Genomic DNA, 558,367 nt, shown 5'->3' with positions numbered 1-558,367 from the left:
AAATTTAGGCAGGGAGTGCTGTGGGTATTGTTGACTTAAATAAAGATGTAAACTGAGGCAAACGTTAAAAAAAAAGATTTTTGTTTTGGAATAGCAGTGGAATTGCAGTTTGGGACAAACAAACTGGAGCGGGCTACAGGCAAGCCCGCTGAGGGTTTGTGGTAGGTTGTTCATGGGCAGAAATGTAAAGCGGGGAGAGTTCAATTAAAGCCAGTTGAGACATAAGGAACAGAATAGAGCCTTGAAAATTCCTGAGCAGACAAAAACCAGTCCAGTCACACAAATAAAGCTCAATTCATCCTATTTTTCAAGGGCAACCCAACCTGAGTCTCTCCCATTCACGCCCCTGGCAAAACTTTCCAATATTGATATGAAACAACTTCCGACCAACGCCCCCATCATCCAAAAATGTCCAACACTATCAGTTGTCTGTAAAATAAGGCATTTACAGGAAATAAGTGTCTTAGTCCTTAAGTTTTGTCTTCCTGGGGGTGCATGCATTAGATTCTCCATTTTTTATCCTTCGTTTCTATTTTAGACAGATTTTTTCAGTGTAGATGATGGAATTTTAGACGTGGAAATGATTCTAGAGCACCTTGTAGGCTTATCTCTTCCTTTCACAGCCTGAATTTTGGGGGCTGGAGGTAAAGCCACTTGCTCAGGATCACACTGAGTCAGTGGTGGAATTGGAACAAAGAGCCTCTTGGCTCCAAGTCAAGTGCATTTTTCCAATGTATTCAGTGTTTTGAATGTAATTTTTAAATTTTTAAAAAACAATCTTAAGCTTACAAAAATGTTGCAAGTATAGTACAAAGAACATTTTTTTTTTGCAGAAACTATTTGAGATTTAAGTTTCTGACAAGATGCCACACAGTCCCTAAACATGTAAGTGTGTGTGTGTGTGTGTCCCCTACCAATAAATACCTTCTACAATGCAATCAAACTGCAACTGGAAAAATCAAAATATTTATGTGATATGTTTTGACAATTGTGCCAATAATGTTGTGTTTTTTTTTTATGGTGAAAGGACTCAATCCAGAATCAAGCACTGTATTTACTTGTCATATAATTTCAGTTGCCTTCACTCTGGAACACTTCCTCAGTCTTTCCTTTACTTGTATATTCTTAATACTTTTGAAGATTCCCAGCCAGTAGTTTTATAGAATGGCTTTCACTTTGCATCTGTCTCATGTTTACTCATGATTAGATTCAAGGGTATGGGATCTTTGACAGGAGTCACAAAAATGATGTGGTGTTCTCACTGCATTCAATCAGGTGGCACAGGAATTTAATTTCTCTTATTATTAATATTTATTTTAATAAGATGGTGTCTGCCAGACTTGTTCACTGTAAAGTTTCTTTTTTTGCTTTGCATTTATAAAAATTTAATGATGAGAGATAGCGAGAGAAACTTTGCCTTGTTCCACTAATTCATGCATTCATTGGTTGAGTCCTGCATATACCCTGACTGGAGATTGAACCTACAGCCTTGATATATCAGGACAATGCCCTAACCAACTGAGCTACCTGGCCAGGGCTCTGCTTTGTAATTAATAAGTATTTTGTGAGAGAGATTCTTTGAAACTAATATTTTGTTTCTCATTAAACTTTCAGTTTATTTATGTCAGTATGAACTCAGTTCTCTTTTTCTTTTTAAAATATATATTAATGATTCTGCTATTACGGTTGTCCCATTTCACCCTTTCACTCCCCTCCCCCTGCACACCCCTTCCCACCAACATTCCCCCCCTTTAGTTCATGTCCATGTGTCATAAGTTCTTTAACTTCTACAATTCCCATACTATTTTTGCCCTCTCCCTGTCTATTTTCTCCCTACTATCTATGCTACTTGTTCTCTGTACCTTTTCCTCCTCTCTCCTCCTTCCACACCCCTGTTGCTATCCCTCCATGTGATCTCCATTTTGTGGCTCTGTTCCTATTCTAGTTGTTTGCTCAGTTAGTTTTTGTTTTTGTTTTAGGTGTGGTTGCTAATAATTATGAGTTTGCTGTCATTTTACTGTAAATGTTTTTTTATCTTCTTTTTCTTAGATAAGTCCCTTTAACATTTCATAAAATAAGGGCTTGGTGATGATGAACTCCTTTAACATGACCTTCTCTGAGAAGCACTTTATCTGCCCCTCCATTCTAAATGAAAGCTTTGCTGGATAGAGCAATCTTGGATGTAGGTCCTTGCCTTTCATGACTTGGAAGACTTCTTTCCAGCCCCTTCTTGCCTGTAAGGTCTCTTTTGAGAAATCAGCTGACAGTCTGATGGGAACTCCTTTGTAGGTAACTGTCTCCTCATTTCTTGCTGCTTCTAGGATTCTCTCCTTCATTTTAATCTTGGCTAATGTAATTATGATGTGCCTTGGTGTGTTCCTCCTTGGACCCAACTTCTTTGGGACTCTCTGAGCTTCCCGGACTTCCTGGAAGTCAATTTCCATGGCCAGAATGGGGAAGTTTTCCTTTATTATTTGTTCAAATAACTTTTCCACTTGTTGCTTGTCCTCTTCCCCTTCTGGTACCCCTATAATTTGGATGTTAGTACATTTCAAGATGCCCTGGAAGTTCCTAAGTCTCTCCTCATTTTTTTGAATTCTTGTTTCTTCATTCTTTTCTGGCTGGATGTTTCTTTCTTCCTTCTGGTCCACTCCATTGATTTGAGTTCCAGTTTCCTTCCCATCACTATTGGTTCCCTGTACATTTTTCTTTATTTCACTTAGTGTAGCCTTCATTTTTTCATCTAATTTGTGACCAAATTCAACCAATTCTGTGAGCATGCTGATCACCAGTGCTTTGACCTGTGCATCTGATAGGTTGGCTATCTCTTGGTCACTTAAAAGTATTGGCTCTGGGACTTTGATTTGTTCTTCTGTTTGAACCTTTTTTTCTGTTTTGTTTTGTTTGGTTTGTTTGTGCTTGCTATGTAGTGAGGGGCGGAGCCTTAGGTGTTCACCAGGGTGGGGTAACCCAGTCACTGGGATGTGATGCTGTTTGTGGGGGAGGGGTCAGAGAGGGAACAATGGCTCTTGCTTCATTCTCTGTTGGATTTCAGTCCCCTCTGCTGCTTCCCACAAGCAATTTGGGTTCCTTTGGTGCTGATTCCCTGGTGGATGGGTTTGTGTACATTCTAGGACCCTGTGGGTCTCTCCAACGAACTCTCCTGTGATGCTGGGAGTTTCTCTTGTCACCTCAACCCCCACAGATATTTTCAATTGGTGTTTTGAGGTTTTATTTCCCTGAGCTGGGACCCTGGGTTGACGGGTCTGTCTTGCTCCCCATTTTCACCTGGTTTATCTGTGCACGAATGTGTGACTGCAGACATGCGTGCCTCACTGGGTCTGCTTGTTTCCTCCCCAAGCCTGTGCCATGTACACCCAGGTCTGCCAGCCACCGCTTTTTCCTACTGTGACCCCTCTCCACCAGCTGCCAACTGGGCCCCTCTTACCAGTCTGGATGAAAGGTTGTCAGGACTTCCATACAGTTCAATTTTCTGACTGTTCTGGTTGTTTTTTTTGTTTCTAAATTTTTGTCCTTAATTTTAGTTGTGCAAGGAGGCACAGTGTGTCCACCTACTCCTCCATCTTAGCTGGAAGTCCCCTGAATTCATTTTTTCTATTGAATGAGTTCCAATTTTTTATATCATTATTTATTTTGATGTTCAAATTGTCCCATTTGGTCAGTGGGAGCCCCATTTATGCCAGCTTCTGTGTCTTTGTGTGTGTGTTTTAAATTAATAATATTTATTGTAAACATTTTTAAAATATAAAAAATGTGAAAGTGTTGTTATGGGAGAAACTAGCAGAAATTTGATTCTTTTCATTGGTGCAGTAAAGAATTACAGAACTTCCATACATTTTACTATTCCATACCCTTTTGACACATCCCTTATTCTTTGAGCACTCTGTTACTTTCTGACACAATGTGATATCCTAGGCTCATCTTGCCCCAGCCCTGGATATAGCCATTTATCCAGGAGTTCTGGTCGTTTTAGTGAGGAATGGTATTTAGAAGCACTAGGCGTGCTCACTGCTATTGGAGTATCACCACTCAGGTTGTGTTAGTGGGTGCAGATAGGAGATATTATACATTCATGCACATATGCAGTGTATCTGTATATGTATACTGCCACACACACTTACTGCTATGTATCCTTACCTAACAATATATATTGAAACACCATATGTTCACAATAATACCTCTAATCCAGCATCTCAGGTTATTCTAGTTTCCTCCCTTTCATGTTTATAACCCCTTTCTCCTACAGAGAGAAAGCTGGACCCTGTTGTCCTTCGGATATGTACTTGTTTGAACACCTCCCCTGTATTTAAGCAATCCCCTGTTTGGAAGCTGCCATCCCTCCCTTTGGAGGATGCTGCCCTTACCCCATGAGGGTCCTGAAAACCCAAAATTACACCACAAGTCCTCTTTCTCTTTCCTGACCTCTTTCCCAAACTCATGCCCCTGCCTGTCTGTGCCCACCCCACCCTGCTCAGACTGCGTCCTTGCCGAGCATCCCCCAAGGCATCCTCCTGACCGCACTTGATGGACACATGCATGTGTCTAGGGCACTGTAATGTACTCTGAGAAAGAAACAAAAGTATTACAGATTCTGAAGGAGAGAGCAATTACTATGAAGTCTAGTTGGGAGGCTTGTGAAGGATTTAAAGAAAGAGTTGATACTTAAAATGGGCTTTGAAGGATGCAGAAAAATGGCTGAGGAGGATATACTCTATTAGATACTGAAAAATCTACGTAAGTTACTGAGTTTGTGGTATAAGAATAACAACACTAGACTTTTGGAGCTGGAAGGGATATTAGGTGCCATTGACTCCAACCACTAGTTTTACAGGATTCAAAGATGGCCCCAAATTTTGAGCTTAAATAACTAAGAAAATTAAATTAGAAGGAGGAGTCAGTTTGGAGGGGGAAATAGTAAGTTTAATTGTAAACATGTCACATTTGAGGTGACAATAGGGCATCCAAGGAGAAACATGGAACCACAGCGTAGAAGTGGGTCAGAACTAGAGATTTAGATTCACAACTTTCCACACGGAGCTGACAGCTGACACAATGAAAGAGAAAAAAAAAAAAAACAAAACAAAGACAAAACAACAAGGACAAAACTCTAAAAAATAACTAGTCAAGTTTTAACCAAATGGAAATATGTTCTACCTTTCAACTACTATTATACTTTGTTCAACCTCAAATCGAGATTTTGAGTCACAATAAAGAGAAAACTATATTATAATTAGGGAAAAGAGGACAGCTTTGTAATCAGGTGAGTTATGTTCAAATCCTAATTCTGTCACCAGAAAGGGAGCAGGACTGAGGCAGGACTGCCTGGGACCAAAGCATTGTCCGGAATGTGTGGGCTCTTGACTTCGGGCAGGAAAGATTTCATGACATGGGTCCAGGTGATTTTGAGAGTATATTTATTAAAGCTGGGCCCAAGGAACCATGAAACCAAGGAAATGCGTAGGATAGAAGAGGCAAGATCACAGCCACAGGAGTGAGCTTAGACTGGGCTGCCTAGACTCAGGAAAGGAAATCACAGTAGCAGAAGTGAGCCTCATGTAGACTCAGGAAAGAGAGTTAGAGTTGCTAAAGGAGGGTCCTTGGAAACAGGGTCAGGGGATTAGCCCAGGATGAGCTGCCACTGTCCACCTTTCCCTGGTCGCAAGTCTCCTGGGAACCTTTGGAGCTTAAGAGAAAGCGAAGTATGCCCTGGCCAGGTAGCTCAGTTAGTTGGAGCATTGTCTTAGTAAGCCAATGTTGTAAGTTTGATCCCTGTCTAGGGCACATATAAGGATCAACTAACAAATGCATAAATAAGTGGAACAACAAATTGATGTTTCTCTCTCTCTCCCCACCTTCTTCTCTCTGTAAAATCAATAAAATTAAAAAAAATTTTAAATGCAAGACTATATCCCAGAGGAAAGGCGGGGCATGGGTGTATTCAAGGGAGGGAGAGCATGCAGTGGGTGCTTTGTTGTAAGAGTTTTCATCTATTTTCTAAAGGCAGGAGTTTTAGGGGAGGTCTCAGGGGAGGGTCTCAACAGAATATTCAAAAGCTTTCCAGGTGTGTCCTTTAAAATGCTGATGCATTTAAATGAGTGTTTAAGGGAGTTTGGGATCATTCTCTGGTAGCTTCACTGCTTTACTTTTATCATGTATTTGTCTGTCTCTAATTGTTTTTTTTTTTATTATTATTTATACCCCTGACTTCATCCTTTCTGGGATTTGGCTGGTACTAAAGCCATCAACTGAGTCTCTGTTATCTATCTCCCTGACCAGGGTGATTTAAGTTACTCACTCTCTGGTTGGGGAGGAGAGGTGTAAACCATCTGCTCCTAAGTTTCCTTGGTTAGGAAAAATAAGATTTTGTGATTTATTAGCAGGCTGTTAATTGCTTGGCCTTATTTAACTATGTGTCTCCATTTCCTTCATTCCACTTGCCAAGGAATTTCCTCGCTTCTTACTACCCTGCCTCAATTCCACCACTTAATAGGCATGATCTAGGGGAAAAAAACTTCATATCTCTGAAGCTCAGTTTTCTCACTTTAGAATGAAAATACAATCTTCCTCTCTGAGGTGTGCTAAAGATTCAAGATACAGTAGAAACAACTAACTCATTGCCCGTTGTCAAATGATAGCTAGCATTAGGCACTTACCTTATCTCTCTATTACCTACTTACTGCAGCTGGCCGACTCAGTTAGTGTCACTATTTGGCCCACAGAAGGCACTCATTAGATATGTTCTGAAGGAATGCAGAATTTTATGTACTTTCTATTTATTTATACTCACCACTATAATGCATTATTCTTGAGTTCCTACCAAAATAATCTCCCTACCAAGCATTCTTAGAAGTAGAACTGTTGGTATTTAAAGTTTTATGTAAAATTATCAAGTAAACCAGTAGCTACCTATTTGACTGGCAATATAATATCCTGCTTTAATTTATTGTTCAAATACATCTGACACAATGACTCTAGGTTCCAACCAGTATGCCTTTGGGAAATTGAAAATAATAGATTATGTTTAACGTTGCTTCTAGCCCTGAGATTATAAAATTCAATGATGGAAGAACAGTATTACCCAAACAATGGGACTCTAGTGCATCCATTAAACTCTAGGGTCCTGCTTTTGACTGTACTCCTCAAGATGTTAATAAGTGTTCCTTTAAAAAGGCATACTCAAATACATTTGAGAAACACTGTATGAATATAGGAGAGTCATTATGTGTATTAGTAGGCTGTGTTTTTTGGAAACATGCAATGTTTCCCAAACTTATTTGGCAATGGAATATAATATCTTTTAAAAAAAAGAAATATCCTTTAGAACTGGTGTTCCTGGGAGCAGACTTTGGAAAACACAGCTCTATAAGTTTATTGCTAGTGATCCATTCCAGTCATGTTAGGTTGCTCAATAAAACCACTGAGGAGACTGGAGTATACATGTGACAAGCTCATATCCTAAAACTCATGGGCTGGGCACTGCTTGCATGCTGTCAGTTTCAATGTGACACTGATAGCCCACTCCAACAAAAGATCTGCTGGTCGTTTTTGATGCAGCTTTCTACCCTTTGGTCTGTCAAGTATTATTTATCAATGTACTGCTGAGCTTGCTGTCATCTATGATAGCTTTTAGCACTAAATTTCCAAACAGAACTTTTTGGCCATGGGTAGGATTTTCTTCAGTAGGCAGAACACCATCATAAATATTCAGTCAAGAAGTGCTTAAAACACAGCATAGATCTTGATCCAAGATGGCAAGTAAGTAATAGGAGATTATCCAATCTCAAATGAAGCAGTTAAACTCAGGATTGGTGCTTCTAAGCAGGAATACTGAGTGCAAGTAGACCCACAACTATATATTTGATAATGCTATCCATAAGAAATGACTGCAATGTTCATAATTGACTAGGGCACCTAAGTACCCTTCCAATACCTCATTCTCTGGTCAGATTTAAAAATACAGCATTTTACACGTGCATAGTCTTTATGGCTTTGTTCCAAAATTGTTGTCATAGGTTTTTTAAGCAAGCCATGTAACCTGTCTGGGGTTCATTTTCCGCCTCTGGAAAATGAACATGTCATATGAGAGGGTCTCCAAGATCTTCAATGTAAAAATTCATACCTCCTTATTCTTACAAAAATAATCCCTTAAAAGTAAATAGAGTAGCTATTATTTGGAAGAAATAGAAACCAAAGTCCAGAATAGCTAAGTCATTTATCCATGTTTGGAACAAGATTCTAGAAGTAAGATTTCAAAACCAGACCTTCTGAATCCTTGTCTGATATATTTTCCATATTGTCATAGTACCAATATTCAAAATTGTATGAAATGTGTTAAACTAACAAACAAAACTTTTAAAATCTTTCTTTTGTAGGTATGTAGTCACATATTTACTTTATTTTATTTTATTTATTTTCTAATAGTTCATTTTTTGTTGTATTTTTTCCACTACCATTTATCCCACTTTAACCTCTTCCACCTTCATTCAACCCCTTCCCCCACAATCACCATACTCATATATTTATTTTAAAATATTATTATTAATATCAACTTGAAGATACAATTTTTTTCAAACTCAAGGAAACAAAAACATAATCCTACTACCTCTATTTAACAAATGTTTTCACTTATTTGATTTTTTTTCAGTGGTTACTTACATGCCTAAGCAAAATCATACACATATGGCACATCAAATTTGTATTCATAGTGATTTCATTACCATCGGCCACATTAAGATCAGTTCTTGGATATAATATTGCTAGCACTTAATCTCATGGATTGAAGTTAGGGGGGACTGCCATTTCCTACCTGTGGGTAGGTATAATGAATGGTCACTTGTCAAAGAGTGAAGAGGATCTACAGTGATTCTACAGTTTGCTACAATCCCCCCCTTTCACTTCATATTTGGCTTTAAAAATCTTATGGTTACAATCATTCCTCTGGTTTCCATAAGAAAGACAAGGAAAGAGACTTTGGGAAGTCAACATTAAGGTGTTGTAACCTGGCCTTGGAGAGAAAGTCTTGGAGATCTCTTCTGGCTTATTTAATTAATAAAGTTTTCACCTTGAAAGATAGGGAGGATGTGTCCCTGAAGGTCTGAGCAGCAGGACAGGAAGGTTTCTGTGGAGAGGGGGAGAATTGGGCAGTAAAAACCCACAGTGGCCAGGAAGAAAAGGCTCTGGGTAATGGGGTCTGGAGCAGATTCCAGGAAGGGGGTGTCAGCAGGGGATCAATAAATGTGGAGCTAAGAGGGATTAGAAGAGAGTCCTTGGTCAGCTTGTCAATTTTTTCCTGCCAGAAAGTTCCTGATGGGAACCACAGGAAATAGCATCATAAGCCAAGTTAATCACAAACTTAATAGTCTATCAAGGTGAAGAAGCAAATTTAATGATATTAGCAGCTCAGTTCTAAACATGAGCCAAAAACCAAGGAATGGGATAGGTCAAGCCTGACCTATGAATTATAGGTCAGATTATGAATTAGATTATTAAAAAAGCGTTAAGCTTTTTTCTTGAGTTATGAATAACTCAAGAAATTGAACTTACCCAGTAAAAAGGACAAAATGATTGGTTGATGAATAGTATTCTTGCTGAATTATCATATTTGAAGAAAAACTATATATGATATTTCAAAAATACTCATAAGTTATTGTGCTTATGAACATAGATTTATTATTAACTTTGGGGGGAAACATTATTCTTGAAGTTAGTTCTAATAAAAATTAGTTTATATGTCAAAATTCTTGTTAATTACCAACTTAGAAGAGAGAATCTTATCTAGATGCTCTCTGACCATTTAACTGACCAGTATGGACAATAGCTAGAAATGAAATTAACCACATAATATTGTTAAAGTAATCTGTGGAGCCAGAGTCATAAATCAGGAAGAAAAAGAAAAATGGTAATATTATGGAATAGAATTACATGCTCTTGAACTCAATTTGCCAACTTACAAGACATTCACAGACCAGGGCAAAAATCCATTTATAGACCATACTTGCTCATCTTAATAATATTTTATTGACTTATATATTTTCTCTTTTTGTTAGCTTCCTCTCCCTTGCCCTCTCTTGGATCAAAATTTAAAAAAAATTAAAAATACTTAGGATAAAACAATACATTTTTTAAAAGCAAAATATAAAATTCCTTTATAATTTAACAATGTTAAAATGTGTGTGGTTATGAACAAAGGTTATAGAAAATAAATAAAAACAAAATTGTATTTGAAGAATGAGATGACAAGCTTTAAAAAATCTTTTAATATTTCTAATTCTTTATATTACTTTTACAAAAGAAAAAGAAAAGCATTTAAAATTTTTTTCTCCTTTCAATTTCCCAATATAATTTTTCTCCCTTTAGTAGGAGCTCAACATAAATTTGTTGATGAAGCACACAAAATGGCAACTACAGTGGCTGTCAGGTTTCCTTTAGGGAAAAGACAAATGATGGCACTGGCTATCATGAGGCAAGAATAAAAGAAGTCAGTATTTACTCATTCACCTGCCCCCGAGCTTCTAATTACCTGTCTCTGAGATTGTTATTAGCAGAGCATCCACATAATTTTTTGTCTGACAGGACACTTTTGAGAGTGAAAAGGGGAGCTATTTGTTGCTGCACTCCTGGATACAACATCTAAAGCACAAAAAACCAAAGAAAAAGTAAACTGGACTTTATCGAAATTAAAAGGACATTATGAAGAAAATAAAAAGACAACCCACAAAATGGGGGAAAATATTTGCAAATCATTTATTGATAAGGATCTAGTATCCAGAATATATAAATAATTCATAATTTAAAAAAAAGACAAATAACACAATTAAAAGTGGGCAAAGAATTTGAATGCACAGCTCACTAAAGAAGATACTATAAAAAGGGGAATAAGCACATGAAAATATGCTCAACATTGGTCATTAGGGAAATACAAATCAAAACCACAATGATATACCACATCATAGCACTAGGATGACTATAATTTAAAAAAGGAAAATAACAGGTGCTGGTAAGGAAATGGAACAACCGAAACCCTCATACACTGCTAGTGGGCATGTAAAATGGTACAGCTACTTTGGAAAAACAGTTTGGTAGTTTCTCAGGAAGTTAAATACAGAGTTACCACATGACCCAGCCATTCTACTCCTAGGTATATTACTCAAGACAACTAAAAATATATGTCCACATAAAAAACTTCTATGTACTTAAATACTTATAGCAGCATTATTCATAATAGCCAAACATGGAAACAATGCAAATGGATAAATGAGTAAACAAAAATGTAGTATATCCATACAATGTAATATTATTTAGTCATGAAAAGGAATAAAATTCTTACAGGCGCTACAATACAGATAAAGCTTCAAAACGTTATGCTGAGTGAAAGAAACCAGACACAGAAGGCCAAATGTTGTATGATTCCATTTGTATAGGAAGTGTCAAGAATAGGCAAATCCATAGAGACCAAAAGAAGATTAGTGGTTGCCAGGTGATGGGAATACAGAGGAAATAAGGAGTGACTTTAATGGGTACTAAGCTTCTCTTAGAATGATGAAAATGTTCTGGATTGGTGGTGATGCACAATTTCATTGCAATATTGTGCAATACAACAATATTGCATGACCTTTTGAATATGTTAAGCCATTAAATTAGACACTCTAAAGTGGTGAATTTTATCACATGCGAATTATATATCAACAATAAACAAACAAACAAACAAACAAACAAATAAGCAACTTAGGATAATGGGGTGAACTGGAACTGAATTATGGTCATCATAGACCAGGCGTCAGTGGATTTCCGGTCCTGAAAGCTAAATACTTGGAGAAAGTTAAGGTTGGAGAATGTCTAGATACTTTTCCCCAGAACAAAATGTTTAAACCTGAAGTCTAAAAGTTTAAACAAGAGGATATACTAATATTTGATATTGGTTCCAGATCATTTCCATTTTTTAATTTCTCCCAAAAAATATGAAGCCAAAATTTAGTGTTTTCATTTTATTTATGTTACCATCTTTGACTTTCTTTCTCCCAAACAATATTCAGGCATAATTAGCACTCTGGTTGTATTAACATCCCCTTTCTCTCAATTTCTTTTACTTCTTCTCTGACAAATAATATTCAACCAAAAATTAGCATTATAATCCCATTCACATTTTTTCTCTCACTTATGTGCAACTCTTGTATACTTCTCAATTCCGTTTCCCTCATCACATCGAGTCACTTTTTCTTTTATCTTCTCTCTTTCCCATTCAACTCAGGTTGCTGATTCTCCTACTAATCCCAGGTTATCTTCTAAAATACTACCACTTTTTCTTTTTTGTTAATAAACTTTCCTATACTATTAACCTTTCTGTAACAATCTTTTGATCTCTTTGCCATAATAAAATCCTGACTTCCTCCTGACCACACTGATCCTGTTGAGTGAAGGTGATTCCTATTTCATGACCAGGAAATGGAGCTAACATTTGCCTGGCTCTGCCAGGATTTAGAGACTATGGTTCTCTGTTGCCCCACCTCTGGAGTTCCCATTCTCTCAAAAAATCACTCTCCCCCCATCCTCATCTCTGCCTTTTGCTGATCTTCATATCACACTCTCACAGTGATTAAAGATTTGGGCACAGGGTTATGAGTCTGTTCTGAGTCTTATCATCCTGGGTTATTACTCAGTTTGGTGTTCTATTTATTCATGCATTCAGTGGTTGTTTCTTGTATGTGCTCTCACCAGGGATTTAACCTGTAGCCTTGGCATATTGGGGGCGATGCTCTAACCAAATGAGTTACCCAGCCAGGTGCAACACACTACTTTTTAAATTCCTTGACAACCTCCACTGCAGCTACACATTCTGACGACCTTATCCTAGATCTTGTTATCACTCACAATGGCTCTACTCGCATATCTCATACTAGGACCACTCTCTAACCTTTCCACATCTCCTACTCTAATTCTCTTTGAACTTGTCCTTCTAGCTTCTAAAAAGCACTCTTCTTCTTAATCTCATCCCTCATCTAGTCTGTTAGCAACTCGCTCATTTTATTTTATTTTTTTTATCTTTTCCTTGTCTATTTTGCTTATGAGTTCAGTTGTTCCAACCACTTTTTCCCTAGCATTCCCTCACTCCATGACCTTATTGCACCGCATCTCTTCTGCCAATCTCTCAATGTGGATCAACCCAACCATCTGCTTTTTCCAATCTGCACTTGGGCTGCCAAGAAAATTGTGTAACTGTGCTTTCTAATTTGCTGCATTATTTATGATTTCTAATCTTAGCTAGTTGGTTCATTTACCCATTTCCTAAAGTGGCTATGTCAAACATTCACTACTGTCCTCCAGCCACTACTCCATGCCATCTTCTCTCTCCCAGATGATCAAGACCTACGTTTTACAGCAAAAGTAGTGAGCATGATATCTGAACTCCATTATAGCTCTCCCTTTCATTCTACGCTCAGCAATCTTTTCTTATCTCAGTGGATACCCAAACGTTTCCAGAAGCCTCCCTATGCTTTTGACATGGGATTTTGCTCCTTAAGTTTGCTCCAGAGGCCTTTTTTATTTTTCTTCAATTTTTCCCTCTGCTTCCTCTAAAGACATGCTCAGATATTCTGCATCTTAAAAAACAAATATTAACACAGCTGCAGACTTCCAGCCAAGATGGAGGCATAGATAGACACACTGTACCTCCTTGCACAACCAAAAGAAGAACAACAACAAATTTTAAAATAAAAAAACAACCAGAACTAACAGAAAATTGAACTGTATAGAACTCCGACAACCAAGGGGTTAAAGAAGAAACATTCATCCAAACCGGTAGGAGAGGCGGAGATGGAAAGCCCAGTGGAGAGAACTAGCAGCAAGGTGGCAGCTGGAGGACCTGGGCAGGCAAGGCGGCGGCTGGCAGATCTGGCAAGGTGGCAGATTGCAGACTGTGGACTGGGTGGTCCCACATTTGCTTGCAGATAAACTGGGAGGAACAACTGGGGAGAGAGATAGACCTAGCAACACAGGGTTCCAGCTCTGGGAAATAAAGCCTCAAACCTCTGATTGAAAACATCAGTGGGGGTTGAGGCAGCAGTGAGAGAAATTCCAAGCCTCACAGGAGAGTTTGCTGGAGAGACCCACAGGGTCCTAGAACATATACAAACCCACCCATATGGGAATCAGCACCAGAAGGGCCCAATTTGATTGTGGGTAGTGGGGGAAGTGACTGAAAACCGGCACAGAGGTAAGCAAGTGGCATTATTCCCTCTCTGACCCCTCCCCCACACACAGCGCCACAACCCAGTGACATGGGTTGCCTTGCCCTGGTGAACACCTAAGGCTCTGCCCCTTATGACATACCCAGACAAAAAAAAATGACCCAAATAAAAGAACAGATCAAACCTCCAGAAAAAATACAACTAAGCGATGAAGAGATAGCCAACCTATATGATGCACAATTCAAATAACTGGTAATCAGGATGCTCAAAGAATTGGTTCAATATGGTAGCAAATTAGATGAAAAAATGAAGCCTATGCTAAGTGAAATAGAGGAAAATGTATAGGGAACCAACAGTGACAGGAAGGAAACCAGACTCAAATCAACAGTTTAGACCAGAAGGAAGAAACAAACATTCAACTGGAACAGAATAAAAAAAAACAATTCAAAAAAATGAGGAGAGGCTTAGGAACCTCCAGGACATCTTTAAATGTTCCAATGTCTGAATCATAGGGGTGCCAGAAGGAGAAGAACAACAGCAAGAGATTGAAAACTTATTTGAACAAATAATGAAGGAGAACTTTCCAAATCTGGTAAAGGAACTAGACTTCCAGGATGTCTGGAAAGCTCAGAGAGTCCCAAAGAAGTTGGACCCAAGGAGGAACACACCAAAGCACATCATAATTATATTAGCCAATATTAAAGAAAAGAGAGAATCTTAAAAGCAGCAAGAGAAAAGGAGACAGTTATCTACAAAGAAGTTCCCATAAGACTATCAGCTGATTTCTCAAAACAAATCTTGTGGGCAGGAAGGGGCTGGAAAGTATTCATAGTGATGTAAAGCAAGGACCTACATCCAAGATTGCTCTGTCCAGCAAAGCTATCATTTAGAATGGAAGGGCAGATAAAGTGCATACCAGACAAGTTCAAGTTAAAGGAGTTCGTCTTCACCAAGCCCTTATTGCACGAAATGTTAAAGGGACTTATCTAAGAAAGAGATCAAAACTATGAACAGTAACATGACAACAAACTCACAACTATCAACAGCTGAACCTAAAAAAAAAACTAAGCAAACAACTAGAACAGGAACACAATCACAGAAATGGAGATCACATGGAGGGTTACTAGAGGGGGAGTGGGAGGGGGAGAGAGGGGGGAAAGGTACTGGGAATAAGTAGCATAGACGGTAGGTAGAAAATAGACAGGGGGAAGTTAAGAATAGTATAGGAAATGTAGAAGCCAAAGTACTTATATGTATGACCCATGGACATGAACTTAAGGAGGGGAATGAGGGTGGGAAGGTATACCCAGGGTGGGGGGGGATAAAGTGGGGGAAATGGGACAACTGTAAAAGCATAATCAATAAAATATATTTAAAAATTATTTTAAAATCCCTTAATACTGTCTTCCTACAAAACTACAGCTCTTCAATTTCCTTTATCCTCAACTTCTTGAGTCTTCTACCTTTACTATATTTCCTTAAGTCCTATTCGATCTTCAAGATATTTGGCTTACCTAATAACAAGAAACCTATTTGTACTCAGTAATGTTCACAGTGGCCTCCCAATGGGTTTTTTAAAAGTTCTCCCCTAATTTGAACTCTCTAGTGGATATTGTTCACTACGACCTACTTGAATAGAAATTCTCCTTTTTCTTGGATTACATGACATCAGTCTCTTCTAATTTTTCTGCTTTCTCTTTTCCTACCCTTCATCAGCCTCTTGAAGGCAACTCCTAGTCTGCTGGTTTCTTAAATATTAAGCTTCTTACTGTTTCTTTCTAGATATCTTTATATACACTCTTTTATACAATGTCATCCACTCAGGTGACTTTTTAAAGAAACGTATAGTTCAGTAGTTTACATATATTTTCATTGTTGTGAGACAGATCTTCAGAACTTTTTTTTTAATCTTAAATGACTGGAACTCTGTGCCTTTTAAATAACAACTCCCATAATCACTCACCTCCCACCTCAGAGCCTCTGGCAACCACCATCCTACTTTCTGTTTCTATAAATTTGACTACTTTACACATCTCATGTAAGTGGGCTCATACAGTGTTTTTCTTTTTGGTACCAGTTCATTTCACTTAGCATAATGTCCTCAAGGTTTATTCATGTAGCGTGTAACAGGGTTTTCCTTTCTTTTTAAGACTTAATAATACTCCACTGTATACAGATACCACATTCTGTTTTCATTCATTCTTGTGTATTGGGTTGCACAGTTGGGTTGCTTCTACTTCTTGGCTATTGTGAATAATGCTGCTATAAACATGAGTGTGCAAATAACTCTTTGAGACCCTGCTTATATTTCTTTAGGCTATTTACCCAGAAGTGGAATTGCTGGATTACATGGTAGTTCTATTATTAATTTTTGAGGAACTACCATACTATTAACTTTGGTGACTTTAACTACCATGTACATGCAGCTCACTTCCAAATCTATATGTTCTGCCCCAATCTTCATATCTCCTGAAATATATAAAGATATCAACCTCCAAACAAAGGAACATGTTTTTATCCCCTAGGTTTCCCAGTACTGGCTGTATAGTTGATTCTAAATAAATTCTTATTTAAAAGACTATGATGCCCTGGCTAGCTTGGCTTAGTTGGTTGGAACATCTTTCTGTAAACTGAAAGGTTGTGGGTTCAATTGCCAGTTAGGGCACATGCCTGGTTGTGGGTTTGGTCCCAGGTAGAGGCATGTATGGGAGGCGACTGATCAATATTTCTCTCACATCAATGTTTCTCACTCTCTCATTCTCCCTTCCCCTCTTTCTCTGGAATCAAAAACTAAAATAAAATAAAAGCTAGAAATAAAAACAGTGAAGCAGTTGGTGAAAGACAAATACCATATGACTTCACCTATGAGAGGAATCTAATGAACAAAATAAGCTAACAAACAAAATAGAACCACAGGCATAGAAACATGGGATAGACTGACAGTGACCAGAGGGGCAGTGGGAGGGGGATAATTGTGGAAAGAAGGGGAAAGGACTACACAAAGAACATGTATGAATGACCCACGGACACGGACAACATTGTAGGAAGTGACTGTGGAAGTGGGGGGGTGGGGTGGATGGAGGAGGGCAAAAGGGAAATATTGGGACAACTGTAACAGAATAACAATAAAAATGATTTTAAAAATAATAATAAATAAGACACCATTTTTAAATATATGCTTGTATATGTAGTAAGCAAAGTTTTTTTTTCCTTCCCAACAGTAATTCCCTACTTCCCCTTCCTTCTTACAAACAGAATACCCAGAGTTTTTTCTTAAGCACAGCCAGGTAGCTGTGTGCTGAGGAACAGCAGTCCCCTGGGATGAAGCGTGATTAATTTAATGAAAAATTGCTTCTCTTTGCCAAGGAAACATGAGGCAAAGTCTGCAGGGTGACTTCTAGGGCAACTTTCTCCTGTGATCAAAAGGAAAAGCCTTGCCAGGAAAGAAAGTGTTTTCTCCATCCTTTCCTTCCAGCTTGGAATGCTCTCATGTTGTCTGAAGATATAGGACTTGAGAGGTGTAGCAGCCATTTTGTAGCCATGAGGCACTGGCAAAGAGAACGATAGACACACTAACCAGAGATGGGCATTGTTGAGCCACCAAATGGATTCTGAAGGCAGTCAGCCACTTCTAGACTTCTTAAAAAATAAATGTCCTTATGATTTAAAAAAATACAATAAATAAAAAATAATAAAAGACTATGTCTTTTGAATTTTGACTGTGTCTAACAAAGAACTCCTGGAAGAGTGAAAGTCCAATATATTTTTCTACTAATTATTGTTTAATTCAGGATGAATAAGCTTAGCAGTAGGCTTCTTGCAATGCACTTATCTTTTTTGCTTATAATGCCTACCACTGCTTTGCACGTATTAGGTAGTGTGTAACTAACTGGTTGATTAAATAATCTCAAATATTAATTAAGCTGAGAGTAGCAGTGGTCCAATATATAAATGGTTGCATAACTTTTCTTTATTTCTAAATGAAAATACCAAGGAAAAAAAGAGGGAAAAATAAGGAATGAATATGTCATTACTATACTCATATACATATTTTCAAATAAATGCAAATATATGGGCTAAATACTGATGAACTTTATTCTGATTATATGACCTCAGTAAAGAATGTATCAACAAAATTTTTGGAAAAGTTTAGCAAATTTATAATATCAACGAAAAGAAGAATTTTTTTTTTTTAAAAAACCTTGCTGGAGAATACGAATGCCCATCGTTATTATTTATGAGATGATAGCAAGAACACTGAGTAACATTTAAAATAATATTCTGAAATCATCTTGAAACTAAAATTAGGCCAAGCTTTATAATGGGAAAAAACGTTACCCTACACCAAGGTGACTGAAGGCACAAAATTTATTCATTGCTTAAGACAGTTGAGACACTTTTCTCTCTTGCTAATAAATACAGCTTTAAAACTTGCAGTAGCTTCTGCCAACTCAAAACCCTGAGAAAATAAGTCACTCTATGGGAAGGAGGAGAAGAAGGAAAGGATATTATCAACAATGTAAAAGGAATGCAGAGTGGCAATGGTTCCAAGAGGCCCTGGCAGACTGGGAACACAGCATCTCCACGGAAACATGGAGCTATGAGATGGCAAAGGGCTGAGTGAAATGCCTGAAGCTCATTCCAACGGTTAAAAAGCAAATGAAAACCCATGAGAATCAAGAAGAATGTAGTTATTTTGAAGACTAACTTGCATGCCAGTTGAATTAAAAGAGACAATTGTAGTTTAAATGGGTATAAACCTAAACATTTTTTCCAGTTCTTCTGACTAAAGTTTAAACAACTTCTAATTTACAAGGTTCAGTTTTCAGAGTTCCACAAAATGAGAGCATTGAGCAGGATCTTAGAATTTGCCAGGAACAAATTCCTCATTTTTTATGATGAGTCTTGGAGGGATTGAGGTACCCTAGGGTAGGGTAACACACAATTCATGGGAAAGCTGAGACTCCAACAAGGGCCTCTTAACTCTTGGTTCAGAAGTACTAACCACCATGCTATCAGTTCTCAGACGCTAGTCTGTGTAGGAGTCACAGGTGGGAAAACTGACTGTTCACATGCAGATTTCCAGACCATTTCTCATAAATTCTGATTCCATAGGTGAAGGACGAGATGCAGGTGTACAACCTTTAAGTGGAGAGCAACAATCTGTGATGCAGTATTAAGCAAATGTCAGAAAATTTTCTGACTTTTTCTTGGCTTAAAAAGGCAAGTATGCATATAATGAAAAGAAATCAAAGCTATGAGTACTATCTGAATGTACTCAGGAGAGAAGATAATCCAGGCACTGAGCCAACTAAACTTTGAAAATGATTACATCTATTCATAAAGAGACTTACCTTGGGCTGCAAAATAAATTAGAAGTGCCTGGAGTACAGTGTGCCTTAGTTTATCTATGTTAGTACAAAACTAAGTACAAAGAATCTTAAAATTAGATCCAAAGATGGCATTTTTGCTGGTATGGTCAGACATTCATTAAAAAACTCTCTACATCTCCTTTAAAAAAAAAAAGTCTTCAGGTACTTTCCTAACCTCATTTGTTTATAATAGGATTAGCTAATGGCTCTCAGATAGAGTTGCATAGGGTGTGGTGCATTCTCTTCATAAATTGTTCTTTTCACATTCAGAAAAACTGCTGATGTAACAGATCAGATTTTATTAGGCTTCTTATGAGAAAAATGCTGGCTAACCCAGTGCAAATAATTCATTCAATGGAAAAGCCCAGTAAAAAGAAGTAGGATCAATTTATCGTGAAGTTGGCTATTTGCGATGCATCCCACAAAGATGCTTTGTTTTGTATTAAATATAGAGGGGTCTGATAGAGGTTGTTGCATCAAAATTCATCTTTATAGATAACAAAGACATTTTTATTTGGTTCACAAATTTGTTTTGCAAAAGACTCAAACTCAGGTTTTCTTAAATGAAGTAGTTTTTCCCTTCTATACTTGAAGAATGACTTTTTTAAAGTACCCTCTTTAGGTACAGAGCTACTACATAAGAACTGTTGTGTTGTATTAGAAAGATACTACAAAGTGAACCCTAAGAAAATGTAAAGGGACCACTCTGATATAATAAAATAGAAACCAGCAATGGCCACATTTGTGCTGAATATCAAAAAATGTGTTTTAGCTTATCTCTAATTTTTCTGGTGTTATCTATTGTATTAAAGGCAAGTGCAACTGTATTAAACGTGCTTCCTGCACAGTCCAATCTCTCTTTATTCCTAACAGCAAAAAAATCTACATGTGTAAAGTCTGGTATAACTGAACGAAAATCAAGGGTACTCTGTCCAGTGACCTATCTCCATATTAATTCAGGTAATATTTACTGAGAATTATTATTTTTCAGATGTGTTACTTAATTTTTTTAGAACATTTTATTTATTTTTCAGAGAGAATGGAAGGGAGGGAGAAGGATGGGAAGAAAAACATCAATGTGAGAGGGAAACATCTCTCACACACCCAACCAGGGACCTGGCCTGCAACCCAGGCGGGTGCCCTGACCAGGAATTGAATCAGTGACCTTCAGTTTGTAGGACGACACCCAATCCACTGAGCCACACCAGTCAGGAATAATTAGTGGGAATTACTGAGCATGAACCACACACACAGTACCATGGGAGTACTGTGGGAGACGGAAAAAATTATACTACACTTTGTGTGCTATTATATTGTCTCTATCCAATATTTTATACTTTTGCAGTCAATATAGATAAACATAAAAAAATTAAAGCTGAAGCACTCAATATCATCACAAGTGTCAAGAATGGGACAGCACAATACCAAGGAAGGTAGAAGCAGGAGAAGTTACTGAGGGATCAGAAGAGACTGACTTGAGCTAGACATTAAATGATGATGGATTCAAAGGAGAGCGGAGGACAACTTAGGCAGAGTTATGATCTAAGACAAATATCAGTAGAGCTATACTGGAGAGTTTCTATAGGGGAGTAGTGGCAGAAAGGGTTGGAATGCAGAGCTGATACCAGCCTTACAGGTTTGGCCTTCATTCTGAGTGTTTCTGGAATACCCATGTACACAAGAATCACCTGGGGGAGATTGGTGACTGGATAGATTTTCATTCCTGAAATTCTAATTCAGTAAGTTTGGGATGGTCTCAGAAAACTGCATTTTGTGCAACCGTTGGGCTCCCCACGTGATTTCTGTAGAGGTGGTCCATTGGCATTCTTTGAGACACACTGCCCTAAAACAAAAGATTAAGAATCTTTACTTCTACTAGCTATTGAAATGTTACCCCCCATAGAGTAAGTGGAGGCAGTCCGGCTTCCTCACCCAGGTGTCTGAGTAACCAAGGGCAGCAGTGTTCTCATAGCCTTGCAGGGGCCTGATAACTAGTGTTCTCATGGCCTTGAGCCTGGATCTGATAAACTGTTCCCATAACATGAAGTGGGCTCACATGTGCAGAATTATGTTATGTTATATAATGATCTGGCTTTGTTTTCCTCTAGTACTTAAACAGGTAGGGACTCCCTGCTGGGGTGATAATGAGAGACACATGCAAGGGGACAGGTGCCACAATGGGTGCCCCACTGGGAGGCAAGGGCCATGACATAAGACATGCTGATAAACACGAAGCTTGCAGCGTGTGTGGCTCACCCACCCATGAGTAAAGGCATGCCAGACATCCCAATAGCTCTGTGGATACTTTCTGTCTGCACGAATACCATGAACCTGCCAGGCCACGGGGGGTTGCAACACATCCCCATTTCCCATAAGCTCAAAAACACCTAACTGCTGGGCCCAGAGATCTGTCTTTGTTATTCAATCTTTCTTCAGTATTTGGCACTGACTTTATCACTGCTTACCATATATCTTGAAAGCTATCTTCTGTTAACAATGCATTTTTTCTGGTTCTCTCTACCATTCTGATCTCTATTACAGTAGTCCCCCTTATCTGTGGGGGCTATGTTCCAAGACCCCCAGTGGGTGCCTGAAATCACTGATCATACTCAAATTTCAAAAAGGCTTTTTTCCTATACATTCAATGATAAAGTTTAATCTACAAATTAGGCACAGTAGGAGAGTAACAACAAATAATAAAACATAACAACTATAACAATATACTTTAATAAAAGTTAAGTAAATATGGTCTATCTCTCTCTGAAAACTGATCTGATAACCAAGATCGAGGGTTGTTAGAGATGGCTACTAGGTGACTAAATGGCAGGTAATGTATAGAGCGAGACACACTGACAAGGAGAGATTTATGTCTCAGACTGGATAAAGCAGGATGGCATGAGACTTCATCACACTACTAAGAATGGCATGCAATTTAAAACATATGAATTGCTTATTTCTGAAACTTTCTACTTACTATTTTTGGACTGCAGTTGATTGTGGGTAATGGAAACCTTGGAAAGCAAAACTGTAGCTGGGGGGGACTACTGTAGTGTCCTATGGCTTCTTATATGTTATCCTTTCTTTATGTTTTCTCAAGATTCTGACTTTGGTCCTCTACAGTTCTCCCTGCAGTTCATTCACTCCTTAAGTATAGAGTCTTCACACCAACCTCGGAAGTTTAGACTTTGTCATGTAGATAAAAAAGAGAAGTTTCTGAAGAGTGGAAGGAAACATTCTACAAACATTACCTTGAAGATGGTCTGCAAAAAAAAGGAATGGATATAGGAGGAAGAATAAATGGAGGATTATCAAAATGGACTTTTAAAGTCCTCAAGGTGTGCTCTGGTTAGTGTGGCTTAGTGGTTGGAGTGTTGTCCTGTAAAGGTCGCCGGTTCAATCCCAGTCAAGGAACATGCCTGGGTTGCAGTTGGGGATTGTGAGAGGCAACCACACATTGATATTTCTTTCCCTCTCTTCTCTCTCCTTTCCCTAAAAATAAATAAATAAAATCTTTAAAAAATAATGCATTTGCTATTCTTTATCAAAAGATCAACACTGAGAGATGCTAAACTTTCATCATGATCAATTTCAACAACTCTTACTATAAGAAAAGTGAGAAAGATGGAAATTATTCCTCCCTACTATGTGACCTTGGGAAAATTATTTAAGCATTGTCTTACTTTCCACAGCACTGGGAAGATAAAATGAGATTTTTTACTGAAAGTTCTTTGAGCACCTTGGGCCAGAGGAGCTACAGAAAGCCAAGGTGAAGTTATTTTCATATCCACTCTATCTTTTGCCCTTGCCTCCCATTCTAGCTTCCTTGGAAAGGGAAGAGTTGGCCATCACTTTCTGCTTGATAACCCTTCATGTGGTTGAAACTGTTATTCTCAAGCAATTTTTTAAAAAAGGATAATTGCCTGAAGTATAAAATAGCAATCGAGGGCTGTGAGTCAGCATTTTACCTACACACAAAATCAAAATGATTTAAAATAGGAAACACATAATCTTTTTGAAAGATATATACAGCTCCTTGGAGAAGCTTTGATAAAATTGGAGTTTGCAAGTTTATGAATAGTTTATTACATTTCAGTAAGTATATTGTGAATCAATACAGCAAAAGTTAAGGACAAAGAGCTCATTACCAAGCCAGATATTGATTCTCAACTTCTAAAATAGTACAGGAAGAATATACAGAAAATATGATTTTTTTTGTGATAAAAATTTAAAGTATCTTAGGAACACAGGCCTAAAGAAATGATAAGACTAAGAATTTTCTGCATCTACTTAAGTTTATTCAAGTTGATCCCTTCATCTTTTTGGTAATTAGAATTATTTGGTGTTTACTTTTTACTCTTTAAAATAATTTTTACCCTTATAATTTACCTTTTTAAAATTGAATTTATTGGGTGACATTGGTTCATAAATCCATGTAGGTTACAAGTGTACAACCCAAGAAAACATCGCCTGCACACTGCATTCATTCTGTGCAAATAGGCAAAAGTGAAGTCTCTTTCTGTCCCCATTTATCCCCCCTTCACCCACCTCCACCTACCCCCACACCCATTTCTCTCTAGCTATCACTACAGTGTTGTCTGTGTCTATGTGTTCATTTGCTTAATCCCTTCCTCTTCTTCCACCCAGGCCTTCAACCCCCATCCCCTCTGACAGCTGCCAGTCTGTTCCATGTATGCAGGCCTCTGCTTCTGTTTTGTTCATCACTTTATTTTATTCATTACATTCCACACATACGTGAGATCATATGGTATTTGCCTTTCTCTGATTGGCTTATTTCACTTAGCATTATAATCTCCAGGTCCTTCCAAAATTTCCTTTTTTTTTTTAAATGGCCATGTAGTATTCCATTGTATAAATGTACCACAGCTATTTTATCCACTCATCTACTCATGGTCACTTAGGCTGCTTCGAGATCTTGGTTATTGCAAATAATGCTGTGATGAACATAGGGATGCTAATGCATATATTCTTTCAAATTAGTGTTTCAGGTTTCTTCAGATATATCACCAGAAGTGGAATTGCTCAGTTAAAAGGCAGTTTGATTTTTAGTTTTTTGAGAAAACTCTGTATTTAGTTTTCCACAATGGCTGTACAGTCTGCATTCCCAGCAACAACACATGAGGGTTCTCTCTTCTCCACATCCTTGCCAGTGCTTGTTTGTTGATTTATTGATAGCCATTTTGACAAATGGTGTTAGGAAAATTGGACAGATACCATGCTAAAAAATAAAACCAGACCACCAACTTACACCATATGCCAAAATAAAGTAAAACTGGATTAAAGACTTAAATGTAAATTTTGAAACCATAAAAATCCTAGAAGAAAACATAGGCAGTAAAATTTCAGACCTTTCTCACAGCAATATTTTTGCTGATGTATCTCCTTGGGTAAGGGAAATAAGGAAAAAGAAACAAACAGGACTACATCAAACTAAAAAGTTTTCACACAGCAAAAGAAACCATCAACAAAATGAAAAGGGAACCCACTGAATGGGTTTGCCAATGATATATCTGATAAGGGGTTAATTTTCAAAGTATATAAAGACCTTACACAACTCAACACCAAGAAGACAAACAACCCAATTAAGAACTGGGTAAAGGACCTGAAAAGACACTTCTCCAAAGAGGACATACAGGTAGCCAACAGACATATGAAAAAATGCTCAATGTCAGTAATCATCAGAGAGATGCAAATTAAAACCACAATAAGAAAAATATTTTCATTTTTATTTTTTAAATTTTTATTTATTGACTTTAAAGAAAAAAAGAGAGAAATACTGATGTGTTGCTCCACCTATCCATCCACTCACCTGTATGTGTCCTGACCAGGGATTGAACTCGCAACCTTGGCACATTGGCATGACATTCCAACCAACTGAGCTACCCGGCCAGGACAGAAAAATATCTTTTTAAATTATGTCAGAGGAGCTTGCAAAAAATGACTTTAACATTTTATTGATTCATTTATTATTTCATTTTCTTACACATCTTCTCCTGCCTTTGAAAAGTCTACTTGACTAGCTGTCTATCTTTTGTCACTGTCTCAGCTTGGGCTGTCATAACAAAATATTGTAAACAAGGTGGCTTAAACAGAAATTTATTTTCTCAGAGTTCTGGCAGTTATAAGTTTGAGATCAAGGTGGCAGCAAGGTCAGTTTCTGGTAAGGGTTCTCTTCCTAGCTTGTAAATGGCCCCCTCCTCACTGTATCCTCACAGGGAGCGGAGACAGTGAGCAAGCCCTCTGGTGTTTCTTCTTATGAGGATGCTAATTCCATTATGAAGGCTCCACTCCCATGACCTCGTTAATCCTAATTACTTCCAAAGGGCCCCATCTCCAAATACCATCACACTGGGGACTTCAACATATAAATTTTGAGATGGGGGTGGGCAACAAGCAAGTTCACTAACAGAAAAAAATTAAACTGTCTTCAAATCATTAAGTAGATAATATGAAAATGAACAAGTGAACTTCTTTTTAAATAATTGCAGTAGAAAATCTTCCCTTTTTCTTCCCTTTACAGCTATCTAATTCAACAAGGGAACTTCCTAAAAAAATTACAATATAAACTAACACTAGTTTCTTGAAGCGGTAACTTTTAAAAGCGAAAGGCAGCTCTGGCTGAGTGGCTCAGTTGGTTGGAGCAGGAAAAAAGGGGAAGACAAAATATGAGACATACATTGTTTTGGTAAAAAACTGAGAAACAGAATATTAACCCATTGATATGTTAAACAAAAACAACTTTTAATACCTCATACCTGTTCCTATGTCAACTAAACATTCTTAAAGTAATTTTAAAACATTTGGATGTGCTTGGAAAGTAATATAATACACAGTAACATTTCCATACTACATTTTCATAGATGTTAAAAGGAATAATAAATTGCGTAGTCTTTCATTCAAAATATAGAAAACTGAATAGTAAAAACAAAACTGACAAAACTACAATTGGTTTGTGCTAGATTTTCCCCAATTTTGTTATTTTTATTACATACTACATAAATTTAAGGGTATAAGAAATATATTCTTTTTTTGAAATGTATTTTTCTTGATTGCACAAAACTCTTTTCATTGCAAAATACTTAAAATAATACAGTTTTCTAAGAACATTTCCACAGTGATCATAAAGTAAATAGAAAGCATTTCTCAAAATTTCAAGTCAAAGTGTAAGGAAAAGCAGAATGATTGATGACTGAGGTCCAGGGTTCATGTGACTAGCAAGGTCATTCAATTAGCAGGCTGCAGAGTTATGAATGGGACCCAGGATTTCTTGTCTAAAAGTGCTGCAGATCAGTTTATTCAAGAAGTGGGGGTTGGGGGGTGGAATCTAAGATAGTCCAGGTCATTTTATATCAGAAAACAGTTGTAGAAACCAACTTAATTTTTCAAAACTCAATCAGGTGTGTGAATGGTCCATTGGTATCCAGCTTCAACACTTGCCTGTTCCCGTAAGTGCCATGTTCCACCACCACTCCAGCTTCGGCACACTTGCTGTTAGCAGCTAATTCTTTTTCACACAGAGTCACAAATTGGGAATAAAGTTCTAACCCTTCTTCTTTTCCAGAGTTAGAGTGATACTGCATGTTTCTTCCTTTTACTTTCCCCCCAAGGGTGGCTTGAGGAATAATCAGAATGTTGCCAGGTAGATCCAATATAGAGACGTGCTTGCCATTTTCTGTTTCACTTAATTTCACATTTAACAGTGTATTAACTGGGTGGGGAAGAAAGGGAAAATGTTTTGGAATGAAAAACAAATGAGGAAAAAAATAAAGAAAACCAACAATTTTCTAGTCAGAAGATCTCATACTTAAAAACCCAGTTTGTCAGCTCATGCTTTTTACCCAAAGTCTCTATTTAGATCTTAAAAACTGCTTCAGTAAGCCGAATGATCTAAGCATGAAATTAAGGCAAATTTTATGCAGAAAATGGCATAATGCTTTAAATGTGACGTGGCAGCTAGGACTGCCTAATGAGTAGTTCATCCAGAAAGGACCAAATGAACTGTCAACCAAAACCTGAAAATATTGTTACCCCAGAGGACACATGGGAAGATTTTGCCTTCTTGTTCCTTTTTACATTTCATAAGCAAAACCATTAGGAAAAGGACCAAGATAAATCCTCCTCACACCAAATTCTGCTTCATAACAAAGAATATTAAATACAAATCTTAGTGCATTTATTATTTTAAACTTGGTTGCCTAGAGTTCTGAGACAAAGGTACCAGGTTCAATCCCATTATAAATCAGCTGGTTTTATAATTTTATCATCTCAAAGGCACTATTAATATAGAGAAATATAACCCATAGGAGAAGGGTAAAGGTGAAAGCAAGACTTACCAGAAATTCATTATTATTTGGGGGAAAATACTGGGACAATTGTAATAGCATAAACAATAAAACATTACAAAAATAAAAGCAGTAACTTTCATTCTGTAAGTAGACATCCCATCCAAACAAAAATGAACTTGGAGAACCTCAATTTTTTTACTGTACTAGATTTTTATCTACATGTCCCTGATCTTGCCATGCTGCTGTCCCATTAGTTTGTATGACATGAAGGCAGAAGCCACATTTTAGAGGCTTACACATAACAGATGTTTGTTAGATTGAATTGAATCTACTTTTTTTATGCGTATTTTGTCAATGCCCAGTTTTGCACACATATAGTAGGTACTCAATAAATCTTGGTGAATTGAAAAAAAAAGGAAATTCATTGTTACAATTGAAAAAGTAAATCCAAATGTTTAGAGCTACTGATATTATCTTCATAAACATATGATGGTGTTATTATTTTTATGGTACTTATGAAATTAATACTCATAGCTAAAACGTGTCAAAATCACCGTAAATATTGATGTCTACGAAAAAATCTAGACTTAGAAAACCTTTGCATCTCAACATTAGCCATTTTCAAAACAATAATCAAAAGAAATGCCTAATATAAATAGCTTGAGGAAATTCCTACCTCTATCTATAATGTATACCTAGCTTCTGCTTGTAAACAATAGTCCTGAGAAAACAAATGGTAACATAATTATATATACCTAAGACTCCTGCCCAATCATTAGGTTTGGAAAGATAAAATTTCTGGTGGGGTAGTCAATGGTTTCAATTATCATAGCGTCTGTAAAACTACAGTAAGGATTCAGTATGGTTGCCCCACTCTACAAATCAGGGAATTAACCTGGTAAAACCTGCCAAGGGGACCATCCAATGGATTCCTGAGCTATGCACTATCAATTTTCACTTAACTAACATCTATTTGAAAATATCTCACCCTGGCTGGTATGGCTCAGGTGAGTGCTGGCTTGAGAACCAAAGGGCTGCCAGTTTGATTCCCAGTGAGGGTACATGCCAGCGTTTTAGGCCAGGTCCCCAGTAGGGGGGGTGTGTGAGAGGCAATCACACAGTGATGTTTCTCTCCTTCCCTTCCCCATCTCTAAAAATAAATAAAAAATATTTAAAAAAATCTCTAATATTCTTTATTACAAATAGGACTTGGCTATATAGCCAGGAGTCCTTATTCATTGCTTCTAAGGACACCATAATTCTCCAGAGCACTTCATGTCAGTGGAGCTCACGATCTAACTATCCAAGCCTCAGGCCCGTAACAGAGTAGGGGGGTAATTTTGGAATAACAGTCCAGAGCACAATTTATTATACAACTCCCTCTATAGGCTATGACTGTGAATTCAATTAATGCTGTTGGTATATAAATGTCAGTATGCAGAAGTAAATATAACATAAATACAAATTGTCAATAAGTAGAATTAAAATGAGATAATGAATGAATGGCAGGCATGTTGGAAACTCCAAGATCCTAAGACAGGTTATCAATCAGGATTCTCAAATAATATATATGGGAAGTTAACTTCTGACAGATCTCTGGATCCTAGTCCAATTATACTGAAGATGAATTGAGGAAGATGCAGAACATCTCCATGTTAGCCATGCTATTTCAGACTTTATGGATAACTGGTTTTTAGGTTCCCAAGGGCACATGATTTGACTGGAAAAGATCTGAATCCACGTAATTAGTAATGAGGTGGGGTTTAAGAGAATCCCATCATACTGGCTTACTTTGCCTCCTCGAACAGAGGGAAGTACAAGCAGATGCTATACATAATAGATGTACTTCTTTTGCTTATAACTGACACCAGCAGAATGTGATTCTTAAAGTCATAGTCCTTCACTGAGAAACATGATATATAAAGCTTTATGTTAGGCTATACATTAAGAGGTAAAGCAAAACAGAAACAGAATCAGAATCATAGATACAGAGAATGTTTTGATGGTTGCCAGAGTGGAGGGGGTGGTGACGGGCTGGGTGAAAGGGTAAAGGGATTAAGAAGTATAAATTGGTAGTTACAGAATAGTCATGGGGATGTAAAGTAGAGCACAGGGAAAAGAGTGGCCAGAGACCATATATGCATGACCTATGCACATGGACCACAGTGTAAGGCTTGCCTGAGGGACTGGGTGGGGACTGGGTGGAGGGGGAAAAAATTGGGACAACTGTAATAGCATAAACAATAAAATATAACTTTAAAAAAGAGAAAAAAGAGTTAAGGTGAACCTCTTCAGTGTTTTTAATTCACCACAATTTATACATGTATTTAAAGTGAACTCAGGAAGACAGTTTTGGAAGCACACTGGATTTAATTACTATAAAACACAATGCAGCTTATGTGGTTGGTTCATTTCATCTTATGATTGAGATCCATTTAAGAATATATAAAACAACTCAAGGGACTTCCTGCCAAGATGGAGGCATAGGTAGACACACTGTGCCTCCTCGCACAACCAAGATAGGGACAACAACAATTTAGAAACAGAATAACAACCAGAACTGACAGAAAACTGAACTGTATGGAAGTTGGACAACCAAGAAGTTAAAATAGACCCGTTCATCCAGACCAGTAGGAGGGGCAAAGTCGGGCAGCCAGGCTTGGGTCACGGCGCAGATAGCATTGGGACCAGGCGCATAAGGCATCTGGGATGCGCAAGACCACAGCTGGTGGATCCAGCGCACACAAGTGGCGGCTGGCAGACCCCGGCCCAGGGGTGGCAACTGGCAGACCCAGTGAAGCAGGAATTGTGAAGCAAGGCACTGTGTGCAACCCAGGATCCCAACACTGGGAAATAGAGCCTCAGGGCAATGATTGAAAACACCTGTGAGAGTTGAGGTGCAGGGAGAGACTCCCAGCCTCACAGGAGAGATCCTTGGAAAGTCCCATGGAGCACACAAGCCCACCCACACAGGAATTGGCACCAGAGGGGCCCAGTTTGCTCGGGGGAAGTGGCGGAAGGGACTGAGGTCCGATGGACAGCAGAGCAAGCGCCATTGTTCCCTCTCAGACCTCGCCCCCACATACAATGTCACAACCCAGTAACTGGGGTGCCCCGCCCCGGTGAACACCTAAGGCTCTGCGCCCCTCATACATAACAGGTGTGACCAGACTAAAGGGGAAAAATAAAAAAAGATGGCTCAAACAGAATGAAAGCCCTATAATCAGTACTTTTAAGCAACTGAGAGATAGCCAACCTATCAGATGCATAGTTCAAAGCACTGGTGATCAGGATGCTCACAGAATTGGTTGATTTCGGTCACAAATTAGATGAACAAATGCAGGCTATGATAAGAGGAATGAAGGAAAATGCACAGGGAACCAATAGTGATGGGAAGGAAACTGGGACTCAAAACAATAGGGTGAACCAGAAAAAAGAAAGGAACAAACAAACAGAAAAGAATGAAGAAACAAGAATTCAAAAAAATAAGAAGCTTAGGAACCTCCAGGACATCTTTAAACATTCCAACATCCGAATTATAGGGGTACCAGAAGGGGAAGAGGACAAGCAACAAATGGAAAAGTTATTTGAACAAATAATAAAGGAGAACTTCCCCATTCTGGCAAAGGAAATTGACTTCCAGGAAGTCCAGGAAGCTCAGAGTCCCAAAGAAGTTGGACCCTAGAAGGAACACACCAAGGCACATCAGAATTACATTAGCCAAGGTAAAAATGAAGGAGAGAATCCTAGAAGCAGCAAGAGATAAGGAGACAGTTACCTACAAAGGAGTTCCCATCAGACTGTCAGCTGATTTCTCAAAAGAGACCTTACAGGCAAGAAGGGGCTGGAAAGAAGTCTTCCAAGTCATGAAAGGCAAGGACCTACATCCAAGATTGCTCTATCCAGCAAAGCTTTCATTTAGAATGGAAGGGCAGATAAAGTGCTTCTCAGATAAGGTCAAGTTAAAGGAGTTCATCATCACCAAGCCATTATTATTTGAAATGTTAAAGGGACTTATCTAAGAAAAAAAAGATAAAAAATATGGACAGCAAAATGACAGCAAACTCACAAGTATTAACAACTACATGTAAAACAAAACCAAAAGAAACTAAGCAAACAACTAGAACAGGAACAGACCCACAGAAATGGAGATCACATGGAGAGTTAGTAACAGGGGAGTGGGAGGAGGAGAGAGGGGAAAAGATACAGAGAATAAGTAGCATAGATGGTAGGTAGAAAATAGACAGGGGGAGGGCAAGAATAGTATGGGAAATGTAGAAGCTAAAGAACTTATGACACATGGACATGAACTAAAGGGGGGGAATGTGGGCGGGAGAGGGTGTGCAGGGTGGGGGGTAATGTAGGGGGGTAATGGGATAACTGTAATAGCATAATCAATAAAATATATTAAAAAGGACTTAAGGAAGTCAATCTGAAATCACAATGATAAAGATTCTCTTTCTGTTATTGAAGATTTCTACTAAACTGTTTTATGGTTAATACAGATAGAATTTGAAGCAAAAATATTAACTCAGAAAAATGAACAGCATGTTCAATTTCAAAGCTTTAAGTGCTGATAAGTAATCCTATACACAGGAGCCCTCATTTCACTTTCTCTAAGCTCCCTATTATCCCCCCAGATTCAAATTTTAAACCATTATAGTTACTTGCTTTCCCTCCTCACTTACCATAGGTCCCTTTTTAAGTCTATTTTTCATCCTTGGACAAATTGTCAAAGATGTTCCATGTCTCAGTATAACATTCTCTCTAGGAGTTTTAGCCTTTAGTCTATACTGTTCATTCATTCATTCATTTATTCACATTAGTATTTATTTTATGCTGGATTTACTCCTGGGCCATAAGCTTTTGTTTTTTGTTTCAGCTTCTTCTGGGATATTTTCTTCTGTGCAACCCCTTCTTCTGGTTTAGGACAATCTGCTTTTTTTTAAGTAAGTGTGCTCTTAATGCAGCAGGTCGGGTTCATGTGTGGGTTAATTTGCCCATGGGCTCTGTAAGGTCTACGCTGCATCTTGGGAGCTTTGTTCACCTGGATGTGCTCACCTGGACCAGAGAATCTATGTCTACATCCTTAAGTTCAGTTTCTGCATTTTAAAGCATGTGCAGCAAAATTTCAGCACTCTTTTTGGGCCACTGACCCTGTGTCAGGCCCCACTGTTTGGCCTGGGCACACCTACCACTTCCACTACTGTACTGACTGAATGGGACACACTGCTTCTTCATAGTGCAATCTTTCAGATATTTGGTGGCTTTTCGAATATGCCTACCTTTGATGGCCTGGGCAATTTCACGAGTGCTCTTAAAGTGAACACGAAGATTTGAACCTCTTGTATTGCATGCTTTTGTGGGGTTTTTTTGGGTCAAGTGATAGCAAACCATTGTCAGAGGTCACCTGTGGCCACTTTCAGGAAGAGTAGTCTAAGCTGTTCTTCACTTGGCTATTTACCTTTGAGTTCCACTACTTGAAGCTCTCTTAGGTTATTGTCTGCATGATTCAACTACCCATTTGTCTAATTTATATCTTATTAGTCAAACTAATGGCTACTATCCTATATTGACCAATCCCCAATTTTATGGATAGAGACATTATTGTGGGCTTTTTGGGGGACATGATTATTATATCAAATACTGTCTTGAGACAGTTTATGATTTAATATGGTATATCTGACACCTATGTAATCATCACAAGGAATATGCAATGCTATGAACTATCCAGTATACTGGAAAGCTGCAGACAGGTAAATTATTGTTCAAAGATGCTTCCTCTATCCCTGGATGAGGTGTGGATGTGATATCACTAAGCTTGGTTCAAGATTCAGGGGAACCATATATATATATACACACACATTTCCTACAAAGAAATGCATAATGGGTTAATATAAATTCTTCCATAATAATGATCCAACTTGAACTGTCCAGATTTGAAGGGGCCTACATCTTATACATCCAGTGTCACCTACATGTCCCTGTTATGGACTCTGGGAGATAAGAAAACTGTATCAAGGAATGCAGCATCTGTTTCTCCCTACGTGGCCACCCTGCTTCCAACAATTTTCTGTATCCTTGTCTGAATCTCAGTGTGTTGTGTGTGTATACACTCTTCTAAACCATTCTATAAGCCATCTGAAATGCTGCAGATGTTTTAAAAGAATTCTACTACACTTGTTTATTTTAAATTGTGGAAGAGGCAAACAGCTAAAGTCAACAACAGTACAGAGTTAAGTCATTTACAACTTATCCCTTCTGAACATTTACCTACTATTGCTACACATTCTCACTCAAAAAAGAATCATTGAACACATACCCATTTTGGGAAGAAGTTCCTTATCAGCTCCCTTGAAAAAGCACACGTAGATCACTAATCCTTTCTGAACCTGTGATAAATCACCACAGTAAACTGAGATTAGAAAAAAACTTCTATGTAGAGACACAAAAGTAAATGAATAAAATTTCACAACTGCTACAGATGCAAAGGTTAAAGGCAAAGAAAGAGTTAAGTTTTTACAATACTGATTTCTTAAATATGTGTGAAAAAAGTATTTTTCAATATTCAATCTCCTCAATTATCATTTCTTTAAAAAATTAAGTTTAAAATACCGCCAACAGCAGGGAAGGCCACAGGTTTTACCTTCAAACATTTACTTCTAGTCAATATTTTTAGACTGTGAACTAGCTTCCTTCCCTCCTCGTAGGAAGGCTGACAGACTTAGAAACATTTACTTTGCAGGGCCCCATTTACTCAACACCAAATGACTTCACATTATATCTCATGTGGCTGAAGAACCATCACTATTCCTCCTGATTCATTTACTTGCAGGTCATGAAAACAGAGGTCTGATTTTATTTCAAGAACCTTCCAATTATTTTCTGTTATTGTCAATGCTTTAAATAAACATATTTCTTAGGCCTTGGAAATTGCATTTATGATACTAAGTTCAACATGACAAGGGTGTCTATAACTGATAATGTAAGCTTATTTACTTTATATAGTGACTTGGGTATTTCTTTATTAGCTCCTGTAGGATAGGGACTATATGGAAAAAAGACACTTGATAAATGAGTTTGATTTTGCTTAGTAAATCATTAAGTTTTTTAATACTGTAGATTAACCCTTTTGAGTCCAAGAGCTATTATGAAGATTAAATGAGTGAATACTTAAAATAGTTCCTGCTTCATAGTAAGAGCTATATATGTGTTCATTAAATGAGTATGTAAAAATGAACTTAAGGCCTGGAACACAATTTATTTTATATTTTAATTCCCAAAGCACTTTGTAGACTATTTATATATATACAATAAGAACTTATTTTACCTGTTGATTGGATTTAAGTTTTACCGTATCTTATAGGATCTATATGTTACCTACTTTGTGTTTTATGTAAATAGAACTGCATTCTGCTCTCACCCCTGATTTACCTGGTACAGAAGTAATTTTTAAAAAGTGCAATTGTGCTTCTGGAACAGGCAACAGCTTCCAGTGCACACTCATAACAAGGAGCTGACAGGCTGAATGACAGTATCCGCACCTCTGACCCAGGCTCTCCCCTGGGATTGCTTCAACAGGGCCAAAATCTCAGGCATATTCGTATTTGAGCACTTGCAGTATCAGAATTAAATATCTAATTATTTGCAGAAATAGACACCTGTTCTTTCCACTCCCCACAATACCTCCTCATAAGGGTAATATTTTCTTTTAGTTTATTCCAGTAACAGGTCTTAAATTGACCCTCTTCAAATCCCCCTCTTCATGTCAAAATCACTTTCCTTTGTAGCTTCTTTTGGTGTAAAACACATCAAATATATAGAAAAGTACAGATAATTCTCACTGTAGCTTAGAAAATCACCCCCCCAAAAAGAAAAACATTAGCCTGTAACAACAAAGCTCTAAATCAGTGATTTTTAACTATTTTCATCTCATGGCACACAAAAAACTACTAAAATTCTGCCCCATACCAAAAAATACATTTTTTGCCAATGTGACATTTAAAAAAAGGTATAATTTTGATTCATTCACACCAGATGGCTATTGTTGTGTTGGCTGTTGTCATTTTTTAATTTGATCATCTAAGAGAAAAGAGGTCAGTACACCTGACTAAATAGTCAGTTACTGCATATTGTGAAAAGTCTTGCAGCACACTGGTTGAAAACTGCTGCTCTAAATGAAGGAAAGTAAAACACAAAAAATAACTTTCAAATCTGTGACAATTAAAACATGTTAAATTAGAACTCTTGATAATAGAACAGGGGAGAGGATGCTTGAGAAAGAGAATTTACTTTCTATCTCTTTATGCTAATTTAATCATGTGTTAAGAGTGAAAAACAGAGCTTTAAAATAGCTTTTTTTTTAAAAAAATATTTTTACAGATGCTTACAGTTGTCCCATTTTTCTCTGCTTTATTCCCTTCTGACCTGTACCACTCCATCATAATTCCCCCACCTTAGTTCATGTCCATGGGTGGTGCAGATAAGTTCTTTGGCTTGTCCATTTCCCATACTATTCTTAACCTCCCCCTGTCTATTTTCTACCTACCATCTATGCTACTCATTCCATCTACCTTTTCTTCTCTTCTTCCCCATCCTTTTCCCTGCTGATAAGCCTCCATGTGATCTCTATTTCTGTGAATTTGTTCCTACTCTAGTTGTTTGCTTAGTTTTTTTTTTTTAGGTTTTGTTGATAGTTGTGAGTTTGTTGTCATTTTACTGTTCATAGTTTTGATCTTCTTTTTCTTAGATAAGTCCCTTTAACATTTCATATAATAAGGGCTTGGTGATGATGAACTCCTTTAACTTGACCTTATCTGGGAAGCACTTTATCTGCCCTTCCATTCTAAATGAAAGCTTTGTTGGATAGAGCAATCTTGGATGTAGGTCCTTGCCTTTCATGACTTGGAATACTTCTTTCCATCCCCTTCTTGCCTGTAAGGTCTCTTTTGAGAAATCAGCTGACAATCTGATGGGAATTCCTTTGTAGGTCACTGTCTCCTTTTCTCTTGCTGCTTTAAGATTCTCTCCTTATCTTTAATCTTGGCTAATATAATTATGATATGCCTGGATGTAGGGTTCCTTGGGTCCAACTTTTTGGGACTCTCTGAGCTTCCTGGATGTCCTGGAAGTCTATTTTCTTTACCAGATTGGGGATGTTTTCCTTCATTATTTTCAATGTCTTGCTCTTCCTCTTCTCCTTCTGGTACCCCTATAATTCAGATGTTGGAACACTTAAAGATGTCCTGGAGGTTCCTAAGCCTCTCCTCATTTTTTGAATTTTTGTTTTTTCATTCTGTTCTGGTTGAATGTTTCTTTCTTCCTTCTCTTCTAAACTGTTGATTTGAATTCTGGTTTCCTTCCTGTCACTGTTGGTTCCCTGTACATTTTCCCTTCACTTTTTTCTCTATTTTGCGACGATACTCAACCATTTCTGTGAGCAGTCTGATTACCAGTGTTTTGAACTCTGCATCTGATAGATGAAGAGATAGGTTGGCTAACTCTTCATTGCTTAGTTCTATTTTTTTCTGGAGCTTTGATCTGTTCTTTCATTTGAGCCATATTTTTTTTTTGTCTCTGCATGCCTGTTACATAGTAAGGGGCAGAGCCTTAGGTGTTTACCAGGGTGAGGAAACCCACCTTGCTTCATTGTGGCATTGTATGTGGGGGAGGGGTTCGAGAGGGAACAATGCCACTTGCTTAGCTCTTTGCCAGCTTTCAGTCACTTCCCGCACTACCTGCAAGCAAATTAGGCCCTTCTGGTGCTGATTCCTGGGTGGGTGGTTTTGTGTACATTCTAGGGCCCTGTGGGTCTCTCCAACGATCTCTCCTGTGAGGCTGGGAGCTTCTCCCACTGCCTCAACCTCCACAGGTTTTTTTAGTCAGAAGTTTTGAGGCTTTACTTCCCTGAGCCGGGACCCTGGGTTGTGAGGTCTGTCTCTCTCCCAGTCATTCCTCCCAGTTTATCTGCACACAAATGTGGGACCGCCCACTCTGCCAGCCATTGCCTCACCCAGTTCACCAGCTGTTGCCTTCCCATGAGTTCTCTCCACCTCTCCTACCAGTTTGAGTGAATGTTTCTTAACTCCTTGGTTGTCAGACTTCCACACAGTTCAACTTTTTGGCAGTTCTAGTTATTTTCTGTTTTTAAATTTGTTGTCCTTCTTTTGGTTGTGTGAGGAGGCAAAGTATATCTACCTACACCTCCATCTTGGCTGGAAATACTTTAAAATAGTTTTTAAAATTATAAATGAAGATTGATAGTTTGAAAGCCTGCTGAAATGTTTGTGACTTTGCATTGAGGAGATGTGGCATGAAGAGTATAAAAAGATAAAGAAGCACGGAAGAAATCGAAAGGATTAACAAGTTCGGGATTTGCTGTCCCATGAGGCAACTATAAAAATAGGCAGTTCTGTAGATAAGATGGCAAATATAGGAAGAATAAAATTTCAACATAAGGAAGAGGAATCAGGATCTCAAAAAAGGCTAATAAGAAAATAAGAAATAACAAATGTGAGTTTTCCATAAAGAAAAGGGGAAAGGGAAATAAAGGTATGTTTATGCTTTTATTTCCAAGTTAGCAGAGGGTAAGAGATTCTGGTATAAGAATAATCACCCACATCGTAGTTTATGGATAGTATTTAAAATAATGACTATGACTGTGTTAAGGAATGTTAGATCTGGGACCAAATTATGCAGGTAAGATGAGTATATGTGATGCTCCTACATTCACTAGGGCTTCCAAAAGTCTTAATTATGAACTAACATTCGTCCTCCTTTCATCTTACTCCAAAAATAAGTCAGGGGCCTCAAATAACATCTTATTTGTTTTTGCAAAAGTGGGGGCAGGCTTTCTCAAAAAGGCAAATATTCAAGTAGAAGGAAATCATATTGGTGTAAATGTTTTAAATTCTTTGGAGGAAATGTGTTCTATAATGCAACATTATTGTAACAGTGGCCTTGGTTTCTATTTGGAAATAAGTCAAACTTTTAAAAGTTCCTTGACAAAAGAATTGTTTCTTGGAAAAAACCTCATTTCTCTGCTGACCCAGGTGCAGACAACCTTAACCGGGAAATCAAGTCAAACCAGAATTGACCATTTGTAATAAATCAACCCACTAGCTCGACCCAAGCATAGCAAGCGAAGGGCGTGGCATGGCCTTTAGGCTCTTTTAAGCGAGAGATCTGAGACAATTAGGTCTAAAGTCTGCCGAGCTCCGGCAAGCAGGTAGTGAGAGGAAGTTCAAATTTCCGAGTTGCTAAGCAAGGAACATGCTCCTTCTCTGGAGGAATAAATCAGAGCAAGAAGGAGTGAGGCTGGTGGGGCAGGGCTGAGACAAAGACATGCAGGCCATTGTGGGCAGCTTTGGGCAGCCTGGCCAGAAGTCCCGTGCCACCCACAGCGCGTGCTGAGTGCCACGCAACCAGCTCCAAGGAATACGCGAGGAAGCTGGGCGGCGGGAGGAACAAGTCACCCACACGACGCGGAAAGAACCGCCCCTACGCCAGCGGATAACTGGAGCGCAGAGCTGACGTTACCTCCACCCACTGGGCCGCGGAGTCCCCTCGGCAGGGTGCACTTGCAGCCGGGCGTGCAGGCACTGCTGCAAGAGCGCTCGGGCCTGAGGTGTCCGGCCGCTTTCAGCCATGGCTCAGGTCCCCCGGCAATCTCACGCGTTGAGTCCGAACTTCAGGCACGACGTGTCCTCAGAGCGCGGAACAGACGGCGCACCACCGGGCGGAGGGACGTTCTCGTCGTTCGTTGCCCCGCCCTCTGGGGGCGGGGCCTCTGCTCGGCTTTCAGGTGACTAATGTGCAGTTTTCTAAGACAACTTACTAACCCTAAGCAGAGCCTACCTAGCTTTGTAGTAGGTGCTCAGTGTGTATTTTTAAACGAGTGAGAAGTCTTATTGGATCTGTTTCCTACACAACTTTTAAAGAAACATTTTTCGGCTCAGAAAGCTTAAATTTCCTGACTGAAAAATTTTAAATCTGCTTTAATATTCTGCCCATTATAAGGATATGTAGATAGAATTAATCAACCAAATCACACAATGTAAGCAGAGATGAAACTACAAGCTATAACTCTTTCAAAATTGTTCTTACCCCAAACATAAAACAATGCTGCCTCCTCTGTCAGGAATGCTGTAAATAAATTATTTTGATCCCATAGTTGTGGAAAGGTTATGGAATGCTATGTGAATACACATTGGACCTCAATCCTTTAGAAAACACCCTTGCTAAAAATACTCTTATCCAAGAAAGTGTGTGGTTGTTAACTTTTAAACCTGCTACTAATACAAAAAATAAAATGACATTGACATATTCATAGGCACACAGTGGTGTTAAATTCTGTGATGTGCTTCTTTTAAGTAGATAATAGGATGTAAATAAAATTACACAGGGATTTGATTTTGTTTCCCACACATCATATTCTTTGAACAAGGATCAGAGTGGCATCATTTTTCTATGGGGTTAGAGGGTTTAGATGAGGGATAATAGTGTTACCCACATGGCACTACCCAGGTCATCCATTTGGGCTGTTGGCACAATATGCCTATACATTGGGGTCTGTTTTAGAAGATGACACCACTGACAGTGTTGCTATCCATACAAAGTAGTGTGACTGAAGAAAATAATCCATGCATAATTAATGGCCCTTTCTACATAAAATTGAAGCTGTTCGTTTGCTGGTTATTTTGCAGCTGCTGTACACTTTTTGTAAAAACAAAAAGCACGATCTCATATTATCTCTGCTGCATTGCAGGCACTGATATTTGTAAACCTTTGTTGATATTTGTAAAGCACAGGCGAGTTGTATTGTCTGCACCTATATGTCATTACTGTAACTATTGAGTCTTTTTTCTTTTTCACTCCCAGGCTCAAGTTTTACAGGGCAGGCAGGACCTTTGACATGGAGGCCCTTAGCCTTGACTTAAAATTAAAAGAGAACTTTGATGTCCATTTGTGTATGGGTGCAGGAGTTAGGCAGTTGTTTTGAAAATAGGGTGGGAAATCTTTCCTGTGAATAGATAGAGTCTGGTTGATAATGGTTAGTGTCTTAAAGATCACCAATTACTTTAAACATTCCTTCCTGTTGGGCAGGGATCTCCTGGACAGTAGGTAGTACAGCAATAGTTTGTGGCTCACTTGTTCTTCCCTTCTAACTGCAGAGGGCAGTAGAGAGTAAGCACCAGAGAGAAAGTAGAATTCCTTTCTGTATTTATTTTTTAAACATCACGCCTCACTCCGCAAAAGAATTTAAGAAGGCAAAACATACATGCACTAAAATAGTAAAATGTTAGGAGTAAACAAAGTAGAGTTTTGTCAATAAATCCCAATGGGAGAAATTAAAAACAAGTAAGATTGGTTCTCTCTAGAGTTCTGAGATGAAATAGTATGTAGCAAAGTTTTCACAGAAACATAACTTTAATTTTTGTTACAAAACATTGTTTGTCATATGTAATGTTGTTATGGAGCATGTTGTACACTTTCCTTTAAGTTAGAAGTCAAAGGGAAACCATAGCATTAAGGAAGGAAGAAGTGGTTCACTGGAATATAGAGAGTTTTGTCTCTCCAGTATATAAGGACTCACTGTCTGGGTAGAAATAGTTCTCTCAGCTCTACAATGATGACAGGGGACCATATGTATAGTGGGTTGCTTATGAATGCATTCTAGGCTCTCTGAGATGGTACAACAACTTATTTAGAGTTGTTTTAAGTTGTTTAATTAATTCAATTTGTCCCAAATTTTAACATTCAAAAGTGTTTCACAAATATGAAAAAATTGAGAACCTCTTCTAAAAGATCCTTTACAATTATTGCTAGGCTTCCTGGTTGTAAAGCAGAAAGGAAAGAGAAAGGAACCATGTTCTGTTTCATAATCCTCAGAATAAGCAGAGCTTTTCCTAAGATTTAGCTCTAAAAGGAGCCTCTTACCTGAGACCTTATATAAGGGTATGCTAATCTGTAGAAATGCCACTGGAAGAGGTAGATGTTTCAATTTAGGGAAGGCTGGAAGAACTTTAGCCCCTCACTTCAAAGCGCAGAGATTTATTTTTTCACTGCTTATGGGGTGATCAAATTCTGAGAAATTGGTTCATACTAATTAAAATGCACACATATTGGGGTAGAACTAGAATACTAAGTTATTCATTTGTAATTAAGAAATGTCATTGTGATTAGAGTAGAAATTCTCACCTTGATCAGTACATTTTCCCCTGTAGTCAAGCATGGGATACTAGATCATATTTAGAAATCTCTTTACTGATTTACTGTGAGAGAGAGTCACTCTTTTACAAGGCGTCTGAACTAAGGTGTAAAAGACCCATGTGACTCCTGGCTTCAAGACACTTGCCACATGCACTAAGGCTGAAGAAAAAGTAAACAAACAGATTTAAATAACAGCCTACAGGCAAATGCTCCAAACCACAACCAAATATTTTGTCATGGAGTCTTCTTTTACAGAGGCAGATACTGAAGCCACAAGGGTTAATCCAGCTGGAGCCCCTTCATATGGAAATATGAGTCCTCTGAACATGACAGTTCCCACCTAAGAACTGAATCTGTCTTTAACGTGAATAGTTTGTACAATGAGGTAGGGGGTGGAATTTAGTTTGGAACTTTGAATTGGTTGTTCTTTTGTTCAATTTGCTTTCGTAAATTCTTATTTTATTACTGCACCATTTGCTGGTGTGTTGCTGAGGTAACATACCATAGCAAGGACTTTTTACTCTAAAGCAATGATGTATATTTTTGGCAGTCTATAGGACTTCTCAGGCCAGGCTGATTAATTATCTTGATCTTTGGGTTATTTTTCAGTTTCTAGTATTGTGATAACTTAGCAAAGCATTGCATAACCTTTTAAATATTTGTCTACTTCTGTTGGCTGTTTTGGCAAGTCAGGCCATCTTCTTGTAAGGGCTTTTTATAATTTTGATGCTTGCATGCTTTGTAAGTAAAAATTGTGAAATATATTATTTTATTTTATTTTTAAAATATGTTTTATTGATTATGCTATTACAGTTGTCTTATTCCCTCCCCCCACTTTATTCCCCTCCACCCTGCACCCCCTCCCACCTGCATTCCCCTGCTTTGCTTCACATCCATGCGTCATATATATATAAGTTCTTTGGCTTCTACATTTCCCATACTATTCTTAACCTCCCTCTGTCTATTTTCTACCTACCATTTATGCTACTTATTCTCTGTACACCTTCCCCCTCTCTCCCCCACTCACTCCCCCACTGATAACCCTCCATGTGATCTCCATTTCTGTGATTCTGTTCCTGTTCTAGTTGTTTGCTTAGTTTGTTTTTGTTTTAGGTTTGGTTGTTAATAACTGTGAGTTTGTTGTTATTTAACTGTTCATAGTTTTGATCTTCTTTTTCTTAGATAAGTCCCTTTAACATTTCATATAATAAAGGCTTGGTGATGATGAACTCTTTTAATTTGATTTTATCTGGGAACTACTTTCTCTGCCTTCCATTCGAAATGATAGCTTTGCTGGACAGAATAATCTTGGATGTAGATCCTTGCCTTTCATGACTTGGAATACTTCTTTCCAGCCCCTTCTTGCCTGCAAGATTTGTTTTGAAAAATCAGCTGACAGTCTTATGGGAACTCCTTTGTAGGTAACTGTCTCCTTTTCTCTTGCTGCTTTTAAGATTCTGTCCTTTCTTTAATCTGGGCTAATGTAACTATGATGCTCCTTGGTGTGTTCCTCCTTGGGTCCAACTTTTTGGGACTCTCTGAGCTTCCTGGATGTCCTGGAAGCCTATTTCCTTTACCAGATTGGAGATGTTCTCCTTCACTGTTTTCAAATAAGTTTTCGATTTCTTGCTGTTCTTCTTCTCCTCCTGGCAATCTTATGATTCGGATGTTGGAACATTTAAAGATGTCCTGGAAGTTCCTAAGCCTCTCCTCATTTTTTTGAATTCTTGTTTCTTCATTCTGTTCTGGCTGAATGTTTGCTTCTTCCTTCTGGTTCAAACCATTGATTTGAGTCCCAGTTTCCTTCCCATCACTGTTGATTCCCTGTACATTTTCCTTTATTTCACTTTTCATACCCTTCATTTTTTCATCTCATTTGTGGCTATATTCAACCAATTCTGTGGGCATCCTGATTACCAGTGTTTTGAATTGTGCATCTGATAGGTGGGCTATCTCTTTGTCCCGTAGTTGTATTTTTCCTGGAGCTTTGATCTGTTCTTTCATTTGGTCCATTTTTTTCCTCTCAGCATGCCTGTTATGTAGTAAGGGGCGGAGCCTTAGGTATTCACCAGGGCATGACAACCCACATTGCTGTGTTGTGATGCTGTATGTGGGGGGAGGGGTTCAAGAGGGTGCTGATTCCCGTGTGGATGGGTTTGTGTACATTCTAGGGCCCTGTGGTTCTCTCCAATGAACTCTCCTGTGAGGCTGGGAGTTGCTCCCACTGCTGCCTCAATCCCCACTGGTGTTTCCAATCAGAGGTTTGAGGCTTTATTTCCCTGCACTTGAACTCTGGGTTGCCTGGTCTGTCTTGTTCCCCAGTTGTTCCTCCCAGTTTATCTGCACATGAATGTGGGACAGCCCAACACACCATCTGCCACCCCACCATGTCTGCTAGCCACTGCCTTTCCTTGAGTCCTCTCCACTGGGCTGCCTGTCTCCACCCCTCCTACTGGTCTGGATGAATATTTCTTCTTTAACTCCTTGGTGGTAAGACTTCCACACAGTTCTACTTTTTGTGAGTTCTGGTTGTTTTTAAATTTGTTGTTGCGTGAGGAGAAACAGTGTGTCTACCTATGCCTCCATCTTGGCTGCAAGTCAAAATTGTGAAATATTTTAAAGTAGGCAAAAGATTTCTAGATATTCTTTTCATGGAATGCTAATGCCTCTGGGGATTACCTGGTCATATAGGCTACAAGGATTTGTCTTTGACTAGGCTGTCTTACAACTCTGTAGAGATAGAAGTTAACTTTTTTTTAACACTGATAGTAAACATATTGTTCCTGTTCATAAAAACGTAAAATTTGATGATTACCTAGTGCATATTGATTGCAACTTTCTTAAAAAGGATTTTATTTACTTATTTTTAGAGAGAGGGTAAGGAAGAGAGAAAGAGAGGGAGAGGAACATCAATGTGTGGTTCCCTCCCACTTGCCCCTCATTGGGGACCTGGCCTGCAACCCAGGCATGTGTCCTGACTGGGAATTGAACTGGCAACCCTTTGGTTTGTAGTCTGGTGCTCAGTCCATTGAGTCACACTAACCAGGACATGACTTTTGAATTCATTTGTAAATTCATTTCAGCCTTCTTTAATTGACTATAAATGTATAGCACCTTGAGTTCTCTCTTTCTCCCTCTTTAAATAAATTCTAGGATAGATTTAGATTTACAGAAAAGTTACAAAGATAGTACAGAGAGTAGAGTTTCCATATACCCCTCACCCAATTTCTCCTATTATTAACATCTCAAATTCCTCTGGTATGTATTTATCACAATGAGGAACTCCCATAGTTACAATAATTAAACTCTATACTTTATTCAGATCTCATTTGTTTTTCTCTAAATTCTTTTTCCGGATCCCATTGTATTTAGTAATCATGTTTCCTTAGACTATAATAGTTTCTCAGACATTCCTTCTTTTTAATGATCTTGACAGTTTTGAGGATTATTGGTCAATTATATTGCAGGATGCTCCCCTATTGGAATTTGATGTTTCCCTCATGATTAGTCTGAAGGGAGTAGCCAGACTCTCTCTTTAGAAAGAGTCTCGAATCCAGATGTAAAGACTTATATAGACCATTAGGAGAAGTCACTGAATCTCTTCTTGGCCTTTTGGCTAAGATCAAGTGAAGAGAAGGCACTGACATGCCAAGAAGCATGGCCAACTCCAGGGGACCCTTTAGGAAGGGAGCTAGGGAAATAAATAACTGACACCATTTTTTATCTTACTTCCATTTCCTGCCAGAGCTCCCCATTGGCAAACCCAACCAGAAGCCAGGAAACATACTCCAGCTGACAGGGCAGAAAGCAGGGTGAAGAATGCTTAAATGTGGACCTGGAAGACAAACAAAAATTATCTGGCACATTAACTGAAGAAGTCGTGAAGGTCACAATGGAGACTTCTTTGTCATCTTTTTGTTGGGAGATGGTAGCTGGGAAGACAGAGAGAGGTAGCTGCAGTTAACATTTCTAATGGAAATCCTCAGTTTCTCCAAAAGTTTAGAGAGGCAAAGTTTGACTTAGTGAATTATCAATGTAAGATGAGTCAAGGTCCTTTTGGTCACTGAGGAAATGGCAAGACATCGAAAGAGAATGGTTGCTGGGATCCTAGCAGTAGTGAAAATGTCCCTACAGAGTTCACCTTGCCTGGCAGGAAAGGGTGGAGCCACTGACTTCCCAGGGACTTGCAGACTGGAATAAGAAGCATGTTAGGGGGCTGCTAGGGACCTAAGTCCTTACAGCTCTCCTGGAATCTTTTGGACTATGGGGGATGAGACTTGAAATTGGATTTGATTTGATACAGAAAAACAGAATAAATTATTTTAATTGTCTTCAAGAGTTGTAACTAAGTTCATCCTGACTCCAGCAGGGTGTAAATAAATATAGAGATTTCAATAATAAATTGTTCATATATACCTCATTCTTCAATTTTTTTGCTTGAGATGGAAAAGGAAAAGCAGTATTATCAGGTGGTGGCCTCCTGATTGTTTGCTCTTTTTGTCAAGTAAAGCAAAAGAAATACAGTAGCTGATCAGCATGCTTGAAGAAGGACATTCTAAAGATGTCACAAATAGAGAAAATTCCAACCCCAGAATTAATTAAAAATGGCATGCATGTATTTACCCAATTGTTTATAAACATTTATGAATTATGCCAGACACAGAGCCAGGTGCTGGAAATATATGAGGAACAAGATGCTGTTGTTACTCTCAGGGAGCTCAGAATTTAGTGAAGAGACAAGGAAAACAATGAGAAGCATTAGCAAAACAATTTCTTTTTCCACCATCGTGATTTTTACCTTCCTGTAGCAGAGGTGTCCTGCAGGCCACATGCTTCCCAGGATGGCTACGAATGCAGCCCAACACAAAATCATAAACTTACTTAAAACATTATGTGATTTTTTGTGATTACGTGTTGCAGTGTATTTAATGTGTGGCCCAAGACAACTCTTCTTTCAGGGTGGACCAGAGACTCTAAAAGGTTGAACAGCCCTGCAGAAAAAGACAGGAGTTGGAAGGGGAGCCACCTCTTGAAAAGCCTGAACTAACTAAACAGATGACTGCCTTTCACTGGAGAGAAGAGATCTGTGGTCCAAACCAGATCTTCAGGTTTGGACCACATTAAGGCATTTTTTTTCTTAGTCACCAGCTGACTCTCTCTTCGTAATACAGTATTTTTTGGACCATAAGACACACCTAAGTTTTAGAGGAGGAAAATAGGAAAAAAATTTTTGAAGAAAAAAATGTGGTAAAATATTTAATAACATAAATAACATAATATTTCACCAATGTAAATATAAAGCTACATTCGGACTATGAGATGCACCCCCTTTCCTCCAGGGAAAGGGGGTGCATCTTATAGTCTGAAAAATATGGTACCTCTGTGTTTTTCTCTTGTATTACACTTCCTCTTACAGTAAGTCCTCCCTTAACATTGTCGATAGGTTCTGTGACTTCATTGTCAACAGGTTTGCTTCAAGCAAAACAATGTTTGAAGAAACCAATTTCACCATGAGCTAATTGACATAAATAAGAGTTCAATTCCAATGGCATCTCATTAATGTTATAATGAAATGATGTTGAATGAAATGATGTTATTATAGGACCTGCTGTACACATATTAAGCTGTCTTCAGGGTCTCCAAAATTCACTTGAGGCCTGACCTCCAACTCAGCGAAGGTTTCCTTCCTCTAGGCCACAATCCAAAGTAATATCCTAAATACTGTATTTAGCTGCACTCTGCTGGGTGTGAAGCTGATTAAAGTAATTCCCATTAACTTGTGAATGAAACTTAACCATCTTAAAAGGTCTATTTGCATTTTAATAGCAGTCCCTTAACACAAATTAATCTCTAATTGGTAGAATGTGTGAGAGTTACTTTTTGTGGGAAGAAGGAAAGGGAATTACTCCTTAATTCTCTAAGTTTAAAATAGTTGCTGTGCTCAAAGTCTTTGGATTCTCACCTCCCAGGCACTCCTTACACAATGCAATTTTGCTTCTCTTGCAAAAGCTAATCACTCAGAAAAGCTTGATTAAATTCAATGGACACCATCTTTTGAATAGCTTTTATATTTGGATACCCACATTGTGAGTATCCTTTTTCTTCCCACATAGAAATCAGACCTCAGTTCCCCAGGCCCCTTTGCAGCTAGGGTGCTGGCATGCTTGTTAGAGACCCTCATGCAAAATTACACTTGCAAGAAAGCGATGTGAATAAACAAGCTCTGCAGGGGGCTTCCATTTTCCTGATGTTGGTGCTGGCAGAGCTTTTAGACACAGGAGGGTTTAAGACCTGATGTGGAAGTGGCATTGGTGGCAGTAGCAGTGGCATAAAACCAAATCACTGGGATTTTGGGCTCAGTGGCAGCAACAGCTGTGGTTGGTACCATTTATTAAAATAGGGAACAATAGTGACACATCCCTGATCTAGACAGTTTTGAGGCATGTCTAGGCCCAGTTCCTGGGACTGTAGCCTAGAATGCTTGTCCAGCCATCCTAATAATTCTGTGAACTACTTAATATCCTTTAATAAATCACTTTTGGGTTAAGCCAGCCAGAATGAAATCTGTTTACAACCAAGTCTTCTAATTGATAGTCCTCCTAAACATCCCCTTCTTCCTTTACTTCAGAACCAACAGAATTTATAGGACAAGACTCTCTGTTTTTCTCTATCTCCACTTCTATGTTCTTAGTTCAGGCCACACCACCTGTTAACTGCATGACTGCAGCACTATCCAATTTGATCACTCACCCCTAGTTTTGACCTCTCTTTGATAGCAGCCAGAGTGATCTTTCTGAAATACAATTTTAATTCTATGACTCTGGCTTAGACCTTTCAGTGGCTCCCTAATGGCCTCAGGATAGAGTCTAGGATCAAGTCCAAACTCCTTAGCAGGGGCTTTTGGAATCTGGGCCTGGCTGACTTTTCTAGCTCATCTTGGTTATGCCTGTTTCTTATACCTATGCTCCAATCATACTCTTTTATTGCTCTGGACCAGCAGTTGCATTTTCTGGGATTCTGTTAGAAATGCAGAATGTCAGCTCTACTCTAGACTTACTGAATCAGAATCAGCATTTTAACAAACCATTATATGATTCCTATGCATATTCAAGCTTCATTAGTGCTGCTTTACAACACTGTACCCTCTTCTCCTCTGGGACTTTTACATATTCTGCTTCCTCTATTGTACTATTCTTCCCCATCTTTATGCATCCAGGGGTGTCAAACTCATTTTCACTGGGGTCCACATCAACCTTGTGGTTGCTTTCAAAGGGCCAAATGCAATTTTAGGACTGTATAAATGTAACTACTCCTTAACAGTTAAGGGAGAGCTTGGCACTGCTGCCGGGCAGAAACAAGGTTCCAGGCTGGGAAAAAAAAAGGTGGAAGGCTGGATTTGGCCATTGGGCCTTGTGTTTGTCACCTGTGATTTACATTGTTCTGCAGAACTCATCCTGGAAAAATTCTCTGACTGGTGACAGCTGGATCGGGGACTTTCATTTGTTACTCCAAACATAGCACTTATTCCTTTGTACTGTAATGACATTTTTACTCTTTTTTTCTTCCCCGCTGAATAGAGGTTTTCTATTCTGGTTGTACTTTAGAGTCAACATGAAAACTTAAAAAAATACAGACTTTGGCCAAGATGGAGGCATAGGTAGACACACTGTGCCTCCTCTCACAAACAAAAAAAGGACAGCAACAAATTTTAAAAATAAAACAACCAGAACTGACAGAAAATCAAACTGTATGGAAGTCCAACAACAAAGGAGTTAAAGAAGAAACATTCATCCAGATTGGTAGGAGGAGCGGTGATAGGTGTCAGGCAGAGAGGACTCACAGCAAGACAGCGGCTGGAGGACCAGGTGAGACAGTGGCTTGCAGACTGGGTGGTCCCACATTCATGTGCAGATAAACTAGGAGGAACAACTAGGGAGCAAGATAGACCACACAACCCAGGCTCCAGTACCAGGAAATAAAGACTCAAAGCCTCTGATGGAAAACACCTGTGGGTGTTGAGGCAGCAGGAGGAGAAGCTCTCAGTCTCACAGGAGAGTTCATTGGAGAGGCCCACAGGGCCCTAGAATGTACACAAACCCACCCACCTTGGAATCAGCACCAGAAGGGCCCACTTTGCTTGTGGGTAGCAGGGGAAGTGGCTGAAAACCAGCAGAGAGTGGAACAAGCTGCACTGTTCCCTCTTGGTCCCTCCCCCCACATATAGTATCACAACCAGTGACTTGTCCTGCCCTGGTGAACGTCTAAGGCTCTTCCCCTTACTACTTAACAGGCACATTCAAACAAACAAAAAACAAATGGACCAAATGAAAGAACAGATCAAACCTCCAGAAAAAGTACAACTAAGCGATGAAGAGATGGCCAACTTATCAGATGGACAGTTCAAAACACTGATGATCATGATGCCCATGAACTCATTGGGTACCTCAATAGCATAAAAAAGACCCAGGCAGCAATGAAGGTTGCATTATATGAAATAAACAAAAATCTACAGGGAACCAGCAGTGATGGGAAAGAAACCAGGACTCAAATCAACAGTTTGGAGCAGAAGGAAGAAACAAACATTCAACCAGAATAGAATGAAGAAACAAAAATTCAAAAAAATGGGGAGAGGCTTAGAAACCTCCAGGACATCTTTGAACGTTCCAACATCCAAATAATAAGGGTGCTAGAAAAAGAAGAGGGAGACCAAGACATTGAAAACTTATTTGAGAAAATAATGAAGGAGAACTTCCCCAATCTGGTAAAGGAAATAGACTTTCAGGAAATCCAGGAAGCTCAGAGAGTCCCAAAGAAGTTCGACCCAAGGAGGAACACACCAAGGAACATCATAGTTACATTAGCCCAGATTAAAGAAAGGGCAGAATCTTAAAAGCAGCAAGAGGAAAGGAGACAGTTACTTACAAAGAAGTTCCTATTAGACTATCAGCTGATTTCTCAAAACAAATCTTGCAGGCAAGAAGGGACTGGAAAGAAGTATTCCAAGTCATGAAAGGCAAGGATCTACATCCAAGATTATTCTGTCCAGCAAAGCTATCATTTAGAATGGAAGGGCAGATGAAGTGCTTCTCAGATAAGGTCAAGTGAAATGAGTTCATCATCACCAAGCCCTTATTTTATGAAATGTTAAAGGGACTTATCTAGGAAAAAGATAAAAAACGTGTAATAAAATGACAGCAAACTCACAATAATTAACAACCACACCTAAAACAAAAACAAAAGCAAACTAAGCAAACAACTAGAACAGGAACAGAACCACAGAAATGGAGATTACATGGAGGGTTATCAACAGGGGAGTGGGAGGGGGAGAGAGGGGGAAAAGGTACAGAGAATAAGTAGCATAGATGGTAGGTAGAAAATAGGCAGGGGGAGGTTAAGAATAGGATAGGAAATGTAGAAGCCAAAGAACTTATATATATGACGCATGGACATGAACTTAAGGAGGGGAATATAGGTGGGAGGGGGTGTGCAGGGTGGAGGGGAATAAAGAGGGGAAAATGGGACAACTGTAATAGCATAATCAATAAAATATATTTTTTAAAAATAGATCCCTGAGTCCTGCCCCTAGAAAGTTGGGGTTTAATTGGTTTGGATAAGGCCTAGACACTGGTATTTTTTTTTAAAAAAAATCCCAGATGATTATAATGTGGAACCAAATTCAGAACCACCATGCTAGACTTTAAGCTCCTTGAGGACAGGGATTGTGTCTTATTTCTTGCTGCATTCTCAGAGCTCTCCACTGTGTCAGGTACTTAAACTATGCCAGTAAATAATTGTTGTGCCTAGTTCCTCAGGGATATGGAATCAGATTTGCATTGCACACACCATATTGCCTTACTCCAGAAACTCTTGTATGTTAGCAGTTGGGCAGCCTGTTCACCTTCTTACAACATGGAGCCATTTCTTGAGGAAATAACTTGAATTGACATTTGAAATATATGTAATCATTCTGTCCTGGAGCCAATTTGATGCTGATATAATGATGTAAATTTATATTCTATATTTTTTGGACTATAAGATGTACTTCCCCCCTCTCCCCAAATTTGGGAGGAATAATGGTTGTTAATGCTGCTGTTGAGTTCTGTTTACATTTACATTGGTGAAATATTATGTTATTTATGTTATTAAACATTTTACCACATTTTTTGCTTCAAAATTTTTTTTTCCTATTTTCTTCCTTTAAAACCTAGGTGTGCCTTATGGTCCGAAAAATACTGTAATTGGATGCTGATAGGCATGTTGTTTTCAGACACTCTCCACACACTGATTCCACAAAGCAGAGCCACTAATTCTTGGTTTATAAACCTCTTGGGTCCTGAGAATTCAAAATAGTGAGGAGGTTAATGAGGTCAACACAATTATAATGAGTAGGTCTTCTAGACATTAACCATGGTTTTATGACAAATTAAAAATACATTAAAATTTTTAAAAATTTTGTCATAGTCCAGTTTATCTATTTTTTAAAGATTTTATTTATTTATTTTTTAGAGAAAGAGGAAGGGAGAGAGAAATGGAGGGCAAGAAATACTGATGTGCAAGAAATACATCAATTGGTTGCCCCAGGCCCTCTGCTGGGGACCTGGCCCACAACACAGGCATGTGCCCTGACTGGGAGTCAAGCCAGCAACCTTTTGGTTTGTAGGCCAGCACTCAGTCCACTGAGCTACACCAGCCAGGGCTAAAAAAATACATTTTTGATCATTCAGAACCACCTCAAATCTAGCCAAATGGAAGTCTACAACTATGGATATAAAGAATAGACTACAATGAGACTGGTAAGAAGGGTGGATAAAAATTGGGAGGGATGTCTCCACTGTGGAGATCTTGCTGAGGAGCAAGTGGTACCAGCCCCACACCAGGTCCCCCAGCCCATGGTTCCAGTGCCAGGAAGAGAAGTCCCTGTAACTTCTGGCTGTAAAAACCAGGGGGGATTGCGGCTGGGTGAAACAGAGGGCTTCTGGAGTTCCAGGCATTCATCTCAAAGGACCTGTGCAGAAACTTACTTGGACACACTCTTTTAGAGCTGCAATACTGGGGCAGCAGCTTGAAAGGCTCCAGGCACATATGAGAACTGAACTGTCTGGCATCAGGGCAAGAGCTGGAGGGGCAGGTTTCTCTGAGACAGAAGTGCTGGCAGAAGCCCTTGTTCCTTTACTGAGCCCTCCCCACATTGAGCCAGCAGGTCGGTGCCATATCTGAGTCTCTATCATCTCGGCTATCACTGATCCCCCCCACACCATGATTACGTGAGACCCCTGTCCCACCCAACTTGTGATCCCACCCAAGCTCTTTCCTGTGGCTTTTCCATACAAATAGCCTGTCTTGGCTCATGCTTCAGACTTTCAAAAAAATCTCTCAAGCAAGCAGTATCTGGCCTTAGCATGCTCTGTACCTTTTGATAAGTGCCCTCAGGCCTGGCAATAGTGGCAGCAGGCCTTGGTTTGCAAATTGGCCTCTCTTGAACACCTCAGCAAATTGCTGTATACCCCATACTAGGTGGGTTTGGGAAGAACACAGATGGTGGCTGACCTTGGCCTGCACCTCCCAGGAGGCCCCAGAGCCAATGCACCCAGGGACAGCTTAAGACCATGTTGAAGCACCATCAAATGACCTCCATAAGTGACGCACTCAAGGGTGGGCTCAGTGGACACCAGAGCTCTGCTGAAGTAAGTCTTGCTCTGTGATGTGGGCCCTGCACAGCTGATCCTCCATGGTGGTTGCAGACAGTCCTGGTAGCTGATCCACTTGGGGGTAAATCCCTCCCATTGATGTGCTAACAGCAATGAAGGCTCAACTACAATAGGAGGGTGTACACAGCCCATGGTCAAGGCTCACCTGGAGTGCTCAGCTTGGGTCAATAGGGAGGGTGTACCACTGGACCCTATAGGACATGTACTATATTAGCCCACTCTACCAAACCCAGGAGATGTAGCCGTTCTACCTAACACATAGAAACAAATACAAGCAGGCTGTCAAAATGTTGAGTCAAAGAAACATGGCCCAAATGAAAGAACAGAACAAAACCCCAGAAAAAGAACCAAACAAAATGGAGACAAGCAATCTACTAGATTACAGAGTTCAAAACAGTGTTTATAAGGATGTTCAATGACCTTAGGGGAAGAATAGATGAACTTAGAGGAAACTTTAACAACATAAAAGATGACATAAAAACCACAAAAAAGAACCAGTCAGAAGTGAAGGATACACTAACTGAAATGAAAAATAAGTTACAGGTAATCAATAGTAAAGTAGATGAAGCTGAGAATTAAAACAACAAGTTGGAATGTAAGTAAACAGAAAACACCCAACTGGAACTGCAAAAATAAACAAACAAACAAACAAACAACCCCCCCTCCTCCCGAAATGAGGATAGTGTAAGGAGCATCTGGGACAATTTCAAGTGTACCAACCTTCACAATGAGGGTGCCAAAAAAAGAGGAGAGTGAGCAAGAAATTGAAAACCTATTAAAAAAAATAATGACAGAAAGCTTCCCTAACCTGGTGAAGCAAATAGACATGCAAGTCAACAAGTGAACAGAATCCCAAATAAGATGAACCCAAAGAGGCCCACACCTAGATACATCATAATTAAAATGCCAAAGGTTAAAGACAGAGAGAGACTCTAAAGAGCAGCAAGAGAAAAGCAGTTAGTTAGCTACAAGTGAGCTCCTATAGAATGTTGGCAGATTGCTCAACAGAAACTTTGCAGGCCAGAAGGGACTGGCAAGAAATATTCAAAGTGATGAAAAAGCAAGGACTTATATCTAAGATTACTCTATCCAACAAAGTTATTGCTTAGAATCAAAGGACAGATAAAGAGATCCCCAGACAAGAGAAAGCTAAAGGAGTTCACCATCAAACCAGTATTTCATGATATGTTAAAGAAGAAAAAAAGAGAAAAATATGAACAATAAAATGGCAAGAAATATATATCTATCAAAAATCAAATATAAAAACAAAATTAAACAAGAGAACAAAACCAGACTTTTAGTTAGAGAGCATTTTGACTGTTGCCAGATGGGAGGAGGTTGGAAAGATAGGTGATAAAGATGACAGGAATAAGAAGTGCTGATTGGTGGTTACCAAACGGTGATGGGGATGTAAAGTACAACACAGGGAATACAGTGAATAACGTTTTAACAACTATGTATGGTGTCAGATGGGTACGAAATTTATCAGGAAGGTCACTTAGTAAGTTGTGTAATGTCTAATTACTGGGATGTACACCTGACACTAATGTGATATTGTATGTCAACTGTAATTTAAAAATAAAAAAATGATTAAAAAAGACATTTGGGGAGAGTTTTTTTAAGTTCACACTCTGTTTTCTCAAAATTTAACATGACCTTTTATAAAAAGCTCTAATGTTATTTTAATATAGTGTTTTATATTTTAGAAGTAATTCCATATCCACAGTCTCATTTAGAGAGGTCCCCATGTAATAGATGAAGAATCTGAGGCCCAGAATAATGTGTGGACAGCCTGCTCCCAATACAACACCAAGCTAGAGGTTAAAGCCAGACTACCACCCAAATCTCCTGATTACAAGTCAGTGTTTTTTTTTTTTTTTACTTTGTGTAGACCCCTCCTTTTAAATGTTATGGTGGAATGAGTGGCCACAGGGAAAATAAAGGCAGGGCCCTCACCATTGTGTTCTAACAAGGAACTTAACACTTGAGGCTAAAAGGAAAAGCTCACCCACAGACCCAGTAATCCTGAGCCTGGTCCGATCCTGAGGCTGCCAGGCATTGTGACCAACATAAGCAAAACTATAATAGTGCAGGGGAAAAGCCATTGAAAATCTGTGTGTATCATCTCCACTAGCTGGGAAAAGGAAAACCTTGAGACTGTGTATTCATCCCAACAACTGAAAAGGGTAAAAAAAAGGGGTCTACAGTGCCCAAAGAAAGGGCCCACCAACAATTTTGGTTAACTGCCTGCCTTCTGTCATGTATGCAAAATGAACAAGTAGAGTCTGGAGCAATATAAGGATTCAGGCTAACAGACTCCCACACATACCTACATTTGGGTAGGCATGGCTCCCTGGGGGAAGCTGTCACCACTTTTATCTGTCATTCAAAATGCAACTTCTTTGCCCCCACCTTACCAACCCTGTAAGTTCAAAGGACTCACTCTCTTGGCCTCTTGGTTCTTTGGCCACACGGAGAGCCCCTAGCCAGCTGGCCTCTGGCCACCAGGTGCCCGGCCACCCTTTTTGGCCACCTGGCCTCTAGCCACCTTGCTCTAGCCACCCTTGCTTTTGCTTTCCCATTAGAACTTAGCACTAATAAACATTGCTTGCATGCTAATAGGCTTGCTGACCTGTAATTCTTTACTTTGCCAATGTGAAGAACCAAATTTCTGGGAGTTTCTCTCATAACAGGTTTCCAAAGCATGATCTTGTTTCAAAAAAAATCATGTTTCCACCTAGTAACTTTTTTCCATAAGTCTTACATCATAAATTTCAGCAGGCTTGTCAGGGTCACCTGGGGAGGGAAGAAGCACTAGCTTTTTCCTGCTGAAGTGACTCTCAGAGCTACAGCCCAGTCATCCTCCCTCTTTAGGAAACTGTTCAGACTCCAAAAGCTTGAAATATGGGCCAACATGAAAGTTTTCAACTACTTGCAGCTTTTTGTCCCTCATATTTAAAGTGAGAAAGCTCCAGCCCCCAGCTTCCCAGGGAAGTAGTGATACCAAGTCAATTAGCAGGATTTCTAGGGCATCAAACTACTATTACTTTCCCTCTGTAAAAACTTAGTAATGAAGGTTAATTTCTCTTCCTTTCTATAACCCCTTGTAATTAATATTACTCATTTTGGGGATTTCTGAATAGGATACATGCCTGTGGTTTGGAATGGTTTGTGCAAAGCTAGCTGGAATGTTTAGGGACTGAATGTGCATTATGGCCTATCTCCATTTGGTATCAACTGAACTATCTATTTACTGCTATCTGTTGACTGATAGATAGAACTGACTAACTAAAGGTAAATAGGTCAGTGATACTACATGACCTTACATAACTCAGGTGCTGTAATGTATTACAAAAACTCAAAGTGAAACTTGAAAACCAGGGAAGACAAATTAATATTGTTACTGCTATTCTAAAATTAAATACACCATGACATTACCCACGCAGGTTCTTAAACACTTATAATGGTCATACTCCCATATTTCTGAGACAGCTTAATCTGTAAGTATTAAATACAACATTTAAGATTTCCTATTACTTAAACATTAAAGTATAAATGTGTTTATACTTTAACATGGATGTGACAAGATGAGTGCCTTGTCATCTCCATGTTAAATTTTGTTCATATCAGTTAAATAACTTAGGTACTATCTACTAAAAGATGGATCCCTGTTCAAATATTTATTTACAGAAGATTCTGTGACAGACAACTCAAATCAATGAATACTATTGGTGTTTAGAAATTGATATTCTTATAGCCTTAAATATCAGAGGTGAAGACTCACATTTATACTACTTTACACTCTCTAGGATGGCTATAAGCTAAAAAAGGAAAATAATAAGTGAAGAATAATAGTAAAGTAAAAATAAAATATAATATAAAATAATAAGTGAAGAAACTGGAACTTCGGTACATTGCTGGTGAGAATGTAACATGTTATAGTGCTATGGAAAAGTTTGGTGGCTCCTGAAAAAGTTAAACAGAATTATCAAGTGACCCAGCAATTAAAAATAATTCAAAGTAAAATAATTTCAAAGTTATTGAAAACAAGGATTTTAACAGATATTCAAACAGTATACCAGTGTTCACAGTAGCATTATTTACAATAGTCAAAAGGTAGAAACAACCTTAATGTTCCTCAAGAGAAGAATGGATAAACAAGATATGGTATATACATACAATAGAATATTATATAGCCATAAAAAGAATGAGGTTCTGATATGTGTTACAATATTGATGAGCCTTGAAAACATTATGCTGAATAGAATAAACCAGACACAAAGGAAAAATATTGTATGATTGCACTTATATGGAATATCTAGAATAGGCAAATTCACAGAGACATGTAGTAGATTGGAGGTTATGTGAGGGACTGGAGGTGGGAAGGAATGAGGAATTAATATTTAATGGATATAGGACCTCTCTTTGGGGTGATGAAACTTCTGGAAACAGTGATGATGGCTGCAAATATTGTGAGTGTAGTTAATGCCACTGGAATTTACACTGAAAATGCTGAAAATGAAATGGTGAAAATGGCAAATTCTGTTATACAGTTGACCCTTAGACAACACGGGTATTAGGGGCTCCAAATCCTCTGCAGTCAGAAAAATCAATGTATAACTTTTGACTTCCCCAAAACTTAACTAGTAATAGCCTACTGTTGACTGGAAGCCTCGCCAGTAACATAAACAATCAATTAATACATATGTGTATGTTATATGTATTATATAGTATATTCTTTTAAAAGTTTTATTTTTCAATTACAGTTCATATTCAGTATTATTTTGGTATTAGTTTCAGTGTATAGCATAGTGGTTAGACAATTGTATACATTACTAATTGGTCCTCTGATGTTTCAAGTACACACCTGGCGCTGTACATAGTTATTACAATGTTACTGACCATATTCCTTATGCTGTATTTCATATCCTCATGACTATTTTGTGACTACCAATTTGCACTTAAAAATTTTTTAAAAATATTTATTTATTTATTTTTAGAGAGGGGGAAGGGAAGGAGAAAGAGAGGGAGAAATACATCAGTGTGTGGTTGCCTCTTGCACACCCCCTACTGGGGCCTGGCCAGCAGCCCAGGCATGTGCCCTGACTGGGAATCGAACTGGCGACCCTTTGGTTTGAAAGCCAGCACTCAATCCATTGAGCCACACCAGCCAGGGCCCAGCTTATACTTCTTAATCCCATCATCTTTTTACAAGCCCCCTAGCCCCCTATATATAGTATTCATACAATAAATAGAGTGAGCTAGAGAAAAGAAAATGTTATTGAGAAAATCATAAGAGAAAATACATTTACAGTGCTGAATGTGCTTATCGAAAAATATCTGTGTGCACATTTTGGACCTTTGCAGTCCAAACCCATGTTGCTCAAGGGTCAATATTTTACCACAATAAAAAAAGGGCAGAATTACATTTGTAATATCACCTATTGCTTACTGACTTTTTAATATTTGTAATCTAACTACAGTACACCCCAGATGTCCCTTTAATATAGGAACTATATTATATAGAAGCAGAGGGTATATCTCTGGTTGTCTGATTGACTAAAAAAAGCTCATGTTTGTTCTGGGACCTAGAATTTAAATGTAGGCTTGTAAATTTAGGTTTTGTGTCCTTTCTGGAGGAAAATCCTCACTGAATGTTGACTCAAACAGAGCAAGAATTGAGTTTTTGATAACTTTTTTGAAATTTTCCCCAACAAATAGGTAGAGTGTAGGAGAAAAGACAATATTAAAAGAAGTGGTAATCACTGCAACTAGCATAGTCAACTGTAAAAGTAAAGATTTGTTGTCAGAGAGAAGTAAGCCCCGGTATACATGGTAGGGCACCCAACACACAAGAAAGAGATAATGGCAGTCTTCATGACTTTGAAGGGCTTGTTGGATTTAAATAGGCTCCTCTTTTTCATCTGGTTGGCTACTTTTACATAACAAAAGGTGATGATGAAGAAAGGCAGAAGGAAGCTTAGCAAGAAACTGCTGGTGAAACAGGCTACGTGAATCCATTTCCTTAATGTTTGCATCTTTTTGCTTTCCCAGTCAGTAGATAAGGCATAGTTATCTTGGCAGGTCACCCTTCCTTTGTGGTCATCATATGTCTCCTTGAAAACCAAATGCGGCATGCTGAGGGCAGCCGCAGAGATCCAGACTCCCACGATGATGCTGGAAGCCCAGCGTGGGGTTCGGTGCAGCTGTGACCACACTGGGTGAAAAGTGAGAATATAACGATCAATACTGATGGCTGAGAGGAAGAAAACAGAGGCGGATAATCCTGTATGCAAAATGCTGTTGAAGATCTTGCACATGGCCGTTCCAAAGCTCCAGTGATTGTTCTGAAGGAAGGGGATGGTTATAAGTGGCACGATCAACGTTGAGATAAAATGTGAGAGAACGAAATGAAAAAAGAAAAGAGTATTGACACTCTTTTTCATCTTGAATTTTAGTATCCATAGATAGAGACCATTGGTAATAATACCAATTATGATGATGTGAACAAAAGAATGACAATGATCATTTTTGGGGCAGGAGCTGGTAAGTGAATGCTGTTTCTTACTAATATAGAGACATTGACCTGGTAATCGGAAGAGTTGATCAGGTCCATAATTAGTAGCAGGATGAGTTACTGAAAATAAGAATATAAAAGAAGCGAACAAAAAGGTTAAATATAGAAATTCAAATAGCAATGGACAAAATGAAAGATTTTTAAAATGACAAACATAATGTTTCCACAATAATGTAAGTCAGATATTTTTCCCAAGGTCTTTATTTTGTATGAAGAATGAAGATCAGATTAATTTGAGCATCAAAATTAGAAATACTACAAATGATATGAATTAATGTGAAATGGATATTTTGACTTTTGTTAAGTCATTGATTTAGGTAGCTGAAAGTCTTCTATTTAGACGTTAACCAGAAATCTGACCCTTCCTGCTGGGCCACAGCTTCTTGAAAAAGGCAATGTAGAATCAGTTTTACCTTGACTAAGACTTGATCGTGGCAAATGTTGCTAATGAAATTGAATAACAAAAATAATAACAAACTGCTGCAAATTATTAATCAAGGGGGAACTATAATGAGATTTTCTCCCATGAGCTGATTATATATAATAAATGCTATTATCTAGTATTCTAGCACTGAGCACATAGCAGTAAGGACTGATATGCACATGGGAGCCCTAGGGCTCTGTAGGACTGTGAAGTGTCCTTCAGAATCATCAGGGGAAGGAGAAAGTGGACTGTAGATACACTAGTGGTTCTTCCTTACTTGGGGAGGGGAAAGTGGGAAAGAAGTAAAAACTGGTATTTATACAATATTTGTTATATGCCAGGAATATTATATGAAAATCATTTCTTTCTTTCCTCAGGAAGGCAAATATTCAAACAGATGAGAAAGGGAGGCTTTAAAGGGTTAAATTTCTTATTAATCATCAACTCCCACCATTGCTTCCATTGTGGCAGGTTGGGCACCCTACCAATGTTTTATGTTTCCACTTTGTAAACTGGTATTCCATGCCTAGTGTTTTGATAATGCTCCATCAATCAGAATGTTTGATTATTCAAAATATTCCATTTCTGGATACTGGTTCCTATAGTATTGAAATATAAACCTGAGACTGTTTTGGAAAATACATGTTATAACATTCATATCGATAACTTGGTTTTTGATAAATTGGATAAATCAATGGGTATTACTGGTAATGTTTTTATTCACAAAGCAAAAACACTCCAAGACTGTATAGACAGAAGAAATAAGTTATTGTTATTAAAACCACAACTGCTTTAACTTAATTCTGTCTTTTAAGGAAGTTGCAATGTTTTTCTCCCAAGTAGAAAAAATAGTTCTGTTCAGGGAAATACCTAACTAGCCTGCTTTGGGAGTAAAAAGTGAATGACTGAGGATGTGGAATGGACAGGCAATAGTTAGTGATGTGAATGAGTGGAAACCTGAGAAAAGTTGTGTGAAGGTCCTGGGACCATGAGAAGAGGGAGGAGTGAGGATGTCATTTGGGAGGCCTTGAAGAGCACAAAGGGTCAATGAAATATTCAGAAGTGCAGAAATTACACAGGGGATTAAAATGAGGAGTGTCTAATCCTCAATTTTAATCCATTTGCTATGCTTTGACATGGTGTAATGTCCCTTCTCATTGATTTCAACTGTCTTAACATTGGTGGTTGCTCTGGGGAATGGAAGGAAAGAGAGGTGTTCCTATTTGGGATGGGTTGCGATATTGAAGAGACCAGCAGCAAGAGGGTAAGATATGAATAAGATAATTAATATGCTGGAAGCTGGATAGAAACTAGGATATAATAAACAGATAAGGAGAAACAAAATTTTATGGAGAGTTTCTGATACTGTGCATGTATGGCATATGTGTCTGTGGTCTGTCTGTATACCTGCAGTGTATTGTGTGTATATATTGTATGTGGCTATATGGTCTTTGTGTGTATTTCTGTGGTGTGTCTCTGTGATGTGTTTTGGATCCACGGGATATGTATAGAGCTGTGTATATGTGAGATCTGTGTGTCTGTGGTGTATTTGTGTGTTTATTTGTGTATGGTCTTTGTGTGGTGTCTGTGTTCTGTGTGTATTTATTTGGGTAGTATATGTACTGGTGTGTGTGTGGTATCTCTATGCATGTGCATATGAAAAACTGGGTATCTGAATTATAGGGAAGATCTTTTAAAAAAAAATGTGTGGCTGAACTCTAGAAGGCCATCTGAAAGTTATATAAAATTTGAGCAAAATCAGTATTGGACACTACCAACTTTATATGCATATTATATAAAATTTCCTAGGAACTTTGATTTATTACAAATAACCAGGAGATTTCATGATACTTAAACATCTTTTAAAATGGGTTTAAAGTACTTGAATATAAATTAGTAGGGCAGAGCTTGGTCCCTGGTATCCCACAGAACTGGATTTCAATCCTACCTCTACCACTTACCAGCTCTGTGACCTTGGACTCTGAATTCTGAGTCTCTTTCACCTTCCAAACTACAATGACTTTTTATGAGCACTAAATGAGGTAATGTATATAAGTCACTTGGCTCTTTTCATGGCACATATTTAGCACTCAATAACTTCTTACCTATTATTTTATACAACTTGTTACATTAAGGCTAGCAAGAGCCTCATTTTGACCTTTTAATACTGCAGGCCACATTTCTTGCCTTCCTAAAGCTTCTTTACTAAAGTCTGAAGTACTATCAGGGATTCTGAAAAAACTCTAAATGCCCATCTATTGGGGACATAGATTTACAGTTATTCTGAAGCCTTGCTATTGTGATACCTTTGGCACAAGCAGCTTTCAGGAAGAACCCTCTCTGCTTGTGGAGGAAGCATGAGAACCTCTGGAAGCTGTTCTAAAGTAAGCTTAGGTGGCCTATTCAGATAATAGCACTGGGATAAACCTGCTGGCCCAGGAATCTTACCTTGGAGTTATATCTTCATGTAGGATGGTCTTGGGCAGGCCAAAGTGACTTCAAATCAGCAATCTTCTCCCCAGGGAGAGAGGCAAAAATCAGCAACACTTTGCCTTCATTTCACCTGCCTTTCTTCTTGCTGATACTACTCCCCAACCTTGAAGATACTGCTTAAATATTCAGTGAGATCTTCCTGTTCTTCCCAGGTTCCTTTTTCTGTGGAATACTTACTATGGAAATGGAGGTAGAGAGATGAGTACTTCTTCAAATCATTTCTCCATTTTAAGGGGATATTTAAAAAATTCCACAAAGTTCTTCTATTTAAGTCTAATAAGCATATCTCAGAGTTAAAACATTGTTTAAAAATTACTTTTCCAGGGAATTCTGCTCAAGATGGAGGTGTAGGTAGATATGCTTCACCTCTTTGTACAACCAAAAGAAGGAAGCACCAATTTAAAAACAAAAACCAGCCATAACTGCCAGAAAAATCAAACTGTATAGAAGTCCAACAACCAAGGAGTTAAAGAAGAAACATTCTTCAAGACTGGGGTGCCAAGACATTGAAATATGACCCAAATGAAAGAACAAATCAAAACTCCAGAAAAATGCCTGACCAGTGTGGCACAGTGGATTGAGCACTGGCCTGAGAACCAAGGTGTCACTGATTGGATTCCCAGTGAGGGCACACTCTTGGGTTGCAGGCCAGGTCCCAGGTAGGGCACCTGTGAGAGGCAACCACATATTGATGTTTCTCTCCCTCTCTTTCTCCCTCCCTTTCCCTCTCTCTAACAATAAATAAATAAAATCCTAAAAAAAAAAACACCCAGAAAAAGACCTAAGCTATGAGGAGATAGCTAACTATCACATGGAGAGTTCAAAACTCTGGTAATCAGGATGCTCACAGAAATTATTGAACATGGTTACAAAATAAAGGAAGAAGTGAAGTCCATACAAAGTGAAAAAATATATAGAGGAAACCAAGAGTGAAAGGAAGGAAACTGGGACTCAAGTAAATGATTTGGAACAAAAGGAGAAAATAAATATTCAACCAGAACAGAATGAAGAAACAAGAATTCAAAAAAAAAAATGAGGAGAGGCTTAGGAACCTACAGGACAACTTTAAACATTCCAACATCTGAATCATAAGGGTGCCAGAAGGAGAAGAGGAAAAAGCAAGAAATTGAAAACTTATTTGAAAAAATAATGAAAGAAAACTTCCTCAATCTGGCAAAGTAAGTAGAATTCTAGGAAGTCTGGGAAGCTCAGAGAGTCCCAAAGAAGTTGGACCCAAGAAAGCACATACCAAGGCACATCATAATAACTTCCCAAGAGTAAAGATAAGGAGAGAATCTTAAAAGCAGCAAGAGAAAAGGAGACAGTTACCTAAAAAGGAGTTCCCACAAGACTATCAGCTGATTTCTCCAAAGAAAACTTGCAGGCAAGAAGGGGCTGGAAGGAAGTTTTCCAAGTCCTGAAAGACAAGGACTTACATCCAATAGTACTCTATCCAGCAAAGCTATCATTTAGAATGGGAAGGCAGATGAAGTGCTTCTCAGATAAGGTCAAGTTAAGGAGTTCATCATCACCAAGTCCTTATTACATAAAATATTAAAGGCAACTCATCGAAAAAAAATAAAATCAATAGTATGAACAGTAAATGACAACAAACCACAACTATCACAGCTGAACCTAAAAACAAAAACAGACTAAGCATACAACTAGAGCAAGAACAGAATCACAGAAAAGGAGGTCACATGGAGGGTTATCAGCAGGGAGGGGGAGAGGAGAGAATGGGGGAAAAGGTACAGGGAATAAGTAGCATAAATGGTAGGTACAAAGTAGGGTGGAGGTTATGAATAGTATAGGAAATGTAGAAAACAAAGAACTTATATATATGACCCATAGACATGAACTAAGCGAAGGGTGGGGAATGCTAGAGGGAATGTGGGTAACAGGCAGAGGGGGTAAAGGGGAGAAAAAAGAATGGGACAATTGTAATAAAATAATCAATAAAATATGTTTAAAAAATTACCTTTTCATGTGCAGTCATGTGCAGTCACCCATTCTGTCTCACTCCTAGGATGTTCATTAGCATATGGATGCTTGATTTGGGGCACAAGGGGAGGTGGTAAATATCAGGCATGGAAAAAAAAATAGAATCTGGAAATGAGCTGCCTAATTTACTGGAGAGAAAATGGTCAGAAAGAAAAACTTAAATCCTGAATTTCACATTAAAATGGGATGTATGTGGACAGGCCTAGGATTAATACTATTTCATCCGGAAAAATAAATACCTACTGGCATATCAATTTGCATTAGTACAATCATTGAGAATGGTTGGAAAGAACACAGAACTGGTTACCATATTCCAGATGATGATCTTGTTATAAAAAATTCTGTCACACAGGTAATACATTTGTGAACTGAGTCCTATATTTTCCATTTTCCTCTCTCTAATTCATCTCTGGCACTTTTTAGGATCAGCCTGTGTGCTGACCTCAGTGTCCTGATTTCTTTCCTGCTTGCTATTCTCTTCATCTCTTCACCACCAGTGGAGAAAATCCATCAAAACAGTCATGGAGCTTCAGTGGTGAAACTCGGAAAACAGTTATCCAGTCTGGTTAGATTTAGAATTGTAAAGCTTTCACTGCTACTGTAGCCTTATTAAAAATAGACAAATTTTTGTTCTCAATTCCCTGGAACTATAGCCTTCGACCTAAGAACTTATCTTTACTTTAGGATAAGAATAAATTTTCAAACATGGTACTGCATTTTAAAAGTGACTTATTGCCAGGTTTTCCTACCTCTTGGGTTAATTCACAGATCCAGAAGTAACCCGAGATATTATTAGGTCTAAACCCACTAATCAGGAAGCTTAACAGACAGAGAAGTTAGGTGATTCATAACAGGTTTTCACCAAGAAAATAACCAAGAGCTCCTTCCACTGCCCTATGCTATTTCAATAATAATAATAATAATAATAATAATAGGATTTGGACCAGGTTCTTTTTTCTGCTTTCCATTATATATTTCCAAATTTCACAGCAAAATTCAAAAATAAATATGCCAGGGACTAGTGTTCAATCTCCCCCCAAAACAGGCACAAAGGCTAGTAACATCATTAAATAGCCTAAAATTTAATTCTTTTATAAAGAATTATAAAGAAAGTGTTCCTCAGAAATACTTTCATTAGTATTTTTTTCTAAAAATAATTAAATCAATGATACTAACTCTTGGGAAATGTGTAGACTGTGTTTGAGGAAATAACTTCTGTGGCTTTGGTGCTGTGATATCATTTGTTTCACTTTTCATATTTTAAATCCTGCCAGGTGGTTTTAAGAAAACAATTCATGAAAACAAAAACTGTTTTATGTTGTTTAGAAGGAAACACAGTGTGAAATACAGAGAAATGCAGGAACAGGTCGTGCTGTAGAATCAAATACTTGAGAATCTAGGAACTCATAAATACATATGACTTTAGAGCTGGAGAAGGACGAAGGAGTTCATTTCATCTAATTCCCAATTCCATAGGTGAAGATGTTACTGGATAGGGCCTGGTCCAGAGCGAGTCCACCTCAGGCCAGCCTGTAGTGTGTGGGATCTTGACTTTGTGCAGGAGAGGTTTCACAACATAAGTCCAGCTGATTTTAGGGTAGAAGAAGCAACAGGAGAAGCCTAGGTGGTGCTCTGCTATGGCTCCCTAGAAATGTTATAGGAAAGCAGTGAGCCAAGGTGGGTCTGCTGTTAGCTCACCGGAAAATAATAGTCACAGTGACAGTGAGCTAAGGCAGGGCTGCTGTTAGTTCCCTGGAAAGTCAGAGAAAAGCAGGCCTTGGAGACAGGGTTAGGAGTAAGCCCAGGACAAGCTGCCTGCTGCTCTCCTGGTTGCCAGTCTCATGGGGATCCTTAGAGTTTAGGAGGAAGTAAAAAGTTCAGGCCCAAGAAGGGGCACAGGTGTGCTCTAGAGTGAGGTCTTTGTCTTGAGGGTTTTTCTTTTTCTTTTGCAGGTGATAATCTTAGGGGAAGGTTTCTATAGAATATTTATCAGCTTTCCAGGTGTGTTTTTAATATGCTGATGTATCAAAATGAGCATGTAAGGGAGTTTGGGGTTATTCTTTCATCTGCTTTACTATTTACTTTTATCTTGGGTCTGTCTGGCTCTAATTGGGTCTTTATTATTTGTACCTCTGACTTCATCTGTCCTTGGGTTTAGCTGGCACAATTGGCATTAATTGGGTCTCTGTTCTCTATTTCCCTGACCAAAGTGATTTAAGCAACATATTTTCTGGTCAGGAAGGAGACGTATAAACCATTTGCACTCAAGTGTCCTTGGTTGGGGGAAGATAAGGTCTTGTGATTCACTACCTGGCTGTAAGCTGTTCAAATTGTTTGGCCTTTTAAATTATCTTGTCTCAGTTTCTCTATTTCACTTGCCCAGAAATTTTCCTAGCTTCTTACTATTCTGCTTCAAAGAAACTAAGACCCATAGAGATATTTGAGGGCTTGTCCTAGATTCCATTATTAGTTCATAAAACAGTTGGGGCAGAAATAATGTACACTAAACTATATGGATGCACTGCTTGTATGCTATATAGTGATTGCACAAGGCAGTACAGGATAGAAAGCAAAAAAACCCTAAATATAAATCCTAGCTCTGCTACTTTCCATGTATATAATCTTATGGGGTCAACGAACATGGCCCTTCCCCCTCTTATGACTGAGGACTGGTCAGACAGCCAGCCACTGGCCAGAAGGAATGTGTATTGTTTTGGGAATGGATTGTAACTCCCTCCTTATATTCTTTTGGGAGGGCCTTCTTGTCCTGTGACTGCTTCTTGACCCTTTTACACACTGAGGCAATGTAGTTTAGGACATGTGCCTCCTTGGTCTGGGACCCCTCCTAACGAGCCTTGGACTGGGGGAGATGAGGTCTCTCTCGCACTGACCCACTGCCATAGGTGTGCTCCCCTGTGATGTGAGTAGTACACCGCATGTCCTCATTTGCTAGTCCTCTGGGTGTTTTTATTGGAATGTCATGAACACTTAAGCAGCTCCCGGTTTGGCTGTGGGGCTCTTGTGCTACAAACTTCCTGGAGTTTCAGTCTCTTCATTTTGTAAGTTTAAAAAGAGAGTTTATCTTCTTAGGCAACTCATACTAAAATAAAACATCTTTCCTAAATCAAGTACTTTCTATAATTGTGGTTTTCCAGGGTTTTTTGGTATTTTATTACTTATGCTATTACAGTTGTCCTCACTTTTCCCCCCTTTGCCCACCTCCACCCAGCCCCACCCCCCACCTCCTGTTGTTTGTCAAGTTTTAAGAAGGAAACACATGCTTATGTATAAACACAAAGCCTGGTACAATAACTGTCTATCAAAATGTGTTTTCCAGAATTCTAGATTCACAATTCAAGTTTCCCTTTTTGTTCACAAAAAGTATGAATAAACACTAGCACAATTGGTATCATAGTATTAATTCAAATACATAGTACTATTTAGAGGCCTATTGCTTCTTTCAGCATTTCACTGAGTAGACAAAACATTGCCACTGTGTCTGAAAGTGTGATGGCAATAGTAAGGCGTGTAAAACATCAACTGATTTTGTTTTAAGGTTTCCACGCTATAGACTCTTCTGTTGGTAGAAAATGCTCATCACTTTTCAGCTAGTTGCCTAATCTTTATGAAATATTGTTGTAGTGCCCTTCCCTAATCTTTATAAAATATTGTAGTTAACACAGACACTCTTCTTCCTTTTCTTCTTGAAAAAAGAGAACTCTCTGATTACTTGAGCCCTTTCAGGGAACTCTCTATGTCCCTTTCAGACCTTGTGAGACTCTCTTGAATATCCCTGATTTAATTTTATAATGCTTCATACTTACAAAGAAAACAAAGATTGCCAAACAGGCTACGCTATCACAAACTTGAATTGAACCTGTGAAATGCAAGCTTCTCACAGAAATTAAATGAGTTCAGGTGGCCATATTAATTGCTCTTCTCCAGATCTGCCATCTGCCAGCCAACAAAAAAAAATATTTAGACCTTAGGAATAAAGAGCTTTCCTGACCATACCCCACCCCACTGCAGTATTCTTTTGAGAATTATATGAGATACTATAAGTAAGGGCTTAGCATAGTATCAGGTATATGGTAAGTACTAAACGATAGTTAACATTAATATTATGAAAGTTGAAGCAGAGAACACCATCAAGCCCAGTGGACTGGAGCAAATCTCTGAGCAGTGCCATTCAAGAAACATTTTTTGAGCATCTAGTACCTGCCAGACAGTGTTTGAAACTGGGGAAAGCAAATAATTCAAACTAATTTTCCTCAGTATTTATGGTTATTCAAGAAGATGATGCCTGAACTGACTATAAGGTGAGCTCATTCTAGGCCTTGGAAATAGTGTGCTTAAAGGCCTGGCAAAAGAGAGCAATGCTTCATTGGTCTGGTCTGGTTCTGCACTTTTCAAGATCACTCCTCACACCTCTACCTCCCAGCATAGTGGAGACAACAGTGCAGGGATTAGCCTGGTAGTTTCCATCCTGGCTGAAGTCAGAATCACTTGGAGGTCTTAAAAAAAATGCAGCATATTCCTGAGATTTAGTTCATTTATCCAATATTTACCAAGTACTTATTGTTTTTGAAGAACTGTTCTTGCCACTGGGGATATAGAGTAAATGAGAAGAAGAGCGTTGTTCTCATGGAGCTTACTTTGTAGTGTGGAGAGATAGACAATAAACTACTAAAAAAAAAACCAGCTGGCACTACAGTACAATCAGAGTATTAAAACATGGAAATGTGGTGAGTTATTAAGTGGCTATTATAGATAAGGTGCTTGGAAAGGCCTTTCAGTAAGTGACTTTTAATAGGATTGGAATGACACGAAAGAGCCAACTATGCAGTGATTAAGAGAAAGAACATTATGTAATCTGGACCTAACTCACATCTTGCTGCCTATTTCTTCCACATTAGCCCTTTTCTACCTCCAATCTGCTCTTGCTCTCTAATTGGGTCTCCCAGTTATTGGAGTTCTGGCTCATGACTTCTCAACTTCATTCCATAGTTCATGGCTTGCATTCTCCTTGGCAGGGTTCTTGTCATGATAGCATTCCTGGGAACAAGTATTCAGCTTTATTCCGGAAACTCTCTTCTGGGTTCTGCTGCCAGCCCTGTTGGATATGGTCCACCACATCAAGGCTCCAGACACTCTCCATGTCTGGATAGCATTTGTGGAACTGCAGGTAGGATGTACTGGAGGACAGACAGAAGGTGAGGCTGGGAAGTTGGCCTAGATCTTGATTACAAAATTATTTGGATTCATATTTAGTCTTGAGGGGAGGAAGGTTTAGGATTTTGTGCACAGGTGGAGAGGTAGGCTTTCTCCAGGATGAAAGAGTTGAGGCCTTGGATAGGTTTGTTATTCTGCAAATTCAGACCCAAGGTAATCTGCAGAAAGTGAACAGAGAAAGCATTTTGGAAAGTGAGGAGGGTTTAGAATTCTCTATGTGAATAATGAAACTTATAAACAGTTATTGAGTGGTGTTAAGGGTTTGAGATTAGGCACCACTTTTTTTTATGGATATACTCACATGGAAAGTGAGAAAACATCTTATTGTGCAAATTTTAAATTTTGAGAAGCTCACTCTGTTACGTTTACTTCCAGCTTGGGTATAGAAGCAGCAGCAGATTGTCAAAATATTCAAAATACTGATGTTTCTAAGCTAATACTACCAGGAGAGGAGATCAGCAGAGCTGAGAGTGTGGGTAAGGGAGCAGTAGGAGATTTGTTGATGGGAATTTAAGTGGACTAGAGAATGTGCAAAGGCATGATGAATTTGACAGATGGAGAGAAAGGAGGGATTCAGGGACTGGAGGTTTGGTGCTGGCAGAGTAGTAGTATCTGAAAAAGTATAGAAGACTGTGGTCAGAGGTGGGAAATTAGATTTTTTTGTGCCTAATATCCATTTATTTTTAATTATATTTTATTGATTTTGCTTTTACACTTGTCCTGATTCCCCCCTTTGTTCCCCTTCACCCAGCACCCTCTACTCCCTCAGGCAATCCCCCCACCATTGTCCATGTCCATAGATCATGCATATAAATTCTTTGGCTACTCCATTTCCTATACTGTACTTTACATCCCCATGGCTATTCTGTAACGACCTATTTGTACTTAATCTCCTCTTTACCCCATAACCTCCTATCTGGCAACGATCAAAACGTCCTCTATATCCATGATTCTGTCTCTGCTGTATTATTGGCTTAGTTTGTTTTTTAGATTTAATTGTTGATAGATATGTATTTACTGCCATTTTATTGTCCACAGTTTTGACCATTTTCTTTTTCTTTTTTAAACTTAATTAATTTGTTTATAGATAGAGGGGAAGGGAGGGAGAAAGAGAGGGAGAGAAACATCAATGTGTAGTTGCCTCTCATATGAACCCCACTAAGGACCTGGCCCTCAACCCAGGTATGTGCCCTGATGAGCCATTGCTCAATCCACTAAACTACATCAGCCAGGGCCATCTTTTTTTTCTTAAATAATTCCTTTTAACATTTCATATAATAATGGTTCGGTGATGATGAACTCCTGTAGATTTTTCTTGTCTGGGAAGCTCTTTATCTGGCCTATGATTCTAAGTGATAGCTTTGCTGGGTAGAGTAACTTGGCTGGAAGTACCTCCTTTTCATGACTTTGAATATTTCTTGCCAAGTCCTTGTAGCCTGCAAATTTTTTTTGAGAGATCAGCCAACAGTCTTATGGGAACGCTCCTGTAGGTAACTAACTACTTTTCTCTTGCTGCTTTTAAGATTCTCTCTTCATCTTTAACCTTTGGCATTTTAATTATGATAGGTTTTGGAGTGGACCTCTTTGCATCCATTTTGTTTGGTACTCTCTGTGCTTCCTGGATTTGCATGCCTATTTCCCTCACCAAATTAGGGAAGTTTTCTTTCATTATTTTTTTTCAAATAGATTTCCAATTTCTTGTGTTTTCTCTTCTCTTTCTGGCACCCCTATGATGGAAATGTTAGATTTCTTGAAGTTGTCTCAGAGGCTGCTTATACTTTCCTCATTTTTTTTTGGATTCTATTTTCTTCTTGTTGTTATGATTGGTTGTTTTTTGCATCTTGATGTTCTAAATCATTGATTTGATTCTTGGCTTCATCCACTCTACTGTTGTTTCCCTGTAAGTTGTTCTTTATTTTAATTAGTGTATCCTTTGTTTCTGACTGGGTTGTTTTCATGCTGTTGAGGTCCTCACAAAGTTTCTTGAATATCCTTACAACCAGTGTTTTGAAGTCTGCATCTGATAGATTGCTTATCTCCATTTCATTTATCTATTTTTCTGGAGTTATGATTTGTTCTTTCATTTGGTCCATGTTTCTCTCTTCATTTTGGCAGCCTCCCTGTGTTTGTTTCTATATATTAAGTAGAGCTGCTTTGATTATGTGTCTTGGTAGCATGGCCTAATGTAGTAGGAGTTTAGTAGAGTCTAGTGACACAGCCTCCTCTATTAAGGTGTGCCCTTTGTGTGGGCTAAGTATATCCTCCATTTGTAGTTAAGCCTTGGTTGCTGTCAGCAGATCAATGGGAGGGATTTACCCAGGAAAATCAGTTGCAAGGATTGGCTGTGACCACTTACCACCAACCTCTTCCCTGTGTGGAGGATTACCTGTGTAGGGGCCTGGTTGTGGTGCTCCAATGTGGTCTATAGCTGTCCATTGGGTGTGCTGGCTTTGGTGTTTCCTGGGTGGTGCAGGCCAAGATGAGCCCCCACCTGTGTTTTTCCTATGTCCACCCTGCTTGAGCTATAAAACAAACTGAGATAGTTGCCACTTGTGCTGGGCTTGGAGATTCCCAGGGAAAGCCAATCTGTGAATCTAGGCTGGCTGCTGCTAGTGCTCTGGCTGGGGCCCACTGAGGCCAACTATTGCTGGTTTGATAGGATTTAAGAAGTTATGAAGCATGAGGCAGAACCAGCCATTCATATGGAAAAGCAGCTTGGGTTTGCCCATAAGTTGGGTGGGGTGAAGTCTCTGGGGATCTTCAAGGCAGGTCAAATGGTTTTAGCCAGGTTGGTAGAGTCTCAAATATGGCATCAGTCTGCTGGCTATGTGGGGGGAGGGTTTAAAAAAGGATGGTGGTCTCTGCTTGGCTTTATGCCACACATTTCAGTTCCTCCCTGTATGCCACTGGTGCCTTTCAAGTTGCTACCCCAGTGCTGGAACTCAGAGGAAGTGAGTCTGAGAAGGTGAATCTGTGTGTGGGTTCTTTAAGAGGAACTGCTTGGGGATCCAGCAGTGTGTTCCACTGACTCAATTCCCACTGATTTTTGCAGTCAGAAGTTGTGAGAACTTATCTCCTGGCATTGGAACCCTGGGCTGGGGGTGCTGGTGTGAGGCTGGGACTCTTCACTCCTCAGATATCCCTCCTGAATTTTTATCTACACATGGGTATAGGACCAGCCTGTTCTGTGATTGCGCTCCTCCTACCAGTCTGATGGATGTGGTTTCTTTAATTCCATAATTGTCAGACTTCCATTCAGCCTGATTTCTGGTGGTTCTGAGTGATGGTCATTCTGTATTTTAGTTGTAATTTTATGTTGTTGTGCAAAGAGGTGAGCCGTGCCTGCCTATGTTGCCATCTTGACTGGAAGTCTGGAATTTTCTATTTTCAATATGCAGCAGTTCTCTGTGATGGTAAGGTCTCTAGAGTGTGGCAAAGGAACTCAAATCATAAAGTAGTCATTGGAAACGACATCAAGAAACTTTAAACTAAGGTATTGGATGATCTCTATCATAAGAGCAGTGGGAAATCAATGAAAGGATTTAGGTAAGAAGTGATAGGGTCACATGGTAATTTAAAAAGATAGTCTGGCTTTTGAGGTGAAGAATGGACTGGTGATAGGTAAGAGTGGAAGTGGGAAGACCAATTATCTTAGTTTGGATTCGCCTAAAAGCAGATCCTAAGACAAGGATACTAAGGCGAGTAGTTTATTAGTGAAATGATCCCAGGAAACCCAGTTAGTGGGTGCAGAAGGGAGACAAGAAAGAGCAGAAGCAAATAAAGGGTGAATTATTAAACAAGATATAACTGTAGGTAGTTAATGCTTAATCCCATGACAAACTCTGAATAATGGTGTAAAACACATACCTCTGGGTTACCCCACCAGAGTGGTAAGGAGCTGGGGTATTTATACACCACCCGCTGTCAGTGATTGGTTGAAAGTTGCTCCCAGGAGGTGCTACTTCTTCCTCTGCCACTAAGCAAGAGGGCATCCTGTGGCTGGAGAAAGCTTTTGGGAGAAAAATAAGGTAGATTCTGGCAGAAGGGGGTTTGGCTAGTAAGGACTGGCATGGTAAATAAAGATAAGGAGTAAGGTATTAGCGTTCATCGAAGAGGATCTGCTTTCCTGTTAAAGGGCTATTTTATTAGTCCAAGCAAGAGGTAAAACTGGCTTGGACTAGGGGAGTGGTGATGAAGACAGAGATAAGGGATATGATTTAAGAGATGCGTATATACTACTTGTTTTGTTTCATGTTCATGCTCTCCATTTTGTTAATCATGTTATAAAGGTTTTACATTTTTCATCCTGTTTGAAAGTAAGTTGTAATCCCAAGCTATCCCAAGAAGAAACAAGAATAAGGTCTAATATTCTTATTCCTGATTCAGGATTCTAAGTATTTAAAAATAAAAATCTACAGCAAAGCTGTCCAGTAGAATGCAAGCCCCACTAAGCATTTTCTAGAAGTCACATGAAAAAAAAACAGTAAGTTCTCACTTAATGTTGTTAATAGGTTTCACAACTTGAAGCAAACAACATACAATGAACCAATTTTACCATGGCTAATGGATATAAACAAAGTTAGTTCCTAGTCATTTCATCAATGTTATAGAATGACATTATTTAAGGACCCTCGGTCATACCCCCTTATTTTCATAATATATGTTTACCACAAAGCCAATAAATAGTCAAATATTTCAACTAGTGATCAGTCAAACTTATTGCTAGAATTTACACAACTCCTTTTGCTGCTAGTTTTAATATGATGCTTATTTTACACTTAAAGCCCATCTCAGTTTGAACTAGCCACACTTCAGGTGCTCAATAGTTGTCAATGTGGACTGTACAGGTATAGGTTTGTTTAGGAAATGTGTTCTTGGACAGTGTGTTATACATAGCCACTACCTAGTATAAGGAAAATATATATGTTTTTTATTTTCCCATTATAGTTTATATTCAGTATTATTTTGTATTATGTTTGGGTGTACAGTGTAGTCATTAGACAATCATATATTTTATAAAGTGTTCCACCTGAAGGAAAATATTTTGCATTTTAGTACTGAATGTTAAAACTAAAATTAAACAGGAATATTAATATGGTTTCTTACTTTCCTCCATATATATTATTTTGATATTTCCAAGTCAAGAACTAGACAACTAGAATGACAACTTTTAACAATCTTTTTGACCTTAAAATAACTAGTAAGAATGGTTTCCTAAAGATAAGTACTTATTGCTTGCCAGTTGGACAGGAAGTCCTCTTTAAGTTTATGACATCAGAGTCAGCCTTTTACAGCTCACTTTATTTTTGTGTCTCTTAGGCAGCATCCCAGAGCACTTCTTTCCTTTTCTATTCAAAAACAATTATCAGGAGATAATATAAGACTGGAAGTCAGAGCTCATTATCTTACGAGTTCAGTTCCTTTTCTTTCTCCATCTTCACAGTGGAAATGAGACATTTCTATTGCCAGGTAAGTGAAATAACTTAGAACAAAATAAAAATGGCTCTTGAGATTATGATCTCACTATCAAAGGCCCAAAAATAATCAAATGAATGAAATTACGTTATTTTAATATCATTACATTTCTAAAACTGTATCCTTTAAGATATTTTAATGAAATCATAGTCAAATGTGGCTCATTTATGTTTTCTCCCAATCTGTATAAACAGACAGTATAAAACTAAGACAACTCAGGCCTACCATGGCTAATCAATGTGAGTAAGGAGCCATTAGGCTGTACCCAATTTGGGGATGAAAACGTTTACTATTGGCTATTACAGTTTCACTTTATGAACTTCTTAGGTTGTGTAGGATAGATTCCCTTATTTTATAAAGAAAACATTTCTCCTGAGGAGTCTGGGCTCCACTTAAAAGGTGACCAAGGAAGTGAGTTAACATGTGTGAAAAAAGCTTTGGAGCTTTGGCTCCAGCTAACACCTGGATTCAAATCCTGGTTTTACTATTTTTTATAAGGCATGACCTCAGTTCCTATTACTTAGATTCTTTAAGTTTCACATGTCCCTCTGTGTATCTTAAAGAGCTTTTAAAAGTGTAAACTCACTGTCCTTTTTGTCATGGTATATATATATAAATATGTATGCATACCTCTATAAAAATGAGACCATATTATGCATCCTGTTTGGTAACTTCTCCCATTTAATATGTTATAAATGTTTTTCCATATTAACAAACTAGCATACCATCTATGTCATTGTGTTATTTGTTATATAAAGATTAAATGAGATAAACTATGTAAACATAACTGACATATAGTAATTTAAAAACAACTGCAGAATATAAATGGCACTGAAAATCGGATTTCATATGATTAGCCTGCTGGTTGACTGTTGTGTACTTATCTTTGTGATCCAGCCACCCTCCTCCAGGCAGTCTCCGGCCGCCTTAAAGCCAGACCCTCCACTCAGAATTGCTTCATACATCAGGAGAGCTTCAGATATCAGCACCACTTCATGCAATCAGTGTCTCAGGCATCACTGTAGGCACCAAAATGAAGGTGGCTCAAGGAACTGCACAGAAAGTATGTCACAGAGATCCTCTCTGATGGTAGATAATAAAATATTAAGGCTCTTTAGAGAGAGAAAATATATGCTCTCCTGGTTCAAGACCTGGAAGGCCAGCAGAACCTGAGAGGGTGAAAAAACTTTTTAGAGATGGCTTCTCAGAGCAGAAAGTTTAATCTTCATCTCTGTGAAGTTCTTCACATCAAGCACCCTAGAAATATTTGTTCCTTTCCTTATGGAACAAAACTCAGCTAATGACCTTCCACTTCAGCAAGATTATCATAACATAAGGAACACTCCAGATTCCTATTTGAAAATATGTGTTCCTCCTACTACATTTCTAGTTTAAAAATATACCCTTTACATTCCAGAAATTATTTTTGCAAATGATCTTGGCTGCAATTCAAAACAGTATATGTAGCATTTGCTAGGTTAGTTCATAGTCCCTTTCTGAAGACCCCTTTTCAGAAGTGTTCTCAGATGGTCTGGGATAGAAACATATCTTAGGGGCTGAACTTGCATGATATCTGCTAAATCACATGGGGCAGGGCCTAAGAAATGAACTTGGAGGTCTATTGGTAGCCATCTCTCCTTTATACTACACCTCTTGGGAAGGATACTCTGAACTGTGGATGCTGGTGAAGACAGAATTCACTGGGAAGGAGGGCTACATATTTTGGATTTTATGATGCTGTCCCAGTGGCTTCTCCAACTAAGCCAATTGGTGACTCAGTTCCTTAATAAAGGTAGTTATAAACATTAAAAGGGAGCATCAGTCAAATGGTCAACTAGTAATTATTGAAACTATGCTATGTGCCAAGCACTGTGCTGGCAGTTGTAGGCAGAGAAGTAATAAGACAGGAGTGGTTCCGCTATTGTGGAGCTTCTGAATTAGTGGCAAAAACAGAGATATGAAGCAAATAATGTCAACTGTGTTTAGGGAAAATCGACTTAGACCAGGAGTCAGGGAGATTTCCTTAAGGAAGTGACATTTGAGCTGAGACTTGCAGTTAGATGGGTAATGAAAGTGAGGGACTGGCACTTTCAGCAAAGGAAACATTGTGAGGAGACCCCCAGTGTGATGGTGTCACTTTGTGTGTCAAAATTCCCCCTTCTTATAGGGACACCAGTCAGATTGTATTAAAGCCCACCACAGTGGTTTTGTTTTAATGTAAGTACCTCTTTAAAGGCTTTACCTCCAAATGTAGTCACATTCTGAGGTATTGGGGTCTAGGGCTTCAACATAAAAATTTTGGGAAAAACAATTCAGTCCATAATGCCATTTATGTGCAGGTAGTGGGGAGAGTGGATTTGGAGAGGGGCAATAGTGGAGACCCATAGGAGACTAAAGAGAAAAGTGATAGTGACCTGACCAATGAAGACAGTGTTGTGAGGATAGAGCTAGGGGAACGACTTTGGGAAGCATTTTGATAGAGAATTGATGGGATCTGGGAGTGATGGAGAGGGAGAAGTTAAAGGTAACTCCTAAATTTCTGGCTTCTGCACCTGCCTGGAAGGTGGTGAAGTTTGTTTGGATAAAGAACAATGAAGAAAGAGAAAAACAGTTTGTAGGAGAAGATGATGAACTCTTTTCTGTTCATGGTGAATCTGAGGTGCCTGTCACACATCAATTGGAGATGAAGAGTAGATTGTTTACTGGATAAGAAATTAACTTCCATACCAGACTGAGCTGCTTATTATGTAGATCAGCCTCCATAATAGACAAAGCAGCTCTCACCTGGCCTTTATATTTTAATTTCTATGAAAAAAATTCATAACTCTTTTCAAAAATATGCTCTTGATATCCTTAGAACTTTGTTCTACTTACAGTTAACATTGCAAAATATTTCTTTTAACAATTTTCCATAGTCAGCTTGACTCATGATTTAATGTACTTAAAGAATTGCCTAATATTATACCCTCTTCTTGAGGGTAAAACCACCCCTTTCATTTCCTTCTTGCCTTCCAAAGCTTACTAAAGCTGAGGCTTTACACCAGAAGTCTATAATGTTTTTTGTAGATGGTAGAACAGAGGGTTTTGTTTTTTTTTGTTTTTTTTTTTTTTTGTGATAGCACAAAGTCCCAGTCAGTACAGCCCTGTGGGAGACTTGGTGGCACCTTAGTGGAAACAAGGGTGTTAGTGGTAGATGGGGAGCAGAGAAGCAGTGTCAGGAGGCAGAGTATGCTGCAGCACCAAGGTCATGGTCAGTGGTGTCCTTGAAAAAAAATCCCCCTAGGGCAATTGGAGGCTGGAGCTGGGTCAGAGATGGAGAAAGAGCTGGGTTAGTCCTGGTGAAAGAGAGGTTTTGCCTTGAGTGCCTTGACCCACATTACCTCAAGGGCCAAGGAGGAGATACCACTTTGGCAAGAGGAAGAGGTAATGAATTAGGGTGACTAACTGTCCTGGTTTCCTTGGGGCTGAGGGGTTTCTGGGTCGAGTTTTTCAGTTTTAAAACTAAGAATTAAGACCTAAGGAAACTTGCCTCACAAAAAAATTCTAGATAATCTCTTTGGTTCTTGAGTGGTCTCAAAAAGAGCAACTTCAGCCTAAGCAAATAAAACTGTGTGACTAACATATAATCTTCTTAGTAAAAGGAATAATGTAATCTGCCTTATGTTTTTAAATAAATGAAATAATTTATGTTGTTAATAAAGTAGAAATCATTAGAGTGACTGAATGCTCCAGTTTGCCTGGGGCAGCCCTCATTTATACCCAGTGCCCCACATTAACAGTCCCCTTTTCACTCTCAAGTGTCCTATTTGCGTGATTAATTGTATGGTCACCCTATCTTTAAAAAGATGGCCTTTCTCATTCCTGAACAAGAGTACTGTTTTGTGAATGAAACTTGGCAAGGCAGGCCAATTTTTATACCATAATGTTTGACAGTGTTCCTTTTGAGATCATTCACTACTTACTACTATCTTTAATAAATAAATTTTTAAAATAAAATGGTTTATATCCAGAAGTGCTTGAATAGTTCCACTTCTGGAAGCAGAATTTATTCCACAGACACATATATTTTCTCTTAGTATACATTAGAAATTTCTATTATTCAGAGAATAGAGAGTATTTATGCGTATTATGTAAAGAAATTGTATACTAAATAAACCTCTTCTCAGATTATGAGACATAGATTTAAATACATTTGTATTTATTGACATCAAAGTTGAATGTTTTCTTAAAAAATATTTTATTGATTTATTTTTAGAGAGAAGGGAAGGGAGGGGGAAAGAGAGGGAGAGAATCATTGACGTGTGAGAGAAACATCAATCAGTTGCCTCTTACACACCCCCAGCTGGGACTGGGCCGCAACCGAGGCATGTGCCTTGACAAGGAATCCTTCTGGTAACCTTTCACTTGTGGGATGACACCCAACCAACTGAGCCACACCAGGAAGGGACAAAATTGAATGTTTATCTCCACCTTTCACTCACATTTAAGATCACTCTTGCCTGGCTTTTCATTTCAATGAATGTTATCGACCACTAGAGGGAGAAACAAGAAAAGCTTTACAAAATTTTGACAAATCAGAGATTAGTTACGTACCAGTAGTAGATTATACTAATGTTATACAGATTCAAGGAGTGCATTCACAGATACTGTTGGTTGTTGGAGATCTGTTAATTTTATGAAATCCGGCAGAAATAATGTAACAGAAAGATTATATTTCTGCCAGAATGTAATTCTCTAAAGCGTGAGGAACAGCATGTTTTATGGCTGACTAGCTAAATTATAGTTTTTTGCTTAATTTGTGCCTTTGCCCAAAGAGTAAGTGTAATAAATAAACATATCTAACAAGGATGAATGACAAAATGACAAAAGGATTAACTGCTTCAGACTTCGAAGGTGGGAAAAATGGCAAAAGGAAAAATACTATCATAAAACAGTTATACTTTGCATTAAGTTAATTGGACAATTAATACTTAAAAATTATAGTTAAATGTATAAAACATAGTTATAAGGTGACTGAAAATTCTAACGAGCTATAGGAGTATTTATCTTAAACTGCTCAATATGTGGATTTATCAAGAGACAATTCTTAAAATCTATTATTTTGTTAGAGAATGTCTTTGAATTATTCATTATCCAGGAAATTGCTGACTCCTTTTGTTGCAAGAAAAATATATAAAAGACATTCAACAAATAATATATAAAATGTATATTATTTTATATTCAACAAAAAATATATAAAATTCAACAATAAATGTTGGACATCAACTCAATCCTCAGGAGATTTAGGACTAATTTCAACAGGAATTCTTTTCCAAGAAATTTATTGTCTACATAAAAAAAATCTACTTATAAAACTGTAAAACAAGGTAGATATAGACCATACCATTAAAGAAGAAGACTCAGAACACTATGGATGGTGAGAAGCAAAGGTTACTTCTAGTTTGATGTGTCTGCTGGGGATGGTTGGGGGTAAGGAGTGGGAAGATTCTGAAAGATTTGAATAAGACCTGAAGATATTGTGATGATTTTGTGTGTCAGCATGACTAGGCCATGTGGTGCCCAGATATTTGGTCGAACATTACTCTATGTATTTCTAGAAGGTATTTTTAGGTGATACTTAACTGGTTTAAGAGTTAAATCAGCAGACTGACTGACTTAGAGCATATTGTTCCTCACAATGAGTGTGGGCCTCATTTAATCAATTGAAGGCCTGACTAGAATAAAATGCCAACTTTCCCCAAGCAAGACATATTTCTCTTGCCTGATGGTTTTTTTTTTCAATTTTAAAGCAGTTTCTGTTTATTAACTGACCAGATTATAAAAATGACCATGATAGATACCTTAGTTCACCGTTCTAATAAGCCTGTTGATCTGTTCCTCCCTGTTACCAGCATCTCCATGTTCTACAAAATGAGTGATCTTTTTCTTCATTCCACCTGTGGAGAAGATAATTTGAAGGGCCACAGGAAGTTGTTTGCTTTTTTGAAGTGTTTCCCAACAGTATAGATCTCATGAATCAGATCCTCCATGCAGATGATGCCATATTTACCAAGACATCGAGCAATCCATGTGTTATCTGTTAGGGTAATTCATTGATTTTCCCATAACCACACTTAAAGGTTAATTCATTTGCTGACTGAAGGTTTGGGTACCCTCATGCAATATACGGTTCCATAGTCCTCAGCATGTTAATCCAAACCTTGTTGAGCTTAACAAAGGTGGCACTGAAGATCTGGCAAAGGCGAAAATGCTGCAGCACCTTTCAGACCTTTGAGCTCACACCATTGATACCTCTGACCCTGATGACAATTAATGCCAACTTGGGTTCTGCAGGTACATAGAAGTTGCCTGCTTTTCTTGCCATTCTCACCATTCAAATTTCAGATCTGTACATCTGCCTATGTTCCTTGTGACAGTGCTTAACTTTTCCATAGATAAGCTTCCTCCTTGCCTTTCAAAATCTCTTTTGGGCAAACTTCTCTCTCAGGTGCTTGATTTTCAGTTCTGAAAAATTCCTTTGCTTTTTCTTAAGGGTTTCTGGCACAGCAATAACCTTCTTATTCTTTTCTGCACCCTCCATGGTTCCAGATAGAAAAAGAGGATGCCTGAATGGTTTTTGAACTAAAACTGGGAAATCAGCTCTACAGATTTCAGATTTGCCAGCCTCCATCAATTTCATGAGCCAATTTCTTATAACAAATATCTTTCCTGTTCTATAAATATGTCCTATTGGTTCTCTTTCTCTGGAGAACTCTAACTAATACACTGTTAATACTGCTTAAAAATAAGCATTTAGTAATCAGCCAACAAAAGCCTATTTGATACCACTTTGAGCCCAGTGTGAGGCTGGACAATAGGAGATATGCTAGAATAGAATCATTTATAGAGAGTTCTGATAAATCTAGAGTTACTTCAAAGAAGAATAGAAATATATACTGATAAAAACAATAGGTTTAAAAATAAGTGTTCTACTATATTAATTTATTATTAAAGTAAATGAAGAAGAAACCAACTACAGAATTAAAGAAGAAACCATACTGAGACTGGTAGGAAGGATAGAGATGCAGAATGGTCTAGTCCCACAACCATGTGTAGTGGCAAAAAATCATGAGGGATTTCTCAGGAGCAAGGGGTCTAGCCTTGCACTAGGCTCCCAAACCCAGATTTCCAGTGCCAGGAAGAGAAGTCCCATAACTTCTGGCTTCAAAAAAACCAGCAGGGATTGAGGCTGTGGAAGACAGAAACTGCTGGGGTCTCAAGGCACTTCCTTTTAAAGGGCCTGTGCACAGACTTAGCTGGACTCATTTCCTCAGAGCTCCAGCATGGGGGCAGCAGATTGAAAGGCATCAGAGACCTATGGGGAGGAACTGAATTTTCCAGGATCAAAGAGAGAGCTGGGAGGCAGCTTTCTCCTAGATGGAAGTGCTGGCAGAGGCCATTGCTCCTTTTCTGAGCCCTCCCCTCGCACCCCCACCACAGAGTCACAGAGCCATCAGATGTGTACCCTATATGAGATGCCATCAAATTGGCTCACACTGTTTGCCCCATGCTGGTGATTCCCTGAAGCCCTGCCCCACCCAACTTTCAGGCCCACCAAAGCTGTTTCCAGTGATCTTTCTATATAAAAGGCTTCTTTTGGTCCATGCTTCACATTTTCCTAAATTCTTTGAAACAAGCAGCATCTGATCTCAGTGAGCCTGGTACCTCTTGCTAAGTTGCCCCAGGCCTGGCAGTAGCAGCAACTGGACTTAGTTCATAGGTTGACCTCACAAGTGGCAGCCTCAACAGATCACTTTGTAGCTTATACTGTGTGACCTTGGACAGAACACAGGTGGTGGCTGACCTTGAGTATGCTACTCTATAGGACAGCTACTGCATTAGGCCACTCTACCAAGCCTGGGTGATGGAACAGGTCTACCTAATACATAGAAACAAACATAGGGATGGTGACAAAATGAGGAGACAAAGAAACATGGCCCAAATGAAAGAACAGAACAAAACTCCAGAAAAAGAACTAAACAAAATGGAGACAAGGAATCTATCAGATGCAGAGTTCAAAACACTGTTTATAAGGATGCTCAAGGAACTTAGTAAGGACCTCAACAGCATAAAAAAGATCCAGTCAGAAATGAAAGATACACTAATTAGAATGAAGAACAATTTACTGGGAATCAACAGTAGAGTCAATGAAGCCAAGAATGAAATAAGCAATTTGGAATATAAGGAGCAAAAACCAATCAATCAGGACAGCAAGAAGAAAAAAGAATTTAAAAAAGTGTGGACATTGTAAGGAGCCTCTGGACAACTTTAAGCATACCAACATTTGCATCATGGGTTTGCCAGAAGGAGGAGAGAAAGAGCAAGAAATTGGAAACCTATTTGAAAAAATAATGACAGAAATATTCCCTATTCTGGTGAAGGAAATAGACATACAAGTCCAAGAAGCACAAAGAATCCCAAACAAGATGAACCTAAAGAGGTGCACAACTAGACACATCATAATTAAAATGCAAAGTTTAAAGACAAAGAGAGAATCCAAAAAGCAGCAAGAGAAAAGCAATTAGTTACTTATAAGGGAGTTCCCATAAGACCTTTGACTGATACTCAAAAGGAACTTTGCAGGCTAGAAGGGATTGGCAAGAATCATTCAAAGTCATGAAAAGCAAGGACCTACATCTAAGATTACTCTACCTAGAAATGCTATTATTTGAAATTGAAGGACACATAAAGAGCTTCCCAAAGAAGAAAAAGCTAAAGGAGCCCATCACCACCAAACCAGTATTACAAGAAATATTAAAGCGTCTGAAAAAGAGGAAAAAGATGAAAAAGAAGAAAGAGGAGGAGAGGGAGGAAGAGGAGGGGGAGGAGGAGGAGGAAAAAGTATGAACAATAAAATGGCATTAAATATGTATCTATCAACAATTGATTCTAAAAAACAAAATAAACAAGCAGAATGGCAACAGAATCATAGCAGCAGAGAACACTTTGATGGTTGCCAGATGGGAAGGTGGTCAGGTGGATGGGCAGAAAAAGTAAAGGGATTAAGAAATAAAAATTAGTAGTTACAGAATAGTCATTGGGATGTAAAGTACAAATAAGGAATAGAGTAGTCAAAGAACATGTATGCATGACCCATGGATATGGGCAATGATATGGGATTGCCTGAAGGGTTAGGAGGTTGCTGGGTAAAGGGGAGCAAAGGGGTAAAACCTGGGACAACTGTTATATCATAAACAATAAAATATAATTTAAAAGAAAGTAAAGAAAACAATTAAAATTGTAACCTGAAGGAAAGAGGAAAAGTAAATTATAACCCCAATAACCTAATACAGCCATTGTTAGAAGTTGGTTATATTTTTTTCAGTATTATTTTTTCCTAATTTTTAATGTATTTAAACTTGAATGCATGTAAAAATCATGTAGTCTATTTTACCTTAATATTCTATCATAAACACTTCCCTATTTTGTTTCAGTCTTAAGAATTACACATTTTAATGTCTATACAATAGACAATCTATAAACTGATTGTAATTTTAATAATCATTCTTATTTTTAGACACTAAGTTTGCTATACAATTTTTTCTCTATTTTTAAGATAACTTGTTGGGAAAAGCCCTGCATGGTTTCAGAAGCTGTAATCCCCCATGGTGAAGGCTGAGTAAAAAGATCTTGGGACCATCAGCCATTAGGGAAACAAAGCTTTTCTTTCTTGTAGGGGTGCTGCCTCTGCCCCTTTCTACTTCACCCTGCTTGGCCTGGGCTGGTGACTAGTTAGCCAACGATGGGTAAGATTCCTCAAAGGAGGCATGACCTAAAACAGGCACAGTGGTGAAGGGGCCTTCAGGGAAGGACTTGGGGGGCTATAGAGAAAGGGGGTGATGGGCCTTCATCCCTCAGCTTTCACATAGCCTGATTCCTCATTCTGTGCACAAGAAGTCTCCTAATCTCTTGGCTACCTTACTTCCCCTGCCTGACTTAAGCCTGAAACAATGCCTTAAGCCTGAAACAATGCTTTGAGCCTGAAACAATGCCAGAGGTGGGTGTGGCCCTGTGCTGGAAAGGGCAGGTTCCCTGGAGCAATCAGGCCTAAGAAAGAATGCATAAAGTTCTATGAAACCTATTTTGCTAATATCCTCAATTTAAATGATAAGGGTCTGAACATGAAATAGTTTGTTCCCCAAAGTTTTATGGCCCTAGACTATCTGACCCTGACTCAAAATAAGCTGTCAGAGTTCTTTGAATGTTATCAATTGTTTGATCATTACTGCCTGACAATGATTGATGAGCTTTACATATATACCCTGTATTCCTATGCAAATTAAACCAAATAAAAACCCTTTGAGAACAGGTTCCTGGTCCTTCTCCTTTGAGAGATCAGCTACCTTTCCTCCCCAAGTGGATCATGTCTTGGTAGACTTATTCTCATCTGTGGTGGATGGTGGGGGGGGGGGTCTCTGTGGGCAGAGCCCCTCACAATAACCAATATAAGTATTTTGTAATATAGCTCTTTCATAACTTGATTATTTCAGAATAAATTCTTAGAAGTGGTATTTGTTAGATTGTCAGGTATGAATATTTTATAGTTAAATTGCTTTCCACCAATACTGTACCAACTTATAAGGCCATTGAAATAAAACCCTGGATTTGCTAACTTAACATTCATTCTCTTCTTTATTAATAAAATATTTTCTTTGGTGGGAATGTGACTTATTATAAAAACCTCACTTCCCCAGTTTCCCCTGTGCCTAGGCATGTCCATATGATGGTTCTGGCCAATGAATTTTGCTTGGTTAAGCTTCCAGAAACATTTTTGCTTTACTAATTAAAAGGAAGTATTAAAAGGAAGGGAAGCTTCCCCTTTTCCCTTCCTTTTTCTTCCTGACTGAAAGTAGAGGTGTCCTCTTGCTACTCATAGGTTGAAAGCTACAGCTTGAGATGGTAGAACAGGAAACTAGATGTTTGTGACTTTACACCAACTGTACATGTGCACCAACTGTAGACTCTTTCTTCTGAAATTCTTGTTATGTGGGTAAATTTGTCCTTATCTAGTTAGGAAACACAAGGCATATTTCTCTTACATGAAACAAAAAGAAAATCTAATAGTAACATATGTGTGTAATTGTTTCTCCATAAAAATAGGAATTGTCACTAAAATAGGGGGAAGGGAACTATATTGGTATTCCTGATTACAAATAGCAAAACAAACAAACAAAAAGAAGAAATTTACAGGTTCACAAACCTGGGGAAGTCAGGGTTGAAGTATCTTCTGGCTTTACTAAGTGGCATCAATGATACTAGTAGCTCAATCTCTTTCTCCCTTTCCCATTTTTCCTTTTTCTCCCTTACACTGTCTTTTCTATGTGTTTCTCAACTTTATGGCCTCTTCTCTCCATGAAACTGAAGAATTTGGCCAACAAGCAACCCTAGGTTTATGTTCAATATCGGTGAAAGTATAAAAAGAGAGAACTCCCCACTTTTGTTCAGAGTCCTAGGGAAGGACTCTGATTAGGCCTGTGTCATGTGCTCATCCAAGGAAGGAAGGGGACAGGACAACTGTGAGTTTCAACCCTACCAAGATCACTGGAAGAGGGAAGGGGCAACTTCTCAAAGACAAAGTTGGGTGTTGACATCATAACATGGCAGAGAGGCTAAAACAACATGTCATCAATAATCATTTTTTCCCAATAAAATGTTCTTCATTGTTACTCTAATTTGCCTTTCTTTGAAGTTGAATATTTTATCTGTTTATTAACTTTACTTTCTTCTTTGAAAATTCCCCTTTTAAGACATTGTTCATTGACAAACAGAGTAAGTTTGTACTTGACAAGTTGGACAGTTGAATATTCTCTTTACTTTGAACATGATGTCAATTTTGTGCTTATAATCTAATACCATATATCTGGAAATGTCTATGTAGACATATTGTAAGGCCCTAAATATAGTGAGAACAGTGGCAATAGTGCTAGACAAATTTAATCAATAGGTGTACTTGAGTCATGTTATATACTAAGTATGAAAGGGTATAAAGTATAGTGGATTCCCACCTGGGAGATAATGAAATGGATTTTAGTATAATACTTCATGAGAATGCTTCTGTAGCTATTACACTGGCATTTTGGCATATGATTTTCCCCACAAATTCTGAATTATTGAAAATAAGATTTAAAACCATAGTCAGGATTTAAGTTCTCTATTAAGGCCTAAAAGTAAAGTAAAATTGCTTTTCAAGTAGCCTCTTGGTAAACTATATTTTATTATTTTTTAAGTGCACTAAATACTTATTCCATTGGTGTTTATTGCAATCATTTCATATATTGTTATGGTCCACGTAAGATCTTATGAGTTTGGAGAGCAGGGGCGGTGGCTGCAGATTCTCTAATTCTTTCCTTCCAGGCTTCAGTGTAAGCCTAGCTCCAGGGTATCACATGAGGCAAAGGGGTAAAACTAAGTCATCCCTATGCACAGCTTTGCCCACACAATCTCACCAGACTGAATTTAAATGTCCTTCAAAGAGGAAAGATTGAGACATAAGAGCAAGTGATGAATTGATTGTACCATGTACCAAAAATATTAAATCAGTTTGATTCCCCTCCTCCTTCCAGAAAAAGAGCTGGCGATAAAAATGAAAGAAAGTCTTTTCTCTGTTCCCCAGAGCTGCTGCTGTGTCTGGCTGATCCAGACCAGCTGCCTCTGCAATCAAGCAGCTTGAGATGTTATTTGTGCTGAAAATAGCTTTTTAAAAAAGTTCTTGGAGTATAAAAGAAATAGGTAAAAATACCTGAGGCACTGGTCTGTTCATAAATATTAATTACATCTGGATTTACATAATAGAGACTTGTTCAGGGAAGTTTTGCAAACTTGCCATTTAGGCAGCTGCATTTTACATGGAGCCCAGAGCAACTAACATTTAGCTTCCAACAGATAATCTGGGGTCTTAGTTAGGACTACTTGTGGCTAAAGCATCCTAATAGCCAGGCAATTTCATACTTCTGTACCTTCTTTACATTTTGTCTTATCTTTCTAGAAGTTTGTGTCTTGTCCTTTGGGAGTTAGCATGAGTTAGTGTTCTTTTAGAAATGTTTTCTGACCACTCCCATTCTTCTCTATACTCCCAGGACACCTCATGCAGAAGCATATCATTGAACTCTAATGTAACTGATTTTTCTTACCTGCCTGCTCCACTATCTGGGCAGGCTGCAACTATGTTTTATTCATCTTTGAAACCAATGGCCTAGCCAAATACCTGGCCGACATTCAGAAAGGATTTGTTGAAAGGATGAAAGCAGTTGAAATTGATCTTTGAGGTTCCCTCATCTCCCTACTTGTTCTCTCTCTCTCTCTTTTTTTTTTTTTTGGTGGTATCCTACCCTGCCTCACCTGATCTCACCATTTTTGTGTCTTCAAGCATCCTCTTCCTGACTTGCTGATGCCTCTTATTTCCAGATTCCATCTGGGTTTGGAAGTAAGTTTACTCATGTCATAAACTGCAAGCTGTTGGAGAATGGGAAAAGTATTGGTCATCTATTAAAAGTGTTGAATTCCCTCAGTAGTTAGCAGAGTGTTTTTTACATATTAGGTCCTTATTTAGATTTAAACATGTATTGTTTTTATCCACTTATAAAAGTAATACATATTCACTATAGAGAGTTATTTTAAAAATACAGAGTATCATTAACAACAAATCACTTATAAATAAGTGCTATCAACATTTTGGTATATCAATACTTATAATAATTCTTTTCTATATTTATATATTCTTTTCCTTTTTGCAAAATTGGGATCATACTGTATAATGTTTTTTGCCTTACCTTTGCCATTTAACATTCTACCATGAGCATTTTATCATGGCTTTAAGTATTCTTTTTTCATTTTTGAGAAAGATTTTATTTATTTATTTTTAGAGATAGGGAAGGGAGGGAGAGAGGGAGAGAAACATCGATGTGAGAGAGAAAGAAACATCAATTGGTTGCCTCTCCTACACACCCTGACTGGGAACCGAACCTGAAACCCAGGCATGTGTGCTAACCAGGAATCCCTTCACTTTGAGGGATGACACCCAACCAACTGAGCCACACTGGTCAGGGCTAAGTATTCTTCTTAAAATGTCTCTGATTTAATAATTTTCTTATTTCTGGACATTCAGGTTCAATTTTTTCTTTTATAAACAAGTCTGTGATGAAAGCCTATGTATAAATCTGTATATTTTCAACTATTTTCTTAAGTTCCTAAAGTAATTATTTGACCACTCCATGTCAACATTTTAAGGTCTTTTGATATTTATGGCCAAACTAACTTCCAGAAATGTTTGTTACTTTATCATTTATTCACTCACTTAACAAATATTTATTAAGCCTTTACTATATACTTCATACTGTATAGGGGCTAGGATTATAATGGAGAATAATGCACTAAAGGTCCTGGGGGAGACAGATAATAAGTAAATGAGAAAGAATAACATATTGCTAGTGGTGCTCTGAAGGAAGCTCTGACTGAGTAGATCCTACTGCGGTCAGAATGTTGATGGGAAGCTTTTCTGACAGACCTCATTTAATTTGAAACCTGGAGTATGGAAAAAGTACCAGTCATGAAAGTGGAGTGAAGTCTGCTGGGAAGAGGACAAAGGCAAGAAATGCAGTTGAGGGGGTAGGTAGGGAAGACAAAGGGCCAAACCACGGTTCTCTTAAGTGATAGGAGGCTATTAAACCAATCGTGACGATGTGTTTATAGGTATCAGCAGGTCAATGCTTTATCACTTTTACTGAATACATGCTTTTGAGCAGAAGTTTCCTAGAGATAATCTCTTTAACTCAAAAGAATGCCCCCACTGGTGGAATTTTGGTGCCATGGTTGGTGGGCATTTCCCTGCCTCTCAGATTACATTAGAGAGTTCTTTCCCTGGTTGTGTTCTCTTCTATCAATGCTCAGGAGTCTGCACAGGGATATCAGTCACATACAACAGTCATGTATGGGCTGTGGCTCATCTCTCGTCTTCAGTCAAAGTTAATAAAAGCTGTCTGTCATGAGTCTTGTGTTGACTGTATATCCCTATGGTAGTGGAATTAGGATAAGCTTTAAAATATTTAATTTAAATGTTTGTGATATTTGCATTTTCTCTAAATAATATATAATAGATTTTATATATAAATATATATTACATATAATTAATATATTTTTAATATAAGAGACTATATAAACACACACATATGATAGTAAGAATAACCTTTTGTATAGAGAATTAAGAAGGATTTAATTCCCCCAAAAGTTTTATAGTTATATCTGAGAGATTGAAATTCAACAAGAGCTGTTTTGAATTCTAAGTCCTCGGCTTTGATTAGTTTGTGTTTATATTAGGAGCTGGGCTTTGTATTCAGCTTTCAGATTTATTTTTATGTATTGTGCATTGATGTTTACTGAGTACTTTCAGATTTATACATATTTATAAATGAAAGACTTTATTTATTTATTCTTTTGGGGCCTGAATTTTACTTATTTCTTACTCATCAAACAGAAAAGGATACTCTATTAGAATTCAGACCTTTTAAAGATCACTTCAAAATCAAACAAGATTACAATGAGAAAAGCATTCTTTCAATTCTTTGTCTAAAAAAGCAGATCTATACAATACTGAGTGTTCATTTTGATAAGACAAATTATTAAAAGCAATCAAAACAAAACTATATTACATAAATATCAAATGAAATCAACAAATATTTACTATCTACAGTATACCAAGACCTGAGTAGTCACTGTGGGCAGTGGAGAAGTACAGAGTGTAATCCCTGCTGTATAGGAACTTATTACCTAGCGTGGGAGACAAACATAGGGGAGAAGGGGGAATTGAGGACACTCACAGGTATGGGTCACTTATTGTGGGGCAGGAATTGTGCTGGGTGTTTTCACATAAATTTTCTTCTGTATAGCTCAGCTCATTATCATCCCCCAATTCTTTAGTATTCTCTTTTCCACTCTCTGCCCAGTCATAAAGCCTTCAGGCCATCCTCAGTTCTCACCACCCTTGCTCACCTTTTACATCTTATCATCATCAAATCCTGTTTCTGGACTCTTCCAGTGGTCTCCTGACTGGTTTCATTGCCCCTGTTCTCTTCCCTTATTAGCCTATTCTCCTTCCACATTGTGAACAAAGTGAATTCTCTGAAATGCAAATATGATTAAGTACAACTCTTTTGGGATGCAAGTAACAGAATCCATTTAAGATGAACTACACCAAGGGGGTAATTTGTTATTATGAATGCAGCAGTGACCCTTGGGCTTCAAGGGCAGGATGCAGCTGGGTTAAATGAACCAAATGGACCAAGACTATCACCACCCACCCCCCTTTCTCTTTCTCTCTCTCTCTCCCTCTTCCTTTTCTTTCATCTCTTGTCTTTGCTCTGCATATCTATTTTACCCCTTACTACAGATCAGCTCTTTTTTTCTTCTGGTATGCACAATGGAAAATGACAGTCAGACTGAGACTGGACTATCTCAGTTTCCATTCTAAATTCCTCAAGGAAGGGACTCATGGGCCAGCTTCAGTTAGGAGTCACTTTGTATCAGTCACCAGTGGTAAGCCGGGTTACCTTGTAAGGACAAGGGAACTGTAATCATGTTGTTGGAACAGAGAAGCAGAAGTTCTCAGAAAAAAGGGTTGTGAGGCAGACACACCAGCAGGTGTTTCTTGGAAAGGCTGAGGATTTGAGTTAGCTTGAGCATACAGCTGAGTTAGGGGTAGAAAGAAAGAAGTTTAAAATGATGAATGCTTGGGGCTAAATTTTCAAGAATCTTTTTAAAAAGATTTTATTTATTTATTTTAGAGAGGGAAGGGAGGGAGAGAGACAGAAACATCAATGTGTGGTTGCTGGGGGTCATGGCCTGCAACCCAGGCATGTGCCCTGACTGGGAATCGAACCTGTGATGCCTGGTTCACAGCCTGTGCTCAATCCACTGAGCTATGCCAGCCAGGGCTTCAAGAATCTTTATGTGAAGCTAAAGAGTTTGAACTTTATCTTACAAACATTGGGGAGTTATTGAAATTTTTTTTAATGAAGTGACTTGAAGAGTATTTAAGAGAATTAATCTAGAAGTAGATTAGATAGACTTAAATGGGAGAAACTGGAGCAAAACTGACTTAGGAAGATGTTATGAGATGTTATGACATCTCCTGAGTCAGATATGAGATGACAAGGGCATTGGAAGAATGTGAGTAAAAATGTTGGGGAAGATATAGATTACTTGGACCTAGTGATGAGTTTTTGTTTTTTAATCTCTATAAAATTTTTGTGATTGTTTTATTAATATGGAACACAACAAAAAGCCAGACAATTTGTTTGATAGTTCATAAGGCCAAATCCATGTTCTGACAACTCTATTACATTTCTGACATTTTAAAAATTTCTTTCCTCTGGAAGATAAGGACCAGGTTTTTTTTTCCCACTCACCTCTCATTATTTCCACCCCAGGCCACCACATATTAGGAGAATATTATTAGAAATAGAAATGAAGTTGCAAAACTTGGGTTAGTTAGGAAGAGAGGCAGGGAGAGAGACAAAACAATAATGAATTGTTTTCCATTCAAGATGGAAATTCCTGTAACAGGGAAAAAGCTAATATCATTAACTAAGAGTATTGGACAATGAGTCATTTTTAAAGAAGCTCTGTCAAGTTCCCACAACATTTTCTGTGTAAAATTTACTATAGCATTTATCACATTGCTTTACAATTATCTGTCCATGTGACCCCTCCATATGGGCTGTCAGTTTCCTTAGGACAGAGACTCTTGCTTATTAATATTTACATCCATGGTGCTTGGCATAGGGCTTGGCTTACCTAGATGCCAAACAAATGTCAAGTGTCCCCCATTTGATTATAGGCCTATAAAGGAAGGTCTAGGGTTCTTCATATACTTTAAAGAGCACTTGGAAAGGGTAACCAAACAAAAATTGCTAATATGTATACTACAAGCCTTTCCTCTGTCCTAGTTCTTCTGGATTTTTATGACAAGAATTGAAACCAAAAGGAATATGAAAAAAGAACAAGAGGCCTAGGGTTAGGTGAAAAGTTTCCCAGGGGCTTGTATGAAATGAAGTGAGGGGCTACCTAGGATGTGTGAGGACAATGGATAGGAGAGAATGCAGAGGATTTTAAGAAGTGTGAATACTTGGTATTTGAACAACACAAGTAAAGAACTTGCTTTATTTTTGAACTCCTCTCTGTTCTTGAATTGTGTTCTTTTGATGATCCCATTCTGGGGTAGAACTACATAGGTCATAACTATGTCAGTTTTATATATGTTTGGTAAGGATCTGTGAAAGGAAGGAGAAAAAGAGAGCTAGAGTGAGAAGACAGTGAGGGCTAAAGGGAGGAAGAGGCACATTAATGTCAGATTTCACAATGAAGATCCTTGAATGTAAGCCATTTACTTTGATGTCCATGTTGAAGCCCGTACAGTTCATCTGAATTATATATTAATTTTCCCTGAAGTTAGTGAGGTTTCCACAGAGAAGTAAGGGCCTGAGTGAGTTTCAGTGGGAATCAAAAGCATCAGGAGAAGCTCAGTGGCATTGAGAAATTCAGCTGATCTTTTACCATAAAGAAAATGAACAATGAACAGTAATTCTGATTAAAAAACGAAATATTTAACATCTTAAAAATACTTCTATTATTAGTTTTAAAAATGAGTTATTTTATACTAGAGACCAAACTTTTTTTCTCCAAGGAAATTTTCCTCCTAAAATCCAGTATTTTTATATAGGAGTATCATTCTTAGATTCAATAAAAATGCATTTTTTTCTCAGTGATATATTTATATTGCAATTAATGTAATATTAAACTATACACTGAGAAACTTTAAAATGGAATGTCAAAAATATTCAAAGGGTGATAGAAATAAAATGAATTTCTTTTCAAGTACAATTTTCTATCTTTTACTCCCATCGCAGCCCACCCGCCCAGCCTGCCCCACCTCCCTCCCATTCCCCCCTCTAGTTTCTGTCCATGTGTCCTTTATATTTGTTCCTTTAAACCCTTCCCCTTTCCCCCTGAAATTCCCCTGAAATTCCTTCCCCTCTCCCTTCTGAACACTGTCGGCCTATTCTCTATTTCAGTGTCTTTGGTTATATTTTGCTTGTTTCTTTGTTTTGTTGATTAGGTTCCTATTAAAGGTGAGATCATATGGTATTTGTCTTTCACTGCCTGGCTTATTTCACTTAGCATAATGCTTTCCAGTTCCATCCATGCTGTTGCAAAGGGTTAAAATGAATTTCAAGAATAAATTGGTTGTTAGGATCATGTGTAACTACTACTATTATGAAATGTAGTCTTGAATGAATTAATTGTAAGTTTGCATGAACAAGCTAGAAGCTTATCTGAAATGTTTCTTGAGGCTTTTTCACATTTGAAAAAGTCAGGCTATTGATTACAGAATCACAGAATTTTAAAACAGGAAGAGACCTTTTACATGATCTTGCTCAACCCCTTCATTTTATAGATGACTAAAATGTGCTCTTTAGCTAGCAGCAAACTAAAAAGTCTTCAGTGACGGTTCTCTACTGGGATGACAACTACTTTGGTCTAATCATTTCTTTACCAAATCACTGCAACACACAACTGGGAAACATGGAAAGAACAAAGCACCAGCATCAAGCCTCAGGGTTCACTGGCATTTATAACATCCCTTCCTGCTGAGCTATCAAAACCTGGAGCAGCAAGGTAGTTGTCTTTTTAAATTGATCTTGCCTCTGTAAGGGTTGATTTACAGATACTAGGTGACACCATTTGAGTAGTTGTGGTGGCCAGAAAAGAATTATTCTTATCCCCATGAAATATGGCCCAAATACTTGGTATCAGGTAATTCTAGAGGGATTGCTTTTAGTGGGACCATTGTTGTCAAGTCAACCTAACAGCAAGATCAACAGAAGAACAGGGTGGTATGCTCCCACTGACCCACCTACACACTTAAAATGGTAACTCACCTGCTTCTCTAGTAAAGATGGTTTTATGAGCAAGGTAGCCTGTAAATATCTGTTAAGGTGTGATATCCTTATATATCAACTCCATCACTGCAGGATTAATCAAGCAGTATTGCAATTATTGGTTACATGTCTTTCTAGATTACTAGAAATGAATTCCTTAAGGTTAGGGGTAGTCTTATTTTTCCTTGCATATTAAACACCCAGTATATAGAAGAATATTACATATTTTTTTTTAGTTGAAAATGTTGCTGTTGTTGTTTTCAGTCATATAAGGCCTCATCATCTATGTCTGGATGAAGATATTTGAAGCAAATCCTGGAACAATAATAACAAGAGAAACATGTAAAAAGTGCCTTTAGTGTACAATGCTTTGTGATGCATACAAAGTTGAATATGACATGGGCTCTCCTTTGGAGAGACTTATAAGCTAGAAAGCATATTAGTGTGCTAGGGTTGCAATAACAAAATACCACTGACTGGGTGGTTTAAAAAATAGAGATATTTTATTGTCTTACAGTTCTGCAAGCTAGAAGTCTAAGGGCAAGGTATAGGCAAAGTTGTTTTCTTTCCGAGACCTCTTTCCTTGCCTTGCAGGTGGCAGTCTTCTCCCTGTGTGCTCACATGGTCTTTCTTCTGTAAGTGCACATCCGTGGTGTTTTTTGTGTGTCCAGATTTCCTCTTCTTATAAGGGCACTGGCCAGATTGGTTTAGGGCCCAACTTAATAGTCTCGTTCTAACTTAATCACCTCTTTAGAGGCCCTATCTCCAAATCCAGGCACATTCTGAGGTGAGTTTAGGGCTTCAACATGTAAATCTTTGGGTGACAATTCAGCCTACAATCCGAAGAAATACAATAATAGGAAGAAAACAATAACAAAAAGCTTTAATACCAATCAACTCTGATGAAGGGAATCTAGGAAGGCATCCTGGAAGAAGACTCTGAAAGGATGTCAGCAGGTAGAATGGAAGCCAGAGTACCACTGATAATTACACAGTACAAGCACCTATTCTTGAATATGGAGTGACTTGGTAAGGGGTGAGAAATCACCCCTTGTTAGTTAAATTAACCTTTTCTGACCTACAGTAGATGTTCTAGCAATCTGATTCTGATTCTCTTTCATGGACTCCATCATTCTTTTAACTTGCTCACTTGCTTGAGAGAGTTGAAATACAAATGGTGACAGATTTGTTAGAGTTTGCATCTGTAAATCCAATAAGCTGAACTGGTACACAGATGTGTACTCATTGTCAGAAACAAATCTGGTAAACTGTGTGTTACAAATAAATGCTCAGAACAGCAGGAAACTTTGCAGTGGAAATCTGGGATGGAAGTTGGAGACTTAAGAGGAGTCTGGAATAATCAAAATGTTCTTTTGAAGTCATTTTACAAAAATCAGTATGAATGTTTGACTATCTTATTTGGAAAGCCACTGTCTAACTGGGTGAGATGGCTTTGCATCCACTATACTCATTTACAGTCTAAGACAAAATATCCTCCATGACCATATAGTGCTATAGTTATATTTTGTTTTATTTTGAACCATATTTTATTTAACCATTTGTTTACAACTGAAACTCTGGGAATTCAAAATTAAAATCCTTGCCCCTGAGCTTCTTACAGACACCAGAAAAAGTTTCAACCTTGTGTTGTTCCATATGTGGGGCTTTACCCAAATTAACCTTCATGAGCTGCTGCCATCCAGGTTCATGTGGATTCTGTTGCCCACAATTTCACTTGGAAAACCAGGTCCTCTAGGATCGCATTGTGCATGGCTGTCAGAGTGCAGCTCCTGGGACACTTCGCTTATTCTTTGTATGGATTTTTTGAGTTGGCTTAGGCAGAATTCCCCTCTGAGCCATAAACACAGTGTGCATCCCACTGAACTTTTTCTCCAACCCCTGTACCAGCCGGACTGACTTTCTGGAAAAACTTCAGTTGAGGGACAGGAACAAAGATTATAATAGCTTTCTGACCACCAACTTCAGTTTCCTTAGATGCTATGATATTCAGCTCCCATAGCCAGGCCTTGAGGTTCAAGTTCAGCTCTAGCTCCAGCAGAGCCTAGGAAATGCTAGACTTGAACTTGTCTACCTTCTCACCATTGGGCATCACGATCTTGGCACTTCAACTGAATATGGCCTTCTCCTTGGTGAAGGAGAAGGGGCCTGGGTCTTGAGAACTCCTCAATACCCTATAGTGCTGTATGTAGTATATTATCACCAGATTTGGAATTAGACTGTCTTGTTTTGAGTCCTGGTTCTGCCAGGTCCTACCCTGTTTCTTAACCTCTGGCAAATGGCTTATTGTAAGTCTTGGATTCCTTTATTGTCTGTAAATAGAAGCTCATGGCTTATACACTTATTTTTTGTCTCCGGCAAGATACTTAAACATTTGATAACTCACTCATCTGCACAATAGAAATTGTTCCTCTGAGAACAAAAGTTCCTCTGAGGATGAAATAAACAAGTCATATATGTAAAGCACTTAAAATACTACCTGGCATCTAGTAGGCATTCATAGGTGTTAACCAGCATTAGTGTAGCACCAGCTTACCTGTGTTTAGTAAACATTTGTTAAGTAAATGAATGACACTCATTCTGAGTATTAAGAAATGGGTGATATTCTATAACTAAGCAAATATGTAAGATTGTATGGTGAAGGACGACTGGTAGAGCACAGTGGCTTATGCTAATAATGTGCTAGCAAAGACATGGAAGTGAGTTTCTGATGACTTTATAGAGCGTGTGCAGTGGTACACATTTTAAAGTAAGTAATGATTGTGCCATTTGGGTGTAGGGTGGAATCACTGGAGAAATCAAAGGCTGCAGGAGGCCATGAAACTTGCTTTTTCTTTTTGACTTGGTAGAGAAGTAAAGGCACATAGTTCTTACTGAGCTTAAGAAGGTGCAGTGATGCTCTTTTTTTCATGTTAATTTTTTTGTCTTTGGTACATATCAGGATCTGCTGATGCCTACTCAACTTCCCTTTGTCCTTCTTTCTTGCCTGGTTTTGTTCTGATATCCACTCCTCATCCTCTCTACACAGGTAAATCCTTATTGGTCTAAGTTGGTTATGGTAATGCTCTACTATTTTCCACCCCTGCATCCCTAACATGACACAAAGTTTGATTAAGGGCAGAGAATGAGACACAATTCTGGCCAATGAGAATGAAGGAAAATTTTCAATGGGGACTTATAAAAGAATTCCTTACTCTTTAATTTAATTTTTTTATTTTTTTAAATATTTATTTATTTATTTTTAGAGAGAGGAGAAGGGAAGGAGAAAGAGAGGAAGAGAAACATCAATGTGTGGTTTCCCCTTGTCTACCCTAACCCAGACATGTACCCTGACTGGGAAACAAAGGGAACCAGTGACCCTTTGGTTCACAGGCTGTCACTCAACCCATTGAGCCACACCAGCCAGGATTTCTTACTCTTTTTAAAAAATTATAATTTATTGATTATGCTATTATAGTTGTCTCAAGTTTTCCCCCATTGCCTCCCTCCACCAAGCCCAACCCCCACTCTCTCAGGTAATCCCGATATCATTGTCTACTTGCATGGGTCATGCATATATGTTCTTTGGCTATTCTATTCCCTATGTACTTTACCGATGTACTTTACATCCCAGTGACTGTTCTGTAACTACCAATTTGTACTTCTTAATCCCTTCACATTTTTTGCACATATCCCAACACCCTACCATCCGGCAACGATCAAAACATTCTTTGTATCTATGATTCTGTTTCTGTCCTGCTTCTTCTTTTCTTTTCTTTTATTTATTTTTTTGATTCAATTGTTGATAAATACGTATTTATTGCCATTTTATTGTTCATATTTTTGATCTTCTTGAAGAAGACCCTTTAATAATTCATATAATGCTGGTTTGGTAGTGAGATACTCCTTTAGCTCTTCTTATCTGGGAAGCTCTTTTTTTTTTTAGTTCTCCAATTCCAAATGATAGCTTTGCTGAGTAGGGTAACCTTGGTTGTAGGTCCTTGGTCCATGACTTTGAATATTTCTTGCCAATCCCTTCTAGCCTACAAAGTTTATTTTGAGAAATCAGCTGACAGTTTTATGGAGAGTCCTTGTAGGTAACTAATTGCTTTTCTCTTGCTGCTTTTAAGATTCTTTGTTTGTCTTTAGCCTCTGGCATACTAATTATGATGTGTCTAAGTATGCACCTCTTTGGATTCATCTTGTTTGGGATTCTTTGTGCTTCTTGGACTTGTATGTCTATTTCTTTCATCAAGTTAAGGAAGTTTTCTGTCATTATTTTTTCAAATAGGTTTCCAATTTCTTATTCTCTCTCCTCCTTCTGGCACCCCTATGATGGGAATGTTGGCACACTTGAACTTGTCCCAGAGGCTCCTTACACTATCCTCATTTTTTTTTTTGTTTCTTTTTTCTTCTTACTGTTATGAGTGGTTGTATTTTTCTTCCTTATATTCCAAATCACTGATTTGATTCTTGGCTTCATCTACTCTACTGTTGATTCCTTGTAAATTGTTCTTCATTTCAATTAGTGTATACTTCATTTGTGACTATCTTTTTTATGCTGTTGAGGTCCTCACTAGGTTCCTTGAGCATCCTTATAATTGTTTTGAACTCTGCATCTGGTAGATTGCTTGTCTCCATTTTGTTTAGTTCTTTTTCTGGAGTTTTGTTCTGTTCTTTCATTTGGGTCATGTTTCTTTGTCTCCTCATTTTGGCAACCTGCTTGTGTTTGTTTCTGTGAATTAGGTAGAGCTATTCCATCACAGAGCCTTGGTAGTATGGCCTAATATAGTAGGTATCCTATAGTTTTCAGTGGCACAGCCTTCTCTATTATCCAAGCTGGGGACTTGAGGTGTACCCATTGTGTGAGCTGTGTACACCCTCCTGTTGAAGTTGAACCCTGATTGATTCTGGCACATTCAGGGTTAGCCACTGCCTGTGTTCCATCCAGGTTCACACAACAGAAGCTACAAGTGATAGCTGCTACTTGTGGTGGGCTTGGAGGTGCCCCAGTGAGGTCAACCTATGAACTAAGGCCAGCTGCTGCTAGTGTTGAGCCTGGGGTAACTTAGAGAAGGTCCTGAGCTCACTGAGGTCAGGTGCTGCTTGTTTGAAAGAATTTATGAAAATCGGAAGCATGGACCCAGACAATTCATTCATATGGAAAAGCCACTGGAAACAGGTTTGGTGGGCTTGAAAGTTGGGTGGGGCAGGGCCTCAGGAAATCAGCAAAGTGGGGCAAACAGTGTGAGTCAGGTTAATGGAGTCTCAGATATGGTACCCACCTGCCAGTTCTGTGGCTCTGTTGGGGAAGAGCTCAGTAAAGGAACAGTGTCTTCTGCCGGCACTTCTGTCTGGGAGAAAGCATTGCCCAGCTCATTCTGTGCACAGGCCCTTTAAGAAGAACTATCAGGGAGTCCAGTAGTTTCTGTCTTTCACAGTCTCAATCACTGCTGATTTTTACAGCTAGAAGTTATGGCAACTTCTTTTCCTGGCACTGACACCCTGGGCTGGGGGTCCTGGTGTGGGCTGGGACCCTTTGCACCTGAGATATTCTTCCTGATTTTTACCTGAAACATGTAAGTGTGGACCAGCCTGGTCTGTGTCTCCACTCCTCCTACCAGTCTCTATGTAGTTTCTTCTAATTCCATAGTTGTAGGACTTCCATTTGGCTCAATTTCTGATGGTTCTGAATGACAGTTGTCCTATAGTTTAATTGTAATTTTGATGTGGTGTGCAAGGAGGTTGAGCCACGTGTACCTGTAGGCTGCCAGCATAGGCTGATATATTGATCAGAAGTCCTCCAAGTTTCTTACTGTGAAAAAGAGACACGTAGGATAAAGATCATTCTTTTACTGCTGCACATTGCTAAGTCAGGATGTAATAATGTTTGATTTGTGGGAGCCATATTATAAGATGGCTGTCAAAATGTAAAAAAAAAATCTCCTTAAAATCAATGAGATTCACTCAATAGCAGAAACTTCAGTCTAGGTGTGAAATGACTTTTTCTGTGTTTCATGTGAAGTTTGTGGTTATCTACTTATTACATTCTAGATTTTTAGACTTATGTGCTAGTGCATTTTTAGAATTAAAAAATATGTAGTGTTGCTTACTTTAAATCTATTACTTTTGATTCTTGTTTCTAGAAATATCCTCAATCAATCTCTTACTTTTAAAATAGTAAATACCTTTTGGAGGTAAGCAACTTACCAGATATTACGTTCCTCCTCATGTGTCCCTGGCACCTTTCTAGCTACTACCCCAGTTCTGGAGTTGAGGGTGAGGGAGGCTGTCAATGAGTAAGTTGATATGCAGGTTGTTTGAGAAGAATGCCAGGGACTTCATCTCACTCAGCTACAATAATCATCACTGGTTTTCACAGCTGGAATTCATGGGGACTCCTGTTCCCATTATTGGAACCCTGGGGTGGGAAGCCTCGTATGGGGCTGGGACTGCCTTGCTCCTTAGGGGGATCTCTGCAGCCAAGATATCCATCCTGACTTTTAAGCACCAAAAATGTGTGTGGGACCAGCCCGTTCTGCATCTCCATCTTCTCCTACCAGTCTAGACATGGGCTTTTCTGTATATCCTTAATTATAGGGTTTCTGTTCAACTAAACTTCAGATGGTTCTCAACAATGTTTTTTTCTGCAGTTTAGTTGTAATTTTGATGTGGTCATGGGAGGAGGTAAGCACTGGTAAGCTCTAATAGTTTTTAGAGATTCATTAGAATTTTCTGTATATGAGGTCATATCATCTAAAATAGAGACTGCTTTACTTTTTATTTTTTGATCTGGATAAATTTTATTTCATTTTCTTGGCTACTTGCCCTGGCTAGAACCAGGACAATGTCAAACAGAAATGACAAGAGTGCATGTTGCTGTCCTGCTCCTGATCTTAGGGAAGAAGCATTCTATTTTTTGCTATTAAAGCATGATATTATCTGTAGGTTTTTCATGGATGTCTTTATCAGGGGTGCCTTGGAAGAAGAGAGATAGCAAGGAAGCAATGGAAAAAGAGATGTTGGTGAGACTGAAAACATTGGTTGTAATAAAGGTCTTATTTTCTGCCTTTTGGACAAAGTCCCATGGAGAGAGTAAAACCTGTGTCAGGGGTGTCCAAGAAAAGAACTTGACTATGCCATGCTTCACACAAGTATATTTAGGGTTCAACATAGAAACCGAGTTTAGTTTTAGGAAAATAAACAAAGTTATATTTCTTGCTCACTGAAATTGTGAAGTGACTCATAGTCATTGTATTATTATGAATCACAAATAGCTTTTATGTAGGGTTTTTTCACTCATAACTAGTAATGGACATATATAATAATAATTTTAAGTAATGTACTATTTTTGGATGCCAGTCATGTTCATATGAATCAATCCAGTTTCTTAGTGAATAAAATTTTAAAATGCTAAAACATTTTTACATTAGCATTGATTTGTTAGAGAGTCTCTTGTGGATATAGCAGGGCATCTTTAACTGATTTGAAGTCAGAGAATAATAATACATTTATAGAAAAGACAAAGTCATTTTACAGAGAAATCAATGACATTTTACCATGTAAAGGCTGTTGAAATGCTGACTGAAGCTTTGATTCTTGAAATAATCATTTCACCTACCCAAAGGAATCATTTATTCATCTGTATAAAATTAAAAATTATACTTATACTTCCCTATTTTGTGGGACTGTTGTGTAATCAGAAGCAAGATTTCATGCAAAATATGGACATACATTATAATTTTCCTAGCAATATAGTTTCTACAATGCATTTTAATTAAAGGAAAAATCTGTCTAAATTCTTGAATTTAGTACTAGAATTCAAAACAAAAATACTTGAAATAGTCTTTTTTCTATTTTTTCAAGTATTTATTCATTTCAAGAAGCCTAAATGATCACATCTGCTTACTTCACGTCTCCTTCTTGAGAACTTAGAGTAATATTTATATTGTATTTTATTTTAAACCAGTGGATTTTAATCATGGATACACATTGGAATAAAATGGGTTGATTCTAAAAAGTAGTAACACCTGGGCTGCAGGCACCTCTGGGAGTGGGGGGTCTGTCACTGCTGTTTTTAAAAGCAACCCAAGGATTTTAATGTATAGCCTGGGCTAAGACTTGCTTTAAATGATCACTAGCACTGGTGATTTTTATGCTATGTAAATTATAGCGCAATAAAATTGTTTAAAATGATCATCATGTATGTAAAACTTTACCAAAGTGCCACACTTATATGAATATCAGGTGTCACCAGTACCAATTTACCGAGGACTGAGAGGCTTCCCTACATGTGGGACTTTGGTATTAAATATGGGAGAATCCTGAGCACACTGGGATCGTTGATCACCTTATACAATAGAGAAGATGGTCTCTCTGGATGGCAGGGCCTTTCCTCCTCCTTAGCCAATGTTATTTGTGGAGAAATAGAGATGCTTCCAGTTTCTTGCCTGTCTAGGAGACACTCATTTTTGCTACTCCTTTACTGTACACTCACTCAATTTTCATCTTGTCCTTTGGTTTCTGATTCCACCACCTCATTGAAATTACCCTCGTAGAGAGGACCAATGACTTCTTGCCTTCAAATCTGATATCTCATCCGTGTCTACTGCTGCGCCTGCCCTCTGTTATTCCTTGCTTTCTGTAGCATAATGTCAGACTGCTTTTCTTTTTTCTTTTTGTTTGTTTTTTATTGTTATTCTATTACAGTTGTCCCCATTTCCCATTACTCTTTCCTGCCCTACCCACCCCCCACCTCCCACATTCAATCCTCCCCGCCCCCCCCCCCCCCCCCCCCCCGCATTGTCTTTAGACTGCTTTTCTCATTTCTCCTCACACTACTCCTATTTCCTTTGCTGGTTCCACTTCTTGTTTGTCTCCTAGGTGCACACATTTTTCATACTTCTGTTCTTGGCTCTCTTTTATTGCCTACAGATGCTCATGATTTCACCTGATTTATTTCTGCATTATATGCCCTGTTGCCAGTAGCTGTTATCATGACCATGGTATCCATTCCCCCTCACTATCCTTGTCCTTATTGAGGTAGCAGGAGTATAGACCTGGCTTGCAGAACCTTAGAAAACTTCATTGTCTTCATGATGAGTCCTGGAATTATAGGGGCTAGAGGTGGGATGTGAAATCTAAGGCATTCACAGGACAAAGGTTTATATTTCCTGCCTCAACAAACTGCAAATCCCATGAGAGACTCTCTATTGTATCCCTAGCATTAAGCAAAGTGCTGGGTGCATAGTAGATGCTAAAACATAAATAAAGAGTATTGGTAACTAAACTTCAACAACAGCACATTTTCAGTCACAACTTTTTGTTTTGTATTTCTTTTTGGGATCTCCAGCCTTCATAACACTTAACTTGTTTCATCCACTGTTTGACTTCCTCCATCAGAATATAAACTCCATAGGGGTAGGAACTTTAAATGTTTTGTTTCACTGCTATATCCTCATTGTCTACAATAGTGCCTGCTGTATTTCAGTATTCAATTCAATTCATTTGTTAAAGGACATCTTTTCATTGCTTTTAGAGAGAGAGAGAGGAAGGGAGAGAGGAAAGGACAGAGAGAACATTGATGTGAGAGAGAAGCATTGATTGGTTGCCCTCATATGCACTGGGACCAGGGATCAAACTTGCAACCTAGGTATGTGCCTTGTTGAGAAATAACTGCAAGGTTATGGGATGGCGCTCCAACCAACTGAGCCACACTGACCAGGGCTGTTAGATGAATCTTTAGCCCAAACTTGCTTCTGTCCTGGATTGATGTCCTTACTGATGTTCATTGCACTATGATTTTTCCAGTTTATCCAGACTCAAATCATTGCTGTCATTTTTGACTCTTATCCTCCTCCTATATCCATTTAGTAAACAAATGCTTTCAGTGGTTTTTCAAATGTCTTTTAGGTTAATATAACCCTTTTTATTCTCATTACCACCATTATAAGTTAGGCATTTGAAAATTCTAACAGGGACTATGAATAGAATCTACTAAGTCTCACATTGTCTAAATGTTTGTTACTTTAATTAATTCTACACATCACTGCCAGATCAATCCTACTTGGAGCTCAGCTCTCATTAAGTCACCCCCTTACTTGAGGCTCAACACTCTTTAAATACAGAATCCTCAACCTGGCATTTATAACTGTCACAATATGACCTGAATCTGTCACTTCAGTTTTATCTCCCACTTTTCCTGTATAGACTCCTTATGGTACAATCTGGGCTACTCGTTCTTTGAATACTCCTTGAACTTTACTACCTCTGTACTTTTCTTATACAGTTGCCTTCTTATCAGCTGTTTCTTGTGCTATTTACTTTTGTATAGCCAAATAATATCCATATAATATAATTTTTGATTCATCAGTTTTAAAAACTGACTTACTGTGGTAGATGAGGATTTAGCTATTTTACACCATCATTCTTTACCCCTGTGCCAGATATCTCCTGTTTGTCCCACTAGTTCCACCATCTACCTGCTCCCTGTCCCAGGAGTCTCACCCTGTGTGGACCACATGTAGGGCTTCCATACTCACTGGCTTCTTGTTGGGTTTGGTCAAGAGAGAGCAGATAGAAGGTCTGAGGGAGGGAAGTGAGAGAGATTAGGGTATTTATTACCACAGCTACCAGTGTCCCTCAAACAGAGGTCATTGTTTCTTTCAAAGTGGCCTCCTCACAATTTTGGGGGGGGGGGATTGGTAACTGCTCCCTTTCTTTCTCCTTTTATTGGGTCTTCATTACATAGGTATGATTGATGGAATCATTGACTACGTGATTGAACTCAATTTCTAGTACACCTTTCTTCAATGGAGGAGGTCACGATGGGCTGATGTTATCTGACTCAAAGCCCCAAACCTTTAACCACATGGTTGGTCTCTCCTGCAGGACCACCTTCAGCATAGGTTACCATATTAGCATAAACTCAGGTGTGGTCCGAAGGGTTTATGAATAACAAAGACACTCATATTATTTGGGAAACTCCAAGCATTTAGAGTCTCCTTCCCAGGAACCAGGGATGAAGGCCAAATTCTTTACTAAACAAAAGATGCATACTATCAAAATTACTTTTGATGTTGACCTCAATCCCTTGGCTGTGTAGTGTTTGTCACGTTTCTCTAGGTAAAGTCTGGCTCCCTCCACATTTTTCATACTTACTCTTTGGAAGGAAGTAACTGTTTACACATAAGGTGTGGGAAGCTCTGTTCAACTTCCTTGAGGGGGAAGTGTCTACATTAAATTATTTGGAATTCTTTAGCAAGGGAGAGTGTCTTTCTTCCTCATTTATTTACTTACTCATCTTTTATTTATATCAGCACAAACTAATGCATGTTTTATACTTTGGGTTATAATCTAATAGTACTTTATTTGGGTGGGATTATTAAGATCTAGACAGTCTAGCTCAGAGGCTTCCTATTCTCTTGCATGGGAGATACAAACAGAGCTTCAAGTAAAAACTGAAGTCACAAGGACCTGAGTGTTTCCTTTTTGATACACACAGAATCCCCAAAGAAATGGAATTATCTAATATGAGATAGAGTAGTGCAGATCATAAACCTGTGGGATGAAGCTATGGAAGAGATCAAAAGAAAATATGCTTCATGCTTTTTGGCTCAGTTTTTACTTTGGAGTCTTAACACCAGAATTCTGTCTCCAGAAGGCCTAGGATATCTTTTTTTTTCCCCCCATCAACATTTTACTATGAAAAATTCAATCATATAGCAAAGTTGAAAGAATTTTAGAATGAAATAATTTTACAGGGAAAGCTATTCATACCATCTAGAATTTACCAGTAACTTTTTACTCTACTTGTCATATATCTACTCATCCTTCTATCCATCTATTAATCATCTTATTTTTATGCATTATAAAGTAAATTGCAGACATCAGTATACTTCTCTTTAAGTACTTTAGCATGTATTTCAATAAGTAGAGTTCAACACAGTTTTTAAAGTGTCAAATTTACATGCAATAAAATGTGAAAATCTTAAATGTCTATTTGCTGAGTTTCCACACATACACATGAGTAACCCAAATCACTGTGACGATGTGGAATGTTACCATCACTCCAGAAAGTTTCCTCATGCCCCTTTCCAAACAATCCTGTTCTGACCTCCTCTAGAGGTAGTCACTATTCTATTTTTTTCTCCATTATGAATTAGTTTTGTCCGTTCTAGAATTTCATGTAAATGGAATCGTACAGAATGTACTCTCATGTGTTAGGTTTCTTTCACTAGTATAATTTTTTAAAATTTTGTTTTAGTCATTGTTCAAATACAGTTTTTTCCTTTTTACTCCCAATCCAGCTCCCCCTCCCACCCCTCTCCACTTCCCTCCCACCCCTCCCCACTGCCCTCCCATTACCACCCTCCCCTTAGTTTATGACCATGTGTCCTTTAAGTTTGTTCCCGTGAACCCTTCCCACTGTCCCCTGAAATTCCCTCTACTCTCTTCTGTGGGCACTGTCAGCCTGACCTCTATTTCAGTTTCTTTGGTTATATTTTGCTTGCTTCTTTGTTTTGTTGTTTAGGTTCCTGTTAAAGGTGAGATCTTATGGTATTTGTCTTTCACTGCCTGGCTTGTTTCACTTAGCATAATGGCATAATGCTTTCTAGCTCCATCCATGCTGTTGCAAGGGGTAGGAGCTCCTTCTTTCTTTCTGCTGCATAGAATTCCACTGTGTAAATGTGCCATAGCTTTTTGATCCATTCATTTACTGATGGGCATCTTGGTTGCTTCCAGCATCTAGCTATTGTAAATTGTGCTGCTATGAACATTGGGATGCATAGGTTCTTTTGAATTGGTGTTTTCGTATTCTTAGGATAGAGTCCCAGCAGTGGAATCGCAGGGTCAAAAGGCAGATTTATTTTTAGTTTTCTGAGGAAGTTCCATACTGCTTTCCATAGTGATTGTACCAGTCTGCAGTCCTACCAACAGTGTGCCCTAGGGATCCCTTTTCTCCACAACCATCTCCAACACTTGTTGTTTGTTGCTTTGTTTATAATGGCCATTCTGTCTGGTGTGAAGTGGTATCTCATCGTGGTTTTAATTTGCATCTCTCTGATAGCTAGCGATATTGAACATCGTTTCATGTGTCTTTGGATTTTCTGTATGTCCTCCTTGGAGAAGTGTCTGTTCAAGTCCTTTGCCCACTTTTTAATTGGATTCCTTGTCTTCTTAGAGTGCAGTCTTGTAAGTTCTTTATATATTTTGGAGATTAAACCCTTGCCTGAGGTGTCATTGGCAAATATGTTTTCCCATACAGTTGGTTCTCTTTTAATTTTGATACTCTTTTCTTTAGCTGTGCAGAAGCTTTTAATTTTGATGAGGTCTCATTTGTTTATTCTTTCCTTTATGTCCCTTGCTCTAGGGGACAAGTCAGTAAAAAAGTTTCTTCGTGAAATATCTGAGATTTTCCTACCTACGTTCTCCTCTAGGACCTTAATGGTGTCACGTTTTATATTTAAGTCTTTTATCCACCTTGAATTTATTTTTGTATATGGTGTAAGTTGGTGCTCAAGTTTCATTTTTTTGCACGTGGCTGTCCAATTCTCCCAACACCATTTGTTGAAGAGGCTATCTTTACTCCATTTTATGTTGCTGCCTCCTTTGTCAAATATTAATTGACCATAGAGACTTGGGTTTATTTCTGGGCCCTCTGTTCTGTTCCATTGGTCTATGTGCCTGTTTTTATGCCAGTACCCGGCTGTTTTGATTACAGTGGCCTTATAGTACAGTTTAGTGTCGGGTATTGTGATCCCTCCTACTTTACTCTTCTTTCTCAAAATTGCAGCAGCTATTCGGGGTCGTTTATAATTCCATATAAATTTTTGAAGTGTTTGTTCTATGTCTGTGAAATAAGCCATTGGTACTTCAATAGGTATTGCATTGAATGTGTAAATTGCTTTGGGTAGTATGGACATTTTGATGATATTAATTCTTCCAATCCATGAACACGGTATATGTTTCCATTTGTTTGTGTCTTCCTTGATTTCTTTCTTCAGTGTTGTGTAGTTTTCTGAATACAGGTCTTTTACCTCTTTGGTTAGGTTTATTCCAAGATATTTTATTTTTCTTTTTGCTATTTCAAATGGGATTTTTTCCTTGATCTCTGTTTCTGCTGTTTCATTATTGGTGTACAGAAATGCCTTTGATTTCTGGATATTGACTTTGTATCCTGCTGTTTTGCCAATTTCATTGATTAGGTCAAGCAGTTTTTTGGTAGAGCCTATAGGATTTTCTATGTATACTATCATGTCATCTGCAAACAGTGACAATTTTGTTTCCTCCTTTCCGATTTGGATTCCTTTTATTTCTTTTTCTTGTCTGATTGCTGTGGCTAAAACTTCCAGTACTATATTGAATAGAAGTGGTGAAAGTGGACAGCCTTGTCTTGTTCCTGATCTTAGTGAAAAAGATTTTAATTTTTGGCCATTGAGTATGATGTTGGCTGAAGGCCTCTCATATATGGCCTTTATTATGTTGAGGAATGCTCCCTCTATTCCCATTTTGCTGAGTGCTGTACCTTATCAAATGCTTTTTCTGCATCAATTGATATGGTCATGTGGTTTTTGTCTTTGCTTTTGTTTATGTGATGTATTACATTTACTGACTTGCGAATATTGAACCATCCTCGCATCCCTGGAATGAATCCCACTTGGTCATGGTGTATGATCTTTTTAATGTATTGTTGGATGCGGTTTGCCAGTATTTTGTTGAGGATTTTAGTGTCAATGTTCATCAGTGATATTGGCCTGAAGTTTTCTTTCTTTGTTGTGTCTTTATCTGGTTTTGGGTTTAGGATGATGGCCTCATAAAAAGAGTTTGGGAGACTCCCATCTTTTTGGATTTTTTGGAATAGTCTGTGAAGGATAGGGGTTAGTTCTTCCTTAAATGCTTTGTAGAATTCTCCTGTGAAACCATCTGGTCCCGGGCTTTTGTGTATTGGGAGTTTTTTGATTACTGCTTCAATTTCTTTTGTTGTTATTGTTCTGTTCAGGCTTTCTGCTTCTTTTTCATTGAGTTTTAGAAGATTATATTTTTCTAGAAAGTTGTCCATTTCACCTAGGTTTTCAAATTTCTTGGCATACAGTTCTTTGTAGTAATTTCTTAAGACCCTTTGTATTTCTGTGGTATCTGTTGTAATCTCTCCTCTTTCATTTCTGATTGTGTTTATTTGGGCCTTCTCTCTTTTTTTCTTGATGAGTCTGCTTAAAGGCTTGTTGATTTTGTTTATCTTTTCAAAGAACCAGCTCTTGGATTCATTGATCCTTAGAATTGTGCTTTTAGTCTCTATGTCATTTAATTCTGCTCTGATCTTGGTTATTTCCTTCCTTCTGCTTGCTCTGGGCTGCCTTTGTTGTTGTTCTTCAAGTTCTTGTAGACGTAGGGTTAGGTTGTTTGTTTTGAATGTTTCTAACCTTTTTAGGTGGGCCTGTATCGCTATGAACTTCCCTCTCAGGACAGCCTTGGCTGTGTCCCATAAGTTTTGGGTTGTTGTGAGTTCATTTTCATTTGTTTCCAGAAACCTTTTGATTTCTTCCCTAATATCATTCTTGACCCATTCATTGTTTAATAGCATGCTACTCAATCTCCATGATTTTAATGTTTTGGGTTTTTCTCCTTGGGGTTGGTTTCTAGCTTCAGTCCCTTGTGGTCTGAGAAAATGCTTGGTATGATTTCAGTTTTCTTGAAGTTCTTGAGGCTTGTTTTGTGCCCTATCATGTGGTCTATCTTTGAGAATGTTCCGTGTACATTTGAAAAGAATGTATATTTAGCTTCTTTGGGATAGAGGGCTCTGTATATATCAGTAAAGTCCATTTCATCAAGGGTATTGTTCAATGCCACAATATCTTTGTTGATATTTTGTTTAGAAGATCTGTCCATTTTTGATAGTGGGGTGTTAAAATCTCCCACTATAATTGTGTTGCTGTCCATATGTTTCTTGAAGTCCTCTAAGATTTTCTTTATGTATTTCGGTGCTCCTATGTTGGGTACATATATATTTACAATATTTATGTCTTCTTGATGGATTCTTCCCTTGAGTATTATGAAGTGACCTTCTGGTTGTCTCTTTATGGACCTTTTTTGGAAGTCTATTTTGTCTGATATGAGTGTTGTGGCCCCGGCTTTTTTTTCCTGTCCATTTGCTTGGAAGATTCGTTTCCAGCCCTTCAGTTTCAGCCTGTGTACGTCTTTTATCCTGAGGTGAGTCTCTTGTAGACAGCAGATATGTGGGTCATTTTTTCTTATCCATTCAGCTATTCTGTCTTTTGATTGGGGCATTTAATCCATTTATGTTTAAGGTTATTATTGATAAGTATTTATTCATTGTCTTTTATGTATGTGTGTTCCTCTCTCTCTCTCTCTCTTTTCCTTTCCCCTCCTTAAAGCAGTCCCTTTAGGATCTCTTGCAGAGCTGGTTTGGTCAAGGTGTATTCTTTTAGACTGCTTTTGTCTGGGAAGCTTCTTATTTGGCCTTCTATCTTGATCGAGAGCGTTGCTGGATATAGTAGCCTTGGTTGCATACCTCTGGTTCTCATTACCTGGAGTATTTCTTGCCATTCTCTTCTGGCTTGAAGTGTTTCCATTGAGAAGTCAGCTGTTAGCCTTATTGGGGCTCCCTTGTATGTTACTTCCTTTTTCTCCCTTGCTGCCTTTAAGATTCTCTCTTTGTCTTGAAATTTTGCCATTTTAATTATGATGTGTCTTGAGGTGGGCCTCTTCGGGTTCCTCTTGATTGTGACTCTCTGTGTTTCCTGGATTTGTGTGACTTTTTCTCTCATCAAATTAGGGAAGTTCTCCTTCATTACTTTTTCAACTAGGTTTTCGATCCCTTGCTCTTCTTCTTCTCCTTCTGGTATTTCTATTATATGGATATTATTACGTTTCATATTGTCTTGCATTTCTCTTAATCCCTCTTCATTCCTTCTGAGCCTCTTTTCCTTTTCTTGCTCTTTCTGGATGTTGTTTTCTACTTTGTCCTCCAGCTCGCTAATCCAATCTTCTGCTTCATCGATCCTGCTTTTGATTCCTTCTACTGTGTTCTTCAGTTCAGAAATTGTATTCTTCATTTCCTCTTGACCTTTGTTGAGAGTTTCTATTTCCTTTTTCATGTTTATATAGTTTGCAGTGAGATTGATATAGTTTCCCTCTAATTTCTGATAGCTCATTGTGAATTTATTGAACTTCCTGATAATCATTGTTTTGAACTCACTATCTGATAGTTGAGTTGCCTCTATTTCATTTAGCATTTTGCCTGAGGCTTCCTTGTTTCCCTTCAATTGGGGGTTGTTTCTTTGTTTTCTCATTGTTTGTGGGTTTCTTCTTTTTTCTTCTTGTTTCTTAAATTGATCTGTTCTGATTCCCTGAAATTATGGTGTGAACTTCTGTGGTAGAATATTTGTGAGATTCAGTGGTGCAATCACCTTCGTGTATCCTGGTGTTCACAGCTTCCCCCTACTCTATTTTTGTGATCAGTTGGAGGAGTAAGGCAAAATGGTTTAAGACAGCAAGACAATCTACTATGATATTTACATTAGTAGCCAGTAGAGAAGAGATGGGCCATCCTTTTGCTCCTTATAGTGTTAACCGTGATCCTCCACCCAACTATCCACGTTTTAGAAAGGATGGAAAGAGGGTAAGACTCTTATTGGGGATGAGAGGATTGTTAGTTGTATCTAGAAAGTTGTGAGGCTGTGGGAGGTCAGATTCTAAGGTAGGCTTGGATTAAAGATTAGTATATAGGAGTAGTGTGTAAAAGAATAGAGACAACCCGCATAATAGTATAGTTCAGAAAATAGCAAGGTAGGCTGAGATCAGGTAGGGGTATTGAGTAGTATTTACAATTGTATGGACTAGGTCTTATTAACAGTAATAGTAACGTGACAGTCTCGTGGCAGAATTGATGAGATCTAGATAACAAGAATAAAGAGTATAGAACCTTGAGAGGTGTATTAATGGAACACAGATGAAGAATAGTAAATTATCAACACATTGTGACTGAGATACCAGGGGGAACCCATCAAATGACGGTACAACCAGCCAAGCAAAGAAGATTATACAGAAAGAAAAAGAATACCAAAATACTATTAAAATAAAAAATGTTGGAAAAGCGAGAAAAAGATAATACAAATTTACAGTAACTTGCAAGATTGAAAAAAAAAGGAAAGAAAAGCAGAAGATGGAGTGCAGGAGAGATAAATTTGGAGTGGAAAGAATAATATTAGGATGAATGGAAGAGAAACAAGGGATTGCGAGGTATAAAAATAATAAGAATTGAAAAATAAAATGTCACATAAAACACAAGATAAAATCAATCAACCAACAACAGCCACAAAAACAAAACAAAACCAAACAAAATAAGAAAAACCTCTTGTTGGTTTCTAACTGGCCAGACCAGTTTTTCTGATCTTGCTGGCTTCAGTTGGCTGAGGGACCTTTGAAATGCTTCTCTCTCTTCCCAGCCAGATCTCAGCAAGACTGTCAGGTACCCTGGGCGCTCCCGAGCACACTCACTCTCTAGAGCTCACTGCCGCATTCTTCCTGACTCCGGGGTCCTGCAGGGTTCCAGCTCTATGATCTCAGGAGGCACCCGAGACGTTTTGGGATTCACTACGACCTCCCTGGGAATCGTAAAAGTGTCCGCCCCTCCACCAAACTTTTGAGATTCGGGCTGTAGGATCGCCCTAAGCGCCACGCTGTGACCCTTCTGAGTTCACAGCTCACACGAGTCAGGCTTCCCTATGGGGCGCGAATGGAGCCCTTCCCAGCTTTGTTTTCCACCGATCTGCACCCCGACTGGACTAGGGGTGTTGGCACCTTTCCCGACCAGGGGCAGTCATGTTGGCTGGGGGCCCTCACTTCTCCCAGGTCTCTGGGTGGGTGTTCATAGTCCCTGGGTGATTTTTTCCCAGACCAAGTGGCCAATCTGTTCCTTCAAGCAACACATTCTTCCCTGGAGTTGCTCAACCCCCGTATTCAGTGGAGGGAGCAGCGACTTCCCTATCCCGGGAGCCGTGAGGCAAACCCGGGAGCACTGGGCCTGGGAACTGCACACCCCTAGACCCCACGCTGATCCCTGGGTCCCTTTTGTCCTGAAGCAGTCTCCTCACCATCTGGTTTTCCAGTGATCGCAATAATTTTTGATGTCCTGCTTTCAAAAGTGATTCGGTAACCTAGTCCACTTGCTCTGTTTCTCCCCCAATCCACGAGTTTCCCTCCTCTTCACAGAAGCCGAGAAAAACGCTGCCTAGAGTAAAGCCACCATCTTCCTTCCGATCACACTAGTATAATCTTTTGATATTTATATACGCCATTGTATGTTTGTTTCTCTTCTTTGCTTTTTATTTATAAATACACACAATTTAAAAATCTGTTCTTTAACTGATGTACATCTGGGCTGTTTCAAATTTGGGGCTATTATGAATAAAGCTGTTATGAACACTTGCATTCAAGTCTTTGTGGGACATATGTTTTCATTTCTCTTAGGTAAATAAATGCCTAGGAGTAGGATTTTAGCATCATATGGTAGGTGTATATTTAAGCCTTAGAATGCCAGGCTATTTTCCAATGTGGTTATAGGTACTATTTTAAATGTACACCACTAATATAAAAAAGTTCCAGTCATCCTACAACCTTGTCAATATTTGAATTGTCATCCTTTAAATTTTAGCCATTCTAGTGAGTATGCAGTGACTGATATTACCATTGTAATTTTAATTTGTATTTTCCCGTTGACTGATATTGAGCAGTTTTTCATGTACTTATTGGGTACTCGTGTATCTTGACTTTTAAGAAACATCTTTTCAAACTTCTTGTCTATTTTTCAATTGGATTGTATTTTTATTGTATTTCTTTACTTTCTAGACCAGTGCTGTTCAATAGAATTTTCTTCATAGTCCAGTATGTTTAGTGTGAAATGTAGCTAGTGCAAATAAGAAAGTGTATTTTTAACTTATTTAACTTTAATGATTTAAGTTGAAATAGCTATATGGGCTAATGGCTACCATATTGGACAGTGCAGTTCTAGATATCAGTCCTAATCAGATACATAATTTGTCAATATCTTCTCCACTTCACTTTTTAAAAAACATTATTTATTTTTAGAGAGAGGGGAAGGGAGGGGGAGAGGGAACAAAATATCAATTGGGTGCCTCTTGCACATCCCCACCTGGAGACCTGGCCTACAACCCAGGTATGTGCCTTGACCAGGAATTGAACCAGCGACCTTTCAGTGCTAAGGCCAGTGCTCAGTCCACTGAGCCAAACCAATTAGGGCCCATTCACCTTCCTAATCGTATCTTCTGATGAACGTAAGTTTAAAATTTTAATTAAGTCTAATTTTTCACTTTTTCTTTAGTGGTTATTGTATTCTATGACCCATCTAAGAAAATTCTGATTAATCCTAAGTCACAATATTTGTTTGGGTTTATCATTTACCTTGATGGTGTGGGGTGTGACTCAGAATTATTTGGGTACCATTTTTGGAAAGACATTTGCAACTTTTTGAAAAACAAAAGAAAAACTGTATAAGTGTGGATCAATTTCTATCCTCTCTATTCTCTTTCATCAATCTATTTTTCAAGCCTCATGCCATTACTAAAATGTTTTGATTACTGTGGTTTGATTTTAAGTCTTTAAGGCGTGCTAGTCCTCCTATTTTTTTTTCTAGATGGTTTGGGTATGTTAAGTCCTTTGAATTTCCAATTAAATTTTAGAGTCAGCTTGTTAATTGCTGGAATTATGACTGGGATTTGTTAAATCTATAGATCTTAGGTATGGTAAAAGAAATGTTTGATATTTTTAATTTGAGATTTTTGGGGATGGATGTCTATAATGGTTGATATGTTTTAATACTTTATCAGGAGGAACAGTAGGGTCTGATGAGTCTTCTGTGGTCGAGGCCAGAGGGTGACTGATAATCATCTGTGTTTCTTCCATTTTGTACTGTTTACTTAAAAAAGGTTTTCAGCAGTAATTTTTTTGGTAGAACCTGAGGTTAGAGTTGTAGGCTCTCTGGAGCATGAAAAGTCAAGAATCTAGTTTCCAAAGACAGAATAAAAATTGTTTTCAGGAAGAACTAATGATGCTAAATGTGAAAAATCCATATACAATTCTTTATGTCCTATTTAAGGAAGGCATCAAATGTGTTCTTATTGTTGTGCAACATCTCTAGGCTGTTTTGCCTTTGATTTTCTCAAAGTTATTTTAGAAAAAGTGAAGCTATACAACATTGTTCTTGTTAGTTCTTATTTTAATTCAATATGGGCATGGAAGATAAATTTGCAGATGATTTAGTTTAATCTCTTCATGTTGTATATGAAGAAATAGAGTGTTAACTAATTTGTCCTAAGTCATATAGCTAGTTAGTAGCAGATTTCTGACAACATCCCAGGCTTTTCAGCCTCTCTGTTCCATTAATGTTTCCACTCTGCCTTTCTGCCATAAGAGCTAACCAGTGAGTCACTCCTGGGCCCCTACAATGTGCTTGACACTGGGCTTTCTATAGATGACATAAATTATCATTATTATACAGATTTGGTCCACAAATACCACAGAGTCCTATGTAAGAAAAGATACCATTAGAAAACAGTAAAAGGAAATATGCAATAGGAGAGGTTCCAAGTTGGATACAATTTAGGATAAAGTGCTATGAATGCATATAGAAGTAATATTGTGCCTTATTTTAAATAAACCTGGCTGTGTTATGGCAATATTAAACTGTAGTTGAAAGCATGCTGTATAAGAAGACACCTGAAATAGGTGAACTTTGCTAATTTAAATGTATAAAATGAAAGCAATCAAATTGTACTTTAAATCAATGCTCTGTTAAATAAAATGTTAACAATTGTTAAAGAAAGTGAAGATTCATACACGGTGAAATTATCGGAGAGAATTTTATGAAAAAAGTAGGATTTGAGACACAATTTCAAGGAATGATGGAATTACAAAGTGCAAAGGGATTATTGACTATTATAATTGGGACATGAACAATACTTTAATGAAAATTTAAATACCTTATAAATTAAAATTTGATTTCAATGCAGTTCAGGAGAAGGCTGTTAAATATGATTATAGGTCTGTGAGATAAATTACTTTAAAGCTAATGAAGCTTAAATTTATATGAGAAGCTTAGAGGTGGAAATGCCCACTGAATTAAGTGTTGAGTTGAGATCTATGATCTCTCCCTGCAGAGGTGCTGCTGTTTTGGTCAGGTGCGTCTCTTCTGACAGCTGGTCCAAATGGAATATTCTTTTACAACCCTATTCTTGTAATAGTAAGAGATCCGTATTTTCATTTTGCTTTCAGCAATTTGCCCTTAAACGAAACAAAACAAAAGAAAACATAATAAAAACTAACATTTCTGATTCTTCCTTTCCTTAGCTAGAAATGGTATTAATAATAACTTCTCTTCCAAACTCATGGCAGTCTGAATAGGACAGTGTTTGTGAGAATACTTTGCAAATCTTTCAGATGTAAGATTTGATAAATAATAAAGCTATATAGATTATGGTATGAGGAAGAGTCAATAATGGTATTTGCTAGGTGTAAATCTTATAGAGTTCTCATCAGCATTGACTTGGGTTGTTCTTATAGATTCTAATAGGCATTAATATATATTTTCCTTGGGTATAGATAATAATTTGATATGTGTGCTGTATGATTAATTAAATGTATCAATAGGATTGATTTACAACTATATAGTTAGCTGTCATTTGGAGTGTTATTGGGAAAATCTTGTTTGTATTACTTATTGTATTTATATATGAAGTACAAAAATTGGTTTCTTTATACTTACACCCAGATTAATTACATTATTGAAGAATGATGATGAACTGCTAATTCAGACAGAGAATGGAGCTACAAATCTAGTTTTTTACATAATTGGAGAGTAGACTAATTGATTATTGAGAGAAGAATAGAATAGCAGAACTGTAATACTATCCAATTTTTCTTCCACTATGGAGTTCAGTTGTTTCTAAGAAAAATAGAACTTGGTTTGTGAAGCAGAGAGTCTTTAATTTACTGCCTCCATATCTCTATTCTGGTATGTAATATTATAATAATTTGGGGGTTTAATAATTAATATTATAAAAATTAATGTGGTTATTAGTAATCAATAATAACAATAGCTCTCAGCAAAGGTTCAAAATACATGAAGGATTTAATTTCTTAACAGAATATGCACATTTTTTCACATGTCAGAAAGTTGTTCTATGACAATTACATTTCAATTAAAAATTTGCCTACAAGAAAATATACCTTTACTATATTTTTATTAAAATCTGGATTACTGAGTATTAGTTACCCAATGCTGTTAAATCCAGAGCCACAAATTTGGAAGCTTAAACAAAGCATTTACTATCTCACTGTTTCAGTGGGTCAGGAATCTGGGCTTAACTATATGATCTCTCACAAAGCTGTGTTAAAGGGGTCAGCCATGGTTAGTGTCTCATTTGAAAGCTCAGCTGGGAAGGATCCAATTTCAATTTCATGCGATTGTTAGTAGGATTTAGTTCCTTGCAGGCTGTTGAACACAGGATCTCAGTTCTTTGCTTGCCACATGGCCTTTTCCAGAGGCAGTTCATAACATTGCAACTTGCTTCATCAAAGCCAGCCAAGAGGTCCCCTAGACAGCCAAAGGTTACAAGCTTATATAATGTAGTCACAGAAGTGACACTCTATCACATTTGTTGTATTCTATTGGTTAGAGGCATGTTGTAGGTCCTGCTCACACTCAATGGCAATGATTACAAGGGTGTGAATACCAAGACACAAAGATCATTTTGGGCTTTCTTAGAGTCTTAGAGTGTGTTGTAGAAGAAATGATTAATTTGACATGTGACATCTCTCTACAAAGAGAGAGATGCCCACTCTGATGCTCATTAAGAAATCATATTCAATTAAGTCTACAATCCAGAAGGAACTGGTGGAAGTGGCTTAATAGAATTTCCAGTTAGCTAAGCAGCATCACAAAACAGTAAGTTTAAACTACTAAAATAAGCACATTATTTTCTTCTTCCACTCCTCTTCTTTCTCCAGTGCTGTCAGCTATGAAATGAGACCATGGAAAAGTGGTAAAGAATTGCACTTTTAAAAAGCAATAGAGGAAAAGACTATCGCACAAATATTGTATATACATTTTATCAACAAATGGTGTATTTCATAAGCACCTGGTATTGACTTTGTTATACTGGTAATTGATATCTATTTTTTTTTTAAATTACAGTTGAGTTGGAATTCCCTATGTGTTTCATAGCTATTAAAGTTATGTGAACCCCTGTGTGTTTCATAGCTATTAAAATGGCCTTTTCAATACATTGCCAACATTAGGCTCACAAAAATAACCTTGGTTAAATAAAAACAGTATTCTGCACATGGTTAGAAATTCATAAAAAAGATTGAAAATGTAATAAGGTCGTTGACTTTGAATAATTGACAAAACTTCATCAGGTAATTAAAAGAGCTCTTTGTATTCCTAACCAACTCAAAACACCAGCTTTCAAATTACTTAGAACAATTATACCTCAAATGAACTTCTATGCAGAAATATTTTAATCTGTTTTGAAGACTAGCAAAGATTGGAATGTTTACATTGGGAGAGATTAGTAATTATCACTTCAAAAGTCTTTGGATTATTGTACTATGGTTAGTGGATGAGAGTAATTTCATTAGCTTGAATCTCGGGTGGTCAAGAAAATCCTATTCTATTTTTATTTTTAAGCCTAAGAACAAGATATCATGGAAAATTATCCAAACACAGCCTGGAAGTTTTGTTGGTATGAATTAGAGCACTCTGAGCAGCTTAAGAGCTATGCTGAAGGCTGAAGACAAAGATAAACTTTATACTTTGAAGTTTGCCAGTTTGTCCTAGAGCAAATTCCTGCTCTTTTGTTCTAAATCAGAATACAGATGCATTTTGAGAAATTATTTTGATTTGGTAGTTCTTTACTTATATAGATGGACCAAACACATTTTGTCCCTGCAATATTTATGTTGTATCATATATAATATTTATATGTATGGGTAATGCATCCTAAATAGAAAGATTAATAAAAAATTAACAAGACTTGGTACCAGAACACCAAAGAGATTATGATATTATGTATACCACATGATTACAGCGGATATATTCACATTTTGGTAGCAGGATAAAATAGATAAAAATTTGCATTATGTTTTTTTCCTTGAAGAAAATGGAACTTCATATCAGCTGAACTGAAGATTTGGTATCTTGATGAGGCTCTGCTTTGTCATTGTCCTTGGTATTTTCTCTAAAGTGCATAGGAAAATTCTTTTCCCAATACAGAATGAAGTAGGTTTTAGCAAAGTCTGGTAAAAACTTATGTTTTCTAATCTCCAGGGTAGAATTGAAGAGTTGGAAGGGCATGGCTAAAAGCGTACTTAGAGGAAATGAAATAAAAAAGCAAAATCCTGGGACTAATAAGGCCCTGTATGTAGCAAATATTTGCTTTGGGTGACAAATACTTTTTCTAAATTCTGATTGTTTGTCTTCTATTTTAGGACAGGATCCTTTCTGAAGCTTTAAACATTAAATAGAAACTGTTGTATATTCAGCTATAATGTGAGCACTGTGATCTTTATCCAAGGATTCAATTCAATCTTATAAATCAGAAATTCAAATGTCAATTCACCCATGATTTAACCACCTTTGGAAATTGGCATTTAGAAACCTATCCTGTCTCATTCTAGAGATGGATTTTTAGTCATTTGGGGCATATTCTCAGAAGCCAATCCAATCTAAGAATATACCTAGTTTGCTTTAATTTTTAAAAATAAGAATGGGTGCTTCTTCAATATGACTAGTTTGTGTGAGCTTAAGTACTGAAAGACCAGAGAAGTCTTTGATATGGAAAAATCCACAAAGTTACCACATCAGGTTTCCTGCAGAGACTGGCACATTAGGAAGCTATTCACCAAAGCAGAATTACTTTACACTTTAATGTGAAAATTTGTATTAGGTACAGCAAGTAGACAATTTCATGCCTAGTCATTAGCAGAGAGACGGGAAAAAATCACACTGTGTGAAAAAATAGGGTCAGTTAGTGGCGTTGTCATTAGACAAGTCCATAGATGGGGTGAGGCTTTCATTTCAGTGAGCCCTTTGCACAGGGTGAGCGGTTCAGCTGGAGACAATAACTTTACATTTAAGGAACTGGTATAGGAAACCATTCTGCATGGTGTGGGAAATGTAGCCCAGCTCCCACTCGGAAAGGCCAGTGGAAAGCGAGGTCTGGCACACAGGACCCATGCCCATGGATAGATTCTCCTGTGGGGAATCAGGCCTGCATGATTTGAGACTTGCTTTTTGCTAAAACTCCCTCACCCTTAATTGAGGCAGCAAACGTTTACTGCATATTTTTAAAGTGACTTCCTAAAATCTATGCTAAACCTCCCAAGGGTGAGTGTAACCAGTTCAACCACTTTTCCCTTTGCATTTGCAAACATCCTTCTTCTGTGATGTGATTAGCAACATCCTCTCCTTTGTTTTTTGTAAAAGGTAACCACCTAAATAAAACCTATGCATAGTAAATGAGGACCATCCTCAATGTAATGTGCCCAGAAAAGCAATAAAAGTTTGTCTGGACAAGGGACTGGCCAGTCCTCTCACTGAGAAAACAGGTGCATCATCCCTTTTTCTCCACAGGATTTCCGTAGTTTGTGTGAATTTGTCTCATCTCATCCATAATACTGTGGACACTGCAGGACGATATCCACATCACACTTGCACTAGTTTCTGAGCTTCATTTAGTATATTCAACAGAGAAAGGAAACTGTCCATAATGCCCCATTTTCCCCTAGGGATTTGAGCAAATGAGTGAAGCATGTTCTCAACTGACACTGAGGCTTAAGGACAGAATGAAGTAGGCCCCCGCTCTGTGTTGGAATTTGAACTTTCAGTGAGTCTTGGTCACCTGAGGAGGATAGTTTTTTGTTTTTGTTTTTTGAGAGGGCAAGTAATGAAGCACAAATACTTCCTTTCTAGAAAACAATATAAGATATTACCATATATACAGTAGGAAACATTCAAAAGAATCCTCTCTGCTTTGATCAGTATTTATTTATGAATTTCTCTTGGGGGTTAGAAACTTAATCTTGTTAAATACAGATTCCAACAGGGTTGTATTCTGTGAGATGTCCAGATGTCTTCATGAATTTAATTCTCAAGGTCTTTATCTACCAGAACCAGCATCCATTAGGATGCCACATATTTAAAAATTCAGATTGTTGCCAAATCTTCCCTTATTCTTGATATTAAGATTTCTTAAGGATAAGCTTTTTCTCAGCCACTCCTGTGGCTCCTTGCAGGGGCAAACCCTATGAGGCTGTCTCAGACTGTCTGCCTAAGCAAAACACTACCATTTTTATTCACTGTACTGAGTTCTGGCTGGGAATGGGGGCATTGGTTCTGTTGTTCTCACATCCCTCAAACTGATTTGGGGCTCCATTGTTCCCCTCCTCTACACCTGGACCCAATTTTGAGTGAATGGGAGAGAGGTATTCGCAGTGCATGGGGTTCCTTCTTAAGAGCTTTAATAGGCATAGCTTTCTTTAACTTCAAATAACAAAAATCCTACATAACAGTTGTTAAAACAGCTATCTAACATGAGAGGTCTGGAGGTGCAAGCAAGACTGGCATAGCATCTTAACTATATAACCAAGAATTTGTCTTTTTGCTATGCTAATATTCTGTTACCCTCAGCTGTTGGCTTTTGTCACTGTGTTTGTCACCATTGTGCTTGTCATGTTCATAAAATGACTGCACATCTCCAGGTGTTACATTCACAGTCAAGGTAGGAAAAAGAGTAGAACTGATTATGTTCCACTTGACCAGAAAATCAAAAGCTTCCTCAGAAGTCCCCCCAATTTTTCTTATACCACATAATTCAGAACTATGTCATATATGCCCAGAACTATAAGTGAGACTAGGACATACATGAATTTCTAGTCTCTATAGTTGAAGGTGGCAAGGAAATGGGGGTTTAAAATGTTATTGGGTTCTCCAACTATAGATATTCGGCATAAGAACCCATGTATATCTTAGTTCTCCACTATCTATATCCTCCACTATCCTAAAATGTTTAAAATAGTCTCTCTAAAAAATATTTAGTTGGCTTACTCAATATCCATTTCCAGTCACTTTTTCCATTGCTTTCCTCTACTCTATGGGTTAGAGATATCTAAATGCTTTATTTCTTAGCTTTTCTTGCTTCTAAGGATAGTCATGTGACCTGGTTCTAGTCAATCTGGTGTGTTTGTAACTTCCCCTCCCAAATTAAAAAAAAAAGGCAAAGACTCACCAGGGAAAGTTTAAAAAAATTTTTTTTTCTCATTTCTATCTTCTGGCATGGAAATGCAACATAGTCTAGATGCTTAAAGGTGCAGCCACCATCCTGTGACTGTGAGGGACAAAAGTAAAGATACTGAGATGATAAGAGAAAAATAATGAATTTGGGACATAATTACACAGTGGATCCACTGCATCAGACATGTAGAGTCTACTTGTGAACTTTTCATACAAGACTAATATATTCCTACTTGTTTAAGACAGTGGTAGAGTTTTCTACTACCTATAACCAAAGGTAATTCTAACTTATATAGGCAAGAAACAATATTTTTATATCATCATGTAGTTTTTCCAAATCTATTGTCTTTGCCAGAGGTGTCTTCATTCTCTTAAAAGCTCCAAACTTTGAACATTCAAAAGCAAAGAAAGATTCTCTTTTATCTAACATTTTGCTGTGTCATAAAATGATACCACATAGCTTTTCCAAATGGGGAAAGGCTATATGTGGTACAAGGAATTATAGAGGAAAATACCCTTGATAAATATTATAAAATTTATCTCATCACAGTTACAAGCACACAGAAACCCATCCAAATTAAGCCAACGCAGAAAGAACATTTGTTGGATGGATGTTGGACCAGAAGATAGGAAATACAGTTGAACCTCACTATGGACTAGAAACAGGAATGTTAGAGCTATTATGAACCAGTGCAGTTGTTCTCCCTTCCCTCTCTGGGCACATGATCTCTCATGGTTGGCCTTCCTCTCTTTTGGCATTGGCTTTTTTTGCTTCTGTGTTTGCTTTTTGGACAGCCTTATCTGTCCAAGTGCAAACTGAGATTAATATCTTTTATTTTTAAAAAATCTCTGGAGAAAGAATCTGTTTGGTCTAATTTTGGTTGTATGTTACTCTTTAATTCAATTAGTGAACATGGGGATGGGGTCAAATGACTTACGAATTCTTAGAAACTAAGTTAGAATACTCTTTTGAGAAAAGGCCTTGTGTGTGTGTGTGTGTGTGTGTGTGTGTGTGGCAGTGGTTGTTGGATAAGAAACAATAGACATATCTACTACTTTCCTGATACCCTAATCTGCTAAAAGGGAAATCAAATGAATGATTCTACATTGGTCTCACTTGTTCCTCTGCCATGTTCTCTCTTAGAGAAGGTCACTACCATTCATCTAGCTGCCCACATCATAAACCTCTGCACAACCACAGATCGTTGCAATAGCTAACAGTTCATGGATATGTGTGCCATTTGGTAAGCATGCTACATGCATTATTTTAAACCAACCTCACGAAAATCTTACAAGTAGGTATTATCCATTTTGTAGATAAGCAAAGTGAAATTTAGAGATGTGAGGTTCTATTTTCAAGATGTCTCGGGTTATTTCAATAACCTTCTGTTCCCCTTCCCCTGACCTTGCCTCCTTCATCCATTTATTTCACCCAGTAATCATAGCGGTATTTATAAAACACAAATCTTATCATGTTACTTTTCTGTTTAAAATTCTTCTCTGTTTCCCTCAGGATAATATCTAAATTTGTTTACATGGTGTACAAATCTTTCATGACTGGGCAACACTCATCTTTACCAACATCTGTCCTTATCTCTTTCAATCCTGCATCTCACACTCTATGCTCAAGCCATATAGGTTATTTACAGTGATTAGCAGTTGGTTTCTGACCTCTGCACAACTCTGCAGCTGTTCTCCCAGCTGACTTCTGCACATTACCCACATTTGGGACTCAGCTTAGATGTTACCCTAGCCAGAAGCACTGCTTGATTGAATTGGGTGCCCCTTGTTTGTACTTCTGTATCACTGAGTGCCTTTCTCCTACATTTATCACATCATACTGTAATTGTTTGGTAACTTACTCTGTTTCTCTTTCTGTGTTGTGATGTCCTTGAGTGCAGGGATTATGTCTGGTTCAATGTTGAGAACTCTAAGATTAGAGTAGTGCTTGGCACATAGTACTTGTTCAATAAATATTTGTTAAATGAATAAATCTTCAATAGAAGTCTGGAAGAACTCGCAAAGCTACCTGGAGAGAAGCAGACCCTCCATATTTCCTATTTTGTGAATGGAATGTTCTGACAGCTATTCCCTTTCTTCCTCTTTTTTTGGCTAACAATAGATAAAAATTGAGTAGATAAACATTTAAAAATTGATAAAAATCAGTTGAGGAAACATATCATAAAATAATAAGAAAGTGATGTAAAACAATAAGCTAAATGTGTCAACCCTGGTGAAAGATGAAGAAGGCCAAATGAAGCAGTAAGGTTTTGATTGGGGGAGAAAAAGCAAGGAACTGATTTTTTCCCAGAGTTTACTAAATTGAATGCATTTTGCTGATAGTTTCATTTAATCCTAACAATAATACTTTGAGGCTCATATATTAATGCCTATATTAAAAATAAGGAAATTAAGGATCAGATTATAATAAAATAAATTGAATGATTATACAACCAACGCTCCACAGATAGAAATTAAAATTAACCTTAGAAAATATTATGGAGATATGCAAGGGCAAACTACCCTCCACCCTGAAAAGATCCCTTTTTCTAGGTCTGAGTTCCTGTACCAGCTTTCCAATTTTGTCTCCTAATACTATTTCCTTCACTCTCTCATCCATTTTGGACGTAGAGCTACTTCCTTCCAAGGTAAATTCCACCTCCTTCCTAGCTTTGACTCACGTGAGTTATTTCTTGAGCAAAACTTATTTTCTGATGTAGCTAAACTTTTCCAAGGTCAGTCAAGCAACCCAACTTCTCTTTCAGGTAGTGGTCAGCATCACAGTAGTAAATATCAACACGAAGCAGAATATTGTGATCACGCAAGAAAAAAAAAGGTAAAATATTTAACTGTAGCAGTGTTTAAGTGACTATTATTCTGCGTAGTAAGAAAACCTGAAGTCATTTTCAAGTTCCACCATTTTTTTTTTTTTTTACTTCTTTTAAGTCTGGTCAAGTCTATATTCTTTCTAAGTCTCCATTTTCTTGCTAATGAAAACAAAACAGGATTCTGCTGAGTCTCCTATCTACCTACTCCAGGACTTCTGTGAGGATCAAATGAGATGGGGTTCGTGAAAACGCTCCACAAGCATTTGGTTAAATAGTGTAAAATGTTTGTATCTGGCCACGAGGGAGACAGCGAGAAGTTGGGTTCCAGGGCTAAATAAACTCGGAGGCAGCTTGTCGCTAGGGAAAAGAAGCCGCGCGTTGCTACGTGACGTCATTACTCCGCGCCAATCGCGTCAGTTTCCGGGCTGGGCTGGGAGCAGTGTTCTGCCATGGGGTCCTGGCAGCGTGTGCTGCATTTTGGTGGGGTATTTTTTCGAGGTGGTGGAAGGGCCTGTGCCCCACTTGGGGGAAGCCGAGTGTTGGCTTGTCGGCGCCAGGTCCGTGGTGCAGCTGGGCAGGGGGAGAAGGGCGGGATGAAGATGCTGGGGCGACAGGCCCCCAAGTGCCTCTTGCCAAAGGCTCGTCTAAGACTCTCGTGGGCCCACGCCCACTTGGCGTTTCTCTGAGGCCTCAGTCGCCTGGATGTCCCCATTTTCCAGCCAATAGGCCCCTAGTGGGATCAGGCCGAGGTGTGGAGGAACGTGAAACATGTTTAGAACAGGGATGTATGACTTGCACATGGCTTTCTTAATGTTGGCTTTTTAGAAAGATAATTTAAGAGAAGAACACGTGGAGGATTTAACTCCGTAAAAAGGTGTTACTTTCTATTTTTGACGTTACGGTGTCTTGACATAATTTCAGCTTAAACAACGTGTTTCTACGATTATAATCAATAGTAGTAGGTGAATACCACTAAAGGCCTAAACAGAATTGGACTGGAAATGAAAGTTCTCTTAATCACAAACTCGAATTGTTTTTACTTTACAGCATGGTAATGGAGATGGCTTATTTTAAAACTTTTGTTTTAAAGTTATCTGGCGCTGAGAATGAGACCCTAAAACAAAGAAGAACAGAAATTATGTCCCGAGGACTTCCAAAGCAGAAACCTATTGAAGGTGTTAAACAAGTTATAGTTGTGGCTTCTGGAAAGGGTGGAGTTGGAAAGTCTACTACAGCAGGTATTATAGCATATTAATCCTGATGTTGATTAGGAACATGCTAACTGGTGAGTGAACAGTATGAAAATTATAGATTTATTTTTTAAAATCTTAGTATTTGTGGAGTTTCTAATAGCTGGTGACTTGGTATCAGAAGCTGGTAGCAATTAGGAGCTTAGAGTTTGGACTTATACAAAACTAGGTACATAGCCAGTTCTTTGACTCCTTCACTGAGGAAAAGATGGTCAGGTTGCCCATCAGAACTTAAGTTTACTTAACTGTAAGATGACGATGGTGATAGCCTTTTTCACAGGATAGTTATGTAAATTAAACTAAACTTAGCTCCGTGTCTCCATGCAGTATGTGCTCAGTATTTGATTACTGTTATTACTATTTTTAAAATACCTAGTGACTTTAATACTTATTTTTATTCTTTTATGCTCTTTTCTAGTCTTTTTCCATGTACATATAGTTGTACATGTAGTTGCAATGAGATTGTTTACATTGTGACCTTTTTTATTTAACCATAATATAACTTTCAGCATTTATAAAGTAATATAGATCTAATATTTGAAAATGCCTGAAAAGATTTAATGTAATTATTTGTCATCTAATTTTATATCTTTTATATTGATATATTGGAGCAGAGAATTTTCTTTTGTGGTGGCTCCTTTTAATTGATAACAGATTACACTGTGACTGAAATGCTGCTTTTAGTACCCATAAGAGTGCAATCAGAAATAGAAGAGTTGCCATCCAAGACGAATTTTTCAAAAGAAACCTTTTATTTGTAAAAAGAAATTATTTCAGTCTAATCATTTAAAAAGGGTAACTTCCTTTCTCCCAATCCTACTCAATAGAGTATTATTAATTTAGAGTCGTAAAATTCTCAGGTCTTATTGGCTACATTTAATTTTCAGTCACTTCAATAAGAATGGCTGCTAATTCAGATCTTATCCAGCCTATCATTTTTGCAGTTGATTTAAAAAAAAATGATTACCTTATTATATTTCATTTTGTTAATTTTAGCTTGATTCTATATGGACAAGATTAAATTTTGATTTTTTTTCAGATTATTAACCTAAAGTTGGGGTGCATATATATATACCTTAAAATTCTTTATTTTCATTGAAATCAATGACATTTTGAAATAAGAAGGGCCAGGTAGAGTTCTGTGACTGTCACTAGAGGTCTTGGATCTTGACTTACAGCCGTCTTTAGTAATTCCTTGGTCTGGCGGTTTTAGGGTGTACAGCTAGCTACCAATCCAACTATATAGTGTTACTGTCTCAGGTTTTTCCCATTTTGACCTGAAGGTAATTGTGGAAGAGTTTTTCAGATGTTTGAAGAAGTTAAGATTTACCAAATGTTATAGTGATGATAGGCCCTTAATTTACTATTTAATTGAAAATATATTATCATTAAAATGATTAGTTACTGAATGTTCTTAATGAGTTCATGCTACATCTTACACACTTTTGCTTTCTGAAGGGCCTACAATGCATCTATTTGATACTTTGTTTTTATTTTTTTTAGGCTGAACTTACTGCATTTATTTATTTATTTATTACTTATTTATTTAATTGTCATTCAAGTACAGTTTTTTGCCTCTTTCCCCCACCACTCCCCACCACCCCAGCCCTCCCACCTCCCTCCCCCATTCCCACTGCCTTGTTGTCCATATGTCCTTTATAATTGTCCCTATAAACCCTTCACCCTTTCCCCTATTATCCCCTCCCTTCTCCCTTTTGATTACTTTGTTTTTAAAATTTAGAAGCTTAGTCTTTTGTTCTAGAATCCACCTCTCTCTCTCTTTTTTTTTTTTTGAAAATTCGGAGTACATTTACCTGTTTTTGGTAGTGTGAATCTTTTTGCATGCTCTGTGATTACTTGGGCTGGTTAAAGATGGAAGTTATTTTCATGTTGATAGCCATGATTTGAACAATATAATTTGATGGATTTGTATGCTAGCACTTTTTTTAAAACCAATTGTTTATTGGTTTTGGTTAGAATATTATCTACTGCCATGGAATGTGGCAGCATATAAACAAGTAAATACATGAGAAAATGAAGAGGGTCACATAGTAGGTGCTTCAGTAAATGTCCCTTCCTATTTTGAAAATAATTAAACCATGTATACCATTTTTAAAAAACTAAATTATTTAAACAAAATTGTAACATACAAATGGATTATTTGAAATGTTAATAAGCATCTACTACTTATGTTGGAATATTAATTTCTTTTTTGTCTTTTTTACTTCCTGAATTCTCTCCATGCCCTTGTTTCTTACCAGTAAGGGAGATATATTAAAAATCTGTGTGCTTTGGTTATTACATTAAAAAATATTAAAAGGCAAAATGAATTTTAGTGGAAGGAACTAAATTTAATTACTTTTTGTTTCTTACAGTGAACCTTGCACTTGCACTAGCAGCAAATGATTCGGTAGGTGTATATTAATAGAAATACTAATTTATTAAAATGTTTTTTTTAAGACTGATAAAAAGCATATTGATATTTTTCATTTACTTTGTCAGAAGCTATATAGTGTAGCTCTAGACATTTGTATGTTTTCAAGGAACTCAAAAATCTGCTAGAAGTACTGGTTACATTTACTAGTACTAATGAAAATGAAGGGGAACCAGTGGCCACAAAATTTAGGCAGTCTCTGGAAGCTAGAAAAGGCATGTAAGTCTGTCAGCACCCTAATATTAGCTCATTGATACCTATTTTGGAGGTCTGTGATAATTTCTTACCATAGAAGTAGGACACAAATATAGACAGGAAATCGATTTTCTTAACTCTTGAATTTTCAAAAATGTCTTTATTTTGCTTTCATATTTGATTGTTTGACTAGATGGAGAATTTCAGGTTTAAAGTAATTTCCTCTCTGAACCTTGAAAACAAAATTCCATTTTTTTTCTAGCATTCTAATGAGATGTCTGATGCCAGCCTGATTTATATTGCTTTGTAATACTGTATATTTTCCTTTCAAAGCTTTTAGAGTTTTCTTTGTATTTTTTAAGTTTAGAAATGTTGCAAAGATGGATCTGGTTTTTGGCTTTACATTTTTTTTACATGCTTGGAAATTGGCGAAATAATATCAAGACTTTAGTCTTCTTCAGCTTAGGGAAAATTTCTTCATTTGTTACTCTTTAAGGTGTTCTTGTTTCAGAAACCTACACAGATATTGACCCTTTATGCTAGTTAATTTTTCTTCCATATTCTCCATTAACTTTGTCTTTTGTTCTGGGTTTTAGAAGATATCTTAGACTATTTTCTAGACTGCTACATTAGGTTTTAGTTGTTATTTAGTCCTTTTGATTTTTTAAAATTCAGAAATTATATTTTTTCCAATTTTCCAGAACTATTTTTTATTTTCCAATTGCAGTCCCTTCCCACTTAAAAAAATGGTGTATCATTTGTTTGAGTATCTCTGAGAATGCTAATTAAATTAATTAAAAACATTACTTTTAATAATCTTTATTTACTGAGCATGGTGGATCTCATGACGTGGTCCTCAGACCTGCAGAGTCAGCATCATCTGGGAACTTGTTAGACATGCAAAATCTTGCACCCCACCGCATACCTACTGAATCAGGAACCCTGAGGGTGGAATCCTGCAATCTGTGTTTTAACCAGCCCTCTATGTGATTTTGGTGCATGCTAAAGTTTGAGAAGCATGGATCTAGACTTTTTTAAAACTCTAATTTGCAAATGGCATCCTTTTTGTTTTCTAACGTGTTGATGTTTTTTATTTAGTTGTAAACTATTTTTTTCTCTCGTTTCAATGGGCATTTGAAGAGAAGAGAGAAAATGTATGTTTAGGCAACCTTATTGAAGTAAGAGATAGTAATACATTAAAAAATAATTTTTATTAGGGTACTTAGTTACCCTGGGGAAGGGACCCCATTTTCCTTAGAGAAAGAAGAAAACAGGGAAAATTCAGTGGGTGGGAAGGTAGATTAATTTGTGGGGATCTTTATTTTGGTTATTTCAGTCAAAGCTTTGAGCCTTAAGACTGAAGCAACTGTGTAATAAAGAATCAAAGGATGAAGAGAATAGTTAAAAAGGGTTGATTCCTTCATGTTAAATGCTGCTAGTCTTGATGAAATGGAAGCTCAGAATTTTTTTTTCCTCTTTTTTTTTTTTTCTTCTTTCAAGGAGGGATAAGGGCAGCCCCGTCTTTAATGCTTTATAAGAAATTGGCAACAAGAAAGGAAAAGCAGTAAGACTTTCCTTGGGCAACGTCTTCAGAAAGCCTTTAGTATCCTTAGGTGTTTTTAAATATGCTTATAAAATCTTTCTTAGTAAGCTCTTCAGTATTCTGTGATCCTGAGGAAGGCATTTTTTTGTTTTTTATTTTTCTATATTTTGTAGCAAAGTTAGTGTAGAAATTAAGAAGAAATCAAGGTAATTTGAATAGCACATGTTGATAACTAACTCAAAGATAACCTGACATAATATAGTACTTTATGATTGACTACTATCTTGTTATCTTTGATTAATTTATATACACTTAAGATGAATTTTATATAGCTTGCATATTTGATTAATAGTGCTTTTGATTAGGGATTAACATATTTGGCTTAAACTGTGATCTGCCAGCAGACTATCTGCAGTAGAAAAGAAGGGCTGTTCTATATGATTTATGTGTGTCTGGCATAATCTTGTGCTATTTCCCAACTTAAGATTTTATTAATATACTCGTCTAGGGGACATGCTTGGTTGGGGGGAAACTCTAGTTTCCTCTCAGCCCTTCTGTTTGCCTGAACTGATACAGATGGCTTAGGTCCAAGGACATTTACATATGGTACTAGGATATGTTGCTTTATGGGGTTAAAAACTCCAGTTAGGATGGTGTCTTTGTAGCCTCTCTAATGATTTATTGTCATGGAGCCTTAATTCCATGGAGCTGTATTGTCCTTAGTCCAACTTTGCTCAAGATCTTGTTAACTCATTTCTCCTATCTTTTCCATGGGTTGGTGCTTACCCTTCTTTAGTATGTAGTGGGAAGACCTAATAAGATGGGTTGTAGGCCTAGGGGAAACAAGTCCAGGAAGTTATTTATTTTACTTTTAATGTTGGCCTTGCTAATCTCTAAACTGGATTGTGTAAAACCAAGGGTGGGGTGGGGGGGATGTAAAATAGTCCATTGGGATGTGGGAGGAAAATTTTTCTTTTCTATTTGTATTAATTTTTATCTTTTATGTATGCTTTTATGTATGCTTTATAATTTATACTATATTAATATAGTAGTTCTAATATAATTTATAAATAAATATATTAACATATCTTGAACATACATGCTTAAACATTTTTACTAATAGGGCCAAATGATCAGAAAAATTTCTATGTCATGGGACTAGGAAAAAGGAATTTCTGGGCTGGATCATATGCCCAGTTCAGAAGAAGACTACTTTGTAGATTGAGGCAAAGGCCTTATAGGAGTAGGGTATGGATTTTCCCTACCTTTTCCTTGCCTTTTGTACTTTCCTTTGGGTACATAGAAAATAGTATTGCAAAGCAGAATTTATGCTTATGTATGTTATGCATCTAAAAATTGCATCCAGTGGTGGTGTTGGAGCTGGCTCATGCTTGTTTTGTGTGAGCTGATTGTTAAATTTTCATGGATTTTGCAAACCAGTTGATATCATGTTGTTAGCTTGAAATAGACCAGAGTGGGAATGGCCTATAGAAACCATAGAAATTGGCAAATACTGAAAAGCAGACTCCCCAACCCATCTGGGCCAGCTGTTAAAAATTACTGGCACAGCATTGTCATGTATATTTATAATCATATTTCTTGATTTTTCTTTTTCTATCTCCCTAACTGCCCTTACCATGGGTCTCCTTCTTCTACAGTATGCATTTAGTAGATGATGATAAGAGCATAGACTGTGAGAGGGAAACATAAAGGTCACCAGTGATAAGCTCTCTGAGGTTCCCACGTTAGTTCATTTCAGTTCAACTGGCTTTTATTGAGCATGTGTAACATTAATTGTTAGACATCCTGGGAATATAAAGAAAAATGTGTATATGTGTACATAAATGTGTATATATCTGTGTGTGTCTGCATTTGTGTGTATTTTGATGTATAGCTGAACTAGGTTCAATAATAATTTCTTCTGTGAGTGGGAAAATGTTAGTTAAAGTAATACTTAAGATTTTATTGTGCTTTATAACAGTAGACAAATTATGTGCTCTTAAAGGTTTTATAATCTAGTGTAGACAGAAGATGTCTTAAATGTCTTAAAATAATGCAATATATTCAAGGTCAAATAAAGTAATATATCTGTCCTAGATATACTGGCTTTTATTCCAGAGAAAAGCATACTTTTTTTTCATGAAGCATTTTCATGAACATAATTATATTTGATTCTCACAGAAACCTGTAATGCAGTACATGTAACATTTATCAGTTTTACAGTCTTTATTGATTCTGCCCTGTCCTTGCCCCATTTCATCAGCCAGCAAATGTTCTTTTTTTTGTTTTTCTTTTTTTCATTTTTTAATATATTTTATTGATTATGCTATTACAATGTTCTTGTTTCTGTCTCTGAACTATTTTTCCAATATGTATCTTTCTATTTCCATTGTTGCCACTCTGATTAAGGTTCATGATGTCTTTTTTTGGCTCATTCATTTATTTATATTTCAAGTAGTTGTTGGGTGCCGACTCCATCCCTAGCACTTTGTTAGTTAGAGGATACAGGAATGAATGAGACATATGGCCCCTGCCTCTGAGGAACTCACAGATTGACAGACTACTTCAGTGACCTCTTCCCTGCGCATGCTCAAATCTGTTCAGTACATAATGTCAGATTACTCTTCCTAAAGCATTGTCGGAATTATATTACCTGTTCAGACTTACTGCTGAATGCCTTGATGGTATTTAAGGTCCTCTATGATCTGGCTCCCATCTACCTTTCTGGGATTATCTTCAGGTCTTCTAAATGCTCACTGTATTCAACCAATATGGGTTACTTGCCTTTGTGTTTGCCCATGATAGTTTGCAGCCTTTTTTCTACATTTCTATTGGAGTGTTCTCTTCAACTTTTTTCAGCTTTATATGTCCCGTCTTCCAGGCTCCCATATAAGGCTGCCCTGGTTATATCCTGCATAAGGGTGCTTCTTGAAGGGGTTGAGTGATGACAAAAATCCAGGCTACTTACTTGTTCATGTGCATCTGCAGGCTGCATTCTCATTCACACAGAGACACTGTATGAGCTAGCCTTGTCCTGAGGGGCAGCTTAGTGAAGTGCTTGATGAATTCCCCCCAAGTGAGGGTCATTTTCCCATCTTGTGAAATCCAATAGCACTGTTTATTTGTATTATTATTGAACCCCTGCAGCCATTCTGATAATTTTCATAATAACAATATAACATTTATTGAGCATTTATTATATGTCAAGCTATGTTCCTCATGACATAGTTCTTAACTCATTTACTCTTTATAGCAATCATATGGGACTATGTACTGTTGTGATCCTTGGTGCAGATAAGAAAGTATAAGCACCTGGAGACTAAGTAGTTTACCCAAGGTCACCAAAAAGTACGTAAATGGCAGAGCCAGGATTTGAATGCCAACCTAGATCCTGTGCTCGTAACCTACTCACTATACTAATACTGTCTTATGATTAAGAAATGTGTTCTCTTCATCCCTGGCTCCTCTTAGCAGCTAGTACAATGTTTTATGACTTAGGAAATAAACAGTACATGTTTGCTAATGGATGGATTGAATGCATTGACTGGTTTCACAGTATGTTGGTGCAAAGTTTTGTTTTGATTTGCTTTGTCTTTTTGAGGTGAAGTATGGGTTGAGAAGGCTTGTTGTGGCTTAGTGGCTTATACACTTTTCGTGCTTTTTAAAAAATGGTGTACTCTGTGATTCTCTTTGGCCTTCTTCTCATTGTATACTCTTTATCCAGCAATTTCATCTCTTCCCATTGCCCAGTTACTACCTCTGTGCCCTTGTGTCACCAGCCTGACCATCTCTCTTGGATACAAGATGACATTTCTGTCCAGTTGTCTATTGTTTATGTCCACTTGAATGCTTCATGAGCATTCAAACTCGACATGTGTAAAACTAAACTGGTCTTTTCAACAACCATATTTTTCTAGAATATGTGCTGTCATTTCATTCCTTATTGCTCCTGTCTTATTCAGACCCTCATTATGGATATTCTGTGACGTAATCCCTGCTCTCTATTTTCTTTGCTTTGGGGAAAGGATTAACACTTCCCATATTATTTTAAAAAGGTTTGTTAATATTCTATGCTAGTCTGTGCACTTTGGGGGACAGTGATTTTGGTTTTATTCCTTTTTTAAATCCTAAGTGCCTAGACTAGTGATGGTATATAGTAAGCTCTTAGAAAATGTTGGTAATGACAGTGGAACATGTTAAGTGAAGAGGGGTTGTGAATATATTTCATATATATGGCAAATTCTAAATGTTTGATAAATTGTCCATAGTTTGTTTGTTGCTGAACTCTGCTTTTTACCCTGAGAAATAAAATAATTAAAATCTAAATGTGGGTTGTGTACGTGAAGTGCTTAGCACAGTGACACATAGTAAGTTCTATATAATTTTTTAGTATTGGTAGACAAATAAAAGCTATTTGTAAGTAATATTTCAAAATAAATGCATTTTATTTACTTGACTGTTATAGTTAAACATTTTAAGTTTTATATTTTCATTGCTGAAATGAATTATTAACTAGTATTTTAATTGGACTTAAAGATGGAAAAGAAAGCAATATTATCTTCAAAGGGTTTGTGTTTCTTTGTGATTTTTCCCCCATTGATGTTTATTTCAAAATATTTATTTTTTCCCATTATTACATAATATCTTTATACTTATTCTTTCCAGACATGCTGCTTCTTTCCACAAATTATTATGAGTAGTTTTTAAACATAATTAAGATTGTCTTAAGCCTTTGAAGTTAGGAAAAATTAGGAAGTGTTAGTTCAAGATTTAGGTTTTGGTTTTTGAAAGGTTCGACTATCTTGGAACAGAACATACTAAGTACCGCCACTTAAAACACTGATTTTCCTCATTGGTAGTTATGTATCCAGCAGTTAATAGACTGGTTTTTGGTGTCAGGGAAATCTGGGCTGCATTCTGGCCTTTTAGAAACTGTGACTTTTGCCTGTACCTACCTCTTAAAGGTGTGAGTATTAAAGGAGATAAGGCATATGAAACACCTAGCACAGTGTCTGGCACATAATATTGTACATGCTAATAAGAAACATATGACTTTTTAAATGTCTTAAATTTTAATTTTATTTTTAATTATAATTTATGGCCAATGTTATTTTGTATTAGTTTCATGTGTACAGCATAGTGGTTAGGCAATCATATATTTTACAAAGTGGTTCCCCCTGATATTTCAAGTACCCACCTGGCACCGTACATAGTTGTTACAATATTATTTGGTATACTTTACATCCCCATGACTACTCTGTAGCTGCCAACTTGTAGTTCTTAATCTCTCACCTTTTTTATCCAGTACCCCAACACCCCTCCCTTCTGGCAACCATCAATCTGTTCTCTGTATCTATGAATCTGTTTCCATTTGTTCATTCATTTATTTTGCTAATAAGAGCTAGTCCTTTTTTTTTAAAAAAATGTTATTTTAGAGAGAGGGGAAAGGAGGGAGAAAGAGAGAGCAACAAACATCAATGTGAGAAAGAAACATTGATCGGTTGCTTTCCGTACTTGCCCCACTCATGGACCAAACCTGTAATATAGGCATGTGTCATAACCAATATTCGAACTAGTGACCTTTCAGTTTGTGGGACAATGCCCAACCAACTGAGCCACACCAGCCAGGCATAAGAGCCATTCTTATTAGTTATTATGGCTATTCATATGCCAGCTTAAACATATTATTATCTGGAATATTAGTTATGATGTGAATTTGGATTAAATATGGATGAAGCTCTGTTTTTATAATTATGTGTAGGGAATCCTGATGTATACTACATAGTTAAAGTGTGTAAAGTTGGTGCTCATCTTTCCTTTAACACTAGTGTTGTAAAGGGTCTACACTGTATTAAATTAACCTGTTAACTTTTTTTAGTATAGCTTGGTAGTATATACAACAGATATATTTCTTATGAAAATATAGGTTGTTTCAATATTATGGTTAGCCATTTTTGAGGAAAGGTACACAATCAGTGTTTAAAGTATAGTTATTTTAAAGGTACAGGGGAAACAGGGCAAGACATCTAGAAGGAACAGTTGCAAATTCATTATTTTTCCTTCATTTTGTTCTTCAGTTCAAAGGTAATTCTTGGTAAGACGTGTGTTTTATATGTGCATTTAAATTCACAGATTTTTGACATTTACTGAGGAGAGACCTAGAAAATATATTTGTAATTAGAGCAAAAGTCTTTTCTAAGACTAGGAATTTCTTTTAGGATAACAAATAAAAATATTCATAATGGCTGATGAATTTTTTTGCAAATATTTGATAATTGTGATGAATTAATCTGATTTTGATGAATTTGTTCCCTTTCTCTCTTGAATCTACTTGTGATGGCTATGTAGAGAATATCAGTTTATAATCATGAAAAGAATGAACAAATTTCTGATGAATTACTTTTTTCTTATTCTTTCATATGTAGGTTCATTCATTCATTCATCAAACATTTATTGAGGGCCCGTCATCTTCTCTGCTTGTCATGGGGATGCAGAGTTGAAAAAGGCCTGTCTCTGTTCTTACTCTTAGTTAATTTATAGCCTGAGTGACTGTTGGGGAGATTGTCATTTCCAGTGGGAGAGAGGATCTTTATATGACTTGATGATTGTTGACAGGTCTTCAGTTTACTCTTCTCATTTACTACAGATACTCTTCCAAATATTTCCCACTCTTAAGTCTTCTACCCCATTCCAGTTTCTTCACTGCCAGCGCATGATCTTGCCTCCTATTCCATGAAAAGGGGGCTTTTCATTGGTAACTTATTTCCCTCCTTTGTATTCCTTCCTTCTATCAAGTGTATCTTTCTATAGTCAACATAACCTTCTTACTACTCTCCTGCCTCAAAGAAAAGAGGTATCAGAGCTGATACCTCTTCTAGGACTCTTGATCCTTCATTTCTTGCCTTTCTAGGACTTTGACTCATAAATTCCTTTTGGTTTACCTTTAGTTTCTCTTTATTAATTCCTCCCCTTTGGTCTCTAGGTTAACTCATCTTACTCATACACACTGAAAAATATACATGTATATTTATTGGGTGGTAAGTAAATGAATCAGCAGATCTTTTCTAAATCCCTGGAACCCCTCAGGCTCCTTCCCTCTGTTACTTTCTCATGATAGCTGCACTCTAGAGAGTGGTCTCCCCTGGCTGTGCCTGTTTACTCAAGGTTCATTTATTTCTGGACTTCTCTGGTCAGCTCCTTATCACATGCTACTGAATTTTCTCTTCTAGTTACCAACTCTCTGCCAAATACACGTATTTGTTCCCTAACTCTCTTTAATCTACTTGATTTCCTGCTGCATCTGATAGTGCTGACCACAGGAGCTGACACCTTAGAGAGTGTTTGCCTGGCTTTCACAATAGCATTCTGTGTTGATTCTTTTCTCTTTCTCTGGCCTTTTGAATTTTTTCTCTAACTTTTCATATTGCTCCATTCTTATACATGTTTATTTTTTCACACGCATACTTATGTAGCCTTCCTTTGTCTTCAGATACTGCTTCTTCAAGTGTCTGTCTCTTTTCTAAGTCCACATCTTTATTTTCAATAGTTTACTCAACATCTCCATTTGATATTCTGCAGATATGTCAGACTTAAGTGATCAAAATGGAACCACCATAATTTTCTTCCTCTCCAAAAGCTGTATTCATGAACAATTCACTTAATGTTACCATCACCATTTCCATTTTATCTATAAATGTGTAACAAACTACCCTAAACTTGATATAAAGCAACAGCCATTTTATCAATGTCATACATTCTATGGAACAGGAATTTGGACAGAGCACAATAGGGATGGCTTTCTCTGTTCTGCGGAGTTTGGGACTTCACCAGGGAAGCCTCAGATTGCTAGGTGCTGGAATTATCCAGGGGCGCTTTGCTCGCATTTTTGGTGCTTGAACTGGGATGACCTGACGGCTGAGTTCAGCTGGGATTGTTGATAGTCGTGATGCCTTTACATGACCTTTCTGTGTCATGTGGGCTTCCTCACAGCATGGCAGCCTTGGTGTAGTTGGACTTCATACATATGGCTCAGGACTCCACGAGTTAGTGTCCTAGTGAACAAATTGGAAGCTGTATGGCCTTTTGTGACTTAGCCTTGGCTACATTCTGTATTAAAGTACTCATGTGTCTTCTCAGTTTAAGGTGAAGGGACACAGACCTCACTTCTTAATGAAAGAAATATCAAAAAATAATATTTCTTTCATTAAGAAATATTAATAAAATGTTCAGACTTTTCATCAGAGTTTCATATTTTAAAACCACCACACCAAATCTGATGTCCTACTTAGAAATCTTGATATAATCCTTGTCTTTTATTTTACTTATCCCAGTTACTTTTTATGTATCAATCACTAAGTACTGGCCTTTTAATTTGAGAATTATCTCCTTTTCTCTATTTTCATGAACCTAGTAAAGCATTTTATCACCTTTCCATTGCGAGTAATTTGTTACTTCTTAATTGGTCTATATAATCTCTGCCATCTTGAGTTAAATAATGATTCCTCATACCGATAGTAGGATAGTTCTTACTTCATATAAGTCTCGATACAAATTGCTTGGCTTATTTATTACGGGTTGGCTCCATGTAAATTTCCACTTTGCACTTGACTTTGCTTCAAGTCCTCCTTTGCATTTACTGTCTTCCTTGCCTTCATTACCTAGCTCCTTTAATTCTTCAGGTCTTATTTTGCTTGTCACTTCCTCTGTAAAGCCTTCTTAATGGTTTCAAAAAATGTTACTTCTGTGGCTTCATATGTTTATCTCCTGTTATTGGAGTGACTGTAGCTTCCACGAGGTCATGGACTGCTTTTTAAATCATCTGCCACTATTGCCTGGCCCATTATTATGCTCTCAGTAAATGCTTGCTACGTGATTGAAAACAGATTACACTTTGGTGGAATTCTCCAAAGGTTTTGACTAAGTTACTGGGCTTTCTCAAATGTCTATACCAAGTAGTCTTTTTTTTTTTTTGCCTTGGGAGAATTATGCTTAGAGAAGCTTTCAAATAAGGGAGTTTATATTCTGTGCTTCAACATTTTTATTTCTGTTAAAACATACAGCAAAACTGAAAAACTTATATTTGAAATATTATTCTTGTGTGCCAGAGAATTTGGGGAAATGGGCAAGTATTAGATTTAAAACAAACTTTGCTAAGATCAAAGTCTATGAGAATAAAGTTGAAATCAGAATAGTATGGTGTTTTTGGCTGTGGCATTTTAAAACTTTAAATTTGGCCATGAAATATTTCACATTACAGATTTAATTCCAGCCTATTTCTTTTTGGTCAGGAGCATGTGCTTGTTCATTTTTGGCAGTTTCACTGTGTGAAAGGGCTGGGGTCAGCACTGCCATGCAGAAATGGGTCAGTGAGCGTTCTGATGAAAGGGAAAAACTTTTAAAGAGTCTTTATTTATTGTTGGTGTAATAAAACAAAATAATTATAAGCTTGCTTCCTCTTTCATTCCTCAAATGCTTTGCCAAATGAACCACATCAACCAATTTTGTAGAAAACGGATTGCTGTTTTAAATAGTTGTTTAGATATTATTCTGAAGAATCTTCTTCAGAGTCTCCTCTCTTTTGTCTTCCAAAAGGACATAAATCTCCTTTGTACTTACATAAAAATATTAAACAGCTGCTTTAAGAGAGCAGGCAGCTTGTTCTAATTCAATGAGTGATAAAGTATAACCACCTATTTTCAGCTGAGCTGGAAGGAAGAACTCTATCCTACTGTTGCTTTAAAAGATAATTTTATTACTGTCAAAACAGATAACAAGCTAGAATTTTCTAAGAACAATAAATGACAAGTTGGTTTACTGCCTGTGGCTCTTAAACAATGCAACATTCTTAAATTAGGGTAGGAAAGTATTCAGGCGGTCTTTGCATGCGGTCTAGGTCCCCAGCATAGAGACAGGGTTGCTCTGTGTTTAGATTTTTCCTGAATTGAACAAGACACATAGGTTTCTCCAAACCCTGGAACAGCCTTTAGCTCTCAACTTTGCTGGAATGTCGTCTGGACTGTGCTGGGGCGCTGTGCCAGGCACCATGGAAACTGACCAAGGCTCTGTCTAGTCCTCTTCTTTCAGCTATTTGAGGGGGCTTTAATAAAAGATGACCAGCATAGCTAATCCTCCTCTCCACATTTGTATTGTCTTTAAAAATAATTAAAAATATAGCTTACTTAAGGGAATATAGAGTATAGAGATATCCTATTTTTGTTAGGCTATTTAAAACATTTTATGCAGCTGAAGAGTATTCCTGCCAAGAAACAATGAAAATTATCATTTTGGATGGGCATAATTCCATTGGTTTGGGATTTTGTCTGTTGGCCTCTGTGCTTATATATGCAATGGAATAACAAATGTTAAATTTCCATTTACCTGCTTAAGAGCTGGAGAGGGACTCATAGAAATTAAGGCATGAGTATTTTGTCATACCATTGCCAAGTGAAATATGGTTTAAGTTATGGTGTCAGAGACATAAAAGTTAAAAGCATCTGTGAAGAATTAAGGTAATTAAATATTTAGGTATTAATAGACATTTAATAGCATCTTTCAAAATAACCAGTTGGTAGCTGAAGTTAGGAAAGGCTTTGTATTTATGGTGATCTTTAGAAGTCTGGACTTTGGCAATCTCTCCTATTTTCTTGGTGGGGAGCTGGTGAGCAGGGGAGGAAAGTCTGAGCAGAAGCTATCTGAGGAGTTGCCTGGTGCTGATAGAAGAGTTTTTTAAAAAAAAAATTAGTTAATTTGCCCTGGCTGGCATAGCTCAGTGGATTGAGCGCGGGCTGCGAACCAAAGTGTCGCAGGTTCAATTCCCAGTTGGGCCACATGCCTGGGTTGCAGGCCATAGCCCCCAGCAACTGCACATTGATGTCTCTCTCTTTCTCCCTCCCTTCCCTCCCTAAAAATAAATAAATAAAATCTTTAAAAAAAATAAAAATAAAATTAGTTAATTAAAAAAAATTGAGGTTAAATTCACATTGGTAAAAGAGTTTTGTGCTGTAAGCTACACTGATGGCATTGTTCCATTTTCCAGGGTTTATTTCATTTTCAAGGTCTGACTCTGGTTTAAAGAGGCAAAATGGGGACTTGGATGATTGAGTCTTCTTTTTGGTTGCTTTCAATGAAATGATTTCCTTTAATGTCCAGGAAAGCCTGTTTTATGAAATAAAAATGAAGGGTGTAAGGCTCAGTGCTTCTACAAAGAGAGATACTTTCAGTCATTTGTTTGGGTCCTTACTGAATACTTACATGTGCTAGGTACTTTTCTGGGTCCTGGCTATATAGTGGTAAAAAGTTCCTATTTTTAAGGAGTTTACAGTCTAGTGCAGTGATTTTCAACCTTTTTCATCTCATTGCACACATAAAGTAATTACTAAAATTCTGTGGCACAACAAAGAATATATTGTTTGCTTATCTGATGAAAAAATAGGTATAATTTTGATTCATTCCTACTGGATGGTTGTTGTTTTCTTGGCTGTTGACATCTTTTTATTTGACAACCTAAGGGAATAGAGGTCAGTACCCCTGACTAAATGGTCAGGTTTGCGTATTTTAAAAATTCTTGTGCCATAGAAGTTGAAAATCACTGGTCTAGTGGAAGAGATATAATACATAGACATATATACTTTTAGGATGTAACAAGAGGTGTAAAAGCTAATAAAGCAGTATAAGGAAAGGGAAAGTAATGGGAGGTGCTATTTTAGATAGAGCTGTCAGAAAGGTACTCTCTGAAGACATTTGAGCAGAGTTCGAAAGGAATTGAGAAACTGGGCCACAGGGAGAGCCCTGAGGTGGATCAACTTGGATTGTTTGAAGAAAGCAGGAAGGTCGGTGTGACTAGAGTGGATTAGCAGTGTAGGCTCTGGCAGGTCAGGCAGAGTTGATAAGCAATGGCAGAAATTTGACCTTTTTTTCTGAGTGTGATGGGGATTTTCGATTAGGACAGTGACTTGATCTGATTTATTCCTTAAAAGATGCAGCTGTATTGTAGAGCATGGACTGTAGGGAAATAAGAATGTAAGCAGGGAGACTTACTAGTAGCTAATGCAGAAATTTAGGCTAAAGACAGTAGCTTGGGCTGTCATGTACCTTGGTAAAGGTAGTGATAAGTACTTGGGTTACAAAAATATTTTGAAGGTAGAGCCAGGAGGACTTCCTGATGCGTTTGATGTGGATGGTGAAGGACAGAGATGGTTTCTTTTTCTTTTTCTTTTTTTTGTATAGTAAAATGACTTACATAACATAAAATTTATGTTAACCATTTTTAGTGTGTAATTCTGTGGCATTCAGTACATTCATACTGTTGTACAACCATTGCCACTGTCTCTCTCCAGAACTATGTTATTATCCCAAACTGACACTGTATCTGTTAAACAGTATCTCCCTGTTCCCCCGCCCCCTGTCCATGGCAACCACCACTCTACTTTTGTGCTGTATGAATTTGACTATTCTAGGTACCTCATGTAAGTAAAATCATCCAATATTTGTCCCATTGTATCTGGATTTTAAAAAAAAGCTTTTATTTATTTTCAGAGAGAGGGGGAGGGAGGGAGAGAGAGAGGGAGAGAAACCTCAAATCCTTTTAGTTCACAGGCCCATGCTCAGTCCACTGAGCCACACCAGCCAGGTCTGTATCTGGATTATTTGACTTAGCATAGTGTTTGCAAGATTCATCCATGTTGTAGTATGCATGAGAATTTAATTACTTTGTAAGTTTCTTGGTAGTGATATTTCCTGAAACGGAAAAGACTTCTGAAGGAAACATTGGAGGTTAAAATTAGTTCTCTTATCACATGTGAAGTTTGAAATGCTTAACAGACACCTTAGTGCAGGGGTGTCAAACTCATTTTCACTGGGGCCCACATCAGCCTTGCAGTTTGCCTTTAAAGGGCCGAATGTAATTTTAGGACTGTATCAATGTAACTACTCCTTAACTAGGGGCAATGAGCTCGGCACTGCCGCCGGGTAGAAACAAGGTGCTGGGCTGGATAAAACAAGGTGGAGAGCCCGTGGGCCTTGTGTTTGCCACTTGTGCTTTAGCGGATATGTTGAAAAGTCCAGGACTCAGAGACAAAGTCGGGGCTGAAGATTTAAATTTGGGAGTTGTCAGAGTAGAGGTGGTCTTTCAGAGTACAGAATTGAATAAGAACACCTAGGGAATCAGAGCAGATTTGAAAAAATGGTCCGTTAACTAGCAGTACACGTTAAGGTTGTGATAAAGGAATACATATATTCTGAGATTTGTCTCAGTTGTTAAAACTATAGAGTTTTAAAAATTGACATTGACTTAAAATGTTCTAATTGGTATAGCACATTGGTTTTAAGTGGTTATCTGCTTGTTATTTTGTTATCCAATTACCTTATTTTCTTTGGCTTAAAATAGTGGTAAGCTTTGTTCTTTTAGAAGTTCTATGAGGAATTAAAAAAATAATTTGTGTCAGGATGAATTGGTGCTAACTAGAACAATTATTTCCAAAAGCTACATAGCATAGAATTTTATCATGGTGGGGAATATTTGAAAATTAATAGATGCCAGCGATAATAGAATAGAGGGGACTTGTTTATGAACAGAGTATTTTAGTGAGCAAACACCAGCTGTGCATGAGTGAGGGTGGCACTCATCCAGGGGAAGGACATTTTAGGGTAACTTTGTGTACTTTTTTTTTGTTTTAAATAGCAGAGAGGCTTTTTAGTTAGACTGCTGGTCCCTTTTCTTTTTCAAAGGATTAAATTTCAAAAGAAGGATCAGACCACTCTGGTGGGATGAAGTGGGAGTGGAGGACATTTTTGGAATGAGAGGGATACTTACAACAATACTAGGGTAGAACTTTCCCTAGACGCTGTGGTTAATAGGCATTTGACCAAGCACTTAAGAGCCAAATCTTAATATTACTTGTTTCTCTCCATTTAATGAGAATTGCTTAGCTTAATTAGCTCCCAGTTTTGTCTTACAATGATCTCACCACAGAGCTTGTGAATATTAATTCTTTTAAAAGAATTTATCCATTATAAATAATACATGTTTTGAGCATTGAGTCTTTGCAAAAGTATTCTGGTAGTAGAATTTGTTTTTATTGTGGAGAAAAAAGGATTTGATTTCATATTACTAAAGGATGTTATAAGTAATCAAAAGAAAAAGGGAAATTTGAGCATCTAGAAAGTCTACCAAATGTCATTTTTAAAGGAGGAAATTGAAGTCAGGAAAGAATAAACTTGCTTGGAAACAAGTCCTATAAATGGAACTCGAGTAGCTAACATCTGCCTTTGACAAAGTCCCCTGCAAAGCTGCTTCTTCTCCTTGAGGTCATTCAGTTAGGGCTGTGCTGTTCTCATATTTGCCATGGGAATGATTGCAATAATATAAATGATGTTTTATTTTTATACATGATTAGATAGGGAAGATGGAAGCCAGCTGTTGTTTAAGTGCGTGTCTTATGAAACCTTGCAGGGAATATGACAGAGGCTGTGGTAAATCAGAGGTGGCAGAGAGGGTGCTGCTAAGGCTGATGGAGCAGGTGTGGGACAGATAACCTCTCTTGTATCTCTTGGTGACTCTTGGTTTGGACTCTGGCAGAGTTAGATAGGGTAGCTGATTATATCACATGGCCTGTGATCTTATGGCTCAGTTTGTGAAACCGGAGACCCCAAGTCATTCCTTTCAAATGTTTATGAATGCTCTGCTATGTGTCACACAGTGGTAGAAGTTTTGAATACACTGGTGAATAAGAGAGTCTAGGTTGTTTATTTATATCTGTGACAAGTGCTGCAAGGGAGAAATCGTGTTGTCAGGAGGACATATAAGGGGACACTGATCTGATGTCAGGGTTGAGGGAAGACTTCTTTGAGGGAGTAATATTAGTCACACCTGCCTTTCTACAACCACCATGGCTGTCTGTCCCATTACTCTTATTTTTTCATGGAAATAATTATAGCCCCAAATTCTTATCTATCTAATCATCTATCATCTTTCAGTCATCCTTTCCCTCCATGTGTCCCCCACCCTCATTTGAGTGAAAACTCCTGAAGAGCAAGAGCCTCTGTGCCAGAAAACCCTGAATAGCAAGGAGTGCAGGGAGGTGAAGGAACCTAAAGAAGGCCCATGAAGTGGTAGTCAGTGGGAGAGAGAGAGTAGCAGCCTTGGAGATCATGTTAAGAATTTTAGAATTTTAGAATTTATCCTAAAGACCATGGGAAGCAATTTTAAGCAAGGGATAGACGTGATCAGATTTGCTTAAAGAACTACTTCACTGTTGTGTGGAGAATGGAGGGGATGTTAGAGTGGGCAAGGAGACTAGTGTAGCCCATTAGTAACCTAAGCAGGAGAGCATGATGATGTCTTAGACCAGGGTATTGGCAGTGGAAGTGGAGGAGGAGGTAAAACTGGTAGGTCTTTTTTTTTTTTTTAAAGATTTTATTCATTCATTTTAGAGAGGGAAGGGAGGGAGATAGATAGATAGAGAGGGAGAGAGAGAGAGAAACATTAATGTGCGGTTGCTGGGGGTTATGGCCTGCAACCCAGGAATGTACCCTGGCTGGGAATCGAACCTGGGACACTTTGGCTCCCAGCCCACGCTCAATCCACTGAGCTACGCCAGCCAGGGCACTGGTAGGTCTTAATGATGGCTTGGACATGGGAGAGGAGAGGAAGGAGTCAGGAATGACCTCCATTCCAGTTTCTTCGTTGTACAACTAAGCTGATGTCAGATACATTTTCTCGATGCATTTGAAAAATAATTTACATATTTTAAAGTTTGGTATACAGTAGACTTGCCCCTGATTGTGGAAATTCAGCAAATGTATTGAATTTTGCCAGTCAACTTCTGGACAATATAGAAAATACAATACTTTTTAGCCTATTCTATCTTACCTACTGATCAGTAACTTATGCCTTTGCTTAAGACTTGCTAATTGTTATAACTGAGAATCATAACAGTTGTCCTAGCAGTTTTTTAATGGTTCTGTTGAGATATAATTCACATACCTTACAATTCATTTGTTGGAAGTGGTTTTACAGTTCATTGGTTTTTAACATATTCACAGAATTGTGCATCTGTCACCATCAATTTGAGAACATTTTCATTATTCCCCAAATAAATCTCAAACCTCTGAGCCCTAATTCCTCAAAATCCCCATGTATCCCAGCCCTCGGCAACTACTGATTTACTCTTTTGTCTGTATGGATTTGCCTATCTTGGACATTTTCTATGAATGGAATCATATACTATATGGTCTTTTGTTGCTAGCTTCTTTCCCTCAGCATAATGTTTTCAAGGTTCATGATGTTGTAGCATGTATCAGTTCTTTACTTCTTTTTATTGCTGAGTAATAGTCCATTGTATAGATATACCATATTTTATCCACTTCATTAGTTGATGTACATTTGTGTTGTTTCCACTGTTTGGGTATGAATAATGCTTTTATGAATATTTGTATATAAGTTTTTGTGAGAACATATATTTTCAGTTCTCTTTGGTTACACCTAACAGTGGGATTGCTGGGTCATGTGGGAACTCTGTGTTTAACCATTTGAGGAACTGCCAGATTGTTTTCCGAAGTGGCTATAACCCTTTTACATGTCCACTAGGAGTGTGTGAAGACTCCAGTTTTTTACTTCTTTGCCACTACTTATCTTCTGTCTTTTTTTTTTTGGAATTATTTGTCCTCTCTCTCTGTCTCTCTTTCTTCCTTATTTTTAGGGAGATTATTTTATTTTTCCATTAGCATTTAGTCCCCTTGTTCTTCTTTTTGATTGTAGTCATCCTTGCGAATGTGAAGTAGTTTCTCATTGTGGTTTCCCATCAGTGTTTCTATGGGACTACATTGACAATGAGATTAAAGCTGGGTCATCTACTGGCTGACATAGAATTCAAGAAGTTGTTTTAATCATAAGAGAGTAGAGATAAATTGGCATATATAAGCAGGTATTTGAGGAGTTTTCCAAGGCTTTATGTTTGTTGCCTTTCTGGTTCTCAATTCAGCAATTAACAGTTAAAACATTTTGTTTTGTATCTTAAGTTTGAAAAGGTTGTGAGATTCCACAAAAGATTTTCACAAATGCCTCAAATATTTTTGTTGTTTTTCTTTCTTTTTAAAATACAATCTTCATCCCTTTTATGTCCTAAACAACATATTTGAGGTTGCCTAGGTGATTATGGACAAATTCAACTGAACAATCCATGGACCATCTTATATCAGTGTTTACTCATGGGTGCTAGCTTCACAATACCTTCAGCCTTGTAGGAAAGACAGATATATCTTACATATGATAAGGTATGTAATAACAAGATGTATACATTATTAGGAAGAATGTGGTAAGTACAGCATTTGATGGGTATAAACACAGTATGTTTATACCAGAGTAGACAGAAATTAATTACAGTTTTAAGCAGGTGCAGTAATTTGAAGGCTAAGTAGAATTTGGTAGGTAGAAAAATAGCAGAAAATAAGAGAATTCTAGGTTGAAGGAATGTAGCAGGAAATTTATTATAAGGCGTTTGGAATGAGAAGTAGTCTATATGACTATGGTGTATGATATATTGGGATAAGAGGGTTGTGGGGAATCCAGGTGGAGATAAACTGGCTTCATTTGTAAAGGAGTTTGGGTTTTGTGTTTATCAGTGGGACACGTTAGAACGTTTTCTACTAGTTTATGGTTCATGGTAAAATCTGTGCTTTTCAAAGGTAAGATTTATAGTGATGTTGAAGGACAAATTAGAGATGGATTGGAGGCAAGGGAGGCTGTTGCAACAGCCAGAGTGAATGTTGACTTCTCAACTAAAATTGGCCAGAAAATGGGGGTTTATTATTTAACATAAGAAATCTGGAAGTATCAGGGCTCTGAGTTGGACTTTTCTGAATTTCTGCTGGCTTAATCCTTATGGTTATAAGATGGCTGTCCCACTTAATCACAAACAAAGAAAAAGGGTATGCTTTTATATATTTTTTTTTATTGTTGTTGTTAGGAAAGAAAACTCACCAGGCACTGTCTAGCTTTACTGAGTAGGATTGGATCTCACTGAATGTGACTTAGCTACAAGGGAGACTGGGAAGTGGGAATCTGACATTTCCCACCTTTGTAGAGAGGTGAAGTCTGCCTATGAAAAGAAGGGGTGGGGAGGTAAGGGTTCTCAGTGGGTAGTAGCCAGTAGATGGTGATGTCCTCTAGGCAGTAGTAAAAAGGCAAAGGAAGAGACAAATTTAAGAGACAAAAGAGAAGGAGGAATCAAAGATGTCTGCAGTCTTTGGTGGTAAATAAAAAAAGTGATATCATTTTAAAAAATCTATTTCCAATCTAAAATAGAATTGGGTCCTTAGTCCATTCATAACACTTATTGAATATAAAACTTGATGTCTAATATCCTATAATCTCACCTAATCACTAAACTAACATAAAGGAGGCAATTCGAGGTAGTATGGTGGTTTTTAAATGCTTGTTCTAGACCAGTGTCAGCTTGCTGCATAAGAATCTCCTGGGTAGCTTGTTAAATAAATCAGAATCTCCGTGAATTGATATTTTTAGGTGTGGGATTTGACCATCAGTTTTGTTAACAAGTTCCCCAGGTAATTCTGATACCCAGTGAGGTTTGGATATATTTGGTAAGATAAATGTGGCCTTTGGTTTCAGGCAAATCTGAATTTGAATTCCCATCTTTTTACCTACTGTGTGAACTTGGGCAAGGTACTTGACCTCTCAGAGCTCAGGTCTCTCATCTATGAAATGTACAATAATAATAATAGTAGCTACTTTACAGATCTATTGTGAAATAGAGAGCTATATATGTAATGTTTCTAGCATAATAACTTGCACATAATAATTCAGTAACTGGCTATTTTTTAAAAAAAGATTTTATTTACTTAGTTTTAGAGAGAAGAGAAGGGAAGGAGAAAGAGAAGGAGAGAAACACCAGTGTGTGGTTGCCTCTCGCACATCCCCTACTGGGGACCTGGCCTGCAACCCCGGCATGTGCTGTGACTGGGAAGTGAACCAGCAACCCTTTGGTTCACAGGCCGGTGCTCAATCCACTGAGCTATACCAGACAGGGCAGTAACTGGCTATTTTTATGTCTTAACCTGTAGTAAGTATTGTTTGATTTAGCAAAGAAATACCGATGTCTATATAGCTACAACAACAACAACAAAAGAAGCAGAATAAAATAAATTGCTTTTCTTTTTGCTTAGTATCCACTATAATCAATAGCTGGTTTCCTTTTGGCCCAGCCAGATATCTTCTAGGCTTGAGCATATGAGCCTTTGTTTATTTTATTACTGAATTTTGGATGTGTCTGTACTTTGTAATCTATGTAAGTATGTAACTTAAAAATTGGTTAATATACCAAAAACCCTAAATCCGATTTCTATGAAATAGGTTACTTGATATTTAGTAGAGGCTGTTTTCACAGTGATGTTATATAAAACCTTAAACTAGACATGATTCTTGCTCTTCTTATAAAACAATCTCCCCCAGAAACTAATATGATATTGTATGTCACCTGTAATTAAAAAATAAAAAAATTATTAAAAAAAAGCAAATTGGTGTAACAATTGAAAGATTGGACTCCAAGGTCAGTTCTCTCATCTACTTTCTGTATGACTTAATTAACGCCAAGTCATTTGGAAAGAAAAATCACAAAAGCAAAAATACCTTCGGACAACATCAAATAAAGGCAATAAGTGCACATTAAAAATTATTTTGTTACTCTCAAACCTTATGTTACGTTGTTGCCTGGGTTAATAATTATAATGTATTTTGGATGGTTGTCTTGCATGGTAAGTAACTATTTGCTGAGAATAAATGCTCATTTTTTTCCTGTTTCAGTGTATAAAGGGGTCCTGATGGAAGGAAGAAAAGACACCCACATTGAGTGTTTACTTTGTGCTAGGAATTTGACTTGATTGATCTCATTGGAGAGAGGCAGCAGGTTGTAGTGGTTGCCTGGACTGGGACAGCATGCGGCCTGGGTCCCTGTCTGTTTCTGCACTTACAGCTGCCTGACTTCAGGCAAATTACTTACCTTTCTGTGCCTTGGTTTCTTCATTGACTGTTATTATGCACCTACATCATAAGCTTGTTATGAGGATTAAATAAGCTACAATATATAAGTACAGTGTTTAGGAAGTACCTGGTATATAACTGTTAGTTCTTGTGTAACACATTCACACTGCTTTAAGATCTCACAAAAATTCTGTAACTTAGGTATTTTCTTAATTTTTATTTTATAGGTAAGAAAACTGAGGTTCAGTGAGGTTTGTACCTTATCCACAATCACCCGTCTACTTAGTGATACAAATCCCAGTTTGTTTCTTCATGCATTCTACTGTGCTATTAGTGTTAGTTGTTTTTAAAAATCCTAAAATGGTAATCACTTGTGTGGTTCATATGGTATTAAGTACATTGATTTTCATTTGTCAAAAAAATTTGCTATTTATCATTAGAATGAATAAAATAACTGTTAATTAACTTTACGGTGTTAATGTTTTGAAAGAAAAGTCCATTATTGATCCTTTAAAATATTTCATCAAGGGGTAACTGAGATATTTAAAAATACACTGTGCATTACAGTAGCTTGAAGTTAATTACATAAATATAACTTACCTGGGTTTAGATAATTATATTTTCATAACATCGTTTTGTAGGTAATAATCATGGTTGGTACCGTCTGGGTTTTTCATAGTTTTTGAATTTTATATTTAATTTGTTGTATAGTTATATATATATCTCAGTGTAATATAATTTTAAAATTTCACTCATGATCTGAATGCCATCTGTGATTAAGTAGATTGTCTAAATTTTTAAATTGCTAGTGGATAACCACTAATGTTTATTAATAGTATTAATTGACTTGAGACATGTGTGTATACCTCTGTGGCAACTTTTAAGACTAATTCAGTGTGCTAGATAAGGAACTTAATTTCAAATATTAAAATGAAAGATAAGGCCGTGTTTTCTTTTTTTAAATTAATGGTGTAATAGATGGGTGAAGTGTGTTATAATAAATCCTAAAGCCAATCTTTTATTAGGAATTTTTCCTTACTTGCTCTTCTTCCTCCATATGCATATAGACACATGCACCACACTCAACCGACATAATGAAATAAAAATACTGTTTTATAAGATAATGTTTAGATAGGTAAAAAGCCCCAAACTGCTTTTCCTTTCTGCTTTCTATGTGGTTTTAGGTAGAAAGCATAATGCACAACATGCTTTAAGATTTCCAATTAGAAGCAGTGGCAATTTTGTTTTGAATAGCTCTAGCGAAGCTGTTGGCTGTGTGTTCCTCCTCAGTACCCTTTGGCCTACCTTTTAAATTTCTTCTGGTGAAGTGTGCAGCTTGCTGCCAGTAATTCATTCTCTCACTTTGTTCATGGAAGTTGCTGAATTTGATTATGAGTTAGACAGAGAATGGTTACCCTAATTTTACATTTAGTAGATTCTTCCTTAGTTTCATTTCATTTAGAACATATTGGTGGCAAAACTATTGCACATCCTTTGAATTTTATAATCTAATTCTGTCAATAAGTTATCCAGATATTTCTCACAGAATAATCTTTTTTTCTTAATTCTTCTTCTCCTCTCCCCCACCCCAACTTGACTCTCACACACTCATTTTCCTCTCTCAATTTTTGTCTCTCAGTAAATTATTTCCCCCATCGCATCTTCTAGAGGAATAAAAAGAGCCCTTAATCCTCAGCGCGGCAGCGTTGGAAGGGTCACTGAGAGGACTAGAGCAGAGGGCATATGAAGGCCTGGGTTTCAAAACCAGCTGCTTGGCTCTTGTGATTTTGAATCTGATGTGTGGATCAAGTACTCTGTTCACATCCGATTCCTGTGATTGCTGCTCTGCTTTTCTTTGGAAGAGCTGCTATCAGAATTGTAAATGCTCTTCCCTGCATTGCAGTTTAATTAAGGACATTCTGAAAAAATTGGTGTTGGTTTTCAGTGTTTTTGCAGCAGTACTTTATCTGGCTTGGGTAGAGTTCTTGTTTTGTTAGGTTTCTAGGTCTGGCAAAAAAGTAGCTGGTTGAAGTCATAAATAAGATGACTTTATTATTAGGGTTTAGTGTCTAGAAGTATCTTTTTCTGCATTTTATGCATTACTGTGTTGATAGAAGGCTTTCTAATTTTTCTCTGATTTTTAAAGATTTACTAAGGGAATTAATACTTTTTTTTTAAGTTATACAGGGCAAGGATTTAGAGTTTTTATTTTCTTAATGTTAGATGTTTTACCCTTAATTTATTTTCCTTGTTACTTACTAGATGAACATGTGAGACTTAAGGGAATTGCTTCTTGTCCTGACCATCCTGCTCTGGAAAGGAAAAACAAAGAAACCCCTAACAGAACTCCTGTGCAGCCTCTTTATATTGGAAATCATATTGAATCTAATCTTGCCAGTGAGCAGGTTTAAATAGTGCCCTCTTTTTACCATGTTGTGGCTTAGTTTTCAAAGATTTAGGATACACACACACACACGCATATATATATACTTTGTTTCTTTATTTTTTTGTTAATTTTACTCATATTTTTATAGCAGCCTACCATTGCCATTTTTTACACTAGATTTTCTTCATAAAGTTCCATTTTCCTGGAGTTGAGATTAATAGAAAAATGAAGATGATATTGGATTTTCTTGGGGAAAAATAGTGGTTAGGAATAGACTTCAAGGAAATTTATGATCCTTTCTTTACCACTAGAATAGTTTAACCTTGTGTACATTATTTAATTTTGAACCCTATAACTGAAAATGTTAGTAAAAAAAGTAGAATTTCATGAAATCATTCAATAGTAAAGCTTAAGAGAGACATTTAGGGATCATATAGTAAAAAATCCTGATATTCTACAGAGGAACAAATGGAGATTTGCTTATTCGTTTGTTCATTCATATATTCATGTGTTTATTCATTCAAGAAATATTTATTTCATGCTTACTGTTTTAGGTGCTTGGGGACATAACTATCCTTTTGGAGTTTACAATGAATAGGTAATGAACATCACAATTGAGTAATTTACATAGTATGTTAGAAAGTAATAAAAGTAGTCTGGGATAAAGGGGAGGGGAAGTAGTGAAGGTGAGGGTGTGTTTGCAATTTAGAATGGGGTGGGCACCACTGAAAATAAAAGACATTGAGCAAAGAAAGCCTTTAAGGAATGAAGGGCAATCTGTGACTACCTTTAGGGAAGATTGTGTCAGGCAGTCAAAAGGAACATCCAGTTCAAAGGCCAATGTGTGGGAGTGTCTAGCTTACTATTTAAGGAATAATAAAAAGGCCACTGTGACTTCTGGGGTAAGAAGAGGACTGAACTCACAGGTGCTGAAAATTAACAGGGCTCGGAGGCAAGGTGTGGGGAACTAGATAGATTTTATGGGGTCTGGTGAATTGTTGTAAAGATGTTGGCTTTTACATGAGTGAAATGGGGAAGTGTGGAAATGAAGGGTTTCAATTTTTTTTTTTAATTTAAAGATTTTGTTTATTTACTTTTAGAGATGGGGAAGGGAGGGAAAAAGAGAGGGAGACAAACATCAATGTATGAGAAATAAATACATTGATCAATTGCCTCTGGCTCCCCCTCAACTGGGGATCAGGCCCTCAACCCATGCACATGCCCTGACTGGGAATGGAGCCGGCGACCTTTTGTTTCGCAGGCCAGTGCCCAATCCACTGAGCCACACCAGCCAGGGCTGAAGGGTTTTGAACAGATGTGATCTGACTTATGTTTCAATCCAATCATTCTGATTGCAGTATTGAGAAGAGATGCTCGGGAAAGATAGCTAGATTTAGCAAATAAAAATATAGAACAGCCATTCAATTGAATTTTTATTGTAGATAAACAGTGAATTATTTTTTTGTATATATATGTCCCATACAAAATGTGACCGACTATTCTCCCATATGGCAGAATGTTAACTACTTTTTTATAATTAAAAAACTCTACAACTCTTCAATGTTACCATTGATTACTGTAGATTATCGTAACCATGATCTTATTGGTGGACCCTTGTACAAAATTTTGTTTCTGTCTTTCCTGTATTATTTATATTATTGTTTTTCACGTTGTAGTTATCTTGTACCCTAGAGTGGTACAAATGCAGTTTGTTGGACTCCAACCCATACGTACTGGGTCAATTTCTTGGGACAGAACAGAGTATCTCCATGACTGTTTACTGTTTTAGGTTCCACTTACAGTAGGGGACTGAACATATAAAAATCCTTCCCCTAATAGAATTAACAGTATAGTGGGGAGATATAATAAACAAGGTAAGTAAATATATAGTATGTTAAATATTGATATAGGTGCAAAGGAGAAAGAAAAAAGCAGGAAGGGGAATAGGAACTATTGGATGTAGTGATGAGGGAGTTACAATTTTAGATAGGATGGCCGGTGCAGGACTCACTGCATGGTGATGTTTGGATCAAGACTTGAAGGAAGAGAGAACCAGGATACCTGGGGGACAGGATTCGTGGCTGAAGGAACAGCAAGTACTTAAGTCCTAAGGCAGGTGTATGCCTGTTGTGTTAAAGACACTGTTGTGTTAAAGGCAGTATGTCTGGAGTGGAGTGAAAAGGGGGAGTGTACTAGGGGATGAGATGAAAGAGATAAAGTGGAGTGACTGGTGATTGTTGCTGGTTAGGCTTCAAGGTAAGTTGGGGAGAGATTTGGATCCTATGCCCAGCTGTGCTAACTCCCTCTGGGAGTGTTTCTTCATCACTAAGAAGTAGACAGAAGACTAAGGTGATCTTGTAGGGTTTTTTCTGCTTTAAGATAGTCTTTAATGTGAAATTTATTATTTCACTTCCAGTTTTACTTTTTTAGCTCTTTTGTAAGCAATTAGTTTATCATTAGGAATTCTTCCATACTGTTCATGAGCTCATCTGTCTTTTTGCTCCATCCAACCAGGTGACTTTTTCCTTTCTGTTGCCCTTGTTTCTCCTCTTTCTGACTGAACTTAGAGACTTTATAAAGTCCTTCAATAAAGGGTAGGAAATTATTTTCTTATCACCTTGTCTAATTTTTAGTTCTGAGAGTAGGATTTATATTCAATGCAAGCTAATAGAACTAAGAAACATATTGCTATCTACTAAGAGATTTAAATTCTTCTGAATGGAAGCTTGATTTAAAGCAAGGCAGAGAGAGGGGAAAGATGAGGCTTGACTCAACTATAAATTGAACAAATCTCAATTACTGGTCAAAAGTTAAATGGAACATAATGTGCAGATAGACATGGGATTCTTAATGTAATATTTGTAAGGAAAGGACAACCTTTAGATAGGTCTTAGTCCTAAATGAATGTTTACTTACAAATAATGGGGTGGGACCACTCTAAGGTGATGTTTTGATGGGTTCTATTAGCAGATAACATAGATAAAAGGAACATGTCATGAAGCTTTACAGTCTTCTTTAGTGTAAACTCTGTTGGAAGAACAAAGTAATATCAAAACTGTTGTCAGTGCCTTTGAAATCAAACAAAAAAGTAGAATTTGTAGGTTTTTAAATTGCAGCTTTCATGTAGTAATAATGAAACAGTATAATCACTCTGAATAATTCTGCCACCTTTTACAGTTTTCACAGCTTTCTGCCACCTTTTACAGCTTATTATGAATTATAAGGAAACAAATCCGGAATTCTAAATAGCATCTTGGGGTTTGATCTGTCTTGTTTTATGTAACCTGCTTGACTTTGAGTATGCAAGAGTCAGAAAAAAGAGTATAATATTAGGTACCAATGTATGAGGTTAAGTTTTATGGTGACAATAAAGATGGCAATCATACTTTACAATAGTAAGTTTATAGTTAATTTTGCTAATAATCATTTTCTTTATCTGTTGTATATTTGGTGAGGATTTTGTAGTGATTATTTTTTTAAAGATTTTATTTATTTTTAGAGAGAGGGGAAGGGAGGGAGAGAGGGAGAGTCATCAGTGTGTGGTTGCCTCTTGTGCGCCCCCTACTGGGGACCTGGCCTACAACCTAGGCTTGTGTCCTGACTGGGAATTGAACCAGTGACTCTTTGGTTAGCAGGCTGGCACTCAATCCATTGAGCCACACCAGCTGGGGCTGTAATGATTATTCTTTTGAGCCTGGCTGAAATTAAAGATAAGGAAAATACTAATGGGAGCTTTCTTTACTAAATATAATTATTTTAGGAGGAGTGTGTGGAAAGTATTCATTGAACTTAGCTGGTTTGACACCCAGTTGCATATATTTATTTATTAGCCTCCACCTTGCTTATTTTTCCTACAGTATAAAACTGTTTCAAAATTTAAATTGAAAGACTATTTATACACTTAAAATAGGAATCTATTTAGAATAATGGTGGAAAAATAAAATAATGGAGTAAATTATGAATAACAAAATTTATTTGGTCTCTTTTGAACATTATTGAAATCTAGACGTCAAATGTGTATAAGCTAATTTTTGTAGCTGTAGTAATTTTACTAGTTCAGTAGCTATGCCAATTCAAAGTACATATGTGTTAATTACTATAGGCTTTGGTATTTCTACTTAATGGACACCAATTTCATTCATGATATATAAAATCTAAGCAAGATACGCTGACTTACTTACACTGGAAAGTGAGACAGCCTGAAAAATGTACTCTTTATTGTTTTTAAAAACTAGCCAGTTAAGGATGAGAAGGTAAAATTTTACTGAGATAACTTCTCTGGCACAAGAGATGTCTATGTCCTTCCTGCTCTTGGTTTTACTAAAATTACATTGTTGGGTGATGGAATAACTTGGTCATAAAAAACTTTATTTTCTAAATCAGTGTCTGCACACTATGTCCTATGGACCAAATCTTGCCTGTATGGTAAATTTTTATTGGAACACAGCCGTGCTCATTCATTTACGTATTGTCTATGCCTGTTGTGGTGCCATAATAATAGTGTTGAGTAATTGTGGTTCAATGATCCACAAAGCCTAAAATATTTACTATTTTTTAGCTCTTTGGGAAAAGCGTGCTGACTCTTGGTCTATATCTTGTAGCCAGATCCTGTTCAAGTTCTGGTGGTATTTTTGTGTTTAATTTCTCATGTGCTTCATTCTAAGAAAGAATATTTTTAGAAAAGTTCACTTTGAGTTGTTAGTGTCCAGCTTTCTTATCCATAAGTAGGTGTAATACCATCTGTGAGGGGTCAATGAAAATGTACATAAAGTGCTTAGTGGAGTGCCTGGCACCCAGAAGGAATTCAGGCAATGGGGAGATATAATCAGAGGAAGTCTAGGTGTTTATTTGGGTGATTTAGGATGGCATGTTCTTAAAGATTCTGGTTTGTCCACAGTGCTGGCTGTAATGGCCTAGTTTATCCAGGTTCTTAATATAACACTGCTGATTAACTTCCCTCCATTTTTTTCTTTCTTTCACCTTCCCTGCCTTTACCCCTTTTTCTCTTTCTCTTTACTTTCCCCCTTTTGGTCTCTGTACCTTCCTCTCCCCTCTTTCCTTTTTGATATATTGTAAGCATTGCTACTAAATTTAGGTCAGTTGGTAAGTACTCTAGGGAGAAGATGCAGAGAACCTAACACAGAAGAGTCTCCCTTGTTCTTAGTTCCATTCTCTAGTAAGCAGAGGAACTCTAAAATCTCGCAGTCTCCTTCCCTCCCTTCTTTATTCTTATGTGATAATGTATATTAGCAACCATCTAGATATATATAAAATTTACTTCCACTATAGCAAATTTTAGGGTAGATCTTTAGTTCTGCCTAATGGTTCACTTTTAGACAGGCATAGTTTTCTTCTTGAAACAGGATAGATTCTCCCCAACATTTTGAAGGAAATTTGAAGATCTAGTAGTGATAAAATTGAGCCTACCAGTCCCATATTGCAAGCACCTCTTAGTTGTCTTCTTGTTTCATGAAAATGTAAACTTAAAAAGCTGTTATTTTCCTTAACAAGTAATTTTAGATCAATTTGAAACCTGGACCTAACCCTTTCTAGTTATTATAAAATTAGTAATAATATAAGAGAGCAAGGAAAAAAATCTTAGACTATTTTTTTTTGTTTTTATGGGCATTTACTGTTGTTTTGTGCTAGTTTTTAGTTTTTTGTAGGTGTCGGAAGATAAGAAAAAAGTGAAATTCTAGGATGATAGTTATAGTATCCTAAAATTTCACTTCTTTTCTATATTTTTTGTGTTTTAATTAAACCACATGCTTTTGCTTGTGGTTTCAAAAGGCATTAAAGTGGCTCAGAATTTCTAATAGAATGTTCCTGCCTTTTTAATGCTAATACTTAAATTCATTACACCTAAATTTTGTTTACTACCATTCTCTTAAAGGTAAGTATCCTTCCTGTGTTCTCACTTATTTTACAGTAAGCTGAGATTTTGGTAATGATAGATATTAAACCCTAGCTTTTACTCCCTGTGAGTCACAAAGGGATATTAAATGGTTTTCTTAGAACTGCATTTGAGTCAGTATAAAATTAGGGACATAAATGTTGAATGTACCTTATTTTGTGTATTTATAGGAACCAGACAGCAAGGTTTAAAAAGTAATTTTGTCTCTGGAAATAGGTAGATAACATGGAAGATGAGGATTCTTTAGTTTTTAAAAAAATATTTTGAGAGGTTAAATGTTTTACCTTGCCAGGATACAGGGAGAGAAGGAAGAGAGTGTAAGTCTTGGTGAAACGTAACTCAAAGGTATATAGTTAGTATTAGCATGCAGTTTATTTGTATATGAGAATAACCAATAACAGATTGATTTAATATATCAAAGGAGAAAGAGGAGAGGGAGAAGAAAATAAAAGACATATTTGGGAATAGTTTTATTTTCCTTTCTTTGACTAAGCTGATGATTAACTGGCAGCTAGTGAAGAGAACAGTCAGGATATTCTGCCCTTGGGCAGCTGGATGGATCATCAGAGAAAACAGATTTAGCTGTTCACGAATCTCCAGAAGGCCTTGGGTTGCGTAGTAGCTAGCTACCTGTGGCTTGCCAGTAGGAGGTTGTCTCTGTATTATGTCAGCCACTATCCTCTTGAGCATTTCCATGCCAGATCTGCATCAGAATTTCTCACTTGTTTAATTATGATCTTGTTTCCATGATTAAAAATCTTTTCTGCATTCTTTGTTGTGTTAGGTGGCCTTTCCAAAAGTTAATGCTGCATCTTCCTGGGGTATTGTTGGCCATTTAAATCATTATTTTAACATTGTGTGCATGTAATTTGTTAGTTCTTAGATAAAAAAGTCAGTCTATTTGAAACTATGGGAAATCTGAACCGCAATGTGCATGCAGTAGATTTTTCTGCTTAGTTTTCTAGTAAACCAACAAAAATTATTTACCCTAAGTAGTTTATTATCTGTTAACTTACTGTTGCTTTGAAACTTTAAGTTGTGAATTTGGAATATTTTGCAGATTGTCTTTTCTATAGTCAGACCTACTATTATGTGCTTTAACTTAGATGAAGAATGGGAATAATCTTACGATAAATTCTGTTTTCATACAGTCAAAGGCAATTGGTTTGTTAGATGTGGATGTGTATGGACCGTCGATTCCAAAGATGATGAATCTGAAAGGAAATCCAGAATTATCACAGAGTAAGTAAAATGAGATAAATAGTATGATAATATAGTTACACTTGTATTTAGTACCTGTTGGTTACTAAATAAAAGTAAGGCGTTGTATTATGTGCCATGTCTATGCAGTATAATATAATAATTCTGAAATCAGATATGAAGCTAGACTGCCTGGATTGAATTCCAGCTCTGTCACTGACTGTGGCTTTGAGTGAATTTTTAACTTCTTTGTCCCTCAACGTCCATGCCCTCCAAATGTAAAATAGGGTTAACAGTTGCTGTGAGTAGTCACTCAGTTACAAAATTGCTGTAAGTATAATGCATTTAACACAATACCTGGCACATAGTAAGTGATCAAAAGTTAGCTCATCACTGTGGTCTTTTTAATATTAAATGTGTGGATATGTGAGAGTATGTGAAAGAAAGTATATATTTGTGTTAGAAGAGATGAAAATTATTTTCTTTAATCAGATTTTTGTCATATTTGTCTTAAAGTGTTTAAAAAACTCCAATAAAACCTCAGAACGTTAGTTTCTTTCCCCAGCTTTCAGTGCCATTATTAGGACAGAGTAATGTTTTTGAGTAAATCTTTAATATTTACTATTTTCATGATTATATTTTATCGTAAAGCTATCAAACATAGAGCTTTAAGAACAAGAAAACACTATGATCAAGAAATGAAAAATGGGAACAAGTAGTACTTTTCTTGAAAAATAGTTTTAAGTGAAATTAGCTTATTAAAATTTATTTCTATTTATAATGAATATAAAATTGAATAACTTCTTTTTGTTATTCAGTAGTCTTCTTATTGGGATTTTATTTTCCATGTATGTAGAACAGAACGACTGCATTTATTGAAGACTATAGGATCATCTATGCGCCTATTAGAAGTATTTTTTGTTGTTGTTGCCATTAGAAGTTAGTTATAGACGTTGTCTGCTGTTTAAGGTACTTTTGTTTGTGTTTTAGTTGGTAGAGTCGATTACAGTGTTAAATTCTGAATAATTATTTATAAGACAGTAAGGATTCTACTTAATAATTTTTGAAGGAAACTTGATGATCTAGTGATGATAAAATTGACCTTGGCAGTTTTATATTGTAAGCTATCACTTAGTTGTTTTCTTGCTTCATCAAACTGTAAACTTAAAAAGCTAAGTTATTCTAATTTCTTTATTCTTTGTCCCTTCAGTGGAATGCATACATAGTTTGCACATATGTGATGTGAGCCAAGCTTTCACAAAAAAGTAGTAATGAATTTGCATGCGTTAAATGATAGACATATTATGTCTGTTTCTTGATTAAAGTAATGTGAAAACGGGTGCATGCAGCCCATGAGTGGTGGCCAGCGGAGCCCTGCTGCCAGTCTTTTCTTCAGCAGTCTGTTCAGTCCATGCCAACATGAATGCTTGATGTGGGCTTTAATTTCCTTTTTTGTTTTACTGAAGCTGTAATCTTAAATTTGATGTTTGCAAATTGGCTGCCATTGCATAGCTTTCTGGTAAAGATGAGCTACTGGAAACCCTGAAAAGCTTGAAAAGAATACCTTGTGTGTTGACATGCTGATTTTAAGTCCCCCAAGAAATAAACTGAGCTGTTCACACATTCACTTAAAAGATTGTGGACTCTTAAAAGCCCAACTTATAAGTTCTTTTTTTGAATCTTAGATAAACCTGCCACTATTACACTACTTGGCATCATTTTGACATTCCTACATTTTATCATGTTAATTTTCTCTTTTTTTACCCTCTGTTACAGAATATACAATGTGATGTGAAATCGAATTGACAATAAAGAAAAACTATGAAAGATTTGTTTTCAGCATTTTAGATTTTGGGGAGATAGTCCAGTGAGTGGAGTCTCAGCTTTGTATTTGTTCCTCTGTTCTTGGACTTAGCTGGACGCTCTTAGGGGCAGTGGGACTTTAGGACTCTTCCTTTCTCATTACTTACACACATATGGTGATGTAGTTTTAGTCAATTTGTCTATTTTAGATTTTCTTGTTAGGGTTTGCAGATCATATGCTTATTCACATTCTCATATATATATTTTTTTTTGAGGAGGGAAGATTGTAGAAAAACCACACTTTCTGAAGTTATATGAGATTTTAGCTTTGATTACCAAGAAAAATTTAATATTTGATTCTAGAGAAGTGAATTCAGTAATTGGAGAGAAATTTAAGTTTGTAATAGTTTTGAGTTCCTTAAGCTGAGAATCTTTCTCTAAGCTTAAAAATGACAGTAGTGATGTGTATATGTTTTTATGCAGAATTTTGGTAATGGAAAGTCTAGCCAGATTGTAGAAAGAGCATTATACAAAACCCTCAACAGGTTGACATTGTAATGACAGCAAATGATCAGTTGCTTTGGGAAACTAATGGAGGTTAGAGTAAAATCCATGTGCATTTGGGGAAACTGTCATCTAAACACGAACATACTTTTTTTTTAAGAAAAAAGAACAAATACCAGTTATTTGTCTTTTTTAACTTTCTAAATAACATGATATTCAAATTTCATATTACAGTATAGCCAAATTATAGTGCTAGAAATTATTGAGTGGGAAGGTTTTTCAATTGAAATTGCAAGTGAATCAGTGGTGATTGCACACGGAGATATGCCGCTGCCTTTCACTAATGTAAATATTCTTTTATGTGACCACGTTAAGGATTTTCACTCAGCTTTCTTAAATGCCTCTTACTGGTAGAAATAATCTGCTTTCTTTCACAGTTTTGTGATCATAAATCACTTTCAAAATACTTAAGAATTCATTACTACTTAGTTTTACTAAAGGATGTCTTTTAATGTACTTAGCTAATAGAGTGGGAAAATTTTAAGGCCTGTGGAGACAGGTTACTAAAATTGAAGTGTTAAGTAATTTCGTTGAGGATGGCATAGTGCTTATTAATGATTAAATGGGAGACTTTTTTTTTTAGGAGGATCCACTCATCTGTTCTGTTGTTGGGGGATAGAAATTTGCACTCATGACAGTATTCTATCTGTCCTTAGGTATTAAGCATTTTTCAAGTCTGCGAATTGTGTGTGGGCTTATGAAACAGAGAAGTAGAAAATCAGCTTGGGCAAATGACCTTTTATAGTAGCACTCATCTCCAGTAAGAACTACAAGGAAGTGACTAAAATTTCTTAAAGGTAATTTAAATGTATAAAGAATGAGAGTGGCCCTGGCTGGTGTGGCTCAATGGATTGAATGCTGGACTGTGAACCAAACAGTTGCCTATTTGATTCCCAGTCAGGGCACATGCCTGGGTTTCGGGCCAGGTCCCCAGTAGGGAACACACAAGAGGCAACCACACACTGATGTTTCTCTCCTTCACTTTCTCCCTCCCTTCCCCTCTCTCTAAAAATAAATAAATGAAATTTTTTTTAAATTTCTTTTTTCTTTTAAGATTTTACTTATTTACTTTTAGACAGAGAGGAAGGGAAGGAGAAAGAGGAGGAGAGAAACATGTGGTTGCCTCTTGTGCTCCATGCTCTGGGGAACCTGGTCTGCAATCCAGGCATGTGCCCTGACTGGGAATTGAACCAGCAACGCTCTGCTTCGCAGCCTAGCGCTCAATCCACTGAGCCACACCAGCCAAGGCAAATAAATGAAATCTTAAAAAAAAAAAAAAGAAGAATGAGAGTGAACTCTACTTATTTCTTAAGTCACCTTGCTGTTTTCTTTCAGGGATTAGAATTAGGGGTGCTATTGAAGTTGTTGGGATGGATAAAATATAATGCAGTGCAGGTCCCAAAGCTTCTGATTTATAATTTGCTTCTTCTGGTCATTGTCTTGTGGCCCCTTGGGTTTCCTCTGATACTACAGTTCCTCTGATTATCTTTGGCAAAGTTTTTGGGATGTGTTGCATAATCACTGTGTTACAGGAATGACTTTTTCTTTGCTGCTTTCCTGAATTATTTTGTATGACCTTTCATACCTAGAATATTAAGACAAGGTGCTATTTGTAATATAATCATGGGTTGAAGGGATATTGAAAAGTTGGTTTGGTTTGCTCTGGTTTTAGGTGCTTTTACCTCTGAAAAACTCAGAGATGAGGTCTATATTCTATGAATACTCCTATCACTGTACTTTATCAAAAAAAAGTCCGTCTATCTTTCTGCTTGGCTCATGTTTCTTGCATAGGTCATTGAATAGACCCGAACTAAATATCTTTGTTAGTGTGGTAAAACCCTTTTCCTTTCCCTTTGACAATCCTGAGTGAAGAACAGCCAGCTGTGTTTGGAGTTTTACTTGCTCTGCTGCAAACTCAGGGGTTGTAGCAAGTAAACTCATTGAAGGATGCGTTATTTAATCACAGAACAACTAAGTATATTTTAATAGTTACCGTCTGTTAATTTTGGCTTTCTTTCACAGGATGGCATCAAATAATGTTGGCCAGGTGTAGCTGTATGTGTGTCAAATGGGCCATGCATCTTTGTGTTTATGATTAACATCTGCCGCAAGACAAGATTGGTGGTCTCTTATACCTCTTTCACATTTGACTTGTATCAAAGGGCTGTCTTTATGATGTTAGATTAGTAGTAAAGTACGTTTGTAATGGGACCATATTTGTTAAGGCTGTTTGTACTTAATATTTCTTTTTTCCAGTCTAGTTCCTGGTTAAAAAAAAATAAACAAACAAACAAACAGAAACCTTTCTCCCCGTATTTCTTAACATTTTGGTGATTTTTAATGTTTCTCAAAGTTATCAGCACATTTCCATTTCTTCTCTCAGATGAGAAAAATAAAAGAACTTACTATTGTTAGGTAGTAGTAGGATTAGCTTGCAATTTTATTTGTAATACACTGTTTTTATGTGCCTTGCAAAATTTTTGCTTTTTAAAATAGGCCTTATTGTTGTTGATTCATAGTTACTTTAATACATACACTAGGTACTTTGGAATCCTTTTGGGGATACTTTAACAAAACATACGCTACTTTTTTTAAGGTTAACAGAAAGTAAAGCATTTAAAAAGGAAAGTAGTTTGGTGAAAGCAGCCTGTCAAATGAGTTTTGAAAATGGAAGATGTGGGGAATATTCATTCATGAGTTGGGAACCCTATGGGAAAAAGAAAGAGGCCATTAATATTGATACTATCATAGTGAAAAATTATGATCTCGAACTTGTGAGGCTAACTGGAGGCTAAAGAGGAGAAGTTAGACATACTACCCCCTCTATCACCCCAACCCCCAGGAAAAAACCCAATGAAATAAGGCATCTTTTTCATTTTCTTTTGGACTTCTGCTCTAGTTTTGTGTGTTTGGTATGCATCCATATAGAATAATGGATTGAAATGAAATCTTGCTTATCAAAATTGGATAGATTTTGTATACTGATGTTCATAACAGCATTATTCACCATAGCTATATTGTGGAAGCTACACAAGTGTCTATCAATAGATGAATAGATAAATAAGTGTGGTATATACATACAATGTAATATTATTCAGCCTTGAAAGGAAATCCTGACATATCCTGCAACATGAATGAACCAAGATGACATTATGCTACCTGAAATAAGCTAGTCACAGTAAGAGAAATACTTATGGTTCCTCATATATGAGGTGTTTAGGCAACCTCACAGAGACAGGAACTAGAATGGTGCTTTCCAGGAATGGGGGGAGGGAGAAATGGGGAGTTACTGTATAATAGGTGTGGAGTTTCAGTTTTACAAGATGAAAAGAGTTACAGAGGTAGATGGTGGTGATGGTTGGATTCCATTATGAAAATATGTAATACCATTGAACTAGACACTTAAAAGTGCTTGAGATGATAAATTTTATGTTTGTATATTTTACCACAATGAAAAAATTGAAAAAAAAAGGATGGGATAAATTTGCTCTGGCAATAATACCGCTACCAGACATAACAGTACAGAGTTTCTTCAATATTATTTACAGTATTGACCCAGTGAATCAATCTATGCTTTAAAACAGAAATCATTACAGAATTGGGAGAAAATAGAATAGTGGTGTTTCAGTGGGACTTAGTAAACTTAGCTATAAGCGATAACTATAAACCATCTCTAATTTTCAGTTTGGAAACTTCACTAGCTACAAATTTTTATGAATTATATCCTAAAATTATATTTTCATATCATGGCAAGTGATCTAAGTTATTATTTTTTAAATCCTTAATGTTATCATTACCAGTATTACAATTTCTAACATTACCAGTATTGTAAGCTATAGGATCAATCTGGTCTTTTCCTTCTATGTACTTTTACAGCCTAAATTCCAACAAATCTGCCTTGTTACTCAGTGAACACCAGTTACAGAGGCCTCTGTTCCTCAAAAATGCCATGCTCTGTGCTGCCTCAGGACCCTCATGTATTTTATTCTCTCTGCTTGAAGTGCCTTCCACCTCTACTGTCTTCCAGCCCTTCCCCACAACTAATTACTACTCATCAGGTCTCAGTTTTAATGTTTCTTCCTCCATAACACCTTCTCTGGCTCCTCAGTCTCCTCCTTATTGCTGTTATAAGGATAGAGTTTTTGAGTTATCAGTTGAGCTTTTCCCTATGTCCTGTATTAGACAATACTGGGTCCACAGAGCAGGCAGGGGCTATCTTTCTTGGTTTGTTTCCCTGATGCATGGTATGTAGGAGATATGCAATAAATCCCAGTTGAATAAATAAATAAGCTTCTTGCTAAGTTTCTTGTACATTTACTGCATACTTTATTTTCTGCTTTGGTTATATGAGTAACTTAATTGGCAAACAATATATATATTTTTTATGAAAAATAAGACAGTTTTAAGACACTATCTAAGCAGCTAATCTTAGTGATATATCTGAGTGACTGTCTTATACTTCTTTTTTCCATTTTTTACTTTTTTCCCATGTTGGAAAAAGAAAGAACTATATAGCAAGTAATTTGACTTTTGAGAGTTGTTATATAAAGTGAAATGATTGCTGACATTTCAGTGTGATAGGCAGTGCCAGTCTTGCCTCATATCATACCTTTGAAATGCTGAGCATTGCTCTTCTTTCTTATAACAGGTAGAGTCTTGTGGGGCCTGAATTTGAGCCCTGGTGGAAAAGACAGCTCTGGGACTATGAACAGCCTGGAGAAAGAGAACTAGTAGCTCAGCATTCTTTCTTCAGACCATTCTCATTGCCAAGCTAAAATAGTACATGGATGCTAATAGGAAGATCTAATTTGAGGCTATTTATTCTGGAAATTGGTATTTGTAATGGGTTAGGAGAAGTGGTGAGTGAGGAAGCAGTGACAGTAAGGTTTTGATTTTATTCTGCTATCTCTGAGGTCTTTCAATTAAGGAAAAGAAAGCAGAAATAACAGCTTGCATTTTAATGGGCTTTGGGATTTCCCTTGTAATATACAAACCACATACTTTTTTTGAAGTGGTGGAATGTCTTAAACTGGGTTACTGAGAAAGCAGAGCCCTGTGCATTGTTAATGAATGTATTAGGGAGTACAAAACCAGACTGAGGGAGGAGAAAAGGAGAGTGGGCCAATATGAAAATGTGTTGTCAAGCTGTCTGCTAAATGTGACAGATTGCTTGACTGCATGGGGCTATATAAACTCCATCTCAGGAGAGTCTATCTGGTAGAAAATGGGAAGAATTTATCTAATGGTATTCATTGTCCATCGACCAAAGTCTCACCTCAGGCTGTATTAACTCTGAGTTTTGTATGAGTGATTCCTGGCAGAGTCCTATGGCGTCTGGTGATGTCCCAGCTTTGGCAGCAACATGGAAGTTTTGGGGTGGGAAGTGAGAAGCACACAGTGCATAGGCCTGAAGTAAGGTATGGCCAGGTAGGTCCTCTGTGACATTGGTCAGAGCCCAGATGGAGCTGGTAGCCCAGTGGTGGCTGATATAAGAGGAGTGAGGCTAAGAGGGTGATGCATGTGGGGCTTCTGATATGTGAGGATGGAAGCAGGAAGTTGAGTGTCAAAGTCTAGATCTCCAAATTTGGCTTCTTTATGACTGGGGTTTGTGGGGGACATATAATATTGGTCAGTTTTAAGTATAGTGTATTGTAGGGATTATAAGGTCCAAGTTTTAATTGATAGTTATTAGAGATAAAGATAGATATATCTGTAAGCCACTTTCTTATTCAAACAAATAACTGCCCAAGTTGTTACTGCATATTGAATACCTGACTGAGAAGCATCACAATAAGCATGAATGTTCTTATTGTCTGATTTGGGCAAGAATAGTAACTAAAAATTGAGATGTCTTAGTTATCAGGAGGACCTGAGTTCAAATGGCACTATTTGGATATATGAATAGACACTGTAGTCATTGGAAGAACATCTGGGGCTTTTTAGAAGTATATGTTTCTCACAGATTCTATGGCTGAAAAAGGACACATACACACACACATGCACGTTCAAATAAGGCATCTTTTAAAAATTTCTTACAACTTAACTAGCTAGCACTAAATATTCATTTAGTCTTCTGAGCTTTCTGGGGGCAGAGTTGGTGACTTTGCCAGCTCTGGCTGCCTTCTTGTCCACTGCATTGATGATACCCACAGCAACTATCTGTCTCATGTCAGCAACAGCAAAACAGCCCAGAGGCGGATAGTCAGAGAAGCTCTGAACACACCTGGGTTTACCAGGAACTGTGTCAACAATGGAAGTGTCACCAGATTTCAGAAACTTTGGGCTATCTTGCAGCTTTTTTTCCAGAATGACAATAAATCTTTTCCTTTAGTTCAGCAAGCTCTCAAGCAATATGAGCTGTGTGACAATCCAGCACAGGTGCGTGTCCAGCACTGATTTGGCCTGGGTGGTTCAGGTTAATAGTCTGAGCTATGAAGCCAGCTCTTTCCATTGGTGGGTCATTTTTGCTGTCACCAGCCACATTGCACAGATGAACTTTATTTATTTATTTATTTTTTTAAGAGAGAGGGGAAGGGAAGGAGGAAAAAATGTAGAGCGATATCAATGTGAAAGAGAAACCTCGATTGGCTGCCTCCTGTATGCTCCCCAGCTGGGGAACAAACCGCAGCCCAGGCACGTGGGCAGGATGAACATCTCTGACAGACAGGTTCTTTTTTTTTTCTTAAAGTATGTTTTATTGATTATGCTATTAACAGTTGTCCCAGTTTTTCTTCACTTGGTCCCCTCCACCTGATATACCCCTTACCTCCAGCAATCCTACCCTCCTTAGTTCATGTCCATGGGTTATACATACAAGTTCTTTGGCTTCTTCCTTTCCTACACTACTCTTAACATCCCCTGTCTATTTTTACCTACCATTCCCTGTGCCTTTTCCCCCATCCTTCCCCCTCCCACTCCCCACTGATAACCCTCTATATGATCTTCATTTCTGTGATTCTGTTCCTATTCTGGTTGTTTCCTTATTTTTTTTTTTTTTTTAGATTTAGTTGTTGGTAGTTGTGAGTTTGTTGCCATTTTAATGTTCATATTTTTGATCTTCTTATTTTTCTGAGGTAAGTCCCTTTAGCATTTCATGTAATAATGGCTTGGTGAGGATGAATTCTTTTAGATTTACCATGTCTAGGAAGCACTTTATCTGTTCTTCCACTCTAAATGATAGCTTTGCTGGATGATTGTAGGTCCTTGCTTTCCATCACTTTGAATACTTCTTGCCAGCCTCTTCTTGCCTGCAGAGTTTCTTTTGAGAAATCAGCTGGTAGTCTTCTGGTAACTTCTTTGTAGGTAACACTCTGCTTTTCTCTTGCTGCTTTTAAGATTCTCTCCTTATCATTTATCTTTGACAATTTACTTGTGATGTGTCTTGGTGTGTTTTTCTTTGGGTCCAACTTGTTTGGGGCTCTCTGTGCTTCCTGGACTTGCATGTCTATTTCCTTCACCAAATTAGGGAAGTTTTCTTTCATTATTTTTTCAAATAGAATTCTAATTTCTTCCTCTTCCTCTCCTGCTTCTGGCACCCCTATGATGAGAATCATAGGGGTGCCAGAGTCTGCTTATACTGTCCTCATTTTTTTGGATTCTGTTTTTTTCTTTTTGTTCTGATTGGTTGTTTTTGCCTCCTGATGTTCCAAATCATTGATTTGATCATTGGCTTCATCCACTTTACAGTTGTTTCCCTGTAAATTGTTTTTTATTTCAATTAGTGAATGCTTCATTTCTGATTGCTTCTTCTTTTTCATGCTGTTGAGGTCCTCACTAAGTTCATTGAACATCATTACAACCAGTGTTTTGACTCTACATCTGATAGATTGCTGTCCCCATTTTGTTTAGCTCTTTTTCTGGAATTTTGATCTGTCCCTTCATTTGGACCATGTTTCTTTTGTCTTCTTTTTTTGACAGCCTCCCTGTGTTTGTTTCTATGTATTAGGCAGAGCTGTTTTGACTCCATGAGTGGTAGTGTGGCCTAATGTAGTAGGTGTCCTATAGGGTCCAGTGGCACAGCCTCCCCTATCACCCAAGCTGGGTGTTTGAGGTGCATCTTTTGTGTGGGCTGAGTATACCCTCCCCTTGCAGTTGAGGCTTGGTTGCTGTTGGTAGATCAATGGGAGGGATTTACCCAGGCCAGTCAACTGCAAGGATTGGCTTTGATCATTTACCACCAACCTCCACCCCCTATGGAGGATCAACTGTGCAAGGGCAGGGTGGCTGTGCTCTGAGGTGGTCTGTAGTTGTCCATTGGGTGCGCTAGTCCTGGGGTTTCCTGGGTGGTGCAGAACAAGGTCAGCCCTCTCCTGTGTTTTCCCCAGTGGCTGCCCTTCCTGAGCTATAAAACATTCTGAGATGGCTGCTATTTGTGCTGAGCTTGGAGATTCCCATGTGAGGCCAAGCAGTGAAACTAATCTGCCTGCTGCTAGTGCAGGGCCTGGAGCTCACTGAAACCAGCTCTTGCTTGCTTGATAGGATTTAGGAAGTTGTTTAGCATGAGCCAAGACCAGCCATTTATATAAAAAAGCAGCTTGGGTGGGGCAGAGTCTCTGGGGATCTTCAAGGTGGGTCATGCAGTGTTAGCCAGGTTGATGGAGTCTCAAATATGGCATCACCCTGCTGGCTCCATGGCTCTGCAGGGAGAGAGCTCGGAAAAGGGACAATGGCCTCTGCCTCGCCCTGATACCAGATACTTCATTTTCTCCCATTATGTCACTGGTGCTTTTGAAGGTGCCACCTGGTGCTGGAGCTCAGAGGAAGTGAGTCTGACTAGGTGGGTTTGTGTGTGAGTTAGTTCTTTATGAGGAACTGCTTAGGGCTCCAGAAGTTTCTTCCATGGACTCAATCCCCACTGGTCTTCGCAGCCAGAAGTTGTGACTTATCTTCTTGGCACTCAAACCCAGGGCTGGGTGGCCTGGTGTAGGCTGAGACTCCTTGCTTCTGAGATATCCCTCCTGAATTTTTATTCACCACACATGGGTGAGAGACCAGCCTGTTCTGCGTCTGTGCCACTCCTACCAGACTGGATAGATGTGGTTTCTTTAATTCCATAATTGTCAGAATTCTATTCAAATTATTTTTTCTGATGGTTCTGAGTGATGGTTGTTTTATATTTTAGTTGTAATTTTTATGTGGTTGTATGAAGAGGGGAGCCATGTCTGCCTATGCCGCCATATTAATCAGGAGGTTGACAGTCATAATCTTGACATTGAATGCCACATTGTCCACAGGAAGAGCGTTACCCAAAGCTTCATGGTGTATTTGAACAGACTCAGTATTTGATTTCTGCTCTCAGGAGCTTGTAGCAAGACACACCAGCTGATGATCATAAGCATAAGTAAATGCTGGAATAGAAGTTAAGTATGATTCTTTGTGAACCTAGAGATGGTGACTCTAAATCAAACTGGGAACTTAGAGAAGGCGTCTTGGAGGACATGATTTTTTATTCAAGTTTTGAATAATGGATGAGCTATCAGTTTGTTGTATGAAGGGGATTGAAAGTGAAGAAGATAGTCCAGGCAGAGGAACTATCATGTGTTAAAAGCTTTCAGAATGCAAGTTGTTTGGCATGGCAGAAGTGAAGAGTCTCTGTGGGTTACTTTCAAGAGTAAAACTAGGACCAGAAAGGTAGGTGAGGGTCCTGTCATTAATGCCATCTTGTTCTTGTTTGAGCTGAGTGTAATTCAGAGGCTACCAGAAGCTGTCATGGACTTTAGGGAAGGGAGTGACACTCAGTCTTGCATTCTAGGAAGATCACTTTGGTAACATTGTAGAGGAAAGGTAATAGAACTATATGGGCAGTAGGGAAGATAGGGTGCTGTTACAATGATCCAGGTGAGATGTGATAAGCCCTGATTTAAGTCTGTGGCAGCTAGAAATGAAGAGTAAGGCACTAATTGAGAGGTATTAAAGATATTGAATGAACAGTGTTTAGTAATTCCTTGAGTATCAGTGAGAAAGAGGTCTTTAGGATTGTTCCTGGATTTCTGGAGTGGTGACTGTGTATTTAGTTGTGACATTCATCAAGATGGAGCAGACAGGAAAAAATGAATAAATTTTAGAAAAACAGTGATTAGTTAAGGTTTACGTTCAATTTGATGTCCAAAAACTGTTAGTCAACAATTGATTGAAATGTGTCAGGAGTTCAGGAGAGAGCTATGGGCTAAAGATAAAGATTTGAGAGTTAGCAATATATGTATATAGTATATGTATATGTATAGATGATAGTGAAGTTGTAAGCTTAGATCAGTGATTCTCACCTGGGAGTGATTTTGCCCCTGAGCAGACATTTGGTAATGACTAGAGACATTTTTGATTGACACAGCAGGGAGATTTAGTGGGTAGACACCAGGGATTCTGCTAAATAACCTGTAAAGCACAAGACATCTTCCCATAACAAATAATTTTCTAAAAATATATTTTATTGATTATGCTATTACAGTTGTCCCATTACCCCTCTTCATTCCTCTCTACCCTACAAACCCTCTCCAACCCACATTCCCCCCTTTAGTTCATGTCCATGTGTTATAAATTCTTTAGCTTCTACATTTCCCATACTATTCTTGCCCTCCCTATTTTCTACTTACTATCTATGCTACTTATTCTGTACCTTTTCTCCCCTCTCTTCTCCTCCCACTCCCCTGTTGATAACCCTCCATATGATCCCCATTTCTGTGGTTCTGTTCCTGTTCTAGTTGTTTGCTTAGTTTGTTTTTGTTTTTGTTTTAGGTTTGGTTGTTAATTATTGTGAATTTGCTGTCATTTTATTATACATGTTTTTTATCTTCTTTTTTTTAAATAAGTCCTTTTAACATTTCATAAAATAAGGGCTTGGTGATGATGAACTCCTTTAACTTGACCTTATCTGAGAAGCACTTTATCTGCCCTTCCATTCTAAATGAAAGCTTTGCTGAATAGAGCAATCTTGGATGTAGGTCTTTGCCTTTCATGACTTGGAATACTTCTTTCTAGCCCCTTCTTGTTTGCAGGGTCTCTTGAGAAATCAGCTGACAGTTTGATGAGAACTCCTTTGTAGGGTACTGTCTCCTTTATCTCTTGTTGCTTCTAGGATTCTCTCCTTCATTTTTACCTTGACTAATGTGATTATGATGTGCCTTGGTGTGTTCCTCCTTGAGTCCAACCCCTTTGGGACTCTCAGCTTCCTGGACTTCCTGGAAGTCTGTTTCCTTTGCCAAATTGGGGAAGTTCTCCTTTATTATTTGTTCAGATAACTTTTCCACTTGTTACTCTTCCTCTTCCCCTTCTGGTACCCCTATAATTTGGATGTTGGAATGTTTAAAGTTGTCCTGGAGGTTCCTAAGCCTCTCCTCATTTTTTTGAATTCTTGTTTCTTCATTCTTTTCTGTTTGGTTGTTTCTTTGTTCCTTCTGGTCCACTCCATTGATTTGAGTCCCAGTTTTCTTCCCATCACTATTGGTTCCGTGTGTATTTTCCTTTATTTCACTTAGTGTAGCCTTCGTTTTTTTCATCTAATTTGCAACCAAAATCAACCAATTCTGTGAGCATGGTGATCACCAGTGCTTTGAACTGTGCATCTGATAGGTTGGCTATCTCTTGGTTGCTTAGTTGTGTTTGCTGTGGAGCTTTGATCTGTTCTTCTGTTTGGGCCATTTTTTTTTGTCTTGTTGTGCTTGTTACATATTAGGGGTAGAGCCTTAGGTGTTCACCAGGGTGGGGCACCCCAGTTGCTGGGTTGTGATGATGTATGTGGGGGCGGGGTCCAAGCGGGAACTATGGTGCTTGCTCCACTCTCTGTCGGACTTCAGTCCCTTTCGGCGCTTCCCCCAAGCAAACTGGGCCTTTCTGGTGCTAATTCCTGTGTGGGTGGGCTTGTGCACGTTCTAGGACCCCATGGGTCTCTCCAAAGACCTCTCCTGTGAGGCTGGGAGTCTTTCCCTGTGCCTCAACCCCCATAGGTGTTTTCAGTCAGTGCTCCGAGGCTCTATTTCCCAGCGCTGGGACCCTGGGTTGTGTGCAGTGCCTCGCTTCACAGTTGCTGCCTTGCTGGGTCTGCTGGTTGCCACCCTGAGCCCAGGGTCTGCCAGTTGCCGCCTGCGTGCCCAGGGTCTGCCTGCTGTGGTCTTGCACACCCGGGATGCCTTACATGTCTGGTCCCACCACTGTTTGTGCTGCGACCCCTCTCTGCCCGCTGCCTGACTCTGCCCCTCCTACAGGTCTGGATGAACGTGATTATTTTAATTCCTTGGTTGTCTGACTTCTATACAGTTCAATTTTTTGTCAGTCTGGTTGTTATTCTGTTTCTAAATTGTTGTCCCTATCTTGGTTGTGTGAGGAGGCACAGTGTGTCTACCTATGCCTCCATCTTGGCCGGAAGTCCCCACAAGGAATTATTTTCTGGTCCAAAATATCAGTTCTTCTGAGGCTGAGAAATCCTGATTTAGATAATGTAACCCAAACAAGTGTTAAAGGCAGTCAGGTACAGAACTGAAGATAGAGTTTGGAAACTAACCTAAGGTGATCAGATAAAGAGTGAGAAGGGATGACCCCAGAAGTAGAAAAAAGACAAGAAAAAAAACTGCATCCTGGAAACCAAGAGGGAGTTTTAGGGGACAGTGGTCAATATTTTTAGATGGCTAAATAAGAATTGAAAATTATAGTTTAGACTTGACAATATGTCCAGGTTTTTAATTTATGAAACTAGTTTTTTTGAAGACACTGTGTACAACTTGTATTGTGCTTCTTGAAGAAATATGTGTTATAAAGTATGTTATATCTGGCCTTTGGGAAATCAGTCATTTAGGAATCATTTATTGAGCATGTCTATAATAGTACTGTACTAGGCTCCAGGGTAAAAGGATGAGTAAGATGTAAACTTATTCTAGAGGAGCTCACATCCCAGTGGGAGAGATGGAAAATGCCCATACAGGAAGTATCATGGGAAAGTATGAACAAAGGACCATGGAAATTGAGGATTTCCTAATCTTTATGCGATGTAATCCAGCTAACCCTGCACTCTGGTAAGGCTTCCCACCATGGGGTACAAAAAACAGCAAGAGACTTGGGCATATTAAAGAAATTAATGAAAAGATTGTGCTTATCTTTTTAAATTTTGATATTAAAATGGACATTAAAACTGTGGGTCATACATTTTGTCATGAACAAAATATATATGTGGGATGATTCATTTATAAATCCTAATGTAATTTACTACTTTCTATTATCTCCACTCCAAAATGACCATAAATTTACCTTTCTTTAGTATGTGCCTGAGGATTGTCTCATCTCTGTAACCTTCTCCATTTCTGTCCTCTCTTTCCACTTTTGTTTCTTTGTCATCCCAGGTAGAGACTGGAAATGGTAATCGTAAGTGAGGGCTATAGATAGTTGGGGGTTGTCTGGAGAATGCAAGTTTATCCTAGAACTGGATTTCCTGTTATCTATCCCTTTTCTCCAAAACAGGCCATACTCATTCACCTTCTAATCTCAGGTTTGACCAGAAGTGAAGTGACACTTTCCCCACAAATGTAAATGTTTTCAGGGTTCCAAATTTAGAGGATAAATCTGCTTATTTTACTCATCTTCAACTTCTGTTTTTTTTAAATCTTTTTATATATATATATATTTTTTTTAAGAGTTTTATTTATTTATTTTTAGAGAGGGAAGGGAGGGAGAGAGAGAGAGAGAGAGAAACATCAATGTGTGGTTGCTGGGGATCATGGCCTGCAACCTAGGCATGTACCCTGGCTGGGAATCGAACCTGCGGCACTTTGGTTCACAGCCCACGCTCAATCCACTGAGTTATGCCAGCCAGGGCTAACTTCTGTTTTTAAAATATATTTTACTGAATATGCTATTACAGTTGTCCCATTGTTTTCTCCCCTTTATTCCCCTCTGCCCTGCACCTGCCCTCCCACCAGCATTCCCCCATCTTAGTTTATGTCCATGCATCATGCATATAAGTTCTTTGGCTTTTCCATTTCCCATACTATTCTTAACCTCCCCCTGTCTATTTCGTACCTACCATTTATGCTTCTTATTCCCTGTACCTTTTCCCCCATTCTTTCCCATCCCTCCCCCCCACTGATAACCCTCCATGTGATCTCCATTTCTGTGATTCTGTTGTTTGCTGAGTTTGTTTTTGGTTTTGTTCGTCTTATGTTCAATTGTTGATAGTTGTAAGTTTGTTGTCATTTTACCATTCATAGTTTTGATCTTCTTCATTTTCTTAGATAAGTCCCTTTGACATTTCAGGTAATAAGGAATTGGTGATGATGAACTCCTTTAACTTGACCTTGTCTGGAAAGCACTTTATCTGCTCTCCAATTCTAAATTATAGCTTTTCTGGATAGAGTAATCTTGGATGTAGGTCCTTGCCTTTCATGACTTTGAATACTTCTTCCCAGCCCCTTCTTGCCTGCAGGTTTCTTTTGAGAAATCAGCTGACAGTCTTAGGGGAAATCCTTTGTAGGAAACTCTCTGCTTTTCTCTTGCTACAGAATCTTTACTTGCTACAAAATATTTTTTAATGTTCTGTCCTTATCTTTAATCTTGGGTAATGTAATTATGATGTGCCTTGGTGTGTGCTTCCTTTGGTCCAACTTCTTTGGGATTCTCTGAGCTTCCTGGACTTCCTGGAAGTCTATTTCCTTTGCCAGATTGAGGAAGTTCTCCTTCATTATTTTTTCAAATAAGTTTTCAATGTCTCAGTCTTCCTCTTGTCCTCCTGCATCCCTATGATTTGGATGTTGGAATGTTTAAAATTGCCTAGGAGGTTCCAAAGCTTCTGATTATTTTGAATTCTTGTTTCTTCATTCTGTTCTGGTTGAATGTTTATTTCTTCCTTTGGGTTCGAGTTGTTGATTTATGTCCAGTTTCCTTCCCTTCACTGTTGGTTCCCTGTACATTTTCCTTTATTTCACTTTTCATAGCCTTCACTTCTTCCTCTATTTTTTGACCATCCTCAACCATTTCTGTGATCATCCTGATTACTAGTGTTTTGAACTCCTCATCTGATAGGTTGGCTACCTCTTCATTGCTTAGTTCTATTTTTGGAGCTTTGATCTGGGCCATATTTTTTTTGTGTGTTGGTGTGCCTGTTACATAGTGAGGGGTGGAGCCTTAGGTATTCACCAGGGCAGGGCAACCCTGTTTGCTGCATTGTGGTGCTGTATGTGGGGGAGAGGTCTGAGAGGTAACAATGGTGCTTGCTCAGCTCTTGACTGGCTTTCAGTCACTTCTTCCTCTACCCACAAGCAAATTGGGTCCTTCTGGTGCTGATTCTTAGGTAGGTGGGTTTGTGTGTCAGTCTCTTCACTGAACTCTCCTGTGAAGCTGGGAGTTTCTCCTACCACTGCTACATCCCCCACAGGTTTTTACAGTCAGTGGTTTTTGAGGATTTATTTCTCCGTGTTGGAACCCTGGATTGTGCCATCTGTCTTGTCCCTAGTTGTTCCCCCTAGTTTAACTGTATGCAAATGTGCGACCGCTTGGTCCACCAGCTGCTGCTTTCACCTGGTACTCTAGCCTCTGTTTTGCTGTGAGTCTTCTCTACCCCTGCTGCCTGTCTCTGCACATGCTACCAGTCTGGTGAATGTTTCCTCTGTAATTCCTTGTTTGTTGAACTTCAAAACAGTTCAATGTTTTGTCAGTTCTGGTTATTGTTTTGTTTTTAAATTTGTTGCTTTCCTCCTTTTGGTTCTGTGAGGAGGTCAAGTGCCTCCATCTTGGCTGGAAGTTCCTCATTTTCAACTTCTGAGTGTTTTTCTTTCTTTTAAAATTATATTGATTTCAGAGAGAGAGGAAGGATAGGGAGAGAGAAGGGGAGAGAGAGAGAGAGAGAAAGAGAGAGACACATACATACACACATTAATGTCAGGGAAACATCATTTGGTTGCCTTCCAGCGTGCCCCAGTCAGGGGCAGTCTAGGTATGTGCCCTGACTGGGAATCAAACCTACATACAACCTTTTGGTGTACAGGATGATTCTCTAACCAACTTAGCTATACTGGTCAGGGCTGAGTGGTTTTTTTTTTTTTTTGGCATGATTCAGTAAAGTAGTTTTCAAACTTTTTGGTGTCTGGAGAGTTTTATGCACTTAAAAATTACTGAAGATCCCAAACAGATGTTGTTAGTGTATTGATAGGTTATGTTTATTGATATCTACCAAGTTAGAAATTAAAACAGAAATATTAAAAAAAGTAATGGTTTTTTTAAAGTAACAACAAACTCATGAAATTGTTAACATAAAAACACTGTAATGAAAAGTAGGTGTGTTCTTTTTTTATCATTTTTTATTGTTATTTTATTACAGTTGTCCAGTTTTTCTCCCTTTACCTTCCTCTGCCTTTCCCACAGTCAATTGACATACTGTTGTTCATGTCTGTGGGCTATCATACATGTTCTTTGACTGTTCCCTTTCCTTTCTTTCCTCTTTCATTCCCCTTCCCTTCTCTGGTCACTGTCAGTCTGTTCCTTGTTTCCGTGCCTGTGGTTCTATTTTGTTCATTAGTTTATTTTGTTCATTAGATTCCTCTTATTGGTGAGGTCATATGGTATTTGTCTTTCACTGACTGGCTTATTTCACTTAGCATAATATTCTCCAGTTCCATCCATGCTGTTTCAAAAGATAGGAGTTTCTTTGTGCTGTGTAGTATTCCATTATGTAAATGTACCAGTTTTTTGATCCACTCATTTACTGATGGGCACATAGACTTTTTCCAGGACTTCGCTATTGTAAAAAGTGCTGCCATGACCATTGGAGTGCATAAGTTCTTTTGAAATGGTGATTTGGAATTCTTAGAGTATATCCCCAGCAGCGGAGTTGCTGGATCAAAAGGCAGTCCCATTTTCAGTTTTTTGAGGAAATTCTATGTTGTTTTTCTCAGTGGCTGCACTAGTTTTTATTCCCACCAATGGTACACTAGGGTTCCTTTTACCCTGCATCCTCACTAGCAGTTGTTTTGTGATTTATTAATGATGGCCATTCTCGCAGGTATGAGGTGGTATCTCATTGTGGTTTTAATTTGCATCTGTCTGATGGCTAGTGATTTTGAGCATCTTTTCATATGTCTGTGTGCCATCAGTATGTCTTCCTTGGAGAAGTGTCTATTCAGATCCTTTGGATTTTTTGTCTTCCTGGTGTTGAGTTGTATGAATTCTTTATATATTTTGGAGATCAAACCATTGTCTGATGTATCATTGGCAGATGTGTTTTCCCATATGGTCGGTTTCCTGTTCATTTTGTATATGTGCTGCTGAAGTGAGCACTCTGTTTTCATTTTGATGATGATTTCTTTAGCCTTGTAGAAGCTTCTTAGTTTGATGTAGTCCTAGTTTTATTTTTTCCTTCTTTTCCCTTGCCCTAGGAGATACATCAGCAAAAATATTGCTACATGTAATATCTGAAATTTTCCTGCCTGTATTTTCCTTTGGGACTTTTTAAAAAAAGATTTTATTTATTTACTTTTTTTTTTTTGCGGGGGGGCGTGGACGGAAGGGACGGAGAAAGGGAGAGGTAGAAACATCAATGTGTAAAGAGATACATCAATTGGTTGCCTCTTTCATGTCACCAACTGGGGACCCAACTTGCATCCCAGGCATGTGCCCTGACTGGGTGTCAAACCATCAACCTTTTGGCTCAGAGGCTGGCATTCAATCCACTGAACCACACCAGCCTGGGATTGTTTTCCTCTAGGACTTTTATATTTTGTCACCACTTATATTTTTCTTTTATCCATATTGAGTTTATTCTGGTATGTGGTCTAAGCTGGTGGTCTAGTTTCATTTTCTCTACATGTACCAGTCCAGTTCTCACAACACCATTTACTGGAGAGGCTATTTTTACTCCACTATATGCTCCTGCCCCTTTTGTCAAATATTAATTGACCATAGAGACATGAATTTATTTCTGGGCTCTCTGTTCTGTTCCATTGATTTGTGTTTTTATTCTTATGCCAGTACCAGACTGTTTTGATTACAGTGGCCTTGTAGTGTAGTTTGATATCAGGTATTGTGATCCCTCCCACTTTGTACTTCTTTCTCAAGATTGCTGAGGCTATCTGGGGTGTTTTTTGGTTGCATATAAATTTTTGAAATATTTTTTCTATATCTGTGAAATATGCCATTGGTATTTTAATAGGAATTGCATTGAAACTGTAGATTGCTTTGGGTAGTATGGACATTTTAATGATTCTTCTAATCCATGAACACAATATATGCTTCCTTTTATTTGTGTCTTCCTTAATTTCTTGCTTTAGTGTCCTATAGTTTTCCATTTCTACAGGTCTTTTACCTCCTTGGTTAAATTTATTCCTAGATACTTTATTTTTTCTTATTGCTATAGTAAATGGGATTTTCTTCTTAGTTTCTCTTTCTGATATTTCATTGTTGGTACATAAAAATGCAGTTGATTTCTGAATATTGACTTTGTACCCTCTATTTTGCTAAATTTACGTATGAGGTCGAATAGTTTTTTGGTGGAGACTGTAGGGTTTTCACGTACACTATTATGTTGTCTGTAATAATGACTGTTTTACTTCCTCCTTTCCAATTTAGATGCCTTTTATTTATTTTTCTTGTGTGATCACTGTAGCTAGAACTTCCATTACTATATTGAATAAGAGTAGTGAAAGTGAGTACCCTTGTCTTTTTCCTGATCTTAGGGGGAAAGCTTTTAGTTTTTGTCCATTGAGTATAGTGTTGGCTGTAGGTTCCTTGTATATGGCTTTTATTATGTTGAGGTACACTCCCTCTATTCCCACTTCTTTGAGTGTTTTTATTATAAATGTGCTTTTTCAGCATCTGTTGATATGATTATGTGGTTTTTGCCCTTTATTTGGTTTATGTGGTGTTTTATGTTTATGGAGTTGCAAATATTGTACCATCCTTGCATCCCGGGATGAATCCCACTTGATCATGTTGTATGATCTTTTTAATGTTTTGCTGAATCCAGATTGCCAGTAGTTTGTTGAAGAATTTAGCATCTATGCTCATCAACGATATTGGCCTGTAGTTTTCTTTCTTTGTTGTGTCTTTACCTGGTTTTGGAGTTAGGATGATACTGGCCTTGAAAAAGAGTTTGGAAGTCTTCCCTCTTCTTGAATTTTTTGGAATGGTTTGAGAAGGAGAGGAGTTAGCTCTTCCTTAAATGTTTGAGAAAATTTACCTGGGAAGCTGTCCAGTCCAGGGTTTTTGTGTGCAGGGAGTTTTTTGATTACTGCTTCAATTTCAGTAGTTGTCAGTCTATTCAGTCTTTCTGTTTCTTCTTGATTCAGTTTTGGAAGATTGTATGTTTGTAGAAATTTGTCCATTTTGCTCAGGTTGTCTATTTTCTTGGCATATAGTTGTTTGTAGTAATGTCTTACAATCCTTTGTATTTCTGTTTTATCAGTTGTAACTTCTCCTTCATTTTTAACTTTATTTATTTGGATCATCTCTTTTATTTCCTGATGAGTCTGGTTAAAGGTTTGTCAATTTCCTTTATCTTCTTAAAGAACCAGCTCCTGGATTTATTGATTCTTTGAATTGTTCTTTTAGTCTCTATGATATTTAATGCTGCTCTGATGTTGATTATTTCTGTCCTTTTCTTGCTCTTGGCTTTGTTTGTTATTGTTCTTCTAGTTATTATAGGGCTAGGTTGTTTATCTGAGATTTTTCTATCTTCTTTAGGTAAGCCTGTATTGATGTGAACTTTCCTCTCAGTACTGCCTTTTCTGTGTCCCATAGGTTTTAGATTGTAGTGTGTTCATTTTCATTTGTTTCCAAATACTTTTTCATTTCTTCCTTGATCTCATTGTTGACCCATTCATTGTTTAATAACATGTTATTCAGTCTCCATGTATTTGAATTTGTTTGAGTTTCTGCCTTGAGGCTGGTTTCTAGTTTCAACCCATTGTGATCTGAGCGTATGCTTGATATGATTTCAACTTTTTGAATTTGTTGAAGCTTTTTTTGTGTTCTACCATGTGGTCTATCTTTGAAAATGTTCCACATGCATTTGAAAAGAATGTGTATGTTGCTTTTGGGGTGAACATTTCTATGAATATCAAGTGCATTTGATCTAGAGTATCGTTCAGTGTTTCAATATCCTTGTTGATTCTTCTTTTGGAAGATCTATTATTATTGACCGTGGGGTGTTAAAATCCCCTATGATGACTGTATTGTTCTCAGTATCTTTCTTGAAGACCTCCAAGATTTTCCTTATGTATTTAGGGGCTCCTGTGTTGGGCACATATATGTTTACAAGAGTTATATCATTGTGTTGGACTACTCCCTTAAGTATTATGTAGTGACTTTCTTTGTCCCTTTTTATGGCCTTTGTTTTGAAGTCTGTTTTGTCTGATATAAGTATTGCTACCCCAGCTTTCTTTTTGTGTCTGTTTGCTTGGAATATTTTTTTTATCCCTTCACTTTGAATATGTGTATATCTTTTGTTTTGAGATAGATCTCTTGTAGACAGCATATAAGCAAGTCATGTTTTCTTATTCATTCAGCTACCCTATGTCTTTTGATTAGAGCATTTAATCCATTTACATTTAAAGTTATTATTGGTAGGTAATTGCCATTTTTACCATACCTGTGTTCCCTTCTCCCTCTCCTTCTCTGTCTCTTTCTCTCTGTATCTCTCTCTATTTTTTTCCTTTTTATAGCAATCCCTTTAGCATCTCTTGCAGTGCTGGCTTGGTGGAGATGTACTCTTTTAGCCTTATTTTTCCTGAGAAGCTCTTTATTTTGCCTTCCATTTTAAATGAGAGCCTTGCTGGATAGATTAGTTTTGGTTGTATATGTTTGCTTTTCATTACTTGGTGTATTTTGTGCCAGTCCTTTCTGGCTTATAGTGTTTCTGCTGAAAAATCAGCTGATATCCTTATTGGAGCTCCCTTTTATGTTTTTAGCTGTTTCTCCCTTGCTGCTTTTAAGATTCTCTTTTTCCCTTTAAAATTTGTCATTTTAATTATGATGTGTTTGGAGTGGGCCTCTTTGGGTTCATCTTGATTGGGAACCTCTCTGCTTCCTGAACTTGTGTGCCTTTTTCCCTCGACAAGTCAGGGAAGTTTTTTGCCATTATTTTTTCAAATAGGTTTTCTATCCCTTGCTCCTTTTTTCTCCTTCTGATATTCCTATGATGCGAATGTTGTTATGTTTCATGTGTCATGAAGCTCCCTTAAACTATCCTTGTTCTCTTTGAGTCTTTTATCATTTTGTTGCTATGGTTGGTTATTCCTTTCTACCTTTTGTTCCAGCTCACTGATTCTGTCCTCTGCTTCATCAAGCCTGATTTTAATTCCTTCTAGTGCATTTTTCATTTTAGACATCGTATTCTTCATGTCTTTCTGGTTCTTATTCATGGTTTGTTTCTCCTTTTAATGCTGCTGTAGTTCCCACTGAGTTCCTTGTAGCTCCCATCAAGTTCCTTGTTGTTCTCACTGAGTTCCTTGAGCATCCTTATAACCATTATTTTGAATTCTATTTCTGACAGATTGCTTGCGTCAATTTCACTGAGTTCTTTTTCTGCGGATTCCTCCTTTCCTTTCAATTGAGTGTTATTTCTTTGTCTCCCCATTTTAGGTGGCTCTTTTTTTTTTTCCTGTGTCTCAGGTTGCTTTGCTTTGCCTATCTGTCTTTGTGAGGTGCACTTATGTGGTATGCACTCTCTGTGATCTCCTGATTTGGATGCTCTAGGGTTGTCCTTTATTCAATTTGTGTGGTCTTTTTTGTACTTGGGTGTTGACTGTTGATGCCTCATTCATCGGTGGGCTCTCTTGTGGCCTGCTACTTGGGAATCACAACCCCTGCCACATCTAGTATGGAGTTGTACAGGTGCTAGTTAACAAAGCAATACTACCCAGAAAACCAAACCCACACCAACAAAAAATAACCCCCTATTACATCAGCAATATCAACAGCAATAGAGCAAAGATTAATAAAGGTGGAGAGAGACTAATAATATTATAAAATAGAAAATTGGGAATATGAGATGACTAAAGGAGAGAAAAGTGATTTTTGAGCAGGAAGAGGAAGGAGAAATAATAAGAGTAGTAAGGAATAGAAACAAGGTGAAGAAAGAGAGAAAATAAAATTTAAACCATAAGTAAAACAGGGAAGGGCGATGGGGAAATGGAGTAAGAAAAGGGAAGAGTATAATATGAGGTTTGAAATAAAACATAAAAGTAGTGAAACAAAGGAAATAAAATGGCAGAAAATCCACAACAGAGTCAATCAGCTGGGCAAAAATTAATAAAGGTGGGAAGAGAATAAGAATATTATGTGAAAGAGAAAAGAGAATATGAGATGTCTACAGTAAGGAAAAATGATCCTGAGAGGATAGAGGGAGAAGAAATAATAAGACCAAGGAATAGAATCCAGGCTAAGAAAGGGAAAAAATAACATTCCAAATTCAAATAAGCATGGTCAGGTAGAAGGCAAAATGAAGTAAGATGAGGGAGAATAATCTATGAGATTTGAAATAAAAAAATGGTGAACGAATAGGAATACAATTGAAGAAAAACACTAATAATTGTAATATCTATGCCAAACAAGCCACAATTTACAAAGGTGGATAGAAAAAAAGAAGTATAACAAAGGGAAAAAAGAATGTGGGCTGACTAAAGGAAGGAAGAATGATTTTGAGAAGATAGAGGTAGGAGAAATAGTAAGAGTAAGGAATAGGAACAAGGCATAGCATGAGGGAAAATAAATTTTACAATGAAAATAAGAAAGGGCAGGAAGAAGGCAAAGAGAAGTAAGCCAAGGGAAGGGTATAATATGAGATTTGAAATAAAATAAAATAAAATAAAAATAACAAAAATGTAGATAAGAATAAGAGATAAAAGAGAAAGGATAGTGAATTACTTGGAATACAATTGACACAAGAGAAGTATTAAAAGGCTATCCAGAAGAAAAAAAATAATGCAAAATCTGAAGAATGAGGTGGAATTTGTCTCAGCTGAGTTTGGTGTTTGCCTTCTGCTTTTTCTTTCTGGATCTGCCTCTGGTTTTTCATCAGTTCAGGGTCCTGGGGTGAGTCATCCAATTTCTAGCAGCACTGTCAGTATCACCTTCACATGCCTCTAGAGGGGGCTTCTACTGCGATCCAGGGGTGTGGGACTCCCGGGTCTTCCCTAGGAGGCACTGGCTAGTCTTTTGGGAAAATTGTGGGTGTGTTTCCTCTGCTTCTGTACCACCTGTCTTGGTGTGTCCTAGCTTATTTCCCATCATCTATAGTTTCTGATGAATTGGCTGTCTGTTTCAAGGGAGGGGTCAATCTGTGTAAAAGGATCATCTCTTTTTTGCTTGATACTATGGCACCTCTCTGCAAGCCAAGGATGGGAAGGGCCCTGATTCTCCCTTGCTGTACCAATTTCTGATCTCCCTCCTTTGTTGGCGTCAGTGGAATAGGGCCTTAGGGACCAGTGCATTTTGTCTCCCTGAGAGAAGTTTAAAATGGGCCCTTTAGCCATTTCTCTTTCTGCCTTTCTCTTGTGGATATGCACCGTGTAGGGGATTCTGAGCCTGTCCTGCCTATTTTGCAGAGCTTTCCTGTTGGTGGTGTTTGCGATCCTGCAAGAGGTGGGGGTGAGGTGTGTCCTTCCCTTCCTGGGGGTTTGATCTCTGCAGGGGAAGGGGCCTGTTTGGCTGTAAGTAACCTCAGGTTCTCAACTCCTGCCTGTCCAGTTCCTAGCTCACTGTCCTCGCAGCAGACGCAGTCCTGAACTCTCCATTCTGTGCAGACCCTGGCCTGCTGGCTGTGCTGGGCTGGGGCTGGGGCTGAAGATGAGAAATCCTCTCCCTGTGCACCTTTCTGAACTGCACTCAGTGAGACCAAACCTCACCCCTCAGTCCTTTCCCCTTGCTGGCAGGGCAAATGCACATGGGGGCCCTGCCCAGCATGCCTCAGCTCCCCTTTTAAAAATTTCTCCGGAAGCCCTGGCTGGCATAGCTCAGTGGATTGAGTGTGGGCTGCGAACCAAAGTGTCGCAGGTTCGATTCCCAGCCAGGGTACATGCCTGGGTTGCAGGCCATGGCCTCCAGCAACCGCACATTGATGTTTCTCTCTCTCTCTCTTTCTCCCTCCCTTCCCTCTCTAAAAATAAATAAATAAAATCTTTAAAAAAAAAAAAATTTCTCCGGGTACTCTCACTGCAGCACTGAGTCACTGTTCAGCTTTCCTCACATACCACTTTTTCAAAAAGCCAAAAGTCTCTCACAGTCATGGCTGGCCATGGCCTGTCTCCGTGTGACCCAGGTACAGATAGAATCCCTCTCTCTCTCTCTGGCACTCTACCAGTTGGAGTTTGCTGCTGCAGCTATGGGTGTGTTGCTTGCTGTGTGTGTGTGTAGCCTGGGTCTCCCCAGCTTTTTGTATCCAAGTAATTCCTGGCATGGGTCTAGGGGTTCTCTGCTTTGGGAGGGGAGGGAGCCGCAGAGCTGCAGTCTCTGATCAGGTTCTCTGCAGCTACAGGCACCATGCCCAGGGTACTTCCCCTCCAACCTGTAAAATCCCCTTATTGCCTGTTGTGAAGCATCTTCTGTATGCCTTGGCTTCCAAACTTCTTATCGTCTAAGATTCCATTGAATGATCAGTTTATTTTTGAGAAGATCAGCCAAGTATCCAAGTAGGGGGCAAGAGCAAGTGGACTGAGCTCCCACCTGTTTGGTCACCATCTTCTCTCCTCCGAAAAGTAGCTATTTTCTAAAGTAAAAAATTAGTGAGAAGAGTGACATTGTTTTACATGTTTGTAAATCATTTCATTTTATTTTATATCTTTAATTTATGGAATTTAGAGAGAGAGGTGGAGAGGGGAGAGAGAGAAACAGAAAGATTTGCTGTTCCACTCTGATGCATTCAGTTTTGATTTTTGTATGTGCCCTGACCAGGAATTGAACCCGCAACCTTGGTGTATTGGGACCATGCTCTAACCAACCAACTGAGCTACCTGGGTAAACCATTTTAATATCTGCCTTAATAGAAGACTATCAGATTTTCATCTGTACTTTTGCATTCAATCTGTTGTGATAGGTTGTTTTGGCTGAATGTATGAGGAAGATCCAATCTCACACAGATATGTAGTTGAAAATTGGAAAGTATTTTTTATAAGCATTTCAAATAAGTGGATTTTCTTCCTTAATACTACACCAAAATTTGACGAGTGGTAGTATGTTAAATAATGCTTGCAGTATAGAATCTGAGACCATATCAGTGAACTTTTCATAGTCTGTTAAAGTCTTTGGTCTAACTTAGACTTTGAATTGGATTTTGTAACATCATTCATTGGACATTTAGAAAATATTAATTCCTTGATTTATGCTGATCTTCCAAATATTTATACATTTAATTATATAATAAAAATCCATTTGTTAATGCTGTATTATTACTGATCTAATCAGTTAATCCTTTAAATATTGGGAAGCTGTTAAGCTCGTTGTGGCCAGATAGGGATTTTCCAAAATTTCTAATTTACATGATTGTTTTAATTTTGTCATAGGCAACAAATACCTATTTGTTATTTGTAGTGCTAGGCTCATTTCATGTTATATGCCAAGTACCCAAATGTGAAGAGCCTTCATTTTCGGTCAGTATGTTTTTTAAGAACGGTGTTCCCTGAAAAACAGTCACGCCCGTGCTTTCCCTTGACATGACTGTCATAATTCAGTGTGCAGCAGAGGTGCTTTGTGTGTGCTTCCCACACGGAATGTTAAAAAGACATGTCTCAAGGGTCAAGACTTGATAAATTAAATAATTTTTACTACTTCATTGAGGAGATTCAGTAGTTAAACTGGCATTTATCTTTACTGTAGTGCGTGGTGGGGAAGGATATGATGACTAATAACTGGTACAGTTTGGTGCCACTGCCCTGATTTGTGCTCAGATGTCAGAAGTTTTACCTACTGTTGCTTTTTTTTTTCAACACCCCTGGCCCCCAAAAAACCACACCTTTATTTTCATTGTTGACACTATTACAGATGTCCCATTTTCGCTCCTCTTCCCACCTTACCCAGTCCCTTCCCTCTGGCCATACCACGCTGCTGTCTGGGTCTTTGTATCATGCATATATGTTCTTTGGCTAATCCCTTCTGTTGCTTTTTGGACTTGTGTCAGTGCAAAAGCCAACCTAGTGAAAAGCCAAATAATATCTCAGTATTTTTATGAAAATAGTTTTATCCTCTTGGGTCATCTGCAGGTTCTTGGGGGATCTCCAGAGGACCAGTACTTGGAGAACTTCTGGTTTAATGGAAGGTTCTTTAATCAGAAGTCAGAAGTCTTGGTTTCTAGTTTAGTAATGCTATTATAGGTTTCAGGAAATTATTGACCTCATTTTTTCTTCCCTTTTTAAAGTGATATGGAAGTGAGTGCTTTACAAATAAATAATTTTTGTCTGAAGTCTAGTAATATTTTAGGTGTGGCATTTGTAAACAAGTTCTTGAAAAGATTCGAAGTAGGTGTTTTCATTTATTTTGTTGACTATACTGACAGTAAGGTTCCTGGAGTTGATAATCTGTTGTTAGAAAACTTCTAAATAATTTTTCTGAAATATAATACTTCAGTATGATAATTATCAACATAGACACTGCAGTCATGTTGGAATATAGACTATAAAATTAAAAAGTTGCCCTCGAGTGTCTTGGATTCTGATTAATAAACACTCAGAAATAGCAGTATAATGTGTTTTATGCTATCAATTAAGCATAATTGGTTTAAATGATATATAAGATAGGAGATCAGAGAGGGCAAGATTGAGGGCTGGGGAGGTAGAGAATGGCTCTGTGAATTTGATAGAAGTTTATTAGATCTTAATGGAAATGGGGGAATGATGTATGCCAGGGTGCAGAGAGAACATATCATACACCTCAGTTAAGCTTTTCCTTTCCCAAACAAGTAGCTGTTCCCAGTGTCCCACTTACATTCTCACTTCCTTTTCTGTGGTTGGGAGCGTAGCTTTTCTGGTACTTCTTTCTTTGGACTACTCTGAGGCCTGTGATTTGTGTTGCTCTTAAACAGTGTGGTGAGGTGGAAAGATCTTGGACTTTGGAGTCGGACTGACCCAACCCCCAATTCTAATGGCACCGTTGACTGCTATGTACCTGTGGGCAAGTTCAACAACTTTGAAGGCAGTATGAAAAATAATGAGATAATAAATTGAAGTTCTAAAAAAATGTTAACTGTTTTCCTGGCATTATTACAAGTAGTCAGTAGTAGCAACAGAGAACACATTGACTAGGTTAATAGTGTTCTGCGATGAAGTTTATGTTAGACTGGAACAGAAAAGACATTGCAAAGGAGGCAGTAAGGTAGAGTGGTTACCATGGGACTTAGAGTCTAGAGACTTGCAGTCAAATCCTGACTGTAACCTATGTTATTACCTTTGTCTGCTTTGGGCAAATTGACTTAAACTCTCCAAGCCTTGGTTTATTTACATAATAAATGGGAATGGTTTTAGGGAGTTAGTCAGCAAAGTCTCACTAAGTATTTTTTTCTTCTTTAATTAAATCAGATTTTGTTCAGCTACACTTGTCATGAGTATCTTGACACACATTGCCTAGTTAAAGAGGTCCACCTGTACATAAAAGTCTCAGATACTTACTGTCTGGTCCTTTACAGCAGTGGTCCCCAGCCTTTTTGGCACCAGGAACCAGTTTTGGGGAAGACAGTTTTCCCTCTAGTTGGGGGATGGCTTTATAGCCTGCCACCAGATGCACCTTAATTGTCACTTGCCACTCACTGGTAGGGTTTTGATATGAGTCTGCAAGCAATTGATTTATTATGGTATCTGTGCAGTCAAATCCCTTTGCTTATGATAATTTGTATTTGCAGCCACTCCCCAGCACTGGCATCACCGCCTCAGCTCCACCTCAGATCATCAGACATTAGATTCTCATAAGGGGTGTGCAGCCTAGATCACTCCTGCGCACAGTTCACAGTAGGCTTCCTGCTCCTTTGAGAATCTGCTGATCTGACAGGAGGCGAGGCTCAGGTGGTAATGCCAGCAATAGGGAGTGGCTGTAAATACAGATGAAGTTTTGCTTGCTTGTCTGCCACTCACCTGCTCCGCAGCCTGGTTCCTAACAGACCTCCAGACTGCTTTGCAGAAAAAGTTTGCCAGTTCCTGTCATATGCATTTAGATTTTGGAATCTGTTTTATTCTTTTGAGGCATAGTTTTAAATTTTGGATGGGTCCTGAGCAGTCTTTAGCCTAGGGCTAATTTGCCCAAGTACCAGACATTATGTTTTCAGGACTCTCCCATGTATTATAAGATCTTTTTTCTCAGGCTGCTGGGAAAAAAGAAACTATCTCCAGCCATGTGTAGTTTTCCAGAACTCTCCATTGATTGTTTTCCCAGTCCCAGGGGATTTCCTCTCACTCATGTGCAGATGTGTACTCACCCAAAGACTCTGTAGGTCACCTCTGCAGATCTCTGGAGTTCTCCTTCTGTGTTGCTCCCTCTTGTCTGACATTCTGCGTCATCAGTTCTCACTGCCTTGGCTTCCCCTAACTCTGACTCTGTTTTCTCAACTCAGTGAGGTTACTTGGCTTTGTTTGGATTCCTATTCTCTGTGCTGTGTCTTGGAAGCTGCCTCTAAGGCAGTGATAGGGCTCATCTCCTTGTGTCCCTTCTTCAGGGATCATGGTCCTTCTACTTCTTATCCTATGTTTGAAAATGTAATTTTATATGTTTTCTTTAGTTTTCTGGTTTTTAAAAGTGTGTGTGCATGTGTGTGTGTGTATTGGGGAGGGTGATAGGGGATATTTGGTTCCTGTTACTCTTTTATGGCTGCAAGCAAAGTTACGTTAATAACTTTTTCTTTTTCTTTTTTTTTTCTTACATACTCTCTAGGACCCTGAGAAGTCAGATTAGTCCACCATATTTACAGTTCCTTTGTTTTCATAGCAATTAGATGCCATAGCTACTGGTATTAATCTGAGTTCTCAGAGACACAGATCCAATAGGATAGATAGATAGTCTGTAGATAATAAGGAATCGGTTTACTTGGTTAAGGAGGCTGAAAAGTCCTAAGATTGGTAGTCAGTAAGCTGGAGACCCAGGAGAACGGGTGGCATAGTTTAGTTTGAATCCAAAGGCCTGAGAACCAGATGGTGTAAATTCCAGTCTGAGTCTGAAGCAGGAAAAAGACTAGATGTCCCATCTGGAAGACAGGCAGACTGTCCTCCCTTATTCTACCTTGTCCTACTATTCAGACCTGCAGTGGATTGGATAAGGCCTACCATGTTGGGGAGGAAAATCCACTTTATTCAGTCTATTGATTCAAATGACAATAGTGAGGGGACTGATTATGGAAGTGGGGGACAGGCTGGGCAGAGAGGGTGAAGGGGGAGAAAGTGGGACAACTGTAATAGCATAAAAACAAAATATTAAAAGAAAGCAAATGTTAATCTCATCCAGAAATCCCCTCACAGACACACCCAGAATCCTTTTTTTAAAAATCCATACTCCGGGACATTTTTCCATTGCTGTCAGACAGAGAGGAAGTGGGGGTGGTGGGGGGGGGAGAGAGAGAAAGAGAAAGAGAGACCCATGTAAGAAATAAGCACCAATTGCTTGTCTCTCATAGGCTTCTTGCCCATGTGAGAAACAAGCATTAGTTGGTTACCTCTCATAGGCTCCTTGTCTGGAGATTGAACTGTAACCTAGATATGTGCCCTGACTGGGAATCAAACCTGCAACCTTTTAGTGCACAGTATAATGTTGCAGCCAACTGAGCCACACCGGCCATGGCCAGAATACTTTTAAACCAAACATGTGGGTACCCCACGGACTAGTCAAATTGACATAAAATTACTGTCACAGTGCTGAATCTCTCAGCCCTGCCCTTCATCTAATTTGTGTAATTGTGAATCCTAATAACTCTAAATGTATAACCTGTGGTCCCTTTTCCTCCCACTATGGAGAGTATTCCTGTGTTTCTAGAGTAGTCTCAATCTCATTATGAGGATCTGTTACTAGGGTCACTTTCCAACAGAAACACACAGCATGTTCAGAATTATCTGACCAGAATTACTTACAAATATATGGAAGAAGCATAGGGAAAGCACAGGAGATCAGATAATAACTGTGGAGTAACAGTTGAGTAATTACTGCCTTAGGCCTGAGGAAGTGAGGGGAGGGAGCATATTCAAACCTGGAAGGAGACAATACTATACAGATGTGTGCCTTGGGAGGAGCAGTGACACTCAGTGGAGGGACCCAGCCAGCCGAAGGCTACAGCACAGATGGAAAGCTAGGAAATTACCCTGACCTCCTGCCCTCTCCTTTCTCTTTCTGATCTTCTGCTTTTGAGGCAGCCCATACAGGAACCCCTGGGTTGGAGGACAAGGTGAACTGGAGAAGCAAATGACAGATAATCAGCAAAGACAGGGAGCTGGGTTGTAGTCATTACCTGGCCTCTTTCCTTCAGAAACAGGAAGTGTGTCAAGATACAAACCTAGTATTGAAATAAGAGGGAATTCAGTTTATAGACAGTCATCTTCTTGCTTTTCTGGTGTACACAGTTACTCCTAAGTAGTGTTCTCTGTATTGAACACTATGCACTGAAAAGTTGAGTAAAACAGGGAGGGAGAGATAATGTTAGATTATCTAGATTGATTAAATTCATCAGCAAGCCTCTGTTATTTTATAGATAAAGTGTGTTATGTAAAATATTAATAAGGTTAGCCAGAATCTAGATATTCCATAACCCACAATATATATGTGCATAAGAAAATTATCCAGAGGAAGAGAAGAAAATATTGATGTAATATAGCAAAGTGATTTGTTCATCTCTGAAGCATCACAGTGGCAGTTATTTACATGTAAGCTATGTGTTACATGCCTCTTATACTTTTAATTCATTAATATACATGGAAGGGCAATTTTATGTTAAATCAGGTTCACAACCAGGATGATGTGAAACCAAGAAGATGAAACCAGGATGATGCACACCAGACCATCACTTGACCAGTTTCAAGGTCTTTATCAGAATGGACTGTTGATCTGCACATAGAGAACTTTTCAACCCTCTCCCCTTGATCTCTTTGTTTTGCTTTCCCTCTCTCTCCCTCTAAAAATCCCTGCCTCTACTAAGATGTTAGGATGGGATTTGAAACAGGAGTCCCCCATCCTCTTGAGATGCTGACAAATAATCACTTTCCTTTTCACCAGCACCTGTCTCATACGTTTGGCTTTAGTTGTGGCAGGCAGCTGGACCTGCATTCAGTTATAGGATCATCACTTACTGTAACTGAACTCAAGTCCAGCTGCCTGCTGCTTTGAAAGCCAATATTTAGAGACAAGTGGTTTTATTTTAGTTGGCAACCTGGAATGTGGGTGACTTTCGCTTCAAAGCCCATCAGTCTGGGAAGATGGGGGATTTATGTCTCAAAGCCCATCTCAACATTTCTGTGCAGGCAGAGGTCTTTATAAGGAGGGAAAGGGAAAGCAGAACAAAGAGATCAATGGAGGGAATTGAAAATTCTCTATGTCCAGGCAAGCACAGTACATTCCAATAAGGCACGTGATGGTCTGGCTTACATATTACTGGCTTAACCATCATGGCTTCAGGTTGTCCTGATTTTACATCTTCCCGGTCCACTGTTGAATGTCAGCAAATGTCCCAGAGGTGGGATGACTGAAGGTCAGAGTCCGTATATTGTGAAGTTAGTACTTAGGATTCTTATACAAACATGCTGTTTATCTATAAGCTGCATGTTAGAGTCAGCTTTTACAGAAACAATGTCAAGAGAATAGCGGGATGGGTTACAATTTCCCATTGTTACAGTCTGATTTATGCCTAAACACTTGCAGTGAGAGAGATTTTGCTGTTTTATGACAGCTGTATTGTTGTTATTTGAACAAAAATCTGCCTTCTTACAACTTTCACATGTTTTTACTAGTTCTGACCTCATAAACCATCTAATATAATTCCTTTTCTTTGATAACGTATGAAATATTTGTACACCATGATCATAGTCCTAAGTTTTTTTCTCAGCTAAACAACTTACTGCCTCAGCTTTTCCTTATATAATGCAGCTTCATGTACACTTAATATTCTGGTTGTCTTCTTAGCCACAGGCCACTTTTGTGGATGAAAAAGGTGTGCTGTAATAAATCTAACTGAAAGTAATCTTGCATAAATACCTAACTGGGCAGATTATGATGGGTAGTCAAGCTCCACACATATAACTTCTTTATTAAAAGGTTCGTTTTTGCCTTAAGCAAGCCCTTCACTGTTTCTGTGCATTTAGGTTAACAGACCTTTGGAATGCTGCTTTTCAGACTCCTCAGAACTGTAACCACCCTCAAGGGAGCACATAATCTTTGTTAACTATCCTGTAACCAATCCCCACCTTGCTTTCTCCCACATTTATGTAATCTTCCATCCTTGATTCCACATGCATAAAAGGAACTGCAAATTGTTACTCTGTGAAGCATTTTTCCCAATCTGTACAGATCTTCCATCCAGATGTGTATCTTCTGTTTGGCTGTAATAAACTTTAAAAATTCTTATAAAAATTTTCTGCAGATTTGGATGTTATTTTTTTTTAAAAATTATACTTTATTGTTTATGCTATTAACAGTTGTCCCATTTTTTCCCCCTTGGCTCCCCTCCACCTAACCACCTCTCTCCCCTCAGGCAATCCCCATACCATTGTCCATATCCATGGGTCACGCATAAATGTTCTTTAGCTACTCTGTTCCCTATGCTGTACTTTACACCCTAATAACTATTCTGTAACTATCAATTTCTAATTCTTTTTTTTTTTTTTTTCAATTTCTAATTCTTAATCCCTTCCCCTTTTGTGCCCAACCACCTGACCCCACTCCCATCTGGCAACCATCAAAACATTCCCTGTATCTATGATTCTGTTTCTGTTCTGCTTGTTTATTTTGTTTTTTAGATTCAATTGTTGATAGATATGTATTTATTGCCATTTTATTCATATTTTTATCTTCTTAAAGATAAGCTCTAATATTTCATATAATGCTGGTTTAGTGGCGATGTATTCCTTTAGTTTTTTTTCTTGTCTGGGAAGCTCTTGTTCTGTCCTTGATTCTAAAAGATAGCTGTGCTGAGTAGAGTACTCTTGGTTGTAGGTCCTTGCTTTTCATCACTCTGAATATTTCTTGCCAATTGCTTCTAGCCTGCAGTGTTCCTTTTGAGAAGTCAGATGACAGTCTTATGGGAGCTCCTTTGTAGGTAACTAACTGCTTTATCTTGCTGCTTTTAATATTCTCTTTGTCTATAACCTTTAGCTTTTTAATTATGATGTGTCTAGGTGTGTGCCTCTTTGGGTTTATCTTTTTTGGGACCCTCTGCACTTTCTGTACTTGTATATCTATTTCCTCCCCCCAAGTTAGGTAAGTTTTCTGTCATTTTTTTCAAATAGGTTTCCAATTTCTTGCTCTTTCTTTTCTTCTGGCAACCCCATGATGCAAATATTGGTACACTTGAAGTTGTCTCAGAGGCTCCTTATACTGTCCTCATTCTTTTGGATTCTCTTTTCTTGATGGTGTTCTGTTTGGTTATTTTTAGCTTCCTTATATTCAAAATCAATTTGATTCTCAGCTTCATCCACTCTACTGTTGATTCCTTTTAAATTGTTTTTATTTAAATTAGTGCATCCTTTGTTTCAGACTGGATCATTTTTATGCTGTTGAGATATTCACTAAGTTCCTTGAGCATCCTTATAACCACTGTTTTAACTCTTCATTAGGTAGATTGCTTATCTCCATTTGTTTAGTTCTTTTTCTGTAGGTTTGATCTGTTCTTTCATTTGGGCCATGTTTCTTTGTCTTCTCATTTTGACAGCTCCTTGTGTTATTTCTATGTAGTAGGTAGAGCTGCTACATCTCCCAGGCTTTGTAGATTGGCCTAATGTAGTAGGTGTCCTGTAGGATCCAGTGGCACAGCCACCCCTATTACCCAAGCTGGGTACTCAAGTTGCACCCACTATGTGCTCTGCATACACCCTCCTGTTGTAGCTGAGCCTTGATTGCTATTGGCATGTCCAAGGTCAGCCACTGCCTGTGTTGTTTGGGGCCACACAACATTACAACATAGGCTACAAAGTGATCTGTAGGTGGTTGCCACTTTTCTGGGCTTGGAGGTGCCCAGGTGAGGCCAAGCTGTGAACCAAGGCCAGCTGCTGCTAGTGCTGAGCCTGGGGCAACTTAGCAAGTGTTACTGGGCTTGTTGAAGCTAGGTGTTGCTTATTTGAGAGAATTTAGGAAAATCTGAAGCATAGGCCAACACAAAACATTTGTATGGAAAAGCTACTGCAAATAGTTTGGTGGGCCACAAAGTTGGGTTGGGGCAGGGTCACAAGGTCACAAGGATGGGGCAAACAGTGTGAGTCAGATTGATGGAGTCTCAGATATGGTGCCCACCTGCCAGCTCTGTAGCTCTCTTGGAGAGGGCTCAGAAAAGGAACAGTGGTCTTTGCCAGCGCCTATCTTCTGGGAGAAAGCAGCGCCTCAGCTCTCTCCCTGATCTTGGACAATTGAGTTCCTCTCTACATATTCTGATGCCTTTCAATTTGCTGCACCCACGCTGGAGTTCAGAGGGAGTGATTCTGAGAAAACCGTGTGTGGGCCCTTAAGAGGAACTTCCAGGGAGTCTGGCAGTTTCTATCTTACACAACCTCAATCCCTGCTGCTTTTATAGCCAGAAGTTTGGGGACTTTTCTCCCTGGCACTGGAACCCTGGGCTGGTGGCCTTAGTGTAAGGCTTGGACCCCTTCCTCATGGGATATCTTTTCTGATTCTTACCCAGCACATGTGGCTGTGGAACCAACATGTTCTTTGTCTCTGCCCCTCCTACCAGTCTCTATGCGATTGCTTCTGTAATTCCATAGTTGTAGGACTTCCATTCAGCTTGATTTCTGATGGTTCTGAATAATGGTTGTTTTATAGTTTATGTGATTTGGATGTGGTTGTGCATGGTGGCAGTCCATGTTTAGCTACACCACCATCTTGACTAGAAGTCCAGGTTTGGACATTTGTGTGTCAACACTTTGTCAGTATCCCAAATAAAATAAGGTTGTTCATTTTGAACATTTCTGTGCATATTCTGAAGTGATGTAGTGAATGAACTTCTGATCACCAAATACAAAGCAGATGATCAATACCATGAATGAGGAAAAGTGATAGCGTCAATTCTTTATATTTCCTTATTAAAATGTTTTACTTATTTATCTTTAGAGATTGGGAAGGGAGGGAGAAAGAGGGGGGGAGAAACATCAGTGTGAGAGAGAAACATTGATTGGTTTATTCTCTTATTTGTCCCAACGAAGGACCAAACCTTCAACCCAGGCACGTGCTTTGATCGGATATCGAACCAGCGACCTTTTACTTTGTGAATGAAACCCAACCAACTGAGCCACATGTCTGGGCTATACCTCTTTATTTCTTTATGCCATTGCTTACCCTACTCCTATGGTTATAGAGGGAAGTGAGGAAGCAACAACTAGATTCATCACATTCCTTCATCTCTTATTTTCTTATGCTTGTCTGGGATTTTTTTCCTTCAGCCTAAATTCTAAGGAATAGACAAACTGAAATCACCGTGAGATACTTGAATTTACACATTACAACTTCACTTATACTTATTTTCCAAACTCTCACAGGTTTGGCATTTTGACTATTGTATCATTTGTGTTCCCCTTTTGCTTTCTAATTTATTGCTGCCCATTAAAAATGTGGACTCTTTCTTGTACTCATTATCTTGTCACCATTTGAAAAGATTACTTTTATCCTTTTATGGTGAATAAAACTGTATAATTAGCCAGCAATGAGTCAAGTAAGTAATAAATATTGGTGGACAGGTAAGGTTCTGTTTATAGCCATAATTTATATCATATCTAATTCTTGGTTATCATTTTCTAAAAACAATAGCAGACTGTTGTTTTAAATAACAGACTGCTTTGTCTGTTGCAACTTCTCTGTCAATAAAATGAATGTAGCATTGTAGCATTCAACCAGATGAGAACATAAGAAAGCAGAATCCAATCACTCAATAAAGAAATTAGTTGCATCTTCTGTAATGTTCAGAATATCACCAAGTTTAAGCAGGCAATTAAATGTTGTTTTAAGAAGTTGCTTTAAAAATTGAAGGAATGTATAATATACTGGGTTGCCAGAAAAGCCATGGGCTTGAAAAGTCCTGGTAGTATAAAACAAACAAAAACTTAGTGTGCTAGCCAGGTAGAACTCCTGGGAGAAGTTCTTAGGTTCTATGATCCTGTGTTGGTATACATGCCACCTTTAGTTGTAAAACAAATGAAATCTTTCAGTATTAACATTTTTTTGTATTAAGTTTAGAAAAACTTTTGATAATCATTGTGATACTAGATGTTTGTTTCTAAAGATGTTTGAAACATTTAAGAAAATGAAACATCAGAGAATCTGACATGTTAGCTTTGGATCTTAATTTGAGATATTTAACAGATTTCAAACATATTTTATGTAGTAACTAGGATTATGTTTGGTTATGAGTGAAAGAAAACCCAATACAATTGTAGCATAAACAAGATAGTTTTTTTCTTTCACATAAAAGTTTGGAGGCCATCCATTCAGGCTGATATGACAGTTTTATTTCACAAAGACCTCAGGAATCAAGATTTTTCCCCAGTTCCCTGTCACACTACATCTAGGAAGATTGTAATTCGAAAGATGTAAAAATAATTTGATTAAGTTTCTAACAGTGTCAGAGCATTCAAGATAATTAGATTTATTCCATTTATTAGTTGGGCTTATTAAATTTACAAGAGTTGCTTAGGTATTTAGAATGATTTTGGCAGTTTTGTAAGGCTCCCTCTAAGGCATTAGAAGATTTTAGAGAATCAGACTTACTTGATTTATGAGTGTAGTTTTAAATGTTTTAGGCAGCTTAATTTAACCTTATTATTGGAGTTAATTGTTTAGGGAAATTTAATTTTTAATGAATCAATTGAACACAAAACAATAATTTTTTATACTAAAATTATAAATTATATACAAAATAACAAGATTTATAAGATGAATATCAAAGCTTATAAGCACAGTTTTAAAACATACTATTTAATTAATTAAATATTAAATACAAGTAGCTGTAGGTAATAATTTTTTACATAGTATAGTCCCTCATAAGTTGACATTTCAGAAAGTAAACATATTAGTAGATAAGATGCTATGCACATGGAGTTGAGATTGCTGAACTTACTTTTTTAACTTTTAAGTCTGTATTTTGTGTTGTCAAAAGGAGTAAATAATCTCTTCAGTATTTGCATATCTTTTATTAGACTTTGGCAAGTTTAGCTCTTTGCTGTTTGGAGATTCAAATTAAAGGTTTTTTTCAGTATAACAGTGTTGTAAACAATGCTAGCCTTGTATACAGAGGAAGTCTTTAGGACTTAACTACTTGACGTAGGTGTGAGTCTAAGAAAATGCAAATGTGTGTAAAGGTACAACCTAACTAAGCTTTTTATGGGAATGGCTTTCATTGCAAAATGCTGTCTTCATACTTAATGTCCTTTAGTATTGAGTAATACCCATTTATAGTCTCCATTCTCTTTAGATAAATGATGACATTTTCCCTCTTCAGTAATAATATTTTTCTTATCTGTGCCCTGATTTTAAAGACACCACTATTATATAAAAACCAAACTGTAAAATTATCAAGTTAGTGGGGTATTTCTTTGAAGAACGAAATTTTTCTTATCAAAGACCCAGGCCTCCCACTGGGCCAAATTCTGTGGTTTTTGTAGGATTTGTTTCAGTTGCAAGTTTACCTTTGTGTAATGATTGTGATTAGTGTCTGTCTTTCCTATAGTTTTTATGTTTCATGAGGGATGATACTGTGTGTGTTTTTCTTTGCCACTGTATCCCTAGTTCCAAACCTTAGGTTTGACATACAGTAGGTGCTCAATAAATGTGTTGAATGAGTGAATGAACGGAAAGAATTTTGTGGTGAATGTTCATCAATCCTTTAAAATAAAATTCATTTTTATAGAAATGTAATTTGTATATTAGTCTTTCTTAGAGTTATAGATATTATATAAGTTAATTGCTTATAATCTTGAATGGCACAGAATGGAATTTTTAAAGCAGTTACCATTCTTGAAATACTTTAATGGTAGTCTTTAATGAAAATCACAAAACTATCCAACATTGCAAAGTTTCACTACCCATCTGGACAGTTTCCAGTTTACTGTGGGGTCACAGATGTCAGTGACTCTGCTTTCTATTACTTCTTGTCTCTATTTCTTATCTATATACTCTGAACACATGGGCCATTCACATAAGCCCCCAAACCTCTAGTATAACAGAATGGGTAGAGTAGTAAGGCTTTTATTGTATTGATATATACGATGTGTTTATTGAAAGGAGTTGACCCCTAAGTATTTATAAGTGTATTATCTTCTATAATTTTTGTTTTTATTATATTTTATGTTTCTATCTTTTTCATGTAGCATTTTTGTGTTAGATCAATATTTTCCATAGCCTTTTTGAAATAGTTTTTCATATTTATGCTCTGTTTCTTTTTCTCTCCTCCTAAAACAAGTCAAGTTTATGGAATTTTTTTAAGCACTTTGGTATAAAGGCCACACTGAAGCCATGTTTTGTCTTTGGCTGTACACTGTTTATTTTCTCTATTCTGTTTATGTTCTTAATTGGGTCTTTTTTTGCTAGCAGTCATTATTTTGTTATAATATTTTTTATGTTTAGACTTTTCTGTTGCTTCACAACATACACATTAACAGGCATTTTAGTTACTAAAAGAAGTGCAGTTTTGTGTTAAGTCCTTGTCATATGGCTAAGTTATCTATTTCTTGTCCCAGTATGCCACTTTTAGTTTTGCTAAATTGCCACTAAATGTTCCTTTTGCATCCCTTTCTTGTAGGCGTGTATTGCTAGTATTTTTCAAATCCCAGATCCTGAATCTCTTGGACTTGAGCTCACTATTACTGCTTAAAAATGAATTAGAGATTTTTTAAAAGCCAAGTAGACTAATGGAAGAAAACCACTGTTATATGTCATGTAATTTGACAAGAAGGCTGGAAATGTCACTGTATAAACAGAAAGATTGAGGATTACAGAAATTTAGTTAAAAGATATTTCAAAATAACCAAAAACAGTCAACTGCAATTTTATAGCTGGTAACCCTAGCTCAGACCTTTTCATGGACCTAAAGGTGATTTATATTAATTAGAGAATAACAGTGCATCAGAGCACTGTTAAATCAAAGAACTTGTCTGGGCATCATCAAGCAATAGCAGGAAAATCTGCTCCTGTATTAGCTAATTTTCAACTGTGCGTTATCTTCTGGTGTCTCATATGTTGGCATGACCTGCTACCTGCTTCTCTGTGTGTGTGTGTGGAAAGAATATGGGACTTAGGATGGAACAGGACTGGTTCCAAATCCTTACTGCTTTTGTTGCTAGCTGCTTAACTTTGGGCAGATTCATTTAGTTTTCTGATTTTCAGCTACTTTATATGAAGTATGATGTATAAAGACTTCATTTGTCATGTGAAGACAACTTGTTCAAGTCTACAGCTAGTGAGTGGGTAATTAGCTTCTAATAAATAATAATTTACTGCACTAAACATGCCTGGATGGCAAATATAGGGTATGCAGTTTTGTCTTAATATCTATTTACTTTGGACTCTTTAGCTATTTATAAAATTGTCTTGGCCATTTATAAACATATATTTTGAGCACCAGCTGTACTAAGCAAGGGGAATGTGGTATTTAGTTTGGGGTGGCAGGATAGAGGCATAAGAAACATAGACAATCACACAGGATAACATTTATTGTCAGATGCTGGAGAATGGTTATGGAGAGCTTGTTTGGAGGCTGCTATGGAAGAAGGGACTTTAGAGAAGCAGAGAGGAATTGGGATAGCCTTCTACTTTCCTCACCTATAAAATGGAGATAGTGCTTGCCTCACAGGATTGTTGTAAGGATTCAGTGAGATACAGTCTCTTTAAAGTATCTGTGCAATGCTCCGTGACACATAATGTAACTGCATTTTTTTTATTCTTAGATTGAATATAGTGGTTCCTTCTGTTATCTTTAAAATTTTTCCTTCCCAGAGCTCCTACCCTTTGCGATAGCATGGATGGAACTGGATAGCATTATGCTAAGTGAAATAAGCTAGGCGGTGAGGGGCAAATACCATATGATCTCACCTTTAACAGGGAAGGTGGGTGCTAGGCAGAGGGGTGCAAAGGGGGAAAAATTGGGACAACTGTAATTGCATAATCAATAAAATATATTTTAAAAAGAAAAAATACTTTTATCTTTTATGAAGCCTAAGTTCTCAGTATAGTTTACTTGTATCAGTTTCTTTTCCTAATGGAAACCACCCACATGAGATGATGAGAATGTTGATTGGGGAAGAGATGGGCTGGAAAAAAAAGGGGCAGTTTTTACTGGGCAAGAGGCTGGGTTTTAAGAAATGTATGTCTGAATGGCTTTCAGCTGTGAGATGGGTGGGTTCCAGAGATGGAGTAGTAGCGTTCTGGGTTGGTACAAACAAGGAAAGTATGATCATGATAAATGAAATTTTAATATTAAGAATGAGAGGTGTACATTTGTAAAAACACTGAAGAATTTTCTTTATAGTCTTACTTTCTGTTCCCTTTTCTAATATGTTACATCCCCCTCCTTTCCACTTTTAGATAAAGTGTTATAATATTGCCTTTTGGCTGTCCAGGTTGGCACTTGAGTTTTGAATCATTTCATTCTCCTATCTTTACTCACATTCTCTCTAAATCCCTCTTTTCTTGCAGGTAAACAAGTAGGGTGTTCTAAACCTGGGTGCTATTAGAACTACATTGCCTCACCCAGCCACGAGAGTTCTCCTGAAAGAACAATAGTGGGTGCAACTTCTTTCTTGTATCTCATTTCTCATAAGAAGGGATCTGGTTTCCAGAAAGGAAGGAAGGAATAGGAAAGTGGATGGTGAGAAAGTGAAATTATAAAATTTTCACCGGTTGTGCTTTCCTACTTTTTGGAAGATTTTTACCTTTGAGTGTCTTCTTGATATGTGGATAAGGGCTTGTTTTTATAAAACCTTTGTTTATTTACTTTACTCGATCTTTAAGTATTCCTTAAAATTTATGAAATCAGGTTGTATATTTTTGGCTGCACTCTCTGTCATCTTAAAAAGTTGATTTAATGTCTATAGTTATATGATTTTAATTGATAACTTTTTGACATATTTCTGAACCTTGATGTTCGATACATTTAAAACTCTTAGTTTGGGAGCCAGGGAATGAGTAGAAGGTACAGAGATTTTTAGGCTTACTCAGAATACCAAGTAAATGGAAGTATCTACTATTTAGCTGATCATTTACAGTGAGATCACTACAGAAAGAAGGTCTGATTATAAATCAGAATTATCCTTGGAATATTTAATGATGTCAACTTTAATAGAAAGATTTAAAGTGGGCTTTCTTATGCCTATTTCCTTTTTACCTAATTTTTCAGTTTGACATGGTCACAGTATCTATTCTAGCTTTATAATTCATTTATAATATAAAAGTAGTCTCAAAATCCATTTGAAATCTGCTGGTGACATACAATCCATTAATTAAATTCACACCTGTTAGAAATGGTAGATCTTTGTTGTAATAGAGTGAGGAGGATGCAGCAGATGTCATTCATTCTGTGAGTGGCATTGTGGCGATTGAAATGGTTTCACTCACAGTGTAAGAATCTTTCATGCTTCAGTGTAGAGCTATCTTGGAGATACAATGAGGTAGGAAATAATGATCTGTGTCCTAACTTCAGCTAAGGGTGTTCTCTTCAAAAAGCTATTAGTCACAAGACAGGGGATCCCAGAGTTTCTAGGTAAACTTTCAACCACTAGTACTTTGTTAGTTTTTCTATTAAGTTTATATGGAGGAATTGCTGTATACATTTTCTTTAAATAAATTCTGCAGAGAAGAAATTGATTTGTGTCTGTAATCATGAGTTGTCATTCATTTGTTCCCTATTAATTTAAAAGTATTTCTTCAGCCTATGCCATCATTCAATTCTGATAACTTTATTATTTAAAGTAAACTGTTTTAGGCAGTGTTAATTTGTTTGCTTATACATTGGAGAAGATAATGAAGAATGTGCCTTTTTCTTTGTAATGTATATGCTGCATATGTTTAGGAGATTCAGTATATATTTTTCCCTAATAAGTTCTGAAGAAACACATTTAACAGCATGGTGATGTATCTGCTTATGTCACTGAGCTTACAGTTTATAATTTATTATTCATTAAACTATGAGAAATTTTAAAGCACAACTTTTATTCTGAATCTGGATTTAACAAAAATTGTTCCTTTACACTGTTAGAAATTTTGATTTTCAGTTTTGTGAAAAGCTGTTAACTGTCCAAGTGTCTCAGTCTGTTCAGGCTGCTGTAACAAAAATACTGTAGACTGGGTGACTCAAATCACAAACATTTTTCACAGTTCTGGAGGCTGGGAAGTCCAACATCAAGGTGCCAACAGATCAATATCTAGCGAGGCCCTGATTCCTAGTTCACAGGCAGCCAGGTTCTCACTGTGCCCTCTCATAGCAGAAAGGGCAAGAGGACACTCCAGAGTCTGTTTTATAAGACCACTTATCCCATTCATCAGAGCTCCACCCTCAGGACTGAATCACCTCCTGTAGACTCTACCTTCTAATTCTGTCACATCTGGGGTTAGGATTTTAACATATGATCTTTTGGGGGATAGGGTGGAGGAGAACATTTAGTCCATAACACATAGTTTCAATGTTCAATTCCAGTTTGAACTGTAAGCTGTATTTCCTACAAGCTACTTAGATCATTTGTTTCAGATGGAAGATTAATACATAGGTGCTATCCATATTCTCCTATTTTATTTTGGTGTAACCTTTTCCATGTTACATTAAAAACAAGATGAGGCTGCCATTGCTATGGCAGATTTTAGCCAATGCACTAAAACAAGAAAAAGAAGTAATAGTTATTAGTAGTGGAAAGAAAAAGAAAAAATTGTCATTAATTGCATGTAATATGTTTGTCTACCAAGAAAATTCAAAAGAAATAATAAAACTATTTGAAAATACTGAGAGTTTAGGAAGCTATCTTGGGGGATGTAAGATCACTGTATAAAAACCAGCCACTTTGCATTTCTAATTCTGGCTACGTGGCAGACTATCTGTTTAGAAAAACTTCCTATAACAGAGTACCTTAAATTATTATATAAAATATTAACAAAAATTATTTTTCAATGTATAACTGAGGTAGTAGGAAAGGAAGGGAATTTTTTGAACTTAGATTTAACAAGAACATGTACACTAATTGGTGTAGATGTTCATGGTCTGTTGATCCTTGGTGGCTTACACCTGTATTTTGTAGGTCTGTGTATGAAGAAATGGAGATAAAGTGTGGTGCCTAAGGAAGGAGGAAAATTCAGTGGAGAATCACCATGTAAAAGCTGGGACACCCAAAGGATGACATCCTTAATAAGTGATGAAAGAAATAGATCTTCCTTGCACTAATAGTTATTGGGGATTTGTCCTAGACTTTCCAAGAGAGGTTCCGGGTAGAGTGGAAAGAAATGGACAGATACAATAAAATATTTAAGATGCAAATGAAGAGGAAGTTAGTTAACTGGAATGTAGATGAAAAAAATACCCAGTGTACATAAAGAAGAGTTGGAGAAAAAAATGAAAGATATGAGAGATATGGAGGATAGCATCAGGAGTTCAAACATAGCTCTAATTAGAGTTCTAGAAGTAGGTAATGGAGAAAATATGGTAGAGGCCATATTTAAAGAGATAATGGCTGAGAATTTTCCAAGATAGAACTAAGATTCAGGACAACAATAGGACATGAATTGGCCTGGGAGGGAGAGTGAATAGATTTGAAGAAAAGAAGGAAAGGAAGGTAGAAGCATTGATTCATTTTACATATGTTTGTTTAAATTACTGGGTAATCATAAGAATAGAAAGGACTGCATGATTTCTCTTCTAAAAGAGAGAAAAATGTAATGAGAAGAAGAATTTCAATGAAAAAATAAGGCTACCAAAAGCAAAGTGTGGCGAAGAGAAAATACAAAATAGTAGTATGGATCCAAATATCTCAGCAATATAAATATTATACCATTCTTCAGTTAAAATAATAACATATATGAAAACAAAAAATAAAACAAAAGCAAAATCTAGATAGGTTAAAGCTATTTAGAAAAATATACCCTAAAACATAGAAGTACATATAGGTTAAAAGTTAAGAGATTGGGAAAGATAGATCAGGCAGAATGAAAGTGGGTGTAGTTATGTTAATAGCAGACGAAATAGACTTTAAAGCAAAAGTATAACTGAAGGTAAAATAGTATTACTTACAAATGAACTTGTTCTTCTGGCCATGTATAGAAATTCTTTTCAAGCACATGTGGAACATTTATAAAAATTGACCATATACTAGACAATGAAGCAAGTTTCAATGAATTTTGAAGATTGGTATCATCCAGACTACATTCCCTAACTACCACGCAGTTAATTTAGAAGTTTATTACAACATGATAACTAAAAACATCTACACATTTGGACATTAAAACAACTTATATATAACCATGGTTGAAAGAAAAAATAATAGTGGAAATGAAAACATGGGATAAAGCTAAAATAATACTTAGAATTATAAGAATAGTCTTAAATATTTATATTTAAGGAGGAAAAAAAGCTGAAAATGAATGAACTATTTAACTTAAGTTAGAAAAGCAATAAATATGCCCTGGCTGGGTGTGGCTGAGTGGATTGAGCCCTGACCTGCAAACCAAATGGTTGCTGGTTCTATTCCCAGTCCTGATACATGCCTGGGTTGCAGGCCAGGTTCTCAGTAGGGGTCACACAAGAGGCAACCACACACTGATGTTTCTCTCCCTCTCTTCCTCCCTACCTTCCCGTCTGTCTAAAAATAAATAAATAAAATCTTAAAAGAAAAACAATAAACCAAAAACCCCCAAAGACAACAAAACAAAACCCTAGAAGGAAGGATGTGGTTAAGGGGAGAAATTAATTAATTTGAAAACCAAGATACAGTAGAGAGGATCACCAAAACCAAAAAAATGGTTTTTGAAACACTAGTAAATTAGACAAATGCCTGGCAAGGTAGGTTTTTTTTTTTTTTTTTTTTTTTTTTTTTTTTTTTTTTTTAATAAAAGGAGGGAAGATCTGTACACATATTGGAAATAGGGAATTGATTGATGCAAACATGGATTTCAAATATGAGAAAATGTTTGGACAAGTTTATGTCAGTACACTTGAAAATTTTGTTTATTAAGGAAATTCCTAGGGAAAAAACATATATCACCACAACAGATTTAGGGAAAAATAGAAAACCTGCATTATTTCATAACTATTAAAGTAATATAATCAGTAGTTAGAAACTTTACCACAAAAAAGCAAGCCAACACTCAAGAAATTAGTAACTACAATTTTATATAAACTCATTCATGAAAATGTAAAATACATTATACTCTCTAATTCAGTTTTATGAGACTAGTAAAATCTTAGAAGGATGGAACAAAAAGGGAAAATTACAGGTGAGTCTTCCTAGTCAGTATGTTAAAATTCTTAAGCAAATATTAAGAAACCAAGTCCAGCATTGTATAAAACAACTATATTGTGATTAAATTGGGTTTAATCCAGGAAGCAAGTTTGGTTCAACATTAGAAAAAAATCGTTATTATAAACTCATTGTTTTAGCAGATTAAAGGAGAAAAGGTATATGATAATTCAGAAAAATGCTGTAAAACATTCTATAAAACTCAACAACCATTTATGATCAAACTCTTCTTAAACTAGGAATAAGGGGGGTTTAATGTAACTTATTTATTTTAAAAATATTTTATGTATTTATTTTTAGTCAGAGGAGAAGAGAAGGAGAAAGAGAGAGAAAGAAACATCAGTGTGTGGTTGCCTCTTGTGCACTCCCTCCTGGGGGATCTGGTCCGCAAACCCAGGCATGTGTCCTGACTAGGAATCAAATCAGCTACCCTTGGGTTTGCAGGCTGGCACTCTGAGCCACATCAGCCAGAGCTAATGTAATGTATTTAATATAACATGTCTGTGTAAAACATGTAGCAAGAATCATATTCAGTGGTGAACTGTTAAAAGCCTTGCATTTAAAATTACGAGTAAAGCAAGGAGGCCTGGTATCACAACTTTTGTTTAACATCCATACAGGCACTCCTAGCCTGCAAGATAAATCCCATTACAAACACTCATGAATAAAGAATTGAATTAAAGAAGCAAATTGTCATTATTTACAGAAAATACTATCATAGAAAAATTTTTAAAATTTTACCAATTATGGGCCCTGGTTGGCGTAGCTCAGTGGATTGAGCACAGGCTGCAAACCGAAGTGTCGCAGGTTCGATTCCCAGCCAGGGTACATTCCTGGGTTGCAGGCCATAACCCCCAGCAACCACACATTGATGTTTCTCTCTCTCTCTCTCTCTCTCTCTATCTCCCTCCCTTCTCTCTCTAAAAATAAATAAATAAAAACTTAAAAAAATAGTTTAAAAAAATAATGGTTTAAAAAAATTTTACAAATTATTAAAATGAATCAGGGAATTTAGCAAGATGGGTAGATACAAGATTAATATATGAGAAAATTAAATTTCAATATACCAGCAATAAAAGGGTAGAAAAGGTAATTTTGAAAAAAAGATTCAAATTCCTTAAAAATCCCAGAGTACCTTGGAACAAATCTAACAGAAGTGGGGTGGGGAGAGATTAGGGGTGAAAGGATTGGGAAAAAAGGAAAAAAGGACTCATGGATATGGACAACAGTGTGGTGATTACTAGGGGTAAGAGGGTAATACGTAACATACAGATCTTATGTGGAAAAAATTCTAAAGCTTTATTGAAAGATTTAAAGATGTCAGTAAATGGAGAGAAAAATGATATTCATAGCAAAGACTGACTTTTATAAAGATGTCAGTTTTCTTAATTCAATTCAAATTCAGTCAAAATCCATTTGTGGAAAGTGACAAAGTTGAATTTACAATTTAGAAAGATGAACAAAGGGCCATGAATAGGTAAGATACCCCTGAAGAGAGAGACTTGCTCTGCCACATAGAAGGTCTTGAGCTACAGTATTATATACCCTGCTTTGTATTGGCTCAAGGATAGACGGATATACTAGTAGAACTAAATAGAGAGCCCAGAATCAGAATTATACATACATAGAAAATTATACATACATAGAAACTTGATTAGTGACAGAGCTGGTATTGCAGATTATTGATAGTGGGACAGTTATCCACAATGGAAATAAAAGAAAACGAATCCTTATGCACCTTACACAGAATTAATTCCAGATGGTTTAAGGACTTAAATGTGAAGTACAAAATTATTAAGGGTTTAGAAGACAATATATGAGAATATCTCAATGACAACATATTAGGAAAGGCTTTCATAGAAGAGACCCAAACATAATAAACCTTAAACAAAAAAAATTGATTAATTTGTTTATATAAGAAGTAAGAACTTCTGTTAGTCAAAAAACACTATAAAGGGCTCAGCAGAGCCATGTTCAAGATGATGTATTTAAATGCTTAGTGCATTTGATTAATGTATTTGATATTTGCACAGCTGGAATATAGTTTAGGAACAAATTGCAAGTAAGTACATAGAAACTGAAGGACACACACACATGTCCAACATCTTCCTACCACTAGTTCAGGAAGATAGAGGAAAAATAATCATTGTGTGCTGTATTACTCAGCTGTGAATAACATTTACATGCTTATCATATGAAAATTGTAATGTAATTACAACTGAGAGGATAAATGCATGAAGAGTGTGCCTGTGCTTGTGAAAAAGAGCTAAATCCTATTATATTTAATGAAGTAACTAAAAACTCAAACTTTGAATAAGGTTTAGGGATTAGTTAATTGTGTTGTATCAATGTTCATTTCCTGGTTGTGATAATTGTACTATGGTTATATAAGATGTTAACTTTAGGGAAAGCTATGTGAAGGGAATGTGAGCACTATACTAGTTTTTGTACATTTCTGTTAAAAAAATCAGTTGAGTTGAGAATTGCTGGCTCTAGGGAGTAAGAAATGGGAGAGAGTTGGGAGATTATTGAATTTTAGTAATAATTTTATAGTACAAGTTGACTCTTTAATCTGTATGCATATGTAATCGAAGAAAATAAAAAGTAGCAAATGCAGAGCACAATGGAGAAAAGTTATTACCATATTCTGAAAATTTAAGTTAGATGATTTGGAAAGGATTTATAAAGTTATGTGGCAAAAAATGTTGGTATCAAATTAGGTGTGAGGGAGACTGAACTTGTTTAGTCAGAAATTAAAGAGGGTAATCATAAAAAACTATATATACACAAACACACACACTCACTCTTAAACAGTTTAACTTAAAACATTAAAATGTATGCTTATTAGCAAATCTTTTAATGAAGGATGATGGCTTTTTCTTTGAGTAGGGATCCAGTGAATAGATTTCAGCAATAGATTTCTTATTTAAAGCATGCCTGTATGTTTAATCTACAATTTTCAGTTCAGTCTCTTTAAAGAAAAGAAAGAACTGAAGAATAGATGATGGAATCTGAATACATAATCATGCTAGATTTTTTTGATTTTGTCACAAACTTTTATCAATACTAGTTCAGATTGTAAGGTAAGAGGGCTTCTACTGTGCTTTGTTATGAAGTAGGATATGGTAGCAAGAATGAGTGGGGATGTAGCTACACAGATCAATTGATAAAAGAAACTATTTTATAAACAACTTTTTGTTGTTTATGTAGTGTATTTTCTTTTTTTGTACTTGAGTATAAACAGTGGATTGTTTTTCTCTTGTGATTAATGTAATTTCTTGTCTCAGATTATAAAGTAGATTTTTTTCACCTCCCCCAGTTTTATTGAGAAATAATTCACACACATCACTGTATAAGTTTAAGGCATACAGCATTGTGGTGTGATGCATGCACTGTGAAATGATTTTCCCAGTAGGTTCAGCTAACATTTATCTTCTCATAGCTACAATAAAAAATATAGAATAAATGAAAAAATAAAAAAATTTTCCTTGTGCTGAGAACTCTTTGGATATACTCTCTTAACTACTTTCCTATATGATATACAGCAGTGTTACAGTCATCATGTTATATATACATTATATACCTAGTACTTATTTATCTTATAGCTGCAAGTTTGTGCTTTGACCATCTTCCTGTTTCCTCTCCTCGACTCACTATACTCAGTAACTACAAGTGTGATCTCTTCCTATGAGGTTTTTTTTTTTTAAAGATTCCACATATATATGAGATCATATATACAGTATTTGCCTTTGTCTTATTTCACTTAGCCTGATGCTTTCATGGTCCACCCATGCAAGCGGTAGGATTTCCTTATTTTTTTTTTTATGGCTAAATAATATTCCATTGCATACAGGGTCCAGCACAAATAACTCCCCTTTTTAATTGTAATTTTATAACATAACAAACATAACACTCAAGCACTCCATATGACATTTTAGGTGAAATGTTCAAATTAAAACTATACATTATTACACTCATATTATTACCCTCCCAACCACACTCAAGCAGGTATTACTTCTGCGGGACCCTGTATATTGCTATATATCACAACCTCTCTATCTATTCATCCATTGATGGACACTTAGGTTGTTACCATGTCTTGACTATGATAAATAATGCTGCTATGGCCCTGACTGCTGTGGCTCAGTTGGTTGAAATGCCCCCCAAATAGAAAGGTTGTGGTTCGATCCTCTGTCAGGACACATACATAGGTTGTGGGTTCAGTCCCCTGTCGGGGCCTACAAGAGGCAACCAATCAATGTTTCTCTCTCACATTGATGTTTCTACTCCTCTCTCTCTCTCCCCATGTCTTGCTCTCTAAAAGCAATGAAAAAGTGTCCTTGATAAATAAATAAATAATAATGTTGCTATGAACATGGGAGTGCAGATATCTTTTAGAGTTGGTGTTTTTGTTTTCTTTGGATATATTTCCAGTAGTGAAATTGCTGGATTGCATGGTAGCTCCATTTTTAATTTTGGGGGGATTCTTCATATGTTTTCCATATTGGCTATACCAATGTACAGTCTCACTAACAGTGCACAAAGATTCCCTTTTCTCTACATTCATGCCAGCATTTGTTATCTCTTACCTTTTTGATGATAGCCATTCATACAGGTATGAGGTGATATTTCTTTGTGGCATTAATTTTCATCCCCCTAATGACTAGTGAGGTTGAGCATCTTTTTATTTACCTGTTGGCCTGTTGTAATCTTTGGAGAAATGTCTGTTCAGGTCCTTTGCCCATTTTTAAATGGGTTTCATTGAATTTTTGCTATTGACTGGTATGAGTTGTTTATGTAATTTGGATATTAACCCCTTGCCTGATATATGGTTGTAACTTTTTTTTCCATTCCATTGGTTTTCTTTTCACTTTGTTGTTGGTGTCTTTTGTTCTGCATGAGCCTTTTAGTTTGGTGTAGTCCCACTTGTTTATTTTTTAATTTGTTACTTATTCTTTAAGTGTTATATCAAAAAATCATTACCAAGACCCATGTCAGAGAGGTTTATGCCCGTTTGTTTTTCTAGTCATTTCATGGTTTTATATTCTACATTTAAGTCTTTAATACATTTTGAGTTGATTTGTGTGAGTGCTGTAAGACATGGGCCCATCCAGTTATCCCAGCACCATTTACTAAGACTATCTTTTCTCCATTGAGTATTCTTGGCTTCCTTGTCTGATATTAGTTGATTGTATATGCTTATGTTTATTTCTGGGCTCTTGATTCTGTTCCATCAGTATATTTGTCTCTTCCACATTTTTTTTTATTGTGGTAAAAAAGCATAACATGAAATTCACTATCTTAAACCTTTTTAAGTATATGGTTCAGTGGTGTTAAATACATTCAGAATATTGCACAACTATCACCACCATCCATCGACATAGTTCTTTTTATCTTGTAAAACTGAAACTTTATTCCCATTAAACAAAAACTCCCCATTGCCACCTCTCCCTGCCTTTGGCAATGCCCCATTCTACTTTCTGTCTGTATGGTTTTGACTACTCTTAAGTACTTCATATAAGTGGAACCATACAGTGCACAAGGATTCTAATTTTTCCTTATTCTCACCTCACTTGTTATATTCTGTATTTTTAAAAAAATTTTAATTTAGTTTTAGACTGAGGGGAAGGGAGGGGCAAAGAGAGGGAGAGAAACATCAGTATGAGAGAGAAACATTGATTGGTTGCCTCTTGTATGTGCCCTGACTGGAACTGAACCAACAATCCAGGTATGTGCCCTGACCAGCAATTAACGGGCGACCTCTCGCTTGTGGGATGACACCTTACCAACCGAGCCACACTGAGCAAGGCCATTTTTGTATTTTTTTCTTTGTTTTTTTTTTTTTTATGGTAGCCATTCTAATAAGTGTGAGGTAGTATCTTGTAATTTTGATTTGTATTTTTACTAATGATCAGTGATGTTGTACATTTGCTTTTCATGTGTTTATTTGTATATTTTCCTTGGAGAAGTGTCTATTTACTTCCTTTGCCCATTTTTGAATTGGGTTTTTGTGTTTGTTGACTTTTATGAGTTTTCTGTTTATTCTTACAAGATATATGATTAGCAAATACTTTCTCCCATTCTGTGGCTTGCCTTTTCACTCTGTTGATATGGTCTTTCATTGCACATTAAAAAATTCTATGAATTCCAGTTTGTCATTTCTTTTGTTGCCCGTGCTTTTGGTGTCATAACCAAGAAATCATTGACAAACCCAGTGACACAAACATTTGCTCTATGTTTTCTTCTAAGAATTATATAATTAGCTCTTATACTTAGGTCTTTAATCCATTTTATTTTTTTATGGTGCTAATTAAAGGTCCAGTTTCATTCTTTTGCATGTGGATCGAAAACCGTTTGAAAAAGAGCATCCTTTCCACATTGAGTGATCTCATCCTTGCCCCTCTTCCCCATGTCAGAAAACCTTTGACTATATACAGGGTCAGGCAAAAGTAGATTTACAGTTGTTTGTATGCAAAATAATACAATAATTAATGAATAATACTACAAGAATAACCTCTGCATTTTGTGTACTCACAAGTACTTTTGCTCCACCCTGTATGTAAGGTTTATATCTGAGATCTCTATTCTATTCCATTGGTCTATGTCTGCCTTTATGCCAGTAATATACTGTTTTGATTACTGTAGCTTTGTAGTAAGTTTTAAACTCAAGAAGTCCTCTAGCTTTGTTTTTCCAAAATTGATTTGTGTATTTGGGATTTCTTCATTTTTGCATAAGAAATTCAGAATGGATTTTTCTATTTCTGTAAAAAATGTCATTGGGATTTTGATAGAGATTGCATTGAATATGTAGATTGCTTTGGATAGTATTGACATCTTAACAATATTAAGTATTCCAGTCAGTCAACTTGATGTGTGTTTCCTTTAGTTGTCATCTAGAATTTCTTCCAACAGTGTTTTATAGTTTTCCTTGTTTTTCACCTCTTTAGTTATGTTAAATCTTAAGTTTTTGATTATTTTGAGGCTGATATAAATAGAATTGTTTTCATAATTTCAATTTCAGATTGTTCATTATTAGTGTATAGAAATGCATCTGACTTTTTGTGTGTTGACTTTGTATCCTGCTACTTTGCTGAATTCACTTATGAGCTTTAACAGTTTTTTGTTATTTTTTTTGGTGTGGAATATTCATTGTTTTCTGTAAATAAGATTATGTCATCTGCAAACAGAGAATACTTCTTCCTTTCCAGTTTGGATGCCATTTATTTATATTTCTTGCTTAATCCTTTTGGCTATAACTTTCAATATTATGTTGAATAGAAGTGGCAAAAGGGGGCATCCTTGTCTTTTTTCTGATCTTAGGGGAAAAACTTTGTCTTTCACAGTTGAGTGTGATGCTTGCTGTGGGTTTTTCATACATATATATGGCTTTTATTGTGTTGATGTACAAACTAGAGTTTTTCCACTTTTTTGGATTTGTGTACTTTTCAAATTCTTCAAGTAAAGAAAAAAATAAAAAGAATAGCCAAGTGTCGGGAGCAACCTAGGTGTCCATCAGTAAATGAATGGATCAAAAAACTATGGTACATTTACACAATGGAATTCTATGCAGCCGAAAGAAAGAAGTAGCTCCTACCCTTTGTGACAGTATAAGTGGAACTGGAAAGCATTATGCTGAGTGAAATAAGCCAGGTGGTGAAAGACAAATGCCATATGATCTCACCTTTAACAGGAACCTAAACAACAAAACAAACAAACAAGCAAAATATAACCAAAGACACTGAAATAGAGAATAGCCTGACAGTGACCAAGGGGAGAGGGGAGGGAATTTCAGGGGAAAAGGGGAAGAGTTTGCAGGAACAAGTATAAGGGACATATGGACAAAAACTAGGAGGGGTGGAAATAAGAGGGAGGTGGGGAGGGCTGCTGGGGGGGTTGGTCTGGGATGGGAGTAAAAGAAAACTGTACTTGAACAACAGTTAAAAAATAAATAAATCAAAATAAAATTTTAAAAAATCTTAAAAAATAAATACAAAGAACTGATTAGATGTGTTTGTGTGTGCACATCTATGTGCAAAATATTCATGTATACACTTCCTACATAAGCATATATATGTAATTTATATATCTGTATATATGAAAAAATTGATGGAGAACATTACTTACTGAGGCTATTTTTAAAAACATATTTGAAAATGGTAGATGAATTGCTCCTAATAAAGCAATATCCCAACTATTTTTAAATGTTCCTTCTATTGGTAGTATTAGTTTTATGCTTGGTAAATGTTTAAATTGTTGCAAATTGTGGTGAATTAGTTGGAGGTTAAAAGAACAGCAGTATGAGTAGTCTGTATTTTTAATTTGACACTCTTTGATGAGAAAACATGTTTATACATAATGACTCTTCTAAAAGAGAGATTTATTTTTAATTTTTTTTTTATTTCAGGCAACCTAATGAGGCCTCTTTTGAATTATGGTATTGCTTGGTGAGCATATCTTTTTTACTTTATGTTGCTTTTCAGAACACTGTTGATTAATTTATGTAAATTAGTTATATTTTTGGTTTACTGTTGTAGTATGTCTATGGGCTTCCTGGTTGAAGAGACTGCACCAGTTGTTTGGAGAGGCCTTATGGTAATGTCAGCCATTGAGAAACTGTTGAGGCAGGTAAGAAAATTGCATTAAGTATCATTTTATTATTGGCACACTGTGGTTAATGCAGTTGCTGATTGAAGTGCTATTACAATTTGCATTTAGGTTTCAGATGTTTTGCAAAAGAATCCAGTTGATAAACTGAATGTATAACGAGTTATGTGGCGCCAAGACCAAATTTGACTGTTAACATGATTTAATCTCTCCCATTACTTATGAGTATTAAAAATCCAGTGCCTTATTTTATATTGTTCTGTTGAGTCTGCAGTAAGATGGGGAAATCTATTTTATAAGTAATCTGCCTTCTTTAGATTTATGGTTAATATCATTGTGGCCAATATGAGCTTTAAGGGCAATGTAGAAATTATTCAGATGTAGAAAAAGATTATATAAACTGTAGTGCTTCAAAACAAAATAAAATTTTGTTTTACTCTGAGTACAAATGGCTATATATTTGTGTGTATAGTATCTGTCCAATCTAATTTATCCTTAAGGAAGAGAACAGTTGATTGGATAATCTAAAAATCAGATGGACTATATGTTATTTATAGGAATAAATTTTATTTTTTTTCTTAGAAGCTGTAAGTTTATAGTTAACTATATTCTAGGAAAATACAATAAGTAATTTGGATTTTCTCCACCAATTTATAGCAATTACCTCCTGTTTATTTAGATTTTACTTTGGGTCAGCTACTATGCTATAGGCTGAAATAATCTAATCATAGATATTTCTATATATGTATTCATACATATATAATTCCAGTCATGAATGTAGGTTAGATGAAATATGTCTTGAACTCTGAAACTTTTTGTTTTTCATTGTAACATTTTGTCTTTCTTTTGCTGCTTAAGTTCTAATAAATGTGCTTTTCTCTCTCCGGTCTCAGAATCATCCTGTTTCCCTAGTGCATTTATTTAAGTGTCTTGGCTGCATCTCCTCCTCTTCTACACTCAGTTCCCTGAGTAGGTTATTTCAGTTTTACTCTCAACAACACCTTTTCTTTGCCAATTCCTTGTTGATCTTAACCTTGATTTGTGTGGGTTAACTCAGCCTCTTTTTTTCTTTTTTTGTTTTTCTGGAAATTCTAAGCCAATCTGTATTCAATTTATAGTTAGAGTCAAGGAATATTTGAAAACACCAAAAGGAAAATTCTGATTTTGTCGTGAGAATATTTTAAAAAGGAGTTTCCCCCCTCCTATCTTAGTGTTATAATTCTCCATAGGAAGTGATTCAGAACTCCTCCCAGGCCTTTATGGATGGCCACAGAAGGTAGAAACAGTTCAGCTTTCCACAGTGATCAGAGACTTAGAGAGCCAAGTCAGTGCTAAGGGACACAGAGACCCAGGCCAAGCTTCCAGCTCAGGGATGCAGGGTTCCCATGTCCCCATAGCCTGTCCCCAGACAGACGTGCACAAATTCTCTTTTTTCTACCTCTAGTGTCCTTTTTAAAATCTCAGGGACCCTCTTAAAGCTCAATTTTCAACAGGTGACAGAAGCATCCTTGCCAATGAGCCCTTGAGGTCGGAGAGAGAGAGAGCATGTGTGTGTTTGCCCTCAGGAGAGGGGCAAAGGGAGTTTCCCACAGCCTGAGATTAAACTTGATAGTACCAAATAATTAGGTTGCAAAAAGGCTGTGCCTGAAGTTGAAACTTATATTAACCACCTGCTTTTATAAGTGAACAAAATGTCTTCAGCCTAGAGGTATAAGGATTGAAAGTCTGAAGGAACCAAAACATATTGTTGTTGTTGTTGTTGTTGTTGTTGTTGTTGTTATTAAATGTCAGGAAAGAGAGGATGGACAGTATCCCAATTCCACATTCTCAGCCAATGTCCTGCCATTACCCAGCCTCTTTTATCTGCTGTTGAATACTGTCAGAAAATATAGAATAATTGTGTTAATTATTAGCATTATAGAATTTTTGGTTACCCAGTTCAGTGATGGTCTCAACACTTAAGTCACCTGATTTCATTCATTATTTTTTCTCAATATTTATCAAATGCTCGGCATAAAACATTTAGAGGATTTGATAGTATAGTAGAGGACCTACTGGAGATTTAACAATTTCACTGTCTGAACCTAAATTGTATAAGAGTTACAGATTACCCTGATGAGTACTGAAGATACATATTTAGCAAACATACTACCAAATATCAGGATGAAAGGTAGGGTGAGAAAAGGGATCCATAACTTATTTTATTGGGATACTTAGAGGATACTTAGAGCATCCTCTAGGATATTAGGATATTAGACTGCATATTTACCTTGCACCCTTTTGTAAGGTCACTTTTATTTTCTGTGCGTTTTAATGCAGCTGAAAAATTGATATTTTCAGGCTATGCTGTGACCATGCTGGTCATTTGAGCTGAGAATTGTGGAGTATTTCATTTTTGTTAGGAAGCAGGCAAACATTTGGTAAGTTTAACATCCTTTGTGAAAATTCAGTGTATAGCTTTATAGGTGCTCTGTACAGCAATGTATTGTAGAGGGGACAATGTTCTAGTAGTTTCTCGCATGTCCTTTCCCAGTTACTATTTTGGTAGGGAAAGGGAAATACTTGTGGTCAGCCTACCATCTTGAAGTGGATGTTTGGCTTAAAGTTTTTTTTTCTCCTCCTTACAATATTTTATTGAGCTTATAAGTATAGGGCATGCACACACATCTTAGATGTATAGTTCAATGATTTTTGATAGATGCATATTTTTATGTAATCATACCCCCCAATCAAGATAGAGAACATTTCTGCTTCCCTGGAAAGTTTCTATGGGCACCCTGCTGTTCAACCCCTTACCCATAGGCCATCGTGTTGTGATTTTTATCACCATGAATGAGTTTTCCATGTTCTCATACTTTATATAAACGGAGTCCTACAGGATGTAACCTTTTGTATTGTGTTCTTTCTCTTAGCCTAATGCTTTTGAAAGTCATCCTTATTGTTGCTTGTATCAGTTGAGTCATTTTTATTGCCAAATAGTATTCCATTATATGAATATAACCACATATTGTTTGTATATTCTTTTGTTGATGGACATGTGGGTAGTCTTCAGTTTTGGGCGATTATGAATAATGCTGCCTTAAATACTTGTACATGTGTTCATAAGAGTTCCGGTTGCTTCACATCTTTGTCAACATAGTGGTGTAAAATAGTTATCTTACAGTTTTAATTTGTGTTTCCCTTATTATCGTGATATTGAGCCCCCTTTCATGTGCATATTAGATATTGTTTTATCTTTTTTTGGTGGAGTTTGTGTTCAAGTCTCTTACTCATTTTTTTATTGGCTCGTTTTTCTTCTTATAATTGAGTTGCAAGAGTTTTAATGTATTTTGCCTAAGAGTTCACTGTCAGATATATGTATCAGGACATCCCCCAGTCTGTGCCTTGCCTTTTGATGAGCTGAATTTTAAATTTTCATGAAATCCACTTTTTCAAAAAAAATTTTTTTTAGTTCTTATTGCTTTTTGTATTTTCTCTAAAAATTCTTAGTCTGTTGTAAGGTTGTAAAGATATTCTCATATTCTTTTCTCTCAGAGCTTTATAGTTCTGGCTTGTACATCTTGAATTAATTTTTGTATGTGAAGTAAGATAAGGGTCATGGTTTATATGTTTTTTTTAATTTGTGGTATAATAGGGAATATATTTATTCTTTGTTTTTGGGTTATGGTACAAAACTCCTAAAATCCTTTGAATTTCCTGGGTAATGATAGGAGTGTCTTTTGTCAGGCAGAAGGAGCCCCTTTTTGAGCATGCCCGAGTTCTTGCTAGTGAAGGGGTTTAGGGTGGGGCCCCTAGGCAGTCTCAGGATGGGGCTGGTTACCAGAAAGATCAAGTGTTTAGAGGGTTGGAATGTCTAGTCCCACCCACTGATCTCTGGAAAGGGGGTGGGGGAGTAGGCTGCAAATTAAGCTCTGTAAAAACTCTTGAACAACAAAATTTGTTGAGCTTCTGGGTTGCATTTTTGGAGCTCTTCAACTGATTTCAGTGTGTTGATGAGATTGGGAACCACTGGTTTGCAGTTTAACAACGATAGGTTAGTGAGAATGGGTTTGAAAAAGGGCATGGAGATAACAGACATTAGGTGGCCATTTGTGATCCTTTAGTAGAACAGTGAATGGAAAAAGTTAGATTACAGGGGTTTAAGAATGGATTTATAGTAAGGCTATGGAGGCAGAGGTACATGAGAGATTCTGTTGATTAGATAAAATAGGCCATGCAGGGGAGTTTAGGGCTGGGGAAAAAGAAAAGAAAGTAGGATGGAAGCTTAAGAAAAAATGGTAGCAAATAAAATCTCTTTTCATTTGTTTTTCAGAAGGGATGGTCATACCTTTTCCAAGGTATAGGATAAAGAGGGACTGAAGATTCTAGAAAATGAGAGAATTATTGAAAGAGGAATGTTATGAAAGAGTCAAAGGAAATGGGTTAGTAGATGAGCTATTTTTGGAAAGTAAATATGTAGTTCCAGGTAGAATGGAAAGAAGAGCAGATTAGGGAACTTCATCAACCTAGCACTAAAAAGAGGTTAACAAAAGTTATTAGTTCCTTGATTTTCACAGTGGAAAAAGATAGTGATTTTACTCAATAGAGAAAATTTGGTTCATAATTTCTGTATTCATAAAAGTTGTCTGGGGAGCTCATTGAAAATTCAGATTTATAGCCTCCCTGTTCTGCTCCCTAACTTGAATTTTCTTTCAGTAGGTCCAAGCAAAAACCAAAGAGTTGACACATTTTATAGATTATCCTAAATAACACTACTAATGCTACATGTTTTCAGATCAGGTTTAGGCATATGATGGTCCAGAGCCAGTGCTTTTAAACTGCTTTCAGAGGAATAATAATAGTAAAAAAGGAAATGGCGAGATGAATGATAGGATCCCTGTGTGGCAGTAAGGGCCTAATGGATGCTAAGTATCATGAATTTTTAGTTTTGGCAACTCTTAAGCAACTCTCTGACACGAGAATCGATGTGGGCAAACCTGATGTTGGATTCAGGACTGGCATGACAGACAGTCCAAAGGGGAAAAATATCTAGGACATTAATCAGGGAAACACTGAAGTCGAGGCCTGATTTCCGGAAAGACATGTAGTCAGGAGGAGGGATCAGGAGACTGGGTAAAACTGGAGGAATCAAATAGTTGAAAATCAGCTGTGATGAGGAAGAAGCGAGTAGCTGAGAGGGGAATAGGTAATAAAGTTACAGATAAATTGGGTTTGTTAAGAGAGGGAGGGACATTAGAAAAGTTTGGCTTTTTATTTTTTAATAGATGAAATTTGGAAATGAGGTATTACTAAGGAAAGGTAGTTTTATTAAAGTGAGAAAAATGTCAAGGATCAAGGTATCTCACTGTGGGATGGTAATAATGTTACCAGATAAAATACAGGCTATACCTAGTTTAAGTATCAGATACACAGTGAATAATTTTTCATAGGTGTATGCTCCAAATACTGTTCGCACTAAAAAATTATTTGCTGTGTATATGATAATCAAAATTAGCTAAGTGAGCATCCTCTACCTTTAATTGCTAAATCTGGCAATCCTAAAAGGCAGGGGAAGGGGAAGGTGGGTAAGAGTCAGAAAGGAAGCATGGTGGTGGAGTGGACCTGAGTTGTGTGAGAATAAAAGTATAAAGTAATATCAAGGGAACATCTTTTAACCAAGAGTGGCAGGTATGAGTATTGAAATGAGGTGAGTATTTGATTGGGAGCTGGGGCAAAGAATTATATTGAGATGGGGGAGCCCTACCAGAGTCATTTTTGTAATTTGGTGAAGGGCAATGGTTTGTCAGCTTCTTTTTACCAACTACATCTGCAGCTTCTTCTGAAGGATAACTTATTTTCCTTAAGCAATAGTATTGGGAATTTCATGGTTTCAGACTTCCCTAAATCTAGCAATTTATCTACATAATTTCACCCCATCTGCTTCCAACTTTATTTGCTGAAAGGAAGGGAAGACATTAATGAAAAAAAAAGCATGAAGGCGTTTTGTGATGCATTACGAGAAAGCAAGTGAGGTCATAAAAAGAGAAGAACTTTATGATCAATTAGGAAAACTAGACAGATAAATGCTAGAATGTTATTTTGAATACTGGATTTATCAGTATGACTTCTTTTTTATTCTCCTGATTTTGAAACAGTTTTTAAATTTTTTTTATTTTGACTTTAAATAAAAAATGCATAAACACCTGGTACATTTTTCTCAATAAGTAATAGTTTACAAGATTTGTTATTTGTTAAGATTTCTGAGTAGTATTTATTTTTTCTAAATTGTGCTCAACATAGATACGATTAATTTAACTCAAATGAGGAAGTCTTGTTTTAGAATCTTCGAGTTTGAAAATATGGGATAGTAGGAAAAAATAATTTCAGTCATTAGAAAAAGAACTACAGAAAGGAAGACTTCAAAGGCTAGTCTGGTGTCAGCACCTGCTGTGGTCACAATGCAAGCCCTGGAAACCAGGGATATTGGCAGCACTTGCAGTGCTTTTACTTCAGTCTCCAGTATCCCCAAATGTGAAGCAGATGCCAGTTTTCTTCTCCAGGGCTCTGATAATGGCATATAATGAGTTGGCTGTTTCCTAGCAACTAAAGAAGCAGTTTCACTGTAGCTGATCCTGCAGGAGGAATGAGACATTTTCCCTTGATAGTTTGTACTAGTGATTTCCCTGACAATGGAATTTCACTTCTGAATAAGGAATGTTCTCAGCCTTTGGTTTCCTAAAGAATTTTGCTTTTGAGTGTGGGCTAAGCTCTACTTAATCCTGTATAAAATGAAACATTTTTTGACCCCACCCCCTAAGTACCCCATGGGAAGAGCCAAAGTGGTTGTATACATCATTTCTCATATGGCAAGTGATTATACCAGAAATTATAATAGGTGTTTTTTCCCATAGTTTAACAGGATAATTAGCAATCAAATTCTTTCCTGTATTTATTGTTTGAAGTAACAGAGGTTTATTAAGTACTAGCTAATGTGTTGTAGACAAATATATATACACAATTTTATTACCAGTACTATTTCAATATAAGGTCAACATAAAAACATAGTTTCTAATTCATAACTCACTTGATTTCAGACAGTGCTCTATACAAAAATCATTGTTATACCAATTATCATTATGGTTTGCTTTAAAGTAAATTGTTGAAAAATTCAATGTTTATCTCTTTTATTCATTTCAAAATTTTTATTGAATTTATTGGAGTGACCTTGGTTAACAAAGTTATATAGGTTTCAGGTGTACAATTCCATACCACATCGTCTGTGTGTTGTATTTTGCGTTCTACCCAAAGTCAAGTCCCCTTCTATCATCATTTATTACCACTTTACCCTCTTCTACCTTCCCCACCTCCCTTTTCCTACTGTTGTCTGTGTCTGTGAGTTCTGCTTTTCCTTCTCCTCTTCCTTTCTTTGCCTAGTCTTTTCATCTATTTCATCCAACCCCACAACCCCCCTCCCCTCTGACAGCTGTCAGTCTGTTCTCTATGAGTCTATATCTATTTTGTTTGTTAGTTTATTTTGTTCATTAGATTGCACATGTGAATGAAATCATATAGTAGTTGTCTTTCTCTAACTGGCTTATTTTACTTAGCAAAGTACTCTCCAGGTAGATCCATGCTGTCACCAAAGGTAAGATTTCCTTCTTTTTTTTTTTATGGCTGAGTAGCATTCTATTATGTAAATGTACCACAGCTTTTTTATCCCACTCATCAACTGATGGGCACTTGGGCTGCTTCCAATTCTTAGCCTTTGTAAATAGTGTTGCAATGACATAGGGGTCATTGCATAGAATATATGCAATGGCGTATATTCTTTTGAATTAGTGTTTGATTTCTTTGGATAAATTCCCATAAATGGAATTGCTGTATGATTATAAGGCAGTTTCATTTTTTTTAAATATATATTATGACTGGTTCAAGCTTTTTTTTTTAAGATAGATTATTTATTTATTTTTAGAGAGGGAAGGGGGGAGAGAGAGAGAGAGAGAAAGAGAGAGAGAGAAAGAGAGAGAGAGAGAGAGAGAAGAGAAAGAGAGAGAGAGAGAGAGAGAGAGAGAGAGAGAGAAAGAAACACCAATGTGCGGTTGCTGGGGGTTCTGGCCTGCAACCCAGAAATGTACCCTGGCTGGGAATCGAACCTGGGACACTTTGGTTCCCAGTCTGCGCTCAATCCACTGAGCTATGCCAGCCAGGGCCAGATATTTTATTCTTTATTTCTGACTTTTTAAATGGGTTTTGTCCTTTTTTATGCTTGCTGTGTTTTTGTTGAAGTTCTCACTAAGTTCCTTGAGCATCCTTATAACCATTTTTTTGAACTCTGTATCTGGTAAATTGCTTGTCTCCATTTTATTTAGCTCTCTTTTTGGAGATTTCTCCTGTTCTTTCATTGAGATAGGTTTCTTTGTCTCTCATTTTTGGCTTCCTCTTTGTGTTAGTTTCTATGTATTAGGTAGATCTGCTATGACCTCCAGACTTGATAGGGTGACCTTATGTAATAAGTGTCCTGTGGGACCCAGTGGCACATTCTCTTTGATCATCTGTACAGGGTGTTCCAGGAATGCCCCTTGTGCGGGTTATGTGGTCCTTTCTGTTGTAATAGAGTCTTGTTTGATATTGACCCCTTTGTGTGTGTGGTCAACCTTCAGGCTTGCTGACTGAGAACTGACCCCAATCATAGTGTATGAGCTGCTGTGCAGTTGCTGATCACATGAAGTGAAATTTGCCTTGGCAGGGTCTGGTGCTTGCTGAGAGCTCCCTTTGTATATGACACTTGTGAAGTTAATTGGATGCTGTTCTGATGTTTTCTGCAGCTGGCCACTGGGTGTGTTGTTTTATGGCGTGTTTGGAGGGACTCTAGTGTAGGTCAATGTCAGATGCTGCCTGTGACTGGCCCTGGATAACCTGTTTTGATGTACAAAGTGATCCACAGTTTGTGGCTGTCCCCACTGGGTTTAGGTGTGTGTATAAGGACTAAGCTGTGCACCAAGGATGGTTCTCACCTGTACTAAACCCAGGTGCAGGTAAGAAAAGGCCCTAAGCACCCTGAGATCCTCTTTTACCTGCCTCCACCTGCTGGGTTACCTGTTGGCTTACCTGTTGGGCTCAGTTACTGAAAGAGCCTCTGGTGGTACTGGAGTTGCATGAAGTACATTCTCATTGAATCATTAGGTAGGGTTGTGTGGTGTTTACCAGATTGATACATGTTCAAACTCAGTGCCAGTGCTAGGTCTGAGGCTATTCAGCAAAAACCCCAGTGTTAACCAAGTCTAGTTTCCACCCACTGGGTACCCGCAGACCTTTGGGGTGGGGTTTAGGGAGTCTTCAGGTGAAGCCAGCAGAGTTTATTAGGCCCAAACAGACCAAGATGTGGAATTTTGAAGGAAGGGCTCTGCTGTGGTCAGGCGTGTGAGGGAAAAATGACCCCATCATAGAGTCTCACACCCCATGTTACCCCATATTCTGCCAGGACCTCCTGGAGAACCCAGTACCAGCAGAGCAGGGCCACGGGAGGGTGGGAGGGTGGGACAAGTGGATTTCACATGAGGCAGAGGAATAGTTCAGACTTGTGGGAAGGTGGGGTGAATGGTCCTCACCTCTGTGCCACACAGCTTAGTCAATGACACCCCCTGAGACTGCCCAGACCTCTGCACCTGATCCCAGGCAGAGGACTCCTCCACAGGGTGTGAGCTCTGTAGGGTGGAGCCATAGGAAATCCTATGGTGGGATTTCCCACCAGAGGGTGGGGCTATTGCATTCTCCCAGGCTTCTGTTGTGAGGAGGGCAGAGCTCCTCCCTGGACAGATGGTGTACTCTGTGTGAGAGAGGGATTCAGCACAGGGATCCTGGTGGCTGTCCCTTCAGCTCTCTCTCCTAAACCATAAATTCCAGCCAGTCTCTTCTCATGCGACTCTCATCCGCTCTGTCCTCCCTCTGCCGGATCCTGGGGTAGTGGTTGTGAGTGAGATTTGGTGTGCTGACCCTTAAAGAGGTGCCTGTGTCTGTAGCAGATAACTGGCAGACAGAATCCCTGCTGATTTTCACAACCAGATGTGTGGGAGCCTCTTCCTAGCTCTGGGCTGGGTAGGCTGGCATGAGTTTGAGAACCCACACTTCTTAGGGTGAACTTTTGCAGCTGAGATACCCCTCCAGATTCTCAGCCTCCTGTGGGAATGGGGCCAGCACTTTTGCATGTTTGCCCTCTCTACCAGTTTTGATGTGACTTCTGTAAATCCTTGGTTATAAGACTTCTGTTCAGCTAGTTTCAGTTGATTATTCAGGTTGATTGCTTTATATTCGTTGTAATTCCAGTTTGGTACTGGGAGGAAGTGAGTATAACTTCCTCTTATTCCACTGCCATCTTGGATCTATCTTTAAATATTAGTAGTTTTAAGGCATCTATACTCAACTGAATCATATCTAAATCCTTATTTGGCAGTCATGCTAGATCTGGAGATCTTCTGACTAAAGATATATGGTGGCATGATAAAATTACTTCAAATGACCTTCTTTTAGTCATTTATCATTTAAACAGTTTCTAAGGAAATTATCCATTTTTCTTCCTTTGATATTATATAACTAATATAAATTGTCTTCTTCATCCAGATTTATAGTATGATATATTAAGTCTCAGAAGTTCCAGACACTTAGGCAAAGAGATAAAATATTAAATGATGTTCTTAAGATAATTAAGTTAGCCATATCTAAATATACCAAAGAAATTTATCGCCTTGTGTAGAAAATGCTCACAGACTATGCATTAACTGTAGATGAAGTTATTGAGTGTCTTCGTCAGTTTTGTACAAACTGATCTTATTCATTTCTCTCTATGATTTTTGTATCGTCAGGTGCCTAGCAGGTCTGATATTTAAATACAATTTATTAGACTTTCATGAAGCAGTAATGAATGAAAAACACCAGTTAATTCAGTTGGACAGGACAGTTGTCTTTCAGGTACCTAAGATAATTTTCTTGAAAACTCTTTAATCATGAAGCCAAGTTTCTGTATATGAGGGGGGACCCCTGCAAAAAAGACAGGAATTTATTTATAAAAAATTGTGTATTTATTCTTACATGTTTAAACTTTAGTAACCTTCAACGATATTTCCATTTGATGCAGTACACCTATAGAGACTTTTTCCCCACTGTTTAAAACAGTTTTGAGCTCATTGATTTTGATGCTCTTTAGTGCTTCTGCCATTTTTTGTTTTACCTCTTCTACATCAGTGAAACATTTCCCTTTGGGGACTTTTTTTCATCCAGGGAAACAAAAAAAAGTCACTTGGGATAAAATTGGGTGAATAGGGATGTTGTGGAAAACCCACCCACACTTGGAGAGATAACGAAGCACAAACTTTATTACCTGGGGGCCCAGAGTTGGGGTTAACATCCAAATCCTCTGAGCACCGATCCTCACTCTCCCAGGGTTTAAATAGTCCCGAGTCTCCTGCCTACGTGGTGAAGCAAGGTTACAGAAGCTAAATGTGGAAGTTAGGTCTAGCTAACTTATATGGGAGACAAAAGAGAAAATGCAGGAGGAATTGCAGAAGCTACAGAGCACAGGAGCTTATCTTGGGAGTTAGTGTAGGACCTTGAGATAAACTGGCCGTTGCCTTAGTGATGACTGGCCAACTTCTACAGTCCTGTGTGAAATTTTGCAAGTGTTACAGTTACAGAGCATAAGAAACTTTTGGAGTTTCTCTTTTCCTGCCACAGGGAGGGTGGGACATGGCCAGGTTGATGCCATTTTTGGTCAAAAACTGCTGAACGCTTAGCGTGGTGTGGGCAGGTGCGCTTGTAATCACCCATCATGAAATGGGCAAAGGTGTTGAAAGAGTCTTCAAAAAAAAATTCACTGAAGCCAAACGCAGCCTCTCACAACAATGCCAGTTAGTACACTGATACAGATGGGTTCCTAGAACACTCACCTAGTGGGGGAAGCCTGTACTACAGGCCTGCCCTCTCCTTTGTGGGGCATCTCCCCTCATATAGTTTATAGAGAAATGAAAATATGAATGTGTTAACATTTTTGTTTCAATCAAAAATAATAATTTACCATTTTATGTCTGTCTTTTCTCCATCTTTACAACTATGGTAATAGAATTAAGGGTTTTTTCCCTAAGGAATTTTTTTTTTTAGCTCCCTGCCCTGCTGCTTGTATTAGTCTCTTATTGATCTTAGATAAAAGAGTCAAGCCTAATTTTGAATTCTTCTTTTCCTTTTAAAACTATATGTTGGTGAACAGGAAAATAGAGATATAACTAAATCCAGTTCTCTGAAATATTTTTCTGAGACAGTATTATATGTAGTAAATAGCTTGCTTGATTAATCTAGTAGAGGTTTCTTTTGATCACCATTCATTTATTCATTCATTTAACAAATATTTATGGAACTTGCATCACATAATTATTATAGTGCTTTTAAAACATCTTTGGGCTTTTTGTCATCTTCAGCAGCAGACACTTAGTGGCTACTTAATATGTTTGGGTCACCACTGGTTGGATGCTTAGGACACAAGAATGTGTAAGGCGTAGTTCAAAATTCTAACATGAAACTTTTGGTTACAGACTTACTCTTGACTTGTAGTCATAATCAAGATGTTTAGATACGTTAGAAATTTTGATGATTTTCACATACCGTTTTACTTAAATTAATCAAAATTAGGACTTAGAGAATGAGGCTGAGTATTACATAGTGTTGACTTCAAATTGGTGGTATTGTTACAGGAATCAGATTTCACAGATTCTTTTAGGTTCCTTGTCAACAATCCTGTTATGTTTCATGTGGAAAAAGAACAAGTTCTCAGGAGTTAGAAAAAAGCCTATGAATATTGATTGCTGGTTATTTCTTCCTACTAAAATGCCTTTCTTTCATGCTAATTATTAAAAAAGGACTTAGATGAGTACCTCCAACTCTCTGTGATGACTGAATACTTGAATCTTTAATGTTCTTGTTTTACATGTCGCTATCGTAGATATCTAAGACAGAAAACTCTTACAGAGTTTTTTTTTTTTTTTGGCTGGCACCAATGGTACGCAACACCCCACCATAAATCATTTATGCCAAATTTCTCAAGTGTTAGAGTAGATCTGATCAGTGTCATTATTTCATCAATTTACTCTTGTGTTCTGGTCTCTGTAAACAGGCACGTGGAGAAACTTTTCGCTTGATTAAACTACTTTGTGATCTGAAGGTTTAAAGGGTAATTTATTAAGAAAAGAATAGAAATAAAACAAAGCAATAGAAGTGTAAAAAATGAGAGTTATTGTTCTTCATTGTCAACCACTTATACTCTCACTTTTGTTCTGTGTAATTTTGGGTTGGAGCGTTTTTTAAGGCTGGGAGGGCCTGACTCTCAGCTTCTTTTCTGACCAGGTACCTGGGGAAGGCCTTGTGCCACAGGCCTGTGATTCTGTATAGCAGAACCAGAGTATCTTGGGCTCTGCATCAGTGATCGGCTTTCTTGGATCAGCCCTAGACCCTGGTACCTTTGAAGATGAAGGTACTTGACCATTCTTGGCCATCAATTCTTTGAATTTCTTCCTTAGGTTGTAGGTATTTCACTCACATCTTGCTCCGTCCTGGATGCAGGAACTAGCGTGTTCCCTTCCCTTCTCCCCTTTGGTGTATCATTAGTCATTTCTTTACACTGGCTCTCCCCTTTGGCAAGGTCAGGCTTCTTCACCTGTCTAGTTACATGTCCTTCTTTCCTAGGACTTTTCAGCATGGCATTAAGTTTCTCATCTCTGACCTTCCCTTTCTTCCCAATCAAAGCTTTGTTTACTTTGAGTGGCTCTTTTCTCTTAGTGAAAAAACATGTTGTCAGTCCATTTTGTAGGCCAGCCTACCCTGTCCTCCAGGAATGATTGAAGCTGTAGGCTCAGGTTATCAGTTTTACTTCCGTGTCATAGGCTCAGGTGCTTCCTAAGGATAGAAGTGGGACCTTGCCCTGATTTTATCTCTTTCTATTAATTTTCATTTTCAGCAGCAAACGTAGAGAATCCTGATTCTTACTTTCTGAGCATAGAATGGGGGGAGGGGTCCAGTTTGAGTACTCAGTCCAAATGGAGTGTAGTAACAGATTTCTACAATTTTTATGGCATCTAAATAAAGATGTAAGGACAGCTAGAGAAAACAGAACATCTGGTTTAATTTCAGGCCTGAATCTAAAAAGAGAGCAGGAAAGGAAGTAGCAAGAAAGAGAAAGGACGGACAGCTACTAGGAAATTGAAGTCATCATTGTGGTTTAAACTTGGCCAGTGTTCCACTTGTAAAACAAAGATGCCTGGGTATTCTTTGGTGTCAGACAACACAAGGAAAGGTTTCCCATTCCCTTTTTCATGTATCTACCAGGGAAGTAACAGGGGTCCCAGGACAGTCTGTTTAACGTAAGTACAGACTCTAACTGTGGCTCTGACATAAATGGGAAACAGGCAGAATTCTGGGTTGTATTGATAAAATGGACTCTCATTCAGTTGAAGTCAGCAGTCAAACTCAGTGTAAAAGGAGGCACTGATAGAAAAGTGTGCCAAATCAGTGAAACATATTGATGAAAGGGAGACAGAATGATGTCAGACACAATTCATTAGCCGCAAAAACCAGTGAGGATAAAATAATTTGCCTTAGAAAATGAATAAATTAAAAGGAGGCTAATTGCCAAACACTTGTAATATTCCTATTTCTACCTTGAACACTTCAGAAGAATTCCTAACATTTTTATTCTTTAGTGTCGTTGGTACAGACTTTAAAATATAACCTACAGTGGTGTGAACAGAGCCTAGGCTGAGGATTATTATAAAAGGTAGGGCCTTGTCTTCTGTAGTCATGATTAAGGAGACTTAATAAAGGTCACATGAGATTATGCACTGGGCCCTTAGGAGAGCTTAGAGCTTCTTAGAGCTGTGGCCCTTGTCATATAGGCGAGGGCTTATCCTATCTCCTAAACTGTAGATGGGAACCATGGGTCAGAGTCAGAGGTTAGAAGCTTACTGGAGCAGTTCAGGTTCCAAGAAGATTTCGACAGACCCCAAGCAGGCTACGAGGGAGGACGAGTTATAGGTATTACTGGGGACTTTATAGGATTTGGCTCCTATTTATTATTTAGGCAGATACTATACTTATCTGATTTTAAAATACATATATTTTGAATTTGAATATCTTTGAATTTGGAGTGTATTTTCAAATCAGTAACATCTTGGCATCATGTTTAATTGTTAATATTTTTTCTCTTTGGTGGTGTTTAAAATAATGGTGTATGTATAATCTGTGGTGTTTTCTATTTAATGAGATACAGTAATTATTTTTGTTATGATTACTTGAATGCTGATTGAATTGTGTTCTTGCCTTTTTCACACTCGCTACAGAGTGATTCGATGTCATTCATTTTGGTCAGGTTTTTGATTGTTAAAAGACTGTTTTAGGTTGCTGGGAGTTGTTTTGGTAACCTAGTCCTTGTCCTTCATTCCCCTATTACTAAATTTTCCCCCTAATTCCTTGCCTGCAGATGCCAGATTACTCTTCCCGACGGTAACTGTCATGATATCAGTCATCTCAAAGACTATCAGTGTCTCCTTAATACTTTTTAAGACAACCTACTCTCTGACTTTATTTGTTCTTCCAAATGGTTAAATTTTAGAAAAATTGTAAATAAGAAAGGCATGAAACTTGCTGCTATAGATTCTTTTGGTTCTTGTGAAGTGGAGGAAAGAGAGAGAAACGTCATATGAGAGGGAAACATTGACTAGTTGCCTCTCGTATGTGCCCCGACTGGGGGTTGAACTGAACCCACAACCTAGGTAGTGCCCTGAGCAGGTATGGATCCTGAAACCTTTTGTGGTGATGCTCCAACCAACAGAGCACCTGGCAGGGCAATTGTTGAGATTTTTTACTGCTCAGAGGAATTTATGGGAGCAGATGACCATTAGTAAGTCAGTAGACGATTTTTCAGTGACAATTTTAGCTAAATGTCAGATTTTGAGTTCTTTTCAAATCATTTTTTTCTTTGTGAACAAATTAAGGGAGAATATATATTGCAAAAGGTTTAGCTCAAATGCAGAATTAGAGGACATAGTCCCCACAGTTTGCTCTCACTTCTGACACCACTTGCAAATTTAGGGGTTCCCAAGATCACCTTTAGTTTTAAGTTTTCTGGAAGGACTCACAGAGGTCACTGAAAGCTATTATACTCATTGGCGTGGTTTATTACAAGGAAAGGAAACTTTAAAATCAGCCAAGAGAAGAAGACCAAAGGGCAGAGTCCAGGAAGTTGCCAGATGTAGAGCTTCTGCTGTTTTCTCCCTGTGGAGTCACCACATCGCTTTACTGGCATCACAGTGAGACATTGTGCATGGGGTATTGGCAACCAAGGAAGCTCCCCTGAACCTTGGTGTTCAGCGTTTATTGGGACTCTGTGATACAGTCACGATTGATTGTTAATGTGGCTGATCTCAGTCTCTCCTTGCCAGCTTCTCTGAGCATGACCCACAACCCCCCTCCTAAATCACATAATTACTATCAGGCTAGCCCCACGCACTGCGCAAAGACCTTAGAAATTACTTCCTAGAAGCTGAAGTCAAAGGACAGTTTTTTGGGGGGTCCTATTTGAGCAAGGTTAAGTTCTTTACAGATATAATGTGAATAGTACTGTTTTCTAGAATAAAGGTACATGTAAAGCTAAATTTGGATTAAAAAATTTTAATTAAATTTATTGGAGTGACATTGGAAAATATATTTAACTTTTCTAGCTATTAGGGAAATGCAAATCAAAACTACAGTGAGATACCTCCTCACACCTGCTAGTATATTATCAATAAGACAACAACTTCAGGAGAAAAAGGAGCCCTCATTCACTGCTGGTGGGAATGTAAACTGGTGCAGCCACTATGGAAAACAGTATGGAGGTTCTTCAAAAATTCAGAATAGGGTTACCATATGACCCAGCAACCCTTCTTCTGGATATCTACCCTCAAATTTTCAAAGCATTTTTTCATAAAGGTGTATGTATCCTTATGTTCACTGCAGTATTATTCACAGTGGCCAAGATGTGGAAATTACTGAAGTTTCTTTTGATAGGTGGTTGGATGAAGATGTGGTTCATACATACACTGAAATATTACTTAGCCATAAGAAAAAGATGAAATACTGCCACTTAAATTTGGATATTAACCTAGAATGTTGGAAACATTGTTACCGACAGTTTTTAGGTATTATAACTCAGAATGGCAATTCCTTGAAAGTACAGTTAGTCTGAACCATAGAATTTTCCAGCTGGATAGGCTGGTGTAATTGGTTCTTTTGGATGCCTTGAGGCCTGCTAATTCTGTTACATCCCATTTTCCTGTCATGCTCTGTAATTGTCCAACTATAAGCCTCTCTGATCATTAAATGATTTTTCCTTTTTACTGTTGTTTAGGAATTCTTTTCTTCTAAACCTAAACTTTTCTTCCTCTTCTTCCCAAAGTTTTGTTTTGTGTTTCAATAGCTTCAATTTGTATTAAATGAATTCTCCTGAATATCCTTAAGTGAAAACTCTCTATTTGCTTTAACTGAAAACACTCTTCCTAAGTGGATACAGATTATTCTTTCACTTACTGTCTACCTGTTGGTTTAGGGTAAGGTTTGACATATTTTTTGTTTTCCTGGGCAGCTTCTCTTCTAGTACTCTTCCATACTTACCATATCTTGCTGTGTACATGCACACTTTTTTTGCTAAATTTTTGACTGAAAAATAAGGATGCTCATTATACATGTGGTATAATGATTATATAACATGGGTATATTAGCATGATAATCCCATGTGTAACATGCACAAAAATGTGGGTGTGCATTATATATGGCAAAATACAGTATATATTTTCTTGATAGTCATGGTTCTTAGAAGTATAATCACCTTCTCCTTCTCATCTTTGGTCACTTTTTTACATTTGTTAAAGACTGTGCCTCTTCTTTTTCACTCCAATTTTTGCCACCATTTTATGTTTAACATCCTAGTTTTTCAGTTTCTTCTCCTTAAGGTGAGTGTCCTCAACCTGCATTCTACTTTAGCCATCCATTCTCATGGCACACCCTTGACCTTGTCCCCAGGAAGTACCCATTTTGCTTGTATTGCCACAGCATTTCATCCTTTCATTCCTCTTGTGGCCACTACCCCTAGGTTCTCTGTCCCACTCTCTATGCGTTTTCATACCTTTCATTTCTCTTCCTAACATAGACATATGTGACCCATTATTTCACTGGCTTGCTCATAACTTCAACTTTTTTGTATTCTTTTCTTTTCATTGTATACCCACTCTAACCTCAGTCTGGAATGGGTTCAACATTCTGCTTTCTCTATTCTTACTCTCAGGGTATTGGATGCTGCTTAGTGGCACTATGAATTAATGATTTCTAACATTGATTGAACCCTCTGTTGTTCAATAATGCCTAGGAAGTTTTTTCTTTCATTCTTTTCTCTCTTTATTGTCTAGAAACCTATTGGCCTAAGAAGCCCCCTCTTACATTCGCTGTGGGAGATCTTTTAAAAACTACATTGTTATCCTGAACACTCTATTCTTTTACCTTCCCCTCAGCTTTTATTGGATGATCCCATTTTTCTGCTTCACAAAGAAAATTAAAATTATATGGCATAAACTTTCTCAAGTCCCATCCAGCCTTCTACAAACTTACCTGTATCTGAACTCATTCTTGCCCTCTTACCTTTTATGTCTTCGGCTTCTTTCTCTTTATTAACCCTTTCACACTGGCATTTAAACATGTACGTGGCAGAAAGTATTGGCTGGCTGTGTAAAAGTCATTCACGACCCCTGCGTTCCTTACTGCTTCCAAATAGAGTTTAGAAAATCACATAATTTTTCAGCTTCCCTTATTGCTAAGAGTAGCCATGTGATCTAGTTCTACCCAATGAGAATTAAGGGAGGCTGATGGGGGGTGGGTGGGGTGGCTCCAGGTAAGGTGTTTTGTTTCTTAACAGAGAGGCCAGGTTTTTTCTTCCCCTTTCTTTTTGTCAGGAATGTGTCGTAAAGACATGGCAGTGGATATCATTTTGTGGCAGAGCAGGAAGATAGAAAGAGCCTTGGTCTGATTACATCACTGAAATTTTGAAAAAACCCTAGGGTTGTCTACTTTCAGACTTTTTTTGTCACAGTAAACAATAAATGTTCAAGTGGTTTAAGCATTGTTAGGTGTTCTGTTACTTGTAGCTGAAAACATAAGTTTCTCCCGGCCCCTGAATCCACCCCTGCAAACCAAGCAACTCTATTTTAATTTGATTTGGTGCCAGTCGGTTTTTCTTCTCCCTTACAGCCAAGCTTCTTGAATTAACTTTCTAAATCTGTCTCTCATTTCCTCTTCTACATCTACTTTTGTCTGTAGTCATCACCATGCTTTAGCTAGGATCACCAGAGCTGTCTTTTTTTAATTGAATCCTTTGTGTACTTTTCAGTTCTTATTTTAATTTATTTCTCTGCAGTATTTGACCTATTAACCTTAATCTTAAAATACGCTTTTCTATTAGTTTCCATAACACTACAATCTCCTGGGTTTCTACTTTTTAATCTTCTCTTTCTCATTCTTCTTTATAGTTTCCATTTCCTGTACTCATTTGTAAAGTGTAAGTCCTTAGCATAGGCATAATTATCTTAATTTTCTTAGGTTTGGAGACCCTTTATGTAATTCATCTCTTGGAATCCCTTTCGATCTTGCAGTTTCCCTGGGCAATGTCATCTAGTTCTGAACCCCAGATACATAAGTTCATTCATGAGTTGCAGACACCTATCACATGTGCAGTGCCTACTAGACAGCTCTATGTATCTGTCTCATGGATACCTCAGAGTCATGAATTCTACATTGGAAGTCATCATCGCCTCCCATACACCTGAAACAAGGTGTATAGGAGACACACACACCTCTTTGTTTGTGACACTCAATCAGTGGCACTGCCATCCATGTAGCTGTTCAGGCCAAAATCCTGGGTGTCATCCTTGACTCATATCACACTGTTTATATTTATTATGTCCTGTTCTCCCATCTCTACCGCTGCCCCTCCCCAGGGCAATCCACCTATCTCTCCCCTGGGAAAGTTGTAACAGACTCCACATCTACATCTTTGTGTAATCTGAGATAGTCTAATTTTTCTTAAATGCAGAACCTCATCATTACTTTCCTGTTTAGACTCTTTAGTGACAACTTGTTTTCTGGACAGTAGTTCCAAATCTAACATGGGAAACAATGCCCATCTTGATCTGATCCCAGCTTATTCCCCTACTCCTACTTTTTGCTTTAGATGTCCTAAACTATCTGCTACTCCTGGATTCATTTTTCCTTTTCTTGCCTCTAGGGCTTTCCTCATGCTCTTCCTTTTTCTACAGTACTTTTTTCTATCACTGCATCTCTTCTTGTAGATCTTAGCTTAGATGTCACCTCCTGTGGGAAGGTCTTCTGTGATAACCCTGGGCTGCACACCAAGAGGTCTTGTGGGTGTGCAGTGTATTGACAGGGCCACATATCTCTTGTCTCAGGGCCTTAATACATGCTGCTTCCTCTGCCTTCCGTCTCTTTCCTGCCTCCACCCTATTGTTATTCCAGATGATGTTCTGGGGTGGTCCTACATTTTCCCCCATCACAGCTACAAAATTCTTCTGTTCACTTGGTAAAATTTGAAGCAATTCTGTTGCATTCCTGTAATTCAGAAATTTAGAATTTTGAATAGTTTGCTTTTAATTTGTGTCTTCTTCCTCCTTTACTTAAATCTTCACAAACAGAACAAAAACCTAAGGCTGTGCTGTAGCATGATGCTTCTCCAAGCAAGCTGACATTGCATAACTTGAGAGTTGCGATGTCCCAGAATCAGCTGACACTGCTTGAAAAAAAATATAAACAAACAAACAAACAAATAAATAAAATAGCGTTTGTAGCTTTTAGCCCAGCCATTGAACCAGACAAGTTCTGACATCTCTTCTTTTGGCTGCTTCTCACTTCTTTTTCTGTTTCCATGGAAATGGACATCAGATCATAGAAACATAGTAAGATACTGGTGGCTAATTGCTCTTGCAGATTTCTGAATTCTCTTTCTTTGTGGAGTGATTATTTTAGTGACTTTATGTAATATGTGGTAGTTAGCCAAAATGTCTACAACAGTTTCTGGGTTTCAGTGCTATCTGATGTTTCCAAGTGTTACTAACTAGTATTCTAAAATGTATTTCCTATTTCAACTCTCAGGGAAAATATATTTTAATTTAAGAACTGCAATCTTGTTAGAGAGGAGCAGTAGATTTTAAGCCAGAAGACCTGGCTCTGCTCCCAGATCTGACCCCGTCTCACTGTTTGACCTTGGTTAATTTTGTTATATTTATTGAAGGAGTCCATTGCTACTACTTAGCTGTATAACTTATTTATACGTGTCTCAGAGTAAAGACTGCTTCTCTACCACTGTGTTTTAGTAGAAAACACAGAAATAAGATATACAACTAATTTAAGTAAGGAAATCAAACCAGGTTTCTAAATATCTAAAATTGAAAAATGCTTTTAATTCTACTTTATTATCTACTTCTGTAAAGTGATCAGAATGAGGCATGTCACATGGCTGGAAATGTTAGGTTAAGATTCTCTTTATAATGTACATTTAGTTTCCCAAGGCAGATACAACCTGTCTTATGGCAAAGTGATTAAAATTACAGTTGAAACATTCTATTCATTTCTTACTTAATGAAGGAAGTTATTGCATTGCTTATCTAACTTATAATTTATTCACTTCCAGGATGTAGGAGGATTTGCCATTGTCATATGCCTCTGTAGTAGGCTTATCTATACCAGGGCAGGATTTCCTTTACATCTAAATTTAGAACTTGGAAAGCCAGGTTTGTTAAGTGCAAAAAGGGACTGGCATGTACATATAAAAAAGATTAGTACTTGCTGAGCTGCTTCTTCAGCATACAGTGTCTGCTCTATATCAAATGAACCTGAGTAATTGAAATTGAGTAAGAGCAGAATAAATCTCTTTTTGCATGACTACACAGAATAAAATGTAGGTTTATACCAAACTCTCACTTATAATTGCATGTATAAAGACATAAACCATATATGATGAGACATTATGAATAAATGGGAAATAATCCATTTTGTACTTTGTAATTGTGGTAATTTTTTTTTTACAAAAAAACACCTGCCTTTATTCAGTTTGCTGTGAAGTTAGTTTCCAGTAACAACCTATGGGACACTTTGGTGTGGTTATGTCAAACTCCCTGTGTCTGTGACACAGCTGTAGGCTTCTGTAGAATTATCGCAGACCCGAGAGCTTTAAGGTATGGTGCTTTGGATCGAAAGTTTATTTTTAAATAAAAAATATTCTATAGTTATAATATAATTAGACAATCAGAAAAAAATATTCAAGAAAGAAATTATAATGGCTCATTACCCCCCTGACAAAGTAAGCCAGTATTGACTTTTTTGGCATATTTCTCTAATATAAAAAATTCTACTAGTATATAATACAAAATTGGGGTAATGCTTTGTGGCATACTTATTTCATTTACCATATCATGGACAATGTACCCTGATATATTCTTTAAAATGATCTCAACAAATATGTAATATGCTGTTTTAAATGATTCTGTAATTTATTTAATTTTAAGCTATTAATACGTATTTAGATTTCCTTACACACAACTTTGAGTGGGAGCCTATAAACTTTCTTTTTTTTTAGTCAATGGTCAATGTAGAAAGTGCCTAAATTATCTGGTATATTAGGTTGGTACCTCAGTACTATTCACTTGGATTTATTGTTGTCAACCACATCGCACTAATTTTATCTCCAAAATGTCTCTTGAATTTGTCCTTCATAATTATTCTCATTGTGATTGCAGTAGTTTGAGTCTTTATCATCTAACTTGGAGTACTGCAGTACTCCCATACATAGCTTTTCTTCCTCCCTTAAGTCTCTTCTTTCAATGTATCAATCATTTTATGGTCAACTTGTTTTGTAAAAGCATGGATATGGTCATATATTTCTTGACTTTAAACTGTTTGATGTTTTCCCATTTTCTGCTGCATAAAGTTTTACTACATAGCCTAGTATTCAAGAGCATTCATATTTTGGCCCTGTCTGACTGAAACCTCATTTCACTCTTCTCCTTTTCACATTCCACATGTCCCAGGCAGCTTTCCCTAAGCATATTGAGGTGTTCTCACAACCCTTCATGTAGTTGGTGCCCTTTTCATTGCCTAGAAAGTACTGTTCTCCACCTTCTTTAGTTTTTTACTTCCTTCTTTCTTCCAAGACTTCAGATCAGAGGTTCTGAGGTTGCACATGGGAGGTCCCTCGGGTTGTAAGTCCTCACCAAGAAAGAGCAGGATCGAGCCCTCCACAGCTGCCACACAAAGTGCTTGTAGAATTTTGAAGGTGATCAAGGCCTATCTGGATTAGTGGGCCCCTCAGAAATGCAAAGTGATAAGGAACTGAAGTATGTTTTACTTCCCACTAAGTATCTAAATTTGTGCCAAAAATCATGATCCAGAGTGCTTGTTGAGTTGGATGCAAGATAAGAGTTATAATTCTGAGCTTAGATCCAGATAGATTTTTAAATTGTTTTTTAATATAGCCAATCAGTTGCTATATTAATTTTGGAATCCTGCTATTTAAAATTGTAAGAACACTGAGGGGCATCCAAAAGGGTGACAGAGTAGGTGAAAGCTACACTAACCTCCTCCAAGGACCAAACTGTGATTACAACTAAATTATAGAACAATCATCCTGAATAACCAACTGAAGACTAGCTAGAGAGTCTTCAACCAAGGACTCTAACCAAGGACTTATGGAAGAAACTACATCACCACATGAAGACTGGTAGGAAGTGTAGAGATGCTAGGTGGCTGGTTGAGTTCCCAAGGGTGGCAGCTGATGTTTTGGAGGGATATTTCAGCAGCCAAGGGGGTTACCCCTGGGAAGTGTGGGGCCTAAACCCCAAGCTGGGCTCCACAGTCCAGAGCACTAGAACCAGGAAAGGAACCCAAATAATAATTGGCTGTGAAAAGCAGTGGGGTTTCTATCTGCCAGGGAGGGATGACTAGAGTTGCAGACTGCCTCTTAAAGGGCCAGTGCATAAAATTTTGTTAGCAGCCAGTTACCCTGGGCTCAGGCAGAGGGAGGGCGGAGCGAACTAGAACCATGTGAGGAGTCTGGGGTTGGTGTTGTTCAGGAGAGATCTGAACAAATGGTCAGCTGCTGGAATCTCTGTCCTCAGTCATTACCCATAATGCAGAAGCCATCTTTCTCAGGCAGAGCACTCTCATCCTTGTAACATCAGCCTGGGGGGAAATAAGAGCCACACCTGTAGGAATCCTTCTCCCCTCACCCTGTGGAGCTTAAGCACTGCTGAGGAATACAACAGAAGGCTCTTTCACTTATTTAAGCCTAACAGACAGATTGCAGGTGAAGGTGAATTTCTGGGATCTTTAAGAAAAGAGGTAAACCTCCACCAGGCCTGATGCTTGTAAAAGCCAGGTTGCTATGTACCTTGGTTCTTTCTGTACTCATCTGGGCCCAGCAGAGGGAGCCACGAGCTGTGGATTGATGATAGCTCCAAATAGGTTGCCAGGGGCCAGTCATAGGAAGCGTCTATTATAGACCTGTACCAGAGTTTTTAAGATCTACCTAATACAAAGAGAAAACAAAAACAGGAAGAAAGAGGCAGCAAAAATCAGAAGACAAAGAAACAGGCCCCAAATAACAGAACAAGAGAACTCACCAGAAGAGAGCTAGATGAAATGGAGACAAGCAATTTATCAGATATAGAATTCAAAGTAAGGATTATAAGGATGCCCAACAGTATGAAAAAATACATAGAAACGAAAAAAAGGACAAGTCAGAAATAAAGAGTGCAATGTATGATATAAATAATATACTGGAAGTGCTAAACAGTAGGTTAGATGAAGCAGAAGTTTGAATCAGTGATTTGGTAGACAAGGTAGAATAAAACACCCAAGCTGAGCAGAAAGAAGAAAAAAAAATTTTTTTTAATTGAGGAGACTGTAAGGAAGCTATGGGACAACAGGATGGGCCCAAAGAGGCCCACACCAAGGCACATTATAATTAATTAAAGTGGCAAATAAAGACAAGGAGAACATTTTATAAGCTACAAGAGAAAATCAGTTAGTTACCTATAAGGGAGCTCCCTTAGATGGTCAGTTCATTTCTCAACAGAAACATTTCAGGCCAGAAGAGATTGCATGAAATACTCAAGGTTATGAAAAGCAAGGACCTACAATCAAGACTACTTTGCCTAGCAAGGCTATCATTTAAAATTAAAGGACAATAAAGAGCTTCACAGATGGGAAAAAGCTAAAGGCATTCGTAATCACCAAGCTAGCATTGCAACAAATGTTAAACAGCATACTTTAATAAAAAGAAGAAAAAGAAAAAGAATTATTTAAAAAGCAGAGGAAAACAGTTAAAAATAAAATAGCAATAGATATGTATCTGTTAATAATTACTTTATTTAATTAATTAATTAATTAATTATTGTTCAAGTCCATTTTTCTGCCAAAATCTCTGGGACACAGGGAAAAACAGTTCTATGAGGGAAATTTATAGCTGGTGATTGGGTTTCATTTTTGTGCATGTGGCTGTCCAGATCTCCCAATGTCATTTGTTGAAGATGCCGTTTTTACTCCATTTTATGCTTCTGCCCCCTTTGTCAAATATTAATTGACCATAGAGACTTGGGTTTATTTCTGGGCTCTGTATTCTGTTCCATTGGTGTATGTGTCTGTTCTTATGCTGGTAACAGGCTGTTTTGATTACACTGGCCTCGTAATACAGTTTGATATTAGGCATTGTGACCCCTCCTACTTTTTTCTACTTAAAATTGCTGCAGCTATTTGGGGTCATTTTTGGTTGAAACACCAATCTATAAGAACCTATGCCACCCCAATGTTCATAGCAGCATGATTTACAATAGCCAAGTGCTGGAAGCAACCTAAGTGCCCATCAGTAAATGAGTGGTTAAAAATACTATGGTACATTTACACAATGGAGTACTACACAGCGGAAAGAGAGAGAGAGAGAGAGAAGAGAAGAGAAGAGAAGAGAAGAGAAGAGAAGAGAAGAGAAGGAGCTCCTACCCTTTGCGACAGCACGGATGGAACTGGAGAGCATTATGCTAAGTGAAATAAACCAGGAAGTGAAAGACAAATACCATATGATCTCACCTTTAAGTGGAATCCAATAAACAAAACAAATAAGCAAGCCAAATATAACCAGAGATATTGAACTTAAGAACAATCTGACAGTAACCAGAGGGGAGGTGGGTGGGGATAATGGGGGGATGGGTTTTCAGGAACAACTAGAAAGGACACTTGGACAAAACCAAGGGCAGGTGGAATTAGGGGTGGGAGGTGGGGATGACTGGGGTGTGGGGGAGTGGTGGGGGGAAAATGCAAACAACTGTGCTTGAACAACAATTAAAGAAATTTGAACAGGTAAAATCCACCAATTTAGAGCCATTTTTCATGGATGTAAGAGCCAAAATATGCATTTTTTCCTTTGATTAAATTTTCCTTAAAAAGTCAACAAAAATAAAATGTACACTATCAAAAAATTATTTAGAACCACTTAGAACCTCAAATAACAACAGTAATCTTGAGAAAGAAGAATGAAGTTGGAAGAATCACACTATCTAATATAAAACTGTACTATGAGGCCATAGTAATCAAGACAGCATGGTACTGACATAAAAAACAGACACTTAGACCAATGGAATAGAATAGAGAGTCCAGAAATAAACCCACACCTTTATAATCAATATCTGACAGAGGAGGCAAGCACAACTAGCTCACTAGTTTATTCAATAAATGGTGTTAGGAAAATTGGACAGATAATGTGAAGATAAATGAAACTAGACTACCTTTTTGTGCCACACACAGGAATAAATTCAAAATGGATCAAAGACTTAAATGTTAGACTCAAAACCATAAAAATTCTAGAAGAAAACATAACCAGTAAAATCTCGGACATTCCTTGCAGCAATATATTTTTTTTTAATGTGTCTCCTCAGGCAAGGGAAAGAAAAGAAAAATAAACAAATGGGACCACACAAACTGAAAAGATTTTGCACAGCAAAACAAAATGAAAAGACAACCCACTGATTGGGAGAATTTATTGGTTGAAACATCTGATAGGGGGTGACCATGCAAATTTATAAAGAACTTATAAAACTCAACACCAAGGTAACAAACACTCAAAAAATGGGCAAAGGACCTAAATAGACACTGCTCCAAAGAGGACATACAGATGACTAATAGACATATGAAAAGATATTCAGTGTCACTAATCATCAGAGAAAAGAAAATTAAAACCACAATGAGATATAACTTCACACTGGTCAGAATGACTATCATTAATAAATCAATAAAGAACAAGTGCTAAGGAGGATGTGAAGAAAGGGGAACACTTTTCCACTGTTGGTGGGAATGCAGGTTCGTAAAGCCACTGTGGAAAGCAGTATTGAAATACCCCCCACAATTAAAAATGGATCTGCCTTATGACCCAGTGATTCCATTTTTGGGAATTCATCCAAAGAATCTGAAACACTAATTTGAAAGAGTACATGCACCCCTATGTTCATTGTAGCGATAGTTACAATAGCCACGAACTGGGAGCAGCCCAAGTCCACATTGGTAGATGAATGGATAAAAAAGCTGTGGTACATTCATACAATGGAATACTACTTAGCCATAAAAAAGAAAGAAATTTTACCCTATGTGACAGCATGGATGGACCTGGAGAACACTATGCTAAGTGAAATAAGCCAGTCAGAGAAAGACAAATACCATATTATTTCACTCATATGGGGAATTTAATGAGCAAACTGAACTAACAAGCAAAATAGAGACAGATTCATAGATAGAGAGCAGGCTGACAGCTCCAGGGTGAGGGGTGCTTGGGGTTGGAGGGATGGAGCAAAAAGGAAAAGAACTTATATACACAGACAACAGTGTGGTGATTGTGACAGATGTGGGTGGAGTTAGATGAAGGCATATGGTTGGTAAATGGTAATGGAAAAAATGCAATAAAAATAAGCTATTAAAGACAAATTTTAAAATAATTGTAAGAACATTTTAAAAAGAAAGACTTCAGCTCATGTACTACCCATCCTATAAAGCTGTACTGTTTAGTACAGTAACTACTAGCTATATGTGGCTATTAGGATCTATATTAATTAAAATTAATGAAAATCAATTAAACTTTAAAATTCAGTTCCTCAGTCATACTTGCCACATTTTAGGTGCTCAATAACCACATCTGGTTAGTGTCTATTGTATTAGCACATATGAAAGAATATTTTTATCATTGAAAGAACTATTAGGCAACATTGCTATAATGCCTTTTCTACAATAATTCCTTTTGTCCTCAGAGCTTCCATAACCCTTAAGATTAACTATTTTTAAAAGCCTTTCAATTCCTTTATGGGTAGGTAAGGGACCAAGCCTTTGTACTTTTTATCTCTAACACCTAGAATAGTGTGGCATAGAGTTGAATTTCAAAATGTCTTGACTCAATGACTAAATGAGTAAAAAATGACGTGAGTTTTGGGCAGTCATATGAATAATGACCATGTTAGGGGCCTTTTAAGTCTAGAAAAATGCTGATTCCGTTTTGTAAAGTGTGTAGTTTTACTTTGTCAGTGACTCACAAAGCCTTAGGCAAATTGCTCAGTTTCTCTGAACCTCTTAACATCTAAACATTTGGGAATAATGTATGTTTCTTCTACTAAATTTAACAAAGCCAACATTTACCGAATCTGTGTCAGATATGGTAGACATTACACAAAAGTATAAAGCATTTCCAGTGGATTCCACACTATTGCCTGAGTTTTTATTTTATGAGCCAAGGGAGCAGACATTTAGGGTGGCTTATTTTATGTCTAGAATTCTTACCTCCTTTATTTCATTTTCATAATTTTATGAGTAGGAGCAATTTTTTTGTCTTATAGATAAGGAAATAGAAACATAGAGAAGCTAAGTAGCTTGCATAAGGTCACATAGAGCTGGGAAGGAGCTCCTTTGGTCACACTTCAGCTTCCTTTCATGTAACCTCATTTCAATTGTACATTAAGTGTCTCTGGGGTAGCTTTGGTGAGTCATGTACTTTGTAACTGTTCAAGGCTAGAGCATGTCTTGGTTTTTAGTTTTAAGAAAAACAAACAGCTTGAAGAAATATTAAAAAAGGAAATAATGCCTTACTATTAACCTTTTGTGATTGACTGCTATGGCCTGTACTGTGCCTGAGTTAATGGGCTCTAACCAGAGCAGATCAAAGAAAAAGCCATGAATTCTTTGAGGAGTAGAATTCCAGAAACCTTTTGGAAGCTCTTACTATATTTTGCCATGTATAATGCACACTTTTTTGCCCAAATTTTTGAGGGAAAACTAAGGTTGTGCATTATTCTTGGGTAGTACTAATTTGTTACTGGTACATAAAGTGTCTTGTGCCTTGTGTCTGTTCTTGTACCACAATATGTTAAAAAATAAATGCTAAAATTTCTTTATAGTTTAAAAACAAATATCTAAATATAAGTAAATAGTTGAATTAAAAAATTAATATGAAAGATTTTTTTCCGGAAAGTTTGGACCAAAATGGTGGGTGCACATTGTACACGGGAGCTTATTATGCATGGCAAAATATGGTAATTAGTCTATGAATTGCAATAATCATGTTATGCCACTGGCTCTCTCTGTGTTTCTGGCTCTCTAGTTTTCAAGAAATTTTCAATGCCTAACATTACCATTTAAAAATCCACACACTACAGTAAGGAAAGATAAGACACAATAGAGAATGATCAGGAAAAGCTTATCTGAGAAGGTGATTTTTAAAGCAGACCTGAATGGAAGGAAAGAGAGTGAGCCATCCAGGTATTTGGCAGAACATTCAAAGTGGAGGGAACAAGAGCAGAAGATGAGCATGGGAGCCATGGCCTAGATCATATGTAGGATCTGATAGGCTATGGTAGTGTTGCTGGTGTAAAACTAGTTCTTGTGGTATTGTGAGGAACTGAGACTTGCATAGGATGATGGGGTTCCATGGTAAATTTATTGATGATATAAAATTAAGTGGATTCCCATTTCTGTTTTGACATGGAAAAGGTCCAATCTTGCCCTTGGCAAGGCCAAAGCAAAAGCCAGCATCCAGAGGTTTGCTCCATATTACAGCATAGTTTAGTTAGCATCTGGCTAGCTTGGCCATGTTTCCAGCTGCAGCCCATTGCCGTAGTGCTGCATTCATGCTCCCTCCTGGAGCCTGCCATGCAGCTACTAAGGCCACATGGCTATAGAGAGAGGAGGCATGAGTACATGAGGAAAGTGTGGGTCATGAGACAGAGAGAGACAGAGCAAGAGAGTGTGCACTCTCATGCACTTGATTTTTTGTTCTGGGATTATATTAGCTTGGTTTTGGAAGAGACCAGAAGGTTTTTCAAAAGAACCAGTCAACTTCCCAAACTTTCTTGGGCTTTTGATAGGTTCACACCCCCTAGTTAGACTGACAGGCCTCTTTTGTCAGGCTCCTCCCCTCATGCCGCCCAACAGTCTGGTACCAGAGCAGGGAAGGGAGAAGTGTTTGTCCTCCTGGTGGAAAAATGCTGTAATCCCCTGCCGGGGGAAGGTGTAGCTTCTTGATGAAACAGACAGGCTTCTGCTCCCCAGTTTATTAAGTTCAATGTCTAAGTCTCTTTGCTCTTTTTCCTTTATAAATAATCAGTTAAATATTGATGGTAACAGTAGGGTTTTGGGTTTTATTCCATAGATGATGAAAGCCTTTGGAGGTTTTTGAGCAGTGCAGTGACATGATCTGATTTTTGTTCCGTTTTATTTCATTTTTTCTTTATCCAGTTCAGTTATTCAAGGGGGAGGGCACCCAGAGAGCCCATCTACTCAACAAACAAGGTTGGCACAGCCTCTCCCAGCCTAGTCCTGCATCACTGTGCATCAGCAGTTCCTCTGCCTTGCATCCTCAGGCCATGCCAAGTAGGTGTGTCCATCACAGGGACCTCAGTGGATACTTCTGTGGACACTGCCCACTGCTGCAGGGTCAGGAGGGCAGCACATAGGAGCCCATACCCACTGTACTCTCAGCCTCTTCCTGAGTGTAGGGTTTTGTGCTCATCTGTGTTAGCTGTTAGTTGTGGTCTTTGGATTGGAAGTGGGTCTTCAGGTTGGCAGAATCAATTAAGTATCTTATGCAGGCCAGACAGTGATGCAGGCCACTGCCTGTCAGGTCTGGGTCAGATTGGGTGGCCAGGTCTGGCCTGGGCCATTAGGGAACCTGGAGCCACAGCTGTGGTGAATCTCCACCAAGTCTGGCTCCGCCACTTTGCCTTCATCTGGCAGGCCTGGGAGTGCGTTCGGTATGCACCGTTCCAGCAGGAGTGACCCATGGCTGGTGTCAACAGAGCCAGAGCTCAGGGCTGAACTGGAAGCTCAAGTGTGGGTGCTTTCGTACTTTTCAGATTTTAGTTTTACAAGGATGAATTTGGTGGTTTGTGTGGGGAATAGAAGCACATGGAGTGCAAAGGAAGCGCAAGAAGGATGGAAGAAGGGAGACCAATTTAGAGCCTATTACCTGTACTCCAGCAACCCTGTGAGACAGTTCCTGTTACTTTTTCCATTTTTAGTGTAGAACACAGAGGCCCAGAGAGGTTAAGAGTCTGTTCAGTGCTACAGATCCAGTGTGCTTTATTAATCCCTGTCACTATATTACACTGCCTGACTGCCATGAATTAGTTTTAAGAATTGTTGGCATCATTTACTCTTCTAGTATACAAGGTCTGGCACAAATAATGCCCCTTTTTTATTACAAAATCTTCTATTACAAAATCATAAGCATGAAATTCTGTAACATAACAATGTCACATAAGCACACCATATGATATATTAGGTGAAATGTGCAAATTAAAACTATAAGTTATTACACCCATATTATTACCCTATCAACCACATTCAAGCAGGCCTTACTTCTGCTGAGTCCTGTATATAATATGTATATAAATAACAAATGGATTCTTTAAAAAATTGTTTTCTTATTAAATAGCAACTTCTAAAAGCATATATTACTTAGAATTTGTTAATGAAACAATTCAATGTATTGGTGTAGAGACTTATGTAAGTAGAACAAGAATATGTATGTTCTTTTTAAAAGATAATTGATATTAGAATACTTTTGTATTAGAACAGGATTTTTTTTGTGTGTTATTATTATTTTCTTTTTATTTTTTAATGTATTTTATTGATTATACTATTACAGTTGTCCTGTATTTTTCTCCCCTTCATTCTCCTCTGCCCTGTAACCTTCCTCCTACCAGCATTTCCTCACCTTAGTTCATGTCCATGGGTCATACATATAACATCTTTGGCTTCTCCATTTCCCATATTATTCTTAACCTCCCCCTGCCTATTTTGTATCTACCATTTAGGCTTCTTATTCCCTGTGCCTTTTCCCCCATTCTTTCCCATCCTCCTCCCCACTGATAACCCTCCATGTGATCTCCATTTCTGTGAATGTGTTCCTGATCTAGTTGTTTCCTTAGTTTGTTTTTGTTTTTGTTTTTTTTTAGGTTCAGTTGTTGAAGGTTGTGAGTTGTCATTTTAATGTTTATAGTTTTGATCTTCTTTTTCTTAGATATGTCCCTTTAACATTTCATATAATAAGGACTTGGTGATGATGAACTCCTTTAACTTGACCTTATCTGGGAAGCACTCTATCTGCCCTTCCACTCAAAATGATAGCTTTTCTGGATAGAGCAATCTTGGATGTAGGTCCTTGCCTTTCAGGACTTTGAATACTTTTTCCCAGCTCCTTCTTGCCTGTAAGGTTTCTTTTGAGAAATCAGCTGATAGTCTTATGAGAACTCCTTTAGAGGTAACTGTCTTCTTTTCTCTTGCTGCTTTTAAGATTCTGTCCTTATCTTTAATCTTGGGTAATGTAATTATGATGTACGTTGGTGTGTGCTTCCTTGGGTCCAACTTTTTTGGGACTCTCTGAGCTTCCTGGACTTCCTTTATACGACCATAAACTTCTCTGAGATTTACCCTCATTTTAACACTGGTTCGTTAAAATAATGAAAGCTTAGTAATTGAATTAAAATGTGAAAACTAGCATCATTTTTTAGGTAACATGATAAAGTGAAAAGAGCATGAGCTTAGAAAAAGAATACAAACTTTGAAAAAGTTACTTTAATTTTTTGAGCCTGATTTCTTCATGCCTAATGTAAAGATAGTATTAGCTATTTCAATGGACTGTTATGGCAATTAAGTATGATTATGCATCTAAACTGTCAGTGATATTCCTTTATATTTAAGGGTCAGTAAATGTTATTTCTTTCTTATTAAAATCAATATTGTGGGTTTGAGAATGATAGTTCAAGGAAATTTAGCAATTTCTAACTCATAGTTTAAATTCTTATAAAATTTTAGTATTTTCACTCACTTCCTTGCAATCTAAAGGATCAGGTCTTAAGAAGAGTTGTAAGAGGCACTGGTGAAATTGTTTTAGTTTTTAGGAGATGAAATTTAGAGATGCCTGATAATAGCTATGCTTAAAGAGAGCTTTTTTTGTGTAAAGGGCTGTTGTGGGGAACAGGGAATTGTTCTTTATGACTCAAGAGAGCAGAAGTATCATCAGAGGGTGAAAACTACAGGGAAAGTTATTTTAGCCTATTAAAATAAAGACATTTTCAAAAATAGAATGAACGCTTTGTCATTGGAAACTGTGTGCATAGCTATATCATCGTCCAGAATATTTTAGGCATTGAAGTCTTTTTATTTAGTTGGAAGATTTCTTCACCCTGAGACTGATTATGAGAATATAAGCTACATGAAAGCAGAAATCTGGTCTTTTTTGGTACCACAGTATCTGCAATGCCTAGTACTGTACTGGATACATTTGTTGAATGAATGAATCAGTTGTTCTTGGAGGTCATCTGCATACTTCAGTTCTCTTTGCCTTAAGTTCTTTTTCTTTTATATTTTATTTTTAAGTATATTTTATTGATTATGTTATTAAAATTGTCCCATTTTTCCCCCTTAACCCTCTCCATCCTGCCCCACCAACATCCCCTCCCCCCTTAGTTCATGTCCATGGGTCTTACATGAAAGTTTCTGGCTTTTTCATTTCCCATACTATTCTTAGACTCCCCTGTCTACTGTGTACCTACCATGTATGCTTCTTATTCCCTGTACCTTTTCCCCCATTCTCTGCTCTCCTCCTTCCAACTGATAACCCTCCATCTGATCTCCCTTTCTGTGAATTTGTTCCTGATCTAGTTGTCTGCTCAGTTTATTTCTGTTTTTGTTCTTTTAGGATCAGTTGTTGGAGGTTGTGAGTTTATTGTCATTTTAATGTTCAGAGTTTTGATCTTCTTTTTCTTAGATAAGTCCCTTTAACATTTCATATAATAAGGACTTGGTGATGATGAGCTCCTTTAACTTGGCCTTATCTGGGAAGCACTTTATCTGCTCTCCCACTATAAATGATAGCTTTGCTGGATAGAGTAATCTTAGATGTAGGTCCTTGCATTTAATGACTTTTGAATACTTCTTCCCAGCTTCTTCTTGCCTGCAAGGTTTCTTTTGAGAAATTAGCTGATGGTCTCATGGGAATTCCTTCGTAAGTAACTGTCTCCTTTTCTCTTGCTGCTTTTAAGATTCTGTCCTCATCTTTAATCTTGGGCAATGTAATTATGATGTGCATTGGTGTGTGCTTCCTTGGGTCCAACTTCTTTGGGACTCTGAGTTTCTTGGACTTCCTGGAAGTCTATTTCCTTTGCCAGATTGAGGGAGCTCTCCCTCATTGTTCAAGTAAGTGTTTAATTTCTTGGTCTTCCTCTTCTCCTTTTGGCACCCCTATGATTCAGATGTTGGAATGTTTAAAGTTGTCCTGTAGGCTCCTAATCCTCTCCTCAGTTTTTGAATTCTTCTTTCTTCATTCTGTTCAAGTAATGTTTATTTCTTCCTTTTGTTACAAATCATTGATTTGAGTTCCAATTTCCATGCCTTCGCTGTTGCTTTGTTGTATATTTTTCTTTATTTCACTTTTCATAGCCTTCACTTCTTCCTGTATTTTGTGACAGTCCTCAGCCATTTCTGTGAGCATCATGATTACTGGTATTTTGAACTGTGCATCTGATAGGTTGGCTATCTCTTCCTTGCTTAGTTATTTTTCTGGAGTTTTGATCTGTTCTTTCATTTGGACCATATTTCTTTGAGAGGACCCCTTACATTGTAAAGGGTTATAATGAAATTGATTCTTCAATTTTAACTTCTCAGTAAATGAAGGCTTACTGTGTATTTCTATTTATTTATTTATGATTGCTGATATTATTACAGATGTTCATTTTACCCCTTTACCCCTTTCTTCCAGGCCCCCTACCTCTCCTCTCTAGCCTTCATCATTAGCATAATTTTTTGATGGTAGTAGAAGTGTTTATGCTGGGTCTTTAGCCCCAGATTGCTTTCACAACCATTGTATATTGTAGTATAGCTGTGGTGGTTCAAAAGCAGGGGTTGATGGAAATGGTTGCTTGTAACTATCAAAGACAATGACAGCATGAGGTGTAATTGCAGAAAAGGTTGCAGGAGCAGAAAGCTGAGCAGCTGATCAATGACTATAGAAGCAGGAATACTAAGGATTTTTAAAAGTTATATATATATATATATATATATATATATTAAATTTTACATTTTGGTCTTAGTTTAGGAGTATGATCATCTTATGGCAGATACAATTTTACACATAATTATGGTATATACCTGTCACATTGTAAGCTAGTTATTTTTAGGTTGTACTGAGTTTGTACTTCTTGACTTCTCTACCTAGTGTTTATGTTGAAATTTCCTCGTTTAAAGTTTCTAAAAGGAATGTTCTAATAAATCCTTGCTTGCATTATATTTTAACAGTATATTTTCTTGTTGTATCACACTTTCTATATAACATTTTACTGAATAGTATTCATGGTCATGATTTAATTATAAGTTAGGCATTGTTGCATTTTAACATATAGTACTTACATACATATTGTGATATAGTAATTTCTGAAATATAATAGTCTAACCAGCCATTATTATAAAGAAGCATCTGTCAGCATTTCCGTTATAACCCTAATTTATTCTTAAGGAGTTTCTGACTTGTCTATTTCTAAATTGCTTTGGGCTGAAACCTAGTTTAGAAGTTGTCAGCTGAAATTCAGATTTTGTTATATTATAGAGGGAAAAATTGAAGGTAGTATTTTCTACTACTTTGTGTCACAGCATTTAAAACACTCATATTTTTAGTGGATTCCGGTGCTTTTTACTTGATATTTATTTATTTATTTCCCATAAACCCAAGTGAGGAAATGGAAACTGATAGGCACCTAAATGGGCTTGTTTCTTTTACTGTGTTGTGCTATAAAATTTTTGAAAAATTTATTTGAAAAGTATTTACTTAGTATATGCATTAAGTATTTTGTTAGAACCACCTTAGAACATGAAAGTGCCTTTATAAAGCCTGTAGGAAATCAGACTCAGGTTTACTGTGAACAGAGAAACTTGCAAAGGCATCAGCTATAATGAAATTCTGGAGATAGCTCTGTGGTTGAGAAAGTAAATAACTGTGTAGTGACTAAGGGTCGAAGTTCTTATTCTCCTTGTCCCTTCTGGAGTGGCATTACTTTGCAGTCACTAACCTGGTTGATTTGTGCCCCTTCCTCTTTTTTTTTTTTTTTGTGAGATGTCTTTTTTATCTCAGTAGCATTATCTATTATTTCATTCTTTCAAATTACTTTTAAAACCACTTGAAAGCCAAAGATATTACTTATTTTGTACTTGAGATTTTGATATGCTCTTATAAATTTATTACCTGTATAAAAGCTGAACTTTGATTAGCATAGAGCTTTATACACAATTTAAAACATTAGGAGTTTAAGGATCAGAAATTGAATGAATTTATTTACTTATAATTATTCAACAAATATGTGTGTTTGTGTGTGTGTGTGTATATATATATATTTTACCTCCTGTATACCAGATATTCTATGCAGAAGATAGAATAATAAACAAAACAGGCATAGTCCCTATCTTTTTATATAATCTAGTAAGGGAGTTAGATAATGTGCAAGTAAACAAACACAAAATAAATAGCAATTATTTATTTTGGTCAAATTTAATTAATATAATGTGCAAGTAAGCAAACACAAAATAAATAGCAATTATTTATTTTGGTCAAATTTAATTAATATTCCAAAGGTTTATTACCCTCTTATAAATGATCTATAACACAGAAACCTACACTTAAATATATGTGTTTTAGCACTGGCCAGTGTGGCTCAGTTGGTTGGAGTGTTGTCCTATAACTGAAGGATTGCTGGTTCAATTCCCAATCAAGGCATGTGCCAGCGTTGTGGGTTCAGTCCTCAGTTGGAGCATGTGAGGCAACTGATTGATGCTTCTCTCTCTCTCTCCCTTCCCCTCTCTTTCAAATGAGAATAAAATAAAGCTTTAAAAAATATAATATGTTTTTATGTTTAGTGGAACTCAAAAATGAAAAATTCATATTACTTTAGCAAATATAAACTCTGTTTCTACATTAATGGAATCTTTTTACACACACACACACACACACACACATCTATTTTTATCCTTATTGGAGGGCATGCTTTTTGATTTTAGAGAGAGTGGAAGGGAGGGAGAGAGGGAGAGAAATATCAATGTGAGAGAGAAACATTAATCAGTTGCCTCTCACACACGTCCTGACTGGAGACCAAACCTGCAACCTAGCATGTGCCCTGACTGGGAGTTGAACCCCATGACCTTTTGGTTTACGAGACTATGCTCCAATCAACCAAACTACATTGGCCAGGGCACACAGGCATATAATTTTAAAATTAGTAATTGCTGTTGTCTTAGGAACTTTATTTTTCTGTTTATTTTCTCTCTTCCTTTCTTTCTCTCTTTCTTTTCTTTCATTTGGCTATCTTAACAGTGTTATTTATTCCCAAAGCTTTTCAAAGCTGGGTAGGTAGTCCTGTCTTTTGTAGTGTTTATACCTCTTGTTTTATTTTTCTTATTGCATTGTCTAGCATCACCAGTTGAATCACCTTGTATCATAGAAGATATCGATGGCAGTGTTTCTTTTCTTTCACTATTAAGTATGGTATTTGCTGTACACTTCTACTGATCCTTTTAGCAAGTTAAGGACATTTCCTTTTATTCCCAATTTACAGGTTTAATGACTTAGAACAAACAAGATTCTGTTTATATGATGTGCAATCTAGGTAATTTGGACTGACACTCCTGTTAAGAGCAACTAAAAAAGCTGGATAAAATATGAAAAAAAAAAGCTTTAGAAACATCTGGGAGTAGATAAGAACTCATAGACATGAGTTTATTTTTTCAAAACTACTTTTGTTTTGAGGATTTTGGTTATCATATCCTACCAGCTTTGAAACTGAGCTCTGCTTTCAGATGCCTCAGAAGACTAGGGTATAAGCCAAAGCCTGGAGTCTGCCAAGAATAGTTTGCCCCTTACTCTGAGCCGGAACCATGAAATAGTGAGTCCCTAGAATAGAAATGAACTGATTTTAGCCTAGCCCTCCTAAGAACTTGCAGCACTGCTTCCCATCATCTGTTAGATTAGGGAATTTTAAGTCTAGAACTTGGATTAAGACAGTCTTGGACTGGTAGCTCTGAGAGAAACAATGAAAGTTCTCTATGGAGGAGGATGCTATTGTCCAATGCATTAGTTTATTTTTTTCAAATACATTGTCAAGCATGCAGGCAATACAACTGAAAAGAGAATTAGTGAACCAAAAGATAGCTTAGAACAGGGGCATCAAACTAATTTTCACCAGGGGCCACATCAGCCTCACGGTTGCCTTCAAAGGGCTGAATGTAATTTCAACTCCTTAACAGTTAAGGAGTAGTTACATGTATAAAGTCCTAAAATTATTTTGGCCTTTTGAAGGCAACTGTGAGGCTTATGTGGCCCCTGGTGAAAATGAGTTTGACACCCCTGGGTTAGAAGAAACAATTCACAATGCAATGTGGAATGTTAAAAAGTGGAAAGTGCAAAGAAGAGTTTCACAGACATTCAATGCAAAGAACTAGAAATGGAACAAGCCACTTTGATTTCCAAATTCCATCCTTAGTTTATATAATAAAATTGACTTAAGAGTCATTATTCTTTTTGTGCATCTTGAACTTTTTTAATATTCACCTGAAGATGTGGTTATTGATTTTAGAGAGAGAGGAAAAGAGAGAGTAGGGGAGAGAGAGAGACATTGATGTGAGAAAAACATCCATTGGTTGCCTCCCATACCTGCCTCCCCCAACTAGAGACGAACCTACAACATAGACATGTGCTCTGATTTGGGGATCAAACCTGTGACCTCCAACCAACTGACCCACTTGGCCAGGCCTGTGCTTTCACTTCTAAAATGGATACTATTGTTAATGTTAATTTTTACTTATTTAACTTTGTCCATAGATTACTCAAGTTTTTTTTCCCTTATAATTTCTCTTCTTACATTTGATCAAATAATTAAAACATTTACTCAGTAACATATGCCAGACCCTGAGGTAGGTACCAGGAATGGATACAAAGAACACTTTGCTCATGAGAGGCTCACAGACTGCTGTCAAATGTCAGTTTATAACTGAACAGCTGTGAGACCAAATTCCTGGGCATTCCCTGTGCTCTGAAAGTCCATGATCAAATAGCACTGTGACAACTATTCACTGTTGCAAATAATATTCAGAAATAACACTTCTCCTTTTCTCACCTTCTTCAAAAAGCAACCACAGAATTTATTCTGAATCTGATCCACAATTTAGTCAAATTCATGATATGAGCAAAGAATGGAATTTTGAATTCAAGCTGACTACACATTTGTGTTGAAAGGAAGGTGGGCACAGGTTCTGCTAATACTTACGCTGACTTTGCTCTACTTCTTCCTCCTTCAGCTTTTACAATTTCAAAAACAGTTATTTAGGTTAGACTCTGGGCGACTCATTTACCTATTCTATATTTCTCATCCTTTTAATCAAAAACATAGACTGTACCTCTCAAGGCCTTATAGTCATATGCCACATAATGATGTTTCAGTCAGTGATAAACTGCACATACAGTGGTGGTCCCATAAGATTAGCATGTCTTATAAAAAGTGGAAGGATATATATGGTTCAGGAGGAGTTCTTTTTTCTCTGATGAGCAATATCTGTTGGGCTTGGCAGTAGATTCCCTCTCACTCTCAGCACCTCCATTTTTAGTGCAGAGATTACATCTCATTCAATCAGCTACTAACCTGTTCCCCAGAGGAGCCTGTCCCCCAGCACCACATATTCAGAGGGTCCCAGACCTCACTTGATGGTCTTCAGAGTACATTGCTGTAAATCCTTTGTTGAGGACCTAAGATCCTGTACAAGGACACATGTCCACAGGAGCTACCTTACCATGCATTAAGTGACACTGCCACTTTAGTGAAAGCTTTCTGTGCTAGTGTGGCATTAACCTGTTCCTGTACTTTGGAAATATTTTTTAGGTTGTAATGATGTAGAGCATAGTTCATCAATTCAATGCCAGAGAGAGCCCTTTGTTTTAGATGGGTCAATGGGACCAAAAACAAATCTTCAAATTCTGTACCTTCTCCTTGCTAAATACCCTCTATTTAAAAAAGAAATGCATACCACCAAGTTCTTTAATCTGACCACTGCTCTAATGTGATAGCTAAAATCACATTGCCAGGGCAATGCCCTATATTCCTTTATGTCTCCATCTTGACTTATTCTTACTGGTCCTCAGGCCACCTTTTACTCCCTCTTGAGTCAGTAGCATGGTGACTTATGCCTTACTCAGCCATTTTCTTCTCCATATTTCCAATTAATCCAGCTCACATCCCTGTTCATAGAGCAACATTGAAAGCTTTGATGTTCTATTTCTGACACTGTAGGAAAAAAACTTGCTCTCTATACCTCAGAGTCTGGATTTTTTTTTTCTTTTAGATGCCACATATAAGTGAAATCATGTAGTATTTGTCCTTCTCTTACTGACTGATTTAACGTAGCATGATACCCTGAAGGACCATATGTATTGTCACAAATGGTAATATTCCATTCTTTTTTATGACTGAGCAGTATTCCATTGTATATATACAGTTGACCCTTGAACAATATGGGGATTAGGGGTGCCAATCCTCTCTTTGTGCAGTCAAAAATCTGGGTATAACTTTTTTAACTGTTGATCAGTTACAGTTGTCCCCATTCCCCCCTTGCCTTGCCATTGCTCTCTCCTGCCCCATCTAACCCCTGCTCCCAAAGACATTCCTCTCCCCATTGTCCTTGTGCATGGGCCTTTTGTACATGTTCCCCTTCTTTCCCATGTTATCCCCTGCCCCCTTCCTCTCTGGTCCCTGTAAGTTTGTTCTTTATTTCCATGTCTCTGGTTCTTGTTTGTTTTATTGATTAGGTTCCACTTATAGGTGAGATCATGTGATATTTGTTTTTCACTGCCTGGCTTATTTCACTTAGCGTAATGCTCTCCAGTTCCATCCATGCTGTTGTATAACTTTTGACTACAGTGTGCCTTCTGCATCTGTGGGTCCCCAGTGGTGGATCAAAAAAGTTGACCCTTGCAAAACCCAGGTTTGGACTATGTAGGTCTAATTAAATGCAGAAGTCCATATCTTTCTTATCCATTCATCTATTGATGGGCATTTATGAATTTTATATATCTTGGCTATTGTAAATAATGCCACAGTGAGCATGAGGTGCATGTATTTTTTCAAATTAGCATTTTTATTTTCTTCAGATAGGTAATCAGAAGTGGAATTGCTGGATTATATAGTTCTATTTTTCACTGTTTGTGGAACCCCCATACTGTTTCATAGTGGTTGCACCAATTTACAATCCCACCAACATAATGAGAATTTCCTTTTCTCCACATCCTCACCAACATTTGTTATTTGTTGTCTTTTGGTAATACCCAACCTGACAGGTATGTGGTGGTATCTCACTGTGGTTTGATTTGCATTTCCCTGATTAGTGATAATGAACATCTTTTCATGTGTCTGTTGGCCTTCTGTATATCTTCTTTAGAAAAATGTCTGTTCAGATCCTCTGCCCATTTTTAGATTGTTTTTTTGCTCTTCAGTTGTATAATTTAAATTTTTAAAAAAATATTAACCCCTTATTGGATATATGATTTGGAAATATCTTCTCCCATTTAGTAAGTTGCCTTTTGGTTTTGTTTATGGTTTCCTTCTCTGTGCTGAAGCATTTTATTCTGATATATTCCCACTTGTTTATTTTCATTTCTGTTGTCTCCCTTTGGAGTCAGATCTAAAAAATATCACTGAGATTGATGTCAAGGAGCTTACTGCCTATGTTTTCTCTAGGTTTTATGGTTTCAGACCTTATATTTATGTCTTTTATCTGGTTTGAATTAATTTTTGTATATGATATAAGATAGTGGTCCAATTTCATTCTTTTGCATGTAACTATTCTGTTTTCCCAACACCATTTATTGAATAAACTGTCCTTTCCTCACTGTATATTTTTGCCTCCTTTATAATAAATAATTAGCTATATAAGCATGGGTTTATTTCTGAGTTCTCTGTTCTATTTCATCAATCTGTGTGTCTCTTTTTGCTAATAACATACTGTTTTTATCATTTTGTAGTATATTTTGAAATCAGGGGGAATGATATCTCCAGCTTTGTTCTTCTTTCACAAGATTGCCTTGGCTTTTCAGGGTCTTTTGTGGTTCCATTAGAATTTTAGAATTAGTTGTCCTAGTTCTGTGAAAAATGCCATTGGAATTGGAATTTTGGTAGGGATTGCATTGATTCTGTAGATTGCTTTGAGTAGTATGAATATTTTAGCAATATTCTTTCAATTAATGAACATAGAATATCTATTTATCATCTCCCGTTTGTCTCATCAATATTTATAATTTTCTGTTATAGATATTTCACATCTTTGATTAAAGTTATTCCTATTTTATTTTTTAATGTTATTGTAAATGAAATTGTTTTCTTGGTTTTTTTTTTTGAATAGTTTTTTGTTTGTGTATAGATGTGCAATGGATTTTTTCTACATTGACTTTGTATCCTGCAACTTTACTGGATTTGTTTATTAGTTCTGACACTTTTGGTGCAGGTGTAGGGTTTCTCTGTATAGTATTATGTCAGCTGCAAACAAACAGTTTTATTTCTTCCTTTTGGAATCAGGTGCCCTTTATTTCTTTTTCTTGCCTAATTTCTTTGACTAGGACTTCCTGTACTATGTTGAATAAAAGTGGGGTGAGATAGGCACCCTATGTTTTTTTCTGATAGTAGAGGAAAAGCTTTCAAATTTTCACCATTGAGTTTGATCTTAACTGTGGTCTTACAATATATAGCCTATATTGTGTTGACAAACCTTTCTTCTCTACCCAGTTTATTGAGAATGTTTTATCATGAATGGATGTTGAATTTTGTCAAAAACTTTTGCTGCATCTACTGAGATGATCCTAAGAGTTTTATTCTTTATTTTGTTAATGTGGTGTATCACATTGATTATTTTATGTTGAGTCATCCTTGCATCCTAGTAATAAATCCCACTTGATCAAGGTGTGTCATTCTTTTAATATACTGTTGAATTTGGTTTACCTCTGTTTTGTTGAGGACTTTTACATCTGTGTTATTGGCCTATAATTTTCTTTCCTGATAGTGTCCTTGTCTGGTTTTGGTGTCAGGGTAATATCTGACTTATAAAATGAGTTTGGAAGTGTTCCCTTCAGTTTTTTTAGAAGATTTTGAGAAGGATTGGCAATAATTATCTTTTAAGTATTTGGTAGAATTTACCAGTGAAGCCAGTTCTGGACTTTAATTTTTGAGGAAGTTTTTGATTACTGATTCAGTCTCTTTACTAGTAATTGGACTCTTTAGATTTTATTTTTTTTTCATGATCCAGTCTTGGTGGTTGTGTGTTTCTAGGAATTTGTGTGTTTCTTGGAATTTATCTGTTTCTTCTAGCTTATCTAATGTTGGCATATATCTGTTCATAGTAGTTTCTTATGATCCTTATTATTTATGTGTTATCAGATGTAATGTCTCCTCTTTCATTTCTTTAAGTATATTTTATTGATTATGTTATTACAGTTATCCCAATTTTTTCTCCTCCTTATCCCCCACTGTCTTGCACTCCCTCACCCTCCATCCTTCCCCTTCTTAGTTCACGTCCATGGGTTGTACATATAAGTTCTGTACATATGAGACCCATCAGTGTCCCAAAGGGGAGGATCACAGTCAACACCTAGGTGCAGGCTGATTAGAAGCCAGATTCCCTGTCTGCATCTGGAAATGGAGAAATTGGGAGATGGGCATTTTTGCCATCTCCTTCTTGGCTTAGCCTGGATGTATTGCTGCTTCTGAACCCATTTAAAAACTGCTTTTTTTTTTTTTTTTTGCTATAAAGAGTACTCACTGCCTTGTGGGACTTGTGGATACAAGCTTTGTTGGCTATAGGAGCCAGGTGTTCTGGGGAGCTGTCCCTCAAATGGGTGGCATAAAAGCTTGGGCAATAGAAATGTGTACACGCTCCTTCCAAAGAGATGCAGATAAGCTCTTTCACTGCTGGATTGAGTCACAGGGAGAAGTCAAGAAGTGCCCACTGGTTCTGGGGAGGATCACAACTAGACCCTAAGTCAGTGCTAGAAGCTAGGCCCTCAAGCAGTAGCTTGTAAAATATGTAGTCAGACCCCTTACATTGAAAGATTGGAAGATGGGTGTTTTTACCTGTTCCCTGTGCACTGAACTCTGGAGAGATAGATCTTCAAGGGCTTATATGTACTCTATTGAGAACTGCTTTGTTTGTTACAGTCCTCTGTGACCACATGAATGAAGTTCTCATTGGTTACCTGAGTCACTTGGTCTGGGGTCCTTTTCCTTTTGCAGCAGCTGCAAAAATTCGGGTGCTAGATGTATAGTCTGCTTTGCTTCTTAGGGAGAAGCTGGGAGTTTGGGGTTCTCTCCCAACTGTTTGGCATTATGCTATGGATGGAGATTATAGCAAGAATATGCCTCAGCGTTTCCTCCCGTTTCAATATGGGCCTTTTCTCATTCACCTGATATGTAGGAATCATTCAGCTAGGTTTTGGATTTCACTTAAGGGGAATTGGTTGTGAGTAGCTGGACATTCAGTATGTCCATGGGAGGAGGGAAGTTCAGGAACCTCCTATGTTACCTACTATCTTACTCCCTCCTCAGTTTTTTCTTTTTGTTGTTAAATAATATTCCATTGCATTGTATACTAAAATGTATCCTTTCTTCTGTTGGTGTTTGGATTGTTTCTTGTTTGGGGCTACTATGAATAATGCTGCTATAAACATTTTATATATGCTTCATTGTATACAGGTACATTTATTTCTTTTTGGTATATACCTAGAAGTGGGATTGCTGGATTTTGGAGTGTGTGTAATTTAATTTTTTTCTGCCAGACAATTTACAGAGTGGTTGTACTGATGCATTCTCCAACCATTAATGTTGGGAAACTCTGTTCCACATCTTTGTCAACACCTAGTATGGTCTCTGTCTTTGCAATTCTTTTGGCTAGGTTGTAATATCATCTTTCTGGGATTTTAATATGCAATTCCCTGTTGAGTAATGCTCATTGGCTATCTGGATAACCTTCTTTGTGAAGTGCCTGTTAATGGTTGGGTTTTGTTTTTTTTTTGGTCCATTTAAAAATTGCATTGTCTTTTTCTTATTGATCTATGGGAATTCACTATATATTTTGCATATGAGCCCTTTGTCAGATGTCTTGCAAATAACTTCCCTTAATCTTTGGCTTGTATTTAAGTCTAGTTTATCAACTTTTTTCTTTTAGATTTATGTGTATTATTTAAGAAATATTTTCCTACCCTACTCACAAAAATATTCCCCTATAGATATATTAGATAAACATGGAGGGAGGGCTTGTTCTTGTTCTTAAAATAAAAGCTCTGGACAGCCTCTTCATGAATAAATGATCTTATATTAATAACTACAACAAGTACCAATGCCATTACCGATATCATAAGGAAAAAAAAGGTATACAGGGCAGGTGCTTGGCAGTAGCTTTTTGAGAAAAGTGTGATCACACTCCCCGTTGAAAGGTCCCAAAGACTGTTTATAAAATTGATCTGCTTAATCTCGGTTCAAAGAAGCTAGATGTTTGAAGATTCTGATCCTATAGACCTATGGTTTTATGGCTTATTTAATTGTTTTTTAAAGTTTTTGAGCCCATTAAGTGCCTCAGTAGCAGAATGAACAAAGGAAATATATTAGTGACTATAAAAATATTCTCCTATATTTTTTCTAGAAGCTTAATTATTTCAGCTTTCACATTTAGGTCTATGATCCCTCTCAAATTAATTTTTGAAAGAATCTGAAAGAAGGGTGAAGGTTAATTGTATTTTCCATATGGATATCCAATTGTTCCCACCCTTAATTACAATGGCACCTTGGTCATAAATCAAGTAGACCATATGTATGATTATTACTCTAATCTTTGATAATGTTCACCATAAGTATCCTACTTACGCATCTTCTTATTAGGATATATTCTGCACTCACTACCATAATGATTAAATTATCCTATTCATGTTGCATTTAATAGTCGAATGACTTCTTTCTCCCATTATAGAAAGAGTATAGGCAATTTGAGCTCATGGACCTTTCATCTCTTCCTTTTTGTTTATTCTATGTATAATTTTTAAAAAATGCTCTTTATTTTTTATTTATAAGCTCACTTATTACTTAAGAAATCAATGTAATGTTTCAGTGCTGACCTACTATAAGTTTTGCATGATTACCTTTACATTTAAATATAACACTTGAGCATTTGGTGGTTTTTAAAAATAGCTATTTGTCAACTTTAAAAATAGCTATTGTCACTACTTACTATCATAAATTCACATATTCTGAACAAGGTATTTAATATATTTAGTTTTACCTAAATTACTTTGACTTATTTTACCTTCAGGCTATATCACAAATGCAAATGGGAACTCTGTCAGTTACTCAGGAAAGAAAACACTATGAGATTCTAATTCTTTGGAGGGCTGAGATAAGACGTGGGTAGTTACACGGGTTGTTCACTAATTAGGAATTGCTTCACCAGAGGCTACAACCCTCACAGTACTATAATCAGTGATTTTTTTCTTTCTTTCTGCATGAGGGTTTTTTTTTTTTTTAACAAACTAGATGTTGTGAGTCTGGATCTCAGATTCATTGAGTGTGTGCACTGGGGTGGTGTTTCTTAACAGTTCCTCTTTTCCCCACTCCTGTTTTTTTTTATATACTCTGTTATTTGTTTGTTCTGGGTGATTTCTCCTCAGTTTAGTTGTAATTCCCAGTTGGTCCTGGGTGGAGGTTAGTATGGCTTCCACTCACTCGTGCCCTTTTCTCCTCCAATTTTTCTGTTTCATTGAAGTCTTTCCAGTAGTGATTTGTGAATAGGTATTCTTCAATATTATGTTTTGTTGAGTAGGTGTATCCATTCCTTGTCTCATAAAGTAGGACTTCAGGGAAAAGAATGGTGGAAAAATATACTCTATAATATGTGATCATTTATATTCCGTTTTAAAACTTTGGAGGTTAGGCAAACAATATTTCTATTATACATGGAACTGATCTGTTAACAAGATTGGATACACTATGTAGAGTTTGAGAACAATGTCTGTCAGTTAGGTCAGAGACATTTGTGAATGTGGGTACAGTCAGACCTCAGTTTTCAGATGTCTTCCATCTTGAATACTTCCATTCTTGACCAGGTTGTTCATACACACACACACACACACACACACACACACACAGTCTTGGATGTCAAACAAAACTTTGGTTCTTGACCCAACAACCCTTTCATGCTGATATGTGTATGGTGGATCAGTCATGCATCTCTCAGGTGACAGACAAATGGGATTTGGTTTTCAAATAAATGACCTCTCAAACACCTTCCCAGAATGAATTAAGTTCAAGAATTGATGTTCTGCTGTATATATGTGTGTGTATATATGAATACAAAGCAAAGCCTAAGACAGAAGATATAAGCTTGAAGAAATGTGGAGCAAGGTGATAGGAAAATCATATCAAAATATTAAAAGAATATGTGTGATCCTTATTTACTCTTAGAATTTGCCTAATTCTCCATTGATATTATAAAATCAGTGTTCCTTAACCATTGTATTTAAAAAAACCCTCACTTCTCTTTCAAAGCTCATGCCATGGACGATCCACTTCTGTCTTTGTCTTTTCTATTGTATATTAGCCATATACTTATATTTATTAAGTTCTCAAACTTGACTCTGTCCACAAATCAGCCAGATTTTGATTTAGCAGGCCTGGGGTGGGGCTTCAGATTCTGCATTCTTAACAAGCTCCTAGGTGATGCCTTTGGACCACATAGTTAATACTACCTAGGATTTAGACCAGCCCTCAATACTTATCAAGAGCTTTGGCAGCTGGCTTGCTGTCTTTCCATACTATCTTGGGCCATCTCTTTTAATTCTTTCATCTCAACTTCTATAAATTTTATTTTCATTCCATTCCCTTTCAGCAGTTCATTCCCATAGTCTTAGATAGATTTCGTTATTACTAGGATTTTCCTACCTTTAAATCTTATACTTCAGAGTCCTACTCTGAATTTAATCTTCTAGCTTTCTCACCCCTCACTTAATGGACCTTGCTCTCTGTTTATCCTCATTGAGAGCTCCAGATCCTGACATCTTTACTTTCTCTGAGTCCATTAGCTGCCTACTTACGGTATACCTTTTGCTGAACCTGAAGTTCATCATCACCCTTTAAATGACTTTCTCATCATTGTCCTCCTTGTTTTCAAGATGCCCATCCTTATTATCAGAGTTGCAGTTCAGTCTCCCCACTTCCATGGCAAGGTTGCTGAATATTCCAGGGGAAAATTACATAATTATTCAGATCAGTGCCATTTTAAATTTACAGTATGTGTTCTCATCTGGCTGTTAATGCTGCTTTTTTCTGACCCAAAGATTTCCTGGATGAGGAAGGCATTCTTTTGCCCAAGTCTGCTAAGCTTAGAGAGAAAATACTTTTCAGGAACTGGGGAAGATTGTGTGAGAGCCCATATAGAAATTTTTCTGAAAATAGAAACTGTTGTTTAATGTGTCACGGTGTTTAACAGATGAACTCCTAAGTGCCTCTGTGATACTGTTCTTCAGGGTGCCCAGAGCATCCAGGGTTAGAGTGGCAGAAAATTCTTAGTTTCTCCCATCTACTTCACATGTCTACATATCTGTACCAATTCTCAATTCCTTATTCCTTTTCCTGTTCAAAAGCTCTATTTTTTGTTTATTGTCATAATTCCATTTTTTCTTGATTTCTCCGAGGTCTTCCAGTGGTTGACAACCTCCCTTCATTACTGACATGAAGAGGGGAAAAAAGGCATGAGAAGAAAAGTAATTGTCTTACTTGATAAGACTCCATTCTTTAAGTGAGAATCACTGTCTGCAGAATGACTTCTCATCCTAAAATTTAATTTGCTCGTATTTTACTGATTATAGTAATTTTTTCATGCCATGAAGAAATTGCTACTTTAGAGGGTAATTTATGTAGAGCCTGCCCTTCGTAACACCAACAGACACAGTGGGTTCCAAGCTCAAGACCCCTAAGCCTGTGGCTCAGCTGCTTGTGCTATATCTTCTTCCTAGTTGGGGCCACTACCATAGAGATGCTGTGTGGCTAGAGAGACTTCCACAACCTTTGGGGCTGTGAAAGAGACTAGAACTGGCTGGAACTGGCTCGAAAGTGGAAAGCCAAAGAATACAGAGCATCTTCCTGATCCAGGATACTAGGGAGCCAACTGGGGAAGTGGAGGCACTGGGAGGAAGGCTTGGAGGGGCCAAGATAAAGAGGCATTCACTGTTTGTAGGTGGGCCCAGGAAGGGCAAAGCTCAGGTTCTCAGGAAAGCCATAGGCTCGAGAAAAAGAGAGTGCATTTCCCTTTTGGCCCCCAGAGCCACTGGAGAACTGACAGCTAGGGCTTATCAGGCTAGGAGGTTAAGCTGCTCAGTGCTGGACTGGCCAGGACTGGAGAGGGGTGCAACCCTAGGGGTTGCTAGGTAGTACAGAGACCCACTGAGCCCAGAACTCAGAAATATGTGAAAATTTGCCACACAGGGATGCTGTTTCCACATGTCACGGCCCTTGACACTAACTCCTCCTCATCAGTCAGTCTCGGTGAACTATGCCAGTACCTGGGGATAAATTCTTTGATTCCTGGAGCAAGTTTGCTGAGGATTCCAGTAGTTCCCCTACATCGTATCTTCATTTAATAAGTAAGTTTTTGAGGCCAACAAAGGCAGGGGAAATGAAGAAACTGAACAAGCAAATGAAAGAAGCTCAGATCCAGTAAAAACTGCTTATGGAGGACACCAGGCAGCTAGTCACTGCAGTTACTTGTCCAGGCTGAAAAATAAATTCTTACTGGAACACCTGACCAACCAAATGGAGGTGTATAGAAGACAACTTGAGAAGCTTGGGACAGCTATATATGGAAATAGTGGGGAGATTGAATGAAGGAGATAAGAAGTAGCCTCTAAATATGGGAAATAAACTTCAGAGCTTAAAAGAGTCCTTGCAGAAAGAAAAGATCCAATCCGTTCTGAAGCAGTGGTTGCAGGCAATGAGGGACTTTTCACTATTCAAGGAGAACAGGAGAGAGAAATGTAGACATTACAGTGGGGGGCTAAACAAATCCCAAACTGAGACAGCTGCAAAGGCACAGGCAATCAAGGCCCAGTTGCTCCAGGAAAAAGCATTCCTGAAGAAACAACTGAGTGAGCCAGATGTGAGGCTGTTGGGAGAGAAAGGAGCTTAAAAGTCCCAGGCTTTGGAGATTGCTGCAGGGAAACATACTTCTGAGTTCTACCGTAGTTTCTGCAGCAAGAACCAGTGGTTACAGAGGGAATAACTGCAGCAATCTCAGCAATGTCAGGAGTTGCAGGCTGCATAAAGCCTATTAAAAAATCAGAAGCAGCAGCTGCAGCAGGAACAGTGGTACACGGAGTGCTTAATCTGAGGGAGGCAACGACTACAACAGGTTGCTCCAAAACCACCAGAACCCTTCCCTAGGCACCAAATCAAGGATTAATCCATAGTAATTCATAAGATATCACTGATTAAATAAGGATGGAGCAAGTCTTCTTAGGTGTTGCATAAATACATATGGTTAGGTGTGGGGGGGGGGGCTCTGCCTGCAGGGTCCCCTCTTCTGCCACCATGATTGAGAATAAGTCTACCAAGACATGATCTGCTTGGGGAGGAAAGGTCACCGAACTCTCAAAGGAGATGGACCTGGAACCTGTTACTCAATGGGCTTTTATTGTGTTTAATTTAAATAGGAATACAGGGTGTATATGTAAAGCTCATCAATCATTGTCAGGCAGAAATGATTCAATAACAGATAACATTGAAAGAACTCTGAGAGCTTATTCTGAGTCCGGGTCAGATAGTTAAGGGCCATAAAACTTTGGGGAACAAACTCACTTTATGCTTGGACCCTTATCATTTAAATTGAGGGTATTAGCAAAGCAGGTTTCATATGATTTTATGCATTCTTTCTTAGGCCTGATCGCCCTCGGGAACCCACTCTTTCCAGCACAGGGCTACACCCACCTCCAGCATCGTTTCAGGCTTAAGTCAGGCAGGGGAAGTAAGGCAGCCGAAAGATTAGGAGACTTCTTGCAGACAGAATGAGGACTCAGGCTATGTCAAAACCGAGGGGTGAGGGTCCATCACCCCTTTCTCCACAGCTCTCCAAGTCCTTCCCTGAGGGCCTCCTCGTGATCATGCCTGTCTTAGGTCCTCCCTCCCTTGGGGAATCATACCCATCATTGGCTAATCGGTCATGCACTGGGGCCAGGCAGGGTGAAGTAAAGTGGACAGAGACAGTGCTCCTGCCAGGGAGATAAGCTTTGTTTCCTTAGTGGCTTATGGTCTCAAGGTCCCTCACTCAGCCTTAGCCAATGGGGTGTTACAGCTTCTGAAACCAGGCAGGGTGGTTCCCAACAGTTAGGAAGGCTTTTCCATCTCATTGCTATGGTAAAATACACGTCATGATGTGTTAGTGTGAAGGATTAGGTGCTTTTTATCCAGCCATACAACTAGATATTTGTTTGACCAGCTTCCCTTGCTTAGGTTTTTCTTTAATTGACTCTTGTTAATAAATAATGTATTGCTCAAGCCTCCAGGTAATCTAATACCATTTGCCTAACATTCATACATTGAACCAGGTTGAGAAAACCACCTAGAGAAAGTGAAAGGAAAAAAATTGTGTGATTTATTTCCTCTGGCTGAGTCAGATATTTTTATACAAAAAGCACCTGTAAGAATAGCATCTTAGAAAACTTTATATAGTTCCCTTTTGCTTTGTAAACAACCAATATCAATTTATCCTCATTCCTTTTGGCCAACTCAGAATACAAAGACAAAGTGTTTTTAAGCTTTTATTTTTAAGTTTGCACTGCATGGTAGTCTAGTTTCTTTTTCTTTTTTTTTTAATGTATCTGTCAAAAATTCCCAATACCATTTTTTTAAAAAGATTTTATTTATTTTTAGAGAGGGAAAGGAGGGAGAAAGAGGGAGAGCGAGAAACATCAATGTGCGGTTGCTGGGGGTCGTGACCTGAAACCCAGGCATGTGCCCTGACTGGGAATTGAACCTGCAATGCTTTGGTTCGCAGCCTGAGCTCAATCCACTGAGCTATGCCAGCCAGGGCCCAATACCATTTTTTGATAGACTGTTTTTAAACCATTGTATATACTTGCCTCCTCTGTCATATATTAATCTACCATATAGGTGTGGATTTATTTCCAGGGTTCCCATTCTGTACAATTGAGCTCTCTGCTTGTTTTTAATGCCAATATCACGCTTTTTGGATTACTATGGCCTTGTAATTTAGTTTGATATCAGGGATTGTGATACGTCCAACTTTGTTCTTTTTTTCTTAAGATTGCTGTGGCTGTTTGAGGTCTTTTGTGGTTCCACATAACTTTTTGGATTATTTATTCTAGTTCTGTGAAAAGTGCCATTGGTATTTCGATAGACATTGCATTGAATCTATAGATTGTTTTGGGTAGTATGGATATTTTAATTATCTTAATTCTTCTTATCCGTGAATACGGTATATGCTTCCATTTATTTATATCTTCTTCATTTTTTTTCTTCAGTGTCTTATAATTTTCTAATATAGGTCTTTCTGTCTCCTTGGTAAAATTTATTCCCAGATATTCTTGATGCAATTCTAAGTGGATTGTTTTTTTTAGTTTCTCTTTATAATAGTTCATTATTGATGTATAAAAATGTCACTGATTTCTGGATATTTATTTTGTATCCTGCTACTTTACTGAATTCATTTAATAGTTCTAGTAGTTATTTGGTGGAGTCTTTAGGGTTCTCTATATACAGTATCATATTATCTGCAAATAATACAGTTTTACTTCTTTTCCAATTGGGATGTCTTTTATTTCTTCTTGCCTGATTGCTGTGGTGATGACTTCCAGTACTGTCTTGTATAAGAGTGGTGAAAGTGGACATGCCTGTCTTGTTTCTCATCTTAAGGGACACATTTTTTGTTTTCCCCATTAAGAGTATGATGTTAGCTGTGGGTTTGTTATATATAGCCTTTATTAGCATTTTTCCCCTTGATATATCTCCTTGGGTAAGTAAAAGAAAAGAAAAAATAAATGGGACTACATCAAACTAAAAAGCTCTTGTAATGCAGAAAACCATCAACAACAAAAAAAGATAACCTACTGAATAGGAGAAGATACTCACCCATGACACATCCCATAAAGAGTTAATATCCAAAATTTGTAAGTAACTCATACAACTCAACATCAAAAGAACATACAATCCAATATAAAAATAGGCAGAGGACCTGAATAGAAACTTCTCCAAAGAGGACATACAGGTGGCCAAATGGCATACAAAAAGGTGCTCATCACTAATTATCAAAGAAATGCAAATTAAAACTTCAGTGAGATTTCACTTCACCTGTCAGAATGACTATCATCATTACATCTACAAATAACAAGTTTTGATGAGGACATGGAGAAAAGAAAACCTTGTGCATTGTTGGTGGGAATGCAGATTGGTACAACCACGGTGGAAAATGTTGAGTTTCCTCAAAAAATTAAAAATGGAACTGCTTTGTGACCCAGTAATTTTACTTTTGGTTATATATTCAAAGAAACCCAACACAAATTCAGAAGAAAGATGCACACCTTTGTTCATTGCAGTGTTATTTACTATTGCCAAGATGTAGAAGCAACCTGAGTACCTATCAATAGATGAATGGATTAAAAAAGTGGTGGAACATGCCCCGACCAGTGTGGCTAAGTTGGTTGGAGTGTTGTCCCACAGACTGAAAGGTTGTGGGTTTGATTCTGGTCAGGGCACATATCCAGCTTGTGGGTTTGATCCCCTGTCTGAGTCCTACAGGAAGGCAACTAATTGGTGTTTTTCACATTGATGTTTCTCTCTCTCTCTTCCACCTTCCTCTCTCTCTAAAAAGCCATGAAAAAATGTCCTCAGGTGAGGATTAAAAAAATGCAATGGAATATATATACAGTGGAAAATTATATGACCATGAGAAAGAATGAACTCTTACCATTTGTGACAGCATGGATATACCTGGAGGGTATCATGTGAAGTGAAATAAGTCACTCAGAGAAAGAAAAATACCATATGATTTCACTTTTATGTGAAATATAAAGAGCATAAAAACAAGCAAACAAAATAGAAACAGACTCATAGATACAGACAACAGGCTGATGCTTGATAGGAGCGAGGGAAATTGGGGGTGAAAAAAGGTGAAGGGATTAAGAAGTACAAATTGGTGATGCAGATACCGGCCCACAGTGTCTGCGGCATCATGGATGAGACCTGAGACATTCACACGGACTACTGAGTCCTGTGTGGAGGAAAAGGGACGGCCCGGCTACCCTCTCAAGGGGAGGGTGACTCGGAGTGGCCTGGCCACTCCCTCAAGAGGAGAGTGCCTCGATCCTTCCTTCACAGGGTTTTTATTGGCTTTTAATTTGCCCAGGAATACAGGTAAAATTCATTAATCATTGTCAGGCAGTAAGGATCAAACAGTAGATAACATACAAAGAACTCGGAGGGCCTAGTCTGAGTCAGGATCTGTTAGCTGACGGGCTACAAAACTCTCGGAAGCAAACTCATTTCCTGCCCAACCTTTATCATTTAATTAAGAGCATTCTTAGTGAAGCAGGTTTCACAGGAGTTATATATTCTTTCTCAGGCCTGATCACCTGTGGAAACCCGCCCTTTCCGGCACAGGGCTGCACTCCCCTCTGTCATTTTTTTAGGATTAAGTCAGGTAGGGGAAGTAAGGCAGCGAAAGAGATAGGATACTTCTCGCAGGCAGAATGAGGACTCAGGCTTTGTCAAAGCTGAGGGGCGAGGGTCCATCACCCCCTTTTGCTGTAGCCCCCAAGTCCTTCCCTGGGGCCTCCATGTGATCATGCCTGTCTTAGGTCATTACCCCCTTGGGGAATCTTACCCCTCATTGGCTAACTGATCAAGCATTGGGGGCCAGTTATGAAAAAAGGAGCAGAAGCTGTGCTCCTGCCAGGGAGATAAGCTTTGTCTTCTTAGTGGCTTCTGATCTGAAGGTCGCTCACTCAGCCTTAGCCTTGGCAGGGTTACAGCTCCTGAAACCAGGCAGGGCAGTTTCCAACATCTCCCCCTTTTTTGTATTTTAAATCAAATGTTGTTGTTAATCCTGTGAAACCTACTGTTTGCTGTTTTAAAATGCAATCACAAGAAAAACAACTTCCATATACATCATAAAACACAAATAAAGATTAAGACGAAGGGGCACCCAAGGGCTGCTAGGACCCAAACTTGTAAATTCAGTCCATTGAAAAATGTTGCAAATGCAAGGGAATGATAAGAGTAACAGGTCTGGTTACACTTCAGTCCTTGGGAGAATTAACACAGACTTCAGGAAGTTACTTTAAAGATATGCAGCAAGGGCTTGCTGCCTGAACTCTGGGTGACAGAGGTTTAGCAAGAGCAAGTCACAAAGCAGCCTAGGTGTAATGCAGACCTGATTTCCCAAGGGAGAACTTCTTCACGGGCATGGTCCTGCATGCCGACTTGCCGCCCACTGGTTTTTCATGTGGGTGCTGGGCTACATTTCCACATCTCAAGAAGCAGTTCCCAACAAATTGGTAGTTACAAAATAGGCATGGGGATGTAAAATACAGCCTATGGATGTAGTCAATAATCTTGTAGTAAGTATATATGGTACCAGATGGGTACTGGAAATATCAAGGATAATACTTTGTAAAGTATGTGATTGTCTAACCACTATGCCATACACCTGAAACTAATACAAAATAATATTGAATGTAAACTTTAAAAAATTGATAATGACAGTGATACGGTAAAACTGTCATATTTTTGCAGAAATTGTATTTTGAAGTAATAAAAATACCTTTCAAAAGTGGTTGTGCCAGTGTCCAGGTAGCTCCTTCTATAGTTTTCTTATGACTGAAAAAGTACTCTAATAACAACAGGATCAATAAATGTTAGGCAGAATGACCTTTTGTGTTGATGCAGTTCTTACTGTTTTAGCTTGAGTAAATTGAGAAGGGAAAAGATAAAGGGCATGTATATTATGTCAACTGTTACTTTTGAAAATGTTTTCTATGAAAAAAATACCCCTAGAATTAATGAGGTGGATGAATGCCTCTGCTAGTTTTAGGAAAATGTATCAAAAGAAAATTTTTAAATATTTGGATGACTTTTTGAGAGAGTTTTATGCCATCTATTTCCCTAGCAACACTCAAAATTGTAAGATGACAAGTAAGATTACTTCATGTTAAATATAGTAAGTACTTTAATTTTAGGTTACCTATTACATTTCTTTACTATATGTGTGTTTAATAGTACATGAAATGCCTTTGGTAATTAATATGTGACATATGCCTATTTATTTATTTATTTATCTCCTCACCTGAGGACATGCTTATTGATTTTAGAGAGAGAGGAAGGGAGGGAGAGAGAGAGGGAGAGAAACATCTATGTTGGAGAGAAACATCTGTTGGTTGCCTCTTTTAAGTGCCCTAACCAGGACTGAACCCACAACCCAGACACATGCCCTGGCTGGGAATCAAAACCACGACTGTTTGATTTATAGGACCACGCTCCAACCAACTGAGTCACACTGACCAGGGCTATTTATGCCTATTTAATAGAACTGAGAATAGTATTTTAAACTAGTATAGACTTTTGGGGTATTTTTTTCACTTACGACTTATTGATGGCTAGGCCAGTGATTTACTTGATTGCTGAATCCTAGTACAGCCATATAACCTTATATAGTCATACTTCGGTACTTGTCAGCTTCAGACCTGGTCAAACCTGGTACTAGTTGCATTTTGAAAAGAAAAGAATGTTTCTGCACTCTGTGCTGTCTCAGGACTCATTACACTTGCTAGAACTTGTACGAGTCACGCCACCCTGAAAGAGAAAGTGCTTCATCAGTCATCACATGCTTGCCACTCAGCACCGCTCTCTTGTGATGAAACAGAGGTTGACATGTCCATCTCATGGTGGCTTGTGAACAGTACAGAACCCCGATATGTTCGTTGTTACTGTCTGGTACTTTTGTGCATTTTAAGTGCTAAACATGGGTCACAAAAAGGTTAAAGTGATACCACTAAGCCTAAAAGTCAGCTAATAAGAACCACTATCAAAAAGAAAAAAATCATAGCTAAGGATGAGAGTGGTGTAGGTGTGACTGATATCACTCATGTTCAAGATTCCGAGAACGATGATCTCGACAATAGTGAGAAATAAGGAAGTGATTAAAGCAGCAAATGTTGCTAAAGGTGTAAGGTCTGTGAGTAAGCAACGTCCACACACATTGGAAGAAGTTGAAAAATTGCTCTACATCTCGATTAATGAAAGACAGCAGGTGAAAGCATTTCTGCGGCAATAATTTGTGGGAAAGCTAAGCAATTAATTGCATGCTGATCTATCAAAAAGACAAGCTGGAACAGTGGTGAGAGCACTGAAATGTTTAAAGCCAGTCAGGAATGGTTCAATGAATTTAAAAAGGAAACTGGCGTTCATAGTACGGTGAGGCGTGGAGAGGCAGCCAGTGCCAACTAGAAGCTGCTGAAAACTATGTCACTGAATTTAGGGAGTATGTTGAGGTTGAGGGTTTTGTCCCCCAATAAGTGTTTAACTGTGATGAAACTGGTTTGTCCTGGAAAAAAATGCCTATCAGAACCTACGTCACTCAGGAGGAGAAGGCATTGCCAGGGCGCAAAGCCTATGAAGGATAGGCCAACTCTGTTGTTGTGGGGGAATGCTAGTGGGGATTTAAAACTTAAGTTTCTACAGAGAATGTGATAAAAAGGAAGTTAAGTGAGATATAGAGGGCCAATACTAAAGCTTTGATGACGAGGCAGTTCTTTATAGAGTGGATGAATGAAGTTTTTGGCCCCAGTGGGAAAAAATATCTTCAGGAAAATGAACTGCCCCTGAGGGCTTTGTTAATTGTGGGCAGTGCTCCTGCTCACTGTCTAGACTCAGAGGATGACTTGCTGGAGGAGTGCAGTTCCATAATCGTAAAGTTCTTGCCCCTAACACAGCTCCCCTGCACCAGGTTATGGCCCAAGCAGGTTATTTCCACCTTCAAAAAACTGGACAAAGGTCCTTTTCCAAAGCTGTCTTAAAGTAACGTCAGATACACAGTTGACACTCAGAGAGTTCTGGAAGGACCATTTTAATATCTTCAACTGTTATTCTCATGGATGAGGCCTGGTGTGAAAGTCTCTTACAAGACCATGAGCTCTGCCTGGAGGAAATTATGGCCAGAAGCTGTAACTCCAAGGGACTTTGAAGGCTTTGAGGATGATACTGGTAGCCCAATAGTGGAGCATATTGTGTCTCTGGGCAAGTCCATGGTCTTGGAGTTCAATGAAGATGTTGAAGAGTTAGTGGAGGAGCATAGAGCAGAACTTAGCACTGAGGAGCAGCAGAAACTTCAACAGGAGCAGCAACAGAGAGGGACTGGGGGAATTTCTTCAGTTGTGGAGGAGTGAAGGGAGGAAGTGTCTACGGCACTGATAAAAGTAATGTGCGGTAAATGGATTGAAGTTCAGAACTTTGTGAAAAAGTTATCAGGCAGACAAAGCTCTAGCAAGTGGAAATGTGGATCTGTTTAATAAACAATGTCACACTTCAGAAACATTTTCAAACACAGAAACAAGTTTCTCTTTTTTAATTAATTATTTTTTTTTCTTGTTGTTCAAGTACAGTTGTCTCCATTTTCCCCCCTCCACTCCCCTCCACCCTTGGGAAGCCATACCTACTTCCCACCCTTGATCTTACCCCTCTTTGGTTTTGTCCATGTGTTCTTTGTAGTTGTTCATCAAAACCCTTCCCCCTTTTCCCTCCATCATCCCCTCCTACCTCTCTTCTGGTTACTGTTAGTTTGTTTTTAATTTCAATGTCTCTGATTATATTTGACTTGCTTGTTTTGTTGATTAGGTTCCACTTATAGGTGAGATCATATGGCATTTGTCTTTCACTTCCTGGCTTATTTCGGTTAGCAGGAACTGCTTATTTCGGTTAGATGGAACTGGATGCTCTCCAGTTCCATCTATGCTGTCATGAAGGGTAGGAGCACCTTCTTTCTTTCTGGTGTGTAGTATACCATCGTGTAAATGTACCACAGTTTTTTGATCCACTCATTTAATGATGGGCACTTAGGTTGCTTCCAGCACTTGACTATTGTAAATTGTGCTGCTATGAACATTGGGGTGCATAGGATCACTTGGTGTTTTAGGGTTCTTAGAATATAATCCCAGCAGTGGAATTGCCAGGTCAAAAGGCAGTTCCATTTTTAGTTTTCTGAGGCAATTCCATACTGTTTCCACAGTGGCTGCACCAGGTGCATTCCCACCAACAGTGCACTGTTGGTTCCTCTTTCTCTACATCCCCTCCAGCACTTGTTGTTTGTTGATTTGTTTATGATGGCCATTCTGACCGGTGTGAAGTGGTATCTCACTGTGGTTTTAGTTAGGTTTTTAGTGAAACTCCCTAAATCTGAGTTGTCAACAGAGGACTCCTCTTCCAACAATTAACCTCTGTCCTCCTCCTCTACCTTACCACCCTCCCATTATGCCAAGAATGCCTTTCAGTACAGGTCAAGTAAAGTTAAATTTTATTTTATTGTGTAATCGATTGCTTTTTTAAAAATTCATGTCTGCTTAGCTTTAATGTTCTGTATTACAAAAGAACCTCATTAATATTAGCCCAGTAAAATGAAAAAGTTTGGGGGAAATTTCACAAATTATTTCTAATTACATTATTTCTTATGGGAAAAATTCGTTCAGTACTTGTTGGGTTTCAGCATTCTTCACAAGTTCCGGAACAAGTTAATGAGTACCTAGGTACCACTATATTTTAATATTGCTCCTCTCTGGGAAAATATAATCAACTTAATATTTTTACAAATTATCAGTTATGGAAACCTTCAAAATAATTTCCTTGAATTTTGTTTTATTCATTTGTAAAATTAATTCCTTTAAATTGGATTAAATAGGACTTTTCCTCAATGTGCCTTTAACTTTTAGCTTTAACAATTTTTCTGTTGAATATATAATTTTTTATTAAACAAGTTTTCATTATTAAAAAATCAAAGCATACTTGGATTATTTAAATAAAGTATAATTGATATAGTTTAAGGTCTGTGTTTAGAAATTATAAATTATTATGAAGATATATTGAATAAAGTAAAAACAGGAGGTGTTAATGCCTTACTAAAAGTAGATTTGGAGAATAAAATTTTTAGGGATTCCCTACAGTGGCTTGTGACCAAAGTAGTTGTGGTATTTTATGTGGCTTTTGTGGGCAGATTAACTCTAAATATTCCTTCATCTGGGTTATGGTGATATCCTTTATCTGTCAGCTTGTTGGTTTCAATTTTAAATTTCCCATACAGTTTAAGATTCATAAGGACTCCTGATTATTGAGTGGGTGTCCTGATTTGTTGATGGAAATGACTGGTTTGCTTGAAAGCATATATGTCACGGTAATATAGTATCATCCTGGTACTAATCAGCCTAAAACAGTGAGAGCAGTCTTTCCCAGGATCAGATAATCCTTGAAATTCTGAGTGCAGATCTCTACTCATTTACAATGATTAGGGTGTCATTCTAACCAACTTCCTGGAAACTGTATTACACTAATTCTTACAATTGAGTATAGGAACAAGCAGAGTATTTTTGAGAGGAGGTCAAAGACATAGCAATCAGAAAGGTTAAGGGAAAGAAAAATATGTGTGTTGCTATTGTCTGTCTAGCACATAACTCTGTGTTTCTCACCTTTCCCAGGTTAAGGATACTATATATATCAGAAGGTTATTAAAGAAACAAACTTTCGGTTACTTACTTTGGGGAAGGCTTAGCATCTAGATAGGGAGAGTGAGAAAGAAGAAACATAGGGAATATTTTACCAAGAAAGGAGCAGTGGGAATGGAGTGGAAATGAGGGGGAAAAGTGATCTTTAAATTGGAGAAGGTAACCTTGGCTGGTGTGGCTCAGTGGATTGGGTGCCAGCCAATGAACCAAGGGGTTGCTGGTTTGATTCCCAGTCAGGGCACATGCTTGGGTTGCAGGCCAGGTCCCCAGTAGGGGGCACATGAGAAGCAACCACACATTGATGTTTCTCTCCCTCTATTTCTCCTTCCCTTCCCTCTGTATAAAAATAAATAAATAAAAATATGTTTAAAAAAAGATGGAGAAGGTAGCTTAGCAAACAAGTTTAAGGCTAAGAGTCAGTCAGTCTTATATACATGAATATTAAGGAACTGTTTTGTATTACAAATAATGTAAATAGATATATTGTCTAAAATTTGTACATTCTAGCCCTGGCTGGCGTAGCTCAGTGGATTGAGCGCGGGCTGGGAACCAAAGTGTCCTAGGTTCGATTCCCAGCCAGGGTACATTCCTGGGTTGCAGGCCATAACCCCCAGCAACCACACATTGATGTTTCTCTCTCTCTCTCTATCTCCCTCCCTTCCCTCTCTAAAAATAAATAAATAAATAAACAAACCATTCATACTAAAATTTGTACATTCTGTGTTTAAACAGTTTAGAAACCTTCTGACTACATTTTTGAATAATTGATATTTAAAATACAATTTGTTATGTTTAAAGATGTTTGATGTAATTGATTTGCATTAAAACATTCATGATTATTTTGAGGAAGAAAAATATACAGGACTACAAAACACTTCATTATGTTTCTTTTACAATAAATATCAAGAAAAGCATTCAAAAGTAGAATAAAATGTACTTAAAGAACAATTTTATCTCAGAATTCAAAATATTTTATAAAAGTATGGGACAACAGAATTATTTTATATATTTTAGTATATATTTTATCTTGAAGATTTTATAGAATCTTTTAAAAAATCTTCAGACATATAGCTTTTAAAATTTCATAAATGACAGACTCTTTTAACAATTTCCTATAGGCCTAGGATTTCTCTTTCTGTAATTATTGAGATATTTAATTTGCATTGTAATTTTTGGAATTATACTTGTGCTTATCCTATTTTCTCACTTTGTAGATTTCTTTTAAGCTGACAGAACTGTTTTGCTTTGTTTTGTCTTGTTTTGTTTTATTTTGTTTTGTTTTTACTACCTTCAGAGGCCAATTATCAGGACCAGTAACTGATGCTGGGGAATGTAACCTGGAACTAACATTTGCATATTTTGAAAAAGGAAATTCTATCTAGGAACCCAGTTACTACTAAATAAGCTCTACTTACACATAAATATAGTTGTAAGACCTAATGGAGATCAATAGCATTTGTTTAGTTTATACATAATACATATGTGAATGTTTCATTATACAAGAATGATTTGTCATTTTTATCTCACCACTTAATTGGATATTCTACAAATGTATTTTATCAAAGTGGGGTATCTTTTTTTTCAATCCTCACCTGAGGATATGTTTATTGGTTTTAGAGAGGAAGGAAAGGAGAAGAGAGGAGAGAGACAGACAGACGGACAGACAGAGACAGAGAAGAGACAGAGAGAAGCATCGATTGGCTGAGAGAAAAAGAGAGACACAGACAGAGACAAAGAAAGATCAATTGGCTGTCTCCTGTATGCACCTTCATTGGGGATGGAACCTGCAACTTAGGTTTGTGCCTAGCTTGAGGATTGAACCCACAGCCTTTTGGTACATGACACAATGCTCCAACCAACTGAGCCACCTGGCCAACGCAAGTGGGGTATCGTTTTAAAATTTTTATATGCAGAAATGACTTGTGATAAATCTGATAATCCTTTTCTGTATGAAACTTTAGGTACATATCTTTAGAAATCTTGTCATTCAGAAAGTAATATTCATTATTTTTGCTGCTAGTAATATGTTGAGCCTAGGTACTTTTCTTTCTCTATTAAAACCTTTCATATTCTACCTCTCTCTTTGTAGAGAGAGACAAGGGAAACCAAATAGGACAATTTGAATTATTACTCACCTAGATATGGGAAAATGGATAATTAGCTTTTTTTAAAGTATATTTTATTGATTATGCTATTGCAGTTGTCCCATTTTTTTCTCCCCTTTATCCTATTCTGCCTGGTGCCACCATTCCCTCCAGCATTCCTCCATGTCCATGGGTCCTACATAAAATTCTGTGTCTTCTTCATTTCCTATACTATTCTTAATCTTCCCCTGTCTATTTTGTACTTACTCATTATGCTTCTTATTCCCTGTACCTTCTCCCCCATCTCTCCCCTCTGCCCACCTCTGATAATCCTCCATGTGATCTCTATTTCTGTGATTCTTTTCCTGTTCTAATGGTTTGCTTTTGTTTCTGTTTTTTTTTTTTTTAGGTTCAGTTGTTGACAGTTGTGAGTTTGTTGTCATTTTACTGTTCATAGTTTTGATTCTTCTTTTTCTTAGATAAGTCCCTTTAACATTTCATATAGTAAGGACTTGGTGATGATGTACTCCTTTAACTTGACCTTGTCTGGGAAGCACTTTATCTTCCCTTCCATTCTAAATGAAAACTTTGCTGGATAGAGTAATCTTGGATGTAGGTCCTTGCCTTTCATGACTTGGAATACTTCTTTCCAGCCCCTTCTTGCCTGCAAGGTTTCTTTTGAGAAAGCAACTGATAATCTTATGGGAACTCCTTTTTAGGTAACTCTCTCCTTTTCTCTTGCTGCCTTGAAGATTCTCTCCTTATCTGTCAGCTGATATAAGAGATTTGTAATCCAAGTAGATTAAAATAATTATCACTATCCTTTCAGACTTTTTACCCAGCTTATCATATGTTGATATAATATGTGGATGGGTGAGAAAATGAATGATCTAAGATAAAAAGCAGAACTTTATATGGTGCTATTTTTATTTTAGCAAAAAAAAGCATTTATAGAAAAATAACAAAGTGTTTTGTTTCTACTTCCTGAGATTTTGAATTATTTTCAGTCAGGTAAAGAAAAAAACAATAATTATTTTTTAGATACTGACTAAATTATTGACATCATTATCTAGATGATTTTGTTTTTTAAATCTGCTCTTCCCTTAGTGATTCCCATAAACCTAAATGCTCAGGCCAAAAATCTAGGACACAGTCTTGATTTTCTTCTTTTCCTTACCCTATATATACACACTCAATCACAGCAAGTTCTCTAGACTTTTCATTCAAAATATATCTTAAATCTATCTACTTCATCTTCAATATTATCCTGGTACAACCCATCATCATTTACTTAGAATACTTATAAGAGCCTCTTAAGAGGTATCTCTGGTTTTACTCTTGCTTTCTTACATATTAATCTATTGTCTAAACAATATGCTGGATGATCTTTAAAAACTCTCCTCCTTAAAAACATCCATGCTAGGCAACCAACTTATTAGTGTTATTTTCTATAACATTAAGCACTTAGTTGGTGAAGGAAATTTTTCCTTTAAAGAAGTACTTCAGTTTTTAAAGAAAGAATAACAATTTTAGTATCAACATTTTACAACTTCAAATGAAGTATAACAGACTAAGAGAGAGCGAAAGACAGACGAACATTGCACATTATCTTCTGGTTGAGTACATACTGTATGTAATCTATGGATCAGTCTTGCTAGAAATTCAAACCTGAATCTGATTAAATTACCATATCTGACTACCAATTTATAGGAAATCTGGGAGACAGAGCAACATACTATGAGGATGCAGCAAGACATACAGAATGTGGAAAGTCCTATAGGACAAGTAACTCAGTTTTTCAGCAAATAAATTGCGAGGGGAAAATAGTAAAGGGTGATAATCTGTAGATTAGAAAGACTAAAAAACTGGTTAATTACTGTATCTGAACTTTATTTGGATTCTGATTTGAACCAGTAAGCTTTTAAAAAATGATAAACAGAGAAATTGGTACATTAGCTATATAACTGATAATTTTACTGAAGTATTGAGAAATTTGGTTTAATGATTGTAATGTTGAGGGTGATTATATGAGTCTGTAGAGAAAGTATCCAGCTAGGTGCTATGAAAATCAGACAATTTTTTGAAGACAATACAAGAAATATTGTACATAGGACAATGATGCCTTGTTCCCCTTCAAAGTGTGCATCTTAGGACCTCTCACAGTTCTCCCAGTGTTATTAGCATCTGCAGAATGATGTTCTTTCAGCTCTGGTAGCAGAAACCATAGAATGAATTTTGCCATGACACATTTCATGCCAGTATTCTGCGTCAAAATCTTGGACAAAGGCCCTGGCTGGTGTGGCTCAGTGTTTTGAGCGCCAGACTGCAAAACAAAGGGTCACCAGTTCAATTCCCAGTCAGGGCATGTGGTGGGGTTACGGGCTGGGTCCCCAGGAGGGGGTGCTCAAGAGGCAACCACACATTGATGTTTCTCTCCCTCTTTTTCTCCTTTTCCCCCTCTAAAAATAAATAAATAAAATATTTTAAAAAATTTCTGACAAAGTAGTTTTTGAAATCCCAAGATCAGCTTCTAGTTTTCTCAGTCAGTTGCCAATCTTTGTTCATTGCAGCCCATACACGTTCAATATTCTCAGGTGTTCTGCTTGTTGCAGACTTTCCAGAATGTGGATCACTTTCCACAGATTCTCAGCCATCTTTGAATCATTTGTACCACACTTTTATTTGTGCTGTACTCATTACATCATCCCTGAAAGCCCTCTGAATCATCTGAATAGTTTCAGCGGGGAAATGTTCAAGCTTAATGCAAAATTTGATTCAGATTCATTGCTCTACTTGCTCAGTCATTTTGAATGCTATAGCCACATAGCACACATGCTCACTCAACAGCATCTACCTCCCCCACTGACTAGTACAGTGAAGTCATCATTGTTCACACATGTGCATTCCAGTCTACTCTCCTTGGCAGTCAGTTTATATCGATGTCGCAAAATTCATCCTTGTTATATTAACAGTGGCTGGACTTTTTCTGGACAGGCTTCATATTTATAAGATAAGTCCTTATCTTTTAGAGGTACATACTAAAATGTGTATAGATGAAATGATATAACTGAGGGTTAGATGGGGAATGAGTGAAAGTGCAGATTAAGGAAGACTGACTCTGAATTGATAATTTGTTGAAAACTGGATGATAAATATTTTGATATCCATTTTGTTCTTTTCTCTTTTTTTCCAAATGTTTAAACTTCCTATAGTTAAATTTAAAACAGAACAAAAGGACATTTTGCTTTGACTGTAATCCAAACCCTTTATTTTAGCAGGTTCTACCTAATCTGACCATGTTCACTCTGGCTAAGAATATGCTTCATTCTTTCTTTTCCTCAGATATCCTAAATTCATTCCCACCTTAGGGCCCTTCAACTTGCTGCTGTCTGAAACCCTCTTTCCCCAGATACTTAGTGTCTTTCCCTTCTGGACATTCAGATCTCATTTTAAATGTCACCCCAGAACTGCTGGCTGTGGCAATCATCTCACCTTGTTTTGTATATTTTCTTTTATATTGATTTGTTTATTGACAGTTACCACCCATTAGAGTATAAGTTACATGGGGGTGGTAGTAAAATCTTGACTATCTTTAAATTCCTAGCACTTCAAACAAATAACCTGGCAAATATGGTTTTACTCAGTAAGTTTGCTGAGTGAATCAATTAAATGTTTGTGAAGTTGTTGAAGTCTAAGAAGATTATTAATCTTTTACATTTGGATTGTTAACAATATTCTGTTGTTGCCTAGCAAAGTATTTGAAATTCAGCTGGAATTTTTTTTTATTAATGTTTTCAAAGGCTTATGTGTGGGAGAATTATCTCTGTAGCAAAGCTTCAGAAAGAATTTTAAAGATTCCCAAAATGTCAAGTTTTCTGTTAGCATTTATTTAAAAATATTTTTATTTTGTGTAATTAATGTCACACCTTGTCTAAAAGCTATTTTTCATATCTAGATAAGTACAGGTTAAGTCTCTTGATACGTGTTTATGTATGACATGAAAATTTGGCAAACATTTCTTGGCTCATGTCAATAATAATGAAACACTTACAATTATAACTTCCATCAAGAAGGAACTGAGAAATACTTTATAGATACATACATAGAAGAGATGAGACTGTAGAAGTATGAGCTCTCCTGAAAAAATACAGAAAACAATATAATATATTTTGTTATAAATAAGCAAACAAAAATATTTATCTACAAGTAAGTGTCATTCAAAATAACTGCTTAGGGAGGTTGCTTATAATGGTTATTGAATAAAACTATGTGTTTCACTGATGGAATAATTTCCATCCTGATATTTATTAGAGTTACATATGTGATGCAAAGACTGGTAGATTCCCTCCTCCTTGTGTCCTCTGGAAGCTTTCCTTCCACAATACAATATAGGCCATAGAGTTGGCCCCATTTTGCTATGGCCAAGGTCGTTCTTCTTACCATCCTCCATATATGGCATATGGGAGTTAGATCATAGCCTTTCTACCAGAAACATGTCATTCCATGTTTCTCTTCTTCACTATCTTCTGTCATGTTTTATAGATCCAGAGACTTATTCACATTTGGTTCTTTGCCAAGACACATTTTATTCTAAGTAGATTTGCTTATTTGTTCTTTTATTGATTCCTTCACTTATTTCTATATTCAGTACAGGGTTATTGTGGCTTGTCATGTGGATAACACTAGCTTTGTGACTGTAGGCAGTAATATAGAGATGAACATAGCACAATACACTTATACCAGGGACATTGCCTTGCTAATTTCATGTTTGGAACTTCTCTCTTGGAGTTGCCTTTAGAATGAGTTTTTAAGTTACATATATGCCCTCACATTTACAGTCCTATCTTACTTTAGGGGGAGTCAGAGAAAATAAGCCTATCTTTGGTCTCCCAAGGGAAAGGAGTGAGAAGACAGAATATCACTAGGTGCTAGGTGAACCCAGTGCTGGGGCCACACAGGCCCAGTTCTCTACTAAGGGAAAGTACTGATTTTTCTTGTTATGGTCCTGACCTTGCTCTCATGTTTGTCCTTCACTGTTTAGAAGTCATCCAGTTCCCTGAATGCTTCCTTCCTTTAGTTCCCCTAATTTTCATCCAGGGAGGAAGGCCACTTACCTTGTGAATCTCAGGGGAGTTATTCTGCTAGGTGGTGAGGGGAGAGTTCCCTAGTACCTTGCTATTTGATGTTCATCTGCTGTGCTTAGAGCCTGATGATCAGGGAATTTTGGGGTCTCTCAAGGGCTTTTCAAGCCCTGTCTGGCCATAGGGGTTTTTGTAGCTGTTCTGTTTGCTCCTTGAAGAGCACCTGCTTGGAGGGAGCTCAGTCTGACTTCAAGATGGCATCAAGGGTAACTGGGGGCCCAGAGGCAAGTCTCAGTTCAGATTACTGACTCTGAAGGCAGAACATGCTCTGGGGCAAGATTTGATTTGGGGATTTCAGTCTCAAATACTTACTTAGCTGTTTCACCAGTAGGTTTTGGGGGGTGAGAAGAGGGGTAGTCTCTGCTGCTGGTTTTTGTAGGTATCTGTGCAATCCCAAGTCCTGGACCTGCTTAGGACCCTCTAGCTTTCTCCCCTGCCAATAGGTTGGGATGTGGGGTTAACAGCCAGACAGGAGTGGGCAGGATGCTGGCACTAAGTGCACAGGATCTAAGTGCACTAAGTGCCAGCACTAAGTGCACAGGATCTGCCACTCAAGCCAGATGCATTCATACTGGAGTGATTTCAGTGCTCTTGGCCAAACCCATCTCAACCAGAAGGAATAGGGTGGGGGTAGGACCCACCCAGTCTCACAAGGAGAGGATAATGGGTCTTACTTAATCTTTGGGTGCACTGCAGCTCCTCCAGTTTGTTCCTTGATGATACTTTATTTAACCATTCTCCCATTAAAGGACATTGCAGTTTGAACCACTTTTTATTTAAAAAATCTTGTCCTGAGCATCTTTGTGTATAAGATAGCATTGTTTTTGGATGTATAATTTCTGTTTATTAATCTAATAAAGCATGGATTATGAGTGTACATGTATGTGTGCAGGGGCTAGGTGAACCAAATTCTTATGTTTGTGAATTTGACGTTTTTCAAGATGCCTTTATATCATACTAAGTTTTTTGCAAATTAGTTTCTTTTTTATTTTTCAGTAAAAATAATTAAGTTCTACTTTCTTTTCTTTCTTTTTTTAATAGTTTTGAATTTGAAGTCATAGTTTTTATCCATCATTCTTTTATTTTTTTTTAAGATTTTATTTATTTATTTTTTAGAGAGGGAAGGGAGGGGGAGAGAGAGAGAGAGAGAGAGAGAGAGACAGAGACATCAATGTGCGGTTGCTGGGGGTCATGGCCTGCAACCCAGGCATGTACCCTGACTGGGAATCCAACCTGCGACACTTTGGTTCACAGCCTGTGCTCAATCCACTGAGCTACTCCAGCCAGGGCAAGTTCTACTTTCTTAGTAAATTTCAATTATATAACAGTGTTATCAACTATGACCACCATTTTTTACAATAGATCTTCAAACCTAATTCATCTTACAGCTGAAAGATTATACCCTTTTAACAACCTCTCCCTATTTCCCCCACATCCCAGCCTAGTTTTCTACTCTCTGTTTCTATGAATTTGACTTTTTAAAAAATTCTACATGAAAAGAGATACTATGCAGTATCTGTCTTTTTCTCACTGGCTTATTTCACTTAGCATAATGCCTCAAGGTCCATGGCAGGATTTTTCTTTCTCATGGCTAAATAGTATTCCATCATATATAAATCTTATTTACCCATTCATTTGTTGACAGATACTTAGGTTGTTTCCATATCTTAGTTATTGTGAATGATGCTGCAATGAACATAGGAGTGCATATATCTCTTTGATATCCTGTTTTCATTTTATTTTGATATATAACTAGAAAATGAATTGCTGGATCATGTGGTAGTTCAATTTTAATTTCTTGAGAAACTTCCATACTGTTTTCCAGTGTGACTTTACCAGTTTATATTCCTGCCAACAGTGCACAAAGGTTCCTTTTCTCTATATACTCTTGTCTTTTTAAGGATAGCAGTTCTAACATGTATGAAGTGATATTTCATTGTGGTTTTAATTTAATTTGCATTTCCCTGACGATTAGTGGATGCTATTGAGGATCTTTTTGTGTACATGTTGGCCATTTATATGTCTTTGGAAAATGTCTTTTCAGTTCTTCTGCCCTTTTTTTAAAAGTAAGATTGGTTTACTGTTTTCTTTTTCTACTGAGTTCTGTGAGCTCTTAAAAATATTTTGGATATTAACCCCATAAAAGATATATGATTTGTAGATATTTTCTCCCATTCAGTAGGTTGTGTTTTCACTTTGTTGATTTCCTTTGCAGAAGCTTTTTAGTTTAATGTAGACTCACTTGTTTATTTTTGTTCCTGTTTCCTTTGTGTACAGTGTTAAATCCAGAAAATCATTTCCAAGATCAGTGTCAATAAGCTGATCCCCCTCTTTTCTTTGAGAAGTTTTTAGTTTCAGGTCTACTTTTGAGTATTTAATCCCTTTTGAGTTGAGTTTTGTGTATGGTCATAAGGTAGGTGGTGCAGTTCATTTTTTTGCATGCGGCTATACATTTTTTCCAATACCTTTCATTGAAGAGACTATCTTTTCTACATTGTATATTATGTGGGGAATCAGTTTTTCCAATACCTTTCATTGAAGAGGCTATCTTTTCTACATTGTATATTATGTGGGGAATCAGTTTTTCCAATACCTTTCATTGAAGAGACTATCTTTTCTACATTGTATATTATTGGGGAATCAGTTCTTAAAGTTCTAATAAATAGAAACATAACAGAAAATTCATGTAGTCATTCTGTAATTACCCTAAATGAAATTGAATTGTCGTCACATTTTTTTTTGGAAGAGGACAGTGGCCCTGTGATTTGAAAATACAGGGTGAAGGCATCTTGTAAAAATTTTTTCTAACCATTTTGGAGCATAAGGTATTATGCATAGGCCTTTAGGCAAAATAATACTACTTAGTCATAGCTCAAGATTTTTATGTAACTAAACTTGAATAGTTTTTTAGGATGTTACAGGATCCATGAAATTGAATATAAAAATAAACTTAGAATGAGGAGCTCTTGAAAGAGGGCAGACACCTTATTTGTAGCTTCATGGGTAGTTGGTTTTTCTTTCAGTTTGATGACCATACAGAGACAAGTCTACTTCTCCTATGATAATCATGCTTATAGCACCTCCTACTGTAGAACCTAGAGCCTGCACACCACCCAGTAATTCTTCAGTATTGATTTTAAGTGCTTCATATTTCTATGAAGTGACTATGTCACATGACCAATTTCAATGATTTCAGCTGTTATGAAACACAGAGGACAGATTTAGGAGTATCGATGAAAGTTTTATGTGCAGAGCTTTGCTGCTACAATTATTTGGCAATTTAAAGACATCCAGATTTTTTAAACATGTGTTGACCCTGTAATTACACTTTTGTGGCACAGACTGCTAATGGGTGTGGAGTAGCCCTGCATTAAAGGAAGAATACTAGTCAGGCTTTTCTTTTTACAACAAACATGTTTTACATTTAATCTTCTGACTTTGGAGCACATGAATTTTTGATTCACAGATATTTGCTGATGATCTTAAATTATAATATTTCACCAAGTATCTTTTACAAACCTGAGATTATTGCTGGTTAAAAGAGGATTGCCAGTTGAGGATTGTTAACTGGTTATTCCTGAGTTTCCTTCATAGACCATGTCTGTAGCTCATCTTCATAAAACCATGAAAATATACTCTGAGCTTTCATCAAGAGTCTATGTAAGAAATATCTATACCTCTTCTTCTTTTGCTGGATGATAGAAGAGGGATGGGACAGTGGGATGGAGGGACCTCTTACTGAAAAGCAGTGCACTGCATGGAAAGAATGTGAGCTATATTGGCAGAAAGTAGCTTTGGTGGTGGATGTGGAAGGCCTCTTTCGATTGCTTCTATGTTTTTCAAAAAATAAGACATTTATTGGGTCATATGTCCCTGGCACTGTGCTTGGCCTGAGGAAACAGAAGTGAGTAAGACTTGTGCTCTGCTCCTACAAGAGAGATTCACTGTTTAATGGGAAGACATCAGTGTGACTCTGCTGTTAGCACATTTTTCTAGTTTTTTGGTTTGTGCTAAAGTTTTAGCCTTAGTTTTCTCAATGTAGGTCTCTCCTCCCTGCCCCCATTTCTATTTTTTTAATGTATCATTGCTTGGGGAGTTGAAAGAGAGAGGACATCTCATTGGTTGATTCAGGCCATTGGCTAACTTAAATTTTTTGTTGGGAATGTGTATATATTTCTTTGCTCTGACTTATTGTCCTACATTAATGTTCAGAATGATTTAGAGTATACTTGATTCAAGGAGGTAACTTCTTATATCCAGATTTTTGATACCTTGGTTAGAATTTCAACCTTTAATTTTATTTGTACATTCATAACTACTTTCCTGTTTTAAATATAACAATTAAATATCAGACTACATGAGTGTTTTGATATACTTTTGAAAAAGTATGTATTCATCATATTAAGTAAAATTATTTCTTCAACTGGAAAAGACAAAAATAATTCTCATTTAAAACATGACTTGAGATTTATAAACTAATTTAGATAAGTCCAGTTGATAATAGAGAGTTTTAAGCTGGCAGCCATGATGTTTGAAATAAAAATGACTAGGGCCTCTGGTCAAGATGGCAGAGTAGGTAAATGCAGTACTGGCATTCTCCCACAATCATATCAAAATTGCAATTAAATACAGAATAGTTATCATTGAGAACTGCCTGAAATCTAGCTGAGTAGAAGTCCTATAACTAAGGATATACAGAAGCCATTATGAGACAGGTAGGAGGGGTGGAGGCAAAGAAGGGGCTAGTTTCACACCACGTGTTGTGAGTAAAAATTGGTAGGGATAGCTCTGCTGCGAAGGTCTACCTCCCCAGCTCCAACCAAAGCAAGGGTCCCCAGACCCACACCAGGCCCTCCAGCCCAGGCTTCCAATGGCAGGAAAAGGAAACCCCATAACTTCTGGCTGTAAAAACTAGCGGAGGTTGTAGCTAAGTGAGGCAGAGGACTTCTGGAGTTTTAGGAGGTCCTCTTAAAGGATTGGCACACCGACTTATTTGAACTCACTCATTCTGAGCTCTAGCACTGGGGCAGAATCTTAAAAGGTACTAGGGACATACAGGGAGGAACTAAATTGCCTGGCTTTGGGGCAAGGGCTGAAGAGGTAGCTTTCTCCCAGATAAAAGTGCTGGCAAAAGCCATTGCTAAACTGTCCCCCTGAGACCACAGGAGGGCACCATATCTGGGTTTTCATCAACTTGGCTAAAACTGTTTGCCCTGCCCTGGTAATTAACAAAGACCACACCCCATCCAACTTTTGAACCCACCCAAGCTGTTTCCAGTGGTTTTTCCATACAAACTGCCTGTCTTGGAACATGTTCCAACTTTCCTAAATCTCTCAAAGATTCGCAGACCTGACACAAGTAGCATCTGGCCTTGGCATACCCTGTACCTTTTACTAAGTGGCCCTAAGCCCAGCACTAGCAGCAGCTGGACATGGTTCAGAGCTTGGCCACCCCAGGCACCTCAGAGCCCAGTACAAGTAGCAACCATCTGTAGATTGCTTTGTAGCTCATGCCAGGTGTCTCTGGGTGGGGCATAGGCAGCAGCTGATCTTGGTCTACACCTCCTGGGAGGCCACAGAGCCAGTGCATCCTGTAGCAGCTTCAGACCATGCCAGAGGAGCACCACCCGACCACATCTGGTAACAATACACTCAAGAGGTGGACTTGGTGGACACCACAGCCCCACTGAAGTAAGTTCTACTCCATGGGGTTGGCCCCTGCACAACAGCTCTTCTGCTATAATCTTGGCTGGTGCTCATAGCTGATCATCCTGGGATTATTCCCTTCCATTGACATGGCGACAGCAATCAAGGCTCAACTACATCAGGAAGTTGCATATAGTCCATTGCAGCACTCAGCTCTGATGACCAGGGAGGCTGTTCCACTGGGTCCTGCAGGACACCTACTACATAAAACCGCCCTACCAAAACTGGGAGATGGGATAAGGTCTATCTAAAACACAAAAACAAACAGAGAGGCAGTTAAAATGGCGAGAGAGAGAAATATATGCAAATGAAAGAGCAAGAGAAATCTCCAGAAAAAGAGCTAAATGAAATAGAGGCAAGAAAACTAGCAGGTAGAGAATTCAGAAGAATGATAAAGATGCTCAAGGAACTTAGTGAGAACTTCAACAGCATAGAAAGGACATAGAAAACATAAAGAAAGAACCAGTCAGAAATGAAGAATACAATAACTGAAATGAACACACTAGAAGTAATCAAAAACAGTTGATGAAGTAGAGGACTGAGTCAGCAATTTGGATGGCAAAATAGCAGAAAACACCTAGCAAAAAGAAAACAGAATTTAAAAAAAGAAACAGTCTAAGAGACTTCTGGGACAACATGAAACATAACAACATGTGTACTAAAGGAGAAGACAGCAAGGGATCGAGAACCTATTTGGAAAAATAATAACTGAAAACTTTCCTAACCTGGTGAAGGAAAAAAAACACCCAAGTGCAGGAAGCACTGAGAATCCCAAACAAGATGAACCCAAACAGGCCCACACCAAGATCCATCATAATGAAAACAACAAAGGTTAAACATAAAGAGAGCCTCTTGAAAGCAGCAAGAGAAAAACAGCTGCCTACAAGGGAGCTCCCATAAATCTGTCAGCTGATTTCTCAGAAGAAATTGGTAGATCAAAAGGATTGGTATGAAATGGTCATCATAAACAAAGCAACAAACAACAAGTGTTGGAGAGGTTGTGGGGAAAAAGGGATCCTAGTGCACTGTTGGTGGGATTCAAGACTGGTATAATCACTATGGGAAACAGTATGGAATTTTCGTAGAAAACTAAAAATAGATCTGCCTTTTGACCCAGAAATTCCACTGCTAGGATTATATCCTAAGAACCCTGAAATGCCAATCCAAAAGAACCTATGCACCCCAATGTTCATAGCAGCACAATTTAGAATAGCCAAATGTTGGAAGCAGCCTAGGTGCCCATCAGTAAATGAATGGATCAAAAAGCTATGGTACATTTACACGATGGAATTCCATGCAGCAGAAAGAAAGAAGGAGCTCCTACCCTTTGCAACAGCATGGATGGAACTGGAAAACATTATACTAAGCAAAATAAGCCAGGCGGTGAAAGACAAATACCATATGATCTCACCTTTAACAGGAACCTAAACAACAAAACAAAGAAACAAGCAAAATATAACCAGAGACACTGAAATAGAGAACAGGCTGACAGTGTCCAGAGAGGAGAAGAGGGTGGGAATTTCAGGGGAATTTCAGGGGAAAGGGGGAAGGGTTTACAGGAACAAGTATAAAGGACACATGGACAAAAACTAGGGGCAGGTGGAAATGAGAGGGAGTGGGGAGGGCTGGGTGGGTGGGCTGGGATGGGAGTAAAAGATAGAAAATTATACTTGAACAACAATTAAAATAAAATTTTAAAAAAAGGATTGGAATGAAATATTCACAGTGATATAAAGAAAGGGCCTATAACAGAGGTTACCCAGCAAAACTATCATTTAGAATCAAAAGACAGATAAAGAACTTCCCAGACAAGAAGAAGCTAAAGAAGTTTATCACCACTAATCCAGTACTATGAGAAAAGTTAAAAGGTTTTCTTTAAGAGGAAGAAACAAAAGATAAAAAATATGAATTATAAAATGGCAATAACTATATGTATGTCAGCAATTACTTTCAATGTAGATGGATTAAATTATCTAATCAAAAAACATAGGGTGGCTGAATAATAAGAAAATAAGACCCTTACATATGATGCCTACAGAGACTCACCTCAGGTCAAGAGACACATACAGAGTGAAAGTAAAGGGATGGAAAAAGATATTTCATGAAAGTGGAAACAAGGAAAAAAGAAAAACTTGTATAGCCACACTGAAACCAAACAGAATAGACTAAAACAAAGGTTCTAACAACGCTCAAAGAAAGATCCAGCAATTCCACTTCTGAATATTTATCCAAAGAAACCCAAAACACTAATTCAAAAAGGCATAGACATTCATGTGTTTATTGCAAGGTTATTTACAATAGCCAAGATAAGGGAGAACCTAAATGCCCATCGATAGATGAATGGATAAAGAAGTCATGCAGTCCTGACCAGGTCACTCAGTTAGTTGGAGCGTTGTCCCGGACACCAAAAGTTTGTGGGTTCAATCCCTGGTCAGGGCACATACCTAGGTTGTGGGTTCAGTCTCTGGTCTGGTCTGGGTGCATATGGGAGGCAACTGATTGATGTTTCTCTCTCATCTCTCCTTCTCCCTCTGTCTTTTCCTTTCCTCCTCCCCTCTCCCTCTCTCTAAAATCAGTAAAAATATATCTTGGGTGAAGATTTTTTAAAAAGTAATGCATATGTGTACTAGAATATGACTCAGCCATAAAAAAAATGAAATCTTGCCGTCTGTGACAATATGGATGGACCTAGAGGGTATTGTGCTAAGTGAAATAAGTCAGACACAGACTAATAAATGCCATATGATTTCACTTGCATGTGGAATCTACAAAATAAAATAAATGAACAAGCAGAGTGGAAATAGACTGGTAGATACAGTGATAGTTGCCTGATAAGAGTGGGTTGGGAGATGGGTGAGAAAAGGAAAGGGATTAAGACGTACAAATTGGCCCTGGCTGGCATAGCTCAGTGGATTGAGCATGGGCTGCGAACCAAAGTATCGCAGGTTCGATCCCTAGTCAGGGCACATGCCTGGGTTGCAGGCTACGGCCCCCAGCAACTGCACATTGATGTTTCTCTCTCTCTCTTTCTCCCTCCCTTCCCTCTCTAAAACAAACAAACAAACAAACAAACAAACAAATAAATAAAATCTTAAAAAAAAAAAAGTACAAATTGGTAGGCAGAATAGTTAAGGGGGTATCAAGTGCAGCCTAGGGAGTACAATGAATAATATTGTAATAACTGTGCAGGGTATGAGATGGGTATTAGGTTTATTGGGGTCATCACTTTATAAATTATATAACTTTCTAGTCACTTTGTTGTACACCTGAAACTAATTTGATATTGTATGTTATCTGTAATTGAAATAAAATTATTTAAAAAAAAGAACCAAGAGTGACTACCTTTTCACAATATTCAAATCTAGCAAAAGAGAAATAAAAAATGACTTATTTTGACATTCGTACTGAAATGAAGGCAAAGAAATATGTTCTAAATAGCATTTTTTATTGTTATTATCTTATTGGAGAAACCATAGCTTACTAACTACAGTTAGTTTCTATATGGAACACAGGTTTATTTTGAGTCTTACCATAATCCAATTATTTTTTTTATACTTCATGGCATGGTTTACACCTACTCTGGCCTACAGCCTATTATGTGTGCACTGGAGTCAGGGGTAGATTAGGAAAGATTGAAGTACAAGTCCTATTGATACATAGAGTTTTTTTAGCATAATTTTTGTTTGAGAATGATATGATGATCCTTTCCTAAGTAATATTAGTTTTCTACTTTTATACTTAGCAAACTGAAGTCTAGGAAGATGACTTGCACAACAAATTTATAAGTGATGTACTTATTGGTTTGTTTTTTGTCTTCCTATCCCTGCTTCATGAGTGCATGAACCTCAGGTATCTTGTTCACAGCATTATTACCAGTGTCTAGAACAGTGTTTGGTGCATGTAAATGTTGGTGTTAATTTCCGAGTTAGGCTTAAACTTCATAATGCTTACCCTCTATACCCAGTTATTTATACTCTGGCTTTAAGCATGTGTATTAATGTGTGATCTGTAATAAGATAAATATGAAGACAGGAGATATTCAGGCAAAGACAACTTATAGATACATCACCACATCAACTTACTCTTCAGAGTGCAAGATTATTGTGAAGTCTAGATATAATGACCAATGTGCTTAAATGAGAGTAAAGGAACAGCTGTTTATTTAATGATCTTTTATGTAAAGTATAATATTCAGTCCATTTTCCTAGTTTTTCAACTTATTGATCTCAGATTTCTTAGATGTCTTTTGGGTGCTTTTGAAGTAATTTGAAGTAATTATGTATTTTAGGAACTTGGAAAATGCTGAAGTTGATGAGACGGGAATTAGATTATTTTATGTGTTTATTTTTTCCCCAAACCTCAAACCTGTTTCCCACCTATATCTGTATCATCTGTATCTCTATTCTCATACATGTATTTCTTAACCATTCTGAAAATCCTTTGTGTTCAAAATAGTTATAGCTGAAAACTACTGCTTTATTTTATTTTTGCCAGGAAATCATTTGTGATTGTAAATTTATTGTTTTCTCTTCATCTTTGTAAGTGACAAGCTTACTTAACAAGATCAAGGTACAGGTCTCTAAAATGTAGAAATTTAATTATTGGGTTGGCCAAAAACTTCATTTGTTTTTTTCCATAGAACAGCTCTAATAGTGGTTTGTTGTCTTTAACTTCATAGAAACTATTTTGTTAGATTGTATTGTGACAGCTGTCATATCAGCATGCATTAAAAAAGCTTATAAAAATTGGTGAATCTTTGTGTAGCCATTTTAATATTGAAGATGAAAGAAAATATGCAACATTGTTGGCATATTATACTTTATTATTTTAAGGAGTGTAAAATGCAGCTAAAATGCAAAACAAGATTTGTGCAGTATATGGTGAAGGTACTGTGACTGATTGAACATGTCAAAAGTAGTTTGCAAAGTTTCATGCTGGAGATTTTCACTGGACAGTGCTCCACAGTTGAGCAGACCAGATGAAATTAATAGTGATCAAATTGAGACATTGAGAAAAATCAACAGTATACCATGTGGGAGATAGCTGACATACCCAAAATATCCAAATCAATAAAGTTGTTGGTGAAAATGAAAAATGTGTCTTTTATTTTACAGAAAATCCATACAGACTTTTTGGTCACCCTAATAATATATTCAAACAACAGATGTGACTTTTCTGCTCACTTCTTCACCCTTTGTTATACTTATTTACATATTTTTAAATTGTACTTTAACCAAATATATTTATGCTTAGTTTTACTGGTGAGAAATTTACTTTTAATTTCAAAAGAAGCCATTTAATGCTGCTCATGTCATCTAGGCATATGAAAATGATATTTTAAAATTACTTGCTCAGATCATTGTGGAATGTGGTAACCTCAGAAATGGACAAGTATTTTCTTACCATTTGGTGGAAAGAGTAAACATGGTATGCTGATTGAGAGAAATTTTAATTTTGACTTATGATATGACAAGCTTCCCCTTAAAGCAACATTTTTTTTCAATGTAATCCTATTTAATTATCTACCTTTTCAAAAAATCCATGATTTCATTTCCCTTTACCCTCTTCTATTACGTCCCTCTCCCCTTCTCTCTGGTAATCACCATACTGTTGTCAGTGTCTATGAGATTTTTATTCCCTTCACCTTTTCACCCAGCATCCTATCCCCACCCCCGACAGCTGTCAGTCTGTTCTCTGTATCTATAATTCTGTTTCTATTTTGTTTGTTAGTTTATTTTATTCATTAGATTCCACATATATGTGAAATTATATGGTACCTGTCTTTCTCTGAGTGGCTTATTTCACTTACCATGATACTCTCCAGATCCATCCATGTTGTAGTAAAAGGTAAAGAATCCCTTCATTTTAATGGTTGAGTAATATTCCATTGTGTAAATGTACCACAGCTTTTTTACCCACGCATTTACTGTTGGGCACTTGGGATGGTTCCAGATCTTGCTTATTGTAAATAATGCTGCAGTGAACATAGGAGTGCATATATTCTTTCAAATCAGTGTTTCAAATATCTTCCAATATCTTCCTGGGAGTATAATCACTGGATCATAAGACAATTTCATTTTTAACTTTTTGAGGTAGCTCCATACTGTTTTCCACAGTGGCTTCACCAATCTCCATTCCCAGCAGTTACTAGGGTCCTCTTTTCTCCACATTCTTGCCAACACTTGTTGATTTATTGATAATGGTCATTCTTAGAGGTGTGAGGTGGTATCTCATTGTGGCTTTAATTGGCATTATTCTGATGATTATTGGCATTGAGCATCCTTTTATATGTCTGTTGGCCATCTGTATGTCCTCTTTGGAGAAGTGTGTATTGAGGTCCTTTGTCCATTTTTAAATTGGATTGTTTGTTTTTTTAGGTGTTGAGTTATATAAGTGCTTTATAAATTTGGATGTTAACCCCTTATCAGATGTATGTCCTATTCAGTAGGTTCCTTTTCATTTTGTTGAGGATTTCCCTTGCTGTGCAAAAACTTTTTAGTTTGATGTAGTCCCATTTGCTCACTTTTTCTTTTGTTGCTTATGCCCAAGAAAATATATCAGAAAAAAATTTGCTACTAGAAATGTCCGAGATTTTATTGCCTATGTTATATCTAGGATTTTTATGGTTTTGAGTCTTACATTTAGGTCTTTAATCCATTATGAGTATATTCTTGTGTATTGTGTAAGAAAGTAGTCTTGCTTCATATTTTTGCATATACTGGTTCAATTTTCCCAGCACCATTTATTGAATAGACTGCCTTTACCCCATTGTATGTTCTTGCTTCCTATGTCAAATGTTAGTTGATCATAAAGCATGGGTCTATTTCTGGGCTTTCTAGTCTGTTTCGTTGACCTATATATCTGTTTTTATGCCAGTAGCATGCTGTTTTGATTATGATGGCCTTGTAGTAGAATATAATATCAGGTAGCATGTTTCCTCCAACTTTGTTCTTCTTTCTCAAGATTGCTGTGGCTATCCAGAATCTTTTGTAGTTCCATATAAACTTTTGGAATATTTTTTCTAGTTCAGTGAAATATGACATTGGGACTTTGTTATGATTTCATTGATTCTATAGATTGCTTTGGGCAGTATAGATATTTTAATAGTGTTAATTCTTCCTGTCCATGAACATGGTATATACTTCCACTTATTTGTATCTTCTTCAATTTCTTTCTTCAGTATATTATAATTTTCTAAGTACAGATATTTTATATCTTTGGTTAAACTTATTTTAAGGTATATTATTTTTTATTGCAATTGTAAATGGGATTGTTTTCTTTGTTTCCATAATAGTTATTTATTGGTGTATAAAAATGCAACTAATTTCTGTATATTTATTTTGTATCCTGCTACTTTACCGAATTCATTTAATAGTTCTAGTAGTTTTTTGGTTGAATGCTTAGGGTTATCTATATGTAATATTATGTCATCTGCAATAGTGACAGTTTTACTTCTTCCTTTCATATTTGGATGCATTTTATGTTTTCTTGTCTGATTGCTGTGGCCAGGACTTCCAGTACTATGTTGAATAAGAATGGTGAAAATGGATATCCATGTTTTGTTCCTGATGTTAAAGGAAGTGCTTCTAATATTTGCTCATTGAGTGTGATGTTGGCTGTGCATTTGTCCTATATGGCCTTTATTATATTAAATTATGTTCACTCTATTCCTACTTTGCTGAGATTTTTATTATATATGGGTGCTGGATTTTATCAAATGCTTTTCTTGCATCTATTGATATAATCATGTGATTTTTATCTTTCATTTTTTTAATTTGGTGCATCATTTATTGATTTGCAGATGTACCAACCTTGCAACCCTGGAATAAATCTGACTTGATCATGGCATATCATCTTTTCAATATATTGCTGGATCTGGTTTGCTAATATTTTGTGGAAGATTTTGGCATATATGTTCATCAAGGATAGTGGCCTATCGTTTTCTTTCTTTGTAGTGTCTTTATTTGGTTTTGGAATTAGGATAATGTTCATCTTATAAAATGAGCTTGAGAATATTCCCTCTTGTTGAATTTTTTGGAATAATTTGAGGAGAGGTGTTAATTTTTCTTGGAATGTTTGGTAAAAGTCACCTCTGAAGCCATCCTGCCCAAGACTTTTGTTTGTTGAGAGTTTTTTTTTTAATTACTGCTTCAATTTTATTAGTTGTAATGTGTCTATTCATTTTTTCTGATTCTTTCTGATTCAGTTTTGGAAGATTATATGTTTCTAGTAATTTATTCATTTTGTCCAGATTGTCCTCATTTGTTGACATATAGTTCATAATTTTTTCTTACAATCCTTTGTATTTCTTTGGTGTCATTTGTTGCTTCTCCTCTTTCATTTCTGATTTTATTTATTGGATTCTCTTTTTTTCTTGATGAGTCTGGTTAAAGGTTTATCAACCTTGTTTATCTTTTCAAAGAACCAGCTCTTGGGGTTATCGATATATATTTTTTAGCCTCTATATCATTTATATTTGCTTTTTTCTATTCACTGTTCTTTTTCTAGTTCCTTTTATGTGTAAAGTTAGATTGTTTATTTGAAATTTTTCTTGCTTTTTAACATGGGCCTGAAATGCTATGAATTTCTCTCTTAGGAATGCTTTTGCTGTTTCCCTTAAATTTTGGGGTTGTTGTGTGTTTATTTTAATTTATTTCAAGGTATCTTTTGATTTCTTCCTTGACCTCACTGTGAACCTATTTATTGTTTAGTAACATGTTATTTAGCTTTCGTGTGTTTGTGTGTTTTTCACACAAGATGCTTGATATGATTTCATGGTTCTTAAATATATTGAGACTTGTGTTCTAACTTGTGTCCAAGCTAGGCACCCTGGCTTGTTTTTACCTGCATGGGGCTTGGGAGCAGGTCAGCTAAAAGTCCCAAGATACCCCGAGATTTGCCTCCTCCTGCCTTTGCCTGCCAGTTAGTTGCCTATTAGGCTCAGTTACTGAAAGAGTCTTTGAAAGTATTGGAGTTACATGAGGTAGGTTTTCAGTGAGTTACCAGAAAGGTTCTAGTGGTGTTCACCAGACTGACGGAGGTTCAAATTTGGGTCTCAAGTTACTCAGCAAAAGTTCCAGTGTATACCAAGTTTAGCTGCCACTTGCTGAGTGCTCACATACCTTTGTGTTGTGATGGGGATTCAGGGAGTCATCAGAGTGAGCCAGCAGAGTTTATCAGACCCAACCATGCCTTGGATCTGGCTGTGTAAAGAGAAGGTTCTTCAGTGGTCAGGCATGTGAGAGAAAAATGACCCCTTATCCTAGGCCCACAGAACTCATTCTTTCCCAGATTCTTCTAGGAGCCTCATCTCAGCAGGGTAGGGCCACCATGAGTGGAAAAGATAGGGCTAATGGATCTCCATTGAGGGAGAGGTGCTAGTCAGGCTTGGGGGAAAATGAGGGAGTGGTCCCTATTCCAGAGCCACACAACTCAGTTTGTCCTGGATCCTGCCCTTACTTTCTCAGCAGGACAGGGCACCAGGAGATGGCAGGGTAGGGCTTTTGGGAGCTTAGAGGTTGAGGTAGCTTATCTGCCATGAGGGGGAGAGGCCAATCAGGTTCACAGAAAGTGGGGACAATGGCCCCTGCCCCCAAACCATACAACTCAGTCACTGACACCCACTGAGTCTACTTGGACCTCTACACCCATGCCCAGGCAGCTAACTCCTCATCAGGGCAAAAGCTTTGCAGGGTGGGGCTATACAGAATCTAGAGGGTGGGGCTATTGCATTCCCTCAGTCTGATGCCATATGGACAGGTGTGCTGCACTCAAGAAAGATGACATCTGAAATGTGGTAGAGGGTCAGCATAGGGATCCCAACAGCTGTGTCTTTAGCTCTCTCCCCAGAACCACAATCCCAGTCTCTCCTCATGCAATGCTAGTTGCTCTGCCCTCTCTCTGCCTGAGCTCAGGGCAAGTTGCTGTGCAAGAGATTTTGTGTGTTGGTCTTTTAAGAGGGTTTCTGTGTCTCTAGTGGACTCCCGTATCTCCCTGGCAGATAGAATTCCCACTGATGTGCACAGTGAGATGTTATGTGGGTGCCTCTTCTCAGCTCTGGTGCTCTGGGCTGGGGAGCCTGGCTTGGGGTTGAGAGTTTACTCTTCTGAGGAGTAACAATCCAGGAGCTGAGATATCCCTCTGGAATTTTCAGCCCCCACCTGTGTGAACGAGTGGAGCCCTTTTTGTGTCTCTACCCTTCCTACAGTCTCGATGTAGCTCCTATAAATCCTTAGTATAAGACCTTTCTTCAGCTAGTCTCCAGTGGTTATTCAGGTGGATTGCTCTGTATTTTAATTGTAATTCCAGTTTGGTCCTGAGAGTAGGTGAGTGTAGCTTCCACCTACTCTGCTGCCATCTTGGATCCCCTCATCTGATTTCTGAGTTTTAGTTGTTTTATCTATAAGATAAGGACATTGGACAAGATAATTTCTGTGGTCTCTTCTCATCCTACAATTTTCCATGGTTTTTTTTTTTTTTTTGTATTAAGATGAGGAAACAGCTCTGGCTGGCGTAGCTCAGTGGATTGAGTGCAGGGCTGTGAACCAAAGCATTGCAGGTTCGATTCCCAGTCAGGGCACATGCCTGGGTTGCAGGCCACGGCCCCTAGCAACAGCACATTGATGTTTCTCTCTCTCTCTCTCTCTCTCTCTCTTTCTCCCTCCCTTCCCTCTCTAAAAAATAAAAATAATAAATAAAATCTTAAAACAAAAAAGATGAGGAAACGGCCCTGGCTGGTGTAGCTCAGTGGATTGAATGTGGGCCTGTGAACCAAAGGGTTGCTGGTTCAATTCCCAGTCAGGGCACATGCCTGGATTGTAGGCCAGGTCCCCAGTGGGGGGTATGTGAGAGGCAACCACACACTGATGTTTCTCTCTCTCTCTTTCTCCTCTCCTTCCCCTCTCTCTAAAAATAAATTTTAAAATGTTTTTTAAAAAGATGAGGAAACAGAGGTATAGAAAAGTTCAGCAGCTTGTCTAAGTTCAAACTGTAAATTAATAATAAAATTTCAATATTTTACTTTCTGATAATGTATTTATTGACGTTTTTACAAAACCCTATGTTTATCACTGAAACTTTACTGATTTCTTTATTGAAAATACAGTAGTTTCCAAAAATTATGCTATAGATATAATCCTTTTTCTTTTTTGAAAAAAAGCTCAAATATATTTCTATAGTCTTGATCCCTATAATTGAGTATATTCTTATTTATATTAAAAATAGGGGGAGGCCTAATAAATAGCAGCACATATAGCAACTAAAGACAGATCAGAAAACAAAACATATCTGAAGTTACATCATCTGACAAAATAAAGACAAAAGGAAACCATTCTCCTATATAGCAAAAGAAAATATTGGGAAGATTATTAAGAGACAATTTTCTTCCATCCTTTTATTGATCCAAAATTTGTATTTGAATGTGTAGTATGCAGTGAATGATTTGAGCTTTCTTTTGTAGGCTAGTGTATCCCTGTCATGAGTGTTTGTAGAATGAAGTTTTATATTAATTGGAGAGTTGGATTGGACTTCTCAACCTTTAAGGAATTGTGTTTGAATCCCGTCTCCACTCCTCACCTTAGTGGCCATCCCCTCAACAGCTTTTCCAGAATGCATCTATTTTGTAACATTTGATGTTTTGTGAAGCTATAACACATTAATTCCTAGATGAGCTAGAAAATGGTATTTTAGGATGGCAGCCAGAGTAGATTGTAGTTCAATACAAATTTAAATCTTAGTTCTTTGTAAAATTTAGCTAAACTTCCAAAGAAAATATGATCATTTTATCAAATAAATTTTTCAATGGACCAAATATCTTTCAGATTTCTTGTTCTTATATAAAGTGCTCCCCCTTTTCAAAAAGTTTGTTTTGTCATTTTGGTATTTTAGATAAAAATGCTTTTTTTTTCCACTTTTATTCCATGATCAAATCTGTCACAAATATTCTCCAATTTACACAAAGAGATCACAGTCACACTTTAAAAAGTAGATAGAAGAACCCTTAGTAATTATTTAATCTAAGACACTTTATTTTATAGATAAGAAAACTGAGATCTAGAAAGGTTAATTGGACAACCCACAATGATTACAGCTAGTTAGAGACACAAATGATTGGAAGTTAGACATGCCAATTTCCCATACTAAAATTTTTCTGTTTAATGAATGGATTTCTGGATTCCTGTCTGTACCCAGCTATTGTCCTTTTTTTTTTTTTTTTTTTTTTTTTTTTTTTTTGCCAGACTTCCCCTTTGGGTCACAGTCTGGATTTTTTCCAGACTCCCCTTTAGAGTGCTATGTTTAAAAAAATCATAGTAATTAATGTCTGAATAAGAATTTAAAATCTGGAAGCTGCATTATAATAGCTCAGGCTTAAAATATAACTGCATATGGAGCAATAGCTTCTTTAGTTGATTTCCGGCTCCATATGATTTAGATCTTTAAATTTTTAGAATAAAATGTACTAAGCCAGTTTTTTAAAATGTATTTAATAGAGATAGATATTTTTAGAAAATCTGTTCTTAGTCTTCCTAGGTTATTTACTTTGATTTAAACAATTACTCCACATAATTTTTCTTTTGTAGATGGTTGACAAGATGATACTTACTGATTAAAAAAAACAATTCAATGGTAGATTGTTGAAAGTTAAAATATTCTTTAATATCACAAAGTCAGGAAATTTATAGTCACTATGTCCATGGTTACTAGGACACTTGCTTTGTAATATTAAGGACCTAAGGACCCTTAAAAGATCATGTAGAGGAAGAGTAATATGTAATACCATTAAAAATATTCAGAAATAAAAGAAACATTATAATTAACCAGAAAAAGAAAAAAGTTAAAGGAAATAAATAATTCTATTTCTTATTTATATTATTTAAGTTTTCTGTGAGTCTACAGACTCTATTTTATACTATATTTCCCTCTTAACTGTGGGGATATGTTCCAAGACTGCCCAGTAGGTGCCTAAAACCACAGATAGTACCAAACCCTATATATGACGAGCTCTGTTCAGGAAGTATCCAGCCATGTAATATGAAAAATAGAGACATGTGTTGAAGAAGATACAAGATACAAGAAACATTGTACATAGAACAATGACACCTCAGTCTCCTTCAAAGTAAGCACCTTGGGACCTCACACAGTTCTCCGAGTGTCTCTTCCACTGTTCAGAACACTCTGCAAAATCCTTTTTTGGAAGAACCATCAGCTGCCCTGTTGTATTTTCCTGAATCTCATTGACAGTCTGAAATCTCTTCCCCTTTAAAGGACATTTTAGTTTTGGAAAAAGCCAGAAGTCACAAGGTGCCAAATCTGGGCTGTAGGGATGCCGAGTCACCTGGGTGATTTGATGTTCCACCAAGAAACTCTGCATGAGATGTGATGCATGAATGGGTACAGTGTAGTGGTGAAACTGCCAATCACCAGTTGCCCATAGCTGCAGCTGTTTTCGTCATATTGCATCTCAACTGATGAAGAATACTGAGGTAGTACTTATTAATTGTTTGGCCTAGAGGGGCATAATCATGATGGACAACACGTTCCCAATCAAAAAACACAGTTCACATGGTTTTGCTCTTGCTGAGACTTTGCCACACCATCCTCAGGCATGGAGAACCAGGCGACTTCCATTGGGACAACTGGGCCTTCGTTTCCAGATCATAGCCGTAGACCTACAAGTCATCTCCAGTTATGACCTTCTTTTGAGGAAACCTGGCTCATTGGTAGTGGTTTGAATCCAGTCATTAGCAACTGCAGTACGATGTTTCTTCTGCTCTGGTAGCAGAAACCATGGAATGAATTTTGCCATGACATGTTTCATGCCAAGGTCCTGAGTCAAAATGTCAGACACAGTAGTTTTTGGAATCCCCAGATCAGCTTCTGGTTCTTGCACTGTCAATTGCCTAACTGTGTTGATTGCAGCCCGGACATATTCAACATTCTCAGGTGTTCTGCTTGGTGCAGGCCTTCCAGAACGTGGATCACTTTCAATAGATTCTTGACCATCTTTGAAGCATTTGTGTCACACTTACTGCATTGTCCCTGAAAACCTTCTGAATCATTCGAATTATTTCCACAGAGGAATGTTCAAGCCTAACACAAAATTTGTTTTAGATTTATTGTTCTACTTGTTTAGTCATTTTGAAGTGAGAGCTACACAGCAATGTGCTCACTCAATAGTGCTACTGCCCCTACTTACTAGTACAGCGAAATCATACTAGTACAGAATTCTTCACGGTCTTGGAGAATATTTTTTGCTGCACCGCATTCTATGGGAGACTGGGAACATGACTTGAGTCACACAGACCAGATTCATATCCGAGCTCCATCACTCACCAACAGCCTGACTATCGGTATCTGTCTTGTTAAGTCCTCGGTATTCCTACTGTAAAATAAAGATTATAATATGCCTGTTTTACAATGTCACATAGTATATAATAAGTATTAGCGTCTACCTTATAATAGGCTCTCAATAACTTCATTTCCTTTTGCTGTTCTTCACCTGTTACTTGCAGAGCCATCCCCTTTCCCCAACCTCTTCCCTATTACCTCGGTTTCACCTAATGGACCCTAAAGCTCAAAATTAGGACCCCAGATGATAAGTAACTAAAACTTAAAAAATAAACTCAACTAGGATAGTTCTTCAGATCATTGCCAGAATGCAGTAAGTACATTGGGTAGACTGTTCTCCTAGAGCAGTAGCGCTGCTCACATTCTGTAACATCCTTAAGAATCATCAAGGCCAGTGGATGATGACTATGGATTCTCTCAGTGGGGCTCCATGCAGTTTCAGTGCAGATTTAATTCTGCCCCTTCATTACCTTGAATCCCCTCAAATACAATGATATTTCTAAGGACTTTTTAAAAAAGAATAGTATAGTTTTATAGTTTTCCTTATTAAAGAGTAGCACATATCTAAATATATTTTATAAACTGTCCAAAATTAAGTTAATAATTTCTTACTCCTATTGGGAAAAAAATCTGAAGCTTCAATTTTTAGGTGTATAGGGAGAGTTTTTATTTTAGAATTTGTTTTAGCTGGAGAGCAGATGACAGCTAGTGGGGGGAGGGTTAGGGAGTAGCGGGATTAAGCAAAAAGGAAAAAGGACCCATGGACATAGACAACAGTGTGGTGATTGCTGGGGAGAGGGGGACTAAATGGTAATGGACAAAAAAATACAATAAAAATTAAATTTAAAAAAAGAACAAAGTAAAATTTGTTCTAGTAATTATTAAAAACTTTTTTAAAGTCTTGTTTTTCAGGTAGGTTTGTCATGTTCTAGGCCATTTTAGTAGTAGTCTTATTCTTCACTAACATCTACTTTTTAGGTTATGAACATCTGTGTAAGGGGTTGGCCTAAAGCAGGATCCTAGAGAACCTAGAGGGATGATCCCATAATTAACTGAAATGTTTTTACTTTTGTGTTAGCATCATTTTTATTTTGTAACATTTTACTCTTTCAGCTGTACTGTGGGTTTACATGGGTGTCTATGGGCTGGCCTGGGAATTGGATAATCTTTGAATATTATTTCAGCCCTGGCCAGGTGGCTCAGTTGGTTGGAGCATTGTCCTGTACACCAAAAGGTTGTGGGTTCAGTCCCCAGTTGGGGCACATATGGGAGGCAACTGATATTTCTCTGTCACATCAGTATTTCTCTCTCTCTCCCCTCCTCTCTCTAAAATCAGTAAATATATCCTCAGTCAAGGTTTAAATATATATAAATATAAATACATGTAATATGTTTATAATGTAAATATAAATGTGTGTGTGTGTGTGTGTGTGTGTGTGTGTGTGTTTCAGAAACTAGGTGTGGAGTTACCGAAGATTGACCCATGCCATGTATCAGGTTTTGGATAAGAGGTCCTTTGTGAATGGATGCCCTCTCCAGGTTGTCAGGTCCAGTGTGCTCTACAAATCTGCTAGAACAACTAAGGATATGAGATGATGATGATAGATTGAAAAATAGATTAAAGTTTCTCTTTTCTCTTTCAAAACATTACTACTATCACTTGGTTGGTAGTGCCTTTGACAGGATTGTTCAAGTGGTCTAGCCCTCCACCCTCCTGCCCTTTTTCCTATAGAAAGGAAAATATTTGAAAATGGGTTAGTGAACTTTATAATCTGAAAAGAAAAAGAAAATATTAGGGAAGAACATTTACATCACTGTTGTAACTTTTACAATGTGTTCTCATTTTATAATGGGGTCAGCTCTTATCAAAATGATCTCAAGGATAAATTTATGTGGTTGCTTCATTTATTTCCACAAGTCAGTAGGCCATCAACTCAAGTAGAAATTTTTGTTATTCAGATTTTTATTGTGGTATTTATATTTAAATAATTTCACCTTTCTAGCAATTTTCTTCTTGCTATGTAAGTGAAATGTGGCATGATTTTATGAATAGTCCACTGTGCGGAGCAAAAACTATGGTTTAAACTTAAACAAAAACACTTCATGTTCTATATTAGATTTATACTGTATATAAAAGGTACCTCACATGGAAAAATTCTTATAAGTATAATACAATCGTAGGGAGCAACTTGGCTCATAGAGTCACTCAGTGGATGTTGATTGAACACTGTTTAGGTATTATGGAGGGGATTGGATGTGGAGAGAGAGTCCAGAGATACACAAAGAATGGTCTCTTCTGTCAGGGAGCTTACACTGAAGTTGCAGAGATAGGTATTTATAAAAACAGTCACTCTAGAATTCTTAGAGCTTGAAAATCCATTCAAACCCTGGAGGTTAGTTGAATAAAAAATATTAGGAGCTTGGTAATTTTCCTGACAAATTTGTCCATGGGTCTGAGACAAGGTCAGCTGCATCTTTTATGCCAGTAGTCACATGATTTCATGTCTGGGATTCCAAGCAAAGCACAAGTACTGTTCTGTTTGCTATTAGTATAGGACTGTGCCTAACTGGGTCTGAGAACTAGGAAGTCAGGGACAGGTGGCAGAAATTAGGTATGAGGTAGACACAGCAGATACAATGCCAGAATCAGATACAATGACACTATTTTGAGATCTACTAATTATGAGTCAGGTGGGCATAAGGGTCAAAACCCACTATTAAGTCAGAAATTAAGAGCAGATAGGAGGGAAAGAGGCAGTGTCTGGCCCAGCCCTACTTCCTTTAAGAATGTGCTCTATCACTTGTGGAATGTTCCATGCACTGTATGAATGAACTGCCTGGATATAGCCCACTTTTAAATTATTTAATCTTCATTTTGTCCCATTTCTCCAACTTCAAATATCTCTATTTGTTCCTTAGTTGCACCTTTTTCTTTCCCTTAGAAGTTTAATTCTGCCCTGGATAGAGTGCCAACCTGAAAACCAAAGGGTCACAGGTTCAATTCCCAGTCAGGGCACATGCCTGGGTTGCTGGTCAGGACCCCAGTGTGGGGCCCACAAGAGGCAACCACACATTGATGTCTTTCTCCCTTTCTCCCTTCCCCTCTCTAAAAATAAATAAAGTGAAAAAAAAAAAGAAGTTTAATTCTTCCTGGCTACTACTTTGGCTCTAGCAGGCTGTAGCTCTACCTCTCCCGGCAATGATTTTCCTCCCTGACTCCTGAGGCCCAGGAGCCACCCCATTTTCACCTGGCTCACATTGACCTTGCTAGCTGACCTGAAATGACTGGGACACTCTACTTTGGCTTTGGAGGAGTATAGTAACTCTATGGTATTTAAATGTGGCTGTATAGTGCTGATGATACAAACTGCTACCCTGGAGGCTGGCTGTGGCAAACTGCTTGAGCCAGCTGAGAAGCCAAAAATGGAATGCATCTGTGGGCCCCTCCTTTTCAACACTTGCAACTCAGTTTGTTTGCACTTGTGCTTCCAGCATCCTATGAAGTGAGGTCTTTTCTCATCCATAGCACCACGCTATAACATGTCCAGAAAAAGACAAATGATCACATTTGCTCAAATGTTAGATATACCTTTATTTCCCAGTAATTTCTCAGAAAAGAAGAAATTGCTTTTATTTCAGTCTTTGAGTTACTCTCAGATTATCAGGCATTATTTGGTATATAAAATATAAAATGTTATTTGGAGAAGACATATTAGCCTAAAAGTACCCAGTCAGTGCTAGTTTGGAATATTTTTCCCTTCATAAGTTTGACAAAAAAGAAACAAAAATAATTTAACAGAGATTTAGTAACTAGTTCTGGTGGCATAACCTTTAAGCGCTGGATGTATTAATAAAGTGAAAGAACAATTTAATTTAGGCTTGAGGATATTAGATTCTAGGTTTTGTTTTATTTTCTACTTGTAAACTTGACTGGATCCTGAATTCTTCTAGTCTCCTCCAATATCTGCCTATGATTCTCAAAACATATTTCTAATTTTTCTCCCATCCTTTGACTAGAAACCACTGAGAACTAAAATTGCCTTTTTCCAAAGCCATGCAAGCTAAAGATGGACAACTTGACATAAAATTCAGAAAATCACCACAACAGCTTATGCTCAAGTAATCTCAGGAATTGATACTGTGAAAGCTACATGGAGAGTTTACCTGACAGCATCATCGCAGCCACTTCAAATTACAAATGCTTTCAGCCTTACAACTAGAAATCTTGACTGACAGCCTTACAAACTCGGAAGCTGGGTTGTAATTTGCTATGATTATTAACCTTTGTTTTCATAGACATATCTCTCATTAAATACCTGATATTATGGAATTTAATCTGTACAATCAGGCTTTTGGCCAGCTCTACTGCTCAAGCTTGAAGTCTTAAATAGATCATTGTAGAGCCCTGGGCACATGGGTCCCTTAGACAGTCAAATTGCTTTAGGTTACTAGCTGGCCACACAAGGACGAGCCTGTGCAGTGGCTAGTACAGCATGCTGTGCTATGACACGCAGGCTAGCGGCTGTGGCTGGCAGGCCCTATATTTCTCTTAGCTGAACAAGGTGGGATATGTACCATTATCAGTTCCTTGTGTTGTACATGGATAAACAATACAGAACAAGTAGAAGTCATTATCTTTGAGATATACAACCAAGCCAAATGGTTACACTTGTTTGGGAGAGCCCATTCCAACTCCCAGGACATACAATAAAAAGGGCTCTTACTACCCTCACTAGGTTCCTCCCCCTCTTAGGATCTCTTGCCACTATCCTTTTACTGCTCATCTTTGAGCCTTGCCTCCTGAGCTGCCTAGTTTTATTGTCTGTAAAAGACCTGAGGCAAACAACAGATAATAATAACCCAGGGATATGAACAGTTGGAGTTACAGCCAGGAGATATTAGGCCTACTTGAAGCTAGCTAGGGAAAGGTTTCAGTTCTGTAATGGAGCCCCTGACAATAACCACTCTCAGCTTGAAAAAGTTGCAGAAGACAGACCTGCAACCCTCAGCGCCCTTTAAGAATGAGGAGAACGAACAGAAAAGGAGGGAATTTGTTACCCCACAATAATCCTGTGTGACCTGACTAAAACCCCTACCTCTCCTTAACTCTGTTCATCTGAGAAATGAGATGGCCTATAGTTAGTATCTCTTTCCCCAGAAGGAAGAGTTAAAATGGGCTGAGACCAGCACCGCCAAACTGAACTCCAGGTGACTCAACCCTCATTATATCCACAGGGCATTTCTGAACTACCTCAGTAGCTCCGCTTGTAGACTGATCCTTTGAGGTTGGAGCCCGAGAGGGAGTTAAGGTTTTACCCAAAGCCGGGTTACCATGAGGCTAATAAAATTTACGCTCAGGGTTCCACACTTGCTGGTTGCAATCAGGAAGCATTTCTATGTAAGCATTTTCAGTTCAAGTGATCTTAGAGAAAGGAATTTGAATCTCTAAGTCTCCAACATTTTATGGTGATTTCTTTTCACATTCCAAATAAATATTTACTTTTATATCTTATTTTGCATTTCTAATTTTGTATTCTTGTTCTTAGAGAAGACTTCACAAACAAATTACATATGCTTTGGGCCACAACAAAATCTGGATCTACCACGGGATTTTACCAAATGAGCTACTTGGGTGTTTTGCTAGTATGTGTTTCCTTACATTAAGTAACACAATTTATACAAGTGAACAAACACTAAGTAGAATTGCAGGGGTGTCCAACCTTTTGACATCTCTGGGCCACACTGGAAGAGGAAGAGTTGTCTTGGGCCACACATTAAATACACAAACACTAATCTCATAATATTTTAAGTAGATTTACAATTTTGTGTTGGGTCACATTCATAGCCATCCTGGGCTGCATGTGGCCTGTGGGCCATGGGTTGGACACCCCTGAGGGAATCCCAAGTAATTCTAAAATCAATGCTTTGATGACTCTTTTTTAAGAGAACTGAAACTTCCTGGTAACTAATGTATTTCAATGTTAGTATTAATAAATGCTGTAAAACTGGGTCTCAGATACTGATGTCAGTTCAGTGCAAGGCGACAAGCCTTTGTGGAATGCCTGCTGTGTGTGAGGAGATTTAGGGCCAGGTTCTTTTTTTCAAACAGCTTAAATTCAGTTTAAGAGTCATTTGAAATTAATTGCCTTAGCAGTGAAGTATTTTTAGCTCCTAGGAGCCTTACTAACAGTTGTCTTTTAAGAAATTGGAGCCATGATAAATGTGATTAAATACCAAGAAACAACAATGATAAATTGTCAGTACCAGCCATCTGATGTTCTCTGAAACAGAGGCTTGTCAGCGCACCAGGGCTAGTGGTTTCAGTGCAGAGGATATAACATGAAAAGTATTCTTTATCTTTTTTCACAGATTGTTTTATAGATTATGGTCATGGGTAACTTTGAGGTAACTATTTTTCAAACCAAGAAACCCTATTTTGAAAATGAACTATTTTATGTTCATCATTTCATCATTCTCTTAAAACGTGTCATTAAATAAGTACTTGTGTTTGAGAAATATCATAGAATTCCTAAAAGACAGGTCACTATATAATGTGAGATACTGTAAATGTTCCGAAGAAAAACAGTCCGAGGAGGAGAGAGATTGATGTTGGGGGATGCTGTTTTAGAAAGGCCGCACTGTCTTCCGAGCAATACCTTGGGAGTGCCAAGCATAACTCCATTGTGGGGCCTTTACGATTGCTGTTGCCTCTGCCTGGAATGATTTCACTCAGAGAACTGCACCAGCTATTCTCTCACTTCACCCAATGCCCTGACCGCCCTGTCTAAAGGGTCACCTTCTGCCATTCGGTTTCTCCTCCTGCTCTTCGAGTATCTTTCACCATCTGACTGTGGAAACTAAGGAGATCCAAAGAAATTCTTTGACAAATCCTTTGCTATCTGCACTCTTACTACTTGTATTTTGAAATTCTGGGATTGAAAAGATTTAAAAATATTTCTTGCCATTTGATCTGGATATCCGAATAAGGAACCAAATAATTTTGTATAGGAAGGGATACTTGTTTTCTTCATAGCATCTGATTTGTCTTTCTGTTTGTCTGTCTGTCTCCCTCACTAAAATGTTAGTTTCATGCTGGCTGGGACTTTGTTTTGTTCACTGTTCTATCCCTATCACCTGGAGAGTGCCTGGCACTAAATTGAGTCTCAATAAATATGTACTGAGTAAATGTGTTATGACATGAATGAATCTGTTTGACCTAATATCATCTAAACTTTAATTTTAAAAAATATATGACTATGTGGAAAGGCTTATTTTACATTATTGTTTTAAGAAGCAAGATAGGAGATTATATACACATTAAAAAAATTCTTTGAACCTTTGTATGTGTTAATTTATTCATTCATTCCTTGAAAGAATAGTTATTAAGCATCTACAGCATGTCCATTCTGTGCCGGGCATTCTAACTCAGCTACATTTTCATGAAAAGACAGATCATGAAACAAATGTAAATGACTGTGATCCTTTCCCTCATCACTGCTCTCTGACTTTGGTGATGTTCGTTCAGTTTCTGACATATGCTAACCTTTTCCCTTTGCACAGGTTATTTCATAATGTGCTTAATATGTGTCTCCCTCTATATTATAAATTCTGGGAGGCTAGGGACCATGATGCCATTTAATTATCAATACCTAGCTCAATGCCTAATATATGGTAGATACTCAATAAACATATGTTGAGTGAGTGAGTGAATGATTGAGTGGTTGAGTGAATAAATGAATGAACGAACGAACGAATGAACGAATAGGAGAAGTACACAGTAGGAACACCATACCTTATCTAACAGAAGTTAGGGGAAGTCAGTTTCAAGCTGGCATCTGAAGAATGAGGAGGCATTAGCAAGTGAAGAAGACCAAGAAAAGTTCTCTGGAGCTTAAGCTCTGACTTTGTCCTAAAAGCAATAGAAGAGTTTTAAACAAAAAGTGACCCTATCAGACTTGCATTTTAGATAGACCATTTTTCATTGGTGTTAGGAATAGGCTAGACAGACAGTGCTGGAGCAGAGATTGGTTCAGAGGCTTTAGAGAAAGATGGTTGTGGCCTCTGTTGGGTTCTGGCAGTAGGGAAGAGAGAAGTAGATACATTGGGGAGATTTTTAGAAGGCAAAATGTAAGTGACTGGGATAGTGAGGGAAAGGAAGAAATTAAAAAATGATTCCAAGCTTCTCCCTTTAGCAACTGAGAGGATCCTAGGGCCCGCCATGCACTGAGACTGGGGACTTGGAGAAACTATCTGAGGAGAAAGGAGCCTGGGGCACCCTTGAGACCTGTCTAGATTGAGGCTGAGCCTTAAGGACTTGGTTATATAGCTGAATTTTCTAGACATGGATGCTTAGAAAAATGCCTGGAAAGAAACAATCAAAACTTTGTATTATTGGAACTCATACCTCTAAAATTTTCTTACTGTTAACTTTAGGTTTTCATTATTTTTGTGTTTTATAAAGGAAAAACAATAAACTTTTAAAACTTCTATTAGTATCTGGCATAGGAAGTGCTGAGGCTTTTCTCCAAAGTACAAAAAGCTAAGGTTTTCTTGGGTAAAATACAGCTGTTCCCAGTGAAAATAAATGGTCGGTCCTGAATGAAGCCATTGTGAAATGTGTTCACCATTTGTGTACATGTGTAGTGGGGACGAGGACACCATTTGGAAATTTAACCTTCTCATTCAGAGGTCTGCTAGAGTTAGGGACTGTCTCTTATTGATTCATTTATTTACCTTTCACATATTATCCTCAGCACAGTCCCTGGCTTTTGGTAATAGCTCAAGTGAAAGCTGTTGTCTATTATTACTGCAGTTGTTATACAATGATGTTATTTGTGTCATCTTGATTTTTAGGTAGATTGGGGCCAACTGGACTATTTAGTTGTTGACATGCCACCAGGAACTGGAGATGTGCAGTTATCGGTCTCACAGAATGTTCCCATTTCAGGTAAATCTTAAAGTTTAATAAAGTAATTTGTGCTGTCTTTGATGGTGTGCTGCTTGCTGCCTTACAGAAAAACAAACTCCCTAACAGGCAAAAAATGTTTATATCTTAATAAACATAATCAGAGATCAGGTTCATGAATTAAATTTTTCGAACTATTATCAGAACGGTTGTTTTCAAAAACACAAAGACACTTGAGGTGGTGATGTAAATCTGTGTTCTGGAAAAGCAGTCATGTTTAGGTAGGATATGGCTACTTGGGGTCCACAGCTGTCCAGCACTTACAGCATAGTGCCTGATGCATGCCAGGTACTATGTAATACTTATTGAGTGCATACTCCTGAACAAGTAAATATTAGGAAAATTTGGCTTTTTGATAAATTTAACTATGGAAAAATTTTATATTCTGCTAATTGTTATTTTTTTAATTTTATTTTAATCATTGTTCAAATACAGTTTTCTCTCTTTTACTCCCAGTATATTCTGCTAATTATTTGATGTTAAAGTCAAGAGAGCAATAAACACATTAGTTTACTTTGAATACACAATACTTCATTATAGTAGGGGATATCTTTTTTTATGATAGGGAATTTCATAGTCAGTTTTTATGTTAACTCTGTTTTTAAGTGACTCTTACCTAGATTCCACTGAGGAAATATTTGTGAATCTCTCTTATATATGAGGACTTTTAGAAAGATAATGGAATATTTAAATGTCTTTGCAAATCAGTTATTTATTGGTAATAAATAACCAAGCAATATCATTGACATTTAATCATCAAAAGGTTTGGAATTTATGTTTTTGATAACATATACACATTGTTTGGAAATATCAATATAGCATATTAATATGAATATTTTTGATGTTTAAATATATTTGTAACCTAATGGAATCAAACTTTCTTTAGTGAGGCAGGCTCTGAAGTATGAGTTGGGAGTAGGGTGAAGTACCATAGGAAAATAATTCTTCTTCTTTATAATCAGCATACTGTATGGCCTACTTTTTCTTTTTTAAGTAGTTTTGAGACTTACATAGTTCTTAGGCTTAAGAATACTCACTAAATGTTTATTGAATAAAATGTGTTCCTGACACGTTGAAATGCCTATTGCAGGTATCCAAAATGCTTATATTATTCATGTGGATAATACATTGATAAACTTGGACTACATTTTCATTTCTTTCCTGAGTTGTGACTTGGTACCTTGAAAAAATTTAATTTGCTTCACACAGATAAACTGAAGTGCCCAAGCAATTTACCCTTGTTTACCCAGATAAAAGCTTGTCTGTTTGGATTTATGATTGTATCACCCAGTTTTAATTTGTGCTTACGCTCTAAAACCAACAACGTGTAGACTGGGGTTAAGATTTGCTTCTCCTTTGAGGATTTCTTTCTTATATCCTAAAATTTAACCAATGTATTTCTTATTCCTTTCATCTGATGAAGAGTCTGCCTTGTAATAGGTGATTAATGTTATATGAGAATAAAAAGTTGTATTTTTTTATTGCAATAAAATATACACGTACAGTTTAGTGACATTAAGTACATTCACATTGTTATGCAATCACCACCACCATCCATCTCCTGAACTTTCTCATCCTCCCAAACTGAAACTGAACCCATTAAACAATAACTCGTGATTTCCTCCTCCCCATAGGCCCTGGTAACCATGATTCTCCTTTCAGAGACTGTTTATTATTAAGATGAGAGAATGAGGTAATTATATGAGAAATATTAATTTAAAATATTGCATTAAACAAAACCTTGCATTGATTTTATCATTTATTAATACAATTTTAAACCAACAAATGTTTCTCTCTCTATATAGGCAGATGCTAGGCCCTGTAGAGGATCTAACAAGAATTATGTCACATCTTTCCCTAGACTAGGGTTCTATACCTTTTATGAGTCCCAGATCTTTCTTTTGTTTTTACCCTCACCTGAGGACATACCCATTGATTTTAGAGAGAGGGAAATGGAGGGAGAGGAACAGTAATCAGATACCTCCCATACATGCCCCAACTGGGGACTGAACCTGCAACCTAGGCATGTTCCCTGACTGGGAAATGAACCAACGACCTTTTGGTTTATGGGGCGATGCTCCAACCAACTGAGCCATATCACCTAGGACAAATCATATGTTCCCCAACCGGAGATTGAACTGGCAGCATAAGTATGTGCCCTGACTGCAAATAGAACCCCCAACATTTTGGTGAACAGGCTGATCCTCCAACTGCACCACACCAGCCAGGGTTCTCAGACCCTTTTTGAGAATTTGATGAATATGTGGATTTTCTCCAGGAAAAGGTATTTGTACCTACAGAAACACGACTTTTTTGTATAATTTCAGGAGGCTCACAGTCCTCAGTTTTAAAGCCCCAGCTCTAGGAGACAGAGCAAGGAGAAGGGCGGGAGGAGGGAGTAGCGGGTAAGAAAAGAACATGGATAGCTACAATGCAGGGAATGAGAAGTGCTATATGAGAGATATGGGGGATCAGGGAAGAAGAGATCATGGGTTTGAGGGGAATTGTGAAATACTTCACAGAGTTGAGCCTTAAAGAATATTATGGTACATTGTAGAGCATTCAAGATAGCGTACCTGGTCTGCTATAGACAGGTATACAAAGACATACCTGGTCTGCTTTGCTTTTTCTTGGTCTCCCTAAGGGGAAGAAATTTGAGAATGAAACTTCTAGTGTTCTATATTTCTATTATGGTAACCTAACATACATTTCAACTCCCAAATCTGGTCCATTAAGAAAAAAAAAAAAGTAGGAACAAGTACTATAGATGCCTTTGCAAATACAGAAGCTTAGTTGTTATTGGACTATGACAATGAAATTATTGTTTCTTTTTGTTTAAATTTTTAAAAAATGAACATGTGTATTTTTATAATTTAAAAAGTAAATAGCACTAATTCTTTAAGGATAATAAAGTTCTCTATAAATTGGTGATGATTGTTTATTATTAATAAACTGCCATTTATTGATAGCCTTCAATATATTAATTTTATTTATTTATTTTAAAGATATTATTTATTTTACTTTTAGACAGGGCGGAAAGGAGGGAGAAAGAGGGAGGGATAGCTACATCAATGTGTGGTTGCCTCTCACGTGCCCCCTCCTGGGGACCTGGCCTGCAACCCAGGCATGTGCCCTGACTGGGAATCGAACTGGAGACCCTTTGGTTCACAGGCTGGCACTCAATCCACTAAGCTACACCAGCCAGGGCAGCCATGTGTTAATTTTTTAATTATCATAAGTGTTTCTCTATTTTCTTAAATCTTTGAAGGATTCAGTAACTCTCCCAAGCTCACACAGTTGCAGTCAGTCATAGCTAAGGTTCATATCAGTTCTGATTGAGTTTATACTTCACGTTCTTAACCTCTACATCAAACTACCCTCATACAAAATCCAACTCTATTTGACTAATTGGTTTTGTGAGAACCAAAAGACCTACTAGAGAAATTCCAGAAGTGCTATAAACACTGACTCATTGGTTTTCTGAGTTTAGTTGTAGTCCATTCAAATTCATTTAGGTTGAAATTACTGTAATCTAGGTAATCTCTGATAAAAATAAATTTATCTACGAATATGTTTAAACCTGTGCACCTTTATATGATGAGTATACAACCAACGGTCTATATCAGTGTTTACTATATTCAGGGTTTCCTTTCCTTTCCTTTTTCTTTTTCTTTTTCTTTTTTGTCTCTTGAGAGATTACTTTGGGGCTCTTTAACTCATACATTCGAGAGGCCTGGAGGTGGTATATAAGCAATCTCTTTGACATTTAGTAGTAGAGCCCCAAATGGTTCTTGGAAAGGCCAATATTATCTTTGGGCTGATCATACTGGCCTTGGGCATTTGGCTAGTTTCCAGGCACACTGGCCCTCAGTATGGAATTGAAGCTGTTGTTGTAAAAAAAAACAACTATGTTTTATGTCAATATTAAAATTAATATCAATGAAAAGACTAGATTGTCTGAGGTGAAACATATATTAATTTTGTAACTAGAAGAAATAGCAAAAAATAGAAGTATCCTAGCAAAAAGGATGTAAGGGGGAGTTGGTAGGGGGTGCATGTGATTGTGTCTGTGTGTGTGTTTGTTAAAGACTTTATTCCTGAGGTTTGGTTTTATTCAGGCCTATGTTATTTCACAGCTAACATATCTAAAAAAATACTAAAATTGAGTTAGTTCCCAGGACTTAGAGGGAAGGGTACCAACCAAAGAGTTTCTGGCCTTGTTTGATTCATGGCTTTCATCAATTTGTATAATCTAGAACAACCTGTGAGAATCATGCCTGCCTTTCTAGGCCTAAGTGAATTATCTACTCTGTAATTATGAACCTGACTTTCCTTTCTTCTTACCATTGACTTTAGAATTCTTTGTACTTTATGTGCTACTTTTTCCTATGCCCCATATATCATCAACCACCTAACTTTTTTAGACTCCCATTTGAATTCCCTGGATTTGACTTCCCCATCCTTCCCAGTAACTTGCACATAACCTGGGATCTTTACCCCAAACTTTATGTACTCACTGCCCCCTCCCTCTTCCCTTTACTTTCCAAAGTCATTGTCTTTGCAGACATTTGATCCTCACTTAGAATGTCTTTCCTCCCCAGTCGGTGGGTACCCAAGTCCAGCATACCTTTTATTTCAAATCTCTACTCCTTGTTATTTTCCCCAGACCCCTAGTTAGGAATCATGTCTCCCTTTTTGGAATTCACATAGAATTTTACTTAGACCTTCTCATGTTCTCCATTCATAATCTGCAAAACTGTGTTATCTTCTGTGCCAAACTGTCACTTCCTGGAGCATCTTTTATTTTTGTATTTCTCACAGTGCCAAACTCAGTGCCTTCCTGTAACTACTCAGGAAATGTTGAATTAATGAATGTTTTATCGGTGTATGTGTATTATCTCCCCAACTAAGCTGTAAGTTGCTTGAATGCAAGAATTTTTTCTTGTTCATCATAGTATTTCTTAGAGTACTTTGGACAATGGATTATGCAGTTAATATTGGTTGAATGAATGACAAGGCTAGTTGACTAGTTCTCACTGTTATGTGAACAGATTTGTCCCTCATCTTTCTTACCATCCTGCTAACTCATTCCTGTGATCTCTCTGACTCCGACTGCTGTTACTCAGTTTTTACTATGTATAAGTTAAATAAAGCATTTATTTAAAAACATGCATTTTTATGTCACTCTCCCTTTGAGAAAAAAATACATTTCCATTTGTATTTATTTATGCTGTTATTTTCCCTGTGCTATATATACTATTCTTGTGAGTTGATATCTTTTAGTATTAACTTTATTTTGGTTTCTGAGATATTTATGCATGTTAGCACTTGCTATTTGGTTTCATGCAGGCTCTGTATTAAATTACTAGTGAGAATCACTAGCATTGCTCCATTGTAAGATAATAATAAGAAATTCTGCTTTTTACTTGCAAGGATGTTTAGCCAGATACTACCTACCTTTCTGACTTTTTATCCTGCTTGACCTGTAGAATACTGACTATCCCACAGACTTACAAGGATCAAATGAGAGAATGAATTTAAACTTCATGTAAATATATGGCATTTTTTAGAAAATACTTGAACACTTTAAAAGAGTTTTTTTGGGGGGAGGTGAAATGTTGAATTAGAAAGAGCCTTTATATCAACTTTGCATTTCTCAAAGCCATGTTGAGAATGAAATTAAATGTTTTATACTTGGAAAGAGACATCCTTTTGGAAAATTCATGGAGACAGACCTGTACAAGCAAAAAGATCCTCTTTCTGAATGCTAATTAGCAACTTTTGTATGTGTTCCATTTTCTTCCATGGTCTGGATGACAGGCTCATTATAAGAAGAAACGTCAAAGGGAAAAAGTCATCCTCTTACTTGTATTAAATGTTGTGTAGCAACAACACTGATAAATGTGTTGACAGCAATATTAATGGCTAATGATTTAAATTTGAGCTTACAGGGACTTCTGAATCATTACTTATTACAAATACCTGGTAGTTGTAATAATTGCTAGAGGGAAAGGAGGCAGGATAGAGGATGGGAAATAACCAGTTACAGTTTTTGGATTTGCTCTTGTCTTGTTAAGCTTGTCAAGGGGAAGAGGCAGAAGTATCAGTGCTGGTTTTATTTTATTATTTTTTGTACTACTTTTATTTATTTTTTGGTGATACACTTTGCTGAGTTTTTGCTTGTTTTTTTTTGTTTGTTTGTTTAGCTTGTAAATTATTGCCATATACTGAATTGGATAGAGTCTAGGGTTGACATCTGGGTTTTTTAAAAATGCATAGTGATGAACTCTTAAGAATTACTGAATAATAGAAGAGGATTAATATTTATTTGAAGAACACTGAAGTTCCTTGAAATTTTTGAAAATATATACACTGTGCTAGTGTGCTAGTATTTGTGTGCTAGTATTTGAATTCTAATAGATGTTACTTAAAGTATTTTTTTCTTCCTTTGCTCCAACTGAGGTCCTCTGTCTGACTACCTGAAGATTAGTTTAATTTGATTTTTCCTGTTGGAATTCATTGAGGAGTTTATGCTTCACATGAAGCATATTTTCTTTTTCGAGAGACTGGAGAGTTTTAGTAAGTTATTTATATTAAGGTGCTATATCAGTCAGGGGCCTAACAGGTATGGATGACACACCTTGAAAAGAACTAACAGAACAGAATTTAATGAAAGGACCAGTTACAGAGGTGTGGGCAGCATTAATGAAGCTAACAAGAGATGGTCAAGTGCCAGAGACTAATGCTAGTAAGAAGTAGCCACTGTCCCTCTGCCTAAAGGGGCAAGGGAGTGAACTGTGTCAGTGCAGCCTAGCAATTGCTGGAGCCATGGAAGAGAGGCTACCTGTTGGGATCTGTGACCGCAGAGGAACACAGGCAAGGCCAGAACTCCCGCAAGGCATGGAGAAGCAGTGTGTGAGGTAGGTAATAATACTCCAACCTTTTTCACCTCTCACAGTCTCAGATTTTGCCAGTACCTCCTAGTGGCAGATCCCTTCAGGAAGCCAGAGGGTAAGAAAACTCTGGTGATACAGTCCACAGAGGTCAGCTACCCAGGCACTGATGGGGACAAAGGCTGGTGGAGGATGAAGCAGAGCTTGGGAAGGAAAGGAAGTGTAATGCAGTTATTATATGGGAAATACCCAGAAGAGCTTCTCTTCTTCATGGTTGTCATTATAATTGTGAATTAGTGGCTTGGAAGAGATGAAACACAAGGCAAATACTTCTTTTTTTTTTGTCCCCCTCCCACCCACCAAGCAAATATTTCTGCCTCTAAATTTGCAAGCTAATAGAGATAGCAGTGGTACAATCAAATTAATGAAAATCCATACAATCGCAAGGCAAAACTGTTCTGTCATCAGATTTGTGAACAGAATATTTATATTGTAGGTAAGCAATGATATAAGTATATTTTGTATAGTGGGGAATAGTGGATAAAGAGTTTATTTTGATAGGAAAGATTCATGAGAAAAGCTCCCCTTCACTTAATTAAGTAAAGATTGATGCGGGAATGACACTTTTGGAAAGTATTCTTATAATAGCAAGGCAAGGACTGAGCAGTTGAGAGGAGAGCCATCAGAGCCCATTCTTTGTCCTCTCTCTCTTCCAGGGAAAAGGCAGAAATAACACAGAAAACAGCCAGATCATCCTCGTGTGCTTCCTGTTTTGATTTCTTTCTCCTAGAGAGGGAGAAGCTACTGTGCATGTCAGAGTCGTCAGCTACATAACATGCTAAGTATCTATGGGCTCAAGGCAAGCTGCACTAGCAGACATTCATAATGTAGCAGGTGTTACACTATGAAAATGAGACGATGCCCTTTCTTCCTGTCTAAAACCCTTCCTGTCAGGAGCTTATAGATGGGAAGAAAGCCAGAGGCCTCTTTGCCCCTCATTCATTTAAATGAGATAAAGTAGGAATTTTAAATTAAGCCACCTTAATATTTCAATCGTTGTTTAAAGACACATTGCTTGTAGCAATTGGGCCTATTGCTGCAGTAACTGAATTCCTGTTCACTCATCAGAAATTCTTAAGGAAAAGCTATACAGGTCCACATTGGTATTTTCCCCTCTATCAACATTTTGCTGATCCTAATCGATTATCTCTTTTATGGTAATACTCTTTGACTGCCAATTTGGACTTTTTATAATATGAAGCCTGAGCGGAGTTCAGAGGATCAGAGATATTACTGCCGTTGTTAGATAAGTGAATGACCACAAGCCATCACTTGAAATAGTTTCCTTGCTTATCTGGTATTTACTCTTTAAAACTGAAGAAACATAGTAGTTTCATTTAGGTAAAGTAAATAAAATATTTTATTTTTTCAAATAACTGTTTTTTCCTTTCTTAGTTGTTTTTAAATTGAAAGAATAATTCTTTAAAGCTAACCAATATGAATCTTTTGGAAAACTATTAAAAACTCAAAAAACCCCCCCAAACCTGGCTACTTTGGATTTTAGTGCTATGTGTCTCTTATAATTTTGTAATTTATAATGACCTCAAACTCTAAAGCCAGAAGCATGCTTGTATCTTAAACATGGAAGACTTAGGTCATCCTTTGCCTAGTATTCAAAGATATTAGATCTTCAGTTATGCTTTCGAGTTGAAGAAAGAAACTTTAAAAGAGACAATTTTAGACTTCTTCCAGGTGCACTATATTTCTGTGCAAATGTTGAGTAGAGTTATAAGTAATGAATATTTGGCAAGAATAGCATGATGTAGAAGAGAGTTATTGTTTTATTCATAACATTATAAAATTATGTACAAAATAAATTTGTTGTCCCATAAATTGTAGCCAAGTGTTAAAGACTAGAAACTGAATTTCAGGGTTTTATCTTTTAGGGCACTTCTGGTACTCAATGTGGAACTTTAGTCCTTGTTAGATTGGAATTCAAACTATACAATTAATTATAATACCATTGATTAATGAACAACAATGTTTCCAAATGCAATTTAAGAAGAAATAAACTTTTCAGGGCTCTTATATTTAGGTCAAACATATATTGGTTTGGCCAAAAAGTCCATTATGTTTTTTTCCATATGATGGCTCTAGTAATGCTTAGTTGTCTTCATTCAAAACAATTTTGTTAGGTTGTATTGTGACAGCTGTCATATCAGAGTGCATTTTTTTTAAAACCAAAAACTGGTGAATTTTTGTGCAGCCATTTTAATATTTAAGATGGAAGGAAATATGCAACATTTTCAGCATATTACACTTTATTATTTCAAGAAAGGTAAAAATGCAACTGAAACACACACACAAAAAAGACTTGCACAGTGTATGGAGAAGGTGCTGTGACTGATTGAACGTGTCAAAAGTGGTTTGCCAAGTTTCCTGGTAGTATTGACGTTTTGGTCAAATAACTCTTTGCTGTGGGGCTGTCTTATGCATTGGAAGATGTTTAGCAGCACTACTGGCCTCTACCCACTAGAAGCCAATAGCTGGAGATAGCTGACATACTCAAAAATATCTAAATCAATAAAGTTATTGGTGAAAATGAAAAATGTGTCTTTTGTTTTATGGTAAAAATAGTAACAGACTTTTTGGCCAACCCAATAGTACAGGTAGAGTTTATACTGTGTTAGTTAACTGTTCAAAGAAATCGTCTGAGAACTAAAGACCCAGGATTTAAAAAGCTTTCCCAAACGATTCTTATATATATAGTCAGTGTTCACAGTCACTTTGTCGAGACCAGCTTATCTGATGTTTGAATTTCTTGGTTATCTTAGCCTGTGTTTAGATAGGAGGCTTCTGAGGTAGTTCATTCAGTTTTGTCTTTTAAGAATTTCTGGGCACTTCATGATGTGACCGACAGCTAAAATTCCTTAATGTCTTATAGTTCAATGAATAGTATAATGGTAGTCAGATTCCTATTAAAAACTACTTTTAAATCCATTAAATATTTACATGTAGAAAAAATACAAGTCACATGATGTGCTTGGTCATAGATGTTAGATATTTGATCAGAACCTGAAATGTAGCTCTGAGAATGTCTTCACATCTTAAGTATGACGGTATTTGGAAATGTAGCAAAGCCTTTCCATATAAAGTTTCGGTCTCTATATCCTGAAATATACCTGGTTAAATAAAGTTAGGTGGTTAAGTAATCAGGGAGAAGCAGTTTTCCTCTCTGGAGTTTGCATTAGAGAAAGAATGTGTATAAAAAGGGGTGTGTTCAGTTATTAAGCAGCCTTCAGGGGTGGCTCACTGAGCATGGGCAGGCTGGACTCTATGTGCATCTAAAAGAATTTGAAATGCAAAATATTAAATCGAAGCAAAAGAGCTTTCTGAGTTGTAGAGACGTGTGCACAATGAGTAGGCTCCCCACGGTGTTCACTTATCCGCATGAAGATGGATGGAACACTGGAAAGAAGCGAGAATTTTACCTTAACCATACTGGAAACATTAGAAGTGTGGGGAAGGATGAGAAAATGTGAGAGAGAAGTGAGAAAGAAGAGAGAGAAGAGAGCTAGTGTGAGCATGAGAGAACTGGTTCCAGCTCAAGCTCTTCAGAACCTCTGAAATTCTCCCTTTTTCTCCAGTGGTTCCTCAGTGAAAGGCAGGCTGCACAGCCCTGGTGAATTCATTGTTAACATCAGTAAGGTGAGGTGATTGTAAGCTCCTTACCTGTTGACTCAATTATTGCAGAGCCAATCTTTGTCCTTAAATAACAGGTACGCATCCAGATTCCTTTGACGAAATTAAATTCTTCAAGTTCCAAAGTACACTTGTTCTCTCTCACCAATGACTTTGAAATCCTGTGGTTTCTACTAGTTACTGTGTTTTATTAATTCTTTTTGGCAGCAGTGGACATAATTTCCTGTGACAAAATTCATTTCTAAAGTGAGCAAAATAATGATTCATCTTTATATTAATAAAAACATATCTCCTTTGTGACTACAGTCAATTTTCTACCCTGTTGGAATGGAGCACAGAGTCCAAAACAGTGACTCATGAAATAATTAGGTGTATTTCCTGTTGAAATAGTCTGTGGGCACATTAGAAGTGAATTTGCCTTTTTAATCACATTTTACTTAATCTGATACTAATATTAGTGGACATTTCTTGATCTTATAGGAAATAATGTTTCTAATTAAGGAAGTTTGGGGATTTTAGAAGAGAAAAATGGGAGAGCTAAAAATATACCAAAGCCAATCTACTTAATAAACAATTGTATATTTGTTATTATGTATTATATTTTTTGTTATTTATTTGTTATTATTTAAGCTAACAGAAGTTGAATGATTATTTTCTTTGACTACAACTATCTTTAAGTAAATCAAGGATAATCAGGAGTACTAAATATTAGAGTACTGTAAGCATCAACTATACAGCAGTAATTTGTTTTTTTTTAATCTTAGTTGACTTTACCTTGACTTACTCAAGAGTTGTAAGACATAAAATGACTCTCCATGTATGATTACAAGCAGTTTTTGTTGTATACATTTATTAGGTTCCAACACTGAAGTTTCTCAGTCAAGCATGGGAATTAGATATAGTTTGTGCCCTGGAGACTTAGAATGGCATAGTTGAATAGTTCCACACTGGTGTAATTATGATCATCCTAACATCTGGAATAATCTATTTTAAATGGTTAACTACTTTGAACTACTACCCAAATCCACATATGCAGTTACGAGTAGATTTTACTCTTAGTAGTCAAGAGAATTAGCAATTAAAGGCGATACTCTAGATAATTACATTTTAGGATGTTTACATATTTGCCAGAATCCTTTTTTAGTAAATTAACCTTTTATAGTAAATCTCAGCTGATTAAAAGCCTTTAAAAACTACAACTTTGTAAACAGCATTTAAACAATACTATATAGTCATTTGGACCTAGAAAGTAGATAGAAAATTCACCTTGAGTGGTACTTCCAGTCATGATGGAGGCATAGCTAAACATTCTTTGCCTCCTCGCACAACCACAGGAAGACTTACAAGTAGACTTCAAAACAAATAACACCAGAACCATCAGAAAATTGAGCTGTATGGAAGTCCAACTACCAAGGATTTAAAGAAGCCACCCTCATCTAGACAGGTAGGTGGGGTGCATGTGGAGACGGACAGAAAGGTGTGGAGTTGCAGTGTAGTGCAGATAGGTGGTGGCGGCAGAATGGGTGGTGGATAAAAATTGGAAGGGATACTTTAGAAGCCAGCATCCCAGCAATGGGTCAGATCACACAGTTTAGGGTTCCAGTGTCAGGAACATAAATTGCCATAACTTCTGGCTGTAAAAACTTGTGGGGCTTGGGGTAGCAAAAGAAACTACTGGATTTTCAGGAGACTGTGCTTAAAGGGTCCACACAGACTTAAAACATATGCAGACCTATCCCCTCTGGATTCACCATCAGGCAGTAGCTGAAAAGGCACCAGTTGCAAAGAATGAGTGCTGGGCAAACCTCCAGAGGCCAGGCAGTGGCATTGTTCCCTATCCGAGCCCTCCCCCGACACAGAGCCATAGAGTGGTGAAACGGGTGACTCCGAGCTGGTGATTAGCTAAGGCTCTGCCCCCACCCAATTTATGGTGCCTTTTCTACAACAGGCCACAGTACTAAGACAGAGACTCAGACCAGCTCTACCTAGTACACAGAAACAAGCACAGGGAGGCTGCCAAATTGAGGAGACAAAGAAATAAGGTCCAAATGAAGGAACAGAACAAAACCCCAGAAAAAGAACTAAATGCAACAGAGATAACCAACCTGTCAGATGCAGAGTGCAAAACACTGGTGATCAGGATGCTCAAAGAATGCATTGTGTATTGCAAAAATACAAATAGAAAAGACCCAGGAAGAAATGAAGGTTAGACTAAGTGAAATAATGAAAAATCTACAGGGGACCAACAGTGGAAGGGATGAAGCCAGGATTCAGATCAATGATTTGAAACATAAGAAGTAAGCATTCAATCAGAACAGCAAGAAGAAAAAAAAACTTGAAAAAACAAGGATAGTATAAGGTGCCTCTGGGACATCACCAAACATGCCAACATCCAAATCATAGAACGAGAGGGCATCATAAAAGGATGCCAAAAGGAGAAGAGGAAGAGCAAGAAATTGAAAACATATTTGAAAAAATAATGAAAGAACACTTCCCTAATTTGGTGAAGGAAATAGACATACAAGTCCAGGAAGCACAGAGAGTCCCAAACAAGATGGACCTGAAGAGGACCACACCATGACACATCATAATTAAAATGCTAAAGGTTAAAGATAAAGAGAGAATCTTAAAAGCAGCAAGAGAAAAGAACAAAGTTACCTACAAAGTAGTTCCCATCAGACTGTCAGCTGATTTCTCAAAAGAGACCTTATAGGCAAGAAGGGGCTGGCTGGAAAGAAGTCTTCCAAGTCATGAAAGGCAAGGACCTACATCCAAGATTACTCTATCCAGCAAAGCTATCATTTAGAATGGAAGGGCAGATAAAGTGCTTCTCAGACAAGGTAAAGCTAAAGGAGTTCATCATCACCAAGCCATTACTACATGAAATGTTAAAGTGACTTATTTTAGAAACAGAAGATCAAATCTATGAACATTAAAATGGTAACAGATTTATTTGTTCCACTCCTAGTTTTTGTCCATGTGTTCTTCATATTTATTTGTTCCTGTAAACCCTGTTGATAACTATCAACAGTTGAATCTAAAAAAAACAAACTAAGCAAACAACCAGAACAGGAACAGAATCATAGATATGGAGATCATTTGAAGGGTTATCAGGTGGGATGTGGAAGGGGGATAATGAGGGGCAAGGTGTAAGGATTAAGAAATATAATTACTAGGTACAAAATAGGGGGATGTTAAGAATAGTATAGGAAACAGAGAAGGCAAAGCACTTATAGGCCGGCCCATGGACATGAACTAAGGGGGGATTGCTGGAGGGAATCAGTGTACCCAGAGGAGAGGGGAAAGGGGGCAAAATTGGGATAACTGTAATAGCATAATCAATAAAATGTATTTTTTAGAAAAGAAATTCACCTTCCTGGCTGGCGTAGCTCAGTGGATTGAGCACGGGCTGGGAACCAAAGTGTCCCAGGTTCGATTCCCAGCCAGGGTACATTCCTGGGTTGCAGGCCATAACCCCCAGCAACCGCACATTGATGTTTCTCTCTCTCTCCCTCTCCCTCCCTCCCTCCCTCCCTCCCTTCCCTCTCTAAAAAAAAATAAATAAATAAAATCTTTAAAAAAAAAAAAAAAAAAAAAGAAATTCACCTTAAGGTAGATATTTTATACTATGCTTCTTTCCCAGAAAATAATCTCATTTATTGCAAAGTTAACATTCTCTTTGTTGCTGTTGACATTCTTTTTTTTAAATTTTATTTTAATTGCTGTTCAAGTACAATTTTCTATCTTTTACTCTCATCCCAGCCCACCCACCCAGCCCTCCCCACCTCCCTTCCATTTCCACCCACTCCTAGTTTTTATCCATGTGTCCTTCCTATTTATTTGTTCCTGTAAACCCTGTTGACATTCTTTATGGTCAGTAGAGGGAGCACAATTTTTCTAACAAACCCTCCATCACAAAACAAGTGATGTCATTAGTGATGGTACAAAGGGGAAGAATCTAAAGTAGTTCATATTGGTTCATGTATATTTGTTCATGTTCCATGATTCCTGAGAAAAAATGTATACATTAGAAAGCCAAAAACCATAAAGATAAAATGAAATACCATATTTGGAGACCATATTTTAAGTTAAGAGATATATTAACAAGAAAAAAATTATGTAATTTCCTTAACATTTAAAAATCTGGGTTGTGATCCACAAATTGATTAATCATTACATTTACTTTTACTGAAGATTTTGTGGGCTTTTTTTTTTCTTTATTTCCTTATAAATTGTAAAGGTCCTCATAGGGGCAGTCTGCAATTGTTACTTACATGATGTATTAAAATTTGGTACAACCAAAGAGGTAGTGATTTATGTGTGAGAGAATTATATTTTTGTTCTTTAAGAAAAAGTCTAGAAAATTTTTTCTCAGAACAGTTCCTGAAGACTAATTTACTGTGATCAAACACTTAGTTAACGTATATTTCAGGAAAAAAATCATAACCAAAAGATCTTCTATAAATTAGGCTGGTAGTTCCAATGGAATGTTTACATGTTTTGTGAGCATTTGATGAGACACGGAAGATGATCATTGTCCTTGTCACAAAGTTGTCATTAATTGATATATGAATGGTGCTATTGAGATTACTCGACAAAGAAACTCAGATGGCATAGATGCCTACTCTGTTAGAGTTAAGTACCGTGTTAGAGTGTTAGAGTTAAGTACTATAGAGAAAACCAAGCCACTTTAATTCCAATCAAAATAATGTCACTGAATATGTTTATAACACTTTTACATATTTATAATGGAACAGCTCTTTACATAGGACCAATGGAAATAGGTTTGTTATACAGAAGAGTTAATTGAGATGTGTTGAGATTTAATGAGCTATTCAAGATTATATAGTACATTAGCATAGTTAAAAAAAAAAACAGAATCTAGAACTCTTAACTCCTGGTTCAAGTTACTAAGAGTTCATGCCACCGTAGCCTAGGATGAATGATTTGAAAATATAGGAACATTGTTTAAATCACTGATTCTTTGTTTTGTGCAAGTCATTGTATCATCAATGTTGTTTGATTAAAAAATAAGAAATATCATAAGTGGTCATGAAACTATATTGTAGTAGTAATGTGAATAATAGACAAAGGATATTTAAAACAATAAAGTGTTTATATTATATAAAAGCTAAATGCAATAGAAAACCTCCCTACATACTAGTATATAGTTAATAAGAGAATTTGGAGGAAATACTCAAGGTGGTTTCATTTACATATAAAGAGAATGGCTCTGAGATTGAGGGGCCAAAATTCTTGGAGGAGGTTCATTTCACATTCACTTAAACAAGTTTACTGAAGTTGTCAGGCTCAACAGGGATGGCTTCAGAAACAAACTATAGTTGAGAAGGAATGCTAAGTCAAATAGCCAGAGAGCTAGCTGAGACCTTGGAGATGGTGGATGCCTTTCTTGGTTTTACAGCTAAGGGAATTGAGATCTAGAGAGGTTCTGAGTGCTTGTCCAAGGTTAGTCACACAGCTAGATGGAGGCAGAATTGGAATTAGATTCCTTCTGAATACTTGGATATGAAAAACCACTGAAATAGATTGGTAACAGAATGTAGAAGGTGGTGGATTGTGAAAATATATTGGATGTGTAAAGTAGACGAGTATAATTTTTTCTGGAAGTGATTTTCATCCATCTTTAAAAGAGTGGAAAGAACGTTGACTAGTGTTTGGTTTCATGGGCAGAGCAAAACTAAATACAAGGATGCAGTGATCAACGGGGAGTTTGAAAAGCAGGATGAGCTGCCTGATGGCAGATGTGAAAATGACCTTCTCAGCAACTCTTAAGATGTTTTATTGTTAATAATAATAAAGATAATAATGATGATATTACTAACAACAACTACCATTTACGGAATGTTTACCCTTTCCAGGCATCACATCAAGCATCTCATGTACATTAGGTCACTTAAGTACGTCACCTTGTGACCTAAGTATTACTGTGCCATTTTGTAGATAAAGAAACTGAATCTCAGTTTCTTGCCCTAGTCACATAAGTAGTTGGCTATGGAATAAAAATGTGAATTCTGATTATGTTTGAATTTCAAGGCTAGTGTTTCTCTAAATTGAGTAATGATAGACTTTCCTTCTAAAGGGAAAATAATCTCCATATTGACCTATTTTTATTCTAAGACTTTTGTATAGGTGTACACACATAAATTCCTTAAGCTTTTAGCTGTTATATAATTTTTTTAAATTAAAAGGTTACAAATTAAATACAAATAAAACAAAATCAATAAAATTCAAATGAATAACATTAGTATAATGTGAAAGATGAAGTTTTTACTGAAAGGAAAATACTGATTGCAAGATGAATTTGTGGCTGTTGCACAGTTCTTCTGAGTTTGACCTGCTGTATTGCCACCTGCTTTGTGATAACTTGGTTCTGCTACCACTTTTCTCTACCCTGACCTCTTTAAAATATCCCCTCAGACGGAAAATTTCCTCATTTGACTTTCACTTGGTGCACTCGGTTTTTTATTGTTAATCCTACCTGTTTCATTAGCTGTGGTGAAGTACTGCTGCCACTTGGAGACACTCTGATGGTTTGGGGCTCTGAAATGTTGTGGCATTGTGGATTTAGTTATAAGGTGATGGTTACCCAGGTGAGCTACCCAGAATATGTTTCTGCTAATTATTTTTTAGGTTACTATCTTGAAGAAACCACAAACTTTAAGAAATTCAGATTCTGCAAATCATAGCCAGGCCTCTGGGTGTTTCTGCTTAAAGAAAAAATTGCACTTTCTCTCAAAACACTATATCATAGAACCATCTGATTTCTGCAGGGTAATAGAGAATCAGGAGGGCCTCCATCTTCACCTACTTTCAGTGCTACCTTAGATCAGGCCACCACTATACTGCATCTGAAATTTTGCTCAGCATGTAGTTTTGCCCCCAAAAAACTATTCTCCAGAGTGTGTTTCACACTCATGAGTTTTCTATAGTAACAAATTTAGCAATGAGCTTCAGAATCTTCTCTTTCTGGACACTTTTCCTATTGTGCCTCTTTATCTCCTGCTTCCTCACCCTATTCATTATCACCTTCCCTCTTTTCTTCCCTAGATTGAATTAGTTATTTTCTTCTTTTATTTTTCCCTTTTTTAAATTTAATCTTTATTGTATTTCCATCACCCTTTAGTCCTCTCATTTATGCCTGCTCCCAGAATAACTATACTGTTATCCATGTCCATGAGTCCTTTTTTCTTTTTTGCTCAATCCCTTCCCCCTCACATCTCTCCCACCTACACTAGCTGTCTGTCATCTGCTCTCCATCTGTGAATCTGTCCCCATTTTCCTTGTTAGTTCAGTTTGTTCATTAGATTCCACATATGAGTGAGATCATGTGGTATTTGTCTTTCTTTGACTGGCTTATTTCACTTAGCATAATATTCTCCAAGTCCACCTATACTGTTGCAAAGGGTAAAATTTACTCCTTTTTTATGGCCAAGCAATATTTTGTTGTGTAAATGTCCCATAGTTGTTTTATCCACTCATCTACTGATGGACATTTGGACTGCTTCCATATCTTGGCGATTGTAAATAACACTGTGATGAACGTAGGGGTGCTTATGTTCTTTCAAATTAGTGTTTTGTGTTCTTTTGGATATAGTCCCAGAAATGGGATAGCTGAGTCGAAAGGCAGATCCATTTTTTTATTTTTTGAGGTATCTCTATATTGCTTTCCACAGTGGCTGCACCAGTCTACATTCCCCAAAACATTGCAAAAGTGTACCCTTTTCTCCACACTCATGCCAGCACTTGTTTGTTTTATTGATGACAGCCATTCTAACAGGTGTAAGATGATGTCTCATTGTGGTTTGAATTTGCATTACTCTGATGATTAGTGATGTTGAGCATCTTTTTATGTCTATTTGCCATTTGCATGTCCTCTTCGGAGAAGTGTCTGTTCAGGTCCTTTGCCCATTTTTTAATTGGGTTATTTATTTTTTTGTAAATTCTTTATAAATTTTGTATATTAACCCCTTATCAGATATATTGGTGAATATGTTCTCCCATACTGTGTTTTTTTAATTTTGTTGATTATTTCCTTTGTTGTGCAAAACCTTTTTAATTTGATGTAGTCCCACTTGTTTATTTTTTCTTTTGATTCCCTTGCCTGGGGAGAAATATTCGATAAGAAATTGCTGTGAGCAATGTCTGAGATTATGCTGCCTATGTTTTCTTCGAGGGTTTTTATGGTTTCAGGTCTAACATTTAAGTCTTTGATCCATTTTGAATTTATTCTTGTGTGTGATGTAAGAAGGTGGTCTAGTTTCACTTTTCTGCATTTATCTGTACAATTTTCCCAACACCATTTAGTGAATAAACTATCTTTAGCCCATTGTATGTGGTTGCTTCCTCTGTTGAATACTAATTGACTATAAAGGGATAGGTTTATTTCTGGGCTTTCTATTCTGTTTGACCTATGTGTCTGTTTTTATGCCAGTAACATGCTGTTTTGATTACAATAGCTTTATAGTATAGTTTCACATTTCAGAGCCATGATTCTTCCAACTTTGTTCTTTTTCAGGATCGCTCTTTCTATGCAGGGCCTTTTGTGGTTCCATATAAATTTTTGAAATATTTGTTCTAGTTCTTTGCAATATGTCATTGGGATCTTGATGGGAATTGCATAGAATCTATAGATTGCTTTGGGTAGCATGGACATTTTAAGGATGTTAATTCTTCCTATCCATGAACACGGTATGTGCTTCCACTTACTGTATCTTCTTTAATGTCTTTTCAGTGTCTCATACTTTTCTGAATACAAGTCTTTTACATTTTGGGGGGTTAGATTTATTCCTAGGTATTATTCTTTTTGTAGCAATTGTAAATGGATTGTTTCCTTAATCTTCCTTTCTGTTAATATGTTGTTTGGCCTATAAAAATGCAACTGATTTCTGTGTATTAATTTTGTATCCTGCTACTTTGCTGAATTCATTTATCAGTTCTAGTAGTTTCTTGGTGGAATCTTTGGGGTTTTCTATGTACAATATCATGTCATCTGCAAATAATGACAGTTTTACTTCTTCCTTTACAATATGGATGGCCTTTATTTCTTCTTCTTGTCTGATTGCTGTAGTGAGAACCTCCACTGTTATTTTGAATAAGAGAGGTGAAAGTAGACATCTCTGTCTTGTTCCTGATCACAAGGGGAATGCTTATAGTTTTTGTCCATTTAGGATGATGCTGGTAGCGGATTTGTCAAAAATGGCCTGTATTGTGTTTAGGTACATTCCCTCTAATTCCACTTTACTGACAGTTTTTGTATTAAAATGGGTGCTGGATTTTATCAAATGCTTTTTCTGTATCTATTGATATAAATATGTGGTTTTATCCTTCATATTATTCATATGGTGAATCACATTTATTGATTTGCAAATATTGTACCGACCTTGCATTCCTGGAATAAATCCCACTTGATCATGGTGTATGATCTTTTTGATGCATTGCTGTAATCGGTTTGCTAATATTTTTTGAGGATTTTAGGGTCTGTGTTCATCAGGGATATTGGCCTATAATTTTCTTCCTTTTTAGTGTCTTTATCTGGTTTTGGAATTAGGATAATGCTAGCCTCGTAAAGTGAGTTTGGGAGCCTTTCTTTCACTTGAATTTTATGAATTAGTTTGAGAAGGAGAGATGTTAGTCCTTCTAGAAATGTTTGGTAAGATCCACCAAATGGCTTTAGAAGCCATCTGGTCCAGGGCTTTTGTTTATTGGACTTTTTTGATTACTGCTTCAATTTCACTAGGCATAATCTGTCTCTTCAAATTCCATGTTTCTTCCTGATTTACTTTTGGAAGATTGTATGTGTTTAGGAATTTATCCATTTTGTCCAGGTTGTCCAGTTTGTTAGCATATCATTGTTCATAGTATTTTCTTACAATCCTTTGTATTTCTTTGGTATCAGTTGTTATTTCTCCTCTTTCATTTCTGATTTTGTTTATCTAGGTCTTCTCTCTTTCTTTCTTTCTTTCTTTCTTGACGAGTCTAGTTATAGGTTTATCAATCTTGTTTATCTTTTCAAAGAACCAGCTCTTGGATTGTTGCTCTTTTGTGTCATTTTTTTAAACTCTATTTCATTTATTTCTGCTCTGATCTTAATTATTTCCTTCCTTCTACTCACTTTATGCTTCATTTGTTGTTCTTTTTCAAGTTCCTTTAAGTGTGAAGTTAGATTGTTTATTTGAGCTTTTTCCTGTGTGTATGTGTATATATGCGTGTGTGTGTGTGTGTTTAATAAGCCTGCAATGCTATATAGATTTCCCTCTTATCATTGCTTTCCAAGTATACCACAGGTTTAGGATTGTTTTGTCCTCATTTTTATTTGTTTCAAGGCATCTTTTGATTTATTCCTTGATCTTGTTGTTGACCCATTCACTTTTTAATAACACATTATTCAGCTTCCATGTCTTTGAGTGTTTTTCGGTGTTCTTCTTGTGATTGATTTCCAGTTTCATAGCATTGTGGTCAGTGAAGATGCTTGATATGATTTCAGTCTTCCTAAATTTGTTGTGACTCGTTGTCTGTCCAAACATGTGGTCTATCCTAGAAAACATTTCATGTGCACTTGAAAAGTATGTATATTCTGCTGCTTTGGGGTGAAATGCTCTAAAGATATCAATTACATCCATTTGACCTCGTGTGTTGTTTAACGCCATTGTCTCCTTGTTGATTTTCTGTCTATAAGATTGATCCATTGAAGTTAAAGGGCTGTGAAAATCCCTTTTTATAACTGTGTTTCTGTTGGTCTCTCCCTTTATGTCATCAAGATTTGCTTGATGCTTATTAGGTGCACCTTATTAGGTGCTCCTATGTTGGATGCATAAATGTTTACTAGCATTATATCCTCTTGTTGCATTGTTCCCTTTATCATTATATAGCATCTTTTGTCTCTTACTACGGCCTTGGTTTTTAAAGTCTATTTTTTTCAGATGTAAGTACTGCTACCCCAGCTTTCTTTTCATTTCCATTTACATGAAATATCTTTTTCCATCTCTTTGCTTTTACTCTGTGTGTATCTTTCGATCTAAGGTGAGTCTCTTAGAGGCAGCATAGATATGAGTCTTGTTTTCTTATCCATTCAGCTACTCTCTTTCTTCAGGTTGGAGCATTTAAGCTATTTACATTTAAAGTGAATATTGATAGATATGTATTGAGTACCATTTTATTGTTAGACTGTTTTCTTTTTTTTTTTTCTTTTTTCTTTATCTTCTTAAAGCAATTTCTTTGACTTTTGTTGCACTACAGATTTTGTGTTAACAAACTCCTTTAGCTTTTTCACGTCTGGGAAACCCGTTTCTCCTTCCATTTCAAATGATAGCCTTTCTGGGTAAAGTAGCCTGGGTTGTAGGTCCTTGCTTTTCATCACCTTGAATATTTCACACCACTCACTCCTGGCCTGAAATGATTCTGTTGAGTAATCAGATTCCAATTTAATTGGTGCTCCCTTATAAATGACTCCCTGCTTTTCTCTTGCAGATTTTAGGATTCTCTCCTTGTCTTTAAGCCTTGTCATTTTAATTATATTGTATCTCAGTGTAGGCCTCTTTGGGTCCAACTTGTTTGAAACTCTCTGAGTTTCCTGAACTTGTGTGTCTTTTTCTTTCACCAGATTAGGGAAGTTTTTGGTCATTGTTTCTTCAATAGGTCCTCAATCCCTTGCTCAGTCTCTTCTCCTTCTGGTATTCCCACGATGCAGATGTTATTAAGCTCCATGTTGTCCAAAATTTTTCTTAAGCTCTCCTCAGTTTTTTAAATTCCTTTTTCTTTTTGCTGTTCTGCCTGGATGTTTTTTTCTACCTTGTTTTCTAAATCAATGATTTGTTCCTCTGCTTCATCTAACCTACTGTTTACTTCTTCCAGTGTATTATTTATTTCAGATATTGCGATCTTAATTTCTCAATCATTCTTTTTTATGATTTCTGTGTCTTTTTTCATGCTGTTGAGTATCCTTATAATCATTACTCCAAACTCCATCTGATAAATTACTTGCCTCCATTTTGTCTAGTTTTTCTTCTGGAGAATTCTCTTGTTCTTTTATTTGGGGTTTGTTTCTTTGTTTTCTCATTTTGGCTGCTTCTTTGCATTTTTCACCTTAGTTGTTCACCTAATCAGCTGTTGAAATTGATCAGTTGCTAATCTAATCAAGCTGTGATCAGCAGCCTGGCTTAAGCAACATAGGGTGGGGCATAGTAGTTCTGTGGGCAGGGCTATTGCTTCCCCTCAGGCTGCTGCCATTAGAGAGGAATGCTCTGCCTGAGAGAAGTGGCTCCTGTAGTTATTGGGAATGACTCAGCACAGGGATCCTGGTGGCTGTTTCTTCAGTTCTCTCCCCAGAGCCACCTACCCCAGACTCTCCTCAAGTGTCTCTAGTCCACTCTGCCCTCTCACTGATGGAGCACAGGGTAAGTAGCTGCAAAGGAAGTTTTGTGCATTGGCTCTTTAACAGGTTCTCTGCATCTCTAGTCATCTTTCCCTGGTGGATAGAAACCATGATACTTTACACAGCTGGATATTATCTGGGTTCCTTTTCAGCCCTGGTAATGTCAGCTGGAGAGCCCAGATTAGATCCCTTACTTCTCCGGGGGAAGCCCCTAGGCACTGAAATGTCCCTCCAGAACTTCAACTGCTTCCTGTGGGAGCCCAGCTATCCCTCTCATGCCAATGACACCGCTTACCAGTCTCATTGAGATGAAGTGTTTTCTTTTGTCTGTCCTTGATTATGAGGCTTCTCTCCATCTAGTCTTCAGCTGGTTATTAAGGATGATTTCTCTACAATTTAGTTGTAATTCCAGATTGGTCCTGGGAGGAGGTTAATGAGCTTCCACTTACTCCTCTGCCATTTTGGATCGGAATTATTTTTCTTTATTACTCCTTTAGAACTCCATAACACCTTGGGCTACCTCTGTTGTAATGCTTAGCATGTTGTGTTGTAATCCCTAATTTTTTTCTGTCTTCCTAAGTAGACTACTAGCTTCTTGAAAGTAAGCCAGGATGTGCATCTTCCAAACAGCGTGTTGTCTGAATGGGGTGGAGGTTCTGATGATACATCTGTGATCTTGAATCACTGGTCAGTCAGTTGTCATATTAGAAGTGAGGAGTCAAATTTAGACAAGGGCAAGGTATATGTTTCCTCAACTTTCCCGTTCATATATGCAAAATTTATACAAATTACACAAATAGGTACTGTGGTAGACTCTTTTAGTATGTAAGCAGTATAATTTTGGGAGTAATCTTTCCATAAATAATTAAATGATAACACTATTTTGTTCTCTTTTGTTTTCTTTTGGTTAGGTGCTGTGATTGTCTCCACGCCTCAGGACATTGCACTGATGGATGCACACAAGGGTGCTGAGATGTTTCGAAAAGTCCATGTGCCTGTAAGCATTTATGCCTCACTATTGCAAAATCATATGACACTTCTAACTGAATAAGCAAGTCATTGAGAAATACAATCCAAGTTTTAATTTAGTTCTGTGCAGAAGTCTATATGAAAACCCTACTTCATCTTATGATTACTTTAAAACATACATTTAGGGGCAAACACATATATACATTATATTAATCAAGAAGAATTCTAGCCCTGGTTGGGTAGCTCAGATGGCTAGAGTATAGTCCTGATATGCCAAGGTTGCAGGTTGATCTCCCATCAGGCCACATATAAGAAGCAACCTATGACTGCATAAATAAGTAGAACAACATATCGATGTCTTTCTCTCCTTATCTCTCTCCCCACCCCCCACCCACATTCTTCTCTCTCTCTCTCAAAACAATAAATGAAAATGTTTAAAAAAATATTTTAAAATATCCTTCCAGTATGAGTTTTCTGAGTAAATACTACCTTTTTCAAATATTTGTATTCTCATTGACCATCCCCTCCAAAAACTAAATGAATAACAGATGTATTTTAGGAAATTATTTAGGTGGATATACTTGAACAGATAACCAGTGGGAACATAGGTAGAAGGATGTCTTCTTTCCTTCTGTCTCCTACAATTTAATTCACTTATAGCTCTCCATCTTGTAAAAGGTATCAAAGGATTTTCTATACAATGTGGCAGGGAGAACAAATTAAAAATAAAGATACAATGAAAATAAGGCAAAGAACAATTAAATCAAATGGAGTTAGAGGTGAAATTTGTAAACAAATCACATGTCATTAAGGGGCTTAAATACATGCTAGAAGTAGGCCATTAATTTTTAGCAGCCACTGGAAAGGAAAGAAAGATGAGAATATTATAAACCTGTCCATTTCCATGAGGCGAAAAAAGAGGTTGATGCTCAAGTGAAGCAGAGCTGAGACTAGAGAGGTGGAAGCCTCCCCTAGATTCCCAGAAAAAAGACATCCTGTAGCTATAAACACAATCTCATCACCTTCTTTACCATAAACAGAGATTCTTCCTCCTAGTGTGCCTTAGCAAAAGCAAGTGGACCCATGCAAGTGGACAGTGTATAATAAGCATTTCAAAACAAAGCCAATGTGATGCTTTCATCTATATGGCTCTCTTGTGGCCTTACTTAATTCAGAGACAGATTTTAGGATTTATAGAGCAGAGCCTTTTAGACTTCAGCCCGTGGATTAATTTTAGGGTTTTCATAGCTCTCTCCTCTCCCTCCCTGCCTCCCAACTGTATGTTCACTTTGTCTTTGTTTTATTAAATTATTCGGTGATATGGCATAAGATCCAGAGATGTGGTAGAATGAATAGACTCTCAGAGAAGCTTTCATAAATGTGTTTCTCTCAGGAGAGCTTCTGAGAAGTATCAAATAGTACAGGAGTAGAGTTGAGATGATCCTCTTTGACAATTGCCTCTCTTCACTTGCCAATTAGTACAGAGCTGTCTGCACTTACAAGCCATGGGTGGAGCTCTATGTTGGGTCAACATGCTCTTAGGAAAATTGAGGAGTCTGATAAGGATGATGTCTGTCTGTTTACCTTCTAGGTGATCTGAGGGTGTTCTCACTAGCAGTGTTAACACTGTGGTCAGAAAGTGTTTCAGGCACAGCTTTTGTATGTGAATAAATGAATGATAAAACCCCCAAGATGGTGTTCTATATTGTGAGTTGTGGCTTGGAAAAATTGTAAAGTTATAGTAACCAAATGCCCACCTAGGACAGAAAACTGTCTCAGTGAAGCACTTAGTTTGAGCAATGTGACTTCCTATTATGCCCTCCAAGATAAACTGATACAAGTAATGCCCTCCGATAACTAAATAATGTTACTTATATGGGATTTTGAAATATAAATCAGCAAAGAGTTAGAGAGAGGGCTATCTACCAAAAGTTATGAGACCAAGTAATCCATAATCCTTCTTCGGGCAGAAATTAAATAACAGGGCCAGTGGTCTGTTACTGCCACTTCAAGGTCAGGATGACAGCCCTGCTATCAGTGTATAAGGGAGTGCTTAACTGCTCATTCTTTAAGATAAGGATGGAGGCTTATGTCCAACGCACTCACAAGCATCAGGAAATCTGTGAGGGAAAAGTTTCAGAAAAGCAGAAGCAAGAGCTGTTTGTTATTTTCCCTGGTAAATTATCAAGAGACCATTTCAACTGGTGCTGTTACTTGAGGTAACTGTGGCTGTGGGGCAAGTCCTACATGCACTTTACTAGTTGGAAGTCTAAGTGGCCTTTGTTGCCAGAGTCAGCAAATGTAGATTTTGGTCTTTAAGTTATTTTCACTTATCTTACACTTACTGCCCTGTAAATAAAGAGGCAAATAATCTCATAATTGTTCTGACAGTCTTCTCTACACTGTAGGACAGAAGGTGGGACAGAGAATCCTTATGGAATGTAATAGTGGGGAAGAGGGATGGATGGTCACTAAGTCCAGGTCAGGCTATTGCTAAGTGAGTGCCACTGAAGTGTAAAAGTTGAGAATGTCAGTGAGGAAATAGCATGAGAAATTATTCCAATGGAAGAACCTTAGGCTGCATGAGGCTCATAGGACTCGTGCAGGATTAGTTCGGAACTGTAAGAGTTGTTTGTGATCAGAAAGTTTCAGACTTGGAGCCATCCTGGATCCTGGGAAGGCCCACATGGTTGGTCATGGCTATGGGGCTGAAGTGGCGTGGAAACAAAAGTCATCAGAAATGCATAATCCTTCTAAGTTGGTTTTTTTAACATTGTCCTGTACCTTTATTGGACAGCTCTTTTTTCACTACTGTGTTTTAATTATTTGCCCTATGAACAGCAAAAATTTTAAAAGAATGTAGAATGTCTTAATCATCATCTAAACCTGCAGGACAAAATAGGTGCTCAGTAATCTTTGCAATTGAGACTGAGAACTTTCCAGCTCACACAGAGTTCATTGTCTAACACAGAGTTAGGCAATGAACTCTGTAAGCAGTTGGACAACCCTGGAACAGCCACATTGTACAGGGAATCCCAGCTGTGAATGGGAGGTGGACTTGCTAACCTTAGATCCTTCTGGCACTTAGGAACCTTGGAGTCTAAGTAATGGTAAAACATTTGAAATTAGAAAGTGTTCCACAAATGCCAAGGAGAAATGTTATGCTTTGTTTATACCACTTTGTTCCATTTTTTGCTCATTGTTAGTTTTGCTCTGTATTTTTTCTCCTTTTGAAGTGCATTAGTTACCATGGAAACAATGGCATCATCAGAATTCATTGGTATGGACAGAGTTTACTAATGTCTATAAGAACATTTTGAAGTTAATTTAAATGGTTTCTTAAAACTCAAGGATCAGATACGGGAAGGAGAAGACGAGATGAACTATTAAATTCTTTTCTCTGCTTGAATGATATCAATTCTGCCAAATCCTTGATTATCTCAGTATTTGTAGATAGACTGTTTTTCAAAAACTAATACAAATGTTCAATCTTAAACATTTGTAATTGTTAGTACACTATATGTTGTGTCATTCTCACCCATTTTTGTTGCCTTCTTTTACTGGGGAGGCCCAGGCACCTCAATTCGATGAAGCCTTTCCCTGTCATTTGAACTTTTAAAGTCAGAGGGATTTCACTGCCCAGCCCTTCCTTCTTAGGTAATCTCCTTCCCAGCTCCTGAAAAGCATATTAAAGTATATTTCCTCTTATTCCATCTGTATATAAGGGACTACTTACTTAATTTTAATTCAATAACTAGTTTTTTATTCTGTAAATACATATTTAATGATAGTGCCTTCTCTAAGCCAAGTGGTGTGATAATCTCCACTGGCGATTTTTTTAAATAAGGAGGATGAAGCCTTTCCTTTCAAGTACCTTATCATCCTGTACACTGACTTCATTGTGGTGCAGAGGCCCTAAATTCTGAGGGACTTGAGAATACTTTCTTCTCTGGGCTGTCAGGGAGCTCTTTCATGGAAAAGCCATGGTTTTTTTCATGGCCCTGTGATTTTGTACATGCTGGTCCCTCACCTGATAAGCCATTGTCAGCTTGGGAACTCATACTCATTTTTCATATCCCTGTCCAGGCATTACTTCTTCTAGGAAGTTTTTTCCAAACTGCCAGAAAAGGTTAATAATTCTTTCTGTGAACTACTTGAACATATATCTTGTTTGACTCTTACCTCACTACAGGTTTGGCTGTCAGTCTCCACTGAAGAATGTGAGTTCCTGGGGGGCAAGAAAACATGGCTTAAATATCCTTAAATGCTCAGTTCTTGGTGTGTAGCAGGTATACAGTAAATTCTCACTGTGCTGACATTTGACCTGGGATATACTGCCATCCACAATCCACTGCTCCCTTAATGCCCAGGCCATGGGCTGTTCTGCCTCTCATTCCCTCCACCATAGCCAAATTGGTTGTCCCCACCTCTTTGTGATTTCCAAACCGTTTCTCTCCTTTCTGCCCTCAGCATGCTGTTTCCCCACCTAAGAAATCTTTATCCTCACTTTTTACCTGGCAGCTTCTTTTCATCCTTTGGTGCTTAAATTAAACATCTTTTCCTCTGGGAGATTTGCCCTGACCCTTTTAACTAGGTAAGGTCTTTCTGGTGTGTGATCCAGTAACACTCTATTTCCCCACTGTAACCATTTCACATTTGCCAGTGCTTTCACATTCATGGTGTCCTCCTTACTGTTGGCTCTGTAACTGCAAGGACCACTCTCCTTCCCCTCTGCCTAGAATGTATAGCTGCTCTCCAAGTATATACTGGGTGAATGAATGAGTGGAATTTTTGTAGGCATGTCGGGGGATAAGGGAAGACAGAATTCAGTCTGAAAAGAATCAGCAAACTACAAGTTGTGTTCAGTCAGTTTGTTTCTAGTCAGAGTAATATGTTTGGGTGTCTCTGTGTTAGGCCCACTCTTGGTCGAGACTTAAACACTGGGATAGGCTAGGATTTTGGATCCTCTTTTTCAGATTTTTAGGGGAGTCCATAAAGAATGTTGGATAGCAAATAGACAAAATTAGAATAGAGCTTTAAAATGATTTAACCTACTGGGGATTGGTAGAAAAGGTAGGAGCCGGGAGAGTGTGCAGGCGGTAGGGAAGCACTTTCAGGAGTGAGAGTCATTCACACTGCAGGCTGTGACCCCACCGTGAGTCATGAGGTCAGCACAGTGAGAGATACAACTAAAGTTTTAAAACAATAATCAGGGTAAATTGCTCTTAGGAAGAAAAAGTATTATTTTATAAAGATTTGCTTTCAGTTATAAACACATATATGTATATGTTTATATTGGGTCAAAATGTAAAACATTTCTCTTACCATCAGACAGTTTTACTAAATTGGAAAAGCCCTGGTGTAGGTGATAGACAGCGAGGGTCTGATCTAGATTACTGGCGGTGAAGATGGAAAGGGGAATGAACGTAATTGACATTTCAAAGGAAGGATGGACAGGCTTGACAATTGGTTATGTAGGTTAGGGTGGTTAGAAAAAAAGAGCCCAAAATGAAAGGGATTGTGAATTATGCTGCCCCTAATAAATCTCCAGGTTCCAGGGGCTGTTTTTTTGTGTGTGTGTTTTTTTATTCAGGATAACAGTGAACTAGAAATTAGAGGTTAAATTACCAGTCAGAAATCCTTGCCCTTATTCCCTAAGGATTGTGATTTAAAACTGTTTGGCAAGGAAGAGAATGGCAGAAAAAATAATTTGGTGTTGGCCTTTTTAATACTATTCACAGAACAAGATACATGTGACCCATCTCTTCTCACAGAACCAGATTTACCTGTATATTTGTATCCTCTTATACACATATTTTTTAGCACTTAGCTATATTCTTTAAGTATATAACCTCTTCCAGTTTTAAATTAAATTATGTTAGAAATTTTTAAATAATTTTTATGTAATAAGGTACTGCTTACAGAAGCATTTTTATGTAATAGTAACGAGGGGTAAGCTAAGGAGTCTGAATGCTGGAGTTCAAATCCCAGGTCTGTCACTTTGCAGTTGTATGACCTGAACAAGTTACTCTCTGACTCAGTGTTTTCATTCAGTATGGGTGTTATAGTGGTATTTCTCTCAGAGAGTTGATGTGAGATGTACATGAGATAATGCACACAGAGGATTTAGTACTCTAAACACTCAATGACAATATAATGCCATATAATTAATGCTTATTATAATTACTCTTGGAATATTATCACGAAACAGATAAATTTATAAGCCACAGGTGTTTATGTATTTGGCCTAGGTATTTTGGCAGTCTGTTGATTTAGTAGTAGGAATTTTAACAAAAAACAATTTTTAGTTAGATGAATAGTGTTTTTGAGATTTCCCTATTCCATTAGTATATTAGCTGAGCCTAAATTTTTCTCTTCATATAGATTTATTAAATTACTAAAGTTTAGAATTTAAAATTCTGCATTATTTAAAATATGCATTCTTTAATGTAGGCTAATTGCTATTACAAGTGGATCTCAAAATATGTAGTGACGCAAATGCAATAGAAGTTTATTTCTTGCTCATGTAACAGTGCTAGTCAATGAATAGGTGAGCAGGGTAGTCTTCTTCCATAAAATCACTTAAGCTGTTGAAGCCTCTGCCATTTTAAAATGTGACTTCTAAGGTCAACCTTGGGACCACCTTCATTTGAGACAAGCAGCACAGAATGATAGCACAGCAGCATGTACATGGTAGATTTTTATGGACCAGGCCTGGTGGTGATGCACATACTTCTACTCACATGCTACTAAAGCTCAGTCACATGACTACACACCATGATTTTCAAGGAGCCTGAGAAACAAGGGCTAGCTGTGTGCTGAGGAAGATGGAACTGTGGGTTGTTTTGGTGAACAACTAGTGTCTGTGCTGCAGTTGACTGGGCAGCAAATGCAGTTGGTGGGGCAAAAGTAGGTTTACAGCTGCTAGTGTAGAAAATAACACAATAATTAATAAGCAATACAAGAAGAAACTTTTTGTGCATTCATAACTGTAAATCTACTTTTGCTGACCCTGTGTATTAAAGCCTAAAGTTTTTTACTGAACTATTTTTTCCCTTATAATAATGCTGAAAAATCTATAACTATTTTAGCCTTGCAAATAGTTACTTATTTTACAAAAGAGAGTTAGAAATTTTGCTTTTCTTGTGGTTTACTTTTCCTGCTGGTTAAAAGCAATAAGGAAAGAAACAGAAAATCATACTGTAGTCTTGAACAATGTAGCATTTATGTGTAAGGGTTAATGATTATATTGTCTTCCAAGAAAAATTAGGTAATCTTAGAACCTAAAATAAATGATTCTTATCAATGTTTTCTTTCCATTTTTTATTTGTACTACCAAAGACCCTACAAGTTGCTCTTAGTGATGAGGATCAGAATTGTGATTTATTATTTTTCTGTCAGAGTAACCATTTATGGCGGTAGGTTATCTATTTGGACCAGGAGTTCTACACTCTCGCCCTTGCATGCTTTCATAACTCATGTGTTCGATATTGGTCTCAGAGCTTTCTCCACATCTAGTGTGTCTCTTGCACTCCAGTCAAAACTAAGTTAATACTTCAAGCCTACCTGCCTTAAAAAACAATTTAGGAATAGGTAATCTTATGTGAAAATAGAGGCAAATAACACATTTATTCTCTCCTCTTAATCCTTGAGCACAGTTTTTCCTCATAATCATCAAGTAGTCTCACTGAATTCTCTGGGAAGTTGAATACTTCTGATGTATTTAAGGAACCTTTCATTATTGGCTTTGAAGGTGATGTAAAAATACTGTTTGAATTTTTTCCAAGAATACATATTAACTAGTTTGCACATGACATATTATATGGGGCTTTCTTCTTCACAGTCGATAATTTTTCATTTTAAAAACTGACTTTTCTTCGTGACAATCTTTATAAGACTGGGTGGGTAGCATTCTTTATCTCAGCTGTAGTTACATCTCAGAGAGTGAAGATGGGTGCTTTAAACTAGAATGTTGTTTTGTGTGATTTACATGAGTTAAACTGATCTAACCTTCACAACAAGCCTATGAATTAGATAACATTATTTTCCCCATTTTGCAGATGAGGGAACTGTAGTACAGAGATTAAATAACTCACTTACAATTAAATAATTAATCTATCTGTTTAGTGGGCCACTGGGATCCTATCATAAGCAGTCTGCTTTCTAGAGCCCACATTCCTACTTGCCACTTTTGTGGATCATCCTGTAGACATCGTGGCATGTCACAGGATGAGAGAATCCAGGGAACAAGTGGCGTCTCTGTTAAACTTGATTACCATTGGGGTTCTGATTTTAAAGGTGAACAAGTGAAGACAGGAAACTGGTGGATTAAAAATGGGGAGGAGTTAAGGGGCCACAGGTTCTGCCGGCAGTCAAGGGAGATATAATGCGGGTGTCAGAGAGAAGGAGAGTTCCATGGCTGGGGGAAGGGAATGAATTCTAAGGCTCCTCTGTATCAGTGAGTAGTGGACATGGTTCAAGTTAGGCCTTCCCTTATAACTGTGCTCTTAGTTACTATGGTAAATCCCCCGCTAAACTGTATTGACTCATCGATTGTCAGGCCATCTAGTTCCATCAACAAAATCGTCTAGTCTACTTACTTGTCATCTTGTTTGGTGACTTCCACATACAAACCAGTGACCCAGCTAGTTTTGGCTCTGTTATTTACTAATTTGGGACCTTGAGCAAATATTCTAGCTTTAGTGTTTTGTGACCCACCAATAGGTCATTGTGATAGTTAAATGAGATAGTTATATGTACAGTGCTTAGCCTAGACCTTAGCACATGGTACTAGGGTAGCTCTGAATGTTATTGTTATAATGGTAGATTGTAGAGATCATTATAAACCCTCATTTTAGAATTCAAGGCAGAGAGAAAGTGGGTTGTACCTCACAGACCCAGAGCTAGTTACTTGGCTCCTGAGAGGAGCATGAACACAAGCCTCCCCATCATTGTTCTTCCCATGCCAGGCTTCTTCTGAAAGAGAAGACAAGACCCCCATCTCAGTTCTTAATATTATAAAATCTGTATGCATGATTCAAGGATTACACCAAAAACTGGTTCAAGGCTAATGGAGAACTGAAAAGCACTTATATTTCAGTTATTATTATTCATTCTCTATTTAACAGCAAGTTTTTCCTCTTCATTTTTTCTTAAATCATAGCTTTTAATCCCTGTGACAGGTTCCAACCAGCAAGAATTTAAACTGATTGTAACCTTGAGAACTTGGATCATATCGTAGCCTGAAAATCTTGCTTATTACTTACCGGAATCTAGGTTTCAAATATCAAGAAGAAGTTAAAATTGGGGACTTTTGAGCCTGCCTAATTCAGTACATTTAGACACAAAGCCAGTATTTCAGAGCAATGTTGATATTTCCAGAGAGTCACTTTTTATAAAGTTAATAAGAGAAATACCCTTCTGAGTCAATGGATGCAAATAACGGAAGAATAACATGTAAAAGGTTTGTGGTGGCTGATGTTAGGCAGACATGTAGCATTTACTTTCAGTAAAACTAGCTGAGGTAAAAAGAAAAAAGGATCTTCTACTTTGATGAGACATTAGAAACTGATAGAGCATGTTTACAGCTGTAAACTTTATGTATTATATAAATTAACTCATGGGAAAGCATTTTTTCTAATGTTTCTACTACCAGATAATACACAAAATATCTTGACTATAAGCACAAACAGCTTAAAACATATATTCACATGATATAAGAATTTTTATAGGGGAAGGGGGTTTTTGTGTGGATATAAATTCTTTAAGAGAAGAATTTTATCAACAAAACTGTAATACAGATAGTCTAATGTTCTTATTATATTAGCTACCCTTGTTTGAAACTTATCAATTATAGAGGACTGCTCTTAAATGAAATAGAGCATTGTTTTCTAATCTTTCTAATGCTCAAAGTTCTCCTTATTTTTTTATTTTAAAGATTTTATGTATTTATTTTTAGAGAGGGAAAGGGAGGGAGAAAGAGAGGGAGAGAAATATCAATGTGTTGTTGCCTCTCGCATGCCCCCTACTGGGGACCTGGCCTGCAACCCAGGCATGTGCCCTGTCTGGGAATCAAACCAGTGACCTTTTGGTTTGTAGTCCAACTCTCAATCCACTGAGCCACACCAGCCAGGGCATCAAAGCTCTCTTTTAAATGTTCTCCTAACTAACCCCATATTTTGAAAAAGTTTTCTGCCACATAGTCTGCATACCTTATTAATAAGTAATTTTTTCCTTTTTATAAATTGTGTGTGTTTGTATGCATGTTTGACTGTGTGACCTTCTGAACAGAGGATAATCCATATGTGTTAAAAATGCAAGGAATTCTTAAAGTTCAATTAAAAAAAACAGTCAGTAGAAAAAATAGACAAGAGACCTAAATAGACACTTTACAGAGGACAATATACAAATGACCAAAAACATGTAAAAATATGCTTAATTTTGATAATAATTATGCCAGTGCAAATTAAAGCCACAGAAAAAGGAGAGCTGAGCAGAGTCAGGAAGAGTGAAGACAAACGGGAGTGCACCTGCGCCTCTGCGTCTTTCTTTCACCACCTCTAACCAAAGGAAACACTCACAGTGTAATGCTTCAGGCCTCACTCCCACCTCCCGAATCTCACGCCACTTTACTTTTGGTGAACTTTAACCAGGAGCCACATAGTTCTCAGTATAAAGAGACTGACAATTGAACAGTCCAGCACAATGAGATTTGACGGCACACTCACCATATTTGCTAAAATGAAAGATGACTGATGGCATCAAATGTTGGTGAAGCTGTAGCACAATTGGAATTCTCATACATTGCTGGCAAGAGTGTGAATTGGTAGAACTTTATTAGAAAACTTGGACTTTTTTACTGAAATTAAGAATGTGTAACTTAATACCCAGCCAAAAAATACATGTATGAAAACATTCATGGAAGGGGGAGGGGACATAAGGGGACTGAACGATAATGGAAAAAAATATAATTTAGATACAAAATAATTAAAATTAGAAATAGAAAAATATAACAAAGATAAAAAATAATAATTAAAAAATAAAAAAAACAAAAACACATTCATACAAGCAGTATTTATAATAGGCAAAACCTGGAGACAACAGAAATGACCCAACAAGAGTGAATAATTGTGATAGAGTCATCATAGAATCTTAGGTCTCAATGGAAATGAGCTACAGATATACATGGTTTAGCTAGATGAATCACACAGACAACAAAGAATATATTGTATGATTACATTCATACCAAGGTCACCAGACAAAATTAATTTATGGTGTTAGAAATCAGGCTAGCTAGCTTACACTTTTAGGAACATGTTTTGGAAAGTATACAAGGAGACTTCTAGGATGCTGGCAATGTTTTATTATTTTACAGTGTTATGGTAACATGGATATACTTTTTAATAGGTCCACTTAGACATGCACTTAAGACATGTACTTTTTTGTGTATATTCACAATATACTTTATTAAAAAGGTTAAATAATTTGTAAACATAAAAAATTAGATATTTTACATCCTTTTACTTGTGCTTAGTCTTTGATATCCAGTGTGTATTTTACACTCGCAGCCCATCTGAGTTCAGACTAACCCCATTTCAGGTGCTCAGTTGTGACCAGCTTACTAAACAGTGCAGGACTAGAACCCTGCTGTTTTATTTCAGAGCTTCTCTGGAGTTAAACTTTTATTTCAGGTCTTTCCTTGGAGCTTCAGGTTGAAAGAAAAGAGGATTGTTCTTCCCAAGATCTTTATTTAAGTTTACTGCTACTTCTCTGTTTTTATAGGATCTTTTCTACTTAAAGCAGATGGTTGTTTTCATATGCAGGTTTAGAAGATGCCCGATAAACCATAATTTTGGTTATTTGCTCTCATTGCTATATTGGCCATTCTTTACATGACTACCCTTTTTTAAAAGCAGAAATTTTATTGAAGTATGACATACATAGAGGTATACAAATTGGAAGTGTATAGTTCAATGAATTTTTACCAAGTAAACACACGTATTATTTGTATTCAAGAAATAGAACATTAACAGTACCCCAGAAGCTCCTGTTTTGTGTCACTTCCCAATTGTGTCCCTCAAAGTATAACCCAAATTATAACATATAACCCCAAAGATTAGTTGTACCTTTTTGGAATTACAAGAATATAATTCCAAATTTATGCATGACTTATTTTGCTTAAAATTGTATTTGAGAGATTCACTCATACTGTTGACTGTAGCTATAGTTTTTTTGAAAGATTTTATTTATTTGTAGATAGAGGGGAAGGGAGAGAGAAAGAAAGGGAGAGAAACATCAATGTGTTGTTGCCTCTCACACACCCCCTACTGGGGACCTGGCCCAAAACCCAGGTATATGCCCTGACTGGGAATCGAACTGGCGACTCTTTGGTTCCCAGGCTGATGCTCAGTCTACTAAGCCACACCAGCCAGAGCCTGTAGCTGTAGTTCTTTAATTCATATTGCTCTTTAGGATTTCATCATGTAAGTATACCGCAATTTATTTGTGTATTTTACTGTTGATTGACACTTGGGAAGTCTTCTATATGGGAGTAATTAGTGCTGTTTTGAACACATTCATACATGACTTTGTTGAATGTTATGCTCACATTTCTGTTCATGTGTAACTGAGAGTGGAATTACTATGCCAGAGTGTAAACCTATGTAAATTTAGATAGGTAGTTAACTACCAAAGAGTTTTCCAAAATGGTTGTACCATTTTACACTCAACTGAAAATACGAGTGTAGTTATTCCTGTCCTCACCTACCTTTGGTATTTGTTTGTTTGTTTTTGTTCGTTTAGTCATAGAATTTCTAATCAAGTCTTAAGCATAAATATAATCAGGTCTTAAGCATAAATATGTGGTACCTCATTGTGGTTCTTATTTGCATTTCTCTGCTGATAAGTGAAGTTAACACTTTTTCTTATATTTGTTGGTCTCTGAATATCCTCTTTTTAAAAAATTGTTCAAGTACAGTTGCCTCCATTTTTCCCTGACCACTCCCTTGCAACCCCAGCCATCCCCACTTCCCACCCTTGATCCTACCCCCTTTGGTTTTGTCCAGGTGTCCATTATCTTTGTTCCTGTAAACCCTTCCCCCTTTCCCTGCCCCACCCCGCCATTATCCCTTCCAACCTCCCCTCTGGTTACTGTCAGTTTGTTCTTTATTCCAATGTCTCTGGTAGTATTTTGCTTGCTTGTTTGTTTTGTTGATTAGGTTCCCTTATAGATGAGATCATATGGTATTTGTCTTTCAATTCCTGGCTTATTTCACTTAGCATAATGCTCTCCAGTTCTATCCATGCTGTCACAAAGAGTAAGAGCTCCTTCTTTCTGCTGCATAGTATTCCATTGTGTAAATGTACCATAGTTGTTGTTTTTTTTTTTTAGCATTTTCTCTGACCACAAGGGACTGAAACTAGAAACCAACCTCAAGGAAGAAACTCAAAAACACTCAAATTCATGGAGATTGAATAGCATGCTATTAAGTAATGAATGGGTTAAGAATTAAATCAAGGAAGAAATCAAAAAGTTTCTGGAAACAAATGAGAATGAACTTGCAACAGTCTAAAACCTATGGGACACAGTGAAGGTAGTCCTGAGAAGGAAGTTCATAGCAGTACAGGCTTACCTAAAAAAGATAGAAACATTTTAGATAAACAGCCTAACCCTACATCTAGAAGAACTGGAGGAACAACAGCAAAGACAGCCCAGAGCAAGTAGAAGGAAGGAAATGACCAAGATCAGAGCAGAATTAAATGGCATAGAGACTAAAGAAATAATTCTAAGGATCAATAAATCCAGGAGCTTGTTCTTTGAAAAGATAAACCAAATCTACAAGCCTTTAAGCAGACTCATCAAGAAAAAAAAGAGAGAGGACCCAAATAAACACAATTGGAAATGAAAGAGGAGAGATTACACCTGATACCACAGAAATACAAAGTATTGTAAGAAATTACTATAAGAACTATATGCCAGGAAGTTTGAAAACATTGGCTAAATAAATATCCTCTTTTATGAAGTCCCTATTAAGTCTCTTGCCCATTTCCCCATTACATTACCTGAATTTTTCTTATGGACTTGTAGGAGTTCTTTATATATTTTGGATAAAAGTCCCTTGTCATTTGTGTGTATTATCAATACCATCTCCTCTTCTATATCTTGTCTTTTCATTCTCTATGTCTTCTGATTAAGTTATCAATTTTAATGTCCAGTTTGTCAAGAAAAAATTTTATTTATGTTCAGTGATTAGATGTGTCCTGCTCAGAAAGTATTTTCCTGCCTCCAAGTGTATAACATGTTCTCCTGTTTTCTTCTAAAAGCGTTATTGTTTTACCTTTCACATTTAACTCTATAATCCATCTGGAATTAATTTTTGTGTATAGTGTGAGATAGGGGCTTAAGATTCTTTATTTTCTATGTGGATATCCAGCTAGCATGCAGTGTGATGCCATCTTTTTTTTTTTAAGATTTATTTATTTATTTTTAGAGAGGGAAGGGAGGGAGAAAAAGAGAGAGAGAGAGAGAGAGAGAAACATCAATGTGCAGTTGCTGGGGGCCGTGGCCTGCAACCCAGGCATGTGCCTTGGCTGGGAATTGAACCTGCGATACTTTGGTTCGCAGCCCGCGCTCAATCCATTAAGCTACGCCAGCCAGGGCATGATGCCATATCTTTATGGTAAATTGGTGACTTCGTGTATGAATCTGTACTCTCTGCTGTGTTCCTTTACAACCTTTTTAAAGCAAATTGGTGTATGTGTGGGAAGTTCTTAAAATGAGGGAATTCTAGAGTGAAGTGGAATTAGTTTATCCAAGATAACCTAGGAAGCAGTATTAGGGCATTTATCCTTAAACCAGAAGTTATGTATTATCAGTAATAGAGCCAAGTTTAGTTGTCAAAACCTCTGAATTTCATACACACAGAGGATTATCTCCAGATTTTTTTTGACTATACATCCTTATCAGTAAATGATACTTGAACATATATTTATTTATTATTAATAAATTTTATGTAGTATCTATATATAGTATACACATGTTAGTGCACCAATTTTCACTATAAAACATACCACAAATTGGAATTAAAAAGAAAATCATTACAGAAATTGAAATTTTAATATTTTCTTCCTGTACCCCTTTATCAGCCCAAATGGGTCAGATTGTGTGCGCTAACAATCCTCAAATTTCAGTGGATGAAAACTCCAGTTTATTTCTCTCTTGTTATATGTCTGTCATGGTTTCGCTGCCACCCTCCTCGGCAGTTCTTCTCTGGCACCTGGGCTGATGGAAGAGCTGCTTTGGGAAGCTAAGGTCACAGGAACAGAGGGAAAGAATATGGGGAACTGGCATGTACAGCTTCTGCCTAGATGTGGCACATGTCACTTCTGCTCACCTTTCATTGTCCACACAAGTTGCATGTCCTCACCTAATTGCAAAGAAGAAAAATCCTAACCTTCTTGTACCCAGGAGGAGAACTGAAATATTTTAGACAGCACCAAAAACTGTCACCTCTGAAGTGACTGATTTCAGAGAATACAGCCCTGCACTTATGTTTGTCTAAGAAAATAAACATGGAAAGACAAGTCCTTTTAGGTTTTCCATTCCACATTTTTAAACCCCGCTGTCCTGAGAAATGAGTCTACTACAACTACTGTTCTCCCTTGCTTAAAAACTCCTTAATGGCTTCACTGTGGACTCCTGTGACCCAGACACCTAAAGTGGCCTCATCTCATGCTGCTCACACCGAGCCCCACCCATACTGACCTTTCAGTTCCTTGAAGGAGACATGTGCTGCCTGCTTCTATCATGAGTGTTTTCCTACCTTTCTTCTTGTTTTTGCCTGCTTATTCTTTAACTTTGAAGTCATACATTTCCTCAGGGAAGTCCTCTGTGACTCCCAGGGCAGACAGTCTTCTCTTTGCTACACTCTCATAATAAAACTGTTGCTTTGCTTCCAGACAAGCTGTTCTAGTTTTAAAGTAGATTTTTGCACTGTTATTTGTTTGATCCTTTTCTTCAGTTAGTGTGCAGGCTCCAAGCAGGCAAAGATACAGTCTGTTTTACCCACCGCTGTATGCTGCTGCTGCTGTTTAGCCCAGTTTCTGGTGTATAATAGGAACTGAGTTTGGTTACAGTTTCGTGTTTGTGACATTTATGTAGTCTCCATAGAGAATGTGTCTTCAGCATTTACATAGTCCTTAGAGAACAATTTGATGCTAACAACTCAATCACACAAACTGCAAATAAACTGTTACTCCGAGCCTCTGTGCCTTTGGAAGTCTAAGAGAATCCAGAGTAAGAATGCTTTTCCCATTCTCTCTGGATTGGAGTAACCCTCACCTAGATTTTCACATTACTTGTTTTTTTTTTTTTTTTTCTATTCCCATTTCTTGAATGATATTTTTATGTTTAAGTCAGGGGATATATCCCATTTAACATGAATGGCAGTAAAACTGCCCAAGCAATGAGTATAATATATAGACATAGTGAGTGAATAAACAAGTAAGTTGTGTGATATTAAGGTGAACTTTTTTTAAAGCTTCTGAAGATGATATGAATTGCCAAAACACACTGTGATTTATTTTTATGATACTTTGCATCAGCAAAAGGCCATATATTAGAGGCTTGGAAAATGCTTACCTACATATTTATGTCCCTCACTATTTGTCTTCATTTACCTGTGTTGTGGGAGACTTTAGTCTTTCAGTCTTTCCTGTTTCTCATTTTAGAAAGAATAACAAATTTGACCACTTTCTTGTCTATATGTTTCATTGTGGACTGTAGGTGCTATTCTTCATTTAAAATGTAAATGTTTAATAGAGGTATCTCCTATAATGATACTTTTATAGGTGGAATCGGTAGGATGACATGGGCCTTGTTGCCCGTAAGCCTCTGACAGTTATGTGCCCCATTTTAATTCTGGAAGAGAACCACTGCTTCCCGTCCATAAGAAGTGGGATTAAAAGGAACACGAGTAAGGATTATATTTGCAGGGCCTGTCTATTTATCAACACATGTTTATGGAGTTATCTGCTTTGTGCCAGAAGCTGGGAAAACTCAGAAAGAGATGGATACTTTCTATAAGACTTTAAATTTTTGTTTCAAATGATAACATTCTGATAACTAAGTTTCACTCTTGCTAGCTATGTCAATTTTCTCACCTAGAGATGGGGATGATAAAATACCCAGTTCATAAACTTCTTGTGAAGAGTAAATAAAATAGTGCATTTAAAGTACTTATCCCAGCACCTAGCATAAAATAAGCACTCAGTATATGTTAGCTATTATTTACCATGAGGCTTTGTCCAGAGTTAACCTCTTAACTATTTATTTTTCTGTGTTTCTTCTGCTTATTTTTTCCATGTTGCCATCACAATTAAATTTCTGGAACACAAATCTGATTGTATAACAGTACCTCTTCAATATCATCTCAACTTTAAAAAACTTTTGTGGTTTTCTGTTGTCTCGAGAAGAAAGTCTCATATGCATGGAAGGCATTTAACATCTTACCATCCGACCCTGACCTTTCTTACCAAAGCAGCTTCTGCCTTAGCTCCCCACTAGGCTGCAGCCCAGATAGGCCACACAAGTTATATTCCTCTGTCTGGAGCTCTTCCTTCTGCCTAGAATTCCTGCCATGGGCCTCAGCCCCTCTTCTCACCCTCAACCTGAATAAACAGTTCTTTGTGGCAACTCAGAGATTCCTCTGATTCTTCCCAGACATAATTTTTTAAATTTTTATTTATTGATTTGGGGTGGGGGAGAGAGAGAGAGAAGCATCAATTTGTTGTTCCTCTTATGTATGTATTCATTGGTTGATTCTTGCATGTGCCCTGACTTGGGATCAAACCCGCAACATTGGCATATCAGGGAGATGCTCTAACCAACTGAGCACCCGGCCAGGGCCCCAGACCCAATTTTTTTTTATCCTCGTCACTTATATTTCTTTAACATTTTCACGTTATGACAAGTAATATGTGTGTCTTGCTCTCCCACTGGCTTGTGAGTTCCTTGAGAGCAGAGACCATAACTTCGTCACTGTGTCACTAGAACCAGCCCATACACAGTACAGATACTGAAAAAAATGGATTAAGAGTTGGTTTAATTTTTGTCTTGATTTCAATGTGTTTTTATTATTCTAGGTTTTGGGCCTTGTTCAAAATATGAGTGTTTTTCAGTGTCCAAAATGTAAACACAGAACTCATATTTTTGGTGCTGATGGTGCAAGGAAACTAGCACGCGTCCTTGATCTTGATGTTCTAGGTAAGACCGTGGAATATTCTTTTGCAAAGGAAATGGTAGAAGGGAAAATAGAAATCGGACATGGTGATGAAGGGTGTCTCAGAAAATGATAAATTTCTTTCCGCTTTGTGTTTTAAATTAAGTATAGTGCAGTTCTATGTGCTAAACTTTCTGTGGCTTTTCATATTTCATTAGTGGAAGACTTTTTAAAAGGAGGTTGTTCTGCCAGCTTTGATGCCTTTTACTGTTGATAAAAACTGCATGTATAACTTGAATTTGAAAACAGACTTTTGAGGTCTGAAGCCCATATTTTAAATAACGGTCATCAGTTTGCGAAGTTGGGAACACAACTCTCAGTATAAACAGTATAGACGAAAGTACCTGTTCATTATGTTGTAACAACCTTTAGAGGTGTCACTTTTTGGTGCATATGAAAAAGATGCCTTCCTGATCAGTTCTGAATTTATCAGTTCTTCTGCTCTGGAAAGACAGTATTTTCTGTTTTCGTAATCTTTTTACATGTGTTTGCCATGTCTATTAAATTTGGCACCTGAAATTTACATTGTATGTCCTGTTCATGTTATTGAATTGAAGGCCTAATTAGTGTTATGAGGAGAAATGAAATCATGTGTTAAGTGAGCAAAACACAGATTTTGGATAAAACGTGATTTTTTTTTTAAAATCCCCAAACAACTTACTGAACTTTTTAGGAAACTTGCTTTGATATTCTTCTTATTGAATAAGCTTTTGTTCTGGGGAAGGCAGATGTTAGATGCTGGGTAACGGAGCCTTAGAGTGAATTATTAGTTTTAGGTAGTTTACAATTAAGATCCCTTAGAGATCAAGGAATTTCAAAACATTTCCTATTATAATTACATTTTTAAAAGTTCGTGTTAAATTGTTATTATGCATTTGTACTGTAGCAAACCCCACAATACCTGGTGAAACTAATCATATTTTTTGATGCATTGCTATAATTATAGTCGCTAATTATATTCTGCAACTGTTTTTCATTTAACCTAGAAAGTTCAATTTCTTAAATCTGCATAATAACATAACAGATTGACATTCACTTACATAGTAAAGTAAATGTGTAATTATAATGGCATTATTGAATTACGTTGACTATTATAATTCCCTAATTTATAAATGTGTGTGATTTTGTGAGTCATTGATTTAGAATTTAAAACATGTCTCCTAGAGAAACAATTTCATGTATGGAAGTTACCTTTTAACTAACAGCTCACAGATGTGTAGTTACCCTAAAAAAGTATCAGCAATGCTGATTACTAATCACAAAACTGAATAATGCTATAGACTGCTATATCTGACAGTGTTATGGGAAAAATAATTCAGGGCACATCTCTTTTTAATGTAGTCCTGGGGGCCCAGAGGTAAGTCCCGTGAACTGAACTGGAGTAGAGGCTCTGATGTTGAAGAGGTTGAAATTGGAAATTAGGAACTGAAATAAAAGAAAGCGCTCTCACAGCTATGGCCTCCTGACTGGTAGAAGCCCCCAGGGACCATTATTTGTCTTACACTTGACTGGCTGGCTGCCTCAATTTATTTCATCCATTGGGCTGTGTTTTAAATTTAGTAAAATGGCTCTTCAGAACTTCATCCATATTTATCTACAGGGACAGGGCATGGAAGTTAAGGTCCCGGGTCATCTCACAGAGACCCCTTCACCTTGAGTCTGAAACTTGAGCCCTCCTTGCCCTTAGACCTCTCGCCCATTGCAGACACTTTTCGAGGCCAGGCTGCAGCTCACACACTCTCCACAACTTCACTCCTTTTCATCCTTCTCTGTGTTCACTGTTAGCTCTCTACCGCTCTCACTATGCCATCTATTTTCTAACAAGGTTTTTGTGTGTGTATGTGTTTTTTTGGTCTGTGCTTCTGTGCGGATGGCAGGATTATGAATTTCTGGAGGGCAAAAATGATGTCAACAGGTAGCTGTATAAAAGAGAAGGTTTCACTTTTTCCCATTACTATGAGGGCAGTTCATAAATCAAGAAAAAAAACTTTATGAGTTTCTAAGTCTTTTTTATAGCATATTCCCCTGCCTGCCCCATGTGACAGCTCCCTACATTCTTAAGTTGTTCTGTAGAACAGACATGAGATTTGCTGAAAAGGTAATCTTTAAAAGGTTACTGAACTATTCATGTATTTTGTCATTTGTCTATTGAACATTTTGGAAAGACTTAAGGAGTTGGTTAAGATTTCACAATTTGCTGACATAATGTAAAATACCTATTCCTTCATGTATTTCATAATATAAATTATAGTAGGTTTATAATTTTGTAACATATACTTCTGTATTATTTACATTGCTTAGCATGGTGCTGAATGACTTGTTTATATAAAACACACACATGCATGTTTCAGTAACCTTTCTTGGACTTGGAGTGGCACTAAGAATGCTGAGGACCACAAGTCAACTCTTCTACCTAAGACTGCATTTACAGCATTTTAAATCTCAGCCTTTTGAAAGGCTTTACTTATGATGACGTGGTGGAAAAAGTCAATAGGATGGTGAATCAGAGCATATTCCCCTAAATTATACTACCTGATAGTAATATATCATCAGGAAAGGCACGCATCCTCTCAAACCCAAGTCTATATGTTGGAGATTCTTATTATATACATCCCAAGATCTCACCAGACTCACAAGTTATAATGCTATAAAGATTAATGTATAATAAAAGTTATCCTGTCTGATAAAGAAGCAGAAAGTTGAGATAACAGTTCTGGCCTACTTTTCAACAGTTCTCTGGCCTTACTCACCTGCCAGCATGAGGAAGATTATGTTGCTGTACTTTTTTTTTTTTACTACTTTGCCTCTCCATCTCTTCCTCTTCAGTTTCCTCTTACTATGTGGTATGATGTGTCTATATCAGGTATTACAGGTAAAAATAATTTACAGATGTCTTAGCCATTTCTTGCTGGGAGATCTCCAGCAAAGACTAAGTCAGAGGCTTTATCCTGTGAGGGGCTGACTCATAGTTCTTATATATATATATATATATATCATCACACAACACTCAAATGGAATATTTTGCTCCTAATTTTCATTTAGAATTCCTTTTTTTTCAGAGATTTAGCAATTTTAGGATAATCATAACTCAAGTTGATTTGAATCAATTTAGTTTAGATGTTGTTTCTTTCTGAAGTTCAAGTAGTGAAATTCCAAATGCCAGTATAAAGTTTTGTCATGCTAATGGACATCTGATGGGCTCTTTTAGGAGACATTCCCCTACATCTTAATATAAGGGAAGCTTCAGACACAGGCCAGCCAATTGTATTTTCACAGCCTGAAAGTGATGAGGTAAGTGATATTTTTAAATATGTATTTTAATTTCTTTTTCCAGGATATATACTTTTTGATATATAGAAAGGAGTTTGGGAAGATCAAGCTTATCTATTTGTAATGTATATATTAAACAAAGATTGGTTAACTTATACAAAACATTTTCAGGTACTATTTTATTTATTTTGTTTGTTTGTTTATGTTATTGACATTATTACAAATGTTCCCTATTTCCCCACTCTTTCCCCACCTTCATCCAGCTCCCCGTCTTCCTCTGACCTTCACCACGCAGTTGTCTGTGTCCATGGGCTATGTGCTACGTTCTTTAGCTAATCTTTTCACCTTTTATCCAATCCCCTCTCCCCTCTGACTTCCGTCAGTTTGTTACTATTTTATGTGGTAGGCATACCAGGGCTGGCCCTGAATTATCTAACCAGTTTTCTCATAAAAAAAAACACGAACACCGAGAGCTCATAGAATTCTTGTCTTGCTGGCTATCAATATTTATTTGCCCAAAGTTATTAGGAATTTTGGTTCTCGAACTTAATTTGTTCTGGAAAACACTGTTAGAGGAGCAATTTGTTTGAAAACCAAATCTCCTTCATTTGTTGCCTGTAACACACATGGCTGACCATACAGGTATCAGTGTGAAGGGGTTGTTGGATAGAGAACTGATAACTGAATTGTTCGAGAACCAAGACATTCAAGAACTGAGGTTTGATTATGTCTCAGTCCAGCTGGTTGTTGGAAGAAGAAAACCTAATGTAAAATAAAAAGTGAGTTGGATATAGGGTAGATGTATAAACCATTAGAGATGGAATTTCCATTGCATTTCATTTAATAAATGTGATTGAGGAGGTAAGGTGGAAAAACTAGTAGTGTTTCATTAGAGGTACCATTGATAAATTTTCAAGTTGTGAAGCTTTACAACTTTAAGCCTAAAATATTTCTGTTTTACTCTTTTTATAAAATAGAAGTAAAATCAATCATATATATCTTTTTCCTAAGTAGCACTTGTTATTCAAGTCAGAAACTGAGCCATTGACTGGTACATCAGTTTTGATGTGGTTTTTGTGCTCATTTGCTGAACAGTCCCAATCAGTCTTCTGAGAGTTTCTCTCTGGTTGTTTTTAGCTAATGAATATAGCTTTATAATACTGTTATTTTGCTTTTGTCTCTTTTTAAAATTATAGTTAACATACAATATTATATTAGTTTCAAGTGCACAGCATAGTGATTCAACATCTATATAACATGTGATCACCACAGCAATTCTAGTACCCTTCAGTTACCATTCAAGGTTATCACAATATTATTGACTAGATTCCCCATGCTACATGTTACATGCTGTGACTTATTTACTTATAACTGGAAATTTGTACTTCTTCACCCCCTTCACCTTTTTGTCCATCACCCCACCCCTCTTCCCTCTGGCATTTACCAGTTTGTTCTCTGTATCTGTGAATCTGTTTCTGTTTGTTTTGCTTGCTCATTTGTTTTGACATTCAGATTCCACATGTAAGTGAAATCATACGGTATTTGTCTTTCTCTGTCTCACTTATTTCACTTAGCATAATACTGTTTAGGCCCATTCATGTTTTCACAAATGGCAAGATTTTCATTCTTTTTATGGCTGAATAATAATATTTCATTATATATATGTTATATATTCATATATATATATATATATATATAGTCACATCTTCTTTATCCATTTATCTGTCAATAGATACCTAGGTTACTTCCATATCTTGGCCATTGTAAATAATGCTGCAAAAAACATAAGGGTACATACATCACTTCAAATTAGTATTTTTTATTTCAACAGGTAAATGGCCAAAAGTGGAATTGCTGGTTTCTAATGGTAGTTCAATTTTTAATTTTTTGAGGAACCTGCATTCTATTTTCCATAGTGGCTACACCAAATATAATCCCACCAACAATGTATGGGGCTTCCTTTTTTCCACATCCTCACCAACACTTGCTATTTGTTGTCTTTTGATGAAGCCATTCTAACAGGGCGTGTGAGGTAATATCTCAGTGTGGTTTTGATTTGTGGTTCCCTGATGTTAGTGATGTTGAGCATGTTTTCATATGTCTATTGACCTTCTGTATGTTTCTTTGGAGAAATGTCTATTCAGACCATCTGCCCATTTTTAAATTGGGTTATTTATTGTTTTGATGTTGAATTTTATGAGTTCTTTATGTATTTTGGACATTAACCCCTTATCAGATATATCATTTGTAAATATCTTCAATTCAGTAGATTTTCTTTACGTTTATGGTTTCCTTTGCTGTGCAAAAGCTTTTTAGCTTGATGTAGCCCATTTGCTTATTTTTGCTTTTATTGCTCTTGCCTGAGGAGACATACCCAAAAATATATTGCTAAGGCCTATGTCAAAGAATTTAGTGCCTATGTTTTCTTCCAGGAGTTTTATAGATTCAGGTCTTACATTTAACTCTTTAATCCATTTGAGCTTGTTTTGTATGTGATGTAAGAGAGAGGTCTAGTTTCTTTTTCTTTCTTTCTTTTTTTTTTTTTTTTTTTGCGTGTATCTGTCCAGCTTTCCCATCACCATTCATTGAAGTGACTGTCTTTGCCCCATTGTATATTCTTTTTTATTGTATTTTTTCCATTGCCATTTAAACCCCTTATACCCCTCTCTCCCCTACAATCACCACACTGTTGTCTATGTTCATCATGAGTCCTTTTACCTTTTTGCTTGATCCCTGTATCCCCTAAACTACCCCCCCCCACATTAGCTGTCTCTCTCCTCTTTATCTATGAGTCTGTCTCTGTTTTGTTTGTTAGCTTGGTTTATTCATTAGATTCCACAAATGAATGAAATCATGTGATACTTGTCTTTCTCTGACTGGCTTATTTCACTTAGCATAATGTTCTCCAGGTCCATCCATGCTGTTCTTGCCTCCTCTGTCATAGATTAATTGACCATATAAATGTGGGTTTATTACAGGTCTCTGTATTCTGTTTCATTGATCTATATGTCTGTTTTTTGTGCCAGTACCATACTGTTTTGATTACTATAGCTTTATAGTATAGTCTGAAATCAGGGAGTCTAATACCTCCAACTTTGTTCTTCTTTCTCAAGATTGCTTTGTCTATTCAGGGTCCTTTGTGGTTCTTTATAAAGTACCACTGTTTTGTCCATCCATAGCTATTACCTCTTTCATTCTAGTTTCCTTCCTCTAATCTTGTGTGAACTGGAAAATAAGAGAGCCAAGACTGGTTAGAGTTGTGGATAAAATAAAAGTAAATTGAAAGTCAGGAGTCTAGGACAAATAAAGTAGATTTATTTTGAGTTGTCTCTTTCAGAGGCCCAGAGCTCCTTTCCCTTTCTGAAGGGTTGACAGTGATAGCACAGGTGATTGAGTTGCTGGGAATATGATCTCTGAGTAAATATAGTGTAGCACTTATCATTGTTTTTCTTTTCTCTTTCAGGTAATGTTAAGTTTCCTTTTCTGTATTTACTTAGAAATCTTTCATATAAGCAAAAACCATAACCCTTTATTTCTTTCATAATTAAAGTCTGGCAAACCAAACTACAACAAGTGTACTTTATGTGGTAAATGAAAAGTTGTATGAAAATTGAGAGTTTTTAAAAATTACACACTTTTAAATGCCTCCTGAGAACAGACTATTTAAAGCCATTCTACGGTGATTGTGATGAATAAGATTAATTACTTACTAGTGTATTTCATTTGAATCTGATTTTTAAAATATTTTTCTATGCTTTTTTTCCTTTGAGATTTTCCAAAAGCAAGGAAGGGTTTTGAGCAAGTAAAAGGAATGTGATATAAGAAAGAATATATAGCAACTATCAAAAGATAATATGATTTTAAACTCTGAAACAGCAGTGTTTGTGGAGGTTTTTGTAGTTACATATTTTTTAATCTGCTCTGCATTAACATTAGAACTGTTGGTTTTTTTTAAAGATTTTATTCATTTATTTTTAGAGAGAGAAGAAGGGAGGGAGAAAGAGAGGGAGAGATACAGCAGTGTGTGAGAGAATCACCAATTGGTTGCCTCTCACACACCTCCTGGCCCACATCCCAGGCATGTGCCCTGACTGGGAATCAAACTGGCAACCTTTTAGTTCACAGGCCGGCGCTCAATCCACTGAGCCACACCAACCAGAGATAGACCCATTATTTTACTATTGTTGGGTGACATTTATGGGAATGTGAACAGCCTAACCTTTTGTAGTTAAAGCTAGATTTGATTTAGTGAGGTGTGCTATAATATAGTCCAGGATAAAGACTTTCAAATATAAATGGAAAATGTGTCATCTTATAATTTCTAAGTTATTACCTCATAGTCTTAATATGAAACAACTGTGTATGATAAATTAGAACTTTAAATCTTTAAAATAAAAGACAAAGGATCAAAGCTCTTTATAAAACTCCTTGTACTATGGTTGCCATCCATTTCCTTGTCAATGATAGAGCAGACAAATAAGATCCAGCTGTTACTACCTGTGCCTCACGACAGCCCAATAAAAGACTTTGAATAGGTGAGAAGGGTTAGTCTGTGTAGAGTTGAGTTGATGAGAAAGAGAGTATTAATAGTTTGAGAAATAAAATCAGTAAATCATATTTTTATATGTAATGTGTATGTGGGTGCTTTTGCTAGTTACGGATCAAACTAAAGGGAGGGATTTAATTACTTATTCCTCAATAGGGAAGAGTATCCAAAAGAACATGTTAATGTGAGTCCTTCCATGAGATAGTAAATTACTTTAGGACAGAATAGTAATAATAGCCACTAATATTTATTATATGCTTCTTCTGTGACAGTACTTCACATATTTCTTTCAATTTTTTTTGTCATTTCTAAAAAGATCTTATTTATTTATTTGTTTGTTTGTTTTTAGAGAGAGGGGGAGTGAAGGAGAAAGAGAGGGAGAAAAACATCAATGTGTGGTTGCCTCTCATGTGCCCTGCATTGGGCAACCCAGGCATGTGCCCTGACTGGGAATCGAACCAGCAATCCTTTGGTTCACAGGCCGGTGCTCAATCCACTGAGCCACACCAACCAGGGAGTTCTTCACATATTTTATTCTTATTTAATATTCCCCCAAATCCTCTGAGGTAGATACTATTGTTATAGCCAATTTACAGATGTGGAAACTGAGTCTAGAAGGGATAAGTAACTTGCCCAGGGTCTTAGGGCTAGTAAGTATATAGTAGAGCTAAGATTTTAAACCATGCCTGTCTGACTTGAAGGCCCCAACTCTTTACCAACAAGCTTTCATATCATTACATCTCACAGATTTCCCCAAACAGTGCCTTACACACATACACACACACAAAACAAAACAAAAAAATGTGTTTTTTGAAATGATACTGCTTTGGCTTAAAAAATTCAATCTCAACAGTTTTATAGAAATTGAACTGTTAAGCTAAGCACTTTTAGTGGTTTCTCAGCAAACGACAGTCTAAGCATTACTTTGAGTGCCAGATATTGGAAGTTTAAGCTTGGAAATTGTCCACTAAAAAGCAAAGGTTACATATAGCACATTTGTTTATCCTGGAGTCATTCAGTATTATGTGTCATCTGATAGGTATGTCTCTAATTTAACATCAGTATGAATAAAAGAGCATAGATGATGACCTTGTCTCAGCTTGCCTTAGTGAACTTTAAATTTCTTCAGAAAGTATTAGGCTTAAATACCTAGAAAAGACACTAGGAGATTAAAAAGACATTCATAACAATGCACAGCTGAAAATCAGCATATTAGATTTAAGGGAAATATTTATTTATAAAATCCATGCTATTTCCATTTTTAAACAACTTTATTGTTTCTATTAACTATTACAGGGACTAAAACCAATTTTAGACAAAGCATTACAATTATAATTACTTGTATGTTGATTTACTGTTTCATATGTGATGTAGTAGAAGGAGCCCTATTTGGAGTCAGCTGGACCCAGATTAGAATGTTTGCCAGCCCACTGACTTTGTGACCATGAGCAGGAATGGCCAGTTCCTTCATCCTGGCTGAGCCCACAAGTGGGGTGACTCTTGTGAAGTCCTTTGTGATGCTCATTTTAAAAAAAGTCCTTATCTGTGTTGTGAGAGCTATTTTTTTTTTTAAAAAATGAACTCAAATGAAATTTTGATACTTTTCTGGTAAAATAAAGCATAATTTATATGTTAGGGTTCAAGCACAGTTTTTTTTAGTCCTCACCTGAAGATATATTTTCTTCTTATTGATTTTTAGAGAGAGAGTAAGGAAGATGGAAAGAGAGAGCGCCATCGATGTGAGAGCAAAATATTGATTAGCTGCCTCCCTCATGTACCCTGGCTGAGGATCAAACCTTACAACCTAATATGTTCCCTGACCGGGAATCGAACCCACTTTTGGTGTACGGGATGATGCTCCAACCAACTGAGCCACCTGGCCAGGGGTCTAGCATAGTTTTTTCTTTTTGGTTTTTTACTGAAGATGTGTGAGACACACTTAAAGCATTTCATCAAGTCAGGGGGAACAGATCTTTACCATGCAGAGTCAAGAAGTCGAACAGCTCATCTCATACTAGCTGTAAAGCTTTTGACAAGATGCTTCACCTTTCTGGGTTTTGGTTTCCTCATCTATAAATTGAGGATAATGACAGAATTTATCACTTAGGGTAGCTGTAAAGAAAAATGAAATAATACTAGGCAAATATTAAGTACTTAAGTGTTAGCTATTATTAGTAGTAGCATATACTCAAATCTAAGTATAGAAATGTAAAACTAATGGTTTTAAAAAGTATTACTATTGTATCTTAAAATTACTTTTATAGATAAAATAGAAGAAATAAGTAGTATTTACATTACATTTGTTTAAAACTCTTAAAATACAAATATAATGACCATTGTCCTAACTAGGCTGTGGGTGTTGGGTTAGCCTGTGGCCCACTTGGCGGCCTGGGGCCTGCTCTCAGTTTCACTGCACTGGGTGTGCCAGAGATGAAAAGGGCAGCGACTGACCCCACGGTCCCCAAAACTCGCCAGGCGAAGGAGGCACCAAGTGCTTGGTGCTGGTATTAGTGCCATTCTCAGAGAGAGTAAAGAAAATGCTTCCCAAACACAAACTGTAGGGTGGTAAATAGTAGTCTTCTTTAAAATGAAGACTATTTGAAAACTTCTCTGGCATAGAACTTCTCTAATAGTTCTCTGCCAAAGAAGTGTTGGCAGTATCTAACTCAGGATATTATTTTGTCAGAAGAAGAAGGTGTAATTTTTCTGTTGTTAGACTAGGTTGCTCGTTTGCTGACATGAGAATTAGACTTTGAAAAACAGTAATTGCTACTACTAAATACTTTCTTCAGAAAGTCCAAATAATCAAAAATTCTTTCTTCTTGCCCTACCTGCAATGTATACAGCAGTATCTTCTGACTCCTGAATTTTTTCACCTCAATTGGCCTTTTTACTATTAAATTCAGTGGACAACTATGGCAAACAGTTCATGAGTCATTTGATGTGCACTAGGGAGAACTATAGGACAAACCTACTGTTCTTTTCCAGGCCAAAGCTTACCTGAGAGTGGCTGCAGAAGTGGTGAGAAGATTGCCACCGCCTCCTCAGTGATTCCCCAGCGTCCTGCAGACTTACCTGCTGCATGGCAACAGGAAGACCTTTAGAAATCAGCATTGGGGTGGTAAAACCTACAGAGATAATAGCAATCATAGTTGTTTTGTTGTATTTCTAAGGAAATAATGTCTTATTTTCAGATTTGATTTACTAAGCAATGACTCACAAAGTTTTTACATATCAATGCTAACTGCTACATTTAGGAGGTTTTTGAAAGCTGATGTGTACCTACTGCACAGAACTGCATTTTATTTTATTGAACTACCCTTTGAAGAATCATTAGTTTATATTAGAAGCTCAACTTTCATTTCAGCAGAGAAATGTACTCTTTTTGCAGAACTACAGAGCTATTCATTTAAAGAATTTACTAAATTTGTATAAGAACATAAGTGTGATGCCCCTCCATCAGGCAATTTGGAGCTGGGGTTTGAATCCTGCCTCTGATACTATTCTGAACACATTCTTAACATAAACTAAACCTGTGTCCCTCATCTGGACCAGACTCCACCCTAGACTTAATGAATCTGAATCTCCGGAGATAGAGTCTGGACATGTATGTTTTTAACAAGGTCCTAATGATTTGGATAAATCTTAGGATGGCAATAATAGTAATAAGAGCTAACATTTATCAAGTGTTTTCTTGTGTCCTTATAGTTAATCTTTCAATTGTATGAGTGGGGTGCTGTTGCTATCTTCATTTTACAGATGAGAAAACGGAGTTATAGGCAAGTTAAGTGTCTTACTGAGCGAGGGTTACTATTTTAGCAAGATGGAGCTGGGCTTTAAACCTGGGCAGTTGGATACTAGATCCCTCCTTTTGTACAACAGGGGGCATTTGTTTATGTCAAAAGGGGGATATAGTATTCAGCATTATCTCAAACTTGACCATGAAACTCCCTATCCCTACCCCCACCTTTTAGGAGTTCATTTTCAAAGAATATACTTTGAAAAACATATCTTATCTAGTTGAGGCTTGGAGAGAGGGGGGCGTCCCTAGATCAGATAGCAAGATAGTTGTGAGGCTGCAAGTATTGATGAATCATTAGTTAACCCTCATACACATAAGTGCTCTATGACCTTTGGCAACTGCCTTGACATCCTTTGCTCTATAGTTAAGCAGCCAGAAAATTAGGCAAAGAGTTACATGTCATTCTAAACATGTTTTCGCACACTTATGTTCACATGGTTATTTATAGCAGCTTTATTTGTAATAGACAAAACAATGCAGAGTTTTTCAGTGGGTAAATGGTTAAACAAACTGTGATATATCCATACTGTGGAATACTACTCAGCAATAAGAAAGAACAAGCTTGGATATGTGCTACAACCTGAATAAATTCTAGAGAATTATAGTGAATAAAAAAGTGAATCCCAAAAAGTTAATGTATCATGATTCCATTTATATAAAATTCTTGAAATGACAAAATTGTAGAAATGGAGAACAAATTAGTGGTTTCCGGGGGCTATGGAAGGGGTTGGGTAGTTGGGGATTGTGTGTGTCTATAAAAGGGCAACACCGGGGATCCTCATGACGAGGTAAAGACTGTATCAGCGTCAGTACCTTGGTTGTGGCGTGTTCTGTAGTTTTGCAAGATGTGCCATTAGAGGAAATTGGGTAAAGGGCACAATGGAATGAAACTCTCTGTATTAATTTTTTATAATTGTATGTGAATCCACAATTATTTAAAAATAAAAATGAAGTTTAATAAAAAGAAATAACATATGCTTCTGTGTCTGAACTGAATGTCCTGGAACAAATTACCCATGCTAATTAAAATCACAAATAGAAGTATTTGTGGACACACAGTAATCATTATTCATCACTCCAAGAAGGAAGTAATCACTTTAAGTTTTTTGTGTTTTTATTTGGGGGGGGGGGAGGGAAGCCAATATAGATCACTTCTTACAAAAAAGCAAGTATTTGAACCAAGCTTAACTTTACTTGGAAAAAGAATGATTTAAATAATCTTTAGAGGCCCTTAAAGTTGTGAGCCATAATTTAATACATCTTTTGGGGAATGGGAAAGACAGTCTTTACTCATAAATACGTGACTTAGAGAAGATCCACATATATAATCACCTGTTCTCCTCTCCTTCTCCCTCATCACTGATTTCTGCAGATGCTTCCAGGAAAGCCACTGCAAAAATGGGGGTTGGCACATATGAGTTCAGGAGTGGAGGAAGGACAAGTTGCTGTAAGACCAAGAATGAAATTTATCCTAAAATTTTGCCGATGGCAGCCTTTGCTAAGCTTCAGAGAGCTGACTTCAAAGACAAACTAGTAAGCAAAGCTAATTTGCCTGTTGTTAAGGGTAATATTTATTGCTCATTCTTCATATTTCCATGGAGTATGGAGAATTTCCACTTTACTATCCAGGAAGGAAAGGCAAACTCCCCAACTCACTCCATTCCAGGAAAGGAGGAGTGACTCATTTTCTGGGTAAATTTCTTCCTGTCTGCATTTCCTCAATTTCAGCCAAATCTCAAGCTTTCTGAGGAAACCTACAGGGAAACCTAAATTCCACCTCTGCCTCAGACTTGGGTGGGCAAGTCATTCATCTAATTTAGGGGTAGGGTTTTTGGTAACCCGTGTGGTCACATATCTTCTGTTCCAGCTATTTATCAATAATAAAGCTTTTTTTTTTACCTTTGTCTGAATTCTGTGTCTCTCAGCTGTAAACAGAGGAAGATATCCCGCAACCACATGCCATGAAAACACAAAATATCTTTCTAGAATCTCATAAACTTCAAACCAAAGAACATATTAGAGTTCAGTGTATTTGAGGAATCTCCAGTAAAAAATAAGTTTATCAATGACCAGAAGATAATTTGGAGGGATGTGGTATGAGGTGATTATGAAGTATATACATATATAATAAAAAGCACAAAAGACAAATATATAGGTCAATTAATTATCTACAAAGTGAACACCCATGTAACTACCAACCAGGTGAAGAAGTGGAGCACTGCCAGCACCCGAGAAGCCCCTGTGTTTTCCTTCACAATCACTCCTTCTCCTCCCTTACAAAATTCATCACACATTGAGGTTTGAACACCTAAGCCTGTGCCCTTAAACATTACAGTTTTGCCAATATTTTCAGATGTATATTAAATGGAATTATACAGTATTTTGCTCTATATTAACTGCATCTATTTGGTTCCATATTGATCACTTTTCTATGTTTGAGATCCATGTCCACTTTTGCATTAGATGTGATTTGTTCCAACTCTTCCCTGCAGAATGTTCCATTGTTTGCACACACAACTTGTCCATTCCACTGTAGATGTATGTTTGGGTTGATTTTAATGGTTTGCTATTACAAATAATGCTGCTCTGAAAATTCTTGTACATATTTTCCTTGTGTTTATGTGCTTGAATTTCTGCTGAGTTATTTCTGGGAATGAACTTACAAGGAGTTGCTTAGTGATATCGCATTGTGGTTTTCACTTGCATCTCCTGATTACAAATGAATTTGAACACTTTTACTTATATTTATTGGCTAATTAGATATCCTTTTTTGTGTAGTGCCAAGTCAAATCTCTAACCCATTTTTCTATCATGTTGTTAGAGAATATGTATATTTTTATATTCTTAATACGAATCCTGTCAGTTCTTTGTGTTGCAGATATCTTTTCCACTCTATGACTTGTTTTTCACTGGCTTAATAGTGTCTTTTGATAAACAAAGGATCTTAATTTTAATGTACCCAAATTTATCATTTTTTACTTTAATAATTATTGATTTTTGTGCAGTGTCTAAAGCATGAAGAGATTGTTCCATATTAACTTCTAGAAGTTTTAGAATTGTTTTGCCTTTTACATTAAGTTTACAATCCAGCTGGAATTATTCATTGGTTATTAGGCGTGGTAAGCTTTAAGTTTCTGTTTTTCTCTTTGTGGCTATCTCATTGTCTCAGTACCACTGGACCTGTTTTCTCCGACATTTTGCAGTACTACCTTTATTGTAATATCTGTGTTTCTATCGGGCTGTTCCTGAGTGTTCTGTTCTGTTCCATTGACTGACTTATCTGTTTTTGCAACTTAAGCACAAGGTACTATAAGAGGCATTTGAAGCCAGTAATGCATGAAGGTAACCATAACAACAATACCTAAACAAGATAACTCCTGGCCAGCTCAACTCAAGCCTGCACATTAAGTTCTAGAAAAAGAAGAGTCATGGCCATATTTAGCCATAAATGCTATTTATCTCCATTCCTACTCTCCTGTTCACAATAGCCAGTATTTAGTTTAAAAATAATAGGACATAAAAAGCAAGAAAATCAACCCCTTATCAAGAGACAAAGCATTCAAAAGAACTAGACAGAGATGACTCAGATGTTGGTACTGTCAGATAAGTAATTTTAAAATGGCTATAATTAATATGTTAAAGGGTCTAATGGAGAAGGTAGACAACATGCTTCATTAAATGAGGAACTTCTCAAAGAGAAACCATAAGAACAAGAAATGCTAGAAATTAAAAAAAAAACCACAGTAACAGATGAAAAATGCCTTTGGGCTCATCAGTAAATGACACAAATGAAGAAAGAATTGATGAGCTTGAAGACAGGTAAACAGGAGTTACCCAAATTGGAGCACAAACAGAATGAAGAGTTTAACACACAGACACACACAAGGGATGAATAGACATAATAAGAAGAGGAGGACTATTGGGACAGACAAAATATTTAAAGAAATAACTGCTAAGAAGTCTCTAAATAAAACAAAAGATATTAAACTAGGGAATTTACAAAGCTCAGAAAGCCTCAAGCAGGATTTTAAAAACCTAGTTATATAATATTAAAACCAATGGAAAAACAAAAATGAGAAAGTCTTGAGGTAGTAAGTGGAAAAATTCACATTAAATACAACAAAAATAAGAATATGACTTAAATACAGATCTGTATGTCACATACAGACCCACTGTGTGTAAGTCATAAGACAATGGAGAAACATCTTTAAGATGATGAAATTAAGAAGCAACTGTAGATCCCAGAGTTCTATACCAATGAAAATAACATTCAAAAGGAACAATTTTTTTTCAGACCAAAGCTGAGAGAATTCATTAATATCAAACTATATTACAGTACACTATAGGAAATTCTTTAGGCAGAAGGAATACCAGATAGAACTTTGATCTATCCAAAACAATGAAGATCTCTGAAAAGAATTCAAATTAATAGTATTTTTGATCACTATAAAAAGCAATCGGTTATCTAACTACAAAGTAATAGCAATACACTGGGGATTTATATATAAAAGTAAAATATATGCCAACAATAACACAAAGTATGAGGGGGATACAATTGTAAGGTTCTTACCCTATGCTAGAAATAGTATATTATTTGAAAGACCATTGTGATTAATTAAACCCAAACATTGTAAATTTCAAACAACTACTAATTTTTTAAAAAATAGTTTAATAATAAGCCAGTAGTAGAGCTAAAATATAATCACATATACTCAGTCCAAAGCAAGGAGAAATAGAAGTATAAAAGGAACAAATAACAAGTAGAACAAATAGAAAACAGATGGCAGATTTTTAAAATCCAAACATTGATAATTACAATGAATGTAAGTGTCCAAAATATGCTAATTAAAACATTATCAGAATGGGTAAAAAAATAAGACTCAATTATATACTGTCTAAAGAAAATCCATTTTAAATATAAAGATAAATAGGTTAAAATAAAATATAGAAAAGATATACAATGTAAAGATTAATCAAAAGAAAAGTAGAGTGTCTAGAATATTACGCACAGTAGACTTAAGAATAAGGGACACTACGAAAGCTCACTCAAGAGGAAATAGATAACCTGAATAGTCATAAATCACTTAAATGTAATTCATAGTTAAGAATCAATAAAGTAAACTCTAGCCCCAGATGCCATCACTGTGAAATCTACCAATATTTAAGGAAAACATAATGACAGTTCTGCACAAACTTTTCCAAAAGCTAGAAGAGGGAGCAGAATTACCCTAATACCCAAATCCAACAAACACAGTCCAGGAAGACTGCATAGCAATATTATTTATCAGCTTGATACAGATATCCTCAGCACTTATTATTGAATTGCGTTATCCTGGGAATTCAAGGTTGATTCAAAATTTGAAAGTCAATGTAAACAGTAATTAAACAAGAAACAGACTGAAGAAATACAGACTAAGGAAGAAAACCATGTTTATCTTAACAGAAGTGGAAAAAGCATATGACAATTCAACATTTATGATAAAAGTCCTCAGTAAACTAAGAATAAAACACAAATTTTTCAAGCTGATAAAAAGCATCTGGAAAAAAATCTACACCAAACATCATACCTAATGGTGAAAGACTGATTACTTTTCTCCTAAGACTGGGAACAAGGCAAGGTTGTCCAAGCTCACTGCTTTTATTCAATATCATAGTGCAGGTTTTAGGGCAATTAAAAAAAAATAAGAAAAGCATACAGATTGGAAAGAAAGAAAGAAAAGTGTCTCCACTCACAGGCAACAGGATTGTTTATAGAGAAACCCCCCCAAAATATTTTTTAAAGTAACTAGAACTCGTAAGTGAATTTAGTAGAGTTGTGGTATGCAAATCTGTACAAAAATGAATTTCATTCCTATGTATAATCAATGAATGATTGAAAATTGAAAATGAAAGAAAGAAAAACATACAAATGATGAGAGATACTATGTTCATGGTTTAGAAGATACAATATTGTTCAGGTATCTGTTCTCCCCAATTGATCTATATCCAGTGTAGTCTCAGTAAAAATCCCAGGAGGTATTTTTGTTGAATTAACACCTTGATTCTAAAATTTATGTGGAAGTAAAGAGGGTTTTGAATAGCCAACACAGTTTTGAAAAAAGATTAAAATCAAAGGACTTACACTACTTGGTTTTAAGATATTATTAAGCTGCAGTAATCAAGACAATGTGGTATTGGTGTAAAGATACACACAGAACAATAAAGACCCTTACAACAATAGAGAGTTCAAAGATAGCCATATACAGATGTGGTAACTTGATTTTGAGCAATGGTGTCAAAGCAATTCAAAGAAGAACAGATCATCTTTTCATCAATTGTACTTGAACAATCAGATATCATTTTGCAAAGAAATGAACCTTGCCTTACACATTACACAGCTACAAAAATTATATCAAATGGATCTTACACCTGAGTGCAAAATTTAAAATTATGAAACTTCTACAAAGAAAACAGGAGAAAATCTGTATTATCTTCAATTAGGCAAAGATTTCCTAATAAGGCGCAGAAAATCACTATAAAACAAAAAGTTGATAAATTGTACTTCATCAAAATTAAAACAGCTGGTTGAAAAACACAGTCAATAAAATTAAAAGGCAACTTACAGACTGGAGAACATTAGTAAAACATATCTGACAAAGAATTTGTATCTAAACTGTATTTAAAAACTCTCAGACCCCATTGATAAAAAAACCAAAATCCCTTTTAAATTTTAATATATTTTTTGATTATGCTATTACAGTTGTTCCAGTTATTTCCCCTTTGCTCCCCTTCACCTGGTTCCCCCCATTCCCTCCAGAAAATCCTCACCTTAGTTCATGTCCATGGGTCATGCCTGTAAGTTTCTTGACTACTCCATTTCCTGTACTGTTCTTGACATCCCCCTATTTTGTACCTACCAATTTGTAGTTCTTAATCCTGCACCTTTTCCCCCACCCAACCCTTCCCCTCCCCCTCCCCCTCCCAACTGATAACCCTCTAAATGATCTCCATATCTACAATTCTGTTTCTGTTCTGCTTGTCTGCTTAGTTTGTTTTTTAGATTCAATTGCTGATATTTGTGACTTTATTGCCATTTTAATATTCATAGTTTTGATCTTTTTCTTAAATAAGTCCCTTTAACATTTCATACAATAATGGCTTGGTGATGCTCTGGCTGGTGCAGCTCAGTGGATTAAGTGCAGGCCTTCAAACCATAGGGTCATTGGTTTGAGTCCCAGTCAGGGCACTGCCTGGGTTGTGATCCAGGTCCCCAGTAGGGGGTGCATGAGAGGCAACCACACATTGATGTTTCTCTCCTGCTCTTTCTCTTTCCCTTCCCTTCTCTCTAAAAATAAATAAAATATTTTTAAAAAATAATGGCTTGGTGATGATAAACTCCTTTAGCTTTACCTTGTCTGGGAAGCAGTTTGTCTGCCCTTCCATTCTAAATGATAGCCTTGTTGGATTGAGTAATCAAGGTTTTAGGTCCTTGATTATTTATTCTTGCTTTCCATCACTTTAAATACTTCTTGCCTGTCTCCTCTAACTTGCAAAGTTTCTTTTGAGAAATCAGCTGATGGTCTTAGGGTAACCCATTTGTAGGTAACTATCTGCTTTTCTCTTGCTGCTTTTAAGGTTCTCTATCTTTAACCTTTGACATTTTAATTATCATGTGTCTTGGTGTGGTCCTTTTCGAGTCCATCTTGTTTGGGACTATCTGAGAGTCCTGGACTGTATGTCTGTTTCCTTCACCAAATTAAGAAAGTTTTCTTTCATTATTTTTCAAATAAGTTTTTAATTTCTTACTCTTTATCTTCTCCTTCTGGCACCCCTATGGTTCGAATGTTGGTATATTTGAAGTTGTCCCAGAGGCTCCTTAACCTATCCTTGTTTTATTGGATTCTTTTTTTCTTCTTACTGTTCTGATCAAATGTGTTTTTTTTGTTTTTCTTTTTGCTTCCTTATATTCCAAATCATTTATTTGATTCTTGGTTTCTCCCACTCTGCTGTTGTTTGTCTGTAAATTGTGTGAACTTCATATCTGCCTGGGTCTTTTTTATGCCCTTGAAGTACCCAGTGAGTTCCTTGAGCATCCTGATAACCAGTTTTTTTGAACTCTGCATCTAATAGATTGCTTATCTTTATTTCATTTAGTTGTTTTTCTGGAGCTTAGATCTGTTCTTTTATTTGGGTCATATTTCTTTGTTTCCTCATTTTGGTAGCTTCCCTGTGTTTGTTTCTGTTTATTAGGAGAGCTGCTTTGACTCCCTGTCTTAGCATGGCCTATTGTAGAAAAGCCCACTGGTAAGTTGGATAGGGAAGAACCTTAGGTAATTGCCAGGGGCAACCCATATTGCCACACTGTGGCTCTGTATGGAGGAGGGCTCAGGGAGAGGCCGCTACCTGGTTTCTAGAGTTTTGTTGGGAGAAAGCTGTCTTCTGGCACTTGCCCTGATTCCAGTCACTTCAATTTCTCCCTGCGTGTCACTGGTGCCTTTCCAGCTGTTGCCTCAGTGCAGAAGCCCAAAGGGAGTGAATCTGGGTAAGTCCTAATTCCATTGTGAGCCTTTTAAGAGGAGACCCCTGAGAATCCCACAGTTTCTTCTGCCACTGCCACCCCCAATGGTTTTTATAAACAGAAGTTATGGGGACTTACCTTCCTGGCACTGGAACCCTGGGCTGTGTGGTCTGGTGTGGGGCTGGGATCCCTTTGCTCCTGAGATGTCCCTCCTGATTTTTATCCATGTTACATGTGGGTGTCAGACCACGCATTCCATGTCTCCGCCCGTCCTGCCTGTCTGGATGAATGTGGCCTCTTTAATTTCTTGGTTGCTGGGTTTCCATACAGCTTCATTTTCTAACAAGTCTGGGTGATATTTGTTTTGTAGTCTAGTTGTAATTTTTGCTATGGTTGTGTGAGGAGATGATATGTGTTTACCTATGCCTCCACTTTAACCAGAAGTCTCAAAAAACCCTACTTTAAAATGGGCAAATGTTGTTACTAGAGACTTCAGCAAAGAAGAGATACAAATTAAAAGTAACAGAAAAATGCTCATCTTTGGTCATTAGGGAAATTCAATAACCAAAAAACAAACAAACAAAAACCCCACAATAAGATGCCATTACACAGTCACAAAAATAGCTACAATGAAAGAGACTGACCACACCAAGTGCTGGTGACAATGTGGATGCACTGGAAGTTTATACACTTGGTGGGAGTATAAAATAGTACATTTACATTTGCAAAACAGTTTGGCCCATTCTAAAGAAGTTAAGGATGCACTTACCATACTATCTAACTATTCTGTCCTAGATATTTACCCAAGAGAAACCAAACATATATCCACATGAAGAGTGATACAAATATTCCTAGCAGCTTGGTTTACAAAATCTAAAATCTAGAAACAACTCAAATATCTACCAAAAAGTAAATGCATGAACCAAATTTACCATACTATACAATACTCCTTAGCAATAAAATTGAATGAGTTATTGATATAGTAATATGAATATGCCTTTATATAGTGCTACCTGTGTAACTTCATATACAATTCTAGAAATACATATTTCACTGCTTGATGCCATAGATCAGCGGTTGCCTGGAGATGGGTTTGTGGGGAGAAAGGATGTGGAGAAGGGGTGGCTTTGAAAGGGAATGAAACGTTGGGAAGTGATAGCAGGGTTCATTAACTTGGCGAACATTTCACAGGTATATACACAGGTCAAAACTCATCAGACTGCGCACTTTAAGTACGTGCAGTTTATTGAGCATCAGTTATACTTCAATAAAGTTACAAAAATAATTCACTAATGCATTGCTTTCTGATACTGAATTATATTTTTCAGAATAGTATTTTTTAAATATGATAATCCTTTTTAAATGCCTGGAATGTCACACTTTCCATATATGACTGTTTTCAAATCCCTTTTTAAAAGCTGCATTTTTAAAAAAAAGTTTAAAGCTAGCTTATTGAACAACTGGATGAGCATTCTCTCTTTTTGTGCTAGTCAATTTGAGTGACTACTAACATTTGGAGTTCAGGTTGAAACTTGAAGGATAATCAATTTAATTATTTGCTTTCTTTTCTTCTGCCACATCTTATTGTATGACCTGAGGCAGCAAATTGCTTTTACATTTAAAACTATGTTTAAATAATTTGGCTTAAAGTGTCCATGTAGTAACAACAGAGGCTGGTCATAGACCACTTTGGTAACCAGAAACCCTTATTTCAATAACATTTAAACCCAGCAATCAGTTGAAAGCATATCAATGCTTTGCAAGCCTTGTTAAACTCTGTAATTGGATGACCTATATAAACATTAATCTGCCACACTCTCAACTTACTAATTGAAATGTAGCTGACTTGGTTTGTAACAACATATAACTTGGTTAAAACATAAAGTATGTTTATTTAATACAAAAGAATATCCTTTAATTTAAAAAAAGACCAAAAAGTGGTTGTGTATTTGAAATTGTTTTCAAATGACTTTCCTGCTCTTTATTATTTTTAATCTTTTACAAATATTTCAAAGTTCTATAGTTTTTAGTTTTTGTTTTAGCTCATTTATACCCTATGCCTTTGGTAATTTTTATTTTTTATAAGTTTATTTATTTATTTATTTATTTTTTGGAGAGAGAGGGGAAGAAAGAGAGAGGAGAGAGAAACATTCACATGAGAGAGAAACATCGATCAGTTGCCTCCTGTACATGCTCCAAACAGTGACCAAACCCAAAACCCAGGCATATGCCCTGACTGGAGTCAAACTGGTGACCCTTTGCTTTGTGGCACAAGACCCAACTGACTGAGCCACACCAGTCAGGGATGCCTTTGGTAATTTTTATACTGCAGGTTAGCTTTGGGCCTTTACCATAAACATCAGTTGTCTTTCACAAATTGAATGCATCAAGCAATAATGATTTTTATTTTTTGTTATTTTAATGGAGACAAAAGTTAGGAACAATAAGTTATCTTCAAGTATATCTGTTTCAAGCATTAAAAAAACATTTTGAACAATATGGGTGTTGCAGCTCTTGAGCTGTTGTTTAAACATTATCTCTCACACTGTGCCTAATAGATTTAATTATGGTTCACACAGTTGTTTCTTTATTATTTCTTCAGGTGGAGAACTATACAGATACCTCGTAAACCACTATGATAACGTGTTATTAGGCTGTCTCTGCCGATAAAGGTATTTTCAAGTTATGTTGTAACAGTCTCTTGCAAATTAATTCCATTAAGCACTGGCTTTCTTTGGTAGTTCATTAACTGTAGTTACTCACTAGATCAAGTATAAGAGAAAACCAACATATCCAAGTTAAAAGTCCTTACTATGACTGGTCCCAATGGGTTAGTCTAAAATCCATTTAATATGGATTTTATATTTCTTCAAAAATATTTCAACTCTTTCCAGCTCATAATTGCCCCTGTGGAGCTTGTACTTAAATTGAAGATACCAATCATAAAGTAAATTTTGAAACTAATAAGCACCAAACTCTGACTTTTAAGTGTATTAGTAGTTTTAGAGACATGTTTTAGAGACAAATCTGGAATCAAGTTTGAAGAACAGGTGGGTGAAAAGAATGAAGTAATATGAGCAAAGAAATAAGGGGGCATAAGCAGGCTGAATATGGCTTATATGGAGGTGCTATCGGAAAACTGGCCTGCTGAGAGATATAGTTTCATATTTGGAAGTAATGAATAATAGGACAATAGGATGAAAAAACCAATCAGATCACAGAGAGCCTTGATTGACATGAAATGTAATTTGACCATGATGTAACAAATAGTCACAAGAGTTTTAATTTTTTAAAAATTTGTGATATATGCCTTTCAGACAAAATTTTAAAGGTACAAAAATGCATTCCTTGAAAAATAATTCTTCCTTTTATTAAAGTCTAACAAACTAATTTTAAAATTTACATGAAGAGCCCTGACTAGTGTGGCTCAGTTGGTTGGGCATCATCCTGCGAAGCAAACGTTCGCTGGTTTGACTCCTGCTCAGGGCACATGCCTGGGTTGTGGGTTCAGCCCCCATGTGGGGTGCTTACAAGAGACAACCAGTTGATGCTTTTCACATCAGTATTTTTCTTCCTCTCTCTTCCTCCCTTCCTCTCTGTCTCAAAAATACATTAAAATAATTTATACAAAGAGACAAGATCCAATAATAACTGAAAAACTGAAGAACAAATATAAGCTGGAGCAAAAGGAGGAGGAAGGCAACTTGCCCCACCAGATATCTAGACCTTCTGTAAATCACAGTAATTACGACAGTTTGGTGTTATTACAAGAATAGAAAATGGATAAAACAGAGAGCCTAGAAATAGCCTGTGCATATTTGAACACTTTATGACAAAAATGGCCCTTGCAGATCACTGGGGAAATAGTGCAGGGAGAATTGGTTCTCTATATGGGAAAAAAGAAAACAGATCCCTACCTCATGCCATACAAAAAAAACAGTTTTAAAGGTACAGTTATAAAATATTGAAGAAAATGTAGGACCTTTGTGACCTTAGGAGTGAAGAATATCTTAAACAAGATACAAAAGGCACTAACCACACAAGAAAGATTGATAAATCTAGCTATATTAAAAATTAAGAATGTTTCTTTAAAAGACATCATTTAGACATTGAGGAGATAAACCATAAACTAAGAGAACATATTGCAGCACCTATAACTATCCTGAATAATTCAAGAATGCCTACAGATCAATAAGAAATAAGAAAGATAACTTCATTGGAAACTAGGCAATAGAAACAAAACAAGCATTTCATGGAAGAGGAAACATGAATGGCCAATAAACATAAGAAAAGAAGCTCAGTCCCAGGAGTAATCAGGAAAATGCAAATCAAAACCAATGAGATGCCATTTAAACTCATTGGATTGTAAAAATTGACTCTTATAAACCAAGTGTTGGGAGAGATGTGTTTTTTTCATTGCTGGTAAAATGTTAACCACTTTGGAGGGCACAGCCTTATAATATTGCAGTCATGTGACTTACCAGTCTGTTCTGGGTATTTCCTGGAGACATCTTGCATGTGTTCACCACAAGACACAAAAGAATGTTCATAGCAGCACTGCTCAGAGTAGCAAAAACCTGCAAATAACCCCAATGCCTGGCAACAGAAGAATGGATAAAATCGATGTAGTACAGTCACACAGAATATTATGTAGCTATCTTTAAAAAAAAAACAACAGATGAATGAGCCCTGGCTGGTATGGCTCAGTGGATTGAGTGCTGGTCTGTGAACTTAAAGGTTGCTGGTTCGATTCCCAGTCAGGGCACATGCCTGGGTTGCAGGCCACATCCCCAGCAGGGGCTGTGTAAGAGGCAACCACACATTGATGTTTCTCTCCCTCTCTTTCCCTCTAAAAATAAATAAAATATTTTTAAGAAATGGATGAATCTTAGAAGCATAATATTTGAAAATGACAAGTTACAGAAGACTCTTTTATAGGACAGAGAGCCTATTTCACCAATGCCATTGCAAAGACTGTTTACAGCAATGCCATTTTATAAATCTCCAAAACAAGCAAAGCCAACTAATCTATGATTTAGCCATATTAATGTGATAAAATTTCTTAAAAGCCTATGGGAATGATAACACTAAAATCAGGTAAGAGTTATATGTAGGGTAAGAGACAAGAGTGAGGAAAGAAAGGGAGAAAAAGGTAAATACAGTATAGGTAAACTAGTTTTTTTTTTTTTTTTTTGAGTTGGGAGTGTGGGGCAGGGTCATGGCTACTGTGTGGTTTCTTAACTCACTGGTAGATACTCTTTTGTGTGTATAAGGTATAACCTTAACTTACAGAAATATAACTTCATTTGAAAAAAATGTGGGTTTTTTTCTTTCTTCTCACTCATCTCCCCCAAACCTCCCACAGAGGTTTGTGAAATAAATTGTGAAACATCCACACAATGGAATATAACACAGCCATTAAAAGAGAATAAAGCAGCTCCATGTGTCCTGAAATGGACTGATCACGGGTTATATTGTTAAAAGAAAAAGTGGGTGTGGAATGCTGCAATTTACATGCAATCACAGGCACACACACGTGTCTGTGTGTGTATGTGTGTGTCAGCTGTCTCAGTGAGGCTACTAAGAAACTGGCTGTCATAAGTTCTTGACTCTGGAAGTGACTAATGGAAGCTGTATTTTTAAAAGATTGACCCAGCCATGTGTAGGAAATGAGGTGGTGGCAGTGTTGGGGTGGGGTGCAAGGGAGGGGCGCTCAGTAACAAAATCAGGGAACAGAGAGAGACCAGCTGGAAACCATCACCAGGATGTGGCCATGAGGGAACCAGGCTGGAGAGGGGTGACGGAAGAGCATAAGGAAGGGAAGTATCTATTTTGACACTGAAATGATTAAACAGTTCACTCTGTACTTACTGTAGCCAATACCCAGCAGTCTTAAAAATTCATGTAAAACTACGTTTTTAATCTACTAAATGCAATTGATTTCATTAACTTATTTTATGACCTGTTGAATTCAAGGTGTGGTCATGAAATGTCACAACATAGGTGGTCTTCAGAAGGTTTTGGGGAATTTCCTCTTGCATTCAGACCACAAAGGGAGAAAAAACTTTACAAAGTCAGAAATTCTTCCTGATTTACTCTATATAAACTAATTTTTGACCTTTCACACTGAGAAGGACTTTATTGATGTCTTTGGTGGGATTATAAAATGTTTGCCTACTGGTGTGTCCTATGTAACAATGCAAAAAAATACCCTCCTAACTAGATATTCTAAGAAAAAGTACTTTTTAAGGCAGAAAATCAATAGTATAGGACTTATTCTCTTGACACCTACAATCAAATTTAATGAAAATGTTAAAAACTTTTCTTCTACCAATGAATTATGGTATGAATTTTTGAAGATGTATAGTATTATATCCACAGTTATGAATTGTTCATTTTCTTACATTGTTCCATCAATTATTGACTTGACCATTTTTTTTACTAATTTGTCATAGAATCTTCTGGCAATCTAAACTAAAATAGTTCTATCCACCTTTTCTCCCCACCTCTCCCCCTACCCGCCCTGACTGGGGGCCTTCTTTCTTCTGCACTTCTTGCCATCATTACTCTCTCGCCGTTGCTCCTTTTGCCCAAATGAGACCAGGAGCTAGTTGTGTGCAGACCTGTCGATTGCAGTGCTGTGTGTACGACTCTCCACTGCCCTGTTTTCCTGAACCTGGGATGGAGTCACCACACTCACCAGTACAAATCAATTACGTCTTGTTCAGGTCCCTGAGTCTTTGAACATCTGTTGTCCTTTACGTCATTTATGGGACCTCAGAAGAGATCCACTTGATTTTTTTCATCTCATACCACAGGGATTTTCTAAAACTTGTGTTATTTCCTGTGGCTCAGAGATTGTTTCATTTTCCTGCAAGAGGAGGAAAAGAGGGATCTTAATGCTTCCTGTGGTTGCATAAAGTTTATTTTAGGAACTAAAATCTGTACTCTTTTTTTTTTCCTTATTTTCCTTGCGGAAGAATTTGTAGGGTGATGTTTACTCCTTTACACCAAGGAAATGTTTCTTTTACTGATTAGAAAGTTTTAAAATAAATATTCCGTGACCCCATAGTTCACATTCTAGGCACCATGTGTTTGTGGAGAGAAAAAAATATTGCTCTGAACCTATCTCATTCCTCTTTAATTAGTGTTCAGACTGTTGCTTAAAATATTTGGCATTATTCAGTATCTCTCTACACTCACCTGCTTTTATGAATAGTGTACGTAAAATCATCAATGAATAAACTATCAAAACCTTTTATTAGTTTATGTCATTTCACGGTGAGGAGAGAATTTTTAATGTCTTGAATTAGCAAGTAATTTTCTGTTGAATCAGGGGTTTCTTATCATTTTTAGGGAGGAATTTTCATATAAACAGGCTTTTTGTATCTAAGGCTCCAATTAATTGAATTTTACAACGAGTATCAAAAATAAACATTCATAATAACTACTTCCTATTATAAAGATTAGAACACAGGAGATATTTTGTCAACTTGCTTTTTTAAATAAAATGAAGCATTCTAAATATAGAAAAATATGCCATCTAAGTGTTCAGACTGACCCTGTAATAATCCACTTTCATTTCTGAATGATGGCATTATCGCCAGTCTTTTTAGAATGCTTTCATGTCCTGAGCTTTAGGAACTAGTACTTATGCAGCCTGTACATTTTCTAAGAGCATACTTTCCAAATGCAGAATAGGTGCTGCTACTTCAGTTTTGGTACTTCATCTCTCTGTTAATAAAAATTGTTGTTGCAAACTAGTTTTTTAACAATTCATAGCAACCCTAATGTTATTAATTTAATCAATAAATGAAGGAGTTACCAAGTCCCTTGTGAATAAGAACACTGGTCACCATCTCCAAAACTGGCTGGAGGGAAGGGCTGATTTTTCTGGTGAGAGGAGAGACCAAACTGTGGTGATGATTTTCTTTTGTATAGTCCATTTATCTGCACTGGTAAGCCAATGCAAATTTCTTTCCTTGTATATTTTTGCGTATTGGTAAGCCTAAGGCATGTATTTTTTCAGGTAGATGAAACAGGCTTGGAAGTTCCAATAAATTTGCCTAGCTAAGATGGTCAAGGAAAATACAGTCATCACCGGATATCCTTGGGGGTTGGTTTTAGGATCCCTGCAGATAGCAAAGACCATGGATGCTCAAGTTCCTCATGTAAAAGGGCACAGAACAACACAGACAGTTGGCCCTCTGCATCCATGGATTCCTGACTGAGGATCAAAAGCAGTATTTTCCATAATCAGTTGGTTGAATCCTCAGATGCATCGTCTGCAGCTGTGGAGGGCCAGTGGCATGCCCAAAGGAACTCAAGAAGAGTGTTAAGCTTTTATCAGCTGGTGCAGTCCACAGTATTACGTGGGTATTAACTGATGATAAGATTCTATTCAGATTTCTCTACCTTATCCATCATAATTTCCTTGCTTTACTCTCTGGAGTACTATATATGAATTTGAAGGGAAATTTGAGTCAAATAACTATACCAGATAAATTAGAATAAATGTAAGTGGCATTCTTATCAAAATAAGTATTAATCAATAATATAATTTTAACTCATTTCTTTTATTCATTTACTATGACCCTTCTCTGAAAGATTTGTATTATAACTTTAAGGAAATATTTGCTTTCTCCCAACTCCATTGCCGTGTGTGTGTGTGTGTGTGTGTGTGTGTGTTTGTGTGTGTGTGCGTTTTAAATACTAATGATTGGAGGAAGCACTCAAGAGAGGATGGCATCTGGCGGAGTAAGGAGTTGGCCCGCCATGGAGGGTAGTGGAGAGGAAGTGTGGAGTGCTTGAAGTGATTACATTTGCTGGGCCATCTGGTCATCAGGAAAGGGCTGTGTTTCCAATTTCACAGTAAATGAGGACAAGTTTATTAAGGAAGGAGAGCATTTAATGTAAGGAAGAAAGGAACCATACTTTATTTCTACCACTGAGTCTCAGCTTGCTTAGTTATGAACAGAAGGGTCACCTGTGAAGGCTGACCATCGGTATAACTCTGTGATGATATTATTGTCTGTGTTACTGGGGGACAACTTGGAGACAATGATTTGGAGAGATGAGCAAGCATGCAAAGGTAGCCACTTGGAATGGAGTTACTCTGGTCCCCTAAAGTCTTTTCCCACCCCCACACACTCAGTGGAGGGAAGAAAGTGAGCCAAGGGGGTGAATTTTTCCCAGGCCAAAGGAGGAAACCAGAGCTCCTGGTTCCTTAAAGTTCACTGCCAGAGACTCTGATCCAGGGATCATTTGGAAAGCCATGAATCAAATAGAGTTGATTAGCATCCATCCACTCTTCTAATTATTGAACTACACCATGCTTTAAAAGTTAAAGCCGAGCTCGTGTTTTATTTACCACTTTTTAAAATAAAGTTCAAGGAGGCTGTAGGGGGGATATCAAGAAGAGGAAAAGAGATCAATCCAGAATGATCATACCTGCTCTAAGCATTAAAATTGGTGTGCAGAGTGAGAGAGAGAGCTTGACGGTGCATCCACCTGTTACCCCTGCAGTGGGCTCATTGGTATCTTTGCAAATAATTGACACAGTTCTCTGATGGAACCTAAATGAAAAAGAATGCTCAATTCTGGGCTGTGGTTTACATTGAACGGCCTAAAACTTTTGTAGGGTTGGTAGAACCTGCAGTTTCATAGAAAAGTGCAGCTTGTTTCAATCAAGGTACAGCTAACCACGGAGTGTGGGAAGAGATTTTCCTCGCCCTCTAAGAGATTATTGCCCAAATGGTCCTTGGTTTATTAGGAGTGCTTGTCAAGGTGAGAATTCTTTTCTGTTTCATTTGAAGCTGCCCGCATGGAGAGAGGGGTAGGGCTAGAAGTGGTTTGCCCTTCCAAGAAGAATGGAATGTGCAAAGGCTTGAAGGCCAAGATTTTAGTCAGCTTCCAGACCACAGACAAAAAGTCAGTGAGGCTGAAGCTGGACTGGGCCAGAGCTGAGCATAGATGAGCTGGGAAGGTATGAAGGGCCAGGTCATGAAGGGCTTTCTGCCATGAGGAGTTGGGCCTTCCCTGTGGATGATAAGAAGCCATTGGAGAATGTTAGCAGGCAGCCCTCCCTGTCTGACATTCTGGCTGGCAGCCTCCTCTGTACTCTAAGTCCCACATTTGGGCTGCATGTGCTGCTTCATTGTGCATGTGGACAGCACAACCAGCACTTGAACCTCAAAACCTTTCTCAGTTTCCACTTTCTCAGCCTCCACTCCTCTGAATTTGTTCTCATCCACATTTACTATGCATCTGAAATCTGAAGCTCTTCTAACTCTGAATGTAGTACTTTACCATCTTTCCTGTTTTAGCATTCTCTTGCCCTCACTGAACTTGCTTCTCAGGACTTCTGATGCCTTGGTGTCCCTTCACCCAGCTCTTGCCCTCTCTCCAGACTTACCTTGTCTGTGTCTGTGTATGTGTGTAAAGAAAGGGAGAGGGGGGTGGAGAAATGGGTGGATGAAGGGAGAGGTTTTTAAGGAATTGGCTCACACAATTATGGAGGCTGACAAGTCTAACGTCTGCAGGGTGGGCTAGCAGGCTGGGGACCCATGGAAGATCTGATGCTGTGGCTCAGATCCAAAGTTTGGCCATTGGCAGAAGTCCTTCCAGCTCAGGGAAGGTCAGTCTTTTGTTCTACTCAGACCTTCCACCGATTGGATATGCACACTCACATTTGGAGGGTAATCTGCTTTACTCAGAGTCCATTGATTTCAATGTTAACCTCATCACAAACACCCTCACAGAAACATCCAGAATGATGTTTGACCAAATATCTGGGCACCACAGCCCAGCCAAGTTGAAATATGAAATTAACTATGCCACTTTCCTTTCTTGACCAGCTTGGATGTACACAGTGAATGGTTTCACTTGCTTCTCCCTCACTGTCTTACCTTGTTGTGTGACCACTATACCTGCTTCATTAATGCCTAAGTTTGTATCACGCCTACAGTCTATTTTCTCTCCTCCTCAAACTGCTCAGCAACACTGAATAAAACCACACACTCAAGTGGAGACAAAATGTGTGGTCTCCAGCCTCAACAGGGTCTTCAAGGCTGCTGGGCACTGCTCGTGTCCGTGGTCACCTCCCCCTCTGTTCCCGCACAGGCTACTTCAGACCTCTACAGTTCTGCACAGTTCCTTCATCCCTGTTCCCTCTCTCTGCAGATAACTTACCTCTTAGTACATAATGAAAATCAGGAGTTTCAACCATGAGCCACCTCAGCTTGCTGCTTTTCCTTCCTGATTGAGCTATTTGGTTTTTTTTTAAATTGAATTTAATGGGGTGACATTGGTTAATAAAATTATAAGTTTCAGATGTACAATTTTATAATACATCATCTATATATTGTATTGTGTGTTCTCCATCCCAAGTCAAGTCTCCTTCCATCACCATTTATCCTCCTATTATCTTTTCCACGTTTCCCACCCCCCACCCCACTTTCCCTCTGGTCATCACCATACTGGTATCTGTGTCTGTGAGGTTTTTTGTTTTGGGTTTTTTTGTTTGTTTGTTTTTGCTTAATCCCTTCACCTTTCTCACCCAGCCCTGCAACTCTCCTCCCTTTTGGCAGCTGTCAATCTGTTCTCTATCTATGAGTGTTTCTATTTAGTTTGTCAGTTTATTTTGTTTGTTAGATTTCACACATGAGTGAAATCATTGTGTACTCCTCCTCCTCTGGCTAGCTTGTTTCACTTGGCATAATGTTCCCCAGGTCCATCTACATTGTCCCAAAGGGTAAGATTTCCTTCTTTTTCATGGCCAACTAGTATTGCATTGTGTAAATGTACCAAAGCTTTTTTTACCCACTCATCAACTGATGGACACTTGGGTTGCTTCCATAGCTTGGCTATTGTAAATAATGCTGCAATGAATATAGGGGTGCTTATATTCTTTCAAATTAGTGTTTCATGTTTCTTTGGATATATCCCCATAAGTGGAATCACTGGATCATGAGGCAGCTTCATTTTTAATTTCTTGAGGAACCTCTATACTGTTTTTCATAGCAGCTGCACCAATCTGCATTCCTATCAACAGTGCATAAATGTTTCCTCTTCTTTCTCCACATCCTTGCCAATGCTTGTTGTTTGTGGATTTATTCATCATGGTTTTAACTCGAATTTCTCTGGTGATTAGTGATTTTTAAGCATGTTTTCATATGTCAACTGGCTATCTGTATGTCCTCTTTGGAGAAGTGTCTATTCATGTCCTTTGCCCATTTTTTAATTGGAATGTTTAGTTTTTTGATGTTGAGTTTTATAAGTTCTTTATAAATTTTGGATATTTACCCCTTATCAGATGTACCATTGGCAAATATGTTCTCACATTCAGTGGGTTGTCTTTCTATTTTATTGATGGTTTCCTCTGCTGTGCAAAATTTTTTTAATTTGATGAAGTCTCATGTATTTGTTTTGTTTGCTGGTTTCTTTTGCCTGAGGAGATACATCAGAAAAAATATTGCTGAGAGAAATGTCTGAGATTTTACTGTCTGTGCTTTCTTCTAGGACTTTATGGTTTCGAGTCTAATGCACAAATCTTTAATCCATTTTAAGTTTTATCCCTGTAAAGCATAAGAAGGTTGTCTAGTTTTATTTTTTTGCACGTATCTGTTCCATTTTTCCAACACCATTTATTGAATAGACTGTCTTTACCCCATTATATGTTTTTTGCCTCTTTTGTCAAATACTAATTGACTATAAAGACATGGGCTTATTTCTGGACCCTCTATTTTGTTTCATTGATTTATATGTCTGTTTTAACAGCTAGCACCATGCTGTTCTGATTATTGTGGCCTTGTAGTATAGTTTGATGTCAGGTAGCATGATTCCTCCAGCTTTGTTCTTCTTTCTCAAGATTTTTGTTGCTATTCATGGATCCATATAAATTTTTGGAATATTTGTTCTAGTGCTGTGGAATATGCCATTGGAATCTTGATAGGAATTGCATTGAATCTATAGATTGCTTTGGGTAGTATGGACATTTTAATGATGTTATTTCTTCCCATCCATGAACATGCTATATGCTTCCACTTGTTTGTCTGAAGCATTTGAATTATCTCTTATGCTGACATAAGAGAATATTAGGAGCAGATAAAAAGCCCAACAGGCATTGACACTTTTTCTTCAGAATTTATTGAGCTACTCTGACTATTTTCAGTTTCAGTTTTCCTGGTGTGCTGATCTCTTACCCCATTTCCCCCTGCTCTGTTTCTCACTTTCCACCTTGTCTCTCTAACCAGTGACTCAGTTTGAACTCAACATGCTGGCTTTGGCCTTCACACTCTTCAAGGTCACATGTTCTTGTGGCTGCTCTACTCAGGGTTGAAGGGAGTGGCATGGCCAGAGATGCCTATATTCAGTTCCTATACCTGTTGCTCAGCCAGATAACATGGCTGTTCAGAACTGCAGAGTCCTAGAGACTTTGGTGCCTCCACATCTAACATGGCACCCTATAGTTTTTACTCCTAGTCTTTCAGCAGTCAGCCAATGCTTGTAGCAATTACATATCTTCAAGAGGACCTCCCGACACCCTCTGGTATACTAGGGTACCAAGAATCTGTACAAAAAGTGTTTCAGTAAGTTCTGGTCTCTGTGGAATAAGAGATGCAGTTTGAATTTCCTCTAGACACATATGCTCCAGACCAGAAATGATTCACCTACTCTTTGAAGGGCAGAGGTCATTACCACCTGCCTACTGACTTCATGTGCCCTCCCCTCCATTGTAGTCCATTCCATCTTTCAGCTTGCCTCACTGGGTAAATGTCCACTTTCAACTCCTACATCTGACCCAAAACTGAGAATGGTGAACCCAAGTGGGATCTAGAAATGGCAGGACATGATGTCTGAGTGTGGTTGGGCAGACAGTAGCAGTCAGAAAGAGGTAGCAACAGGAAGAGAAGCAGGGTGTTGTGGAAGAGAGACGGTTAGCGTTTTGGCCATGTTTAGTGTTAGGTGCCTGTGGAATGTACATAAGCACTGTGACCTCCTGAGGGTTTTTATTAGACCTCGATCACACAGCTCGACCTCTAGGCCATATTCCCTTCCCTCTAGGCCATGTGATTGGACTTTCCATTTCATAGATCGCTAGAGCAAAAGGAAAAGTGCTACTCACCTAATTGCAGTCATTTAAACAAGAGGGGATTTATTACGTGTGACTGAAAAGGCCCTTGTTAAAGCAAGAATACCTTACGTACTCCAGAGATAGGCCGCAGCTTATGGCAGCACCGACAGTCTCTCTGTCTCTGGACTGTCACCTCCTGACATCGTTGCCTAACTGTTGATGGTCTGAAGTTCATCCCAAGAGAAGAGATCAGACATTGCGGAGCTAGGAGTGAGGGGGATACACTGCTAAAGTTGCCAATAGCCAATTTTATTGTTTAGTTAAGAGCATAACTTCTACAGAACTATTTAATATGGTTCCTGAAAAAGACCTGTTTATTCATCAGTTAATCTAAGCATGTAATATAACTTCTCCTTCAAATGCCAGCCAGCTCTTAACTGCAGCGCAGGCATCTGGGAGGGTCTGCAATTTTCAGCTATCATTCGCAACACTGGGCAGCATTGAGCAGGCATGGAACAAAACGTGTGCTAAGGACCCCCCAAGTCTATCTCTACATTGAGAACCTGGCTCATTTTCCACACAAAGCCCCACTCTTAAAAGGCTATTTTGTGAATTCATAATGGCAAATGGCAGGTGTGTGTGTGTGTCCACATGCATGGGCACACACACTTGAATGCTGGGCCTTTGAAACAAACCATGCAGACCTCTGGCCCATCAGAGTGACCATGTCAGGAAGGCAGCTCTGTGTCCAGCCTAGAGCTCAGGAAGGAGGGTGGGCTGCAGGTGGAGATTTCAGAGTCATTGCATGTTGATAGAAATTGAAGCATTTTGTTCTTTCTTAGATACCTTTTGCATCCTTCAGATCCCAAATTCCCTAATTTCAGTACTGGAAATTATTTTCTTTTTTACTACACTAAGATTCAGTAGGCATGTGACTCTAAGGTTTTGTGATATTTTTCCCCATTATCTCACAGTTGTGAACACCACTGCAAATGGGGTATAAATAACCTTTTCAGTGGAAAAAAACAGGACATTTAAAAAAAAAACTTAAAAAGATTTTATTTATTTTTAGACAGAGGGGAATGGAGGGAGAAAGAGAAGGAGAGAGAAACATCAATGTGTGGTTACCTCTCACACACCCTCCACGTGGGGGACCCAGCCTGCAACCCAGGCATGTATCCTGACTGGGAATGGAACCAGCAACCCTTTGGTTTGCAGGCCGGCACTCAATCCACTGAGCCACATAAGCCAGGGTGGACATTTTGAAATTTTAAAAGAGGAACATTTTAGAAGTCCTTTCATTAATTTCAGAAATATTAAAGGGTGAGGATAGGTCCTCTAAATGTCTTACAAGAATGAAATCCTTGAAGAATTTGCAATCAGCAAAAAATAGTCAACAAAATGCACAGAAAAAATGGACATGTCAATTGTCCTAGTTTTAAATTCTAAAGTACATCTAAAGGTGACAGAATTACAGAGAACTAAGTGAATGAACAAATGAGTGAGTCATTAAGTTCTCCTTGAGACTAAGTTAAGCTCTTTGGGAGTTCCTTATCTTCCTCAGCCTACTTAACAAGTTAATGGATGGTGTTCCTTTACTGCCTGCGGGTCTCCCATTACTCCTAAACCAAAAGTTAAAAATGATAGGTCCAATATCCCTATTAATTCCATTAGTTAACTCTGCATTAGTTTTATCAAGTGCCACCAAGGAATCGCTCTCAGTCACCCAGTTTTCTTTTTCTTTTCCTCTCAGGTACAGAACTGCCCCAGATAATGTATGTTTCTCATTCATTCTTGGTGTCACATCTCCCAGAGAGGTATTGTCCCTGGGCCAGGGGACCAAACTTTCCAGGTCGGTGGCAATACATCTTACATTGATGAAACCAAATATGTTTTGCTGAGAATATTGATAAAATCATTCATTTTTACTGAAAGCTATTTACATTGATAGATGGTTAAATATCAGAGACAAAATAAATATGGATGATCTGGTATTATGGCCTCTGACACTTTTTTATTACTTTAATATTTTTCTATAGTCTGTAGGTGTGGATGGGTGCCAAACTACATTTAATTTTTCTGTGCCTCCCGGAATTGCAGCGCTTGGTTTTATGTACTAATTCTTCAAGGAAAAGATGTTTCTATATGAAGATGTGGTACTTTAACTTGATGATATGTCTACTGCCTTCTAAATACAATAAACATTAATTAATAAGGATAGTTTAATGAGCTATGCAGATTAATTGAAATATAGAATATTGAATCTTCCTAAAACAGGTTTTCATAATTCCCTTCCTTAATAAATTATAACCAGTATATTTATCATCTTTTGATTAATCTGGATTTTATCACACTTTAGGATATAAAAAATCATATGTGCTTCTACTACAATATGTAGGCATATATAGTGGAAGAAAATAATTTCCTTCTTTTTTTTCCAGGACCTAGCCTCAGAATTACATTTAAACAACAACTATAATAATTTCTAGTCTGTTTGTTTTCTTTCAGTTGCCTTTTTAACCCAAGAGCTAACTGAGTACTGCCCCAAATTCAATTTCATTGGGAATTTAGTTATTTGAGGTTTAAAATCACCATTAATCCTTTTTTTCCAATTTCAATTGGAAGTCATACATTTTAATAGATGTGTTTAAGTTGCTGACTAAGCCAAGCAAATGAATGTTCCCTGCGTTTTAGAGAGCAAGCATTTAAAAAGAAAATCTTATGTTACCACACATGTGAATTTATCTGCTGGTTGAATGCTATAATCATCTGTAGCCTTTCTTCTAACTCTTCCTTCATTATTCAGCCAATGAATATTTATCAAGTGTCTACAATCTGTCAGACAGGGCGTGAGATGCTAGAGAACACATAGATGACAAACCACAATCTTTCCTTCAAGGTACTTACAATGTTACCAAACAAAAGTGGGGTTTGGCTGCACAATGCCACCAAAAGGCAAACTTTAGAGGCAGAGGTTGGTGAGAAAGGAAAAAGGTTTTTATTTGAATGCTGAATGATCTGGGAGAATGGGGGGCTCCTCTTCTCAAAGCTCATCTCCCCTGGAAAACCCAGACACAAAACCCAGCTGTCTTCAGCAAGACCAAAACCAAAGCAGTGCCCAGAATTCTTGTTCTATTTAGAGTACTGCCGTTTGCAGCCTGAGATGGCTAAGTGGTCATCCAAGTAGCTTAGCTTGTTCCCAGCTGCTGTCTGGCTTCAGGCTCCTTCCTGAAGTCTGTGTGGAGCCAGCGCCCCATTGGCTATGCAGCTCCTAGGGCCACAAGGTCCCTTGCTCCTGGCACCAGTGAGTGCTCCACCAGGGCAGCAAGAGAGAGAGACTCCCTCCTGAAGACCATGTGCCATGTAACTGCAAAGGTCATGTGGCCCAAGAAGAGGACAGGCCTGTGTACTTTCTGAGTGCAGGTCCCTAGCAGCAAGCCACAAGCAAGAGAGAGCTTTAGTTGTTCCCCTGGGTTTATATTAGTCTCAGGTGTGGGATAACTTCCCACACCTGAATTTTCAGGCACTTTGGGCGGGGCCACCTCCCAACCAATCCCTTTCCCCCCTGGCTAGACTGACAGACCTCTGGTCCAGCGCCTCCCCTGCCACCATTTAACCTTGATTGCATAAGTGCCTACCTTTCCCTGGTCTCATCACAAATCTGGTCCTAGAAGGGGGTAGGAGGGCTTTTACCCTCTTATCCAATAATCGTGCTAGCCCTCTGTGTGCTCAGTGTAAGAACTTCTCTGCCGTTTTGCCCGGTGCTGGGGGAGCATACACTTGGTTCACCATGGAAGTGCTTCGAAACTCAGTGTCCTTGCCATGGCCCCAGGCAGTACTTGAAGGTGTTACCTGGCTGCATGCCACACCCTCAGTGCATCAAGGAGTGTAGCTCAGTGCAGAAGTGACTCCCAGATTTCAACCCCAGGGCCTAGTGTCATTTCCTCCGGCAGCCCCTCCTGATCCCTGCCCCAGCCTGCCCCCAGCAGTCCAGAAAGACTATCAGTATCAATAAGGCTAGTGGGGCATCAGACAGGGATTCTCTCTTCAGCATCACTGGCTGGTAGAGTCAAAGCTAGACTGAAGAAAGTTCATTATTCTCAGTCAATAAAGCAAAATTTTAGCAGTCTTCCTGAAAAATTCTAGCTCCCCACCTGTGAAAGTTTACAAGTTTTCAACAAATAATGGTATTAGATTAGTGGTCGCCAAACTCTCAAATTCCTAAAAGTTTTGTTTAATCACAGATTGATGGGCCCTACACCAGAGATTCTGATTCTTCAGTAAGTGTGGGGTTGGAGACTGGAGAGGAGGTGCCATCTCTAAGCAGCCCCAGGTGATGCAGAGCTGCTGGCTGCGGGAATATGCTTTGAGAACCACTGGTCTAAAGTATTTTATTTCTTAATAACCCTCCTTTTGGTGATGATGATGATGATGTTAATAATAATGATGAGAACGGCTCATACCTAGTGAGCTCTTGTGGATATTTTGCCATTTACAGCTGTCATTGCATTTAGTCTTCACAACAACCCAATGAAATGGTTGTCATTATTATCCTCATTCTGCAGGTGAGGAAATAAACCTTTGGAGATGTTAATTAATTTGTGTAATATCACAGAGTTAGTAAGTGACAAAGGCCAGGATGTGAACTTCACTCTTTGTGACATGTCTGTGTCCCACGCACCATGCTCTCCTGCTCCCTGGACTGCGATGGAGCAGCACAATCATGGTTTCCTTGGGAGACACCCAAGACACCTGTTGAACCTGCATCCACATGCACCTGTACCTGGAAGATCCTGAGTAGATGGCACTTCGGGTTCTCATGGAAAGAGTCAGCAGAACTTCCTAGTGATCTAGTCTAGTGGCTAATAGGCTTTTTGTGATGGGAAACTTACTTTTTAATTGGGTAAATGTTTCCATTTTACAGATTTTTAAAAGCCATTAAATCATCAAGAATTAGATAACTGTAGCACAGTACACCCAGTGGAGTAGGCCACAGCTCTAGATCAGTGATTTTCAACCAGTGTGCTGCAAGAATTTTAAAATATGCAGTACCTAGTATAGCAGAAGAAGAATCTCTTAAATTAGCCAAGGAGGCCTTCAACTTTGGAACTCCCTGGAGGTGAATCTGGTCACCAAAAAGATCCTAATTTCTGACCATGACTCAAGGCTCCTGCTACCTATGCATTCTAATATTTTCCTTATCTAATTCCCCATTACCTTCTGTTGTAATTACTTACAGAAATGTAATTCAAGGCACAAATGCCAGGCTCTTATATAATTTAAAATTTTCTAGTAGCTGTGCTTTCAAGAGTAAATAAAACGCAGGCGATATTAATTTTAATACTATATTTTATTTAACCCAACATATCATAGCTTAAAAAAACATGCAATACCTGACAATACAGTCATGAGCACTGACCTCTTTTCCCTTAAATGTTAAATAAAAAAAATGACCACAGGCCACACAACAATAGCCGCCCAGTGTGAATGAGTCAAAATTATACTCTTTTTTTTTTTTTTGCCAGATTGGCAGAAAATATATTTTTTCATGTGCTGCAGAATTTTAGTAATTAGTTTGTGTATGCCATGAGATTAAAAAGGTTGAAAATCACTGCTCTAGATGAAACAGGATTTGACAGTCAGGAACAAGATCTGCTTTTCCCAGAAGATCATACAATCCCCTCTGCTTACAAGTGTTTTTCAAAAGGTGCCTACAAAATTAGTTTGAGCTTTCCTGACCTAAGTTAAAGTACTTTTTACATATCTCCTGACATAAAAATAGTAATTATCCAGTATTAATTGACAGTTCTCTCAGGAGAACCCATCGATCTTTCCGGCAGGGAGAGGAAGAGCAGAGTGTGCTGGAGGTTCCTCAGCATCCTGGGAGGGGCCGTCTGGCTCCCCAGTTAGATGACATTGTCTGCCGGGGAATTGCTCCCACCTCCTGACCTAGCACTCTTCTCCCACCCACAGAGGCTTGGGAGCCATTTCAGGTGGGCAATTATTATAGTAATATAACATTATTACAATAAAGCACAAATACAGAAACAATACAAAACAAGTGTATAACTTAATGAATTATTCTGAGTTGAACATCCTTGAAATCAACACCAAGTCAAGAAACAGAACTTTCTCATCCATTGCGATGGTTAATTTTTGTTTCAGCTTGACCTGGCTAAAGGATTCCCAGGTACCTGGTAAAATAGTATTTCTGGGAGTATCTGTGAGGTGCTCCAGAAGAGATAGCATGTGAATTAAGTACCCTGAGGAAAGATTGCCCTGACCAAGGCAGGTAAGCATCATTTAATCCCTTCAGAAACTGAATAGAACAAAATGGCGGAGGAAGGGCGAAAGCTCTCTGTTTAAGCTGAGACATCTACCTTTTCCTGCCCTCTGATATCAGTGCTCCTGTTTCTCAGGCTTTTGGACTCACACCAGGACTTATCCCATCATTCCCCCCGTCCCAGGCCTTTGGGCTTGCACTGGATCACACCACTGGCTTTCCTGGTTCTCCACATTGCAGATGGCAGATCATGGGACTTCTCACCTTCCACAATCACATGAGCCAATGTTTATAGTAAATCTCCTCTTATATAATCTGATTATATCCTCATGGTTCTGTTTCTCTGGAGAACCCTGACACATCCAGAAATCACACCATCCCCACAAACGTCAGCATATCCTGACTTCATAATAATCACTTTGCTGCATCTTTATGGTGTTATCCTGCACTATAGTTTAGTCTTGCTCATTGTAAAACTTGAGATGTATTTACATCTCTCTTAATTCACAGATTCCCTCTCCATTCTTTTTTTTTTCCTTAAAATTTATGTGGAAGACTCTAGGCCGTTTGACATTTAGCTTCCCAAAATCTAGATTTTGCTGATGGCTGCCTCTTAACACAGTACAACACATTCCCCTGTCCTCAATATTTTCTGAAAATTGGCAGCTGGATGCAGACACCGAACCAGATTCTTGTTTACTCGAGTTGGCAGTATTCTAGGTGGTATTTGGCAAGATCGTGGGAGGCACATGATATCTGCTTGTTTCTCTTTTTTAGGATAGTAACAGCTTTGAAGCTTAAAGTCTACATCTATTCATTCACTAGAGTTGCAAAACAATGCTGTTCTAATTCCATCATTTCTTTTTTTTGTTTATTAGTTGGAATAAATTTATAAAGATACTTCATTTACTATTTACCAATCAGTGGTATAAATTGTGTAGGGAAAGAAGGATAAATGTTTGATTCCTTCCCTTTATTTACTAATTCTCATGAATTACTTCTGTGTCATACTTCAAAGGTGACCAATTTCTTTTTTAAAAGATCATTTGAAACTTATGAATTTAAACATATTTATAGGTTTAAATGTATTGTGTTTATTGCCATTACTAAAAGTCAAATCATCACATCATTGGTCAGTGGGAGCCTCTTCAAGGGGCTCCTAAGTCCTTTGGACATGACCCAAGCAGTCTTTGGCAGTGTCCTTGCTTTCTGGTATAACAAAGTGTTCCAGGCTTATCTTGTATACTGTCCCTGCCATACCTGGAACCTACCATTTCTCTAATAAGCTCCAGGTTCTTTTAGTGAGAAACTGTTTTAAAACTATATTTGGTGGTAAGATGCTCATTGCTACTGTATCAGTCTTTGTTTCCAGGCCTCTTCAGTGGACAGATCTAGGAAAGATACATGCAAATAGACACATGCATACATGCTTGCATATATTTCACATCTTCTCATTTCCCATTCTGCCCCTAAGTTCCTTGAGCACGTTTATAACCATTATTTCGAATTCTGTATCTGGTAGATTGTTTGCCTCCATTTTCTTTAGTTCTTCTGAAGTGTTCTCTTATTCTTTCATTTGGGACTTGTTTCTTAGTCTTCCCATTTTGCTGCCTCTCTGTATTTGTTTCCTGTATTAGACAGATCTGCTCTGTCTCCCAGTCTTTGTATGGTGGCCTTATGTAGTAAGTGTCCTGTGGGGCTCATTGGTACAGTCTCCTTGATCACCTGTGCCAGGTGCTCCAGGGATGTCCCTTGTGAAGGTTATGTGAAACCTGCTGTTGTAGTTGATTCTTGATTGCTGGTGGCCCATTCATAGGTGGGGTTGACCCGCAGACTGACTGACTATGAGGACTGACCGGATCACAGCGTATGAGCCTCTGTGCAGGAGTTGACCCCATGAAGCGGAGTTCACCCCAGCAGGGTCTGGTGCTTGCCCAGATCCTCCTTTGTTGTGCCACTTGTGGAGCTAATCAGGTTGTGCTCTGATGTGGTCTGAATCTCACCACTGGGTTTGTTGGTTCTGTGGCCTCTTAGGAGGGACTCCAGTGTAGGTCAATGTCAGTCACTGCCTGTGACCAGCCCTGGGCTACCTGGTTGGAGCTGCAAAGTGATCCATAATTTGTGGCTGCTTCTGCTAGGCCAGGGTGTGCCTGGGAGGGGCCAAATGCACACTAGGGCCGGCTTCCACCAGCACCGATCCAGGGGGCAGGTCGGCAAAAGGCCCAAGGTACCCCGATATCTGCTTTGCTTGCCAGCTCCCTGATAGGCTCAGTCACTGAAAGAGCCTCTGCTGGTACGCAGGTTGCATGAGGTAGGTTCTCAGTGAGTCATCAGGTAAAGGCAAATCGTGTTCACCAAGCTGATACCAGTTCAAACTCAGTATCAGTGTTGGTCTCAGGCTACTCAGCAAAAGTCTCAGGGTACTCCAAGGCCAGCCATCCCCACCAGGGGCCTGCAGGCCTTTGTGGTGGGGCAGGGTTTGGGAGTCATCAGGGTGGGGCCAGCAGAGTTCATCTATCTAAAACAGACCAAGATTTGGTTCTGTGGAGTGAGGGCTGTGCACAGGAATGGTAGGGCTGGTGTATGAGAGAAAAATGGCCCTTGCCCTAGAGCCACACACCTCAGAGTTTCTGCCACCCCCTGAGTTAGCCCAGACCTCCTTGAGAGCCTTCCAAGAAAGTGCAACATGTGCCCCGGCTGAAAGCAGCCAGCTGACTCCTCTGTAGGGCTAGAGCTCAGCAGAGCTGGCCACAGGGAAGTTGGGAGGATGGGGCTAGTGCATTTTGCGGGGGAGGAGGCAACACGGGTTGGGCATGAGGGGGGAAAATATTCTTCTCCTTTGAGTCATACAACTCAGCTATTCCCTGTTCATCTCTGGCACCCTCAATCTGCCCAGACCTTCCTAGGAGCCCTATAAGAAATTCTGTACTATGGGCCCAGGTTGGCAGCAGCCAGCAAAGTCCTCCATGAGTGTGAGCTCAGCAGGGTGAGGTCGCAGGGAACCCAGAGGGTGGGGGTAGTGCATTTTCTTGGGCTGATGTTGTATGGAGGGGAGTGCTCGACACAGGAAGGACAGCGTTGGTGTATGGTGTGAGATTCAGCATAGGGAACTTGGCAGCTGTTTCTTTAGCCTTCTCCACAAAGCCACACAATTCTCTGATCACCTTCCCTCCCCTGGAGCCCAGAGTGAGTGGCTGCAAATGAGATTTATGCCCAGGCTCTTTAAGAGAGTGCCGGGGTTTGTAGCAGACTCCTGTGTCTCCCTGGCTGATGGAATTCCTGCTGATTTTCATAGCTAGATGTTCCATGAGCTCCTCTTCCGGCTCTGTTGCTCTGGGCTGGGGCATTAGGAGACTGCAACCCCTCAGTCCTCAGGCAACCTTTGCAGCTGAGATATCCTTCAGATTCTCACGTGGGTGTGGGGCCAGCCCTTTTTGTGTCTCTGTCCTTCCTATAAGTCTCGATGTGGCTTCTTCTGTAAATCCTTCATTAGAAGTCTTCAGTTGGTTATTCAGGTTGATTGCTGTATGTTTTAGTTGTAATTCCAGTTTGACCCTGGGAGGAGGGATCCTCCTATCATTTTCTTAATGTCTTCTAACTCATTTTGAAGTATTAGGTTACAGTTTTGTTCCATATTCTGGACATGTCTTTCTGGCAAGCTTTCTTTGCTTGTGGGATGCTATTCAGTTCCTTATTTTATTTTTAATAATAACTTTGCATGGTATGTATCTTGATAGTTTTCTATAGGTCATTTTTAGTGAAATTTGTTTTTCTGAAATTTAGAATGAGGTGGGGGTTCAGCAAAGCATTCCTTAGGATGCTCTTTTGTAGTTTTTGTGTAGTGTTTGAATGTATTGCAGCTTTCTTAGCCATGCTTCTCGCCCCCACTTCTGTTTGAAATTCTCTTTCCTTTGTCTCTGTCATCCCTGCTCTGCTCAGCTTAGATTGTGCTTCAACAGCTTCTCCCCAGTGCAGGCCTCATCGTGGAAAGGAGCCTGGACTTCACAGGGCCCTTCGGTCCCACTGGCTGCAGGCCCCTTGCACTCTCTGCCTAGAGGCAAAGGCACAACCCCCAGTTTCAGCTGCTCTTCTCACGCTGGTCCTCCCTGTTTTCCAGTGAGACGTGTCAACTCTATTTGCGGTTTTTATGTTCTAGGGTCCATTAGTCAGAAACCCCATTGCTTTCTCTTCTTTCTCCTGCACAGGTGGGCTTCCACCCAGGTCTTGTGAGGGTTGGTTTGTCTCCATCCATTTACATTTGGGGATTCACGAGATTACCTTGTCATCTAGTTTTGTTATAAATGTTGTCCATTGGTTTTGGGTTTTTGCTAGCTTGTTCTATTTTTATGTGGTGATTTGGAGAGATTGAAAAACTATGCTTGTCAAACTGCCATCTTCCCAGAATCCTTCCCTACCAAGTAAGAGCTCTTTAATAACTGGTCCCCTAGTTTCCTTCTCACAGCAGGTAGAACTATTTTAGCCTTCCTGGTGAAAACATTTAAAAGCAATTTTTTTTTTAAATGGAGAGCTCTCTTTTCTCCTCAGCTTGCTTAAGCCCTCTTTACCCACACTTCCTCTGCCTAGGCAGGTTTTAGCCGGATGGAGGTGACACAGGAGCGCTTAGAGCTTACCAGTGTGACGGGGGCTTGGAACATTGTTCTGTCTCCCGGACTAAACCAAAGGTGAGTGGGAGCAGAATGTTTCCGAGATGAAAGCTGTTTCTGTTCCAACTGAAGCTTTGGTGATTCATTCTTAAACAGGAGGAAATCATTTAAAATACAGTTTTTCTGGGGCTGACATTACACTTCCAGCTGGAGGCAGGCACCGACCACTAGGGAAAACAGCACTGTGACCCAAGAAGCATTTTAATGCTTTTATTCACATGGCGAAAATTGGAGAGATCTGGGATTTTAACCCAATTATAAAGACCAGTTTTGTGAGTGTAAACATGCAGCAGCCCACCCAAGGTGGCTTTCCTCTTTATTCTCATCTCTGGAGGAAGGCGGCAGTGTGCCCGAGCCAGCCTGGAAGGCTCGTGCTCTCCCTGGATCAGGGAAGGGCTGGAAACTTGCCAGGCTCTGCAGTTTTTCTGTGCAGGTGCTGGACAGCCTTGGAAACCCACGCACTGTCCTGCTTGGGGCCCTCACAGACAGCCAGGGCTCCTTCTGAGCTTCAGACCAGGCAAAGGCCCCCTTTGATTGGCATTTTTTTTATTAGCTGGGAGCATACAATCAGCCCTTCTACCGCATGCCAGCGTTCAGTGTTTGGCTGAAGAGTGTCTCTTGGTGACCTTTATTTGCATTGGCCTGCAGAAAATAGTAAGTTTCCTTAGTGAGGGGGAGGTAAAGGGCATACGTGAAGCCTAAGTATTAGCTGTGAGGACTTAAGTATAGGATGTGCAGCCGGCTCTGGCAACCTCAGTTCCGCTGCCCTTTACAGAGGGGACAATGACCATATCATTAACCGCCCTGGCCGGGCACCGCTGCAGGGCCCTCACAAGTTCAAACATTTTAGAGATCAAACTCCCCGTGTCCTTCAGAGGTCCCTGAAACAGGAGGCCACACCTGGTAACCACAGAAGGGGTAAAACTTGCCCGTAGCAGAGAGGTTGCCAACTGGCAGCCTGCAGATCTGCAGAGGAGTTTTGTTTGGACTTCAGAGTTAAATGTTTTTTTTTACTTCTCTGAATGTTGCCAACATTTAAATATTAGATTTCTTTTTATTTTTCAAGGTTAATTTCTAGCTTCTCTGGAGAAATCAGAGACCTGGCAACAACTGGCTAGAGCTGAGTGGCAGCTGCAACTAGGGTGAGGGCCTGTGTGCCCCTTGGTGCCGAAGTGCCCTGTCTCCTCTACCATCGATTTTGCTCTTCCTTTTAGATTATTCCCTTCAGTGTACACACCTTCTGAGAAGTCAACCTTTTCTTGACTCCACTTCCCCTGCCAGTGCCCCTTCCCCAATCTTTTCTTCTCTTTGCAGCACAAACTCCTCAAAGGAGTTGCTCACATTCACACTCTCAGTTCTCTGCTCCTATCTCTCTGGCGAGCTCTACAGCCCAGCTCTGGCCCCCCAGGCTCCACCACGAGGTGGTAAGGTCACTCATGATGGCCCTTCTCCTCTTTCCTCTAGGCTGACCTGTGAGACCCTGTGACACCTGCACTTGGTCCTTCCCTCCCTCCTATGTTCACCTGCCATCCAGGTTCCGTGCTCTGAAGCTTTTCTTTCTTCCCAGCCTCTTAGCTAGGAGGTCCTTAGGTCTCTGCCCTTGGTCCTCATTTCTGCTCACTCCTCTTTCATGATCACTTTTGGTCACATGACATTAAAAGCATCCATGTGCTGAGTCCCAAGTGTGTATCTCGAGTTCAGGCCTTAGCCTGCACTGCAGCCTTAGATGTAGCTGCACACCTGATACCTGCTCTTGACATCTGGTAGACCTCTTGTATCTACACTGAACTCCTGGTCTTTCCCTGTTGCCAGCCATCTTCCATGTGTCTCTTTGTGTTCACTGTTCACCTCCCACCTTGTCTCCTGGTCTGTGCCCTGGGAGAGTGACTAGGGTGGCTCTTTCGCTCTCTGGCTTCTGGTTGGGTTCTACCAATGCAGATCCCAGCAGGAGATCAGGGGAGAGAGGAGGGTAAGGTCAGGTGTTTATTCCTTGGGCTCCTTCCCTGCAGTGGCATGCAGGCTGGCGCCTCCCTCTATCAAAGGTAAGTCAATAGAGGAATCTCCACATGAAGCTGTCCCTTTAGGCCCAGAGCTGGTCACTGCCCCACTATTCACTAGACTCGGGGTGTCACTCTATCACTGTGGTTTCCTTGTGCCCTGGCCACACCTTTGTAAACCATCCCTTTATTAAGCCCTCCATGACATATCCTAATTTGAGTGTCCCATCTGTTTTCTGCTGGGACCCCGCCTGTACTTTCTACTGCTGTTCTTTCTACTTGGAGAGGATGTGACCATCTTTGTTTTAAGACAGTTAGAAAGGCAGATGTGAGTCCATCCTTTTACTTTTACACTTTGATGGAAGTCCTAGGGGAAGCAGAGCCACACAGTCATTCTAATAAATACCTGTGCCTGGACCTTCATCCAAGAGCACAGTTAATTTGGGCATAAACACGAATAAGATGAAAGAGAATTTGCCCTAGATAATGACTCTGCTGCACACAGCAAGCCACTCACAGACTCATGTGGTCCAGTCTGGCTGTGGAAATAAAAAATTGTGATTCATAGAAACCTTCCGAGAAGGCTGCAAACTGCATTCCAACACATTTCCAGCCATTTGCCAAGAAACATGTAGTAGAGAAATATTACATCTCCTTAATCTGAAGAGTAGCATTGATTTAGCTGCCAGAGACAGAGGAAACTAGAATCATTATTAATTTATCTACAGACACTGACCCAAGCCATTCAATAAACAGGGTTTAACTCAAGGATTGTGTTTCATTGATGCCAATGTTTACTCTTGTTGTTAATGCTATCTGTGTGCTCAGAAAAAACATAAAACCCTCAATTAAGCAATGTCCTAGCTTGTTAATGCTCCATGTTCTTTTTGCATCTGATTGAATATAAAAGGAAGAAATATAGTAGCCCTTCTACTGGCAATGGTTGGGACAACAGAAAGGAGACTTCCCTTGACGTGGAATTGTGAGATGGGCAGACATTTTATTTCTACTCTCACTTTCACTTCCTGTCCTTCTCCCCTCTCAGAACTCCTTTCACCTCTAACTTCGAGGATTTAGATGCAGCCCTGTTTTTCTTTGTACAAGTAAAACAATCTGATAAATGTATTAACATGAAATCTTTACAGAAAAGATCTATGGACTTTTCCAAGGGCATTTTTGTTTTTAAAACTACAAGAAAAAAATAACAAAGATAAAACATAGATTAAGATGAAGTAAGTATCAGTAACATATCAGTTGAGGTCAAAATTATTTTTAAGAGCCAAGATAAAGGGAAAAGAATCAGAAAGGGCAAATAATCTGAGAAGCAAAGATTTATGTACAAGGAGGATGATTTCACAATTATTTATTTTGATAGAAGCACTGAAAATACAATACAACAAAGGAATGGTTAGATAAAGTGTAACATAGCCATACAATAGTTAAATTAATTATTATATGCCTGTAACCACCCCTCAAACATCATCTTTTCAAAGTATATTTGAACACAGGAAATTGTTCAACATAAAATGTTAGTACAAAAAGAAATTGTATATTTGGTATTATTTCTGTTTTTTTAAGTATATTTTATTTATTATGCTATTACAGTTGTCCCATCTCCTCCTTACTTCCCTCTGCCCTGCACCCCCCCTGCCACCCACATCCCACCCTTAGTTCATGTCCATGGGTCATACATATAAGTTCTTTGGCTTCTACATTTCTTATGCTATTCTTAACTTCCTCCTGTCTATTTTGTATCTACCACTTATGTCTCTTATTCCCTGTACCTTTTCCCCCATTCTCCCTGCTCTCTCTCCCCACTGATAACCTCCATGTGATCTCCATTTCTGTGATTCTGTTCCTGTTCTAGTTGTTTGCTTAGTGTTTTTTTTTTTTTTTTGGTTTGTTTGTTTTTAGGTTTGGATGTTGATAGTTGTGAGTTTGTTATCATTTTACTGTTCATAGTTTTGATCTTCTTTTTCTTAGATAAGTCCCTTTAACATTTCATATAATAAGAGCTTGGTGATGATATACTCTTTGAAGTTGGCCTTATCTGGGAAGAACTTTATCTGCCCTTCCATTCTAAATGATAGCTTTGCCAGACAGAATAATCTTAGATGTGGGTTTTTGCCTTTTATGACTTTGAATACTTCTTGCCACCCCTTTCTTGCCTGTAAGGTTTCTTTTGAGAAATCAACTGATAGTCTTATGGAAATTCCTTTGTAGAAAACTGTCTCCTTTTCTCTTGCTGCTTTTAAGATTCTGTCCTTATCTTTAATCCTGGCTAATGTAGTTATGATGTGCCTTGGTGTGTGCTTCCTTGGGTCCAACTGCTTTGGGACTCTCTGAGCTTCCTGGACTTCCTGGAAGTATATTTCCTTTGTCAGACTAGGGATGTTCTCCTTTACTATTTTTTCAAATAAGTTTTCCATTTCTTGCTCTTCTTTTTCTCCTTCTAGCACCCCTATGATTCGAATGTTGGAATGTTCAAAGTTGTCCTGGAAGTTCCTAAGCCTCTCTTCAGTTTTTTGAATTTTTGTTTCTTCATTCTGTTCTGATTGAATGTTTATTTCTTCCTTCTGATCCAGACCATTGAGGAGTCCATTTCCTTCCCATCACTGTTAGTTCCCTATACATGTTCCTTATTTCACCTTTCATAGCCTTCACTTTTTTTCTCTATTTTGTGACCATACTGAACCATTTCTGTGAGCATCCTGATTACCAGTGTTTTTGAACTGTGCATCTGTTAGGTTGCCTATCTCATTGCTTAGTTGTATTTTTTCTAGATCTTTGATCTGTTCTTTCATTTGGGTTGTATTTTTTTGTTGTTTCCCATTCCTGTTACATAGTAAGGGGCAGAGCAACCCATGTTGCTGCTTTGTGGTGCTGTATGTAGGGTAGGGGTCAGAGAGGGAATGCTGCTTGCTGAGCTCTTAGTTGGCTTTAAGTCACTTCCACCACCACCCACAAGCAAATTGGGCTCTTCTGGTGCTGATTCCTGGGTGGGCGGGTTTGTGTACATTCTAGGACCCTGTGAGTCTCTCCAACGAACTCTCCTGGAGACTGGGAGTTTCTCCTGGCACCTCAACCCCCACAGGTTTTTTCAGTCAGAGGTTTTCAGGCTTTAGTTCCCCGCACTGGAACCTTGGGTTGTATAGTCTGTCTTGCCCCCCAAGTTTTTCCTCCCAGTTCATCCACATGCAAATGTGGGACTGCCTGCTCCACCAGCTGCTGTCTTGCCTGCCCTGGTACTCCAGATGCTACTTTGCCCCAAGTCCTCTTCACCCTAGCTGCCTGTCTCCACCCCTCCTACCAGTCTGGTTGACTGTTTCTTAACTCCTTGGTTGTCAGACTTCCATACAATTTCATTTTTGGTAGTTCTGGTTGTTTTTTGTTTTTAAATTTGTTGTTATTCTTCTTTTGGTTGTGCAAGGAGGCACAGTGTGTCTACCTATGTCTCCATCTTGGCTGGAAATTTGTATTCTCATTTTGATTACATGTATGCACATTACATACCTGCACACGTGTGTTAATAAAGGACTGGGATGGCCCCTGCTGCAGTGCTAGCAGTGATTATCTCTGGATGACAGTCTCACAGATGATCAGTATTTGATTCTTTATAAGTTCTGTATTTTATGAATTATTTTCCAATAAATATTTGAATTTTATAATTAAAGTCAGAAAATTACTTTTTAAAGGAAAGTACATTGATATACAGAATGAAGTGGTGGAATTTCAGGCAGCAAGGAATGGGCATTTTAATGTGTATGAGAGCCTTCTATTATATCATATATATTAGACAACAGTAGTTAACAACAGGTTTCATAGAATAATAATAAGAACCTTTATGGTGTACTTACCATTATGCATTAACATGCTTTATATTCATTGTTTCTTGTTTAATCCTTTTAACAGCAATAAGGTAGGTGTTAGTATTGTCCTAAAGAGGCATGTAAGGTTGGAGAAGTTAAGTTCGGGTAACACAATCATTTAGGGTAACACAAGCTGCTATAACATAAACCTGAAATCTCACTGGATTAAAAAAAGGGAAGACAATACTTTGTTTATTTATTTATTTTAGAGAGAGAAAGGAGAAGGGAGGGAGACAGAGTAAGAGAAACATCAATGTGAGAAACATTAATCAGTTGCCTCCTGCACACACCAGGGATGGAACCCACAACCCAGGCAGTGAACCTGTGACCTTTTGGTTTACAAGACGATGCTCCAACCAATTGAGCCATGCCAGCCAGAGTAGAAGATAATTCTTTAATCATGTAAAGGATATTTCTTAATCATGTAAAATCCCATTGACAGGATCAGAGGGGCACAAGGTGGAGTTTGCATTCCATGCGTGGAAGGAGGTCCTGCTGTCTTCAACACATGGCTTCCAAGGTTGTCCCCAATAGTCATGTCAGGCCAGCAGCCAGGATGATGAGATCATGGAGCACTGTGACCTTTTGTGGGTCAGAATTCTTACCCACATTTCAGTGGCTCAATCATGTCACTCCTAACTGCAAGGGAGGCTAGGAAATAGAGTCACAGGAGAAACGGGAACAGGGTTTAGAGAATGGCTCTCTAATTTCTGTGATGTGAGATAGCTTGCTAGAGATCATATACCAAGTAAGTGGCAGAGCAGGATCTGAATATAGTCAATCTCATTCCAAAGATGACATCTTAACCACAGAGCTAGATTTTACACTGCAGAGGTCAAAAGGTTAAAAACTGACTCCCTTAGGCATTGGCTTAACAGAGCAGCAGTCAGTGTCTTTGGAGATGAGATAGTCAACCTTTTGTTTTTACTTATTTGTGAAAAGGAGGTTTTATTGTGTTTTTTAAAAGTTAGATTCAAAATGAAAGGAGAGGTTGAGACATGGCCAAGGCTAAATACTGAAGAATGGGCAGACATCTAAGAATTATAGACAGAATGAGCTGAGATAGGTGAAGAATTGCTTTCCATGGCAATAAGGTAGATTTTAATAGAGTGTAATGCAAGAACAACAGCATGTTACAAACTGATGACAAAGGAAAAGAAAAAGTACTTAGCACGTATTCTATCAAGAATAGTCTTCAAATAAGAAAGAGCAGAACAAACATAATTACAAGGGAATTGGAACAGATGCAAAACAACAAGTACTCAATTCACTTTTCTAGAAAATGAATTCTAGAGTATGTGTTTCACAAAGATGGACTAGGTGCACACACTTGCCTTCCATTATTCCAAGGATCCAATAAAAAAGGAAGTATAAACAGGGACAGGGAAGAGAATGGCCCTGGGTTTCACAGAAGAGTGAAATACTTTTAACAAGTTTCTGGAAGGTAGAAGGAGGTTGAGATGAGTGGACAGATGCAAGGCAGGGAAAAATGACAGCCTAGCACCAGTAGCAGGGGACAAGGGAGGCAGGTGTGAGTAGTGAGACTAAAAATGGCAAGGGGGTTGGGTGGGTAAGGAGTTATATATATTGAAGGTCTATCTATAAAAGAATCTGTTAATGTAGAAACGATAATATACCTGAAACAAGGTTGAATATGGGAATGGAAAAGGTGGGGAGTCAAGTCATCAATTTTTATATAAAAGAAAGAGGTTTGAATATAATTTAATGCTACAGTGATGATTGATAGAAAAACTAAAAACCATTTTTGATAAAACATTGAGAAAAGAATAGAGCTGTATTCTCAACATTCGATATTTCTTGACAGGATTATTGCAATTCCCTCCTGATGAAGACTCCCCACTTTGCTCTCCAGTTGTGCCAAGCTATGCTGCATGAGATGTCTTTTTAGCATACAACTCTGCTTATATTTCTTTTCTTACAATAACCCCTATGAATAAAACTCAGATTGCTTAGTCTGACTCAAGGCTCTCAGGAATGTGCCTCTTGCCTGCCCGTCTATCTTCACCTCCCAGCATTCCCCCTTTGTACATCCTGAGCACTTCTTTGAACACTTCATTCTCTGTCCCCTGCCTTCCTGCCTCTACCTGGTACATCTTTTCCTGCTTCTCTATTTGACTGAATTACACTCACCCTTTAAGATTTACCCAGGCCTTATCTTTTCCGGGAGGTCTTCCCTTCCCTCCTCTAACCTGGGTTAAATATTTCTTTGATTTGGTTAAGGATTAGTTCCAGCTCAAAATCTATTTGACCAGCTTATAAAAAGACAGAGGGAAGAGGAACAGGTGCTCATAAAATTATTGGACTATGGTTGCAGAAGCAAGCTCCAGGCTGAGTCTCCAAGAGTGACTCGCAGAGTAACACTGCAGAGTTGGCCCACCATGGGATCACCCTCTGTGCTGTGGTCAGGGAGCCAGAAAAAAAGGGAGGTGCAACCACAATGTTTAACTCTAGGTTTACATTGCCTCTGCCGAGATCCACGTCAGCATGGTGCCCAGGAAGTTGGGGGCTAGACTGGGGGCTAGACTCGGGGCTAGACTCAGGCACCGCTGCCACTGAAAAGTACAAATGGCCTCCACAGCTGAGCTTGCCAGTATGAACAATGGCAGCAGTAACCTGTGCCTCTAAATACCTCATGGTATTTACACCCATGTTCTGAGTCTTTCAGTCTTGGCTCCTGTTTGGCAGAGGCTAGTTTCATGTAAAATGGAACTGAGAGGGAACTGGGGAATGTAGTCCCTAGCTTTCCAGGCCCTGGTGTGCAGAAAGGCATGCCAGAAAGAGGAGGGAATAGAGTCGAGGGAGACAGCACATCTACCTGTCCCTCACTCCTTCACACTCTCGTACCATCAGGTACCCTGTTCTGTAGTAACACTTACCACTCATGTTCTACTTCATTGCCCAATTACTTATCTTTGTCATCTGAATACACCATCACCTTCTTTTTTTTAACATGTTTTTTTAGAGTTTATTTATTTATTTTTAGAGAGAGGGAAAGAAACATCAATGTGTAGCTGCCCCTTATGTGTCCACAACTGGGGACCAGGCCCACAACCCAGGCATGTGCCCTGACTGGGCCCATGCCCAATCCACTGAGCTACACCAGTCAGGGCCACCATCACCTTCTTGAAGGCAAAAACTATTCTGATTCATTTCTAAATAGTGCCTGACACATAGTAGGGTCTCAGCAAATGCTGGTGAAATGAATGAATGAACCAGAAATTTTAGGATTATCTTAGAATTCTCCTTTAATCCACCAGCCAGCAGCCCCTTTAGTTCTCTCTCCAATGTGTCCTTCCAACAAGCTCTCATCATCTTACCTATTGTAACAACCTCATTATTAATTTCTATCACTTTGTTCCATTCTGTGGTATAATCTCTAAATCACCACTTGACTTTCTAAAACACAGATCTTGTCATATCACTCCCCAGCCTAAAAGCTTCCAAGGGCTTTTCCTTTAGGAAAAATACAAATTCCTGAGCACAGTGTTCCAAGCCTTCCTCCCTCTACCACAGTCTATTTTCTAGCTTGGTTCACACCATTCTCTCACACACGATAGCTGGGCTAATGACCCCCTCAGTGCGGCCAAAATGCCAAGCTCCCTGCCTCACTATCCAGCTCAGGTGCCACTTATCTTAGAAAGATTTTTCTGCTATGTGTTCTGTGTGCCTCCCCCCTCCCAGCACTCCACATGTGACATCCATCCTTCTCAGGAGTTCTGCACTGCACTGCACTGCACAGGGCCTTTGAGCTTTAGCACTGCTTCTAGGGCCTCTGAAGAGAAGAGGGGCAGGCTGAGCAGGTGAGGCTCTGAGGCCCACCTCACATCAGCCAGAGCAGCTCTGCTTCATCTGATGCATGTCTTACATTTCATACAGACTGTTGAGAAAAAGTTTACATTGCTATGGGAAATGAAAATGAATATTTTAAAAGGTAGTTTGTAAAGAACTTTATACTGTGGGTGTAGCAGTCATCTTCAGGAATTAAGTGTAGTTATGTCTGTGTCTGGTACTGCATCGGGCCCATTTTTGAACCCCCTGTGTTTAACCTGCTGGAAGCAAGGTTAAACAAGCACCTATTTGGACTGAAGAGATAAGGCTTAAAGAAGACATTGTGGTAGACATCAACATCATGCAGAGAAGAGGGGGAGAGACTTCTTCTCCTTCCTCAGAAAAACAAAAAGCAAGAACGAAAGGGAATGTTAGAGATGGGAGTTGTAGACCCATAGGGACAATTGACAATTTGACCTAAGCTGTAAGGTGCACCTTGCAAAAGCCTCTCTGATGGTGGATTATTTGCCATGAACGACATGTGAGTGATCCTGGGGCGGGGCTGGCCACCCCCTTGCAGGACCCGACAGGTCCCTTTGACTTCAGCCGCCATAGTCTTCCTTTATAATTGTAATTCCCACTGTGATTCCAGATGGCTTGGTGTCTGGATTTTTTGAGACTGTAATATCAGCAGTATTTTTTTTAAGTTGGAGATGAACTGGTTTCACATTTTATATTATGGAGGGTTGCTGTCTGCTTCTGACTAAGGCCCCTTTAGAAAGGCAGCTCTGGGACTGAAGTGGCGTGAGGTGAGGGGCCAGCGCTGTTACCGAAGCAATGTTGTTGGCATCTTCTGGCCACAGATTGGCTGGGCAGCACATTCAGAGGAAAATTTATAGCTTCTGCTCCTTGGTAGTAAATAGGAATTCACTTGACTGAGGTAATGGATTGTGGGGGATTCTGTAATTGTCTCTGTGGGCGGTCAGCAGCCACTTGTCAGCAGCATTAGAAGTTAAGAGTTTACTTTGTTGGCTATTTCACATTGTACATTTACTGCAGTTTGATGGAGTTTTCCCACTTATAGGTTGGGTGATGGTACATTTTATTCCCAGAACAACTAACTTTTCACTAGAAAACAAGATTACTTATTATTTCCAGGCCTTGGGATCTTTTCTGTGCTCTGTTTGTGAACACGGGCAAAGCTAACAGTGGCCCGGGACTGCCGAGGTTCTCAGGGAATTCAGATGCAGTATACTTAGAAACATTGCAAGAATTTGCTTGCTTGCTTAACTGGACCAAATACCTGTCTTTTTCTAGAAATGGTTTATAAGAAGGGAAAGTACTACATGTAGTTTGATAGTTCTGTTTTATTAATATTATTCTAATTAATTCTTCAAGTCCTGGCTAATGTCTTCAGGGAGGAATAGTTAGCACAATTAATTAATTGTACTTCTTTTTACCTTTCTATTTCCAGAGGTAGTTGTTTAATTAAGGGCTTATGGCATAATATTTTTCTTTACTAAGAAGTGTTTAATTTCATAAATTGCATATATCACATAAGGAAACAAACTCAACAAATAAACTTCAAAGAACATATCTTCATATCAGGACATGATATCCTCTTTGACAGTTCTTCTTGTGAACAGAAGACTAAACAAAAATATAATTTGTGAATTATATTATAAATACAGCCGACATTGACATTCATACTAAATAAAGGGCTAGCATATAGCACTGTATAATTTTTGATATTCAGACTATTTTTTTCTATAACTAAATCTGCCCTGTGTCTTTTGGCCCCTTCTAAAGATATACACACATCCCATGCCTGCTTCCTAATTCTGTTACGTCACCCTGTTACCCCTGTTGTTAACGGAGCAAAGGAGAAATAACAGTATTTAAAATGCTCACTCCTGAGACAGGTATTCTTTCACATCGAACCATTGTCCTATAGCTAATGATTCCCTTTGAAATTCTGGCAAAATCATTAGGTGTCTCATTTTCTTAAACCCAATGCTACATTAGCAAGATGGTTATTCCGCATGTGCAACATAGTGAATAAGAAAGGAATTTATGTAATTGTCCATGGCTTAAACTAACAGGATTAAAAACCCAGACAGTTTTTGTAACACGCGTATGGCCCCCTTTCAAGACCCATTACTTGAGATATGTAAAGGGTGTCACCATAGAAGCAGCAGAAGGAAATATAAAAATATGTAATATAATTATGTTTCAGAGGAGGAGTAACCAATTATATATATTGCACAAGGTCAGCTCTAAAAGAATCAAGAAACTTCTTGTGTGTGGCTAAGGATCAAACAGTGCTTTATTTTATGGGCTCAAACAAATAACTTCAGAAACCAAAGTCCAGGGTTAAAAGAAAGGACTGTCAGAAGAGATGCGAAATGCTTAGCACAGACACAATCTTTGATGCAAATGTCACAGTTCTAAAAATCGCCCGATGGTGCTGGACAGCCTTTGAAATTTGGTTCTCATGTCGAGCTTGTCAATACACTGCCCATTCTGCCAGAAGCTTAAAGTTGGTTCTTTTCTCAATTCACTTGGGGTGGGGGTGGGGGTCAGGGAATGTAAAATTTGTTGCTCATTCATTATACATACAAGGCAACATCTGTTCCCCGCTCATTTTTCATCTGCGTTTCTGCCTTCAGAGTATGTTAAATAACCATAGAAATGAACTTGGTGGTTGAAATTTGCTAACCTGAAAGTGAAAATAAATAGATAGGCACATTACCTGGGCTAATGTTCAGCTGAATGCACCAGCTGTTAAAACACTACCCCTTCCGTGTCAGTTGGTCAACAGTACTTGGGAGTGCTCTCTGCCCTGGCTCCTCCCCCGGGACTCTAGATCTTTCCATAATCCAGCAACTAAGGGGATCATGCCTGGCTCAGCAGGCCTCCAGGCCCTTGCTGGGGCAATATGTTAACTGTGTTGAGCAGCACTTCTACATACTACCTAACTCTCTGGGGAGCAGATTTCTAATAAAAGACTGGAATATTTCTACCCCTCCATGCTGAGCAGTACCATAGTCCCCCAGATCTGTGAGGGACACATTCCAGGACTCCTGTGGATGCCTGGAGTGGTGAACAGTACTGAACCCTACATATGCTGTTTTCTCCTGTACATACATACCTATAACAAAGTTTAATTTATAAATTAAGTAATTTCATGGATAGATGATTCATCTTTGCCATAGGTTTTAGCCAATTCAATATACAATTTTTTTCTTTCATTATTAAGTCAAGAACTTTCACCTTTTCACTGAAAGGAAGCAGCACTTTATTCTGTTCTTCAGCATGTCTGAATGGCCAGCACCCTGACCCTTGTGCTTCGGGACCTTTATGAAGTAAAATAGGCACTGAGATGCTGCCCCAGTCCATCTGCTCACTGAGACGGTTGCCCAGGGACTCACAGGTGGGGAGTGTATACGATGTGTGTTCACTGCACAAAGGGGTGATTCATGTCCCCGGTGGAGGGAGCAGGACGGTGCCAGATTCCTGCATGCTATTCAGAATGGTGTGAAATCTAAGACAAATGAATTGTTTATTTCTGAAGTTTTCCATTTAATATTTTCAAGCCACAGTTGGCCACGGGTAACTGAAACCTCAGAAAGCAAAACTGTGCATAAGGTAGGACTACTGTATAACTTTATCCAGTCAGGGTCTTGATAGGAAAGAGATGGCACACCCAAATTAAGATAATGTGTTGAGAGAGATATGGGCATGTGTGGGGGTGGGTGGGAGGGAAATCATAGGGTTAGCGCAGTAACCCAGGGCGAAGAACAGCAAACCGGCCTTCACCCTGGACCCTGGTGGACAGAGGAGGAGTGGCAGTAATATAGAGAAAGCTGCCTTGAAAGAAGCAACCTTCAGTCAAGCAGGTGGTCAATCCAAAGCAGTTCTGAAGGCAGGGGTTCTGATTGGCCATGGACAATTCAAAGTAGGGCCCATGTTCTGCAAGTGCCCCACTGGCAGGACCCAGTGGGAACCCAGGAAGCTCAAGAAGCCAGTGACAAGGTCAGTAGTTTGTGCCTCTTGGGGCAACACACAGAGTGGAGAAAGTGGAGAATGGGGTGAAGGGAAGATACCCAGCCTACTGCCTAATTATTGTCCTATGGAATTTTTCAAAATAATTCATATCCCAATACAGCGCTCTCCACCAGGAGAGAATGTGAAAGATTTAACATGTTTCTTTACATTGATTGCATTAGATTAGGAAATGTATCTCGTTTTACTTTGTTGACGAGCCTCATTTTTCCTGTTATGCTTAGCACCCTATCAAAGCACAGCTCTCAGTTGGATTTTTCACTATCAGTCAGGTTTACACAAAGTTTCAGTATTAGAAATAAAAACAAAGAGGTGTGCAATTGTTCAGCAAAGATTCCTGAAAATAAAGTGATAGAAACTCTGACAGATGTAACTACTCCTGAGACAGGGCAGTGTAATTGTTTATTCTCAGTAAGATTCAGTGGAGTCCTTGTGAGGTCTACAAGTGTGAAAATGCAACTCTTTTGGCAACTCAGTAGATAAAAAAAAATACGTCTTAAGGAGGTCACAGTTATTTCTGGTTGAACTGACTCTTGTTATTTTCCCATGTAAGAACAGATGCTTATTATGCTTATTACCTGTTAAAAGATCAAAAGATAGATTATAGGACAAAGAAACTGCTTTTTTTTGGCCTTATGTCCTTTCCAGCTCCACCTCTAAAAAGTTGAACACACAGTGGCCTTGGCCAGAGTTGGATGTGCTGTCTGCTACTTGCCTCCAGATTCCCACAGTTTTCTGTGGCCACATCCACTCCCTTGGCATCTTCAGACTTGGAGGGAGGATTAAGATGCTGGAGCACATGCATGGTTAGCTAGCAGTGGGAGAAATGGCTTCCACAGTGTGCAACAGAAAAAATCTGATCACTCTGATGACAATCAACTCAGAGGTGCTGCCACTCCCTACCTCTGGCCACACTAAAATGCCTGGAGCAGTTACTGCCAGGAGTAACACTTGTGTCCCCATGATTGGTGACAGGAAAGAGCTGAGTACTATAATAGATTGCAGTTTGTCAAATTGCTCAGGATAGGGGTATATCTGACTTCAGAAGATTTTTGTAAGGACTCTTCAGCACTGTGGTGGCCTGCCCTAGCCGGAGGGACCAATTTCTTTTAGCCAAGGTCCTGGATGACCATTTTCACTCCTTTGCCCGCTATAGCTTTTGCACACATGTCAGCCCTCCCTGGCACCAAACCAAGGAAATTATAATGTCCTCACCTCCTAAGGATAGAGCCTAATGCAAAGATATACAAACAGTTTTGTGTTTAGAGAAGTGTTCATCCAAACAGAATAGGAAAAGAAATGAGTTTTAAAATTCGTTGATCACTAAGGTTTTTTTCTTTTAATGATATGGCTTAAGTGAGTAGCAAGGAACTTGGATAATGGGAAAAGTAACAGATAATCCCAAGTTTAAAATTTATTAAGGGCATACTGATTGCCCAGCACTGTTCCAGGTGTTGAAGCCACGTTAGAATAGGATGTCTACCTTGGCCTCAAGAAGCCCACGGTAAGAGAGCACCTTTAGACTAAGTAGCACAAAGGATTCGGAGTAGTGAATGGTTAGCTGCTGGTGGCAGAATAGAAACAGGGAAGGCTTCGTAAAAGAGGTGACATCTGAGCTGGGCTTTGCAGGATAAATTCTAGGAGGACAAAACAATCTAGACAAAGGCAGGGTGTGTGGAAAACAGCATGGTTGGACTGGAGGGGGCGCAGAGACTTGTGGAGGGCGTGTGCAAGGAGCTTGGACTTCAGTAAGCAACGGGGAGCGTAGGACCTTGAACCTGGCGTGGGCATGGTTAGACTGGCATTTTAGAACCACCAGCCTCATGTGGGTACAAGCAATGAACTAGATATTCCTGTCCCAAATGTTTGTATTAGATGTTAACATATATTAAGTGGCTTTCCAATTTGCTTAAATGGAATTGATTGCATGTAAGTCAGAGTCCTGTCAAGAGACAGAAACCAACCACATCAACCTGAAACTAATACAAGATAGTATTGAATGTAAACTGCAATTGAAAATTAAAATTTAAAATAAAGGATTAAGGCTAAAAAAAGAGGAAGCAACCACATCAGTTATTTTAATCAACATAATTTAATATAAAGGATCGTTAACTAGGTGTTGAAGAACTGAAAAGACAAAAAGTACATTAAGGTATCGTGGTGGTAGTAACTGAAGGAAGCAGCTACCAGCCTGAAGACTAGAGGGAACAAAGGAAGAGGTCAGAATCATTGCAGTGTAAAAGTTTCTGGGGGTGGGAGGGGGTGGTCATGCACTGTGAGCTGGTTCTACGCATACTGGAAGAACCACAGGCTAGAATCAACTACTGCTGCTGGAATGAATTGCCATGGCCAGAGTGCAGACATGAAGCTGAGGAGGTGCTGATCCATAGAAGCAAACAGAAAGTGCAGGAAAAGGCCGGCCCTTCTCCAGCCTTGCCGTCTCCATCCAGCACTCATTCCCCACAGAGCCTAAGAGAGAGCAGCAGGCCACAGAGTCCCAGCCCAACACCACCAGAAAGAGTGATTCAAGTTCAGTAACTAGCAAAAATGACGTTCCCATGGTGGGTACTAGTGGATGGGAAGAAATGGGGCAGACATCCTAGGAGCTACAAATTTCCTGAAAGATTTGTGGGTTTCCAATCACCTTTTAGGTGTAATAACCAAAGGGTGCTACTAGCTATCTTTGTGACCTCTGATTCACATTTTCTTTAATGTCTTCGGACTTACTACCTCTTCTCTGACACCCCCATCCCTGGTCTATTATACTTCAGACCACAGAACTTTAGGGGAAAGATGTAAATGGGCCCAGGTATGTCAAAAGGTGGGCAGTGCCATCTCAGGCCTACGGCTCATGCTTATCTTCTTAGTCATCTTGGACTATCTGAGGCACATATGTCATGGTAGAAAAATTATGCTTCCTTTAGTCACTTCCATGTTATTAATGCTCCCAAAAGTGCTTTGCTTAGGGCCTACTTTTAGTAGGCATTTGTATTTGTTTGTGGGATTGAATCCAGGAGTCATGGTCATGTGAATCAAACATGGGATTATGATGATCTGCTGATATTTTTCTCGTTGGTTTCAGTGTGTAAGTCTTGCCTCATCCACTAGATGGCAGCCTTCTTGAGGGCAGGTTTGTGTGGTAGGAGAGCATGGATTTGGTTTTTGTTGTTGTTCTTTTTGTTTTTGGATAACAACATTTTATTTATTTTTTTTTAATTTTAATTGTTCAAGTACAGTTTTCTCCCCTTTCTCCCCATCCCATCCCACCCCCTGAGCCCTCCCCATCTCCCTCCCTTCTTCATCCCCTACCCTTGTTATTGTCCATGTGTCCTTTATACTAGTTCCTTCAAACTCTTCCCCGCTTCCCCTGAAATTCCCTCCCCTCTCCTCTCTGGTCACTGTCAGCCTGTTCTCAATTTCAGTGTCTTTGGTTATATTATGTTTGTTTGTTTTGTTGATTAGATTCCTGTTAAAGGTGAGATCATATGGTATTTGTCTTTCACTGCCTGGCTTATTTGGCTTAGCATAATGCTTTCCAATTGCATCCATGCTGTTGCAAATGGTAGGAGCTCCTTCTTTCGTTCTGCTGCAGAGAATTCCATTGTGTAAATGCACCATAGTTTTTTGATCCATTCATTTAATGATGGGCATCTTGGTTGCTTCCAGCACTTGGCTATTGTAAATTGTGCTGCTATGAACATTGGGGTGCAAAGGTTCTTTTAGATTGGTATTTCAGGGTTCTTAGGATATAATCCTAGCAGTGGAATTGCTGGGTCAAAAGGCATTTCCATTTTTAGTTTTCTGAGAGAATTCCATACTGTTTTCCATAGTGGTTGTACCAGTCTGCAGTCCCACCAACAGTGCACTAGGGTTCTCTTTTCTCCACAACCTCTCCAACACTTGTTGTTTGTTGATTTGTTTATGATGGCCATTCTGACCAGTGTGAAGTGGTATCTCATTGTGGTTTTAATTTGCATCTGTCTGATAGCTAGTGATATTGAGCATCTTTTCATGTGTCTTTGGATCCTCTGTATGTCCTCCTTGGAGAAGTGTCTGTTCAAGTCCTTTGCCCATTTTTTAATTGGGTTACTTGTCTTCCCAGAGTGGAGTCATGTGAGTTCTCTATATATTTTGGAGATTAAACCCTTGTCTGAGGTATCATTGGCAAATATATTTTCCCATACGGTTGGTTCTCTTTTCATTTTAATGCTATTTTCTTTAGTTGTACAAAAGCTTTTTATTTTGATGAGATCCCATTTGTTTATTCTTTTGTTAATGTCCTTTGCTCTAGGGGACATATCAGTGAAAATATTGCTGCATGAAATATCTGAGATTTTCCTGCCTATGTTCTCCTATAGGACTTTAATGGTGTCATGAATTATATTTAAATCTTTTATCCACCTTGAATTTATTTTTGTGTATGGTGTAAGCTGGTGCTCGAGTTTCATTTTTTTGCATGTAGCTATCCAGGAGAGCATGGATTTGGAGTCAACAGTTTAGGTTCAAATCCCAGCTCTGACACTTAATAAGTAATTCAAGAAAGTTAACTCTATTTCTCTAAGCCTTTGTTGCCTCATCTGCAAAATAGGGAATAACATCTATTTTTTACCAGGTTGTGATAGTGAAATGAAATAATGTCGTAACATAGAATCTGGTACTTAGTAGGTGTTAAATAAGTGCTTCCCTTATCTGATAACTGTTCTACCATATTTTGCTAGCAACACTGAAATAAATAAAAGAAGGAAGAAAGAAAAAAAATAAGGAAAGAAAGATTGACCTGACTTACCAAAATAGAGAACCTTTTAGGAGAGAAAAGGCCAATCCTTTTAACCTTTTATATAAAGCCAAATCAAACTGGTTTTATGTAACTCCCTCGCCAACCCTTCCCCACCCCCACCCCCCCACCCCCAGTTATCTAGAACATTGAGTACACCAATAACAATTTAAAAAATATATAATGGCTGGAAGTTATTTCTGAAGAGGAAGGTCGTCTTCAGTGTGTATAGACAAGGGCAGCTGGATACTGTGTCAGAACAATAGCTATTCATTGTGTCTGTTTCAGAGCTGGCACCGGCAAGCTAGTATTCCAGTGTTATTCCCACACAAACAAATCTCGAGCAAAATTTCCATGACCCAGCAGATTGGTGTAAACAACTCACTGCAAGAGCTTTTTACATCTATCCCCATGCCATTCATTTAAACACTCAATGCTTTTCAGGGAGTCTTGTAAGCACAACTTAAGAATTACATTTTTTTAAACAAATGTTCATCAGCCCCTAGCCTCAGGATTGTGTTTTGTTGCTGGGCACATATGGCAAACAGCTCGGTTCCTTCCACCAGAGCTGTGGATGGGAAATTCAGCCATCAGATAACACATGCTGAAGGAAGGGTCCTTTAAAGGCACCAAAGCATTAACAGGCTGGCTGAGGCCTGCAGGCTGCCAGAGGTCTTAACTAACTCCTGGGCCAAAGAATAATGATAGGCTTTTTATTCTTAAGTGGTAGTTAGCATTTGATGGCATTTAACACTTGCAGTGACCTTTACAGCTATTGTTATTAGTTATTCCTCTCAGTGGCTCTTTGAATTATGACAAAGCAATTTTTACCCAAGTCCATCAACTTCTTTCCCTTCCACTGCAATCCCCAAACCAGTGGGGTTCTCTGTACACATCCATTCATTTGGATGTGAGCTTCTTTTGCCCATGAGCAATGACCCCAGTAATAAAGAATATTTTCAGGTCAAAATAATATCAAATACAGTGCATTTTAATATATTCAATGTAAGTCAGATCATGTCCCTTCTCTGCTTTAAACCCCTCTAGTTTCCCATATCACTCAATGTAAAAGCCAGAGTCTTACAATGACCCATAAGACCTGCCACCTCAGCACTGTTGGAACCTCACCTGCTGCTCCTCACCCTCTCTCTAATCTCACCCCAGTCATACTACCTCCTTGCATCTTCTCCATCCAGGAGGGTTTTGTCCCAGGCCTTTGGATTGTATGTTTACTCTGCCTGAACTGTTTTCCCTCCAGATACCTACATGGCTAAACTACTCATCTCCTTTAAGTCTTTGCTTAGATGTCACCTTCTCAAAGAAGTTCTGTCCTGCCAGCTGATTTTAAAGCTGCTACTGTGATCAAGAACTGAAAGTCTTCTAATGTACTATATAATTTCCCATTTATTGTCTCTCCCCACACGAGACTGTAAAATCCACAAAGGTAAGGATTTTTTCCACTGCTAGATACCAAATACCTAGAATAATGAATATAGAAAGCATGTAATATTTGTTGAATGAACAAATATTACTCTGAAGTCATCATCACAAAATTTAACCTACAGACTTAGAATGTGTCTTGATATGTGCTTTGTATTTCTTAGTGATGGTTCCTATGCTTGTTTTCCACTTATAACAAACTTATTTTGATAACAATTCTGTAAAGATAAATGAAACACATAGCTTCTTAAGGTTGCAAAGAAGCATAAAATCCAAGAGTTGCAGCATAGGAAAGGACTATGTAGGTATTCTAGTTCAAATCCATCTATTCCAATCCTATCAGCTGCATTACCGTGGTGCATTGCATCTCCCTTTCCATCTTCACAGGGAGGTGGAAGGTTGTGCTGATTAAAAGGATAGGCACTGCAATCAGGTGACCCTATCATGTAATCTCGTTCTATCCTTGTCTACTGTATGACCCTGACAAGATATTTTAGCCTCTCCTGGCCTCAGTTTCCTGATTGTAAAATAGTGATTAAAAAATAGTCCCCAGCTCATATGATTTTCTAAGGATTAATCAGCTAAGGCACATAAAAAGTTTGGCAGGTAGTAAGCTCTGAATAAACTCTAGCTATTATCGTTATTCTGATTTTTAGAAAGTCCTTAATATTGTGCTTAATCAAGTCTTATTAAATGTATGCAACTGATTTAACCCACTTCACCAGCTTAGGGGTTATAAATAATACACACATCAATTTCCCTTCGTAGTTGCCAGAACATCTTCCTGCTCACATGGGTAGGAAGTACAAAACTCTCTTCTAATGACCCTACCACCTCCCATCTCTTCTAAACACATAAGAACGCCAAGAACACCCCGGTCTTAATTCATTCCAAAAGGGTCAGTCCTGGTTCCAAGTGCCGGCAGGAAAAAAACAGGGTGTCTGAATGGTCTGTTGGTGTCTGCTTCTCACCATGTGGTGAGAGTGAGACAGGCTCCACAGTCAGCACCACTTCCGTCTGCTGCGGGGTTCTCTCACCAGTCAGAGGCTCTACGCGCATGCCCACACATGTGCTTGGACTCGGAGCTCACAGCACTTCTAGTTCACGTTGCTCATTGTTCTTAAATCACACCCACACTGAGAAGAGTTTCTAGCCTCGGCCACGGGCTGTGCTGACCAGCCTGCTCCCACCTACCTGCTCCAGGGTTGCCCTGTATCCCTGCAGATAGCCTGAGACCATCAGTCCAGACTGTCCCTTTCTCATGCCGAGTTTCCCCTTGGGGGCATTTGGTGTCCCTTTCTCCAAAGGGCTTCTCATGGGGTCTGTCCTCACCTATTAGGGAGATTCTATTTAATAATAATGGCTCTTTGACCCCTGTGCAATGATCCCACCTCATCATAACAAGGAGAATTGGAGGCGCAGGCTTTGTCAGGCCACAAATAGCTCTACTAGGCTCTCCCTCCAGGCCAGTAGGGGCATAAGGAGGAGTGACCACTTCATGACTTCCCTGAACTAGGAAGATCTGTGTCCACTTAGGCAGAAAAGTAACTGACATTAACTAGCTAACTAATTTCAGGTTACACCCAATCAAATGCTCTGTAATACTTGTGTTCACTGGATCTGGTTCTGCTTGAGTCAGTACAAGCCTCCCCCTTCTTCCCTATGTCGGACCTTCACCTGCTAGAAAGTAACTGCCCATGGCCCTCAGATCCTTTTCTCCCCCCCTGACTCCCCCTCTTACTCAGTGGCTGGTCTTAGGCATGTTTTTAAACAATAATAGCTGATGCTTACTGAGCTTACTATATGCCAGGCTGTGCTAAGTGCTCCAGTGTATTAACTAATTTAACCTTCACACAATCCGATGAGATGGTGTCAGATTCCCTTTTGTAGATGAGGAAACTGGGGCTCAGGAATGCTTAGTAGCATGCCCAAGTAGCATGCTAGGATTTAAACCAGGCTGTCTGTCTCCAGAGCCAATAACGATGCAATGTTGTTTCCCTAGCCCAATTTCATACAACTGTGGTTCTATGAAACAGAGATAATACTTATCTCAAAATATCATGGTAAAGATTAGATGTGATAAAGTATAAAAAAGTAGCCCTGGCTGGCATAGCTCAGTGGATTGAGCTCAGGCTGCGAACCAAAGCATTGCAGGTTCGATTCCCAGTCAGGGCACATGCCTGGGTTGCAGGCCACAGTCCCCACCAACTGCACATTGATGTTTCTCTCTCTCTCTCCTTCTCCCTCCCTTCCCTCTCTAAAAATAAATAAATAAAATCTTTAAAAAAGTATAAAAAAGTAATTAGGGTGGTGGCTCCATTAGTTCTCAGAAAAATATTCATTTGCCATCTTTTTTCTTCCCATCAAATGAACATTTCATATCTTAACTACTTCTCATTTTGAAAGTGCCTGACACAGAGTGGGTGCTCAGTGGGTGGTAATTACTCCTGTTATTATTACCTTGTGTGGTTTGAAGTCTCTCCCATTTTTTATTGTTCTCCTCTAGCTCATTTACATCTTGAGATTGTGGTGCCCAGAAAGGTACATGATACACCAGGTAGGTTTGAATAAAGCAGAGTGGAAGGGTTCAGCCACCTCCCACAGGGAGGGAGGTCCTAATACCTGCAGTTACTACTTTTTTAGTCATTTACACTGGCAGCAGTTATTGAAATTGCTGTCAGTCAAACTCTCAACATCTCTTTATTTAGGCTGTTACCGATCCACCTCACTTGACCTGTCCTTGGATAATTGATTTTTTTTTTCAAAAAATGTCCCCTTCTTTTTTCTGATTTATCAAATACCACATTTGTCCTGAAAGCTTTGAAAAATGTACAAAATCACAAAGAAGGAAATTAAAGCCACTATGAATGGAATAATCCAGAGATAGGAACTATTAATATCTATTTATAGATATAGATATGTAATAGATATAGATATATAGATATCTTTTCAGTATGTATATGTTCCTTTTTTATAAAAGTAGGATCATACTATTAAAATATATTCTGAATCTGCCATTTCTCACCATTTTCTCCCCACCTAAGCCACCATCATCTCTTTCTTAAAATACTGCAAAACTATTAAACTAGTACCCCCCAAATTGGTTTCCCTACTTCCATTCTAAACCTCTACAGTCTATTCTCCAAAAAAGTAGCCAGTGTGATCCTTTAAAATCATAGCTATCCTGCTCACAGCTTTCTGGTGGCTTCCCATATCACATAAAATAAAACCCCAGCTTCCCCTGACTGGCAGGGCTGTGCTCGGGGAGGCCTCTCCAGCCTCATTTCCTTCTCCTCTCCCGCTTGTGCACCATGCTCTGCCTCATGCAATTCCTTCCAATCCAAGTCCTTTCCTGCTTTGGGGCCTTTGCCCTTCACAGCACTATATGGCTCAGCCCCTCATAGCAGTCCCTGATCAATATCAACCCTCAGAAACCACCTTCCTCAATAAAGTACCTCTGTCTCCATCACCCCATTCTTACCCTGATTCATTTTCTGCATTGCCTTAACTATTCTTCTGTAACATGATCTTGGTGGCTATAATATTATAACATACCTATACACTATCAATCCCCTACTGTTTGATTTTTAGGTTGTTTTCCTTACTGGGTATTATAATTTGTAGAAAATACTTTATTTTTATAGCTTTCATTTTGTAAGTAGCTACCATTTCATCTTGATGGAGATAGTCGGGATCCTGACAACTTCTGTAATCAGGTACTGTTCTAAATGCTTTTACACTTACTAATTAAATCTACCTCATCTAGTGAGGTGGATAAAATATTTTTTCTTTTTGCTTTAAGTAGACTTCAGTTTTATTGGTAGTAGTTCCTTTTACAAAACATATGAGGCAAATTGGGGAGCCAACTATGTATTCTATAGGCTGAATCAGACAGATTTATAGTCTTGAATGTTTTTCCTTCCAGAATGTGACCCAAATTGGGTCAGGGGGAAGTGAGTAGCAAGGAGCAGCACAGAGCTGGAGACCAGGAGGGCCTCAGACTTTGTCTTTCTCTAGCTGTGAAGCTGGAGGCAAGTCACCTGCAGTCTCTAGACCTGAGCTTCATCTAGACATGCCAGCACTGCTCCCATCAGGTGGGAAGAGGAGCAGCTGTTCCTTTCCTTGGAGCCTGGAAGATATAGAGGGGATGTGCTGCCCACAGGAGAGGATTGATGACCAACCTTGAGATGACCTCAAATCCCCAAATGGTACACAGCTTCAACAATTCACATCTCATCTTCCACAATCTAACTACAAGGTCCCTCTGGCTCCTCTAATCCCAAAATTCTAGGGCTCATTGTTTCAGACTGTCTTGATCCCATAACTCTTCCTACAGTTGGAGAAAAATCAAAACAACCAAAAGCAACTTGAACTGCAAAGTTCAGAAAGCAGTTTGTCATGTGTAATTTCATGCCAGCCTGCCAGAAGTCTGTAAAGTACCTAGGGCAGGGATGAACTTGATCTCAGTTCATAGGGGAGGAAGCTGAGTCTGGAAGGGTTAATGGATTGGCCAAAGAAAATGGCATTGTTATTGAAAAGCAAGCAAATTAAATCCCTAGTCTGAGCACTTGTGCTCCAGTGGCCTCAGTTTCCCAGATGGATGCAGTTGGTCCTCATACAATTTTTTTGTGGCTTCGTTGGTAGGTGTACATTTTCTTTAATTTAATTTTTTGAAATCTAAGATGGCAGCTGAGTAGGTGGAAGATACACCAATCTCTTCCCAGGACCAAACTGGAATTACAACTAAATTATAGAAAAATCATCCTGAATAACCAACTGAACACTAGTTGGAGAGAAGCCTTGTAACCAAGGACATATGGAAAAAAACACATTACCAAGATGAGACTGGTAGGATGTGTGGAGGCCTGACAGGGCTTACTGGACTCCCATGAGCAATAGCTGAAATTCTGGAGCGATATTTCAGTGGCAAAGGAGGGGGTTCCTGCTAAGACATATGGGATCTAAATCTCAAGTGGTGTTCTCCAGCCTAGAGCACCAGATCCAGGAAAGGAACCAAAATAACACCTGGCTGTGAAAAGCAGTTAGGTTTCTGTCATCCAGGGAGAGATGACTAGAGATGCAGAGAACCTCTTAAAAGACCAACACACAAACTTTTGTTTTTGGCCACTTACCTTAGGCTTTAGCAGCAGGAGAGCAGAACAGATTAAACCATTTGAACTGAGTCTGGGGTTGGTGGCTCTGGGGACAGAGGTGAAGGAATAGCTGCCAGGATTCCTGTGCCAAGTAATTCCCCATATTGCAGAAGCCAACTTTCGCAGGCAGAGCACTCCCCTCCATGAAGCATCAACCTCAGGGAAAGCAATAGCCCTGCCCACAGAAATCCCTCTTACTCCACCCTATGGAGCTTAAGCCTGGGTACTGAGGAGTACAGCTGGAGGCTCTTTCAGTGATTAAACCTAACGGAAAGCCTGTGAGCAGAGGCAGATGTCTGGCAGATTTTGCACTTTCACTGAACCTCCCCCAAGCCCAGGGCTGGTAAAGGTTGGCCTTGGTGTGTAGCTTCATTCTTTCTTCATGTACCCATACCCATCATATGGAGCCACAAGATGTGGATTGCTGATAACTCCAAACAGGTTGCCCAGGGCCAGTTATAGGCAGCATCTAACATAGGACTGAACCAGAGTCTTCACAGATCTACCTAATACATAGACACAAACACAAAGAGGAAGACAAAGAAACAGGCCCAAATAAAAGAACAGGAGAATTCTCCAGAATAAGAGCTAAATAAAATAGAGGCAAGCAATTTATCAGATATAGAGTTTAAAGTAATGATTATAGGGATGCTCAACAGCATGAAAAAAACAAACATAGCAACCATAAGGAAGGATCAGTCAGCAATAAAGAATACAATATATGAAACAAATGATACACTGGAAGGAGTAAACAATAGGTTAAAAGAAGCAGAGGACTGAATAAGCCATTTGGAAGACAGGGTACAAAAAACACCCAAGCAGAGCAGCAAAAAGAAAAAAAAAATTGAAGATTTTATTTATTTATTTTTAGAGAGGGAAGGGAGGGAGACAGAGAGAGAGAGAGAAACATCAATGTGCAGTTGCTGGGGGTCATGGCCTGCAACCCAGGCATGTACCCTGACTGGGAATTGAACGTGCGGCACTTTGGTTCGCAGCCCACGCTCAATCCACTGAGCTATGCCAGCCAGGGGAAAAAATATTTGAAAAATAAGGAGACTTTCAGGGACCTAGAGGACAACATGAAGTGTAAAAGCATACACATCGTGGGGATACCAGAAGGAGAAGGGAGGTAGCAAGGGATCAAGAACCTATCTGAAGAAATAATGACGGAAAACTTCCCTAACAAAGTGAAGGAAAAAGACACACAAGTCTAGGAAACACGGAAAGTGCCAAACAAGATGGACCAAAGAAGTCCACTCCAAGACATACCATAATTAAAGTGTAAAAACAGAAAGACAAAGAAAGAATCTTAAAAGCTGCAACACTAAAGCAGTCAATTGCCCACAAGGGAGCTCCTATTAGACTGTATTCTGATTTCTCAACAGAAACAATTCAGGCCAAAAAGGATTGGCATGAATATTCATAGTGAAGTAAAGCAAGAACCAACAACCAAGGCTACTTTACCCAGCAGGGTTATCACTTAAAATTGAAGGAGAAAAAAAGAACTTCACAGACAAGAAAACGCTAAAGGAGTTTGTTACCACCAAACCAGTATTGCAACAAATGTTAAAGCTCTTGCTTTAAGAAGATAAAGGGAAAAAAAAGAGGAAAATGGTTAAAAATAAAATGTCAGTAAATATGTATCTATCAATAATCACTGTAAATGTAAGTGACTTAAAAGTTCCAACCAAAAGACACAGGGTTCCTGAATGGATAAGAAAATGTGGTCCATATATATGCTGTCTTCAAGAGATCTACTTCAGAGCAAAAGATATACACAGACCAACAGTAAAGGCATGGAAAAAGATATTTCATGCAAATGGAAAGTGGAAAAAAACCCTGAAGTAGCAATACTTATATCTGAAGAAATAGACTTTAAAACCACGGCTATACTAAGAGACAAAGAAGGACAATACCTAATGATAAGTGGAATGATCCAACAGAGGATATAACCCTAGTAAACATTTATGCACCCAACATAGGAGCACCTAAATATGTAAAGTAAATCTTGATGGACATGAGGGAGAAATTGACATAAATACAGTCATGGAAGAAGATTTTAACAGCCCATTGATTTCAATGGATAGATCTTCCAGACAGAAAATCAACAAAGAGATGTCAGCCATAAATGACCTGTTATATCAAATGGAGTTAGTTGATATCTTCAGAGCATTTCACACCAAAGCAGCAGCATATACATACTTTTCAAGTACACATAGAATGTTTTCTAGGTAGACCACATGTTAGGACACAAAACAAGTCTCAATAAGTTTCAGAAGATTGAAATTAAATCAAGCATCTTCTCTGACCATAATGCTGTGAAACTAGAAATCAATCACAAGAAGAAAATGAGAAATTTACAAAGACATGGAAGCTAAATAACACACTATTAAACAGTGAATGGGTTAACAATGAGATCAAGGTGAAATCAAAAGATATCTTGAAACAATGAATATGAAAACACAACCCAAAATCTGTGGGACACAGGGAAAGCAGTCCTAAGAGAAAAATTCATAGCATTACAGGCCTATCTCAAGAAACAAGAAAAAGCTCAAATAAACAATCTAACTTTACACTTAAAGGAACTTGAAAAAGAACAACAAAGCCCAAACTGAGTAAGTAGAAAGAAGGAAATAATAAAGACTAGATCAGAAATAAATAAAATAGAGTCTTAAAAAACAAAAGAATAATGAATCCAACAGCTGGTTCTTTGAAAAGACAAACAAGATTGACAAAACATTAGCCAGGCACATTAAAAAAAAAAAAGAGGACTTAAATTAAAAAAAATCAGAAACGAAAGAGAAGTAACAACCGACACCAAAGAAATACAAAGAAAGTATTACAAATAACTATATGCCAACAAATTGGACAATCTGGACAAAATGAATGAATTTGTAGAAACATACAATCTTGCAAAACTAAATCAGGAAGAATCAGAGAATCTGAATAGACAGATTACGCCTAGTGAAATTGAAGCAGTAATCAGAAAACTCCCAAAAAACAAAAGTTCATGGCTTTACAGGTAAATTTTACCACACAATCTGAGAAGTAACACTTCTCCTTCTCAAATTATTCCAAAAAATTCAAGAGGAGGAAAGACTCCCAAGCTCCTTTTATGAGGCCAGCATTATCCTAATTCCAAAACAAGATAAAGACACTATAAAAAAGAGAAAATTATAAGGCAATATCCCTGATGAACCTAGATGCTAAAACCCTCAACAAAATATTAGCAAACCAAATACAGCAATACATCAAAATGATCATACACCATAAGTCAGTGGGTTTTATTCCAGGGGTGCAAGGCTGGTACATTCACAAAGCAATAAATGTGATACAACACATAAACAAAATGTAGAATAAAAACCACATGATCATATCAATAGATGCAGAAAAATCATTAGACAATATCCAGAATCTATTTACAATAAAAATTCTGAGCAAAGTGAGAGTAGACAGAACACACCTAAACATATAAACATAAAGGCCATATATGACAAATCTATTGCCTGCATCGTACTCAATAGACACATACTACAAGTGTTCCACTTAAGATTGGGAACAAGACAGGGATGTTACATGGTTTAAAAAAAAATTATTTTTCAACCTCAGTTTACATTCAGCATTACTTTGTATTAGTTACTTTGTATTAGTTACATTCATTTATTACTTTGTATTATAATGATGTACATTAGCGTACATCACAGTAGTTAGGTAATTGCATTCTTTACAAAGTGTTTGCCCTGGTATATCAAGTCCTCACCTGTCACCATGCTTAGTTATTACAATATCATTGACTATATTCCCTATGCTGTACCTTATATCCCCTTGACTATTCTGTACTCTTAATCCCTTCACATTTTTTACCCATCCTTCCAACCCTCCTCCCATCTAGCAACCATTATTAGTCTGTTGTTTGTGCCTATGAGTCTCTTTCAATTTTTTGTTCTTTAGATTCCACATGAATCATTTGGTATTTGTTTTTCTTTGACTTATTTCACTAAGCATACTACCCTCTAAGTATGTCCATACTGTCACAAATGATTTCATTCTTTTTTTGGCCAAGTAATATTCCATTATATGCATGTACCACTGCTTTTTATCTGCTTGTCTATTGATGGGTACCTGGGTTGCTTCTGTATCTTGGCTATTGTAAATAACACCTCAATGAACATAGGAGTGCATATATTCTTCCACATTACTGTTTTGGATTTTTTGGATATATTCCCAGAAGTGGAATCACTAGGTCATAAAGCTGTTTCACTTTTAATTTTTTGAAGTAACTCCATATTACTTTTCACAGTTGTTGCACTAATCAGCAAACCCACCAAAAGTACACGAGGGTTCCCTTTTTTCCACATCCTTGCTAACACTTGTTGTTTGTGGATTTATTGATGATAGTCATTCTGACAGATGTGAGGTGATATCTCATTGTGGTTTTAATTTGTAATTTTGCCGATGATTAGTGACATTGAGCATCTTTTCGTAAGTCTATTGGCCATCTGTTTGTACTCTTCTGAGAAATGTCTATTTAGGTCCTTTGCCCATTTTTTTATTGAATTGTTTGGGTTTTTTGATGTTGAGTTTTATGAGTTCTTTATAAATTTTGGATATTAACCCCTTATCAGATGTATCATTGGTGAATATGTTCTACCATTCAGTGAGTTGCCTTTTTATTTTGTTGATGATTTTCATTGCTGTGCAAAAACTTTTTAGTTTGTTTTGGTACCATTTCTTTGTTTTTTTCCTTTGTTTCCCTTACCCAAGGATATATATCAGAAAAGAATATTGCTATGAGAAGTGTCCAAGATTTTACTGCTTTTCTTCTAGGAATTTTATGGTTCTAAGTCTTGCATTTAAGTTTTTAATCCATTTTGAGTTTATTATTGTATATAATGTAAGGAAGTCATCTAGTTTCATTTTTTGCACATACCCATCCAATTCTCAACACCATTTATTGAATAGACTGTCTTCACACCATTTGATGTTCTTACCTTCTTTGTCAAATATTAATTGACCATATAAGTCATGGTTTATATCTGGACTCTTTATTTAGTTCCATTGATCTATGTGTCTGTTTTTAGGCTGATATCATGATGTTTGATTACTATAGCCTTATGTTATAGTTTGACATCAGGTAGCGTGATACCTCCAATTTTGTGCTTTTTCATCAGGATTGCTGTAGTTATTTGAGGTCTTTTTGGTTCCATATAAATATTTAAATTATCTATTCTAGTTTTATGAAATATGCCATTGGTAGTTTGATAAGCATTGTGTTAAATCTATTGATTGCTTTGGGCAGTATGGACATTTTAATGATACTAATTTTTCCTATTCATGAACACAGTGTATGCTTCCATTTATTTATATCTTTTTCAATTTTCTTCTTCAGTATCTTACATTTGAGTACACATCTTTTACCTCCTCAGTTAAATTTATTCCTATATATTTTGTTATTTTTTGATGCAATTACAAATGGGATTGTTTTATTGGGTTCCCTTTCTAATAGTTCATTATTGGTGTATAAAAATGCCACCAATTTCTGAATAATAATTTTGTATCATGCTATTTTACTAAATTTGTTTATCAGTTCCAGTAGGTTTTTGGTGGAATCTTTGAGTTCTCTATATACAGTATCATGTCATCTGCAAATAATGACAGTTTTACTTCTTCATTTGCAACTTGGATGCCTTTTATTTCTTCTCTGATTTCTGTGGCTAGGGGCTCCAGTAGTATGCTGAATGATAAGAGTCGTGAGAGTGGAAATCCTTGTCTTGTTCCTCATCTTAAGGGAAATGCTTTTAGTTTATCCCCATTGAGTATGAAGATGGTGTGGGTTTGTCATATGTGACATTTATTACTTTGTGGTATGTTCTGTCTATTCCCACTTTGCTCAGAGTTGTTATTATAAATGGATACTGGATATTGTCTAATGCTTTTTCTGCATCTATTGATATGATCATATGATTTTTATTCTTTTTTTATTTATGTGGTGTATCACATTAATTGATTTGTAGTATTGTACCAACCCTGAATCCCAGGAATAAATCCCACTTGACTGTGGTGTATGATCTTTTTAATGTATTGCTGAATTTGGTTTGCAAATACTTGGCTTAGGATTTTTGCATTTATGTTCATCAGTGATATTGGCCTATAATTTTTTTCTTTGTAGTGTCTTTATGGTTTTAGAATTAGGATAATGCTGACATTAAATGAGCTTGAATTTTTTGGAATAGTTTGAGAATAATAGGTGTTCTTTGAACATTTGCTGAAATTTACTTGTGAAGTTATTTGGTCCAGGACTTCAGTTTGTTGAGAGTTTTTGAAAAATTATTAATGTTTCTATTTCATTAGTTGTATTTGAGCTGTTCAGATTTTCTGTTTTTTCTTGATTTAGTTTTAGAAGATTGTATGTTTCTAGGAATTTTTTAATTTCTTTCAAATTGCCCATTTGTTGGCATATAGTTCTTCACAATATTTTTATAATCCTTTGTATTTGTGTTGTGTCAGTTACTTCTCTTTCGTTTCTGATTTATTTGAATCCTCTCTAATTTTCTTGATGAATCTGGTTAAAAGTTTTTCTATCTAGCTTATACTTCCAAAGAACGAGCTCTAGGTTTCATTGATCTTTTATATTTTTTTAGACTCTATTTCAGCAGTCCCCAACTTTTTGGCAGCAGGGACCAGTTTCATGGAAGACAATTTTTTCCCAGACCAGAGTCTGGGGGCAGCGGTGGGTGAAGGGACAGGAGGCAGAGCTCAGGTGGTAATAATGCAAGTGAAGCTTTGCTCACTGGTTTTTCCCTCACCTCCTGCTGTGTGGGTGGCTCCTAAACAGGCTGCGGACCTATAGTCTGCAGCTCGGAAGTTTCCTGCTCTACTTCATTTTTTTTTTTTGGCTCTGACTTTTATTATTTCTTTCTTTCTACTAACTTTGGGCTTTCTTTATTGTTTTTTTCTTGTTCCTTTATGTGCACAATAGATTGTTTATTTGAGCTTTTTCTTGTTTCTTGAGATAGGCCTGTAATGCTGTGAATTTCCCTCTTCAGATGATTTTGCTGTGTTCCATAGATTTGGGGTTGTTGTGTATTTATTTTCCATTTGTCTCAAGGTATCTTTTGATTTCTTCCCTGATCTTATTGTTCACCATTCACTGTTTAGTAACATGTTATTTAGCCTCCATGCCTTTGTGTGTTTTTCAGTTTTTGTAATTGATTTCCAATTTCATGTCATTGTGATCTGAGAAGATGCTTGAGAGAATTTCAAACTTCTGAAATGTATTGAGACTTATTTTGTGTCCTAACGTGTGGTCTATCCTAGAAAATATTCTGTGCACACTTGAAAAGAATGTACATTCTGCTGCTTTGGTGTGAAATGCTTTGAAGATACCAATTAAATCCATCTGATCTGGTGTGTCATTTAAGGTCACTCTTTCCTGTTGATTTTCTGTCTGGAAGATCTATTCATTAATATCATTGGGGTGTTAAAAATCTACTATGACTGTATTACTGTCAATCTTTCCCTCTGTGTCCATCCAGATTTGCTTTATGTTTATGCACTTTTATGTTGAGTATATAAATATTTACAAATATTATATCCTCTTGTTGGATTGATCCCTTTATCCTTATGTTATGTCCTGTGTCTCTTATAGCCCTGTTTTATAATCTATTTTTTCTGACATAAATATTGCTACCCCAGTTTTTTGTTTATTTGTTTCCATTTGCATGAAATATCTTTTTTTTGTCTCTTTACTTTCAGTCTATGTGTGCCTTTCATTCTGGGTGGGTATGTTGTAGGTATCATATATATATATGGGTCTTTCTTGCTTAACCATTTAACTACCCTATGTCTTTCAATTGGAGCATTAATCTCTTTACATTATTCATTGGTACATATTTATTCTTTATAATTATATTCCTTTTTTCTTAAAGAAGTTTCTTTAACATTTCTTATAATACTGGTTTGGTGGTGTTGAACTCCTTCATCTTTTTTTTCCTTTTTTTTTTTGGTCTGGTAAGCTCTTAATTTCTCCTTCAGTTTTAAATGATATCCTTGCTGGGCAGAGTAGTCTTGGTTGTAAGTCCTTACTTTTCATCATTTTTAATATCTCATGCCAAACCCCTCTGGACTGAAATGTTTTTGTTGAGAAATCTATAGATAGTTGTATGGGAGCTCCCTTGTAGGTAACTATCTTTCTCTTGATGCTTTTAAGATTCTCTCTTCATCTTTAATCTTTGCCATTTTGATTATGCTATGTTTTGGTGTGGGCCTCTTTAGGTTAATCTTGTTTGGGATCTCTATGCTTTCTGGACTTCTGTATGTTTTTTATTCACCATATTAGGGAAATTTTCAGTCATTGTTTTTTCAATTAGGTTCTCAATCCCTTGCTCTCTGTCTTGTCCTTCTGGTACCCCTATGATGCAGATGTTGTTATACTTCATGTTGTCATGCTTCATGTTGTCCCAGATACTCTTTATATTATCCTCATTTTTAAAGTTCTTTCTCTTTTTGCTCTTCTGATTGGGTGTTTTCTGCCAGCTTGTCTTCTAAATTGCTGATTCAAATTGTTTCATGTAATCTGCTCTTGATTCCTTCTAGTGTATTCTTCATTTTTAATATGATTCTCATTTCAGACTATTTCTTCTTAATGGTTTTTATGTTCTTTTGATGCTTGCTATCTTTTTGTTGCAGTTCTCAATAAGTTCCTTGGGCATATAACCACTTTTTTTTCAACTCTGTAACTGGTAGACAGTGTGCTTCCATTTTATTCAATTGTCTTTCTGAGTATTTCTCTTATTCTTTCATTTTTGGCATGTTTCTTTGTCATTCTATTTTGGCACCTCTCTGTATTTGTTTCTGTGTATTAAGTAGATCTGATATGTCTCCCAGTCTTGGTATGGTGACCTTATATAGTAGGTGTCATGTAGGGCTCAGCGACACTGTCTCCCTGATTTCCTGAGTTAGGTACTCCAAGAACATCCCTTGAGTGGGTTATGTGAGCCCTCCTGTTGTAATTGAGCCTTGGTTGCTCTTGACCCATCTGTGGGTGGGGTAGACTGTCAGGCTGGCTGATTATAAGAATTGACTGTGAACAGAGTGTATGAGTTGCTGTGCACAGGCAAACCCCATGAAGTGAATTCACCCCGGCAGAGTCAGGTGCTTGCCAAGGTCTCCCTTTAGGTGTGCCACTTGTAGAGCTAATTGAGTCATGCTCTGATGTGGTCTAAAGCCAGTCACCAGGTGTATTCATTCTGTGGCTTCTTGGAAAGGACTCTAGTGCAGGTTGATGTCAGGAACTGCCTGTGACTAGGCCTGGCCTACCTGTCTAGAGCTACAAAACAACCAACAGTTTGTGGCTGCCTCTGGTGTTCCTGAGTGTGCATGGGAGAGAGGGGCCAAACTGAACACCAAGGTTGGATTCTATCAGCACCAAGCCCAGGTGCAGGTCAGCAAATGGCCCAAGGTACCCTGAAATCCACCTCCACCTGTCCCTGCCTGCCCACTTCCTGTTCGGCTCAGTGGCACGTGAGTTGCATAAGCTAAGTTCTCAGTGAGTCACAAGGTAAGGTTGAGTGGTGTTCTCTAGACTGGTACAGATTCGTACTTGGAGCTAGTGCTGAGTCTGAGGGCCGTCAGCAGAAGTCTCAGGGTACACCAAGGCATGACACCACTTTCTGGGTACCTACGTATTTTTGTGGTGGGGCAGGGTCTCAGAGAGTTGTCAGGGGAGGACAGAGAGTTCATCAGGCCCTAAAAGACCAAGATTTGGTCACATGAAGTGGGGCTCTGCACAGGAACACTTTCACTGGTTGGGTGTGCAAGGGAAAAATGGGCCCAGTCCTAGATCCTAATCGCTCAGTGACTCTCTGATAATGACTGGACCTCCTAGAGAGCCTGCCACGAGAGTCTGCAACACAGGGCCAGGTTGGCTACAGCAGCTGACAATTCTGCAGGGGGGGAATTTGGCAGGGGGGGACCACTGTGGGTCAGTAGGGTAGGGCTAGTCAATCTTCCCTAGGGGGTCAATGCAAGCCAGTCACGTGGGAATGGAGGGAAATTGTGCCCCATGCCAGGGCCACACAACTCAGTCTCTGATACCCTGAGTCTGCCCAGACCCCTTCCTGCTTCCTCCAAGAAAATCTATACCACAGGTCCGAGCAGCTGACTCCTTAGCTCGGCAGGGCAAGGCAATAAGAAGTCAGGAGGGTGTGGCTATTGCATTCCCCCAGACTGATGCTGTATGGAGAGGAGTGCTTGACAGGGAAAGGTGGTGTCTGTGAGTGATATGGGAGAAGGACTCAGCACAGGGACCCTGGTGGCTGCCTTTCCGCTCTTTCCCTAGGGCCACATAACCCAGTCTTTCCTACTATGACTCCAGTTTGCTTTGAGCCTCCTTCCTCCCTCAGAGCTCAGGGTAAGTGTTTGCAAATGATATTTTGTGCATTGTTCCTTTAAGAGGGCACCTGGATTTCTAGCAGACTCCTGTCTTTCCCTGATAGACATAAACCCCACTGATTGCCACAGAGAGTTGTGATGTGGGCATCTATTCCGAGATCTGGTGCTCTGGGCTGGGGAGCCGGGCACGGAGTTGAGACCCCACATATCTCAGGAGGAATCTTTTCAGCTACGATATACTTCTAGATTCTCATATGGGCGTGGGGCCAGCCCTTTTTGTATCTCTGTTCTTCCTACTAGTCTCAATGTGGCTTCTTCTGTAAATCCTTGGTTATAAGACTTCTGTTCAGCTAGTCTTCAGTTGGTTATTCAGGTTGATTCTTCTATAATTTAGTTATAATTCTGGTTTGGTCCTCTAAGAAGATGAGTGTAACTTTCAAGGGATCCTCCTCTATCCTGGATTCCTTGTTGATACAGTTATTATCCTCATTTTCTAGATTGTAAAATTGAGTCAGAGAGCATAAGTAACTTCTTTAACATGCCACAACTAATAAGAAGTGGGGCTGAGATCTAAACATAGGCTCTCTGCTTCCCCAGCAGTGCCCTCACCTCCTCTCCACCCCAGCAATGGCTCTTGGTCTTTCTCTCAGCAGATGTCATGAAACGTCCTTTGTCCTGCAAATCAAGACCCCTGTTTGCATAGAGAGGCACTGAAGACTGAGTCATGTGCCATTAAAATCCCTCCACAGACTGATTATAGTTGAGCTGCTCTGAGTGTTCCTAGTTGTACTACCATGGAGCCTATATTTTTCTCCCTGGTTTGCAGAGAGACTGTGTTCCATTTCCTAACTCCACAATGTCTGTGGAACGAAGTTCCCATCTGAAGACCCCTGCGAGAGAGGTGAGGTTGGTCTGACCAGCATTCATCTTGCTGGATCAACACAGGTCTATTCTGTGCTAGAATTTTGTTAAAAGTCTCTGCTACTAAAATTGAGACATCTGTGCCTCTGCAAATTTCTGGAAGCTCTACCCTGCTTCATAAACTCATATATCATCATATCAACTTTAAAAAAATAGTTATCATCATGAATTCATGTCCTTTTAAAGTTCAATGGCTGCTCATTTTGCCATCCGTGTTGCAGTGACTATTTGGGTGTCTGTACAGACTGTGCTGAGATGTAATTCATTGGAGCTTTGAGACTTACATGCAGCAGCCAGGTGCTCTCCTTCTATCTCCTCACTATCTCAGACTTTAATTTCCTTTTGGCTATGTTTTTGCTTTCCTTTCTGGCCTACAGATCCTTTTTATTGATAGAGAAGATGGAAGCAAACTAGGAGATGAGTAATTCTGTTTCACTGTATCATCTCTAAATTAACTGTGTCATCTGCCCCAAGAACAGGCCGATCCTTCTCTTGTTCTTCTCTTGTTCTGAATGTAGCCCAGTGGGCCTTATTGTTGTTCTATGTGTGCATTAACTCCAAGCCCAGCCTTCCACTTCCCTGACTTGATTTTTTTTTTCATTTTATGCCATTCCTTTGTATCTTCTCTTGACTGCAGATTCCTCCTTCCTGCCTTTGTAAGTGTTCTTGTAAAATATAAGCTCACTGGAGACATAGTGATTTCTTTGGATAACTCCCTCTCTTCTTCCTTTCTGGAACTGGGTATGGATAGACAGTCAGAATTGTACTACATGGAGCCTCTGGTCTTTCTAGAATCAATTTCTATATGATTAGACTAGAGTGTAATCTAATTAGACTAATTAATCTAACCTAGATTACAGCCTCTGACCACAGGATAAAAGAGCATCCAGACTAGTGCCTTACACATAGGAGATCTGCAATAATGGTGACAAACAACAATAGCTGATTTTTATTGAGTGTTTAGCATGATCCAGGCACTGTGCTAGGAGCTCTTTATACATTATCTCCTTTAATTCTCACCATCAACATGTAAGATAGTCCTGTGATTCATGGCTACAGTGAGGAAGCTGAGATACAGGGAGGTGACGTTTGCACAGCTGTGAGGGCAGAGCCAGGAGCCTGACTCAGGTCTGTCCAGGTTCCTGAGTGTGCACTTTAACCTCCATGTGATGCTGCCCTCTGAGTTTGTTTAAGACCATGAATCATACAGTCTTTTCCCTGGACTTGTAGAGCTCTGTTTTCCTACAGTCCCAGGAACATGAACTGCTCATATTCTCTTCTTTGGCTCTTACAAATTATATGATGACAAGGTCTCTTTTCTCTCCAAGTGCCAGTCACCTCCATTCTGTCATCCATTTAATTCTTCCTCGTTGGCCAAAAATAGGTCCAAGCAGCAGCTCCTTTTACTGCATTTGTGTTGTTCTGTGACGTGAGATTGTCAGCAGAGCAAGGCTTGAGGGAATTAGCTGCTCTGCTTCTGGCAGGGCAGGGCTCAGGAGAAACCTCTGAACGGCTCTTCCATCTCCCCTCAGCCTGCAGAGAACAGGACCTGATGATGGAGTGACAGGTGCGCATGGCCAGGTGGACCCGCAGGGAACTGGCCCTCCACCTCACCACCTCCTCGCTGAGGTTTTCATGCTCTGGGAATATTACTTTGGTATGAAGGTTTTTCTTCAACTATGATTTACATTGCACCTAATTTCAAAAAGATTGTGAAATGGCTTACAGTAAAACATGTCTAAAACAGGACAGTTGAAATACATTTTTTAAAAAGAGGCAGACAGAGAGAGGTCATAAATCACTTGGTCTGAACCCCTGACAAGGACTTTTATAGCCCATGACTGAATTTGATTAATTCCCAATACAAACATCTAGGTGTGTGGGAATGGGGAAAGAACTTTGTAGATGCAGAGAAACTAGAACCTCAAGAGCCCATTCTATACATGTGGTCACAATCAAACAGCCTCATGCCTTGTAATATCCATGAAAATACTCATTAATACTACCTTATCTCAGGAAGTCTGGGGGTAAGGCAGCAGAAGGACAATTGCATGAGTTAATCCTAAATTTAGAGTAGCTAGTCTACTCCAGGGTCATTGCCAGGATAGTTCATCATTGTCATCAACAAAGGACCACAATAAATTTGTCTTTAAATTTTAATACCTAACTCATATATTATACAGATAGAACTCACACTATCCATTTGTCTCTGTGTTATTATTTTTAAGCACTGAAATTGGTATAAATTACAGTGGAATGTTTTAAAATTACCACACTTGCTTCGAGGGAAGCCTAAGCTTCGGCCTAGCTGCTGAACATGATTTCCAGTGGGAATGGCTAAGTAAGGAATGAATGAATGTGTGCCTACATGGTCTCATAACACCAGTGAATCAGGCCCATTCTGGCTGTGCCACAAACAGTTCACTCATCAAGGCTGGACATGACCTCCAGCAGGGCTTCGCATTGTGATAAAGGGTGCACTGGGGAGTTCTGAGTCAGACTGACAGCCAATAGCATGACTCAGGACATCATGCAGCAGGGCAAGGAGCACAATTACTTTGCTGACCCCATCCAGACACAGACCTACAGCCACCTTGATAGTGTTACATGTGACTATGTCTATTCTACAGCCACGTGAAAAAATAGAGGAGAAACTTTGGCAGTGAAGGGTGGGCTTGTAAATTTCTATGCCATTAAAGGTGTAATAGCACTGAAAGTGAGCAAGTGAATCAGAGGAGAGGTTCACTGAGGATGCTGGTGGGCATTTCCTGATTCCCTACAGTTCTAAAGGGGCATTTCTATAGTTCACTGAATGAAATCAGAGTGCTAAGACAACTTTGAAACAAACTACTGGCCAGGTTGACTTTCAAACAAATGGGCACGTGCAATGAAATATAAGGCAACAAATCTAACTAAAACTCTCTTAGCTCTTTCCGTTTCCCTAATGCAAAGATTCTAAGTATGTAGGTATTTATGAGAGAAGTAGTAGTTATTTGTTGTAAGCAAATACTGATATTCTCTTGGATATCAGAGGCAATGCAAATGGGAATGATTGGGCCAGGGGAAATGGCACTGATATGTCTGGGCATGATGACGGTCTCCTCCTCCTCCTTCTCTTCCTCCTCCTTCTCCTCCTCCTCTTCCTCCCCCTTCTCCTCCTCCTCCTCCTTCTTCTGTCAGCTTGATAGAATTGGAAAGGTAGTAACTTTTAAAAACATCTTTTAGGGATGGGTTAAAATATATAATGTAAAAACCTTTGTGATGATATTATAGCAAAACCCAATCTCCACAAGTGACTAGATAAATTTACTCAGTTCACCAAGTATTTGTTGATCACCTGATTGTCCATCCATCCATCCATCCCTATGCATTCAGCCATCCTTCCACTATTCACTCATTCAACACTTAATTGACCCTTGTAATGGGCTAACTTGTTTACCCCTCCCCCAAATTGATATGTTAAAGTCTTTACCTCCAGTACCTCAGAATGTAACTAAATTTGGACACAGGGTCTTTAGGGAGGAAATTAAGTGAAAATGAGGTCATGAGGGTAGGCCCTAATCCACCATGACTTTGTCTGTTAAAGAAGAGGACATTTGCACAGAAGAATACAGAGGGAAGCCCATGTGATGACAGAGGGAGAATATGGGCCTCTGCAAGCCAAGGAGAGAGGCCTCAGCGTAAACCAACTCTGCTGACGTCTTGATCTCAGGCTTCCAATTTCCTAAATTGTGAGAAAATAAATTTCGGTTCCTTAAGTACAAGGTACCATGCTAGATATGAAGGAATATCATCTTTGCCTTCAAAGAACTCTCAGCCTGCTAGGTGCAAAACAATGCCAAGTGTTGACAAAACTATAAGGCTAAAACAATGAATCAAATATTTAGTTTTGTGATGTGTTAATATTCCGTAGAACCAAAACTTTTGCCCCCATTGGTCTGACTACTGGGAACACTGAGTGACGCATGACCTCATTTTATTTTGAAATCTGACAAAAATATTTTTTTGTGGTGAGGGGTTAGTTGAGAGTTAATTCAAATTTCTATCAACCACAAGGTTAAAACTAAAACCTGCAGAGATATAGGAGGGTTTTTTTTTAATTCATGTGGCATCATTTAGATATAAAACAGTCTTCAGAGCAGTTTTGCACCTTTATACTCATCAGAAAACTATTTTCACAGTAAAAGTCTATCTTCATGGCAGATCTGTTTTCTCCCAGCACACATGGCTTTTGCTGATCTGCAGAGTAAACAGAAGGTACAGCAGTGACAGCTGGCACCCTGGCTCACTTAGAGTCTGTGCAATTATGGTTTATGTGGAGTCACTACTCAGGAACAAATCATGACTTAAACCAAGGTGAATGGCCTAGAACAGGGCTTTGTGACTTTTGGAGTAGAAAGTAATCACACATCTTAACAAACAACATGAACCAAATTATAGAAACATTGAATTTTTAGAGCTCTAAAGAACTTTAGATGTTGTCCAGTCTAAACAAAATTCTCATTTCATAGAGTTGGAACCAGAAACACAGGTTAACTGTTAAATGACTTGCCTATAGTCAATAAACTAGTTCATAGCAGAAATGGGATGAACACCCTTGTCTGTTTTTGTAAGTCCAGGTATCTTTTCTGCCACTGTCGATCCAGGCTTGGGAAGTTACACCCCAAAGCCGATCTGTTCACAAATACAGTGTCTGTAATTCAGTTGCACTGTTGCTGAATAGAGAGTGCCACTTTTTCCCTCAGTTTTGGGCTGAGCAGCTAGGATACCTATTGGTGTGGGAAACAGAGTCAGGCAAGTATTCAAAAATAGAACAGCTTATTAGCCATAACAAATGTGGCAGAAACAAGCACTTATTAGGTACCAGCTCTGTGGCAGGCACTGTGCTGGTGGGCACTTCACAGTCACCCATGAGGCAGATGGGGTTATCCTCACTTTAAGATCTCACAGGACAATGGACAGTTCCAGGGATTGTTCTATTCCACAGCCCACAATTCTCCTACTATTATTCTACACTGCCATCCTCAGCATGATTAATAAGAGTTATATTATAAGGCTAAACTAAATTTATGCTGAAATGTAAAGACACACCAGCTTAGAGTTGTATCTTTTTGTTAACCATTAACTTTTCTTAATCATTCACCATTCAAGCAACACTGGTTCCATCTCCAGAATGCAATACACCATTGAAGCTCATTTTGAGTCTCTTTTGGCCAGGAAATTTGCCCAGACTTATCTCAATATATATTGATAGTGGTTGCAGGAAGCTTTCCCTTACCCTTCTAGGAGAGAAGATTCACCATCTCCTGAGTGCTCTTCTCTTGTTTATCACATCTGGCTTCTTTCTCAGCAGAGATGTGGATCCCTTTAGTGAGATCACTTTTTTACTCCAGAAAAGACCTTGGGTACTAACCATGTCCTGTTCTCATGGTCAGAAGTCTAAGTGTTTAGGTCTACTGGATGTTATTTTGTCTTCATAAACTGATAAAAACAAGGCCACAGTGATATTGTAACTGACCAAACTGGGACTCTTCCATGTGCTGCACTGATGCATGACCCAACAATTACTGTTGACGGAAACAGGTTTTTATTGACAGGATTTGAACGTCGGGGGCTCTGAAAGCACTTCTCAGAGCCTTTCTCCCTGCAAGTCCCAGCACTTCCCTTGCTCCCCACCAGCCTATAAGCCAAAACCATGCCCAGAAGTTCCTCATATCCTTATCTGTTCTTAAGCCAGCTGCACAAATAGGTCTCCATCACCTCTGGAAGGTGCTCTTGTGGGTTTCAGAGTAGCCATCCTCTCACAGCAGCTCCCTCCTTCATGATCTGGAGTGTGCTGTTCTCAGCCTCCATGTAATGGCTCAGGGAAACATGTGATGTGTTACACTGGATCAAGGTGGAGTCTAGCAAGGCACACATCCCAGAAGAGTGGCTTCCCCATACGTCCTTCAGAGAAGCAGAAGTCTGTAGCTCAGCATTCCCAGTCACAGCTCAGTTCAGGTCCAAGCATCACCTCATGAATCCATGCTTGGTTAGGCAGGTCCTTGCACAGCTACATCAGCTCTCTCCTTATACCCTTTCCCCCTGCATGGCTTCTTCCTCTTCTCCTTCAGACCCCATGGCAGAAACCTCTCTCTTTCAGCCCACTCTTATTTTAAATGCTTGGCCTGGGACTTCCTATGTGACTTCATATCCAGCTCCTTCTATGATGTGCAATTTTTGCCAGATGTCCCATATCTCTTACCTTCTTCTGACTGCCATCTTTAGTCAGGGCAAGAGTTCCCTGTGCCACAGGGGTGTGGGGAGCAGCCACTTCCCCTGGCGATGTCATAAGTCACTATAAAGCCTTAAAATCTCATACAACTAGCCCAGGGTGGTAGCACAGCTATCAACTTGCCATTGTTATGCACAGCATCTTAAAGCCTGATCTTCCACTTCCCCCTTCTCCTAACCAAAGGTTTGGGGGTTTTCTCCTATTTTCAGGGAACCCTCGCTCTACACCCTGTTGCAGTATACAGTGTGTCAGCCTGGCTCACTTACATTCTGTTTGTGGAGTTCCCATTTCTAAAAAGCTAATGTTTACTGAGTGCTGATGTCCAAGGCACCAACGATACTAAGCCTTCTCTCTGGATGGTCTCCCTTAAAGCTTAGAGTAACCTTATGTAGCACCTACCTGTTTTACAGAGATGTGACCTCACTTCAGAAGGTCAAACAACTCAGCAGGTTCATACAGCTATCAAGAAGCAGGGCCAAACTTAGAACCCAGGCTGTTTTTGCAAACCCCTGAGCTTTCAAGCCACTGTGCTCGCTGCCTCCCGACTCTTTGTTTCTTTGAGCATTTCTCTAGTCAGAAGGTTTTTTTTCCTCCTGGCCATGTATTTTCTGTAACTCTTGCTCTTAGAACAGATGATTTCCAAGGTTCCTTTGAGTACTGAAATTCCATGACTAATTAAAGTTATAATTTATGCAGTTTGACTAATTTGCACTAATGCTCAAGTTCATTTATTACATTAATTCCTCCACTGAAGGTTCCAACAGTTTTTTAGTTTATTTACAGATCCCTTAATGTTATAGGAATTGTACTGCTTTTCCAAGAATAACATTTAAAACCTAAATTTAAAAAATGTAAGTTTTAAAAACTTATCTGAAAGAATTTTACCATGCATACAACGTATCAGTTTTCCATATGGACCAAAACAGTCATTTTAAGCTCCTTTCTCTCGGTTGTCTTTCCCTAGTCTCACAGATGCAGTGCTAATTGCTTGCAGCTTCAGGTCCTTTATAACATGAGGTAACAATTTGAGCGTCTTGGGTTTGAGCGCTGCATTTGTTAGACATGCCAGACCTGGAACTGGCATTGGCTCATCAAGATGCTGAATCCATGATCAACTCATCTGAACTTCAAGAAGCTTCTCGGAGAACCTTCTGTTGTGCCCCTCTCTGACATGGTATAAGCTAGCAGAGTGACAGTTTGGTTCTGACAGCCAGTAGTGTGACAGCTGGTCCAAAAATGCAGCCTTGGGTAATGGCCCTTTTGGGCCATCTCAGGCATTTGAGTCCTTCTAGGAAGCTGTGCTTGTAGAAGAATGGTTCTGGAAGGGTTGTTTATTCACAGACCTACAAGATGGGCCATCTCCAGTGTCTGAGTCGCTCTTTGCAGCCGAAAGCAGATTCCACTGGGACACACTGAAGTTCATTCTGAATGAGTTGAGAAGACAAAGAAGACAAGAAAGAAAGGAAATACAGGATTGTGCAATCACATCTGTAATTAGGGAGCTGCAGGTATAACTTTGAAGGACATCTGGACCTGATCTTGCTCGTACTTTATCTGTGATTATGGTTGTGGGAGTCAGGCAAGCCTGGGTTCCAACCAAGCTGCACTACTGACAGTTCTGTGGTAATGAGAATGCCATCTGACCACCCAAACCTCAGTTTCCTCATCTGTAAACTGGGATGACTGTATCTCCCTTATGGCTGTGTTGTGATGATGCTGTTGAGGCTTCTGGCGCCTTGTGCCCTGCCGTGGCCAATGTGTGGTTAGCAGCTACGTGATGCTGTTTGACTCCCTTCTTCCCTTTCTACTGTAGGACACACTCCTTTAGAAAAATAAGATTCACATAAACTAGCATTTTAGGAGCACTTACACACTGTGTGCTGTGCAATATATGTGTGTTTGATGAGTTCTCAGTAAATTTAATTTTAAAATCATATTTTAAATATGCTTAGGGAGATAGGAAAAGGTGCTCCAGAGCACATTGCTTTATAAAGACGATCATAATTTTCTGAATTATTTTAATTGAAATTGTTTATAAATTGTCTATGGTCCCCAAAGGAACAATAGCAATGAGCAAACAGTGCTTGCCTCCTGAAGACAGGCGGTCACTCCTTTCAGTGTTTCTCCTGAAGGCTAGCTCATTTAATGCAGTTGTTGGGTACTTGCTGCTCTTTCCTTGTGATAAGGAGAAGCAGGCCCAAGTCCTAAGCTAGCTAAGACTTGAACTAGAATGTTGAAGTGGAAAAATCAAGATGGGTCTGTGTTGGAAAACTAGCAGAGGGGAAAAGACTGTCCTCCAGGAAACTGCCTGAGGCCACCTTGGAGTGCGAGTGGTCCTCTCCTTGCTCCAGAAATCATCCCAGTAAACCCATGTCAAGCATCAGAATTGTGCCCAGCACATAGTAAGTGGTGCATGTTCACCATCATGATTATTGGTGTTACAGGGCTTGTCCCAAGGTGAATATGCCTTGGGATAGCTTTCCAAAGTGGTCTTCCGTCTTATACAACTGGGGTGAATTGTGGACCAGTAGTTCAGCAGCCAATGAAAGAGGAATTTGACAACTTTGGGATTGATTCCACCAGTCATCTCACATCTTCTATGTTCTCCTTACCATCTCTAAATAGCCAGGACTAGCTAAGTTCTGGCTCAGCTGTGCCAATTTACCTGCACTATTGTTGTCTTCTGAGCCATGCAGTAGTGATGAGCTCCTTGTTGTGTATTCATCCCATGGGCCAACAGAAATAGGATGCAGCCAGACTACTAAATCCACGCTATCTGCATTTAGGCCTTAGAAATCTGATTCCGATAATGTACATCTTACATTGCAATCTAGATTTCCAGAGGAAAGTTTTGGACAAAATTACCCAGATTCTGGTCTGGGTAATTTAAAGCCAGGGTAAAAAGGGGCAGAGAGAGCCCAAAATATACAGGTCTGGATCTTGGCTGGGGAGATGTAGAAGATTCAAGTGCCAGACATCTGGCTTCCCTCCAAGTGTTTACCACCCTGATGCCATGTGTTCAGTCCCCCTGACTTCTCCTCCACCCCTCACCTTTATTTCCCCTTCTCCTCATATTTTCCATAAGCTGGAGAAACGCAGGAACCTACAGACCCAGGGGAAGGATAATGAGACAAGTGAGAACAAAGAATCAGATTCTGCTGTGACTCTGGACACCATGAAAGGTAAGGACTGCCCCTGGACTTTGAACATCAGCCCTCACCCACCTCTGTCTGGATGTGGCCCTTCTGCCCTAGAAATCTTTGTCCTCAGGAGAGAGGAGAATGTGAGGCCTGGGGTTGTAACTCCAGGAGATAGGAAGACTGTGGCAGCCATTGATCCAGACAGAGCCAGTGAGAACAAGGAGTGCTGTTTCCTCCCGCCTCGTATCCCGCCCACACTCCTCCGCCCTATATTACCCAGGCTGCCTGAGCTGCTTGGATGCCAGACCTTGCCAGGGGGGCCTCCTAAGAGACCTCTGCAGCTTGCAGCTTGTGGTCCCTTTAGCCAGCATGTCTCTGAATCTACCTCCCAGAGGAGAAAGCATATGCTGCTGGGACCAATTGCATTTCCTCACCGTGGTGCCCACCCTTAGGCAATGCTTGCTTTCAGTCTGGGATTGTTTTCTCTCCCTCCTAAAGCAAATTATCACATGGAGTCCTGAGCCCCAAGCCCAGTCTAGTTTCTGGGACAGAAGCACGTATTCTTTTACAAGCCCACAAAACTGCAGATGCTGCATGGGGAAGAGTTTTCCCAATCCCCCCTTTCCCAACAGCTGTGTATTAAACTAGAGGAATTACCTTAAGGTGAAAGAACACTGTCTTGTGAGTGTCATTGTTCCACTCAGTGTTGCCAGCAGCCAAGTGTGCCTGTGGACAGAAGGCATCGGAGGCCAAGAGGCTGTGCTGTCGGAGGTGAGGGAGGCTGACTCTGCTCAAGTGCACCTGCAGAGCCCTTGCTTCCCTCCTGCACACCTGGACCTACCCAGCAGGCTCCTGCAAGGCTCAGGATGCTGGCCACCTGCCACCGCCTGACCATGCACAGCTGCCCTGGGTCACACCTAGGACCTCTTTCCAGGGGTCCTCTTTGGCACAGCAAAGGATGGTCTTCCATCCAGGAATCTCACACTCAGCAAATGCTTCAAATTTGGGTTTTTAAAATGTTATTTCCAAGGATATGCTAATAAGACTAAAAGAAGGAAATGATCATCAGCTTGAAACTTCTTCCAGACTTTGGTACCATGCCCATGAATTTTAAAAATAAAGTCTGCTATTATATCGTAAGTAGAATGATTGCATTGCCTTATGTGTGTGTTACAAGTCTTAATTTAGTAAATGTAAATTTCTAAAATATATCAGTTTTTGAAACCCTATTTGAACATTTCTTTGTTTTAACATACCTGGAGCCTCAGAGAGAGGAAGTGGCCAAAAAGAGGAGAACTCTTTTTGGACTGTGGAAAAGACTGTTCCCTTTCCACATTGTCATTTCAGCCTCAGAAAGTCTAAGCTGCAACTTATCTCATTGCAGTAGCTGACATATAAAGAAAGAGGCCTTCTTGGTTTAGGCATGTACAGTTCTACCTCTTTGTCTATGTTAAGCACTGTTTTCTTCCCCACAATAAGGCTGCCTTACTTATGTCTGTCCTGCTATGGGGGAAATGGTTGGTAGCTATTCCTGAGTCCTTTACCCTTAGATAATGTGGTTCAACCATGATTACATATTGGAATCAAGGAGTGGGGAAGTTTTCAAAAATTCATGTGTGGGTCCCACCCCTAGATATTCTGATTTACTTGATGTGGGGTGTGATCTGAACACTGGGAGTTGTAGAAGCTCCCCAGGTGATTTAAGATGCAGCAGTTTTGGCAACAGGGCCCTAGGACAGCAGTCAGCCAACCTTAGCCTGCATTGGAATAACAGAGGGGGGCTTGTTAAAAATCTGATTGCTGTGGCCCATCCTCACAGTTTCTGAATCAAAGTCTCTGGATGGTGCCCCATAATTTGCATTTCTAACAAGTTGCCTGGGGATAGATGCTGCTGGTGCAGAGACCATCTTTGGAGAGCCATTGTCCTAAAAGAAAGCCAGGGGATGGGCTGGAGAGAGAAATGTGAGTGAATGCACAAAGATCCAGCTATTAAATTCTACCATTGGCTTCAGAGGCACTGATGGCCCTAAGTTCCAGAGCATGAGTCACCATAGCTGGTTGTGTGCAGAAAATTCAAGTGGAGTTGAGTTGAGTCCAGGCAGCTGGAGCCTTGGTTGGTTGGATAAGGCATGGCCCCAGACGGAGTCTGGGGGTCTGGATCAGCTCTGTCCAATGAGAATATAATGCCAGGCACAGATGTGAATCATGCGTGTAATTTCATATTTCCTTGCCATATTAAAAAAACTAGAAACAGTAAGATTCATTTTAACTATATATATTAACTTAATTATCCAAAATTTTACCATTTTAACATATTATCAACATAAGAAAAATTTCCAAATAGGGTTTCAAAAATTGTGACTACAGATGAAAATTTTTTAACCAAATATGGATCACACTATACTTACTGTTCTGCCATTTACATTTTTATTGTGGAAAATATAAGTAACATACAATTTACCACTTTAACCAATTTTGGCTGCACCGTTTAGTCAGGTTAAGTACATTCACATGGCTGTGCAGACATCACCACCATCCATCTGCAGTACTCTCTTCATCTTCCCAAACGGAAACACCACACCCATTCAACTCCAACTCCCCGGTACCCCCTTCCCCCAGCCTCTAGCAACCACCACTCCATTTTCTATTTTTATGAATTTGACTTCACTAGGTACCTCATATAGGTGGAATCATACAGTATTTTTCTTTTGTGGTGGGCTTATTCGTTAGTGTAATGTCTTCAAGGTTCACCTATGTTATAGGATGTGTCATGATTTCCTTTCATTTTAGGCTGAATAACATCCCATTGTCTGTATGACCACATTTTGTCTATCCCTTCATCCACTAATGGGCACTGGGCTTCTTCCACCTTTTGGCTATTGTCAGCTATATTCTTTTAAAACATGTATTGTGGACATTTTTCCATTTGAGTTTCTACAGAGCCATTTTATTCTTCTTGATGGCTGCCTAATATTCTGTTGAATAGATGTGCCTACCAGTCTGGATTCACACAACCAGGTGGTGGTATAGCGGTTATTTGAACCCACTTCTTTCTGATTCCAAAGGCTGAGCACTTTTCACCATTCCAAGAGATGTGAAGGTTGGGTATATTTTGAGCCACCACATGGCCAGAGTGGTGTTAGGCAAGTAAATAATACAATGTGATTGGGTTCTGAGAGGATTCTGACCAATGACATGATGACAGTGGTGGAAACCAGATGTGGCCCTGATTTAGGAGTCCCTACTCTGTGTCCTCCCATGACAGGGTTCTCAGTTACTGCTGACCTGGGCCCCTCTCAGGGTAGCTCTGGAATAATGACAAGTGGTAGCATCTTTAGGCCAGAACAGACCTTGGAGTCCATCTGGCACAACCCTTTGCTAAAGGAGAGAAGGAAACTGGAGTCTGAGAGATGGACCTTCTGCATGTGAGTCTCCCCGTCCTCTGCCTCCAGGGTGTGGCTGCAGCTAAACAAGGTGGTAAGACACTCCACACTGTTTTCTTCCCAATCTTATTGACTCAGAGTCACTTATTGCTGGAAACTCATTTCCCCAAGTGCTTTATTTTCATTGTTTATTTCTCCTGTATGCATGTATTCTTGCAGCAGCCTGCCTTGCTTTATTAAAAAATATTTATGTTTTCTGATCACTTCTACCTCCTCTTCTTTCCAAAAATGGAAAATCAATCTGGGTGTCATTAAGAGGATATTCCCTGAAGAAGACTGCTGGTGACAGTGGATTTGTCACTCAACTTACTTTCTTTTGCTGAGCTATTGAAATTTCTTCCACGAGGGATGAGGCCCAGTGTTACTGGACTGTCTGTATTCAGGGAGGCCTTTTACTGACTTGCCAAGTTTTCATTCCATTGTCTCACTGTCATTGGCTGATCTGATCTCTACACTGATTAATTCGTTTCAAATCCCTTCATATTGATCTAATAAATTGGCTTGTTTAATTCATGTTGAGAAATTCTGAGGATGTTTCATTTAGAGTCAGATAAGAGCCATATTTTTTTCATGTCTCCCTTGGGAGAGAGAGGTCGTCCTCCCCACAGTCTTTTGAATCACACAGAGCAAATGCTGAGACCATGGCAGGATTCTCCCTGCTGCCAGGTCTGGATGCTCTCACAACAAGCAGCTCTGCCTTCTAATGGAGCAGTTTTTATTTTATGTCCTCTCACCAAAGGCACCAAAAGACCACTGTCTTTCCACCTCTAAAGGTTGTCTCGCTGGCTGTGAGCGTCAAAACCTAGCATATCAGGGTGGGTCCTGCTGACCCTCCATCCCTGCCATCTGGGGCCAGGACAGAGCCAGCGCTGCTTCTCCAGCCCCCGTCACATGCTGCTTGATTTATAAATGCCTTTTTCCCCCCTGTTGGCTGTGATTCCCTCAGGAGAGGTCAGAGTAAAAGTCCCAGAGTTGAATGTTTTCTGTTCTGTCACAAAGAGAAATGGATAGGCAGATACCAGTGGCCTTCGTGGGGAGAAGGGAATTCAGCAAAGAGCCAAACCCCATTCAGGATGCAGGACTGATTCATGGCACTCAGTAAGATGCCTTTTGGGGTGTGGTTACTCACTGGCTGGAATTAAAATTCTAACAGTTTTTTTCCCAATCAGCAACCACCAGATGCAGGGAGCCTGTTTATTTAACACAATCAGACTACTATATCTAGCTAATCTCTACTTGCTTATCTCCCCTAAGATAGTGTTCATAAAAATGTGCAAACACGCTCTTAGAATCTTCTTATAATTCCCTTAAAGCCCCCTGCAACGTCCTGCCCCCTCAGCGGGAGGGTCCTCATACATCTCCATCAGGCCAGGCAAGCGCTGCAGCCAGAAATGAGCTTCCCCCACAGAGCGGCCTCCCCTCGAGGCAGGGCCTAGGGAGCTGCTGTGCAGGCTGCAGCATTTGGCTGATTCATTTGTCTTCATTAATGTTGCTTATAGCTGAGGACTTTGTCACATGTATGATGATGTGAGATTCGATTCTTTTGAATGTGTAAACACAGACCTCTGGTGCGAGGCCCCAAGCTGGCAGCAGCCTGAAGAGAAGCTTTTCCGCTCTTGGGATGGCATCTGCTTTCAGTCCCCTGGGTCTCAACTGTCAGGAACTGGTTCTTGGAGTGATAAGGGCTAGGAATGTTGCTGCCTTGGTCCTTGGTTCCAGGGGCTCGCCTCTGCCCTGCAGTCACCTCCCGGACTATGCTCTTCTTCATTCTCCCTCCCTTTGCTCCATATTCACTCTGCTCAACCTACCACCTTAATGTCCCTTAGCTTGATCCCTTCCTCTCTCCTCCTCAGGGGTCCTGTCCTCATCGAAGGCTACCCTTACCTCAAGGCTGGATTCCTGCAACAGCCTCTTAATCACACTCCCTACCTCCAGCCTTGCTCCCTCTAATCCATCCCATACCCTGCTGATATCTTAATCTTTCTGAAATGTATACCACTTGGGGGCACTCCCCTTCTCTGGGAAATGGCCAAACTGCTTCAGATGGTCTGGGGCCCCAAAGGACTAGGCCCCTAGAACTCTTTCAGGCCTCAGCTCCACAGATAGGCTCATTCCCTTTCCCCACCCCCTCCTTCTCCTTGTTTTGCATTATACTTTGTCACAGGGTTCCAAAACAATTCTACCTTGTGACTAACATCATAGGGCTTTTAGATAAAGCAATTTTTTAAATTGTTAACTCACTTTCTCTGCTATTGATATTTCTCAAGTTAAGATAGGAGAACATGAGAACCGGGACCAGATAAAATATCTAAGTCACTGCTTTACTAAGCATGATTTTCCAGGGACTGTTATACTCAGGCCACTTTAGGTGCAAGAAAGAGAACAATCAAGTTACTAGAAGATAAAAGGGGGAATTTATTAAAGGATATGCATGAGGGAACCCAGAAGACTGGCTTCAGGAAGGGCAGAAACAAGACAGTTCTAATGCCTAGCCATGTCTCTCAGCCCCACCCCCTCCTTTCTCTTTCAATTTCATCAGCTCTGCCTCTCTCCATTCTCCTTTTTTCCTCTTGACCAGCTCCCTCTGCTTAACTGCCATGGACACAACCCAAAATGGCAGTCACATGTCAGGGTCCACATGGGCTTCCAACTTAGCACCTCCCACCCACTACACCTTCCTATTGTCTGAGAGAACATGATGGTCCTGGGTCACCTCTCGGAGCAGGCTGCAGCATCCTGGCTGGCAAGCCTGGGGATTGGTTGTCCTTGCCCAGAACTCTTCCCCTCATTTATCCCCATAGCTTTGACCCTGGGTTGGGGGGTAGGTTATGGGGTGTTTTGCCTTCTCCATCAGGGGCTGGGACAGGAGGCAGTTTATCACTGGGAGGCTGTTTATTAAATTAACGGGATTAGTAACAAAGTACCACAACCTGAGTGGCTAAAACAGCAGGAGTTAACTGCCTTGCAGTTCTGGGGGCTGGAAGCCTGAAACCTGAGGAGAAGGAACTAAACCTACCTTCTCCTCAGAAGGAACTGAGGAAAGGATTTGTTCCATGTCATTTTTCTAGCCTCTGGTAGCTTCAAGTATTTCCTGGCGTGTAGGTGGCCTGCTCCCTGTGTCTTCACATCATCTTCCTACTGCAGGTATCTGTCTCAGGGTCTAAGTTTTCCTTTTGTATAAGGGTACCAGCCGCATTGGATTAGGGCCCACCCTGATGACCTTGTCTTAATTGGGTATTCTACAAAACTTTTATTTCCAAATAAGGTCACATTCATAGACCCTCAGGGTTTAGGAATTTAACATCTTTAGGGGAACACAATTCCACCATAATAGGCTAAGGGCAGAGTCAATAAATGTCTCCATAGCTCCTCTCCCAGGCCTCCCCAGGAGCATCCTAGAGAGCCCACTTTGCCCAGTTCCTAGACACGGCTGCATATTAGAGTAGAAAGATGTTAGGTTCAAATTCAAGGTCCCACTACAGGCAGAAAGAACCTTGTAAACTCCAAGGAAACACATTTTACAGTTAAACAATGCCCCACCACTTCCCTTTCAGGAATATAGACTTTGGGTTTTATAAGACCTATAGGTAAAGATAATTTATAGTTAATTTTTTTCTTGTGATGAAAGTTCTCTTAGATTTCTCTTAGATCTCTTAGATAGAATGATCTCTCTTAGCAACTTTCAAATATACAGTACAATATTATTAACTAGTTACCATGCTGTATGTTATATCCCCATGATTTATTTGTATTATAACTCTTAAGTTTATATCTTTTGACCAGCTTTGCCTATTTCACCCAAACCCCAGCTCCTACCTCTGACAATCACCAATCTGTTATCTATGAACTTTATTTTAGATTTCACATATAAGTGAGATCTTACTGTATTTATCTTTCTCTGGCTATATCTATAGCTCTGAAATATCCTATATTTCATATAATGCCCTCAAGATCCATCTGTGTTGTCGCAAATGGGAAGATTTCATTATTTTTTGTGGCTAAATAATAAATACGTATATTTTATTTATCCATTCATATATATGTATACATACATATTTGTTCATCAATGGACACTTAGATTGTCTCCATGTCTTGTAACTCCATGTAAATAACACTGCAATGAACATAGGGTACATGTCTTTTTGAATTACAGTTTTCATTGGATAAATACCCAGAAGTGGAATTTGCTGGATCATATGGTACTTCTACTTTTAATTTTTTGAGGAATCTCTACACTGTTTTCGTTGGTGGCTGCACCCATTTACATTTTCACCATGAACAGGATTCCCTTTTTTCTCATATCCTCACCAACACTTGTTATTTTTGTCTTTTTAATGATAGCCATTCTAATATGAGGTGGTATCTCATTGTGGTTTTGATTTGGATTTCCCTGATGATTAGTGAGGTTGAGCATCTATTCACGTAACTGCAATGATTTTTGTCATACTCTCTCTTTGTGCCTCCATTTTCTCATCTGTGAAATGAAAATGGCAATGGTACTCAGTATTATTGCATGGGTTAGATGCATTAATAACCTTAGCCCTGGTACCCATGTAAGCATGATATAATGGATGCTGTTTTCCTTGCTGCTGTTTATGTAGAAAGGAGATGCAGAGGTTAAGAATCTCAGCCAAGTCTCTCAAACCCACTGTAAAGCTGGGCTGGCCTTTGTAGCTCAGAGAAAAGAGTATCAAACGTGTGCCTCTGTGAACTCAGAAAGATGCTTCTCCATTCTTGCCCATTCTTCCTGTCATATCCTAGAGTCGCTTTGCTGAAAGCTCATATAATACCATTCTTTAAACTGTGTTTTCACTTATTTCATGTCCTGTCAAAGCTCTTTTGTGTTTACCAAAATTAGGTAAAGTATAAGAAATAAACTTTAGGATAAAATAATAGGCACTCTTTAGTTATGCCTATAGTATCTGAAGGGCATGTAGCACAGTCCCTTACCAGAAAGAGAAAAGGAAAAGGAAAATCATACACCTTGTGTGCATGCTTCCATATATCTATCATCTTCTCTCTCTCCCTCTCTCAACCTTTCTCTCTCCCTCTCTCTCTCTCTCTCTCTCTCTCTCTCTCTGTCATTATTAGATGACATATAGGATCTGGAAGGTGATACAAAATGTGGGTTTTTTTTAAAGATTTTATTTATTTATTTTTAGAGAGGGAAGGGAGGGAGAAAGAGAGAGAGAGAGAAACATCAATGTGTGGTTGCTGGGAGTCATGGCCTGCAACCCAGGCATGTACCCTGACTGGGAATCGAACCTGCGACACTTTGGTTCGCAGCCTGCACTCAATCCACTGAGCTACGCCAGCCAGGGCACAAAATGTGTTTTGGTTTGTTTTGGTTTTGTTTTTTTTACTTCCCCCATTAAGTCTCCTTTCAGATTCTATGCCAAGCCCTTCTCTCTCATTTCCCTCCCGTATCTCTTGCCCTCCCACCTACTGGAGGTGTGTTCTCTCTCCCCTCCCCTCTTTGAAGCCTGTTGGCTTCATTTTAGGATGTCTTAGGTGGGGATCCTCAGAGGCTGCTGCTGAGATAATGGATCATGTGAAAGTGATTATTTATTAGGAAGCTTTCCCAGAAAGGGGAATCAGGAAGGGAGGTAAAGGAAGGTATCAAGCAAAGTCCCACAGAGTTGCTCTTGGAGAAGAGGAGGTCATACTTCAGAGTGGTCTTCATCAGGAAGGGATGGGCAAGGAACTGGAGCAGTTTACATCCTTGAAAGCAGCTGTCATGGGTTTATAAGGCCTACCCCTACTTCCCTCCCCAGGCTGTGAATTCCCAGTCACTTGCAACAATCTGTGTGCAGGCCTGAGCGTGGTCCTTTACAAGAGATGCAGGTGCTGCCTGTTGGGAATGAAAGTACTGCTGAAGCTGGTATGTGTGTGTGTGAAGGTGGGGGAAAGATGGAAGGGGAAAGGTGCCTGCTCCATCAAGTGCACAATGAGTCTTGGAGGTTCTGGTTCCTGACTCCATTCTGTGAGAAGCTGCATGAAGTCCCTCCTGAGAGGGGCTGAGGGGAACTTTAGATCCTTCACAGTGGAAAGTCTACAAAATGAACACACATTTCTGTTGTTCATGTGCACTGTTTCTTTTGGCAAAGGTTTGATGTTTTATGCTACACAGTGTCTGGGTTTTTATTTATTTTACTAAAGTCAGAGAAGGGAAAGCAATGATGAGAGTGAAGGTGGGGGAAAACCCCATCAGTCCACAAACATAAACATATCTGGGTTCCATCTTACTGATTTTTAAATGAAACTAAGGACTGATGAGGCTAACCTTAGGTCCAGGGCCTGGGGTTGCTGCTCTTCTTGGAAGGTTTCCTGATTCAAGGTCAGGTGCCCCCATATCCTAAAATTCACCCCACATTTGTCTTCTTTCCTCTCTCTCTCTCTCTCTCTCTCTACTCCTCACTTTTTCCTCTTCTGTTTAGAATCAGTCCTGGTTTCTTTATTTCCACTGCCTTTTTGCTTCTTTGAAAGCTAAGGGTAGGAGAGAGATGCTGAGAGAGATGGGTTGAACACCCAGTCTGGATCCTGTTAGGGTACAGGGTTTTATCTGAGGTAAGAAGAGACTTGGTGAGCTCTCAATGGTGAGAGAAAAAAAGTATGGGAGTGGTGGGTATGGCTGAAAGAGAATAGGGAGGCACAGAAAAAGCATGCTGTCTGGGCTGTGCATGTCAGAGAGTGACTTCAGAAGAGACATCCTCTCCCTAATGAGGGAAGATGGGTTTCTGCCCCACAGAAGACAGAGCGGTGGGGGGTGGGATGTGCTTGATGAGGGGAGGCTGCTGGTAGTCTGCACCTGTGGCAGGGAACTGGGTCACTCACCTTTAGTGCCTCTTGGCATCAGTCTCCTAATGGAGACTGATGAAGCCGGAGCTGGGAGAGATAATGAACTGAAATAGGATTCTTCTCTGAATTGAAAGTCAGGGCTGGCGATAATGAATGCAGTTGTCTCTGTTGAGCCTAAAAGCTCCACTCAGCACAGAACTTTGTGAAATGAGGCCTTCCTTGTGGAACAACAGATTATGAAGAGTGAAATCTATGTTTAAATTGCTGTAAAGTGAGCTAAGCAAAGTCAAGCAATAGCCTTCCAACTCAACAGATTAATCCTGCAAGCTTGGTGCTCTGAAATTTCTGAGAGGCTTAAGTCTTCTCAAATCTTCCAGCAACCTCTGAAAGGAAGAAAGTGCAAAATTCCTTCTGCCATATAGGAGCTAATGCATCTCAAGTGCAACCTGTGACTATTGTCCACAGTTGTTTCTTCAAATACAGAGACATTCTCAAGTCAGAAGCTTGTGATATTATGGGGAGAACAAAAGAAGACAGGACCCTCAGGTACAAGCACTTTGGAAATCTAGAGAGATGTTTTTCTGGGCTGGGGAGTATTGACAAAACATTATAGACTTTGGGGTACATCAAAAGAAGGAGCTGAGGAATGTTCATGCTATAATAAGGTTGGATAACAAGTCTAGTGATTCTGAACTCCCAATATAAATCCCAGCATCACTGCCATTTATATTGTGCTGAATGGAAAAAGTGGGGTCTGGATTGGACAGATTTGCTCTTGAGGTAGGATACTTTACTGATTTTTAAACTGCTATTTATCTGCCTCATATTTGATATGTGCATTGTCAGTCACTAAATTTTTAACTCATGCCTTATATGACTGCCAATATTTTGTACAGTCTGTACTTCAGAAAATTTTGTGTAGGTTGAATTTTTGTAAATAAATCATAATTTTGATGATTTAAGGAAATAATAACACCACACATCTACAAATCATTTCCATGGCTTACACAGCATTTTAGTATATATGATACCAATTTTCACAGCATCTTTGTGAGGAGGTGTTGTCATCTTTATCGGCCACATGAGGGAACTAAGACTCATGGGGACCAAGGGGTGAGCTAAACCTTCCACTGCTTCCTGGCTTATATTTAGAAGTTAGCTCTCCTGACTGCAAATCTTATAACCTTTTTAAAATTCAGTACTCATTAATTAGATTAATTTCCTCATAGAATAAATGCTCCTCCTTCCAGGTTAATTTTTCTGTTTTATGTGTACTATACAATGTCAACAAATAGTTCTTTTCATTTATCAAATTATTGTAAGGTGGGGTACACCTATAGTGGGAAACACTGAATGAGGGTCAACTAAGAATGAAATAAGGATTATTATCCCCATGTTATGGGTAAGAAAATGAAAGAACAATGAGGTTAAGTGAATTTTCTAAGGTTGTGGTGGTATCAGTGCTAACTAATTCAAACATCTAAGTTATTCCATAAAACAGCCCAATATTTTTGTTTCTTCCTTTGATAGTTTGATTATTTGCAATACCCATAAGAACACCTCCAGTAGAAGCATAATTTGTGAGTTTACACAAGACCCAAGGGTAGATCCATATGTCAGTGTTTTGAAGGTTACACAGTTTGGCAGGACAATTTTAAGAAAAGGAATACAAAATTAGTGAAGGACTCTGAGGGTTACTCTCACATTAACTCTCCCTCTACCAATAGCTTTCAGGAAGGCTGCAGCAGTGATCTTCCAGCCCCTCCTCACATTCCACATTCCACTGGGGAAGTGTAACTACCCATTTTTTGTCTCCTGATTTCACCAGTGAGAGGTGGGATGGAGCCCGAATTGGACAAAGATATTGAGAGCAGCTGGCCACTTGAAATGTATTTAAGTCTCTAAGACAGACACAGTACTTTCTTAGGAACTAAAATAATTTAAAGATATGATTGAGGAACAAATTTTAACTATCTTTGAACAAGTTACCAAGGAATGACTATCAATAGATGAGAGGAACAAATTGTTACACCCAAATTTCTGAGGTGAATCCTGGTAACTACAGACTGGCAATCTTAATATTAACCACTGGTAAACTTCTAGAATGGGTTATCCAACAAGTAGTTTGTTATTATGTAGAAAGGAGAGGCATGATAACCAGGTTCTAATATGGATTCACAAAAAATAAACCATTTCCATTTTTAAAATTGAAATATGAAACCTAAAGATCAGAGGAATACATTTGGGTTTTTGAAAGCTATTTGACAGATTATTCCATTATGTCTTTTCAGGCAGGTTGGGGAAATGTGGATTGAACTATGGGATAGTTAAACAGTTGGTCTGGTTGACTGAGATGAAATGCTGCTGAAGTGGAAAGTTAGACTTCCCCATTACTTTTTAGCTCTTGTTTGTCAAGGACAATGAAGATACAAAGATGAATAAGATAGGGCTCCTGCCTTCAGGAGTTCAGGAGAATAAAACAGTATATAAACAACTAGCTATGATCCTTATAAAGAGGGCTATACCAAGGATTTGTAAGAGAAATGAGACTGAAGTAGAACCATGGGGGCGAGGGGTGGGAGATCTTTATGGCAATTAGTGATGTCCAACTGTTACACAGACTGTCTTGTAAAGTAGCCAGGGTTTCAACCAGAGACAAGATGACCGTTGGGAAAGGACATTGAACCAAATGACTTTCAGGTTCCCTTCAAATAGTAAGGTCCTGAGTTTCCTTATGGTTCAATTACAATAGCTGGTCTCAGTGCAGCCAAGCCTGCCTAAAGCTCTGAGCAACAACTCCACAGCCAGACTCAGGGGTGGTGGGGAAGGGGAAACAAGAGAAATGCCGAGATGGGAGCAGGGTGGGGAGTGGGCTGGGCAGAGGAGGGCAAAAGAAGGAAAATTGGGACAACTATAATATAATAACAATTTTTAAAAAAAAGAAATGCTGAGGTGGGTATCATTGGACATGGAAACCACAGTAGGACTGAAGGAAGGGGAGCAAAAGCTTGTTAGCTTATTCAGATAATTGGGATCCTCGGGAAAGGGAAAGTATTAGGTTATTTTAAAAATTACAAGCTAAAGGTTCTGGGCATTCAAAGAACCTTGGGATCTAACAAACAGCAGCCAGCAATATGGGTGGGAGAACCTCCCTTCAGAGAGATTGTGTTTATGTCTAAAGAGTGCTTAAAAACCTCCATATTCTCCTCATTTCAAAGCTGTTTCATGCCATTGAAAAGACTGATTCTGCTTTCTAAAGAACAATGCAGGTTATTTATTAATATTTATAAGAAGTATTTCTATAATGCTACCTCGAGGTTTGAAACCAACCTGGCTAGATAAGGCACATTTAAAGTCTGAAAATTCTAAAAATGTCAGCTTTCTTTCTTGTGCAGAGCATGGTTTAAAATGAAATATTAAGTCATTGAGTCATTTAAGTACCTGGAAACGATTTCACTGCAGACTAGGAAGAATTTATTACAAAAACACATCACAGTCCCCCGGCACAGGAGCCCACAGCTCGCTGTGCACAATTGTCAACAGTAGAGTTCCATTAGAGTCTATCACTGGCAAGTGTCCTGGCCTAAATCTACATTCTGACTGGGAATCTCCTCCCCAACCCTAAGTCACTGTAACAAGATAGCTACACATCCTCAAAATTCTTTATAAATGTCTCTCCCTAGGGGCTTACCCTTTCTCAGATGGACACCCTCCTCTGAGGACAAAAACTGGGCATGTGGTGTGAATGAAGCCCTTTTCACCAGGCCAGCTCCTAATTACACACAGTCTTTCTCCAGTGTGCTCAGCGTCAAAGACCAGCCAGGCAATGAACTCATGTTGCAGGGCTCTGGATAATGCCAGTCATTTAATATGGTTGAATATCGCAGCCAGGGCCTTCCTGTTTCCAAACCAGTCAAAAGAATTGTGGGCCTTGAGTGTGTTTCACAGCCTCTTGCCATCCCATGGAAAACAAAGAAAGGTTGATGCCTGTGCCCTGAATACTTAGCACTGGATGCTGAAGTCCAGCGATTACTCTGCACAGCAGTGCAAGGCTGTGGTACTTGGACAAATTAGGGTAGAGCTCAGCTTGCAAGGCAGCACCTCTGTACACACAAATCCACAGATAGGATGGTCTTGATGTCACCTGGGAAATCTTCAGTTGTAAAGTATTATCTATTTGTCTCCTGCATAAGCACACAGGCATCATACTTGAATTTAACCATTCATTTTTGCACCCTAGCCTTCCATGTTTTATTTGCAAAACCACTTGTGTTCTTTAAAATGGAATGAAACAGTATTATGCTACTTCTGGATTATTAATAAATAATAATAAATAATCCAAAAGTAGCATAATAAAATGCCAGTACATCCAAACTGTGACTCTGTTCTGAGAAATGGGTGATGTTTGAGTTGCACCTTCTTTCTATTCAAGGAAATACCCTGCAATTCTGAACTTGTGAAAATCTAGCTGGGATGTGCCTTAGCCCTTTGGCTCTTGGTAATAGAAAGGGTCTACAGATTTGTACATAGTCAGTGTCTTCATTTTGTCCACAGTATGTTGGCAGTCAGATTATTCCCATACTGTGGTTGAAAAGAAATGCTATGAGAAGCAATAGAGTGCATGGAATCAATGAACTAGAGTATTCTGTGAGAGTCCTAATCTATCCCTCCCTCCTCCCACTTTCTCCCTACTCTCCATTTGCAAGCAATACTATGCCAAACATTGCAGGCACCTGAGAATGAAAATCTACAGAGATGCTATAAAAATTGTATCCCCATGCTTCTACCCAGACTACAACTTAAAAGTACACAGTACTTGCATACACTTGGCTAAGAATACATGGATGAATAGATAAATGGATAGATCAATAGATATAGACAGATAGTTACATTATTATTTAATAATTATTTACAGCACAGAAGTCTTTTAAGTAAATAGGGAAAAACCAAAGTAATATTTTTAGAAATAATCAAGCTACATTAAGTCTCTTCCAGTTTTTTTAATGTACTCTTCTCTCATTCTCCCTAGCAACCTTAACGAGCTAACTCAGTGTCTTATTTTAAGTCCAAGCCAAGACTAGGTTAGTTGCCTTCCTTCTATGCCCCCATAACATGCTCTTTGTTCCCTATCAGAGCATCATCATGCCAGTCTGTATCGTAACTGCTTATTTAACTGTCTGCCTTTTCCACTGGTCTGTAAGTTCCCTGAGGACTATGCCTTTTTCAGTTAGATCTTCAGCACAGATCACAGTGTTTAGTAGATACTCAGTAGGCATTTGTTGAATAAATGAATGACCTCACTATAATTCAACATCACCCTGAACTTTGTAGAACCAACAAGTATGAATTGTGACCCTTTTACTGTAAACACGACACTCTGACCTGGTTCCCTAGAGGCCACTGAAGGATACAAGCGGTGGCTCTGCTCTCAAACTTATCACAGCCTAGCTAGACAAATGAGACAATCAGAAACTCACAAGAGCCATGCTGAGCCACTGACTTCATCTGAAATTTGGAGGAGCAAGAGATGACGGGGGCCTAAGAAGTCCTATAAGGCAAGGAGCAAATGAGACTTCACCTGGGCCTGAAGGAGGGGTAGAATTTGGCTAGACAGAGAGGGTGAGGAGGGTATTACAAGAAGGAGAATAAGAAATGGAGATGGGATGAGTCTTGCATGAACAGAGAACAGGGAAGAGCCAGGCTTAGCTGGCATGTAAAGCCCAGATTCTCCATGAGCTGTAGGACCTGGAGCTCGATCATGGAGGATTTGGAAAGCCCACAGAGAAGCCTGGGCTCCAGACACTGCATCATAGGATATTGATGTAAAACCAGGAGTCAAGAATTTCATGAGAGAGTCATTTAGGAAGAAGAGTCTCACGGTAATGGCAAGGAAGACCCAAAAGGGAGAGAGCTGTGCCGGAAAGGCCACATAGTAGCTATTGCAATGATCCAAGCCTGAGATGACACAGGGTGGGCAAGGGTGACACATGAATGAAGAGAAGAAAAGAAAAACGAGGAAAATACTCAAAGAAAGAAATGGCAGGCTGGCCTTAGCTCAAGACACCTGATGCTCTTTACAGACCTGAGAACTCTCATTCCTCTGAAAGTACAGGGACTGCTCTCTACGAACCAGTGGCCCAGAACTGGATGGCTGATGAGGAGGCAGGGGATGGCTGTGTAGGTCTTCACACTGTCCCAACTGCCCTTGAGTAGGTTCAGGCCAACTCTCTCTTCTCTAGGGCTGTCCCCCTGTGCATCTTTTGCTCGTTCTCCACACGCACAGGAAAACTTTTCCTCTCAGCACCACAGCTCTGTATTCCAGGCAAGCTGGGCCGAAGGGGGGATGGGTAGCATGGTTACCTCCTGCTGTCTTGCAGAGCTTTGAGTTCCTCCAGGACAAAGCACACAGGCTGTGCTGGGAACTTCACTGAGGGAGGGCTGTAGTGCTGGTTGCTGAGGAAGAATTATTATTATTTTTAAATATGCCAGCCTTTTCATGATGGCCTGCCCCAATGCCTCACAGTCTTGTTTTCCTCCAATAGCGCTCCATTGTGGTCTTAGCAACTGGGACATGAACATATTACTTTAAAAGAAAAGAGACTGCTTTTCCAGAATGTTCTCAAGAGTAGCCACCACGCCCCACTCAGCTCCTAGTCTGGAGAACTCGGGGCCTCATTACCATGATTTGTCATTTTGGTGTCATGCCCGGGCAGCCTGTTTGCTCCCCCAGTTCAGCTTTTCATCATCAGTTGGGGGCTGTTTGCTCAGCTTTCACTCTTGCTATTGCAGATGTGTTTTGGACCTGACCTCCTGGCAGGCTGTGGGCTTGGCTGAGGAAGCTGGCAGAGGCTGAGGCTAAAGGAGAGCAGCCTGGGCTCCGGAGGAAGGGAGGAGATTGGGAAGGGACTCTGAGGTACGCTGTGCTATCTGAGCCAGGAAGTGGATTCACCAGCAACCAGCATAGGTGCTCTTCGGAGCATTCGCTGGTGATGGGTTGTCATTGTTGTGTGGCTCCCTGCTTTGTCTTTCCTTAATTTCAACACCCCCCTCAGACTTTTGTGCTGTTGTCACTTCCCAACAAAATAATCATAATTCTTTACAAATTGTGCTTCATTTGAAATGAACCCAAAAGCAGCCTTGAAGGCAGGGCACAGCTGCCTGCCCCAATGGTCCCTGGAAGCCTCAGAGTCTACTTAACCTGCTCTGAGTTGCTGGGCATCTTCACCCCTGAGCAAGCCTGCAGGCCAGCCAGACAACAGAGAGATGGAAACCCAGGAGCCCAGCCTTGTGTCTAGCACTGCCTTTCCTCATGTTGCCTACTTTCTAAGGACAAAACCCCCAGCCTTCATCTTCTAGGAAGGGTGGAGTTAGCATGATTGATCATGTAGTAAGGGTTAAACTCTTTACATACACTGTTCACCCTCAAGACGGCCTTTAAGAAGTAAGTAGTTATATCCTAAATGTATGGTTGCCCAGATAATGGAAGTAATTGCCTAACGTTGCACAGCTAGGAAATGGTAAGATCTTCGTAAGTTCTCTTATTCTACATGACCTCTGAGAAGGGTTGACTTTTCTGATCCATAGTCAAACATACATATTAGAAGCTGTTGCCGACATTAAAAAAAATCACTTATGGCGTCCCTTCACTGTAAGGCAAGAAAATACTTCTAGCTTCTGAGAGGAAAAAATGCCATAGAAGACTCAACTTAGGTACATAGCGGCTCCTGCCCACTGCTATTTTGATTACCTTATGATGTGAACTGTTGGGCATCATGCTCCCTATTGTCAGCCCAGATGAGTCAGCGCCGTTCAGTAGGAAAAGTGGTCTTGAACGAGAAAAGCCTAAAGGCTGATTCTGGCAGTTTCACTGTGTGTCAGAGAGCTCGTCGTGTAGCCTGTCTGGGTTTCATTTCCTCCACCTCTGCCCTGCAGAGCTCTGCTAGGAAGATTAGGTGTAAGCATTTTAGGTTTACAAAGAAGTTACTGCCAGACAAAGGTTATACTTCAGATAGATTTCTGTTGTGCTTCCCAGAAGACAGGAAAAGAGAGAGTCCTCCTCTAACTAGCTCCTCTGGAACTCAGAGAGGCCCCCTTTCACTTCTGAAAAAAACCCCTTCCCTTCTTGTCCTGCCACTCCTAACACACGAGCAGATGCAGTTCACTCCATCAAATTGTATAAAACCAGTACTTTTTGTATGGGCAGGGGATCTTGGGGTACAGACAACTTATAGCAGAAGCATGTCTGCTAGGCAGACTCAATTATTCATTGAGCCTGGTGCAAAATAAATGCTGTTTCACTCCTCCAGTCAGCTGGCTACTCCTCTAGACTCGGGCTTTGGGATAAGACTTTGCCAGATCACCTGACTCCTTAGTTTAGCTCCTTGGGTCTCTTGGAAAACAGAATCTTTTCCTGTGTTTGTCTCAGATCCAGCCCCAGGGCATTCCTTGCACTAGGCTGAGACTGTTCTGCAAGCACCCAGTGGCTGACATAGAAGAGTTAAGCCAGACCACGGGTCTCAGCCATGCATCAGGGCTCTTCCCAGGTCTCCTTCTCATCTCTCTTAAATGATCTCATTCTCTTTCATGGCCCTGCCCTTCCTATGCTCTAGCTCAGCCATGACTAACAGCTTATACTACATCTGTCAACACCAACCACCCAGTAATGACCTCATGAAATACGGTGTTGACAAGGATTCTGCAGTTAAACCTCAGTTTGGTGGGAAAGAATAGCCTAGACTTGGTTAGCGGTGTCTGCCAGGGACATGGGAGGAAGAAGGTCAACATGCAAATGTGCATGCAAGTTATTTGCTGTCCCTGCACCAGCATTCAGAGCTTGTTCCTTTGGCCTCACATTGAATTGTTTATTTTTTCCTTTTTAATCTTTATTCAGCTCACATATTTTCCCATTGGATGTGTAGTGCCATTTTTCCCCTGATAAGAGAAGCATATTTAAAAGCACATATTTACATTGTACTAAAATTGCACTCTTCACCACAGTAAATCTTAGAGGAAGAATACTCTTTTTGCCACTACGTTCTGTAGAAAAATGTTACTACTATTTCCCTCATATCTCCCTGAGAAGTTATAAAAAATGGGAACATATCTGTTTTGGAGATAGGTACTAGAAATTTATTCTCTCTGATTAAGTCTTTATTGAGTGGTTATTATGTGCCAGACACTGCTAGGCACTGGGATATAAAAATGAAAATGACATGAACTCTACCTACAAGAAGCTTACAGTCTAGCCTGGAGAAGCCTCATGTTAATAAACAAATACTGACATAATACAAGGCCTCACCACTCCCCGAAAGGGAAGCTGCCATGATGTTTTTGGGAATGGAGAATTGTTCCCACTACTTCCATTTTTTAAAGAGGCCAAGCTGTTGAAAGAAGGACTAACCTCCTCCACATTGTTATCCATCAGTGGTTCTCAGTTCCCTGTGTCAAAGATCCCACGGTGCCTTTAAAATGCTCTCAGGCAAAAACTGCTGAATTGGGCTAATAAATCTGACTGAGGTAGTAACAAGGTTTTTGGCAAAGTCCTCGGAACCACCCTGTTCCCCCTGGTCAGCCCCACAGATTCCTGTGTTCAGTACTTGGCTGCTCATGCTGGCTCCTGAACCACCTCAGCCCTGGGCTTGAGATCTTCAGGCTCTGCTCCCTAATCCCAGTGCACCCTCACAGCCCTGGGCTTCAGATTTGGGGCATCATCCTAAAACAGCACTTGGTGCTCCCTCACTCGAATCCCCATGGCTGACACCACTGCCTGTCTTTAGTGCTGCCTTTTCCAACTGAGCCTGACCTCCCACCAGTGACCTGACACGCCCTGAATTCCATTTCTGCTAAGAGTCATTGTGCCAGAATGGGTCACCCATGTAGTTACTAACTGGTGCTGGAACATGGGGAAATGCCTGAATTACTTTGGCGATGTCCAGGTTTTTCACATTTGCTTTCATTGTGAATCTGGGCTGAATTTCAGTGCTCATCAACATGTTTGGCAATACAGAGACCCAGCCTTGGCCTGGAGAAGGCTGAAGCCATCTGTTCTTTTAAGTGAAAGAAAGGATGCGACTGGATTAGCTAGAACCAGGCTAACACAAGGAAGGCTGTCTGAAGAGCATGACCTGCATGGGAATTTTGCTTTGTGTGTCTATGCAGAGATCTACAAATCTGTTGAATGCAGTGGTCAGAAATCTGTGGTCAGAGACAGAAAGTAATTTAGTTCATGGTGCCAGAGTTTGAGGGCTGGAGGATGAGAGGGATTGCTAATGGGTATAGAGTTTTGGAGGAGAGGTGTTAAAAATGTTCTAGAATTAGATAATGTTGATAATTGCACAACTCCATGAATACCCTAAAATCCACTGAATTATATACTTTGAAAGGGTAAATTTCATAGTATGTGATGTATACCTCAATAAAACTATCATTTCAAAAGAAGAATATATGATCTATAGCCAAAAAAACAAAACAAAACAAAAAACCTAAACTGGTATACATTTACCTTGTTTGATATCTACTATACACCAGGCTTTGTCTGAGCTATAAGAGGCATTCAGGGATGAGACAGACAAGGACTTCGTAGCTCCAAGTAACCCGTGTATGCAATTGAAACTTCTTTTTCACACCTAGGGCTCACCAGGAATATTTGTCAGCCTAGAGCCAGCACAGATACCCACCCAGCCACAGTTTCTTACCTTTGGACTTCCTACCAGGGAAAGACTGCCTGTCTTGGCAACCCTGAAGCCAGTCCACCTCCAGGGAGTGTTTCACTGATGAGCTGGCTTATCTCACTTCTTAGTTAGTAATCACAGGAGTTGAGCAGGTTGTTATGAATCTTTCTCTTTCCCTGTGCTTGTGGGAGTCATCCAGGCCTTTCTCTGGAGCTCCATAATCACAGATATGGTCATGAAAGCTCTATTACAAGACATCCTCCTGAGTGGGTAGCTCTCCTGCAAAGTGGAATTGCTTGTTGGTGTCCAGCTCCTGATAGGCTATTGCATCCAGGTTTCACCCTCACTCTGTGAAAGGCTAAGTCCAGGGAATGGCAGCCCTGAGCTGGAGATAGCTGAGGTCCTTACCTCCACTTCCTCTCTGAGAGACTATCTGCCTCGGCAGGGTCAATACGTTATTTAGGTGAAATTGTCTTCAGCCATGGTATCCAACCACACCTCCATTTATCACCCAAATTAAAAGAGCTCAGAAGCAGTCTTCCTATCCTCCACAGGTTACATTTTCTAACTTCCAGCCTTCAGATTTTCTAACATCCAGCTTTCAGATTTGCCCCCAAACCAGAGTCAGACCAGGCCCTGACTGACTCCAATAAATTCAACCCATGAGCTGATACCCACCCCTGTCCTGTGGAACTAAACAAATTGTAATCACATGAGAATTTTCATTTGTGTCACACGAGCTCCCAGGCAGGAGAACAAAGGGACAGTGTTGGAAAGATGTCACCAAGTATGGAGATAGGCAGGAGTTCCCATCCCGGGAGTTCACAGGCTATAAACGGAGCCTAGATTCCTGCTCTGAAATGCGTGTTCATCCCTCAGGGAGAGGAAGCTGAGCAGGCAAGCACAGCTCTAGTGACGTATTTGCCAACTCCAGGAGCAGTGAGGAGGGGGCCTGTGGGGGGACAGAAGGACTCAGGGCGTCAAGAACCCAGACACTTTTATTTGGAGGCTGTCTGGCTCCTGCTGCCTCCTGTGAAGACTTCGGTTTGGTGGGGAAGCTTGCTGGGCAGAGGCCATAGAAACAAGATAGTTCATTTTTAGTTTTGATGAAGTGAAACTTCAGTTTTCAAAAAATTCTATTGCAACTAGAGCCCATCTCAGAGATAAACATGAAAAAGCACTGGTGGCTATTGCCCTCCACCCTCATGACCTGTGCCGGCATGACAAGTGGCAATTTGAAGGTCATAAACAGGCCCTATCCAACTGTTGCAGGGGCGGGGGCGGGGGGAAAGAGAAGGCGAGCAGAAGGGGAAGAGTTTAAAATAACGAGGGGGTTCTTTAAATAGAGCTATAAAACTGGGTAGCAAACCTAGTCCAAGGGTTAGAAACAGGCTTTTCCTCCAAAGTTTCTATGGCAACTAGATAAAATCTACAGCAAGAGTACAGTTAATGAAATATTTTTTAGACCAACAAATAGCAGTAAGTAATGAAGGCTGACTCTGTGCAAGGATCCAGCACAGGTGAATTACATTTTTAGCTGCTGCTGCTTTTTTTCCATGGCAAGAATTGGGCATGGAGTTTGGTGAGACTCCATTTACTACACACCGTTTCCTCTTTCTCATAGCAGAGGCTAGAAAGCTGGGGCGGAAACGCTGGTGTTGATCCAAATCAGTTGGAATGGAGAGAGAGCTTCTCCCTCCCCTTTTCCCCTCCCCCACCAACAGTTTGGATTCATTTGACACACATTTACAGTGTTAATTTGGACATTTAGAATAAATGCTCATGACTGATTTTATCTATACACAGAAAATAAACACAATCTGGTGAGGTTAGTTGAAAGCTGCTTATGTAGTACATGACTAAGAAGCAATGGGAATGCTTGAACTTGGAGGCTTTGAAATGATATCTTAACTTGGTCCATTACTGTCAGTGGGACTAAGTTTGGACAAATAAGTAGTGGGAAAAATAGTAGTGGGAATAAGTTTGGGCAAATTATTTAACCATATGTGTCTCAGTTTCCATAAAATGAGCCAGAGGGTAGTACTCATCCAAAAGTTGGTTTGAGGATTAAATGAAATTAAAATATATAAATGTGCTTAGCAGTGGCTGGTATAGAGTAGGGTTCAACAATTGCTTATTAAATCTGATTAAATTCTTTGACTACAACTCACTTTAGGGTTCCAAAGAAGCTCCACTATGTTTCTCACCAAGAAGACTGAATCCCAAATCCTTTCTATCAAGATGCCTTTTTGGAGGACAATTTAACAAATTAAAGTAGCTAACACTTATTGATGCTTATTTTGTTTCAGGTATCATTCAAAGCACTTTAAATGTATTTGCTTGTAACCCTCACAGGACCCTGTGTGGTAAGCAACAGTGTTACCTGTTCAGCAGGTGAGGAAATTGAGGCATAGAGAAGTTAAAACCCTGGATAAAGTCCTGGCATTTTTAAGCCACTACTACCATCACATTTCAACATTAACATCTCAGGAGCCTGGCATGATGTTAAACATTTTTGTTATCATTTCATCCCATCCTCACAACTTGGTATCACCATCTCACAGAGGAGGATAATAAAGCTTGTTATACTAAGTGATTATTAACCCAAATGACAAGCTAGTGAGTGGTGGAGTCGCCATCGAACATAAGTTGTCATGTTGTATGCAACTACAGTTTTACTTCTACTTCCAGATGTTTATGCTTTTTGTTTCTTTTCCTTGCTTTATTAAACTAGTCATGACCTCTATGTTCAATGATGACGAGGAGTGGTAGGAGTAGACATTCCTGCCTTGTTCCCATTCCTAGGGCATTAAGTGTAACTCCAGCCAGTACAGTAACCCTCTTTTTTGCCTGTTGACTCAGAGGCATGAGAGGCCCAAAGTGGGAGATGGCAGTCATAACTTCCATTTCAATCGAATCATCACTGTATCTCCTGGAGGAAGCATTCCTTCTTGTGCAATGAAGACCACTAGACCCAAAAATCATAAGGTCGTGGGTGGGAAGCAAAAATTTTCCTGGTGGTGGATCACTGGAGGTAATAGTGAGTAGTGTACTCCCAGTTCCACCCCTTGATTCTTGGACTTATTAATTCTGATGGTGGGAGAAACAGTACCATATCTTACACGCTGATTATAAGCATACATAGCCTCTTAGAGGACATTTGACAGTCCTGCCAGGCATTGCCACCTAGCTGGTACTGCAACTAAGTTTTCAAAAGGCCATTCTACCATTCTATGAAGGCATCTGCTTCAGGATGAAGAGGAACATATTAAGACAAGTGAAATTCATGAGCAAGGGCCCATTGCCACCTAACCCATTACTGTGAAGTCAGTCCCTTGATCAAGAGCAATGCTGTGTGGAGTACCACGATCATAGACAAGGCATTCTGTCAGTCCATGGGTGGTAGTTTTGGCATTGCACACAGGGAGAGGAAATTCATATCCAGAGTAAATATTTATTCCAGTAAGAACAAAGCACTACTTCCGTAAAGGACATAGTTCTTTATAATCAATTTGCCACCGAATAGCTGGCTAATCAGCCTGGAGAATGTTGCCATTGTGAAATCCATGCTGAGTTTGTATCATGACCTCAGCATTGGTTTCTGCTGCTGGCAGACTGAGTCCTCAACAGTAACTGTATCCAGCTTGGCCTTGGAGAGTGGCTGTTCTTGCTGCTGATCCCATGCGTAATTTCCTTCACTGCCACCATAGCCACTTCATTCATGGGCCCTTTGGAAAATGACAGGAGTGGTAAGGGAAAGAGGCTGATGTGATTCCACAGAAAGAGTTATCTGAGCTACTTGATTATTAAAATCCTCCGTCACTGAGGCCACCCTTTGGTGAGCCTTCACATGGGACACAAATATTTCACTTTCTTTGCCTATTCAGAGAAGTCTATTTGTATACCTCCTCCTCAGACTTTCTTGTCCTCAGTTTTCCATTCATATTACTTCCAAGTGCCAATCCAGCCAAACCACTGACCACAGCACGTGAGTCACCATGGACTCATACCTCTGTTCATTCTCCTTCTAAGCAAAATTAACAAGGTGCACTGCTTGAAGTTCTGCCTGCTAGGATTTCCATTCACCACTGTCCTTCAGGGATATCCCAAAAAGGGGCTGGAGTGTTGCAAGTACTCACTTTGGGGCGATGCCCACACATAGCACAGAACCATCTATAAACCAGGCATAAGTCTTCTCTTCCTTAGTCAGCTTATTGTAGGAAACTCCCCAGGAGGCCACAGGTATGGACTTGGAGAAAGAAGATAGTGTAGCAGGACTGGTGACCCTGGACATTTGGGCCACTTCTTCATGTAACTTACTTGTACCTTCAGGGCCCACTTGAACCCAATCTTGTATACATCACTTCCCATTGATAATGGAGTGCTTCTGTGCCTGCCTGATTTTATGGCTTGTGATGGGAAGTTCAGATCAGTCACATAGTAACTTGGTAGCACATAGTTAGACCAGTGTGGTGTCTTCTGAAAGAGAAAGGTGATCAAGTTATCTTGATCTGGTGTAGTGCCAGAATTTACCTCCAAAGTTTACTGGTAGGACAGTGAAGGGGTATTGCTGTCTCAGCAGAAAATAAACTACTTTTGGTAGTCTTTACTAACAGGCTTTGAGAAACAAGCAATTGCCAGATTAATCAGGTAGCAAGGAAGTGTTTACTTGCTCAAACAGTAAAACTACATCTGGAACAGCAGCTGCAATTGCAGTCAGCATCTGATTAAATTTGCAATAATCAACTGACATTCTCTAAGATTCAGTTGATTCTTGCTCAGTCCAAGTAGGCAAATTGAATGGAGATGTGGTGGGAATCACCACCTCTGCATCTTTTAAGTCCTCAATCATGGTAATATTTCTTCCTTAAGTTTTTTAAAGTATATTTTATTAATTATGCTATTACAGTTGTCCGATTTTGTTCCCTTTTGCCCCCCTCTGTCCATTACCCCTCTTCCTCCCAGCAATCCTCCCTCTTATATGTCTCTGGGTTGTGCATATAAGTTCTTTGTCCCTGGGTCATGCATGTAAGTTCTTTGGCTTCTCCATTTCCTATACTACTCTTAACCTCCTCCTGTCTATTTTGTACCTACCATTTATGCTTCTTATTCTCTGTACCTTTGCCCCCATTCTCCTCCATACTCCCAGCTAATAACCCTTCAAATGATCTCCATATCTATGATTCTATTCTACTTGTTTGCTTAATTTGTTTTTGTTTTTTAGATCCAGTTGTTTATAGTTTTGAATTTGTTTTTTAAAAGAATTCACTGGAAAAGCTATCTGAGCCTAGATTTTCTTTGTAGGGAAGTTTTTGTTTTTCCTTTTTGTTTTTTTTTTTAATCCTCACTTGAGTATATGTTTATTGATTTCAGAGAGTGAGGAAGAGAGAGGCAGAGAGAGCCATTGATATGAGAGAGAAACATCAATCAGTTGCCTTTCATATATGCCCGACCAGGGATTGAATGCACAACCTTTTTGGTGCACGGGAGGATGCTCCAACCAAATGAGCCACCTGGCCAGGATGGTGGGAAGATTTTTATTACAAGTTGGATTTCTTTAAAGACAGAGACATAGTCAGATTTTCTCTTCTTGTTTTTGTTTTGGCAATTTGAATTTTTCAAGGAATTTTTCTATTTCTTCTAAATTGTGAAATTTATTAGCATGAATATATCATAATATTGTCTTACTATCCTTTTAATGTCTGTAGGATATATATATTGTGACATTCTTGATGTAATTTGTTTTTATTTATTTTTCAAATATATTTTATTGATTATGTTATTACAGTTGTCCCATTTTCCCGCCTTCATTCCCCTCCACCCTGCACACTCTCTCCCACCCACATTCCCCACCTTTAGTTCACGTCCATGTGTCATAAGTTCTCTAACTTCTACATTTCCCATACTGTTCTTGCCCTCCCCCTGTCTATTTTCTACCTACCATCTATATTACTTATTCTCTGTACCTTTTCCTATTCTCTTCTCCTCCCACTCCCCTGTTGCTAACCCTCCATGTGATCTCTATTTCTGTGGTTCTGTTCCTGTTCTAGTTGTTTGCTTAGCTTGTGTTTTTGTTTTAGGAATGGTTGTTAATAATTGTGAATTTGCTATCATTTTACTATACATGTTTTCTTTTATCTTCTTTTCTTAGATAAGTCCCTTTAACATTTCATATAATAAGGGCTTGGTGATGATGAACTCCTTTAACTTGACCTTCTCTGAGAAGCACTTTCTCTGCCTTTCCATTCTAAATGAAAGCTTTGCTGGATAGAGTAAACTGGGATATAGGTCCTTGTCTTTCATGACTTGGAAGACTTCTTTCCAGCCCCTTCTTGCCTGTAAGGTCTCTTTTGAAAAATCAGCTGACAGTCTGATGGGAACTCCTTTGTAGGTTACTGTCCCCTTATCTCTTGCTGCTTCTAGGATTTTCTCCTTCATTTTAATCTTGGGTAATGCAATTATGATGTGCCTTGATATGTTCCTCCTTGGGTCCAACTTCTTTGGGACTCTCTGAGCTTCCTGGACTTTCTGGAAGTCTATTTCCTTTGCCAGAATGGGGAAGTTCTCCTTTATTATTTGTTCAAATAACTTTTCCACTTGTTACTCTTCCTCTTCCCCTTCTGGTACCCCTATAATTCTGATGTTGGAATGTTTAAAGATGTCCTGGAGGTTCCTAAGCCTGTCCTCATTTTTTTTGAATTCTTGTTTCTTCATTCTTTTCTGTTTGATTGTTTCTTTCTTCCTTCTGGTCCACTCCACTGATGCGAGTCCCAGCTTTCTTCCCATCATTGGTTCCCTGTGCATTTTCCTTCATTTCACTTAGCATAGCCTTCATTTTTTCATCTAATTTGCAACCAGATTCAACCAATTCTGAGAGCATCCTGATCACTAGTGCTTTGAACTGTGCATCTGATAGGTTGGCTATCTCTTGGTCACTTAGTTGTATTTGCTGTGGAGCTTTGATCTGTTTTTCCATTTGGGCCATTTTTTTGTCTTGTTGCACCTGTTATGTATGAGGGGCAGAGCCTTTGGTGTTCACCAGGGCGGGGCACCCCAGTTGCTGGGTTGTGACACTGTATGTGGGGGTGGGGTCTGAGAGGGAACAATGGTGCTTGCTGCACTCTCTGTTGGATTTCAGTCACTTCCGCCACTTCCCCCAAGCAAAGTGGGCCCTTCTGGTGCTGATTGCCATGTGGATGGGTTTGTGTACATTCTAGGACCCTGTGGGTCTCTCCAAGGAACTCTCCTGTGAGGCCAGGAGTCTCTTCCTACAGCTCAACCCCCACAGGTGTCCCCAGTTGGTGCCTTAAGGCTTTATTTCCCAGCATTGGGACCCTGGGTTGCATGGTTTGTCTCACTCCCCAATTTCACCTGGTTTATCTGCGCGTGAATGTGGGACTGTCTGGTCAGCCAGCTGCCTTGTGCGCAGTGCCTCGCTTTACAATCACTGCTTCACTGGGTCTGCCTGTTGCCACCCTGTGCCCACTGTCTGCCAGCCACTGCCTGTGCACCCAGGGTCCACCCGCTTCCGTCTTGCCTGCCCAGTGCCACCACTTTTTGTGCCTTGATCCCTCTCTACCCAGCCACCCAACTCCACCCCTTCTACCAGTGTGGATGAATGTGCCTATTTTAACTTTTTGGTTGTTGGACTTCCATACAGTTAAACTTTCTATCAGTTCTGGTTGTTATTTTGTTTTTAAATTGTTGTTGTCCTTATTTTGATTGTGCGAGGAGGCACAGTGTGTCTAACTACACCTCCATCTTGGCCAGAAGTCCACATTTTTGATGTAGTTTGTATTTTCTTTCTTTTTTCCTGATCAGTTACGCTAAGGCACTACAAATTTTATTATACTTTTCTAAGAACCAAATTTGGCTTTGTTAATTTTCTCTGTTGTTTCTTTGTTTTCTATTTCTTTGATTTCTTCTATCTTTATTGTTTCTTGTTCAACTTACTTTGGGTTTAATTTACTCCTTTGTCTAGCTTTGGGATCTTTGCATTTAAAGCATTCTTCTTTTCTGGCATACGAATCGAGAGATATGAATTTTCTTTTAAATACTGCTTTAGCTGCATCATACAAATTTTGATATGTTGTATATTGCTATCATAAGATTTGGAATATTTTCTAATTTTTCTTAGGATTTCTTCTTTGGTCTATGAGTTAAGATTATGTCATTTCATTTCAAAATATTTTGCCATCTTCCAGATATTATCATCTTATCCATGTTTAGTTTAATTGCAGTCACAGATCATGCTCTGCAAGACTTCAGTCTTTGGAATGTATGGAGACTTACATATGGACCGTCATACCGTCTTTTACAGTGAACGTTCCTGGTGCTTTGGCAGAGAATGTGTGTTTTCAGGTGCTGAGTGTGGTGTTTTCTAAATCGCCATTGAGTCAAGTTAATTGAGAGTTTGTTCTTATCTTCCTTATCCACTCTGATTATTTTGTCTATTGTATCAATGACTGAGGGAAAGTTGTTAAAATTTTCAGCTGTGATTATTTATTTCTCCCTTTAGATCAGCCAGTTGTTGGAAGCTTTATAATTAGGTAAATACACATTTAGAATTTTTATGTCTTTCTAATTGAATTGACATTTTTTTTCCTTAAGAGATATCCCTTTTTATCTGTGGTAACACTCTTTACTTTGTCTTATATTAATAAACCACAGCAGTTGTTTTATGTTCACTGTTTACATGGTGTATCTTTTTCCATCCTTTCACTTTATGTTATTTCTGTCTTTATATTTCAGTTGTATCTCTTACAGGCAATATTTAGTTGGACTTCACTTTTCAACTTCTTGCTTTTAATTGGAATATTTAATTCATTTACATGTAATATAATTATTAGTTTTAAGTCTGTCACCCTTATTTTTTTCTAGTTTTTTGTTCCTACTTTTCTAACTCTTTTTGGGGGAATGGAATACTTTTTAGTATGTTATACCACATGATTATCTCAGATCACTGAGATTTGTTCACTTTTTAAAATTTTTTAATTTTTAAATTACAGCTTACAATCAACATTATTTAGTATTAGTATATTTGTATTTTTGTATTATTTTGTACCATTTTGTATTGTATTATTTGGGTGTACAGCATATGGTTAGACAATCATATCCTTTAGAAAATGTGCCTCCCAATATTTCAGGTAACCATCTGGCACCAGAAATGGTTATTGTTTTATCACTTTTTAAATATATCTCTCATCTCCACTTTAGACAATTTCTTTTATGTTTCTTCAAGTTTACTAATCATTTAATCTGTAGTATCTAAGCTGTTGCTAAGTCCACCCAGTAAAATTTTAATTTATTAATGATACTTTTACTTTTCAGTTTTAGAATTTTCATTTTGTTATTTTCTGTATTTTCCATCATTTCTCTGTTGAGATTTCCCATCTGTACACCCATTTTGACCACCTTTCATGTTAAGTCCTTAATATATTTATAGTACCTCCTTTAAAGTACTTGTCTAATGATTCCTACATCTGGATCTTTTGGGATTCTATTTTTGTCTCTCTCTTTTTTTATTTCTTTAGTTTGGGTCAAATTTTCTTTTTCCTTGTGTGCCTAGTAAACTTTGCCTGGACATTATGGATGACACATCACTGAGACTCTGGATTATGTGTTGAGTATTGAGTTTAAAGAGTGTTATTTTGTTCTTGTGGGCATTTAAATCACTGGTAGATCCTTTTTAGTTCTGTCAAGCTCAGTTTTGTTCTTTGTTACAACCAGACTATTTCAGTTTGAATTTAGTCCCAGGTATAACCCTTATTCTTTGATGTAGTTCCTACTTCTGAAATAGGGACTGTATTCCTAAGGCACAATTTTTCTTGGATCTCAACTGAACTCTAGACCAGAACTCCAATATCTGCCAGTGCTGCATGCTCTCTGGCATTACCATTGGTATTATCATTCAGCTCTCAGCCCTGCACCAATCAGTCTTGACTAGGCATCATGAAGTCTTGCCCTGTGAAGTGCAGCCTCCCCCTTGCCAAGGACTCTTAGTGAATCCCCACACAGACTTTTGGGACATCCCACCTGCACAGGTTCTTTTCTATTACCTTATCTCATAAATTCGAACTATTTCAGCAGCCTGGCACTGTAATCTTTGCCTTATCTGCTCACTCTGCTTTAGCTTTGTCTTCCTATGTTATGGTAGGAATGAACCCATGGTAGAAAACTGGGGCAACTGTGGGGCTTGTCTTATGCTTCCTTTCTCTTAAGAATTATAGTCCTATGCTTCCTATTGTTCTTTGCCTGAAAACAATTGCCTCATATATTTTGTTCATGGTTAGAGTTTATTGCAATAGAAAGACAAGCCAGGTATCAGTTATTCTATCATTGTAAGACACTAAAGCCTCTGAACACATCCTTTTAAAACCATTTTGAAATATAGTAAAGAAAAAATGCTTGTATATGATGGCTGACAATGAGAAGACCAAACTTCTATAAAGAAAAATATGGCTATTTAATGAATGTTTAAAAGATATTGCAATTGAAAATGTAACACCATTAATTCATTCATCAAACAGCTAAAAAGCATTTATATTTTGTATCTGATGTATACCAAAGAAGGATAAAATTAGTTCAACCAATATTTTTGATACCCCATGTACATGAGGCAAAAAGAAAATTAGGTAGAACCCTGATGTCAAGAAGCTTTTATTATACCAGGAAATATAAATTACACATACAAAGTAAGTTAAATATGAAGGCAAGACAGAATACAATTACATACTAAGACTGGTTGGAACAAATAAGTGAGATGAGCCTGACAACTTCCCCTTCAGCTAACAAGGCATGTAGGTATCACACATGGTCCCTCCTGCATAACCAAGTCATGGGAGCTGGACCAGTATTGAACACCTAACCCAAAGAGCACCAGTTCACTGATAGAACTTAGTCAGTGAGATTTCCCTTTAAGAATTTTAATTAAGAGATCCAGTGCAGCCAGATGGTAATAGATGTCTGGAAGTAAGGTTATATAAAATTGGCAATGGAGTGGGCATTAGGGCAAGCCAACGTAATGACCAAGCTGTGGATCTGCAGGAGCAAGAACCATAGTTGAGCAGTCTGCAGAGAGACTAGAGTATATAAAACAGAGAGAGATAGAAATATTTCAAAGACTGAGAGAAAAAAATAATTTCTACCCGACAATTTTCTAGCTTTTGTGCCTCTAATATTTAACTTAAGTAATAATCCACTGTGTCTTTTTAGTAACTCCCTTTTTACTTGAGATGGTTTTCATGGTTATTATTTTCCCTTTATAATGACATATACTCTAACTAGAACCGTGGTTTACATGAAAAAAGTGCTGTTGATGTGTGTCCAAGATAGAAATTACTCGGGGCTCTAACAGTCAAAGAAGGCTTCATGGAGAAGAGGAAATGTAGGGTTCATCTCAAAGACAAGCTATATTTGAATGAAGTAGAGTATGAGTGACCTTTTCATGCCTCACAATTTTACTTTGTAGTTCATACTATACAATCTTTAAATAAATCACTGGCTCAACCTTGGCTTTATGTTTTTATCAGTCATTTATGATTGCTCCTCTACTTTCTATGTCAGTGGAAGACATCTAGTTTCTTGAGAGGTCTCAAGGTTTCAATCCCCTGTGTCTTGCTCTCCTTTGGTTTTATATGCTCTGCTTCAGGCAAAGAACTACAATTACAAGTAATAGAATTGTTACTAAAACCCTATGTAGTTATTTTTTTTTAATTTTCACTCCATCTTGGACTTTCCTTGTGTGTTTATTTTGAACCTCTGAGCTGTAGACTCATTTAGGGTAGCACTGGCACTAAATGAGGATCAGGACACTACGTTTTATTTCCACTTAGCTACTCCCTGTGGCCTCCCAATGCCTTGCCTTACTCTCCCCATCTGTGTGAATGAGTATTGAAGGTCTTAGTCCTTGTTTCATATCAAACTATCACTATAGAAATTAATGAGATCATCTTCGTAAAAGGATTTAATACCTTCATTGTGGTGAAACATCAGAGATTGCAAATCCACCCAGCAACTGTTGTCACAATAATTATAGTAAGCAATAGAAAATCTAAAGAGAAGTGGTTTTCTACTTTTCTTGTAATTGTGATGAGGAGCAGGAAGTGAAAATACAGAAATAAAAGCCAGCTTAATTTTTACTTAGATGGCATCTGACTTTCCTTTGGAGGTAGATGGAGATAAGGACTTTTGGAAGGAATAATCTTCTAGTCCTTTATACTGCTTTACCACAGCCTTCTCATTGTCCCCTTTGAGAAAAAAAAAAAAAAACAGTGAAAACAGCTCTGTCTTCAACTAATGCTTTCCTATTTGCTGGGATAAATGGTGACATTTGGTGTAACTGTAGTGCAGGTCAGGTTGAATAATTGCTTTGCGATGAAGGGATCCCAGAGTGGAAGGCAGAACTGTGAGCAACATGAGACAGAAACTGTATTAAATTAGCAGTGTCCAATGAAATGAGGGCCTCATATTGCATGTTTTGGGTGGTTCACATTACTGTGTCGGCAGCATTCTGACAAGCATTGGCAGAAATATAAGGCAAGACTGAGTGAATGATAATGTTTCCCGCAAAGAGAAAAACTGAGGGCCAGAAGGCAATCAGCCATCATAAAAGTAATTAATTGTTTTACTTTTTAATGGTCTGGTAAGATTGCCTTTGCAAAAATGAATCATACAAATGGGACCATGATGTCAGGCAGACTGTCCATTGAGACTTAAGAGACTAGTTCCTGCTATAAATTATGATAATGAGTTCGTTTGTAAAATGTTTTATGAGGTTGAGAAGTGCAATGTCAAATTATTTTTCTTCAATCTCTCATTGCTTTGAATGCCTTTCAGAACATGGAGGGTAACATTTCCTTTTGCAAATTCCTTTCAAGTTTACTGACTGGCTGTTGCTCTCCTAAACAGGTCTTTCTCCAAGGATGGTTTTAGTGCATGATTTTCATGACTCAGCTTAAAATGAACAAGACCCCATTGTTGGCTTTCTTGTGTTTGAACCAGCATTATTGACACAATCTGCATAACTCTTAGGAAAGGTCTGTTGTCTAACCAAGCTACTATGGAAACCTGATCCAGGCCATTAGAAGCCTAATGCCTTTTCCTCCTGAGTTTGTGAAAATTTTTGAGACTGGTCAGACTTCACTCAGAAAATATTCACTAGGGCAGAAGGGTACAGCTTGTTCACTACACTTTGCTTTTTATCTTAAATCAGCTTCACAAATAAACTCACTGGGCAGGGGTGAAGGGTGGAGGGCACTGTCCAAAGGGTCATTGTAATGCATATGGATTTCTTGTATATATTCTGAATGGGCAGGATTAGGGACAATAAAGGAGTTGGCTCTTTTTTTTTTAAAGCATACCCACAAAATTGATAGCTGGGGAAGAAAATCCTAGAAGCCTGTTTTACATCAGTAAATAGCTCTATATTAAAGGGAACAGTTAAAACTTTATCTCAAACTTCCAGGATCTAAAGAGGAGCACAGAAATGGAGTCTACACTCTTGTCCCATGAGAATTTTCCTCCTCCTACCCCTTTCCTTTAGATATCACCTTCAGAAGTGGAAGACTTCCATTAGTTGATACTCGTGGAAGGTGAAGCTGGAGTCTGTGAGCCACTCTGTGAGCCGACTCCAGGAGTGCCCAGCTGTGGCTAGCCAAGGACTTTCCCCCAAATCTCTTCAGGCCATTTCCTTTCCTTGTTCATTGCTAAGTATTCTGAGGCCTTCAAAATTTAGAGGGAAGCTTCACTGCCAGCATCTTTAGGTATAAATCTTATCTCTGTGAAACAAGCCTTGCAAAGCTTGTTCATAATTTCTGACTCATATATACTTAAATTTTATGACAATGCTGAACATAGTCACCCCTTCTGGAATGTGGGTCAGGGGGATAGAGCCTTTGGGACATTTCCTATGAACATTGACAAGACTCTTTACCACATGACAACTGGGGACTGGGTGTCTGTGAGTAACAGTCTTCTTGGGATTTGCTTTGCAGGATGTGCCTATGGTGTGCCTGACAGTGTACAGAAGCTGAGGAGATTGTAGCCTTTTCATATTCTCCTTTCATCCTCCTCAGAGGTGATGAGATAATCACACCATTCTCTGAGGTAATTGTGATAGCTCAGTGCACAGACTCTACCCCCATTCTTGCCAGTATTTCAAATTCTTTTCCTAGCAGGTCTTTCTAAGCCAGAAAATCAGTGCTATAGAGGTTATGTTTCCCCCTCCTCTTTGCTCAAATTATGCAGAGCTTGTCAATAAAGGTGGTGCAAATCAAAGCAAGGGGAAGGGAAAAAGCAAAGGAGTTTGTACAGTTCAGTGCTGGGTTATCTGACCTCAGTGAGGTCATTTTTGGCCCAGAGGATACAGCTGAACTTGGGGTGTGGTTTGGGCTCCCTCAGATGTCATTGGGGAAAGGGCTATTTCCCCCACAGTTTTCTTTATAAAATTGGAAATAATGGCATAAAAGGCTTCAAAGCAGTAGTCAGATTCTTGGCATATTCAATGAGAGGTAGACTCTGAGACCAAGGAAAAGGCTGTTGGGTTATAAAATATTCAGTTATTGGTTCATTCAACAAATTATATTGAGTATGTACTCTTGGCCAGGCACTATTCTAGATGCTTGGAATACATCACTGGACAAAAAAAAAAAAAAAAAAGACAAACATTCCTGCCCCTGTGGACCTTACATTCTGGTAGAAATAAAATCAATAAAAATAGAATAAATAAGTTAATGATAAAAGTGAGGTGGATTGGGAATGGTAAAAGGATGCAGCTCTGATTTTAAACAGTATTAATTAACCACAGAAGCCAGGGTAGATCTTACTGAAAACTGAAACTTAGGGGGAAAGTTAGGGGGTGAGAGAATTCACCATGGGGATGTGGAGAAGAGGAACATCCAGATGCAAGAAGCAAGTTGGATGAAGGACCTTTGGCAGGAGCCTTTTGATATGTTTGAGGACAATAAAGGCCCTGTAGCTACAGCAGAGTGAGCAAGGGCAAGAGGGATAGGAGAGGAGGTCATAAGTGATGGGGTGGGACACAGCAAGTAGAGAGTCATAGGCCATTGTAAGAACTCTGGCTTTAAGTCTGTATGAGATGGACAGCCACTAACAGTTTGAGCAGAGGAGTGACATGATCCGACCTTTTAAAAGGATTACTCTGGCTGCTGTACTAAGAATAGACTATAGGAGGATGAAGGATGAAGCAGAGAGACCAGTTAGGAGATGACCGTTGTAATAATCAAGGTGAGAGATGATGGTGGATCAGCCTAGAGCAGTCAGAATGGCAGAGGGAGGAGAGAGAAAGAGAGGGTTCTGGATATATTTTAAAGGGAGAACAAAAAAAAATTCCTAATGGCTGGATGAGTGAGTGAGTGAATGCGTGACCTATAGATCCAGGAGTAAGTACTATGATAAACCTGAGTAAAAGAAAATATTTCAGTGCTCAGTGAGAGCCACCCTCATGACTTGATTGGCCCTGTGGGATTGGGGAGAGTAGTAGAAACAGCCACACCTCATGGCTGGTCTGGCTCTGCTTGGTCCAGGTCCTTCCAGGACTTCTGGCTTCTCTCTTTCATTTTTCTCATTGACTACACAGCCCAGACACCATCAGGGAGACACTCCAAAATAATATTAAATTGACACTCTGCAGTTTATTCATGTATTCATCCTATAAATATATATTCAGCACTGGTTTTGTGCCAGTCACTGTGCCAGATGCTGAGGATAAGAGACAAGCCATCAGCTCTATACCTCCCTGTAAATGGGGTTAACCATAACTTGAAATGGCTTAATAAATGGGATGAAGGTGTAGATAGCAATAACACCTACCAGAAACGATTCACCTGGGAACTTTTATCTAAATCACTTCTTTTTTTTTAATAAAGTGCTATTTTGAAAATAAAATTTAAAAAAGAGGGAGTCTCACAATCATGCCTTGATTTACTCAGCCAGAGCCAGGCTGGTATCTCTGCTCAGTGCCTCAAGATGATCTCATTCAATTCCTCCCAATGACCCTTTGAGATGACTGTTTTTAATCTCCCTGTTACAGATGAAGGAAGTAGAGCTGAAAAAGGTTAGATAAGATTCCAAGGTCACAGAGCCAGTTAGGGGTGAGCTATGGCTTGTACCTAGGTGTGTTTAACACAGCTGGTTACTTTTAGCCTCTACACTCTGAAACAGGAGTTGGCAAGCTTTTTCTGTAAAGGGCCAGGAAGTAAATATTTTAGGCTTTATGGATCATGTAGTCACAACCACTCTGCCATTGTAGTGGGAAAGCAGCCTTGGGCAATATGTAAATGACTGAGCAGGTCTGTGTTCCAATAAAACTTTATTCGTAGACACTGAAATCTGAATTTCATATCACTTTCAGGGCACTAAATATTATCATTCCTTTTATTTTTTCAGCCTTTTAAAGGTGCACACCCCATTCCAATCTCACAGGTCACCTAAAAGCAAGCTGTAAACTGGATTTGGCTGATGGACATAATTGTCAGCTCCTGCTTTAAAAGACAAAATATCTCACCTGATGATCTTAAACCTAGTAATTTTCCACATGCAGTGTGTCGATTAGATTTCAGTCCTCATAATTCTGAGATTTAAAGCTAAGGAAACCATGACCCACAGGGCCTGTTGCTTGCTGAGGTCCACTGAGCAGTGCTGACTGGTCCCAAGTTTGCCAAATGCATTCTTGGGCTTCTATTAGGGTTCCATTCATTGTTCATGCCTGCCTGCTTTCTGTAGAATGCTGAGGGCAACTGTGTCTCAGGAACATCATCAGGGTCTATGCTGGGTCTTAGTCTACTTAGCTTAGTGTTCTTAAAACTAAAAATCTTGAGATCAGAAAAGAAAATAATTCCTGGGCTTGAGAGGAAACTCAAAGAGGACATATGAGGGATTAATTACATACCTTTCAACTGCCTTTGCTTCTAGCATCTGAGCCAAACAAAATAATTATCCCTTGCCAGTCTCTCTGCTTTGAATTCAGCCATTTCAGTATATTCCCTCTCCCAAGCTCAAGCAGTCCTCCTAACTAGTAAGAGAAGCAAGCCCCTTAGATTCAGCATTTCTGGTCAGTTGTGTTGTGAGAGCTTCTCCACCAGGGAATGGTGCAGGACCTGCCACACCAGCTGCACTTGTCAGGTCCCTTCTATAATCTGCCCGTGGTGTCCAAGACAAAAAGAATATTTATGTGACTTTCAGTTCCACATTAACCATAAATCTCTACACTAACACATGCCATAATTTTTAAGGTGGTTTTGGGTAAGACTCATTAATTAAAACATCCAAGAAATAAAAAAGTACAATGAACCTCCCACTGCCTTTAAAGGGGAATGTAGGAGATAAAGGAAAATTCTTGGAGAAGGAGGATAGTGTTTGGGAGGTAATATTGCCTGATCCTTCTAGAAGTTGACCCTGGAGTGACTTCTGCTGAATGGGGTACAGATCACGTGATGCCTGCATTACATCACAGTGAGCAGACCTGGGAAGACACTGGCTCAACCAGTTAAGAAGCTAGAGACTTAGGTACTATTGTCCTGGTTTGAATAGATGATGAGGTCACTGAGGTAAACAGAGATTGAGAGAGCTGAAGGAGGTGAAGCAGTAAACTCCAAGCTGGAGCTGTCACAAGGCATGGTACACACTAGAGTTACGTGGAAATCATAAATCGAGGAGAGGAGAAGAGGTGAAGTGTGGCAATGATGCAGTGCTAGAGTCAAGATCTTCCCAGCCCTGCCACTGGAATCCTAGAGATTCCCTCCAGTTTGTGTCTCCAGGACACCCAGCCCTGCCAAGGGACCTACCAACATTCCTCTTCTTGGATTTTTGTAAAATTTCTTCTAACAAAGGTAAATCTCTTTTACTAGAGATTTCTTGAGTGGGTATCTACTTCTGTCAGCCAGAGGAGGGATAACTAAAAACATACATTCATTCATTTGCTCATTCATTCAATCAATGTTTATTTTTCAGCTCTGGAGATTCAGCAATGAATAAGACAAAGCCTCTGGCCTTATGGGGCTCACACTCTAGTAGGGAGATAAAGATGCTAAATAATAAACAAGTGAATATATACTGTATCAGATACTGTAGGCACAATGGGAAAATGTGAGGAACGGTGGGGGGTGGAGGTGAAGAAATGACAGAAGTCCTCATTCATAAGGTGACATTTGAGTAGAGCTCTTGAGATGGGGGAGCTAATCCCACAAATACATGGGGAAGCATTCCAGGCCAAGAATGAAGAGAAGCATGTGTGTGGTATGTTGGGCCATTAGCCAGGGAGCCTGTGTACTGGGCTGAGTGAGTGAGGGTGAGAGCAGCAGAAGGTGCATCCGAGAGGCTGTATGAGGTTTCCAAATATTCTTCATTCAGTAATCTTTATTGACCTCTACTATGTGCCCTATCTCCTGAAAATCCTGGAATTGGGAATTAGGATACAACAGTCTTCTGTCTTTACAGCCTCCAAATTTTACTAGAACCATCTGACCCCAAAATAATCAGCAGCTTGTATTTTCCACACTTGGAGAATGGAGCAAATGTATTAGGAAAGGGAAAGCAAATGAGTCATTGCTTACTCCTTAGCACCAGTGTATCACATGGGGAAAGATACAGAGTTGTGGGATTGAAACTAAATGTTAAAGTTTTACTTGTCTATTTTGGCCCCTGCCTCCATGAGGGAGTTTCCTCAAGTTGCTCCAGAAATGCAGCCCTCTCTCCTGTGCTTTGAAGAGATCCAGATGAAGAATTTCTTAGCTCTCTTTGGAAATACTTTCTACAAATTTAACACTGAACTTGTGCAATTCTGCATGAAAACATAAAGGCTCTCCCTACAATGTGCTGCTACTACCAAAAAATGTCAGCAGATGACCCAGTTTCTTCATTCAAATGTTATTTTTAGTGACTGTCGGATGAAGGAAGGGTATCATTATGAAGCTGAGAACAAATCCCCTGCAAATGCCTCCTCTTTTCATCTGCGCCACCCATGGAGGACAAGAATGACACTTGGCCAGTCACTCCCTCTCAAGAATATGAAATCTGAGTAGATCCCAAAATAGTCATGCTTCAGCCAAGAGATGAATCTGCCTTTTCTCTTCCAGAGATAATAAAAACTGTCCCCAAATTAAGTTCCTAAAAGCATAATAACTCTGCTAAGCAATGGACTTGAATGTAATTTATCATCTAGAGACAAATGACATTAATAACTCTAATTTGAATACTGTTGCTCCTCAGACTTACAATCAATCTAAAAGATTGTATTTGTTTCTGTGTCTTCTATGATAAGTTTAAATGTTGACCCATGATCCCTAAAAGGAAGTGCATGAAAATGAAATTTTATCAAATCTCCCCCTCTGCTCTCATGAGAGACAAATCACTGGTCAGCCTTGTCTCTGCTGTCCTGCTGTTGTTGGCTCTGTGTGTGTGTGCGTGCCATAGTGTGTATGTGTGTGCGTAGGGTTTGCAGGATCTGCATCAGAAATCTGCCTTCTGCTTGTCCCAGTGAGTTCCCTTTTCCATTCCTTCATTCTTACGTGCCAAGAAAAGCAAAAAGAAAGTTTCCTCAATTGTCAGAAACACAGTTCTTGCCATCTGCTTACTAGGGCACAAAAAATGAAATTGCTCAAGAGAACACTTAGGATTTGATGAGGGCTGTAGGTTCCTTTGGATGAAGTACATTGCTAATGCAGCCAGGACATAGGTTCAGTCCCTTACGGGCCACCGAGAGCTGCTCACAGATGAAACCTGGCTTCACAGTCAGTATTACCACCACCTGAACCTCAACCAGTTATCCTTTCAGTGTTCACTCTTGGTCACATAGAGGAAGCCACATGAGGTGAACATGGCTCCATGAAAATTACTAAAGAGGAAATAGCTCAAAAGGCAGGCCCTGCCCTTGGGAAACGCCATCCAGATGACATAATGACTGGCAGTATATTGCCAACACTTGCTGCTTATGTAAATATAAAGAACTCAGTATCTGCACACGGATGTTTATTTTCACAGTATGATTAGTTTCTTTATATACCCCGTAGAGCCTAGTGGTTAAGGTCTTCAGCTCCACAGTCAAAGAATTTTTAATTCAAAACCCTCCTTCTTCTCTTTCTAGCGGTGTCATCTTGGACAAATTAATGAATCTCTCTCAGCCTCAAATTCCTCTCTGTTAAACAGAAGTTCAGGGGTACCCAACTCATTATTATAAGGCTTATATAAGATGATGCATATAAAGCACTTGGCAAAATATCCCCTGTAATTAGCATTCAGTCACTGTTAGCTGTTATTATGCAGTATTATTTGCTTCTATAGATAATAATAGTGCCTACCACATCAGCTTGTTGCAGCCATTAAATGAGATAATCCAGGTACAGAGCTTAGCGCAATGACTAACTCATAGTAAGGGTTCAATAAGTGTTAGTTATGATAATAGTGATCATGATGACCATAACCAGGGAGGTGAAAAAACTATTCCAAATTTATACAGTTGGCTAGTGGGTGAATGGGAAATAGAATCTGAGTATAATGACAATTCTATACTATATCTCTATATTGAAGTATTTGCTAAGAACTGGTAATGAAAAGTATCATCCTGAATCTTAATTTCTTTCACTCAGTATCAGCAGACAACTTAATATTTGAAAAAGTTGCTTTTCCTTACTATGGGGAATCCAGGTGTTTCTAGAACCACATTTCAAGCAAAAGTCTACTTTTTGTCCTTCCTTTACATCATGAATTAACCAACTTTTCAATTTTAAATTAATTCAGTGGTCATTTTTTTATTGTTGACACTATTACAGATGTCCCCCATATCCTCCTCTTTGCCCACCTCCATCCAGCCCCCACCCCCAACCTTCACCCCACTGTCGTTTGTGTCCGTGGGCTTCGAATATATGTTCTTTGGCTAATCTCTTCATTTTCTTTTATCCAGAGAGTTTGTTACTTCTGGAAAGCTACTGAGTACCAGAGCAGTAGAGAGCAACAAAGCCAAGTTGAAATAGGTTCAAAATGACAGATTCCTATATATTATAGGACTTCAGGATCACTTACAAATAGCAGAAATTGAAAATTGTAAATATGCCAGTATAAAATCCTCAAATGCCAGTGTCTACCTTCCCCATTCATTTTCCAGGATATTGGTCTAAGAAAAATCACTGGAGAATTTGGATGAAAGCCAGAAATAATTTTAAAGAAACTTAACCTTGAACTGTTTCTTGGAATGCAAGTTTACTACAAGTTAAAATGTAATCAAATTCACTTTTTAAAGTTTAAATAAATAAATATAAAAGACACATTATTATATTCAGTGGTAAAGAGTGAGTTATTTTTTATTTAATCTTTATTTTGTTTTTTCTGTTACCATTTAGTCCCCTTATACCCCCCTCCCCCCCACAATCACCACACTGCTGTCCATGTCCATGAATACTTTTTCCTTTTTTCTCACTCCCTCCACCCCCTAACCTCCCCACCCCACTAGCTGTCATCTGCTCTCCATCTGAGTCTGTCTTTGTTTTGGTTGTTAGTTCAGTTTTTTCATTAGATTCCACATATGAGTGAAATCATCTGGTATTTGTCTTTCTCTGACTGGCTTATTTATTTCATTTAGCATAATGTTCTCCAGGTCCATCTATACTGTTGCAAAGGGCAAAATTTTCTTCTTTTTTACAGCTGAGTAGAATTCCATTGTGTAAATGTCCCATAGTTGTTTTATCCACTCATCTGTTGATGGACACTTGGTCTGCTTCCATATCTTGGTGATTGTAAATAATGCTGAGATGAACATAGGGGTACTTATGCTCTTTCAAATTAGTGTTTTGGGTTCCTTCAGATATATTCCCAGAAGTGGGATCACTGAGTCAAAGGGCAAATCCATTTTCAAGTTTTTGAGGTATCTGTATACTGTTTTCCACAGTGGCTACAGCAGCCTGCAATCCCAACAACAGTGCAAAACAGTTCCCCTTTTTCTACATTCTCACCAGCACTTGTTTGTTGATTTATTGATGATTATAACCACTCTGACAAGTGTGAGATGGTATCTCATTGTGGTTTTAATTAGCATTTCTCTGATGATTAGTGACCTGGAACATCTTTTCATATGTCTATTGTCCATCTGTATGTCCTCTTTGGAGAAGTGTCTATTCAGGTCCTTTGCCCACTTTTTAATTGGGTTATTTGGGGTTTTTTGGTGTTGAGTTTTGTAAGTACTTTATAAATGTTGGATATGAACCCATTATCAGATGTAGTGGTGAATATGTTCTCCCAATCTGTGGGTTGTCTTATTTTGTTAATAGTTTCCTTTGCTGTGCAAAAACTTTTTAGTTTGATGTAGTCCATTTATTTTTATTTTTTCTTTTGTTTTTCTTGACTGGAAAGATATATCTGATAAAAATTTCTACAAGCAACGTCTGAGATTTTGCTACCTATGTTTTTTTTCAAGAATTTTTGTGTTTGGGGTCTAACATTTAAGTGTTTGATCCCTTTTGAATTTATTCTTATGTGTAGTATAAGAAGATAATCCAGTTTTCTTTTTCTGCATGTATCTGTCCAATTTTTAAAAAACCATTTATTGAATAAACTATTGTTAGTCCATTGTATGTGCTTGCTTCCTCTGTTAAACATTAATTGACTATAAAGGTGTGGGTTTATTTCTGGGCTCTATTTGGTTCCATTAATCTATGTATTGTTTTTATGCCAGTACCATGCTGTTTTGATTACTATGGCCTTGTAGTATAGTTTGATATGAGGTAGCGTGATTCCTCCAACTTCGTTCTTCATCCTCAGGATCACTGTTGCTATGCAGGGCCTTATGTAGTTCCATATAAATTTTTGAAATATTTGTTTTAGTTCTATGAAATATGTCATTGGGATCTTGATTGGAATTGCATTGAATCTGTAGATTGCTTTGGGCAGTATGGACATTTTAATGATGTTAATTCTTCCTATCCATAAACATGATATGTGCTTCCACTTATTTGTATCGTCTTTAATTTCTTTCTTTAGTGTCTTATAATTTTCAGAGTACAGGTCTTTTACCTCCTTGGTTAGGTTTATTCCTAGGTATTTTATTATTTTGGAAGCAGTTGTGAATGAGATTGTTTTCTTAATTTCCCTTGCTGTTAGTTCATTATTGGCATATAAGAATGCAACTGATTTCTTGGTATTAATATTGTATCTTGCTACTTTGCTGAATTCATTTATCAGTTTTCGTAGTTTCTTGGTGGAAGAGAGTGAGTTATTGTTTTAATGTAACTAATGCATTGTTGTAGTTGAGGTGTTTGAGATTGTAGAAGCACATTTCTCCTGTGATATTAAAAATTTTTTTCACCCTGGCTGGTATAGCTCAGTGGATTGAGCGCAGACCTGGGAACCAAAGTGTCATTGGTTCAATTCCAAGTCAAGGCACATGCCTGGGTTGTGGGCCAGGTCCCCAGTGGGGGGCATGCGAGAGGCAACTACACATTGATTCCCTCTCTCCCTCTTTCTCTCTTTCCCTTCCCCTCTCTCTAAAAATAAATAAATAAAATATTTTTTTTTAAAAAGACTCTTTTCTTTAACAGATCTCATCTGGAGTTTTAGATTTTATCATAACCTCTTATATTTAATTAAATATTACTTTGGATTCATACCAATTAATTTTTACTTTGGATTCAAGATAACAATAATTTTTCAAAAGCCATTCTACCTTTACCAAGTTGGGTCTTACAGAAAACAATAATAGGTCTCATAGGCAATAGTTCCTGGTCTACATGTCTCTGAAATATTATGGGAATAAACATATTTCTCATTTTGTTACTTTTTTTTCTCTTCTCAGCAGAATCTTTTCCTCATATTTCATGATAATGAAAACTATTCAAAGCATTATACAGAATGGGAGAGGAGGATAATGGAAGGAGTTGAAAGAAAACCCAAGACAAGCAATTTTAGATACCAATGAAGTAGATAGCCTGATGGTTGTTTCTTATCATGATTAGATGTCAGTGGAGATTAAAACAAAACCCATCCCTCATGTGCTGGGTGAACTACACATTATCCAAGCTTTCCTGGAATTTGGGTAAAGGAGGAAGGAGAAGGTGGCACCTCTGGCTCTTGATTCCTGCTTCTAGTGAAACATTTTATAGATCAGCTGACCATCCACATGTGTGGTCCTTGTTCTCTTGGCACTTTCCCACACGTGACACACAATACCTTTCACTGCTTGCCACGAAGCAAGTAAAACAACCAAAGTCCTCACTAGAGACCTTTGTGTGTATAGCAGAATTTATATAAATATATGGAGATGGAGGATGCTATAACCCTGAATCATAACTTAAAACTGAGTTTAATGCTCCCTGGGCTTAATTACCTTCGCTCTTGCTTCCTGAATGCTGTTCAGCCCTCTCACTCTTCCCTTTCTCTTTCCTGTTAAGACCTTATTTTCTCCATTTTCTTATACATAATTATTCATCTTCCTTTGTTGTCCTTTGTTCTTCCAGATGTTGTGTTTAGTCTATCAAAATGGCCCATCAATATGCGTTTTATGCATTTATTTTTTTCTCAACAAATATTTATTGAGCACCTATTATATGCCCACCACTGAGCTAATCCCAGGTATTCAAAGAGGAGTAAAAGAAATACAGTTGCTATCCTCATGAAACTCAGCAATCAGTTCTCTTGACAAAAGGGATTCTGGTAGCAACAGTTATGACAGTAATTCTTTTTAAACCTCCCTATGTTATAAATTGGCATCTGAACTTCCTAGTTTACCATGACATCCGATATTCTATCATCACAATAATAATTCTCAGATGTGTTAAACCTTTGTGAAAGTATGGTAGTGGGCCATTTATGTCCCAAGTAAGTTTCTGTACTTTAAAATCCACAAGGGAGAGCCAGATCTAGAGAGATATTTAAGATGCTAACTAAGTCCAGAGGAGATTATTGTGAACCTTCCCTGAAAGCCTGGACACAGGCATAGCTGACCTCAGAGTCCTCATGGGGAAAGGTCCCTGTCATCACTGTCTGGCCTTCTTCTTTGAAAAAAGCACAAGAGAAGTGCCCAGCATGTTCCTAGGAGCATGGGTCAAAATAAACAGTGCATTGTGGGCACATGAAAACAGCATTCTTTAAACATGTTAGATCTCAAATTAGAGATCCCCATGACACACGAGAGTGGAAGAAGTGTGAGGGCTATGAATTTGAATTAGCTCAAAGGGAGCCTATTCTCTTCTCTTACAAGTGCCATGCAGGTGCAACTGAAAAGCATTCAATTGGGGACAGCTAGAGACATGCAAAATAAGAGTCTAAGCCAGGAGACTCTGGTACTTGGGACTGGAAAGAATGCCAGCAGTCAATGGGCAGATTGTGCTGGCTTCTTATCAGGCCTCACAAGCTAAATAGTACAGGACTTGTCCAATATGCAGATGGGGAAAGAGCAGATTCTTGTTTTCTACTAATGGCCTCATAACTACTGTCAAGTGAGAAGCAATAGCAACAGGCAGACAGTAGGGATTTATTTAGAGCAAGAGGGTTGGAATGGCTCATTTCAGCCCAGGCATCATGCAGCCAGCCCATACAGCAGTGTGCCAGGCGCATCCCTGTCCAACAGAATGCCAGCTGCTGGCCAGCCTCAGGATACTGATGTGGCAGGTAGTTTTTATCAGATACCCAAATGTTTCTGTCCAGCTACTCCACCTGCAAGAGTGGGGAAATGCCACTCCCTGCAAGCCTGGCATTTAGCAGCCTACTCAACAGAAGTTGGAAAAGTTGGTTTGCGCTCTCCCCTTTTATGTTAAAAATACCATAGAATATTATATTCTACTCTACAATATATTGCTTTTTAATACAAAATTATTTAAATTAGCATTAAATTGTTTTATATGTCCCAACCCCCGAATCATTGGGGAAAATTTTATATTTCAGGAAGGTGGACTTGTTGATCCCTCAACTACCAGTACCGAGCACATGGCTGCATAGTCCCTGGGAGGGAAAGGTGTGTTTCCTGGTTTGGGAACTAGAGCAGAGTGGAAATGAGTGGCAGTGCCAAAGGAAGTGTTGCATATGCTGGAGAGGGCTGCAGTTGTTTAATAAGTCTTCATTTCAGCACTGCCACCCTCTTTCCCCTTTCCATCCTGTGCCCTTATGGTGGTGTCCTTTGGATTTCAGTTCCTGCCAATTCTGTCATTTAAGTGTGATAAACAACCACATAGCCACCTTCTTAACAGACTGAAGAGCTCTGCATTATTTAAACTCACTTGTCTCTGTCTTTCGTAGACAGAATGAACATAGCCCATCTTCTCTCTGGATAGACTTATAAGGAATGTCCTGGGACAGAGATGATCAAACATGTTTGGTCATTAACTTCTTTTGTTTCAGAGTGGAAATAATGGGCATAAAAGAAAATGAGTAACATATTTTTTTAAGTTTTTTTTAAAAATATATTTTATTGATTATCCTATTATATTTGTCCTATTTCCCCCCTTCATTCCCCTCCTCCCTGCACACCCTCTCCCACCACATTCCCCTCCTTTAGTTCATGTCCATGTGTCATAAGTTCTTTAGCTTCTACACTTCTCATACTATTTTTGCCCTCTGTGTCTATTTTCTACCTACCATCTATGCTACTTATTCCATACCTTTTCCCCCTTTCTCCTCCTCTCACTCCCCTGTTGCTAACCCTCCATGTGACCTCCATTCCTGTGAATCTGTTCCTGTTCTAGTTGTTTGCTTAGTTTGTTTGTGTTTTTGTTTTAGGTGTGGTTGATAATAATTGTGAATTTGCTATCATTTTACTATACATGTTTTCTTTCTTCTTTTTCTTAGATAAGTGCCTTTAACATTTCATATAATAAGGGCTTGGTGATGATGAACTCCTTTAACTTGAGTTTCTCTGGGAAGCACTTTCTCTGCCCTTCCATTCTAGATGAGAGCTTTGCTGGATAGAACAATCTTGGATGTAGGTCCTTGCCTTTCATGACTTGGAAGACTTCTTTCCAGCCCCTTCTTGCCTGTAAGGTCTCTTTTGAAAAATCAGCTGACAGTCTGATGGGAACTCCTTTGTAGGTTACTGTCTTCTTATCTCCTGCTGCTTCTAGGATTCCCTCCTTCATTTTTATCTTGACTAATGTAATTATGATATGCTTTGGTGTATTTCTCCTTGGGTCCAACTTCTTTGGGACTCTCTGAGCTTCCTGGACTTCCTGGAAGTCTATTTCCTTTGCCAGAATGGGGAAGTTCTCCTTTATTATTTGTTCAAATAACTTTTCCACTTGTTACTCTTCCTCTTCCCCTTTTAACACCCCTATAATTCAGGTGTTGGAATGTTTAAAGATATCCTGGAGGTTCCTAAGCCTGTCCTCATTTTTTTTGAATTCTTGTTTCTTCATTCTTTTCTGTTTGATTGTTTCTTTCTTCCTTCTGGTCCACTCCATTGATGTGAGTCCCAGTTTTCTTCCCATCACTATTGGCCCCTGTGCATTTTCTTTCATTTCACTTAGCATAGCCTTCATTTTTTCATCTAATTTGCAACCAAATTCAACCAATTCTGTGAGCATCCTGATCACTAGTGCTTTGAACTGTGCATCTGATAGGTTGGCTATCTCTTAGTCACTTAGTTATATTTGCTGTGGAGCTTTGATCTGTTTTTCCATTTGGGCCATTTTTTTGTCTTGTTGCACCTGTTATGTATGAGGGGTAGAGCCTTTGGTGTTCACCAGGGCAGAGCACCCCAGTTGCTGGGTTGTGACACTGTATGTGGGGGTGGGGTCTGAGAGGGAACAATGGTGCTTGCTGCACTCTCTGTTGGATTTCAGTCACTTCCGCCACTTCCCCCAAGCAAAGTAGGCCCTTCTGGTGCTGATTGCCATGTGGATGGGTTTGTGTACATTCTAGGACCCTGTGTGTCTCTCCAATGAACTCTCCTGTGAGGCTGGGAGTCTCTCCCTGTGCCTCAATGCCCTCAGGAGTTTTCATTCATTGATTTGAGGCTCTATTTCCTGGCACTGGGCCCCTGGGTTGTGTGGTTTGTCTCACTCCCCAATTTCACCTGGTTGATCTGCACGTGAATGTGGGACTGCCTGGTCAGCCAACTGCCTTGTGCACAGTGCCTCACTTCACAATCACTGCCTCACTGGGTCTGCCCATTGCCATCCTGTGCCCAGGGTCTGCCCACACCCATCTTGTGGGTCCAGGGTGCCTTGCACACCCAGTACCACCACTTTTTGTGCCTCAACCCTTCTCTGCCCAGCTGCCTGACTCTGCCCCACCTACTGGTCTGGATGAATGTGTCTATTTTAATTTGTTGGTTGTCAGACTTCCATACAGTTCAATTTTCTGTCAGTTCTGGTTATTTTGTTTCTAAATTGTTGTTGTCCTTATTTTGGTTGTGCAAAGAGGCACAGTGTGTCTACCTATGCCTCCACCTTTGCCAGAAGTCAAGTAACACATATCTTTTCTAAAATAGGATAGAAACTGAGAAGAAAGTAAAGTAAAAGAACCAAAATTTCTATCTCTTCCCAACTTCATAATATGACCACTTTGGCACATGTGACCCACAGGAGATAGCTATAAGAGACTCCTGAGTTATATATAAAAAGATAGGTCTCTAGAGTAAAACAGAATGTGGAGATACATATCTGGGGAAAATTCTAGCCTGTTCCTAAATTAGTCTAGATTATTCAGATGTAAGTGAGATTTTGCCTGAACAGCCCAGATAATTACATAACATCCCATAGCAATTGAGAGATTGCCCTAAAGGAAGAACATGAGTACAACTGTTTGAGCCATGCCATGGCCAGAAGAATAAATGGCCAATTCCTTGAAAAATTTGGTTGCAGGAGAAAAGAATCCTGAATGTGTTTCTCAATCCATTATTCTTCTCTTCTCCAGCTGTAAATGTCACTTGAGCTACCCAGAAGAATCTGGGAGGCATTCCACTGAGAGACTGAGGATACATTTTCATGTGGAGGGTTGTCCCAAGAAAATCACAATACCTGCCAAAGCTGAGGAAAAATGACTATTCTTTGATCTAGAAGTTAGCCTGCAGCTGAGTGCTGGGAGACTTGCTCTTCTAAATGAAGCAAGCAATCTCATGGCTCAGGATGGGATTACTTCAGTTTATGAACTGAAGTGCATACCAGCAAGGGTGGATGAAATGCTGTCATGGACAGCTGGCTTGCCAAAATCCATAAAAAAATGAGAATTGGGTAATCAAACTTGAAATCACTTCTGAAACTCCAGCCTTCAAACCAGAAAAAGAAAGATCACACCCTGTGTTTTGGCAGTTGCCAGTGGAACATGTATTATCAGGAACTGGGGTATAAAAGAGGCTACCAGCCCATGCAGCCTGTTCATAACAGAGTGGGTAGAGCCCTTTTAACACTTAGCATGGTAAAGGTAGCTCTACCAACACTCAACCAAGATGTGCTTGGGCAGGTATCAACTTTTCTCCTTTTCCTTTTCTTTTTTAAAGCCAAGCCTTTACTCTCAGAGAGAATTGCTAAGGTACTAAAGCTGAGATTCTATTGACCTAATTTGACATTATACCCAGTAAAATTCTGGGTTGAAAACCTAGGGCTGCCAATCAAAATGTTGAAGGGTTCATTCTGAGAGCGGCACTGTGTATGCAAAAGGTGTGCCAGTGAGTAGAAACTGGACATGGAGTCTTCAAAACCCCTGGCTGGACCAGGGAGAGGAGGCTGGGCTGCCTGCTCCCTCTCCACGCACAGTGCAGCTTGCATCCCCTTAGACAGGACTTGGGCCCATTGCTGATGGAAGAGTCTGCCTGTGCACCTGGGAGCTTTTGCTGCCACTAGCCCAGCTTCTACAGGGAGTAATCTGATGAACAAATTTCTACTCGCTTGTTAACAATTCAGTGTGAGGTTTGTTGTCTTCTCCCAGGAGACGAGGCAAGGAATCTTTAATAATGGAACTTCACAGATGCCCTTGAACCTGGGAGAGAGTATTAGCCGAGAATAAGGCCTTTTCATCCCCCTCAGTCTCACCACCTTGTCTAACAGCTTTCATGAGGAGGTCTGCCCACTCTCAGCCCCACACCTTCTGTTCTGACAGGGGATTGACCAACTGCTTCCCTGACCCTAGAGGATGCCAGTTTTGCCTGGTGTGTTTCTGACCGGTATAAGGGAAAAGGAAAGTAGTGCCTTTTCTGAAGTCACCTACCCATCCTGGGAGATTAGGGAGTCATGCAAAGGTAAACAGTTACGTAAGGGAAGACAGACTTTCTTTAGTCCTGGATCTGGTTGTGTGGGGCCTGCAGTACCACGTGGGGTATTAAAAAATAATGTGGGGATTAATGCCATCTCTTCCCTGTTTGTTCTTCTGAGTCATACTCCAGTTTAAGCTGCAAGAAAGATGATGACCTTTTCTCTTCACTCTAACTTAAACAGCAGCTGATGCCTAATGGAAATTTTTGAGAAAGTTGTCATTATGAACCTATTCAACGGCCAGGGCATTTCCTACAAGGCTTCCTCTGCCCCGCCCACCACCCCTCCACCCCCAGCGAATTTCAAGGTGAGAAGTCTGTTATGGAGAGGGGATGAACCTCGAGGTCCAGGGAAGCATTAAAATGGCAGGGAGACGGGGAACAAGCTCCCCTTCATTGCTGTGGCTCTCAGATTTTCCTGGAGGTTTCTCTGGACTTGTAATATAAAGACATTCTTGGGGTGTGGGCCAGGCAAAGAAGTTCAAGTTCAGGCACTGGAGGTTTATCCTGGCATGCCGATAACATGCTAAGGAAAGGCACATTTCAGGTGATCGTTCCTGCCCCATATGAATCTTATAAAAATGTTTGGAAGATGATATGGTTAATCTTTGAGTGATATCTAGGCTAGAACACTGAAGAAATTTGCAGTCAATTCTCAATCTGAAATTGTTTCACTATGATTCTCTTCCCCATGACAGGTCCATGATGCTGTCTGTGTACTAGGGTGTGTTATAAAAAGGCAGCGAGACTGAGTCTCATTATCTATTTAGTTATTTTTTTCAGAAGCCTTCCTTGGTGGGGAGGTAGTTAATGAATGACATAAGAGGAAAGCATATGAAGAAATGTCCTGTACAGAAGATAAGCACTAATTAATCTGCTCTGTTGTGGCTGGAGAAAGAGAAAAAAGTAAATTCATACTAAAATAAAAGAGATACAGTTTAGACGTAAGGAAGGACTTGTTGATAATGAGCATTTTAAGATGCTGAAAAGGGCAAGTAAAACCATAATCTTGGCTTTGGCCAATACAGAAAGAAATGAAGTGAGCAGTATTTCCCACAAGGAAAGAGCCAATATTGTCTGAATTAGGTCTGCTTTCTAGCATAAACAGGTTTAATCTCCCCACAACCAGCACTCTAACCTGTGAGCTTGGAATTTTAGGGTCTCTACCTAGAAAACTTGCTTTTGGAAACTGGAGCCCTCCTCATCACTGTAAAAGTGAACTTACTGACAGTTCTAGGAAGACTATCACTTTTTAACTGGGACAGTTCCTCCTCCCCTCCCTTCCTTCCTGCCATTTTTCCTTCTTTATTTCATTCTCTTCCTCCCTTTCTCACCTCTTCTTTTCTTTCTTTTTCCTTCTAAGCCATGCTCAATGAACCTTCCAGAGCCATGCTTGGGAACTTAGATTGCTTCTTGGAATCTTTCTTGTCCAGAAAAGCCAGAACAGGCATTCAAATTTGTTTCTTCATTCAGCAAGTATTTATTGAGCAGCTACTATGTGTTAGTTTCCAGAGATGATAACTATTTGCAATCTTTAAACTGAGAGATAGTCTTGCTTACCTATAGAGGACAGACTAAAAGATCTTGTGTATTCCCCAGTCCTGTGTTCATACTCAGTGATTATTGCTACCAAAATAAGAAAAGAAAAGGAAAAAAAGTGTAGCCAGAGATGTTTTATAAATGTTGCAAACATCCCAGCAGCCATACTGGTTTGCTTTGGAACATCACTAGGATTATGTGTGGTAATTAGTTTCCTTTTTTCCAGCCAAAGACCCCTTCAGCATGGCAGTGCATGACCCTTTCAAATTCTTTCTGAGCAACTGGTTTCTAAATCATTGTAATCAATCATTTCCTGTGGGCAAACCCTTCCTGATAATGAGCTCATCATCCTATCAGGTGAAAATAGAGCAATACTATTAATATTTGGGGATGAAAACAAATTACTGTTCCCTGAATAATAAGCCCCGAGTCCCACCTTAGAGCTGAATATGCAGTGTAAAACCAAAATTTAATTTTTTCATGAGAACTGACAGACTTTACTTCAAACCAACTACACTTCATTAAAACTGTGATAAGAGTCTACAAAGCAGCACAGAAATATTGCAGCTGTGGGCTCTCAGAGGAAAAGAAAGAATCCTTATATTGTTCAAGTATGACACAATGAGTTTGTAATGGAGTCTCTCCATCCCAGATACATTCTGATTCAATGCATTAATTCTCCTTGCCTGCCACTGGGTTCACTTAGCGGTGAAAGGGAGGCAGCTACCAACTCTCTTACTTATTTTAGATTGTACAGGAATTGAGCGACCATGTTGGGAGTTGGGAAAGATGCATAAGGAAGATAAAGTCCCTCTGAATAAGAGTCTGGTGCCAGAACCAACGACAGTTTGGGCAGAGCATGTCCAGAGGTGGAGGTGGTGACCAACCTTTGTGACTGCATTAGTGACCTTGCCTCTGGACTAGGGATTGTGTCTATAATTCCTCATACTAAGTTAGACGACTTCTCTGTGCTCCCAGGTATCTTGTACACACTCTTTATAGTTCTTACCACCTTCTACTAAATTGTCTACTTTTTCACAGTGGTTGCACCATGGACTTTGGAGAAAGGTCATTTGGCTCTGTTGCTAACTAGCTGTGTGACATTGGGTAAGTTCTTTAACCTCTATGAGGTATTAGAGATAATAATACTTAATATGGTTGATGTGGGGATTAAATTAGTTAGTAAAGGGCCTGGAATATACTAATTATTATCACTATCATCATCAATAACATCATCTTTCTCACTTGATCTTAAGTTTCTCACATATAGGGTTTGTATACTAAGAGCTCAGCAGATAGGATGCTCTCAATGAATTTCATAACAGTAGTTGTCAACATCTGGTAAGGTTAGATGTACCTCTCATGGGATCGTGATTTAGCCTGGAGAAAGCTGAGCACCAGAAATACAGAAGGGTTTACCTACTTTTCTACATCTTTGCAGTGGTCAATGAGAAGTGATAGGAATGGCCTTTGCTATGAGGGGTTAGGATAGGAAAGATTTCTTCATAAGGAGATGCTATGATGAATCCAGAGACCCTTGCACCAGATATGAGCTTCCTTCTATACCTAGGGTGTCTCCATTTGCAAGGGAGTGACTATTGGAGCACATCTCCCAGAGAAAGGTCCCTGATAAAGAGCCAAGCATAATGCACATAGAGAATGGAGCTGTGGAGAGCTGTACCCTTTTCCATCAGCACTGCCTTTCGTGGGCCTCCATTGGCAGTGAGGGTTCTCAGGCTCCCATAGCTGTGCACACTGGGCCTGTGTATGGTGTGCATTCATATGGGGTCACTGTCAGTGAGAGTTATTAGAAACAAAAAGTCCCTTTTGAAGGAGGGATGCTCTGCACAAATAGTCAAGTTTGTCTGCATCTGGGATGTATGGGTGTGGTCATGTCTAAGGAGAAGAACATGGACTCAAGCTCCTTTGCAGTCTTTTAAGTGCTGGAAACAACTGTTGCTGGTGTGTGTGTTTGAGAGAGATGTGTGAGCCTGTGTGTGTGTGCATGAGAGAGAGAGAAGAGAAAATCATGGCATTTCTAACCAAATTGTTTCCTCAATATTGCCTTTCTTAAAATTAGCATAGCTAGTGAAATGAAGATGTGGCTACTGACTTGGAAATACTTCAGATGGCAGTGTTTTCACCAGCTCATCAGAGATGTCATTTAAGAAAGAAAGTGACTAAAATATGATCATGTAAATATTGCTTTCAGTGGCCTTTTTTCAAGAAGACTGGCTTGCCCCTGGCACAGTGGACTTCAGAATTACAGTGGGAAACATTCATGTGACATGGTAGCAAAAACAGAGCTAAGGATGAAAGAAGATAAAGGGATTAGCCAAATAACTCTTATGCCTGACCCATGGACACAGACAATGATGTGGGGGTTGTCTGAGCAAGTAGGGGGCACAGCTGGGTGGAGGCAGGCAAAGGGGGACAACTATAATAGCATAAACAATAAAATAGAATTTAAAAAATAAAATACAGCTAAGGAGAGGTTCTCATTAGTGAGCAGGGAATAAAGGGGAAGTTAGGAATCTGGGCTCTAGTCCAGGATTTGCTACTAACTAATGTTTGACCTTGGGCAAGTCATTTCATTTCCTCAGGCCTGTTTTTATATCTGGTGGATCTCCTCCAGCCCTAGCATTCTACCTTATTAAAGCACAGGAATATGTACAAACGTAATAGCAAATAAGACATAGTTATACTCTTTACCTTTTCTTGTACATTGGAATTATGACTCTGCATTACTCCATGTTTATTAATGTCTAGACAAATACTCAAATAGGTTATAGAACAATTCTCTTTCAAAAAAGTTTCCCACAATAAAAATTGCTATATTGTTAAAAAAAGAAAAGTACAGATCCCCAGATCATGGCATTTAATTCAAGCAATGATTTCTACACTTAATTCTTTCATTCAGTTATTTAATGAGCATTTTTAGCACCTGTGTGCCGAGTGCTAGCCAAAGGAAGAGAACAAGACTGCTACACTTAAGAAGATACCACATCAGGCAGCAATATTTTCAATGATATGTCCCCTAGAGCAAGGGACATTAATGAAAGAATAAACAAATGGGATCTCATCAAAATAAAAAGCTTCTGTACAACTAAAGAAAACAGCATTAAAATGAAAAGAGAACCAACCATATGGGAAAACATATTTGCCAATGATACCTCAGACAAGGAATTGATCTCCAAAATATATAAAGAACTCACATGACTCAACACCAGGAAGACAAAAAACCCAATTAAAAAATGGGCAAAGGACCCGAATAGATTCTTTTCCAAGAAGGACATACAGAGGATCCAGGGACACATGAGAAGATGCTCAGCATCACTAGCCATCAGCAAGATGCAAATTAAAACCACAATGAGATACCACCTCACACCAGTCAGAATAGCCATCATAAACAAATCAACAAACAACAAATGTTGGAGAGGATGTGGAGAAAAGGGAACCCTAGTGCACTGTTGGTGGGATTGCAGCTACTATGGAAAACAGTATGGAATTTCCTCAGAAAACTAAAAATGGAACTGCCTTTTGACCCAGCAGTTCCACTGCTGGGATTATATCCTAACAACACCAAAACATCAATCTGAAAGAACCCATGCACCCCAATGTTCACAGCAGCACAATTTATGATAGCCAAGTGCTAGAAGCAACCTAAGTGCCCATCAGTAAATGAATGGATCAAAAAACTATGGTACATTTACACGGTGGAATACTATGCAGCAGAGGGAAAGAAGGAGCTCCTACCCTTTGTAACAGCATGGATGGAACTGGAGAGCATAATGCTAAGTGAAATAAGCCAGGTAGTAAGGGACAAATACCATAGGATCTCACCATTAACTGGAACCTAATCAACAAAACAAACAAGCAAGCAAAATACAACCAGAGACATTGAAATTAAGAACAAACTGACGTGGGCTGGAATGGGAGTAAAAGGGAGAAACCTGTACTTGAACAATGACTAAAATAAAATTAAAAAAAAAAAAGAACAAACTGACAGTAACCAGAAGGGAGATGGGAGGGGCTAATTGTGGGGGAGGGTGAAGGATTTACAGGAACAACTATAATGGACACATGGACAAAACCAAGGAGGGGTGGAGTCAGGGGAGGCAGGTGTGGATGGCTGAGGTGGGGAGAAGAGGTGGGGGGACACGGCAGACAACTACACTTGAGCAACAATAAAATAAAAAAAGATACCACAGAATGACAGTCCAATAACATCTGAGGCCCTGGCCTGCACGTGCATTCTGAAGCACGCATTTACATGAGCACTTCAGCTAAAGTCAGCTAGTCCAGGGTGTGTTTACCTGCAGCATCACATAAACTGCCTTCTTCAATACTGTGTCCTCCACATTTCCACTGACTAACCTTAATCATAGTTGGCATAAAATGCTACTTCCTTTGTCCAAAGGACAATGCAAATATAAATGGGAAGTTCCCACCCAAAGTCTGAAAAGACTGAGTCTGGGATTCTGAAAACTTTACAAGGATGATGGGCATCCCCTCCACGTGGGGATCACCCACTGAGCTCCACCTCCTGAGAAGTGGTGAAAGTGGCTGAGGACTAGAGCCCTGGGCATGGCGGACATTCATTGCACATTTTTCTGTAAACATTTCTCTGCTTTCCTGAGGTTATTTTCAGGCTTCCTGGTCTCTACATAGTAGCGCAGACTTGAGGGGCACCAAAAACCGATGAGGAAGCAATCATCACAGCGAGTGCAACAGGCAAGGGTGCTGTGCAGGTACAAGGTATATAAACATTTCACAGGAGTTTTTAAAAAATTGTTTCCAACTTAAAACTTTAAATCACTAACCTGATTGTGTGTGTATGTGCAAGAAAGTGAGAGAGGGGGAGGGGGAGGGAGGGAGAGATAGGGAGAGAAAAAGAGAGATGTTTTCCTAAGGATTAGGAGGCCCTTAGGGTTGGGTCCCAGCTGAGGGTCAAATATGTCTGGTGGAAAAAACTGGACAAATAGCACCCCTGGCTCTCAGTAGTCCTGATTTACAAGAGTTTTCAGGAACCTCCTGGACTGAATTCTCTAGAAAACTGGACAGGGATTTAGAGGAGAAAGATGTATTAAATATGAAATTGCAAAAGCTCTGCAGTCCCTGAGAGAAAATTTATCATTAGGGGAAGAAAAAGTCTGGCACAGCAAGCAGGGTTTGGCACGAGGACTCAAGGATCAAAGGGAATGACTCTTGGTTCAGTACGGAGGCTGTTTTTTGGAGCCACCATGACCCAGTTATCTTGGTGTTGTATGCTTGCCCTAGAGAGCAGAATAAATAAAAATGGAAAATCAGAGTCACCGAATTCTGCAATACCATGGAGCCCAAACAACTCTGCTGCAGGTTAAGGCCTCTCCCCAGCAAAGTATTACACAAGGAAGAACACCATTTCCTTTTTGTGTGGCAGTGCACTAAGTTGGCCAAGGCACTAGGCAAGGCTCTGCCTCAGAGCTGAGCATCAGCCACAGCAGAGCTGTCAGCCTACAGAGGCAGAGGCTGACCATGTTGGGAAACGGGTGCACATAGAGGCATTTTCTCAGTGAGTATGGGCCCAGAAGGAGTCTCAAACAAGAATACCTACAGGGTGGGTGGCTGTGGAGAGGGAGTAATGCAGATGAAGCCTTTCAGACCAGTAAAACTCCATATTAAGGACAAAATTGCTTCATTGATTCCTATAGCCTGAAGACAATTGGGTCACATTTCTTTGCAAATGTGCTTCTGAGAGGTGCATCTCACACTATGTTCCACTCTAGTTACTCAGCCTTACGTGTCTTGTTCCAGTGGCCACAGCAGTCACCAGCTCTACATGGACTCCAGCAAACTTCATGCAGGTGCCATCTGACACTGCCTAGTCCCATAACTGCTCTGCAAGCCTTTTGCCTTCTTTCTGGGGCTTTCTTGTTGATGCAAAGTCCTGTATTCCATATCCCACTAGGTTCCCATGCATGAGCAACAATCTGGAAATGCAAAAGAGTTAACAATCCCATGGTTTAAATCTTTGACTGGTGGGAAACAGGAGTTCTTCCCCCAGTGGCGGAGAAATTCTTCCAGTCTTTTTCTCCCATCCTTATAGAACATACAGTCTCTAAGATGCAGCTGATACAGTTTCTTGAAGGATTGTCCCATCAGATGGAGCAAGAAGGTTTAGAGAACAGACATGTAGCTTGAACTCTGGGACTGGGCACTAAGATCTTTGTGTGTCATATTAATGATTAGCAGAGTATCCACCACAGAAAAAGAGTTCAGCAGCCAGAGGGATAGACTGACTCATCTTGCAGACATAAGCCTGTGTCTTGTTCTTGGCTACCTGTGTTTGTGTAGTAATTCCATAAACAGAATTACCAAGGCAATAAGGAGGGACCCTGTGCATGGACCCCGGAGGATGTGCTCCCCTTACCAAGACTGCCCTAAACACTGGCACTCCCAGAGATAGACACTGACATTGATTCCTTGATATAACACCATTCTTTAATGAGACCAGACTGCCACTTTATGGCAGGACAGTTATAGTGGTTCTTTCTACCCTGGCAGGCAGCAACTCATCTTTACTGGAATTGATATCTACTGTGCATATGGGTTTGTTTTCCCTTCCTATAGTGCCTCCACCACCACAACCATCTGAGGCCTTTCCAAATACCTGATACAGTGCTGTGGTAGCCCTCAGACCCATTTTACAGCAAAGGCAAAAGAGCTGTGATGTTAGGCACATTGTTGCAGGATCCACCATGTACCCTTGTCATTCAGAAGAAGCCAGTCTAATAGAATGGTGGACTCGGCTATTACAGGTTTAGCTAAGTTGCCACCTTGAGGAAAATATCCTGTAGAGTTGGAATACTTTCTTCTGAGCATGCAATATACAGGTGAAATAATAGCCAATATATGGTGTTATGTCCCCAGTAGTTAGAACTATTGGGAAGGAGCTGTGGCCTCTCTCATCACTGCTCCCAGCAACATTCTTATGACATTTTTGTTTTCCATCCCCACAAACAGAATTTTCCAGGTTTAGAGGCCATGGTGTTCAGAGTTCATAGAAAGGTTTCTACTGAACTTGAAAGTTCAGCTACCATTGTGTCACTTTGGGCTCCTCATGCTGATGGATTAGCAAGCAAAAAAAGAGTTATTGTGCTAAATACTGCAAGGAGCTGTGGTTACTCTGTACCATGTCAACAGGAAAGAGTACATCTGAAATCCACGGGATGCATGAGGATGTATTTTGGTGCATCTATAGAAAAATGGGTAACTATAAAAATCACAGCCCAAGGGCAAAGCAAGACGGGCCTCAGACAGCTTGGGGGTGTGGATCTCAATTATACAACTAGGCAAGCAGTGCCGATCACAGGCAAAGTGCTGGCCAAAGAAATAGAAACTTAAATGGTCAGTGGAAAAGGGGGATGGTGATGTCGGTTTTGGCTTGGGGACCAGCTGCAACTGCAGAACTGCATCTTATTTCACTAACAATGTTGTCTTGGATCTTTAGAGAAATTTCAACTGCTGTCACCTTAAGGAAGACTCTGTGACTGATTAGACTCAGACCGCCCCCTTCAGAGAAAAAAGTGAGGGCATCTTGTTCTCAGGAAAATAGAGGCAGCAGAGTGTACTAAGTGAGCCAGGCACAAACAGGCTGCACAATGCAAGGGAAGGACTATAGTAGACTGCTCTCATCCACCGCTTTAGATGTCTCAGCTTCACGAGTCTCTTGTTCCAGCTGTCACTGCAGCGAATAGCTTCACAAAAGGCACAACCGGACAGTGCTTTGCCTCACACCCATGCTGTGTACTGCTCAGCTATTACTCTGAGACTTCTTTAATTCTAAGACAGAGAAGTTCACAGCCACTCCTATATGTGTACATCCTGGGTATGAAGAAGAATTAACTGTGTAGAGTCAAACTTTGACCAATAGGATATGGGAACAGGGGGCAAATCCTTCCACCTTTCTCCACTACAGGGGGATTTCTGAGACATTGTTTATATGGACTCATGGAAGATGGTTCTGTAATATCAAACAATCAATTGTGCTCAGTGGTGGCCAGCTCAACACACTTTCTTGTGTTGGTTCTATCTCCTTTCCAGTCTCAATTCCCTTGTCCTTCACTCCTGATTCTCAGTGTACCTTCTCTCTTTAAATAGTAGCATATGAATCCTTGCCTCAGGCTCTGCATTGTGATGAAGTCAGGCTAAGAAAGGGGGTATCTCAGAAGATAGAAAAATAGGTAAATGTACCAAAATGTAAATATTCTCCTTCACAGAGGAAAGATAAATCAAAGTTTAAGCCTAACCATAAGTGAACAGCCCATGGCATAAAGTGTCCTCTGTGGAGATAAGATTTAAGTTTGAGTACTTGGTATCAAGGAGCAAAAGCTGTAGAAGAGTAGTTTATAAGCCTTTTGAAGTTGCTATAGGACAGCTCCATTGGAGTTTCAGAAAGTTTTTATGTAGAATTCAAGAAGAGCAAACACTAATATCAGAATTTGGGTTGGCCCAGGGCAACCTTGTAAGAAGGTGAAGGTGATCTTTAATGCTTTTCCAGATATTCTTTTTGTATCTTGCATTCATTCCGCCCCTTAGACATCTAGCACTTCGATTCTCTTCTCCCTCCCCTTATCCTGACCTTTTTAGCTACACATTATTTGAAAGTGGTCACTTAAGCTTTGCAATTCAGTGTGAATGACTGACTGACTTTAATCTGGTAGTCCTCCAAGAATCCCAGGAGTTTTTTAAACCAACCCCCTAACTCAATAGCCATGTTTCTAATGGTGGAATTTCTGCCATTAACCACTGACTGGGAGAGAGAGATTTAAGGGTTTTTATTTAAAAATCACATACTCAAGCCCTGGCTCAGTTAGTTGGAACGTAATCCCGTAACTGAAAGGTTGACGGTTCGATTCCTGGTCAGGGTGCATACCTTAGTTGTGGGTTCAACCCTGGTCTGAGCACTATGATCCCTTGTCTGGGTATGTACTGGAGGCAACCAATCGATATTTCTCTGTCACATTGATGTTTACCTGTCTCCCTAAAAGCAATGAAAACAATGTATCCTCAAGTGAGGATAAAAATTTTTTTAATAAAAAAATTAAAATCACATACTCAAGTCTTAAGTTTCATTTATGTCTAGGACTTAGTCCAAGTTATTTTTTTTCTGTGTCTTTTCAGGTAATTATCTTTAACTATGAGAAGAAAGGGCAATAAAAGAAATAAACCTGACTCAGTTTTTTCCCATCACATTGTTATAAAAATTTTAATAATAGTTGAAAGTCAGAATAATTTTACCTGAACACCCTTTAACCTACCACCTATACTTTTAAATTAATATTTTACTATACATGCCTTATCACATATCTACATATCTATCCATCCATCTATCTACCCAATAATCCATCTTACTTTTTGATCCATTTCAAAGTTGCAGGTCTCATTACCCTTCCCCCTAAATACTTCCCTGGCTTGATTTTCCTCTCATGTAGTCTGCATGTCAAGACAAGCAAAAAAGAATTCAGCAACTGCTGCTTTAAACATCGTTCATTACTTTGAGAATCAAGGCAAAGTGAAACACAGGGACGGAATGAATTCAGTTCCTCCTCCTATTGTCTAGAACTACAAGAAGGTGACTAAAGCTATGAATATTCATTTCCTGAAAACTAAAGTCCTGACTTTCATCTTAATAGTAAGAAAGAGCCACCAAACATATTAGTTCTCATGTAGCCACATGCTGTAGTAAAACCATCTCTCAGCTATTTACTTTAAATACCCAAATCATTTTTCAGGGCTTTTGTGTCTATAAGTAAAAGCCATTGAAGCCATAAATCTTACCTTGAACTAAGCACAAAGTTTGAGTCGAACCAACATAAGCAGTCTGATTGCATTCCTGACCCACACAGAAAAATTGCCCCAGCTTAATCCTTTCTAAACTCACGGTCTCCCTGACACGGCCCCTGCTGCTGGGTTTGCGGTTTCTCCACCAAGTGGCCCCTGACAATTTCATCACCAGTGCTCTCTCACACCCACAGGGCACAGCTCTCTTTACCATCACACAGTTGAGCACTTAATTGTTTAATTATTTTGTATGGAACAGCCCTTTCACTCTTCTGGAGTCTAAATCTGGGAAAGATAAGCCTGCCTTCTGAATCTTCTACCTTCCATGCTGGGGGCTTGGCACAGGTCTAGCCACATATCTAAGACTTCACAGATCTTAAAACTTTCTTATACATACTCTCTCATTTAAACTTAAGTTATAGTACTAGACTATTTGGTCTATTTGCTTCCAAAAAGCTGGCTCTGGGTACTATTAAAGTGTTTCTCCCAGGATATGTGATCACAGCAGTTAATATCAGCCAGAATACTTCCCAACAGGCCCTCAGGCAGTCAGCATGAGCAGGGACTCAGAGACAGGGCTTTTCTGTGTCAGAGCCAGAATTCAGAAATGCTCTGCTTTTCTTGGGTAAAAGACACCCAGGGTTTCTCTTTTCAACACCCATTTGCACTGACCTCTTTTTCTGGCTCCTTAGTGAAAGGATTAAAGACTTGGGAAGCATTGGAGGGAGGGGGATGGCTTCCTCAGCTGGACAGGGGGCTTAGGCAAGTCTAACCACTGCTCTGTTTCCAGTGGTTCTATAAACCTAGGTCCCTGTCCAACCCTGGGCTATCCCACAGTGATATACATGGAGGTATGTCTATTAGGTACATTGAGTCAAATTATTCCCTCAAGTAAACACTTCCTGGCAGTTAGCAGGACATAGGGCACTGAAGTCCTGGGGAAATTCATTAATCTTAATTTCTACCTAAATTATTTATGTCAACTTCCAGAGGGTTCAGTCTCTTCTGAGAATGTAGCTCATGGCACTGTGGTGATCCTTATATGTGACAGCTTGTGGGTGTTTAAATAATAAACACACTCATATGCTTTAAGAATGAAAGCAGATTCAACCAATAGATGAATGTGCCTTTGTTTCTTTTAAATTTCCCCAGAGAAACTTCCTTCTCATTCTGAATTTTATATAGTAAAGAAATCATTTGCAAATGCCCTGGAAATATTGAAAATAATTTCATTGAGATGTGATAATAGGTGACAGCCACTGGATCTCCAGGCCTGTTCCTGACCTGAGCTGGATTTCATTCCAGACCCCAGGTGGGCTGCAAAGTGACCCTCTCCTCATTATCCTCATTTTACTGTGATTCTGTAGTGGTTTCAGTGGATGAACAGACTGAAAGAAATCCTTAACATCAAAGCTGAATATAGAAGCAGAGATACTATAAGACACACAGCAAGAAGCCAATTGTCTAGAGAAGAGCATGTCCCAGAGCTCCCTCTTTTGTATTTTTTCCTTCCTCCATCGTTCTACAAGATCACTGCCTTCAGTGTTTCTCAGAACAGACTTCCCAGGAGTGCTCTGGAAAACAAAAAAGCGTAGAGAACAAATTTAAGTGCACTAGCGGAGAGAGGTGGAGTAGCTTTTCAGTGATCTTGGCAAACAAGTACCACTGACATTCAGGGGCCACTGAGTTCTCCCCTCTGCATCCACATGTGTGGCAGCCGTGGATGCCCGTCAGAGACTGCATGCTGTGAAACCTGGAAGTTGAGGAGACCCTGTAGCTCATTAAGATGTTTGAATGCAGTGACCAGCATGGTTACAAAATGTTCGTCATAATTCCAGGCATCGTGACCTCACAAAGCCATTTCTCAAGACAGTTAGCAGAAATGTTCATCACATGCCTTTCACCTTTTATTAATTACAATCGTAACTGACATTTGTTGAATGTTTACTCAATGTCAGGGACTATCCTAAGCACTGTATATGTGTTAAGTCAATTTTACACCAGATTAAGAAAAACCAAAGCACAGAGAGTATAATTAACTTTATCAGGGTAACGTAGACAAGAAATAGTAGATCTGGGATTCAAACTCAGGCAGTTTGTCTCCAGAGCCCTTACAATGCCAAACCTCCTCTCAATTAGGGAAGAACAGATTTCCCCAAAGTCTCCCACTCCTGCTTTCCCCCCTCATACTTCACTATTTAGACCTGGGTCACATGACCTCTCTGGCTCTAAGGGAGGCTAGGAATACAAGTATCTGGCTATTTCAACCTATAGGAAAATGGGGCTGTGAAGGTCAGTTGAGTAGCCAGCCAATGGTGTCTGCCACAGTTACTAAAGGAATAATGGCCTTTGTCACAGGCAAAAGATCCTGGTGCACTAACAGCTTAGGTGAAAAGTTGAGGTCATGGAGCTATTTGGCTTACTGCCGGGGGGGGGGGGGGGGGGGGGGGGGGGGGGGGGGGGGCGCCAAAACAAAGCTTCCACTCAGACCAGCCAGAAATAGCACACATATGAAACAGCCCCCACCCCCCATCAAAACAAAAACAAAAAACCCAGCGTCCTGACAGTCTTATCTTTCAACCAGCCACTGGAGTGTCTGAGCATAAGCAGTTCTTATTAAATTATTCATCCCAAAGTAATGCGGAGGAAATCAGATGCAACAGGTGTGGTTCTTCCTGCTTGTTGAATGGCTTTAAAACAAGCTCTCAGATATTGGTCTCCTTGGTGAAAGCAGCAGGGGAACAAATCAGCTGTATTTTAAGCTAATTAACAAAATACTGCAGTATCCGTCAAGTGGGGACATTTTGTCCTAGTGTTAGTGGTCATAGAGTGGAACACTGAAAAGGAAAGGAGAGTATTATTACATAGCAATTTGCCTTACATATATACTCCAAAAGAGCATCTCGGATGCACGACAAGCAAACATGTGGAAGGTCACATTCCACATGTTCTTGTAAACTTGGGTAGAATCTCATTTTAATAAGCTTTAAGAGAGTTCCAAATTGCTACATTACATTCAAATCTCATTTAATTTGAAGCCTATTGCTATAATATACTAAAATATACTGCATTGTTTCCTGGATTTAACATTCACTTGCAGGAAGCAAATAGTAGGTGTACAATTCATTTGCAAATGATTGGGGGAGGAGGGAAGTGGTGGGTGCCAAAGGATGTGCTTGCCTTGGGCCAACCTATTAGAGCCAGAGAAGGGAAAGGATGCTATATCTTTCTGCAGTGACTGTATATGAACACAACACAATATCTTAATGAAGCATGACATGTTTTTCAAATGTTAGGTGCTTATGTTTTGGAGTTTTTTGTGTTTTTTAAATATTTTTATTTTAATTGTTGTTACAGTACAATTTTCTATCTTTTACTCCCATCCCAACCCACCCACCCAGCCCTTCCCTCCTCCCTCCCATTTCCACCCACCCCTAGCTTTTATCCATGTGTCCTTTGTACTTCTTCCTGTAAACCCTTCCCCTTTTCCCTTGAAATTCCCTCTCCTCTCCCCTCTGAACACTGTCAGACTGTTCTCTATTTCAGTGTCTTTGGTTATATTTTGCTTGTTTCTTTGTTTTACAAATTGCATGATTATTGGTTTTGCCCCAATTTGTCTTTTTTTAATTTTAAAAATTTATTTATTTATTTTTAGAGAAAGGGGAAGGTAGGGAGAAAGAGAAGGAGAGAAACATCGATGTGAGAGAGAAATATTGATCAGTTGCCTCTTGCATGTGCCCTAACCAGGGACCCAGTGTGCAACCCAGGCATTTGCCCTGACCAGGAATCAAACCAGCAACCTTTTGCTTTGTGGAATGCCACCCAACTGAGTCACACCAGTCAGGGCTTAATTTTTCTTTCTCTTTTTTTGGTCAGGAGCTCATTGCATTTGTACTAACAGCTACAGAGTACTATAAAATGAGTGGGATTGTGAGTTGCCATTATCTATTCAGAAAATATTTAAAGGGTCACTGAAAACAGTCTGTAACTGGGAGCTGAGCATTCGCCAAGCAACCTACCAAGATCTGCCATTCTATCTCCCTGGCCCTGTAGAGAGCCTCCACTGTCACCTCCACTGTCCCTAATCTCTCTGTAGCCTCAGTTTTCTCATCTACAAAATAGAGAACTGGACCCTGTGATGTCTAGGTTTTGACATTTTAAAGTTCTGTGATTTTATGCATCCTGCCTGGGTCAGGATTTTAACAGAATCCCCACACTATAAATATCAGTAGGTCACAAACTGACATGCTTTTCCCACAGACCACTAAGACTATTTAACAAGGCAGATGAAGCACTATGTGAAAAGGAACTGTCTTTTTTTTTATTAAAAAGATAGATGATTAAAATGGTAAATATTTCTAAATGCTTTGTATGATTTTTTCCCTCTATACTGTTTCCTGTATCCACACTGACAAATAATGTTAATATGTGAAGCTCTCTTAAGGCATGGAAATAGCCTTGTTCAGTTAGATGTTAAAATGTCATTCTCCCTATATTATGCTTTATAAATAGGAGGTTAATGAAATTGTGCATGTTTCAGTTTTCACTCTGCAAGCTATTTTGTAATAGGGTTGAGACTGTCCTACCTTTAATTTGGTGTCTTATTAAATTAAATGCATTTCAAAAGAAAGGCCATTTTATTCCACTATTCTGTCTTATATTCACAAGCAGGAGGGTATGCTAAGTGCTTTCTTTTGTTGATTCTTTTAGGAATCTCTTTTTTTCCCAGTGAATGTGATATAAGCTCACATTTTGCACACAGAAGAAAAAAGTAAGAATTTATTTAAATTGGAGGTGTGTAAACTAAGGCAGGAGCTTCCTTTTAGATTCCTATGGTTTGTTCTCATTAAAAAAAAAGACTTTAAGCAAATCGATGGTTAACTCGGTGATTCTTAACTGAAGGGTTATTGGCATTAGGTGGGACAATATTCAGTTTGCATGACTGGCCTGTGCATTGCAAGGTATTTGGGATTCCTGTGTTCTACCTGCTAACGACCAGAAGCACTCTGATTATTGTGACAACCATTCCAGTCCCACACACATCTCCAAATGCCAACTTCTCTGAAAGAGTCCAAGATGGAAGTGTGCCTCTGCAGAAAGGAGTTCTGGTAATGAGAGATTTGTTTTCAAAAGCCCAAAAAGTCTGTGTCCACATGTGGAAAAATGTGGCTTTAATCATTTCGGCTCCCCAATGACGACAATTATATTAAGAGAAAACATTTGAGAATCACATGACATAAAAATCTTATGCTTTTGCTAGATCTTACATAAGAATCAAAGTTTCATCATGTAACTTTATAGAAAATGTAGACTTATTTCTCTTTCATACTCTATAAAATAACCCTTGAGAAGTAAAAATTCTGCATAATAAAAACCACATAGGAGAATGAATGGATTTTCTTTCCATGTGCTGGATTCCTCTGTGCTTTCAGAATTTTGAGTTGCCATAAAACTCAACAAACAGGTATTGGGTGCTAAATGAAAGAGATGCTGTCTTGGACCCTGGGAATGTAAAAAATGAATAAGACATATTCTGTGCTTTGAAGCTCATGGTTGTGCCTGGGAGACTGACTCTTGGATAACCAGGCTGTCAAATAATAAGCACCAGAATGGAAGTGTGTTCACATGCTATGAGAATCAGGTAAAGGTACTGCTGATTTTACCCAGGCATAGGGGAGTGATGGGAGGAGGTAGAGACAAGCCTCAAAGAGAAGATATCAAGTGAGTCGGGCCTTGAAGGATAAATGGGTGTTTGCCAGGTGGTGATGGGGTAAGGAATAGAATTCCTAGTAGAGAAGAGCATATTTATGGTCACAAAACTGTGAAAGAGAATGGAGAAAATCCAGTGTGGTGGGGCATTGGTAGGAGGGTGGTGAAAGGACAGGTAGAATGTGAGTCAGGTTGGCAGCATCTAGAGGTCCTAACATGTCAGACTAAGAAGCTAGAGCTTACCTTATAGGTAGAAATGAAGCAATTTAGATTTTTAAGCAGGAAAGTAAAATAATCAGGTTTTATGGAGACAACAACTCTGATGGCAATATGGAAGATGGGTAAATGTAAACAAACTCCAAACAGGGATATGAAGAGAACTGACCTTAAAACTTCTAAGCACTCATTTGTAGGACTTGGAAAACCAAGTTAATTTATAGCAAATTAAAGGCAGATAATAAATTTGGGGATTTTCACTATTGAAAATTTTAATGATTTGCCTTATTCCTGATATTGTTTGTGAGTGACAGTTCCAACCACTGCTCCTTTCTAAACTAGGAAGCATAAAGCATTTTCTAATACTAGGTCACCATGTTTGTGTGATATATTCCCACTGCCACAGGCACAGCTGATTGAGTCAGAGATTCAGAGTAGACACAAAAACAGCTGTTGATAGCCTGGGTAGACTGGCTCTGGGGTCTGGCCAGTGACAGATGCTCTTCATTGGGTAAGGGCTATCTAACAGTAAGATCCTCTCAGGGTGTCAGAGCCCAAGATAAGGACCGAGACTTGCAGAAAACACAATAGCAAAGAAGCCAAGATACACAGAAAATCTCACAGAAGCCTACGTAAGAAGAAACCACGGAGTTCTGAGAAGAGCAGAGAGGGCAATCGGAAGCAACAGAAAACAAAAATGCTAACTAAGCCAGTGAGGAACTAAGTCCTGTGGGTGGGGCAGCCAATGTCCCCTCTGGTGAGTGCTCCTGAGCTTCCGGGATTATTGTCCCACAATTAGAGCCCTTATCATCATCTGAGCATTGTTTTAATGCTAAGAGGCTGGCTGTGTGGCTGCTCAGATTTTTTTCCTGTTGTTTCTCACACCCTGTATTTCTTTTTTAAAAATTCAAATTAATTGAGATAACATATATGTCTCTATTTCTTGCAAACTGAAGGAAACTTACACACCTCACTGAGTGAGATGGTGGTATTTCCTCACAGACAATAATAAATGCACCATGTGCTGAGTGTTCACTGGCTCACTATGTACCAGCACTGTGATAAGAGTTATATGTGCATGATCTCGCTTAAACCCCATGATAACCCTGTGAGACAGATTTTCCCATTATCCCCACTTTATAGGTGAGGAAAAGCCTTGGAGAGGTGAAATAACATAACTGTTTTTGCGTGGCTTACATAGCAGAACTGGGGTCTGGATCCAGATCCTTGGGGTTCAAGAACTGGCGTTCTTTTTTTTTTTTTTTTGGAAAGATTTTATTTCTTTATTTTTAGAGAGGGGGGGAGTAATGGAGAAAGAGAGGGAGAGAAACATTGATTTGAGAGAGAAGCATTAATCAGTTCCCTCTTTTATGTGTCCTTGACCAGGCACCAGTCCAACCAGGGACAGAACCCACAACCCAGGAATGTGTCCTGACTGGGCATCAAACCAGGGACCTTTCATTTTGTTGGGCAATACTCAACCAACTGAACCACACCAGTCAGGGCTAGAACTGGCATTCTTGATAACTGTACCTTCGTGGCAGAGTTGGCTAGCTGCTCCCCTCAGTTTATGTTCCACCTTCCATAGAAAAAGTTGTTGCTGTGAAGTTCACGATGTAGCTGGTCACTGCATTTCCCAACCTCCTGGCTTTCCAGGGGAAGCCATATGACTAATTTTTGCCAGATGAATATGAGCTTTGGTTTTTAGTGTTACCTGTGGGCAGAGTGCCTCAGCTAAATGCATACGATGGGGACAAGTCTCCAGAGAACAGCAGAGCCACAGTGTGGAAGGCTCATGACCCTGAATCATAACATGGAAGAAAACTGTTGAACTGGGACACCTGTATTGTATTATTACATGAGCAGGAAATAAAGTGAGGTTTTATTTCTGTTTCTTTTCATAGTCTAATACAGCTCTGCTGCCTCCCTTTCTTGCCTTGGGGTTTAAGAGCTGAATAATAAGCTTAAAGCTTGGACCTCTGATGCCTGGTAGTTGCCCAACACTGCTAAAGGACTGTGGCAATCATCTCAGATTGCACTGTTTTCCCACACCAAGAGTAGTTTCCTCTTTTTATTCAGCATAACAGAAAAACCAGAAGGTGTCATAAACACATTGTATGCATTCTTAAGCCTTCTCAAAATCCTGGAAAACCCTGGAGGAAAAACAACGGAGCTTTGAGCCTAGTAGCACCTCTCATTTGTTAGAGGCCTCCATCTAGACCAACTTATATTTACATGTCACTTCCTATTTTACACCTCTGCCTGCCAAGTCGCAACCACCTTTGGTGTGAAATCTGGCACCTGTTTAATGGGTGCACAAGAGATGACACAGCTGTTTTTAATAATAAGCCAAAGAGTAACACACCTGGGAGAAAGCAGCAAGACTAGAAAAGAGGAAGGCAAGGAATTTGGAGAGTTTACCTACACTGTTATATGGTTCTAGACTATGTCACTGATGTGAGCCACAGGGATCAATTCCACAGGGACCCTTAAGGGTCCCTGCATACAGAATGCACCTCAGAGTTAGCTGCCTGAGGGATAGAAGAAGAAAGTGTTTGTTCATGATCAACCTCTCCTCTTGGTCAAGGGTTGCCCTGTAGAATTTTAAGATCCCTGGCTTCCAGGTTGCGCTTTCTTGAGGGCCAGTTCCAGTAGGCACACAATGCTCAAAGAGGTCACCTTAAGGGAGGAGATGATATGAGATGGGGCACCAGCAGTATCCAATACAGACCTCAGCGCTGGAAAATGTGGATAGGATTGGAATCTAATACCTTCTAATGCTGAAGTACAATGTCACTGCCTATGTGGCACTGTTTACCTGGCTTGTGGGGGAAGAATGTAGACCTGGGTGTTGGAGCATTGCCTCTAGTTCTAGAAGAGCTGCTGCTGGCTACTTGACTTAGGCAAACCATTTACTATCCAGATAGTAAGTGGATAAGTTTACTATCCATTTGCTAAGTTACTATCCTCAGTTTGCTAAGTTCTAAAATAGCGATACTTGCCTTGGCCAGGTAGCTCAGTTGGTTAGAGCATCAGCCCTATATGCCAAGGTTGCAGGTTTGACCTCTGGTTAGGGCACACACTAGAGGCAACTAATGAATGCCTCAAGGGGTGGAACAACAAATCAATGTTTCTCTCTATCTGTCACTCTCTCTCTCTCTCTGAAATCAATTTTAAAAATTTAAATATAACATAGGGATACTGGACAAATCCATTATTTTCCAAATTATGTACAGTCATATTGCAGAATATAAAAGGTATAGCTAGGAAGAAAGGGTTTTGTGGCCAAAGAGATTGGTATATGGAACAAACAAAATTATACAAATTTCTTCAATGAAGGATATCTCAGTCTTCATAATGTATATTATACAAAATTTTTTATTTGAGAATCAGCTCACAGGACTGGGTTTTTATGCTAATATTTACTGAAGCCTTACCATTTGTCAGGTATCATGCCAAGAACGTTTCATGTATTATTTCAGTCATTAATTTTTTTCAGAAAAGTATTTGTTGAGCTCCTGCTGTGTGTACCACATTGTTTGTGGCTCTGGGGTTAGCTCCATGAACTAGACGAAGTCCCTAATTTTTACTTGGGAGTGAGGTAGAGAGAAAACAGACCATAAACAGGCATACAAACACATAAAAAATGGGCATTAGTTATTCTCACAACTAATGAAACAGGTACTGTTTTTATCATGCCTATTTTACAAATAATGAGATTGAGATTAGAGAGGGTAACATTTAAAATAGAGGCAAAAATGTATTAATCAGTATCCTGGGTCAATTACATACCTTGACATTGATCCATGTTTAGTTTATGCCTATAACTACTGTGGTCCCAACCACTCTGCTCTATTGTCTCTTCCACCATCCTGAAGGTCCGTGCTTTGCAAAATACCGGTTGAAAAACAACATACTACATAGTCTGGATGAAGAACCTTTCAGCCCTAATGAGACAAGCAGCAGCAAAAGATTTTACTCATACACATAGCAAAGATTTGAAACTCAAGTGATTGAGAAGTGACAGAATTGCAAAGTACTGCATAATGTCTTGTGAGTTATGCCTCTCAACAATTCTGAATAGACTTACATTATTCTCTTCTTACCATAGTAATTAAATTTTTTCTCCTTAAAAAGTAAATGATGTTTGTGGAAGCTCTTGCAACTTTAATAATCTAAGGCATGACTTGTCAGTGGTAAGCAGATTTAAAAAGCGTATACTTTATCTTGACACCTTCCTCTGAAAAAAATTAAAAATTCTGGGCCCAATTTTAATGATCCTTTGGTCTGTGATATCGCTATCAGAAATAATAAAGTAGGAGAATGAGAATTATACTCTCTGTGTGTGGTCTATTGAAATGTTTGATTAAATTCAACCATTCAAGGATTGTTGATTATTAGAAACAACAAAATATCCTTTGAAGATTTGAACTATTTGTATCTAGATAACTTCTGAAAGACTCCTCTTAAAACCCAACTTAGATCTAATCTGACTTTAAAACTTCCCAGCAAAAAGAAACTTGAGAGACTTATAGTTCATATAAACTCCTCACAGTAGATAGAAACATCACACATACACACACATGCTGTGCTGTTTAAATAACTAAGTGACTAGATTTTAAAAATGGGAAAAGAAGAAATAGATTGCTCTTCCTGGATATTTTTACAGTAAAGGGTCACAAGCAATGAAAATAATACAAGGTAATCTTAGAAAAATGGGATCTCAATCACCTGAGGCTTTTAGAATCATATTCTCACTGGTGTTCAGTCTAGGAAAGAATACCAGGAAATTATAGCAGAATAGTTCCTCTACTTCCACATCGGGTCCTGTTATTTAGGTGTACACTAGGCAAAGGAATGGGAAGCGAAAAGGGACAAGAGAGTCAATATATTGACCATTCATTATAGACCATGTGTTAGTTTGTTTTAATGTATCATATTATTTAATAGGATTGAGGCAGGACTCACCTTTGACTTCTGAGACCCAAGTAAAGTTGACTTAGAATGGAATGTGTTGGAATCACTGAAGGGAGAATGTTGAAAGCCCCAACACCTTTCTGACTTGTTACTAAGCCCTAAGGCAAGCCTCAAAAACTGGTCCTCAGCTTCAATACCAGAAAATGTGCTCATCTGTAAGTAACTCTTTTTGAATAGCCAAGGTTTCATCAAATGTAGAATAATTATGCAATATGCAAGTAGATGATCAAAGGAAATTCATCCCCTGTTCTAAATAGATCATAACAGAAAACTAATTGCAAGTGACTGCAAAAAAACAAGGGCAGGGTGTTTGGGTAGTGAGATAGAAAAACACATATAAAGCAAACGACATCTCATTTGTCTTTGAAATTATTGATTTAGGATTCTTGAGTCCTGGCTAAGAGGAAGTGAATGTTAGAGCTATAATTCTCATCTTACACAAGGAAGAGACCATTTGCTACCTCTATAAGAATTCTTTGGATACTCATGCAGACTCAGAAAGAAAAGAAAAAAAAATCCTTGCCAAGAAAACATTTGCTATCCTACTAGAATAAAACCACAATGAGAACTGTTTTCTAGCAGTTACTGGAATTGTAAAGGTTTGGTGTTTTAGTTTAGAGGGATTTAGTCCCACTAGGTCCCATATGCTTTTATTCTTTCTAACTTATTGTCACTGAGCTTAGACCTACTCAGGGTCAAAAACATACCCCCTGTCCGAGAGAACTTACTTTTTCATCAGGATGACACACAGAGAATAGCTTCCACTCCAAAAGTCCAAATATGATCATTAAAAGAAACTACCAGTAATGGGTATAGGTGGCTATTTTTTCTTTTCATTGATTTATGAAACATATATGGAGTAATTTCCATGTCTCTATTAGGCCTTGGGAATAGCAAAGTGAATGACACCTTGTCTTTGTAGAGCGTTCAGTTCAGTGTAAGTGATAGAGAAAGTCATAGCAACTAGTGGTATGGAAGTTAATTGGGGAGATATGTGGTCTGGGAGCACAGAGGAGAGGTGCTTAAGGAAACATGTGGAAGTCAGTGAAAGCTTCTGCAAGTTGCCAATAATAATGACTTTGAAAAAAAGATTCAGAATTGAGTAAAATTTTTGTTTATGTATGTTGTTCTTTTGGTGTCTAAGTACGTAGAAACTCCTTCTAGAAACCTATCATATTTTCCCGCTGAATGCTGCTACCCTATGCTGTGATAGCTTGAATGCCTTTGGCCCTGAGGACCTGTTGATGGCCTGTTAAGGAATGAATGTTTGTGTCCCTCTAAAATTTGTATGTTGAAGCCATACCCCATGCTGTGATGGTATTAGGAAGTGGGGCCTTTAAAAGGTTATTAAAATTAGGTGAGGTCATTAAGGATGGAGCCCTCTGCAACACAAGGATACCATGAAGTCAGAAATATGCAGCCTAGAAGAGAGCTCTCACCAGAAAATAATCATGCTAGCACCCTGATCTTGGACTTCCAGCTTCCAGAATTGTGAGAAATACATTTCTGTTGTTTATAAGACACCTAGTGTATGGTATTTAGTTATAGGGTCACAAGCTAAGACATGGCCCCTTGATGACCTTCACTTAGTCTTACAGGTCTTACTATCTTATTAGTCTTATTGGCTCCATGCTGTCTGAATTCTTTTCTAGGCTTGGTACAAATGCAGTGTTGGACACAGGTCCAGTTGAAGAGTTTGGCCTTCATCACTGTCTTTTAATCAAAGCACAATGTCAGGTTTATCTCTTTTATTATGCTGATAGCCTACAGTAATCAAATTTAACATTTTTCCCTTCTATCACTTTTTATAGCTATCATTCATTTGATACTTTATTGCTTATTTCTTCAGAAAAAATAGTTTTTATCCAAGGTAGCAGGTAGGGGTGGAGAAGAAGCTGATTACAAAAGATTTATCTAAGCAGAGATTCACATAAAATAAATTAATATAATTTCAAGAGAAATTGTGTGTTATGTGCCAAGTATAGGCAACTTAAATTTGGGGTGTATAACCTAACATATATGCAAATGAATGAATGAATGAGTGAGTGGGTGGGTGGGTGGATGGATGGATGGATGAGTGAATGGATGGATATAGTTGAAGGAAAAGTCAAACAGTCAAGGCAGGTACCTCTGCCCTCTAGAATCTCAAAAGAAAGAAGAAAGAGAAATAAAGAGAGAGGTAGAGGGAGAGAAGGAAGGAAGGAAGGAAAGAAGGAAGGAAGGAAGGAAGGAAGGAAGGAAGGAAGGAAGGAAGGAAGGAAGGAAGGAAGTTCATATAGTTCATGGAATATATGTCATAATCACAGTTGCAATGTTGTCTAAACCAAGACTGCCAAGTACTGGTATGTTTACGTGGATATTTGAAACTGAGATTGCCAGAGAGCTAGGATTTAAGCTCATTCTACCCATAACACAAGACAAAAGAAAATCTTAAAACAAGAAATTAATTCTGACCAGGAAAAGGGGGATTTCTACACAAAAAAGTTAATATGTGGGTTGTCTGTGAAGGGCAAGCAAGATTATTCCATTGGTCAACCAAGAAAAGCAAAGCATTGAGGCAGAACACTGTGAGCGAGGGCACAGAACCTGTTATCCAGCGGGGTGGAGGGTTGGATTTCTTTCTGTCCTAAGGAGCTAGGAAATGAAGCTCAAGAGAAGGATTGGGGCTGATGGTGAAGGAGTTTTTTCCCCGGTGAAAATAAGAAGCCATAGATGAAGTAGCACTTTATACCTGAAATGAGAAGGAAGGCAAAGAAGTCTGACAACACATCTTGAGTTCCAGAAAGCCAAAACCACATATGTCTTCTGGTTCAATCCAATTCCACACGTAAACATTAGAGCTTAAAGGAAGGTTAAAAGTAATCTAGTGTCCAGTCCAACAGCCCTCCTCTCCAAATGGGAAAACTTAATGTCTTTTTTTAATTTTATTTTAATCCTTGTTCAAGTACAGTTTTCTCCCTTTTACTCCCAGTCCAGAGGAAAACTTAATGTCTTAAATAACTTACATAACTACTTAGTGATAAAACCAGATTCCTGCTTTGCCACTATCTCTGGCTTTAGGCAAATGACTTAACTTTCCTTCTAAATCTTAGCGTCCTCATCCATAAAGTGGATGGTTGTTGTGATTATTCAGTGATAATATATGTAAAGTGCTTAATAACATGTCTGATATGTAGGAAGAACACAATATTAGTAAAAATTAATTAGTATTTTCAACAAAAATAATAACTATGTTATCATCCAACTTCCCTAATGTTGTTCAATGCTCATTTATGTCTGACAGCAGTGCCCCATCCTGGCTGGTCATCTGAGCAATCTGGGGTATTTTAGACAGTTATAAATTGCCTGGCTTGCCCCAAACCAACTGAATGTGAATCTTGACATGCTTGGGGAATCTGAACTTTTGAAAAGCTCCCTCATATTTCTGGCAATAGGAATAACTCGCCATATTTACTGGTGTTTAAACTTTACTTTCTTAGTCTAAGAACTTGGAATCATTGTCCACAGTTCAGTCCTTTAAATGCAGGTGTAGGAGTTGGGGGTGGGAGAGGGGATATTGCACATAATGCTGGGATCCCAGGAGGTTAGAAACATCTGTGCTCCAAAGAAAGGAGGAATTGAATGGCAAGGTTGGAAATGGGATATTCATCACTGGTGGAAATGATTAATTATGCCCAGTTTTGCACATATATTTGCATGCCTCTTAATATAACATATGCAAATACATCTTTAATAGCATGACTTGTTTGCCAATGTTGAATGCTAAGTGTAAATAATTTCTATTTTTGTAGTGTTTAGGAAACTTCAATATGGCACTTGGCTGGCAGACAGTTGCTGTCTCCTGGATTTAGCAACATATTAAGTAATCACAGAAATATTTTTCACTTACTACTAACAAAAGAAGTCAAGACAACAACTTGCAGTTGTCTGTGGATAGGTAAGATAGGTAAAGCAGAAACCATTTAAAATTTATGTAAAAATTATGAAACATGGCCTATAGTTTCCATTTGTTCCTTACTATGTTTTTGCTAATTCAGAGAAAAATAGTCCATTAGAAGTCTCACCCTTTTAGGATCCTAGTTACTTTTTCTGATGACATCACCAACGGGCAACATAATATTGGCAATAGAATAAATAAGAGAGAGGAAATAATTAGAGGCTTTGGTAGTCAGTACCTTGAAACATTAATCACTGAATAAGCACCTGTTGGCATCCTCCTCTTCCTGCCCTCTTCTCCCCACCAACCCTCTAGCCATTGATCTCTGTCTGTATAAAATTCACAGAAACTCCTGTTTGACCAACAGATTCAGGGGGCCCCACTTCCAGAGTTTCTGAAACAGTATACCTAGAGGTAGGCCTAGGAATCTGTACTAACATCAATACCTTTCCTCCCCAACCAACCCAGGATTTTGATATGGAGAGTCCTCAGGATATACTTTCGAAAGCACTGGCCTGAGTAATGCAGGGCCTTAAAACTCAGTATAGTTCCTGGACCAGCAGCTTCAACATCACCTGGAAGTTTATTAGAAATGCAGTCTCAGGACCAACACCAGGATTACTCAGTCAGAATCTGCATTTTTAACAAGATCCCCAGGTGATTCATAGACTCATTCAAGTTAAAAAGCACTGGTCTAGAGGAAGCACCTTCTTCCCTCTTTGCATGTATGAACCCCACAGCCTTCCCCTCCTAAATTACCTGAGATTGACAGGTGGTTCTCAGGGTGGGTCCCCAGATCTACTGAGTCAGAAACTTTGGGGGAAGGACCCAGCAGTGTACGCTCTCAAAAGCTCTGCCATCAGGTAATTCTAGTACAAGCTAAAGTTTTGAGAACCACTAGTGTAGTTAATGTTACTGGCTTGCATTTGAAAATGAAGTTCACTAGAATACTCAGTATGTTCTGTTGTGTATAACAAATAGGCCAGTGTCACCTGATATAGTGCAAATCACACAGACTCTTACTTTGTGTTGTCAGTCCCCCAGCATCAGAGAGTCCTACAATACCTCCTACCTTCTGTTTAACTGGTGAAGAGGATGCTTTAACTCATACAAGTGTCAGAGGCAATCGTCTCTTGTGATTAACGAAATGCCAGGATTTAGTAACAACCAGGACAGCTGTGCTGTATAATGGTTTCAGGGAGTGAGTGGCTTAGAGACAGTTGAGTTTCAAATGAAAAATAACTTCCTAATCCAAGTACCTTGAGGTTACAAATTAGTTCTCCATTTTCTGGTGACTGACCTGATGGGAATAGCCTGAGTGAAAACATCAAGGTAAGATGATGCTCAAGAGAGCCCCTGAATGTGAACTGGGGGCACACTATGGTAGAAAGGTCAGGGAAAATATGGCTGGTCCACTGAGCAAGTCAATTTAAGCTGAATATATCCACCTTTGTTTCACTCCTGTTTGAATTTTCCAATAGATTATAATACTCAGTGCCTAACCTATTACCAACTGGGTCTAAATTAGAGGTTTTTTGTTTCCTTCTCAGCCCCTCGGCGTGTCATTTGTCTTGGGCTTTCTGTTTGTCTTTCTTCCTGTCTCTTCCTTTCTGTGTATCCATCAGTCCATGTCCTTCTGTTCTGATTCTCCCTACCTTCCTATCCCATCTCTTTAATGAAAAAGCCTAGCATACCTCCCAGGATCAGGAATGGAGAGTAGTTTTCCATATGGACAAAAGCAAAGAGGCTGCAAGTAAGGCTTCTGTAAGTACTGTTAATTATTTTTCCTGATGTTGGAGAGTTGCATGTTAACCTGCTATCTCTGTTCCTTTTTTTTTAATTTGCAAGTGTTTGTCATAGATTATTATCATGCTATTTCTTGAAGGGATTAAAGTACTAGTTTATCAAAATGTCAGCATAAAGAGCAAAAGTCAAGCAAATTTGCTGCAATAAGGAGAAACTGTAAATTTGCTGTCAGTTAAGAACTCCTCTTGAATTCAAAGTACAAGCCTAGCTAAGAGCATTTTTTAATAATTGTGACTGAATGAATGTGAGGTTAACCTGGTGTGTGTGCACTTTGATCTTGTGCCTTGTTAAATTTCTCAGTTTTAATAATTGGAGCCATTATTTATGCCATGATTCCAGAAGCTATGCTATCAGGGAATGCCTGAAATGTAAAATCAGATTCATTCTGCTCATTTCATTTGTTGAAACTCACATCTATCCCCCTTTATTCTTCTGAATGTTAATAAGCATGTATCCTAGAATAAGACTTTCTTCTTCAAGTCTTAATTATAGTTTGGGTAAAATACTGAACCATTCTAACATTGAAAATATTTGGCAAATAAGTCTGATAAGAGGAATTTTATGAAAGTTCTCATTGTGTCTTGGATATAAGCACAAAGAGATGAAGAAGCATGTGGAGAAAGACCTTTATCTCCTTGGAATTTCAAGTCTTTCTGCAATACCCTTAACAGTGGAGTCACAGAGAAGACAAAAAAATGATTTCCTCACATCTAATTATCAAAAAGCAGTTCATCTTGCTTGAATATTTCAATCAATGCATCCCTGAAGCCACTTTCTCAATTTGCCTTCCTGTTTGATGTATGAATTGTGTGTGTATGTGTTATCATTTGGAGAAACCTCTTAGCATATGGTGGAAAAAAATGCTGTTTTGCTAATTTTATGTTTTATTCCTTAATGACCTACTTCTCTGCAGCAGCTTTAGTGCAGTGGTTTAAGCTCAGTCTGACTTTTTTGAGTCCTTTCGTCTGTGGCAGTGACTCAGCTGGGATAGAGCCAAGATGTTTATATGATTGGGGTGGGGGATGCATTGGCCTCAGCTTTTGCTGCTTTGGCAGAGAGCTTACAAATTGTAGGCACTCAGAATAAGTGGCATCATTAGAGGGTATAAAATGCCCTAAGGGTTTGGGGTGATTTAGAACTCTAGGATTCAATGGAGAGAGTAGGATAGGGAGGGGCTCAGGTGTCTGAGGGAACAGGATCCAGTAGTAGTAGCCCTGAAATGTGACCTTCGGTAAATCAGTTGACATCGTTTATTTTAAAATAAGATGAATACATGCATTTTCCTTTTACTGAAATGCTGCAAATTATCAGGACAGGATTTGCCAAGTACAAGGATATATCTTCATAGGAGATAATTATTTTAGGAAAATTTTTGCAAAAGATTACTTAACACAGACAGCTTCAATCTAAGATTCTATGAAAATTGCATGTGTCATAGAGGACATCGATTCCTAACTGAAGGGGCCATTGGTAGAATAATTATTTCACTTACCTAAAAAGGGAAAGATAGTCTGGGCTCTTTGGAAATATGGTAATTTGCAACTAAAGTTGAAATTGTACAAATAATTTAATTAATCAGTGTCTTGTAGCCTAGGTTAAATGATCATGTTCACATTAGTATTCCTATCAAATCTGAATACACATGGTGAATCAATAAAGCAAAACATAAATACTCAACTGAGTTCCACCATGCTGGGTTCCTAGAGCCTTAGATATATTCCTTGCCCTTCAAAGTTTTGCCTTTTAGACAAGCACTCTTCAATAGAACTTTCTATAGTGTGGGAATACTCTGTATTGAGGTTCTCCCATATAGTTGATACCTCCCACTTATAGCTATCAAGCACTTGAAATATGGTTAGTGCAACTGAGGTACTAAAACTTTATGTTTTACTTAATTTAATGAATTTAAGTTTAAATAATCACATAAGGCTAACGACTACCTTATTGGATGGTCATTCTAATTGAAGACAAAACTAACACCCATAAAAATGTTAGTGACCATCTTTCTATGTATAAGGAAGTATATAAAGAAATGTTTTCTTGGGAACTTGAGCTGAACCTGGTAGGTTAGGGCAAGACAGAAAGTGGAAAAAAGAACAGCAGAAGTTCTGGGCTGAGGGAATAATAAACCAATGACCTAAAGATTAGAAAAGCCTAGTGTTATGCATGAAAAGTTAGCAGGTTACCTTGATATGAGCTGATGGCCCCTGCCAGAGTGGAAGGGGAAAGAAGACTGGTGTCAGGGAGAGGGATAGGGCAGTCTCGGGGGTCAGCTACCATGTACCAGGCACTTCACGTGTATGATATAATTTAATCTTTACAACCAACCAATGAATAGTTACTGCTATGATCCTTATTTTATGCTCAAGAAAGAAATTTTCCTCAAGGTCACAAGCTAGAAAGTAGTGAGGGAAGATTTAGAACCCAGGTAGCTTTCCTCAGGTGCCATACTCTTTAACCACCTCACTCTACCAAGGTGTTTGAGAATTTGGGCTTGGTAATCATTGCTTATCTAAGTCTTCTGAGTTTGTGACCATGGGCATCTATAAATTGAGGACAGAACAGGTATATGACTTAAGGTCGTTGTGCTACGATTACATAAGATATTGCACGTGGAGCACCTAGCGATGTCTGGCACATAATCTGGCTCAATAAATCTTTGTCTAATCATATTATATAAAAAATAGGCTCAAAAGGCAGACAAGAAGTTAGGGCTTGCTTGAGTAAGTATTAGGCAACTATTGCAGCTTCTTGAACTGAGGATTGGCATGTTGAAACTCTCATAAAGAACAAAGGGCAGAAGGCAAGAAGGGAAGGAAGACTAGAATCACAGAGGCCTACAAGAGGCAGTTGCAGTCTTAACTAGGTCTGGAGGTTCACATTCAACAGATGAAAGAAATGCAATTTTATTTCCTCCCAGAAACAAAAGTAATATATATTGATTGGGGATAATTTTAGAATTTCAGAAGAGGATAAGGAAGAAAATTAAAATTACTCATAATATCGTATCTAAAAGATAATCACCATCAGTATTTTGTTACATATCCTTTTCATGTTTGTGTTTGTATGCGTTAATTCATGTTTTAAGTTTACCATATTTACCTACAGTAAATTCACACTTTTGGTACACTATTTTGTGAGTTTTGACTACCATGCTGTCATACAGTAACCAGTACAATCAAGATAATGAACAGCTCCATCACCCTCAAGAAATAAACCTCTCTTACTCTTATCCCCAACCCCTGGTGACCACTGATGTGTTTTCTGTTCCTATAATTTTACCATTTCTGAAACATCATAATTGAAATTGTTCAGGTTGTAGCCTTTTGAGTTTGGTTCCCTCCACTTAGCATAAGACATTTAAGATCCATCTATGTTGTTGTATGCACGAGTAGTTCATTTCTCTTTATTGCTGAGTAATATTTTTGTATTGATGTATGACAGTTTGTTTCTACTTAGCAGAAGAACATTTGAGTTGTCTCTAATTTCTAGCAATCTGAATAAAGCCATTAGTAATAAGTTTTCATTTCTCTAAGGTAATTACCTAAAAATAGAATTGCTGAATCATATGTTAAATAAATATTTATAAGAAAATTTTTATTTTTCTTATAATGCCAAACTGTTTTCTAGAGTGGCCATTTCACTAACAAATATAAGGGTTCTAGTTGTTCCACATCCTAATCAGCACTTAATATAATCAGTTGTTTTAAGCCACTCAATTATATGTGTAGTGGTGTATAATGGTAGTTTTAATTTGAATTTCCCTAATGAACAATGTTGTGGACTATCTTCAGATGTGTTTTTTTAAATCTTCAAATAGAGACTTCTGGTCAAGATGGAAGCATAAGCAGACATGGCTTGCCTCTTTGCACAACCACATCAAAGTTACAACTAAAATATAGAACAACTGTCACACAGAACTTTCAGAAAAAAAGTTAGATGGAAGTCTGACAACTATGGAATTAAAACCGCATCAATCCAGACTGTCTTCATTTGGTGGAGGAAATAGGCATGCCAGTCCAGGAAGCACAGGGAGTCAAGCAAGATGGATACAAAGAGGCCCACTCCAACATACATCATAATTAAAATGCCAAAGGTTAAAGATAAAGAGAGAATCTTACAAACAGCAAGAGAAAAACAATTAGTTACCTACAGGGCAGTCCTCATAAGACTGTCAGCTGATTTCTCAAAGGAACTTTGAAGGCCGGAAGGGATTGGTAAGGAATATTCAAAGTCACGAAAAGCAGGGACCTACAGCCAAGATGGCTTCACCCAGCAAAGCTATCATTTAAAATTGAAGGGCAGATGAAGAGCTTCCCAGACAAGAAAAAACAAAAGGAGTTCATCATCACCAAACCATTACTGTAAGAAATGTTAAAAGGACTTATTTAAGATAAAGGTCAAAACTATGAATAATAAAATGGCAAAAAAATACAATTCTATCAACAATTGAATCTAAAAAACAAACTAAGAAAATTAGAAAAACAGAGATAGAATCATGGGTGCAGACAGCCTTTTGATGGTTGCCAGACAGAAGGGGGGTGTGGGGCTGGGGTGAATAAGTGAGGGGATTAAGAAGTATGAATAGGTAGTTACAGAATAGCCATGGGGATGTAAAGTACAGTATAGGAAGTGGAGTAGCCAAAGAACTTATACACATGACCCATGGGCATGAACAATGGTGGGGGATTACCTGACAGAGTGGGGAGTACTGAGTGGCAGGAGGGCAAAGGGGGAAAATCAGGACAACTGTAAAGTATAATCAATAAAATATAATTTTTAAAAAATCTTTAAATAGAGAAAATTTATTTCTTATTTTCTGACCTCTGTGCTTTTTTCTTGCCTTATTTTATTAGCCAGGCCCCTCCATATGATGTTGAATATGAGTGGTGAGAGCAGACTTCCTTACCTTACTCCTGTTCTTGGTGACTTCTTTCACCTTTGCATATGGTTTTAGCTGTTGGTTTTTTGTAGATGCCTTTTATTAGATTAAGGAATTTCCCTTAATTCCCTAACTTTCTAAGAGTATCATGAATAGATGTAGAATTTTTTAAAATGATTTTCTGTGAATATTGAAATAGTCATATTATGACTAGGAATCTGGGAAGTCTAAAATCTCCAACTCATGGTACTAACCTTAAAAACCTTAATACATAACAGAACTTTAATGTTTGTAAATAAAGTTTTTTTCATCCATTAAAAAATACTTGTGTAGATAAGTATAGTTGCAGATGTATGCATATACATGGGCTCAAAGGGAGAATATCAACAACATTTTGATAAATTTTATTCTAAAGCATCTTTTATTTTGAAGCATTTCTTCCCTGGACAAGTAAGTTTTTTCATTAAAAAAAAATAGAAATGTGAGTGTTTTCTGCTCTAGAAAAAAACTTTCAAGACTGATATGCTGTAGGCACCCACTTTAGGACTATTTTTAGAATTTCAAGAATCTGCTTTTTCCCCATGTTTTCTTTTAGAAAATGCAATCTAGTTATTTTTCACATCCTCAAAGATAATAACATTGCTTTATTTTATGTGAGACAGAACTCAAGATAATGGCAAATCTTGCCAAAGACCTCAAGGATACTCAGCATGAACTTTTGGAGAAATAAGGTTTGTTTTAGTGTCTCTCTTCCCACTCTAGGGTTAAGATGGGTCTTGCTCTCTCAAAATGTTTGCGTGAGAGGATGAACTTCAATGTTTGCATCGTTTGCCCTGTTTTATACTCTCCTCGCATAGACCACAGCTTAGAGTTTTAGAGAAAAGGCGCTTTCGGCAAGTGCAAAGTGGTATTGTCATGTTGCTACTGGAGCTGTCTGTGAGAGCCAAGAAAATAGGACAGAATGAAAGGAAGTAAAATAAGTCATAGTGAAACCTTCTCTCTCAGAGGAAGGAAAGCAAACATTGAAATATTGCTTTCTCCTGGCTGCTTATTAAAGGGGAAATTTGCCTACTGTGCTGGAAGAGTCTTTTATTCATCGTTCTGTTGATTTGAAGCATCCAACTTGTTTATCTTTGTATGCATTACCCATTCTGTTTCTTAAGGGCAACTCTACTGACAGTGAGTATTGAACAGATTCAGCATTTCTCTGATTAGAAAATATGTCAATTTGTTTTAATCATTCAATAATTTATATTAGACCAATTCCCTGAAACAGTTCAATTTAAATATGTTTGCTGTAAAGTCCATTCAAATTTCTAAAATATATGAAGTCATTATTTATAAGAGTGGAAATCTTGTTTTTTTTTCAAGATGGATTAGTTTGTTTGAAATAAGATGTTATTTGGATATTTTGTGAAACTTACATAATTTTGTCACTTTCAGAAATAAAAGTGTATGGGGTGTTGTAAATTAAGTAACTAATATAAAAATATTGAGTTTATAGGTGTAGAATAATTGCCATATCATGCAATTAAATACCCCACATTCTGTCTTCATAAGTTCAAGGTCATTGGTCTAAATTACAATTATATAACTTCTGTTATGATTGTTGGTGATTGGTGTAATTTGACTAATTATTGCCTAAACAATAGAAGTTGGCTGGGACTCAAACTGCAACAAATGCTTTTTTCATATGAGAAGAGCAAGGAAACTGAGTGCTTTTCTCTTTTGTCATGCATAATGATGGGCTACGATTAATCATAAATATTTCACTGGGGAGTATAGAAAGCTTTCTTTCTTTTCCAGGATCATCTTTCCTGAACAGAATAGAAGGTAATCCTCCAGAGAAAAATAAATGATCATGTTTAGGGAAACATCACATTGAGTGGCTAATTGGAAGGACAGCGGAAAAATCCCAGAGGAAATGGTCTGGAGCCTGTGACTTTTATAGTCAATACTCTTCTTGGACAGAGCAAACATTCCCTTTAATGACATAAAATCCATTTAAATTGAAACATCTGCCCAACCTTCTTATCTGACCACAGGGCCAAGAATAACAATTTTGAGATAAGGAAATAATTAATTAAATGTTTTGTGAAATATGGGACGAACTTGTGTCTAAGCAGTAAGAGAATGGAAGTTTCATGCCTGTATGAATTCCCATAGGCATGTATTAAAGCTGATTTTTCTCCTGTTTAAAAAAATAAGAGTGCAATTACAAATTATAATGCTACCTTTTGAAAAGGCACTTGTACTTTTAGGCAATTTAATGCATTACATAATTTACTAAAACCTTCTAGGCATTTTCAACATTTTCCTATAATTTCTTTGTCCATTTTGACCACAACCTTTGGCAAAATTGATGATAAAAGAGCTTGGTCATTGCCACTTTCCAAAAAGCATAGAGATCTATATGAGTACAGATAACCAATCCCACAATTCAGAATAGAAAGGTTGGGGAAGAAAATAGTGTGTGCTATTTGGCTGTGCACTCTAATATGTTAGGAATGGCACATGGTTCTTGGGATTCCTTTGTATCCCTAGTAAGGCTGAGGAACCCACTGATCCCTAGAGGTGAGGGGTTCATGGCTGAGGAGGTGCTGCTGAGATATCCCAGACTCAGAGATGGCAACAAGTTTCTTTCAAAAGGCTCAAGGCCGTGATGTTTTCCCAGTCAAAGCAACAACAGTGAGAATTCAAGCTGTCTTATGGTCACTTCCCACAAATTCTAGATAGAGTTGCCCATCTCCCCCAACCCCTTGTGACAAGCTTTTATAACTTGAAAGTGTTCACAGAGGTCACAGATCCAGGCCCCTAAAGGTTGTGTTCTTGATGCCAGAGAAATTCCATAGAAAAGAATGACAGATTGTATAGGGAAAGTCCATGCTAGTATCACATTTCAAAATTAATAGTGTAGTTTCTGAAGTACCGAAAGAACTAAATTGACTTTATTATAGCACAATGTAGTAATAATAAAATAGACATGTAAGTTCCTTATTTAAATCTTACTTGAACACTTTATGCTTCTCATCTTAGAGACTGTCTCATTTCCTTGGCAGCTAATGACAGGTAGGCAGAGACAAGCTGGCCATTGTGGAACTGGACTTTGGGGACACAAAAGAGGCCTTCTGGAAGGTGGTACACTAAACTGTTAATGTATGCACATTAGATCTAAAACCCTGCTGCTTGAGTTAAATTCTTACTCTGCCATTACCAGCTATGAATTCTTAAGCACGTTGCTTAACTTCTTTGGATCTCAGTTTCCACATTTGTAAAATGCAATATATTACTGTGAGGATTAACCTAGATCATTCATGCCAAATACTTGATAAATTTTAGTTGTCATTATTATTAATTCATTTCATCTACTTTGATATCCCTTTTTCTAATGTTTCAGATACAAAGATTATTCAGAATTATTACTAAGAATTATTTAGCCTATCCAAATTCTAAATGCCTAAACAATAATTCTAGAAAAACTACTCTTAGGTACAAAATAGACACATCTCCCAGAAAGACCTATCTCTCTGTGTTCCCCTCAGCATTGATAGGATATCCTCAGACCATAATTATTCTGAAAGGTATTTAAATGGGCCCAGAGCCTCAAATAACTTAGGTAAATGCAAAATTTGAAGGCCAAGTAGTGTTCTAACAATTTCTGAAAGTCAGGATGATAGGTGTTCCTGGCCCACTGGGGACATACTCTTCTCATTGGTCTTGGTATAGGGAGCTGTGTAGTTATCAACCCCTTTCAGGTTCACAGAACTGTTTTTCTTTTTTTTCACCCTTTATTTTTTTAAATTACTTTATTGTTGTTCAATTACAGTTGTCTGCATTTTCTCCCCATCGCTCCCCACCATCCCCACCCCAGCCAAACCCACCTCCTCCCTTGTTTCCTCCCTCCCCCTTGGTTTTGTCCATGTGTCCTCTATAACAGTTCCTGAAAACCCTTTTCCCCACCGTCCCCTCTCCTTTGTGTTTTTCATTTTAGAAAATGCAGTAAAATGTGAAAGGAAAAAGTGCTAGAGCACCTACATAGCCTGATGCCCACCTGGTTTTTGAAAGCTCATTAGTAGTTTGGTTCTAAAAGTTCATATTTTGGGTTAATGTATGAAGTAGAAGTTGTTGGCTAGAATTTATTTTAAGCCAGGAAAAAAAGTTACTTTGGTTTTTTAGGCCATAGCATTCATGAATGTTATTAAAGATTAGTAGGGAATATAAAAAATTGTTTTTCTCAGAATTCTTGACCTAAAAAAGAAACCTCTTCATTTTAACTTCTGAGCTTACCTTGCAATACAAGTAAATAGACTGTAGCAATATTACACTGCTTAGCTGCAGCAGAAAACATTTTATCTTTCTTGGATGCTGCAAAATCATAAACTGAAGAAGTCAAAGTCAATTTATGAGCTCTCTAAGATCTTGCTAAGGAAATAGCTAGAAAATACATAGAAAAAGTATATTTATCTTTATGATACATGCAAAATAATCTCAGAGCACTTCCCTAAATGACTCTACTTCTATGCTATCTATACAGACTATGTAAGATTATGAATGCATTTAGTTTACTTAATATGATACTTTTGGGAACAAGGTTTAATTGAAAGCTTCAGAGATGAAACTAGCATCAATTGAGTTGAAAAGTTCCTTTTTAAATAAAAGCTGTTAAATTATACTACAAAATGTTGGAAAAAATATTACATCCTATCTAAATGTGAAATTAATGTCTCCCTCAACATTGCTATAAGTGCATCTCAACTTAGTTCATAATTGAGTGAATTGTTTCTTTTGTTTCTGGAGATTCAGATTTTCCACATAATAATATATCTTTTCCTTATCTCTTTCTATAATCAAATTCTGCCACCAGACTAGGCTGTTTGAGTAAGCAAAGTAGTGCCTTCCAGGAAGGTGTTAATAAGCCACAGAGCCAAGAGGAACATTTCAAGGGAGGTAAATATACACACAATTTTCTGAAAGTACAGCGAGTTTGCTTTATTATTTTCCTCATTTAGTCATAACTTTTACCAGTGTTCTTCCTTCCCTTTTGTAAGTTGTGACTTCATTTGTGTGACTGATTTCGCTTGTTAAGCTTATCTCCATTGACACTAACCATCCAATATGGCAGGCTTTGGGTATTTTAAAACAAGATATAAATCAGCAATTCTCAACCTGTGTTTTCAATATCCAAAGTTGTGTTTATGCAAATCAAAGGCTATCTTTAATTGTTTAAAAACAAACTCAAAGTAATGATGAATTTCAAGATGCTATGGAAAATTAGAATGAAAGATGGTATAATGACATGCTAGGATTTGAAATACTATATACTTGAAGAATTCTTAGTATAGATACAACTACCTGATTGAAGTAATTGATTGCTCAGCAAACAACTCAAGTGTTTACAAATATAACTTAAGTTATACCTGCTTCCATCTTTGGATTCCCATTCCCTTTCCCCAAACTTGTGATATTTGGAGGCATTGTTGTTAAAATTAATAATTTGAAGGCATAAAATTAATAAAGAAAGACTCTCCTTCTGATGTTTCACCGTTGAAATGTAAGGGCTCTATATATTATTATCATTTTAAAAACTGACTTTCTTTAGCCAAATAAAATCATTAATGTGTGATTTTATAAACTCTTTATTTTAGAAATCAGGAAACAAAAGCTCACAACATTTAAAGGAATTGTTTGAGTTCGTCCAACTAGTTAGCGACAGAGTTTTATCAAGAAGCTAGACCTCTCCTCACCAATATTGTATTCTATTTTTTTCCTGCTACACCAGACTACTATCTCATTGGCGTGGCTCCATATAGCTTAGAATAAAGCAAGTGACAAGATAAGGGAATAGTAAATTGAGAATTGGCAATTTGGGGTTTTTTTTTCAAAATGTTACCTGAGGATGCCTATTAAAAATGTAGATTCCTGGACCCTCCCCCAGACCTATTGAATCTCAATTTTCTAGGGGTGGGAGCCAGGAACATGCAGTTTAAACAAACTCTCTAGGTAATTTTCTGTACACTAAGGTTTGTATTCTATCATCTAAGATATCCTGCATGTTTCACTATAATGTTATTTAATATGTTTTAAGTTGTCATAACATATTCCCATTTGAAAAATATGTAGTGCTTTGCAGTGGATTCTTTTTTTATTTTATTGATTATACTATTACAGTTGTCCCATTTTCCCTCTTCATTCCCCTCCATCTTGCACACCCCCTCCCACCCACATTCTCCCCCTTAGTTCATGTCCATGTGTCATACATGTAAGTTCTTTAACTTCTACTTTTCCCATACTATTCTTACCCTCCCCCTGTCTATTTTCTACCTACCATCTATGCTACTTATTCCATAACTTTTCCCCCTCTCTCCTCCCCCCACTTCCCTGTTGCTAACCCTCCATGTGATCTCCATTTCTGTGGTTCTGTTCCTGTTCTAGTTGTTTGCTTAGTTTGTTTTTGGTTTTGCTTTAGGTGTGGTTGTTAATAACTATGAGTTTGCTGTCATTTCACTATACATGTTTTTTATCTTCTTTGTCCTAGATGAGTCCCTTTAACATTTCATATAATAAGGGCTTGGTGATGATGTACTCCTTTAACTTGACCTTATCTGAGAAGCACTTTATCTGCCCTTCCATTCTAAATGAAAGCTTTGCTGGATAGAGCAATCTTGGATGTAGATCCTTGCCTTTCATGACTTGGAATACTTCTTTCCAACCCCTTCTTGCCTGTAAGGTCTCTTGAGAAATCAGCTTACAGTCTGATAGGAACTCCTTTGTAAGTGACTGTCCCCTTATCTCTTGCTGCTTCTAGAATTCTCTCCTTCATTTTAATCTTGGGTAATATAATTGTGATGTGCCTTAGTGTGTTCCTCTTTGGGTCCAACTTCTTTGGGACTCTCTGAGCTTCCTGGACTTCTTGGAAGTCTATTTCTAAGAAATTGTGCAGAGGAGACCTGTGGAGAAAGGGAGGGTCCCTGAGTTTGGGTTCCAGTCCAGGCTCTATCATTTTGCTATGTGGACCTGGGCAAGTCACTTAATTCTCTGGGATTCCAATTTTTCTTCCTTAAAGAAGAATAATGCTGCCCTTCCACGATTGCTGAGTGGTAATGGATATAAAATACCTGGTAGGCACTGGGCCTAGCATAGCAGAGGCATGTAACTATTAATTACTGTCAATACTTAAACTAATTTTACTATTATTCTCCATGCCTCTTCCCTTCCCTTTTAATGTAGAAATACACTGAATTCTACATTAGTTCAGATCTGCTACCATAGTGTGCATCATTTCTGTCTTTTGCTTCTCCTCTCCTCTATGGCTTTCAATCTACCTCTTGGCCATTTCAGTATTCATTAGTCTCCTCTACCAGATTTAAAGGGAAAATAAGAAATTCAACTCAAAACATCCATTTTCCTTATATCTTATTACTTTCACTAAAATATTTGGCTTAAGGGAAAGAGGCTGAATCACTGGCCAAAATAAGGGTTTTTTTTGTTAGTTTTCTGAGAGTTTACCTATTTTTTAGATAGTTTTGTTTTTTGCTCTTACAATGGTAAATGGTAGTCCTCTGTGTACATGCCCTCATTTGAAAACAGTGATTTTAATCAACATTGCAAGATCAAAGGATATTTCTAAATGAATCCTTTTGAATCTTGTTTTCTTCCTTGCTTTTTAGGGAAACCAAGAAGATTTGGTTTAAAAAACTCATTAAGATCCTACAGAGAAGGAGTCCAGTGTGAAGTAGGTCAAATTGCATTTCTTCGGTCATGCCCTTGAGGCGTTGCTGACATGTTTTTCTAGCTCCACAGAGGTGGACTGTGTGTGGATGGATTCCTGGATTGCATGGCTCCTGGGTGGGTACATGTTTGGACCTAATGAGAAGGTGCTGTGCAGGGCCTGAGATCAGAAGTCTTGATTTTCATGTAAACTGCCCTCAGTCCCTGTAGGTCTGCAAGTTTTTTCCTCATGAAAAGCTCTGTCCCAGGTGCATGGTGTTCAGGATCTGCTGGTTGGGAAGAAGAGCCACAGCCTCAGTTGCAAGAACTGTGAGATTAGAGGTGGTAACAACCCAAAAGGTAACACAAAAGTGAATATAGCAATAGGAAAAATTTTCTTAACCTGCTGATGTGTAATCAGACTCTGGCTGGAGGGTGGGAGTGTGGGTGAAGGTGAGGGTGGCAGCTGTCTGAATGCCTCATTTTTTCTTTTCCCCACTCTTCACCTATTGCCAGACCTTAGTCCTGACAGGGTGTCTGATACCCACACTCCAGAGAACTGATGGCCTGGTCAAGGTGTGTAGCATGACCAGTCTACCAGAATGGCATCTTCTTGAGGGCAGGTATTTTTGTCTACTTTATTTGCTGCTCTAATTCCAGCACCTAGAACCAGGTCTGACATAAAGTATGCACTCAACAAATATTCGTTGAATAAATGGATGAATTAATCATCAGAGTTCATAAATGTGTATTGAGAAAGAGGAAGAGGAGGGGGAAAATGGAAGAGGAAAATCATGAGATGATGCTTGGCATGGTTGAGTCAATCTGATTATTTGAAAAGTGCCCTTTTCAGATAAAAGAAGATATTTCTTTGGTCAAAGGTATATGCAATTTCTTCTACTGCTAGATCCTCCAAATAGTTTTACGGTCTATTCTTGAGATTAGTAATGCCAGTGATAGGTTGAATTGGAAATAATAATGATGATGATGATGAATAGCAACAATAGCAGCCAGCTAACATTTGCATAGCACTTTACACTGTGTGGATTATCTTTACCTACCCATCTGCAACACTTAATGAATGATAACACAAGTACAATTGAACTTTGACACAGCAATGTGAAACTTGATGTAATATAGTACCAAGGCCATTGACTCACTGGAATGCAATGTTATAAACAGGTCCTCAGGGAAGCAGGCCAGCCTGGTTTCTCTAAAAAGACAGGGTGTGTGCCTGTTTGTGCATGTGTGTCTATGTGTGTGTCTGTGTGTATATGTACAGCTAAATGCACAAACCCTACTCAAAAACACTTTAGTAATAATCTTGATTCTGGAAGGTGGGGCTACGTAAAGCTAAGTGTAATTTTTACCTTAATACTACATACTTTTATTCAGATGATGGTTTTCTGGGAAGTTTCTAAAACCACAAATGCAAATGACACATGCATCTCTACAAATTTCCTTTTTAAGAGAATGGCAGTATGCCAACAAAGGTGAAGTACAGAGCATACTTGTTAAAAAGAGCACCTAACCAGGCCTGTATTTTATAGCGCTTTTTGACCCTTATTTTGTCCTCTTTGTTTGCTTCTTTAACACGCTGGCTGTCAAAGGCACTTTATTTAAATTCAATGAAGGCAAACTGCAATGAGTGGAACCATTAAATAAACTGTAGTGTCCTTGAGTGTATCCTCTGTGAAAGGTCATGGGCTTTGGAGGAAGACAAACTTGTGTGGTTTGGATTCCAGCTCTGCCAGTGATCACCTGTTTGACCTCAAATAGCTTTCTTCACAGAGTTCTTTTCTGCAAAAGAGACTCTGTCAGTTGTTGTGAGAAGAATACATAGAAAATTAATAATATAATGAATAATATATATAAAATGAATAGTATATTTGGAAATGCTTAGCACAATAACATGGCATGTATAAGGTGCACACATAATTACTTCCCTTATTACCTCGTGTTATTTACCCCCTCAGCATCCTGCACAATATGGGCTGTTTAAGTACTGGACATCCCCAAAACTAGAGTATATCAAGAAAAAAAGTTGTACCTCCTTTGTTTTTCTCCTTCACTTTCACACAGAAGTCTTCACTTCTGACACTTGTGGTCAGCAAATGTGTGGATCCCCCCACACACAAAACAAGCAATTTTCTGTGACATTAGCTAAATATTCTACAATTTAACTCACCTCTGACGCTATCTACTTGGAGATAGTGTCAGATACCACAGGTTAAGGGTTCAATTCCACAAGACAGCTCCCATTCCTCTTAAGATGCCATCAGAAGTAGTAGGTCTCCAGGTTACCCACAACTACTACTGTCTGACTTGGCTACAAATTGGAGGTTCCCACTGCACACTCCTTGGGCTCGATTAATTTACTAGAGAGGCTCACACAACTCAAGGGAACACTTTTGTATGTTCACCAGTTTATTAAAGGATATGATAAAGGATACAGATAATAGCCAGATGAAGAGATACGTAAGGTGAGGTATAGGAGGGTGCCGAGTACAGGAACTTCTGTTCCAAGGAGTTGGGGTGTGTCACCCCCTTAGTGCAGATGTACTTTCAGAATGGAAGCTCTCTGAACCCCTTATTATTGAGATTCTTTGGAGGCTTCATCACATAGTTGTGATCAATTATTAACTTCATTTCTAGCCCCTTTCTTCTCTAGGTAAGTGGAGTGGGGGCAGGGCTAAAAATTCTAAGCTTCTAATCAAGGCTGGTCTTACTGGTGACCAGCCCCCATCCAGGAGTCATCCACAAGCCCACCCAGAGTCGCCTTTTTAGAACAAAAGATGCTCCTAGTGTTCTTATCACTTAGGAATTCACAAGGGTTTTAGGAGCCTGTGTTAGGGACTAGGGACAAAGATCAAATATATAGATTTATTATAAATCACAGTATCACATAGAGCCTCAGAGCAGTTGCTTCTATCTCTCACAGAATGTTGCAGTTACAGGTAGACTTGTGCTCCAGACCACTTTCTACATTGCCACAAGCATCATCTTAAAAACACAGTGCACACATGATCGTTTATTCCACTCCTTTCTTTTCTGCTGCCTACAGGATAAAGCCTAAGCTCCTTGTTGAAGCATGAAAATCTTCCTCATTTAGCTTTAAGTCTGTTGACTCATTTCTTGCTGATCCTGAGCTGTTTCTTTGACCTTGTCATGACCTTTAACACCTCTGTGCCTTTGCATATGGGTTTGTTTTTTCCTAACCTCCAGTACCCTTCCAGTCTTCTCCACCCAGTGTATATCCACCATTTCTCCTTTGAAGGTGAAGCTCAAGTGCTATCTCCTCCATAAAGCATCTCTGGACTGCCTAAAGCCAAGACAGTTACTTACACCCTTTATGCCTTTCCAGCTCCCATAGCTCTGTTTATATCTCTATTATAGCTGGGTCATGTAGTAATTAAAATTCAAACACCTAGTAATGCCACTCTCTAGATGTGTAACCTTGAGCAAATACTTAACCTCAATTAGCCTTGTCTTCATTTGCAAAAATAGCAACAATATTAGAACCTATCTGACAGAGTTATTTAAGTATTAAATGAGATAATTCATGTAAAATACATTGTACAGTGCCCAAAACCGGGTCTTTATGGGTGTATCTTTGTTAGACTAGGAGCTACCTCATTTTTGTATCCCCAGTACCGAGCACAAAGCATGGAACACCGGAAGTATTTAACATGTTTGTTGGAAGAAAAGAACAAGCTACTTTCATCTATGTTAAACAAAGAAAACAGAAAATGTTAAACTGTATTAATGAGGAAGGTTCATTAACTGTCCTCTCTTTCAAACTCTAGTTAACACTCTTGGATCTTCAGCTGTAAAAAATGCCTGCTACCCTCCTTCCCGCAAAAAGCTTACAAGAAATAATGTGTAAAAATTATACAGCTTTAAGTCCTCTAGATACTTCTAAGCTATAGGAACTGAACCAATACTGTCCCAAAAGATGTAAGAAAAATTATCTTATTTTTAGAATGCATATAAACTATGAAATTAAAGAAATTTGGTGAAATGGAGGTCAGATAAGACATTCCACAGTAATTCTAGAGTCCTCCATTTTCTGTAGTGTCAATACTTTTGTTGTCAGAAAAATTCACTCGCCCAATTATCAATTCTTTTCTAATTAATGGTTGGTAAAATGATACTGTTGTCTTCTTATACTTAAAATTCAGAACCCAATTGCTAAGGACAAGCACTGTGTTTCACTTTAATGAACTGTAGAAGCCCATTTCTTTCTGTCTAAAAATGAGCTTTGGCAGTGGATAGTGAGATTTTTGGGTTGTAGTTCAGCAGCAGATATTGGCAAGTCAATTAATCCAGCCAAGTTTATAATTTACCACCTCAATAGCGCTGCTGATTATTTCTTAGATACTTTGAAATTTTTAAACATTATTTAATTTTTCTTCAACTTAAGTTGCAAAAAGAAGGTAAAAATACCTTCATGAAGAGATGAAGATTAAATGTGAATGTTAAATGAAACCATCTAACATAGTACTTTGCATGTAGTAAGTACCCAGTAAATGTTATTTTCTTTCTCATCATGATTTTGTTTATGACACCATGTTTTATTCAGATTAATGTGTTTACATATGGGTCTACCTCACTATATTGCAAACTCATTCAAGGCAGGAGTTATGTCATACTCATTTTTGGATTCCTAATATCCAGCATACTGCTTGACACAAAACACATGTTTAACACATAGGTATTAAATGCAGGAAGAAAGAAAAGGAGAGAAAAAGAAAGAAGGAGAAAGGGAAAGACAAAGGGAACTAAATATTAGGTAAAATTGAGTACCATAGAACAAAACTCTCATTATATAATTATTCAAGTTATTGTATTTTACGTATTTGTTTTACATATTAATCTAATAATTCTAGAGAAATTACTAACATTATAAAATTATAGTTGAATACTTCTTCATATTTTTGAAATGGAAAAAAAACCCTGATATGTGTCTCCTTTTGTTTTATGCTGCTATGCAGGAACAAGCATTACTGAATGAAAATTGCTTGTCAAAAATGTAACTAATGTGAGATGGGGCTGTGATTTTGATGGCATGTGTCATTTATGCCAGCAAAATGAGAGGAGTGTCACCATGTTTCAGGGCTCTTATGCGACACTTAGAAAACTCTGCAGTCTGCAATGTACTCATTCTGTGACCTAGTCAAGGTGATTTATCACAAGTAAAAAGTATATGTTTCATGCCTTTTTAGTGACATGCTTGACACATATTACAGAATGATACAATCTGTAGAGTATAAAGTTGCAGGGCATACCAACCAGGCATGTTATGCTTTTTGGTTACATAATTCACTGTTTGAAAATACCATATCTGATATCAACAAAAGAACAAGTAGCTGCTATCAATGTGGTTTTCAGTCCTCTCCAATAGACTTCCAGTACTCTTCCCTAATGTGTGCTATGGCCCTAGCTTTCTTTTATCTTGGGCTTTTTGCTGCTGTTGCTGTTCTTTTCTCTTAAATCACAGTTGATGAATACAGGGTTTTTATTTTTTGAACATTAAAAAAATTAACAACATAAAATCATAAAAAGTAAGACATTCATCTTTGCCATCTTCATACCCACTTTTCTTGCACTCCATCCTCTTTCTTCCACAGGTATGCATTCTTCCAAACCTTTCCCATATATTTAATATATAGATATATGTGCACATAAGTATATTTTTATATAAATGAGATCCAGCTATATATATTTTATCAAGCAATATGCTTTTTTTACTTGATATGTCTTGTAGATCTTTTTATGTTTGTATATATAAATTGATCTTATTCTTTCTAATGATTGCATAGTATTCCATACCATGGTTCTAACATAACTGATTCATCAGAATAAGTTTGTTTTCTCTAATACAATATAAATAGTACAGCAACAGACATTCTTGTCTATTTATCTTTCCACAGAATAGAATCCTAGAAGTAGAATTTCTGTGCTAAAGGGCACACAATTTTTTGAGTGCCACTTAGAGCAGTCTGTTTAGTAATCATTTCTGTTTGGTTATTCTTCCCTGTTTTACACAAGGTTGTATTCTACTCTGGCTTAACTGATCCTTCAGTACATTGAGATACCTGCATAAAGAAACTTTGCTTCTTAAACAAAATGGGGAAAAGGAAGATTGTGCTACTTATGCTGATTTAATCAGAAAATTTTAGTGATGTCATAATATTTGGTTTTCACCATAATGAGATTCATTTTAAAGTTGAGTTCAGTTTAATTTTTATATTTATTTTATCTTGTACCACATTCAAGGGGGTTTAAATGTTTAAATGGGCAGTCACTTAAAAATTATCCTGCAGAATGAATTTGAGGGGGCAAGCAAATACGGAATGAAGTGCTTCTCAGTAGATTAGACAATTGTCATCCAGTTCAATTGAAGCTCTATGAAGTGATTACTGCTAAACTACATGTACTTTTTTGAGTTTGGGGGCTTGGGGGAAACAAATGCTTCCATTATTTTCATTGTGTCACAGAAATGGGAGCATCTAAGCATTCTGAATTTTTAAGTGTTAAAAATGAGACATGTAGGTTACAACTACATGGGTCATGTTTTGACTTACCTTTTTAAAAAAGATCATGGATATTTCTAAGAATGGGATATATCACAGCCTCTCGAATGGGAAGTTATAAACAATGTCTAAAGAGGATTGAGGACTCCCTCCTGTATTTTCTGGTACTCTCCCCCACCAAATCTGCCTGCTGTGGTCACAAAGAAAATTGATCTTCTTTATCACTTTATTTCTAAGCTTGTGCCACAGCTTCAAAAATCAGAAAATTTTAACATACACAAGGAGTCCCTGGAGACCATTGACTCCTTCCTCTTGCTCTGAAGCAATAAACCTATGATCTGCATTCTAGTTTAACCACAGGTCATCTGTCTTTCCAAATAGTTTCTACTGAGTTTCTTTCACTTTTTTTTTCTTTTTTAAATTTATGGCTAAGGAGAACAGAATGATCAAATCAAACTCCTCCCTCTCCTTGCCCTCTGCACATGTGCCCATTCCTTGGAACTTCCCTACTCTCTTCACCATTGAAGCTCCTTCTCCTTCACACTCTGGTCAGTCACTATCTTCTTGGTGATGGAAGTATTTTTTGGTACTCTCTTAGGTCCAGTGCGAAGTATTCTTCTAGCATACTTATTACTATAATATGATACTGTTCTCCTACCTCTCCCATTAAACAGTGAGGATAGGGATTTGTCTTTATCTTCAGTATCCCCAGCATCGAGTGCAATATCCAGCACTCAGGAAATATTGGTTAAATGAGTGAATAAATGAATGAATGAATGAGCAAATAAACAATGGACTGAATAAACCAATTTTACAAACAGTTCTTTCTTAGATGTCATGTCTCAGGAGTGTATGGATTAGAGATCCCTGCCTACTTTCGGAGTTCATACTAAAGCTGTAGTCATTTACTTAGGCTCTTTCAAGTCTTTGGGTAGGGGTGAAAATCAATTAAAAAGTGACTAGTACATGATTTGGTGTTTGTTAATATGCCAAAAGGCATTATGTCCATCCATCATTTGGTAATTTGCTTGATTCTTAGCCCATGGAAGTGGTTAAAGAGGTTTGTTATAGAGACCTCAGATCATTAGACTGGGCCAAATCAATTTATAAAAACTTGGATTTTTCAATGGCATTTGTGCTAAGAAACATTCACAAATTTGTGTGGGGTTGCATTTAGGTTTGACTGGGGTTTTTGTTTGTTTGTTTTTAATGAGAGCAAGAATGACAAGACCTTTATCAAAACAAAATGTGCTGTGGAAACTGCTAAATAATGGCATTTGGGAAACATGGTTAAATGTGTGTGCTTTTGTAAAAAGTGATTAAACTGAAACAGGATTAGCAAAAATTTAGGGTTCAAGATTAGCATGGAAATTAATTTCTGAACAAGCAGGTTGTCTTGTTTCATTTAGTTGTTTCCTGTGTGATTATGTAAAGCTGAAATTAATTTCTGAAATTTTTTAAGCATTGAAACTATAGTAGTGTTTCTCAAGTTTTTATTTGTGTCTGTGTCTAGATTCCCATTTTGTGTCCTCCCATCATTCAGTGGCTGACCAAGAACCTATTTATACCCTCATATGTTTCTGGCTAGTTACTTCTGACCCTACTTATCTCATGCAGCACTTTCCAGGCTATATACAAACCATTCCTGAATCAGTGTATTTTTGAGGAAGATCTTTATTGTGCCAAGCAGTCCTGGGAAAGCTTCATGAAGATACTGCTCAGAAGCCTTGAATTTGTAAATGCTTAATCAGGGTGCAAAGCTTGCTCTAGCTTTCAAAGTTAGTTTCTATGAATGCATCTATTTCCACACAGAATAGTGACTATGAAGGAGGGCAACCCTTTCTAGAGGCCTGCAATGTGGCCCCGTCATCCTAATTTATTCAGGAATGAGGAGGATTTAAAAAAGGAAGAGCTGAGCTGAGAGAAGTCTCAATACCATGATCCTTGGCTCTACAGAAGTCTTCTGGGTTTAAGTTCCTTATGATTTGGGCCCTAATTTTCTTTCCACTGCCAGCTAAAACCCTGGACCTTTATAATGCTTACCCTGACATGACTTTTTAGAGTTTTACACAATATAATTTTTATACCTAGGTGAAATGTAAACATACCAAACCCTTGTAAAACTGGTACTGGTTTATTCTGGACAATAGTTCTATTGCTTCAAATTGAAAGCTATTCTTTTGAATACCTTAGGTGCTCAGTAGCTCTTAAAACACCAGGCTACCCCAAGTTTCTTGGAGTATAAGTCTCTTTACATCTATACTACCAATATTTTAGAATAAAAATATTTTCCTGTAATTAGGTTTTAAAGTAATGGTATGGTAATAAATGAAAGTTATTCCTGTAGCTACTTAAAATATCCACTGAGAGTTCAAAGTGACTTTAAATAAAGAAAGAGATGTGTGCATGTATGCATGACATTTAAATATTATATATGCGTGGTTGTGTATAAACTTGTATTAGTTTTGTATATAAACTTACTTTAAGAAAAATGGTTAAAAGAGTTAAATAAATGCTAAAGACAACACTAAAATCATATTACCGAAGAAAAGTAACCATCAAATAGGGATATAAACATTAAAATTAAAATATTACTTGATATTTTAAATTAAAAAGTACAATAATTTATTGAAATTTACAAAGAACAGCACTTACTAGAACTCTACTAATTCAATTACTCTCAAAATTTACCTACAAATGCTGTTTACATGAACTGTAATATTAATATTAAATATTTTAAGGTATAGTTCAACTTCAGCATTTAAAAATACACACAAACTCTAATGTGGCAACATTAAATCTTTAATAAATTAAAATCAAATAGCATAAACTAGAAAAATACTGAGTTAATAATCATAAATAATTAGGACAGTGATAATTTTAGAGAAGAAAATCACCTACAGTGATTATTTCAATAACTTACTCATTACTATGAAGAGAGTATAAACAGATTCTTTTAGCTTCTTTGCAGAAATTATCTCCCAATGACAGTTTCATTTTAAACTATTTCACTGACTTACTCTGTAATTTTTTGGATGTACTCCAATGTTTCCATGTATACTATAAGGACAAATATGTTGAAACCTAATTTTTAAGATCTAAATGAAATATAAAATATAAATCAATATTTAATAATAAGCATGCTGGATATTTATTTATGTTGGGTTCACTAAACATAAATGTAAAGGAATATTGATAAATTTTTATAAGAGCAACTTCCCTAGCATGAAAAGCATATTAATATTGCTACATGTTGTTGACATTTATAACCATATATGACATTTAAGTCCAGTTTTGTATGGTTGCTAAATAAAGGACCTGATATAACCAAAGAAGTTTTAGAGCTCAAAGTATTCTTAAAGAGCAACTAGGCCAACTGCCTTATTTTATAGATGAGAAAATTAAGGTTCAGAAAACAGAAGACATTTGTTTATGTGTTCAAGGAGTTACTGCAGACCCAGATCTCCTCCACTCAGGTAGGTCCTTGTGCCCAGAGAGGGCTGACTTTTGTTGGGAACTTTGAATATGCACCAAATATTGTCTGGAAACAACATATAGTGTCTCACAGGTACAATTTTTCAAATGTACATAAATGCCACTGTGATTAACAAAATACATTCATTTTAAAATATAAGAAAATCCATAGTAGTGTTTGTCTCATCAGTAGATTCTCAAAATACAAAATGTCACATGAAAACCATTGAAATTTTTGAAGTGAATATGAAAACTTTGGGAACCAAAACCCAATATTCCTTCTCCTAACCATTTATTAAAATGTTGAATCATTTAAAATGTCACAAATATTGGAAAGGGATAATGATTTTTATTAGTTACTTGATTACTATTATTATTATTAATAGTAGTAGTAGTAGTACCTATGGGAACAGAAGACCGGTACTATTGAAGCAAAGATGAGTGTGAGACCAAGGACTTAGACAAGTAATGCAGTGAGACAAAATAAGAATATAACTCTGATATTGGTATGTGCCCTGTGCCACTGGAGCGTTATTTACCCTGTGCTCTCATACCAAGTGAAAGGTAATCTTCTTGTTTTATAGGCATATTAAGATACACAGAACATTTGATTTTAATGGCATTTTTTTTCACTTGACAAGAGTAGTATCATAAAAATATGATACTATTCCTTTATCCTGACTTACCAGTGGCACTCTGGACTCCCTCTGGTTTTTAAATATCTTTAGAGAAGCTGCAAAACCCTATGGTATCTAATTTTTTAAATCAGCACTGTCAGGTCTTCTTTTTTTTTAACCTTATGGCAGTGTAAGCTTATTTCCTTTTGTTCATTCTTTACTATATCTTTTATATGCTTAAAAATAGTTTTTCTTTTCTCATGCAAAAGAATCAAAGTTACTTCAGTTCTTATACAGCATATTTCCCACAAAGTAGCGCACTCAGAAGTGTTTGTATCTAATTGTGCTCTATGAGTAGACCATGTGCATCACATCACTGGAACAAAACACTCTGCCATGAGACTGCACAAGGAAAGGTTCAAGAAAACATACTCAGGCTTTCCCAGATGAAATGAGGACCTGGAACACAACCCTCATTACAATTCAACAAACCAACTGCTCATTCACCGAAAGTTCTCAAAGAAGTGTCCTCTGCTATTATATTCTGTGGGTTCCGGGCTTGTCTTGAAGTACATGCCTCATCCGCATTAACTTCATTGAATTTTACACACACTTCAAAAGAGACTGACACATGTATATGGGGAGCTGTCATATGCTCTTTCTTGGAACATGAGATGCCACAGGAATAATCTTATATCGGAATATAGCCAAGGTCTTCATTAATGCCTCCTTTCCATAGCAAATTCTATCCATTTCTCTTTGCATTTGCATTGCATTGAATCCAAATAAATTTTACATTTAAAAGAAAAACTAAGATCTTTAGGCTAAAAATTTGGCAATACAGAAAAAGTTAGTTTTTTAAACAATTGAGAAATAATACACATTGCTGAAGAATTGTGAGTTATTTATATTGTACCAACTAATACATGTAGCAAATGTTGATATTTTTAATTGGTGAGTTTTCTAAATTTGTTCAAAAGGATTGATCTTTTAAGTGTTTAACTACATTATGATTATTATTTTTCTATGCTATTACTACTGTTCCTGCTGCTACTACTCTTAATACCACCAAGAGAACTTACAGAGTAAAAATTCTATGTTTGCTTGTCTAAAACACCTCCCTTTATGACTTTTCTTGGAATGTCCTGCTAAAAGTTTAGTTGCAATGAAGGAAATAGAAAGAGTATATGAAAAGGGGATGGCTTTTATGAAATGGAATTTGTGGAATGCCCTTATTTTGGATGAGTTGCAGACTTCCAAATTCCACAGAAACCCAAATAAAATCAGTTCTGTGCCAGTTAAAACAAGACTTTGCTCAGTCTTGGAATGGCTTCTATGTCATTTGCTGGTATGGCACTAACCTGAAGATTGCAAAAAACAAAACCGTAAGACTACAAATTTGACAATAGAAGAGAAAAAATGAGTTGAATCAAAATGCCTCCAAAATTCCAAATATAAATCTGAAAATAACCTAACCACAAAATTAATTTAAATAAGTTAGTTGGTTAGTTCAAGAAAAATTATTGCTTATTTAAGTTGGTCATTCTTCAGAAGATTTTATCTGTCTATAATCTATCTACCTAGTTTGTCATGTTTAAAATGAGAAATTGTAAATGATAAAGCTATTATAGAATAATAGAAATTGAAAGATTTATTTGCTCTTCATTAAAATATATAATCTAAAGCTTCTTGGTTAAGATTCAATCCTACAACTTGAAAGTGAGCTCATTTTAGGCACAAATCATGCCTTTCATACTTATAGTTCTGATTTGAGCACAGCCTTTGGCACATAATGGGTACAAATGATAGTTGTTGAATAAAAGACTATACCAAATACTATTTCTTCTCTTTCCCCTCCCCTTCCTCCTCCTCCTCCTTCTTCTCTTCCTTCTCCTCCTCCCCTGTCTCCTCCTCCTTCTTCTTTCTGTCCCTTTATCATTTCATATAATAAGGGCTTGCTGATGATGAACTCTTTAACTTGACCTTATCTGAGAAGCACTTTATCTGTGCTTTCATTTTAAATGATAGCTTTGCTGGATAAAGTAATCTTAGATGTAGGTCCTTGCCTTTCAGGACTTTAAATACTTCTTTCCAGCCCCTTCTTGCCTGTAAGATTTCTTTGAGAAATCAGCTAATAGTCTTATGGGAACTCATTTGTAGGTAACTCTCTCCTTTCCCCTTGCTGCTTTTAAAATTCTCTCCTTCTCTTTAATCTTGGGTAATGTAATTATGATGTGTGTGCTTGGTGTGTGCTTCCTTGGGTCCAATTTCTTTGGGATTCTCAGCTTTCTGGACTTCCTGGAATCTTTTCCTTTGTCAGATTGGGGGAGTTCTCTCATTATTTGTTCAAATAAGTTTTCGATTTCTTGTTCTTCCTCTTCTCCTGGCACCCCTAGGATTTGGATGTTGAAACTTTTAAAGTTGCCCCAGAGTTTCCTGAGCCTCTCCTCCTTTTTTTTTGAATTCTTGTTTCTTCATTCTGTTCTGGTTGAATGTTTCTTTCTTCCTTCTGCTCCAGATTGTTGATTGGAGTCCCAGTTTCCTTCCTGTCACTGTTGATTCCCTGTACAATTTCCCTTATTTCACTTTTCATAGTCTTCACTTTTTCCTCTATTTTGTGACCATACTCAACCATTTCTGTGAGTATCCTGATTACCAGTGTTTTGAACTCTGCATCTGACAGGTTGACTATATCTTCATTGCATAGTTGTACTTTTTCTGGAGCTTTGAACTGTTCTTCCATTTGGGCCATATTTTTTGGTCTAGGCACTCTTGTTACCTAGTAAGGGGCAGAGCCTTAGGTATTCACCAGGGCAGGGCAACCCACATCCATGCTCTGTGGCACTGTATGTGGGGGAGGGGTCTGAGAGGGAACAATGCCCCTCGTTCAGCTCTGGGCTGTCTTTGAGTCACTTCCTCTGCTACCCACAAGCAAATTGGGCCCCTCTGGTGCTGATTCCCTGGGTGGGTGGTTTGTGTATGTCCTAGGACCCTGTGGGTCTCTCCAACAAACTCTTCTGTGAGGCTGGAAGTTTTCCCCGCTGCCTCAACCCTTACAGGTTTTTTCAGTCAGAGGTTTTGAGGTTTTATTTTTCCATGCTGGAACCCTGGATTGCACAGTCTGTCTTGTTCTCCAGTTGTTCTTCTAGGTTTATCCACATGCAAATGTGGGACCACCCACTCCACCAGTCTCCACCTTGCCTGGTCTCCAAGCCACTGCCTTGCTTGTCCCATCCTCCAGCCACTGCCTTTCCGCAAGTCCTCTCCACCCCAGCTGCCCAGCTCCACCCCTTATACTGGCCTGGATGAATATTTCTTCCTTAATTCCTTGGTTGTTGGACTTCCATACAGTTTGATTTTCTGGCAGTTCTGGTTATTTTTTGTTTTTAAACTTGTTGTTTTCCTTCTTTGATTGTGTGAGGAGGAAAGTATATCTACCTAAGCCTTCATCTTGGCCAAAAGTTTCTAAAATAGTATTTCAAAGAGATGATCTACTGAGGTTCCAAAACTCTTGTTTATTATATTCTGCCAGTCAGTGTAATTTTAAGGAATCTTGTGAATAAGAAGACAAGACTACTATGTACAGTGTGTGTGTGTGTGTGAAAGCATATATGAGAAAGTATATAAGATGGATGTGTAAGAAAGTTTATATGATAAATGTATTTTTCAAAAAATTATCCAGGATAGCCACTGTTAATATTTTTATATGTTTCCTTTCAGGGTATTGAAATATTCATATTTAAAAATATTTGAATATATTTTGGATCATATTGAATCTCCAGTATATGAATATATCAAACTCCAAATATATTTCATGTGTAAAATAATCAAGTGTAAACTAAAAATAATTACCCTGTAACCAGCTTAAACCCAATATATGTCACTTTCAAACAATAAGAACTCTCAACAAAATTAATCTAGAAATTAAAACTAAGTAAGATTTGGATCAAGGTAATAGAATTCAAGAGAGTTCCTGGATATCCTGGTTGTCAGCATTTCTAAAGTGTTTCCACTTTGTATGAAGACTTTTCCATTTTCAAATGAGGATATTTTATCTTAGAAATGTTGCAAGGTATATGTTCGTTACATCTTAGGAGAGTTTGATAGGGAAGCATTCACCTCTAAGCTGCAGGTATACATAGTGGCATCTGGCCTGGAAAATACCTTTGCAAATACATATTATTGTGATGATTTAGCTAAAAACAGTTAACTGAATTGTGTAATATGGCAGTGGATTACAGTGAGCTAATTGATGAGATGAAGGGGGCAGGTCAAGTGTTTTTTACTCTCAGGTAAATTCAAAGAATTGTCAGCAGCCTGTTCTTATACAAGGCAAACATACAGAACTCGGTCAACGGCAGAGCTCTTTTATTAGAATCAGGGTGACACTTGGGATGTGTACCACAGTAAAATGAACCTTCAGGCCATGCTGCGGATATGCACAGAGTAAATCAGAAGTGAATACCCAAACTGCAGTAGCCTCTTTTCTTTCTAATCCCTAAATCAGTGTGGCACATGATTTCTTTTGGGCCAAGCAGCTGCATTGCACTGCAATGTATTAAAAGGCATGTCAGTGTTTCCAGGTATCAAATGAAAAGATCACTTTGAAGTGTTCCCTTTGCTTAAGTTAACTCACTTTCAAAAGTACATGCAAACTGAAAATGAATTAAACACCAAGAAAGTTTGTTGTAGTTACTCACTTTTGATTGAAATGCCACAAAAGTCCTGCCCAAGACTCACATTACTGAGACAGAGATCCCAGCTTCCCTGCATCAGGGAGTATATTGTCCACTGTTTAAAAATTCTTCACCCAGATTTTCTGATAGAATGAGTGTACCGTTTCTAACAACAAAAAACAAATAGGATAACTGGCATGAAACTGTTCTGTTTGAAAAGGAAGTAATGGGGAAAGAAAACCTACATAATGACTATATGTTGCCAATTAAGTAAACTGCCTATAAGAATGCCCTACAAGGGAAAGTATTTACTCAATTATTTTGTATCTTTGACAACATTTTGCAAGTTGGGAAAAAGAAGTATTGCAAACATGCAAAAAAAGGATTCTTGGGAAATACTGTGAAACATTAAAATAAAAATTATCATTGCATAAAGAAAGAAATCTTAAGGATTTTTGGGGGGGAAAACTCAATCCAAGTTTTTAAGATCCAGTGAGGCTCAATTCAATTAAGGTTAAAAGCCCAATTAAAAAATCAGCAAAAGATTTGAATAGATATCATATCAAATAAGAGATACCAATGGCTAATAAGCACATAACAAAGATGTTTGACATCATTTCTCATTAGGAAATGTGAATCCAAACTACAATAAGATACTACTTCATACCCATTAGAATAGCTATAATAAAAAAGACAGACAATAACAAGTATTGGTCAGGTTGTGGAAAATCTAAAACCCTCAGACAGTGCTGACTGGTATGTAAAAAGGTACAACCATTTTGGAAAATGTTTGGCATTTTCTTATAATGTTAAATAAAAATTTACTATATGACCTTTCAATTTTACCTAAAGTTATCTATCCAAAAGGAATGGAAATAAACTAGGTCTGTCCAGAAAGTATCCAGCCACACGCTATAAAAAATAAAGGCATTTATTGAAGAAGATACAATACAAGGAACACAGTATATAGGAAAATAAAACCTTAGTCCCTTTTAAAGTAGGCACCTTGGGACCTCACACATTTCTCCCAATCACCATCAGCTTCCCTGTCATACTTTCCTAAATCTCATCTGCAGTCTGAAATTTCTCACCTTTCAGAGGTGATTTTAATTTTGAGAAAAGCCCGATGTTGTAGGATGTCAAATCTGGGGTGTAGGTGGGCTGAGTGACCTGGGTGATTTGAAGTTTTGTCAAAAAACTTGGCATGAAACAAGATGAATGAGCAGGTGCATTGTCGTGATGAAGCTGCCAGTCACCAGTTGCCCATAGCTGTGGCCTTCTGAATCATCCAAATAGTTTCCATGAAGGATTGTTCAACCTTAATGCAAAATTTGATGTCAATTCCTTGCTCTACTCGCATAGTCATTTTGGGTGGTTTTGGTTTTTTTTAATATGTTTTATTGATTATGCTATTATAGTTGTCCCATTTTTTTCTCCTTTTTATTCCCCTCCACCCTGTACCCCCTTGCTTACCAGCATTCCCCCACCTTAGCTCATGTCCATGGGTCATGACTTCTGAAAGTCATGCAGTAATCAGAACCTGAGACACAAATTCAGGTCTCCGGACTCCCACTTCAGTGTTCTTTCCACTTCAGACTAATTTGTGACCCAGCAATCCTTTGCAGTGTAATAAGAACATTTTTTACCTTTTCTTTAAACTGATAATTGTGTGGTGTTGAGGAGGATATAGTAGAGGAGGAGTGCTACAAGATAAATGTTCCAACTGAGAAAAGCAACCCTTCATTCGGTGGGGTGATGGAAAACATTTTATCATAAAACTTATGGTCCAAAAGGAAATACCAGAGCATGTGGAAAGATCAGCTCAGCTTAATCAGTATTAGAGAAACTATCTATTGCCTATATCTGAAAGTTTTGAACAGAATCTTAGTGTAGAAACAGTTTAAAAATAGAATCTGTGCCTTGAGATTATC

The 558,367-nt window shown here is 38.2% G+C and overlaps 3 protein-coding genes, 1 long non-coding RNA gene, 1 other non-coding gene and 2 pseudogenes across 6 annotated transcripts; 1 reads left to right on the top strand and 6 right to left on the bottom strand.

Annotated features, from left to right (window-relative positions):
• Nucleotides 1–25,577: 25,577 nt before the first annotated feature.
• Nucleotides 25,578–39,667, bottom strand: DTD2 (D-aminoacyl-tRNA deacylase 2). The gene is given in 4 exon segments (XM_028506723.2): nt 25,578–27,302; nt 34,202–34,271; nt 39,418–39,446; nt 39,449–39,667. Coding segments are annotated over 4 exon segments (504 nt in total). The 5' UTR covers nt 39,528–39,667; the 3' UTR covers nt 25,578–26,976.
• A 19,590-nt stretch (nt 39,668–59,257) lies between these two features.
• On the bottom strand, nt 59,258–61,867 carry GPR33 (G protein-coupled receptor 33). The gene is given in 3 exon segments (XM_028505347.2): nt 59,258–59,653; nt 59,656–60,297; nt 60,300–61,867. Coding segments are annotated over 3 exon segments (1,017 nt in total). The 5' UTR covers nt 60,415–61,867; the 3' UTR covers nt 59,258–59,393.
• A 19,901-nt stretch (nt 61,868–81,768) lies between these two features.
• LOC114493164 lies at nt 81,769–82,604 on the bottom strand (annotated as a pseudogene).
• A 14,928-nt stretch (nt 82,605–97,532) lies between these two features.
• Nucleotides 97,533–98,118, bottom strand: LOC114492069 (annotated as a pseudogene).
• A 29,422-nt stretch (nt 98,119–127,540) lies between these two features.
• On the top strand, nt 127,541–371,084 carry NUBPL (nucleotide binding protein like). Of its 2 annotated transcripts, XM_028506993.2 has the most exons (11): nt 127,541–127,682; nt 128,216–128,363; nt 130,751–130,785; nt 161,992–162,082; nt 218,357–218,396; nt 218,487–218,577; nt 316,149–316,242; nt 340,158–340,243; nt 358,357–358,477; nt 361,702–361,784; nt 369,298–371,084. In XM_028506993.2, the coding sequence occupies exons 1-11, from the start codon at nt 127,575–127,577 to the stop codon at nt 369,358–369,360; spliced, it is 960 nt and encodes a 319-aa protein (XP_028362794.1). In that variant the 5' UTR covers nt 127,541–127,574; the 3' UTR covers nt 369,361–371,084. The 2 variants fall into 2 exon arrangements, with proteins under 2 accessions (XP_028362794.1, XP_035885348.1); XM_036029455.1 differs by lacking the exons at nt 127,541–127,682; nt 128,216–128,363; nt 161,992–162,082 and having other exon boundaries at nt 130,767–130,785.
• Nucleotides 261,582–279,176, bottom strand: LOC118501361. The gene is made up of 3 exons (XR_004904001.1): nt 278,716–279,176; nt 273,513–273,515; nt 261,582–261,593 (listed from the first exon to the last, which is right to left on the bottom strand). It is a non-coding gene; the product is annotated as an uncharacterized LOC118501361 (long non-coding RNA).
• On the bottom strand, nt 319,668–319,727 carry LOC114493630. The gene has a single exon (XR_003684251.1). It is a non-coding gene; the product is annotated as a U7 small nuclear RNA (small nuclear RNA).
• Nucleotides 371,085–558,367: the final 187,283 nt, after the last annotated feature.

This window comes from Phyllostomus discolor, chromosome 1 (genome assembly GCF_004126475.2).
Source record: "Phyllostomus discolor isolate MPI-MPIP mPhyDis1 chromosome 1, mPhyDis1.pri.v3, whole genome shotgun sequence".
NCBI classification, from domain to species: domain Eukaryota; kingdom Metazoa; phylum Chordata; class Mammalia; order Chiroptera; family Phyllostomidae; genus Phyllostomus; species Phyllostomus discolor.
Note: the sequence above shows the minus strand (reverse complement) of the source record. Positions and strands in the feature narration are given on the sequence as shown.

Coding starts and splice junctions, on each gene's coding strand:
- NUBPL (XM_028506993.2), top strand. CDS start 127,575: ATGGGGTCCTGGCAGCGTGTGCTGCATTTTGGTGGGGTATTTTTTCGA. Junction 340,244..358,356: donor TTCGAAAAGTCCATGTGCCT/GTAAGCATTTAT, acceptor TTATTATTCTAG/GTTTTGGGCCTTGTTCAAAA. Junction 358,478..361,701: donor CCTTGATCTTGATGTTCTAG/GTAAGACCGTGG, acceptor GGGCTCTTTTAG/GAGACATTCCCCTACATCTT.